This window comes from Epargyreus clarus, unplaced genomic scaffold (genome assembly GCF_041222505.1).
Source record: "Epargyreus clarus isolate Ecla_fem2 unplaced genomic scaffold, WU_Ecla_fem_2.2 ptg000023l, whole genome shotgun sequence".
In the NCBI taxonomy this organism is placed as follows: Eukaryota; Metazoa; Arthropoda; class Insecta; order Lepidoptera; family Hesperiidae; genus Epargyreus; species Epargyreus clarus.
The window spans coordinates 9,023,324-9,600,039 of NW_027332230.1; the positions used below are offsets into that span (position 1 = coordinate 9,023,324).

At 36.1% G+C, this 576,716-nt stretch overlaps 16 protein-coding genes, 1 long non-coding RNA gene and 1 other non-coding gene across 30 annotated transcripts; 8 read left to right on the top strand and 10 right to left on the bottom strand.

Annotated features, from left to right (window-relative positions):
* The first annotated feature begins 9,721 nt into the window (after window positions 1-9,721).
* On the top strand, window positions 9,722-19,459 carry LOC140751545 (muscle LIM protein 1). Of its 7 annotated transcripts, XM_073085454.1 has the most exons (12): window positions 9,723-9,875; window positions 10,509-10,643; window positions 12,202-12,364; window positions 13,383-13,506; window positions 13,950-14,046; window positions 14,205-14,289; window positions 14,481-14,549; window positions 15,298-15,594; window positions 15,847-15,979; window positions 16,320-16,507; window positions 17,120-17,273; window positions 18,571-19,459. In XM_073085454.1, exons 2-12 carry the CDS (start codon window positions 10,529-10,531, stop codon window positions 18,691-18,693), a joined length of 1,548 nt encoding a protein of 515 aa, XP_072941555.1. In that variant the 5' UTR covers window positions 9,723-9,875; window positions 10,509-10,528; the 3' UTR covers window positions 18,694-19,459. The 7 variants fall into 7 exon arrangements, with proteins under 7 accessions (XP_072941550.1, XP_072941549.1, XP_072941553.1 ...); XM_073085449.1 differs by lacking the exons at window positions 13,950-14,046; window positions 14,205-14,289 and adding an exon at window positions 13,713-13,809 and having other exon boundaries at window positions 9,722-9,875; window positions 14,453-14,549; XM_073085448.1 differs by lacking the exon at window positions 14,205-14,289 and having other exon boundaries at window positions 9,722-9,875; window positions 14,453-14,549.
* On the bottom strand, window positions 17,498-18,148 carry LOC140751546 (selenoprotein F). Its single transcript, XM_073085455.1, has one exon. The coding sequence runs from the start codon at window positions 18,043-18,045 to the stop codon at window positions 17,542-17,544; it is 504 nt and encodes a 167-aa protein (XP_072941556.1). The 5' UTR covers window positions 18,046-18,148; the 3' UTR covers window positions 17,498-17,541.
* Window positions 19,460-19,808: 349 nt separating the features above from the next.
* On the bottom strand, window positions 19,809-31,165 carry Xpc (DNA repair protein complementing XP-C cells homolog). Its single transcript, XM_073085447.1, has 10 exons — window positions 30,637-31,165; window positions 30,448-30,554; window positions 29,486-29,756; window positions 27,354-28,920; window positions 26,764-27,034; window positions 25,878-26,119; window positions 25,290-25,515; window positions 24,322-24,490; window positions 23,395-23,549; window positions 19,809-21,967 (listed from the first exon to the last, which is right to left on the bottom strand). The coding sequence occupies exons 1-10, from the start codon at window positions 30,998-31,000 to the stop codon at window positions 21,773-21,775; spliced, it is 3,567 nt and encodes a 1,188-aa protein (XP_072941548.1). The 5' UTR covers window positions 31,001-31,165; the 3' UTR covers window positions 19,809-21,772.
* Window positions 31,166-55,016: 23,851 nt separating this feature from the next.
* On the top strand, window positions 55,017-109,979 carry LOC140751475 (LIM domain only protein 3). 3 transcript variants are annotated; one of them, XM_073085348.1, is made up of 7 exons: window positions 55,017-55,408; window positions 87,581-87,664; window positions 103,182-103,416; window positions 103,875-104,000; window positions 105,763-105,904; window positions 107,231-107,416; window positions 107,917-109,979. In XM_073085348.1, the coding sequence occupies exons 2-6, from the start codon at window positions 87,619-87,621 to the stop codon at window positions 107,384-107,386; spliced, it is 705 nt and encodes a 234-aa protein (XP_072941449.1). In that variant the 5' UTR covers window positions 55,017-55,408; window positions 87,581-87,618; the 3' UTR covers window positions 107,387-107,416; window positions 107,917-109,979. The 3 variants fall into 3 exon arrangements, with proteins under 3 accessions (XP_072941449.1, XP_072941450.1, XP_072941448.1); XM_073085349.1 differs by having other exon boundaries at window positions 55,018-55,408; window positions 87,578-87,664; window positions 105,763-105,889; XM_073085347.1 differs by having other exon boundaries at window positions 55,019-55,408; window positions 87,578-87,664.
* A 16,860-nt stretch (window positions 109,980-126,839) lies between these two features.
* TRNAV-AAC (transfer RNA valine (anticodon AAC)) lies at window positions 126,840-126,912 on the bottom strand. Its single transcript has one exon. It is a non-coding gene; the product is annotated as a tRNA-Val (tRNA).
* A 5,881-nt stretch (window positions 126,913-132,793) lies between these two features.
* Window positions 132,794-133,884, top strand: LOC140751638 (uncharacterized). The gene is made up of 2 exons (XR_012103370.1): window positions 132,794-132,939; window positions 133,206-133,884. It is a non-coding gene; the product is annotated as an uncharacterized LOC140751638 (long non-coding RNA).
* Window positions 133,885-190,516: 56,632 nt separating this feature from the next.
* Gasz (ankyrin repeat, SAM and basic leucine zipper domain-containing protein 1) lies at window positions 190,517-394,661 on the top strand. Of its 3 annotated transcripts, XM_073085343.1 has the most exons (9): window positions 190,517-190,705; window positions 192,387-192,483; window positions 193,011-193,139; window positions 193,729-193,955; window positions 195,014-195,264; window positions 195,816-196,067; window positions 197,513-197,735; window positions 198,621-198,778; window positions 394,471-394,661. In XM_073085343.1, the coding sequence occupies exons 1-9, from the start codon at window positions 190,616-190,618 to the stop codon at window positions 394,508-394,510; spliced, it is 1,467 nt and encodes a 488-aa protein (XP_072941444.1). In that variant the 5' UTR covers window positions 190,517-190,615; the 3' UTR covers window positions 394,511-394,661. The 3 variants fall into 3 exon arrangements, with proteins under 3 accessions (XP_072941444.1, XP_072941445.1, XP_072941447.1); XM_073085344.1 differs by lacking the exon at window positions 394,471-394,661 and having other exon boundaries at window positions 198,621-198,821; XM_073085346.1 differs by lacking the exon at window positions 192,387-192,483 and having other exon boundaries at window positions 190,547-190,705.
* Hsp21.4 (heat shock protein hsp21.4) lies at window positions 204,087-210,331 on the bottom strand. Its single transcript, XM_073085350.1, has 3 exons — window positions 209,934-210,331; window positions 205,320-205,500; window positions 204,087-204,966 (listed from the first exon to the last, which is right to left on the bottom strand). Exons 1-3 carry the CDS (start codon window positions 210,119-210,121, stop codon window positions 204,772-204,774), a joined length of 564 nt encoding a protein of 187 aa, XP_072941451.1. The 5' UTR covers window positions 210,122-210,331; the 3' UTR covers window positions 204,087-204,771.
* Window positions 225,529-227,368, bottom strand: LOC140751927 (vesicle-associated membrane protein 3). Its single transcript, XM_073086040.1, has one exon. It carries the CDS (start codon window positions 227,144-227,146, stop codon window positions 226,775-226,777), a length of 372 nt encoding a protein of 123 aa, XP_072942141.1. The 5' UTR covers window positions 227,147-227,368; the 3' UTR covers window positions 225,529-226,774.
* CCT2 (chaperonin containing TCP1 subunit 2) lies at window positions 227,600-233,890 on the top strand. The gene is made up of 10 exons (XM_073086039.1): window positions 227,600-227,757; window positions 227,872-228,045; window positions 228,413-228,548; window positions 228,896-229,115; window positions 229,360-229,498; window positions 229,989-230,197; window positions 230,496-230,670; window positions 231,087-231,264; window positions 232,147-232,350; window positions 232,844-233,890. Exons 1-10 carry the CDS (start codon window positions 227,755-227,757, stop codon window positions 233,014-233,016), a joined length of 1,611 nt encoding a protein of 536 aa, XP_072942140.1. The 5' UTR covers window positions 227,600-227,754; the 3' UTR covers window positions 233,017-233,890.
* LOC140751477 (semaphorin-2A) lies at window positions 372,397-462,822 on the bottom strand. The gene is made up of 14 exons (XM_073085351.1): window positions 462,251-462,822; window positions 395,699-395,786; window positions 391,775-391,826; window positions 390,981-391,151; window positions 388,637-388,907; window positions 387,805-388,035; window positions 387,291-387,436; window positions 386,273-386,388; window positions 383,225-383,379; window positions 382,641-382,821; window positions 380,665-380,940; window positions 379,198-379,332; window positions 378,641-378,749; window positions 372,397-374,445 (listed from the first exon to the last, which is right to left on the bottom strand). The coding sequence occupies exons 1-14, from the start codon at window positions 462,378-462,380 to the stop codon at window positions 374,374-374,376; spliced, it is 2,133 nt and encodes a 710-aa protein (XP_072941452.1). The 5' UTR covers window positions 462,381-462,822; the 3' UTR covers window positions 372,397-374,373.
* A 31,281-nt stretch (window positions 462,823-494,103) lies between these two features.
* On the bottom strand, window positions 494,104-508,701 carry LOC140751698 (protein phosphatase 1 regulatory subunit 36). 2 transcript variants are annotated; one of them, XM_073085708.1, is made up of 10 exons: window positions 508,501-508,701; window positions 507,850-507,946; window positions 507,123-507,188; window positions 506,222-506,353; window positions 505,350-505,494; window positions 504,494-504,646; window positions 502,420-502,648; window positions 501,123-501,290; window positions 494,862-494,975; window positions 494,104-494,268 (listed from the first exon to the last, which is right to left on the bottom strand). In XM_073085708.1, exons 1-10 carry the CDS (start codon window positions 508,581-508,583, stop codon window positions 494,145-494,147), a joined length of 1,311 nt encoding a protein of 436 aa, XP_072941809.1. In that variant the 5' UTR covers window positions 508,584-508,701; the 3' UTR covers window positions 494,104-494,144. The 2 variants fall into 2 exon arrangements, with proteins under 2 accessions (XP_072941809.1, XP_072941808.1); XM_073085707.1 differs by having other exon boundaries at window positions 508,496-508,701.
* Window positions 508,702-512,997: 4,296 nt separating this feature from the next.
* xit (ALG6/ALG8 family glucosyltransferase xit) lies at window positions 512,998-517,690 on the bottom strand. Its single transcript, XM_073085694.1, has 8 exons — window positions 517,397-517,690; window positions 517,041-517,313; window positions 515,990-516,137; window positions 515,334-515,576; window positions 514,921-515,026; window positions 514,513-514,711; window positions 513,620-513,706; window positions 512,998-513,532 (listed from the first exon to the last, which is right to left on the bottom strand). Exons 1-8 carry the CDS (start codon window positions 517,453-517,455, stop codon window positions 513,049-513,051), a joined length of 1,599 nt encoding a protein of 532 aa, XP_072941795.1. The 5' UTR covers window positions 517,456-517,690; the 3' UTR covers window positions 512,998-513,048.
* A 427-nt stretch (window positions 517,691-518,117) lies between these two features.
* Window positions 518,118-518,911, top strand: LOC140752005 (transmembrane protein 60). The gene has a single exon (XM_073086174.1). It carries the CDS (start codon window positions 518,507-518,509, stop codon window positions 518,909-518,911), a length of 405 nt encoding a protein of 134 aa, XP_072942275.1. The 5' UTR covers window positions 518,118-518,506.
* A 154-nt stretch (window positions 518,912-519,065) lies between these two features.
* On the top strand, window positions 519,066-521,621 carry LOC140752004 (uncharacterized). Its single transcript, XM_073086173.1, has 3 exons — window positions 519,066-519,298; window positions 519,607-519,838; window positions 521,107-521,621. The coding sequence occupies exons 1-3, from the start codon at window positions 519,083-519,085 to the stop codon at window positions 521,298-521,300; spliced, it is 642 nt and encodes a 213-aa protein (XP_072942274.1). The 5' UTR covers window positions 519,066-519,082; the 3' UTR covers window positions 521,301-521,621.
* Window positions 521,036-527,233, bottom strand: APC4 (anaphase-promoting complex subunit 4). Of its 2 annotated transcripts, XM_073086172.1 has the most exons (7): window positions 527,179-527,233; window positions 526,983-527,106; window positions 526,511-526,614; window positions 525,652-525,843; window positions 524,677-525,220; window positions 523,931-524,130; window positions 521,036-523,780 (listed from the first exon to the last, which is right to left on the bottom strand). In XM_073086172.1, exons 2-7 carry the CDS (start codon window positions 527,089-527,091, stop codon window positions 522,551-522,553), a joined length of 2,379 nt encoding a protein of 792 aa, XP_072942273.1. In that variant the 5' UTR covers window positions 527,092-527,106; window positions 527,179-527,233; the 3' UTR covers window positions 521,036-522,550. The 2 variants fall into 2 exon arrangements, with proteins under 2 accessions (XP_072942273.1, XP_072942272.1); XM_073086171.1 differs by having other exon boundaries at window positions 526,983-527,227.
* A 262-nt stretch (window positions 527,234-527,495) lies between these two features.
* Window positions 527,496-531,237, top strand: CSN3 (COP9 signalosome subunit 3). Its single transcript, XM_073085357.1, has 9 exons — window positions 527,496-527,739; window positions 527,808-527,962; window positions 528,282-528,372; window positions 529,301-529,524; window positions 529,645-529,842; window positions 529,987-530,139; window positions 530,382-530,513; window positions 530,632-530,814; window positions 531,041-531,237. Exons 1-9 carry the CDS (start codon window positions 527,685-527,687, stop codon window positions 531,119-531,121), a joined length of 1,272 nt encoding a protein of 423 aa, XP_072941458.1. The 5' UTR covers window positions 527,496-527,684; the 3' UTR covers window positions 531,122-531,237.
* Window positions 529,546-534,810, bottom strand: Urod (uroporphyrinogen decarboxylase). The gene is made up of 7 exons (XM_073085358.1): window positions 534,601-534,810; window positions 534,231-534,518; window positions 533,868-534,026; window positions 533,208-533,351; window positions 532,697-532,852; window positions 532,031-532,198; window positions 529,546-531,398 (listed from the first exon to the last, which is right to left on the bottom strand). Exons 1-7 carry the CDS (start codon window positions 534,616-534,618, stop codon window positions 531,255-531,257), a joined length of 1,077 nt encoding a protein of 358 aa, XP_072941459.1. The 5' UTR covers window positions 534,619-534,810; the 3' UTR covers window positions 529,546-531,254.
* Between the last annotated feature and the right edge of the window lie 41,906 nt (window positions 534,811-576,716).

Consider the following 576,716-nt stretch of genomic DNA (forward strand, 5'->3'; position numbering starts at 1 on the left):
TTTTTGGTTCACGCCTTGTTGTATGAGTGCTGTCCATATGGCTTCGAAGTGTATAGAATCGAATGCCTTTTTGTAGTCTACGAAACAGATATATATCGTCTTTCCATACTCTTTTGTTTTCTCTATTACTTGTGTGACAGTTTGAATGTGGTCTATAGTCGAGTATCTTTTCCGGAAGCCTGCTTGTTCGCGCGGTTGTTGTTCATCTAGAGTCCTCGTTATTCTGTTCAATATAATCTTTGAAAAAATTTTGTATACGTTGGACAAGAGACTAATAGGCCTGTAGTTGCTTAGATTGCTTCTATCTCCCTTTTTGAACAGTAGAATGATGGTGGAGTTTGACCATTGGTCTGGTGTGGTTTCCGTTCTAAGGATATTATTGAACAAAGCTTGCAGAGGTTTCAAGAGTGCAGTGGATAGAGTTTTAAGGGTTTCGTTTGTAATATTGTCGCTCCCTGGAGTCTTGTCATTTTTTTGGCATTTGATAGCGTACTCGATCTCTGAAGTAAGAATCGTTGGTATCTCTTGGTCTGCATTTTCCCCATTAGTCTCGTTCGGTTTTATTTTCGGTTTTATGCAAAGGGGAGAGTATGTTTTATCTATACTAGTGTAGAGTTCTTTGTAGAATTGTGTGGCTTCATTTATGATATCAGGACGTTTTGTTAGTGTAATTCCCTGTTTATTCTTCAGATTTCCTGTCCATTCTGATTTATCACTTAACTCTTTGTAGGCTTTACGTAGACCTCCCGTTTTACTTATGAATTTTACGAAGGTATTCTGTCGTATTGTCCTTTTCTGTTGCATAAGATTTCTATTAATTTTTTTGCTTATTCTTGTTAATTCGAGTTTTACTTCATTCGTTCTCTTTTCCTTATATAATTTTTTCCTTTGCTGTAGTAGACACTTTGTTTCGTCATTTATATATTTATTTGTATGTTTGTTCTTTCGAGGTAGTTGTTTTGAAAAACAACAACAACATACTGCAATTAAAATGTCAGTATCATACTGTTGGTCATTTCTACCAGACAACCTTTTATTTATTTATTTATTTATTTATTGATTTAGATACACCATCGACTTATCACTAGACATTCCTTAATATTAATATTACAATATGTTTGGTTCAGTGTGATTCGCCATTACAGGTATATACAACACTCATCGTATTATAGCTTAACAACGAAGTGTAGGTTAGGTTATAATATAACATAGAATAATAAAAAACAAATTAAAAGAGAAAATATCAAATTAGTAATTTCACATCTAAGTTGGAATTAAAAAAAAAAAAAGAAAAAAAAAACGAACAACTATTGTAACTATTGTAAATGCATGCAACAATGATTTATAAATTGATTTATGTTGTCAGTGCAGTTTCTATCTAGTATGCAGAGAAAGATATGAGAAGCAGAAATGACCACAACTTAAATACATATTGCATACATGCATAATATATGAAACACAAAAACAAAGCGATCAAATATATTGGTGTATAAAATTGTTCCCAGGCTTCAGTATAAAATATTATGATTTAGGAGCTAACTCAACATGATAATGAGCACGAAAGATTTTGAGAACCACTTACTTAGAACTTAGAACCAGAGTTAGAGGTGCCAAATATGAGAAGTTTTTAAAAATTAAGATTTATGTTGAGTTTGTTTGACAGAGAATGCTTTTCATATAAACATTTTAAATACTTTATACATACCTAAATGTACTTATTAAATTTAATTAACATTTGTTTATTTATTAACTGAAACAAAAAAAAATGTCATGTATTATTTTTTATTTGTAAGCATATTATACTTTAGCTGATTATATATCTTGTAAATGCTTTGTCATACCTCAATGAAGATTTAAAACTGCTCTTATCTCATTCCGGTGCATGTCGCACTATCACCATCTTCTTCCAGAGACATGTACATTGTGTTGTCTTACTTAAGTATATCTATCATCATCATCATTTTCACATCATCATCATCAAATTTTCGATATCCCTCCAATTCGCTCTAAACGAGAGATAGAGTGTATTCCACAAAATCTGGGGCCCGTCTTTTCGCACGCCCAAGTCTGCGTGCCGTTGCAGGAATGTGGAAACACGTGTCGAATCTATCTTCTTGCAACTTGTCAGTAATATCCTCTAGTCTGCCATGAATGTGTTCATTAGCTACGTATTTTATCACGCCTGTAACACACATCAATCTCATCATCATCAATATTGTGTTTACTTTATGTAGACGCCTTCGTTTCAGATCGAAATATACACAAATACAGAGCTTATAAAGGAATGTTACAAGTATAATGCTTCACTGTTTTACGTATCTATGCATTTTGAAATGAAGTTTTCTTAAAGTACCCGAAGTACTTTTACGGATTTTAGAGTGAATATCCAATTACGACCAAACAGCTTCATCGTCAGATGCTCTACATTAATATAAAACCTATTGATACGGATAGGGAAGAAACCTCGCTTGTGTGACATATATATGAAAAATGTAAATAATGTTGCTATTTAATAAATAAAGCGTGAAGAAAGAAGATTAATTAAAAAACTTGTTCTTGCTTAGTATCATGTTAGAACAAATCTCGTTATTCAGCACCACACGATATGTTTCCTATCTAATTTAGTCGAAGTATAGGGAGAGTCCCGATAAAATAATCCGATTCTAAAAGTAATGTTTAAAAATTTTGTATAGCGTGGGAGGAGCACTGCCCACGGTGGCAACATGAGTAATGCCACGACCGACGCGGTTCTAGTGTGCGCTGAGTAACCGCGGCTTGTGTGAGGGTTCCCATATTATTTTAGCTTCCACCTACGCGGCTCTTCATGGAGAGATCTACCACACCTGCGAGCTGAGCCGTAAACACCTGAATGTTATTTAATCCCGAATCCATAACATTCTTCTCCCGGTAGACCACGTAATCAATAATTATATCACGGGATCGTTTCGGAAAATTTTAGATTTTCTTGGCAAATATTAAGCGATTCTAGAACGACAACCTAGATTAATGACGAATAGAATTTCTTAATAATATTTTGTTAAATAGCATTACGTACATTAAATTATTATTTACGGAAACTTCTAATTCTACCTTGTGTAGCTTTCAGCGTATATAATTTGTTAAGGTAATGCAATTGATAATACTATGCACAAGGGACACGAAATATGGACACGTTGAATACTTGCCAGCGCAGATTTCACGTTAGACATTTTTCGAAGACCATTTCAAATTTATGTCATCTGTAATAAAATATAATACAAAAATAGAGATGCACTCAATGATCAAATGTAACTCATTGCAGTAGGTACAATGTTGTTATCGAGGTATGTATGTATTAATCATAAAACTCTTAAAGTCAGTGTCGTAAAAAGGAAAGATAATTATTTTTTAAATTACCTTAGAAGTTGGAAACGACTTTTCTTAACTTTTCTCAAAACGAGCTTAATTTTGAAGGAAGTTTTTTTTACATAAAGTACCAAGTAATAAGGTACTCTATATTAATAACAATCTAGCCTAATTTAAGACTAATGAGTAGTTCTACGCTAACTTAAACTTATAATTAAGGTGGCGTCCTCTGACAGTGACAGAAAGTGATGATTACATACTTAAAATTAAGCATTAAATGTAAAATAAATGTAATTACTTGTCGTTAGTCATGTGTTTAATATGACTGAAGTATGATGTTAGTGAACATATTTTGCTGTTACTCCATATTAATAGCAAATCATCGTGACGTCTTAGCACTTAGATCAAAAAACACCAATGTAAATACCTACGGCAATAAAATAAAAGTTCTACCATAGTTATGGAATAGAATAGACACATTTCTCTACAAGTAAAGCTCTTGTTGTTAATTTCATTTGTCAAACCTTCGGCTCTTTGGTATCATCTAGAATTTGAGTTTTTGTTTAAATAAAATAAATAAATGAAATTCGTATTCTAAGGGCCATGAACTATGGACTCTCTAAATTTATACTTATTAGTTAGATAACGGAAAAACATGTATTATCCTCTAAGGTATCAGGATCTACGGTATGCTTAATAGAACTTTCTTATCCGTACCCATGTCCAGCAGGGGATAGTTAGAGAATGGAGAATAATTGAATAATAATCAGCATTTTCTTATTTTATCGACCCGCGTAAGCAGTGCGTTCCGGCTTTGGTCTTGGGCCAGACAGAAGTTTTTTCTTTATAATAAAGGAGTAGTAGACGAGCATGCTGCCCACCTGATGGTAAGTGGTAGTGGTAGTGGCATGGACATCTGTAAACAACCCCAGATAGGATTAGATATTCCTACCTTAGGTCGTCCACAGATGCGTCGCTACTCCTAAGGATTAAGTTGGAACGCCACGGAAAAGAATGTCTCCCTTGCCACACCCTTCAAACCAGAACACAGCAGCGTTTAACACTGTTGCTATGAGGCAGAAATACGGTGTGACGAAATATGTGACGATGGTGCCGCCGATTCGAACCAGTATACTTAACTTTGTGTATTCTTCTTTGTAAGCGACCATGGCACTGAAGAAGGGTAAATCCTAGTATAATGAGTGTACTAGTTGGGCTAAGAGAATTTTGTTACGTATTCAATCAATCAATTCAATCAAAACATAAATTCCGGTACCTTTCAAAAGGATTTCCGACAAAACATAAATTCCGGTACCTTTCAAAAGGATTTCCGACAAAACATGAATTCCGGTACCTTTCAAAAGGATTTCCGATGTACTGATAATTCCATGAAAGCGTTTAGTTCCATGAATGTAATGGACGTTCTTGCAACGAACGTGTAAGATGTGGAATGAAATTCCTCTGGAGGTATTCCCGGATAACATGGGGCTCTTAAAAAAAGGTGCAAAAAGAGCTCTCCTTCAAAGGCGATACATTGGCTAAAACCTCTGGTGTCGCAAATGTCCATAGGCGACGTTGACTACTAACCACAGGGAGCACGAGTACTTTATAGTTCGCTCAAATATAAATAAAAAACCTACCCGAATACATAACCAATGACTTTTTGTTACCTCAGTCCAAACATTTACCAAACGCTGACTGACATTATCTTCTGGAAGTATGCTGGCAACCAACAAAGAAAAAATTATAGTCTGCGAGAAAATGTAGTTAGTAGTAAAAATGTCATCGCTAATTACCCTCGCCCGACATTATTAAATATATAGTGTCATGAATATGCTGATGGATGGATTACTCATCAGCTTTGACTAGGTGGACGGTCTAGTAACGACCACTTTAGTTATTTATGATACACACAAAGACCACATGGTGGGTAGGTGGGCTTTGGCGTATAATTAGGAATTCCTAAACTCGTTTAAATAAAATATGCACTTAATTTTGATAGAAGATCAATTTATGTGTAGTTGTATTAGTAGGTAAGTACATATATAGATACATACACAAATCCCACATAATCCGGCGTCGCTCCCATGTCGTCAGGTTCCTTTGAAGGTTCCCCCTCGTAATGAAAAAAAAAGGTAAGTACGAGTACATACTATAGCTGTAATAAACCTTCGACACTAAGCCTCGGGTGAACTGGATGAAATGGATTACTAATTTATCCAAAATACAACCTAATAAAGAAAATCTGGTAGCGCTTTATCTAAAGAGCTACAAGATTTTCTTCAGATTCAGATTTTCCAGATTTGTTACCTAACAGATATAAAGCAATAGGAATTTAATAGACATTAGAAATTGGTATAGATTTTTTAACGCTTACATCAAGTAACGTAATAGGTGGTACATCAATAAGTAATGTATATCCATAACATAATAAGTACTCAAGTAGAGTTAATGAGAATGTTTTTTGTATAAAGATAGAGAATAATTTTAGCAATAAAACAACCTTTAATATCATTCTGACTAATAAAGTTTAAAATAAAAAAAAAATGATTTAATAATAATGGCAGATTTATACTTCCTTCTGGCTTTATTGGACTTATTTTAAAATCTATTATAATCATTGCAAATTATTTGAAGTCCACGTCCTTTCAACTTCCTTTATATTTGAAAGATCCACATTTGAAGAATCGACATACAACATATGTGTAAAAAGAATTTACAACATATGTCTGTGCTGATACAAAGCCTCGTAGACGTATAAGGTCTTCCTCACGTACTGCGTGGCCATACAAGGGAATTCAAGACTGTATGGATACCATATTTGGCGCATAACCCTCGTATCAAAACTGGGTTAACCAGAAAGGTCGAATGTTTAATTATTTTATAGAACATATGATAGGTACATGATTTTTAAAATAAGAATTCCAGTATAACCAACATTCAATTTTTGTCTTCTTTGTTGCAGTTACATTTTTAATCGATAGCATAGATTAGTAAAGATTACTCGCTCCTAACAAGAAAATGTAACCTTTTGACAATTGTCATTGTCAATTATTTTCGTGTTTGAAAAAAATTAAAAAAATGTAGTTTTTAGATCATTTACGAATGAAACGATATTTCTTCGAACTTTTTCTTCGATTTCGTGTCTTAACAGCGCATGTCGGTATTATGCCGCGTAAATTACACCATGACATCGATTAAACGGCTGACAGAATTGTCAGCTGTTTAGGTCACTTAATGGCTTCCTTCAATTACAAAGCGGTAATCTATACTTATCTATGATCGATAATAAAGACAGCTAACTTTTAAACTATAATATTTAATGAACTAAACATTTAATTCACTATAAGCAGGCAAGTTATTTTTATGAAAAATATTAATAGATAGGCAGGTGTGCAGAAGTTGGCAAAGCGTGCTGCTATGATGTGACACGCTTCTGGACTAATTGTGTACGTAATAAAGAGTATATTTTGTTGTTTATTTTTACCGCGATGAGTGCACGCCCTTATGCCATAATAGCAACGGTTATGATGATGTTTTGTCTCCAACACTCGTCTAATATCTTGCTCATTGTCTATTCACACACATGGATTCACTTTACTTGCCAATATTGTGAGTCAAATGTGTGTTCTCGAAGTATTTTTGTTCAATGTTACTAATTCGGGAATGTGACTCATGTTCGTATGAGTTATTGATTTATGGGATAATTTATTGCATGCATCAAGAGTTGTCAGCAATCTGCGGCATATTATTTACAATATAAGCTGATTTTTAATGCATTCCATATACCAAATTAGAAATTTTACTATACTATATAATGGTGAAGTTACTAAATAATATCCATATGGTTAATGAGAGACACTATTGATTTTAAAATCACATGTAGAGAGTTAGAGACATACAACACAAATTTACCGAAAAATATTATTCTTTCAGCCTTTTAATTAGATACACCTTAAACACTAGATACAGGTCCATAGGATAAGGTAAAAATATAAACCTGGAAATAAGTTAAGCAAAAGTAAATAGAAAAATCCACGGCTTATAATATACTTCGTTGGTACTTATTATGAATGGTATGGTATTGGTATTTGTATAATTTGTTATTAATTATACCAAAGATAATTTAAAAAATCGCAGGGTATAGGTATATTCACTGGAAAAGCTTAACAATCAATAAATATTTTATTTTGAGTAAAACAGCAAGGTAAACTAGTATAGAAATTAAATAAAATTTCAAATTTTACAAATAATCTAACTCTTAAGAGTTTATTATTATTTACTCCGGATGAATAAAAATTAATTATATCATCATGTTTCGTAATTACGAGCCTTCTTATTTCATAAACAACACAAAACTGTAAATGAGACCGCAATAATATTGAGAAATGTGTATTTACAAAGTTTATTTATGTGTTTGTTTATCCTATTTTAAGGTCAGCGCTTAAAAATTAAAATTAATTTGACACCTGAAGGATATAAGTAATATACATTTATTTATAACTATATATAAAATTCTCCTGTCACAATATTAGTTACCGTACTCCTCCGAAAAGGCTTTACCGATTTTCACCAAATTTTAAATGCTTATTCAATAGCTCTGAGAAACGGCTACTATCTATTTTTCATACTCTTTAGTGATAAGGGTTGTTCACCCTTAACGTTTTCTTATTTATATGGCAACACAACGTTTGCCAGTTCAGCTAGTAACTATATATTTCTAACAATTTGAACTGTATTACGAATAAACAGAATTAATTAACTGGCCTAACTACAAGCTTTTCCTGGAGCTTTGAAATGGGTAAACTAATTTCATGTGCGCGTAAATTTAGACTACCTGTGTATATTCGTTATTGCTGCCGTTATTTTATTATCTGCACAGTTTTATGGTTTGTACAACATCACATTTGAAATAATTGCATTTGTTTTGTTACAATACGTTTATTATGTATCTACTTAAAGTAAATAAGTATTTTACATCTACGATTGTATAATACATATTTTAAATATTTCGAAACTTTTTTACAATATAGAAGCAGTAAATGGACTTAACGAGTTTGCAGTCCACCTAATTATAAGTGACCATTGCTACCGATAGTCATATATAACAACTCTAAATAGGATAAATCCTAAATGAAGTCCTATTGCTCCTGAGGACTAAGTTGTTGCGTCTCCTTTAAGTGACTACTCCGTACATACAACACTCGAACATTTAACAGTAGGTATTTAACACACGATTTTAAGACACATAAATTAATACAATACCTTGTGGTGGGACAAAAATGAGTGAGTTGAATGGTAAAATAATTCTGTGTAAAAAATGAGCATCACCATGTTATTCGGGATAGCAATGCAGTTAGGCAGAATCAGTCCTCTCTAGAGTCAATTACAGCATTAGTCCGTAGTACTAGTACTATTACTAGTACTAGTACTAGTAGTTATTAATGTACTTTAGTCAAAATTACAAAACATTAAGTCCACATAATTATCCTATCTTACTTCTACACAACATAACCATGATAGAACTTTATGTATTTAATGTATTACTTATGTTATAATAACACAACATCGGTAGTAAATGAGATGGAATCTAATTACACGTGGAGTAGTTGCATCAATAAATCAAATTGTCACATAGAGCATTGATCTTTGGATCGATTTCGATTTAGGTATAAGCACCTACTTATAATTTCGCTTAGTGATAATTGATTTTAACGAAACATGCGATTTTATTGTGAAGATTTACTCAAAATGGGAAAGTTATTTTATTAGGTACATACTAGGGAAGTCATGAATATTTTAAGGACTTTTTTGCAATAAGGTTTTTATTTTTTTATTCAGATGAGGTTAATATGTCCTTAATGATTTTTATTTTACTATCTAAAGCAGTAATCGTTATAAAATATTACTCACTAAACATCCGTGAAATCTTCCAAGTCCACGAGTCCACTGATATTTTTTTAGAAGAGGGAATAACACATTCTCAAAGAAATCAACATATTGCCTAGTAAACATGTAACTATTAACTAAGATAAGCTTAGGTCCATATCTAAAATTAATAGTAAGCCAAACATCACTAAAATATTTAATACTTTTGAACCGTTAGCAGTATTCGAATATTAAAAAGTTATTATGTACCTATCAATAATGTCACGACTACAAGAAATAAAACATAAAATGAAAGTGAACATAAATTTTGTTTGTTTACATTTCATGTTGCCGGTTCCTAGTCAATGTAAATGTTAGGTACTTTGTAAACAAGGGCAGTTAGCATGAGGTAGTTAGGGAACTCCTCTACACAATGTAGAGTCTGGTGGGTAGAAGCCGATGGGGTCTGAGGGTGGCAGCAAAGGCGGCAGCGAGGGCGGTGGCACGCTCGCCCCTCCACTGGGGCCGTGTGCAACTCGCGCATAGACTTCGATGGCGCGCTGCCCTCGCGCATCATTCGACCTCCGCGCATCAGTCTCGGCACCACCGCCCTGCTGTATACGCGTACGGGAGATCGACTCTCGTAGCGACTCGACGAACAGGTCCGTGTCCTGGTGAAAGTGATATCAAATCATATAACATAACATAACGAAATCGCGAGTGATTTCTCGGATTCTTCCTAATGCGGTCTATTAATAGCGATGCAGTGCTGTTCCAGTGGCGTAACTTTACCTGGACGGCCCAAATTAGGAGCGCCGGAGCGACACCCACGCGCCGCCCGCCCTATGTTCCACACGTTCTTTACGCGAATCGCTTGTACCATTCGAAGGGAGCCCGCATAGCTAACATATCCTCCGGTACATGTGCTTGTTGAGCAATAAAGTGTCAGTTGGATGCAATGGATGTGGTGCAGGCGTTTTGGATTTCGGCCAACAAACAAAGCATTTATTAGCACAATTTTTGCAACAGTTTTAATAAAATTATTATCTAGTGCGAAACTGTGCCTGTTACGTAAAAGTGACATTATGCAAAACGTTTGTTGATGCTTTAATTCTATGAATATCTGATGCATTGATTGTTGGCCGGTGTCTGAATTAATTTGAGTTTCAAAAACTGTAAATCCACATCCAGAGAAAAGTAAATGAACATTGGGCGGACGGTGCCGATAGCGCCTTCTATTCGTAGGAAGTAGCGGAGTACTTGCACATTGCATGACGTTATGTTTTCTTTTTCAGGATAAGTTAAAGAGAGCACAATGCCTTTCAAACCTGCAGATAACCCGAAGTGTCCGAAATGCGGCAAGTCCGTATACGCGGCGGAAGAGCGCGTCGCCGGTGGACTCAAATGGCACAAGATGTGCTTCAAGTGCGGTAAGATTATTTTATTTATTTTTGAATATTTAAAACAAAAAAAAAAAAAACAAAAAACAAACAACTACAGTCATTTAATGGCATTTTAGAGGTAATCCAACAGCGATACATATAATATTTTCACAATATTAACAGTATGTTGTAAATTAAGCCAAAACTGGATTACACAATTAGTATAGGCAGACAATTGACGATAAAACAAAAAAAATAATTTTAATATATGGAAACACCGAAAAATGCTAAGTCTATGGGAAACCCAAATTTACCTACCATACTCTTGTACTTACATGTTTTTGCCGTGGTGTTTTTTTACAATTTGTCTATAGTAGGATGATAATTAAAAACAAGAGGTTGAATACAGTAAATTTTAACATTGACTTTAGAATGCACTAAAATATTTCGAATAGGTACAAAACATTACATTGACATAAAAATGGAAGAACTCTATACGATCATATATAAAAAATAATAATTAAAATTTTACAGAAGTCAAATAAAATAACAATATCTTACCTTTCAACAATAAGAAAAACAGGGACTTAGCACTACTACTTTAAAAAGTAAGAAATTGTAAAAAATATATAAAATATAATACGAGTACAAAATGAAACTACAGAAGTTTTTTTATTATGTGGAAACTCTACAACTCCAACAACACGGTTGTTTTGCTCAAATGTTTACACTTGAGTAAACTGGAAGTGTAACGAGTACATATTAACTTTATTTGCACGTATTTAAATGAAATTTTCATATAAAAACAAAATTATTCCTTAATAATTCATATTATCGTTACCGCCTTTTTAAATAATATTGTTATTACAAACACGTGTAATTTAAAGTACAGTCAACTCTTTTTCTGTTTAGGTTTATGTTATTACTTGTGTAACTTGTAAGTCCTAACAATTATTGAAAAGTAATGATACATATCTTGAGTTACCATTTTAGTTATAATTTTAAGAAATGCAAAATATTTTTACGCATTTCTTCAATTACATTATCTTTCATACTCTGTAATCCTCTTTATATAATTATGGGTATCTCCCCATAGTTGGGATATCTAGAGCAACAGCACTTTATCGCGCTGTTCCAATGAGGATTAGCAGAAACAGGAACGGCTTATTGCCCAACCCATGTGAAATGTTCGCCGGGAACATCGGCTTAACTTTTAATAAAAATAAATTACCCACCACGTACTTTACCCACCAAAAAGTTACCCATTACTTGGTAGATCCATTATGATTTACAGAAGTTGAAACATAAATTGTATGTTTTCAATATAATTGAAATAGAGTCATGTAGAGATCTGAAACCTGATCAGGTTGAAATAAACTATAGGGAAGAAATATATAAACATAGTAAACTGATAAACACTTTAATAGTTATGTTGTACGGACAAGATAATAAAACTTTAACTTAAGAATAAATGCACCCACTCTGTATATTTATCTTAAAGTTTAGTTATTGTAAATGATCTATTATGTAGGTACCGGATATGTAGATAAAGATAATATATTTGTAAAATTTAACATCATTCAACGAGCATTTTTCTTGTCCATAGGTCTTTGCCAGAAATTGCTGGACTCCACCAACTGCTCAGAACACGAAGGTGAACTGTACTGCAAAGTATGTCACGCACGCAAATTCGGACCCAAAGGATACGGCTTTGGTGGTGGCGCTGGATGTCTGTCCATGGACACCGGTGACCACTTGAAGGAGGACGCGTAAGTAACAATGTTATCACACTCCCGCCGCCCGCGCCACTGAGGGTCTTTCCTTATCTAAGGTCGCATCGACGATCGGCCTCCGGGCCCGTACGTAACAAATTAACCGCGTGTACATAAACTCATAAAAAGTAGTAAGCGCGCAATCGCCTGTACATTATGCGCCGCCTGACACGTGCATGACCAGTCTCCGTTTATGTCGCAACAGGAATTGAGCGTCAGCAGCCAACCAGCAGGGCGGGTCGCCGATGCACATCTCGGCCAACCAGCGGCGCCTCGAAATACCATACCGTACTTTAATCTACTTTAGTTAGGATTATTTATTCGCTATCGCTTAATTTATTTTGTTTATCGGTATATTTATTATTTATAAAAAACATGTATTAAAAGAGTCGACCACCAAATTTGACTTGTGTTTATGAGTCGGAGCGCGGTCGACGCCGGCGCGGGCCTCCGGCGGCCGCCGCGCAGGCCCCCGCCGGCTCGGGCGCGTTCCTACCTATTCTATCCTCTTCTCCTTGACCGGCGACCCTAAGACAGCGGAGCAACGGTGAGACACCATATTTGTAAAGCCATAGCACGGCTTCTCAACGCTCCAAACGCACCTTTAAGGCATGCTCAGTCTATGCACTATTCTTCTTTTATTTCGTAACTTTCAAGGCTACCACTGACCTACTCTAATCCCCTGCTAACGCTTGATCTAGCTTTAATCGGATCTAATATAAATGTGATGGGATAAGGAAAGCGCCCTCTATGTCGATATGTGTAGTCTGTGTAGGCTATTACACGGGCCGGTGCGGAGCGGGCGGCCGGGAGCCCTTACCTTCTCCCATTACGGCGGAGGTGCGCCGCCGGCATCAACTGCTTCACCAACATCCGTGTGGGCAATTTAGAACCTACTAGGGATGACCGGAGTGCTCCGGCATCCAACAGCCTTTTAACCTTCCTTCTGTCGTTGTCATTGCTCGACCAGTCGGTTTTGGTGATAAGCGGTAACTGATATAATTCCTTTGTACAGAGGTGTACGAACCAATGGAGCCTGCCTGGAGCCACGTGTGATTGCTAAAGCACCACCGGGCGAGGGTTGTCCCCGTTGTGGCGGCTATGTGTATGCTGCTGAACAGATGCTGGCTCGTGGACGGGTAACATTCACATTTATATTATTTATTACATTTATACTGTTCAGGTTCAAAACTTAATTTTGCATATAATGTTAATTAAATTTGTGTTTTGATAAATTCTTAACCCCCAAATTATTTTAAAAGAACCGTTAATTAGGTACCTATTTAAAATGTAAATCTTACTCTTTTCCTTAGTACAGAAACGTAATAAAGTTTTTATATCGTAGGGTTATCACAGACGATGCTTCAAATGTTTAAATTGCAACAAAACTCTTGATTCAATGATACATTGTGATGGACCAGATAATGAGATATATTGTCGAGGTATTTAATTGTTGATTTATTTGAACGAATGCCGTCTGTGCGTCGGGATAATTGATAACGGTCATGATTTGTCATTGTGATAACTGCGTGTACCTGTAGATCCTCGCATGACCCCTTCACCTCTGTTACTATATGTCCAGGCATGGCACAGGGAGTGCTTCAAGTGCGGTGAATGCCAAAAGCGGCTGGACTCTACGAACTGTTGCGAGGGCTCTGACAAAGATATTTACTGCAAAGGTTTGTTTATATCGTTTGAAAACTACTGCTTATAACGACAACAGTTCTAATTGAGTCAAATTATTAAATTTACCTATTTCTAACTGTAGTTGCGATCAAATATATATTGTTAACATACATTTTGCCGCATGATTTTAATTTTATGTTTTTCTCTGTAGTATGTTATGGGAAGAAGTTTGGGCCTAAGGGCTATGGTTATGGAAAGGGAGCCGGTGTATTGCAGAGCGACCCTTACGCCAATGGGTAAGACAAAATTTGGGAATCGGTTGATGATTTACTCATTTGGCGAGGGCACATCATTTTATGACTAGCATAGAGCTATAACATGATTTTTAAAGATTTAAAAAATATGGTGCTGTGCGCTCTTCAGATGAATTATAATAACGCTTATTTGCTTTCGCTGTAGGATGCTACGCACAAAAATTTGGGCCTAGGGGTGTCGGACACGGGGGAATGTCATCCTTGGGTCTTATGTGTGATATAAAGGACGTAGAGAGACAAAGGTAAATAAATATGTGTTACCGATACCCTGAAACAGTCTACAAAACTATCGGCCCCATGTATACACAATACTAATTGCACCTTTTAACAAAATATTTGCTTATAGAGGCTTAGCAAACGTGTTTTGATAAATAATCCTAATTTAGCTTTAGATATACCTACTAACTGTTTAAAGATTTCGTAACATTCTAACAAAAGTAGACTTCCTTTAAATTATAATATATCCTTTTTGCGAGTATCGAGAGGTTTTAAATATGAACCAAAACTTCTCAAATTACACGACAGGTTTAGGTTATTTCCATCACATAGTCACTTTCATAAAAACAGCTTATAATACAAACAAGAGGTGGCAAGGTGCCAACTTGAAAATAGAACGTACTCTCTGCTCTCCAACGAACTAATTTTATAAGGCGGGACTAGCCACGCAAGCGAGCTTACAACATATTTAATCTGATGCAGATTCCGTTCATATTTCTTTTTTTTATGTAAAAATAGGTCACGTCTTTTATGTAATACCTACCTGTTACACTAGTCACAGCAATTCTAATGGAATCTATTAATTTACGAATGAAATATACACGTACATTATGCATGCATTCCGTTGTGAATTAGATACCTACAGCAAAAAACATTTACTTCTTTAAATTAACACTGGTTGTGATCCAGCATGGTTTGTTAAGACAAATTTATGTTACAAGTTAATATTTACCTTAAAGAATTATTTTACTAAAAACACTTTTTAATATCCAGTGAACAGGCACCTAAGACAACGGTGATTGACACTGCGGCTATCAAGGCTCCCCCAGGCAAGGGTTGCCCGCGCTGCGGTGGCGTCGTGTTCGCTGCTGAGCAAGTGCTGGCGAAGGGCCGCGAATGGCATCGCAAGTGCTTCAAGTGCCGTGACTGCACCAAGACCTTGGACTCCATCATTGCTTGCGACGGGCCCGACTCTGAAGTCTACTGTAAGACGTGCTACGGCAAGAAGTGGGGACCTCACGGTTACGGTTTTGCTTGCGGCTCTGGATTCCTTCAAACTGATGGCTTAACGTAAGTATATAAAAATATTGTTAGTTTATGTACTTAGTAAAGGTTAACGAGTTTTAAAGATCTTTTGCGTTATAAGTAGTATTATATCATCCGAATGAGAAATTACTACACAGTTTTGACTGGAACTGTTACGTTTAGTTCGTACTTACCTACTTCGCAAGTTAAAAAATCATTTTGAAGTCTAAATATTAATAACAGTAGGTACCTATAAGGTTTAGCGTCATTATTTTACAATTGAATTATTATTTTTAGTGAGGAGGAGATCTCCGCCAGCCGTCCTTATTACAACCCCGATACTACCGCGATCAAGGCGCCCAAGGGACAAGGATGCCCTCGGTGCGGCGGTATGGTCTTCGCGGCAGAACAACAACTGGCTAAGGGAACCGTAAGTAATACTTTCAAATTAATATCTACGTCACGATTAGTTATTTTACAAAATTAATTATTTCTATGCTCCTATTCAGTTCGACCTATGCAAAATCCTGGCATTGTCAATATGGCTTAGCAGTCACTTGCCTACTATGTTAAAAAGTAATTACTCCTACTATATAGTCACATTAAAACTGTGATTTTGTGTTAATGAGTGGCAACGTCTCTGTAAACTGCTTTAGTTAGACCCCTCTAAAAAGAAAATAATGTCGTATGAAGTGAAGACTTTTCCCGGAAATATATCGTTTATTTGCACTTGTTTTTGAGCAAAATGAACAAGACGCCTTTCTTTCCAGATGTGGCACAAGAAATGCTTCAACTGCGCGGAATGCCATCGTCCTCTGGACTCGATGCTGGCGTGCGACGGCCCCGACAAGGAAATCCACTGCCGTGCGTGCTACGCAAAACTTTTTGGACCCAAAGGATTCGGATTTGGCCACGCTCCCACTCTTGTATCAACAGACGCTGAACCCACTGTCACATAGTAAGTTTTATTACTAAAATATGGCTACTACTGATAAAAGGTGCAAAAGAGCTCTCCTTCAAAGCCGGCGATGCATTGGCGACTTCCCTGGTGTTGCAAATGTTCATAGGCGACGGTGATTGCTTTCCACCAGGTAGTCCGTCTGCCTTATTGTTAGGTTAAATATAAAAAAAAATAGAAAAAATGTTTAAAAAATGTTATTTCAAAGTAATGACAACCAAGAAGTTTGACATTTTGTGGTAGGCTATGGACTAAACACATCTCATACTAAGATATATCATTAGGTACCTATATTACAATTTACCTATTTGTTCAATACCTTTGGCTCAAGTTTATTATACTTTAAAATTTTAAATAGAGTGGAAATATGAAATATGTGATGTAAGATCACTCATCTACTCACTACTACTATTTTAGTAATACTTAGTATTTTGAGTAAATGGACTATCCATCTAAATTTTGAACTCTTCAAAATTTTCTTTTAAAATATTAGTGTTTTACTCAACCATAGTGATGATGTATTTAATTTGAGACATTAAAAAATGATGTTAAGAGTAGGGTTGTTACAAGTATAATTTATTGAGTTGTTACAAACTTTTTTTATTTCTACAGCACAGAACAGTTACCTTTCACGGGGCAGAAGGCGGCCAAAGGCCAGGGCTGTCCCCGTTGTGGTTTCCCAGTCTACGCTGCAGAACAGATGCACTCCAAGAATGGCACATGGCACCGAAGGTGCTTCTCATGTGCGGACTGCCACAGATCTCTTGTAAGTATTTAATATATTACTTATAGACCATTACTTATTATTTTAAACTGGTAATCTGATGTTACACACTTTAGTTTAGTCAATTATTAATTTAGCTCAAAAATATACATTGGACTACTCATACCTAATAGTTAAAAGCAAATGAAAAACGAAATATGCCAATTATGGCAATCTAAATGTATGGTCATATTATAGTGATCAAAGAAGTAAATAATAACCACAAATACAATTGCATTTAATATTTATTACTAAGGTTAGATATTTATTACTAAATTTGATTAGTCTTTAAATAACTACGATCTTCATCTTCCTCCTTTTCGAGATGTGTATTTAAAAACTCTTCCACTGAATCAGTGTTCCACTTTTCAATAGCGACAATATCCTTAATAATGCCGTCCTTGTCGAGAAGCTTGATTATAGGGTCTAATCCACGAACATACTTAATTTGGAGGTTCGGGAACTTAGCGGGCCTGTCACTTTTCACGAACGCCTGTATTTGTGGATACGCCGGGAATTTACATGTGCACACCTCGAGTATGGCTCGCGCGTATTTCTTCTCCTTTGGAGCCGATTCGTCATTATGACAACATTCCTTACAATGTTCTATCAGTGGCTCTAAACTAAAATCTTTCAATTGATCACAGGAAGAACATAACAAATTTGCTTTTATAAATCCAAGTGAACCACAATCTTCTGTAGAAAAATCTGTCTTTACGTCATGGACAGCAATTATTGTAAATAGTAACAAAGACGATATCTTAAGAAACACCATTTTAGTGGTTTTATTCACTTATATTAAGGCGATTCCTCCAATAAAATAAATCTTAAAATTCTTCAATTTCTTGAAATGATTTAATTGACACTGACAATTTCTTTTGACTTTGACGTTTTTATACGCTGGACAATTTGATTGGGCGTAGAATAAAATTAATTTGAAGCAAAAGTATATAAAATATTCATCCAATATAACTTCTTTAAATCAATATTGTATTGATGAAATAGGACACATAAACTGATATTATCTTAAAAGTGAATCAACCAGAACTCATATCAATAATTTTATTAATTGATTTTTTTTGTTACTGGTATTGATTTTGTGTGAAAAGACCCGGGTTTACCCCTTGCAAGTGCTGTATTTGCTTTAACTTCTGGAAAGGGTACAGGAACAATTTGGAATAGGCCTGGTCTATGGCAGATTTCTCACTTCTACTGTACTGTACTGTACTGTAAACAATCCTGTAATTTAATTTTACTAATAAATAATGATAAAATCAATAATAAATATAATTTGTTACAGGATTCCACCAATCTAAACGACGGACCTAATGGTGAGATTTATTGCCGCGGTTGTTACGGCAGGAACTTCGGTCCTAAGGGTGTTGGATTTGGTTTGGGCGCAGGCACATTGACCATGGCTTAGATGAACTATGAAGCTGGACTTTATAGAGAACATAAGTTTAGTGTGAACGGTAGCATGGAAGGAATTTAATCTACTGCGTGTCGCTACCAGTCTATTGATCATACCATTCATTAAACTGGATTTAATAGTGGTTGATACTTCTTGATGAGACTAAAAGTATGTTATAATAAATGTTATGAAATAAGCCCAAATATTTTATGATAAGAAAATATAAATTAAGGTTACATTCCTTTCATAATGTACAAACTGTGATGAATGTGTCTGGGCCCTTAGTTTATAAATTCGTCATAAAATATTGTAGCGTAAGTTGCATAGACTTAATAGTTATGTTATAGACTTGTAAGAACGTAAATTTCTTTATAAAAATAAAAATAAATCTACAAAAAAAGTCGGTATAGAAAAAAAATAATAATGGCATTGTGATTACACCTTACGTTTTCACTTTGTGTTTGTAAGGTAAAAAAAACTATCCTGTAAACGCGGATAAGATTGCTTATATGCAATCGTTTCGACCGACCAGATCTTGTCTTGAAGATCTGAAGTTGATATACATATTTTTATACACCAAAGATTTTTGTACATAAATTGTCATTTTACTATTATATCTAACAGCAATAAGCTGTGCTAGATCTAACTTTGCTTTGGCGCTTTTGCTATGTAACATGCATATTTAAGTCAAACTTCATGTTAAGACAGCCTATTGCCATATTACTTGACAATAATCGTCATAAGTTATCGTTTTTATTAAATAAATTTAAAAAAGTTACACAGTTTTATTTATTTCTTACATATCCCTTTCTCATTATATTTGGGTGGTATCCATAATGGTATGGTATGGTAACTGTCGAAGTAAATAAAGCTACACAGGCAGCTGGCAGCAGCTAACAGGTTCTTCCTTCATCTATTTTCATAATGGTTTTTTTTATAACTTCAGCAATTTAATTTTACTTAGATATACAAAATATTGGGACACAATAAAATGTAGGTCATATCTTCTATTTAAAACATAACACAAAAGTGTCCTAGAACAGGAACTATGAGCATGATGTTTTTTTATTCTTTTTCGATGGTAATGCGTCAAATACAGGTCACATAGAATATAAAAATATAAAAAGTACAGCATCCAAATTAAATTTTATTTAACTTATCAGCATTTATAAAATAACAATACAGATAAAAGTGCAGGTAGTTGTGATGTAATAAAATAAAATAGTAATTATATAGATCTGTTAAAATTCAAACAACATTATTTAACTTGTGAATATTGTGGAGCATAACCACAGCATTAGCAAATCTCGATAAAATTTTCATTTCAAATAAAATATTGCTGGTATTGTAATAAATACGGGTGACAGTAACACCATAATAAAGGTATAATGTAATAAAAATACGACAGCATCATAAGCAATCATAAATTGAAATTTCGTACCACGACCTCGTTAACGTAAGATGGTTTTTGTAACATTACAATAACCAGTATTGTATTGTCAGTCGAAATTATTCATTCTGTTTTTGCAGGAAATTTAATTTTTTAAGCAAAATATGACAATTTCAGTTGGTTTTATACAATGAATAAGCGAAAAATGAATAAGAGTTTAAGTTTATTCATCTGCGTATGACGGAATATTTTACTGTTTTAAAGGAGGTCGTGGTACGAAACAAAATAATACAGACGCAATATTGATATAAAGTTTCCTGAACTATGATGGATTTTAAAAGATGGTGGTAGGCCCCCAGGACCCAAAATGAAGACAATTATTATTCTGATTTTATCATAAAGAAAATGAGCCCCTACAGATCACTAAGCACACAAATAACAACAAAAAATAATCTTGGTATATAGCATAGATAATCCTACAGATACGAGTTATCCTTCGCTCACTTCCGAGTATGACCAACATATGTACAGGCGATAAATAAAGTGTAGCGAATAATTCTATGTCTATTGTCGGAGCACAAATAAACCCTTGATGAGACGATTGAATCATTTTACCGAGATTGATTAAAGATAAATCTTTGAAAATTCTATTAAAAATGACATCATATGTAGCTACAAATTAAGGAAACAAATTAGTTGCTCTTGCTTTATAAGCAAAAATATATCCTATGCAGGTACAATAACAAACAGTTTATATCCTAAATCTATTACAATAATAAAATAACACATAAAATCATTAAAATTAAGAGTAGCTTATTTTGTTCCTTTTCATGCTTGATTTTTTAATAAACCAACATGCAACAAATATTTTAACATAACAAATAACAATTAAAAAGATTTTTTGTTGACTATGAATTCAATTTTTTTTGGATTGGTGACCAAAGATTATAACATAAAGAGTACTGAATAAATCTTATTTTTTTTTTATCTTTTATGCCGTAATTGTAATTGTAAAAAGATTAGACGTAATTTTTTTTTTATTAAAATTAGTCAATACTCTTATCTTTTACTCTTGAATAAAATTACAATAGATAAAAAATGAAAATTGGTTTTTATAAAGACAGTGCTTATATGTAGATTAATCTAATATTAAGAAATGGTGGGTTTATGCTACCAGAGAACAGATGCTGTGTTTCACAGACCACCTTCCAGCTCTATTAAAACATTTTGAAATTGGTATTATTATGATGAACATTATAATTTCGGAATATAATTACAATATGACATAATTACCTCATTACTGGTTATTTGTAACATTCAACTTTAATTTTACAATAGGCGGAATCGATTCTCCAATAAATTTTAAATTATGCATAATTAAATTACATTACATGATACCAATCTCATACTTAAACTAACTAATTCTTACGCTATAATCTTACTTTAGGTGCATGTTACAACATTACTGTGACATTTTTATTACAGTGTAAGTATTTAGTACATAAATTGTGTATTTTTAAACATATAGTACATATGAAAATCAAAACCAATAATCCAGATTGAGACTAAATTAATTTTATAAACCGAAATTCGAGAATGAGGTAGTGCAGTATATATTTTTAAACTAAAAAAAAAACAATAAAATAATGGCAACAACTTCTAACTTACAGTATTTTTCAGACAATTCCATGATTATTTTTATTAGAATTTCTTCTTTATAGTGTATTTTGGACCAGTAGACTTTTTCTTAATGTCTTGAGAAGTAGTGGGCTCAGTGAATCCATATTTTAGCTTAAGCCTCTCTCTGATCAGCAATCCTTTTATAAGACGTCGCCAGTTACCGTAAACTCTTGCTTCTAACTTTTCCATTTCTTTACGTTCTTGTTCTTCTTGATCCTGTAATAATAAATAATGTATTATAATAATATATTAAACACAATTTATTATTCAATTTCAATGTAAAATACTTTTTGCTCAATCGCTTTCAAATCTATATTTTCCATATCATAAAAGAGAGATAATGATGCATAAAATTGCGTTTTCTGTGCAATCAGTATATTAAAAATGTTATCACTTATCAGATACACAAATCAATTCATAGTTATCATCGATTTAAAGGAATAATATCATTTCTGGACTAACAAGTGAATATGTTGGAATCATATAATTCCAGATAGTAATTTTTCATATTCATATAATATTTTATCACTTAATTATATTTTGTGTTTTAACTTGAATGCAATATTAATTTAGTTCATTTCTAGTGGTAAGAATTGCTTTATGATTTATTAAAGAATAAAAAAATCAAAGGAAGTTGAAAAAACAATAATGGAAGCTTTAATGATTGAACATCATCAGGGAAAGATATTCTACGATGGTATGTGTTTCAAATTTGCAATCGTATTTTAAAGAATAAAAAAATTAAAGGAAGTTGAAAAAACAATAATGGAAGCTTTAATGATTGAACATCATCAGGGAAAGATATTTTACGATGGTATATGTTTCAAATTTGCAATCGTATTTTAAAGAATAAAAAAGTTAAAGGAAGTTGAAAAAACAATAATGGAAGCTTCAATGATTGAACATCATCAGGGAAAGATATTCTACGATGGTATGTGTTTCAAATTTGCAATCATATTTTAAAGAATAAAAAAATTAAAGGAAGTTGAAAAAACAATAATGGAAGCTTTAATGATTGAACATCATCAGGGAAAGATATTCTACGATGGTATGTGTTTCAAATTTGCAATCGTATTTTAAAGAATAAAAAAAATAAAGGAAGTTGAAAAAACAATAATGGAAGCTTCAATGATTGAACATCATCAGGGAAAGATATTCTACGATGGTATGTGTTTCAAATTTGCAATCATATTTTAAGCCTCATATATTATAATACAAGCAGTGCATTAAACATTAATAGATAAATTATTATAAGGTGGTAGAACCCTTTATGGTTCCACCCCGGCGACACCACCGCCATACCTAATATCTGCCTCATAACGTTAAGCGCTGCTGTGTTCTTGTTTGAAGGGTTTGGTAAGGTAAATACATTTCGCGAGGAGTTCCAGCTTAGTCCTCAGGGGTATCGACGCATCTGTGACCGAACTTGCGAATATCTAATCCTATCTAGGGTAGATTACAGATGTCCATGAGCGACAGTAGTCACTTACCATCAGGTGGACTGCATGCTCATCTGCTACTCCTATATTATTAAAAAAATCTTCAATGGTATGTGTTTGAAAATTTCAGTCATATTTTAAGCCTCATTTATAACAGAAGCAGTGCATTATTAGAAAAATCAATGAAATGAAATGTCTACTCACCTCTTGCCAAGCATTGATGATTATGTCCTCAAACTCCTTGCACACGACGAAGCCATCATACACTGGATGGGACCAGCCCCCATTAAAGTCAAATCCTGTCATGGCCGGTGCGCAGTCTATATTTAATTTCTTTGCCACGCGATTTAAACCAGGTACTGAAATAGAATTGACATATACATTAATTATCTAAACACTGTAACACTTATCAGCATTATTCCGTAAATAAATTATTTTATGGTTTCGTTTTTCATTATTTTTTCTTCTTTAATTGTTATAATGGGAATCTACTATCTTCAAGGCTTTAGTGACTTTAGGTCTTTAAGGGATAGCACATAAAAAGTAATTAATTTAGATTCTATTCTGAGTGCTAGTGTATTTATTTGTAAGGCAAATTATGATTGCAATGAATTTTATTAATATTTTGAATAAGTTTTTTTTTTTTTTTATAATATGAGAGTAGCAGACGAGCATGCAGTCCACCTGATGGTAAGTGGCTACTGCCGCCCATGGACATCTGTAATCAACCCCAGATAGGATTAGATATTCCTACCTGAGGTCGGCCACAGATGCGCCGCTACCCCTGAGGACTAAGCTGGAACGCCTCGGAAAAGTCTATCTCCCTTACCACACCCTTCAAACCGGAACACAGCAGCGCCTAACACTGCTGTTATTAGGTAGAAATAGGTGTGGCGGTGGTGCCGCCGGAGTCGAACCACAAAGGGTTCTACCACCTTCAAGACACATGTAAAAAGTTACATGTAAAAAGTATTATAGTTGCTATTGTGGCCCCACACATTATTTCAAACACAAATCACACTTTTTGCAAACGTAAAGAGAAATGTAACAGATTATAGTACATTAAAAACTTGGAGAAATCGAATATAAAAAGAAATAGATACAGAAAATTATTTTTAATACATTACTTACATTTAATATGGGCAGTTCCTTTTGGCAACATACATTCTTTGAACAACTCTACATTTCCATAAGCATTTCGAGGTACTATTCCGTTTTCAGCAACAGGTGGTTCATAGTCATCCACCTGCCATGGCCCAAACACTTCAAGAGGCTTGTCTGTGATGAGTTTGTTTGATAGCTGGAAGATTAAGTATGTAATAAGCCTAATAACAGTATTATTTGTAAATATCGACAAGGGATCATCCCTTACAATAGGTATATAGTGAGTGGCTTGTAAAGTGAGAGGCCTGTTAATAAACTAGTATGATTAGTTCTTAATTTGTGTAAATCAGCAATCATTATAGGACCATAATGGCACATTCATCAGAAATGGGATAGTATTAATTTATCTTATATATAAAATTCTCATGTCACAATGTTAGTTACCGTACTCCTCTGTAATGGCTTTACCGATTTTCACCAAATTTTATATGCATATTCAGTAGGTCTGAGAATCTGCTACTATATATTTTTCATACCACTAAGTGATAAGGGTTGTTCTCCCTTAACATTTTTTTATTTATATGGCAACACAATGTTTGCCGGGTCAGCTAGTTTTATTATGAATATTTCACATTTGCCAAATTAGATTGTATAATAAATAATTGCAGTAATAATGTTATATGAAAATAATTCATCACACTAATCTAATATCACAAGACTTTGAACTTTTTATTCCTTTATGCCAGAAGGTATTCCATATAGACTTCCATTCCCTAGGTATGTGAAATAATATATTCATCATTGTTGGTTCATAGATATGGCCATTATTTCTCTTAGATTCTTCTTTGTCATGCTTGAATGTATGCCATAGTGCCTATTAGACAGATAACTTGACAAGATCAGCTGAATTTATTTGTTTTAAAATTTAATCCATTTTCACCAATTAAGTCCACCACAGAAGTAATCCTAACCTTGTTTATAAATGATAAACCCACCTTATCCCACTTAGGTCTCGCTTTGACAACCTTATACGGTTTCTCCCCGAGGCGTACAACCTTTGCTTCCTTCAGCCAGGTGTCCCGCGAGCGACACACGTATACGCATTCTCTTGCGTATACCGCCTCGCCGCGCACGAAGCCCAGTGTAGCCGCGTCTGGTGGGTAGATCGCCTCGAACTTCAATAGATGGCGCTTCAGTGCGTATAAGGGATGATTTTTGTACCTGTAATAAATATATTTTTTTAGAAGATTGATGTAGGAAACAAACTTTCCGTCCATCTTATGGCAAATTACTGCTGCTCGAGACTGAACTTTACAGAAGCTGATCACAAATGCATTGTTCTAGCTAAGGTGGGCTCTATGTATAAGTCAGCTGGCAAAGACACTGTTCACCAGAAACAATGACAAGATTTATTTCATGCTAGAAATAGGTACCAGGAAAGGCGAGGGTACTTTCCTGGTCGAACCACAGTTAACCACTTTCCAATATGGTAGAATATCAATAACTTTATAATTATGTAGTTTATATCTGCATATGGACATAATACATTTTAATATGGTATACTTTACAAGTACAATACTTACTCGGCAATACTTTTAGGCAGTGGTGCATCTAATTGCATACGGTCCAAGCCTTCATCTTCCTCCCTATCCCGAGCTGTTCTAGGTCCAACCCACGGCTTTATGGCTGTGTTCCACCAAATGTTGTCCACGCGTTGTTTACGCGTCACAGTGTTCCAATGAGGCACATATCTTCGGGTCAAGTCTTTTAAGTAGTTACTGTTATCCCAACCAACAACATAGTTTACTGGGTGGGTTGCTCGACTCTGAAGAATTAGAATTTTGATTAAGTTATGACACAGTCATTGTTTTATTTGGGAAATACTACTAAACTTATAAATTTAACGAAATTCATAAAATTGCTGACTAACACTGCATGCAATTATAATTTTTCAAGTTCATATGTCTATAATTTTTCAGGCTCAGTTTCTTTGTATGAGAATATATTCATATTTTTATAAGATTGAATTAGAAACTAATTATCACTCGCTTAAACGGAAGGAAAACATCGTGAGGAAACCTGAGGAATCTTTAAAAAAAGTTTTCAAAAGGTATGTGCAGTCTACTAATATGCACTTAGCCAGCGCAGTGGACAATGGCCTAATTCTCCTTATTCTCAGAGGAGACCCGTGCCCAGCAGTGGGACAGCAATTTGTTGATGATGATGAAGTTGCAAACAAGCATATAGTCTGCCTGATGTTAAGTGGTGCAGCTCATGGACATCTTTAATCAATTTTAACTCCAACAGGAGTTCTACTTGAACCCAATCACAGTCAGTCGGCATCCACGCCCTTGCAGCGCAACACAATAAGTACGTTACGCAAATAATAAGTGTTATGGTGGTTCCTCCTGATCAAACTATACTCATTCTACCACTTTCCTAAGCATCATGACACTTTATACTACTTACATAAATTTCATTGACACAGTGTACTCTTCCCTTGATAACATCAACCGCGATCCATTGTTCCAATTCCTCAACAAATATTTCGCACCATGTGTCCATTTTGTTAGACGGCGCCTCATCATCCGTTGACAATACGCGACGGTCTATTTTGCGACTCGTACCAGCTTTGGCAGTAGCCTTCTTGTTATTGATTTCTTTCTCTTGTTCAGTCATTTCTGGTAAAAAATCGCTATCGTCGTCAGATGATTTGCTCGATTTTCCTGAAATTGTTAATAAAAATCATATAAAACGTTTAATGGAGTACCCATTTATATCTACAGTTTCAAACTATGATTATTTAACAAAGATATAGTCCGCGCCAAACAGCTAGTCCGCTCTGAAGTTATTGCGAGCAGGTGTCATACAATTTACTATGGCGATGAGCTATATTCAGAGCGGACTAGCAGTTTTACGCTGACTATACCTATATTTATTCAAATATAATTAGTGACACAATTTAATGATTTAAATAAAACCTTCTAGCTCTATTATTCGATTTCAAACACGTTACAATTGTTTTGTACTGTTGAATGAGAAATAATTTTTTATTACCTTTCTTCGTATCCTCCTTTGCTTCCTTCACTCTTTTCTTAATAATATTGACCAGGTCACTTGTGACATCATTTTTGGGTTTAGCTTTTGTTTTCACCAAGTCTTTATGACTAACTCTCTTGGCATCTTCTTCCTTTATTTCACTTCCTTTATATTTTTTTGCAAGAGGTTTATCTTTTTTTTCTTTGGACGCATTTTCATCTGATTTATTATCATCAAAATATTTGCTTTTATTCAATGCTGGCCCCGGGACACTTTTTGCTCTGGGTTTTGCTGTCTCTTTCTCTTTTTTATTATTCTGTTTTTCATTCGGATTAGTGGTATGTGAACGTTTTCGTGCTCTCGCATCTCTTTTGCTGACAGATGGGTCCACATTGTTAAAGAATTCGCTTGATATGTTCCCTGTATCACTATTTGTGACAATAATTTTAGGTGCATCTGCAATTTTATTTTCGAAATTTACATTGTTTGGTTCGGTATCAACTTTGTTATCCTTTTTGGAGCTCCTTGTTTTACGAAGCGATAGGTTTTTAACAGAGATACCTTTCTTCTTAATTTCATCTGACTTGCTGATATTTTCATCATCTTCTTTCTTTATGTCAGCCTGTTTTCTATTAAGCGATAACAATTTCCGTGTAACTTTTCCAGTAACATTTTTACTTTTTATACTTTTATCATCATCATCTGCTTTGTGTGTTTTACTATCTTTGTCACCAACATCTGTTTTCTTGTTCAAACTGAGATTTCTTCTAGATCTTTTTGGTGGAGATACATCTTCAACATCGCCATTGTCAACTTTTTTCTTTCCTTTTACTGGAGTTTTCCGTTTTTGTGTAGGAGCATCATCATTTCCATCTACTTGCATAATATTGTTGTCACTATCACTTAAGGAATCGTAATTTCCGTCTAACTGAGGTATCTTATTAGTAGTATGTTTCTTTGTGATTTTTTTCTTAGATTCTTTCTTAATTCCTTTAAGTTTTAAATCTTCTTTTTCTTTATCATTTTCATTTGCTTTTGGCTTCAGTGATAATGAACATAGTTCAGTGCTAGGTGGTTTTATAGGCAATGTCGTACAGTTTAACATAATGCGACATTGTAAGCCTACAGCTCTCAGCATAGATACAAAAATAAAGACAACATATTTTTTAGAAGTGACAACCCTATTCTTTATTTGCTGAAGTAATAGAGTTTTTAATGGTGGTGCCTTAGGTCTAAATTTCCCTTCGTTTTTATCAAACTTTACTGTTAGCTTATCTTTGAACCAGGCAGTTATTTGTTCAACATACTTCATATCAACTCTTTCGCCTGGATAACACTCTTTAGATGGTATTAAGGACAGAGCTGCAGCCATAATTTCTTGACTGTTCAAGACTTGACTCACATAATTACCATGCCCTAACCAGCACAGAACATGCACTTTATGCATATAGACTTGGTACTCTTTTTTAACCCTGTTAATTTTCCTTTTCATCATCATTTCTACATCAAGTTTTTTCTTTTTTCGACATGCTGCATCTGGGAAGTCCACTACAAGCTGTAATCCTTGTTGTGGTATTATTTTGCCCTCTGAAATCATAGAAACAGATGATTAAGTAAATATGTGGGTAGGAGAACAGCTTTTGTCTGGAGATATTTCTTAAATACAACAGAATTTGAAATTGGAAAACACTAAATTTAATCATGGTGTTACCACACACCTCAAGCTAGTATATGGGAAATTAACCCTACTGTTATAATGTAAATAAATATGTATGTGGTAGAATTGCCATAATCAAACTACAAGTCAGTAGTTTAATTTTAATCCTCATTTACGATCATGATCAAACAGGTTCAACCAGGAAGGTATCACTGCCACAACTACTTCTGGTGTAAAGCAATTCTTGACTTTTGATGGAAATTGGAATTGGTCTCCTTACATTTGAAGTAATCATTTTAGGCCTTAGACAATATAAGATATGTATGTACAACTCTCATTGTACATAGAGTTGATTTCAGATGTCTATGTGTGGCAGGGCCCACTTACTGTTAGGTGGAGTGGATGCTCGATTGTTACATGAATCATACATATTTTTCAGAATACAATGGAATTAAAAATAAATAAATTCTTATAATTTGGAATACAAAGTATAACCTGCGACTTCCTCCCAGTCCTCCATTTCAGAATCACTATCATTTCTTATTTTTCCTTTCCGCTTTTTGAGTTTTGGTGAAGATACTGAAGGTAGGACATCTTCACCGAGTGCCAAGAGGTCATTGACATCAGATTCTCGTTTGTTTTCATTTTTCACAGTGTAATTCTGAATAGATTGTTTAGTTTCCTCCAGTTTTGTTTTATGTTGTTCTAGCTCCAAGAATGCCCTTTGAGCAATTTCCTCACTTTGCTCTAAGTTACTTGACCACACCTGCAGAAAGCAATAATGCAGTTTATTGCAATGTTTGATAACCATTTTATAATTTTAGATTATAACATAAAGTATAATAATCCATGTTTTTATGTTACAGATATATTTCTTGCCTATACCTATACATACATATTTATTACCTATGCAAGTATGCATATTTTATTTGAATAATATAGCTATTTGAATAAAATTGTTACAAATGTGTTTAAATAGTTCTGTTTTCAAAATTTTTTGGAACATTGATTATTTTATTCCAAAATCTATAAATTATTCAAAGTAACAGAGAGAAAGAGAGGGTATGATGGAAAAAATTTGTAATAATCATAATATTTGATTGAAGAGCCACATTTTGCATACTTATCTAGCTTCAGTAAATAAATACTTGAATTAGATTTTGGCTTTATAAATTGTTTTGTTGGGTTAGAATTTGTTTCTTATTTCTTTATGTTACATGTATAACATTAACCAATATTCACTCCTATTCATCAACTCGCTCGCTTGTGTTGATCATAGCCTTAATTTAAGTCATTATTGAAGAAAACTTATATACAATCCTATCTGATAATAATGGATCAATTGTGATTATAAAAACTTGATAATACTCTAAAAATATTGGAAACATATTATATACCAACCTACTCACCAACATTGTTGTTTAATGAAAGCATTGTTTAACAAAATAGATACTAACATCTTTATATTCCATGGTTGTCTCCACTTCATTTTCCTCATTCTCAAGTCTTGAAACTGTATTAGTTGGCTTCGATGATACTCTAGGATCTTCATCATCACTGCTGTCTGAAAATAAAAATAAAAACCATATATTTTGTATTATAAACAGTGTTTCACGTTAATGTAATTGAGATAAAAATATATATACCACTTTCAGATAAATTCAGAATTGATGGCAATAACTTGTCCGCATCAGTTAAATCTTTGATGGAGAACGCCGGTTCCTTAGGGACTGATTCTAATTCATCTTCCAAGTTCGATTTTGACTGTTTACTAACTTTAGCGATTAAATTCTTTGTAAATTTCGGTTTTCTCGCTGGTTTGTTTCTTTTGTTCTTTTTTTTCTCGTCCTCTGAGGAGTTATGAACGTCTGGTACATCGTCGTCTTCCGAACTGGACGGTTGTGATATCACAGCCTCTGAACCTGAGTCGCTGAAATCACCGGCTTCAGCTTCACTGTCGTCTTCATCTTTATAAACTGTTTTTATAACCTTTTTTCGCGTTGTCGGCATTGTATTCACGTGCCTTTGTTTATCAGATACGCCAAACAAACAAGTCGCTCTACTCTGATAAATTGGCTGTGGTGAAATATTACGAAATTGTTAACAGTTCAAACAAAAACACGTAAAGCACGCGCGCAAATTTCGAGTTTCGATAAATTCTTTTGACAATGTCATTTTCTACTTGACATTCTTGACAACATAGTCTTTGACAACTGACATTTGGTTTTATACTTGTTTATAATATTAAGTAAGTAAATTCATAATAATATCAATAAACAGCCAAATTTCCAACAGTATGACACAAGGTGTCTTTAAATGCTTGTGTTGTTTGCGTCTGTTACAATAATAACGGTTTTATTCGTCTTTATTAGTAGTATGTCGATAGTTTTATTCAACACGATGCCTTCATGTCTTCCACACTGTTTTCTCAAATAGTCTAACTGCTAACCATATTGCGCATAGCTCAACCGGAATGTCAAGGGACTATAATAGGTAGGAACTATAGGTTGGGCATTTTCGAATGTAAATGAAACGTCTCATTTGATACTTCATTAATATTCACCAGAACAACTATATCGGTGACTATATATCAGTTTGAAGGTACAGTTTTCCAAGTTTCCATGCATTAAATAGTAACACAGTATGTGTTTATTAGCTAGCTTAATATTATAAGTATGTCGGCATGTGTACTTGCTGTAGATAAAATTATATTGTCTGTTACAATTTCTTGCAACAATAACGTACAATACTAAATATAAATACATAATAATGTTTAAAACCGAGAATAGTGACGAGAAAGCCCACTGTTATTATACAATCTAGATATCTTAACTTCTAGCCTGCTTCCAAGACGGTCTCAAAATTCCAAAAGCTCCTTTGACAAACGGGTTTTCCATTAAATTAAGTGATGGGAGTGATAGCACTCCGCTAGTATCTACCTAAGTAGATTTGTATATATTTGTCGTAGGAAGCTGTATATCCTCAAGAGTGGCAACGCAAATGTGATCAGCTTGAGTTAGAAGCTTTGTATGGAGTTGGTTACAAACATTTGTAACCAACTCCATACAGAGTTGGTTACATACAAATGTCCATGAGCGGTAGTGTGACTGCGTGCCATATTATTATGATCGTCGTGCTCGTTTGCTACTACGATAGCGTCACTCAGATGGATGGCGTGTTGCTATTACTTGTTGATTGGCGGGAGTTTATCACATTTCAATTCTCCAAGTCTTCTAAATTTTTTGTGATTAATTAGTGAAAGGCATCGGAGGACTTATACTAAAATTATATACCTCCTTAAATTGATTACTAAATAAATTAATTCTTATTTATGGTCCATTTATGCCTAGTGCCATACGAGATAATTCCATAGATAGGAAGGTAATTAATATAATAATCTGATAATATAATTAATCTGCAAGTGTGTCATATAATTTGGATATCTCCCTTCAATTAATTAGAGGAAATCTAATATGACCAAATACATCATAAAGTTTAATAACATTTTAATCAAACGATAAAACGTAATTAATTACGCACCTAGCCATTTTCTTTTAAAAGCCCTCCATCCATTTCATTACATTATATTACTTAGAATTGAACTAATTCCAACATATCCGATTTGTCAGTTTTGATTTGCTAAAAGGTTTTATAATTCAGGATAATGGAAAGGTTTCGCGTTTGTTTAAGAATGGTAAATGGTCTGAATCAATTCCGCTAAGTGTTTTCAGCGGAGCTTTATTGCCTGTATAGACTTGAGTGGATGAGCACACGTCGCGGCGCCGTTCCCCAGCTCGTCTATTGACACCCTTGTAGATTGGCAGAGCTCTACTAAAAATGTATTTTTAATTTGGTAATAAATGCCGATGGAATTCTGCGGTGAGAATAAAGTTCATATAGGGGCATATAAGTACCGTCGTTGTTCCATCATGCCAATTTTATAGTTGTTTGCTATCTTATTAGATTTGTGACCCTCCGCTCCCCCTATTTATTGATTATTTAATTTCTTAGAATAGTATTATTTTTTTTAAATTAATTTATTGCAGTCTAAATTTGATGTTGCATCATATGGATGTTGCATTGAAGGTGGTAGAACCCTTTGTGGTTCGTGAATATAGCCTATGTTATTCGTGGATAATGTAGCTTTCGAATGGTGAAAGAATTTTTAAAATCGGTTCAGTAGTTTTTGAGCCTATTCATTACAACTAAACAAACAAACAAAGTTTTCCTCTTTATAATATTAGTGTGGATGATGACTAAATTCTTTATTAGGTGTGGTACATAAGCATACAAGTAAATATAGTAATACATATTTAAAATAACGGGCGATAATCTTTAATAACTTTCACGTTATTACAACTACAACACAAATGAGCTCCAATACCGAATTCTAAGCCCTATGACCGTGGGTTGCTTTTTAAAAACAACTTATTTAGGTACAATAAAGCATAAACTTACATAAATAACTCCGATTGTTTGCTGCCTTAGCCCTTATTGTTAACTTTAATTACATTTTGAATTAATTTTGTAATTAAAACGGAAGCTAGAGCGCGGCGCGTGAAGTTTAAGTGGCTGGAAACGGATCGACCCAGGGGGAGGGGGATGCGGGGCTTTTAGATGCAATCTCTGAGTGGATTAATTAATTCTGAGGTGCCGGTTATCTTCTGTTATCATTTAATAAAGTTGTGTAAGGATGGAGGAATCCCTCTTTACGGCCAAGCAATGATCTAAAGGAAATCTATACAAAGTTGACGTGTCTGTCCGTAAATTCAAAATAACGGCCGTTTTCTACGATCATATTTTGTAGGATAGCAAATATTAAAAAAATAACAAAGTATTATTTATCTGTGCTGAATAATATTGGAAATGTTTGAATTGATATTAACTGGAATGAAAAAAAAAGAATTTAAGCTTTTGGTTTACTAGTCACTTTGGTTAATACTTTTTAAAATAAGAATCTTTCACTAGTATGCGGGCAAAACGATTGATACGCGAATTCGTGTTCATAATGACATGGAACGCGTCAACGCTGACTATTCCAGCAGCTCTGAATCTGTTATCCTATTGATATGTCGTTAAATGTTTCATGAGGTGTGCAGGCATCACCTGGTGTGATGAAAATAACAAATTCAGAACGCTTTTCAAAACAACACTCTGCCAGTGCTACATTATGCATGAAGCACTCCATTTGCTGATCCGCTCAGGAGTCCTGCTCGCGGTTCGTTAAGCGCTTACATTACCTACAAACACTTATTGATTTTGAGAGATTGATGTGATTTGAGAGAAAAGTGTCTTTTTAGTCCCTTTTTAGTGTATTCCTTTGTTATTTTCTCTTTTTTTCAAATTTATGAGAAATAGATTTTTAATGTGACACTTATGCGGGTGTTGAGATTTTGTAGCACTGTATTTGAAATTGTAACCGTTTAATATCTTGAAGCTTATTTAGTAGATATTAAAAAACATTTTTCACCAATACTTTGTTGTAAGATGTAATTTTGTTGATAAATCATTAAAATTTAGCAATAGTAAAATGCAGAACGATACAAGTATTTTTATCGATACATACTCGTATATCAACTTACTAATGTACTTGCCCTGTCTTTTTAAAAACTATCTTCTAATAATGTTTAATTATATAAATTAACGATAGATATAAAATGAATGGAATAATATTGATAGTAACTAAGTAATTATCTGTGAATTACATTATGTTTACACATTACCAAAGCATGCCCATTTAAAGAGCGAGTAGAGGAGTTAGAAATACAATATTAATGCACTACCGAGTAGCGCCCTGAGTGCATTTACTTAATGGATCGTAGGCAAAATGTTTACACTGTCGGCGAACATAAAAAAACCAGTCAGAAGCGGGATTGAGTCTCCTTTAGAAGGATTATCGCGAGTGACTGGGGACGCGCTAACTTACACAAATAAAAAGTTACTTCGTCTACTCAAATAAAAAAAAACTTATACGACACCTCTACGATGTTAGGAAAGAGTGGGATACATTACCGGAGTGGAAAAGTTAAAAAGCTTAAATGTATCTCCGACGCGGCTAAAAGTGTCTGACAAAAGTTCGACTTCCATTTTAAAAAGCTCCATTACAAAACATCGAGATTCGCTTCCGCCACGGTGCCGCCATCAGGCCATCTGTCGGTAGGTGAAAGGAATTAAAACTTTTGATTTATTTTTTTATTTGAACGTGCATAGCTCTGACGCTGGCGTAGCGTGAACCACATGTTATGTTAAGCAACATTGTATTATGATAAATTTGCCCTTAGTGATCCCCTTCTAGTAGTGTTTTATCACGATACCCCTTTCAACGTTCAAGCCTTTACATGGTTATCTGTAGGTACTGACAGCAACGATACGACTTCTTCATAATCGTGTAAATTAATATACTACTTAATATAACGAAAAAAGTGGATGTTATTTTGAAATCATTAATAAACAATTGGACAATACCTAACACGATTTTATTCGTTTCGCTTGTATGTAAATAATATATAAAATATTTGAAAAAAAAATCTTACTCACACAATTCTAACCTACTTGTAATAGTTGATACAATTTTTACAAGTGTATAAATGGTCAATAAATGGTTAATGGGAACTCTTCACTAAACAAGTGAACCCCTCGATCAATGAGGCCTTTGCCCAGCTGTGCATTTTTAAGGGTTGATGGGTTGATGGGTCTAATTGTCTTATCAACACAATAGGAACGTGAACGTATTATAATTATAAAGGAATCGAACTTCGAATTACACATGTGCTTTTTTAGCTATTGCGTGACAAAAACTCTTAACAACTATATTAAAGAGGTGTGACAAGAAAGAAAGAAACTTGGTTATGAATAGAATTCTGGTCTTTTGATAAAAACAGTGAAACCTTTAAATATGCGGATTAGTTACGTTGGTAATTGACTGAATTATGCGACATTTGTTTACTTTCTAACACCAAGCTTATTTAAGAAGGCTGCGGAATAATTAAGGACACTAATGCTTTCGTTTTAATTTGCTTGTGCATTAGAGACATAGGTATAGGTGGTAATTAGTGATGTCGTTTTGTCGGGTATGTCAACCTGCGTTTGCATACGTAGCTTCCCACCAGTACACGGATTCCCCAAAACTGAATTAGAGCTTTATCTAAATTAGAATGCATCTCCAAATTGCTTTAAGCTGACGTGAGGATGCGTGGACAAAATCCTACTTTGTGCCAAGTACTCATTAGTCAAATAATTGAATTGAGTAGTGCCCGAGGGTCTTATCAACGTAGTGTATAATATTCTTTATCTGTAACATAACAGTTTTGTTGTCCATTTTTTTGTGTACCATTCTGTCAGTTGTACAAGCTATATACCGGAAATAGTTCAATACTCACATACGAGAAACGGATGTACAATTTAAGCCTCTATAAATATCACTGTAATATATTGATACTTCTTCAAACTAAAAATTTATCCCAAGTATCAAAAGTTTAAATCGCAGTACACAACATCCACGCGGGCACCTCCACAAGGAGCAAAGTAAGTTGAATTTGAGAAGAGTTGTAAGGCTTTGGCTCCGAGATAGTGCTTTTAGGCCCTAACCCCGGGGGCGATGCAGTGAGTCCGTGGAGCTTCTTAAAATGTTTTCACTTATGTATGTATGGGAATACATTACCCTGCCTTCGGGTTACTTGAGCCACACACACTTACTTTTAACAGAAAATTGAGGTGACATAAAGCTTTCACTCAGCTCTCCGGTGTATGTTGAGTTAAATTACATTTTATCTGAAATCTGAAACATCTTTCGTGTACGTTGCTACGACAAGCGATGCCTTTGGGTGTGTGTAACAGTAAAATCTTTTATTAAGCACCCATGCGGGTCAGAGAAAGAGCATAATAATGTAATAAGCGTAGGATTTTTATTGGGAATTCAATTATAGTAAGTAGGAGGATCTTGTCGTGTTCAAAATTGAGTAAATGTTAAAACATTTTTTTATGTTTCCCAGAAATATCCGTAACCCTGAGTGAGTACTTACTAAACTCTGTAACACTTGTACATGTTTTCCTGAAATATAGCCCAGCATGAATTAAAAAAGGAAAATCTATTTTCAAATAAAATGTTCTCATTCATTTAAGGTATTTTTAGAATAAAAGCATAGGCAGTATCATTTTCGTGACATTCTTTCGCAAATTTCATACTGAGAGGAAACTTGAACTCAATATCGATTGATGATGATATCATTTTTTCAGTGCCATACCTTTAGAGCTGCAAAAGCAATTTCTTCACTAAACGATTTTTTATCAATAAAAGCAGCATTTAAGAGCTTTTATAAACTTTGTTGCCTAGGAAGCAGTTAATAAAACTTTAATGTCATTGTTTACGATAGCTTTAACCAGCTAGCACATGCTTTAAGTGTTATTGTACTCGTAGGAACACTATAATATTAAGGTTTAAATTATTTTACACAATTTTATAAGTTACTTTTATTATAAGGGTGATTTATTATGTTCATATACATATTTCAATTCCAATTACTTATTAAAAAGTTAAATTTCTTTTTTATTTTATATTTTTTGTTTATTTGTACAATTAAGGTAGTATACCAATATGCAGTTAAGAAGAGACTCATAGAGTCCGATAGGACGAAATGCAATTTGTACAATTTTAAAACCCAATTTTGTTGATAGTAAAATGAATGTTATTTGCATATGCGGCAAAATTAATTGAATCTTTGCTTAATTAGAGGTTTTATATACTTTTAGTGCATTATTATTTTGTTGGATTATTTACGCCAATAACAAGAAACCTAACTACATAACCATAGATACAGTCGTAGCTTCTTGCATTCATAACAATAATCACTTAGCTTAATTACCGGCGTTAATTACGGTCGATCTCGCCGGTTCAAATTACGTACTCTAAAACGCATTAGCCTCTGACAGCTGGAGATTATCCGTCTAAGCGTCGACAGGACCGCTCGCCGCGGGACCATTGCTCTAATGAAATTTAATGAGCCTTAATCGTCGACGACTTAATGAACGAAATGTAGATAAGTGCTCACCCATCGCCTTAAGAGCCAAAAAGAGAATGCGTTCGCCAAAGTAACCTGGAGTTGTTATTGTATGATAGTTCTTACAGCAGGTGGAAAATGTGTATAACAATGGTTATAGAAATTTCCGTTTTTTATTTAAGTGTTATAATATTTTATTATGATAATCGTCAATTCATTACTGTCCTGCTGCTGGGCACGGGTCAGAAAAAAAGGTTTTGGCCATAGTCTATGACGCTCACGAGCTGCAGACCTGTAGAAACAAACTATTAAAAATTAAGAGTTTCCTAATTAACCATTTATTTATTTGAAAGGTGGTACAACCAGTATGGTTTGATTTGGACCATAGGTAACACCAACATAGTCATTTCTAGACTCAAGAAGTTCTCGCGTTTCAGTGAAAATGTATGCGGCTTACTTACATACCATCCTAATCTTCTTAGTTCTTGTCAGGAGTAGTAACCCATCTTTGGTCCGCTTCAGGTTTTTGTTCTGTACCCTTACCATGAGTTTTTACGTTTTGACAAATACGACTGTTTTGGTATTTGTTTACGTATTGGCCCCTAAAATATCCAAGTCCTAACACAATCCGCTAGGGGCGGTGATTGGAAATTGTATGGACAAATACGTAAAACAGTCTTATTTGTCAAAAGGTAAAAACTCATGGTAAGGGTTCTGTATGGAATTGTCGCAGAAGTCCATGGGCGGCAGTGACCATTTGCCATTAGGTGAACCGCAAGCTCAATTTTTCCCTCAATCTTATAAATAATTAGTTGGTACTCTACATTGCGCGTGATGCTACGACTGATTGCTACATGCCGCCGTAGGTAAGCGGCCTAAGCGCGTACAATAAACTGCGTATCCTCTTATTTGAAGTGCCTACCGTTAAGGCCATTGCTTTTGTAATTAAAATTACGGGTTTATTATACGTTATTTTGATTAATAAATTACTATTACATACATACAAGATAGCAGTAAGAGTCATCTGCGTATCAAAGTACCTACAGCTCACTTGTTGATGGTCTGTTAATCACTGTATTAATTTATCTATAGTTAATACATAAGCCAAACCCAAATCATCATCTTAGACGTTATGTAAGTAGATTGACTATGTGTTTACGAATGACAATAGCGTGTAGTGGGTTTCTTGTTAACTGATTAGAGGCAGGCTGAGTGGTGTCATCTCGGAACGTTCCAATTACTGGGAATGGGGCAGGCGGGGCGGGGGTGTGCAGGGGTGCGAATGATCCATTTCGAAAACTAATTTAGAGTTGGCAACTAAACAAAGAGCACTCCTCGCAGATAATAATTAACGCTTGTGGTAAAGTTCTACTAAGTCCGTACCGGTTAGACCTCGCTGCGCCAGCGACGAAGTTAATTAAATGTTTTTTCCGGTATGTGAATATTAAATAGTTTTAAAATTAGATACCGTGTATGTTAATTATATGAGTTTACGGTGTGGTACGTATAAATATTCTATTATGGTTGAATGCATGTTTAAACGGACGGCGGATGTGTGTACCTACGAGTACCTACGTGTACGAGTACACATCTACATGGAAATTAATTTTCAAATCACGTTATTAGTAAAATCATGGGTGAAATTTGACTAAAATATAATTATAATGACAGAATGTTGCCTGGTTCAGGTTATTTCAGAAGAATTTGACGGAAGTGTCCTAGTATAGGTACGTATTTAGAAAGTAGGATACATTTTGTTGATTTATTTTTAGTTAAGCATTAAGGATTTACATATTACTTTTGTTATTTTATATAATCAGTTTTAGAAATTTAAGGTTAACAAAATAAATTGACGTTTATTTTTTGTATATGTTATTTTTGTAATTATGCACATTTTTACACATTCTTATTAATTTAACGGGCTTAGAGAATTAAAACCGGGGCTGATTTCGAAATGCTATTAAACAATTTGCATTTTGTAGATAAAACGAACATAAGCGTGCAATTAGAACCACTGGAGCCGTGAGTGTTGAAATTACATCATACGTTGTAAATATTCATACGCTCTTAATGACTTTAAGTTTGTGTGGTTAAGTAACTATGTAACTCAATATCCGACGTTAGATAATAAAAATATAGTTTAAAAACTAAAAACTACGCTAAAATCCCACAAGGAAAAACGTTAATCCTGATTCTTGTAAATCCTGAGGTGAATGGGAGAAAATTATTTAAAAGGTGTACCTATTGTCATCGGTTCTTGATAATTGTTCAACATTTTAAATTAACGGACTGTTCAAAGTGGGTAAAAATCGAGTTCCAAGATTCCGTTATATACATACAGGTAAAGCTAATAAAAGGTGGTAAAAAGTAATGATAGCCAAGTGGTTATGTCCTCTCCATCTGAAGGTCGGAGATTTGACTCCCAGGTATGTATTTAATTTTTTCGTTACGTGTTTATTTAATATGAATTAACAACGACGAAATACTTTGTGAGGAAAACTAAAAAAGAATGGTACGACCGTGCCGCTTTTTTGGCTCGACTTGGGGGGGCATTGCCGTGCCCCCAGATGCTAAATTTAAAAGAAGTTCTTCAAGTTGTGTTAAGTCAGTTGACCTCTGTGATAGACTGTTTTCCCTTTGACTCTCAGGGGAGGCAGTAGCACATTAATATGTTTACGACGAATATCCGAAGTACTGAAATGCCGAAAGGTGGTAGGACCAACATGGTTCACCCGACGAAGCATCACCGCTATTTCCTAGCAAGGAACAGCTTTTCCCGTACATTTAGGTCTATCATATACGCCAGTTATTAGGAGTGGCTGCGCATCTGTGATCGATTTCAGGTGGAAACCCAGTTCTATATGGACTACGTTCCAAATGTCTATGAACAGCAGTGACTACCTACCGTCAGGTTTATTTCTATCTAATAACAGCAGTGTTAGGCGCTGCTGTGTTATAGTTTAAAAGTTGTGGTAAAGCAGGCGTTTCAACTTAGTCCTCGGGGGTCCTGGCGCATCTGTGGCTGACATCAGGTGAGAATCCAATACTATCTGGGGTTTATCACAGATGTCCATGGGCGGCAATAGCCACTTACCACCAGGTGAATTCCATGCTCGTCTGCTACTTCTATATTATAAAAAAGCTAAGTGACCATTCTACCATCTATGTTAGTCGTCAGGAGTGGTAACGCATGTGTGAACTTCAGGTAGAACAACTGTTATTTCGATTAATTTGTCCACGAGCGTCAGCGACTTACCATCAGGCTTCATACTAATTCGTAACTTCAATATTATTTATATAAAAAAAATGTGAGCCGTCACGGGACGCCTGGCAGATGTGAAACATCGACATTATTTTGTAAAAGTAATATGCAGAAAAGAACATTGTGATAGGAACTAAATATGTCATAATGATAAAATAAAATATTACGATTTTTTTCCAGATAACGATGACTATTTATTGAATAAACATTTATTTTCATTAAATACAAAAATTTACGAATTTATTTCAAATCGTGACTACTTAATACTGTATATATATACCATCGTATAGCGTGGCGACGCGACACGTCATGCGTCGCCACGCCAGAAATCGGTTTTACGTGCGGCTATAGATGTTTCACATCAATAACAAATGAAATGGTGTTATGTTTAATCAATAGCGATACTAAGGGTTGAATCATGTTATGTTAAAGTGAATGTCTCTGTCTTTGAGTGTTTGCGCTGCCACGGCCCTTGTCCAGATAAAAGCTTCTCCGTTGCACGAAAAAGCACTCACTCCAAATATTGATTTGTTACTTCGCCGCTCTTAAAATGGGAGACATAGGTATGTCATAGATTCCAATTCTGTTATGGGTTTAAAGTGGTGGGTTTGTGTTGAATTATTGTCGCTATGTGTTTGACTTTAAGTAATATATTTTAATTATGTAGCGAATTTATTTAGCTTTTTCATAATCTTAATCTTATTTCTATTAAGGTGTATTTAAGGTTTGATTGTGTCTGGAATAAAAACAATATCCTTTGGGGAGTGAAGTATTGTAACTTTGTTTCATGACGAATTTAAATTCGATCATAAACGAATTTGCATTTCTTCATTTATACTTTAGTTATGAATTTATTCTACATATTTGGAATTGTTTACAAATGTCCATGTACAGCTGTAACCACATACTTAACATGGCCTGCGTGCTTGTTTGCATTATTAAATAAAAACACATTAATTATTTACAGTTTTAATAATTTTCTATGCACACATAAATATGTACTAGATACAAGTATTTCTAGCATTATAGTAATTAACACTACACTAACAGGCTTTCACCGTTTCGTCCAAGCCAAAAGTTATTTAATTTTCTTTTTATTCCATCCAGAAAAATATCATGCAATTATAATGCCAATTATTTATAAATATACGTGTATGTATATTGGAATACTCATTTCAAGGGACTTTTCATGAAGATGTAAATGAAGGAAATGTTTGCACCAATTAAAAGTGTTAGGCGTTTCGCTAATGATTTGCGTTTATACGAAACACGTCAAGAATTTTCTTATTACGAGACGAATTAAGGGATTTCTTTATTAATACTGTGGAGCACTAATTGCTGGGTAGGTAACCTTCATTTAGTGGCGCCCCCGCTGGAGGCCGGCCAGGGCCGCATTTAACAACACTATTAATGCTCTCACTAACATTGCAATTAAGAACGTCCATAAATTTTCACACAAACCTCAATTAACAACAAATTAATTGAAATCATTGCTTCAACGCGAACAAAATTAAAACAGTAAATTGTTTGCAAAACATAACTTGTTTGTATCCTTTATGTATAAAAAGTAGTATCTCTGTGCTTATAAAATGCAAATATGACATTCAAGTTAAAGATAATAAATGTTGCTTAAATTACGTTTACACGATAACACTTATTTAATTATCCAAAACCGTAAATTTCCACGGGTATATAATATGCACAGATGTATGTTAAATGTCATAATTGTTATTTATTTAACCGGTAATTAACACCAATACCTCAAACAGGTTTGAATGCGGCTCTGACTAGCAATTACAGTACCTATTACTTATTAACTTTCAGTCGCCCTTAATGGTTTCCGTATTACAATTTAAGCTTAATGTAGCTTTGAAATTGTGCACAGTACCCTTACCAGGAGTTTTTACGTTTCGACAAATACTCGTATGACTGTTTTGGTATTTGTTTACGTATTGGCCCATATGATTTCCTAGTTCTGACACAATCGGCTAGGGGCGCTGATTGGAATTTGTATGGGCAAATACGTAAACAAATACCAAAACAGTCATATTTGTCGAAACGTAAAAACTCTTGGTAAGGGTACAGTTCTTGTCCAACGAACCTATTTGAGGATGTAATGAAATCGTGTTAAGAAGTTGTGAATGTGTTGTGCCTTGAAGTACTAAGTTTAGGGTTTCAGATCATAGATTGGTGGACGTTATCCTTTGCTGTCTGATGCTGAACGAACATAAGCCAGCCTAACGTTAAGTGATTAGTGTAGACTGGAAGCCTGTAAACAAATTTTCTATAGGACCGAATCATCATATATAATGTTACTCGCAAATAAATTCTTATCCCTAAGTATTTATTACACAAAACGCGTCGTGTTGATGTAATTGTAATACAATAACGTTATTACATTTTTTGCAGAAATTGGTGCGATATTCATATGAGGTATTTGTTATATAAATATAGCATAAGCTATAAACAATTCCTATTTTTACCAAAAAAAGGGAATTTTGTAAAAAGAGACATAAAAAGAAAATGAGATAAAAAGAGAAAGAGAGCGAAAGAGAGAATAAATATTGCCGTTACTTAATACTCTACTAAAAAATCTTAGGCAACTCCTACTTTGACCAATTGTACGACTGGACGACGACATAATTAAGCATTAACAAAAATAACTTAACTACTACTGCTATTCTTGTATCAAATTAATGTTTTAAATACAGCGTTCCATATTAGGTAGTGGGCTCATTGCGGTAATTACTTAGTCCCGGTGGAAAACAACATTTTAACTCTTTCAGTGCCCTTTATAAACAACCACAGCGCGTCATAAGGACTATTTTAAGCATGGAGTTACTATTGTAGATTTTAAGTTTTATATAATAGCTAATTCATAGGAAATGTTCTTAAAGGGAACTGACAGAACGCAGATGACGTCTGTAGCATTCATATCATTTTAAATTAGTATTATTTTGTTTTTGTTTAATATTGTTTTTAATAATAATATGCAACTAAACTAAATTTAATCAACTGTTGAATATTTGAAATCCTTATAGACCCATTGTATCCACATTAGATCACACCACACGACACTTTTTGAGTCAAAATACAGCGAAAATTGGTGGTATAACAGAGTAAAGGTTTTCAAAACCTGGCTTACGAAGTCTAGTGCTAGTTATAACAAAAGCATAGAAGTCGGTAGATCGAGTCGGAGTCGTCGTAGGTTGTTTGAAAACATCAGACATGAGCTGTCCACCAAACCTTCACTAATCAGCCTTGAAGCAGCATGATGGTATATGTTCTAAGCCTCTCTAGTAATCAGCAAGGACCCATATCCAACAGTGGAATATAAGTGTTGGCGACTGACCGACAGAAATTTAACGATTGTTATTACACATAATCAAGTCTGGTAAAGGAAAACTCTGTACTTATTCCAATCATTATAACTTATCCTCAGGAGTAGCACCAAATATTGAGTTACAGGACCTAGTTAGGAAGTTACATCAGGTAGGACTTCCCTTCTGAGGTTGATTAAAGGTGGCCAGGGGCGGCGGAGGAGACGCTGAATCATATGACCATGGATTGGGCAAGTAGGATTCCATACTCATTCCTTACATCTACATTATAATAATTCTAGTCGATGATTGTTATGGTAGGAGTGTTTCCTACATTCCCCGCGCCGTAGTTACCAGCTCCTAACTTTGCAACTCGTTAGCCGTAACGATGATGCTGTGTCCTGTTTGACAACTTTTCTCATTGGTAGTCGTGAGTTTGATTGAAATTGCAGCTTTTTGTCCATCTGTAAGTTAACCTTAGTTGTAAATTTACTGTCGTCGGATTTGTAACTATGTCTTTAGGCTTGAATATTTAATTTTTCTATAATATACGAGTGTCAGATGAGCCTCCAGTCCACTTGATGGTAAGTGACTACTACCGCCCATTGACATCTGTTATCAACTCCAGATAGGATTATATTTCCAGCTGAACTCGGCTACAGATGCGCTGCTACCCCTGAGGGCTAAGCTCGTACGCCTTGGAAAAGTATGCCCCCCTTACGGCATTCTTCAAGCCAGAACATAGCGTTTAACACTGCTGTTGTTAGACAGAAATACGTAGCGGTGGTGCCGCCGGAGTCGAACTACAAAGGGTTGTACCACGTTTAAAGCTATTCAAATATTCATTTATTACGTACCATTAAAACTCGCTTTGTAAATAGATGCTTGAATAGAATTCGAACTAGGAACCCTTTGCTAACAGATATTATATACAATGATTTTGAAGGTGGTATAACCCTTTGTGGTTCGACTCCGGTGGCACCACCGCTACACCTATTTCTGCCTAATAACAGCAGTGTTAGGCGCTGCTGTGTTCCGTTTTGAAGGGTGTGGTAAGGGAGACATACTTTTCCGAGGCGTTCCAACTTAGTCCTAAGGGTAGCGGCGCATCTGTGGCCGACCTCAGGTAGGAATATAAATCCCATCTGGGGTTGATTACAGATGTCCATGGGCGGCAGTAGCTACTTACCATCAGGTGTACTGCATGCTTGTCTGCTACTCCTATATTATGAAGAAAAAAACAATGGTTTTGTATACTATGAGTTTAAAAAATTATATTACTATCATAGTTTAAACTTATTTTTAGTTCGTACTTTGGATAGTAAATAAAGGGTACATTGTGTTTTGAGTCAGCTTTTTTGTATAAAACTTTATTTGACATGGATTTCCACTTATCCCTATCGGTTGGAGGTGTTTTCTACAGATATCCACTACACTATTTGTCAAATTTAAGCCACACTATTCAGTATACTATACTGTCTATTAATCGCGTGATAACTTATCACAATTTGCTTTTGCAGGAATTGGATAGCAATTGTAATAAATTTCGGATTTAAACTGAAATACGATCACACAGTATTATTTACTCTTGGGCAGTGTAGTATGTTTGTAGATTATAGTGATTGTTAGGATATTCTTTCTTTGTCCCTGTAGTTCCGGGACCAGAATAGGGCTACGGTATCCCCTGCCTGTCGTAAAGAGGCGACTAAAAGGGGGCTGCGGGGTTGCGGACGGCATGAGTGCGAGCTCGAACCGCTCGGCCAGCGACCCCAGGATGGCCGCATATCGTCGTACACACCAGACGGTGTGGCGAGCGGCATGCTCACCTGGGCCGAGCCCGATGGGGCAAAGCGCTAAGAGGATTCCGGTTGCGTTCCTTTGGAGATCCCGGAGTTCTCTACGCAGCGCCGTGGACGGCCACGGGGGGTTTTAGTGCGGTAAGAGTTCCCCATAACCCTGTGTCGCTCCCACGGCACCAGGTACCTTTTGAAGGTTTCCCCCTCGTTAACAAAAAAAGGATATTCTTTCTTATGTGCTTGTGGGTTTTGCGCCACTCCTGCTCCCTCGTCGGGAGCTCCTTGACTGTTATCACCTGTCGTAAGTGACGGTCGTCGACTGTCGTCGAGATGAACTGTCACTTGTACTAGTGTGTGTGTGTGTGTGTGTGGGTGTTGTTGTACGAGTATCTCTCTCTGTCGCTCATTTGTACCTCCTTTAAATTAACATTACATTTGCAATTGTTTTTGTTAGACTGTAAGTTTACGTAGTCTCGTTTCGTGTTTAACATACAAATTTAAAGCCAAGCTTATTAATTACTTCAGATGTTAATATAATTTTAAAATAAATCAAGGATTCACATTTTAGTTTTCCTGTCTTAAGGACTGGACATACATAAGTAATTCGATACATTTTTACAATTACAATTACAATTGTAGGTTCCTTGCTGTTAAATATTAAACAACATAAGTAATTTGATACATATAAAACATGTAATAAAACAACAATGGTATTGTAGAACTCACGGAGCTAGTTGCACCGCAGTCGTAAGTGGCTACAATAAAGCTCTCGCTACATTAAGCTTCCGCTATTGCGCCGTTAGTGAGATAACGAGACCCAGTGCCCGCGCCACACATAATTTATACCGTCCGAGCTCGTTAAAAACTTATAAAGACGCACATTGTTAGTGAGGCCAATATTCGCGGTTATCCAAGGATATACGACCGGTCTAACGACTCCTTACCCGGTTTATGTGAACCATTGCGCAAACGATCCCCTCTAATAGCTATGAAAACGAAACTGAATGTCCTGTCGATATGCAACTCGTTTTGCTTTACGATATCGGTCTCTTCGTTACCAAATAACGAGCAGATAGTCTAGACTCTAGAGTGTAGACTCTAGACTCTACAAATATGCATTGGTCTACAGTGTAGATCATTATTGTAAGTTGTGAGGTGTGTAAATAAAAGTTTCGCTTAAGTACTTTCCTTTATCAATAACCACATTATGTTATAAAAGTAGTAAGAAAATACTGGCTATCTATGATCTAGACTCTACACTTTGTATAACATTATACATATTTATATAGAGTCTAGTTCAGGTGTATATGAAAGTAGTGAGGGTGTGTGTGTGTGTTCTTTGTATGTGTGTGCGCCTGTGCGTGTGTTTTCAGTTACAAATTTACTCCATTAACAATGACATTATGTTTGTGAAGACGTCAGAAAATACATTCATTTTTACAGAATAAGTGAATAAAGAACGAGTAATGGAAAATCCATGTGCTGATCCAATCGGCCACGAAGCTTTTAGGCCGACTAGCCGAGTGTTTCGTTTTACACTTAGTTTATATGCGAGCAATTACTGGCTCTGCACGAAATGCACCGCCCCCGGTCTGTCGTTATTTTAGGTTTCCATTTTGTTAATACTCTTCCTCATAATAAATTGAATGTTCATAGCACTTACGGGCGCATTAGATTTTATCCGGTAAAAAGAAATATGGAATTTGGTGCACTCAGTACGATGTGAGAATAGTTAGAAATTTGATCTCTTAATCTAGAATCCAAGGTTCTAATCGTATCCACCTTTGATTATTCAAAGATTAGATCATCACCAATCATCATCGTCAGGTCATTATTGTCCCACTGCTGGGCATAGGACTCCTCACGGAATGACAAGGATTAGGCTATAGTCCACGGCACGGTCCAAGTGCGTATTAGTAGACTTCACAAACCTTGAAAGCTTTATTTAAAGAAAAGATAATTATTAATTGTCAATTACTTTAATGATGACGCAAACCTTCGCCAGAGGTCCTGAGAATTCTTTGACAATATTTTCCAAGGTGTGTGAAGGTGTACTAATCCATAATTGGCCAACTTGGTAAACTGTGGCCTAAGCCTCTTTTACTTTGAGAGGACACCGGTGCTCAGCAATGGAGAAATAATGCGTTGAGAATGACATTACATACATACGTAATCATTCAACATTTTTATCACAATCGTAATATCTTTATTGCACAATTCAACCATCATTAGTAATAATGATTATTTATTAATATAACAAGGTAATAAGATCATGTATAGTGAAACCAAACGCAAATAGGCTCAAGGCTTATTAAGTTATGCCTGGACACACGGGCAGCAGGATCGGCCATTAATTTATTTAAACATACGTATCTTATGATCATCCTATTTTGATACGAAACAGTTCATTATAGCCCGTTAATATTACTGTGTGGCACTAAAGGTAGGATAGCAATACTATTCGGTGTTAATTATAGTTGTACACGAGGAGTAGTATGTGCTGACCATCTATTGGACTGCTAGCTCAGTTGCTACTTCTATATAAAAATCAACTTTTACATGAACAACATTTAACATTTTATTGCGGCAAAGTTATTAAACAATTACAAAATATACTTAAACTAAATTTAAAACAAATAGAAATAAAAATATTTACAGTAATCAAAAAAAAATAACTAAAACTATAATAAATAAAATAAATGAGCCAGATCGCTGCCCCGCGGTAGTGTACCCAAGACACTAGCAGCATTACCTCGTTATATGGCCATTTACATTTTTACATTGTTTTACTTTTACATTGTTTTTTTTTTAATTTTTGAGGCAAATATTGAAACGTACTACTTGCCTATATAACACTTCTAGTACTATAGTAACTGTACTCTACATCCGCACGCCTGAATTACTTTACATCATTATCTTCCTGACTCGCGTGCATGTACATGACATTAAAAGTATGTATGAAACGATAGGACGTAAGCATTTTCACTTGCATGCAGACCTTTTGCCCATGGACATAAACCCTCGCGAGAGGGAAAGACCCCTCCTCTTCTTCTTCTTCACATTGTTTCCTTTTGAATTCTTGTAAGTTACGTACAGGTTATAGATTTCCATAAGCGGAACAACTTGACACTTGCCTGACACTAGATATTATGCTGCAAGCTCAATTGCCACTTCTATTGTATTACGTGTATACAGGTACAACCTAAATCACAGCAAAGCAAATAACAGGGCAACAGTAAAATATTAATGTGTATTATATTACCGGATAAATAAAACAAATTTATCTAAAAACGATACCTCCTTAATGCTTACGTACACTTAAAGGATATTAATAGCTTTTATTGCTTGTCTAGTACCAACACAGTATGATTGCAAGTTGCAACATTGTTTACAAGCCATCTCTGAATCGGTATTGCTCTAAAATTTAACTGTTGATATGCATTGTCATCACGTACATGTCTATTGGGTTTATTTCCGTACAGCTTTGTTGCAATCGTGGTGGAATAGTTTGTATTGAAACTCCTGTGTGGAAATTATATTTATAGTTTTAGGGTAACTAATAAATAGAGAAGACAGATAACCTTGTTCCTTCAATAAGCTGATCATAAATAAAAATGAAGAATGGTATCGTTCTTGTTTCTGTTTCAGTCCCAATACTGGGCATAGGAATCCTCATAGAATGAGAGACATTTACGCCATAGTTCCAATGTGTATGTGTGTATGTATTGGTAGACTTCACACGCCTTCGAGATCCTGGTTTTTAAGGCCTCTTTATTGTTATGTTCCCTTATAAAATTTTCTTTACCGCTAAAGCAAATAATCATTAATTTCTAATACACGAAAATCTTTAAAAATGAGTAATGCGTGCCTGGGATTCGTACTTCGGGCCCTCAGATTGAGAAAAGATATAACTACCTTATTGACTGCCGTTTAAGTAGAGACAATTGAAGTTAATAGCCATTCATACTCCACAAGATTGGTGATCATTGGCAATTGAATACCATATCTATAGCCATAGAATAGGGTAACCATCGTTATGAACATGGACCATGTTAGAAAAATTGAAAAAATCATGTTATGATTTTGTGAACTGCCAACGTAAATGTTAATTTCTATTAATAAAAATCAGTATAAGTACATTTTATAATTCATTTTCAATTACTAATTTAACCATCTTTAAAATGTCTAATGCGGAAGTCGCCATTTTTATGCCGTTGTGACGTCATTTCAATAGTTTAAATGCCATGTTACAATGTTTACTAACAAAATAACATCACGAATCATGATTCATCCAAAATGGCGGCTACATTTTTCGCGCGAAAAATCAAAATATAAAATTTACAAACCATTTAAAGCATTTTTCGGATTTATAAATGGAATAAAAACTTCAATGAAAATGAAAATGAAATATTCTAAGTACTTAATTAATACTTTACGAATTATTTTAACTAAAGTACTCTTGACAAAACGTCATAATACTCCATTGTAAGCTGGTTGGATGCACGGTGTGTTCGCGGCCGCGGTCGGGAGTGGGTCGTGTGGATCACGGACTCGGCTAAACACAAATCAACACCGATTCTCCATTTGTTAGACACGGGAATGTAATTATGGCCGGAACACTTGGCGGGGCGGCTGCACTGCGGAGGCGCACGTCATTCAAGCTTTTACTTCGGCGCTCGACAACGATCGTTACTTGGGATTCATAATACTCGTTCATACTCCACAAGATTGGTGATCATTGGCAATTAAATATATTATAGACATAGAATAGGGTAACTACCAAGTTATGAATACGGACCATTTAAAAAAAAAAGGAAAAGTTCATGTTTACGATCAATTTTGTGAACTGCAAACGAGGAACGTCAATTTCTATCCATATAAACAGTATAAACTGTATATTTAATTTACAATTACTATTTTAATCGATCCTCTAAAAATATAAATCGCCAGTCGCCATTTTTATGGCATTGTGACGTCAGTTCAATAGTAAGCAAAATATTTTTGGGATGTTTATGCGTTATTACAATGTTTACAATCAAACAAAATGGCGGCTAGTTTTTTCGCGTGAAAACTCAAAAGAATATTTTTTCAAGTTGTATAGGCATTTTTCGGGTCACTTAACATTTTAAAAATTATTTTAACTAAAGTACTCTTGACAAAACGTCATAATACTCCATTGTAAGCTGGTTGGATGCACGGTGTGTTCGCGGCCGCGGTCGGGAGTGGGTCGTGTGGATCACGGACTTGGCTAAACACAAATCAACACCGATTCTCCATTTGTTAGACACGGGAATGTAATTATGGCCGGAACACTTGGCGGGGTGGCTGCACTGCGAAGGCGCACGTCATTCAAGCTTTTAGTTCGGCGCTCGACAACGATCGTTACTTGGGATTCATAATACTCGTTCATCATACTCCACAAGATTGGTGATCATTGGCAATTGAATATCACATCTATAGACATAGAATACGGTAACCATCATTATGAACATGGACCATGTAAGAAAAAAATGATAAGTTCATGTTTAAAATCAATTTTGTGAACTGCAAACAAGAAACGTCAATTTCTATTCATAAAAAATCAGTGTAATTAAAATATTTAACACGCTAGTCGCTATTTATATTTATGCTGTTATGACGTCACTTCGATAGTAACCTTTTTGTGGTTTTTGGCGCGCTGTGTCCATGCGCGATTCAAACAGAAAGCTCTTTTTCGCGAAAATAAAAAAAAATCAAGTCATTTAAACTACATTTAAAGGAAAAATGTAGTTTATTTAAGCATTACAAATTATTTTAACTATATCATATTTATAAGTACTCTTTACAAATCATCATAATACTCCATTGTAAGCTGGTTGGATGCACGGTGTGTTCGCGGCCGCGGTCGGGAGTGGGTAGTGTGGATCACGGACTCGGCTAAACACAAATCAACACCGATTCTCCATTTGTTAGACACGGGAATGTAATTATGGCCGGAACACTTGGCGGGGCGGCTGCACTGCGGAGGCGCACGTCATTCAAGCTTTTAGTTCGGCGCTCGACAACGATCGTTACTTGGGATTCATAATACTTCCAGGGAACATAGCTCCGCTGTTTTTCATTATAGCCCTGCATCTATTATGAGGTCCGTTCCATTGAAGATTTTCGAGACCTACTTTCTTTGCAAGTTATTAACTGTAATGCAACAGCATTCCATTGCGAGTAAAAGTTAATTAAATACATTAACTTTATATTACGGTTTGTGGATTAATTTTATCATCATCGGGTTAATGTTACTAAAATCGGCTGTTAATAAAAAAAAATTACTAATTGTACCTATTTGCCTTTAAAATTAATGAATATGAAATGTTTTTGTAACACGCCTAAAGCAAACACGTCATGGTTCATTACTTTAAAATATTTACTATGAACAACTAATAGCGTGGCGCAATCGCAAAACAATATTATATATTAACTTAATGAAATGGTTTTTACATGTAAGGTAAAACGTTAAAAGTGCAGCAAGTTAAATTAAAATGTATGGTTATAGCGTGCGAGCGAGGGCAGCAGTACCGGACCGGTGCCGTGACACAAGTTAAACTAAATTAATAAACTTGCAGCAGTCTCGGGCTTTATTAAAAAACACTCATTAAAGCGGAGAAAAAGTAGGTAAAGTCGCCGGCGGGGACAGCCCCGCTAATTGCGCCGCCTTTATTGCTTAAATAAAGTTTTAGTGAGGGAACACAAGTTTTAATTAAAAATGTGAGAATAGTTTTTAATAAAGGACGGGCTCGGAGCGCGTATATTGCGAAACTTTAAGCGATACGCTTAGTACAGGAAGTCCGGCTATATTGCGTCTTGCGGAGCCGCTCGGTGCGCGCCGCCCGCCCGCCCCGGCGACGGAGCGCTTTCATTGACGACGCTGCTCCACATTGCTCAAAGGATATTACTTATTACTTTTATGATGCGATAATTACTTTGTTGAGCACAATGTTCTTGTAATGTGAGCTTGGGTTTTAAAACTCTACATTCAGCTCCCAGAACTATGTATTGCAAAAGTTTTGAATGTAACATGTTGCTTAGTATTACCATACATTTTTCCACGTTTCCTATACATATACACATCGATACAAAGTGACAAATGGTAGAAGTAACGAGAGAAACTAATAATGCTCGTGATTTACGCCCGCCCTTGTTATTACGACTCATGTGAAATGTAATTTCGGCGTACTGCGTGTAGTGTACGCACACACGGAAGCGTGGGTGTGTGCAATACGTTTAATAAAGGAGGGACGCGGAGTAAATCCTTCAATTTCGCCGGCACACAGCGGCGTATTCTCGTTAACCGTGGCAATAAGTTAAACGGGCGGGCCGGTGGCCGCGCGGCCGCGCCATCCGCTTCAGGAAATTAAAAAAGGTCTTGAGTCACTATGTCGAACCGCGACTGTTTCGTATACAATAATATTATCCGCCTCATTCCGCAATATATATTACGCAGCAACTAAGCAGGCGGAACACGTCCCGCCATAAAAGAAGCGTACAACATGCAATTACCTATATTACGTACAACATAAATGTAACTAATAATAACATTATATTATAGCGAGGATGTTATTTTTCTTTGAAAACATAACATTCTTAGTCTAATAATAACAAAAAAAGGATAACAAAACACTCTGGAAATATTAATCACAATTAATAGACCACGCGTTAAAAAAACTCTACATTTGTAAAATTCTAAAGGTTTTAAATAAAGGGCTATTTTCTCACCGTCATATATACTGTAACGCTACGGTTATTGAAGAGTCTTACATATTAGAATTCTCAAATGACATATCATCATTAATGCACCCGTACTTAGACGTTTGACTGCGGCTAATTAAAATTTAACTCCCCATCGAGGGCTCATGTCACATTGTGTAATACTGAACGAGTATGTAAGCTCCTTTGTTACACTTATTGCATGGCTCGACTGCACTACCAATTAGATGTTCGATGAAAGTGTAATCAGACGCTGGTCGGATCCGGGACGTAATTAAACGGTGCTGGCGAAGAGTGATTTATTAATAGAAAAGCTCGAGCCATAATGAAATACTGACCGAACAATGGCGGTGAGGGCCGGGCCGTGGAATTAAATTCTCAGCGACGTGGCACCCTCACTACACACACTTGCCATTTCTTTGCGGCTTACCAACTGACCACCTTCTTAATAATGCATATAACCCGATCCTATCTCGTGCCTCTAAACTCGCCGGCTATCGGGAACGACGTACGTAAGAGTATAAATTTGTCGACGAGGGAATGTAAAGAAGATTGGTTTCTTACGAGGAAGCCGAAAGGGGTGGAATTGAATTTAGGCCGGAATTCACTACCGATAAAGTGCTGCAGATATTCGCGTCTACATTATTTGTATAACGAATTATGATAGAGCAACAAAACTTTAACTAAATCGGTGTAAGAACTCATTTCTTAACTAAAATAGCTTAACGAATATTAAAGTTCGTTAATAACCGATGTTGTCAGTTGAACTTGAAAGACAGCTTTGAAAGCGTACTTTGCAAATTAGTGAATTAAAACGTCCCGACCCCATCATTACATTAGAGTGTTGTTCCATTTCACCCCATGTTCCGGCGTCCGCCCTGCGGTTCGGCCCGTACCCGGCCGGCTGGCTGCACTCGGCCGCCGCTCGTCGACTCGGCTCATTCCGTCGCGGGCCTTCGTCGGGAGCGCACTTACCGGTTTTTGCTCTTGAGCCGCAAACTTTACACGAGCTCATTTACTTAGCATTTCCGTCCCTCGATCAAAATACTTTCGAAATCCCAAGCGAAATTGCCGCGAAAATTATCGTGCTACGTCTTTACGAAAATATCGCGGACAAACTATGTTATTGGGAAGTGATTAAGGCTATAAATTTTGCGAAAAGTGACGATTAAAGTGGACAACTTTAGTTTAGTGTTTCAATAACATTACTGTGTGATAGCTGTGAGTTACAAAGGACAAGGCTTAGAATCGACTATTTCCGCTGACTCGCGAACACAGTATCAACAAGGAGTGTTTTTGTTAAGGTATGTTTATATTTTTAAAATACGTTTTGCATGTTGTTTGATGTAAATTATACAAATAATAACTTATAAGACTTTCTTAATTTCCACATAATGCTTCTCACAATATTTTTCATTATATAATTATGTATGTACTTACTTCAGGTCTTTAACCGTAAAATCACGTATTTTCACTACTTGCCTAATTACCAGAATTTTTATATATAATAAAATAAATTGTTCTTTTCTTCTTATTTTCGTCAAGAATGTAAAACTCTAATACTAATACTAAAATCAATATCCACAAAACTGGCCTTATTTTCGAAACGTCCGAAAAAATGTTATTTATTTCTTAAACTATTTTTTTTCGGACGTCCGAAAAAATGTAATTTATTTGTTAAATTATTTTTTTTCGGACGTTTTGAAAATAAATATTCAATTAAAATTCACTGCTTCTAATAACACTTTCGTATAAACAGACAGCATATTTTATTATGTAATTTACACAATGATACGCTAATATTACACTATTCTCTCTTAATTTTAAGTTACGATGTATTTGTTATTACAATTCCGTCGACAACCCTACGGGAAACGAAAATCATAAACAAACAATGCGAGCTTTCTTTGCGGTGTCCACGGGTGAAGATTAATTAACAAACACGTTTGTTATTTCGTGTATTGTTAAAAGAAAGATGTTTTGTTCGGCAAGTACCAATGTTTTTGTTGGTGCTTACAGATATCTGAATTTCTGACAAAACAAATTACATATTTGTTATTTCTTCACTTACATCTATCAAGATCTAGAATTGTTTTTTTTGTGTATAAAGAGACCAGGTAAGTATTTATTTATTTAAATTTAAATAAGTAGTATTTTATTGTTATGTATGTATTGTTATAAGAAGAATTGTATGCTGTTAAAAAAATAGAAACTAACATACATTTAATCACTTATGTATTCTATGTAATATAATAGTCAAGTTAATAAACAAAGGTTTAATAGTTATAAACCCGACTTGACACTAATTCTTATCAGCTCAAAATAAAAACGACACGAAAAATATAGACTGCAAAATAATAATTACACATGAAGGCCTTTCGTGTCCAAATTCGGCCTATGTATATTCACCCTTAGGCTTTTACACAGATAACATTGCGTCGGAATTTTTCAACTGCACTTCTCTGTCAGCGAAAAAATAATGGTTGGTATGTAACGACCTACATACTCGTAATTTGTGTACGAATACTAGGCATGTGTATTGCTTTAGAGATTTGTAAGCGCAAAGTTATTTGTAAAAGGTTACACATATATGATATTTTGACTATGTGTATTGCTTTAGAGATTTGTAAGCGGAAAGTTGTGTAAAAGGGTATGTATATATGATATTTTGCCTATAAAAGAATTGATAAAGTGCATTACTTTTTATGTACTATTTTATTTGATCGGGTACATTAATTGTCTGATTGAAAATGTCATCAATTTGCGAAAAATAGGTAAATGGTATAAATGTCGTTATAAATAAATGTTTAATAATAAAGCTCTTAATCTATCTCGTTTAAAGGATGCGGTAAGTCTTCAGGGGTAACAGCGATGATCGCCTTCAGAGAGTATTCCAAATTGATTCGTGAATCATTTCAGATGTCCATGAGCGGCAGTTACCACCATCAGATGGAATTCGTATCCGATTGCTAAAACAATATCATAAAAAACAATGAATTAAAAAATAATGATAAACACCGAAAAACCATTGAAAATTGCCACCAAGCCCCAAAATTGTACAAGAAACAACCGTGAATTTTGGGGGTTAGCGATATTGCAAATATTGCGATATCAAATCACATGAGCTTTTTCACTTGATATTATTTCAAAACCGTATAAAAATCTTATGATCTTCCTACGTAAAATGCCATAACATAATATTGTAATTATAACAAAAATTAGTCAGCTTCGTATGCGCTTACACGAACGCGCATAATAATGCACCATCACAGGGCCTACCGCGTTGTTTTAATTATTGTCAATTATAACTGCGCCCTTATGAATAATATATGGCGGCTTCATTCTATTTATCCATTACGCCATCGTATCAAAAATTAAAGAAAATACTTCTTTAATTAATATTTATTACTATGTTAGCGGCAACAGTCTAAAACATTAAAATAAAAAAGTATATGTTTTGGAAGTTAATTAAAAATTGGCAAACTTAATAATAAACTCTATCTTTATTACTTCTTAAGTGGATTGCAGCATCTGTCATTAAAAACAAAAGAAACAAAACTTATATCATTAAAGATTAGAATCATTGATGGCGGCTCAACTCGTGCTATCTCACTCACACCGTATTCACATTGTTTTGCTGTGTACGGTGTGACAAAAAATGTTTGAAATAAAAAATTTCTTTACAAGCGAAGTATTATTTTAATAAATGTATGGATAAATCAAACATGTAATTCATTAAGTTGCTGATTTAAATAGCTGTACAACAAAGTGTTTATATATCAAATCTATTTATGTAAGTTTTATTTATTTGAGCGCTCTATGAAAGCGAAAATAAAAACTAATGAGCGGTTTTTGTAACGGAAACGGATATCCAGGAGCGATACGTTATTACAATAATATTTTAGAGTATTTATATAATTTAATAACTATAATATAAAAGACATTTTAACATTATTATTGTTAAATATTTCTTGGTGGTACGGAACCCTCCATTAGCGAATTCAACGCAGTAGGGCAATTATTTAAATTATAATTACATTCACAGTTGTACTCAAGTTATTACACTTATTATCTGTTCCTCATTAAATTAAAGTTCACTTGAATTAATTAAATCTTGACACAAAGTAATTATGTAATAATGATAAGGATTATATTAAAGTAATTTAATGATAATAAAGTAAATACATACTGTTTAATTGGACCATTTTTTGTTCCGTCGGTACCATGTTTAATTAACCTAAAAGGAAATGTAATTAAGAATTTGTTTGAAATAATTATTATAATAAATTCTAAGAGTAACCAACTGGCGAATCCATGTCATGCGCGCTTATGATGTTTTTTAAAGCAGCAAAAGTTAAAAAATGGGGAAACCTGCATATCGATACCTTAATTCGCAAATCAGCCAACTCCACTTTTTGTCAAAACGTTTTTTTTTATTTATTTTGATTTTGTTCAACGCCATTAACTATCACACTAAATAAAAAAAACATTTTGACAAAAAGTGGAGTTGGCTGATTTGCGAATTAAGGTATCGATGTCTGTCATATCCGATAAGAATTTGATGGTATTGAAATCTCCTAGACTTGACCAGCGAGAAATTAACCGTAGGTATATCAAACTTAATTTACAGGTTAATCATTCGAACATATTTGGATTAAAAATTAACAATAATGTGCAAACAAATTACTATATGAATCTGCGTAGATTTTTGTGGTTTGCGTTCCAAAACAAAAAAGACACCATTGTGCACCGTTTGTTATATACCTATCTTCGAATATCTTTTTATGAAAACAATATTCAAATTATATGTCATGTAACAAGACTGGACAGCAATGAATTAAACAATTAATAATATCACAAGATAAGAAACTAACCAAATCACTTATGCGCTTGCGCCGATGTAGTTTCTATGTATAATTATATAGTTGTTATTTTACAATGCGTTATTAACTGAAAATTCTGAATAGTATAGCAAAATTAATTAGTTTATAATACACAATTACTATGTATGTATAGGTACAGAGATGGCTTCGCATTGTGTCCCAATTTAATTGATTTCATTAACTAAGCTTCGCCTATAATTGAAAGTAGACAGTTTCTGCACAAGAGAGGGTAAGGTAATTACAAGATCCAATTTAGAATTGCCAACTCTACACTTTGCTGTTAGTTTGAAACAAAAGCTTAATTAATTAAGTCGAGAACAATTAAGTTCACTGCCGTAATATTCTCAGCAATTACGCGGAATTCGATGTATTTTGTAGTCGTCGGTAATTACCGACGAGACTCGAATCAGATTGTATCCGACACTAATACAGCACATATCCATTAATTAAACAGTGAATACAAACAACGGGGTAATTGGAAAATCTAATCGCTAATTTATTATCGCGCTGGTAGAGGTTAGTTTTTTGTTTTTGTTATATGATAACTCGAACGTCGTGCAAATAACTACGTACGTGGGTAAGATAAGTGCTTTGGGTTGTTTTCCATTATAAATGTGTACAAATTGGTTGCGGGTGAGCGCTGGCACGTGACGCGGGAGGGTTGATGTCAATTTGGAGGTATGGAAGTGATAAATCCGAGGTGTATCTGGGGTATCGGGGTATCGGCGACACAGCGGCAGCGAGGCAGCCGGCAGCCGGCAGCGAGGCAGCGTGTAACGAGACACATTTCCGGGCGTATCCTTCCAATTAGCGAGAGCGAGGCGCGGGCGGAGGCTGGACACCGTTGCCTGTGCGCGCTCGTTACGCTCCCGCCTCGTTAGGAGAATTGTTTGTTCGAGTATGTAAAAATGTGTTTATTTGCACGTACGCTCCGGGCTAAAAAAATATATGAAAAGACCCTTTTAAGACTTTTAATGATTTCCCGGCAAAGGGAAATTGGGTTAGTTATTTTCCTCGGGGTTGCCCCTCGTTAAGTTTTAATGGGGTAGCTAGCTACGACGTAATCAAACGTGCTTATTTAAGTTAACGACGTTTACAGGTCTGTACTTTGTTGTCAATAGAAATTACTTAAAGAAGACTTCTGCTTGTTAGACTTAGTTAAAAGCTCGTTGAAGTGCTTTCACGTTAACGAGTACTCGTACTTAATGATTTGTGTTCGAGGGTACCTTTTTCTCGGAATCGTTAATAATGCATGCGAGACATTTGTACAAAGTATGCCACCTACTAAGCAACATGTTAATCAGGAGCAAGTTAGAAATACAGGGTTTCCGGTGCGCTCGGTACCGACTCCCTGTATAGGCAGAACGCCTAATTAATCTTCAGTAAAATGTCGACGCTGCTTGTTTTTGCCAGGAACTCGGCTCATTAGAGCGACGAGGCATGTTGATTACATTCTGCAGCGCTTATTAGCACAAACTCTCATTAGGGGCCACTATTGTTGTAATTAAACAACGAGCAACATCGGCACAGATCGCGCCGCTCGAACGACACGAAATAGCCTCTATTCACTCGGAATACCGGTTACGGTTATTCGGTGGATACCGAGCTATAAAATTGTGGAATTTTAATTAACAACTCAATAGTTACAGAGAACGAGGGGTTCTTGCGGTGTCTGACATGATTCTATTGTTATCTGCAGCGGTGCAAAAAAGTGGAGGTTTGTTTAGAAGTGGCTTACACAATTACGTGAAGGTACTCGGTTCCGGCGGCAGTACGTCGTCGGGCGGCGGGCGTGAGTTTAATTGGACAAGCGAGGGCGAGGGGGTGCGAGTCCGGGGTGTACCCCCTAACACTTCTAATTGGCTCGCCAACACTAACAGGAGCGCTTTCCTCTAAAATGTTTACTCATCGTCATTACTTATAATAGGGCCTGATTTCTCAAGAGCACCTGCCCACAGCGTATTACGTTTAAGCTCATTAACAATCTGTCCCAGTTTAAATTCCTTTCATAAGACGACTCACGCGCACTCCCGCGCTAACTTCAGGACTTATTGAATAAGTTCTAGCAATCAAGATACTTTCTGATTGTTCTGAGTGGTATTTTAATGGGTAGCGTAAATTCATGTTATGATTTATGACTAGTGATTAGGAGATTGCGATAAAGATAACACTTTAAATGGGACGACGATAATCGTTATTTTAAATCAGTAAAATGGATTAAGTTGTTAAAATAGTAATTTGTGTACACATTTTTAAAAGATTTAAAAAAATAACAGTTTTAAGTTATTTTTGGCATATTATTAAAAATGCCGAAATATAAAAGTAGAAATATGAATTTCATTATGTATACTATATCGTATATGTATACTAAATATACTATACTAAATATAAAATAAATATACATATTTAAACGTATGTGCATTAGAATATTCTTTAATATTACAGCCAAATATATAAATAATACATTTATTAGATTTTAAAATATTAAAAAAATGTCGATGACAACCCTACCGTAAACGGTAGTTGCCTAACCACGTATTTCGATAACAATCACTCATTAAACTTGTATATTTTACAGCTGATAACATATGTGAAGATAAATTAACATGACCGTTTAATGCGCTGTCTATTAATCAGAACCATTATAATTTTGATTGTGCCATGAAATATTTAATATCAGAGGAATATGAATGAAATTAAAAAGATAATTTTGTCGTAAAATTAAGGAAATGATTATAATTTATAATGAACTTGTAAAGTCATTATAAATTATTACTAATAACTTCAAGTTATTTGATAAAAATATATTCATAATCTCACGCATTGCCTACTGATTTCGTTGTCAATTAATGTGTTTGAAAAAGCTAAAATATTTCGTCCGAACGTCTCACATAAAAATATAACAACGAATTTATGAGCAATTTTACATCTTCCATTTGTGTTTGAACTGTAATGACCATTCAACATCCGTTGGGTAGACTCATCTATAACAATAGAGCTCTCTGATACTACAATGTTTGGTTATTACGACAAGTTTTAGCTACTTAAATTTTAGCTACGTACTTTGCGATTAGCGCAAAAGTAGCCTATTACTATTCGTAAATTTCTGCATTATGATCCGTTAGGAATAATAAGTTTTTTTTTTTATAATATAGGAGTAGCAGACGAACATGCAGTCCACCTGATGGTAAGTGGCTACTGCCGCCCATGGACACCTGTAATCAACCCCAGATAGGATTATAGATATTATTAGATATTCCTACCTGAGGTCGGCCACAGATGCGCCGCTACCCCTGAGGACTAAGCTGGAACGCCTCGGAAAAGACTGTCTCTCTTACCACACCCTTCAAAACGGAACACAGCAGCGCCTAACACTGCTGTTATTAGGTAGAAATAGGTGTGGCGGTGGTGCCGCCGGAGTCGAACCACAAAGGGTTCTACCACTTTCAAAATAGTCTTATTGTTAATATAAAACAGTATTTCAGTAATAACCAGCTTACATAGGTGTATTTATTTCAACAGTAGATATGTTTAGTGTCGGTAGCGGGTTCAGCGAGTCTGACGCCGGCACCCGGCACTCTTCACCGCCGGATATAAGCGGCTATTTAATTTCCGTGCTTTCAATGATCGTTTTATATTCATCTACGTAGCTACTTACTTGTCTATTTTTCAACTGTACACGTTTAATGCCTTGTTTCGACTGTCATAGTTTACAGTATGCTTTAATAGTAAGTTTACATACATATTTACATAATATATTGGCGTTTAAATCCAATAAAATTTTAAGAAGTGCTGTAACTACTTCAAATCAAATCTGTTCAAAATCAAAAATACTGTAATTATATTATCTTAAAAAATATAATAAATGGCTTTAGCATTAAAACTATTATTTTCATTGAAATTTCTTATTATTAAGAAGTATGTTTATTAATTGCGACATTAAATAAAACACATGTAAAAATACGCATTAAATACGAATAAAATAAGCAGTTAGGCACTTATCGTAAAAAATATTATTTGTATCTAGAGTATTGTTTAATTTATAAGATAACTGTGTTAAATTCAATTAACTAAGTTATTGAATTGTAATTTTGTTAGGTGGGTACTGATTTAAATAGTTTCTTTGCTTTCATTTGCATATAACACTTTCTTGGGCGAACTTTCAGACAGTCTTATGTTTTGAGTGACAAATCCAATTTTATTCTCGACTGCCCCTCCGGCCCCTCCCCCGGACCGATCAGACCTTATCCAAATTGGATCTTGAATAATAAAGAATCGGGGCGATTGGATTTTATTCCTTAAATTCAATTAGCACACGAGGGTCGCGTGTGTGACTGCAGACGAAAGATAGAGGCATATTATCGTATTAAAAGGGATCTTAGGGTTGTATTTTGTTGAAGGGAGTCCTATGATAACCCGCAACAATCTCTTTAAACCGTTTAGGTGTAACTTTGAAAAGCCATGTCACGCGGTTATCATATGCAATTGCACTTTGTCGAATAAATTAAGCATTAATCTGTGTATTTACTAAAATGTAATTAATTTAAATGGCAATGACTCTTCATTTTTAACCTTTTGTAAATTTTAATTAAAGGAATTATGTTATAATTTAGGTAATTAATTACGACGTTTAGGTAAATAAGTATATCATGAGATAAATAAAATATGTTTGATGGGTCTAAGTAAGTACAGGTACCTACCTTACAAAAATTATCATAAAATATTTTTCTCACAAAAACTAACTAAGTAAGTACTTATGTCTCTTTATTAAAGTTGGTTTAAGTTAGGGTTTGATTCGCACACACATAATATGTGTGAGAAAAGATATTATCTTTTCTATAACAGCTCTACTTAAGAGTTTTTGCGATTTTCGGGATATAAACAAAATAACAGAACAAAGTAATTACAAAAATACATGTTACACTTAAGACAATCTTATATTACGTTAAATATTATAAGAAAAAATCTGCATTAGTTCTAGAATTACTAATCAATTAAATATATGTGGGAATTATGCATTACATTCAAGTTTCAGTCCTACTTGAGTTAAATACGCACATACAGACAAATATCATCTTATAATATTATATTTTCGAAACATGCACACATTAAACCATTCAGTAGGACTACCATGAGTTTACTAAAGTATTACTCGCTAGCGACTGCGTAAAATAAATGTATGAAAAATTGTAGAGCGCCTCTGGTGGTTACTCGTAAAACTAAAATCCGTAGTGACGTAACTCGATACGTAAAAAACCTATCGAAATCAAATCGCTAGCGAATGTCATTATGATCTATTGCCATACAAATTCGGTCCCATGAGTCATTAATTTGACAGACGTTGTCAAGAAATACCGTAACGATAGTAGTTATGTTATTCACTAGCAAAATGACAATAGTTTTCTATTTACCATTTCTATAGTGGCGTTTCTATGCCAACTCATGGTAATGCTACTGTACGTAAAAATGTTAATACTACGTTTTAAAATGTTTTAATATATTTTACCCACCTATGATAATATAAAGAAGGTACACTAATCATGTATTCTACCGTATTGCAAAAAATAGTGAAATAGTGAAGATGTTTCCACTATTTTAAGATTATGGATTTTATATGTTGATTTAATCCTGAATAAACTATTTTATTAATGCAAAACCGAGTATTTATATTAATGTGTTTTGTATAATCTTCAGTATATTATTAACACGCGAGACTTTGATATTCAAATGTCTCTACTAGTATAATATTTTAATACCTGATAAAGTTTAATTACAGCGCTTTACATATTTAAGTGTTACAATTTTATTCAAATTTTAATCTATACTAATATTATAAAGAGGAAAACTTTGTTTGTTTGATTGTAATGAATAGGCTCAAAAACTACTGGACCGATTTTAAAAATTCTTTCACCATTCGAAAGCTACATTATCCACGAGTAACATAGGCTATATTTTATATGAAATATATTTGATAAATAGATTTTGATTTTGCGGTAAAAAGTTTGCCGGGTCAGCTAGTATTGTATAAAAGAAGGCAAGATATATATGTAAAAATGTCTATACAATAATTATATGAAAGAATACAGTAAGTGCAATGTATTACAACAAATTATGATGGTGAAACAGATTAGATGATTTGGATGCTGTTGGATATTCGGATTTCGCACCCTCTTTTTTGAAATCGGGTCAATTAGGTTCAAATACATCCATTGTATCAAAGTTATATTGTACTGAAATTTACTCATTGTAGAATAAAAGTGTGTTCAGAACATTAATAGCTTTTTCCCGCGACTCTGTTCGCGTGGACCTCGTTCATGTGTTAATCCTGGTCGTACTCTATCTGTAATCCAAATTTCATCCAAATCCGTTCAGTTATTTTTGCGTAAAAGAGTAACAAACGTCCACCCATCCTCACAATCTTTCACGTATACACGTGAAAATATTAAGATTGCGTATACAGGGTGAATTTTTCAAATTCAATTCCTTTCATCATATTTCGCTAAGCCTTATAGTTAAGGATTTCGCCCTGGAGGCCTATTTGAAAAATTCACCCTGTATACTCGTAAGTATGGCATTGCGCAGGTCCGGAGTTAAATAGAAATTATGAGTTGTTACTAATACAGTTATGATTTTTATATTTACACACACCATCATAATAATATAAAAACATTTTTAGCATCATCTATTATAACTTTGAACAAATAAAACAATTCAGAACTTTGTTTGAAACTAATCTTAATTGTAATTAATTAAGTAGACGTTCGACTTTAACCTTTAAGATTGGAACCGCCATTACTGATTAGGTAAATTATTACTTAAGATTAAATAAAGTTCAACATACCGATTATAAAATTGTATTATAATGAAGGAGGAGTTATATTTTTTTTAACTTTTTAAATATAGAATTAGCAAACGTATTAGCATGTAATCTGTCCATGGACACCCGCAATCAATCCTAAATATGTAGGACTGGAGTTCTACTCGTCGCTGTGGTTAGGTTAGGTTAGCCACAGATGCGTCAGTCCTCCTAAGGACTAAGTTGGAGCACTTCGTGCAAATTTCTCGACCTTACCTCTCGCTTCAAACTCAAAAACGCTTAATGCTGCTGTTATGATGCAAGAGCCTCTGAAATCGAACCACGAAGGATTCCTCACCTTCAAATTAATTAAAATGAAGATGGCAAACCAATAAAAAGTAATCCAATAGTAATATAGCACCAGTATACTTTAAACCGTCGACCCATTAGATTGAATGTATAAATATAATAAATTGTCGTATTATCGCTGCTACGTTTGACATAAACATCGAAATCTACTTAAAGTAATGGAAACGATTTAATGTTGTACCTACCAGAGCAGAATCAGGCCGCCCGATAAGACGAGTTTCGTCGAGTTATTATGTTCTCGATCAGATTATGGTTTGTCATAAATTATTACAACACCGCATAATTGTTTTGTATCTGTATGTATGTATGTATGTCTGTTGTATGTGTGCAAGTTGTGATAGGCTAGTGATTCGAACTTCGGTCTCTCACGCCGGGGTTCCCGGGTTCAAATTCTAGGCATACAAATGCGTATTAGAAATTTATCATCACATGCTTTAAGATGGGAAACATCGCAAGGAAAGCTACACGAAAAAAAGTTCTCAAAAGGTATGTGAAGCATACTTGGCGAGCATGGTTCACCATGACCAAATCCTTCTCATTTCAATAATAAATATAGTTAAAAAAAACTAAAGTACACGCTTTTATAGAAATCAAACTAAAAAATATAAAATAAACTTAGAAAAATTTTAATGAAAAATTGTATTAACAACAAAAAAAGATATATTTAATTGTAAAAGCGCGTAGGGTGCTTTTGAAAATATTAAAGTGTTTCTACTTACTGACTGTGAAGCTAATATAAAGCGTGTAAAAAGCACGTCCACAGCAGTAGGACAGTAATGGGTTGATAGTGATGTTGATATATTGTAAGACTACCAGACGCACAGTCGGTTGCGATGTGTTAGAAAGCCTGTTGTCCACCGTTCTCACGTTTTATACGCATGAAGCACTGATTCCGGCTTAGAGGCGTAAAAATCTGTAATTGATGAGAATCCTCTTAATCTTTTGTAAAATTTAATGCTATTTTTTATGCAAATTGTGTGAAGCCTTTAAATAAATTGATTGATTTTCAAACAAGTAAAAATAAATCACTACTTAAAATTTCAATAACCCTGTTGGTTATTAAAATTGTTTATAAATTTTAATAAATTATTCGATTGACCCTGTAATTAACGCCTTTAAATATAATAGCAGTTCAAGATTTAATTATGTGTCATATTAATACTAAGTTATATTTACAATTTCGCGTATCTTTTCCGTGTAGCTATTTAAGGTTTAATTTAGTTGTTTTGTCCTTGTATTTTACCTTATCTTCTTGATGAAGAAACGCTTACAAATTTTCCGTAGACAAATTCATGGAAATCATTTAATTACATTTTGTGTCCTATTTTGGATGCACCACAGCTCCATCTCTTTCTGCCTAATAACAACAGAAGAGTTGAAGATTGTGGTAAGAGAGATAGAAGGAGCTTACTTAATAACGTATCTGTGTCGGACGTCAGGTAGGACTCCAATCCTATCTAAGGTTGACTATAATAAATGGGGCCAGTAGCCACTAACCATCAACTTAACTGCACGCTTGTTTGCTTCTTGTGTAATATAGAGAAACACATCCCACATAACACTTTGAATTATTTCATGGTTATAGTAATATCAATTTCATTAACTATAGCGTTGATTTTAGCGTGTAAAATCTAAAAATATTACGTGTATATAATCATTTATTTGTAGAGAACTTAATTATTTAGATTTTTAAAATATGAGTGACTCATACTATAGATATCAAAGAATGTAAATATTATGCATACGATTAGATCCTGAGTTGTAAAATTAAAATTTAAATGACTTTCAAATCAACAACTATAAATTATTATTGCTTACAAAGTTTTATTGCTAAATAACAATTAAGGACATCCCGAACCGAATGACACTATTAATTTTGTGTCGATTAATATTCATCTCGTTATAAGTGAGCGTAACATTCTCCTAACGCTTATAAAATACTTGTCTCTTATTATGAACGAGATTTCTTCATATTATTCATTATCTATTTAATATAATCCGAGATTTGTTCAAGTAATTTATTTTTATGAATGATCCCAGCTAGAAATAGCCCCATACCTTGTTTATATTTCAAATATGTATTTCTTTATCTTTTTAAGCACTGAAATATATTAACTACATAATAATAAATAATAGTTTAAAAAAACAAAAAAAAATACACTTTTTATAGAAAATCCAACTAAAAAATAGAAAATATTTTTTTTAAAATTTGAATTAAGAATAGTGTAAATAAGATAAAAATATTTTTTATTGTAAAAAAAGCGTGGGGTGCATGGTGTCAATAGTTATAAATATTTTATTGATACATATTGAGTAGAAGGATTATCATTTTGATAATATCTTAAAAAGCACCCCTCGCTTTTTTTACAATAAAAAATATTTTTATCTTATTTACACTATTCTTAATTCAAATTTAAAAAAAAATATTTTCTATTTTTTAGTTGGATTTTCTATAAAAAGTGTATTTTTTTTTGTTTTTTTAAACTATTATTTATTTTTCATTTTTTGGTCGAATTTTTTATAAAAGCGTATTTTTTTGTTTTTTTTTAACTATTATTTATTTTCCATTTTTTAGTGATTATTTTAACGATTATTACGTAGCGTATTATCAAGTTTATCTTTCGAATCAGCATCAGCACCTTTGCTTAGCAGTGCAAAAATGAATATTGGGTCATTGTTTAACACAGCTGTATGAAGTGGTGTTTTACATTGGTGTTTATTTTTATTGTTAACGTGAAAATCCCAGAGGAGTTGTTGAATGACATCCGAATTGCTAATGCTAACTGCTTTCTTTCATAATTTATACCATATCCCAGGTCCTCTATCTTGGATAAAAGTAATCACGGAAAAAGGATGATAGAGCATCTTTTAAAAACAGGCGCTGATGGCAATACTCAAGAGAAAAACGGTCAACTGCTTTACATCTAGCCATTTCAAGAGGACGTCGTCCAATCATCGATTTAATATTACAGCATGATGATGTTAATATCAAAAATAATTCTAGAATTTCTTCTCTTTGTGTTGCTGCTGCCTGCAGAGATTTTAAAACTGTTAGTAGTTTAATTAATTTTACAGCTCGAGTTAATAATATAAGTTGTGACTGTGAAGATGAGCTGAAATCATATATGCCTTTACATTTGGCAGCAAGAAATGGGAACAATGAAATAGTGGAAATCTTGTTAAAGGAAGGTGCAGATGTTGAAGTGCTGAATGAATAAGGATGATGAGACACCGCTTCATGATGCTATTAACAACGGACGCGTCGAAGTTGAGGTCAGGTCAGGTCAGGTCAGGTCAGGTCAGGGCAGGTCAGGTCAGGTCAGGTCAGGTCAGGTCAGGTCAGGTCAGGTCAGGTCAGGTCAGGTTAGATTAGGTTAGGTGATCGGCGCGCCTGGTAGATTCCTTTTTTGGTCTTAACGCAGACCTTCCGGGTCTCAGGAAAACAAAAATCGCTGATCCTGATTATCCTAGTAAGGATAACGGGTCAGAATGTTTAAAATATTGAATTGTCATCGGTCCTTAATAAGTATGCCAAATTTCGAGTTAATCCGACGTTTTGAAGGGGGTTAAAATCATGTTCAAAGATTCCGTTACATACTAACATACCAACATACATACGTCTGAAGCTAATAAAAGCGTATTAAAAATAGTTATAGTTGTATGATATTGTCCATTTAAGGCTGTGAAAACACATGCTAAGAAAATTATACCCAAAATTCTATTTTGACTCTTCAAAACTTTGAGCGTCGACCTTACAAACAGACAGATATACAGACAAAACAGTACTTAAATATTTTGATTATTATTCCTAAAAGACTTCATTATTTTCAAATTTATTTTCAAATGCTTGTTGATTATAAGCTTGTATGCTTTTAAAGAGATAACTTAATCTTATATAAAATTCTCGTCTCACAATGTTAGGTACCGTACTCCTCCCAAACGGCTTTACCGATTTTCATCAAATTTTATATGCATATTCAGTAGGTCTGAGAATCGGCTACTTTCTATTTTTCATACCCCTAAGTGATAAGGGTTGTTCACCCTTAATATTTTTTTATTTATATGACAACACAACGTGCCGGGTCAGCTAGTATTAATATAATATATGCTTTATAATTAAAGAAGTTATTATAACTCAATACGATATGTCATGAAAATTCACGTGGAATCCGAGACCACCGTGATAGTGCACTTTGTAACGTTTTATTGATTCAAATTCAGATATAAACCGTGAATGTGTGCATGCTAGGGATGTGCGGTATATGATCCGATTTCTAGGATTGTAATGTCACGATCCGACTTGCAGATCGGTTCATTGGGCACATATTTAAAAGATTAGTCAATCGAAAAACAAAAAAGATCAAGAGTATTTTCATTGCATACTTCATTTTAAATTGTAAAGCATAAAAAAAAACAAAATAAATATCATCTTCGAATTACGTGTCTACATACCTAAAAGGTTATTAATTGTTAGTAAAATAATTTATATCGTACCCAGAAACACATATCCGTAGAAACGTATTATGTTCGTGATCCGATCTTTACAAAAAAAAACAATCCGAACGGCGCATCACTACTGCATACGTCCTTCATCTCATAAGCTAATGTTGCGTTCACATCCTGGTGTTTATTCGCGTGAATCAAAATACACATGTCGCCGCTCCGGCGTCGCCCTAAATTGACTGTCCATCAAGCATACGTCCTACACGTTGCCAACAAAGTAAATAAACAGTATTTTATGTGATTTCGCTACAATATTCTATATACGGAAGTTTAGTCATAAGTTCTGTCTTATATTCAATCAATAAAAACTCATTTATGAATGGAGAATCAATTTTGGTACCTTAAATCTTAATCCTTTGCAGATTCTTCAGTTGCAATTTGTATATTAGGTGTCTTTACTTATTGGTATTGATTAGGTGCACTCACTAGTAACACAAACCCGTTAAATGTTTGTATATGTTGTCGGGTCCAAGAACTGTGTACCGCTTACCTTTATGTGAGGTCGATTGCAAGTCACTTACGTAATGAAAAACAAAACACATTTTGACACAACTGGCTTTGGGGCAAAATAGATTTTTGCATTGAAGTAAAATAGTAAAGCGTCATATAGTTTGAAATATTATTTCAATCTGGGTTAATGAGAATTTATTTCATTATTTAAGAGAGCATACTTACGTTTGTACACAAACAATTGATGTTTAAATTTAGGAGGCGCACATTTTTTGAATTGTTTTAAATACGAGTAGTAACAGTATAAGTAAGGTATTTCTGTCAAATCGAACAACACTATTTAATGCTGCTTATTTTGTCATTCACTTACGTAAATACGCCCATTAGTTCTGTCAATAATTACTCACGAGAAAAGTAAATAAAAACTAACTCGTCGTCATTTGGTACTCAATGAAATTTAACAGTTTATAAGTGCAACGAATAAACCAGAAAACCATTAGTTTATATTAGCTCAATATGCAACAAATAAAAAACGCAAACATTTAAAAATAAAAAGGTTGCTTGATTGCAACAATGCGTCAGGGATTACGTAAGTGGAATTAATTGAAGATAAGCTGGTTATTATTTATACTTATATTCGTTAAATAAGTAGGTACTGGTTCTGAAATTTGAATCTGAATGGACGTTAAAAGGTAAGTCAGTGTGAATGCAAGCGGAGAGCGAATGGTGCAGCGTGCGGTTAAAGGCTCCAACTGACTAGCTACTTTTAATCCTTCACTGAGATACTTTCTGCAACGATCCAAAGCTGCACATTGTATAGATATAAAAGTCGGTTGCAGCTACTTTTGGATGCGCGATGCAGAAACAGATCGCAAAATCTCGAAGTAGCCTTAAAGGAGTCTGTAAGATGCGCGTGTTTCATATCGCGACGGAACGCAACTAGTCGTCAAAACGCGACAGAGCATCAATGCAATCGCTGAAACGCAAGTCGCTGATTCCAGTAGCCAGTCTGGGGCCGTAATGCGAGTGTTGCAAATCGGTGGCGTGCGGCGCAACCTTAAAAGCAATATCCGGCACCGCGCGCGCCGCCAGGAAATGAACCGGAAACAGCGGTGTATTAAGCCGCAGGTACAGCCCTTCAATTTATAAACGCTCGCGGCCGCACTCCACTGCACTAGCTGCGCTGCTCTAGCTTATATCCGGTGCAGTTAATTTGTAACTTACACTTAGAAATGAGAACTTCCAACCAACTGCACCATTCTTCCGCCTTATTCGATATATGCTACCCACGCTTATTCAAAACACAGCCGAGAGGACAATATCTGAAATTACATTCTCTCGGCCTGAACTAACAGCGAAATGAAATAAAGTCCGCAAACAAAAGTTTGCAAATCCAATATGATTTGGCGCGTCGGTAAACATCGGCGGCATCCCGGTGATATCGCAAACGAATAACATTAAACTTTGTATGGATTGAATGTAGAAAACCAATTTCGGTGCTCGGCGAGTGCGAGCCAATGGGATGAGGGTGTCAGAACGCTTTGACAGCTCTCTGATTGAAAAATACGGAAGCCTGTTTATGGAGCAACTGAGCTCTCGGTCTGCGGGCCAGGGCGAAGTCGTTCGTCTCACGACTTGCTCACTCACACACGATCTATTATTTAAATGATTTCACAACTTACCTTTATACTATAAAATACATATAAATAAGAGTATATTGTGATAAAATTTTCATTACATTTCTTTGTGTCTTAGAAGGAAAAGTTAAGAACAATTTATAGTAAACTATCCTCATTCATCCCCTATAACAATGCTGGTTTGAAACTTGGCCTCTCATTCGGGGATCGAATCCTGGGAACTCAACATTTTTTACAGTTAAGTCCCTATCAAAAATTAGTTATCACTTGCTTAAACTGTGTCGGAAAACATTTTGTTGAACAAAATTCTACACACCTAAGAGTTATTTAAAAATAAAGCGAAACATTATCAAATTTATTTAAAGGCTACTAATAAATAGGACAATAATGGGTAGAAAACGACGATCTTTAACCAAACACTTTAAGTACTTTAAAATTCAAATTTTGAAACCAATACTCTTTCAAACCTCCAATTGTAAGTGAATTAGCATTCACGCACCTCTATACTATAAGGCCAAACTCTATAAGGCCAGCCATAAATTTACACCGTATCAACACGGCCCTATTTACTTAAAATATTGCGACACATTTTAACAATTTACCATGCCGGCGTGAAAAGCCAGCTGTGGTTAATGCTTTTGCTAGAATTGATTCGTTAGCAACATCATAACACTTGTTGTTCATTAGCACGTTGCCAACAAATGTCTTTTAGATATTAAATGATTTGTCATTCAATTTATGGCTGGAATACAGAATTGACACCGTTTTTATCCTCGAAGCAAAAATGGGTTATGATTTTTACCGCTTAACGTGTAATTTTTATGTTCGTCTGTTCTCTCATAATTTTTAAACTACTTATCATATTTTGACAATATGGTAGCATTGGACGCGTTTTGATGTGAAACATCTATAGCCGCACGTAAAACCGATTTCTGGCGTGGCGACGCATGCCGTGGCGACGTCGCCACGCTATACGATGGTATATATATACAGTCTATGCGATTCAGACTGTGCGATTCTCTCCCACTCGATTAATGAAAATAAATGTTTATTCAATAAATAGTCATCGTTATCTGGAAAAAAATCGTAATATTTTATTTTATCATTATGCCATATTTAGTTTCTATCACAATATGTTCTTTTCTGCATATTACTTTTACAAAATAATGTCGATGTTTCACATCTGCCAGGCGTCCCGTGACGGCTCACATTATTTGTTTTTTTATCTTCCACTGGCTATAGGCTATGTGACGTCACATAATATTACTTTAATCTACCAATTTAACTGAGGAAACTCATTAAATTATATATTTATCGTCATGGAAAAATATTGTTGAACGTTAACTGGAACGATTTTAATTTCATTTTTAAAGAACCTGTTTTCTTAACATTCAAAAGTAGTCTACCCATAAAATAACTTTATAAATGAATTTCAACAAAAAAGGTACCTGTCCTGTGATTGTAATTAAAAATTATCCATATAACGTCCGATTAATATGTATGCTGTCATTTAAAGTGTCGACTTAATTGCAACTTAATGTAATTTTAGCCGGGCCTGCTTTCCAGTGGACAGAATGTTATTGTTTTCCTCCGTATATAAGACTGAGTTCACACGGAATCGTAATGCACGTTTTTTGTCGTATTTAATTTCAAACTCACCATCAGCCATATGTTCACACGCTAGCTTTTAATTCGTTTAAAATTTATTCGTCGCAGTCTTTATACGTCAGTCAGTACTTAAATTGGTATGAAAGACGGCTATTCGATAAAAAGCGTGTAGCATTGTTCCCTCTTTACGTATAATACAATGCGCTACTTGCGTATATAATAGGTTAAAATGTAATCGATTTGAAATGCTGATGAGTATTCGAGCAATGTTTTAGAGATTTTTGGGAAAAGGACAATTCCGCAACGTCTTGTTGCGACGTTTTGTTGCGGAACTGTCTCGTTCAGAACGAGAACTTTCCCGTTATCAACATTTCTATTCCTGAAGAATGGGCTCGGGGAAGTGAAAATGTCCCGTTTTAGGAAAAATAAAAAAAAACCGTTTGTCAGCAAAAATTTATATTAGGGGCCCATTTAACTCCCATTCTACGCTTAACCACGCCACTGATATAAGTGTTACTCGTACTTACATATATATTTAACCGACTTCTTTTACATTTTACCCAAAAACCTTCAACATAGCAAAGGTGTCCCGTTGTAAAGTAAAATATATTCGACACTATATTCGATACGATTTACCCTGCAAACGTGCAGTAGAACCATGTGAACCCAGCGTAAGGCTATACGAATTCGATGATGAATGGTTTAGGAATTATGCATGTTATGAAATATCTCATAAACAGCCGCACCAGATACGACCCTCGCCGATATATCACGAATTTGGACATCAGCACTCTGCTATTGGTATTCTGCAGATGATTTTTCCTTCACAATTTATACGAACTGCGGAACGAGCCAATCGTAGCGAGGATTTCGGGATAGGATATGAGCTCAGCGATTCATTTAAAACGGCGAAATTAAATGTCTAGGAGATTACATTCTGGCCGTTTGGATATTACTTAGAGATAACTAAGACGTTTATTGAACCGCTCCGGAGAACTTTATTGAGCTCATATCTAGCAGAAAACTTTTATTTATAGACAATAATGATGTTAAGTTTTATAGGCTTCTGTTTTAGGTAATGATTGATGTTTAACCACTTTATTTATTTTAATGTATTACTTTTTACTACGCGACTGTGGGGCCTTTCGATTGTATGTATGTCTCTTTCATTAGCACGCCCTGTTACCTAAAAAGTATGCCGAATTTTAACATATGAGGTGTTGTTTGATTTGACCTAATGTTGGGAGTGACATGGGTTATATTTTTTCAAGCAGTCCGTATTTTATTGTTTTTATAATAATTACGTTTATTTTAAAGATTTTATTAACCGATATTAGCATTAATATTTCGCATTGTGTTATTTACCCTTATACGTACAATAAAACGTACACTACGTACAAAATGACGTAAAATACAACCGTAACAAAATATGAATGGAATTGTGCAGTTATAAAGAAACTCAATTTCCTCAGATAAAGCAATTTAAATAAAATTTTAAGTAACGTGTTGACTGCGCTATGCGAGTAATGTGTATGCATTTAAATTACGTTCAAATGCGGCATATGTGGCCCCTGAGTGGCTGTGGGCCCATAGGATTAGCTCCTTCACGTATAGGCATCGGGCAATCTAGCTAGTTTATTAAAACTACTTTAAACTGCGTGTTTCAAAGTATGCTAAGTAATTTTCGACTTAAATAAGGTTTAAACGTTGCAATAATGATTTACATATACGTTTTAGTACAAAAGGTATCTACTTGTATAAAAAATTAGATTATGAAATATTTTTCTGTATTTACGTTTATATATTTTTGTATGAACTAAAGCCCAAGCTCATATGCTTGATTTGGGTGATGCAAAAGTAAAGTTTGGTGTTTTCAGTTTCTTCTTTCTTCGTTTTTTTGGTTTTGGTCAGGTTTTTCTTGGTTAATGGTAGTAAAAACTTTGGGAAAACAGCTACTTGTATGTATTAAGGAAACGTTTATTTATTTGTAATTTGTTTATCAACATGAAAGTCGTTAAAACGCAACTCTTTACCGATATTAACATCATACGCCCCAATAGAAGATGTAAATTACCCGATTTCTTTCTGAAGCTCTTGAAACCATTGTGCTCAATCGGATCGCGTCTTAATTACAAAACGGGTGAATATTTAATTAAAAACTTTCCGCACGCGAGCAATTCCTTATTCCATGTATACGAGATTGAGTCAGCGTCGATTCCGCTCCGAAGCCGTCGACATTCGACAAGGGTTTTTAATTGAACGGCGACCCATTGTGCTCGTTAAACCGATTCAGAGTTAATCACCGCGTTTTTCGTCCGGTAATGGAAGAAAGTAATTATCAATTAACTGCTCGATAATGGATTGCGGCCGCTTATCCGACAGCTTATCTCTACGTGTAACGACCGACTCCCGCGGTTTTATCTTTTAATAATATATTTTGAAATTGTTGTCAAATATACCAGGGTACGACGGAAAATGTAGGATTAAGCCATTCAGTGCCCCATGAAAAATGAGCTGAAGCTCATGAGCGCCAGCATATGAATTTTTATGGTGTGTTCTTCTGCTAACATAATTGACATTAAATTCTAAGTTTGTTTTTCTTTCTTCTTCTTCATCTTCGTCTTCAAATAGTTTGTTTCGTCTAGGATTCGAACTCGAAGCTATAGCGCTTGGACGAAATGCATAGCTCTCGTATATCAAATCTTAGAAGCTTAATCGTTTGCCAATTGAGGCTGTGGCGAATGATTCTCGAGTTTGCATTTTACAATCGGTTATGAAAACGAGAGGCGTCGCTCGTTGACGTGGTTTTCTGCTGTGAATTAGCATTGTAAATGCAATCACAGCTGTCATGCTGCCACCGATTCGTCGAATTTACGCGCCTTCCGCTCCAACACTGCGAACAACAAATTATTAACTATAAATAACGATTTGTGATCAACTCTCGCTAGTAAAGTTATGATTTTCGATCGGATTAAGCCAATATTACGGATAGGTACTGTTATTAAACCCGCTGCCGATAGTAAGGGAGACCACACATTGAATGTACCTACATTTATATGCTATTATTGTTTCATTATTAAAAAGATCCTGCTATACGTTTCTATAATTACTTTTGTATCTTAAATTGCAAGTACTTAATATTAATTCGCTTTAATTAGGTTTTATTACTTGAAAAAACATAAAACAGATATTCTTATGTTATATTATGCTATAAAATATACTATATAATAAATATGTTCAGTGCCAGGCTATTCTAATCAATGGACTAAATGAAATTTTAATAACACGATTGTTAGTTTAAGATTTTTTTATGTTTTTAATTAATTAATTATTCCAAATCAACCAGTATGGTTATAAACGTCCACTAATTGAATGGATCGGATAAAAATGTATAATTCAATAGCAATTTACTAAAAGGCCAATTTGATTTGACTAATGATACATTTGTCGAACAATGTGATTGGATATTTCAATCGATAACCAGCCAACTAATGGTAAAATACGACACCCACAACAAAGTAATCAGTATTGCGTATAACCGCTAATTGTGGTGCTTTATTGCAAAATCCATGGTAATTAAACGTAGCTAATAGTTGAGTTAATAGCTAATATGGCATCTTGTGGAACCGTTACGTGTGTGTCGATGAAGCAGGAAATTATGTAGAGCTCACGCCGCAACTGAATTGAAATGAACACCAAGTTCCAGCTTATTGAATAACCCGTTTATGAAAAGCCAAACATAGTGATAGTTATTTGACTTATTAATAAGTCGTCGTCGCTGTTGCTATTCTACTGCTGAGCATAGCTTTCCACTTAGTGTGAGAGAGGTTAGGCTATAGTCCACTAGGCTGGCCAAGTATGGATTAGTAAACTTCACACATTTCTTTACGAACGTTTTTAGGATCAGGCATGTAGGTTTCCTCAGAATTTCTCAGTTTTCCGAGATAATGAATTTTTAATACTCTTATAACTTGGAAAAATCCGAGATGTTTGCGTGGGATTCGAACCCCGGACCTCTAGATAAAAAGGCCGAATTACAAAGAACAAAGCACTAAGAAGTGATACCGCTGCAAATATGTAGAGTCGTAGACACATTCATCTTGTTAATGAATACTATGCAATCGTGCTCGATGGTTCGAATCTCAGATTGTTTGTTAGTTTACAACAATTTATCGAAGACAAACAGATAGACGGATGGATAAACGCAACACGAATAAGAAGTGCTGCCGTATTCTGGCAGAGTCCCAAAACTTAGAAAGTGACTAAGTGCTTACAGATTGAGATATAGATTTAAAGTCACTTATGTTTGCATTTGAGCGAGGTAAAAGACGTCGATAATGCAGCCGTCATTATGCCAAGAGCCGTTATTATGCCCACTCAATTATAAACGGGCCTTAACATGGCAACGAGTTTTGCAGTAAATTACGCTTATTGTTGAGTTAATTTGCGCACAAATTGTACCTCAGACCTACAATACATACGTACGATACGACGTCGTATCGTGGTATGTTACGACGTCGTATCGCGAAACATCGTGGTGTAGAAATGTACGACGCGCACAGTAAAGTACCCAATAAGCCGCATTGTAAAAATTGGTGAAAAAATCCTGCACATTTTTTTCCGAAGTGTTCAACTGAAGAAAGAAATACAGAAAACACTTGGTTATTAATTTCTTTCCATTAGATGAAAGATGAAATTAACAGTTTAAAAACGCAGGATTGCACCACGCAACTTTTCACGACACGACATCATGACATCGTCGTAACGTGTCACGATGCGACGTCGTCGTATGCATTTTGTATCGCAGGTATTATGACGAAGCTCTGTCGCGCCACCCAATCGAAATAGCTACTTTATCGTTAATTATTTCTCCGGCTCGTATATTTCGGAAAATTTATTTAAACGGATGTTATAATTACAAGGCAAACATATTAAAGTAGCGCAGCTGGTATTAAATGGCATAATACTTTAATTAACCAGATTTCCTATTTGAATTCTCGAAAGTCGTCGTCTGATTGAGATATAATTTGTGTACATATTATGTAAATGCAGTGATAATATGTTTTGTTGGAATCACTAACCTAATCTGATGATCGGGATGGTGTGTTAATAAGATCGTTGTCCTAGCTATAGATGATGATTGATGACGATGGCTTTCTGTCGCTACCAACCTGCTTGTACTTACATTTGTGCTTGTTAGGTTACTCTTATGGGTACTAATGTTGGTTTATAAATCTCAATTTTATGGCAATGATGACCTTACACTCGTAACCATAAATTTAAAAGTTAGTTTATGGTGCATTCAATCTAAAATGGCTACCTTTTAAGGTAATTTCGATCGTAGGAAGCAATTTCTTAGTAATATAAAGAAAAACATTCTAAACATTAAAATTAAACCAATTTTCCTTTCCAACCAATTTCCATTAAACGGCAATAACACAAAAATATGTTTGCATGAATATAAAGTAATATGTATTATGTTAATAAGGCAATAAAAGTGAAGTATCGAAAATGGAAGATTATGTTCGACGTTATCAAACCGAGTAATAAAAATATTGAATGATGATTAGTTCGCGTCGAATTACATTTAGGAACATTGAATAATACGGGAATAATCGCAGATAGGATCCGACGGGCCCGCGACGTCGCGAGGCAATAAAGGTAATGTAGGCAAGGTATTTGCCAATATCCCGTCGAGTGGCCCTCCCAAATATCTTGAGATTGTATTCCCCCTACATAAAAATTGTTCCGGAATAGAGATACTACCCGGATAAATATTCAATTTCACTACGGACGAAAAAGATTTGATACCTTCGCTACGTACTAGCTTTATTGGATGATGGCCTTTGGAATGGTGTGGATAATCATATTCATAGTTTCACGAGTGACGATTTCTAGTTTTGTAATCGGATTGGCTGGAGATTTGATTATGTTGAAGTTGCGAAAATATACTTGGCATGTAAATTTGAATTTTGTTAACAAAAATGATTAAAATGCTTTCTGTTTGAAATTGAATGAGGAATCTCAATTACACAATCAAGTAGGCGGGGCAGTATAATTTTTGAAGATAAAATGTTATGCAAAAAATAAAAGTTCCAATTATAATTCATTTTTTCGGATAATATTTGCAAAGCTACATAATGCTACTTATTGTATTTAAAATTTCGTGCTTAATACAAATATTATTGTTTTGGAATAAAAATCAATGTATAAGCACAAAGGAGAAAAAAACACTTTTTGGTGCTAAAGGGCTGATATAAAACAGTGCGAAGCAAGTGGCGTTTAAGACGTATCCACAACTCGGTACCCTCTTGAGAGGCAAGGAGAACGACATGTAGATGAAAAGGGCAGCTGAATCTAATACAATCGGAAAAAGCGATACTAGATATCCACAGGGCTGGCAATAAAAATATTTGTAATTAAAATTAAATCACTTTTTCACATGACAACATTTTATGTTATTTTCCGTCAATAAAAACTATCATAAACGACTTATTATGACGACTATTTATTAATTTATTTATGCCTTGTTTACGTACAAATACATTTCCCGGTGTCGTTATAGTAAATCCTATATTTATACCCCATTCCTATCACATGCCGATTACTGTAGGAAAGTAGTTAAAGAGAAATGTAAAGTTTTATTGCGTTTCGTGATACGGCGCGCACAAAGTATCGCATTGTTAACAGCCCTAGCGGGGGGACTGGGGGACGGATGTGGGGAGGCGGCCGGGTATTGAATGAGATTGCTTCTTACTTCGGCAAATGGATCACGTAGTGGATGAGATGTCACAGTGTTTTAAGATACCAATTCGACCAATATGAGCGCTGACACACGTTCCAACTTATTGTTATACAATAGACAACATAACAATACGTATCCTATCCAAATATTACAGATGCTTATTCAATTTGTTAGATTAATTGAATGGACGTAACTAGTTCTCAAGCGCTCTCGTGTGTAATGTAGTCTGTTAACAACAAAAGCGTTTTATGGCGAAATTTTAACATTCAACAACTGTATTCAGGAACTTTTAGTTCAACTAGTTACATGGACAAATTGGTACAAAGGTTACAATCATCAAGTATACATTCACACCCAGTAATTGGGAAATTCCCGAGCCGAGATGCCGCTAGACGCGTCGGCGGTGGGCGGGCGCTGAAAAACAATTTCACGCCAAATCTTAGCTTGTGTTTTCCTATTTCCTTTTTATTTATCTTTTCGTCTTTTCTTTTCTTGAGAATCAATTTCACGGATGAGTGTTGCGATGATCTCAGTTCAAAAGAGAGGGTTTGAGTGCACGTGCAGTAGGGACATTGTCCGCCGTTCTCATTACAGCGATGGAGGAACGCGTCGTGATAATAAGCTTTCTGCTCGTTGCTCCCTCTGATTGGATGGGCCATGCGTGTGCTATCTGCGTATGCGACCCTGATATATCGTAGCCAATTTATTTCTGAACTTTTAAAGGATTTTATAAAATCCCTAAATAAAAATCAAATTTATTTTACGACACTTCAATATTTGTTGGTTTACCTAAAGCTTTATTACAATTTCAATTAAGTAATGGTTATTTTTTCACTCTATACTAAGGATCTGATAAAATGTACTATCTTGACTGTTTGTAGTAGCAATCAGTGAATAATAGTGATTGTTTTGGCGCGCACCCAGATTGAAATGCTTATTTTCTTTGTGTGGTAGGTACGTTACAAATATGAGTTTCCACTCTGATACTACATTACCGAAAATGAACTCATGAGATTATTCCGAGCAATACTTGAGAGTAATACCTTGTTGGATTACGTTTTGTTTTTGTGAAATGATTTTTATTCAGATTTAAAATTGTAGAACCCTTTATGATTCGACTGAGAGGGATCACGCGACACTTATTACTTAACATCAGTATTAAGCTTTCGGTTTGAAAGGTGTGGGAAGAGAGGGACACTTAGGTATACTTGGTGGTCTAATAGAATCATTGAGGGTAGCAACGCATCTGTGACGACCTAAAGTAGGACTAACCAGGGCCAAGGACCAAGTCTATTTAGGGTTGATTACACGTGTGCATTGGCAGTATGAACCACTACGTCCGTTTGCTACTTCTAATGTTATACAAAGAACATAAAAAACGAAACGGGAAGGAAATGGTAGACAAGAAATTGTTTAAAATCAAAAAGAAGTGCTGACACAAAATGACTCTTAAACACCGAGTCAGAACAGATCGCGGTCCGCGAACCGGACGGTTCAAAATTGTCGGGTCCAAGCGTTGAAATTCCCTCGAAATTGACAATTTTACGGGCGGTTTATTTCCGGACACCGAACTTCCTTGGACCGGCTTGCGCTTCCTACCCCTTTTATAACGCCCACACCCCCTAATCCGTTAAATAATTCACTTTTAACCACATTGTACATTTTCGGTTATTGTTTTCTTTTCGCGTAACAAAGACCTCAAAACGCATACCTCTTTTGAGGTCTTTGTAAACTAGTAAACTTTGTAATCTAGTAAACTTTATCTTTAGATACCGCGTACATTCTCTTCTATATTGTTAAAACTAATTATTGCTTGATACAGCTTGATACAGGCATAATTATCATTCAACATGAATAAGTTAGCAGAATTACTTAAATACTGATCACGGAATCATGTTCACCCAGACTGGACCGTTGTCGAGCAGCAATGAAGTTCCGGCAGAATTGTCAATTTTACGGACGGTTTATTTCCGGCTACACAACTTTCATACACCGGTTTGTAAGGGCAACGCAATCCTTTCATAACATCCGTTAGCCGTCCCTTTGTGACGTATTGACTTATTTTGATTAAAAACCAAAATAACATCTATAAGAAAAATGAAAATGTAGCAAGAAATAATCGGTTAAGTGCGAACCCGAACTCGGGGAGTTCCGTATCACCTTTAAATATTTAGGTCTTTACACATTTTTTAAAAATAGTATTCTTAGTAATAGTTGTCATAGCAAATAAAGAAGTACACGCATTGTGAAAATTGAAAAATGTCTTATTATTGCGGTTCCATAGATCAACCGTAAAAATTAAATACGTGTTTCTTTTAGGAGAGCTTTTAATTTTAGCCTATTTACTTAATTTATTTGTTGTTATAATTGTCATATTATTGTAGGGTCATAGTACACACTTTATAGAAGTTCTTAGTGTCTATTTGTTATGGTTGAATAGCAATAGGGTTCCATCTTTACCCTTTTCGTACGGAACCATAAAAATTTGCGACTAGGGTTTTTAGAAACATCTTTTTTACTTAATAAAAAGTTTTAAAATATTATACGCTAAAATGTAAGATATGAAAACGGCTCTCTTATAGCCATTTATTAGAATAATATGACACATTAAAATGTTTTACATTACAGTAAAACAGCTTAACGACAGAATCCATTCGGTTACCAAGGAGGTACATAAAATTTACATTGTATGTAAGTGTCTTAAGCGAAAGCTTCCCACTTAAAAGCTCTACAAATGCACTGAAAGCTCTTTCGCGCACTAATCCCAAACCTTTTAGCTGCAATCAAAAGCCCGAGCGCCGGCGCGGCACGACGTGATGCTTGTGGAAGCGCCTAGGAATTTAATTTACATTTTTAATTAAGTTAAATTTTGTTCGGAAAGCTTTCACGGAATAGGAGTTTTCTTGATTAGAGTTCAGCCCAGCTGAAGTTTGAGATTGATTAGTGGAGCTTTAATTGCTCTCTGCCGGTGAATAATGAATTCGATCAGTGTGGAGTCAGAAGGGACTGTCTAATAGATTAGTTCTGCGTTAAATGGATCAAATTGTTTGTGTTAAGCTGAATTAATTTTAATGAATGATTAGCAATGTAGAATGGTATTTATTACTAGTAGCACCCGCGGCTTTTCCCACCTTTAAAAACATAACCTAACCCACGTATAACTGAAAATTACATAAAACCTAGCTTTACAGTACCGCGGACATTTTTGTAGAACTAATAGAGAACAACATATTTGATCAACATTATGTTTGTCTATACCGAATCCTTTCGTTAGCGCACGCTGGTAAAGCATCACATCTTGCCCAATTGCCAGACTTGATATACATACGCCATTATTTTGCTTTGAACTTATTGTTCAATCATAACAAAATATAGCACCCCTGAATAGTGTAGTTTTCTGATTGTGAAAGAATTTTCATGATCGGTTCAGTATTTCCGAAAATTTTCCCTTACAAACAAACAATCGAAGTTACAAACTTTACCTCTTTATAATATTAGTGTATGTAGATTGAGTTATATGCTACATGTTTTATCAAGTGAATTAAGTAATTGTTTTACATTTCGTGTGAAAGGTAATGTCCATATGTTTCCACGCAGTCACCCCAATGTCGGCGTCCATCAGGCAGGGTGAGTTTTAAAACAAAATCTCCTTAATTGACGGTGTCGATAATGTGATGTAAGTACTGATTAAGTGAATATTGTAAAAACATTGAATATAAAAAAAATATTAATACATTTTGAAACGTAGTAAAACAAATATGTTTCGAATGGGGCAGTACCATCGCCACACCTAGTCTAGTGTTCATTAGACCCACATTAGACCCACATTAGACCTTATTTCTACTTCTCATATAAACAGATCTTGCGGTTCAAGGGAAGGGTGTGGATGCTGGCTGACTTATGTATGATGCAACTGTCTTAATCCTCAGCAGTGACAATGCATCTGACGAATCAGTAGATCTGTTTCAGGTGTAACCCTAGTTGTAAGTTGGTTACAAATATCTATTTGCGGCAAGGACTACTTACCTGACATTCTCGTTATCTACTTCTAAAGTATAAAAACGTTTTTCGAGTAATATCTTTCACAACGAATCACGGCATAGGTAACGTAGGGTATAAGAAAATAATTAGCGGCCATATCACGCACTCAGGCTTATAAAACTCCCTAATGGATGCTTGTAAATCGGCTATGGCACAAAAGAGCTGTACTGCAGCTGACGTAAAAGCGAATAAATAAGAGACTTCCGCGAAGCACTCTCAGAGAACAAGTGGAGAGCCCGTGACGTACGATTTGACATAGAATATTTTATTCGGGACGCCCGCCATCCATTCCACTTATCCGGGCGCTCTGTTGAATTTTTGACACCTTGACGAAGGACTGGCCTTTTTTGTGTCTGGTTTAGTGTGACAGTGCCCTTTAAATTCGCATTATACGTGGGGAGTAACGCAAGACAATTCTCCTTTGTATGTATTCACTGTAGACAGATCATTGTGAGCTTGAGAACTAAGTGATTTTTTCTTTGTGCCTATGTACTTATACCACACTGAGTTAGTTAAGTAAAATGTTTCGTACGTTCGTAAGTGTTTATGTTTTATTTTTAAGTTTTCAGCAAAAATACCTTCTTATTTTTTAATTTTTGTTCAATTGAGCGGAATATTATAGGAGTCCTGCGGGTTATCGGGTCTTGTACATTTCAAAGTGATCAATGATTCACATAATCAGTCCGTCATATCCAGCTCAGGTGCCATCTACTCGTATATCGAACCGAGCCTGAGATAAAGGATTGCCCACTTAAATTGAATTCTGTAGTATTAAGCAGTGAAACATAGTAGCAATTCTGTACATTTTGCCAAAATGCGTCTCAGCTGTATGGTTCATCCTGCCAATCGGACCGATTCGAGCGCAAGCAATCTATATTAGATTTGCTCGCTCATATCCATTCTGAGATGTTCATATTTTATTGGGGCCAATAAAACGGATTCATGAATATGAGAAATGCATAACGAATACCGTATTTATGGACGGAGGCGCTCGCGGATATGTCGCGAGTAATTTGATAGCCGCCTTTGTAACAGGTGCTGATGGGAATTTCGATGCGGTTATAAAAGTTTTTGATTCAGCTTCGAGTTTATAGCGCTATTTATAGCACAACATGGATGTTATCCGATGCCATTTATTTCCACGGTTATTTAGAGAACGATTTCGACGTTTTGGGTTGATTTAAAAATAGTAGTTACTTAGATGTTTTTGATTGGTGATAAACTCATAAATATGTCGTACTCGTATTAACACTTCGGTAGCAGATATGCCTGATAGTGTGTCGAGTAATAATAGTAGAAAGTATCTACGGAAATTATTGACACAAATACTAAATTTATTTGATTTAAAGACGTCATTGACGGAATTAATAAATTTAATGACACAAAATTTTTATTTTGTCACAAATAATGATACTCGTATAAGATAGGTGGGTACGTAATGTTCATAATTGCTAGCAAAGTAGATACATCAGAAATAACTAATAACCCAACCGGTATTACGTTTCTAGTAAAGGGTACGATCCGCACGAGTTATTAGTGCCTCCTTCGGGTTTCAATTTACAGCTTGCATGGACATCTCAACCTTTAAGGAGTAACGTCTAATAGCTTGTTTGTTATTTCGATTACATTTCATACTACACTCTACGTTCTGGTCACACGGGCTAAAGTTGCTTCTAACTCGCTGGAATACGGGCATGTTTTGGAAAGTATGCTTTATGTTAGTAATATAGGGCTCGTTTTAGAAGTAACGGAGGTACGTAGTTGCCGTTTGACGGCATTTTGTCGGAGTAATAAGGTCTCGCACAGAGTGGACGTAAGGAGAGGATATCGTTTATTCTAATGAGGTTTCACTGAGACGCGTGCTCGTGTCCGTCGCTCTCGGCGATATATAGGACTCGTATTGCCTTTTAAGACGGATGCCTTGAAATAAAATTTGCCCGCTTGAAACTATAAAGCAAGACATTTTGCTATAAAGAATTGATGCGATGTACGGAAATATCTTCGTTCTTAGAATGGTTCAATACTTTTTACTATTTATATATATTTTACATACAGTGATAGCCTAGTGGTTACAAACTCAGCTTTTCAAACGAAATTTCCAAAGTTCGAAACCGATGCTTGCATCTCTGATTTTAAATTATGAGTGTATTAGAAACTAAAAATCACTTGCTGAATCGTTAAAGGAAAATATAATTACCTTCACTCCACGAATGAAAGCTCTTAAAAAAGTTCCCAAAGGTGTGCGAAGACATCTAACCCGTACATTGCTAGCGCGGAGGACTAGGTTAACTTAAATCTCTTACTCCAGAGAAGACCCACTGGTCCCACTGGACCCCGCAGCCGTACAGTAATGGGTTGACAACGACTTCCATTTAATTAGAAAGCCTGTTACTGTGTGTAACAATAATGTATTAGTCTTATACGGATTTATTTTGTTTCAGAAGAAAATCCTAACGTGTGATGCCAGAGTGACAGCTCCATCATGATTCGCGATCCGCCGGCCATGCATAAACCCGACAATGCTACCAGTGAGTACTTTACTAATAGAAAGTCAATAATAATGACTTAATTAAGAATATGGAGACTTCTATTACACCAGTAATATTTTGACTTAAATTTATTTTATTTCAATACAATGATTCAGTTAAGTAGCTACATACACATAGCTTACTTAGGTACATAGTCTTGGGCCATCATCTAAGCTCTCGAAAGTGGCAATGAGGCTGTGATCGGGTTCAGGTTAAACCCTAATTCTACATTGAGTTTATTATAGATGTCCATGGGCTGCAGAAGCGCTACCATTAGGTGGATCACATGCTCGTTGGCTACATTAATGTCATAAAAAATCTGAAAAAAATAAAATTCATTTGAATTACTTAACCATAATTCTAAACACATAATAATATAAACGTCAATTAATTGGTTTCATAATAAAAGCTAACAAGTCGCCAACAAGGGTCGCATGATCCCGTCCATTACTCTAGTGTTAAATAAAAAATAAAAGGAGCAAGTTATAGTGATATCACGTTTTCCTGTAATTGATTATGTCGCTACGTATTTTCCCATTCCGCGGCCACACGCAATTTACTTCTTCCGATTAAAGCACATAATTACTTGTACGTACCTTTTACGTTCACTGCATAATTCTCAAATTAAAGGTAAACTTACATTACAGGTTTTTTAACGACGAATTGAGTTGCTGGAATTATATTTGTTTACAGTTTACCTTATTGACGCGAAAGAAAAATAAAAGCAACGTTCTCGTTCCGCTGACGTAAATTTTTTATAATATTAGGACAAACAGGTCGTGAATAAAACTCGGGAAGGGTTGTGCCATAAACCGCCCAGCGACGTCCGTCGCGATATTAAAAAGGGGACGAACGATATTGCAATATCACATTTATGCGAAATGTCCGACACCCAGATCGTATTGATAAAAATAAGCGATTTTTTATTGTGGCCCGCAATGCCGTCCCAAGAACCACGTTTCCCTACTGTATTCCTAATTGAAGTTTTAATCTAGGGACCCCTTTTGCTGGCGTAGCTTGGTGTGTTTGTATTGAACGAATCGTTATCTAACGGTCGTAACATCTTTTACATACAAAACAAACATCTAAGTTGCTCTATAAATAGTAGAAGATATTTTTCGGGTTACATAGTAAACATAAATATTTTATATCTAAATATGTGATGATGATATATCCTTATGTCAATATATGTATCTATTAAGTAAACATATCGTCGTAATATAGACATTTTAGAGATTAGCATAGGCCACATTGTACAAGAATTTGATATATCTTGTGATTACAGTAAAAAAAGTAGCAGTGCACAGAGCTGCCCGTGGACAGTGCCGTACGCTATAACATATCGTAAATATTGTATCAAACTTACTATCACATTTGTGATATAAATATTAGGAACAAATAAATATAACCGCGCGAATAAATAAATTAAAGCCATTCGATTTATTTTCTGTTTTATGATACGCTCTACATGCCCAGACGCGGGCTTTCAATTTTTCCAGCAATAACATAACCAGTTCACATGAGCATCTAATGCACGACCAACACCGGAAAATTGCGAAAACTGGTTCCGTCGGGGTTATGCTTTTCGTTCTTTTATATTATTTTCAAATATGTTTAAATTTAAGAGACCAGTTTAACATAGTCTTAGGTTTGAATCTCAGCCACGCTGGGATTTTTTGAAGTTAATGTGCATATTAGAAATTATCATTTGCTTATAGCAAGCATAGTGGTGAAGGAAAACGCAAGGTTACTTACACTTCAGAGAGTGCGTCAATCTAATTAAAAAATGCATCTAATTAATATGTTTTTCTAACAACAAAAGGTGCGTTCCATTTCAATTGTAAGAAACTTCATAATTTGTATTTTCCGTCGTGTATATAGAGGGGAATGGGAACATCGGGAATGACCCACGGGAAGCGGGATGTAGCATGCGGCCACGGAGCGGAGCGGCAGCCCGCGGCTGGGCGGCCCTGATAAAATTTATGGCCACTTCCCCTTTAAAACAATATTGAGGGCTCAGTTGGGATTTATGTCTCGCCGCCGCTGCAGCGACTCAATTTATTCTTCAATTTTTCATACAATAACTCACATACGTATTACGAGTGATGGATGAAAAGGACTAACTTTCGGGCTTTAATAAGAGCCTCCAGATGCGAATCTCCAAATTGGCTGAAGTTTATTGCCCACTTATGTCAGGCTTAAGTTTCGCTCGGAGCCTTTCTCTGAGAAAATAATTTATAGCGTAGATTGTCTCTACTTAGATAAACTTTGATTGACCCTTTAATTTAATTATGTTTTAACTCTCATCTAAGTTTAACAAAGTGCTATCAACTTGCTCTTATTTTAAAACCCTTCACCTATAATTAAGTACAAGTTCGTGCCAAATTTATAAATTATTGAAGGGTAACTTCTGTGGGTAACTTTGTTTAATAATACTGGTATATTTATGTAGATATTGTTTCTTGTGGGCACGAATATTCAAATGTCACGTTTTGTTTAGAGATATCATCGTATTCGTAAATCGATGCATGTAGATAAATGATATTTACTACTTCTGTGGGTATAACAACTCATGTACTTTTATGTACTACAAATTAGGGATTACATTTTATTAATTAAATGTGCAATACTTGTACACACGACTCCATTTTAATAAAAAACGTATTTAGTACTCTTTGTGTTTGCTTAATTGGCTATTTTTTCAAAACTAACGCCATCTAACCGAATTTGGATTAGGTATTACAAGAAATCATTTTTTCTAAAATAACATCACGTTATAGAAGTTGAAATATCCATCAACAGATTGATATTAGCGTGGTTGCAGTTCACTAATGAACTTTACATGGAAAATCAATGAGTAGAATGGCATTAAATTTGCATACTAAGTAGTGTTATTGGAATAAGCAATTACAGATGTCGAGATTAACCCGGTCGCCTAAGTACAGGATATACTTTTTAATTAACTTTTAATTAGCCGATTGACTGGTAGTATCACGGTCTACTGTGCTGAGGATTCAGATTATTCTTGAGCACTGAGATAGTCGTCTCATTTAAAAGTTACCTCGGAAAGTAGTTGCCTTCCACGGAAAGCAAGAACTGCTCCATGATACGAGTGAATGTATCGGTGGTACCCTTCCAAATGAACCGAAGAGATCAGAAGATTTTATCAAAAAAATGTATGACGACCACATGCATTTTATCAGAAACAAAAAGCAATATTCACTCGCAAAAAATACGCGTATTATTTTTTTATAATCATCAATGAAAACCAATTAAGATACTAACGATTTCTCTTGCGGAATAATTGAAAATTTAATTGCTCAAACAGAAAACTCTTTCTTTAGAAATCGTTTACCACTGCCATTAGGCTTAATTCAAAAATTAATTTAAACTTTCAGAAGGTTGAGTCGGGAAGCGAGCTCCGTAAAGGCAATATCAATTTCATAATTTTAATTAAAAAAAACTAACTTCTCTGATGACAAAGTCTCGTACTTTTTTAATAACGGAAATGTTAACGGCTTTAGGGGTTGTCGCAAGGTGCGGGGTAGTTCACGTGGAATTTTTTAATAAAGCAGTATATCGCCACAATATCGGAAGTGGGATAGTTTGAAACTATTGTAAGAATCCAATTACTTTTTCTAGCCAGATCGTGTTACATCTAAACATGTTTTATAATCGTACTTTTAAATAGCAGTAATTAAATTTATGATATCGAAACTTGATATCTTGATACGTATCTTTAAAAAAATTACGATACATTTAATATTTATGTTTTCGAAATTTTGTTGCTAACGCTACGTTGGACCGTCGTCCTACAAGGATAACTTTGTACACGCAAATAACTTAAACCATTATGTCAATTAATGTTCGTGTAGAACAAGTTATTGGAGTCGAGTTTCCGAATTCGATACTAATTCATGCTTGCCCTATCTAGTACAGAAACAGCGCGGTCCGCCCTTTAAAGATGTCAAAGGTTCTGAACTTCGCCTTAACATAGCACGCAAGGAACTAAAAGAGCACGCGAGATTCTGGAGTGGTTTGACATGAGCGACTAATTAAGGAAAAAATAAATGTTAAATCAACTCATTATTATTTTTATTTCTTTTATATAGCTGCAGTGGTTATCCAGTTAAGAAAGTGCTCTAAAGTAGCAACCACAGGTAGCAACGCATTATTAGTCAGCTTTATTTAGAAATTAATTATATTTGAGTTCTTTTTAACTAAATGTAGCGATAAGTCTAATGGGCTCTTTACTCACTCATGGACATATCCTTCAACAGATTAAACATGAAAATTTAATGATAAATTTATTTTTTAAAAAAGAGCTTTCATTTTAAAACTATTACATCCTTGACTTTTTGGGATACGTACTGCGTGCCGTATGGTGTCGCTTAAGCTCCGGGTAGTGCGGTACCCCTGCTTAGAGATGCAAGCAATACTCCGTGCCACACATGCATATTAATATGAAGCACTGAATAGTTTTTAACGACAGCGTGTCTACTTCCCAGAAACTACAATAACGAACAGTTTGATTAATAATTAACTTAGACTTAAAAGCAAACTAAAGTGTAGTTAAAAAACATTGAACATACAATTGACAGCCCATTAAATATAATGTACAGTCTCATTAACAACCGACTATGCTCGGAATGTTTCACAAGCATAAGTAAATTTATGCCAGCTTAATAATGCAAATTGTAGAAAGTACGATAATTTTATTCAGGGCAACATCCAGTAAAGTTTTTACAATCGAGTCATTATTAGCGTTAAACCCGCATTTGGTTAAATCTAATTGCTGCCCGCATAATGGATATCGCGAGCGCAATCAACTTCATTGTTTAATGAATGACCGATTGGTGAAACTAAATAAACAAAACTATCTATACATATAATAAGAGTGTAAGGTTGGAGTGTCTGTACATCGAATATATTAAAAACAGTTAAACTGAGAATAAGCAATAATAGCCATTTCTCACATTTACATTTTTTGTTTGTCTGTGTGTTTGAAGTCGCATCACTCCGAAACTACTGAATCGATTTCTATGATTTGACAATTTTTTATAGTCTGTATCTTAACTTAACATTTAAGTCTTTATTTCATTGAAAACGATGCAACTTGTCAAAAGTTATTACAATTAAAGTCAGAAGCAATGTTATGACATTGCATGTCGCGTATACGAAGCGGAGAATTTCAGTTTACTGTTGTGCTCTGTGAGCTTGATAGAAAGGCGTTATATAATTGACTTTATATTCTCAATCCACGAATGAAGCCGCAGGCACAAGTTGTACTTAATAAATAGCCATTACTTCGTGACTTCGATATACATTACTAGCTGACCCGGCAAACGTTGTGTTGCCATATAAATAAAAAAATGTTTAGGGTGAACAACCCTTATCACTTAGGGGTATGAAAAATAGATAGTAGCCGATTCTTAGATCTACTGAATATGCATATAAAATTTGGTGAAAATCGGTAAAGCTGTTCGGAGGAGTACGGTAACTAACATTGTAATACGAGAATTTTATATATAAGATTAACCTTTGATTTTAACATAATTCTAGTTGTTACGAGTATTATAATTAAAACACTCGAACCTCATCAATTTAGAAAAGTTGTTTCCCGGTTTGCTATTTATATGTTTTTAAGAAAATGTATTAAGTAAAACCAATAAAGGATACTATTTAGATAGTATATGCAAATAAATGGCATGGAATTATCATTAAACTAATAAAAAGTCATTTGAAGATTGATATTTATGCTAAAGTGATGCACTTATAAGAAAGATATAGGTATTAAGAGATTTTGCTAAGAGCTTACCTTATGAATTTAAAAATAAGTAACCGAATATCAAAAACTTGAAAGGAATGTTGTCTACGTTTCCTTAGCTATTTTGTAAGTATACTTCTGTGTGTATACTTTGTATATATGCTTCTTACACGGAAACAATAAAATGTGCTAAGGGTTTAAATTACACTGTCATTGTACAGAATACAGCATAATAACTGCAATAAATAGTTTTATTGCAACAAATATTTATAGAGTAATAAAATAAAGTAATAAATTATATATATAGTGTTCTTATTTACGGTAAAGCCAATATATTATTTAATAAATAATATATAGAGTTCATATTTACGACTTGAATACCAACCTTAATTTATTTTACGATAAGAGAGTTGTAAACAAATATTTTCATTTAACCTACTCAATCTGTTACTACGAGTACTTTAAAGTTTATCTACATTTCGCTACTTAGGTACTGGAAACTTAACGCATAAATGTAGCTTAACCTTAGACCCCCACAGTAATTACTTAGGTTTCAAAGCACTTAAAATAATTACAATATATTAATAAACACATTTTATCGGTTTCAAGTAATTGGACATACTTAACTGAAGTGCTGCCAAAGTAATGCGCAAAAACTTAATAAAAACGAATGAAAACTCAATTGCTACAAAAACAGTACAGTAATAGTATTAGTTAACTTTTTACGGCTTAAAGTGATTAACATCGTAAAACTATATCCATAATTACATACGCGTTTCAACAATGTGTGCGTAACATATATATTAGCAATTCATCACGATGTAAACCGTGCCATATAAAAAGGATTTGAAATTCACGTAGTTTGAAATTTGTTACGAAAAACATAATCAATTTTTTTATTACATTACATTTCGGCTCCTGTAACTGAATACCCTACATATAAATATGTAAAATTAAAAATTATTATGGAAAATAAAAATGAAACTTAGTCTACGTAGACATATATTCCTTTCACAACACATTCGTCCTAAATAATAATAAAATAACACTTATTTAAAGAGAGTCCAATAAACTTAATATTGGTTTAAAATCATTCTTTACTGTCCCGAGTTATACGTTAGTATGGGAAGGCCAAGTTAATTGCAAAACGCAATGAACATTGTAAATTGCACGGAATGATTGCGGAGTGGTCGTGATGCGGGTACATTACAATAACCTGGCATTTAATTGAATTCGCGGAATGTTACCCACTCGGTTGGAGACACGCATGAGTACGCCAAGTTGGGCATTTCGTGTAACACCCAATGTTTCGTTTACGTTTATTTTGTTAATGGCTTATAATATTCGAAGGTTCGAATATGTTTCGACCGGGGAGATAATACCGCCACGCTGGTGTCTTATAATATTTGGAGGTACCTTTTTGGTTTTTTCTTTTTTGTTCGAGGGGGAAATCTTCAAAAGGTACCCGATGACGTGGGAGCGACGCCGGGTTATGTGGGATGTTTACCACACTAAAACCCTCCGTAGGCCGGGAGGGTATATAAATCGTAGGGGGTCCGTCATCAGTGCTTAGTGGAGAACACCGGGATCTCCGATGGATCACAACTGGAGTCCTCCGAGCGCGATGCTTCTATACTCGTATTGTTCGATCGGGAAACTAATTCGGCCACATCTATTTTTAGCGTGAAACAGCTTTTACGATACGGTGAAAGGGTGTGGATACTGCTGACTTGTATATTAGGCGACTATCTTTGAAGTCATCAATCCTCATCAACATCAGTACCCTTACTATGAGTTTTCAGAACATCCCACAATTTTACGTTGCGTTTACTCAATCCATTATTCTGTTATTTTGCTTAAGTAAGTAAACGTAATACTTTTTGTCTGCCTCACATGTTCGCAAAAAAGAGAGACAAAACATAAAGCGCCATTTTGTCAATGACATTGAATGTTACGTTACTGACACTATGTTCTGATACAATCCGCTAGGGGCGCTGATTGGAAATTGTATGGGCAAATACGTAAACAAATACCAAAACAGTCATGTGTGTCAAAACGTAAAAACTCGTGGTTAGGATATAGATGTCCGTGGACAATGACCATTATGTAGATAGACTGCGTTCCCGTTTGTTGCTTCAATGAAAAAAAAGTGAGCCGTCACGGGACGCCTGGCAGATGTGAAACATCGACATTATTTTGTAAAAGTAATATGCAGAAAAGAACATATTGTGATAGGAACTAAATATGTCATAATGATAAAATAAAATATTACGTTTTTTTTCCAGATAACGATGACTATTTATTGAATTCGATTGCGCATGGCAACGCGTCGCCACACCGTACACACTACTGCATATAGACTGTATATATATACCACCGTATAGCGTGGCGACGTCGCCACTGCATGCGTCGCCACGCCAGAAATCGGTTTTACGTGCGGCTCAAAAGCACTCAACGATTTTCGATGATGTTTATTCTGTATCTAATATCCATAATCGTATTTATTCTACTGTCGAAGAAAGTCTTGACCACGTCTCTCACCCTCACCCTTTGACATGAAACAGAATCGCTTAACACTGCTGTGAGGCAGAAATAGGTAAGATTTGCGTATAATTAAAGTAATCAATTCCAGTTAATGAAATAAAAAAGGATATAACCTTGAAATCATGCTAATTAGTTCATTTGAATTCTAATTAATTTCTTGGATCCGATAAGGTATTGTGATAACTGGTAATATAAATATAAATAATTAATCTTTGACATTTATGCCTTCTTCAATTATATTTTACAATGTTTGTTGAAATGATCATAAAATTAAGATAAAACATTATTCATAAGTTAATTAATTTTGCAATACGATCAATACTTTTGTAAAAAATGTTAAAATCAACGACATTCAACTATCGTATATATAAAATTCTCGTGTCACAATGTTAGTTGCCGTACTCCTCCGAAACGGCTTTACCGATTTTCACCAAATTCTATATGCATATTCAGTAGGTCTGGGAATCGGCTACTACTCGTATCTATTTTTCATACCCCTGAGTGATCACCCTTATCACCCCTAATATTCTTTTATTTTTATGGCAACACGACGTTTGCCGGGTCAGCTAGTATATGTACATACTAGTACTCATAGACTGTATATAGGGACAAGAAGTGACCTCGACTTATCACCTATTGGTAATAAGTAGTTAAAATATAAGCCAAACGCCAGTCAATCCGAGATGGTGCCTTTTTGAAGCGCAATAAAAGATTTGTATAAAAGTCTTGACAATGTCCGCTCTACAGCCCTATCTATATATTGAATCTTCATTAAAATCTAATACTAAACTGATGCATTCCGAGATAATTATAAAATTCCTATTTCTGCCTAATAACAGCAGTGTTAGACGCTGCTGTGTTCCGTTTTGAAGGGTGTGGTAAGGGAGACTTACTTTTTCGAGGCGTTCCAGCTTAGTCCTCAGGGGTAGCGGCGCATCTGTGGCCGACATCAGGTAGGAATATCTAATCGTATCTGGGGTCGATTACAGATGTCCATGGGCGGCAGTAGCCACTTACCATCAGGTGGATTGCATGCTCGTCTGTTATTCCTATATTATAAAAAAAATGTAATTGTTATAATGATAAGTAATATAATAATACACATCTTCCGGCAATTATTTTGTATTGATGTAATCGAGAAAAAGCAATTAGGTACATGCTATTCAAGTGCGATCAGTTTTGTCAGGAATAGCGCTATTGTATGATAGCTAATGGTTCGTTCACGCCAAAACAAATTACTTTCCGTGCATTTCCGGACTTATTTTCATTTCGGTCCCTTAATACAGTGGTTGTCAATCTTTTTCATGGCACGACCCCCTGAGAATATTACAATATTTTGCGTTCCCCTACTTTCCACGCTTTCCAAATTACTAATCTGAAATCTATATAATACTTTTGTCTCTTTTTACGTATAGTTAAGGGTTAAGTACCCAATTATGTACCTACAAATGTCCTTTAATTAAATATTTTTTTGTGAAAATTTATTTTTATTGAGGTTTCGAGATCCTCTTACAAAGGCTTTGCGTGGGGGTCGTCGCGGTTGCAGTTACTTTGAGAAACACTGCCTTAATACGTTGGCGGCGGGACGGCTGTGTTGGCGGAATCATACCATTTCGGTACTGTACCAATTCGGTAGCCAAGTTTTCAAATTTTCAACTCAGCACAGTAATAAAACGAAATAATACGCCTTAACATTAAATGAAATGAAAACAACACGCATGCGAAATGTTAATTTTGTATTATTAATTTATTTTATTGCCGCCGTCCAATCTCGGAGTGTTTATTGCTTTTCGAATAAACAAACGTGCGTTAGGTAATGTCGTGAAATATGTATGAATAAAGAAAATTATCGCCGTGGGAATACAGTGATATTAACTAGAAGCGCCGGTGTTTGAAACGATTTGTGTCTGTGAATTAGTGTCTACAGGGTGTTTCTTAAAATAGTGATGGTTTAGTGGTTGAAACTCGGCTTCTTTATCGAGGGGTTCGAGGTTCAAATATCTAACAGGTCTATTTTTTCAAAGTTATGTACCTTTGAAATAATTTATCACTTGCTTTAATGGCGAAGGGAATCTTGATGAAACCTGCATAACTGAGAGATCTTTAAAATAACAAATTCTCAAAGGTATGTTGAAGTCAACCAACACGCACTTGGCCAGCGCGGTGGACTATGGCCTAATCCTTCTTATTCTGAGAGGAGACCCAGCATTGGGACAGTAACGGTTTCACGATGGTTTTTTTTTATTTCTAATGTTAGATAATTTATATTACCTGCTCTCGCCGCTGGCTAGGTTTGCCCACACCTTGTAGCCTAGAGCTAACTCTACGATGCTCCGATGCATAGGTACATGATTACAAATGGATCTTGAATTATAAATCGAGTTGTAAATGCAAATTGCGTGCATGTAATATTAACTCGTCCACCCATTAATATCCCACTGGTGGGCACGGGTCTGATGCTGACCAACTACATTGCTAGACCTCACACCTAGATTTAAGCCTCGGATTCCCAGATTGATTGGTGAAATTTTAAACCACTACGCAATCAATCACAGCTCATTATAATAAACTGAGCTAATACAAACTGAGGTATGCATAGTGCTGTAAACCGCAAACATTAACGTGGCAAGTCTATGAATCGATATAATCGATCTGGTTGTTAGAACGGCTCGCAGTCGCTCCATAATTACGGTATTAACGACATGCATAGCCACAAATGGACAAAACACGCCAACAGCCCCCGGTACAGTGGAATCCGATGTACAGTGAGCTTTTCCTCAGAAAAATACGGATTCTTGGATCGCTGTAAGATACTTATTGAGGAAGGAATAGAATAGAGTCCTAATACAACACTTCTGGTATCACAACATTCGCAACACACAAATCTTACTAATGTTGGAAACACTAAAGTTGCGAGGCTGGATGCGTGCTGATTTTGTTGAAATTGGGCTCACAGATAGTTAATAATCTAGATGAATATACATTGAGTCAATTAGTCGTCATGTGTTCATACGTACGATAACGAATTCACATATGTGTTAGTATGAAAAATTAAATACTTATTAGGAGTCGTCTGAGTTACTTCGTCAACGACACTGCCACTTAAGTTTTTATCTCACAAAAAGCCCGTGTTTGCACACTTTCTGAGAATAACGAGGAAACCCACGATCCAACTTTCTATTATGACTTCAATTACAATGCAAGAGTACATTTCTCGATTGAAGTCAGTACTTTTCTAGGGAATCTATATATAGGCAGCTATTAATTACAGACAATCATAGAGGAAATCAATTTAAGTAATTTGATCGTATACTTTTGAAATGTTCAGGTGTAAGCATCTTACTAGAGCTTTTCTAACGCATGACCCAAAACATTTAAATGTACTTTAAGGTTTGAAGTTTTATCCTCAAAAAAAGTCCTTCAAAAATGGTACAAAAAGAGCTCTCATCCAAAACTAGTGACGCATGGTCGACGTTGCAAATGTTTATAGCCGGCGATGACTACTTTCCATCACCTAGCACGTTTGCTTAATCGTTAGGTTAGGTTAGGTTAGTTAGTTAGTTTAACTATAAAAGCAAAGTCCTTGACTTGAATTTACTATTTGTTAAAATTCTTTAATAGGATGAAAACATATCTATCTAGTCATAAGTATTTACATAGATTATGATTCTGTAATGGAAGATTAACTTTGTATACATTAAATAAAGAAATAAATAGTCGTAACACACAGTTAACAAAATGAAAAAATACGTCGCAGACGGCCCGTAATTGAATAAGCAAGCAAATTCATCTCCTTATTCAAGACGCTATATTTCATTTCATAGTAATATTTATTGTCAGTCTTAACACAATAAACGCTAGTGACATAAAACGTAAATGTATAGTATAATTGAAATCCCATAAGTGCTTCTGTTCGGTCCTCGCTAATTGTTACTTTAATTAATTCTAATTGCTACCCGACTAAATAATTGCGCCGTACAAGTATAATAATAATCCTGTGAGAACTGGTGGGCGCTTGTTTTCTCTAGTCTCACCGTTTGCGATAGGCGATATGCTACAAAATATATTTTTACAGAAAAAATAATTAAATGAAAGTGCTAATAAATTGTGTTCAATTCTTCTGTTCGCTGTGGGTTGTAAAGTAAACATTATATTATTAATAATATTCATATTCCTACAAATTAATTGTTCTTTGTAAATTAAAAATTAAAAAATGAGAACTGTCAGTTATTTTATGTACATATTGTTTGAAGTAAAAGTTAGGCGTAACGAATCACGCAAATTTCTACATGTACAGCGGCAAGGTTTCTCCTCAAAATGAATAATATCATTCCATAATTTAATAAAAATATAACTTTCATATTTTATCGTGAAGTATAAACCAAAAGATATCTTATTTTAATTCGCTTCTCGTTCACTTACCGCAATCTAACAAGTCCTATATACCCGGTGCGTTCCCCGCGGCGCACTAATTGCGAATTGCGACGCCCAAAGGCCGTACGTCATCTTTATTATTTTATTATTAACGATCCGTCATTAATATACTCCAATTAACTTTATTGTCACGACGTCGGCTCCAATAATTGGCCAAGTGCAAGTCGACTCGCACACGGAGGGTTCCGTACCGCCGACGTTTTTATATTTTTAGTATTTGTTATTATAGCAGCCACTTTTACATACATTGTGAAAATATGTACTGTCTACTAATTACGGTTAAAATACGGTTTAGTTAAAGCGAAAAACGTCGAGAAATGGCGGTTTTTTGTATGGCGATTTATTTTAATTTTTTTATTTTAAATATTTGTTGTTATAGCGGCCACCTTTACAACACACACACACTTTCTACACTCACAGCCCCATACTAGGATTCCCTGTGTCGTGGGTGCTATGGACACACACAGATATAAATACACAAACACTCAGATCCAGAAACAGACACCTAAGTCCATCATTTAGAAATCTGTCTAGCCGGGAATCGAACCCGGAACCCTCTGCTCGTGAGACCGGTACGGTGACCTCTCCGCCACGCGGGTCTTTATACATACACTGTAAAAAAATCAAGTGCCTATCTATTACGGTTCAGGAGATAGAGCCCTATGACAGACAACAGACGGACAGACGGACAGACAGCGGAGTCTTAGTAATAAGGTTCCGTTTTTACCCTTTGGGTACGGCACCCTAATAAACGATGTATCGGACGACGATGCGACTGATCGATTGCCAGTTGTGTCCACCTAGTTACCCCTTCAATTGGATCCTTGATTGGTTTGACGTACCCATTATTATGTGGACGGTGTTCCGATAAATTGGAAATGATTGTTTACTAACTCATATATTGTCTTTACACATTATCACATCAATCATTGTTGTGTAAATGACATGTTTGTCTGTGTTCGTTAGGGATAAATGATTTGAATGACGTAATGATATTTGTTAATTGATAGGTATTGTAGTTCACAATAAACTTACTACCTAGATATATATCTAGTATCTCCTTTAACTCTAGTTAAAATAATAGGGTTAAGGGCTTAAGAAAAACATTGTCTTTAATTATTACAACCGTCGTCAATATATTATCGTTTCACTCACGACCAAGTGCGAATTGATAGACTTTACATTCTCTTGAGATCTTTTTAAAAAAAATCGCACGGTGTTTCGATGTTTTCCTTTACGTTTTAAGGAAGTGATATTTAATTTCTAACTTCGTGCAATATAATTGTTATGTACCAAGCATATAAATGACAATTTTGTTATAAGTATATTGTTCAAAATGAATGAACTTATATATGACTAGCTGACTACCCGGACTACCCGGAAAACTTTGTCCTGCCTTAAAATATATTTATCAAATATATTTCATATAAAATAGCCTATGTTACTCGTAGATAATGTAGGTTTCGAATGGTGAAAGAATTTTTAAAATCGGTCTAGTAGTTTATGAGCCTATTTATTATAACCAAATAAATAAACAAAGTTTTCCTCTTTATAATATTAGATAGTGTAGAAATGTTGCACAATGATTTTTATCAGCAATGAAACAATGACATTGCAATTATTATAATTACGCCATAATTGGGTAGACTCTTTTTACAAGAACATTTAACTAACATTTATGCGTTGCGTTCAAACAAGCCCATTTATGATGAATACAATGTTGCAGTTTTTCGCACGAGAAATATGCGTATGCGCATCCTAATGACGTCAGCGACCGGTGACTGCGTCACGCACTACGCGTCTGCTCGAATTAATTGATGCAATTACACTGTAGAAAACAATCGAGCCTAGATAAATGCCATAATGAGTCTCATATTATGAACAATTACTCACCAGTGTGTAGCGAAACAGTACCCTTAGTATGAGTTTTTACGTTTTAACAAGAATGACTGTTTTTGTATTTGTTTACGTATTTCTCATACATTCCCAATTAGTTCTGATAAAGTCCGCTAGGGGCGCTGATTGGAAATGTGGGATAAATACGTAAACAAATACATAAACAGTAATTTTTGTAAAAACGTTGAAACTCATACTAAGGGTACAGAATGCATTACAATGTGCCTGTTAACTAAATTAAACACCGCGTTGCTGTATTTGTTTGTCTAATTTTGCATTAACAAGATATTGTAATTAAAATTACATTATGCGTTATCGGCCTCGTGACTGTAAATAGAATTCTATTAGTGTTCTTCCGTGAACAATAGTTTGCAGTTTTAATAATTAACTGTAATTGCAGGAAACTAACCAAAATACAATTATGTGCCGTGCTAATGTATTATGATTTTGTAACTAGAAATAAATTTGATAAAATTGGTTTGAAGGTGGTAGAACCCATTGTTCCGATTTGACTGACTGACTAACCTCTCTATGCTTAAGGCATTGTTAAGCACTGCTGTGTTTTGGGTCTACCTCAGCTACGAATCAATGAGCGGCATTAGTCACTTATCACTGCTTGTTTACTTCTGTATTAGGTACTAGCTGACCCGACAAACTTAGTACCGCCCCAAAATCTATTAATCAAATATATTTCAAATAAAATATAGCCTATGTTACTCGTGGATAATGTAGCTTTCGAATGGTGAAAGAATTTTGAAAATTGGTCCAGTAGTTTTTGAGCCTATTCATTACAATCCAACAAACAAAGTTTTCCTCTTTATAATATTAGTATAGATAAGAAAAATGTGGTATAATACTGATTTTTTTGGTACACAGGTCAACAAGAAGACAATAAGTATGCATTGGGCAGTGTGTCGGCAGGTACGGGCGGAGCAAGGCTCTGTGCTCAGTGTGGGAAGGTCATCACCGAGAGATTCCTCTTGAAGGCGATGGAGCGGTTCTGGCACGAGGATTGTTTGAAGTGCGGCTGCTGTGACTGCCGCCTTGGCGAAGTCGGATCGAAGCTTTACTACAAAGCTGATCTGATGCTCTGCAAGAGAGATTATCTTAGGTAAACATTGTACTCATGTTAATATTATGTTATTGCAAGTCGCAGTGCTCGCTTGTTTGTTTAGTAGCGACATGTGTAACCAGTAATGGCTTCCAACGGTCCCTGATTCTACGGATATATGCACACACAACGGCGCGACGCACGCATCTTTCTAGTTAGTCATGACCGATCCGCTACGGACCCGTCTGCGCTACCGCAGGCAATGCTCTTTCCATGGTCCATCCGCAATATCACAGACCGTGGGAAGCTAGAACAAATCTGGATCTTTAGGTAGCTAATTACAGACGCATGCCTGTTGAGTACTATTTTAGAACGCCTTATGTTTATAAGAGTATTAACCAAAAGGACCTTTCAAAACTACCACAAAGCGGGAAAAAGCAAGGCGTTAATTTTCCAAAGTTGTTTATAGAAGTCAAGAAAGAAAGTCCTATAGAAACTTAACTAACTCTTGTCAACAGGTTATTCGGTGCCACGGGCAATTGTGTGGCATGCAACAAAGTCATTCCCGCCTTCGAAATGGTTATGCGAGCGAAGAGCTTCGTTTACCACTTAGAATGCTTCGCCTGTCAACAGTGCAATCACAGGTAAGATTTACTACTTACTTATTCCGTTTGATATTTATAAATTTGTCACCGACAACTCTTTATTGGAGGGGTCACATTTCAAAATGAGAGTTTAAGTGTGGATTGGTAGACTTCTAGACGTTTTTGAACAATTTTAAAAGAACTTTTAGACGTATAGGTATCCTCCACTACCCAAGCAAGTGACAATGAATTTCAAAACATAATGAAAAATCATAAATGCTTCTAAAATTGGAACCTCGACAGAGTTAAGACCAAATTTCTTGCCCAACTCGGCAATAATGGATTATTGCTTGTATAAATTGTAATGTAAAGTAATAAACTTTACCGAGAATTCTCGAGATCGCATGCATTAAACAGTAAATCAATAACAGTTAACATAAAACTTAATGTGTAAATGCGCTATCTAATCCGAACACATTAGGTATGCCATACGTATAGCTTCTCATTATATTTAACTAGCAATAACCTGAGTTAGGGTTTTGACATACACGATACGACGTCGCGTCGTGATACGTTGTGACATCATGCCGCGAAACGATATCGTGTCGTGATTTTTTATGATATAAATTGTGATGCCATCCTGCGATCTTTTCATGATGAAAGGATGGTGGATCGACTTAGCACTTTCTGCTTTTCTGCCTCTTCAGTATCATCAAGAGATCCGGAGATATGGACAGCTCTAGACCTGTAATCTTTTTGCTGATATTAAGAACTTAGAGAAGGGAGAAAAACTCAGAAAGTGCATGGGCGCAATCATTTCTTTCCAGAGAGAATTAATCACTCTGATATCGCTTATAAAAAAATAACGCACGCTTGCATCACGAGATTCCATCATAATAATTATAGTTCAAAAAACTAAAAAACACGCTTTTATGATAAAATCAACTAAAAAGTAGAAAATAATTTTCAATCTAAGAATCAATTAAGGAACAGTAAATAGTATAATTGTGGAAAAAGTGTTTTCCACAATTATACTATTTACTGTTCCTTAATTGATTCTTAGATTGAAAATTATTTTCTACTTTTCAGTTGATTTTATCATAAAAGCGTGTTTTTTAGTTTTTTGAACTATAATTATTTATTAATTTTTAGTATTTCTCGTTATAGCGACCACCATTATTCATCGTTTGTAAAAAATCAAGTGTCTATCTATTACGATTTAAGAGATAAAGCCCAACGACAGACGAACAGACCGCAGAGGGTTTCGTTTTAACCTTTGAGTACAGAATCCTAAAAATCATTCTACAAGAGGGCATTATAGATATGTTTCAGAACATTTGAGTTATAGGGAAATAACATTATTATTTTCTAAACTAAAAATCACGATATAAAAGTTACGCCTATTGAAACTAAATAGCAATAATTATTTGCAATCTAAAGTTGCGATGAACTTTGCTGAAGGTGCTTGAACAATATCGCCTCGAAAATCGTTAATCCTGAGGATGTTGATAAGGACAATGGTACAAAATTATTAATGTTTAAAATATTGAATTGTCATCGGTCCTTAATAAGTATGCCAAATTTCGAGTTAATCCGACGTTTTGAAGGGGGTTAAAATCATGTTCAAAGATTCCGTTACATACTAACATACCAACATACCAACATACATACGTCTGAAGCTAATAAAAGCGTGTTAAAAATCACAACAAATACGTCGTGATACGTAGCGGCGTCGTGTAGCCTCACGACGCCGCTCCGTATCACGACGCGACGTCGTATCGTGTTTATATAACCCTAACACAGACATAATAAATTTGTGCAGGTTCTGTGTAGGCGACAGATTCTATCTGTGCGACAACAAGATACTTTGCGAGTATGATTACGAGGAGCGTCTGGTCTTCGCGAGCATGGCAGCTAACCCCAGCGGCTTGGCGCACATCAGGCGACAAGTTAGTGGACTACAGGTTAATAATTTATTCGCTTATAAGCATTCCAATATAAATAACTTATAGCTTATTATTTATGTAAAGTAGGAAACGGGTGTGTCTACTAGGACTTCGTGGTTCGATTACGCATTACCGCCATTCGTATTTCTGACGTTCTGTGTTTCTGAAGAGTAGCAATGTAACAGTAACATATCTGTATTATTTTTTGTTTTCACTCGAAACGGAACAATAGTGTAAGATTGCTTGTAAGGCAGTCGACGCTTCCCTATTTGAACGACAGAGTTCTACGTATCACATGGTTTTTATTGTAACAAATGCGCTTATAGCCTTTTAGGTCACTGTCTCCAATTGCATTAATATTGTATCATGAAAAGCTCAACGTCGATACCATATTGTCCGTTCTCACAGCGTGGTTCGCGGACTATACACCACGTATGGTTCAATTAGTACTTTTTGTTCTGACGTGGCCCAATACGGAGTGTGGGATCGCAAGCATGTTGTTAAAAAGCCTTGTACTTATATTAAATTATTATAAACGTTATAGCCCCCAACCAATGTTATTAGCGAACGGAATAATCGACGATTTACCTTGTTTTACGTATATTTATCGATTTAATACGGACCCAGTTATTATTTACGCTAGTTTACTGAACAAGGAGCGTACACAAACGAGTTAATCTTGTATTTATTTGAGTTTACATCTTGTTGTTTTTCCAATGTCCGCATCCTAAATAAAGGCACGTGAAAAAGTAGGCTCCGCGGAGTAAATAACTCCCACAAGGACACTGTTAGTAGGAGATTCTATCTCCACTTTATTATGTTTCTTTTGTGATCATTAATCTTTCTCGTACGAACGCTTGTCGGAATGCGAATGTGGGGGAATCTATTTCATTTTATGAGTTGCGCGAGTGGAGGGAACCATTCAGCCGCACGACATTTCTAATCGACTTTTTGATTGCGCTCACGGTCTACTGTTGGGAACTTGACAAGGGAATTGCCAACATTGAAAATCGAATTACCTCGCGAGCTCATGATTTAGCGCGCGTTGACAATACTACATGTTTTTGTTTTTTGCGTATGTGTAACAACAGCTTTTATGAATATTGTTGTGTAGCACAATAGGCATAGAACCAGCTCCAATTGACCTTTTCATTGATTAAAATTTTCAAGCTTTAAGTTGCTTTGATAATTTCAACAGTCACAGTATTTTACTGTCAAATTATTTTTAATTTCGTTTATCGCTTTTTTATGTTGGAATTACCTTTAAGTCAAGTCTAATCTACATACCTGATATTCCGCCATCTCTAATTAAAGCATTCAATGTCTAATTGTATATATCTTTAGTCCCCTAGCGGAGGTTACGTGGGCGGCGCTGGGTGTCCAGGCGGTGTGGCGGGCGCGCTGGTGGACAAGGACAACGGCGGCTGCGCGGGCGCGGACGACGCCTCCAGCGGGTACGGCAGTCCGCCCGACCCCGACGTGTGCGACGCCGCGCGATGACCGCCGGCCGCCCGCCGACTTATGGCCTCGGTGAGATTTGTTTACATGCTCTCTATAGTAAGAACCCAGATATATCAGCCTGAGTGAGTCTCGGAACGTGGCAGAGAAAATCATATTTTTATTTACAATATTTGACTGTCTTGTGTGATCGCGCTTAAGGAGGACATATGTCTCAGTGCCAATTTATGACTTCTTTTTTCTTTACATGCCTATAATGCATTATTAATTAATTTAAAAGTACTCACTTTCAATAAGTAAGTAAGTAGTATCGTATAGGTAATAAAACGTTTAATAATTATGTAGCCACGATAAGATTCTTCTGTATTACGCGTTTCATGAATAAAATAATTTTTGTTCAGAAATCTAACTTCATGCAACAGACCTGTAACCTGTTTACTCAGTTCAAATTCATTTACAATACCTTTACAGTACTTTACAGTACTCATTTATAGTACCTACCTATATATGATTGTCGTAATATCTTTAAAATAGCACATTTAACAAGAATACTAATTACTTTCCTTTCACAGGTGAAACCTCACTGAGTGCTGTCGGATGTTCGGGGCGCCCGCGACCAGACCCGTCCCCCACGGTGGGAGACCTGAGAGCTGGCGAGTGCGTCACTCCCAAAACGTCTAAATAGTAGAGGCGACGTTCTTTTGATCTTAGACCCATCTCGCTGTGCAACCATTTCACAACGTTGACAAAACACCGAACACTTTCACTATTTCGTTGCTTTTCTATTAACGAACTTTTAAAAGACATAGTGCGTAAGGACACGAGTGAAGTGCAATTTGTACATAGTAAAGAAAATTGGTAACGCTAAGCGACCCATGTAGGTATAAATGCAAAGCCGTCTAAGTGCAGAATTACATCGAAGTGTCTCGACGAACATACTTTAAAAGCACCGGAGAAGTGTACATTAGGCTAGGAGGCGGGCCGTGGATATGTGGCCACTTTACAAAATGTCCGGGATGAGTCGCGATAACGTTGTCAGAACACGATATTTCCATTATGTATACGATTCGAGTCTACATGTTAAGATAGCGCCGCGTGGGTAGGACGCGCGAGTTCTCGCTTGTATTATACTATACTGTACTTTGCCAGTATATTGTAAGTGGATAAGAGGATGCTTTCCTTAAAACTTGTAAATTACTTCAAGATAAACAGTATTGATAACTTTAATACTAATTTTTAATATGGAATCGTTCGTAAGATGTTTCTTGAATTAAGGGTTATATTTTTACACATGAGAGCTTCCTTAGGCGATTTATTACACACAGTAAAGCACTATATTCCAGGTTTTACACGTTTTATTGGGAAGCCTCTCCATAATCTACAATATGTAAGCACCCTGCTGTTTGAGCGAGCACTCGAAGGATTTAGTAACATACAGTTTAATATTAATAACATTGTTGTAAAAACTTCTGCTATATTCAAGTATATTATTTAATTGTATTTTCGCTATGTACAACTATTATGATCCTGTTAATTTCATTATGCAATTTGAAGCATTACTGTAATTTCTGTCGTACTGTTTGGTAGAGCATCTGTAGAACTGGCAATCAGCTAAAATGTTAAGATTAAATAAAATAATGTTTGGAGTGCCTCTTGAACACGGAGTGATATTATGTAAGAAACAGTAGCGATGATAAATGCAGAAAACATGATACATGCTATAAATCATTCGTATATTGTAAGGCAGAACAAAGCAATTGAGAAAATCTCTAAGCGATTTGGTTCATAAATTTTGTACGTCATATTTGGTATTGATTCCTACTCGTTCGTATAGTTTTGGGCCATTTTCTTCGTATACCAATTTCGCTACTGTTTTTCAATTCATGTTTGATGTTAATAAACTTTGGCTAATCGGATTATTATAGATATGACAGTTTTATTCAAGAGAAATATATTTATAAGTAGTGTCTCCGTTATTTGTGTTTGATCGAATACTTTCTTCATATACATGTAATCTTCCATGAAACAACGATTCTGGTTCGCAAATTTAATCACCATTTATTGATAAAATCGATCTCATTGTTATTTAAATTGTATGTACAGTAAACCTTAAAGTTGTTATCATACAAGGTATGAAGTTTATCGCGTAACTTTATTTTCATTATGAAATTCCATTTTTATTGTAGGTGTTTAATGTTATTTTACCAAAGACAATTTTCCGTTCGAAGGATTTTATTAGTCTTCACAATTTATATGAGCTACGATATAGATAGTGAAACCTTTAGAGGTTTTCAGAAGTGGTGCAATGATTAGTTTAGTACTTCTGCATAGAAATGAAGGTATACTGTATTTTTGGTGTTATTATATTTTCCTTTCTGTTTATGTATTTTTATTTTTTTCTAATATTTGTTTGACAGATTGGACAGATAAATAAAATTAGATAACAGATTTAGGATAATGCTTACTTTTTTTTAAGATTTGAATATACTTGATGGAAAATAAAGATACCTTAAAAGAAATGTATTTATGTAAAAATTCAAACAGTCGTTATTTATGTATAATGTTTAGAATATAACAAATTTCATCTAATGCATACATAACACAAAATTACAATAAATTTTTCCCTAAACATCGACAGAGTAATTTTAATTTTACCGTTACTGTGTAAATAAATATATTTATTTAATGCAAAAAACGTGTTTTATTTATATAATTAATGGTACGGAAAAGTTATTGAAATAATATCATATAAAGAAATATGACCCTTATCGATAAAAAAATTTGAGCCGTCACGGGACGCCTGGCAGATGTGAAACATCGACATTATTTTGTAAAAGTAATATGCAGAAAAGAACATATTGTGATAGGAACTAAATATGTCATAATGATAAAATAAAATATTACGATTTTTTTCCAGATAACGATGACTATTTATTGAATTCGATTGTGCATGGCGACGCGTCGCCACACCGTACACACTACTGCATATAGACTGTATATATATACCATCGTATAGCGTGGCGACGTCACCACGGCATGCGTCGCCACGCCAGAAATCGGTTTTACGTGCGGCTATAGATGTTTCACATCAAAAATAGCGATAAATCTAGTCTATTTATAATGCTAAGCTTGGAACGTTATAATATGATTACAGCGTTGTGGAAAGCTACTCCAGGGAAGGCGTTATTTCGCGTTGACACCTATCTAAATCGATTCATCACCCTATAAACCACAGCATACTACATTTAAACGTTATAACAGCCACTTATTTAGGGTGATACGTGAGCCTTGCGGAGATCTTGTAATCTCCCGGCACCGTTATCGAACCTTGCATATTGTTTTATTAGAAAGAAATATTAGTTTAATTATAGTGGAGCTATCGGGGCGATCGTCTCCTATCGTCTCTACCATCAGAGTAGCTTTCTAGTGGCAGAGAATATTGCCATTGTATTTAATTAAAATAAACAACCATTCGAAATACATTATTTCGAGCGTTAAGAAGTTCTTATCGGCGAAAAGTGTGGATTCCGGCTGACTTAATGAAGCGAACATCTTGGTCCCCAGGAGTAGTAATGCATTTGTGATCGGTTTCGCACAGAATACTTGTCCTGTATGAAGTTGGTTACAGATGTCCATGAGACGCAGTGACCACTTGCCACGTCAAATGCACGTTCGTTGACTCCTTCAATCTTATAAAAAAAACTATAATGCCTTTAAGAACAATGATCAAAGTCTTTCGTAGTTAATTTGATTTCCCTATAATTAGTAAATAATCTACTTAAATATGAGTATATAATGGATCAGATCCATTAACAGTCTTCATGTTTGCTCGGTTCACTAGAGTTCTTTTATGCTAATGGCCGAGTAAATAAACATTCTCTTTTTAAAAAGCACTTAAAGAAATTCTCACGTAACTACCTACTGCTTAAAATATTTAGGGTTTTAAACATACTCAGAGCTGTGTACACGATGCTAATTGGCAAGCCAAGACTCCTTTAACACGAACAACTCCTTTCAATCCCTTAAAAACACATTATGTCGTTAAACAAAAAATGAGTCAGTCTTAAAGAAACATGTAGACATTACTTACGGAGTATAAATATTTTTCTAGTCTGTTAAAGATGTCTACTACAATATACATTTAATAACTGCATACGAAAGTACCTACGTTTCACATTAAATATTATTTGAAATTTATAATAACGCATACCAAATGATTAGGAGAAAGATTACTGGTCTAATAGAAATAATCAATAACATAATTCAAACATGAGTGCCCTGAACACAAATGAGCTTGTTAGGGTTCCTTACCCAATAGGTAAAAAGGGCTTAGTACCTAATAGGGTTCCTATTACTAAGCCTCCGCTGTCTGTTCGTCTACCCGTCTGTCACAGGGCTCTATCACCTAAACCGTAATAGATAGATACCTAAAATTTGCACAGTGTATATATAACGGTGGCTGTTATGACAACAAATACTAAAAATAAAAATTGAAAATAAACGGGGTTCGCCGGGGTTCGGTACATGAAACCGCTTATTTCGTCGTTTTTCGCGTTATCTGTTGAACCATAATAGGTAGACAGTTAATTTTTTTTCACAATGCATATACTTCAATGGCTGATATAATAACTAACACTAAAAATAAAAAATGAAAATTTTGGTTGTACGGAACCCTCCGTATACGAGTTCGACTTGCACTTGTCCAATTATTATTTTCATGCTCGCTATGGGAATGTCCATAAAATTCTCAACGGCGAGACGCATTAACGAGGTACGTTTAGTTGTTTGCTGTTTAAATAAGAGCAGTAATGTAATTTTAATGAGCTCACAAAATGTGTGCGTATGTATCAAACGACGCCGGCGCAGGACGCTTAATAACGCACATGTATGCTATCTCTTGTTTTGTTACGAAGCTTTACTTTCATGTGCATTATTATCTTAAATGCCTAAAAGTATTTGAATGTCCGAGAATGTAGGTAATTTCTTAATAATCCTTTACAATTCACATGTTTAGCGTAAATTAGGTTTGCGTTTCGTTGAAAGGTGGATGTAGGTTGACTTACTTTTACGTGGGGCAACCATTTTAGCCTTCGGAGTCCAACGCATCTGTGATTGCCTTCATGTAGAACCGCTATATTATTCATGAATACAACCAATGCTTCGAAGGTAATCACTTTATTTCTTCTTGCATTACAGTGTAACAAATTAACAATAATTGGTTTATTTATGCTACGTCATAGATTAGTAAAGATTACTCACTCCTAACAAGAAAATGTAGGTACCCAGTTTTGAGAATTGAAATAGTTGCGTAAAAATGTTTTGCCACGTCTCCGTGCTAAAATGTCCCTAAATATTTGAAATAATTATTTATTTATTACGTAAATTACGCAGTATTAGTTATTTATTCGTAAATTTTCTCTAAAAATGTGTTTATTAGTCAAGAATAAAAAAAAGAACTTACTAAAATTAGCCGTTTGTGGCTTCATTCAATTTCAAGGCGGCGAAGTATCTGTACTAATATATGTGCTACGTACGTACATCACACCAATCCCTCGAAAACTTATTTTTAAATTCCAAATCCCATATCTTTTATTTTTTATATGACTTCTTAAATCTCTCCAGCCAGTATGACGTAGATATAAATTTATATTTTAAAAATTGTATTATCGTCTCATAGATTAGTAAAGAGTACTCACTCCTAACAAGAAAATTTAACCAGTTTTGAGAATTGAAATTGTTACTGTCATCTATTTTCTAGTTTGAAAAATATAAAAAAAAATGTAGTTTCTAGATCATTTGCGATTGAAACGATATTTCCCCGCACTTTTTCTTCGAATTTGTGTTTTTACACCACTTAACTGCGCATGTCGGCATTGTTCCGCGTAAATTACACCATGACAGGCATTAAATGGCTGACGGAATTAAATGGCTGACGGAATGGCGTCAGCCGTTTAAGCCATTTAATGGCTTCCTTCAATTACAAGGTGGTGAGATATCTATATTTTTCTATGTATCGTCTAAATAACATCAATAAATTTATTAAAATAATACTGTACTAAAAATAATTTATATGTGTAGGCCACAGATGTCCATGGGCGACAGTTACCACTTACTATCAAATAGCAACTGCAATCTCTTTTTCTACTTCAATCTAATAAAAAAGTATTCAGCATAATTTTGTTGAACCAAGTTCTCAGGTAAAGGTTAATTACAGAACTATACATTAAAAATTGCTAACGTAAAGAATAGAATTTGCGTGAGTTATTGAGCGCGGCGCGGCACGCTCGTCCGTGAAAACTCACTTAAACTTTTTTAATTAAATTTCTGATTTTTCTTGGCCGCCATGAGAAATCTTATCCCTAAGCTTTATTCAAAACGCTGTATTAATTACTGGAGGCTAATGACCAACGTAATCGACTTTCACGGCGTCATGCACTCGGCCGAGGCACAAAAACTTTTTGAGAGCTAATGAATATCCTGTAATGGAAAGTTGATGTTTAATTAAATAGTTGTGTTATTATTTTTTACAATGCATGTACATATTCGAGTAACATAGGTAGCAGACTTCGTAATGACCGCGTAATACTGAGTGGAATGAATTATTTTTATGGTTATTAACAAAGTAGGTATGTAAAATAATAGGTACTTAGTCTTACTAACTATATTGTTTACTCTTTGAGAAGCTTTTTAATTACATTAAAGGGGTAGTTGTCAAATGCAATTGTTGTATGATGTTGTCAATTGGGGGTTACTAAACATTTTCTCTATGTGGGTAAAAAAGTCAGTTTGAATCAAACAGTTATATTATTTAAGAAGCGAACATCTTAGTCCTCAGGAGCGGCAAGGCTTCAGGATCAGCTTTAGGAAGATATCCTTAGGTACATCTGGTTACAGTTGGTACATGGGAGCAGTGAGAACTTACCTACTCTAAACTTAAGATGAATAATAAAACATACTTGGATCTGTAATAATTTCGTACCTCCACAATTATAACTTGACAAATCAAGTATTTCTTAGAATCGATCGACGTATTGTATTTTAAGACTTCTTTTATTCAGGAAGACGAAGTACGTGTGCAAGAGTTTCACCTTGTTAGACGCGAGAACTTTCCGTCGAATCATTTAAATAAACGAACTCGCATCATTATGTCAGATCTAAGGATCGAACAAATTGCCAATTAGTGACGCCGGCGCTGGCCTTCGGAGTAAGCTCGGGGTAATGGTGGTACTAGGGTGTCTGCATTAGGGTAAGGTGTCACACGAATATAGTAAATCATGTGAAGAATTCCTAGAAATTTTGATGTTGTTAGTTAACTATAGCGGGCCTAGTGCTGATAATTATCAAGCTGTCACTAAAATGTTTTTCCACGAAAATGTTCCTGATTTTGATTGATTCGTTTCTTATATATCACATTATACTTGTTTCCTATTGTTTCATACGGACACGGATAACGAAGAGACCGCAGCAAGTTAGGGCGTCTTTTCTCACGCGCGTTTAGGTCCCGACGCGCGCCCGATCTGCTCTCACAAATTACCTTGCTACATTCTCTTTATAACCCATGTGCATGTGCGTATGAAATGATAGAATTCAAGTGTCACGAGTGCGAGTGAAACGCGCGTGCGGGCGTTAACACGTGCGACGGGAAATGCGTCTAAATAAATTGTACGAATTCTTGAAGTTCCTTTCGTAACATCTTAACGAAAATTGTTCCAATTCGTCGTCTGATTATTTATGTCGTGAATCGACGTCGTCACGACATCGTGTCGAAACTGGAACGCAACACGACGCAAATTCCCCTTTGACATAGTGGCTATTAATGGTTTAATTTTCTCGAAAGCAGTTTTAAAGACTTTCCATTCTAAAACTTCTTGGAAAATTACGGGCGGCGAACAGCAATACTCATAGAGTGGAATTGACTTTAAATTAGCATTCGCAAACTGGTTTGCTTTTCTGTTTATAGCATTTTGATTTATAGGTAAGATCGTTTACACGTATTATGCTATAAGTAATTAATGTTTATTAATAAATTTCCACTAATTGATAATAGACGCTCAGAGAATACGTAGCTTAATACATTGGTGCTAGACCAAAATGTATTGCTACATTTTTATTAATAAGATTCATGTACGGGACTCTACGCCGTCCGTGTTCACCCACTTGGGGGTGGTGGGGAGAGCGCTCAGTATTCAGAGTATCGCAAATGTAACTTTCGGTTCTTTTCATGGCTAAAGTATGTTGGCGGCAATCCATAATGGGATCGCCATTATTCTTGCCATTAATTCGCATGGCCCGGCTTCCGTGCATTAGCGGGCAGTCGGGCTGCCAATCCACAAGAAGGGTCACCGTCTGAACAATATGCCCCATTCAATGGACTAACTAAACAAACATCGCACTCAAGTCTGCTCTTTATAAAGATTGTCGTTGCTTATGTATATTTTACGTATAGACAATTGTATACTTAAAATTTGTTTCGAGTTATAGATGACTGTTTTAATTAAATAATTATGACATTTGAAATGAAATGAATACAGTTCTGCAGACACATTCCTTAATAAGTCAAGAAAATATTTAGACGGGTGGGAAGTGAAGAAGAGAAGCAAATAATAAGAATATATTATATTTTGTGCAATAAGAGTAGGCCTCTTCTACACATAGTAACCAACTTTGCCTCAATCAAATTGTGACATCGAAAAAAATCAAGTGCCATATTTCTTCAAGTTGCCATTAAATCTAATAGATTTCGTACTCCCAACATCATTAAAACTTCATACAGATATCTTGTTAAGAGACCGTCCAGCGAACATTATATTGTTTATTTATTGCAAACATGTTCAGGGTGCAATCCAATCATATTAAAGTAGTGGAAGAGATTCGAAACGCGTAATAAACTAGGTATGACGCAACCCCGTAAAATTAATTAACAGTTGGTGGGCTATACAGTAAATAAATTCTTCAATTTCCTGCGCAGATTGCATAAAAATAATCAAATAAGTGGCATGGACATTACTCAAAGCGCCGCAGCTGCATGCTGGAAAAGAACGGCATATCACTCCTCTCGCTCGCACCTTCGCTACCCCACACTCCCCCGACTGAAAGAAAAACTCTCGAAAAACTAATTACAAGTTGTAATTGAAATTTTGCGTGTTATATAATCGGATACTTGAGCCGTGAGTAATGTATAAATGCGCCGGGGAGATGAATGAGCGACGTACAAGCGAGATAGTGCTTTTAATTTTGAACTTTAAATAGGTGGGGGTTTTTATTATGAAAAGCTTTTATTGAATATAGCTATACTTGTACAATGTTCACCCATTTTAAGGCTGCAGTTTCTTATAAGACGTGTTGTTATTAAAATTGTTTCTGTTATATTAAATTGAGTTCTTGGAAACAAAGCATAATTTGGAAATGTAATTAGATGAGGGGCTCTTCTTTATTGGGACGACAAGGGAACGGCACGGTAACGCAAACGATATCAGTGTGCGCATAATTCTATGAAATTAGTAGTGCCGTTGCTTAAGAAACTCGGCACGACAACGGCTTGCCGTTACCGACGCCGACTGTCGTCTTATGTCGTCCGATCTTTATATGTGCTGTGTACACAAGTATAACGATATACCATGAACGACATACTTCATGCTGTACTTAATAAATATCTAGATTAAAATAAATTAATTGCACTTTACTTAGTGCCTGCGTACAGGTTTGATTATTAAAATTCAAAAGCAACACTATACAGTGTCGCGTCGTCGATCAAAAATAGTCGCTGCCGGTATCGTGTCGATGTCATCACGGTCGTACCAGTTAAAAAGAGCCCGTCACATAGTTCGTTTTCTGGACCCTGAAATAATGCTATATATTAGAAACCAATTTGAAAATTACCTATTTCTACCTCATAACAGCAGTTTAATAAGCTGCTGTGTTCTGCTTTAAAGAGTGTGACAAGAGAGACATACTTTTCCGAGGCGTTCCAGCTAGTCCTCAGGGTAGCGGCGCATCTGTCACCGACCTCAGGTAGGAATATCTAAACCAATCTCGGGTGGTCTGTAACTTCTATATTTAAAAATTAAAATTAGTCATATGATTAGTAGGCCTCTTACCGAAAAGTACTTAGCCTAAACTAAAACACACATACATTAAACGGCGTGTCTTGTTTAACAAAGAGAACGAAAGCACTCCACTCCGTGCCTCTAAACAAGCATTTTTAATTAAAGCCCCCTTCAAAACTGCGCCAACAAAAAATGTTATCACAATAGCAACAATCTAGGAAGCGATCTAACTGTATAAACACGCGAATAATACGCAATCAAAAGGGCAACGGGGCACTGAGGGCTTTTATTCTACTAACAAGTTGTATTTGATTATTATAAAATGGATTTTCTGGGTTTGTAGTGAAACCACAAAATAAAAACTTATTTGATGGTGAAACTCTCTGCGTAGGGCTTACAAATTAACTTATACAATAAAGTATGGTTTAATTTCCTAAAAAACTAATATCCTCTTTAGGAAAATATCCTCTTTTATTTTAATGTATTTTTGTGAAACATTTATTTTAAATCACATGTGAGAAATATAAAAACGCTAGATGATACAAATTATGTACAAGCAAAATAACTACCTATATGTTATGTTACATTAAATTAGCGGAAAGGAAATATGTTTGTAGAATTAGTCTATAGGGGCAGTGCATAAAGTCGGTTGTCTTTTCGCTTTTTTTCGAATTAGTTTAATTAATTTTCTACGAATGTTATCTTTTATTTATGCCACTCAAGTTATATTGTAATCCAATACACGGAAACCGTAGTAATACCGACGTGAAATAAAAACCTGCATTGCGCTACAGATATTTTTGAAAGAACCAAATATGAATTCACGTGTGAAATATTACTTTTATATTTTGGTAACGATTATGTAAAATTCCTTTTTCAAACTAAGTAACTTTCTTAGTTTTCAGTAGTTAAGACACCTTACATTAAACGAAATCAGAGCTGGTCGTACAACATCTCTGTGGTATGTCGCTTATTGGTGATTGGGTGGCTTACAAATACTTATTTATTTTATTTTTAATAAATATAATAAAGAATACGTATGACTGAAGATGTTATTAAATCTATACAAAAACACAACTTTCTGTTACTTAACTAAAACTGTTAATGTAAATATTAAATGTGTCGAAAAACGAATAAAGCAGAAAAAGGATATGGACAATAAAAATAGTCGTAGAAAAAGTTCTTACAAATTCCAAAATATAATTCTAAAAACATTATATTACAATATAATAACAAAATGTATCAATATGGTTCTGAAGGTGTACTATGTCGTAGTGTCTTCCTTATTTCACACTAACAAAGTGTATGATAAATAAAAGCTAGTAAAAGCTTCGGTCAGGCTGTCAGTGAAATAGACAAGGGAGCATACAGTGGCAGGAAATGGAAAAGCATTAGCGGATATGTCAGCGCTGCGTCACAGAGTGCCTGCTTTCGAAACCTAAATTAATACCTTCAGCTCTATACTGCCAATTGTTAATATTCAATATTTACAATGTTTTGTCTACCAAAGTGAATATAACTTCAAAAAAATTAGGTATAGATCGATGATAATTATCAATAGGCGTAAATAAACTCTACACCTATGGTAGTCTGCGTATTATATAAATAATTGTAGGAAATAGGATTAAATAAATGTAAAATCTTTCTTATGTTTTTTTAAGGATATTTTTAGTTTTTCGTGATGCAAAAAATAGAGACGTAATTAATGTAAAGTAACCCTAATATCAAGTTATTTTTATACTTTTTTATTTAGGATTTGTACACTTATACCTACATGAAATAATGTACAATGGCATCTCTAAGCAGCAGGGTACACCTTAACGACATTCAATCCGCTTTAAAAACTTCCTATCACACATTATAAGGTAGGTAAAGGACAAAACCTTACATTTACTGATGTGACAGGGCTTGTCATAAATGGTTGCGATTAAAGGTGGTAGAACCATTCTAGCCTGGAGGCATCCACACCTATTTACCAATATTTAAGTAACTCTATTTTGTTGTAATGGAGATACTTATCTAATGCGTTCCACCTTAGTCACTAGGAGCAGCAACGCATCTTTGGCTAACTTCAGATGTCCTAAGGTTTACCCAAGGTTAACCTAATCCTATCTGGGATTTATAGATGTTCGCCGGTAGCAGTTGCAACATACCACTAAATTAATTGCAGGAACGATTGCTATAGTCCGCGCCAAACTGCTAGTCCGCTCTGAAGTTGTTGCGAGCAGGTGTAGTCATACAATTTGCTATGGCGACGCGATTCATTTCTATATTCAGAGCGGACTAGCAGTTTTACGCGGATTATATGTGGGCGCGCCAGTAGGTAGATCTACAATGGTATTTCGATTCAACTAATTTAACCAATATTTATAAAAATATAGTTAAAATAATTAAATGAATAAGCGTTAATGCCACCATAGTAACAATAACACCCAAGCAAAACACCAAACAGTTCAGAGCACCACCGTGCCGTGCCCACTATTGGACAACTTCTGATCTGTTGACAGTTGCGCGCCCCTTTTTTATACCATGATACAGGTAGCCAATTGTTAATATGGAGCGGTAGTTCGAAATTAATATCATGTGATTTTAAAAACGGAATATTTATATATATGAAATGAAGCATTCTCCCACACGGCCATTCTGACGAGCAGCCGTTACGGCTCGCGAACAAAAGTTAAAAAAATCAAAATCAATAATATTAAAGAAGTGGATAAACTACTTTAGATTCGCGGATAATATAGTCTCAATTTTAACCACAGAAGCCAAATCTCATGGTACACAAAACACGTAACTTTAATTGGTTAACCCCATAACCGGTTTCTAATAGTGTAAATAAATGGTCGTGTCACATGAAAAGAACTGCCAAATCACATGGCTGATGTCAAGTCACATGATATCATAAATTCGCTAAGTCACATAGCTTACGTACGTAATTGATTATTATCTGAAAAGAATTGCCAAATCACATGGCTGATGTCAAGTCACATGACATCATAAATTCGCTAAGTCACATAGCGTACGTACATAATTGATTATTTCCTGAAAAGAATTGCCAAATCACATGGCTAATGTCAAGTCACATGACATCATAAATTCGCTAAGTCACATAGCTTACGTACGTAATTGATTATTATCTGAAAAGAATTGCCAAATCACATGGCTGATGTCAAATCACATGACATCATAAATTCGCTAAGTCACATAGCGTACGTACATAATTGATTATTTCCTGAAAAGAATTGCCAAATCACATGGCTAATGTCAAGTCACATGACATCATAAATTCGCTAAGTCACATAGCTTACGTACGTAATTGATTATTATCTGAAAAGAATTGCCAAATCACATGGCTGATGTCAAATCACATGACATCATAAATTCGCTAAGTCACATAGCGTACGTACATAATTGATTATTTCCTGAAAAGAATTGCCAAATCACATGGCACTCGGGTTATTATCAAACATAAACGTGACTGTTGGCCAGACAATCATCGATATGCAAGACAATCCCGATAACACAGAACTTACAATCCACATACCGTTCCAAAGTTCGCAGGTACTCAAGAGAAACACAAAGTTTTTACCAGATTTTTGACTGTCGATACTGTCATTGCTTCACAGGGTTCACAGTCATCTGACATGTTCAAATAGTTTCCTTTCCATAGCACATGTTCTAGTAGTCTGAAAACACATTACATTATATGTATAGTCAATAATTATATACGATATAACGAGAGAGCTCCGCGTTTCGTTCATGGTTTGAGAGTAAAATCTACAGATCTTTTCGTTTGGCTCGCTTAAATCTATGGCATAGTCTTCTGCATCGCCAAACGTACACTGGGTAGACTCCAGATACCCTTGAGAATATATTTCCCGATGTGTAGTTCTTCACGATGTCTTCCTTTACCGAATTTGTTATAATGTGTCTGACTATCTCAGACAGGATTTCTTGAAAATCATTAATGCCTTTTAAGTCAGCTCATTTGACTATGACAGAATTTTATAAGAAACTATTCGAGACCTGCTCAAAACCATGCACGAGTGCTTTTCTTATTTAGAACTGTAAACAAATAAGCTGTAACAAGCATAAAAATAAAAAAGTAAAAGTTAATTTCAAACCGAAAAACCTGATGTCTACAACACAAATGTGTGAAAATAATAATAAAGTGAATTGTCACGTTCAAAACAGTTTTAAAGTCAACTTTACATACAGTAAAGAAAATATCAGAGCAGCAAGTACTCCGTGGTCGTTATTCTTAATAAAATAATTAAAATACTATTGCCTTACCATAACATGAGCTATAGTTCGTACCGTTCATGTGATGACGTTAAATGCCAACGAAATAACACTCTGAAGTCCACAGTTACATTACAACGAAAACCAGGTCATTAAGCGTAAAAAGTTATTGGAGTCATCCTACCTTCATTATATTATTTACCTTATATCATTTTACTTTTACCTTGAATTTTACAATTACCTTCGTTTGTGCGATAGGCATTGCTGCAAACAAAGTCTTTACTACACAATAATGATCACACATTGCAGAGTCCAATTTGACAGTAGTGTATGTACTCTTGTCTCTTTTTCTTTTTGCAGTATTCGATTTTTCGAATTTTATCAGAACTTGCAGTAGGTATATAATTGCTCGTCCGAACCTGACTTTGACTTATAAATCTGCAAAGATATACATTTTAATTCGTAGAATAACAAACAGCGGTCGAAACAGTATGAACACAAAATAATAACGAATATTTTCTGGTATGAACCGCGAGTTCCAATACAATATCTGATAATAATAGAATTACCTATTTCAATTTAATATAACACATGTTAAGTATCTGTTATCACCAGAAATTGTGAATAACTTCCAAAAGTTATTGTAATTAACCATTTGAATAATAAGTATACCTACAAATACCGTTATTTCGTCCCGTATTGATTTATACATAATATTCGCTCACACACAAAAACTTTAAACCAAATTTCATACCTCTAGAAGTAGCAGACGAGCATGCAGTCCACCTGATGGTAAGTGGCTACTGAGGCCCATCAACACCTTCAACACAGCAGAGCCTAACACTGCTGTATGGTATTGGTATTGCCGGACCATAAAAGTTTCTACCACCTTTATAACCTTTATCTGCTTGAGTGTAACGACGACATAATTATGAATAGGAGAAAAACACGCCGAATTGTTTCGTATAATATAAACATTGCGTGCGTGAATATTCTGAATTTGTTATATCCACAGCCGTATATCTAGACGTAATGTCGTCATCTGCACAGTTACAAAACTAAATAAAATAACAATAAACTCCTTATGTCAATGAATAATTAAAACGTTTAGATTGTTAGCTAAATTACATGATGGTATAGTTGACTTAGCACTGTTAAAGTATTCACTAAAGGTACCAACATAATATAATTTCACACGTAAAGTCTAGGATCGTGATGTACGTCATCTCGAAAGGTATTATTTACTATGACACAAAATAAGAAAGAAGATCCAATAACAATTTAAACTACTGTAAAACAAGTTCAAACTTTAAGTTATTATTAAATATACTTGATCGACTCCGAGCGAGGCTGATGAATTGTCTTTATTAAATTAAACCTTTAAACACATTTGACCGATCAAAATGCTTACAGCTTTGCACCATTATAGTAACCGTTTTTTTTTCCTACAGTCAGCTAAGCTTAGATTCTCTTTACTTCTGCAATTTTTAAAGTGAATAGCAAGTAATAGTTACTCATTATGTCACAAAACAATGTGAAAAACACAGAAGACTAAATGTTTATTAATAAGTTATAACTTACGTTAATTCACCTTTTTTTTTTTGCCTAGTCCAATACACCATTTGGGGTGATGCGAACGTTACCAAACTCCTTTTCTTCAGCTTTCTTAATGTATCCTTCGCAAATTGTAACCTTTATCAATAACTTTAAATACACAAATTTGTAAGAGCACAAAGTCGCTTACCGATAAACAACTTACTGACTCACCACCAGAATCAAAATGTTACATTTTCATTCAATTTTGGTCCACGTCTACGGCCATCACAAGTCAAGTGTTGTTACAAAACCCCCAATAAGCAGCTTTCATTTTAGTTACAGATTCTGGGAACAAGCGCTAGGTAAATATTATTAGATAACATCCTACTAAAAATGACAAGCGCTGGTTGAGAGTACACCTTTTAATGAGCACAATACATATCTCACTATCACAGTGTTCCAGGTGAAACTAGAAATAAAACTTACGAAATTCACGGGCCATGGAATTGCGATGGCAAAAAGTATGCTACCTGATTTATCAAACCTTTTACTTCAATAATAATCTTCATTGTGACTAGTTTTATTTTAAGACGGAGTTTATTTAAGAATGTTAAATGCATTATAACGAATAGGTACATACAAAAGGGTAGATATCAGAACTTGTATTCACAATCGTGAAATATTTTTTGCAGCGCAATAATTTAAAACAATATGATCGTTAATCATTTACTTATTTAGCATAAGCAAGCATCGACTCTTAAAGAGTTGATATAAGCAACGAAACTGTGAAAAGCATAGTTGAAATTACTCGAAGATTTTAAAAACCCAAAACATTTCTAAAAAAATGTCGGTACCTACGAGTGTGATTGTTAAATTTTTCGCGCATAACCAAATATTTTCATATTAGTGATTCTTATAATCTTTAACAACTTTCAAATAGCAAAATCGAAAATATAAAAACTATTGGTTTTATCATACCGGAGCGCCAATCGTTCGCCAATGAGTCTCGGCGCCAATGAGTCTTAATTACGTAGACGGTTAACATAGACGATGCTAACCACCTTCCACCTCCTCAATTTTCATACCCAAGCTTGCGGTACCCAAGCTTGCGGTTGCTTTCACACGCTTGCTAAAATAATGCACATAAAATTATTACAATATTTAGATAAACCGTACACGTTACTCACGCAACCGGTTTCATCATGTGTTTCACACAGCTCCTCCAATGTCGAAGGCCTTGTCAATATCGCCTCCATTGCGCGTCCCAAACTGTCGTCAGGAGTACAGCCACGATAAATTCTTCAGTTGAACACTTCCTATACACGCGGTTGATTATCTTCTGTTACCGTTACTTTAAAACTATTACGTAATAAAAGGGCGTATCCTATCCCGATTCTGATGTGGGCGCGCCGGTAGGTAGATCTACGATGGTATTTCGATTCAACTAATTTAACCAATATTTATAAAAATATAGTTAAAATAATTAAATGAATAAGCGTTAATGCCACCATAGTAACAATAACACCCAAGCAAAACACCAAACAGTTCAGAGCACCACCGTGCCGTGCCCACTATTGGACAACTTCTGATCTGTTGACAGTTGCGCGCCCCTTTTTTATACCATGATACAGGTAGCCAATTGTTAATATGGAGCGGTAGTTCGAAATTAATATCATGTGATTTTAAAAACGGAATATTTATATATATGAAATGAAGCATTCTCCCACATATACTTCTATAATATTAAAAAAAACAGTTGCCAGTGTCTGCAGACATGGATCAGAAATGTTTTAGCTAAATCGACTGCCGGATTAAATGGATATTTTTAAAGGAACGTCTCGCCTCATCCATTAGCGGGATTTCATGAGCTGTAGTATAAAGATGTTAAGATCATAAATCGGGTGAGATGTACACTTGTAGCAAAAGATTTTACCTCTGAAAGACTCTTCAACTTGGGTAAATTGTCAAGTGACGCTACTTAAAAATAAAGGAGTGAAATATTATTTGAATTTTGGAATTGAAAATATTAGTAACTGTAATATCAGAAACTGACATTTGTCAGAGTACCTATTATTGTTATTGTAGAAAAAATTGCACGCAATTGAATCGGGTGCGTAATTTCATTTTTATTATTAAAACAGACGTTTTATGAATCGACAAACGACCATAATAACCTTTATTTATTTGAACTTTTGTACGCTATAGTGATTAACAATTTCGCCATAATTTAGATTGAAGGAATCTGATACCTTTTACGCTCATATTAAAATGGGGCATAAATTTGCGTTTAATGTTATCCGTTGATGGCGAAAACAATTTATTAAGCACATTGTGCGTGTTAAATGTTAAGCAATAAATTAAATTTTTAAAACGTTCTTAATGTGTAATTACATTAAAAACTCGGTAATGTGCCGTGTACAAATTCCGTGAAGTGCATAATGGCGGTATTTGGTGTAATTACACGACGCCAGCACGGAGTGTCAGAGTCTAGCGGAGTTTAAACACGGCCCACACGACGAACTTATGTTATTAAGGCACTAGTGCCGTGCCCACTTTCATTACGTTACATAATATATAGCCGTGCGGTGTCGCCTAGAATACCACTCTTCCCGTGGATGTCGTGTTCGAATACGGGAGCAGCGCCTCCTCACTAATTTATTCATCAATTGCGGTGATCAATAGTCGAACGTGATGACACCGGTAATTTTAAAGACTTCATATAACCAAAGCTATGCCAAGACTACGGTCACCATCGTACACATTAAAGCGCGGCGACTACAGTAATTCAAGTTTTAAATACTTTTTTTTTTTATAATTTAAGAGTAGCAGACGAGCATACAGTCCACCTGATGGTAAGTGGCTACTGCCGCCCATGGACATCTGTAATCAACCCCAGATAGGATTAGATATTCCTACCTGAGGTCATCCACAGATGCGCCGCTACCCCTGAGGACTAAGCTGGAACGCTTCGGAAAAGTTTGTCTCCCTTACCACACCCTTCAAACCGGAACACAGCAGCGCTTAACACTGCTGTTATTAGGTAGAAATAGGCTTATCTGCTCGAAGATAATAAGTATAGTTTAAAAACTAAAAACCACGCTAAAATCGCACAAGGAAAATCGTTAATCGTTAATCGGTATTCCTGACGATCCTAATGAGGTGAATAGGATAAAATTATTAAAATCGTGTATTGTCATCGGTTCTTCATAAGTCTTCAAAATTTTAAATTAATGGGACCGTTCAATGTGGGTTTAAATCGAGTTCAAAGATTCCGTTACATACATTCATACATACAGGCCAAGCTAATAAAAGCGTGGTAATAACGACGCGTAGCGGAGCGGACATCACTCTGACATGTATATTTTGGTTTGCGTGTTTGTATGCTCATCTTCGTGCATGGCACCTTTGTGCGACAATACAACAATAGCATGGGGGTATATGTATGAAACCTTTAAAACATAATAAACGCGCTTAAACACTTTACTTCAGCGGCAAAGTTCTCCCTACTTATACTCGTAGGTACTCAATAAAAATAATTTATTGTAAAATTGATACCAGAAGTTACGTGCGTTTGTTTTTTTAACACACTAATTAATATAAAAACTAATATTATAAAAACAAAAAGTGGAAGAAACGCCTAATAATAGCAAAAAAGGATAACCTACGTGATATGCCTCCAGGGAGAATCGAACTCCCGACCCATGGCTTGTTAGACCATTGCTCTATCCTCTGAGCTATGGAGGCTGTTGCTTTAAATCTCGAAAACTCCTATTGGTTGTAAACAATAGCTACAGCGCAGGGTGGCCCTTAAGGCCTATTTTCTAGGCGGATTTGTCATGCGGTCGGCATGCGTACCACTGGAATCCTATCGTTTCATAGATAATTTTCTTAATAATTATATCTTAAATTGATACTTAAATAGTATAACGGGTTTATGACCGCCATAGATTAGTAAAGATACTTCGCCGCCTTTCAATTGAATGAAGCCACAAACAGCTTATTATAGTAAATTCTTTTTTGAATTCTTGACAAATAAAAACATTTTTAGAGAAAATTTAAGAATACATAACTAATACTGCGTAATTTACATAGTAAATAAATAGTTATTTCAAATATTTTAGGGGCATTTTAGCACGGAGACGTGGCAAAACTTTTTTACGCAACTATTTCAATTCTCAAAACTGGATACATTTTCTTGTTATGAGTGAGTAATCTTTACTAATCTATGATGACCGCGTACATGTTTGCACGCGTGATTTTGCTGCAGTCTTTTCGCGACCCATGAGCATATATTACGCATTACAGGAAATATCTATGAAACGATCGGATGTGTGATCGTCTCACCTGCACGCATGCTTTTGCTGCAGTCTTTTCGTGACCCACGTGTGTGTAGTGCTCATAACTAGAAAATATCTATGAAAATATATGTGTGAAGACCTAGCGTCATGCAAATAAGCATCAGAATTATGTAAAAAAAATATAGTTCAAAAAACTAAAAAACACGCTTGCTCCACTTATCAATTTTCGAAAAGCACCCCACACTTTTTCCACAATTATACAATTTAATGTTCCTTAATTGATTCCTAGATTGAAAATTATTTTCTACTTTTTAGTTGATTTTATCATAAAAACATGTTTTTTAGTTTTTTGAACTATATTTATTTTATTTATTTTTAGTATTTGTTGTTATAACGACCATCATTATGCATCGTCTGTAAAAAAATCAAGTGTCTATCTATTACGGTTTAAGAGATAAAGCCCTGTAACTCACGAACAGACAGCGGAGGGTTTCGTTTTATCCTTTGAGTACGGAATCATAAAAATCTTTCTACAAGATGGCATTATAGATATGTGTCAGTACATTTGAGTTATTGGGAAATAACATTATTATTTTTCAAAACTAAAAATCAATCTAGTAACTTTGCCTGAGCTCTTCCTAAGGCGCTTTCTCTCGCCTCGAAAATCGTTAATCCTGAGGATGTTGATAAGGACAATGGTACAAAATTATTAAAATTGTGTACTGTCATCGGTTTTTGATATTTTTTTAAAATTTTGAATTAAACTGAACATTCAAAGTGGATAGAAATCGGGTTCAAAGATTCCGTTACTGTTACGTACATACATACATACAACCCAAGCTAATAAAAGAGTGTTAAAAATACCGCCGCAACGGTCCGTAGGTATAATAATGTGCGTGGTCGCAAAGAATGAAATTCTAAACGTATCATAAACATACCGGGACCCGAATAATATCATTCAGGTTGAGCAAAACAGGACATTGGTTCATTAATAATTTATCGTCACATAACACTAAATTCAATTATTCCACTCAATACATACACAGCAGCTTGTATTTTTTTATTATACGCATTTGAGGGGTCAGATATAAAAATTTATATGCGCTCGCGCATTCATGTTGCTCATTATGGTAATAAAATCAACGTCCATAACAAAACAGACTATTTCGCGAGGCATTATAACAGTGTCTCTCAAAGCGGGTGATGATACCCCCTAAAGAGCACTGGAGACCTACAGAGGGGACGGGCCCAAAGAAAATGGAGGACGTCAATGCTGCTCAGGGCGGTGATTCATTTGAGTTTTACCAGCGGACATAATGTGGACGACGGTGACACTAAGTTTGCGAGGATTGTTTCATTTCCCAGATAAAAATATACGGACTCTTCACAGAATTATATCAGAGAACGATTATATGTGTTGACGACAATCTTGGGGCGCAAAAAAGCAACTGTTAAAAGTGGGTGCCACACGAAATAAGTTGAGAACCTCTGCGTTGTAGTAAGGTATATTTGTTTTTATGTAAAGTGCTTCATTCATGGTATAACTTATATGAAAGGCGGAATTCAATTGACCCGTCTCGTAAGTATACGATATTGTGACGCGGACGTTGCCAATTCCGAATTCTAAGTAAGAAAGATGAATTATGAAGATATTGATATACATTCCCGATACATCGATAGACAGATAGATCAACGCACAGCCAAAACAGGCGAACCTCGAATCCTGAAATAGCACATACGTTCTTTATATAGCGTAAGTGAGCACTAAGAGAGGAATTTGGAAAATTCCACCACTAAGGGAGTAAAATAGGGGTTGAAACATTGATTAAAAACCCGTCAATTTTACAACAAGTATTATTGTTTCATTTTATAATTTACGCGTACGAAATAATACTAGTATATCATGAAAAACGTATAGTTCGCGTAAAACTGCTAGTCTGCTCTGAATATAGAAATTTTAGCAAATTTTATGACTACAACTGCTCGCAACAATTTCGGAACGGACTAGCAGTTTGGCACGGACCATACCTCGTCCATCAAACCATATTGTTTTTTTATAATATAGGAGTAGCAGACGAGCATGCAGCCCACCTGATGGTAAGTGTCTACTGCCGCCCACGGACATCTGTAATCAACCCCAGATAGGATTAGATATTCCTACCTGAGGTCGGCCACAGATGCGCCGCTACCCCTGAGGACTAAGCTGGGAAGCCTCAGAAAAGTCTGTCTCCCTTACCACACCCTTCAATACGGAACACAGCTTCTACCACCTTTCAAAATATTCTCACAAGAACATACTTGGTTTATTAATAAAAAAAATCTATTTATACCCATGACGTAAACATCTCCAACTAATCGTGTGAAATTATTTGCAACTATAGTCTGATTCATAATTAGGTGTCCAAAATGTAAACAAAGGTGTTGACCTATCAAGAAAATATGTTTGAAATGGTAGTTTCTTATTTTTGTCGATATTAAAGTAATACAACAATAATAAAATAATAATTTAAATAAATTAAGATTAATTCACATTTTATTATATTTTTATCACCTCAATTTGGTTCCATACAGTAATAATAATAAAAACAAAGTTTATGGTAGAAAATTAAAATGTGATAATGGTAACACAATCGGAATCCCAAACATTTCGTGTGCCGTCATTTTTAAGTTTCGTAGCTGATATTATTCATTTTCGTAATTGTGATCGAACTTGAATGTTTTCGTTTACATAACGCGTTTGTTAAATTGTGTATATTTGTTAAAGTTTTCGTTTTTTATTGAGTTTGTTAAAGTTTTTGTTTCTTGTCAATTTTGACAGTGACATTTCTTTGTTTACATTTTGGACACCTAATTATGGATCAGACTATATGTCTTAATTAGTCTATAAACAAGAAGTGTATTTAAATTAGTCCTACTACGTCGTTCGGTTTTATTTATCAAGAAAAATGGAGAAATATACTGTTAATCAGTTCTCCTTCCTTTTTAATTATGATTATTAAGGACGTCTGTATCGTATTATTAAATTGCCAGGGGTAAAACTATTAGGCTGAAATTAGAAAAGGTTCAACCCTTGAGAATATCTGTCAGGCAAAGTTTTTTTTCAAAATTAGAAAGAATCACATTTAATGCTGGCCATGCCAAATTTAGCGTGGATTTAAAAGCATTCATGAAAAAATCAGGGATTCAATAATTTATCCTTTAAGATGCCCTTCCACCAGACATTTTTGAAGTAATGAGCTAGGGATGTGTTGTATCATATCCATTATTGAGTTTCATTTAATTTACCCTGTTATTGATATCCAATCTATACAATCTATACAATGTTAAAGATCGACATTTGACAATTACTTCACACTACAACTATTCGATATTTGATAGAAATGTGTATAGATTGAGTATTAGTAAAAGGACATCATTTTTTAAGCTTTAAGCATACTTATTATACCAGTCGTATATAACGTACATCTTTATATTTTAATCGGAGTCTAAAGCTTTATGTCGAATTTCATATAGCTACATATCATTTACAATAAAGCTTATACTAGTCGTAAAATGCCACACATTAGGTTCACATGCTAATGCGTTAGGCCTTCGAGCCAGATGGTAGCAACGAGTACATATGGATTCGTGACGGACGACCGTGAGCAACTTAATAAGAAGACTCCGAACTTGGGCTTTTAACTTTTAATAACCTTTTATACTAGCGATTTTAGCACGCAACATTCAAATGTAATCGTTGCTTGAAAGATAAATGTTAAAACTTAAAGTTATAATTATTTTCCTTTTGAATAGTTTATATTTAGTTAATAAAGACTTGATCAGTTATATTTATCAGTTAATGCATTCCACAATGCTTCACATAGTTGACGACAAAATAATCATACTTCATATTCAAGATTCATCTTAATAATTTTTAGGCTTTGTACCCAAAGGGTAAAAACGGTACCCTATTACTAAACCTCTGCTGTTTGTTAGTCTGTCTGTGTGTTTTGTCACATGGCTGTATCTCTTGAACTGTAATAGATAGATACTTCAAATTTTACAGTGTCTATTATAATGGCCGCTATAATAAAAAATACTAAAACAAAAAAGTGGTTAACAATAATAGGGGGTCCCAAGTCTCTATCCAAAAAAAAGTGTATTTATCCACATTTTTCGTACTTACTATAGATCCGTAATAGAAGGGCACTTTATATTTTCACAATGCATTATATATTTATATATCGTTCTATTTTTAAATTAAAAAAAAAACTGTGGTATGGAACCCTCGGATGCAAGTTCGCGTACTTAGCCAATTAGTATAAACGAGCATATTAAAAATAATTGTATATATTCACACTATCGATCCTACTCGATCATTATTGTAATGACAGCGCCTTATGATCGCAAACGGACAGCTCATAATCGTTACTGTGAAAGAGTTCTAAATCCGCTCTTGACCGACAACTTTGTAAATTAAATTGGCTCTGTTCCGACCGAACCGGAGAATTATACTTCTTATGGTGTTCGTAATTACCGGCCCTGTTAAAACTTGTGTCAGTTACACTGCGTTCATACATAGCGTGTTTTAAATACAATGTTATACCCATAGATTAGTAAAGATTACTCACTCCTAACAAGAAAATGTACCCAGTTTTGAGAATTGAAATAGTTGCGTAAAAAAGTTTTGCCACGGCTCCGTGCTAAAATGTCCCTAAAATATTTTAAATCATTATTTATTTATTACGTAAATGACGTAATTATTACGTAAATTAGTTATTTATTCATGAATTTTCTCTAAAAATGTTTTTATTTGCCAAGGATTCAAAAAAAGAACTTACTATAATAAGCCGTTTGTGGCTTCATTCAATTTCAAGGCGGCGAAGTATCTTTAGTAATCCATGGTTATACCTATCTAATTAGGCTGTTTACGTAGTTATTATGTACACTTTGTAGTGAGTCCGTTACTATTATGGATGTGGAAAATAACTTCATTATTAATGCTTTATTTTTATACAAACAAAGAAGATGATGTTTAGTCATAGAAATATAGTGAATTTATGATTACAGTATAAACATTCAATCAGCGGGTATTTTACTTATGTACTCGTCCTATTAAGCCGTTAACATTTTTGAACTCTTAAAGGCTTTAGGCTACAATATAAAATTTGTAAAAAGCATGAAATTATTTCTGCGGGTAGGTACACATAATAATATAGTTTGTGGGAATGCAACAAACCAATTTTCCTTATACTAGTCGGTGTTTTCTAAACTTATGTATAGCCCTTTACACCCGAGATGATATGAGCGTGAGTTTCACTTTAAAAAAAATCCCACGTGATAGCTTCTTATTTTTTGAAACGCAACCGATGCCGATCGATCGTGAGGAGAGTATTGCACGTGCTACCGGCTAAGTGAGCGGGGTGCAGGCGGTCAGTTGTGCTAGGGAGTCGTCCAAAGATGGCAGATTTTTTCGACCCGCGCACTGTCACAGGTATATAATTATTTTTGGTATTAAATGTTTAGTATCTATTATTAATTATAGCTAATTTGAAAGCTAAAAGAACACTAAATACGTGAAATTTAGTAGTTTATTCGATTAACTAGCAATTTAGATACAATTAGGTTGCAAATTTCAACTGTTACGATCGTGTGCCTACGGTTGTTGGTGCAGAATAACGTTTGATGAAAATGCTTTTATTGCTATTACCAGTTATGTGTAAGTTTCGTCAATATCAATTTTGTTTGTTTCAATTTTAGGGATACATTTAAATGACGATCAGATTTTGCCAGTGCGGGGTGAGGAGAAATGTATCGGACATTGAAGATCTTCATGAAAGTGAAGAGCTTCAACCAAATAGATTAGAAGAGTTTCAATTTGAAGAATTGTGCCCTGAAACAGATCCAGAAGCACATGCAGACCCTCAAATAGAAACTGACCTAGAATTGGATCTGGAACTTGAGCCTGAACCTCAACCATCTACTTTAAAATCATCCCTAGAAATTTCTCGCCACCGAGCATCTTCACGTCCAACACATCGAAAAATAGCTTGGAAAAGAATACGTTTTCAGTCTTGAAAAGGTCTACACATCTCTACCAACATCTCCAGTAAAGTTTCCAAAGAAATATTTTTCTTAATATTTTAATTATGAGGCCCTTGATATGTAACCAGATGCACAAATTTATATTATCTAAGAAGAACCGGTCGAAAACTTAATTTAATTGCAATAGATATGGCTAAAGTTTTCTCCATCTGCATTATCACTGGATGTATTCCCTAGCCAAGAATACCTACGCCTTGGAGACCTGGATTTAAGACGGAGGCAATAACGGAAGAAAGAAGAATGTTGATTTTCATAGAATTACGTAGTTTAGGTTTCATTGCCAAGACAGATTTTTTATAAAGACTAATGAAAATAAAGACAGTGATGTTAAATATTTCCAAATTGTTTTAATTTTCTAATATTTTTTGATAAAAAACTATTTTTTTTTGCAATTTTCACGATCGTGAGTGTGACAGTTCCCACCGGAGACTCACGATCGTGCGGGTCGATTTCTGGATTACGTATAAACTCTGGATTTTTTTTCGTATTTTTTGTGGGTCCCTTAAGCTATATAAAAAGCCGTAATAAACGTTTTGAATCGGAAATTGCGAAAAAAAATCTTCGGTTGTAAAGGGATAGTGCACACGTGTAAATTAAGTCCCTTACTTTATGATTTAACGCCAAATTGTAACAACAGTACCCTTGCCATGAGGTTTTACGTTTTGACAAATATTATGACTGTTTTGGTATTTGTCTACTTATTCGCCCATACAATTTCCTAGTTCTGATATAATCCGCTAAGGGCGCTGATTGGAAATTGTATAGGCAAATACGTAAACAAATACCAAAACAGTCATATTTGTCAAAACGTAAAAACTCATGGTAAGGGTACAGGGCATGCTTGGTTTTTTAAACAAACAATAGTGTATACAAATGACCGAAATGGAGTATTCAAATGGCAACTGGAAACAGTTTTAAAACCTTTATTGTACTATCAACATGTTCATTAAATGAAGCATGATTCTTAATTAAAATTACTTAATGGCAAGTCGTAAGATTGGCGCCAACACCGGAACCAAGCCCCCGCCCTTTCTATCGCTCTCGTCAAAGATTTGATCACGAGCACAGAAGATCAAGTCACTAAAATGAAGATGGAATAAATTATTGCTAAATTGTTAACTATCGTTGACTACTCAATCCAAGGGAGGTAACATATGAGCGACAGTGTATTGATACATGGGAATCAGTTCAGTACCCTTACCATGAGTTTATATATTCATTGAAACGTAAAAACTCATGGTAAGGGTACAGGTAACTGATGATAGGCACCAACAGTCTACAACGGTTACGACCGAGTGTTGACGACAAGCGGCTACAATAGGTAACCGCTTGCGACGTCCCCTTATCGAGGATCAGCTCCATATGTGGTAATGAAACTCAAATAGTATTAATTGGCCGGTTAAAATGTTTTGATGATATCACCCATTTCTATACTAATATTATAAAGAGGAAAACTTTGTTTATTTGTTTGATTGTAATGAATAGGCTCAAAAACTACTGGACCGATTTTAAAAATTCTTTCACCATTCGAAAGCTACATTATCCACGAGTAACATAGGCTATATTCTATACTAGTTTTTGCCCGCGGCTTCGCCCGCGTAAAAGAAAATAATATGACATACTAACATACATAAAACTGAAAATTCGAACCTTCAATGGAATGACAGTGGCGTCATCTGGAGGAAATTGGTCGTACCAACTCTGAAACCTTCGTGGGCTCATGGACAACAACTTTGCTAAAGATCATCACTTGATCAAATGCATAGTTTACGATTCAATCCTTACTAATATCGATTAAAATAATCAACTTTTTGGTCCCAAAGATCGATTCTCCGATTAATCGATTTTAGATCGCCATCCCTAGTTCCCGTGGGATTTTCGGGATAAAAACTATCCTATGTCCTTTCTCGGGTTTTAGACTATCTTTGTACAAAATTTCATTGAAATCGGTTCAGTGGTTTAGGCGTGAAGAAAAGACAACCAGACAGACAGACAGAGTTACTTTCGGATTTATAATATTACTAGTCTTTGCCCGCGGCTTCGCCCGCGTTTAAAAGAAAATAACATGAAATACTAACATACATAAAACTGAAAATTCGTACCTTCATTGGAATGACAGTGGCGCCATCTGGCGAGAATTGGTCGTACCAACTCTGAAACCTTCGTGGGCTTATGGATAACAACTTTGCTAAAGATCATCACTTGATCAAATGCCTAGTTTACGATTCAATCCTACTAATATCGATTAAAATAATCGACTTTTTGGTCCAAAAGATCGATTCTCCGATTAATCAATCTTAGATCGCCATCCCTAGTTCCCGTGGGATTTCCGGGATAAAAACTATCCTATGTCCTTTCTCGGGTTTTAGACTATCTTTGTGCAAAATTTCATTAAAATCGGTCCAATGGTTTAGGCGTGAAAAAGAGACAACCAGACAGACAGACAGACAGACAGAGTTACTTTCAGATTTATAATATTAGTAAGGATTAAGGAATTAAGGATTAAGGATAAAGATAAGGATGAAATAGAATATTAGTAAGGATGAAATATATTTACGGATGAAATATATATTAGGGGGATGAAATATATTTGATAAATAGATTTTGAGGCGGTACAAAGTTTGCCGGGTCAGCTAGTATACAATAACTAACCACTTGTAAATTGCTCTGCATGAAAACGTACATGATCAACCAAAATGAAATCGTTATTAAGTGTTCAATTGATTAACAACAGGCACAAAACATATTATTTTTTTTCTAAACATTAATATAAAGAACCGTTTGCGGTTCGACTCCGGCGGCACTACCGCCTACCTCATAACAGCAGTGTTAAAAGCTTCCGTTCCAGCTTAGTCTTCAGGGGTAGCGGCGCGTCTGTGGCTAATATCTAATCCTATCTGGGGTTGATTACACATGTCCATGGGCAGTAGCCACTTACCATCAGGTGGACTGCATGCTCGTCCGCTACTCCTATATTATAAACAGAAAATATATATTTTCTTTGACAAAAACAGCTCAGTGTTGGCTGCACGCGTACGTTATATGTATTTAGACTACAGTTTTTATCATATTCACTCCGCTGCCGGCCGAGTGGCGAAACGTGCTCAGTAATAAGAAGCAAGTTATTCATTAGTGTTTTAAGAAAAAGTTATTAGTGCCGACAAGTCATGCGGAGGGCCGTGCGCATGCGCTTGCATTTCTTTGCACAATTTTCTGGGTCAGAACACCTTAATGAAGTCCCTGAACAACTTACTTGAAAACTATTTATACTGTGGCATAAACATGACTTTGTTAATTTTTAACGACCAGCGTAATTATGATTAACCAATTATAGTACCACTGGGCGAGGGTGTCCTTTAGTGTTAGGTTATTAATTTGGGCTTTATCGCATACTTTCCACAGATAAGTATAATGAATAACAAATTTATATATAAATTGTAGAATGAGTACGCTCTATTATTAATACTAAGTACTATTATTACTAGGAACTTCTACTAGACTACTATGTCCTCTACGTGTTCCAGCAGAACTGAAAAAAATCATACCATCTATTGAAATTTTTCAAAATTCCTTGTGGTTATTTATAATTATGTAAATTTTTATCATTAATTTCTTGTTATACATAATTATATCAAGATATTTTGGTACATTGTAACACTCATTAATTTTCATAACATGAAGTGACGTCACGTCAGGGTCTTTATTAAATTGGTCCAAATACGTACCTTATTACAACTCATAGCTCGTTGTTAGCTACGAGCTGCCCACTAATTGATAGCATTCATTTACAAATTAATTAGGAAGCTTCATCATACTTGCAACGTTTTAATTAAAGAACAATACCACTATGTAGAATGACTACAGCTAAGTCGATAAAAGGAATTCAAACGAACAACGCTAGTTATTTTCCTCGCAATAACTGATTTCATTATGGTACTAACTGATTATGTTTATTCAATTGCAGTGTTGCATGATCGTGGGCCATATACGATAAATCGTGGTTTTTCTATGAAAATATACTTAATGAGATGTAGTTCACCTTTACAGAATTAGCATTAAAGCGTTACCATTAGGTATACGTAGAATTTATTCATTGCAGTGGCAGGCTAGTGTTTAGAAACTCGGCCTCTCCCTCCGTCCACCTGTACCCTTACCAGGAGTTTTTACGTTTCGACAAATATGACTGTTTTGGTATTTGTTTTCGTATTTGCCCATACAAATTCCAATCAGCGCCCCTAGCGGATCGTGTCAGAACTAGGAAATCGTATGGGCCAATACGTAAACAAATACCAAAACAGTCATATTTGTCGAAACGTAAAAACTCCTGGTAAGGGTACTGTTGGTATGTTGTCACTACCTTGGACATCTGGAGTCTCCATAGAGCAGAGGTCCTGAAGTTGATCTCAGATGCGTTGATATTGCGAACAAGGATGGTCGTCTTATATGTAAGCCAGCATCCACATCCTTTCGCCGAAGAACTTCACGTTAAAAATAGGTGTGGCTGAATGAGTACTAAGATTGATGTGGTATACCGATTTGCATATGAAAGTTTAGAGCCGCGAATCCGATCCTGTTATTCGGCTAACGAAGGCAAGGGTATCCCTTGATTATTAAAAGGAGCTCAGAGCCACCCATGGCGCCTCCCGGGTGTTAATTGGGCCGCCGTAGACAATACTAATAAGGCCCGTCCGCGCCTCTATCTGTCTAATTAAACGCGAAACTTGAGAGTAGCACCCTCGACGACGAGGGCCTGTTTGCCGAGCCTCCTGAATACACTGTAATAATACCGGCTAAGCGTGTTTGAGTGGCTCTTTTTCGGATCTCTGTAAACCCGCGTTTAATTAGCAGTATTATGCGTCTGAGTGCCGACTCCCGGCTTGTTTAATTAAGCTAAGTCAGTAACAACAATCCATTAGCGCTATTCTCCCCGGAATTCGTTTGAATATTATTGACTCGATACTGATTAAGGTTGCCGAAATTAAGGTCATTTAATATTACGCTTCGTAAACGTTACACACCGATAAAATTTTAACACCGTTTGTTTCATTGTTAATGGCGATTGTGTTCTTTGGAATTCTGTTATTATAAGAAATAATACGTGAAAAAAGTTACTAATTAACCTTTTTTCTGAAGAAAGGGACAAGGTGTTTTTAATAAGTTATCACCAATTCTTCATCTTGTTAATTACGTTCGACCATATTACTAATTTAGTTATTAGCTTTTTAATACAGTATTTCCTTTTAGAGTTAGAGGGCTGTAGTCCACGACGCTAATGAGGTGGGCATTGGTAGAAAATGATGTACGTACCTACTACACGTTAACAAAGTATTGTATACATACGAACTAGTAACTAGTAACATTGGTACATTGTAAATGTAAGTATATGTAAATAAATATAGGCGTTGGTCAGTTGGTGATCATATTGAACGCATTTCCAATAACTTCTAAGAATTGTAGGTTTTACGTTGTAATCGTAATGTTATGTTCACGTTAGCGTGTTTTATTTTTACATGAGCTAATTATGTTAAGACGGGCGTTCGGATATCCCCAGTGTCTCGGATGCTCTTCCGGCACTCGATCCTAATTACAGATAGCGCAGCCTCCCGCCTCATCTCGTTCGTCTCGTGCCCGCCCGCACCGACAATGAGAACATCGTTATCATCAAAAGTTAATATGATTATTTTTTATGAAAAAATCTCGTTGCATTTTAGATTAATGTGGAGTGTGAAATTTGTATAATGGATGTGGTAGGCTAGGTAGGCTGCGTATGTGTTTTCCACAAATTCTTAAAGTTCAGATGACCATTCCTGTAAAGCTGTATTCTGTTTTGAAGATGGTCTTGTCTACATCCCAATTTGGCTGCAACTAAGAATAACAAAAACTCAGCAAGAATTTTCTGATGAAGGTAGTACTTTAAAGAAATGCATGACCCATCTGTCATACGAGTCTGTTCTGGGTCTGAACAGATCTGTAGGTAGGAGGTTCCATGGCAATCATGACACAGAGAATACCGTAACAGCATTTATTATTTCAATAAATTAATTCACTATAATAATCCAGTCAAATCTATTATAAATATTGTCAATTCAATATTTTTTTTATAAAAGTTAGAGATGATTTGTGAATTTATGTAAACACAAATATAGCCGTTACATTTTTAGCCAAACCACGCCATGGTAACGTTGAATAATAGATACGTACTACATATATTAAATCTATCTACGTTAGCAAAAGGTAGCTGCCACTCGTGTAATTCCAATCAGTATTCAAATCGATGCAAAACGCAAGATTAATTGATGTTAGCATGGCCGTAGCGCATGGCATGATTATGAATAACATTTATTTACATATTTTGTTATCCGACAAGAAATCAAAGGCTGAAACAGGATATTCTTGCCGTCAGACTCTTGACGTGATCGTGTTACGCCTTTGTTCTGAAAGGTCTGAATAGCTCACGTCACTCTCACATAGGCCATTCTATTCTAATCCATTATGATTAGACAAAACATCGGCTAGCGAAACGCAATTTAAGAAAAACAAAACAAACGCTGAGAGCGAGCGAGCTAATATAAACTGCATACATATAAATCTATCAATGGTGACGCTGGCAGAGTAAATTAATTCCACTGAGCTACGCAGTTGCGTTTTGTTAGTTTCTTTCTTAATAAGCCAATTGCTGTCAACGTCGGCTCGCCTACGCGACGGGTGGAAACTGATTTCAGAATAGACTCCGTCGCAATCCCACGATTGATTCTAATTAACGATAGCAGTATTTATTGGAGCAGTTCGCAAACGAACCTAATTGATTTCGCTGCTCTGCCAATGTCGCATACACAGACACAAATGACTGCTGTTTGCCGTCCGTCAGTTAATATTTAACTACGCTTTGTGATTGTATCTATTGATTTGTTTCTGTGTAATTAATTGCCCGATTCGCTGGAATGTGAGCCTAAAATAACAAATCGATTATTGGTTTATTTTGTAAATGTAAATAATATTATTAGTGAAATTTCGAAACTTAGATAAACAAAGAGTACCTATTCTAAAATATGTTTACGTATCACTGCCACACAATGTCACTGTCTACATGTCACAATTAGGTAGGTACCCGTCAAAATATTAAACTATGGAATCAAATACATACTTATCTAAATTTAAACAGACATGCAATAACTAAAATTAAATTAAAATTTCTAAAAGATAAAAACTTTATTCTTATCGATCGTTGCATCATTCAACGTAGGAATTATAGGACATGCAGGCTATGTTCTATCAAAATCAACCCGATTGTTGTCACCAGACTGGGCTAGATTAAAATTGCAATCAAGATAATTTGCACACGTTAACTAGCGGACACAATCATCTCTTTAATTAAACCCTGTCCATGCTGTCGTCCACCTGCCTGATAATGTATGCATCGGCTAACCCTAAACTGAAGGCTGACTACGTCTAAGCTCGTTAAACAAATTAAAGTTAAAATTAATGCACGTCTTAATTCAATTAATTTATTATTTTTCTGTTATGCGTGTATGGTAATTTGACAGTATTTGGTAACATTTGGTTTAATTAATAAAATGGTTATTGCGTTCCATTTAAATAGAAATGAACTCTCTGAAAATTTTTTACCTGATGTCTGCGTGTGTTGGAGGTATCCACAAAACAGTTATTTACAGAATATTTTAAGCAATTCATTAGAACGATGTTAATAATAGGGTGTTCCAACATTTTTAAGTACGACACCTAAACGCAATTTGGTAAAAATGGTGCAGAATGGGTGCAGTCGAGCTTCTGTAATAATACCATGTTCAAATCTTTTCAATCTCCATATTGAATCCTTTACCAAAAATTGTTACGTTAAAAACGTAATAATGATAATTTACAAACCTATCAGGCTATATCCGTGTACTAGGACTACTAACCGTTAAACTTATACAGCACCGAATGGCTCCTGAAGGATGAATTTAGGGTCTTACTTTAGATCATTGAAGGTCGTTATGACATAACTAAAAAATCACACTAAAGTACTCTAAAAAGTAACGTTAACATAAGAATGAGTCAGTAATGGCTTCATTAATTAGTAACCGTAATAAAATAGAAAGAACAGTTCAAATAATTGAATTAAGAGAGACGAGTTAAAAATGTAACGATCTAAAGACACTGGGAATCAAATGCTTTATAGAATTCGTTCGTGCGGGTAATTAAAGCCAAGCGCCGTAATAAGAGGCCGGCAACACTAATTAGGCACCACTGCTCCAGAACTGTATACCTAACTCTCCCAATTAGCAACTACGTACGTCATCTTACAATTAAATCCGTATAAAAATTAGATCCACGTAATGAACAAAACAGCTCATTAATTCGCCGGCAACAATATCATTGTACAACTATGACGAAACTCGAAACGTTATCTCATTTCTTAATATACTTAATGATTACGAACAACACATAAATTCCAATAAAATATCCGAGGCAATTTCGTATATTGGTATAACCTAATCAAAGTCCAATGAAAATACCGTACGCTGTAGCTCATTAGTTAGAATGTACGGAACGATACTCGGTAAAATTAGTTTTGGTAACCATTTCGCCTCCATAAATATAATTGCGTTCCACTTATTGCCCATAAAGGGAAGGGAACGTGCGAACGGCCCTGTTGCAAAATTGTACAAAAGGAAAGTAATATTAGGTGGAAGTAGACGCACTGCTACGGCCATGTTTCGGTGACTGGAGCGGGCTTTCAGATAAATTATTTATCAACTGTATAGCAATTTTCTTTATGACTCCTCCGACGGAGCAGAGCAATTTGCTCGCGAAAGAGATGCGTAAACTTGCAAGGACTCCCAAATTGAGAATGGAACAAAGAGGCCAGTAAAGATTTCAATAAGATACTGGACCAAATTATACTTTTCATGCGTAATTGACTGAAACATTTAACAACATTTTAATAACATCACAATTTTGAAGTGTAGCCATCTGTGGTTCCAGTGAAGTAGTATCATTGCCACAACTCTTTTTGCTGCAAAGCAGCAGGGTTATAGTGTTTAAAGATATGATAACGCTAATTTTCGACCGACCGTCCCAACCTTCTCAACAGGTGTAGATGATTAGCTATGATGAATTAATACATGATGTTTAGGTAGGATGCCTATCCTATTTGTATTAATATTCCAATTAATATGGTGGTAAACGACAATGAGATGCATTGGTCAGTTCGCATCAGACGGATTGCATTTTAAGTATAAAAAACTTGCGCTTAGTACTTACTAAGCGCAAGTTTTCCGTTTGCTAAGCGCGACTCACACTTGTGAGTCGAACACGCATTCAGATGGTTCCGCACCATCAAATTTTCAACTTTATTTATTTTTTACATTTGTCATCATAGCCACTACAGAATGAAATAAATTGTGAAAATTCAAAAGTTTCTACATGTTACGATTCAATAGACAAATTCCGAAAAAAACTAGTTTTGTGTATCCCGTCCTTCCTTTATTTCAAATTGTTTTTTAATTTTAGTGATATAGAGATATAGTGATAGAGAGATGTAGTGATATAGTGATAGAGAGATATAGTGACCCTAATAAAACCTCTCTGTAAAAAAATTAAATGCCTATCTATTAATATTGTTCAAGAGATAGAGCCCTATAACAAACGGACGAATATTTTAGGCTCCCGTTTTGCCCTTCTGGATACGGAACCCTAAAAACTATTTAATACAGCAAAGCAGTTTCATATCACGTCTACAGTGTCTTTTTACTGGAGCTATTTTAAATTAATTGAGAACAAACAGAGCTACAAGCGCATACACATGTGTCTCATTAGTACAACTATTGAAATGAAAACATAGTCGCACGAAGTTAATTGACTTCGATACAACGAAACATTTTTCATGGTTAATTAGAATTTATTATCCTTTTTTACAGTACATCAACTTTAACGTAACATTAACGTAAAATAAGACGATTGATTGATCTTTGAAGTGAAAACTTCGCACATGAGGTAAAACAATTTTAATTGATGTGTGAAATCTAACAATACGCACTTGGCCAATGTGGTTGACTATGGTTTTACCCTTCTTACTTTGCAAGGAATTCCGTTCCAGCAGTAGGACAAAAATAGGTTGAGAACGACGAATTAATACCACAATTACAAATTTAACAAAAAAGTTATTTCGTAGTTTTTAGTATTGACTACTTGGACCAGTCTCTATCTATATTTAAAGATGTTTAAGGATATTTAAGGACGTTTATTTAATTTTTACAGAGCGTCTAGTCATTTATGTGATAATTCAACGTGTGGCGAACTGATTGAGAGGGGGGAAGGCCAGCCCGCCGCAGGCACTTCCAATTTCCGTAATTGTGAATTCATCAAGGAAATTGACTGGTAGCGCTATGGAATCTACTATTTATTTTTTAGTACGCACCCACACAAACAACTGGGCCATCGTTTGAAAGATTGATACGATTTCGGGATTTACAGTCAATTTACACGTAAACCATTAGTTGTTATTGGATACGAAATAATAATAATTTAGATAGATCTTTTAATCACAAATGCCTATCACAAATAAATATAAACATATAAAGCTCTACAAAAGTCATAAAGTTAAATAGAACTTTACGAAAAAAATCTTATATATATCATCAATTAATATTCATTAAATAAAATCAACTCTTTTATACGAAAATTCCCTACTTGTGTCTTACTATGTTTACCAAAACATAATTTGTAAATACCATGAAAAACAAAAAAAAACTAATATTCGACAATTATTTTATCATATTTTTAAAACATAATACAAGTATCAATACAGCCAGTCTCAGGTGACGGTGAAGGTGAAGGTGTTATAAATGAACCTATGTAAAAGGGAGAAACCATGAAGAGACGAAGCGAGTTCGCTAGTAAATAAAAAGCTGCGGTGTTCGGTGTAATTGATGGCGACCGGCAATCAAATTAGGCTCCGTCGCGGGTAATCGGCTGAAAGCTGCCCGACAGAGAGCTTTTGTAGGTCGACCGAACAACGGATGACCGCCCGTGGGCTTTAACACGAGAATTTTCTGCCTCCATCTAGATTGGTTTGTGTTGACTAATGTATTTTTATAAAAGTACACTGGTAGTATTGGTTTAATGAAAGTGACACTATGGTTAACGACACTATGGTCTTCTTTTAAACAATAAATAAAGTGAGTGTAATTTTTTTTTTTTAATTTAGTAATTAATAATGCTATTTTGATATTAATGTAAGTAAGTAATAAAATTATTTGGAGAGTGAGCTTTGTGCGGTGGGTCCATATTTCCATTTCCGTTTGGCTGTAAACTATTTTTAATTTGGATTCTGTATTGAGTCCCATTTTTCTGTAAATCAATGTACGACTTTCTGTGTTCTTTGCCCCAACTCAATACTGTCCCAATGCTGGGCACGGGTGTCCTCCCAAAAAATATAGATTTAGGTCTCCGCATTAACCAAACGACTGGTAGACCTCATACTTATACATCAGTTTTAATATCTTCACGCAGTTTTCCTTCACTGCTTAAACGTGTGATAATTAATTTATAATTTTCATTTGTGTTTAAATATATAATGGATTGCCAATAAAACTAGCAGTGTGAACGTGCATAATGTAGTTAAAGCGAGGAGCGCGGGCGAAGGCGGGACAACGAGCCGTCATTAGCGGTCCAGAACCGATCCCAGTCGCAGCATCCGCCGTCCGCTCAGCTTTTATCATAATTTAAGTTTTCCATTAGCCGTAATTGACGCGAACATCGTTCGTCGCTTACGGCTGCCCCGGATCGCTGCTACGATTGTTATTTTTGGATAGATAAATATTTCCTATTTTCAAAAGGCCTTCCCGACCTTATGCCTTTTAATTGACAATCCTATTAATAATTAATAAGAATTATGGCACATTGCTTTTATCTTAATGCGGCTTTTAACGGTACATTTGTATTCGAGAGACCATTCCGATATAATTTCCAACGGCGCGACTGTCTCGCTAATGGAGAAGTATAATGTAATTTACTAGTGATGTGTAAATTATTCAGTTGATAACATGCATACTTTACTTGATAGTTAAAATTGTAATCCAATTAATTACGATTGTGAAATTATCAGAGATAGACTGCGTTGCAAGTTGATTACTACTGGTAGTAAAGTCGTAGTCGAGTTCTGGTTGTTGACTTTTAGAAGGTGACAGTTTCTGGCAGTCAGGCTACTATTTCCGAAGAAAGCATGCTCCAAGGAGGATATAACAGCATCACACAAGAAAGCACTGTTGCGTTCGTTTCGAGATGCTAAGGGATTTTCTCTATGCGTACTGGGACCACCTAGGATTTTTCATATAATTCGACCTTTTCTCCAGAAAGTCGTGTATCTTTAGAACATTCGCAGTCGATACCAAAAAAAAATAGACGCAATCGAACAACGCATCTAAGTTTGAGCGGTATCTGAGTAAAACGACTATAACTACACAATACAAATTATTAAGAGTGCTCGGCATCACGGGAACGCTTTCAGAAGTAATGAATTAGAAAAGTTGCGCAGCACTCACGCGGATTGAGCCTCGCTCGGCGTCGCTACAACATTACTTTAATTAAATCTATTTGAACAACAAACTTTAATTAAATTTCATCCAGCAGTTAGGCGTCGCGGAGGAATAATCGCGCAATTAGAGCGGCCGTGAGCGTCGCCTTACACGCTCCCAGTTAATTAACTCACTTGGGCGACCTATCCGACTCCGTTGTATCAACATAATAACGCATACTGAACACACCACACTAACACTAAAGTGTTAAACACTTTAATATTTTTGTTTGAATTTAATTGCGGATGGGGTTGTATTTTGAAGCTATTCTTTTTTTTATAATGTAGGAGTAGCAGACGAGCATGCAGTCCATCTGATGGTAAGTGGCTACTGCCGCCCATGGACATCTGTATACAACCCCAGATAGGATTAGATATTCCCACTTGAGGTCGGCCACAGATGCGCCGCTACCCCTGAGGACTAAGCTGGAACACCTCGGAAAAGTCTGTCTCCCTTACCCTTCAAACCGGAACACAGCAGCGCCTAACACTGCTGTTATTAGGTAGAAATAGGTGTGGCGGTGGTGCCACCGGAGTCGAACCACAAAGAGTTCTACCACCTTCAATATTCTTTGTAGTTAGTATAATTTTAAAAGTTTACTGCGACCAATTTACCTGTTTGATACAATTTGGTATGTGGAAATAATTACGATGATGATGAAGACATTCGATATAGATTTTTTTAGTATTTAATTTGAACATGGAATGCTTCTGATAGAACCAAACGGATCGAACTACTAGATATGTAGAGATGTTGATATATTTGAGTTGTAACCAATTATCACAAATATCTCATGATCTATTGCCAAACGTTCTATCTTTCAAATCAATATACTACCTACTCTTGCGCTATAAATAAATTGGAAGCGAGCAAAAAAACTTCTTCATATTAATTCCTCATCAAAAGTAAAGGAGCCCATTTGAATGATTTCATTACTTAGGTATTCCTAGTGTCCGTGTACCTTAACTTCTGGCCGACTTATTCATTCCATACTAACACAATGCAAGCTATGTTGCGTAAAGTGTTTTCATTGTACAACATTAATTGTTTTTCTAACATTAACATGAGTTTGCTTATGTGGTGTTAAATATAGAAATAATTTTAAACATTTCTGCTTTTAAGTGCAGATATTCCACCTTCGATAATGACTTTTTTAGCTAACCAAAGAATTGAAGCTTCATATACCAGATTAATAAAACCTAAGCAGAAAGTAATAACACTAACTAATGTCCGAGGTAAGTACTAACATATAGCGAATCTACTAAGTGTTCGCCTGATCCATTATGCGCACATCGTAACGTATAAATAAAGGCAAAAACTCACAGGATCCATTAAAAGTATTGCTGCGGAGCGTCGAGTAATGTGGATATGACAGCAGATGATTCGATTTATTTTTAAATTATTTCCAATAAAGCTTTCAGACCGTCGGAGTAAATATGTTACGTAAACCTAATAGCGATCGTTTATTTTTACGACACTATATGTTGCGCTTATATTCGCGTTAGTATATCTTACACATAGTGTGAATATAAATGCCAATGACCGTAAGTAGGAGTATCGTAAAAATAATGATGTATAAACAATGCTAGGGCCTATTACTTGTCACGCGGGATATGCGGGATTATGTGTCCACATGCGTTTCTCACCCGCATCTCGCATGCATAAATTAATCCGATGAAGTCGCGTCTCGTAAGCGTGTGCTTTATGTTAAAAAAATATCTATGACACGATAACATTTGAGTGGCACACTAGCGGGCCTAAAAACACGAAGGTTCTACCCGCGTGATACAAAACGGCCCTTAGACTGTCTAGCTTGTACAATAAAAATCTTAATTGCGATCGTGTAGTATCCACTAAATATATATTTTCATCCACATACAATTATAAAAGATTAATAATAATTTATTCATTCGGTATCATAATTATGTACAATTTACGTCGATTAAAGGATTAATTTAGGCCCATTAATGTCAAGAGAGTTGTTAGTAAAGTTTAAACATTATTATGTCATAGTTTGTCTTGAAGTAACTTGAACCAACGCAAAATTGTCTATTATTATATGATAATGATACCTACGTAAGACCTATTAATACTTTACGGGGTTTGCCAACATATTGGCGATTAGATAATAATGAAAATTATGAAACTCCCACAAGTCATTATTTGTTACGTGTTTGTGTATTAAAATTCGTAATAAAAACGAAGTTTCGGGGAACAAATATAGTTTTATTGTGAATAGCAATGATAAATCATTAACGAGGTACTTATAATTCTCCTAGTCCATCTAATGCCTAGGCAAGAGGTGACTAAAATATGCTCTACTACCCATCGTGATGTTCTCCCAAGACACTAAAGGCCTGTTAAAGATTTCCCCATCACCAAACACATTGACAGAGTTTTTTGGATAGCTGAGAGTTCTGATAATGAAGTTGACTGCCAGTCTATATCTTTGCTAAATAGAAGTAACATCGTAGTGGATTATGCCCTATTCTTGTTTATAGAATGTTTATAGAATTGTTTATAGAACCGGTTCAAATAATTATGTTATTGGATCAAGTGTGCACGTGGAACTCTTAAAGTCAACGCATCGATCGAATAAATACTATCCTTATTGCCTGCATTTTAAAGTAGTCTATGCAAATCTTAAATTGGTGATTTTATTTTATATTACTGATGTTGATGATGAAATATTGAATACTGCTATTATTTTAAGTGGACAGTTACAAACAAAAATCTTTTTTAATTTTCAGTACTGTATCTGCAAGAAAAATAAATGAATAAAAATGCAATTTTATTTTAAGTAACTCGTAACCGACATAAGCGATACCACAATTAATGAATACCAAAATATTTTTGTATTGATAGCTACACACTTAAAAATCAGTTATATTTAAGTGAATTCAATATAAAATATAGAATATTTTAGTCCATTCCACTGTAATCCGTCGTCGTCAAGCACTTCCGTAAGAGAGTGGGCGTTATAAAGGAAACCGAGCGCGCGCTGACCGGGCGCCGCCACTGGCTTTGATTTGACGCACACTACGTCTTTACGACATTTCACTTTTTTTTTATTAAATAGCAACTTTTACACAACACAACGAAACACTAAGTAGTGAAAAGGAAGCCACGAGCGTGATTCTGAAATGGTAATATGTTGGATATTTATTTTTACGAGGCACATACATTTCATATGGAAAATCTTTTTCTAGCTTTAAACCCTTACATCTGCGTGCCACACGTGTCGCCATGGAACATACACGCTACAAAGCTGTATTAAAAATACGAAAACTATAATAGGTATATCTTTATATATATATTTCTTATGTGCGTGTCACTGAACTCCTCCTAAACGACTGGACTGATTTTGATGAAATTTGTTGTGTGTGTTCAAGGGGACTTGAGAATGGTTTAGATTCACAATTTAGTCCGTGTGAAAAGGTTTTTTTAATTAATTTTTAATTCGTAAGTAGTTGTTGATTTTGGAATGTTTTACATTGGATTAGCTGCTATCTATTTTTCATACTCCTAAGTGATAAGGGTTGTTCACCCTTAATATTTTTTTCATATGGCAACACAACGTTTGCGCGGGTCAGCTAGTGTATAATATAATCTCAATACGTGGTGCGAACACTCTAAAAAACGTACGAAACGGTAACTCATTGCGTATTTATCTATAACTATTAAAGATTATGCAATATGTATATGCAACACATGTTAATAAAATTTAAATGGAATAAGAGACTTATCTGAAGTAGATTACAGGCGCTATCATAGATGTAGCATTCGTTTAAGTAAAATTTTCTTATCAGAAATAGTTGTAGTGATTGCACTAGATGTTCTAAAGTACGAACCAAGGATTGTTTTACTACCTAGTACAAAAAAATATTCCATTGACGCACCCTACTACTTAAACCGACAATGTTGCATCCATATGATATTGAAAATTTATAGTATTTTTAAAAATTAATTCTAGTAATTTATACCCATCATAAACTTAAGGCGGCGAGACACGATAAAAATTAACTTTAATCGGAGACGCCTTTAAAATTAAATTTAGTATAAAAATATTAAGTACGACAAAGCCAATCACATGAAAACATTTTTAACTTTTATCTCTGATTAAAATACTCGCAAAATGGTAGTCTGAAGTACACGGAAAAATAATAAAAGTCAAAAGAAACGAGTTCTTAAAATGTCGCCATCTCGTTTTACTGCTCCGAAATTTATTAGTCGTAAATACTGTCTCAGTGTATGTGGTTTTAATGTAGCTATTGGTCTCATTTTACAATTACCTTCACCCGGATAAATTGAGTGATCTGGAGACATTTTAGCTTTAATTGGCTCTTAATACAAGTGCTCCACTTATGTCGTAGGCTTCAATCTGGTTTTTAATTGTTTATGTACTATTTAATCATGAAATTGCATATCTTACTTAATTATAGATACGGTAATTTGGTTTGCACAACTTTTCGTTATTTATGTTTAAGTAACTTAATTGTTATTTAAAAGTTAAAGTTAATTAAAAAGTTAAAGTTTTATTGACTTTAATATTCTTATCAGTCACCTCTTAGACATAATGTACGACATTCATTAAAAGTAAATTTATAATTATTGATAATTTGAACGTAAAGTATTCTTTAATTACCTGCATAATTAAAGATACTTTTAACTAAAATAATTATTCGCTATCGCGCATACAATTCGAAAGCGTTGGTATTGCAAGTTGTGACCATAACAGTTCCTTGTTTGTTCGTACTTGCACTGGACCTTTCCTTTAGTCATACCTAGATATAGTCATTCCTAGAATAGAATAGTCATTCCTATATAAGGTTTATATTTCTACTAAATTAAATGAAAACATTTCAATCAATATCTGTTTCTAAAATATTCTACCTATCTATTTTACTATTATTATTTTATTACGTAGGAATAGTGGACGAGCATGCAGTCCACCTGATGGTAAGTGGTTACTGCCGCCCATGGATATCTGTAATCAACACCAGATAGGATTAGATATACCTAACTGAGGTCGACCACAATTCGCCGCTTCCTCTGAGGATTAAGCTGGAACGCCTGGAAAAAGTATATCACCCTTATCCAGGTACGCCCTCAAACCAGAACACAGCAGCGCCTAACACTGCTGTTATGAGGTAGAAATAGGTGTTGCGGTGATGCCGCCGGAGTGGAACCACAAAGGGTTCTACCACCTTAAAATTCCACCTATTCCATTAATGCCTATTATCTCGTAATAGGCTCACCTGCGTTTTCAAAAATATTACAACACCTTTCTGTGAATGTAGTATTGATGAGAAAAGTAGTAAAAGCTGAAAAAAAATACTTTCTCACGTTGAATATTTGTAAGAATTAGTATAGGAATTAGGTATTCTAATGCAAACAGATTGGAATGGAAACGCAGGATACCATTACACAGCCTTATTTCAAAGGGACCGTTTATTTTATTGAAGCACCTACTTATTTCTAATGCATTTTTTGCTCCTCACTCCTTAAGAACATTTATACAGCTGTAAGACGAGTTAGTTGAGTAGTTCTACGTAGAAATGTTGTTATTCCTTTTCATTCAGATTTAATTAGAAACGGCTTATATGAGACTACTGTTATGTAATTGAACATTCTGATATGCCCCTAATCCGCTCTTTAACGTTACGCACTTGGATTTAGATAATCAGATAAGCTGTTAATTGAAATGCTCTCATACTTGTTACATAGCCTACGTAGATATTATATTTTGAAATATAACTAGACATCATCACCTACACATTACTGTCTCACTGCTGGGCACTCTCCTCTCAGAATGAGAAGGATTAGGCCAAACTTAAACACTGGCTAAGTGTATATTGGTAGACTTCACATACCTTTGAAAAGTTTTTTTTAGGATTTCTCAGGTATGCAGGTTTCCACACAATATTCTCTTCCAAATTTCTATTATAATTATTATACAAAACAAACTGACTGACTGCTTAAAATATAGCTTACGTCTCTACCACAATTCGGAATTCACGAAATACCTCATATGTTAAAATTTGTCAAACCGTTTGGGCTGTAGGCTGTATCTAAGAATGAGACATACATACATACATACGTTCGAAAAACATTACTCTCCGCAGTCGGGTAAATAGGACATTTCTTCTATTGGTCGTACTAGTCGTCGTCGTAGTTCACCTGTTGATTGTAGTAATTGTGTCTCATGGACATCTGTAACCAATCACATAATATCAAATAGGGGCTCTACCTGTAGGACTACCATGAGTTTACAAAAGTATTACTCGCTAGCGACTGCGTAAAATAAATGTATGAAAAATTGTACAGCGCCTCTGGTGGTTACTCGTAGAACTAAAATCCGTAGTGACGTAACTCGATACGTAAAAAACCTATCGAAATCAAATCGCTAGCGAATGTCATTATGATCTATTGCCATACAAATTCGGTCCCATGAGTCATTAATTTGACAGACGTTGTCAAGAAATACCGTAACGATAGTAGTTATGTTATTCACTAGCAAAATGACAATAGTTTTCTATTTACCATTTCTATAGTGGCGTTTCTATGCCAACTCATGAAGCCGATTACAGATGCGTTGTCATTTCTGAGAACAAAGACGTTCATCTTATGTGTTATTCAACTGACATGTTTTTCATTTATAATATTGTATTAAATTTGACAATATAAGTACACGAATTCAATTTAAACATAAAAACAATTAAAATCGTTTTTTGAACATGTTTTAAAATCAATAAAATACAATACTCACAATAAACAACACCAATTATCATAAACGGACAATGAAACTTAGTTTATCGGTATTGAATCGGTTCGATGGTGGCAAAAACTTGGGAACGCAATGCGTGAGCGTTGGCATCTGGCCACTTGCAATACGGCGGTTTAGGGATGAAACGATATATCGAAAGTTTAACATCGATGTTGTCGACCCTAAGATATTGATATTTTCATCTAACCTAACCTAACCTAACCATCGCCTATTCTATATTACCGCGTGTAAAAATATTGAAATATCTGTACCGGATTTTTTTTTACGATTAGGTTCGCGAAGAAAAATATAACATTATATGTTTTTAATTTATAATTGATAAAGAAGGTTCTTATTTTATGATTTGGTGAAAATTTTGTATTGTCGTAAAATTTTCGATAATATCGATATTTTAGGCAATTCTACATATACCCATATCGATAATTTCACCAACTTCCCTACGGAGGTTGCCAGCAACAGGCCTCATTAGGCTACCTGCACGTCCTTCAATGGGCCCTCGGCAATATTGACCATATAACATTACAATGTCCAAGAATATAGTCTGGTTAAGAAGAACCGCATTGAATTCTTAAACGAAAACAATGGGAAGTTCGTTGGAACATTTTAGGAGTAATTGCTGAAATAAAAGTAAATACAGATACGTAGGTATCTAAAAAAATTTAATGGATCTTTAAAAATACCTGTATGTTAGGTAGCTTTTCGAACAGAGCACTTGCTCAGAATTGCTTAGTAAAAACTGAAATCACTTTTTTCATTCAATCACACATGAGGTATTCTTGCTTTGTGGTGTACCTCATAGAAGGTGAAGTTAGATGAGGAATTCCCCATCTACATATTCGCTTCCGCTTTGCTCGCCGCTTTCTACGATTAAGCCGTAAAGGTGGGCCTGTGACAACCTCTTACGGTTAAATTAAATTAAACTGTTATACTTACTCAAGTTAAATAAAAAATTTAAGTTAATTCGTAACCTCTTAGAGGGCGGTAAAATTTCAGACAAAGCCGAAGCATCGTTTAGTCACTATACGTAAATACTAATTGGTCAGAGAAATTGGATTAATTACAATATTTTACAGTAAGTTTTAAAATAACATAAAAATATATTTATAGAATTTAATTGTTGCTTCTTTATTTTATTTACCAAGTTTCTATATTATACAAATAAAAAAGCGTTATTAATAAATCATTTATGGGCACTATCAATACATTAATTGCGAGTGCGACACATTAATCTTATTGCCTTATTACCAGGAAACTGTATCTGTATCTATAAAAATATTTCACCTGAAAAAGATGACAGAGCCGTAGACATAGCAGACTTTTTCCGTGCTCTAAATTCATTAGAAACCTTGCGCACGCGCATCCGTCGTATGCGCACGAACGTCGCGCGGTGCGCATTCCGAGCTTTTTGCGCGCCACTCAGTCTAACGAGATTGAAATTATCACAGGGGCTTACTACCATCTCTTAAAAGAATATTATTTTAATCATACATTGAAATTTCGTACCACGACCTCGTTAATGTAAGATTGTTTTTATAATATTACAATAAGCAGTTTTGTATTGTGTCGCTCGAAATTATTCATTCCTTTTGTTTGAAGGAATTTAACTTTTTAAGCAAAATATGACTATTTTAATAAGTAAAAAATGAATGAGGGTTTAAGTTTGTTCAACTGCATATAACGGAACACAATCAAGACCGTGGTACGAGAGGGATGACACTAGTTTCGATATCTCGTTTCCTCTTGAATAAGGAATAAACAAATTACTCATTCTTTTACATCACTCGGCAGGACTAAAACAATACTATAATATTTTAAGAAGGTCGTGGTACGAAAGAAAATAGTGTTGATGCAATATTGAAATAAAACTTCCAGACCTATGATGGTTTTTAAAATATGGTGGTAGGCCCCCTGGCCGTCCAAAGAGACTTTGTTTCGGAGAATCAAAAAGAACTAATGAATAATACCCTAACGTCTGTGTTTTTCAACGTTCAAAGACGCGTTCAAAAGTAATGGCAGCGCCAAATACCTTTCACGCTGCAATGTTTCGTATATTGTTTTATTTTTTTTCAGACGCTACAAAAATAATTTTGAATTTAACAATAGTATTTTTGGCGCACACCACACAGACACACCAAATTATATGAAAAAAGTATCAACAAATAAAAGCTATACTTTTATTTTTTTTAATAGTAAATAAAGTCGTTTATAAAACGGCTGCATGCATTATACGATGGTATAATGCATGCAGCAACACGGGCGAAGTCTAGTGTAAATGGAAATATGCGTTGAAACAGTTTCCCTACTTATGGCGCTGTCGCCTGCACCATATACAGAAAATAAAACCGAACTACCGATTACACACTAATTGATAATACTAACATAACTCTGTCCCTCTTCCTACCATGCCCTTACCTTACAAAGTCTTAGTTAGTACGACCAATTAAAGTTCTCCAAAACGGGAGAGCCCTCTTTTTGCGATGTGCGCTCTTCGCAGATACCGACGATTTTGGGACATGTGGAGCATTCGTGGAATAATCCGAAGCTATTTTCTTTTTATTTATTTCTTGCTTTAAAGTCAATTAATTTTAATCAGACATCGACGCAATATGTATTACAAAAGTATGGTGCCTCTTTTGAAGTAGTTTTATATTGTGATATTTATATAGACATATTTTTAAGCTGAGTTTAATGGAAGCCAAGAAATAAACGTCATTATATGTATTGTGGCTTGTACAAGTCGTGGTCCAGATGTTGATTCTACACATATGTATACCTCTGAATTTTCACTAACGTGCATGTTAGACGTTAAATAAATTATACTAATAAGTTATACTTTAAATAAATTAGGTACTTGAACTTCAAGTCATGGAAAATTCCATTCCACCTGATGGTAAGCGAATTGGTTAGTGGTTGAAGACCTGAATTTCACATCTTTCAGAACTATTTTCTTTTAATTTTCAGATGTGTAGTAAGAGTCCTCGTGATGTTTTCCCTCGCCAGTTTAGCAAGTGATAATTAATTTCTAACACGCACTTACATACACAATAAGTGTAAATTTACGAATGGTTAATCATAGAGACGGTAAGCAATAAGCAAGTATCGTGATTAGGGGTGGACACGCTTCTGATTGCCAGCCCAATTGGGTATTATCCGCCGCCCGCCCTAGGGAAATGTTTAGCGGGGAGAATCAAGTCATCAAATAGAGAAGGAAACATTCAATCGATTCAATTGTTTGTTTTCCTTGCCTTCTTACAACAATGTTACAGAGGAAAACAATATTATTTGTACTTTATAAAAGCAGTATACAGTTTGCGCTCAAGCACAGTTGATACAATTGTTAACGAATGTTAAATCAGTACTAATCAATCACTACTAATCAAAGCTACCTTCTATTATAAATAAAAATAAGAGATACCTGCTTATTGACAACGATTTTGAAACTTCACATGGTGAGGTGTTTACAAATAAGTATCGAGTTAGGAAAATTAAGTAAGAAGATGCTTTTATAAGCAAAGCTCTCTTATTTACAAAAGCATTGCCAACAAATAGCTATGAAATGCGAATGGCGCATGATAAGTTGATAGATGATGCTCAGTTGATTTCTCGCCCAATTGTATCCATTTGCACGAAGAAACTAATGAAGCGACCCCAGATCCTTAAAAGTAATCGAACAGATTCTTACCTCAAGCGAACAAAGCCGCCTTAGAACAGCAGCGCAGCGTATACAAAGAGCCGTGCAATGCGAGTAGCGCATGATTAGCGGTGGACGCGCGGCTGATTAATAGCCCAATTGGGTCTTATCCGCATAAGTTATTGAAGAAACATAAAAAGATCTTTAAAAGCAATCAAATATTTTATTTAAGATGAAACAAAACTTCCATATTTACAAGAGCAGTTCAAATAAGGAGTTGTCAAAAGCGAATGGCGAATGATTAGCGGTCGTTACGCATTTATTGCTAGCCCAATTGTATCCATCTGCACGAAGAAACTAATGAAGCGACCACAGATCCTTAAAAGTAATCGAACAAGTTCTTACCTCAAGCAAACAAAGCCGCCTTAGAACAGCAGCGCAGCGTATACAAAGAGCCGTGCAATGCGAGTGCCACATGATTAGCGGTGGACGCGCGGCTGATTGCTAGTTCAAATGGGTCTTATCCACAAAAGTAATCGATGAATCATAAAAAGATTTTTAAAAGAAATCAAATATTTTATTTAAAATTAAACAAAACTTATATATTTACAAGAGCAGTTCAAATAAGGAGTTGTCAAAAGCGAATGGCGAATGATTAGCGGTCGTTACGCATTTATTGCTAGCCCAATTGTATCCATCTGCACGAAGAAACTAATGAAACGGCCACATATCCTTAAAAGTAATCGAACAAGTTCTTACCTCAAGCGAACAAAGCCTCCTTAGAACAGCAGCGCAGCGTATACAAAGAGCCGTGCAATGCGAGTGGCGCATGATTAGCGGTGGACGCGCGGCTGATTGCTAGCCCAATTGGGTCTTATCCGCCCGCACATGGGAAATATTTTTAATCAACACCTCCATTGAACTTACGAGCGGTCGTACGTGAGCTCGGCGCACAGGAGCGTACTCGACAGAAAGTAAATAAATCATCTTTTATTGTTACACGCGTGCAAAATGTGTTTTATATTCATTTTGGCATTTGGCATTTAAGGATTCCTTTTCAATGAATTATTAACATTTTACGCTTTTAATTTGGTTTGCTACTAGTGAAGATATTAAATTAATGAAAACATAAATATAGGTGATAAATGCCAATCATTCTAACTTGGTATTAAGCATCTTTGTTTTAAGAGAAGCCGTTCATACAAAATACAAATGTATTTTTAATACGTTCATGTAATATGTTTAAGAGCTACGATTAAATCTAGGGAAAATTATTTTTCTATTTCGATGTAACTACGGTTTGCTACTTTGTTGTAATGACCACTGTTTTAAATTAAATAAACTGCTCTCATATCATCCAATTTATGAGAAAAATACATCTTTGTTATATTTTATTTCAAAAATGTTGAAAGAATACAAAATATAAATATAATAACATTAACAACACACACAGTGATAACAATAAAACGTTCATAAAGATTCTGTGCGGAGTAGGTATAAATATAATGCAACAGTAGACATTCATAAAGGTTAGTGCGGTCTTCAGAAATAAAGTTTATTTTATTAATTTGTGAGAAATTCGCCCCTGCCCGGTGGAGGTACGGCAGCGGGTGGCGGCGGGCGGCTTGATTGGCGCTATGAATGTGAGCAGATTGCATCGCTACCACCGCTCCCGCGACCGCCCGCGCCATGCACCACACTTTATTTCGACGTGTTGACCATCCCATGTACCTGACAATCGATTATAATTCGATTATATCGGTGTGCGTAATGCATCCGAAATGAGTTAATGCGATATTTTTCTTAATAAATAATTCTTTCTTTATAAAACAGACGGGATACAATGTCGTTGCGTAATAGGTGGATTATTTTTTATAATATAGGAGTAGCAGACGAACATGCAGTCCACCTGATGGTAAGTGGCTACTGCCGCCCATGGACATTTGTAATCAACCCCAGATAGGATTCGATATTCCTACCTGAGGTCGGCCACAGATGCGCCGCTACCCCTGAGCACTAAGCTGGAACGCCTCCGAAAAGTCTGTCTCCCTTACCACACCCTTCAAACCGGAATACAGCAGCGCCTAACACTGCTGCAACGGTAGAAATAGGTGTGGCGGTGGTGCCGCCCCCCAAAGGGTTCTACCACCTTTAAAATTTTAATAGATTTTAATAGGGTTCCATACCGGAAGGACAAAAACGGAACCGTATTACTAAACTTTCGCTATCTATCAGTGTGTCACGGGGCTCTACATCGTGAAGCGAACTCGACAGACATTTGATTTTCTTATATATTTCCGTTAAAAGCGATAACTTGTTCATCAATATGTTACTGTTAATGGATAAAATAAATAAAAAACAAAACACAACGCGCGAATGAAAAAAAAGCTACTTTATGATATCAAATTAAAACCTGAATATTATTCTCATACCTCTGTTATAATTAAAGCCCTTTGATTAAATTTTAACACAATTTCAAAGTTTTGTTCCACATTGTTTGAAACAATATAATTATGATACCATGATAAATCGTTAATCAAATCAGATTTTTAATCTTCGTATTAAATACTTATAACTCGCATAGATTAAGTAATTATTTACTTTTCCAACTTTATTACACTTTAACTTAAATATAGCTACGAGATTTTAATACATAATCGTGCAATATCAATCTTCTAAACAACTTTATTGTAAGAATGTTTTATATGGTAGAAAATTTCAGAACAAAATGAAGTCTCATATCAGACCGGGTTAAAATTATGAAGCTAAAACTGAAGGTTATTGAAAACGTGACTTACATTTATATAGGTCATATGGTACGAAATTTTATACTACAGGCGGGAACAGTATTTTGTTATCATTAAACAAAATATTCTTTTATATTCGTGTATAAGCCGGCGTGGGATTTTTTCATATAATAAACGATGTAATAACTTTTATTAAGCTAAACAAAATAATATTTAAAATATTTTTATTATAAGTAGCCAGTTCATATTCATAAGTTCCTTATGAAAATATAAAAATAGTTCGGGTACAAGTTATATCTACTCATGGTTAAGAATTAGCTTTCCTTCATTACGTCATAATAACAAAAGGTGCAAAGAGAACCCCCTTCAAAGCAGGCGACGTATTAGCAACTCCTCTGTCGATGCCACTGTCCATAGGTGATGATGAATATCTATCAGGTGATCTTTTAGCCCTATGCTAGTTTAATTCATAAAAATATAACTACAAAGAAATAAGGCTCGCTCCGCCGACAATAAAATAATCACACCTTATTACAGTCATAAGCTAAATCTGACTAAGTAGGTAACTATACGAAAGCCTAAAAAATGTGTATCTTCTGTTCATAACGCGCACATGAATAAATTTAAACTGTAATCTAAGAAAAGATACGAAGCTAAAATATATATTTTAATGGAAAATGAAATCTATTATTGCAGGTATCAGAAGAACAATTAGGTATGTCTTCTACCACCTCCGAAGGGCTGCCACCTTGTCGTGGTGGAGGGGCTTGCGTGACCCTATGATCCCCAAGGCTATACCGGCAGGAATACCCATACCGGGCAGTCTTGGTGGGGAGGGTCCAGACTAAGAGCGGCTCACCCCCCGTCGGGACACTTTAGGTCTGTCAGGCGGGGGAGGTGCACGGGAGTACCCTGCACTGGGCGTTTCTCTCACAGTGGAGGAACCGGGACGGGCTCGGCGTGCACTAACCCTGCCACCGGGCGGGCTAGGTACTGTTTGTGCCTAGTCACCGTCGTATATCGTAATCCCATCCAGGAGAGGTGTCGTGGTCATGTCTCGCGGCCTCGGGTGGGACCGAGGGTCTTGCCTTAATTGGCCGGACCGTGAGGAAGAAAACCTCTATAAAAAATTACCCCAATCCCAAGCGGCGGCGCACCGCGAGGGGATGCATGGCTGGCGGGTGGCCAGTCTTTAGTGCGACTCCCGTCACGGTACCGGCCGACACCGTGGCGGGTTACACCTAGGCTTACCCGGGTACAGGGGGCACTGCCCGGGCGGACCTTCCTTTCCCCCATACTCGTGGGATCAGCTATGGATTCTTTTACTCATTTGAACAAAAAAGAGGAGGAGGAAATAACACCGGCATCACGCACTACATCGCCGGTAGTAAGGACAACCAGATTGTCAGTACGTCAATCTGAGAGGTGCACATCAGAGGCGGAAGAATTTTCGGACTGCTCAGTAATGTCCGCTAAATCTGGGCAGTCCACGGCCACGCTGGCTTCGCGAAAGCGATTGCCGGCCGGAAGCGGTAGCAGCGAGGGAGATAAGCCGAAGAGGAAGTCCGCAAAGCCTCCGGCTCAGCAGTCAGCAGACGACTGCTTCGTGGCCCCAGCTATACCTGCGGCACGGACGAGGTCCAAAATGGCCCTGCCAAGTGCGGAGGAATTAGGCCGTGAGATGGCGGCTCAGCCAACGCCAGATCTAGGTTCTCGCATAGCTGAGAACCTAGAAATCATAGAGAAGGCGACCGACAAGTCCCGTAATTTTAAGGGCAGTCTGGGTCATGCGATGAGGCTGGCCGTCCGCCATATACAAGCGGCTACAGCGGAAGTGATCCAGCGGACTCCCTCGATTTCTCTGGAGCAGGAAAACCAGAAGCTGCGAACCCAGCTCACCGAACTGAGCCGGAAGGTGGAAGTTCTGACAGCCGAGTTGACCGAGCTTCGCCGGGGTAGTAGCCACAATCGGCCAACGGAGAGTCAACCTGCTTCGGTACAGGATTGCTCTGAGGTTCTTTTGATGGAAAAAAAATTGGGAACCTCATTGAAGGCAAGTTGGCCGCCTTCAAGGATCAATTGTTCCCGGGCAAGGCAGTTAGGCCTCCTCTTGGCCAAAAGGCCATTCCAGCCAAGCCTCCGCAACCATCCGCAAGGAAGACGAAGGCAAAGAATGCTGTCAACCAAGTGGCTACAACGCCTGCCGTGCCGTCGGTCTTGACGACGCTGGCAGAGCCGTCGGAGGTTCCCTGGAGCGTAGTGGTAGGCCGAAAGGCCAGAGCTAAAGCTCGGGCTACTGTTCGACCCAATGTGGATCGACGGCAAGTGACGGCTAGTAGGGAACGCCAGGGAAAACCCAAAGGCACTCCTGAAACCCAAACCGCTCGGCCGACGCCTAAGACGCCAGCTGCTGCTAAGGCGGGAAAGGGGAAGACCAAAACCGGCAGGTTACCGAGGGTGCCGAAGACCGCAGCGGTGACTATCACCATTCCGCCGGAGAGCACGGTGACCTATGCTCAGGCAATGACAACCGCTAAAGAGCGTGTCAAATTGTCTGACATAGGCATTGCCGATATCCGTCAGAGAAGGGCTCTCAACGGCGGACTCTTGTTAGAGATATCCGGGGACAAGTGCTCCGAAAAGGCTAACACACTCGCGGGCAAGCTTCAGGAAGCCATCTCGGATATGGGTGTTCGGGTGGGGCGACCGGTAAAGTTGGGCGAGGCAAGGGTGATGGATATAGATGACTCGGTCACCCAGGAGGACGTAGCCAATGCAATCGCCGGTGCTGGAGGATGCAGTGCCTCCGATGTAAAGGTCGGAGTAATAAGAAAGGGGCGCTCATCCTTGGGGTCAGTCTGGATCCGCTGCCCACTCGTCGCCATTAAGAAGCTGGCTACAGAAAGAAGGGTCCGTGTCGGCTGGGTGTCGGCACGGGTAGAAGTATTAAGTGCCAGGCCACTGCAGTGCTTCCGTTGCCTCGAAATCGGTCATGCGAGGCACCAATGTACTAGCCCAGTCGACCGGAGTGCCCTGTGCTACGTCTGCGGCGAAGCCGGCCATAAAGCCAGCCAATGCATGGCGCAGGCACCCAAATGCGTAGTGTGCGCGGAGTTCGGCCGCAAAGCTGACCACCGATTAGGTGGAAAGCATTGCCGACCCCCAAAAAGGAAAGGGGGTAAGGGAGCGGGTGCCAGTTCCGTACGGGCAGATGAGCTTGCACAGGCAAAAGCCAGTGCATCGGCCCATCGCCCGTCTGAGGAAATAATGGAGCAAGCATAATGAATGCTGCTCCATCATTTAAGCTGCTACAGGGGAACCTGAACCACTGCAGTCGAGCCCAGGACTTGCTCTTGCAGTGCCTCACGGAGTGTTCGGTCTCCTTGGCAGTGGTGGCTGAACCATATCGCGTCCCGGACCATCCGCGCTGGTTCGGTGATAACGCCCAATTGGTCGCCATATATTGGGCTGGCGGCGAAACCGACCCTCCGTGCTCGAGGCGACATACGGGGCAGGGCATAATTGCTGTGGACTGGGGTCCCCTGGCAGTGATAGGGTGCTACATCTCCCCCAACTGCAGTCTGGCGGCGTACGAGGCGTTCCTGGGTCGGGTGGGTGACTGCATTCGTGGTTGCCGGCCCCGCCCAGTGTTCGTCTTAGGTGATTTCAACGCCCATTCCAGGGCCTGGGGGAGCAAGAGAGATAACGCCAGGGGCAACGCGGTACTCGAATGGGCGGCGGAACTGGACTTACGCCTATTGAACCGGGGCTCGGTTAGCACGTGCGTGCGTTGGCAGGGGGAGTCAATCGTGGACCTCTCATGGGCGACTGCCTCTGCCGAGCGCTTGGTGACGGGCTGGCGGGTGGCGGACGAAATTGTCACGCTATCCGACCACCGTCATATAACGCTGGACGTGACCGTACAGCTTCCGGTTCGTAACGGCCGACAGGGAGAAGGTCCCACACGACGTTGGGCTCTGAGGCGACTTGATCGCGACTTGCTCGTCGCTGCAGCCCACGTCGTGGATTGGTCCGGCACCGCCGCTGAGGGCGCGACCCCAGATCTCGAGCAAAGCGCTGTCCAGCTCCGCGCAGATATGGCCGCTATCTGCGACGCCGCCATGCCTAGGGTCAGATCCCGCAGCAGGGGACCGGCATACTGGTGGTCCGACCACATTGCACAGTTGCGCGCTGCTTGCTTGCGGTCCCGTCGCAAGTTCACGCGCGCCCGCAGACGTCGGACTGCCAGTGCCGTAGAGACGGAGGAAAGGTACAGGGAGTACCGGAACGCAACCGTGGCGCTTCAGCTTGCCATCGCGGAAAGCAAGTCTCGAAGCTGGTCGGGACTCCTGGACGGGCTGGATTGGGACCCATGGGGGCGCCCCTATAGAATGGTACTCGGAAAGCTGCGCCCATGGGTTCCACCGTTAACGGAGACCCTGGATCCCGACTTTGTCACGGTCGTTATGGGAAACCTGTTTCCTTTCACTCCGGATAGCCCTGATGTCGAGGCAGGAGCGTCGGTGCTGCCCGAGTGGACGGAGGAGTTGGCAGTCAGTGAAACAGAATTAGAATGGGCCGTGAAACGGTTGGCCGCGCGAAACACCGCACCAGGCCCTGACGGAATCCCGGGTCGGGCCTGGGTGTTGGCGCTGACCGTTCTCGGGGAGAGGTTGCGGTCTCTGTTCACTGACTGCCTCCGTGCCGGTCGCTTCCCAGCGGAATGGAGGCAGGCGAAGGTGGTGCTCCTCCACAAACCGGGCAGACCCTCAGACTCACCCTCGGCCTACAGGCCGATATGTCTGCTGAACGAAGTGGGAAAGCTTTTCGAGCGGATTGTTTCCGCTCGTATCAGCGGACATTTGGCGTGCAGCGGTCCGGATCTATCCGACAGTCAGTACGGCTTCCGAAAGGAACGCTCGACTGTCGATGCTATACTCCGTGTTCGCGCAGTCACAGAGCAGGCCGTATCCAGTGGCAGAGTCGTTCTGACTATAAGCCTAGACATTGTGAATGCTTTTAACACTCTGCCCTGGAAAGCGATAAGGGAGGCCCTCGTATATCATCAGGTGCCTCCCTATTTGCGTGACGTGTTGACGGTCTATCTGTCGAACCGGAGTGTAAGCTATCCGGGCCGATACGGGAGTGTCGGGGAGAAGCGTGTCGTGTGCGGGGTTCCGCAGGGGTCGGTCTTGGGGCCACTCCTGTGGAATCTCGCATATGATGTCGTACTGCGGACGGAGCTCCCTCGAGGTGTAAGCGTTATCTGCTACGCCGACGACACTCTCGTACTCGCCGAGGGTGAGACTTTTGAGGGCACGACGAGGCTGGCCGAATTAGGGGTGGCACGCGTTGTCGCAAAAATACGCGGAATAGGCCTTAGCGTTGCGGAGAATAAGACCGAGGCGCTATGGTTCCACGGCTTGCGGAGGGGCGTGGAACCACCCTGCATGTCAGTGCGGGTGGGTGACGCGGTTATCGAAGTGGGCAGGTGCATGAGGTACTTGGGGCTCGTGTTGGACAGCCGCTGGCGTTTCGACGAGCATTTCGACCGTCTGGTCCCCCGGATTCACAAGGTAGCGGGTGCTTTGCACAAACTGCTTCCAAATCTAGGGGGACCAAGGGAGGAAGTCCGCCGCCTCTACGCAGGTGTCGTGCGCTCTGTCGCGCTCTACGGTGCGCCCGTATGGTCTAATAGACTGTCGGGCTGCCGGCGCCGCGCGGCCAAATTGAATGCCGCGCAGCGTATGATCGCGATCAGAGTCGCACGAGGATACCGGACTATTTCGTATGAGGCGGCCACAGTCCTGGCGCGGTTTCCGCCCCTGGACATTCTGGCGGATATGACTGCTGAGATCTTTTTTAAGATCCGCAGTCTCCGCCAGAGTGGCCATCCTCCTAACGCTGAGACGGTCGAAGTGCTCCGGACGAGAGCTAGCTGGCACGCCCTAAGACGCTGGCGTGATAGGCTCCAGGAGCCACGGGGCGCACGCCAACGCGTGGTCCGTGCGATCCTGCCCAGCTTCCGAGCTTGGCTAGAAAGGAAGAAACGCGTCACCTACCGGCTGACACAGGTGCTCACCGGACATGGCTGCTTCGGTGAGTACCTGCACAGGATAGGCAGGGAGGCCTCAGCGCAGTGCCATCATTGCGGCCATGCCCAGGATTCTGCGCAGCACACCCTCGAGGACTGCCCAGCGTGGCAACCCGAGCGGCAGATCCTGGTGCAGAATATAGGGCCGGACCTCTCCCCGGAGACTGTTGTTGCGGCAATGGTCCGTTCTGGCGAAGCGTGGGATAGCGTGGTCGCGTTCTGCGACCGCGTTATGCTCGCAAAAGAGGACGCCGAACGGGCCAGGGAGCGCGCTGATCCCGCGCGGAGAAGGAGACGCCGAAGGCGTAGATAGCGCCCCCCGGCGCGGTGTCCCTGTAGTCTCGGGAGTAGAATAGGGCTACGGTATCCCCTGCCTGTCGTAAGAGGCGACTAAAAGGGGGCTTCCGGGGTTGCGGGTGGCAAGAGTGGGAGCTCGGACCGTCCAGCAAGCAACCCCGGGAAGGACGACGGTATGTGTGGTCGCATACCGTCGTAAACACCAGATGGTGTGGGAGGAGCCAAAAGTGCTCCCCCAGGGTAGAGCCCGATCGGGGCATTGCGCTTGGAGGACTCCGGTTGTGTTCCCTCGGAGATCCCGGAGTTCTCCAACAAGCGTTGAGGACGACCACCGGGGGGGTTTTAGTGCGGTAAAAATCCCACATAACCCGGCGTCGCTCCCACGTCGTCGGGTACCTTTTGAAGGTTTCCCCCTCGTAAACAAAAAAAAAAAAAAAAAAAAAAAAGGTATGTCTTCTACATCGTCCCTGTAGTTTCGGGAGTAGAATAGGACTACGGTATCTCCTGCCGTCGTAAGAGGCGAAAGGGGTGCTTCCGGGGTTGCGGGTGGCAAGAGTGGGAGCTCGAACCGCCCGTCAGCGACCCCGGGAAGGACGGCTGTATGTGTGGTCGCATACCGTTGTACACACCAGACGGTGTTGCGAGCGACAAGCTCACCTGAGTGGAGCCCGACGGGGCTATGCGCTAAGAGGACTCTGGTTGCGTTTCTTTGGAGATCCCGGAGTCCTCTACGCAGCGCCGACCACCAGGGGGGTTTTAGTGCGGTAAAAGTCCCACATAATCCGGCGTCACTCCCATAACGTCGGGTACCTTTTAAAGGTTTCCCCTCGTAAAAAAAAGGTATGTCTTCTACATAAAAACATGGTTTATTTCACGCTAAAGTTTTGATTGGCCCGTCTTCGTTACCTTGATACCTTATGTGCTATTTACTTATAACCTACATTTATCTACTATTTGTAATCAATCCGATATATGATTCTTTGAAGTCGATCACCGATGGTATGCTGCTATTCATAAAAAGTTTTCACGTTTTTAGTAAGTCCTTTAGTAAGTAAGGCCACACACTACAGAGTGAATATTTTTTCGTTCCTCGACTGATCTAGGCTATATCATTCAGTTGAGCTATGTACAACAATATACACGTAAGACAGAACGTACTTAGTCCTAAATGATTTTAATTTATATCCAATAACAACAACTCAACGAACTTTTCACAAGTTGCTAATCCAAAAACCGCGGTGGCTAGCTGAAAAGGAGACCCATCACGTCATAATCGGCAACCAACTGAGCTTCTCGTATTATTAACGACGTGTATTGTAATCACGCGGCGGGCGATCGCCTCCGAAGGTAGGGCGGTATTAAATTCCGACAGCTACGTGATAAATCGAAATTGGAAAAGTTTAATAATGTTCGGTTGCTCCGAAAGCAATAAAACCGTTTATAAACGGGCACAGGCGAACTAGACGGGCAACAGGGACGCCTTCGAGCCTTTTAGGGACTCTTAGGTGAGTCCGTTTTGCGTAACGGGCTCTAAATTGATTTTACTCGTATCTTGATGAAGCGGTAATTTAAGACGAACTGAATTAGATACAGTTTCATTGATGGGCGGATACGGATTAGTTAAGTGCCAGTCAGGCAGTCAGTATTACTCACTATATGTTATTATTATTGTTTGGTTTAATGATATAAGGAATGCGTTCTCTAAATGCTTTTAACGTTTCGTGAACTGAGTTTAACTGTTACAATTCATACAATTCATAGTTGTTGCAAACGAGCATGCAGTTCATCTGAAGGAAGTGGCTGTTGCCGCCCATTGACAACTGTAAAAAAACCCCAGGTAAGATAAGAAATCTTTCTAATTTTGTTATCATATGCCATGCTATAAGATATGTAACAAAGTGGTGTTGCGCGGGAATGAATCCACAACCACCATTAAAACTCTACCACCATTAAAAGATACCAACAAGTTTATAATTTAACGTATATCTCAACGACTTAAATATATTTTTCTGTTACCTATACCTTACCTATTTTTCTTGAACAAAGAATAAAGGAACGTTTATTGAGCCACAAATTTACAAGACTAGATTGACGTACAAGCTAAGCGTACAAGTTACGCTTTATAAGGATTACCTTTAATATATTCTCGGATAAAGCACAATACATGGCAATTGCAAAATTGATAAATGAAAGGAGTAATAATATTTTTATATCACTGTGCAAATACAACATTTGTACATACATATATTTTGTAAATCAATAGAACTGCTTAAAAGTTCGTTTTGATTTCTGAAGTTTAAAAAAAGTTAATATTAAGATACCACACTGTGTAATCAATTAATCATAAAATAATCTCTTATGAGACGTCATAAATATACCTATATGAATCGGTGTCATATAAAGATTTTCATGTAAATGTTGGTAAACAAAAAAAGTATTTGAATATTGGTCAAAAATATATTGGACCTATTTCGATGGTGGGATTTTCATAAGAAGTTTTTTAAAACTTCTAAAGCATTTTCATGTTGTTAGAAATATATACATCCTTTATAATCTTACAGTTATTTGCAAGAAGTATTCGACCGATTATGTAAACGCTGTCTGAAAAAGTTACAAAATTGTCAATTTTTGCCTACCTAAAATGTTAAATTTCGATCTTTAGTAATCAAACTGATTGTGCCATTATAAAGAATTATGCCAGTTTTATAATAACCGGGATAAGTCATTCACTATTAAAAGACATAATAATCTGAGTATGGTCACTGATACCAAACTGTTGTGACCTCAATTTTTCTTAAATAAATGTAGGAACTCTACAACAATCGTCATTATTTCTTGTTTGTTTGCATAATACACCTAATTCTCTCAAGAAATTGAAAGACGGCAAATTAGGTTTCTGGTTATAATAAGCAATACGGTGAATAATATTATTTACATATTCAAATTACGTCTATACAAAACTCCTGTTTTTAATTATAAACTTAATTTCGTTATGATAAATCTATGGAAATTTTTACCTCGAGCTCCAACCCTCTGTAGCGGTAAGGGTAGAGTAATTACTTCTTTTCTTTGTAATAAAAACGGATTAAACTTTACTTAGGGCGGCCTATTCATTTTGTGTACTATTCATAACGACTTGAGGCAGGAAAAAATTGCGAAGCGTAATATGTTGGTGGATATATAAAATGTACTTATCTTTATATATATATTTCTTATGTGCGTGTGTATGTCACTGAACTCCTTCTAAACGACTGGACTGATTTTGATGAAATTTGTTGTGTGTGTTCAAAGGGACTTGAGAATGGTTTAGATTCACAATTTAGTCCGTGGGAAAAGATTTTTTTTAATTAATTTTTAATTCGTAAGTAGTTATAGAATCGGAAACTGTGCATTTGATCAAGTGATGATCTTTAGCAAAGTTGTTGTCTAAGAGCCCACGAGGGTTTGGGAGTTGGTAAGACCAATTTTCGACAGATGGCACAACTGTCATTCCAATGCAGGTACAAATTTTCCGTTTTATGTATGTTATATTATTTCTTTAAAATGCGGGCGAAGCCGCGGGCACCACTAGTTATGATATATTTCTATTAGGGTTAAGTCATAGATTAGTAAAGATACTTCGCCGCCTTGAAATTGAATGAAGCCACAAACGGCTTATTTTAGTAAGTTCTTTTTTTGAATTCTTGACAAATAAAAACATTTTTAGAGAAAATTTACGAATAAATAACTAATACTGCATAATTTACATAATAACTAAATAATTATGTCAAATATTTTAGGGACATTTTAGCACGAAGACGTGGCAACACTTTTTTACGCAACTATTTCAATTCTCAAAACTGGGTACATTTTCTTGTTCGGAGTGTGTAATCTTTACTAATCTATGGGTTAAGTATGACTTAAAAATAAATTACTGTCTATATGTTGCCAGCAAACATGTAAATGTATATGGTACGATGATCTACTATCATAACGAGGAAGTCTTTCCCAGCCGTGGGATATAAAAAGGTTTGTAATTATATCAGAGTGAGCAAATTAAATCCCTACACGAGTGACAGCATTTAAGCAAGTGTAACAATTAGTCAGATAACTTTACTCAAGTTGAAAACTACCGACAGATGGGTAGTTCAGAGCTACGTAATACACGAACTGTTGCTCGTGTTACCTACATTAATAATTTCTTGTCCAGTAAAAATACTATAAGTAATCAATTTGTTATTCCTTTAAAATTGAGATTAAATTTTATATCGTCCCTCATATTTTCTTCCTTAATTACTAAATTGCTCCACTCATACAACTGTTTGTTCGAAACAAACCATATAGCAATAAGAGAAGAAAAAGAAACACTTAATTTGTCGCCTTCGTACGTGGAGCATTGATATCAATTACCAGGAAGCCAGCGCCGCATTGTACACCGACTGCCATAAAGCCACTAATCCCCGCCCGCGAGCCACAATTTGTCCAAACGGTTATGTTATTGCGGTTCTGCTGCCCGCGGTCACGAATGGCGCTATTTGATTTTTCTTCCAGATTCTTGTTTAGAGGACGGGTTTTCAATTACTCTATGTGCTTTATTATCGATTAAGGGTAATATTTTATGACTGATAAGACTTGTTAAATAATATAAATACTTTATATCTTAACCCAAAAAAAATCTAGGAACTTAAAAATTAGAGCTGTGTTTTTTTTCTTAAAGTCACCATTAATTGGTTAAATGTACTAGACTATATAACGATTATTTTTTACATACAAAGGTTAAGTAAGAGTGGATGTTTTTGTTGAGAATCCTGTATGTAAAATGTGGAGTTACAGATGTGAAAGTTTATTAGGCTTAGTAAACGTTTACTAAATAAACGTTTTACGTCACGCTCTAATATCAATTACCAAGAAGCCAGTGCCGCATTGTACACTGACTTCCATAAAGCCACTAATCCCGGCCCGCGAGCCACAATTTGTCCAAACGGTTATGTTATTGCGGTTCTGCTGCCCGCGGTCACGAATGGCGCAATTTGATTTTCCTTCCAGATTCTTGTTTAAAAAACGGGTTTTCAATTACTATACTCGATTACATCGATTAAGAATAATGTGTTATGACTTATGTCCAATAAATTTGTTAAATAATATAAATATTTTCATAATTATATTTTTAATGAAAAAATTCGATTTCAGTGAATATTTACAGCTACAAGAATTCAACAATACAAAAAGTTTATCTGCCTGTTATTCACACATTACAGAAAAACACCAGAATAGGTTGTAATTGAATTTAGTGCAGATGTAGTTTTGGGGCCGTTCAAGTATTACGTAACGCAATTTTTGAAGATTTTTGACCCCCCCTCCCCCCCTTGTAACGCACCGTAACGTTTTTCTATACCCCCCCCCCCTAACGTTACGTAACACTCAAGTGTAAATTTTTACCCTAAACTCGCTAAAAAGTTATGTTATAGTTTTTATCCTTGGGATACTTTTACTTACATATTTACTTTATAATACTAAGAAATAAAACAAGAGATTTTTAATCCGAATAAGAGTAAAAACTAATAAAACATCAACTCCGAAAAAGCCGAACTAAGTCGGCTGAACCCACTCATTCAAGGGATTTCCCGTAAAATGTAAATGAAAAGGGTTGCCAATTTAGGAGTTTTAATTCCCTATTTTTTTATTAAAAAAAATGTTACGTAACGTGTATTACGGAAGACCCCCTCCCGCCCCTGTAACGCATCGTAACGTTTTACAAGACCCCCCCTCCCCCCCAAATTGCGTTACGTAATACTTGAACGACCCCTTTTATACAGCGCTAATGTACTCAACTACTTAGCTATTATTCTTTTTTACATACATGAGTTAAGTAAGAGTGGATGTTTTGTAGAAAATCCTGAAATATCTTAGGTCCTGAAGTATCTGAAGTTAGGGACGTGAAAATTTCTTAGTTTTTAGTACTAAGTAAACGTTATACGTGACGCTTTAATATCAATTGTCAGTAAGCCAGCGCTGCTGTACACTGCCTGTCCCATAAAGCCACTAATCCCCACGACCGCGAGCTACAATTCGTCCAAACGGTTATGTTATTGCGGTCTGTAAGCTGCCGCGTGCGATCGTCGTGATTTTCTCATAAAAGATTCCTAATAAACTCGTTTTGAAGTTCTTCAATATCTATTTTTTTATCTTTTAAAGGAGATCTCTTAAGGAAATCACTTAAAATCCTTCATCTTAATAATGTTATTATACATAAAAGCTGCCACTAGCAACAACCGCATGTGTATCACACGTAATTCTAAATTAAAAAAAAATAGATTTTTTAATAACCATGTTAAATAAATGCAATATTTTGAGTTATATTAATTGTTAAACAAGAGGCACGTAGGTAATAAAGTTACAATTTTAAATATTTATATATTTGCGATTAACTATTATGTAAAACGTTGGAGATGTGTTACTTGTAAGTTTGTAAGTAAACGTTATACGTGACGCTCTAATATCAATTGTTAGTAAGCCAGCGCTGCTTTACACTGCCTGTCCCATAAAGCCACTAATCCCCACGACCGCGAGCTACAATTCGTCCGAACGGTTATGTTATTGCGGTCTGTAAGCTGCCGCGTGCGGTCATCGTGATTTTCTCATAAAAGATTCTTCTAAATATAATAGAAATTCTTCAAAATTAGTTTGTTAAGGAACCAACTCATTTTAAAGAATTTCTAGAACTATCAAACAATGAGATATACTTAATAGAAATTCTTCAAAATTAGTTTGTTAAGGAACAAACTAATTTTAAAGAATTTTTAGAATTTTTAAAAAATAAATTCAAGCGTTATCTTACTTTCATGACAAATCTGATCAAATTTTGGAAGGAGTCTTAAACTTAATAACAAAATTAAATAAATCACTAGCAACAACCGAAATGTGTTCAGTTCGGTACGGTACGGTACCTATATTTCGGAATTTCAGTAAAAAAAATAATATTTGAATGACTAATTTACATGTAGTGCTTTGTGTTACATTTTTAAAAAGTTATTTGCGCCTAGTCATTATGTAAAACTTAAAACAGTAAAAATAAATCGATTCGATTAACACAAGTTTATTACATTTTACAAGCAAGTTTGACTTTCGAAACTTTTATAGCCACGTTCGTAATATCTGCGAGCGTAAATAACGGGGGCCTTAAAACTAATTAAATGGAATGAATATCCCGCTACCCTTTCATGTCCGGCTTCAATGTCAGTGGACTCAATTTGTCGAAACTGTTATTGCACGGGTCGTACAACCTCCGCTACTAGTTTTATATAGAATCGCCCATAACAGACAGCTCAAACCGCTCTAACTCCCCGGAATGGATACTTGATTAAGATACCTACTTGTGTCAGTTTATTTTGCGATTACATCTGACGTGGACGCCCAATCTACTTTATTGTTAATCCCCAATAAATTTACTTAATTGTATTACTAGCCGTCTACTAATTTACGTTCACTGTTTCGTAGGAACTCGTGAATAGAGTCGTAAAATTCTTGTGTCTTAATAAGGAAATGAATAAACTGTCCTCTCTCTGTTTTCTCTACATGAACGAACATGAACTTCACATATTATAAAACAAAGTCGACTCCCGCTGTCTAATGATTTTGATGCGGTTTTTTTTAGGCAGAGTGATTCGACAGGAAGATTTAAACCGTATAATACAAGTATAACATACTAGAAAAACACTGATCATTTTACAGATTTCGTAAATAAACACATTTTTTGGGTTTACATTGCAAACGCTGGCTGAACCCTACAAGATAATTTAAAATAATGTTCTACAGTATTGTACACCTTGAAAATATCTACAAATAAGTCCGCGATGGCATATGCCCATCTTTTTTGCGCACTCCACAATAACTGCTTTTATGATTTAAAAAGAAGACAAATATTATATTCTAATCTGCCCGTGCGAAGCCCAGACGGGTTGCTAGTTTTTTTTTATTTATAAATATATTACAAATTTCATAACTATTATGCACTCTACATAATGTTAAACAAATAGACCCGTAATCTGTATCCATTACACATCTTTATCGTTCTTTTTAGGACTTCTAATTGGATTTTAGTTAAGTTTTTCTCTTGAAAGGTTTTTATTTTTAACTCATTAAAAATCTCCAAAATTGAAAGTTCTCCATTGACACACTAGTTATTTTAATTTTAAGCATCGCAATTTCTAATGTTATGTGGTGCTCCTACTGAGTGCTTAGTTTATGCAAAACCAATAGATTTGCCATTCTTTATTACAATTTAAGAATTGTAACTTTGATTGATACCTACCCATTTAGTTATTTTTAAGGCTTTTTTAAATGCCTTTTAAGTAATCAATATAATAACACGGAAGAGCTTGAGAATATAGCTTTAAAGAGAGATGTTTAAAATTTCAACATCGTGTTACATTTTAGGGCCCTTTTTCGTAACATACACTTTAAAGGTGTATTTAGTGTTGACTGGGAACAAATTGAACCAAACGTAGCAACAGGTTATGAGGACTAACAAGACTAGTAGAAGTAGTAGTTTGAAGGTGGTAGAACCCTTTGTGGTTCGACTCCGGCGGCACCACCGCCACACCTATTTCTACCTAATAACAGCAGTGTTAGGCGCTGCTGTGTTCCGGTTTGAAGGGTGTGGCAAGGGAGACAGACTTTTCCGAGGCGTTCCAGCTTAGTCCTCTGGGGTAGCGGCGCATCTGCGACCGACCTCAGGTACTAATGCTATCTGGGGTTGATTACAGATGTCCATGGGCGGCAGTAGCCACTTACCATCACGTGGACTGCATGCTCGTCTGCTACTCTTATATTATAAAAAAAAAAAAACAAAAAAATAGTAGATACTGCTACGAATGATATGTAGTTCTTCTGCATTATCATGATACATATTATTTTGTCTATACAATGAATACAATTAATCCTTAGGTCCGTACGCTAGAAAGTACGAAAGTACGTTAAATAAAACTTTGTTTGAGTTTTAGCTTTGTAATGGATTTACTGATCAGTAAAGCTTACAGTCTAATAACACTTTACACTAGTATCTTAAGTAGTTTCTTTCTAAAAGATACTGTAACGAGTAGATATATTCTTATAGCAAGAATATCCAATCCATTACCAAACAGTGGTTTATCCAATTCAATATTGTCTAATCTTACGGAGAATAACATTAGATGTATGGGTATTCGGAATTGGATCGAAGATCGTAAGAGGGATTGAAGGACAAAGACGGCGTGGTGTGGGTCGAGGTGGGGGGGACTGCCCACGCACCACGTCCAAGCAGTAATGAGTTGAAAGCGGATACTTGTAGCGCACTCAGAGCGCGCGTGTCCGGTTACCCGCCTAATGTTACCCGGATAAACAATGACGTCCAGCCTTTTAGCGACATTTGTGAACCCACTCAACACTAGACATAAGCCTAAAAAGATCTCGCATTTTTACCATTCGGCCTTTTTCGTCCGTATCAGAGGCCGACAGTAAGTGTCTTATTGTTGCTATGTATTCGTAAGTAAATTGAGATCCCTACTCTCGTGGGTTTATATATTTTGTGTACTATGACGGATAGCTAAGTAGGTATATTATTTAAGGTATGTAAAGTGTAGGTTAACACTAATCCTTATCCTTACTAATATTATAAATCTGAAAGTAACTCTGTCTGTCTGTCTGTCTGGTTGTCTCTTCTTCACGCCTAAACCACTGAACCAATTTTAATGAAATTTTGTACAAAGATAATCCGAGACCCGAGAAAGAACATAGGATAGTTTTTATCCCGGAAATCCCACGGGAAGTAGGGATGGCGATCTAAGATCGATTAATCGGAGAATCGATTTTTTGGACCAAAATATTCGATTATTTTAATCGATATTAGTAAGAATTGAATCGTAAACAATGCATTTGATCAAGTGATGATCTTTAGGAAAGTTTTTGTCCATGAGCCCTCGAATGTTTCAGAGTTGGTACGACCAATTTTCGCCAGATGGCGCCACTGCCATTCCAATGAAGGTACGAATTTTCAGTTTTTGTTTGTTAGTATGTCATATTATTTTCTTTTAAACGCGGGCGATGCCGCGGGCAAAAACTAGTTATAACTAAATAAAGAAAAATAATCAGCTAGCATTGGCAGAACCTCTTTCGTATAAGAAGTTGGTTTCAGGTGCTTATGAGCGGAAGTGACCTCTTACTTACGTAAATTGCATGTTTATTTGCTTCGTCAATTAAAAGGTGGGTTGCATCTTGTAACTTTAACATTTACAGCCTAACCAACCGTCAAATCCATGGTTAAAAATATAATTAGTTGCAACATTTTAGTTGAGGTTGAAATTACGTCATAACTAACACTTAACTTTAACCGCTCGATTTTGATCGGTTAAAGTTACTGTATTCGTCAACTTCCCTATCTGTCAATTCCGAATAAAAATTGCGGTGACAGCGACACAAATGACGTTAATGACAAATCAATCGGTGCAACACAGAATTCTTACATACCATCGCTACCGTCAAAGTTACTGTTATATTTAACCTTAACGCAAACTTTAACCAGGCTTTCGATGCAACCCTTAATGTTCAATAACGAGACTTTAACCCATCGATTTCAAACATGTATTGTCTACGTCTATATCTGCTTATATTCACTATCAATTCAGGCAGTACCACATCATATACCCTTTAATCTAACAGCACTCAGTCGTAAAGCCGCCTAGTCAAATGCACAGTGACGGAGCATCAACGCCAGTCCATTACTGAGCCGCGATACGCCATTAGTTCATTAGAGCTCTCGTGTGCCGCCAATAAGCCGCTTATAGTTTCGTAACCTACGTACGAACTACGTAACAATGGATAATAATTATGCGACAAATATCATTATTTGTTATTGGTATGTAACCCTTTATTTATTTATTATCAACTTTACACGACGATAATTTAATTTTTAATCCCCAATATATGTAGCTAATTGTATTTGTAGCCGTCTACTAATTTATTTACACGTGCTCGTAAATAGAGTCATAAAATTCTTGCGTCTTAATAATGAAATGAATTAACTATCCTTACTCTGTTTTCGCTAAATAATTAGTATGGATAGATTTGGCTGTTCTTAAAAAAATAGTGCCAATCTGAGTACTTATTTCTTGGTTATTAGGGAACTTTTCTTTCCACGCGTGTTTAAATACCCGCATGCGTATCTTATCGCGTCACTCACTTGCTATGGTCTCATGCGCACTAGAGGTCGCGAAGAAATTTAAATCAAGAATCAATCGGTCAGATTTTATTAACTCTTTGTTCTGCTAGAACAACGTAGATTACCCATAAAAATAATTTACACGGTCTTAACATTTAAGTGCACCGTGTGAACTAAGCCTTTATCGGATTTAAGTAAGTGGCTCCACGAAAGCCGTCAAATATAAAGGGATGGAGCATCCACGTTAGCCAATTATAGCTCATAGCCTGCGATGACGAGAATACGCCATTAGTCCATTAGTGATTCTATGCTATATTTACTACCATCAATACTCACGCCTTTGTCCGTATGAGCTTCAAGAGATAACACCGTTTATGTTATGCTTCAAAAAGAAGAATAAATAAATTTGCTAGTATTATTTTTAAAGAATCTTCAGAAATTAAGTACAAAAATTCCAATGATGGCTTAGTTGATTCTGAAATGAGTATGCGTGATATTGTACTATGTCTATTGTCTTTATATTATCTTGACCATTAAGATAAACACAAAACTTTGAAAATAAAGCTTAAATTAAATAAGATGACATGGTGCCCTGTACTTATTAGTCATTGCAACTCATACAACTTACATTCCTCCTTCTCATTAAGAACTCCTGTCGACGATGTCCCATTTTATTCCTCTGCACGCGTGAGATGTGGTAAAACCACGGGACTGACTGTGTGTTTCGATGACTATGAGCTTATGCACTCTTTGCGTGACATGAGAAAAAACCTAAAGTCGTGACTGACTTCATTCAGAATTTTACCTACAGTACATATTTTAGCCACTAAACTGATGACACTTGGATTCGCTTCAGGATATTCATGTTTAAAGCGAATAAATACGACAGCTACAGTATTTAGTTCACAGGTGATCTTATGTAACATAAGCTGATCAGCCCCATTGTGAACAATGAACAAACAAGTAAACATTTATTTTCTCTAAGGTCACAATATTATCTTCTAGACACCATTGTATATATTCTATTGTATTTATTTTTACCTCGAAACTGATTCTCAAATAGCCGCCAAATTCGATAAAGAAAAAGAGTGGTAAACTCGTCAAGTAGATCAATACCAACTGCTTTAAATATACCGTTGTTGGACAAAGACCTGTTTGTTTTCAGAAAAATCTAATTGATCTGTGTATGTTTTAAATGCCTTTAATGTTGTTGTGCTTTCCCAATGGTATAAATTCAACCATAATTATGATCTTTCCATTTTTTAATTATTTTCATCATGTGACATTAAAGCTCGTCAATTCTACCGAACAGAACAATATATTGTCTGCAAACAAAAAAGAAAAAGGCGCTGGGCTGTTTTGTGTACCTATTTATATTTACAAAAAACTTTCACCTTTTCCATTTACTCCAAAACATCTTATCCAGTAACAATTCGCATATTGTGTGCTAACTCTTCACCGGATTTATGTAAGTGGTCCTAAAAGCCGTCTAGTCAAATGTAAAGTGACAGTGACGGAGCATCAGTGTTAGTCCATTATAGAGGGGACGCGGGAGACGATACGCCATTAGTTCATTAGCGCTCGTGTTGTGTGCTGTCATAAGCCGATTGTGGACGACTCGAGTGATAAACAATAGCATAATAGCCATATATTCGGTTACTCATTTCTTAGAACTTATTTAATGGGTGGTTTCATTATCCGAGTACTCGAATGCTCTGCTTCAAATATGTTTCGTTATTACGTTGATGTATTTTAATTTAAGGTATCTGTACTTCTTTTGTGTTAGTATAGAGTTAAGTAATAATTGTAATTATCATGTTATTATGTAATGTATACGGCACACATATTGATAGGTAATAAATAAATTTCGAAGTGATTATATTATTTACATACTGCACTTTTAAATATTCTAGGAGCATGAACAGTATTTGCATATTTAAAAATAGTACGGTACTTATATTCTTAAATAATCTTCGCGATTGGATTGCAGCGATATCAGTAATACATATTTTTCTACCGTTTATCAGCATCGGAGTATCATAAACTTTTGTGGTGAGGTAATTTAGTCCTCCGGGTTTTTTCCGCCTCTTCAATCGACCTCTGATAGATCGCTGGCGGCAATGACTATCTAATATTGATCCACTAACGTTAAAACATATAAATGTATTAAGAAAATTAATACTAGTGCTAGTAGTATAATTGCATGGTAGAGTCTCCACATATAAACACGTAATCCATTAACAGAATTTGTAGCCGAAGCTCCATTAAATTCAATACAATATAAGAAGTTAACAGTAATCTACATCTTAGTGGTATATTTTGTAGGATCGGGCGTGGGGGGGTTCGGTTAGGGGTGCGGTCCATTATCCCGAGGTGAAGGCAACAGCAAAGACGTTAGTCCGGCTCTGTGCATCGGCGACTTTATGACGTTATCTCTAACAGGTTTCGTCCCCGGAATGGGGTTGCCTCACTGAAAGCACGGGATCCACCGCTCTGCCTGATAATTGCCTCTAATGGAAAAGTCTAGTCACTTCGTGCGAAGTGCATTCCAAGTTTTCGCTGCTAGATATAAGTTATTAAGTCTTATGCACGACAAACTTATAAATGGAAGTAAGGAGCGAAATGTGGTCCGGACTCTTCGGTTTTATGGTTTATATCTACAGACATTGTACGTATCAGACACGACCCGTGGAAGGCAAAATCATAGCGTTCCATATAATGTGTATGAATGTAAAAGAAACGCACAGACACTGGCCGTGCCTGTCAAAATACTGTATAAAAAATATGATTTTATCTGAGACGATACGTTGAATGACTACAGATATAAATGGGATTTTTATTAATACTAATTCTTGAAAACCAATATCAATAAATAAATACTATTACTTTTTACATAAATATAACAAACGCTAAATCAGCTCAGTAGCTTTTATCCATACTTAGATGCTTAGAGAAAATGAAAGAGCGGGCAAAATGTAATACACTTACGAGTATGTTACGGGACATACATATTTAACACGCATATTTACCGATTGGCGTGGGTCAGAGGGAGGGTAGATACCATGAAGGGGTGCGAGGGGGAAGACGGTCATTCAATGAGATTGCTTCTTGCCGCCACTCTCAAGTAATGGATCTCGCCCAAATAGACTAGATCGAGGAAACGCGCCACCCTATTGCGTTAGTGGACTGGCTTTCCCCGCTCTACTCCTTAAGAGGACAAACATTAAATATTATGTGATACACGTGAATGTTTTTTTTTTATTTTTAAGTATTGTGAAAATTAGTTAAGTTCGTATTATTTGTTTTACTACTTATAGATTTTGTATTTTCATTTTTACATTTAGTGTGGTCAGTTAGCACAAATTATAATAAGACAAGAACATAAATTAGACTGTAAAATAATGTAGAGCATTAAAATATATGTTTCTGTGTGTCTAATAACATCCTTTGAAAAATTGTGTGCTCACATCTAGATAGAGCATAGAAAAGATTTAATAGGTTTCATAGGCTAAGAAAACTTGAAGTACAATAATTTCAAGCAACGTACGTAAAAGTACGTTCTTATTTATGTCGAATACCTCAGTCCTCTTAAAATCCTTGATATAACTATAATAAAGAAACAAAGACAAATGAAAGAACAAGAAATTTTAAATGGAATTAAATGAATCTACAATACATTGCAATCTATTTACAAAAGATAGAGTTTAAAAAATTGGTACGGAGAAACAAAATAATCATTCCATTGGATTTACTATGTATACACTTACGGAGGTAAGTACAAATTTTATCAAAGTGCCCCCGATACGTTGCAAAATGTAGTGCTTGTAAGAAATATCATGCTTTTTTGCCTATTTTCTTACACAGGATTTTACTTAACAACAAATAAGTTACAGATAGAGTATCGCAGCTCGCAGCACAATGGATTCTGTATAGATTGAATTATGGAGGTGGCGAAACTGGGCCGGTGTAGGGACAAGGGGGAAATGGAAAATGTGTGTCGCCAAGTGGCGCCTAACAGCTCCTGGACGGGCTCCGTAATGGACTGATCAGATGCCACTCGGACAACCATCCCAATACGCTACTGTATTGGTAAATGGAAGTTCGATCCATTAGACAGTTCTTTGTATTATGACAGATATTGGGGATGTTTTAAATAATAGTGATGATACGCTCTTTAGTTGAAATAGTACTATTTTAATAATAATCAGTTTTGTATAAAGAAATCATTCTGAAGTTCCGTTTGCAAAAAATGAGATATTTTTATTTTAATACTTTTCCACATTGATTATAAAATTACTTTTTTAAAATAAAGATGGTAAAAGCAAAATAGGTAACCGACTGGTCGCATAAAAGGACAAAAATATAATCGGAAACGGTATTTAAAACAATATTCAATTAACTGTTAATTGGTCGGAACATCTATGAACATTTTAATTCACTTTGATTAAGCATGCTTTTCAGCTCTTTTTCTTTTGAATAAAATTCCATTTTAACCATAGATTAGTAAAGATTACTCACTCCTAACAAAAAAATGTACCCAGTTTTGACAATTGAAATAGTTGCGTAAAAAAGTTTTGCCACGTCTCAGTGATAAAATGTCCCTAAAATATTTGAAATAATTATTTATTTATTACGTAAATTACGCAGTATTAGTTATTTATTTTATTTGTCAAGAATTCAAAAAAAGAACTTACTAAAATAAGCCGTTTGTGGCTTCATTCAATTTCAAGGCGGCGAAGTATCTTTACTAATCTATGATTTTAACATTAAACTTTTTCTATGAAAGAGTAGAATAAATATAATTTCTAATCAATAGTTAAACACATATAGTTAAATACAAACGCTCACCTCTATCATGTTAGAGTCTCTACAATAAAATAATTCACCGAGCCCAGAGTCGCTAGTTCATTATCCAAATGGACTACAGCTATTTGATCCACTTATGTGATTGCCTGCAAGCATTATCTCTCTCCTACTGAATGGAAGCCATAAGTCTACCTCGTAACTCTCTGCTCCTTACAATATTCGTTTGTACGTATTAATAAAATACTTACGTATGAATACAAGAGTTACTGGCCCCACTCACTTTAATAAGAACTGTTCATAAATACTTGGACGCTGAAATAGATAAAAGTAGCCTAGATATCTATAAAGAAATGTGTGTATGTCTGTCTGTTTGTGCTTAACTTTCAGTACACGAATAAATCACCATTAATATTATTGATTTGATTAATCTCTCGCGAAGATTTCTGGGAGATATTTAAATATGTACCTAATAAATGGCGCGCGTGTATTAATATTTATTTGACATCAATTATAACCAAAATATTATAATTGATTTTAAACCAAAATGTATCCAATTAATTTTGGGATGTTGTATGGTTGATCCCAACTGTATAGATTTCGGACCTAGTAGAAAGTAGCTCCGATAAATTTCAGTCGTATAAAACTAAAAACCGGTAAAGTGTAGGAATAATTACAAGTCCTATTTTGGGATGAACCCGTGCCCAGCAGTGGGATATGAAAGATGTCCACACAAGACAGACAAGATGCTGAAATAAACAGCATTATATACGAAAATAATATTTTATAGTAAACTGTAGGCCGAAACTAAATTAATTTTCTTAAGTAATTCAGAGGAGTGGAGACCTTAAAGATGGTGGACATAGTTTATTGGTTAGTTCCAATCACTTAACATTCGGAATCCGTATCTATTAATTATACAAGACGCTGCTTCACTAATTTAATACAAAACTAAGTCTCACAACAGGTTTTAGTGGCCTTTCGAGCTTCGCCATATTTCTATCAAACTTTCAAGAAAAAATAAGTCGAGGTACGAAATAGGTAATAAGCAGCAGTAAATAAAAGGGGTACAAAGTGATAAAATGTGGTAGAATTATTCGTATTTCGTATTCTGGAGGCACACCGCCACACCTATTTCTACATTATAACAAAATTAAGCATTGATACATTTTAATTTGAAGGGTCTTAACACACCTTGGAGAGACTCACGGAGCATTCCATCTTAGTCGTCTGGGGTAACAACGCTTCCGACCTTATGATCGGCCTCACGTGGAATATAAGTTCTACATGAGTTTGATTGCAGACGTCCACAGGCAACAATGACGATTTATGCAGACGTAAAATACTGTAAGCTCGATTGCTACTTCTATAATGTAGGTAAAAAAATCTGTTTGACATAATTATTATCATTATAATAATGTGTTTTTTTATATTTATTTGATGATATTTGCTTATGCCTTTTAATCTATACCGTAAGGAAGATACGCTCTGTTCCCTACAATTATACTCGTCGGAAATGAGATTTCGGATTAGACCGACGGCTGATGAGACGCCAACGAAATGGACGAAAACGAAAAAACAATTAAGGACGGAATTAATATGATTGCATCGCAATTTGTGGGCTACTGTACCGATACAAGGATCACTTGTTATCTGACGGGGTAAGTAAGATAATATACGATATCGTAACATATGATTAAGAATATTTATTGAAATGTGATACAAATTATGTAGTTCGACCGGGGAGGTACCACCGCCACGCCTTATTTGCTACGCAAAGCAAAGCAACTCTTGCAATTCGATGAAGTGGATGTTGGCTGATTTACATATGGAGCAACCATCCTCAAGTGTACGCTTCTGTGATCAGCTTCAGATAGAACCGCTGTTATGTAATCTTTCCAAATAAATAAAATTAATGTGAAATCCTGAAAATAGCAGATAGGTATTGTTAGATAAAAATCTCAAAAAAAGAAAATTAATTGTTCAAAAAAAATCTAAACGCAGTTTCATAAGCTTTATTGGTATCAAAAGGGGAACAAAATAGAAATTCTAAAGAAATTAAAAACCCCACATAAAGCTGCCATTATACTCACAACAAAGATGTCCAGCTTCAGTAAATTACTTTAAAATGTTACAAGTCGATAAAATGCATCATATTTTTTATACCTATGAGAGGTATATGAATTATTAAAAATAGCTTTAAAAAAAGTAAAGCAACTTATTCTTACTTATATTTTTTATCTGGTTACTATTGGCCATTATTTTATCAATGAATAAATGGAAACATGCAAATTCATATGAGTACCTTAAATTTTCTATAATGACCATGATCGAATTTAAACCACTGGACGAATAGTCTTGTTTACATAAAATAATTTTCTTTTGTTCCTATGCTTGATGTATTTATATAAAAATGAACATGTAAGTATTCTCTTATGTACGTGAGTTGTAGGTACTCTTTTAGCAAATAAATATCTTAAACCGTATATAAATTAATAGAATAAAATAGCTTTTTTTATACGTTTCATTTAATTATTTATAGAAATTAGTATTTTCAAATAATAATGAGCAGTATCAAATCATAGATTAGTAAATATTACTCACTCCTAACAAGAAGATGTACCCAGTTTTGAGAATTTAAATAGTTGGGTAAAAAAGTTTTGTCACGTCTCCGTGCTAAAATGTCCCTAAAATATTTGAAATAATTATTTATTTATTAAGTAAATAACGCAGTTTTAGTTATTTATTCGTAAATTTTCTCTAAAAATGTTTTTATTTGTCAAGAATTCAAAAATAGAATTTACTAATAAGCCGTTTGTGTCTTCATTCAATTTCAAGGCGGCGAAGTATCTACTAATCTATGTATCAAACAATAACAATATCACATTATTCGGTCTGCGATTAATGTTGAAGTCTGAGATAAAACTGACCGTTTATGGCGGCCTTTACCCTCGTGTATCTGCACTCACAACCCGGTTTAATTAAAAGTTAACAATGCCAACGTCTAATTGGATGGTTTATCTGTGTGTCTCTACTGTTGTGAATACTACCTATACAAGCAATTAGCTAGGTCGAAGGAAAAGTATAAATGTAATAGGTATTATTGTTAAGATAGATAATAATAATAAATATAGTCCAATAAAGACGCATAAATAGGCAAAGATAAGAGAGTTCAGTAACTTTTTCACATTTATTTGTCAAGTGATTTTCTTGTTTTATTTTTTTGTTTTTCTGGCTATTGATGAGGTTTTTTACTAACTACTAATAACTATGTAGGTACGTAGTTATGTTACACATTAATAAGAGAACTTTGGACTACTGGATCTCTGCCCACAAGAGGGGGAGGCCTGGAGCAGACTCTACTTAGCTGCGCTAAAGTTCTTTAGTAGAGGTATGTACAGGGTTAGTCTAGACTTAGTATAAGTCTAAGACTTAAGGGCTACTACTATAATTATTCAAATTTAAAAGTAATTAATTATTATCAATATACGAACATGCAGCAAGACCATTTACCAGAAACAACAGTGTAATAACATTTCAAGTTATTCGGGAGCAGTAAAAAATTAAACATTGAATCAAATAGGTCTGCAATCCTGAAAGATCCACGTATATCCGCACTTCATATGTTTAACCAATGTGATACACTAAAAATGGTCTTGGCATCTACATTTTAACAAATTTAAATAAAAGATTAATCCTACATAATCTAAGTGCCTACCAATATAGATACTAAACCAGGTATTTCGATAAAATATTCACCCCTTCAAACGTCTTTGATTAAGCGAATATTCTTACAAGTTTTCTAAACGAATCAACGATACGTAAAAAAGTCTAAATCTAACACAAATTGCATACAAGATGTCTCGTACAGAGTTGTGGGTTCCGACGGCTATTACTTACAACGCAATATCAAATTGCTTTCAATTTATTTCGCAATTGCCGTCTTTGAGTTTCGCTTTGTAGGGGCCTCATGACGTCGGTCCGAGGCAACAATAAAATGTATTCGTCTCCGGAATGTTTAATATGGGGAAAAGTTTAATAACGCGTCCGGACCGGGGCCGGGCGGTCAGCGAGCCTTACGGCCCGCTGCGATAAATCAAATCTTTTACCTTCAACGCCACTCGGAGAAAAATCCTTATTACATTCGGAAATATTTCTTTGACCGCTACCAAATACGTGTCTAATTAATTCCGCAGTTTTTATCGAAACAGTAACCCTGTAGCGTCAGGTTGCTGTACCAATTAAAACTATTTTCAAAAGTAATCATCCGTTTTCTTTCTTTCGAAGATCAGACACATAATAACAATATTATCGGTTATATGTACCTAAAACGATAGTAAAGTGTAAATTAGCATTTGTTGCATAATAGTGGCAAAATAAATATTCAAAACAATAAACAATCTCACTGAAACACGTTCTTTGTGGTATAATAAATTACGTAGCTAGCTTTGATGAAAAAGGACGCCTGTACAAGTTCCAATGAGGGTCCCTCATGTCAACGCCGAAGGCGACGACATCGCATCATTAGCAAGCGGCACCTACGAGAGCAGATCTACCCACCTACCGTTACAACAGCGAACTTTTCTAAAACCTACGACAATTTTCCGCGATATTTCTTCAGTACAGTCTATTCTTTCCATTGCTGCGTACCAAACCGTTCTTCCTTTCATCGTCGTACAAAAGCAGCATTGTACAGCAGCCTGTATTTCGTGTAGTACGTCGTGAAGGTAAGTTCGCGTTGTAATACCGAACGGTATGACTTGTGGGCTCATCAAGACGCAACAGACGAAGCTCGGCCCTGGAGCCCGACGCCGACACAATAGCTCCCTGACGTTAATTAAATGTTAACAAACGCCCTCGTCGTCGCTTAATTGGAACTGTTGCCTATTATCCTTACCTTCCGACGCAGAGAATGACTTCCCAGCTTAAGAACCACACTTCAGACTTCTTATTCCACATTCTTTATTGTAAGTGGTTCTGTGTCTTCAATATTTTGTCTTTGTAACCATTATGTTATGAAACATAGCTATGTAATAATTATTTTGTACCTAAATCTGTCACAATAATTAAACTTTGTTATATAAGCTTGTATAATATAACTTACTTACGCCTATATTAGCAAAGCTTTTTGGTTTTCTATGTCAACTACACTCGCCAGGTCTATCTACTAATAGGAAGCATATTAGCTCTCTAAACAATGAATTATAGGTAATTATTTACCATGTTTTACAATTGGCAGTAGGAAAAGATTTTTTAACTACTGGTTACTAACAATCCTTTAGTCATTGAAAACTGCCTTTAAGTAAGTAATTTGATAATTACTCAGAACTCCTCACCAGCGGCGAACTAAGGTCAGTAGCATTACCATGAGTTAGCATAGAAACGCCACTATAGAAATGGTAAATAGAAAACTATTGTCATTTTGCTAGTGAATAACATAACTACTATCGTTACGGTATTTCTTGACAACGTCTGTCAAATTAATGACTCATGGGACCGAATTTGTATGGCAATAGATCATAATGACATTCGCTAGCGATTTGATTTCGATAGGTTTTTTACGTATCGAGTTACGTCACTACGGATTTTAGTTCTACGAGTAACCACCAGAGGCGCTGTACAATTTTTCATACATTTATTTTACGCAGTCGCTAGCGAGTAATACTTTTGTAAACTCATGGTAGTCCTACAGTACAGGTACAGTGTAAAAAGTAGATTCGATTTTACAAAATTGTCATAGGTATTCGCTGAAAAATACCTTTTTTTTTTCTTCTCGAGGGGGAAACCTTCAAAAGGTACCCGGTGCCGTGGGAGCGACACGGGGCTATGTGGTACTTTTACCGCACTAAAACCCCCCCGGTGGCCGTCCTCGGCGCTGCGTAGAGGACTCCGGGATCTCCAAAGGAACGCGACCGGAGTCCTCTCAGCGCACTGCCCCGTCGGGCTCCGCCCAGGTGACTTTGTGTCACCACACCGTCTGGTGTATACGACGGAATGCGACCACACATACCGTCGTCCTTACCGGGGTCGCTAGCCGGGCGGTTCGAGCTCCCACTCTTTCCGCCCGTAACCCCGAAAGCCCCTTTTAGTCGCCTCTTACGACAGGCAGGGGATACCGTAGCCCTATTCTGGTCCCGGAACTACAGGGTCATCGCTGAAAAATACCTATGACTGCAGTAACCTTTCATTGTCGCTGATTTATACCTACACATTTCACAGATTGTTTTGTTCTTACGACCTTTTTTTAGCAATTGTATTTATGGACTCTTCAGGCCGGGGGCAGACGGCTTCTTCACCCATTCGTCCGTTAAAGCTTCTGATAGAGGTTTCATTAAACTGTGTTTAATTATACTAACTGCCCCCAACAGCGGGTCGGTATAACTTTAACGTATCGTAAGTATTTACATACATTCACACATACTCAAAAATTGGATGCATGCGTAGCCAGAGATTCAAGTGTTCCTGTATGGATTACTATATTCTTTGTTCAAGTGTTTAAATCTTATATGCGTATAGGCGTATTATACCAGTATTCGCACCGACATACGAATTGCATAGAAAGAAAGAAAGAAATGGCTCAGTGAATAATTAAATAAGATAAGGTTTCATTAAATTCATAAGCTTTGCCATGGTTACATTATGTTCCAGGATTTCACATGTGTACTTATAAAACCAGTTCTGCATAGTCCCCGGAAACCCTTCAAATTACAATAAATACGAGGTAATCTATGAAGGGAGTAGCAACTTTGTGCTATCTTGCGCCAATTTTTGACATTTGAATAACCTGCCGCTTTACAAATTGGGTACTTGACAGTTATAACAATAAAATATGAAATATGTTGGATATGATAGCTTATAAGTAAACATAAATTATGCAGTATTTCGTTTATTTTTTAATACGTTCTAAGTATTTTAATTTTTAAAAAGAAATTTTCGATTTTTTATCTGTGGATTTTAAATCCCAAAACGGCGACAGTGCTGCCTCAAATGTCATGTGACGTCACTACATCGAAACCAAACAAGAACAAGACAAATAATAATTAAATCGTTTGCTGTTAGAGTTGGTTGAATTTATAATATGTTGTGAACCGAAATGAAGCCATACTATATTAAAGCTGATAGCGTGAACCTGCTTAAAGAATCTCCATATATGCAGTGCAATAAATCAAAATGGATACAAAAACTTCCGTGAGATAACCTATGGAAATATCAAATAAACAACGTAAGTAAAACATTCTTTATATTTACATTTAATCATATCGGACAATTAAAACATTTCTTAACTGACTTCAGACAGAAGAAAGGTTGTCTTCAAGTGATTATTAAGATTTTTTTAAATATACTTATATTCTTATGTGAACTGTTTTAAGGTTATTAATTGGTTATATTTATATTTACAGATCTTCCCGACAATCGTATAGTGACGACGTTATAGAGTATGTGCAGTTTAAGAGGAAGGCAAGTTTGTGTTTCATGAAAAGTAAAAGTTGTCCTGAACACAAGGTACATCAATGTGAGGAGCCAAAAGTTTCGAAAGTGGGCACCAGTCTGAAATACATAAAGTAAAGTACACGGGAAATAGTACTTCTTTACTTGCGTAACCTACCCAACAAGATGAAGGAAGAAAAATGACCATACAGTTCCTATTATTGCATTGCAATTTAATTCTGAAAATGACAGTGATAAAAATATATATCCATTTGTTACGGAAAATAATTTTAGTAATGAAGAAAAGCAGACACGCAAGCAGCACAAAAATTTAGCTTAGGTGATCTGTAGTAATTATTGTAACTGTAACATATGATAAATATATACAAAAGTTCTACTGTGTGTACTCACTAATAGAACCATATAAACCAAGTAAACAAAGAAATCGGTTAATAAAATACTAATATTAGCAAATCATGTATTTTTAATTATACAGTCATGTAACTTAATCAGTGCACATGCACCATCTATAATAACACAGTCATGAAATATTTTAATTGTGTCCTATTAATTACAGAATGGGCCCTTAAAATAGAATTCTCATAGACGTCTTATAATTCTATTCTTATCATAGACATCTATATAATATATTAAATATATGAATACTTCCACTTGCTGTTTTGTTTTGATTACGTCCCGTTCCAATGATTTGGAATTGACGAATCACTCGAGAGTTACTAAATTTATTCCTTTTTTTCAATAATACTTCTCTTACATAGATAGTATAAAATGTCATTGCTTGCAAACAGAGGATTTAAACATATAAGAATCTGCAAGTTCTTTAACGTTTATGAGATTTGGGTTTAGGAACTTATATAAGCAAATTTGTTAGGATATTTAGCGATCGTACTTGAACACATCGTCACTGCACACGCCTTGTAATTTGACATTCTTGCAATTGTACTAATAAAAGTTAAATAATTCCCAAGATTTCCCCTGAAGTATGTGTAGCGTCGAAGTTTATTTCTATATTTTCAATGTGTTGACGTCACGCTACGAAATGACACTTGACCGCCTGTTTTGGCGTAACGTTCCGTTTACCGTAATAAAAATATGTTTTTTATTAATAAATAGCCCTTTTTTCGAAAAAATGATCAATGAAAGGCATATATAATACGTATATGAATTCATTAAAACAGTTTCCCAAAAAGTGTCAAGTAGCCAATTGCCAAGTGTAATTATTTTATAATTAAAATAAAAAAATATTATGTATTTTCATTTATTGTGATAGAATCATGACAATATCAAATTCTAAAATTATTCTAAAAATTTGCCTAGCCATTTGATTAAGCTCCATAACTTAACATCAAAATGGCAACTCCAGCAGTCGTCAGTGTCACTTGTCAGTTATAAATTGTGTCAACTCACTTAGCTATCAGTTATCAGTCAGTGTACAAATGCGATACATGGAAAATGTGTTGTGACCTATAATTTAAATGATAATAAGCTTTTAAGCCGCTAATAAAAATGGATCCCAGCGAAAGTGTAACGAATTACCGACCAGCAGGTTATTCAGACGATTCGGATTCGGACGACGGCGATTTTTCCTTTGAACCGGTCAGTTACTATATCTGTATGCAGTGGAAACATCTATAATGCAGTAGTATTGATTTGCCGGCCATTACACAGCTTTTGAACACGACTTGCGTATGCCGTCTACCTATATTTTCAATGAAAACTCACGTTTTTATATGATTTTTTTATTTAAACGAACTTTATTTACTACTTTTCGAGCATAAGACTAGGTAAAAATGATTTGCTTGTTAATAATACGGGGATTTAGATCAATACCGGCGCTGGGCGGAGGTCGGCAGAAAGGGGTAATACGCATTAAGTTCTGTTATATTTGCTGTTTGTTTAAGTTCCAAAGGAATGAAACTGACTTCTATCCATATTTATTTTGATACTTGTTGATCTTTCTGGATCTAATTACCGAAAGAACATTAAAAAATCTTAATGTTACAAAGCACATTTATCAAAATTGTAAATATTGTATGAACTGTAAGGTTGTGTTAATTTTCACAGTAATATACCTGCAAATTCATAATTACACAATATAAAATTAAAGACAGAACATTTCAAAACCATTTTCACTTCTTAAAACTAATATTTTTACTGTCTATTGCCGCCGTGCTATTGGCTTGCGATGATATTTAGTTAAAAGAATAGCAAAGTATATTTACATTTTCACTTATTAGTAAACTTATACATTTGCATCTTGACTCCTCTAGGCAGTAATTGATTCCCCATTAGTACAAATTAATAAGCACTTTCAATTATTAACACAAGAAAATTGAGATATGAAACTAGACCAGCTGTGGGTCACATGCAGCTTGTGTGAGTTGCATGACTCCTCTTTATCGATTATACATATACTTACGGCAACTATAAAATTTAATCAACTTTGTAATTTAAAAATACTACAAAATTTCATACATACTAAATATCTAAATAATAATTAATAATACCATATTTATTTATAAATACACTTAAATACAGTCTCAACTGTTTCTGTAAATTTTCAAAAGTGTCAGTCATTGTTTCTACAAATTAATAAAATTGAAATAAAATATTTTGACATTTTTAATAACACTAATATGGGTACCTATTATGAATATGGGCCCCTGTCTTTACTTCAGTTGAAAACAATGGGGCTCTATCTGCTAAAATGTACTATCCAACTGAGTTAGACCATCAATTGTGACCATGACCCTTCAGATACCAATATGATGACACATGATATATCAAACAACTAATGCGTGCAGTGCAGATTTTTTCCAAATTTTTAGAAAAACATAATAAGGACTAGTCTAGAAAAAAATAATAAGCTCATTGCTTTATTTTAACATCTGTGTTAAATGATTAGGTTTTGCAATATTTCAAAATACAATTAGCAATTATATAATCATAATTTCGTTTTTATATGTACCTTTTTATGAAATCGTGCAACACAATTTAAATTGATGTTTTTTTAAATTATAAATACTAGTAAAAAGGGACTAAGTGACCCAGACATAATCTGATTTATTATAAAACTTTAACCTAATACTGGTTTAATAATAAAAACCAATTGAAATGAATTTGTACAAGTCTATTTTCTTTATTTTCATTCATATTTGCATGTTCGAACAGTTAGAATGGTTGTGAAAATGCTGAAAATTATCAGTACTATGTTACCTAAATATCATAGAAAATTATAAGTTGTATAACATTGGAATAATTAAATAAAATATTTCAGATCAAATTACCAGTAAGGGTTATTACGGTTAAGGAACGTTATCAATCAATTGTGATACAAGAAAAATTCCCTGAATTTGAAACCATATTCAAAGAGGGTATGCTATGCGTTTCAATTGTAGTTGTTTTATATGATTGGAGTGTACCAGAATCTGATGCCCTAGTAGCAGTAGGTACTTTTAGGTAGAATTTCTTAAAATAGCGGGAATTATTACAATGTATCTGATGAAAAAGTTGGAATACATGGTCATAAAAAAATTAAATCCTAACTTATTGTGAGGTCGTTATATTTAACTTAATACTATATAATAGTGAATGTCTCATGTTTCAAGTTTTAAATATAAAAGTTAAACAGCTTAAGAACATTTAAGTACTTCACTATCCATATTTATTATCAGATTCTGATAGACTAAATTTTTTTCTAAGTTTTTATTTTAAATTCAATGATTTGTAAATTTTGCCATTGTTTTATAAGTAAGGAACTGCGAGCAATGCTATACAAGCTAATGCAATTATTATAAAACATTGTCTTAAGCAATTTAATAAACACTTTTTTTTTTTAATTAACATGTTTTTTTCATACGTATATCTTTGAATGAAAAAACTTGTCTTATATGTTTTTCAGAACTAAATAGTGATGCAAACTTCATATTTGATAATGGTTGGACACCGCTCATGTACACCTGTTTCCACGGCCGACCAGCAATGGCGGATTATCTGCTCGAAAGGAATGCAGATCCCAATGCTCATGCTGGTAAGACATTCTATTAATCTTCCACAAGTGGCTCATTGTGCAGTAAACATATTAGATGTAAATTGTGCTTTAATTCCTTTTGTAAAAAGTGTTTTAAAACAATCAAAGTATTACTAGAATTTTTATTTCAATTTAATAAAACCGTAAAGTATGCGAGTAATGACTTGTAATTTACCATTTTATATTTCGCGCTTTTAATTTATGATGTCATTGCGTAAATAAAAATTGTAATTTATAATAATGCAGAGACAACACCCCGAAAATTTATTATTTGATTTCGAAGTGCCTACTAAGGGATGTGTATAAGTATTGTACACATGTACAGGGATGTAAATAAATCTTAAGAATAAGCTAAATAAAGCTCTAAATTTAAATTTAATTTAAGTAAAATCATGTTCCAAATTTGCCAATCCTTATGCATATTTGAACCATATTCATAAACAGACAATTTTCAGAGAAGGATGATTGTGTAGTTTTGTCGTAACAATGTAATTGAAAATGGTACAGTATCTCTAGGTAGTTGTTGAACTCTCAAAAGAAAACCTCTACGTAACTACAACAAATAAGGTGTTCTCTTTAAAAATTTCAGAGTCTACAACCCCCTTAATGTTATTGAGCATGAATAGCTTTGCGACAGACGATGAACTCAGTTATATTGCTGGGAAGTTAATGGACCATGGTGCCATACTCAATTTGGGAGACAGATATGGCATCACACCGCTAATGCGAGCTGTTGAAAGCGGCCGCACCGGTTTGGTGAAAATAATGTTAGAAAGGAACGCTAATATTGAGATGCGCGATCGCCAAGGCTGGACGGTAAGAAAACTTCAATTTTCTTTGTTTTTTTTAAGAGATTGAAGCGACACATGGCATGCTCATTCCACCTGATAGTAAGTTGTCACTGCTAACTTAGACTTCTAAGGATGGCTCTCTATTGAGTGAAGCTGCGAGCGCAAATTTTTGATGTTTACTCAAGCACAAATATTACTTCTGTAGAATAAAATACAACCTTGGATAGACATTCTGATAGTCACATTAAGCACAGTAGATCAGCGGATCCGCTATCTTTAATTCTTAACCGGCGACCTCTCTTATCCGACAAGCGTAATATTCGTCAATGTATACAATGTATTATTGTATAGTTCGCGCCAAACTGCTAGTCCGCTTCGAATATAGAAACGAGTTGTGTCACAATAGCAAATTGCAGATATTAGCGGGACGAGTCAGCGCGGGACCCCCTGGCACCCATCCGCTGCCCGCTCTTGCCCACGGGTACATAGCTGCGATAGTGTGCCCTTACGTTACAGAGTATATTATTGTTAGGAACGTCAGAAGATCGAAAATTTTATTGTAAAATGAGGGTATTAACTAAAAAGGGACGTGTAAAAAGCCACTGTAGATCGCCTTCTGGGCAGTTATTTTCCGACTATTGTAAAGAACGTTACTCTGCCACTTTTGTTGTCGAATATATAATTTGTGTGCTTAATTGTTATTTTGTTAACTTTGTAAAGTAAAATTGTGAAGTAAAATGTTCTCGGTTTATAAACGTTTGTGTTTAATAAATTCCTGGCAAGTTTTCCTAATATTATGCTAACTAAACCTGCGCGCAATAAATTCAGAGCGGACTGGAAGTTTGGTGCAGACTATAATGGTTACGCGAATGGGTGGTTTTATTTTTTTTTCAGATTAAGAGATCCTTTTTCATACAAATCCGAGCTTCGAGAGTCGGCAGTACTCTATAATAAAACAACAGAGTCGTTGATCAGACAGCGCCTTGCAAAACGATTGCCGGATTACCCGGTCTAAAGTCTGGTCTAAAGCACTCACTACGTAGGTATAACATACATTTAAACGTATTATAAATTATATTGCAGGCAATGTTCTGGGCAGTCTACAACCGGCGCGCCATATTTGTGGAACATCTTATATCAATAGGCGCTAGGATTACCGAAGTAGATCGATACAATCGGACCGTGTTAGACATTGCCGAAGCGACAGACAACAAAGGAATCGTGCTAATGCTCGAACCCCACTTTACAAAACAAACTATACAAAGTCATCATATTGTATGTTCGGATCCAGAAGATTGGTTTGAATATTACCCTGGATTGAGAAGCGATCATAAGTACGTATACAAGTTTCTATTCTACATAGTATTCAAACTAATGTTTTTTTTTGTTATATAGGAGTAGCAGACGAGCATGCAGTCCACCTGATGATTAGTGGCTACTGCCGCCAAAATATGTCTCCTATACTACATCCTTAAAACTGCTGTTATTAGATAGAAATAAGTTTGGTAGTGGTGCCACCGAAGTCGAACTACAGAAGTCACAAATCTTCAATGGACACATTGAAAGAATCTCTGATAAAGAAAGTATAAGGGTTGTCATTTGTTTCTTTTAAGTATAACTGAATTGGATCGGTACTTTTCAAGTTTTTTCAATTTAGATCTATAAATTAAATCCATTCTACTTTAATTATGATCCACATATGATATATTAATATTCTGGCACCTCCAAGGAAATAGTAATATCTAAAAAATAATAATGGATCTGCACCATAAATAATCAGTTTATTTATTTTTAAATAAATAAATTACATCTACAACCAGCTACTGGCTTATATGTACTTATTTTATGTATAAACATTTTTATTAAAAATTTAAATTATTTTTAGAATGCTTTACAAGGAAGAGATGGTAAATATGTTGTATGGAATGAATTGTGAACACTTAACATCTCTCCTTTTGAACCACGGTGTCGATTTGGGAAAGCTACTGCTCCTGGAAGAAAAGGACATGATTAAAATGGGCATCAAGTTGCAATTTGAAAGACGTCGCATGAAGCTAGGCATACGTTCTTTCCATTTAAGAAATTGGAAGTTAAAAGCTGTGGCAGGACTCTATGCTAGTCAAAACGTCGACTTTAGGTGAGCATATTATATTCGACTAGCTTTTGCCCGCGATTCCGCTTCGTGTACCACGGTAAAAAGTGTTCTATGTGCTACTCCAGGTCTTAAACTATATGTTTAGTAAATTTCATCCAAATCTGATTAAAAGTTTTTGTATGATAGAATAACAAACATCATCCATCCTTTTTCATAAACTCCTTATATTACTAGTATAAAAAAAGATATGACTTATTTTATGAATTATCATATTTGTACAAAATATCAAACAATTCATACTACAGTATAACTATAGGGGAGAGAATTTTATGTTATTTACTATGTCGATTATTTTATTAATTATTACCTATTTAATTGAAAATGGAGAAATTATTGGAGCAATATTTATGGCAGTATGACATGTTGGGAGCGAATGTTCGTTCCTAAACAATATTTAGTTTTCCATTTAGACTGAAATGGAAAACTAAATATTGTTTACTCATCTCTCTGTATGACCATATAACCAATTGTGGAAGTAAATAAGTATTTACAATGATGTGCATAAAATAAATGTTGGTAAAACATAAAAAGTGCATTCGAAATATATGACGATTTTTTAATATATTAATTTTTGCTAATTCATACCTCGAACCCTCCGATTAAGAGGTCGTGTAGTATATTTTACGAGCATTTTCCTGCAAACTATAAAATGTAATAATAAAACAAACTCTCACTTACCGCCATTTTAGCCCGTTATATTTAGAGATGGAATTTGCAAACACGATTAAATACCTGCGGCCTACGAGTCTTCCTAGAACTTGATTTCCAAAAACCACGATTTTTATCTATCTATAACATCAATTTCAAAACTAACTGATTTTAAAACAAAATTTCAACCTCCTAGGGGTTGATTTTGAAAAAAAATGTTTGACTTTGAAAGGCAAATACAAAATTGAGTCCTACTTTACTCCCGTAGGGGTGGATTTTTATATATAGACTATTCAAATATTCTATTCGACTAATAGTCTATTCGACTAATCAAATATTCAATCAAGAGGATTGAATATTTGATTCAGCACGTGTTCGAAAATAACTCAATTATAACAAAATATTTTTTCCAATTCGATCGCAGCGCCAACTGTTGGGAAAAAGTATCATTAAAAATTATTATTTTTTATTATTTGATCCTGCGATGGTAGCGAAGTCTGTTGAATCCAATGTCAAACATTCCAAAATCAACAACTACTTACGAATTAAAAAATAATTAAAAAAACCTTTTCCCACGGACTAAATTGTGAATCTAAACCATTCTCAAGTCCCCTTGAACACACACAACAAATTTCATCAAAATCAGTCCAGTCGTTTAGGAGGAGTTCAGTGACATACACACGCACATAAGAAATATATATATAAAGATTATATTAGTAGTCGAATAACTATTTGAATATGAATCCTTTTATGAAATCGTGCATATGTTTCTTTTACAGTGTTTTGGACTGTCTTGAAATTACGGGAAATACTCTGATGCAAGTTTACGTTTTGAACGCGTCAGTGCTGTATGTGGCACGGGAGTTCAAGAAACTTCAGCGCCAAATATCGGAGTCCGATGATAAATACTTAACTGAAATGGCCGATACTATCAAGAAATGGATTTATAACATCAACAAGATGAGAAAGGAGATTTTGGAGATGGAGAAGTTAATTAAAATTGTAAGTTTTTCTTTTTGGATTCCATACGCAATAGAGTAAAAATGGAGTCCTGTTACTAAAACTCCGCTGTCTGTCCGTCTGTCACAGATATCGTAAACCGTAATAGATTGACACTTGGAATATTTACAGAGTATGTGCTACGGTGCAGCCGCTATAACAATAAATACTAAAATAAAAAACTTGATAATGAGTAGCGGTCCCATAGCAAAAACAGTTATTTTCGGCACGTTAAATTTTTCACGATGCATTAACTTCAATGGTTGCTATGATAAGAAATACAATATAAACAGTATTACGGCTCAAGAGATAGAGCCCTGTGACAGATAGACAGGGGAGGGGAGTAATAGGGTTCCGTTTTTACTTTGGGTACAGAACTAAAATAAACTAAAAAGCAGTGATAGTTAAGAAACTCGGCCTCTCGAACGAGGGGTCTGAGGTTCAAATCCCAGGCAAGAACCTCTGATTTTTCAAAGTTATGTGCGTATTAGAAATTTATTCTCACTTACTTAAAGCGGTGAAGGAAAACATCGTGAGGAAACCTGCATACCTGAGAGATTTATAAAAAAAAATCGCAAAGGTATGTGAAGTCTACCAATACGCACTTAGACAGCGTGGACTATGGCCTAATTCTTCTCATTCTAAGACGAGACACGTGCCCAGCAGTGGGACAATAATGGGTTGATGACGACAGAACTAAAAATGCCTGATACGGACCTATGCGTTATATCACATTATTTATAGTCCGCGTAAAATAGCTAGTCCACTCCAAACATATAAATGAATCGCGTCGCCATAGCAAATTGTATGACTACACCTGCTCGCAACAACTTCAGAGCGGACTAGCAGTTTGGCGCGGACTATACCAAATTAAATATATTTTTACAGATACAGGATAGGAGCCCGAAGCCAGTGGAGCCGATTGCGCCACCGAACCCATACACGGCAGTACTGAGTGCTTCTATCATAGGGAGCGTCACGTTCGGTCTGTGTTACCTCACTTACCGTTGTGTGGTACGATCTGTTGTTGGTCTGTTGAGAATGAGGTTGAAGTAAGCTTTCGTTTATTAAATAAGATTAAATTTCTTATTATTATTTTTTTTTTTATTCCGTTTCGTTTCTTTTGAGTTTTGTTATTTGACTATTTTAAGAAATAAGCAAGCTAAGGATGAAAGGGTAAAAATGTTAAATTTACTTTAGTTAGTTTCTGTGTTTCTTACATTTTTTTTAAATCTATCTTTCTATCCTTTTTATGTCTTATGAAAATGAATGCGTTATATATCAAGGTATTGAGGTAACCGATACGGTAAATGGGAATTAAAATGACGGTTTTCAAACTTAACATTACAAAAATATTATTCGCATTACATAAACTAAAACGTTCATGCTATTTATCTTCATGTTATTGTCATCCGAGAAAAAGTACAAAAAAAGAATAAAAAATATCATGTCACATAGATGTTAAATGTTAGATTAGTTATCTAGTTGTTACCTACCAAAAAATATATTTTGAAATATTTTAAAAACTTGATTTAACACACTTTTGTGTTATATTTTAGTTAGTATACCTACAAAACCTACCAATATTTAATATATTTATTTTTATTTTTTTCTTATACTTCGTACTTCCTACTAATTATATATTTAGAGGTTGACTTTGAAAATTTATCAAAATATAGATTTCAACATTCCAATATGAAATAATCAAACATATTAACATAGAATTATTAAATGTCTACTCTTAATCTTGTCAAAGAACCAAAAAAAAACAAAAAAAAATTGTAGATGTTGAACGCTCATAATTCTCGTATATTATCTATATTCAATTTTATTCGAAATGTATCAGCTTTTAATCAATATTAGTCATAATAGTTCTGAAATAATCGAATAGTCTTTAAATAATTTATTTGCAGTCTATTGATGGTCTAATGGGTTGAAATATTAATGGATTAGTGTGAACTACCGGAAGTAAGCTTACGCCCTTTATTCATAACTAGCTGACCTGCCAAAATCTATTTATCAAATATATTTCATATAAAATATAGACTATGTTACGTGGATAATGTAGCTTTCGAATGGTGAAAGAATTTTTAAAATCGGTCCAGTAGTTTTTGAGCCTATTCATTACAATCCAACAAACAATCAAAGTTTTCCTCTTTATAATATTAGTATAGATGTAGTAGGCAGAAATTGTTAAATTTATATCTTTGGCGGTCAAAAATTCGGAAAGATTAATTATGTTGTGAATAACGGGCGTAAGAAGATTGGTGCTACTTTCAATCTGTATTGAATACTCGTCTTAATAAAGATAAAATTAAATTCTCATTAGTTAATCATATTAGTAGGATTCGTAAAGATTAAATTGTAGTTTTATTAGTATTGATTGTGTAGAAGTATTCTATATTCTGATCATGCGTTTTTCATTAATTCATGTCATGGAAAGAATACAGTGATCAATTTCTAACATTCAGCTCAGGCTCAAGAATGTATCACCACATTCGTTTTGATAGTCTCTCTACCATAAAATAATTTGGGAATATGAAAATTCGTAATTTCGTTTGATTACGAACAAACTATTGAGAAGTTCTCAGATTTGATTCGAATCTAGCTATATTTTGATTTCAAATATGGGATATTCTGTACGTATTTCGAAGCTCATATTGAATAAATCTTGACATTTTAAGCCCGATCTCACCTAAATAAAATAAAAATCTAGGGATATTAATAACACCAAAAAGACCTGGCAATAGTTATAAAATAAATGCGTACGAATCGAGGACGTTCATTCATGAATTTCATCATCTTTCATTCACTAATTCATTTAGACTAGCTTTACCTAAACGTTTTAAAACTTCTATGTGTTATTGACTATTTATTGTAGTGAACTTTTCAACTATCTATGTGTTAGTGTATCACCGCTTGGCTAGGCACACGCAAATAAACTAAAGGTAGTGCCAAGTCATAATAATGTATCGTATAAGAATTCTCTCGGCGCGCGCGCCACATTGTCAATCATGCGTATAAACACTTGTCACATATCATCACGTCAAATCGCATTATATATTATATCTGTCATTCTGCGCTATTTCTCTATTGTATCTCTAGTTTTTTCTAGCTTCTTACCCCTACCCTACAATAAAGAGACGCTTAACAAATTGTTTAGCGCAATTACAATTGAGGCTGGTAGAACCAGAGTAGCTTAACTACAAAAACATGATTTAAAATATGGAGTAAAAGTAAAAACGAGAAACATTTTTGAATTACGAAAATACATATAGGTGAAAAGTCATTTAAATGCACTTAGGCCACTCTGTTCCTAGCACCCTCAATATAAGTCAATAAAAGACAAACATTAAGTATTAAATGTAAGGTGCTTATTATTAAGTTAAAAAGTGTTTATGTTAATTATTTCTAAACGGTTTATTAATTACATTTTGATATTGTTGTCCTAGTCCAATGATACGTTAGATCATTATAATAGTGTATATTATAATTAACCGTTATTATCTGCAATTTAATTGAAGTATTATTATAACATGATATGACCATAATGTTTTTATAAGCATTCGTTATCCAGTTAGTTCTTAATTTGCGCGTAGAGTAGTAATTGTGTGATATGTATGCCTTTATAATATATTATTAAGTAAGTTATTAAGTTTGAAATGAATGTAATGGCGGTTCTTCACTTGACATATCGATTTAACAGTATCACTCTTAATTTCTAAAATATATGATAATTGCTCTTGTACTTGCTCTCTTACTGCGTGTATACTCTAAAAGATACATACCTCTACACCATAGAAACATGGACTTCCATCTATCTCTCTTCTCTTTACTTTAATACATACTAAAAGGCTATTTTTTGTAATGAAATCTTACCAATGTTTTATATAAATAAGTTTGTTTTATTCTAAGACAAATTAGTCTGTGGAGACGCACAATATATGTAAGTAAGCTACTCTTCTCTTTACTCATCACCTATACTGGCACAAAGCACAAGCGCCAAGTGGAAACCGTCATAAGTATAAGTATGTTATCCTAGTCTTAAAATAAAAAGGTTATAAGGGGTCATCCAATCTACGTCATATGAGTTTTATATATTTTTTACCCCTTTCTCGTATCTCATGTCCTTTTGAAATCCCCTTCATATTGTTGCAAATGTTGCAAATGTACGCTCATTTGCAATTTAATTCTTAGTAGTTACATTATTTTTTAATTGGTTAAAAATACGTAACCTCCCATTTTACTATTATAGGAGGGGCCTTTTAATAGTCTTCTTTCCTCTATGCCACTTCACATTTTGTTTTCCCCTCCCCATACATTTGTTGACCTATGGACGACCCCTGAGTCGATGATAAATCAATGAAAGCATTCGAAAATTTACAACTAACAAATGTTAGAAGTGGGTGTAACATATTTCATAACATTCGACCTTGCTACACACATCCAGAATATCCATTTGGCAGTGACGCTAATGCGTTTCAGAGATAATTAGGGTTCAGTGTATTAAATTTAATTGCGAACCATCATCAGTTATTTGTTGCTGTCGTAATTCATATTTCGTTGATTTTATATGTACCATTTATTTTCACTAAACATTACTGCTTGGGAAACAGCAGAATTGATTTGTTACAATGGAAACGCTCATAACTTGCCGTATGTCACGAATTATGTCATGTTGCACAACTTCCGACGTGGTCTTGGATAGCTATACTTAGCTGAAACCAAATGGTAATTATCATGAGGGTTTCCGTGATCTGGCGGGACCGGATTTGAGGGAGGGCCGGCGTCATTACTACCTTGGGGCCCACACAATGAAAATAATGAAAAAGAAATCCAAATTTGTAGGGAACAGAAACTTTCCTAATTTTTCGAACAGCGTCAATTTTTGAACTTGTCGGAATAAAATGTTCCTTTATCCGGAAAATAATTAGCGGCCTCCGCGCTTTCAAGACCTCCAGACCCCCAAATCAGGCCTATCCGGAGGTTAGAAATCGTCTCTGTAGTGGAGAACAACACATGTTTCCCCAAGGCAGAAATGTTATTGTGGTTTTGATCGATCGGATGTGACACCTACATTAGGCTGCATTCCAAAGTCATACGGTAGTTTACTTAGAAAATATAATCACACTTATTCCTCATAAGACATGCCATTAAAATTCAATCACTTTGCCGCTTTCGACTTCGCCAATAGATGTTCCTTTTATACACATTTATTCACATTATTCAAAGAAAATTCACAGCATTGACATCATGTGAACTGTATTGAGTATACTATCATCATACTCGTTTAGTTTTTTGCTGTGTTCATATTTTCGTTGCTATACATGACCATATTTGAAGCCGCCGTCAGTAGGTACGCAGGACAATAACATATGCAATGAAATGCTTAGATATAGTTGATTTTTTACCAGATTTTGTATGTTTTTATGTAATTTTAAGTGTAATGAAATAAGTTGTATCATACATTCGTGGATCCAGGCTACATCAAATCAAATCATTTTTTTAATTCAAAATAGGTTCTTTACACAGCACTTTTTAAATGTCAATACAATTACCACCACTTCACAAGGTGTTTCGTTATGGAGAAGAAGCATAAAGGATGCTTATCAAATAATTAGACGAGAAAAAATGGTCCGTCTATTTCTGATTTTGTAACACCACATGTAAAGGATAGACTCATCATCATGTGTGTAGATTTTGAGGGTTTGTACCACTTAGCCACCATCCCCTAGATCCGCCAGTGTACCAGTGAGATACATTTGCTATTAAGAAGTTTAATTGATTTCCTTACAGATTTCAAAACTGAAAAGCAGGTTTTTAATGTTTATAATGAACCTTACGAGATGATAATCACTTCACTATAATATGTTATATTTTTTTAAATACCTGTAACTAAACTTTTAAATCATATTATCTTATCTTGTGCAGCAGCAATTTATTTGCCACGACAAAAAGTAAACATGTATTTTTCTTATATGGAGTGGAAGGTTAAACGAAGGGCATATTTAAGCTCATGACTCAACAAGTGATTTAATAAAAAACACGTCATAAATATTAAATTACGGACAAAATTACTATAAAAATGATGTAAAATGCCACCATAACGTCAGAAAAGTATCTATAAAGCGCGACATTTTGTTTTATCAAGATTCACGCATTTAGAATCAAACAAGTCGAATATTGGACACCTTACTGAAATAAATCTCTTGATTGACCTACCGCCCTTTATATTTAATACCACCCTGAGCTGTAATACAAAATGTTTTTGGTGCAATTGACAACTAAGACTTCGACAACTAAATTTTAGGGTACTCCTTGGGAATTTTAGGAAACACCAATTAAAACAACATAAATATTTAATTTTTATTGACATCTACAACTTTCGTAACAACTGTTTGTACTAAAATATAAATGTGTATCTATGAAGTTAAAAGCTGTTAACATTGTATCGTGTAATATCATGCTTGTTATTGCTTTTTATATAATGTTAAAAAGATTTCATAAGTAGGCATTAGAAGACATCTCCAATAATCGTTGTAGCTACTAAAGTATACATCTAAATTTATAGCCAATAAATTGCACTTGTATCACCGAACATTAATCTTTTATTAGACCCCATGTCCTTAACATCAACGTTACGATATAAGGCTTAGCAAATTTTACGCTTCACAATAATATAAGGGTGCAAAAATTGTTTCTCGCAATTGGAATAAAAGTAACGAAAATGCATCGAAATATGCACGAGCTTACAATCACAGTGAAAGCATTGTCTATAAAGCAACATAACATAAACAGTGCAAGACGCGACCGCCCACATTCTAATGCAGGCAAATATTGGAATCCTTCCAAAACTAACCGAAATCGATTACATCGTAATTACGTGTTAATAAACATTGAGATTCTTTTTTTTAAGATTCAAAATAAATATCTGAGGGCATCTCCCATATTCCTTAAAATAATGTGGAAATTATAATAAATTATTAACAGTAGTATGGAATAGCTGCTGCCGAAGTGGACCATTAGAGTACGGGTGTACTCAGTGCTTCTGGATGGGGATATTCCTGTCGGTGATGGCCAGTTGTGGCAGTGGCGCCTCTACCGTCAGTACACCGTCCCGGGACAGCGACGATTTGATGGCCTCAGGGTTTGTTCCCTTGGGCAATAGGAATTCTCTGTTGTACTCTCTGTATACAGATTTTGTGTCAGACTTCTCCTCGTGTTTGGCGTGGACCTGAAAATAAAATCGGATTACATTTACATTCCACTGTGTAATTCGGGTCTTTGAAACGACCTGTCGTTTAACAGGATAAAAATGCCAGCATCCTCAAAAGAGAAAGCTAATGTTGCTGGCACGTTGCCTGCACTAAAAAGTCTCGTTTACGTTTCATTGCCAAAATTCTCAGTATTTACTGATTCAGAGTTTTTCACAAGCATTAAATTGGCTCAACTGAACAATGAGTAAATTATAACTTTTGTTTTTGCACTACAATTCCACAGGTTTGGTTACGTAATCAAAATTAACTTTTCATAGTTTAGTATGTAAGTCAAAATGACTGATAAATTCTGTGACAGATATTCGCTTACCAATAATTTGTTGTCTACTGTCTTGACCACGATCTCCTCAGGAGTGTACTGGCTGACGTCGAAACGGAGTTTCAGGGATTTGCCATCACCTTCATCCTGGATGAGAGGCGAGTTCAAGCTGTCCCAGTGGCTGGGCTCGGCCAACTGTCTGCTGTCACTGTGTTGTGTGGACGTTGTGGAGCTGGGGACATTGAAAGAAATATAAGCATCTAGGATATATTAAGAAACCAAAAAGGCTCCTAAATAGTTTAACAAGAGAGTTGAAGAAAAAGATTCCTTTAATCACCATAAAAACGTTGCAGACTAGGGTTGTAACTTGTAAATGTCGAAATTAGCATTTCTATGAAATCTTTCAATCTAAATAGTGTGTTATTATACAATTGAATGCACGGAATTCACGAAAAAAGCAACGCTTGAATGTGTTTCAGACACGCGAAACATTATGCTAATAGGCTTTAATATCCTTTCTAGGAATAGGTACGTTTGATAAATGGAATGCAATTTTGCTACAATTATGTAGCTGAGTTTGCATGAATTACAGATGAGTTGGAAATATTTCGTTTATGTGTAATCAGACAGGATAGAACTATAAATATATCTATGTATCTTACTGAAAGTATTCTGGTCATGAAATGTTTACAGTGGTGTTGGTTTTTAATTTGTGCTAGTGTAATTTTGCCGCGTCTGTAATTGATTATCATCACACATAGCTCGGCTGCTGATGTCATGCTCGTAGATGCAAGGTTAGTGTCAACAAGTGAGCTCATCGATGTTATCCCAACATATTACCTATTTTGTGGACTATTGTGTAGCTATAGTGAATACACCAGGCAGATTTATTCATTGCTTCGCATAAAATATCACAAGACCTTCAAACCCAGCCTACTCGACATAATGCGAACAAGATAGATTGCAGGAATAGAATTAATTTATATCCAATTAATGAATAGTAATGGGTCTAACAGGAAAATTATTACAGAGTAGTGCAGTGTCAATTAATTAAACTATAGTCTTATTTAGTTAGATATATGGTACGTCCTACACAATTAATTGATTGGTGATAATTACAAGCCCATGTGTGATAAAACGAAGAGTAGATATAACATATATTGTTATGACATACGTAAAATAGATACATATAAATTTGCAGTGCAGTACATAGTGGTCTATATTACATACATATAAGATTTTTACCTCTCCGATGACTTGGTTACTCCTCCGGAGGAAACAGATTCGAAATTGTAAGACATGCAAAAAGCAATAACTCTTGTTAGTTTTATGAGGCTAACAATATATTTATAGAACAGATAAATTACTATATTAACCTTCAATCACGTATAAAGTAATATTGCGACCAAAAGTTTATCTGTTTAAGTCATCCACTCATTTAGCATTGATATAGGTAATACCTACCCATACTTCAGTTTATTATTATTTAAGCATATAATTGATAAATATGTATAGCTCGTGTATAATAGTGCATATAATTATAAAGGTAGATTAAGATATCGCAATACACTTGTAATATAAAGCTAGCTCATTGACCATGAAGTTTAATATTTCTTACAAATACCTCATGGCTCAAAAGCAATAAAAACCCTAAGTACGTACTTATGTAGACAAGTTTGAAATTTACTATTCATAATATTTTTGCATACATCTTAAAACTCAGGTATATCTATAAAGTACATAGAACTCGCAGAAATATGTCTTATAATTTTGTTAACTATGTACCAGAAATTGTTGTCGTAATTCCTACTTACTCCCCCATTCAAAAACAAGTCCAACCCACGTTTGAGTGGGTAGACAAAATAATATGGGCGGACCAGTTAGTCATTGCTTCTAAGCAAAAACCAAAAATGATCGATGACGGCAGAACGGAATTACATTTCATTATTGTGAGTGTGTTATAATAAATTGGCTGTAAGGAGATAACGAGGGGTGTTAAAAGACGGCCTAGACCCACGCACTCATTCTGTTAGACATGTTACTGCCAAGCGCCTACATTTTTGAGTGACGAATGGTCATATTGCGTCATCGAGTTTCTCGTCGGCTGAAACGACCAATCGCTCCAACTGGGTCATGCATTCATGTTTGCAGTAAACATGTTTTCAGTGCTCCGTACAAAACATGCAACCGATTAATAAGTCTAGTTACGTTCGCATGTTTCGTGCTGGTACTAGTATATAGAAGCGCTCTATTTTCTCTAGGTACTCTAGACCTTTATGTATCACCTACTTTTCGTTACATATGCTTCGCCATACAAACTTCTTTTATGTTTATCTAGTTATGCATAATTCATTTATTTTCTCGAACCCTCTGCTTACATCATTTTCCCATATATAGCGACTTTAATATAATTTAATCTTTTCAACTAAGGTTTAACCTTAATCTGTTATTCAATACAGTAAAGTTATACCCGAAGCAGGTATTATGTCTTGAAGAAGCTTATACAGAAACGATCAATTGATCATTCATATTTACGAATAAGTTCTCACAGGTATTTGTAATTCGATAAGTATATATACCCACATAACATAAAGGCATTGTTTCCTTTGTTATGAAGTCGTGGAATTTGCTTAACTTGCAACGATAAGTTTAGATCAAGTTCTCAATATCCTGTATTTATACGAACGTGCCTAATGCGTTCAGCATAGTATTGAATCTCATACGGTCTCATACGATCACAATACGAAGCATTTGCTGTAAAAAAATTCTGTGCTGTAATATAGTTGTAGTCGTCATCAAACCATTATTGTCCCACGGCTGGTCACGGATATCTTGTCAGACTGTGAGGGATTTAAGGCTATAGTCCATCGCACGTGCCAAATGTAGGTAATTTGGTAGACTTCACGCACCTTTGAGATTGTTTAAATGCTCAGTTATGTAGGTTTCCTGACTATATTTTCTTTCACTGTTCGAGGAAGTGATAATTAATTTCTAATAAGCACATAACTTTGAAAAATGGATTCGAACCTCGGACAACCTGATTGAGTGGCCGAATTTCAAGCACTAGGTTATGATGCCTAACATATTTGTATTTTGTAGTGCGGCATTACGAATTCAACAGAGATACAAATAGCAGTCCTTCACGAATGAAGGCCAAAACATACGTAGAACTGGCTGTAAAGTATTGATTCAGTCGCTCTGGTTTTGTTAGTATCGATTATACCTCGACTTGTTTTCTAACCTCGCGATGATGCTTTATATTCATGGATTTCAACGCCCGGCTCTCCTTAGAATAATGTTTCAATGTTTGCTGAAGAATCCTGAATAATATTTTAGCAATAACAAGTAGGTTCCTTTATTGCCTTCTTTGTTCTCGTTGTTGTACTTTTTTCATTCGTATCCCGTATATTACATACCAAGTATAAAGTTAAGAAAACCATACTAAAAAATTAAACACGGCCTTGCATGTTTTCGGAGCGTGTAATAATGTATGAGTTTATTAAAATTTCGGATGGTTATTTCAAAATTCACGAAAATAACAGATGTGATTTTTGTTTTACATTGAACGTCTGCTAAATTTTGTGATGTAAAATAAACGTGATACAAAATACTTGTTTAACTGGAAGTTAGGCGTGCAGTGGGAATTTTTAAACATTACATCACAGTGTAAAGTTTATTACGTGTGGTTGCCAAACGAAACAACTTTGTGTTGATAAAAATTATGTAAACCGGTTTATGCAAGGAGCGTGTTATCGTGAATGCAGAATTCCCTATACTTAGGTCATAATGATAAGTGTTTAAGTACCTTGTAGGTACGTATGGGGCGGTTTCGAAATCATTTTTATTCTACCCACAAAACTTTAATTGTATTTACAATTGCTTAAATTTTCACTGACGTCATTTTATGAATATTTTTGTTTGTTTATGATTATTAATAAGATATTTTTAATATTCATAAGGATGAAAATGGGTCGGATTTTTATTATGCGTCAAAATGCATCTACAGTTTCATATATTTCTAGTTTGTCTATGGTTACCTGTTTTAAGGTAGGAAACGTTAATTTAGGTACTCGTATATATCAATTCTTATCTACCTTCTACCCACTGAAAATTCTATAAATTCCCATTCAGTACGTATTGAAAATTCTACAAATTCCGATATTATAATGAAAATTCTACGAATTCCTATGATTTGTGAACGAATTCTCATACGAAACCGCCGGCCGGCGCTATTTCTATTTATGACATCATCTCGCGTCGGGCTTACGTATCGCTCGCTTTAAATGGACGCGACTGAGATGTCTGCAGTTGATGCCGTTCCGCGGAATGATCCCGAATAATGCCTTTTGAATACATCTACTTTCGTGAAACCGTCGCGGAGGTCGTCGAAGGTGGGCGGCTCTTGCGACACCCCAAATTCATTAATGCAAGATTCCCTTTTTGGAAACAAGCCGGCAATGTAACTGCTATTGGAATTATAATGTAGCTTGAACAAATATGCTCGCCCACTCGGTAAATGCCTATACTTATTCATTCGAGTTGCGTAATGAATTATGAACTGTTTCTTAATCTTTTTACACCTGACTAATCATTTTAAGTAAACAATCATTGAACAACCGGACTTTAAATTGTTACTATTAACTTGTAATTAAATTCAATAAATACCTCGTTGTGCTCTTGAAGAAGTTGTTGCTTTCTCTGTTCATCAGTTCCGAACGGAATTTGCTCATTTCTTCTTCCATTTTTCTCATTTCGGCGTCAAATCTTTCCCTGATGCTCGAAAATTCAGTATCAATGACAGAGAAGTCCCCGAGTTTGATGGGAATATTCCTCTTCAGACCACTGTCAGCCATTTTCACGTTTACGTAGTGTGAAAACTGTTAAACTAAACAAACACTGGAAGGATAGGTTCTTGTGTAAACACAGTTCACGAGATGACTACGCACTCAATGGTAGACAAGGCAGGACTGATCATTAGTCGTCGACTCGGCGCCAGGGGGCCTGCGCACAGTTTTAAATAGCCTCACGTTCGAACGTCGCTACAGAGTCACTCGGCGTCATTCGGCCCACACCGTGCTTCTCGCTCATTCCACGTCTACTCACACCCGAGCTAAGTGCGAAGGAGCCGATGCCTTGCCAGCCGTATCAAAGACGTGGTAACCACTACGTAACCTAATTGATGAATCACTTTATCTGGATCTGTCTTTACTGTTTATGGCAATCAGCGATGTCAAAATTAACTCGTTGTGTATTCATAATATTCTTGTTTGACAACGCACGCAGGAAGTTATGCTTAAATGGATAAGTACAACGTTAATACTCATTGGTTACGCCTCCACAGTTAAGTTTAACGCTTACGTATTACTTAGTACTTAATCATTTAAGTACTTCATAAGATAAAAATAACTGAGGTATTTTACACTTGTGTAAGTACTTAACTAATAAGGAATGTGTAATAAATAAGGAAAATACATAGGTATTGTAAATTATTTACTTAAATACCTACATAAATACGTTTGGTAAGCGTAGAGCAAAATACTGAATTGGCAAAAAAATACAAAATAAGGAGTAGTTATTTTTGAAAAGCATATGGTGCACTAATGCTCTGGACACTGGTACGGTGTGGTAGATATATGTGTTGGTTGATTCCTCCGTCACAAACCTAGAAGATTACCAACAGTAAAACTCTTGCAATTTCAACACGCAACATTTAAATGCCTGGTCTCTCTTTGGATGACTGACAACTTAAGACAAACTTTTCATGAGCGTTTTTTTATTTCAGTAGAGTCGCCTGTTTTTTTCAAAACATTGGCAACTACCGCTACCTTTGTTTACCATTCCGCATGAGAATAGCGTTATAGGGCAATTGTAGAGTTCCAAACATCCTAGGTCTGTACTGTACACTTGTCGGAGGAACCACTAAGATCCGTTAAAGTTCATTTTAGCAGAAATGATATTATTAGTGTCCACAATATCTCCATATCCGCAGGCTTATTGCCTAAAGCCGGAAATTGCCTAACTTATCATGTTACTACAATTTCTGTATAGCAGTAAATGTATATAAGTAATAAACAAACAGAATTCTATTTTTACCCGACTTCATTATCTAAATGTTTTCCTATTTTTTATGCAAACCTACACTCCGTTACCTTGTGACGTAGGTACCTATGATGTATGTATACCTACACATTTCCGTTTATCTGTGTTATGTCGTACGCTCTGGCAGCTTATATATTTATTTAGGCACATCAGGCCTTTAGGAGTCTTCCAAAATACCAATAAAATCACCGGTTGCCTGGATAATACATTAGGTAGCTAATGCAAACTAAGATATACCTACCTACTACGAGCGTAATTACTCAATTATTTAATTATTGAAACATAAGATTTTTTTTTACAATAATTTACAATATGTCATCATCATCATCACCAATTTGAAGGTGGTAGAACCCTTTGTGGTTCCACTCCGGCGGCACCACCGCCACACCTATTTCTACCCAATAACAGCAGTGTTAGGCGCTGCTGTGTTCCGGTTTGAAGGGTGTGGTAAGGGAGACAGACTTTTCCGAGGCGTTCCAGCTTAGTCCTCTGGGGTAGCGGCTCACTTGTGGCCGACCTCAGGTAGGAATATCTAATCCTATCTGGTGTTGATTACAGATGTCCATGGGCGGCAGTAGCCACTTACCATCAGGTGGACTGCATGCTCGTCTCCTACTCCTATATTATAAAAAAAAGAACATACCCGTCTCTCTGCTGGGCTCACAAAGTAAGAGCGTATGTTAAGTGCGAAATTATTAACTTCATATTTTATTGAGAATTATCTTCATAGAACTCTCGGGCATTAACCATTTTCCATCGTAGTTAAATCAAGTGTTGATAATTTCTAATATCCACATAACTTCAAATAATCAGCGTACCGGGGATTTGAACCCCAGACTGCAAGAGTGAGAGGTGGAATTTCATACCACTAGGCTATCACAGCTTAGTTACAATGTACGAACCTATCAACTTGCGGTGATGTTAGGATCCGAATGCCATATAATCTGGATATTGGATGTCATAGTAAACGCCCGATCGTATCATCATTTGCGGCTGCAAGTTGCGGGTAAATTCTAGAAGCGTTACATATAGGTACAATGAAGTTAACAAGTTAAGATTAATTTGCTACCAGTTTGATCTAATCTGAGGTTATTATTTTTGTTAACAGTAAGTATTTTTTACATAAATGTGCAAATCTGAAGGTGGTTGAAGCCTTAGTGAATTAACTCTGGTAGCACCACTTCACCTGTGACAAGTTATCAATAAGTGGCTACTGCCGCCCAAGGACATTTGTAATCAACCCCAGATAGGATTAGATATTCCTACCTGAGGTCGGCCACAGATGCGTCGCTACCCCTGAGAACTAAGCTGGAACGCCTCGGAAACGTATGTGTCCCTTACCATACCCTTCAAATCTGAATACAACAGCATTTAACACTGCAGTCATGAGGCAAAAATAGGTGTGGCGGTGGGTACGTCCACTTTCTTTAATTTAACTAAAGCTTTCAATAAGGTTAATGTATGTATGAGTACCTACATAGGTGCATACGATAAAATAAAGTCGATTGTTTTAATTGCTATAGTTATCTTTTTTAAATAGGCTTATTGATATTAGCTTACCATTACATCCTGAACCGAAAACTGCATTGCAGTCTAATATAGCTGATCGATATCATATACGTATGTAAGAATAAAATTTTAACCATTTGGCAGTATTGTAAGGTCATTCTGCAAAACCATAAAGTGTTTTGTTCCGTTTGCATTGCTTTTTGTTAGACTAGGTATTTCTGGTTTTTATAAATTCTTACTTCTTATTGTTTAAGTTTTTTATATATAAATATGTCTTTATTAGAATTTAATTTTGTTAATATCCCAGCCGTATTACGTGTCTTAATCATTATGGGATGTATTTTGTCCATCTAATTAAACACCAAATTTCTTTAACATTTTAATCTGACATTAAATTCTTTACTTGCATAACAATAAAATACGCAATACGCATTTGGGAACCATGCGCCAAAGCAAACAATATAAAATTATCATTGTATGAATGATGAAAGCAACTGCTAGATATCATCTACATGTCCAACTTTGCCATACAAATAAGACGTCAAGATTTTTTTTATAGTTGAGCCTAACGCATAAAGCAGATGTGCTACCTGATGCAAAGTAGTCAACGTCGCCTATGGACATTTGCAACACCAGAGGAGTCGCCAATGCATCGCCAGCTTTAAAGGAGAGCTCTTTTTACACCTTTTTTGACGAGGCCCATGTCATAACGCTCCAGGAATACCTCGGGAGGAAGCTCATTCCAAATATTGCGTCTGAGATTATTACAGATCTTCATGATAATCCTATAATAGCTGATACGTTTCCATAGCGACAGCTCATAACAAAATACAAATGTCATCATGGTTATCATTAGGCAATTACCATTTACATACAGTTAACCTACATTGCGAGTAGATACTATCTGGTTCGTAGTTTGTACTAAAGAAACTACCAAAGTAGATCGCCATAAATTTTACGAGCGGTACGGTTTTTGGCTCAAGTTTCGCCTACACTAAATAGGTCGGATTAGTTGTAAAGAATGACGTAATGCTGGATGCACGCTCACTGTGTCATCGAATATTTTTCAAAGAACATACCTAATATGTAGGTATAATTCGTTGAATATGTTTGTCATAGCTACAAATATCTAATGACTTAGGAGAAACAAGTACCTACAATAATATTATTGAACCACGATCTGTGACTTCGTTCGCGTGGATCCAGAATTTCACATTTAATCTCAAAAGCAGATAAATAGACAAACGGACAATTTTAAAAATGATAGAAATTGTAATTATTTCTTGCTTTAATTTCTCGTATTTTTTTTAAATATTCGATGTGAATACACGCGAAGCTTACATTCTTATAATACCTATGTACATATAGATTGAATAGTGCACAAGATTCTACATCGATAGTCTTAGATCTAGCTACAATTAATTTCAAATGCAAACAACGACTGGTATTCGTAATTATTCAGAAGACTTCGTTACAACGTGCGCACTGAAATTTCAATGCTTTTCCCTTGTTTTTCCGCTATTATTTTGCACAAATTTTCCTGTTCGCCTACACTCAAGTAGATAGATAGGTTGGAATAGTTTTTTTTGGGCATTGGTTAAAATGTTCATAGGCGACAATTTTCATCAATGAAGTGTATATTCGTAACTTGCATCTGTTACCTATAAAATGGTTCTTATTTGCTTGTTGTAAGTAATTTTATTATCACTGTCACTGTCATAAAATTTAAAGTGACCGTTGCGAAAACGATTTAATTTGTTCCAGACTGTGTCTTTAAGCCAATTGACGTAGTAACTGATATACAACTGTCTCGAGCGATGATGTGTTTTGGTATAAAAATGTCGATATAGGTACCTATCTTGGCCGCATCGTATCTGGGGGCCTACTACCATCTCTTAAAACAATATTAGTTTAATCATACATTGAAATTTCTTACCACGACCTCATTAAAGTAGGATTGTTTTTATAATATTGCTAGTTGGCCCGGCAAAGTTTGTACCGCCTCAAATCTATTTATCAAATTAATATATTTCATATAAAATATATCCTATGTTACTCGTGGATAATGTAGCTTTCGAATGGTGAAAGAATTTTTAAAATTGGTCCAGTAGTTTTTGTGCCTATTCATTACAATCAAAGTTTTCCTCTTTATAATATTAGTATAGAAAATAAGCAGTAAGTATTGTATGATTTTGGTCAAAATTATTCATTCTTTTTTTTTGCAGGAAATTTATTGTTTTAAGCATGGGACAGAAAAAACAAGCTTGCTTTTCTTTTCTATGGTTTTAAGCAAAATATGACAATTTCAGTTGGTTTTATACATTCAATAAGCCAAAAATGAATAAGGGCTTAAGCAGGATTGCTCGGCAGGATTAAAAAAAACTGTTTTAAGGAAGTCGTGGTACGAAACAAAATAATGTTGATGCAATATTGAAATAAAACTATCCAGAACTAGGATTGTTTTTAAAAGATGGTGGTAGGGCCCTTGGAGTAAGTGTAAAATTTGTGTACATAATAGTAGCAAGCAGAAAGCAACAATGGTACGTGACAGAGATGGATCCATAATCTGCAAAGAGCATCTAACATAAGATGGATGGATGTATGCCAGGTTGTTACTTGCATTGCTTATAACTGAAAAAACATAAATAGAAATGTATATGTATCTACCAGAAACCGAATTTAATGTAATACATAAAAAAGCTTGTAAAATGCAGTAATTTTGGTCATATTTCATTTTACTATAAACAAGTACGACTGTGTAACTAATTACATACCTACTAGTAATAGTCGGTTTGTAGTTACCTAGCGTAACAAAACATTTGGAAGTCGTGTATTTGTTAATGTCATCATTTCCTGCAGCTTTCAGGAAACGTTATGGGGGCCTATTTTTAGCGTCTACAATGTTGTTTAGGTAAACAAAAGAATCGGATTACATTTTACGATTTATAAAACCGTTTATTTGACGTTATTTCATTCAGGCAATGAGCAATGAGAAATCAGGTTGACGGGTTTTCGTGTTAAAAATCATAAAAATGTGATTGATTAAAAACTAAAACCCACGCTAAAATCGCTAAAACGGAAAATCCACAATTCTGACGATCCTGATGAGGAAAATGGGACAACATTATTAAAATCGTATTGTTATCGGTTCTTGATAATTGTTAAAAAAATGAATTCATCTGACCATCCAAAGTGAGTAAAAATCGAGTTCCAAGATTTCGTTTGGTACATTCCCAGATAGATAAAAGATAATTAAAGCGTGGTAAAAATGATATACAATCCGTTTCTAAATAAAACTACACACATGCAAATTCATATTTTCCTCATACCTATTTTCAGTAATGTTATCCTCGAAGGTATTACATAAGAAGAATAATCGCAAATCATTAAAGTTTAGTTAATCTATTGCATGTTGACATATTGAGAGGTTAATTGGGAAACTATCTACACTTTCACTGTAATTAATCTAGGCATCACCTTGAATAGTTCGTTGTAGTTCTATTATTAGAAGTTCTATTCACATATACCTAGATACATCTATCAAGTAACTAGTTAAATTGTTGTTGGCACGCAGGCAACTGCCAATTACTTCTCTAGCTAGGTGTATGTTCTAGAAAAAATCTACATAGCCTACAAACTACTAGAAAAATCTATTTAGGCTAGTTCTGCATTATAACAGCAGTGAGCGCTCCCGTGTTCTGGTCTGGTAATGGAAATACTTCCAACTTAGTCCTCAGGGGTAGCAAAGTATCTGTGGCCGACATCAGATGGAACTCTAATCCAAGGTTGATTACAGATGGGGTTGATTATTGATTTCTGTAGACGGCAGTTGCCGCTTACCATAAGGCGGATTGCATGTGCTTAAGTTGCTCCTATATTATAAAAAATATATGTATTTCTATTATCCGTTTAATCAGAACTTTTCCGTCTGAAGTAACCTTATGACTATCCTTCTTATAATAAACTGTGATGCAATGGATACGAGTCATGACTCGTTATTACTGACTTAACACCTTCAATTAGTAATTCTATATCCAGAATCATCTCTGCATCATATCAAGTTGACATAAGGACCTACAAAACAATAAAAATAAATTTACTGTCAATAAAATCAGAAGTTAAAGTGTTTACATAGTGTGTATAAGAAATTTAAGAATTGGATAAATTATAAATACGAGTATTCATGGTGAACGAAAACAATGTAGGAAAACCTACATGGATTAAGATTTGTTTATAAAGTTCACAAAAGTGTTGGAAATCTATTAAGAAGGGTTTACAAGGTGGTACAATCAATAAGGTCTGAGAGGGGCGGTGCCAGCGCCACGCAAAGTATAAAGCAATTCTTGTTTCGTTGGAACGGTATGATGGTGGTTGATTAGTAAACTAGATGGTCACCATCTCAACCCTCAGGAGTGGCAATGCGCCTGCGATCGGTTTCAGGTGGAATCCCGTTTCTATATGGAGTTTGCAAGGTAGGTGAAGGTGAAGGTGAAGGTTTTGAAGGTGGTAGAACCCTTTGTGGTTCAACTCCGGCGGCACCACCGCCACACCTATTTCTACCTAATAACAGTAGTGTTAGGCGCTGCTGTGTTCCGGTTTGAAGGGTGTGGTAGGGTGACAGACTTTTCCGAGGCGTTCCAGCTTAGTCCTCAGGGGTAGCAGCGCATCTGTGGCCGACCTCAGGTAGGAATACCTAATCCTATCTGGGGTTGATTACAGATGTCCATGGGCGACAGTAGCCACTTACCATCAGGTGAACTGCATGCTCGTCTGCTACTCCTATATTATAAAAAAGTAAAAGTATGTTTGTGAGCTCCAATGTCTCCTTATGTTCAGGTGGACTACATGTCTTTTACTAATTTAATCTAATCCAGTCTTATTAAGAAGTAACATACCAACCTACGCTTTGTCGGCGTCTACGGCCCTGATCGTTATCATTCTGAAAGGATATCCATGATACCAATCCGAGCAAGGGTTTTGGACAATATTTTTGAATATTGGTATTTTTGTAACCTACAGTGCAACCATATTTCTCGCCAAATTTCATGGATCTTTTGACTTTAGACCAGACCTGACCAGAGTAGGTAGATAGATAAATAGAGTATCGTCTATGTACGTGAAAGTGGTAGAACCCTTTGTGGGTCGACTCCGGCGACACCACCGCCATACCAATTTCTGCCTGTCTATGTACGTGAAAGTGGTAGAACCCTTTGTAGTTCGACGCCGGCGGCACCACCGCCATACTTATTTCTACCTCATAACAGCAGTGTTAAACGCTGCTGTGTTCTGGTTTGAAGGGTGTCGTAAGGGAGGCATATTTTTCTGATGCGTTCCAGCTTAATACTCTGGAGTAGCGGCGCATCCGGGGCCGACCTACGGAGGAATATCTAATCCTATCTGGAGTTGATTACAGATGTCCATGAGCGGCAATAGTCACTTATCATAAGGTGGACCGCATGCTCGTCTGCTATTCCTCTATTATTATAAAAAGTACTTTTTTCCTTTTTTAATAAATCCGTACTTAGATAGATTGTAGAATTTCTGCGTTAGATTAAAAGTTATTCATGGTGCACGTTGAAGCTCATTTCAAAATAAATTATTTATTGATATTATTGAAACCGCATCAGCCAACATAGCGGTACGTTTGAATCCGCACGTAGGGTTGTCACCTATTTTAAAAAAAAGGATTTTTTGACAAAATTGCAAAAAAATGCTCAATATTATTATAACATTCATTAAAGTGTGTCTTCACTTTATATTTTTCTGACGATTTTTTTTAAAAACAAGCGGTTTTGGGAGGGAGCCATAACGTTTGAATTACAGTGGAAAATAAATTAATAAATGGCGGGAACTTAGCTGCCAGCATATTTATTTATTTTATTTTCATTGTCATTAATCATTATCTTCCAGAATTTGTCCTTATGTTTATAAGGATGTGGTGGTACCTTAACCGAAGGTAGAATAATACAGAGTGCGCTTTTTTGTCAAAATAAACTCGTTCGATTCCTGAAAAAGGCCTTAAAAATCTAAAGATGCAATTTAATTTTTATCAAAATCGGCCACATAACTCAATATTTCTCGATAATAGGTACCTACTTATAGTTTCGGATTTGGCTATGAATGCCAATTTGAAATTCACCTGTATATTCTAGTTCGGTTGGCAACCCTAGTTCCAAACCGCAGTCCGCACCACGCTGTATTGACGACGACAAAGCCGGGGCGATCCGGTTAGAATGTTGATGAAAGCGATAAGGCGAGGTCGTTCACATCTCACCATGATAAATCAAGGGGCTACAATAATAGGGAACATTCCTCTACATTTTTTGCCAATCCACATTCAAATCTGAAGCACAATGTTGTGTAAATAGTAACTTGTATGTAGATGTATCTATTAAAATAATAATTGTAATGTAACAGATCTATATTTTAGACTTGTTGCTAATGTTAACATGTGTATTTAATTTCATGTTAAAATTATTTATAAATTTTATTATTATTATTCGCTTACAACAATTCCTCATTAATGTCATTACAAAATAAACAGTAGGTGCTTACAACAATATAGTCAATCATAAGCAGAAAGAGGAGTTTTTTCATGAGAGAATTTTTGAGTATTTACAGGAGTCTAAAGTAGCTCCAAATTGTTCGTGTAACACACGGTGCTAATTCGCCAGTTGTTTCTTTGAGAACTTGGCCGACACACTGCGCTACGATTCAGCCATGCAATAGGAAACTGCGTTTAACTAAAAATCAGCTGAATTCAAATGGATTTACCCATTTAATATCCGCTAGAGATTAATTATGTGGCTAGGTGAATGACTTTACAAGTTAGGAAAAGAATATGCTCGAGTTGGCTGGCGCAATATTAATCGCGACCTTTATAAGGAATGCAGCATGGGACCAATCCGCTAACGATTATGGCTGCCTCCGCATTGATACGAAATTAGTCTTAGGTCAGTGCTATGAATACCAATTAATCGAATAGAACTATATTCCATGCTAAAGTACCGTAAAACGTCTGCATTATTTAATAGCAAGATTCCCCGCGCTAACGCGGGGGGAATCTCGCTATAAGTCGTGCATGGTTTGTAAATTTCTATATAGGAATCTTATTTTTTGCAGGAAAATGTGAAATGGATTTAATAATAGACCGTGAACAAGTATTATTCTAAATTTTACTACATGGTCATTGCTCAGTTAACTAATACCTATTTTAACTGAAAATCCTATTCACAAGGATTTATCTCCATAACCATGACAAACGTCTTCCCAGAGTGTGTATATTAATATAAAGAATTGGTTTTACCAGACCTTTGACAGAAAAATCAAAACCTATTCCCTTATAGGTACCTACTCAAAAACTTATTAAACCTATAGGTATTTTTTGTGTTTAGAGTTTCTTAGTCTAATGACAAAAACATTCTTATCATCGAATTTACAATGGTACAATCCATATTTACAATGGTAAATATGGATAAATTTAAAATAAATAATAAATAGGTAACTTGTAAAGTTATATTTAAATCTCTATAGCTACATAATGCAGGACAAAATTATAAAGGTTCCGTTTTCCTTTGATTTTACATTTCACTATAAAAAGACACATACATACCTATCGCTCATAAAACGCAGTAGGAATGCTTTATTCTCTACTTGTTTTACTAATCGAATCATTACGCTGACCGGTTTATTTCCTTATCGGTCGGCCACCGCAGCGTTGATGATGATGTTAGCTAATGGTGCGTTAATTGTCAATTACCTACGTTTTTTAGATTGATTACGGAATTGTAACGGACGCATTTACTCGCGTGCACGCGGGCGGGGCCGCAAACGTAAAATGAGAGTGATATTGAAACCAAAGGGCAACTATATTAGCTGCGTTTTCCATGCAAAAGAAACAAGATCTTATTACAAAAGCAAAACATAAACAGGTAGAAGTAAATACGTCAAATGCACACAGTGCCAAGATAACGACAGGAGAAATATATAGCGTTGTTGTAAATTTAATTTGCACTAAAACGTGTGTTTTGCAGCATTATAGCGAATTTGTGCTTACACTGGCAGCGATGGACTGTAACCATAGTTGTAAACAAGCTAGAATAGGGTTTCTCAAAGTCGGGCACGCTATTCGTACGCGCCAAAACGATATAGTGGCTGCTTAGGTACTTGGATAAATAAAAGTATTTTTGAGAGACTGAATCGGAATTAAGAATAAACGTAAGCGATATTGAAAAAAAACTAACATTCTATTTATTGTTTTGTAAACGGCGATTTTCAGTGGTTCGCCGTTTTGAGAATCTGTTAGAGATACTTGGAGCTGTAAGTTTGAGAAACGCTGAGCTAGAGTAACTAAGGTAAATTTAGCATAGTTCTCGCCCAGCGGAGACAACCCTGACTACAGCTATTTAACCATTAAATAGAAATATCTTTGATCGATATGATTTTTTTACACTGCAACCATGGAATGTCTGCAACTGGTAGATATATTTGACAACATTATCTCTCTTGGCATGATGCGAGATTTTGAAGCAAAGATAAGATGACAGAGCCCAATTCTAAAGGTTGCTTTTAAAACTAATTTCGTGTAGGTAGACACCATATTTGGTGGTTGTGACACATTTAATATCAACATTACCTGTGAACTTACATGGGTATATAAAGTTATTCGTAATATTCATTCTATATGACTCGAGATATCAAAATTTGTTTTTATTAAAAGGCTTATTTATACGATCGTACAATTAAAACAGGCCGTGTGGTGCTCTAAGCCAAGATCAAGGTTGTATACAATTTGTCGACTGCGTTGACGGGTAGCAAACAGAGCGGAACAGTGTAGGTAGAACGTGGTTCTTCCGCATTTTTCCTCAAGCCTCTTGGGTTTCGTTGAAATCGAATACGATCTCACGTTTTCAAAGTGATATGAAAGGCATTCTATTATATGTGGGTATGTATAATTATATGAAAAGGTTGGATTTTTTAAATTTGTGGTAACTGACCCTACCTCAGCACTCTTATGAGTCGGCGCACTGAATTATATGAACTAATTAAATATGTATCGTGTTTGCTTTGTGGTTCGACTCCCAAAGCACCATCGCCACATCTTTTCTGCCTAATGGGTAATACCAGTGTGCAATTGTACAATGCTTCCATTTAAAGGGAGTGGTAAAGAAGACATCTGAGGCGTTGCAACTTAGTCCTCAGGCGTCGCAACGCAACTGTGGTTGACCTCAAGGAGGACTCCTATCTAAACTTGAAGTTGCAGATGCCCGTAGGCAGCAGTAATCACTTACCATTAGGCGGACTGCATGCTCATTTGATAGGTAGGCACTTCAAAATTATAAAAATATGAGGAAGGAAGCTACAATTTTTATGAGTTAGTACCAATGTTATTTAACGGTTGTAAAAAATGCATGACGTCATGTCATTAAGCGGTGCTAACATACTTGGACATTACATAAAAAGTTCACAGTTGCAACAATTAGGACTTAGGAGATTTAGGTGTTTGAAAACTTTAAAATTACACAAGTGATTCAATGCAATATTTTGAATGAAAAAATATCACCTGAATCAAGAAATAGTTGACAAATATTTTTTACATCACCTTTATAAGAAGAAGAACACAGGCTATCTGTCTAACGTTTAAAAGATATGATTTAAAAAGCAAGCCTGCCTGAAAAACATATTTAACCTTTTGTTTACAGCCTGGTAATGAAATTAGAAAAGTATCCCTCTGCTGTTTGTATAGGTAAGTTGGTCACTACTGGTATACTGTGACGATAAATAGATGCGTTGGTCGTATAAAACAAAGTTATGCTCCCATTGAAATCACTGGCGTTGTGCCGGCGCCACACTTCTACGAACATTTCGGATTTATGACACTTCACACTTATTCTAAGACATATGCACTTACGTTATCCAGACAGGAAATATTTACTCCCGGGGATATATGACACGAAATGTCTGCATGAATCACACATTCATTAAGTTGTCTCGAGCGAGTGTATTTTTAGAAGTTAACAGCACTGAGAGTATGCAACGTAGAGAAAACAGACCTTCGAGCTTGAATAATTCTCAGCTACATTAATCATACAAAGACTTAATGTTTATTTTTAGTTCACATTTTATTTACATAGTGAGTTCATGTTCCATAAAGATTCTTATTCCAATAAAAAATCTATTTATGTTGTGCCAGTAGTCAAAGAAAGAGATACGAGCTTAAAAACAATTTGTGAATAATATTATTAGTCATTTCACATCAGTCTAATCTAGAGTCTGCACAATAATAAGAACAATTCTGTCTAGGATTTTTAAAAATTAAATTTTATGTAAAAAGTAGTGAAAAATAAAAGTACTTAAGTATATCATTTTAAATTATAGTGAAAATTATTTCTATATTAAATCTATTTATATTGAAAATCGCTTTATCTCAAAAGTGTTTTAAAAGAGATTTATATTATTTGTTTAAGCTCCCTCTATGAATATAGTCTTACTTATATTTTCTGTAAATTTTAGTAGAAAAATAGTTATAAAAGAAAATTTGTTCCGAAATTTAATTTATTTCCGTTATTAAGTATGTTAATTTTGATTCTACAATAATAAGTATTTGAACCTAAATTGTAGATAATTCAATTTGAGACCATTAGCACAGTAGAAATATGGACTTGTACATATTTGTACTGTGCCATTAGTGTTATTGCAAATTTTCTATGCAACGTATAATTTGCCTGATAGAGCCATAGGTATAGCGCGTGAAAATGATTTGAGGAACAAGAGTTGTGATAAGACATAAATTTGGTTCCTCAGACTTCAGGACGAGAAGGCTAAAGACCAAAATAAGTAACATTTCAAAGATCTATTATTGAAGGATCATTATTTATCATTATGTAGTAGTTATTATAGTGTCGTTTATACTTTGATCTATATGCATAAGTACCTATAGGTACGTTATTAATTAATCTAGTAATATAATAAATTTCGTTTATTATCCCTGCATATTATAGATATTCTTGTTTCTAAGTGCAGCACACGATTCGCACTTCAAGAGCCACTTTAGCGCAAATACGTTTGAATCAATAATATAATCAACACAAATCCAGAGGCTCAAGGTTGAAAACAGATGCGGTTACCATTCGCCGAATAAAACAAACAAAATGTCACTCAAGGTTGCAACACACAAGCACAAGTGCACTACAATTAACACAGATAAGTTACCTACTTCAAACAAAAAAGCGAGAGAATAGAAGTAGTTTCATGTATTTTTACAGTAGAATGCGGCCTACTGTGTTAGAATGTTCTAAAATTCGTATTAAAAAACTAGAACGACACATAAATTGTTTTTAGGTGGTAGAATCCTCTGTGGTTGTGTGTGGTCGCATACCGTCGTAGTTACGCATCAGTGCGTCCAGTCGTGCGTACGACGGTACGCACACTGTCGACAGACGTCACAGACGAGCGTTAAGCTCTCCTGGGTGGAGCCCGACGGGGCAACGCGTTAAGAGGACTCCGGTTGCGTTCCTTTGGAGATTCCGGAGTCCTCTACGCAGCGCTGAGGACGGCCACCGGGGAGGTTTTAGTGCGGTAAGAATCCTAAATAACCTCGTGTCGCTCCCACGGCATGGCGTACCTTTTGAAGGTATCCCCCTCTTAAAAAAAAGATAAGAGAAAAAAAAAGCGAGAGACTAGTAGTTTCATATATTCTTACAATAAAATATGGCTTACTATCTTAGAATGTTCTAAATTACTTATTTAAAAATCTAGAACCACACAGAAATTGCTTTCAGGTGGAGGAATCTTCTGTGGTTCGATTTCGACAGCACCACCGCCACATCCGTTTCTACAGTGTTTAAGAAATGCTGTCCCGGTCCCAGTTTGAAAGGTGTGGTAAGGAATGGTAAGGGAGATATAAAATATCAATGTAAGGGAGGCATACTTATCAAAGGCGTTCCAATTTAGTCATCAGGGGCAGCGACATATCTGTAGATGACCGGAACCAGAGGTAGGACTGTAATTTTACCTGTAGCCAGTTACAATTAGGTTGGAAAATAATAATAAATAAAGTAGCAAAACTCCACGTCACGTTGGTCTTCCACACGCAACGATAGCGGAGCTTGTGTTGTAGTTTAAAATTTAGTTTTAAATTTCCTCAGGGGTAGCAAATAGTAACTCCTCCGTAATCAATTTCAAGTCATTAAATTATTATCAGAAGCAAAAAGTAACATCGATACTTGATCATGTACAGCGCCATCTATCACTTTAATGAAGAAACAGTAAAAGCATAAAATTCTGTGCCTTGGTTTAATTAAATGGTAATGGCCAAACTTTTTTGAATACAATTATTTTAGGTTCAATTATTATTATAGAGGTAACATTTATTTTAGAGTATTCATAAATTTATTACTTGAAAAGTGAGACGAAGTCACAGTCACACATAATTGTAGTAATTAAAGTATAGGTATATTCTAAAATCGGATACATTTTAATATGAGTAGTCACCTTGAACCATTTACTACACAAAGAAAAAGTGCACTTGTATACCTAGGTCTTTGAGAAACAATGATTGTCTCGCTAAATACTGATAAATATTTTCAAGGGCACTGCAAAACGAGATAAGATACAATCAACCTAACTTTGGGGAATAATTTAAATCACAGCATTGAATACATACATTTATTACCTTATACATTATAAAACAACAAGAAAAAGATAGTGTATTTAGTATTATAGATAGTATACAACATCAACTGACAGCGCTCATTGCAAATACATGATTGATAACTGTGGACCGTAGATGCTGTATAGTAAAAGCGGTTCTTGGTCCCATTGGGTATCAGTAACAAACAATTTACACGAAAGAATACAGAAATGGTACAAATTAAAAGAATGCTAATGTTAATAGTGCGTTTATCACATGAAATACATGAATCAATATCATTTTACAGGCTAAGTAACATAATAAACTTTGTGCAATAATAGTTTCATACTTGTGCCAACCAACAGAATTTGTGTTATTGGACGTAAGCTTTATCCACATTAGGCCACACCTTTGCAACATTTTTCCTGTGTTAAACACATCCATAATCATTATAAAGAATTTAAATGTCTACTGTTGAAAATATTCAGTAGTTTCCAATTGTCTTTTTCAAGGGGAAAGCTTTGTTCGGTGGGTATACAATTAGAACAATTTTCCAAAGTAATATGTTCACATTTGTGCATGAAATTTTATATATCAATACAGATTTTTTAACACAAATGTATCAGATTTGACAATGATACAACAGTGGCCTATTGTGGATGTATAATTACAGTTTTGCAACATGAATCACTTGTTATATTAAACTATCATTACTAAGCAATAATAAATACATTCATATTGTAATACCTCTCCCATTATATCTTAAAATATACAAGTTGTGTAAATTCAGTTCTTTAGGTCGATCTGGCCAGTAAATAAGCTCTGCGATCTGTGATCAATTTTAGAAAACCTTTTAGGATACATCAAACATAGCTCTATACAAGCAATTGGCCACATTTGAATGTAACAAGTCATAAATAGAATTCTGAAATGTAATATCTATAATATTTAAAGTTATTCAAAAATATTTCATAGGACTTTTAAGTCTTAAAGATCGTAAAATACATAACACTGGACTACCATATAAATAGTTGTAACATTTTTAATGTACGTTTTGTAGAACAGCAGGTATCAAAAGTTGCAAGATTACATCCTACAAGAATTATACTACGATAAACATGGCCTATTTAAACATGAGGCTGGTACAAAATAGATATTCCACAAAGACATCAGTCAAATTCTGCTATGTAAAATTTGTATACATGTAATTTTAAGTATAGTTGGTGTACAGTAAGTTAGCAAATCTCTTAAGGGTCTGATTCAGAAATTATCGTCCGGCGGGAGCTTCGTTCACCGGAGCCGGAGTGGGAGCCGGAGCTGCCGAGCTGCTGGAGCCGTGTGTAGCCCACACGATTATAATGATAAGCAAAACCACTCCAATAGCACCCATAATCAACATCATCTTTAAGTTCTGCCACCAGTACTTCCTCTTAAGCTTACCAGCTTGTTGCTCAAACTGAGCCGCTCCATGTTGCAGAGCGTCTGCGCGGTTGTCTAGCTCAGACAACTTTTGGTCTCTTTCCAAAACTTTCTCGACATTGACACGCATAATCCCGACAACTTCGTCTACTTTAGCTTGAGTTTGTGCTAACCGTTTATCGCTTACTCGGGGTGCAGACGTTCCACTTTGTTCCTCCATGGTAATCGGTTATTTCTTTGTTCTTTTGGAAGTTTATTAGACAAAATTAGGAGGTTTTTACCACAGATTACTAGTTATCGTTGATTAGAGAACGTAAATATGGCGTTTTACAATCGCCCAGGAACAATTTCATGAATGACTCAAACAAGCAATAATGACGTTGACGTCATTGTTTTTTTCTCCTCACAACACTAAAAATTCTTAGCCACAGGTTAAATATAATCTTTAATGTCAACTCGGCTCCGCCTCCGACCCACCTGAAGCAAAAAAAACTAAAAATAGGAGTCTGTCGGTTTTAAAAGTAAGTGCATTTTCTCTCTTCGCATATATAATTAATTAACGAATGAGTTGCATGATTTATGGTGTAGTCCAGGTGCCAGAGACAAAGTATAGACAACGACGTTTCCTATATAGGTTACTATACTCTTTGCAATCTCCATGAATATTTTTTTTCTGATTCACCTCTATTGTCTCTGGTACTTTCGGTGGTTCGGTATGATCAGTGTTGAGTTTGGTTATTTAATTTATTTTAACTAATTTCTGTGAAAGTAATATTGAACTTTGTCTCTATACTTCATCGTAATAAATATTAAACATAAATCAGTAAAATGGTAAGGATTCTAATCATGTATAAAGTTATAATTGAAAGACACCACTCATATATGAACCGATCAGCGTTCCCCACATGTGCATTAATTCGTCTTTTTTATTGAAACTATGTACAGGTGTCCCTAAATCCGATCAGAATTTTGAAAAATGACGCGGAAGAAGAGAAAGCCGAGGTGGCTCGCATGTCGAGCTTCATCGGTGCCATCGCTATTGGAGATTTAGTGAAGAGTACTTTGGGGCCGAAAGGCATGGACAAAATATTGGTTTCTTGCGGCAGGAATGCTGGACAGGTAAGTTTTGTTAATGGTTCGGTCTATATAGATTGATTTGTAAATGTTTTGTTTGACTTCGATACGATTCAATACCATCGCACTTCACAACCTTACAACTGCGTTTAAGATTATTTCTTTGTTATGAATAGTGAGGCCTAGTTGATCGCCTTAAGATTTCTTCTTACACACTTCTCTCTCTTACTCCTGCTTGGGTAGTGAGCAGATGTCCAGGCTCTATTAAACAACCATGTTCGGGTACTAAGAGAGTCTATGTGCTTCCTTCTTTTCTACAAAAAAAATACATTTACCTTAAAGTAACGTTATAATTATTAATTACACATCCCCAATATTTTTATGAAACATAAATTGTTATTGCAAATTCTAGGTTGAGGTGACCAATGATGGTGCTACAATCTTAAAATCTGTTGGAGTAGACAACCCTGCAGCCAAAATTCTGGTAGACATGTCCAAAGTCCAGGATGATGAAGTTGGTGATGGTACTACATCAGTCGCAGTATTAGGTAGGATTTAATTATATTTGGATTCTTAAAAAGGACTTGGTGAGGAACATACAGACTAGTTTACCTACATGACGAATATTTTAATGTGCCAAAAAAGTAAAAAAATGTAAGGTTCCTTATATTACACCTTTAGAATTAGAATGATATAGTGCAAAGAACACATTGAGAAAAAGTATCAGGAGTGTTGTGTTTAATTCTCTCCCAATATGACATAAATACTCCTTTCATTCTTTCATACGCGAGAGTCAATGTTGCAATAGTATAGCACTTTTCAAAGATTTTTCTGGGTAATATTTAAATTATAAAATCTGTTTATATGATTATAAATTTTCTACTCTCCCTTCCAGCTGCTGAACTGCTCCGTGAAGCTGAAAAGCTAATTGAACAGAAGCTCCACCCTCAGACTATTATTGCCGGATGGCGCATTGCCATCGAAGCAGCTAAGCAGGCGCTCTCTGATGCCAGTTTTGATCACGAGAAGAATCTGAATGAAGCTGCACTCCGTGCGGATCTCGAGAATATTGCTCGTACTACTTTGAGCTCCAAAATTTTGTCTAATCACAAAGAGTAAGTAAATATGTATTAAAGTAACTGTAGATGTTCTACTGTTTTATTAGTTTTCTCTGTTGTCAGTGCTTTTTTTTTAGGCTTGACATGCTTCCATGTGGCCAGATACTTTGAAATAAGTATGTAATTTTATTAATATTGAAAAATAGGTTTTAAGTAATGAATAGTATGACAAAATTTGAATTTTATATGTGACATACATAATTTTCATTAAAAAAATATTTTGTTTTTTATGTTATTACAGACACTTCACAAAGTTATCTGTTGATGCTGTCCTTCGTCTTAAAGGTTCTGGCAACCTGAAGGCCATTCAGATTATTAAAATATCAGGTGGTTTACTCGAGGAATCATTTTTAGATGAGGGATTCTTGTTGAATAAAAAGGTAATTATGACTCAAATACATACTACTTTTAATTTATTACATGAACATTTATGCTAGTTTAGTTGCTTTGGAAACTGATGTAAGGGACATTTTAATTATGATCCCAGAAGTTTCTATATTCATAAAGTTATATCAATATAACTACTATTAACTATATCTATCTAAATATATATAACTCAAAGGTGACTGACTGACATAGTGATCTATCAACGCACAGCCCAAACCAATGGACAGATCGGGCTGAAATTTAGCATGCAGGTAGATGTTATGACGTAGGCATCTGCTAAGAAAGGATTTTGATCAATTCTACCCCCAAGGGGATAAAATAGGGGATGAAAATATTACTTCGTAATGCGAGCAAAGCCGCGGGCAAAAGCTCGTTTTTCATATAATTTCATTGTATTTTTGCCTGGCAATGACCACATAATGCTATGTTTAAGTGGATTTTATACCATTTCTATAAGAAATTGATTACTTTATAATATTACAGGTGGGTGTACATCAACCTAAGCGCATAGAGAATGCAAATATTCTAATTGCAAATACTCCCATGGACACTGACAAAATCAAGGTATTCGGTTCTACCATCAAGGTGGACTCAATGGCTAAAATTGCTGAATTAGAAGTGGCTGAAAAGGAGAAAATGAAAGATAAGGTCAACAAAATCCTCGCTCACAAATGCAATGTGTTCATCAACAGGTAAGACTGGTATTCTTAGCTTTTGATTAATATGTTTTTTTGTAAAAATTGTGTCTATGTGCATATTCTTGTTCTTTATTATGAATGCTAACATTATATACTAATTATTGTTTATTTAAAAAATATAACAAGCCCACCTGTATTCATTTACATTATACATGGAGCAGGAATACAAATACTGATGTAGGACGACCATAAAACTTGTAAAAAGTATTAAATTTCCTCAGAATATATTAAATCAATTAAATGTATTATGTGTAGTGTATACATATGTGTTAATGTAATTGTAATTTTCCAGGCAACTTATTTACAACTACCCAGAACAGCTGTTTGCTGATGCTGGTGTGATGGCTATTGAACATGCTGATTTTGATGGCATCGAGCGCCTTGCCTTGGTAACTGGTGGGGAAATCGTATCGACTTTCGATTCTCCCGACAAAGTCAAGCTTGGACAATGCAAAGTTATTGAACAGGTAATATAACTCTCTATTAAATTAAGTATGTTTCAACTTATTGCTTTAAAAACCAATCATGTTTGAAAATTTTTTTTTTTTATTATACTCTGTTACCTTACCTTATCTTTGTAAACTTAAAGATGGCTAACTGATGTTGCAAGTTTGTAGAAAAGGCAACATATAGTTGGCTAGTGGATGTCACAAATGTAGAAAAGGATTTTAAATGTCTATTTTTTATGCACCAATCATTTTGTAATACATATATCTTTGCTTTTTAAATGTATCACTCACTTTTATTATTTTCATTAAATACATCAACGATATATGTATATTTATGCACACATAGTTACTCACTTTTTTTTAAAAGAAATTCGTGATACAAGTAGCTTGCTGTCTAGTTCCAATTATTAAATATAACTTTATCAATTAAACAGGTGCTCATCGGTGATGAGGCGTTGATACGTTTCTCGGGTGTGGCGCTCGGTTCCGCATGTACAGTGGTCATCCGCGGCGCCACGCAACAAGTTATCGACGAGGCCGAGCGCTCCCTGCACGACGCTCTGTGCGTGCTGGCTGCCACTGTTAAAGAACCCAAAGTTATATTTGGCGGAGGTTAGTAATAAATAAATTGTGAAGTTTTAATTTGAATTGCAGTGGTCTTGCCTCAGTGTGTTGTGTCGTAAGACTCGTAAGTCATTTGAAGGTGGTAGAACCCTTTGTGGTTCGACTCCGGCGGCACCACCGCCACACCTATTTCTACCTAATAACAGCAGTGTTAGGCGCTGCTGTGTTCTGGTTTGAAGGGTGTGGTAAGGGAGACAGACTTTTCCGAGGCGTTCCAGCTTAGTCCTCAGGGGTAGCGGCGCATCTGTGGCCGACCTCAGGTAGGAATATCTAATCCTATCTGGGGTTGATTACAGATGTCCATGGGCGGCAGTAGCCACTTACCATCAGGTGGACTGCATGCTCGTCTGCTACTCTTATATTATAAAAAAAAAAAATATGCTTGAGGTGTTTTAATGCCCTTAATACATACAGAGTAAAATTATATATAAAGCTATTTCAGATCTACATGATCAGTGCAGGTTCATGTAGTAATTAAAATTATATTTTTACTTTTTAATCATAAGTTTTTAAGTAGGTTAATAAATCAAATAATATCAAAATTCGAAAGAAAAGATCTGCGACTAGCTATGTCGCTATGTCGCTCTATGTAGCTACTACGTAGTTAGTGCGCGTTTGTAATATTCATAGCTCATCTTACTTATTTTGTTTTGGTAGAAAAGCTCCAAGTGTTTCGTACATAGATAAAATTTAACACGTCACTCAGAGAAAAGCTCCATTAGACACTTCTGTGATAACTTTATGGTACGAAATTTAAGAGTCTGAATCAGTATCATCATCTCATTTTGTCCTCAAATTCCAGGCGCTACTGGAATTATGATATTAGACCTTTGACCTGTACTATCAACTATGTTTCTCTTGAAATTCCAGGCGCCAGTGAGATGTTAATGGCCGAGGCGGTATCGCGAGCGGCGGCGCGTACTCCCGGCAAGGAGGCGGCTGCTGTGGAAGCCTTCGCTGTGGCGCTGCGACGCCTGCCCTCAGCTGTTGCTGACAACGCGGGCTACGATAGCGCTGAGCTCATCGCGCGTCTGCGCGCTCATCATGCGCAGGGGGAGATTACTATGGGACTGGGTAAGTTAGCGCGATATCACAAGACATATAGTCCGCGCCAAATTGCTAGTTGGGAGTAAGTGTTGTCATACAATTTACTATGGCGACGCGATTCATTTCTATATTCAGATCGGACTAGTACGCGGACTATACCAACTTAAGAGACAATTGCTCCAGCGGTGACGGTGCCGTTATATTTGAATAGGTTTGTTAGAGTGCTTTCATCTATATGACAAATTAAGATTTTTGATCCGGGTTATGGGTGAATATAAGTATAAAGGGTTTATTTGTATAATTGGTGATTAATTTTGTGTACATTTCAATATCTGTAAAGTTATTAAATCTCATAAATTTAACCATATTATAAATAAATAAATTATACATAAATAAATTCATAACAATATTACAAAATACATCATTCAAATCATCATATTATACGAGGGAGACTGCATATAGTGCATGGTCAATAAAAAAGCAATAGATTTATTTTACATTATAAAAATATTCTTTACAGATATGGAGAACGGACGTGTTGGTGATATGAGAAAGCTGGGAATCACAGAGTCGTACGTTGTGAAGAGGCAAGTACTGCTATCAGCATCGGAGGCTGCGGAGATGATTCTACGTGTCGACAATATCCTGAAGTCAGCACCGCGTCGCCGTGGACCCGATCGTCGCCCATGCTAAGCAACTAAAGATGCTATCATAGATTTAAATCAATAAACAATAAAATATAACGCTTATGTGAGGCATTTGGAATGCTTACTGGTAAGGTAGCACCGAATCTGTGGCGACCTCAGGTATGAATGCTATCTGGGGTTGATAATATATGCATATCTGTAATGCATCGGCGGCGGTGGCCACTTTACAATAGATGTCGTTTGATACTTCTATTATAACAAAAATAAAACTAGAGTTCAGTGAATTCACTGTATTCAAATTAACAATTTTAATTGCTTGGTTTAAATAGAAATAAATGAAATAACATAAATATTAGTGTGTTATTATCATACCACATACCTTATATTAATTATGGGTACAACAGAGTTTATGATTTAAATCTATGACTGCAGAAATAAAAATGAAACCATAAGTGTGTTTAGAAATGGTTGATATGTTCACACATTTATACTTCAATATAAGTATTTAAATGCGTTATAACAATTTATAAATGTGTAAACATAATATTTCCGTCGTTCCTTTACGCAATTTTGGTTTCATTCATTCAATAATACTTTTGCTTTAAATAATTCACTTTAATGCCTTGTTTGTTTCATATGAAACTAACATCAGATTAGTTATTTATTTACATGTTCTATTATATAGCAGTATTGTAAAGGCAATATAACAAGAATGACAATCAGTTTAAATTTAAAACTGGTGTTTGTCTCTCGATTTCCATTTTGAATATTGCTTTATTGTGATGGCATTTTTAGTTTTGCTAGCAACACGACCTGCGTTACTTTATTTTCATTATTTCAATTAGTTTTAGCTCACAAGGCCACAAACGCCTTATTATAGAAATGTATTAACAATTTAATATTAAATTACACTAAAATAAGCTGGTGTTTTATTATTACATTTTCTATGAAATTCGTATGTTTGTAGTCTAAGCTCAAAATGTGTTTTTTACCAACTGCGAGAATAGTATTTTTCGATTGTATGTATGTATCATTCTTCGGCACGCCGTGCAACCCAAACGGCTTGACGAAATTTAACAGTGGAGATGTGGTTAGATTAATCTAAATTGTGGGAATGACAGGCTATATTTTTAAGTAGTCTGTTTTTATTTTTATATATCTCAATATTTCTTTTTCAAACTGACGTAACACGTATATTCTTTATAAAGCAGCCACAAGTTATTCAAGAAATAGTCCATGAACTTGAGGTCGACAGCTGGACATATGCCTTTGCTGTCTGTTTTCATAAAACAACAATAAAATAGACGTTATAAACGGGAGGGCAGGGGTCGCAAAATAGTTTTTATATATTAAAGGGACTAGTAGTTTTACGCGGACTGTCATCAAAAACATTGAAAACCGCTGTAGTCCACAATTAATGGACTTATGTTAAATGTTGGTGTAAGGGCTGGTTTCCAACAAAGCTAAAAGAAGGGAAGAGGTGTTTCTTTACGAAACGTAACAGACGTCGTTATTTACAAATTTCTTTCCATAGTTTTCTATCTAGAGGACATGTGCAGCAAAGATCAGAGATGTGAGCGGTATGGAGCGAGCGGGTGAGTGGCGGAGAAAAGCGAGACGCGAGGAACCGTCGTATCGATATTTATCCCGTTTCTATTATATCAATATCATAATATATCAATCATATAAATATGCAGTTTCTTATAATAGCCAGTGATGACGTACGGTGCCGAGACGTGGTCTTTCACTGTGAGCCTTATACGAAGACTCAAAGTCGCTCAGCGAGCTATGGAGAGAGCTATGCTCGGTATTTCCCTACGCGACAGAATTCGTAACGAGGAAATCCGTAGGCGAACGAAAGTTACCGACATAGCTCTCAAAATAAGCAAACTGAAGTGGCAATGGGCTGGCCACATAGTTCGTAGGACCGATAACCGGTGGGGTCGGAAGGTCCTCGAATGGAGACCACGTCTCGGCAAAAGGAGTACAGGACGCCCCCCGACCAGGTGGACTGACGACCTGAAGCGGACGGCGGGTAACCGCTGGATGCAGACGGCCCAAGACCGGTCGGAGTGGCGCAGACTAGGGGAGGCCTATGTCCAGCAGTGGACCAGTAAAGGCTGATGGATGGATGGATAATAATATTCAACGTCATAAACCATAATGTCACATTCAATGGTAGCTGGTCCAATATTAGGTGTCGATTAATGCACAAATTAATTAAATTAGTTCTTTTAAAACTTTTCATTTATCAATATAAATAACGTATTTACATTCGTGTGCATACTATACGTATTTTGTCTTACAAGAATGGAAGCGAAGGGCGAGAAGGGTAGACACTAGCTCGGTATAAACGAATTTCTTTTAGCGACAATTCTACAGCTTTCTGAATCTGGGACGATAACGTAATTTACCTTTATTATTTGATTTACCTTTTCTGAATTTTATGTCCGGAAAATAATACGGTTATCTCTATAGGTATCTACGGACTCGTAATTTTTTTTATCTATTTTTCGAAGTTTCTATCTTTGTTCAACGTAAATAAGTACATTTTATTTACCTGTTGAGAAATTATGTATGTGCCTATTCGTACATATTTATGTTGATACCTTTTTTGTCGAGCGGGGAACCTTCAAAGGGTACGGAACCCAGTACCGTGGGAGCGACAATGGGTTATCTGAGATTTATAGCTACTAATTTTACTCAACCATGGGTTTTCCTAGCCTGTTCTTTAATTTTTCAGTCATGCAATGCAGAGCGTGGAATTTCCGGCTATTCTTGCTCCTTGTTTACGGGGTATTCCTTCGGAGCGGGAGGTCACCGATACATCACAGCACAGAACTCCGCCAGATCCCAAAGAGGATATCCCGCTATAGTCATTTGGGTACCTGAACTAACCTGATATGTACTTTTGAAGGTGGTGGAACCCCCTATATTTCGACTCTGGCGGCGCCACCGCCACACCTATTTTTAATAATAACAGCGGTGTTAAGTGCTGTTGTGTTTCGGTTTGAATGGTGTAGAAGGGGAAATAATTGAAAATAACTATAGGTACCTATATATAGGCAAGTGCTAATAAAACGTTAAGATATACCTACCTAATAAATATTAAGTTGTGGGTTGCCGAAAATATTTTACAAACAATAGAAATATTTTACAACAGTTTTATGGTTATACACAGCTTAAGCCAATACATTTAAGTATCTAAGCCCAAGAAGATAGTGTGTAAGATAAGAAAAACTTCAATTACCTAAAATCTTGCCGATCAAAACAACACTTTGAAACTAAACCCCATACAATATATAGATCGGAATCAATAGATAAACCGGAATAACCTAAAGAAACAAATACGTATAAGGAAACAAAACTATACCTTCGGACATTGATATGGCTACGAGTTACTTGATATTCTAGGCGTCATTACCATTGCAAACGTGAATGTTTTATTCACAAATCGACTGTCTTAGACCAACATACTTAAGTGGTACCTACCCCTTTTCGTATTGTAAGTATTAAGTACATTTTTCTTGGAATAAATCGCCGTGAGTGCGATTCTTACTGACAGCTCGTTCATTTTTAACTCTCGCCCTTGCTACCATGTTGGAGACGACAATTTGGATAAATGGTAGATCCGCCGCCGCCCCACTAAATTATTCAGGCTCACCTCCTACATCGCTTCTTCACATGACAAGGAGAGGATTGCACAATAAAGTGGAATATTTAGAGAGTAATCACGTACGCAACATTACACGGATAGACCTCAAATTCTTTGCTTAATAAAGTATTATTAGTTTGGGTAGGTACCTACTTGTATGAGACAGTATTTTGTAGGATCTTATGTGTTTATAATTAGGTATTTAAAGGAATGGTTAGTTACGGAATTGAAGAATGTAAATGTACCACAGGAAGTGATCATCTGTAGCTAACTCCATATAGGTAGAAGAGGGGTAATGCTCCCCCAGGGCAGAGCCCGATCGGGGCATCGCGCTTGGAGGACTCCGGTTGCGTTCCTTCGGAGATCCCGGAGTTCTCCAACAAGCGTTGAGGACGGCCACCGGGGGGGTTTTATAGTTACATATATAAGTCAGTCGTCATCCATACCGTTGAAACCGTCCTTGTATCTTAGGTATCTCCTTGTTCAAACGTTACTGGTCGAATTACCATTCGAGTCACAACATTTAACATAATGTTCAGACGCTGAAAAACAAGATCTTGAGTGAAATGTAAACTAATGACGAATGTTTGCAGTTGTTCAAACGTTCTCGAATACCACACGGGCTCCACAAAAACTAACTGCAACGTAATTGCAAGCTGGAATGAAGTTATAAAGCCTACATTCTGCGCTACCGCAACGGCTGCTCATGAATATTATTTTCATTTTACGAAACTTATAATGAAGCGTAAGATCTTTAAGCAAAAAACTTTGTCCATAAGTATGCTTTGCAGTGTAACAATTTTAATGTCGAATCTCATCCATAGATTGGATTTATTCATAGGATAGGATTATAAAGACAGCATCATTTTGTCAGTATTATTTATAGAAAACAAGTTTTTCTTATTTTAATATATTATTTAGAAAATACTATCAGGCTCCCCAAATAATACATAAAATAAACTAAGTAACAATTATTTGTATTATGGAGTCATAAACCTACTTATCTGAGGCTTTCAACTTTGTCTTCAGGGGATGCAACGCATCTGTGACCGACCTCAGATTGGACTCTAATCTTATCTGGGGTTCATTATAGATGTCCATGGGCGGTAGTAGCCGCTTACCATTCACCCGAATTGCATGCTAATTTTCTAATTCTGTATTATAAAAATTGTATTTAAGTTAGAATTGTTAGTCATTACACTTCGCTAATTCCAAGATGTTTCAGTTAAGTAACAGGTAGGTAAACATCTTGTTCAGGTAGTAATTACTGGACTGTTGTGTAATCCGAAGAAAGTTAGTGGCTTTGCCGGAATAGTTTTCTTTTCCTCGTTTATCTTTCTTAAACACTGAAATTGGTCTGGGATTTGGGGATAATTACGTCGCTACTAGCCTTTAGTTGTTTTGTGGGTAAGACGGGATGTATCTATGGTGTTTTGTTTTTAATCCTTTGTTGTTAACGGATATTTATTGCAACGTATTGATATCGTTAAAGATAAGTATTAATAAAGTAGTATAGATAGTTTCTTTCCTTACATATCTTTAAGTAGGTAGGTATGTGTAGTGTCTTCGTTTGTGTATAATTTAATATTGTGTAGGTATATTTTATATTTATACAAGGACCGCTGTTATACCGTAGTACTACTTTATTAGAATAACAGCACCAAGTTGTATTCAGAACTTACACTAATGCATCTTCTAAGTGTGCTGTAAAGTTTAAAGTCACTTTCCTTAGCAGATTTAGATGTAAGTACGCGAACAGAATATCTAATAGACAATGCGGTATCTACCTAAGAACTATATAACAGCAGAATAGCTGTAGGTATTTTAGAGTTTAAGTACTAACACGAAAAAGCTCTATCATCTCTATCTCGAAATATACCATAGATCTCATTAAAGGCGTGTTAGCTTTTAATAGGTTAATTATTTGAATTTCCTTATTACTTGTGTATTTTTTCCATAGAAATAGTTATAAAATCTTGGAGATGATTAAAGTAGGAATCATCATCATGTTGCGTTTTCATCGTTAAGTATGCAATACTACAAATACAGTTCAAAGCAATAAATATTACATGATATTTCGGGTACTGTTATCGATATTCAGATTACGGCACGTAAGCTCTAATTGGCCCAGTTTGGTCGGGCAGAGATCGCACCACTAAATAGAGATTTGCGCGAGCCTAATCCACGTTGATCCGAGGAATCCCGCAAGCATACCTTTACATAAATGGCCCAATAACGTGACTCAGCTACCGCCTATTACTTCACGTATTGTTTTGGGAGACTGGGCATTGTATTAGTACTGAAAACAAATCTTAGTAATCTACTAAGAAAGGTAGTAAATTGGTACTTAATAGTCGAGGAAAAATAATACCCAGTCCACATGATGGTAAATGGGCATTGCCCAACCATGGGCGTTTTTATTAACCCCAGATCGGAAGATAGAATTAGGGTACTATTTGAGGTCAGTTGCTGCCCCTTTTTTATTTTTTGACGAGGGGGAAACCTTCAAGAGGTACCCGACGCCGTGGGAGCGACAACGGGGAACTTTTACTGCAATAAAACCCCCCCGGTGACCGTCCTCAGCGCTGCGTAGAGGACTCCGGGATCTCCAACGAAACGCAACCGGAGTCCTCTTGGCGCGTGGCCCCGTAGGCTCCGCTCTGATTAAGAAATTGAGACTGATTAAGAAGCTCGCCACTCCGTGTGGAGCGTACGACGGTATGAGGTCATACATACCATCGTTCTTCCCGGGGTCGCTATCCAGGTGGTTAGAGCTCCCACTCTTGCCGCCCGAAACACCGAAAGCCCCCTTTTAGTCGCCTCTTACGACAGGCAGAGGATACTGTAGCCCTATTCTGATCCCGGAACTACAGGGACATTGTTGCTGCCCCTGAGGACTAAATTGGAACACTTCTTGCCTATAGGTATCTCTCTTTTACCAAATCCTTTCAACCAGAACACAAAAGCGCTTAACAATGTTGTTAAATGACTGAAATAGATCTTCAATAATATATATAAAAAATAATAAAATAATACTTTTCCCATTTTAAATATTTTGTAACAAACGTACATACACATATTATGTTTAGGTAAAGAACACAAGAAAAATACTTTACTAAGCAGTTTGATTTAGTCTCACGGACCGAATAGCATTTGGTAGCTTTGCATGATGTATGTGGGTGTCAGGCAGGAGATTATTCCTTGGCACTGGAATATGGCGCCGCTCATACAATTGTTTGCTTACCTCCTTTCCATGACTCGGTTTGCGTATGTTACATGAACAATTGAATATATAAATCTTAAACATAAAAATGATTATTTTAAAAAAGTGATAAAATAAATTATTTTTGTTAAGTAAAGATATAAAAATATTGCGTATGGTTCAGAGAGACATGTAAGTTAAATTTGACCCGTGGTAGAACCAGTAAGTATATCATATATTATGTATATTATTATATTGTATATGGCTGCACTGGGAAGATACTGCTACAACTATCTATTTGTAGAGGGAAGTCGTTCGCCAGTTTGGTGGAATGGTGTAACTGCCGGCTGACTTTTCTACATTATATGAAACATCTTAGTCCTTAGGAATGGCATTGGCAATCTGTGACCTATTTCAGGTAGAAATCCCATTGTACATAGAATTTTGTAATCATCTCTATACCGACATTCACGAGTACGACGATTCACGGTAGAGAGTAGTGTCCACTTACCATCAGGTGGACTGTATGCTTTTGTGCTACTGCATATATGTGCTACTCATAAAGAAAAACAAACAAAAACAAAAAAGATGACGTTTGTGTTTTATGAGGTTCCATTTTTAAATTTGTATTTATTTGGGCTCATTTGCCTTATTCGAATTCATAGCACGTACTTCGAAATAACCGAAAATATTAATATTTTATATTGCAAATATTTTTTGAGCCGAAAGTAATTTATAAAAATTGACATAACCTATTTGAAACCTGAAAATAAATAATTATTTATATTCGTATGTGATTGAGAGCCACGGATTCAAATTTCGGTTAAAATTGAAATTAAATACCAGTGTAACTGTTAATAAATTTACAGTTAACTTTAAACTTAATTACTTAAATTACAATAGGTATTTACAATTGTAACGTTTGAGATTAATTTTCATAAGACATATTACATTTAATTTTTGCATAGGAAGTATTCCCTATCCTTTGGCTTAGGTATTGTTTACGGAATTATGAAATGTCTGATTTCCACCAAAATACCATAAAAATACTAGATCGTTAAGCTTGTACTGACTGCCCAATTACTTCGAACTACCTATTTGAAACTACACTCGGCAAAGGAAACAATCGTACAAGTTAACATTTCCTGTGATTGAGTTCGCTAACTTTAAAGTGCGTTATTCTTCCGTCGACTTTATCGTAGAGGTGCGTAGAATACAAGCTTTGTTACTCGTATCTCATGTATGTGTATAAGAAACGGTTTGTCTTGGACATATATAGTAATGTTTTGTACGTATTTACCTATTCTATAGGTACATAAATAGAAAAGTGCCAACTCGGTCAAATGCCAGGCGAACTTGGACACGGTATTCCGTAGGTACTATTCTCAAAATTACAATATATTTTTAAACTACTTTATAACATGAACAGAAACATACCAATTTTTGTATGGCGACCTACCTTAATTCTCGATTTTTCTTTTGTTATTTTTAATATTTGTTGGAATAGCGGTCACAGTAATGGCACTCTGTAAAAGTTTTAAGCGTATGTTACGGTATAAGAGATTCCTTTACCTTTACCTTTACGGTATAAGAGACTCCTTTACCAGACGGAACGACAGTGGCGACTTAATAGTAGGAACTCATTGTTACCCTTTAAGTATGGGTTCCATAAAAACATAAAAAAATGACCGACGCAACGCCCAACAGGATCCAAAATTGAATGCAATTAAACTATCTAACTAAGCCACACAATTATGTAATCGTGGCTTGTAACAGAAGAGTTAGTAAATGACCCTATAAAAATATTAGGTCATGTAGTCATCCCCCCCGAACGGGCTGCCACCTTGTCGTGGTGGGGGGGCTTGAGTGTCCTAATGATCCCCGAGGCTATACGGCAGAGTTACTCATACCGGAAGGCGAAGGGTGAAGGATCAGACTAAGAGCGGCTCAGGGGAGCTCACCCCTTAAAAAAGATGCAAAAAAATGGAGAAGGCTAGTTGCAAAAGTAGTCCCCAGGTGGGTACCCGAAAGGGAGAATCCCACCCCTCTGCCACGGCGGAGGGCTGCCCCTCGTACTCTGGGGGGGGCAACAACTGCCTCGTAGGTCGGCAATCCGCCGACCTCCGTAAACACGATATTTGCTTACCCATACTGGACTCCGAATTGCTTAGCGAGAAGGAAAAAATCCCCGCTGTAGAAGCGACGAGAAGGAAGACACGGCAGAGCAGGGGTGGGGCAATAGCTCCCCCCACGCCAGCCGTCTCGTCTGATGCAGACGACCTGTCGGACTGTTCCCTGATGTCGGGTGTGTCAGTGCAGTCCACAGCTACGTCGGTCAGCGCCCGTAAAAGGGCTCTGCCGGCGTATAATAGTGAAGGCGAGAGGCCCAAGAAAAAGACCGTCAAGCCTCAAGTTAACAAGGATGACGGCTTCCTGGAACCCCTGACTCCAATAGCCAAGACCAGGGCAAAAGCTTCTCTCCCGAGTGCGGAAGAGCTGCGCCGGGAGATGAATGAGCAGCCCACTGATGACCTAGGTTCTCGCATAATCGAGAACCTAGAGATAATCGAGAAGGTCGCGGATAAATCCCGCAATATTAAGGGAGATATGGTGCAGGCCATTCGCCTTGCCGTGCGCCAGATTCAGGCGGCAGCGACCGAGGTAGTGCAGCGGGCGGCCACTGCACACCTAGAGAAGGAGAACGAGACATTGCGCTCTCAACTCACCAGCCTGAGCGAGAAAGTCGAGACCCTTACGGCGGAACTTGAGGAGATGCGTCGAAGGAACGGACCTGGAGGACCACAGACCCGATCCCAGACAAATCGGGCAGGAAACGAGGAGGACGCTCTAATGCACAAAATCGGGTCTGTCATAGACAGAAAACTAGCGTCCTTCCGGGATGAGCTATTTCCGGGAAGAGCAGTCAGACCTCTCCTGGGGCAGAAGCCCTCGCGCGCTGCTCCTGTACCACAGCGCCTGGCCACAGCGCCGGTGGGACTCCCGGTCGCGTCGACCTCGCCCGAGCGGGTAGGTGACTCTGAGGCGACTTGGTCTAAGGTCGTAGGGCGTAAGGCCAGAGCGAAGATGCGCCGTCCCCCTCAAATGGAAGCGACTCGGAGGCAATCACCGAGCCGCGGGCGTGGAAAAAGTGCTCCCCAAAGGCGACCTGCAGCGTTGCCTACTAAAACGCCTGAACCAGCCCGATCTGGGAAAAAAAAGAAGGCCAAGAGGGAAAAACTTCCGAGGCTGCCAAAATCAGCAGCGGTGACGGTGACGGTCCCCGAAGGCTCAAACACCACCTATGCACAGGTGATGTCAACGGCAAAGAGCCAGATAAACCTGCCTGACTTGGGCATTGCCGGTGTCAGGCAGAAGAGGGCCTTAAACGGTGGCTTGTTGCTTGAAGTGGCTGGGGAGGGTTGTACAGAAAAAGCCGATGCCCTTGCGAGGAAGCTGCAGGAGGCAGTGGCTGAAATGGGCGTCAAAGTGGCAAGACCCAGCAAACTAGGGGAGGCCAGGGTGATGGATCTTGACGACTCTGTCACCCAACAAGATGTCGCTAGCGCCATCGCCGTAATGTGCGGTTGTGCCGCAAGCGACATTAAAGTCGGCGAAATTCGCAGGAGGGCTTCTGCGTTGGGGACAGCATGGGTGCGCTGTCCGCTCACGGCTGTCCGCAAGCTGGCTTCTGCGAAGCGGGTTCTCGTGGGCTGGGTCTCGGCCAGAGTGGAGGTGCTGCCTGCTAGGCAGCTGCAATGTTTCCGTTGCTTGGAGACAGGGCACGCCAGGCATCAATGCACCAGCGCAACAGACAGGAGCGCCCTGTGCTATGCATGTGGTGAGCCTAATCACAAGGCGAGCCAATGTGTGGCACCGGTGCCGAGGTGCGCTCTGTGTGCAGACCTGGGTCGTCCGGCTGACCATCGTCTCGGCAGCAGGAATTGTAAGCCTCCAAAAAGGAAAACACGAGGCAATGGTGGAATCGAACAGGCGGCCACGGTTGCCAGCTCGACACGGGTAAATGGGCCTGCGCATAACAGCGCTTCGTCCCATTGCCCGCCAGAGGAAGTGATGGACACATAATGTATAGGTCTCCGTCACTTAAAATACTGCAGGGGAACCTGAATCACTGCCGCGCGGCGCAGGACTTGTTCCAGCAATGCGTTGCAGAGTGTTCGGTTTCTTTGGCAGTGGTGGCGGAGCCCTATACAGTTCCTGATCATCCTCGGTGGTTCGGGGACGACTCGCGCTCTGTCGCGATATACTGGGCAGGCGGCGAAGGAGACCCTCCATGCTCTAAAGTCCACGCAGAGCGGGGCTTGGTCGCAGTGGAGTGGGGTCCCCTGTCCGTGTTGGGATGCTATATCTCTCCCAACTGTACCCTGGCAGAGTACGAGTCGTACCTGGGACGAGTGGCGAGCTGCGTCCGTGGTTGCCTTCCGCGACCCGTTTTCATCCTAGGTGATTTTAACGCCCACTCCAGGGCTTGGGGGAATGGCAGAGATAATGCTAGAGGTGAGGCTGTGCTCGAATGGGCGGCGGAACTAGACCTGCGCTTGTTGAACCGGGGCTCGGTCAGCACATGTGTGCGCTGGCAGGGGGAGTCGATCGTGGACCTTTCATGGGCGACTGCCTCTGCCGAGCGTTTGGCAACTGGCTGGAGAGTGGCGGAGGACATGGTGACATTGTCCGACCACCGCTACATCCTGTTCGACGTGACGCTAAGGCTCCCGGTTCACACTGGCCGTCAGGGCGTAGGCTTTCCACGACGTTGGGCTCTGAAGCGGCTCGACAGAGACATGCTCGTCGCCGCTGCCCATGTCGTGGACTGGTCTGGAACCGCCGTTGAAGATGCAGACCTCGAGCGACAAGCTGCCCGACTCCAGGCGGACATGGCCTCGATTTGTGATGCTGCCATGCCAAGGGTTCGATCCGGCAAAAGGGTACCGGCATACTGGTGGTCCGAACATATTGCGCATTTGCGCACGATTTGCCTGCGAGCCAGACGCAGGTATACCCGCGCCCGCAGGCGTCGAACCACCAGTGCCGAAGAGAAGGAGGAAAGGTACAGGGAGTACCGTGAGTCGACTGTGGCACTTCAGACTGCTATCTTTGATAGCAAGTCTCGAAGTTGGTCGGGACTCTTGGATGGTCTGGACAGGGACCCATGGGGGCGCCCGTATAGAGTGGTGCTAGGAAAGCTACGCCCATGGGTTCCTCCGTTGACGGAGACCCTCGACCCCGACTTTGTCGCAGCAGTAATGGAAAACCTGTTTCCTTCTCCTTCGGATGGCCCTGATGCCGTGAACGGAGTGTCAATCCCGCCGGTGTGGTCTGAGGAGCACACCATTACTGAGGCTGAGCTGGAGTGGGCGGTAAAACGACTGGCCGTGAGAACCACTGCCCCAGGCCCCGACGGAATCCCGGGTCGGGCATGGGTGGTTGCATTACCCGTGTTGGGGGATAGATGGCGGCGCCTCTTTACTGACTGCCTCCGCTTCGGAAAGTTCCCCGCGCAGTGGAGACTAGCGAAGGTGGTGCTCCTGCAAAAGGCGGGTCGCCCCTTGGACTCACCAGCGTCTTACAGGCCGATATGTCTGCTGAACGAGGCAGGAAAAATCTTCGAGCGGATAATTGCCGTTCGCGTCAGCAGGCATCTATCGTGCATTGGCCCGGACCTGTCCGACAATCAATTCGGTTTTCGCGTTGGGCGCTCGACAATGGACGCTATTCTACGCGTCCGGGCACTCACGGAGCGGGCCTTTTCCAGAGGCAGAGTAGTCTTGGCAATAAGTTTGGATATAGTAAATGCCTTTAACTCTCTGCCCTGGAACGCGATAAGGGAGGCTCTCGTACATCATCGGGTGCCTCCTTATCTGCGGAATGTCTTGTCGGCCTATCTGTCGGACAGAAACATCATTTACCCGGGCCGATACGGGAGAGTCCATGAGAGGGGCGTCGTATGCGGGGTTCCACAGGGGTCAGTCTTAGGGCCACTCCTTTGGAACCTCGCATACGATAAAGTGCTGCGGACAGCGCTTCCTGCAGGGGTCACCATCGTTTGCTACGCAGACGACACCTTGGTCCTGGCGGAGGGAGGATCTTACGAAGGGACGGCGAGGTTAGCCGAACAGGGAGTGGCACGCGTTGTCGCTGAAATAAACGCCTTAGGTCTTCGCATAGCGTCGAACAAGACCGAGGCGCTATGGTTCCACGGCCGAAGGCCGAACGTGAGACCACCCTGCATGTCAGTGCGGGTAGGTGACGCAGTCATTGAAGTGGGCAGATACTTGAAGTATCTCGGGCTGGTGTTGGACAGTCGTTGGAATTTCGACGAGCATTTTGGCCGTCTCGTTCCCCGGATTCATAAGGTAGCGGGTGCTTTGCACAGACTGCTGCCAAATCTCGGGGGACCGAAGGAGGAAGTCCGTCGCCTCTACGCAGGTGTCGTGCGCTCTGTCGCGCTCTACGGTGCGCCCGTATGGTCTGATAGACTGTCGGGCTGCCGGCGCCGCGCGGCCAAACTGAATGCCGCGCAGCGTTTGATCGCGATCAGAGTCGCGCGAGGGTACCGTACCATATCGTACGAGGCGGCTACAGTCCTGGGGCGGTTTCCACCCCTGGACATTCTGGCGGATATGACCGCAGAGATCTTCTTTAAGATCCGCGGTCTCCGCCAGAGGGCTGATCCTGAGACGGTCAAAATGCTTCGGACGAGAGCCAGCTGGCGCGCCCTAAGACGCTGGCGTGAACGGCTGCAGGAGCCACGGGGCGCACGCCAACGCGTAGTCTGTGCAGTACTGCCCAACTTCCGAGCATGGCTCAAAAGAAGGAAATGCGTCACCTACCGGCTGACACAGATACTCACCGGACATGGCTGCTTCGGTGAGTATCTGCATAGAATAGGCAGGGAAGCGACAGCGCAGTGTCACCACTGCGGGCATGACCAGGATTCCGCGCAGCACACGCTCGAATATTGTCCAGCGTGGCAGTCCGAGCGGCGGATCCTGGTGCAACGGATAGGACCAGATCTCTCCCCGGAGGCTGTCGTCGCGGCAATGGTCCGTTCTGGCGAGGCGTGGGATAGCGTGGTTGCATTCTGCGAGCGCGTTATGGTCGCCAAGGAGGACGCCGAACGGGCCAGGGAGCGCGCTGATCCCGCGCGGAGAAGGAGGCGCCGAAGGCGCAGATAGCGCCCCCCGGTGCGGTGTCCCTGTAGTCCCGGGACTAGAATAGGGCTACGGTATCCCCTGCCTGTCGTAAGAGGCGACTAAAAGGGGGCTTCCGGGGTTGCGGGCGGCAAGATTGGGAGGTCGAGCCGTCCAGCAAGCAACTCCGGGAAGGACGGCGGTATGTGTGGTCGCATACCGTCGTAAACACCAGACGGTGTGGTGAGTCCTGAAGCTCACCTAGGAGGAGCCCGAAGGGGCAACGCGTTCAGAGGACTCCGGTTGCGTTCCGTAGGAGATCCCGGAGTCCTCTTGGCAACGCTGAGGACGGCCACCGGGGGGGTTTTAGTGCGGTAAGAATCCCACATAACCCCGTGTCGCTCCTACGACACTGGGTACCTTTTGAAGGTTTCCCCCTCGTAAACAAAAAAAAAAAAAAAAAAAAAAAAAAAAAAAAAGGTCATGTAGTCATAGTTTTCTCTTAATATTCATAGATTTTACCTTTTGAATAGGAAGTTCACTTCAAAATATGCATTGAAATCGTTTGCGCCAAAATTGCTTTTGAAAATTTTCATGATGGAGCGAAAACTATCCGGAATCTATGGAATACATTTTCCTTATTGTGTTGTTTATACATTAATTAATTAAGAAAAAGTTAAATCGTGGATAAATCTTAATCGAGGGTAAAAATAAATGAGCCTCGGTTCATATCGAGTTTTTCCTTGTATCGAAAATCAGGGGTCAGCGCGGTTTTGGGGTCCATTCTCATTAAAGTGTTAGTCGTTGTACACACTCATTTATCTTGAAGAAAGTCTTGAACACCTTATTTATACAAAATTCACAGTTTATTATTTCGAGTTTCTTTGCAAATAGGTTTGTAACTATGTAGTGTTAACATCCAACTAAATAATATATGACCACATACTTTCCTCCACAAAGAATAAGGAATTTGAAGGTGGCAGAACCCTTTGTGGTTCGACTCCGGCGGCACCACCGCCACACCTATTTCTACCTAATAACAGCAGTGTTGGGCGCTGCTGTGTTCCGGTTTGAAGGGTGTGGTAAGGGAGACAGACTTTTCCGAGGCGTTCCAGCTTAGTCCTCAGGGGTAGCGGCGCATCAGAAGCCGACCTCAGGTAGGAATATCCTATCTGGGGTTGATTACAGATGTCCATGAGCGGCAGTAGCCACTTACCATCAGGTGGACTGCATGCTCGTCTGCTACTCTTATATTATAAAAAAAAAATAAGGTTGGAATCGTCGCTGCGTAGAGGGCTTCGGGATCTCCAAAGGAACGCAACCGGAGTCCTCTTGGCGCGTTGCCCCGTCGGGCTTCGCCCAGGTGAGCATGTCGCTCGCCACACCGTATGGTGCGTACGACGGTATGCGACCACACATACCGCCGTTCTTCCCGGGGCCGCTGGCCGGGTGGTTCAGCTGCCACTCATGCCATCCGCGACCCCAGAAGTCCCCATTTAGTCGCCTCTTACGACAGGCAGGAGATACAGTAGCTCTATTCTGGTCCCAGAACTACAGAGACAAAGTAGGTAACCCCTATACTACACGTTTAAAACAGAGCACGGCAAGGTGACCCACAAGTCTCACGAGCTCCAAGAAAAAGTTCAATTTCTTCACCCACCTCAACTAATCGAATGATTTTGGACTCCCAAACAAATGTATTATTGAGCACCTAACATACCACAATAATGAGTAAACTTACTGTCTATTTCCTAAACTATCTACAATGCATACTATCTATCGACTACGATCGCATTTCCGATCCGATAATTCATTTCAAAGAATATTTTGCTAGATGGCGAGCGCAGCGGAAGTGGGACGACAGTATGGACGTACGCTTATAGTCCGCTTCAACATACATATTTGATATGTTAGGTGCTATTTCTAGTTATGATTACGTAGACTTTATCGATAGAATAAACTTCGTTGCTTACTAGACACGCCTATAAGAGTTTATACGTTAGGTAGGTATTTGTTTCGTAAAATAGTCCTACATAGAATGCTTATTTAACGTTCAAAAATATTATGGATAAGAAAATAAATTAAATGTTTCGTATACAAATTCAATTAAAAAGTATATTTTTTCTTTGATCTAAAACTAATATAGTTGATTTCAATGGAAGAGTACATCAAATAGACCAATCTATGTACATTACATTAAATAAAAGGCTAGACATGTACGTTAGTCAATTTTGAGTAATGATATTGGTATGTTAATAGAACTAGGGTTATCATGCGGCAGACAGTACCGGCCAGCGGCAGCAAAGCGCCCCCGGCCATGCGCGTGAAATTGAATTAGCAACTCATTAGTGACGCCAATAAAACCTCCCAACTCACCTCCTATTCCCTATATATACATGTCATGTTTCTGTGCTGTATCTTTGATGGATTAAGCCTTTGATATTTAATAGAAACTGCAGAGTTTATGTCTAAAGTTAAGTATTACAAATGGGAAAGTTTGTGAGGATGGATGGATGTTTGTTACTCTTTCACGAAAAGATGTCTGATTAGATTGGGACGAAATTTGGCAAATAGATAGTTTATGACTTAGATTAACACATAGGATACAGTTTATCTTAAATTAAACTAGCGCAGGTGAAGCCACGGGCAAAAGCTTGTATTAATTGCTCTGTAGTTGACGTTATAATAATAGTTCAGCTGTAACTGGGGTAAGTGTGTGCAATAGTACATTACGATACGAGGACGAAACATTTTTTTCTGACAAGTGTGAGTTTGCAGGCCGAGCCGCAGGCGAGGACTGCAATCACACGAGTCAGAAAAACATTTTTCGTCCGCGTGTTGTATAAAATTTTATATTACGGGGTCGGAAATGGGGGTTTTGCGCACGCGAAGCGTGCGTAAAACGTCAATTTACGCACGCCGTGATATAAAAAAATTTGGTTTTCCTGTATTATTACAAATTTTAACAGTAAATTATTAAATTTAAATACAAATACATATTGTTATATCGATTTATTAATCGAACTTTAACCACGAACTACTATTACATTTAATAACTTCGCGTTAGTTCTAGATATAAGTTAGGTATAAATTGTTTCTCACTACTTTCGCAGTTTCCAGTTTCTATTTAGTGCTTATCGAAAACGTTAATTCGCAGAGCTACGTAGAACTTGTTATTGAATTAGCAACTCATTAGTGACAGGAGTAAAACAACCCAGCTTACCGGAGGTAGATCCTGCTTAAATGAGCGCTAAATTAGGTACCTATTTCGCATTCATTCACGATTTTACGTTCCATTTTATGATATTTTTGTTTTCACGGTAGATTTTGAACGGTATGGTTCTGTGTGGTTCAACTGGGAAACTGTCACCTCCATTCCAATTCTTAGCGTGAAGCATTTTCGCTTTGCCGGGTATGGTGTGGATGCCGGCTCACTTACAACACCACCATGTGACCATCTTGACCATCTTAATTTTTAGGAGTAGCAACACATACATATGTGTCGCTACTCCTAAAATGTGTGTGATCGGTTTCAGAGAGAACAGTTCTATATTGATTTATTAGTATTTACAGATGTCCATGGGCGGCAGAAACAATTTACCATCAAGAGGATTGCATACTCGACTTATTCGTCTTAAAAAAGATATCTTCTGTGATGAATACTACTAAATACCTAATAATTTCCAGTTTGATTAGTTTACAATTTATTTATAATTTTAATACCAAACCATTCGTAATATACACGTGGCGTTAAAGATATAAACCATTAATATGAGATCTCAACGTTTGTGTGTGCATACGTCTAAAATATTCGAGAGCGGCGGAGCGCGATTCCCCAGGGCACGAGGGTGAACTCTCGCGAATTATAGGCACTTAGTTTTAAACGATGGCCCGACGGGATACCTCGTGTTTCGTTACACTCACTAGTCACTTACAAAGTTTACAAGTTGGCTGAATAAATAAATGATCTTGGGGTTTTGGAACGTCTACTGTTTGAGTATTACTTATTGGAGATAACGATCGGATTAGAACAACGAATGAAAAACTTGAAGTGTTAGTGTAGACACAGATATTTTTTTAAGTCGAACACACAGATAACTTTAATTTGAAAATGTCAGTTATTTCAAAACATTAAAAGACAATTTTTCCTTTTTTGTACTGAGTCTATTCGAGAATTTTTTGAAAAATTTTGAACTGTTACTGAGGACTTAACAGGCTATGTAAACTAGTACAAGGAACAAATAATATTTTAAAATTTAAAATTATTCTTTGTAAAATTAAAAGAAAACCTTATACGGAGAAGCACTTATGTGGCTTGAAGTTTGCAATAATGATAATCTTAATCAATATCATAACTTGACAACTGGCGTGGCAGACCCAGAACAGAAATCTAATGTTTGTGTATTCGTCTTTGTGCACGTCCATTGCACCCACGACACTGGTAAATACCTTTCGTGGGGCTTTGAGACAGCGATATTATTATATTCCCCTTACACAATTTTGGACAATTTTCAGGTTTCGACAAAAGAATTACGTGTATTTAAAATTAAGTTTCAAATCTGCTCATTAAGCCGCTCCACCCCCTAGGGTTAAACAGAGCGTAGTATAAACAGTTTTAATGGTTTCTTATTTAAGCTACATTTACCGTCCTAGTTAGTTGGATAGTGGGTTATTTTAGTCCAGTTAATTTGTTAATTAATTAGTCAGGTAGTACCAAACAATAATAAGTTAAAATATTATGATCTTAATAAAATATGTCATAGTTATGTCAAAGTTGCGAAAATTTCGTACATGATTTTGTGTGTGGTTTGAAGAACCCTTTGTGGTTCGACTCCGGCGGCACTACCGCTACACCGATTCATACCTAATAACAGCAGTGTTAAACGCTGCTGTGTTCTGGTTTGATGAGTGTGGTAAGGGAGACATACTTTGCCGAGGCGTTCCAACTTAGTCCTCAGGCGTAGCGGCGCATCTGTGGCCGACCTCAGGCAGGAATATCTAATCTTATCTGGGGTTGATTACATATCTCCATGGGTGGTAGTAGCCATGATCAGGTAGACTGCATGCTTGTCTGCTACCCCTATATTTAAAAAAAAACGCTCATCTCGAAATAGCTTAACCGATTCTTTTGAAATTCTGTGAGGGTCTTTGAAAAATAGTAAGAACCCAATGATGTCTATTTTTAATATTTCTTCACCGGAAAACGTCTGTAAAGGTTCACTAGCAATTACTAGAGAGCAATAAAAAGGGCAAAATGTTTTTGAAATCATCATCATTCTGTCATCAAACAAAATGTTCTTTAAAATCAAATGATTCCAATCATGGCTTTATTTGATTTGTCTCCGGTAATTAGATATACCCTATTCGCGCTATAATTAGATATCTTTTACGTAATCACCCCAATCAAGAAATTGTCTCCAAGCGGGCGAGTGGAGCGTTAATTTACCTAATGTATCTTGTTCGGATTGGAGAGGTCGCTGCACCGCCTTTGAACAAATTATCCAGTATTAGCTGCAAAAGAAATGCTTACCTCTCTTTAGGCTTGCTCCAATTTCCTTATTTTCTCACTTTTTTATATTATTGCAGCAGCAAAAGAGCGTGCAGTCCACTGATGGTATGTGGCTACTGCCGTCCATTAAAATCTGTAATCAATCTCAGATAAAATTAGGTTCCTATCTGAAGTCGGCCACAGATGAGTTTCTACCCCTGAAGACTACATTGGAATGCCACGGATAAGTACCTATGTCTTACTGTTTCTTTACACTCTGTCACTGAGCGATATCTATTGGTGTATACTGAATTTTATATTTTTATCATCATCATCATCTCATTGAAGGTGGAAGAATATGTAGCGCCACCACCTCCTTTGTTTGTAGTCTGACTATTACTTACATTGTAACGAATCACATAATTTAAGACTATCTTACTGCAACCATCATAAAACCAGAATATATTTGTCTACTTTAATTAAGATTTGTCCTTACAGGCGTCTTAAATAAATTAATAAAATTAATCCTTCTTTGGAATTAAGTTCAAACCACATCGTTACTCTGAGCATATGAGAATAGTTATTGTTTATCGAAGCATTCTACATTGTTTTTATTGAAGAACTTTGTTTATGGTCGAACATCACTTAACATCTACCAGTTTACGTAAATCTATATTGTTTATTTAAATAAATTGATTCACAAGCTAATAGTTTTCATTTTGCTATTATATTTCTACCGGGGTAGTTTTATCTACATTGAATTGATAAGACGATCGCGACCGATATGGTACTACTCAAATGTTCCCAACAAGTTGTGTAGTTTCGTTTGTGATATAGCATAATAAACGCTTTAAATAAACGCTTTCTACACTCACAGCCCCACACTAGGATTCCCTGTATCGTGGGTGCCATGGACACACACATAGACAAATACACAAACACCCAGACCCAGAAACAGAAATCTAAATTCATCATTTAGATCTGTCTGGCCGGGGATCGAACCCGGGACCCTTTGCGCGTCAGACCGGTATGGTGGCCGCTCCGCCACGCGGGTCGTCGGCATGTCGGCATATCACAGGAGATAAAAGAGTAGCTAATATTCTTATATTCCTCCACTTGTGGACAATGAAGAACATAATCCTGTGCAACATCTTTCCGGAGAAACAATAAAATTAATACTTGTGACATATTAAATACTTGTTATTTAATCCTTCTATAATTTTTAAAACTACTTAATATATGTTAGGAATTAGTTTCAAACCACGTCGTTACTCTAAGGATATGGGAATAGTTGTTTACTCGAGCATTCCACTTAAGGGTATGGCATTGTGTTTATCGAAGAAGTTTGTTTATGGTCGAACATCACTTAACGACTCAGTTTGCGTGGGTCCGCAATTTGCGATATTGTCTCCAGAGTCTAAACAGTTTTAGGAGTGTATGCAGCATCGCATCAACACGGAGCTAAAGATACATATTGGGACTAATATGAAGACTGTAACGGGTTATATACAAACTTCTAAAATATGTTACTTTCAACTAAGATTTACATGTAATGCCTTTTTTTTATAATATAAGAGTAGCAGACGAGCATGCAGTCCACCTGATGGTAAGTGGCTACTGCCGCCCATGGACATCTGTAATAAACCCCAGATAGGATTAGATATTCCTACCTGAGGTCGGCCACAGATGCGCCGCTACCCCTGAGGACTAAGCTGGAATGCCTCGGAAAAGTCTTTCTCCCTTACCACACCCTTCAAACCGGAACACAGCAGCACCTAACACTGCAGTTATTAGGTAGAAATAGGTGTAACTTCTAAAATATGTTACTTTCAACTAAGATTTACATGTAATGCCTATCAATAGAACTTGAAAAAGATTAAACAAATTGTTTTTATCTGGCACATGATCTTTGAACGATTACGCCCTTTACTAAGCAAGCTGTTTTATGTTAATTTAGTTCTACATCTTACGTGCCGGCCACAGTTACGAGCGGTGTAGCGAGCGGCGCGGCGAGCGGCGCGGCGAACGGAGCGGCGCCGGCGGGATGCCACAACTCGACGCGGCGGCGACGGCGGTGGACGTATTTAGGACTATTTAAATTTAAAAAATATCGCCTTTGCCTTGAAACGAGTGTGTTCTTAGCTCAAGATATTATTCAGTCAAGAATAGAGCTCAACGCTCACCGCGCCGCTTGCCGCCCCACTCGCCGCGCTGCTGTTGGTTGTGGCCAGGCGGTTAGGCCTCATTACCGCTTATTATCAGGCGAGATAAGGCTAAGGATAGGCATCCTTTACAAGTAACTTACTAAACATTTCAACGTTCGACATTTGTCCATTTCTGAATAAATCTGTAGACAAAATTTGGACAAATTGTAAATTAAAACGGGTGTAAAAGTTATGTAAACAACACCGTATGGTCGTTTCCAGACGTAACGTCACCTATCGCAGTGTGCGTTGTCGCGACAGAGCCCCAAGTTAATGTTGCGTGTGAAGTTATGGCCCAGTTTCAGAACTGCATGCGCTAACTTCGCAGTGGCTGTGAGCTCCTACAGGACTTCACGTCACGCAGTGCTACTTCTTAGGCTTTATCACCGCTTACCAACAGGCGAGATCGAGGCCAAACGCGTGCCTATCAAGCAAAAAATAATAATTTGTTTATCACAGATCGATATTTGTCAATTTCTAAATTAATTAGCAGACAAAATTTGGATAGATTGAATATTAAAACGGCCGTGTAAATTATGTGATTGTTCTGTGTTGTCACAGTAGTGTCACTTCTAGACAACGTCACCTATCGCAGTGTGCGTTGTCGCGACAGAGCCCCAAGTTAATGTTGCGTGTGAAGTTATGGCCCAGTTTCAGAACTGCATGCGCTAACTTCGCAGTGGCTGTGAGCTCCTACAGGACTTCACGTCACGCAGTGCTACTTCTTAGGCTTTATCACCGCTTACCAACAGGCGAGATCGAGGCCAAACGCGTGCCTATCAAGCAAAAAATAATAATTTGTTTATCACAGATCGATATTTGTCAATTTCTAAATTAATTAGCAGACAAAATTTGGATAGATTGAATATTAAAACGGCCGTGTAAATTATGTGATTGTTCTGTGTTGTCACAGTAGTGTCACTTCTAGACAACGTCACCTATCGCAGTGTGCGTTGTCGCGACAGAGCCCCAAGTTAATGTTGCGTGTGAAGTTATGGCCCAGTTTCAGAACTGCATGCGCTAACTTCGCAGTGGCTGTGAGCTCCTACAGGACTTCACGTCACGCAGTGCTACTTCTTAGGTTTTATCACCGCTTACCAACAGGCGAGATCGAGGCCAAACGTGTGCCGTGTGTAAACAAATATATTTTATTTACCAGTGATTGATATTTGTCAATTTATAAGTCAATTAGTAGACAATTTTTGGGCAGATTGAATATTAAAACGGCCGTGTCAATTATGTGATTGTTCTGTGTTGTCACAGTATTGTCACTTCTAGACAACGTCACCTATCGCAGTGTGCGTTGTCGCGACAGAGCCCCAAGTTAATGTTGCGTGTGAAGTTATGGCCCAGTTTCAGAACTGCATGCGCTAACTTCGCAGTGGCTGTGAGCTTCTACAGGACTTCATGTCACGCAGTGCTACTTCTTAGGTTTTATCACCGCTTACCAACAGGCGAGATCGAGGCCAAACGTGTGCCGTGTGTAAACAAATATATTTTATTTAACAGTGATCGATATTTGTCAATTTATAAATCAATTAGTAGACAAATTTTAAGCAGATTGAATGTTAAAACGGCCGTGTCAATTGTGTGATTGTTGTCACACTATTGTCGCTTCTAGACAACGTCACCTATCGCAGTGTGCGTTGTCGCGACAGAGCCCCAAGTTAATGTTGCGTGTGAAGTTATGGCCCAGTTTCAGAACTGCATGCGCTAACTTCGCAGTGGCTGTGAGCTCCTACAGGAATTCACGTCACGCAGCGTTAGTTTTTGATAACTAGCAAAATAGCTTTACATATACTGTATTTTATTATTGTAATTTATTTATCATTTCCTTTAACGGATAAGGAAAACTTCGTAAGGGATATGAGTGGAAGTCGTATAAAAAGGTATGTGAAATTGGTAGACATCTGTAATTCGGAATGGACCAGCATAGTGGACTAAAGTATAAATAAAGCCTTTTAATCTGGTCAGAGACCCTTGCTCATAATACCTGACTAATAGATTGATAGACCTTTGTGAAATAAACTTAGTGAAACTTAAGAGATTTCCATGGCCATCGTTGTATTAAAAATTAAATAATATTTTTATAATATCTCTTAACATACCATTATCCTCTAAAACAGTGGGAAAATCGATCAGAGGTAAAGATATTACTCAATATTTTTATCTAAACAAATGTATAACTGTCGCGAAAATTTATTAAAAAATTAGCTGACCCGGCAAACGTTGTATTGCCCTTAGCACTTAGGGGTATGAAAAATAGATAGTAGCCGATTCTCAGACCTACTGAATATGCATATAAAATTTGATGAAAATCAGTAAAGACGTTTCGGAGGAGTACGGTAACTAACATTGTGACACGAGAATTTTATATATAAGATTGCGACACAAGTTATCTCAAACATTGTATAAATTCTTAAGATATCAATTTACCTGTACATTTCCTCGTTACGCTCATTCCTGTTCCTCGCGCGTCAAAGAAAAACATTTTCAATGAACAAAGTGGCGCTAAGAACACATTACCCTTTTTTCTTCTGCCTCCTTTTTGAGGTCCAAGTACAACCCTTCAACTTAAGTGAACGTTAATTGCTCCGTGAGAACAGTTACACCTGCTCGAGAATTATGGCGCTGTGCTAATAAACACAAAACAATTGGAATTTAAAAATTAAACGACGGCGTCCTTCGTTTAATACCTTAAGTACTGCATTAGGTATAATGCGATGAGTAATCTTTTTTTTTTTTTTTATAATATAAGAGTAGCAGACGAGCATGTAGTCCACCTGATGGTAAGTGGCTACTGCCGCCCATGGACATCTGTAATCAACACCAGATAGGATTAGATATTTCTACCTGAGGTCGGCCACAAGTGCGCCGCTACCCCAGAGGACTAAGCTGGAACGCCTCGGAAAAGTATGTCTCCCTTACCACACCCTTCAAACCGGAACACAGCAGCGCCTAACACTGCTATTATTAGGCAGAAATAGGTGTGGCGGTGGTGCCGCCGGAGTCGATAATAATAATAATAATTTCAGGTAAATTGAATTTAGTACCTACTCAAAGTAAGATTGTATTTTTTAAAACAACAAAAGTTGAGGTTTTAGTGGGAGACGGGGTCGACGAAAGTAAGGGAGAAAATAAAAATCAATCGTTACAATAAACAAACAATTAGATTAAAGAAAACCATTTTCACAATAACTTTATATTTAAAAGATAGATTATTCTTACTCTTATTCTTAATACTAGCATCCAATATTATACAGAATTGGAAAAATTCAGTAGGACTACCATGAGTTTACAAAAGTATTACTCGCTAGCGACTGCGTAAAATAAATGTATGAAAAATTGTACAGCGCCTCTGGTGGTTACTCGTAGAACTAAAATCCGTAGTGACGTAACTCGATACGTAAAAAACCTATCGAAATCAAATCGCTAGCGAATGTCATTATGATCTATTGCCATACAAATTCGGTCCCATGAGTCATTAATTTGACAGACGTTGTCAAGAAATACCGTAACGATAGTAGTTATGTTATTCACTAGCAAAATGACAATAGTTTTCTATTTACCATTTCTATAGTGGCGTTTCTATGCCAACTCATGGTAATGCTACAGTTCATTTGAATAATACCACTCTAGGGGCCCGTGAAGTGAAATATTTAAAGCGTATGAAAATATTTTAGAAAGAATAGCTTTATTTTAGAATGAGCGCCATCATAAATCGCACCCTGCTGCAATAACACACGATGCGCACTGAATTTCAAACACATATCGCATTAAAACCTTAAAGTTATTGACAGTGGCTGCAATGTTCGTAAAAGTATTCTGTATAAGCGAAATAAAAGTCATCTAGTTGATACATTATATTAAGTTTTATATCTAGTACATTATATTCAATATTTTATTGTAAGTGCTTTGTTTCTTCTGTTATTTTTTAAGATTTCCTAATGTTTGGGTCTGCTTCTAATAATTTTAAAGATTTGAACATATTGTGTATGTGACTACGACTCTATGCGTGTATCTTATAGTGGACGAGCATCATAATCTAAAATATTAAATTTAAATGTGTCTAGATAACTTTTGTGTTACTTATTACTGACCTTTTTATATCAAGCCTAAAAACAGTTATATTAAAGAGTTTCATATACGAGTATCTATGGGTTTTTGTAGTTTATTATCTATTCACATTAAGTAAAATATGTAGAATGAGCAAAATATTCTGTTAAACAGCCCACAAATTGCAAATCCAAATCGTTTGAACTCAACAATACCGGTAAAAATTTCGTCTCGTAGAAGGGATTTGTATTAAGACAGATTTATGTTCTAATTAGTCGTCCCCGAACGCAGACCTTCGTAAAACGAATTTACGCGACCGCAGCGCTGTGTGCTCTGCTGTGAATTGTTTCATATGATTTACACGACAGGTAACACTTATGCTAATTAAATTGAAGATTTCAAAATATTTTGCAAACGAAAAACGCTTGATATTAATAAATAATTAAAAAATGTTTACCACAGAAAGTAATTTTTGCCTATATATATATAATATTAACTATAATATTAACACTTTTAGTTAATAACCGCATTTGACAGTTAAAGTTTTTTACTCTTACCATCACTCCTAACAATAATATATATGTCGGAGGAAGAGTCGAATACAACGTAGAGGTTATTTAATGTAGCTAGACTTACTGTTGCTTTAGTATTTAAGTAATGTTATAGATACTTGATCAATTGAAGGGAATATTGTTTTAAATTATAATTAACAGTCATTGTATTGCTATCGTATTAGACGTCGAATCAGAGTAGAGACTTTTAAGAGGTCTCTAGCGGAGTCGAGGTACGAGTATGTGGCCGAGCGGTGGGGAAACATGGATAAGAACTGATGTGAGTGATCGAGGTGGATCATTATTTTGTTGTGCTTTGGAGCGTGTAGTCACTACCTTGAACCTGCTGCTCAAATCCTTTGTTTGTAACGTAATAGTAGTAGTATAGTTACTTTGTAAATGCATAGTTATAAAAGTTAAGAACAATAAATATTGTGATTACTGTGTTTGTCCCTGCATGTACCCTATGACAACGCCCACAAAACCCATAAATTCTATCAATGATGTCGATGAGAGCCGTCCGTCTGCGACATATATAATATATAATTTTAATAATGTTTATGTTTTGTGAAATACTGTTATCGCTTTGATAGGTACTTTCTAAACCCATTGAATAGATTCCCACCCAATAATTAATTGTAAAAATATAATAGCAAAGATTTCAAAAAATCTTTACACTTCAAAGAATAAAATTTAAAAGAGAAAGAAGCAAACTTTAAAATACTTGAAAGAGTTATAAACGTTCTAAGTATGACATTCACTCGAAACTCTGTACAAAATAATACTTTTACTTTTAAAGTTCAACGACAGGATTTTTATTCAAAGGAACGGATTTTATTAAGACATATTTATGTTCTAATTAGTCGTCCTCCGGATGTGAGGCTGGGTGAAACGAATTTACGCGACCATAACGTATACCCATTGTTTCATATGATTTACGTACACCTATCGGCAATTTACTACTTAAACATACTACCTAAAATAATAATGCTCTATACACATAGCCCATACTAGGATGTTTCCTGTATCGTGGGTGCTTTAAACATAAAAACATTCATATCCAGCAATGACGGAAAGAAAACGAACAGAACAGACCTGACTGATATCTAAATTGATCATTTAGATATATGTCCGGGATCGAATCCGGAACCTACGTATTACCCCGGTATGGTGACCGCGATCCACGTCGACGATGCGCGATGTACGTTGTCTACGTACATTCTTCCAAGTAATATCCTTTTTTATGGACTTTCATCATATTTTAAAAAAAGTGGTAGAAAACTTTGTGGTTAGACTCCGGAAGCACCACCACAGTAATTCTGTCCATGGCAGCGGTGTTGCATATGCACTCTTGTATTCTGGTTGGAAGGGTGTGGGAAAAGAGACATAAGACAAAGACCTTAATTGGAGTTGATTACAGAAGTCCATAGGGAACAGTGAAAACTTAGGATGGAATCAAGAATAACAATGTCACGCTACATTTATTATCGCTCCCACAAAGTATGTGTATTGTCAAAAACTCGCGGTTTGGAGAACGGTAAAAACAGCAATATCAGCGTATTTCTGAGTTGAAATATTCAGAATCCTTCACCTGGGGATGAACATTCACAAACACGATTGCCAAACACACGACTATTATCAATTCACAGTCGGTGGCTTATAACAAAGGGTTCAGTCGCGTCATGGCACCGTTTTTATTCACTTTGGCGTATACAAAGCTCTTTCTATACTAACACCAAATTTGCAAATTCTGTGGCAAAAAACGAATGTCTTTTTTTCTATTTTTAGTGTGAATATTTTTTGTAGGCCGCTTTGCTTGTAACATATTTGTAACAAAATCCTCGACAGGTTAAATATCTATTGGAAGGGATAAAATGTTTTTTCTAGAGAAAGTGCAATATACGAGTACATAGTTCGTATTTCACGAAATTGTTTTGTTTTGCACACGAATCCAGATTCCACCGCCATTCAAGCAAATATTTTTAACGTTGAATTTAAACGTATGTTTTGACTTTGTTTCGTGTCTCTCGTGGAACCGGCTCTTGCTGCACATTGTTCACACCACAGGTAATATTAGTTCAAACCGTAGAAAATACAAAAGTAACCTAGGTTACGCTTGATGCACATAGAGTTAAGCAACGTTGGGTGCGGTCTGATTTTGGATGGGTGGCTAAATTCTTATGCACTTCTGTGCTACGGCAAACTGGATAGCAGTTGCTAAACGACATACATCCTACACTGTTTGGCTACAAACCCATACACTTACCCCTCACCAGTGCTCATGGGAGTAGCTTAGTGGAGTAGGTTCCAGGTTCCCGCATTTGTGGACGATACCCATGCCTAGTAGTGGGGAATGAAGTAAAGGATTGCTATCAATCTTGACTGGTTACACTTTTCAATGTAGAACATAACATGAAAACACATTATAAGGTAAAATATGTGATTAGAGCCTCTTCACTTGAACCACGAACAATTTAAGCACCTCCGAATTGTCATAGTCACATAACATTACTTCTCAAATGTGGTTAAACAAATTTTCAGACATAGTATACCGACAGGAACCTGTTTTGAAGTTAAATTACCAAAGTTTGACAAGCGGTCCGACTCACTGAACTACGCTGGCAATAATTCTGCAGCAAGGCTGTAAGACAATCTGTTGGTACTTTCAATTGACTTGTAGTTAGGTAATGGACTATTTCTAGAGTTAAAACAAGTATTCGACAACACTTTTAAAGTAGTGCAAACATTTTTTTAAATATTAATGTATACAAATATAAAAGTTTTGAAAATACTACAAAGATAAAAATCTAGACTTAATTAAAGCTTTAATTAAAATGTGTTAAACTGTAACTTATGATATGATAGTCATTTTTGAGCGAAGCGTTATAATAATCTATGAAAACGAGATAAATATGGCGAGAGTGGATAACTAATAAAAAAGTAAAACTTTTCAACCATTTTTCTTCTGTTTGGAAAGAACAATAAGATACGAATAATATTTCGAAGTGAAATATTAATGTCTATTTTTATTACAGTGTTTTTCAAAGTGTAAGTCGCGACCCCTTGAAGGGATAAATTTTAAAAATATATTTTATGAATATTTTACGACAGCAATGATGATTAAAGGACATTTGTGGGTTTTGTGGGACCTTAACCAGTGCCTTAATATCAAAAAAATAAACATTTTGTATAGACCTAGTATTGATTTCATAATAGAATAAAAGTTAGAAACAACGTAGTCGCGAATTATTTTCACAAACAACTTGAAAACATGAACATGAAATATTTTTAAATACTAAGGGAGTCGTACCACGAAAAAGATTGAAAACCACTGCACTGTAATATGAGAAGACCCCAGTCGTATTTTGGTTCGCCGCCGGCGCGTGGTGGGACCTGGCTACCGCAGCACGGCACAGGTGCTCGGCCGAGCCGCTCGCCAATTGCTTCCATCTAATGAAATACTGCTCCCAAGACACTCCAACCGCCGCTTCTCAAATTGAAACTGGAGATTATCTCTTTGTCGCTATTTCGCCTTTATACTTTTATTTAATTGAACAGACGTCCAGACCAATTTCGCGATTCTTAATTCCTAACCTTTCCGGCGGAGCAATATCTAAAACTACTTTAGCGGGTTTACGGACGTATTTACTTATATCCCAGCCGGTACGGACCGACCCGCATGATATTAATTTCTGCCAAGTTTCCGGGACACCGACAGGCTTATAAGATTAGAATAATTTTCTCGTTTCGAGGACTTCCCGCGAACGTAACCAGCAGTTTAATTAAAACTAACAGTTGTCTCACACAGTCTTATCCGGCAATTTGCGAGGTATTACAGGCCGAACTTTGTCCACAAATTATCCCGACTCCATTTAACAAAGCGGTTATGTTAATACGACCTCAACAGATTTCCTCACTGTTTTTTGAGCGTGCACCAAATTACGACATAAATGTAAAATATTGTGTTTAATTTTAAGTTTTTATTATAATCAACTCTGTCTTGCGGGTATAAAACAAAAGCTATCGTTAAGTCGGAGCGAATGAGCTTTTTATGAGCATCATAACACTTTTAGATGCTGGAACCAACTATTGAATTAGTAATGACAGTTAATGTACACTGTTAACAGGGTCTGCAGATAGAAAATTTAATTATATATAAGTTATAGTGCAGAAAGAAAAAATAAATTAGTGATAGCCTAGTGGCTGAAACTCGACCTCTTGATCGAGGGGTCCGAGGTTCAAATCCCAGACGCACCTCTGTTTTTTTTATTTTAATTATGTGCGTATTAGAAATTATCGTGAAAACATCGTGATGAAACCTACACTCTTCAGTTCTTACAAAACGAGATGTCAAAAGTGTGTGTGTCAATCAATGCGTTTTTATCCAACGTTGTGGACGAAAAGTGACTCGTGTACATTAAGTACTAGAACAATTATTATTTTTGAAGGTGGTAGAACCCTTTATGGTTCGACTCCGGCGGCACCACCGCCACACCTATTTCTACCTAATAACAGCAGTGTTGGGCGCTGCTGTGTTCCGGTTTGAAGGGTGTGGTAAGGGAGACAGACTTTTCCGAGGCGTTTCAGCTTAGTCCTCAGAGGTAGCGGCGCATCTGTGGCCGACCTCAGGTAGGAATATCTAATCCTATCTGGGGTTGTTTACAGATGTCCATGGGCGGCAGAAGCCACTTACCATCAGGTGGACTGCATGCTCGTCTGCTACTCTTATATTATAAAAAAAAATATAGATTGAAGATGAAGTAAGAATAAAATACAAAATTGTTAATGTCACAGCTTGGTTGAACTGTTAAGCTACCTTATCTACATATGTCTAAAAGTACCGAAGAACGGATTGAAAATAGAACGTGAAAATGTAGTACCTAATTTCACCGCTTACCGCGTCGTGTATTCCAATATAGGTTCGAATAAAATCCGTTTGTCTCCATGCATATAAAGTTCATTTGTTTCGTCTGTGAAATATAGTGTGACATAAGTGAGGGGATGAATCTAAAGGAGGCTGACATCGAGTTAGAGTCCCCCTTCCTATCAACCGTTCTTATCTTTACTATGATATAAAGAAAAAGTGCCATTTTCTCAGCAATATCTTCTGTGTATGAGTGCTTATGAAATATGAATTCTATCTTGCAAAACATATTATTTCGTTATTACCGGATATATTGCGACATATTTCAGTAATAGGTATGGCGGCATCACTTTTGCACACGAATGAAAAAAAGGAATTCATTCGCTGTAAGTTTATCGTGTTCATGTTTCGTGTAACGAAATTGTTTCTGCTTTTTATATAAAACAAACACGACTGTTTTTTAACCCCATTCAAAAATAACATAGTTTTATAAATACTTGTAGGCAATTAGCCTTAATTTTAGTTAGGAACTTGATTTTTGTTCGTGTTTTTATTGTAGGGTTGCTATACTTTGTTTCTTTACCGTTGATTGGTTTTCCTTTGTAGAGTGGTTAACCGACCCGTGACGGCGACGTCGCGACGCACCCTGTAACTGCGTCGTGTAAATCATACGTGAATAGGTAACATAATATCAATGTGTTGGTGAATTCCTTGTTAAAAATAATTTGTACATTTTAATCCCTTTTTTAATTTGAAAAGATTAAAACGATCTTTTATATAACATTCCATTTATGCATCGTATGAAATTAAGAGGCAATCGACGTTTATACTCGATTTAGAGACTACCTATTCATCAATAATAGTCAGTCTTTTAATAACATAGTTGTTGATAACCCATTTTTAGTGGGTATGGGTAAACTTCATACAGGAGTTTTTGAAGTATTAGGAATATAGATACCTTTTCATATTTTCCCTTATCGTTTAAGCAAGTGATAATACGAGTAAAATGCGCATAATTTGAACTGCTTTTATTTAATAATTTTATGAATATACATTTCCCTGACAGTCTAAATTAGCATGCAAATCACGAAACGACAGGCATAAGTTTAAGTCTAACTTGTAATACACATGTTTTGTGCCAGTAGGAAGGAGACGCGCGACGGGAGCAAGGCGCTGATCCCCACAATCTGTCCCGAACAATAAGTCGCTCTAACAAAAGCCGGCCATTTGAACAAGTCGGAAACTTTTGTAAGTTTAGCTCTTTCTTCGCAGGTCTTGGCAGCGGCGCTACATCTCACAATGGAGGGAATAATCGTTAGGGTTGAGGATAGACATGAGAGCCACTACGAAACGGCTATTGCTTTATTTCATGCCAAATTGTTTCTTACTTAATGCTAGTTTTATTGAAGCTTTCAGAAGATGTTACGAACTTGGAAGATGAGTGTTAGTTTTAATTTATTTATGCCCTTCTACGTTTGAAAATGAGTTTTAACAAAATGTTAAAGTGCTTTATAGTTAATCTAAGCACTTCTGTGATAAGTACAATAAAAAATCCTCTATTAAGCTGTTTAAAATTTTAAATAAGCATTTAAGTGCTAAGAATTATATGAAGTAGTACCTAAGTATTCTATTTAATATGTTTAATAGAATTAGCTAGTAGTAATACTGGATAATGTTAAAATACTTATCTACACTAATATTATAAAGAGGAAATCTTTGTTTGTATGATTGGTTGTAATGAATAGGCTCAAAAACTATTGGACCGATTTTAAAAATTCTTTCACCATTCGAAAGCTACGATTAACATAGGCTATATTTTACATGAAATATATTTGATAAATAGATTTAGACTCGGTACAAAGTTTGCCGGGTCAGCTAGTATAAAATACAAAGGCTCTATTGCTTGTGCCTACAAGTGTCATGTACCGATGGAATACGATCTGCTTCCACTTCCGGCGAGGCGCCAGCTTTAAGTCGCTTACAATCACTTAAGATCACACCATCTTAAGTTTTTATCAATTTATAATCCCAATAAACATTAATAAAATATTTATAGCTATTTACTACAAAACATACAATAAATTGAAGGTGGTAGAACCCTTTGTTGTTCGCCTCCGGCGGCACCACCGCCACACCTATTTCTACCTAATAACAGCAGTGTTAGGCGCTGCTGTGTTCCGGTTTGAAGGGTGTGGTAAGGGAGACAAACTTTTCCGAGGCGTTCCATCTTAGTCCTCAGGAGTAGCGGCGCATCTGTGGCCGACCTCAGGTAGGAATATCTAATCTTATCTGGGGTTGATTACAGATGTCCATGGGCGGCAGTAGCCACTTACCATCAGGTGGACTGCATGCTCGTCTGCTACTCTTATATTATAAAAAAAAAACATACAATATATGTTGTAATTGACGTTTAATTTTATTCAACACTTTATTTCGGTATTTTCATGAATTTTTCGTAGCAAGCTTCAGCGTTTCAGCATCCATTTATGAATATCATGCATACATAAATGTAAAGTATTGCTTCATGTTATTAATATGTAATATTTCATTTCTATTAAAACTATATGCTTTTCATTTATATTTAAGTGTATTTTTAAATCATTTTCGTATATGATGCCACATCTATTTCTGCCTAATAACAGCGCTGCTGATCTAATTTGAAGGACGTGGTAACGGAGACTACTTATCAGAGGAGCTTCAATTTAGTCTTCAGAGATAGCATAAGTGACAGACTTCAGATCTATCTGAATTATTTGTTGTATATGGAATTGTTCATAAATGTTCATAAGTGGCAGCTGACTATCACGTGGACTGCATGCTCGCTTGCTACTTTTATTTTATCTCCTAAAAATAAATTCATGTAAAATGATATCCTGTGCATCTTGTACGAGGATAAAGCGAGGATCAGCGGGTGACGTTGACGCGACGTAACGCGATCCGGCGTCACTTCCGGCGTCCGTCACGTCGAACGACTTCCGGCGAGGCGCCAACCTCCAGCCACTTACAATCACTTACCTCTCCATAACACGACTGGAAACAAGGAAAACCCGGATCAGTGTTGTTCGTGCCGACATTGTTTTGTACTTTAGCTTAGTTTTGAGATTTTGTAGTAAAACTTCTTTACGCTTGGGGAAAAAGCTGGTGTTTGCGTGACGAGAGCGTTACGAAAAGTGAGCGGTCGAGGCGATCAAAGTTGAGAGACATCGACAACTACGTCAGGGACATGGGTTCTAGTTGAAGCCGATCATGAATGCTTTGTGACTCCTGAAGACAAAGATGATCGCTTCATGTAAATTAGTAGGCATGTGCATCGAAGGGTCTGGACCCTTCGATCGAAACGCAAGAACTGCTTCACGCTAGGAATAGGTGAAGGTGGACCACCTTCGCCATCTCTGTCAATCCATACATCATGACAGCAAAAGACCCTAATGCCTACTATTCCATACTTAACTAAGTCTCGTAGAAAGATGACTCGTGCCAATATCGAAATAATGTAGAGTTAACGACGATCGTAAAATAAAAAATAGACACATTATTTTTAAAAGCATTTTGTACATATTATTTTTGTCACATGCGTGTTAAATAAGTTAAGTCGTGTCAATTTTCATGAATACTAAGTGGAATTTTGAGTGGTGGTATGATTCGTGCACGAAATAAAATGGGAATATTAAAATATTTGTAGTCGTCATCCCAATATTGTCCATGCTGGACATATACCCTAGAAAGAGAGAGTTTTAGGCCACAGCCCACCATGCCAGGCGAGTGTGGAATAGCAGACTTCGCGTATCTTTGAGATTTTTTTAAAGAAATCTAAGGCGTGTAGGTTTTCTTATTAAATCTTCCTTCGCCGTTAAAGCAATTCAAAATTAAGTTCTATAATTTCTATAACTTTGAAAAATTAGAGGTGCGAGCCTGGCATTCGAACCTCGGAATTCTTTGATTAAGCGATCGAAATTTCAAAACACTAGACCATCGCTGTTGTCAACTGATATCTATACTTCTGTCCTATTTATTCAGCAAAATATTTCGCCAATATTTTACGAGTATTAATACGCATTCACGCCTAAATAACTTGTAATATAATTTCCTCTAAGCGTACAAACGCGTAGAGTTATATCAAAAATATCGGCTTAATTTCCGCTCCAGCATTGTTTTTAGAGGAAATTCGATTGGGACAAGAGACGGGCGTCAATATGAGCATATGTAATTTCCTTTCATATTCAATTTAATTCTTTGGGGAGGTTGTCCGACTGCGTAACATCAATACAGATTGTTCAGTCGAATTGGAAAAACGAAAATTAATATTTTATGTTCTAAAGCCCTTTGCTCGCGAATTTCGCGTCTATTTTCTACGTCGTTCCTTTTATTGTTTGATTTTTGTATTAATTATGAGACCCTTAAAGTTTATAGAACAGTAGCTTGAAAGGTAGGGGAGGGATGCAAAAGGATTGCTGTAATTTGGAGTCGACGAAAAAAAGTCAACTAGTCTCTGTTTTCCTTCAACGGCAAATAGAAGGTTCTCATATTTGAAGACTTTTATATTTTTACTTTCTTAGGGGGTGATTGGAATATATATAGTTTCTGAAAATTTTCGGCGAAAAAGAAGTCCTCCTGTTTGAAATATTTTTTTCTTTCCTCAGGAGAGGAAGAGGAATAAATGATACATAGGAATGTATCATTTATAATGCCCATGCTTTAAGCCCTAATTTACGATATTTATTATAACCATACCAAATTATACCCCATATTTGTTTACCTACAAACTATTTTCGGTGTTACATAATTTCACTACATTCACTCATAATGTAAAAGATTGTGTGCTGTATGACCTTTGGCGTAGAGGTCGTATCCTGAAGAGATGGAGACAGGTAAAGATGTGACCACATCAGACGGTTTGGTACCTGGTTAATAAAAATTAAAATTTAAACTTACTTTCTTAGACCCAATAGCAATTTAAAATTAAGCACTTTAATATGTCATTGATGTCCTTATACTTATATTGAGCAGACATTTTTAAATTAATGTACGTGATATAAAACGATGGTCGTTAGGGCGGTTTTATTAAAATCGTCAATCACTTTCCAGTCGGTAATACTTCGGTTGTCATGATATTATATTAAAGGTTGAGTTTTAATGCCTATAGTTTACGTTTACGATTTAATCTAAGTGGCTAACAATAGTCCAATTAATAATTCTAACTGTAACTGTACCGATAAATGGCTTATAATGGTCCGGCACATATTATTTTAATGAAATGTTTAATTTTACTTGTGTACTTTGTATATGATGTCTAAATCGAGTGCGTGCTTTCTTGGCTCATGGGCGTCGAGCACGCGACATCGCCTGTACCGCTATCGACTTACACTTTGTTAAATCTGGCCCAATATTTGTAAAGCCTATTCATTACTATCGCACCCTTATTTCATTGTTTCTCCTTGTTGAAGATCTTTATTTCTGTACGACGTTTAACAAGCATAAAATATTGATGCATAGGAATTTATGAATGGTTATCAGTCCAAAATAAATCTCATAGAAATTGTGAGTTGATTTTCTTAGAGAAATTCGCTGAATGCAATAGCGATAGTTACGTTTTTTTAAAGTATTTTACTTCGGGTCTATATAAGTCATATGTATATTGACTTATATATAAGTCAAGAGCCTATTGGCTTACATGGAGCTCGAGTGTTAAGATTGCTTTATTTGTATTTACTACAATTTTGTTATATTATTTTTTTTGTGTATCACATTAGCAAATCGTTAATCGGATAGACAGTTAGTATTATCTAAACTTATTGAAGTGTCGCGAAGGGAAGCCGTCTGTTCTTTTTCCAATTAAGCGGAGGAACGGATTGAGATCGAGCCTGTGGATCGGCGTCGACGCGTCGAGGTAGGGATGGCGATCTGAGATCGATTAATCGGAGAATCGATATTATGGGAAAAAATCGATTATTTTATTCGATCTCCAGTAATGGATCGATTCAGTGAACCGATCTTTAATATCGAAAGTCGATCTTTTCGAACTTGGTTAGAGACTTTTTTGTTGACGGATACGTATTTCAGTGCTTGTTTGGTCCTGATTACCGTTTTCTTCGCTATCTATGATGAAAAATCCCGTTTTAGCTGAAAAATCGAAATCGATTGTGGAAGAATCGATTCTTTGAGCCTCGATTGTTTGTGAATCGATTTGATTCGCACTTCGATTTGAATCGTACAAGAATCGATCTTTTTTTGAAAGAATCGCCATCCCTACGTCGAGCCAGCGCCGGAAACCTGTGAATAGTGCGGGGCTCTGAAAGAAAATCTAATTTGGATTTGAGGGATTACACGAGTCTTGTTTCGGCCTAGTGTAGGGATAGGACAACTTGCGCCCGTCTCGTGCAAATTGAATTAGATACGTAAAGGCTTCGCGCAAGGCTATTTTGTTTCAGAAATCTGTGTAAGTAATGCCATGAACTTTATTTCATCAGTACTGACTTGAGCTTGCTTCTAGAAGATGATATGTAGAATTCGTGGTATTTAAATCTATTATGTCTGACATACATAGCAACCATCTTTACCTTCAGGGTAGCGTAGCTTCGCATCTGTTGCCAAGTTAAGGTAGGAATCTTATCTTATCTGGGGTTGATTACAGACGTCCGTGGGCTGCGGCAGCCATTTTCCATCAGATAGACTGCATCCTCGTTTACTACTTTCATATTATAATAGAAATAATAATATTCTAAGTGTCACTGTAACATTAGGTGAAAATAACTGTTTATAACACAATGCGTAGTAAATTGCAACATCACATATAGAGCGGGTTAAGTCGCCGGGTCTATGAATCGACCGCAAACTCGTAATTTTCACTAAGAACGATAAATGGTGGCATTATTTCCACATGGTCGGAATTTAGATAGTTTAATAACATACCTATTACTCCGGTTTCAGTATGCTCTTACTTTTATAAAGCATTTCAGTTTACTAAGTTCCTTCCACTCAGAGTGTGATCACGTTGTTTTATAAGTTTAATAAGCTGTACTTCTTATTTTAATTAGTAAATTTTATTATTTTATTAGTAATCTTTAGTTAGCGATTTAAGGGTACACCTTTTTTTGATGTGAAACATCTATAGCCGCACGTAAAACCGATTTCTGGCGTGGCGACGCATGCCATGACGCTATACGATGGTATATATATACAGTCTATATGCAGTAGTGTGTACGGTGTGGCGACGCGTCGCCATGCGGATCGTAATATTTTATTTTATCATTATGACATATTTAGTTCCTGTCACAATATGTTCTTTTCTGCATATTACTTTTACAAAATAATGTCGATGTTTCACATCTGCCAGGCGTCCCGTGACGGCTCACATTTTTTTTTGTTGATGAGGGGAAACCTTCAAAAGGTACCCGACGCCATGGAAGTGACGCCGGGTTATGTGGGATTTTTACCGCACTAAAACCCCCCCGGTGGACGTCCTCAGCGTTTGGTGGAGAACTCCGGGATCTCCAACGGAACAACCGTAGTCCTCCTAACGCGATGCCCTTTTATCGGGCTCTGCCCTGGGAGGAGCAATTTACGCTCCTCTCACATCCCCTGGTGATTACAGCGATATGCGACCACACAAACCGCTGTCCTTCCCGGAGTCGCTTGCTGGACGGTTTGAGCTCCCACTCTTGCCGTCCGCAACCCCGGAAGCCCCTTTTATTCGCCTTTACGACAGGCAGGAGATACCGTAGCCATATTCTGGTCCCGGTACTACAGGGACAGGATCAATGATTACCTATTAATCTTGTTACTTACTTACCTCCGTATGAATAAGCATTAAGCATTTGCCTGCCAAAAGTCACATTTAAGAATTTTTCCATAATAGAAATTGAGAAATTTCGTTAAAAGTAAATTCAAAGAAAAATCAAATTAAACTCATAATAAGTTCAGGCTTCTTTAAATTGTCGAAAAGAGACATGTCTTACAAATAGCCAAAACACTGTGTTCTAACTAAAAGTTCTATTTTCGATCACGATCGAGTAACATGTGCCAAAAGTTTAAACTAAAAGCTAACTGTTAGCTGCATATTTCATGCTGAATGTATTTCACTTACCACTTTTTATTTTTGTCTGGCGAATGACATGTGGGGTCTCGGATTTAGGAACATGATGTAAACGTTGAATTTACTATGAAACGGTATTTTTATTTAGATTTCTTAAACGCCAAAAGTATAACATTTACATTTAGGGCGCATTTCCTGCCGCGCGTGTTTATGTCTACACGCGCGTCTTAAATGCACCCATGAATTATCTCTCTGCAGTCTCTTCGCCACCCATGTACGTGTGCGTATTAAATGGTTTCTCATGATGTAGTTGGTGTGAGAGCGACCCGCGTGCGGGCGTAAGCACGCGCGACGAGATAAACTCTCATTAGTCAGTTTATATCTTTTCCCATAAAACAAATCAATACAGTTCATATTATAATATTATTCAGTTACGTGATCGAATATTATACCAAATTGAAGTAAAACGGCATGTTGTCTTCGTCGATAAATTAAAAAAAAATACTTTGCTAAGTAGGTATACAAATTATAGATTTAATAATGATCATTGTAACTGTAATCATTATAAGCTTCATTAAGTAGGTCTCAGTAGGTATGATAAGGTTAAGTCCATAATCCATAACACTGGTCAAGTGTAAATGATCCATAACACAAAACATATTCATACATAAAATAATAATATCTTCTAAAAAAAGGCATCGAAATTTCTCAGAAGGCATAAGTTAGTGTCGGCGAAATAACGAAGGGTGCTAAGATCGAATTAAGTCCCGAATGATACGATCCACCTCGACTTATTTATGAGAGAAAAGAAATTAACGGAGCGGTTATCAGCTTACCATTACTGACTATAATTAAAGTCGGCCAGCCTGACCATTTATGCCCGCCATAAAGAAATCCTGATTATATCGCAAACTTCATCTGCAAATTAAACATGGAACGAAAGTAAAACATTACCTGCGCGTTAAATCGGAGTCTCAAAAAAACTTTTTATTGGTTTATTACATGCTTTATATTAGCTTCACTTGTATGTTCGTCATGAGTAACTCCGTTTTTAGTAGAAAGAGATCAACATACATCCTTATCTTACCCTGCATGTATGAAAGAATGAAATAGAATACCGAAAGCTTTTTAGTTGATTTTATCATAAAAGCGTTTTTTTTTAGTTTTTTGAACTATATTTTTTGTTTTTACTTTATACTATTCCACGACCATTCCATTAAAATAATTGTTCTAAGAAAACCTAATAGGAATGTAGGTATGATAAAATTGTATAGGGCAGTCTAATTATTAAAGTTTGAAACTTTTTATTGTAAGTACTCATATGATTTTCTAACGATTTAGTTAATTTAATTATTTTACCAGAGTCGAAAAGTAAATACTGTAATACAATCTGGAGCCATAGAAAATTCATCCGGTCAAATTAGCGATATTTAATAGCTTAGGCCGAAAGCATGTAGTTTAATAATCCAGTCATGACTTCTAATCGTTTTAATTTTAAGAAATACTTAATATGGATCACATAATTAACAATAATATAAGGTTCATAATAATACAAATAATAATAAATAATATTTTGGTGTTATATGAGTAGATCTACCTATCGCTAAAAGCTTAAAAATACTATAATAATTTTAAGTATGAATGCTGGAAGACAAAATATATTTTTTACAGAAATATATTTAATGACATGAAGTTACTAATCTAAGAAAACTCGTAACTAATCTTATGAATAAGCTCATTAGACTTTAAACTTACTTAGAATTCTACAATAAAAAAATAGACCTTTTCCTAACATATTTAACGGTACATTGATCCACGTAGGTAATCTTCGTTTTACGAAATTTCATCCTAATTATCGCTAATCGAATATTAATGTAAGACGCAATTTGGAAAATGTCATCGCTAAAATGATATCAGGGTGACATTTCAGGTTTATATGCGATAGAAATATCATCGCATTTTTTGCTAAGCTACTAAGGGAGATATTAACTAATCGCTTCAAGCTTCGAAAAAATAAAAAAGTATATACATAAAATTTTATCTAGACTAGGTGATGAAAAATAAAAGTTTTAAGCCAAATTCTGCTTCTTAGGAAACGCTTAATGGACATAAATTAATACTCATAAATTACTGTATTCGATAAATAAATTGTTTTAAATCCGTAATTTATCTCTGTAAGTCTGTAAAATTCGAATGAATATTTAGCAAGAAAACGATATATTATTATTCAAGAATGAATTCGTCGTTTTACTAGCAGTAAAACGGGAATGGGGTCACGATAAATAAACGGCGAAAAACAAGGCAACACCGAGATCGTAGGGTAAGCAAAATTAGAAAACCTGGGAGCCATCGCCACTGCACCATTTAACATCTTATCCGTTGTAATACATTTTCGTGCACATGTTCATTTTCCGGGCTCGTCGGCTACGAAGACAGATAACTTCCCGATGATTTAGTTTTATTGTTATCCGCCATCGAACTGTCTTCCCGCTTCGGTTCCTCTGGGCGGCGTAATTTTTAGGGTTCCGTACCCAAAAAGTAAAAACGGAAACCTTATTACGGAGACTTCACTGTCTGTCCGTCTGTCACAGGACTCTATGTCTGGAACCGTAAAAGATAGACATTTAAATTTTTTATAGAGGATGCATAACGGTTGCCCTTATAAGTAAATACTTACACTAAAAATAAAATAAACTAGAATATTAAAGGGTATATACAATTCCATACAACAAACCGGTACTTATCGACATTTTTCAATCCACCCAACTGTTAAACTGTACTAGGAAGACGGTTGAAAGTTTTACAATCCGTTTACAACTATAAATAAGAACAATAAAACATATTTTGATGGTTATTATATAAAAATAACTAATTTATAATGAACATTCGGTGATACGGAAGCCTCCGCCTGCGAGATCGACTCGTACTTGGCGAATTTTATATCTTCTGCTAGTTTTATCCCGGTGCGTGTAAAATTAGATCGTTAACCTCGTCAACAATATTTTAACTGTGAATTTGGACTGCCATAAATTTAAAGTAACAAAGTAGCGAAAATGTAAATGTTACGAAAACATAGAAATAACTTAGATTTTATCTCATTGCGTGTACGATTTTAAGAAGATGTAATTTTATTTTCCTAAATTCCAAGGGAAAGGATATGTTCTGAATATTGCTTAATAACGTAACAGATGCATTTTAGCATTTTATTTAAAAAAATATATTGATTGTTTGTCTGTACTTTGTTGTTAAGTTTATGCACATTCTATTGTGGCTTTGGATCCGGGCCGCGGCAATTTTAGGAGGCGGCAAAAAGACGAGAACATTTTTAAAAAGACAGGTTGACCTGTCCTTAAACCCAAGATTATCTATTTTGTACTACTTATAAACTTTTCATTTTTGTTCCGCAACTTTAAAAGGTTGCTATAAACCAAAAATTGCTTTTTCATGTTTACAGTATCGACTTGCAGCGGAAACGGCACTTGAATCAACAGCGCACTTGTCACGTGCCACAATTTTACAGCGGACTGCCCTGTCTCGGAAACGTTTTATTGGCTCGTTCGGTCACGTCCAACCGAAGATCGAAGTGTGAACCACAAGTTTTATGCGATATGACGTTCCGACCATCCATTGATTGGATACGCGTCAGGAGTTTAGGATTCAGATCATTGTTATACGAGTATCTAGTTTTATGTCGATGGGTAGTTTAATTGATAATGATGCTGATGAAATTTTTTGATTTGTAGAAATACCATAAGTCAACATGTGTGGATTGCAGCATGCAGTAAGTGGCTGCTACTGCTCATGGACATCTGTAATCAAGCCCAGATATAATTAGATTTCTACCTGAAGTCGGCCACAGGTGCGCTACCCCTGAGGACTAAGCTGGAAAGAACTAGAAGAATTAGCACGAGGAATTAAGGTTTAAACTAACAAACTTGTGTTTCATATAAACACAGTTTTACCTTTTGTATCAGTTTCATCAAGATTACACAATAAAGATGTTTTAATTTAAGAAAATGGATGAGTATATACCTACTTATATCTAATGTATGTTTATTAGATAAAAGCTTGTAATAAAATGTTATTAAAACAAAACCGTTCTTGTCGTGTACTACACTTTTACAGCGGGCAGCGCTATTATTAAATAATTTATTGGTTTGTTCGGAAAGTTCAGTCACGTTTCGATCTAAGATCGAAAAACAGGTTGCGGAGGTGAGATAAGAATAAACCGTTGATAACTATTCGAACAGATAATTTTTATTGTCGTACGATTTTAATTATTCTATCATGTTTTGTTAATGGTCTAAGATCCCGATATAAGACGATCTTCACCGAGCTGCTTAATGGATGAAACGTTTTTTATATTGAACTAAATATGTCAAAAAGTATATAGTAAATATGAATTTTTTACATTTTTTTCTTTTTCTTTTCGCTGGTCTGATTTATGGACAAATTACATACCGATCGAAAGTATAAGCCTATAGAGTATGCAAATGTTAGGTTGACTATTCTTTTCCTCTCACAATCCTTGGGTAAGCGGGTAAAGACAGGTAAACAAGTTGGCCTACCCAAGGACTGTGACAGGAAAAAATTGTCAACCTAAAGTGTGCATATTATAAGGCTTCATACTTTCGATTAGTTTCTAATGTTTCTATTAACGAAAAAAGTGAAATGTTTAAGAAAAAAACAAACTATTCTGGATTGATTTTTTTTAGTCAACCTATTTGCAATATACTTTTTATCATATTTAATTTGATACAAAAAACGTTTCATCCATTAAGCAGCTCGGTGAAGGTCGTCTTATATCGGGATCTTCTACTATAAGCTTTTTCGTTCTTTGCATTTTATATTTGTTGAATATTTGACGTTGGGCTCACCGATCAATTGCATATTAGGATACGGCTTCACCTCGTATGTTTTAAATAAATTATAATTTTATAAAACTTGTAAATAAATTGTATTAAAATAGCGTTCTTCGTGTACTACAATTTTACAATGGCAACGCTACTTATCACCTAAACATTTTATTGGCTCGATCGAAAAGTTCAGTCATGTCTTGATCAAAGAACTAAGAACTTGGGCAGCTTCAGAGGTGACGTAAGAACAAATGGTTGATTAGTATCGGAACAGATAGTTTTTAATTATTCTGTATTGTTCCGTTTTGTTTTCGTTCTTCGCAAATCATACTCGTATTTATTTATACTTTTATTGGTACGAGTATTTGTCATTGGTCTGATGAATAGGAAATCAATATACAGGTTTTCATTACAATAATAGTTTAGGATTATTGTCACATTATTGTAACCTCGGTACCATTCCCTCTTCTGTGTTCATAAATATGTTCTGTGTTCATAAATGACTGAATACAAAATAACAAAATTGGTTATTCATTTGTTTACATTTCGTTATATTTATACGATTTTATAACGTTGTTTGAAAATTGACTGCAATACCATAAACGCCTAATTTAAGGGTATTCATCGTCTGTTTAACCCACTGACGGCGACTGCCTGACGGGTTTATAGTGCCCATAATAATAGGGTTGGTGCCTTGAATTGCTATTTAAAGGAGTTGGCGAGCTCTATACTCGCAGATTACAATACAAGGTAACAGTTCATGCTCACGTGAAGGTTGCGCTATGACCTTTTAGTATGCCCTTATATCTAAGAAATTAGTTTGTTATTTTTAGTACTGGAAAGTAAACAATTTTATGTTTTGTGGAAATAAGAAACGAGCATTCCAGCAGTCCAGAGACCTACTTTGGGCGACCATACCTTTCTACCTTGAGGACTAAATCGGAATATCTCGTATAGATGCCTCTCCCTTTCCATATCTTTCAAACTAGAACATGACAGCGCGTAATGTTGTTGTTTTAAGGCAGAAATAGATGTCAGAGATAGGCGGTGGTGCCTGCGAAGTCGAACTACGAAGGGTTTTAGGGGCGATCATTATTTTCAAAAGTAGTATTATGTTTACAAACAGAAGTGACTAAAACATCCATTCACTTTACAAAGTTGCGGAAATATCTGAATATAATATAGATAGCGCCGCGGTTTCCCTTATTGTCACAAGAGTCAAAGCACCATTACGCATATTGCTCCGAATTACATTATTCTGCTCATTTAATAGTGTACGAGGAACTAGACATTAAAGCGGCTATTTTACCGATTCTTGAATAATCAGAAACATGGTGAATGGAGGGTGCATGACAATAAAACTAAATCACTGAGGCTCTGCCATTGTGCCTTACCGGCGCCGGCGGAAAGCGGGCGTATGTGTAGGGGACAAGTTGTTCCTCCCCGGAAATAAAATAAACTACATATCCACATTATACGAAACTTAACGCGATGCCGTCAACGTATATGCATACGTAAACATAATTTAAATATTTAAATAGTTAGAAGTTCGTAACCCGCACCTTGATAGCATGAAATAACATAACTTACGGAAACTACTATATTTCGCCGTAATCTTGGGAGCGCTGCACTCATATTTATGACTCAAATAGTAACCTGGTTATGTAAATTTTATACATAATAGAAACAATAAAATAAAAATGTTACAGGATTATATAATCCGGAAGTGAGATTGGATTTTTAAGGTCCTAAAATCTTTTTCTACCTTAAAAATGTTAAAAGACTTGAGAGAAAATGGAGATACTTTCACAAGGGGTTGTGAGCGGAATACCGAAACAATCAATGTAGTTTGAGGGCCGACAAATTGAGTCTTGGAGTCGGCTCTGGATGCAACTTCGTCTTTAGAGCTCAAGTTTCTGTTTTCCTGATTTATACGGATTTTGAAGGTGTTTTAACCAACTTCCGGAAGGGAAGAGGCCTTCTATTCATCGCGTAGTTTTAATGTTTAGCGATTGCTAATTTGTCGATGTAAACTTTGTCAATATTGAGCGCCTACTTCAAAACTATGTCGATACTGAATGTAATTGTATATTAAAAGTTGTTTAAGGTCAAAATTCTTGTTTTTTATTTATATTTTATTAATTAATTGTGACATATTTATAGATACCCATAGTTCTGACGAGAATACCCATACAATACGTTTGTTCGTGGTTGTAAAAAAAATGTCGTGGAGTCGCCTCCACAATATAATACGAGTCCACCTCTATCATTCTACTTTTACTATGTATTTCTTATATTTAACCTTTAAAGTTTGTTTTTACTTTTCACGTAAACTTTCTACCACGATAATAATTTAACTCGTTTACAGTAAAAGAAGTATAAACTCACATTGTAAACGAATTCAATCAGTGTCCGTATAAAGGGAATCATGATTTATTTATTGAATATCATCCTATCGATGCAAATTCAACGTTCTCGTGAAAACTTGTAAAATGATAAAAGTGTGCGGTTGCGACTGGAATACCGATACTTACAATCAATACATTTTGTAGTGGGCGGTAAATTGAGTCACAGAATCTGACCGGATACTGCCGCCTTTGCCGTTTTAAGTTTATAACTTTCCGTGTGTGTATGTATCTTTAAAAATATATATTTATTTGACTATGTGAATGTGACTTTCAAAATGATAGTCTTGTGGTTAGAAACTCAGCTTTACGATTGGGGGGTTTGATTCCCAGGTATGAAGTTTTTTGGTTATTGTTTTTTTTAATAATACGCGGTTCGCTAAATGTCTTAACTCCATTTTGTCTGAGATAAAATGAGTTAACGACAACATAACTTTCATAATTTTAAGAAATAGTGAACTATTTATGAAAAGTTACTTGTATTTCTAAAGGATATAAAATAATATGAGAAGTATGAACTCATATTGTAAACGAATTCAATCAGTGTCCGTATAAAGGGAATCATGATTTATTTATTGAATATTATCCTATCGAGGCAAATTCGACGTTCTCGTGAAAACTTTTAAAATGATAAAAGTGTAGCGGTTGCGACTGGAATACCGATACTTACAATCAATACATTTTGTAGTGGGCGGTAAATTGAGTCACAGAGTCTGACCGGATACAGGCGCCTTTGCCATTCTACGTTTACAACTTTCTGGGTGTGTACGGATCTTTTAAAAGGTGGATTTATTTTACATTTTTTTAAATGATAGTCTGGTGGTTAGAAATTCATCTTCTGGAGTGGGAGGTTTGATTTCCAGGTATGCAATTTTTTTTAATAATGCATGGTGCACTGTTCGTCTATAATTTTGAAAAGTGCTCAGTAAATTATGTATGTTATCATCGTATCATAAATATTTGTAATGAATATAAAATAATATTATTAGTACTTAATGTTTATATAAGAGGAACATTTTAGTTCGGACAAGAAACAACTGAAAACTTCAGGGATAGTAAGGCGTCTGTGGCCGATCTCAGACAGGAGTTTAATCCTATAGATGGCTATGGATGTCATTTGCTACGTCTTATCATCAGAAAAACAAAGCAAAGGTATCACAAAAAACCTGCACTTTCATGAGTAGATGAATACCTACTTCTGTTTAAAAATAATGATGCAAAATAAAAACACTTGTAATACGATAAGAGCGCAGCGATGGAGACCGGAATACAGTAACAATCCATACATTTCGTCGAGGATCGACAAATTGAGTCGCAGAGCCGAACCGCGTACTGCCTGCCCGGCTTAAACACTTTGAGCTTTTAATTGTATTATATGTTTATACGTTTTGTATAATTGTATGTTTATACGTTTAGTATTGCGTATTATGTACTTTTAAGGGAAATAAAATCCTTTGTCGTTTGACTCCGGAGACACCGCTATATTTTGAAGGTGGTAGAACCCTTTGTGATTCGACTCCGGCGACACCACCGCCACACCTATTTCTACCTAATAATAGCAGTGTTAGGCGCTGATCTGTTCCGTTTTGAAGGGTGTGGTAAGGGAGACAAATTTTTCCGAGGCGTTCTAGCTTAGTCCTCAGGGGTAGCGGCGCATCTGTCGCTGACCACAGGTAGGAATATCTAATCCTATCTGAGATTGATTACAGATGTCCATGGGAGGCAGTAGCCACTTACCATCTTACCTAAAAAAAGCCTAAGAACAGCAGTGTTCTGCACTGTTATGTTCCGGTTTGAAGAGTGTGATAAAAATATACTGAAGCGTTCCAGCAGTTCTCAGGAGTAAAACATCTGTGGCCGTCCTTAGGTATCACAAGATTAGAGAATCTTCTTTGAGGTTGTCTACAGATGTCCATGGACGGCAGTAGCCACTTCCTATATAATGGATTGCATGCTCGTCTGCTACTCTTATATTATGAAAAAGACTGCTTTATCAGTGGCAGAAGTTTATTTCATTCATTTTAACGTAACGCAAAAGTATTTTACCTTTATTGCACTATTATTATCTCATTACATACGGGAACAAAAGTTGTAGGTACTCGTATATTCAACACTATTTTCACGGAAAATAACCATAATATCTTCACGAAATGTAAAGAAGTTTCAAAACTATATTCCTATTAATGGGATTTTAGCATGTTATGAGGCTGTTAGCATTTACACTAATAGTTAATGAGGGTTAAAACTAGCGATTTTGGAGGAAATATTTAGAGAAGCATCATTTCCTTAGGGTGCCCGTATCTGAATATTGCCATACTTGGGTTCATTTTAATGCCTAATATAGTTTCATGATATTTTCGAGTATTTAAAAAATACACTGAGATAATAGAAACATTAAAATCACCTACCTTTAGCCTATAAACTGCTTATAATTGAATACTTGACTCTTTTGATTTTTTTTAACACGCACCTATGATTTTTCAAAGTAATGTGCGTCTTCGCCACTTTCTTACTGTCCAACTGCTGGGCACGGGTCTCCTTTTAGAAAAAAAGGATAACGCAATATTCCACGGCGCCGGCCGTTGCGCCGAGCTTTTTCAGTCGGAAACTATTGAGGGTTGTCTAGGTACTAGATTAATTTTCTAAATCATATAATTTTGAATGTATCTATAACAACAAATAATAGAAGTACTAAAACAAAACGAATTTATAAAAATAACAAAAACGGGTGTTTGTTTTCGACAACATGGTTTTAAGATGATTTTTATTTTACGAAAGCAACTAATATAAGGCATTTTTAATCCCGAAAAAATTAGGACTTCTGAATACCGATCTTGGTATATTTAAAAAAATCAAATATAAATAATGAAAGTAGCGATGTGGAAAGGTATTCTTAAATAAACTGATATTTTATTAATACATATAATTAGTATGTACTAAAGTAATTTCGGAAATAGAAAGGTTGATTTGGGGCGCGTTGTATTGTATTGTTGTTTTTCGGTCCCTTTTTGCACTAATTGACACTGACAAAGGTAAGTAGGTAAAGATAGACGGAGATAGGTACAGGCAATAAAAGGTATTTTTCTTGTAAATCTACGACTTATGGAAGCTCTGAATTAACTACGAGTTGAAGATATTCAAACTTAAACGTCGTTAAAGAACGATATTAGACTTTTATTTATATGATCTAAGTAGCAAACAAACATGTATGTGGATAAACGCATTTTCATACAATGCGGCAAAAAACATTGCCGAATTGCCGATTGAAATGTTTTTTGCCGCCCATGGATACCTGACAGTTATAAAATAGTTGATCATAAATGCGTTGCTATTCCTAAGAACTAAGGTCTGTAGATGGTGATCCCTTTCATCGAAGCATTTCACCAAGCAAGAACTTGCTCACGTTAGATATAGGAGCCGCGAATCAGACTAGTTTTCATATCAAACTAAATGACGCTATAAGTTTAAAGATCTTTATTTCTCATAGAAGACAATTGTCACTTACATGAGAACAATAACTTATAATTAATAGTGTAAATACAAAATGTTATCGTCGTTAATACGAAGCTTGGATATTGACGATATCGCATTTTTAACCGACTTCGAAAAAGGAGGAGGTTACTCAATTCGACCGTATATATATATTTTTTTTTTTTTTTTATGTTTGTTCGGCGATTTTTTCGCGATGCCGCGACCGATCGATATGATTCATACACCATTATATGCGGCTAGTTTCACAGGGGGTCCCATTTCGAGGAAATTTGAAAATTTCCGCCAGTTTTCCCGGAAAATTAGAAAAACCCGATTTCATATAAACTTGAATAAGTCGAGTATTTCTTAACCAATTTTAATTTTCTTTTTTTCATATGAAAGAGAGTTTCGTCGCGGTACTTTCCTACCTTAACATTAGTATGCTCTGATGATTAGAATTTAAGTTATGGGGTGGAACTCATCATCACTACCCCTGCTTTTTACATATTTTATGACAACTTACCTTCTGCCCACTCAATTCTCATGAAACTTAAAATGAACATTGAGTATCTAGGTTAACATGATATGATGGAAAATTTGACCTTCAACTCTTCAACCCTGGTAATGCAGAAGTGCCTCCTGCCTCAACCATACAAGTTAGGCATTTGGAACTTATGGATATTTAATAAAATCGATAAGTTGAGATATATGATGGAAAATTTGACCTTCTACTCTTCAACACTGATAATGCAGAGGTGCCTCCTGCCTCAACCATACAAGTTAGCCATTTGATGCTTATGAATATTCAATAAGGTTGATAGGTAGAGATATATGATGGAAAATTTGACCTTCTACTCTTCAACTCTGATAATGCAGAAGTGCCTCCTGCCTCAATCATACAAGTTAGGCATTTGGAGCTTACGAATATATGATGAGGTCTTTGAGTAGAGACATATGATGGAAGATATGACCTTCAATTCTTCAATCCTGATGATGCAGACGTGCCTCCCATGTAAAGTATATAGAATATACATTTGTTGTAATGAAGTTGCTAGACAGAGACATATGATGAAAAATTTGACCTTCAACTCCTTTTTCTTTTCTTAACTATTGAATTAATGTAAATTGGACCAGTTCACTCGCAGAGTTTTACCACCTAGTTTGATTTATTTACTTATCTGTTCCTACCTAACCTAGCCAATAATTAGTATCTCATAAAGCCTCGCCTATAGTGTTTCGTATTGAATTGGTTAGGTTAGGTTGGAACATATAAGACAATATAAAACTAAGCGAGAAGGGCGCGGCAGCGCCCTGCGAGCGGGTGGGTCCAATCCGTATGAATTCAGACCTTACCTTTATTCATGATCACCTTTATACAATTTTACATAATATTAATACAAACGTTAGCATATCATCACTAAAAAGGGTGAAAAAAAAAATTTTAACAAAAAAATAAAACCGACTTCTATGTCACTACAAAGTAAAAAATAAATGAAATAAATGTTGGTTTAGTACATATTTCTGAAGTCGGCGCTCATATTGGACACGCTGTTTACGCTGTTATCAAACTAAATATATTGAGCGCCGACTTCAGAAATATGTACTAAACCAACATTTATTTCAATTATTTTTTACTTTGTAGTGACATAGAAGTCGGTTTTATTTTTTTGTTAAATTTTTTTTTTATAAAAGTACTTTAAAATAATAAGTCACACATTTGATTACTACAGTTCAAACACAGATACAGTGGGGATGTCAAGTGGGGATGATATCATGGCGGCGCTCGAGTTAACAGAGAGCCGCATTCTGGTCGGACACTTCAGCAAGAACAGTTTAATTACGGGGATATAGTCATAATACCTCTAATCACTAGTGTGTACTTACGTGTAATTGTAATATCGTTACGCCGTACCTACCGTATATGTGACCATATTTATACATGACTTAAAGGTAGTCATAGAAGACAATGATAATAAATATATGTATAACTTTTGAGGTAAAGGTATGTTTAAACTGTTTGTAATTCTGTCTTTTTGTAGTGGCTATGATGTATGCATACCTTCGGCTTTCTAATTTTAAGGTACTATAAACAAGTTACGACCGGCATCAAGGGTTACGACTTACGTAGCCTTAATGACAGCAGCACCCGAAAATAAAGCGGGTTTATTACACACGCATGCTTTTATGTGATTCCATCATTTATTTAAATATTTGATATTCGATCCGCGTACTGCACGCTCATCCCCCGGGAATGTATTTGCTTCAGATATAAGTGTCTGGCTGCTCTAATTTTAGTCTAGTTCTAGTCTGTTCTAGAGCTAGACTAGATGTACCCGGGTTTACACTTGCTAAGATGTAATATGATATTTATACTATATCTTCAAATATTTAAAAAATAGCATTGAATAATAGTTTATTAGCAAGTATATGAAAGACGGCGATGGCGCCAGTGAATGGTTTTAATTTTTATACACGGAACCCTAATTGTCAAAAAGTAATATAAGTTTCTCCTTATGACATCAACTACCGGCCAATCAAAGTTCCATCAAAATCGGTTCAGCCGTTTCAGATAGCTGGAACAAACAGATGAGCAAAGATTTTAATGATTGTTTTAATTTTTGTAATAGGTAGGTACCATCTATTATTTTAAGTACATTTAGTAGAAAGCTGTTATTTTGAAATTACAATTAGATAATTTAATTTTATTTATTTATTATAGAAGACCGTCTGCTTTGAAACTTCGGATAGAGCCGAAGCTTATACAATTTCGACTAAAATCTCAGTTTATTGTGGAAAGTTGCAAATGACATCATAACTTTCATTCAGAAATTATTATAATAACCTTGTCTCTTGGTAATTTTCTACTTTTGTGGAGCATTTCTTTGAAGAGAATCTCGAAATGTAATGCGATTAGTTAGATTGTAATAAGTCAGCGAGATTTAATTGTCGCCAGCTGGCAGGGCGGCAGGGCAGCACGAGTCCTGCAGGGATTTATTGCCGCAATTATACGTGCCAGCCGCAGCCACACCTGAACACCTTTCTCTAACAGGATTACGCTCCACTAACGAACAACTTTCGGGACGTAATATGATTTAATCTTCTATGCACTAAGTAGACTGCTTGGGACTCGCTAGACCCGTTTCTTATAAGTTAGGTCTTATGATCTTTGGTTAAATTTTATTATAATGGATGTATTTCTTAGGAATTAATTATTACTTTTTAAACTGCGTTGGAAATTATCAAAAAGGAACTAAAAAATTGGACTTGTTAATTATACCGCAGCAAACATTTTGAATTTACTGTCCAATAGTAATAAATTAATAATTATCCTAATAACTATTGATTTACACTTTTTTCGCCCGTAAGCAATTAAAATTTTGCCGCTCCTATCGACATTTACATATCGTAACCCTAGTTCAGGGTTCACTAAAGTAGATACGGTAGTGGGCACATCACTTTTTATTGTCGCCCTATATCTATGCCCTATATCCCTATATCTATGCCGCTATACAGGGTGAATTTTTAAAACGGGCCTTCAGGGCCAAATCCGAAACTATAAGGATTAGCGAAAAATGCTGAAAGGAGTTACGAGGCCGATTTTGATAAAAACTAAAACTGCATCATTACTTTTTTAAAATAACTTTTTCCCTAGCCGGGAATCGAACGAGTTCATTTTGAAAAAAAAATACACCCTCTATATTATTCCACCATCTGATAGTGTCGCTTATAAGGATCAAATTCTGGGAAGTAATGTTATGTGACAAATTAAAGGAAAAGGAAAATTTTGAAGAAAATACATATTTTTCCATACATTGCCATACTAATATTTAAGGATTATACATAACAAATGATTTATGTTTAATTCTTTAGAAACATACGTAAGTCGTACCATTGAAGAATTTGTTGGTTAATCAACTAATTATTCGATGTTATAACCGTGACATACGGCTTAGTATGAGCAAGTAATGGCAAGTAAGTTTGGCAAGTAAATTACCGCCGTTTTTAGGATTTATTTTTTAATAAAAATAGATAAGTGATTAAATAGTAAATTGTTATTGTTTGTTGTTTATAACTACGTTTCAACAGTAAATATGATTTTCTATATCTCTTCGTTTAGTTATCACTCGGATTTGACTCGAAAAAGACATTCTCGCAAATTGTCAATTTTACATCTGTATTAAACGAAACTCCGCCCATAGCAAGTTAAATATATTATAATGGTCCTAAAAGTAACCTTAACTAAGTTGGACATAAAAATATAAATTCTTGAAGAACAAAACGTCCATTTCGAATGATTTGAAACATTGAGCCAAAAAATTGTTAATACGCGAAATGTTTGAATTGATGAATGGCGGGAACTTAACTGCCAAATTAATATAAAAAAATATGTATTTTCTTAAAATTGAGGCTTTTCCTTTAGTTTGTGATTTATCATTACTTCCCAGATTTTGATCCATATAAGCAACACTATCAGATAGTGGAATAATATAGAGGGTGTATTTTTTTTCAAAATGAACTCGTTCGATTCCCGGCTAGGGAAAAAGTTATTTTAAAAAAGTAATGATGCAGTTTTAGTTTTTATCAAAATCGGCCTCGTAACTCCTTTCAGCATTTTTCGCTAATCCTTATAGTTTAGGATTTGGCCCTGAAGGCCCGTTTTAAAAATTCACCCTGTATATCTAGTCAATATAATATAGGTTGCCAAGATAATATAGTCCCTGAAAGTAGACGAAACGGTCTTTCAAAATAAATTTGCCACTTGTAATATTTGCCGCCCTAAGCTCTAGTCTATTCAGTCTATTGTTAAATAGGTTTTTAAATGTTCTGTGATATATTTGTAACGAATTAATGACAAAAAACTGCAGATATTCGTACTTACATTTACATTAGTTAGATAGAGAGAGAGAGAGAGAGAGAGAAAGACGCTAACTTGCGAGTGAGCCAAATATTCTTATTGGCATTATAATAACAATGTATTCATTGTTACGTTACAATGCGTTTCTTATTGTTGAATTCCCGAAAACGGAACGCAGTGCCAAGATATAATCTGTTATGGTGACATTATCTGAAGAACACGCCCTCTGCCAACAGAATCCGGCCAAAACTCTAGACATTTTCATTCTACTTTTAACTGCTTGTCTCTATTCCACTTTTAAATTGAATACTTTATGCAAATGTTGCATGAAGTTCTGGATTCTTGAAGGAAGTTTTGGGCGAATTTTCTTTAGAAATTATAATGTTGTTTGCTAGATTTTAACTTATGTAAGTATAACAACTTTAATTAGGTAGATATATCTTTTTATACGACAGCGTAGGGTAACTAACTAACTAACTAATTTTTGGAGTGTTTTTTTCTTATGTCTAATTCTTTGGTACGCCCTACAGGCCGAAATAGTTTGACGGATTTTAACATATGAGGTGTCGTTGGATTCGCCTAAATTTAGGGAGTAATATGGGCTATACTTTTAAGAATTCGAGTTTCTTGGTTTTATAGCAATAAGGGTGATAGCCAGTAAGATAATAACGCAGTGATAGCCTAGTGGTTAAGAAACGCGGCCTCTCGATCGAGGGGTCCGAGGTTCAAATCCCAGGCACGCACCTCTGATTTTCAAATTTATGTGGGTATTAGAAATTAATTATCACTTGCTTAAACGGTGAAGGAAAACATCGTGAGGAAACCTGCATACCTGAGAGATTTATAAAAAAATCTTAAAGGTATGTGAAGTCTGCCAATACGCACTTGGCCAGCGCGGTGGACTATGGCCTAATCCTTCTCATTCTGAGAGGAGACCCGTGCCCAGCAGTGGGACAGTAATGGGTTGATGATGATGATGATGATAGCAATAAGGGTACAAGGGCAATTTTTAGTGGATTAGTATTTAATTGGAAGTACTTTATATTTTTTATATTGATTGCAGCTCCTATGTATGTGCGTACAAATATTGAAAATTAATGCTTTTTTCGTCTTTTCATGTGGGTATAAATGTCCAAGTAGATAAATGTACTAGAAGAAAATATGATATTCTCGGTATCACTAATGATTGCAAAAGAAATAGAAAAATGTTTTTATTATTTATTACTTTACCACGAATAAATACCTATAGTTTAATAAAAGCCTCTCAGTTTTGAAAGTGCCTCAACAACGACAACAACCCGTATTTCTAATTTGATATTGAGATTTTAATGAAATTAAGAAATCTGAAACTGGTAGAAAGTAAGCAAAAGGTCTCTCATTTAATTTCGATTAAAATGCTTTCATTATTCCTATTGTTCCAACGTTATTTGGGGTAATATAATATATTTTAAAATTACAGAACGAAAATAATTTGCTAGAGACCTTTTTGTTTCTTATACTATTAAATGTAAGGCAATTACTACTTTAGTTCACATTACGTCGGCCCAACAGTCTTTCTGTTCGCCGAGTGCTGGCTGACTTTATTCTTATGTTATCACTATAAAGACGATCAAACTGTCGGTTTAAGCTAATGTGTACAAATCCCTTACTTTTACTAGTGAACAACATGACACTGCACACGGCAAAGGGTAACTCTCGCGTCACAAACATTACAGTAGTTGTGAAAATGTTACTTTTTATATATAGGAGTGGCAGACGAGCATGCATCCCACGTGATGGTAAGTTCTGCCGCCCATGGACATCTGTAATCAACCTCAGACAGAATGTTAGAATAGATATTCCTACCTGAGGTCGGTCACAGATGTGCAGCTATCCCTGAGGACTAAGCTGGAACGCCTCGGAAAAGTCTGTCTCCCTTACCAGACCCTTAAAAACGGAACACAGCAGCGCCTAATACTGGTGTTATTAGGTAGAAGTAGGTGTGGCGGTGGTGCCGCCGGTGTCAAACCACAAAGGGTTCTACCACCTTCGGATAGAAGTATTTCATCATTTCGTTGTTCTAAGTAAGTCAAATCGACTAATAACTAATTAATAATTTTTTACGTACCTATACATAAAAACATAAAGCACCGGAACCTATAACGGTAGCCGAAAAAGATAGCACGGGCCTACGGACAAAGGAAGCTAACCGGATGAATGGAGGTCCGTAGTGTGGAAAGTTGATTTTGCAGTATTACAAATGTGTTACAAACTTATTCGCCGAAAAATATGTATAATTCCGGCAACCTTTTTAACCAATGGGCTTTCCGCCTAGGTTTAAGTTAGTTTCCTTATTTTAAGAATTGTTAAATTGCACCGAAAATTATTCGCTTAAAATATATATCTATTGGATATGCACAAACAAATGAGGACTAAAGTTTTCTAAATATCCGTTCCAAATGATATTTATTAAGTTCTTCTAAGCGTAGTAATTCTAAAAGTCAGCAATTTAGAAATAGCCGGATATCATCAAAATGTCACTCTTAAAGCTTAGCTTTAGGCAGGCGATACTAAAGATCCCAACAATTATAGACCCATCTCAGTACTGCCTGTTCTAAGTAAAATTTTTGAAAAGATCCTCTTACAGCAAATGTTGCTTCATTTTAAACTAAATAATCTTTTACATCAAAAGCAATTTGGCTTTACTAAAGGCCGTTCTACCACAGATGCTGGTGTTCAATTGCTGCGACATATTTTTGATTGTTGGGAACAAGCACATGATGCTATAGGTATTTTTTGTGACTTGTCTTAAGCTTTTGATTGTGTTGATCATAAAACCTTATTGTTAAAATTACAATATTATGGTATTCAGGGAAATTCTCTAAAGTTGATAAATTCTTATTTAAACAATAGAGTCCAACGAGTGCAAGTAAATGGAGTATTATCAGCAGGTTCTAATATTAAAATAGGTGTACCTCAGGGCTCCATCCTAGGTCCGTTTCTATTTTTAGTTTATATAAATGATTTGCCAAATGTAGTAAAGGATTTATCTGAGGTTGTTTTGTTTGCTGATGACACTTCCTTGGTGTTTAGAGTAAAACGACAAACACAGGATACGAACGATATTAATGAAACTCTTTGCTTGATTCAGAACTGGTTTGATGCAAACAACCTACTCTTAAATTCTAATAAAACTAAATGTATTAAATTTATGCTGCCAAATGTAAGGAGTATGGGGATGAATGTCGCTCTAAATGGTGAGACTTTGCAATTCGTCAATGAAACTGTTTTCTTGGGGATTACCATTGATTCTAAACTCCAGTGGGGTCCCCACATCTCTGCTTTGTCCAGCAGACTTAGTACTGCAGCTTTTGCAGTCAGAAGAATTAGACAGTTAACAGACATACCCACTGCCAGACTTGTCTATTTCAGTTACTTTCACAGCATTATGTCTTATGGCATTCTACTGTGGGGCAGTGCTGCTGACATAGACTCTATATTTACTATTCAAAAAAGAGCAATAAGGTCAATATATAGTCTGCGGCGTGGTGAGTCCCTAAGAGAACTGTTTCCCACTATTAATATATTGACGGTGCATAGTCAATACATTTATGAAAATATTATGTATGTAAGAAAACACACTGATATGTTTGAAAGAAATAGTAACCACCATAACTTTAATACCAGAAATAGAAATAAATTAGTAATTCCTAAACGTAGATTATGTAAGGTGGCTAGATCTTTCGTGGGCAACTGTATTCGCTACTACAATAAAATACCCGACCACATTTTGAATCTCACAGAAAAAAAGTTTAAACATGTCGTTAAACTAACGCTATGTAAAAAAGCGTACTATAAAGTAAGTGATTATTTGACTGACAAAACGGTGTGGTCTGAATTAGCTCCAGCTCCACATGTACCATTACGTTAAGTTAACATTGTCAAAAACATTTTTTTTAAAAGATGTGTGTTATGGAGTTTCTTTCGCCGCTTCTTCTCCATAACGAAACACCTTGTGAAGTGGTGGTAGTTGCTTTGACATTCAAAAAGTGATCTGTAAAGAACCTATTTTGAATAAAAATTTTTGATTTGATTTGATTTTGATTAGGAGCTCAGGTGGTTTTTACGAATAAATAAGAATAAAATTTCTAAATAATGGATCCTGTCCGGGATAGAACGGCACAAAGATGTCACGGCGCGCCGGGAATACGCGGCGAAAATAGTTTCCCGGAAAAATTAGCATTAAATATGAGACACTAGCGCTAGTCTACCTTTTAACCTTATTGTAGAACTGAAGTCAGAACGTACTTTCAACATGTAATATTTTATATGTATGCATACCATGCCGGGAACATCACTATAGGAATATTTTTTCTTACATACTTTTAAAAGCGTTGTGCTTACGTAGCCAAGTTTTACTTTTCAAATATGTTTTGAAATAGTTTAAAGGTACAAGAACTCTTCCTGGTACAACTCCTGAGCCACAACACTATAAAGTTCTACTGTGGTCTGGTTTAATGAGTGTAAAGGAATATTTATAAAATGCGTCCTTACTTAGGTCTCACGGCTCACGCACCTGTGGTAATCAAAGGTAATAATGTAATCTGAAATTGCCGTTGATTACAGATATCCTTGAACAGCAGTTATCACTTACTAACTCATTGCATTGCAGGTTGCATTGCATTTTGAAGGTGGTAGAACCCTTTGGTTCGACTCCGGCGGCACCACCGCCATACCTATTTCTACCTAATAACAGCAGTGTTAGGCGCTGCTGTGTTCCGTTTTGAAGGGTGTGGTAAGGGAGACAGATTTTTTCGAGGCGTTCCAGCTTAGTCTTCAAGGGTAGCGGCGCATCTGTGGCCAACCTCAGGTAGGAATATCTAATCCTATCTGGGGTTGATTACAGATGTCCATGGGCGGCAGTAGCCACTTACCAACAGGTGGACTGCATGCTCGTCTGCTACTCCTATGTTATAAAAAAACTCATTTTCTACTTTTATAGAATAAAAAAATGTTATCTAATAAGCAAGCGCTTAGAAATACATTACATATTTACATGTCAATCTAATTCCTGAACACGATATAGCTATTCTATGTTCTTAGTCAATGTGTTGACAACAAACTTGAATTTATGAGGGCAATGCAAATAAACAGCCCAAATAATGCTCCACAATTGATACAACAGTAAAGTGGGAGTGTCGGCATCAGATTTATAGGGCGCCGCGTGCGTGTTTTAATAAAAAAATCTCAAAGGTAATTCGCGACAAGTTATTACTGTGTTAGAAATATGCGAGTGTTACGTTCATAAATATGAGTGAGTGTGAACACTGGCTCTGTTTTAATCTGGAACAAGGGGATGTTACTTTTTTCGTGCTATCTTTTTCGGCTACCGTTATAGGTTCCGGTGCTTTATGTTTTTATGTATAGGTACGTAAAAAATTATTAATTAGTTATTAGTCGATTTGACTTACTTAAAACAACGAAATGATGAAATACTTCTATCCGAAGGTGGTAGAACCCTTTGTGGTTTGACACCGGCGGCACCACCGCCACACCTACTTCTACCTAATAACACCAGTATTAGGCGCTGCTGTGTTCCGTTTTTAAGGGTCTGGTAAGGGAGACAGACGGTTTACGACGGTATGCGACCACCCACACCGCCGTCCTTCTCGGAGTTGCTTGCCGTTGCGGTCCGAAGGTCCTCTACGTAGCGCCGAGGACGGCCACCGGGGGGATTTTAGTGCGGTAAGAGTCCCACATAACCCTGTGTCGCTCCCACGGCATCGGGTACCTTTTGAAGGTTTCCCCCTCGTAAACAAAAAGAAAAGGAGCCTCCATTCAACATTCCGCCCCGGGCCTCCGACCTTAGTCCGCCACTGTCTGTCTAACCAACGTACTATACCGGTATTTATTTTTAATCCTGACATATTGCAACATAGTGCCTGTTGTTTTACAAACAACGTCCGTTTCTATCTCCGCAGTGCACACACATTCAATTAACACTTTTTCATAGCGGAAGCGTCGAGACCGCCGGAAATTAAAAACGTCTACTCTTACAATTTTCATGCTTTCCGACATAAGCAAATTCTACTGTATCATAGTGAATGGGGATAAAATCTGTTGTTTGATATTGTTATCTAAATTGTTTTTATGAAATAAAAATATAATCTTAAATATAAAATTCTCGTGTCACAATCTTAGTTACCGTACTTCGAAACGGCTTTACCGAAGTTCACCAAATTTTATATACGTATTCAGTAGGCCTGAGACTCGGCTACTATCTATTTTTCATAACCCTAAGTGATAAGGGTTGTTCACCCTTAACATTTTTTTTATTTATATGGCAACACATTGTTTGCCGAGTCAGCTAGTTACAATTTTATAATCTTACTGCTCTGCTTCGTTGTTTTGGAAAAGACAAAACACAAAACAGAAATCATTTTTAAAAAATAATTTTAAATTCCAAATTTAAAATTTTAATTGCAATAAATATATTGGTGGTTCCTTCCCGGACAAAGCAAACCGGTTCTACCACGTTTCAAGATAATCTCAATTACATTAAATTTTAAATTATTCGTAATGTAATTATTATTTTAAATAGAAAGTATTCTTGAAAGTTTTATACAGTACTCCAATTATACTGTGACATAAGGAATGGAAATCATAAATCCTATAAAAATATTACAACGTGGAGCCTTAAACACAATCTGGCGACCGAAGTTATAATTTGAACAAGACCAAAGCTACGACCCACAAAGGCGAGGTACATACAATTACATTTTTGCTCTAGATTGTGCATAGCGTTATTCGTTTACCCTTGATAAGTAAAATAGAAAGATACTTCACCGGTTTGAAATTGAATGAAACCACAAAATAATGATTTTATTATTTATTGTTTGAATTTTTAACAAATAAAACACATTTTTAAAAGAAATAATAATAGTAAATGTAAAGTATACATAACAAATACTACGTAATTAAGTAAATATTTCAAACATTTTAGGAACGTTCTTGAACGGAGACATGGCAACACTTTCAAAATTGTGACACTTTTTTGTTAGGAGGCTTTCTTTGAGGAGTGATTAATCTATGTATTTTACTCATCTAAGTTTATACCGGAGATATTTTGTGTCCAGCTAACTTATCTGTATACATACGATATGAACTTGATTAAATTGTCTCTTGTTACTTTTATTGTTGGTTTTCAAAATGTTATGATATATTAGATTCACAATAATCATACACTTCTTGACCTGAAGTGATGACAGTAGACTATAAAAATAGATATCCTACATTAAATCAGCTTTTAATACAAATAAGCATGAACAATATCACGAAGCAGTCATGACATTTTTACATTTCCGGGATTCAAATCCCAGTCAGGTTTAGATCAGGTTTGGATCTCTGTCCATATTCAGATTTTATCTTGTATTTTTTTTTTTACAAACTTGAGAGTTATGCATTTTTTAGAGTATGTAAATTCTAGCAAACATCTCTTGAAGATCATCATCATCAAATTGTGAAGAACATTTTGAGAAGACACCGCTTATGAATGGAATTAGTTAAGTACAAAAAAATATATGGAAATACAGATGGAAGTAAAAATAAAAAAGTGAATAAGTAATTTTACATTCGTCCATAACGTTTCACGGTCATGATGCCCTATAAATTTTTAGCATTCACTATTCAGTAGCAACTAGCAGTTAGTTGCGTGCACCATTAAGTGCGAAGTGGGTGGCGAAGTGGCGACGAGCGACGCTGAACCCTTGATTCCCAAAGAACGTAACGGGGAACGTAAATTTGGCTTGTATGCACTCGACTGTACCCTTGCATGTGTATCTCTATGCACGGCTAGGGCGCGTCAAAACTACAAGTAGTTCTTGAGGTGAGATTTTTAATGTGTGACATGGGTGGGGATGTAATGATAGTTCGAAAATATGGATATCTTTCATTGATATTGTAATAACAGAAACGATACTATGTTATGAAACAGAATTGATATACAGGAATTTTATATAATAACTCAATGAACGATATATTGATAATAAGATTTCCCAAAAGAACGTAACGGGGTACGTAAATTTGGCTTGTATGCACTCGACTGTACCCTTGCATGTGCATCTCTATGCACGGCTAGGGCGTCGCGTCAAAACTACAAGTAGTTCTTGAGGTGAGACTTTAATGTGTTATACAGCTAGGGATAGAGAGATATACAGATAATTTATCGATATTGAACTCGGTTGGTAAAATTTCTTAACGATATACATATGTTAGTTAACATGTGGGTGATTTGAATTGTCACTAAATCGATAATATCATGTTGAAATTTTAGATATTATCGTATATAAATAATTAAGATCGACATAATTTATAAATTATAGATATTTGTTCTTAGTTATAAATATCGATATTTAAATCGGCAATTTCACCAACTCTCATCCCTATACATGGCAGACTTTTGCAGACTAAGCGGCAGGGAATGCTGATAAATAGAAACGATAGATTTTCCATTTTCACATTTGATTTATTTTATTCAAACATACATATATTTTATGTAATTTGAAAAAATCCATATCATCTGATGAATAATTGCAATAAGCAGTGATAGCCTAGTGGTTAAGAAACTCGGCCTCTCGATCGAGGGGTCCGAGGTTCAAATACCAGGCACGCACCGCTGATTTGTCGAAATTATGTGCGTATTAGAAATTAATTATCACTTGCTGAAACGATGAAGGAAACATCGTGAGGAAACTTGCATACCTGAGAGATTTATAAAAAAAACCTCAAAAGGTATGTGAAGTCTACCAATACGCACTTGGCCAGCGCGGTGGACTATGGCCTAATCCTTTTCATTCTGAGAGGAGACCCGTACCTAGCATTGGGACTATAATGGGTTGATGATGTGATGAATAATTTATTTAAAAAATAATATTTTGATAACAATTAAGTAAAGTCCTAATTGTTTTGAACTATACATTAATTGCTTTCCGGATATCTCCGTTTGCGTACATCTGTCTTGTTTCTATATCCGAATGTGTTCTACGAATGTGAGGGCAGCTGAGGGTAAACATGTTATGAAATAAACATCCGTGTTTTCGTACACATAATAATGTTATGTGTGCTCACCGAGTATCAGACGGCGGGCCAAATCGGAATTACTTTGTTTTTCTGCCGAGAGTGAATACAAAACGTTAACATTTCGGAAAATTTCCCGTTCCTGATTTTGTAGGAGCTTTGAGTATATGATTAATTTATTTCGAGACATTAGACTTTTTAGTTAATACTTACGGATTATGTTAGAAAAATTAACACAAAATTACACTTACTTTACAAGCATGGGATAGCTTCAGTTGTGACCTAGTGGTCAGAAACTGACCTTCAAACGGAGTCCCGAAGTTTGAACCCAGACCTCCAATTTTTTAAAGTGTGAAGTTTATAAATTAATCATTGCATCACTTACATCACATAACGGTGAAAAAAAACATCGTTACGCAATCTGCACACCAAAGAATTCTTAAAACAATTTATCTTAAATGTGAAGTCTATCAATTAGAACTTGACCAGTTAGTTGGTCTATCGGACTCGGATCTCTTCTTAGAGGTACTCGTTTAACAAGAGATCCCAGTCCCAGTTAAGAAGAGTGCCCAGCAGCGGGATAATAATAAAGTTACGTAAGCATTTATTACGTACCTCCTTATGTCAGATTAATGAAGCTAAAGCTCTTACTCCTCATTAATCATTCGATTAAACTTTCAAGAATAAAACAAATGTTGCCACACGTTAAAGTAAATGTAAGAAAATGGTACAAACATTTTGAGAGAACAGATTATTTTATGACATACGTTCTCGCTACTGAGACGACCTAATTCATTAGAAATGGGTCGAGCGGGACCCGAGCAGACTCTTTACTTAGTGCATAGAAGATTAAATCATATTACGTCCCGAAAGTTGTTCGTTAGTGGAGCGTAATCCTGTTAGAGAAGTACAGGTGTAGTTGTAGTGAACCCATTATTGTTCCACTGCTGGTAACCGATCTTCTCTCAGAGTGGGTTTAGGCCACAGTTCCCCATGGTGACTAAGTACAGTTTGGTGGAATCCACACACCTTTTAAGATCTTTTAAAAATTAACAGTCGTGTAGTTCATCTCGATGTTTCCCTATACAATTAAAGCAAGTGATAATTAATTTCTAATAGACAAATGTTTCAATTAAATCAGATGTGTCTGGGATTCGAATTTCGAACGACTGGACTGAAAAACCTAGTTTCAAGAACTGTCATTTAAACTCTTAGGCGTGTATATTTCCTCATTTTCCCACACGTTTCATCAGGTGATAACTCATTCCTAGTACAATTCGAACCGTCGATACTCGAACCATCCGATTTCAAGGTTATAATTTCAACTAGGCTATCACTGCCTTGCCCTGTAGTTCCGGGACTAGAATAGGGCTACGGCCTCCTGCCTGTCGTTAGAGGCGACTAAAAGGGGGCTTCCGGGGTTGCGGGCGGCAAGAGTGGGAGCTCGAACCGCCCGGCCAGCGGCCCCGGGAAGGACGACGGTATGTGTGGTCGCATACCATCGTGAACACCAGATCGTTTGGGAGGAGCGAAAACTGCTTTCGCAGGGCAGAGCCCGGTCGGAGATCGGGGCATCGCGCTAGGAGGATTCCGGATTCCTCGTTAAAAAAAAAAAGCCATCACTGCCTCTCAGGTTTGCCTGTATTTAGTGTTTAATTTCAGCAATAAATCCTTAACAAAGAGTCCGCGTGCCCTATCTGCCGCTGTCACCTCGAAACTAAACGGCTATTTAATCACTGACCTTTTGCTATTTTTCTCAATACCCTTGTACTGTTATTTATTATAATAACGGCAAAGTTGATAGGCGTCTGTTATGTCTCGATGTCGGGCGACCTAAGCGCGGTGCCAAGAGATAATCTGTTATGGTGACGTTATCTGAGGGGAGCCGACCTCTGCCAACTCCCAATCCGGCCAAAACTTAAGACGCTGTCGCTTTAGTTTTAACTTTTGTTCTTATTTAATTTATTACAAGCGAAACCTTTATAGGAATAGGTTCTTTTAATCTTAAAGATTTTATAGCTCCTTTACTAGTAAAGTTTAACGCTTGATTGGTTTTGGTTTACTTTTGGAAAATGAGGAGTAAATAACTTTTACATTAAGAGGAGACTTGAGCCCATCAACGAGACGGTACTGAGTTGACGACAGCGAATATGTTCCGCAAATTCTAGAAAACATGATGAGTTATACGAAAGAGTTTGAGTGTAATACGCAATTCTCATAAAAACTAGACAAGACAATACACAAAGATCAACCTGCGTGACATTGGCAGTTCGGAATAGCCCGTACACTTTGCCCACTGAACTCCTAATATCGTACAACATTAACCAAATTTTTAACGCATTAGCTCCTCAAAAGAATAACCAAAGAAGGTCCATATCCATGTTCGTTGCTATCTCTAAGGACTAAGTTGGAACGTCTCTGCACGACGACCCGCGTCGCAGGACGGTCACTATAAAGGTCTGGCGGTTCTATCCCCGGCCAGACTAATATCTGAGTGATGAATTTAGATATCTGTTCTGGGTCTCGGTGTTTGTGTATTCAACTTTGTGTGTGTCCATAGCACCCACGATACAGGGAATCCTAGTGTGGGACTGTAAGTGTAGAAAGCGTTTAAGATTGATTAAGAATTGCGAAACTAACCAATTAAAGGTGATGTAAGACCCAGTACAAGATGAATAGACACCTATGCTATTTCTACTAGATTATTTGTTTAATGGCTTAAATAAGTCAATACGTATGTATAGCTTAAACAATGAAACAGGACTGGTTCTATTGACATAGCACTTTTACGTCTTCTTAGAACAGAATCTGTGTATTTCTATTACAATCTACGTACGAAGCTTTTTAGTTTTACTATCCAAATGTCTTCTGAGCGAGAAACAGCTTTAAAAAGTTAGAAATGAGGTTTATGTACGTAATATATTACAGTATTGTTATGTACAGTTATCCTGAAACACAAATAAAAACTACTAGATATCAAAAATTATAATAAAAATATCAGACATTATATAGTCACTATCGTTAGTATAAAAAATGCAGTTGCACTTTATATTTAATGTCATATTTCTAGCGAACTATTTTCAGCGCCGTGCCGGCACATCGTTGTGTCATCATATCTCAGACAGGATCCATTACTTTGAAATTTCATTGTGATATGCACAGAGCACCTGCGTAGCGGCGCAGCTGATAGGTGACATTCATTGTCTGATAAAGGTTTTAGAATTGCGCATCGGCAGCACTACCATGAGTTGGCATAGAAACGCCACTATAGAAATTGTAAATAGAAAACTATTGTCATTTTGCTAGTGAATAACATAACTACTATCGTTACTATTACGGACGACAACGGCCTAAGAATTTAAATGTAAATGTAAATGTTGATTAATGTAACTTGTGTATGTAATTAAGACTATGTAAATAAGACATTTTATTGCAATAGATATAAGTCCTACGTAATAAGAATAGATATGTAAGAGTAGGATAGCAATAGAGTGTAAGCATAGAATTGTAAGAGTAAGACAGGCTATGTTAGAAAGGGACGGCAATAGGACGCGGTTGCTGACTGAGCCTGCGCCTGTTGCGGTACCCAAAATAAGTACTTAAGCTCGCCTTTTTGTATGGAAAAATGTGTACGCCTCGGAATAAAAACAAGAAGAAAAGAACTGAAGATTCAAGTTGGAGTTTTATTTGAAAACCCATAATCTACATTGGTCCTTCGAGAAGCCGGATTTAAAGAAGACTCAAGATGAATACGCCGATCGCAATGAACACAAGGGGTCGTGTTCGCTCCGAATCGGGGTACAGCGAGTCAGAAGCAGCCCCGGGCGCTAAGGGTGCGCCAGGGCCATCGCTACACCGAATTTATGAAGATTCTCCGCAGTCGCCGTCGACGGTCGCAGGAAATTCCCAAGAAAAAAGGATGGAGCACTCTCCGCCAGAAGGGGCGAGAGAGACAGCACCAGCGACGTCAACGCGGACGTCCGTCATGGGGCCACCTGCACGACCAGCTAGCACGCCACCAAGGCGTGAAACTTCATCGCCGGTGCGGAGACCTACATCGCCGGTGCGGAGACCTACGTCGCCGGCACACACCGCTCGCAGTAACACTTCAAAGCGAAGCATCGACGCACGTATGAAGATGGCACAATACGAAGCGGAGAAAGAACTCGCGGCTATAGAAGAGAAGCGGCTACTTATGAAAGAAAAGCTAATCAAATCGAGATTAGCCGCCGAAATGACTGCAATCGAAGCCGAATCTGAATATGCGGCGAGCTCATGCAACGAAAGGGTACAAGACTGGGTGGATAGAAGCATGGAACAACCAACGGCGACGAAATACAGGGAAGAACCGGAAGAGGTTCGCCCTCCCGTTAGTAAGCAACGGGGGGAGAACGCGAAATTCCAAGGCATTCAACGGCTAGCCGACACCTTAGAAAAACTAGTCGCCTCAAGACCGTTGCCTCGCCAAACAGCGGAACTACCTATATTCACGGGAGCCGTCGCCGAGTGGCTACCGTATAAGGCCGCCATGGAAGATTCTACAAGACTCTTTAAGTTCTCTCCAACGGAAAATCTCCTTCGACTGCGAAACAGCCTGCGAGGGGAAGCGAGAGAAACCGTGCTGTCACAGCTATTCACCGCATCTAACCCAGATATCATCATGCGCACATTAGAGATGAAATATGGAAGACCGGAATTCATAATAGATCGGGCCATGGAAGAGCTCAAAAAGATCCCGAAATTAGGGAGCGCGAGCACCGATCTGTATGAGTTCGCGGTGAAGATTCAAAATATTGTCTATACGATAAAAAGTATAGATAGAAGAGGCTACCTACGAAACCCGCTACTCGTTCGAGACGTAATGGACAAACTGAGTCCTCATCTCATAAGCAAATGGGCGGAGTACGCAGCCAATAACGAAGCACGCATCATGGAAGATAATGAAATGATAGTACTCTCCGAGTTTTTAATGGCCGAAGCGGACCTTATGATAAGGTACACCCACACAACGAAGCGAAGCGTTCCGGTACCCGTCAGAAGAGAAGTAGCACCAAAGCGGGTTGCTACCAAGGGCGTATACACTGCGGGGGAAAGTCAACCGGAAGAAAGAAAATGCTTCATGTGTCCAACTGGGGGACACTACACTACTGAGTGCGATAAACTCAAAGCACTCGACGTCAACGAGCGATGGAAGTAGGCAAAGGACAACAAGATGTGCTTCAAATGCATGAAAAGGAAGCACAGCAGGTTCACATGCAAAGCCAAGGCCTGCGGAGTCCACGGATGTACCTACCAACATCACGCGCTACTACATAAAGAAAAAGTAACGGAGTCTACGACTACAGTGAGCACTCCGGACGACGGCAGGGAAGACGAAGCAGCCGCGCTAGTAATGAGCGTCACGACAAGGAGGTCGCCTATTACATCAGTACTGCTCAAAACCTGCGAGGTGAAACTCAGCGGTCCACGGGGGGAGGTAAATACGTACGCCCTCCTAGACGAAGGGTCTACTGTGACGCTAATAGACGAAGAATTAGCGAAGCAACTCACTAACGGCGGACCGAATCGACCTCTGAACATAAGGGGTATTAACGATCAGAGAAGGATCGACAGCGAAGCGGTCAAGGTTCGTGTCAAAGGGGTACACGAACAAGAAGCCTACTTAGTGACAGCCCGCACAGTAAAAGGACTACAGCTACATCACCAACGCGTACCGCACAACTTAGAACGGTACAAGCACCTGCGAGTTGTACAAGATAGCATCAGTAAGGGAGAAGCTCGACCTCGCATATTGATAGGTGCCGACAACTGGCATCTAATAATATCGCGACAGCTGCGCGCCGGCAAGAGAAATGAACCCGCCGCGTCGAGAACGAAGTTGGGATGGGTACTGCACGGGTCGGTACCCAGGAAATCGATTTATCAAGACCAGGCGGCCGTACTTCACATCTGCGCGAGCGACGTCCAACTACAGAAGCTCGTCGAGTCACATTTCGACGTGGACTCGCTTGGCGTATCGACTAAAGAAAAAATTAATAAGCATGAGAAGAGAGCCAACGACATTTTCGAAGCGACCGCCACAAGAAAGGACGGCCACTTCGAAGTGGGTCTGCCCTGGAAGATAGATAACCCCACGTTCCCAGATAGCTACGAGTCTGCCCTTAAGAGACTACACACGCTCGAGAAGAGGATGACTAAGGAGCCGGCGTTTAAAAAGGAATACGCGGCTCAGATCGCTAACCTTATACAAAAGGGTTACGCGGTGCAATGCGACGGCAGCGAAAGGGATAGCAACGTAAAATGGTTCCTGCCGCACTTCGCCGTCACCAATCACAACAAGCCGGGAAAAGTTAGAATGGTCTTCGACGCGGCGGCTAAGGTGAAGGGAGTCTGTCTCAATGACTTCCTACTAGAAGGACCCGACCTACTAGCTTCACTCACAAGAATATTGTTCGGGTTCAGAGAAAAGAGAATCGCCGTCACAGCGGACATCGAAGAAATGTTCCTTAGGGTTAAAATCAGACCCGAGGACCAACCGGCACAGATGTTTTTATGGAGGGACAAGCCTACGGACCCTCCGAGAAGATTTAAAATGGTCTCCATGATATTCGGAGCCAGCAGTTCGCCATACCTCGCTCACAGCGTAAGAAACCGCAACGCCGTCGACTATGAAAGTAAATACCCAGAGGCGGCCACGGCGGTCAAGGAGCGACACTACATGGACGATTACCTAGACAGTTTCCCATCTGAAGAGGAGGCTATTAAAATGGTGAACGAAGTTACCTACATCCATCAACAAGCGGACTTCAACTTAAGAAGATGGAACTCAAATAGCAAGAGAGTTTTAGCTAGCATACCCGAAGATAAGAAGTCTGAAAGCGCGAATGTAAAGTTAGCAGCACACCAGAAGGAAAAGACATTGGGGCTGCGCTGGGACCCGAGCTCCGACACCCTCACCTTCAACACTGACATCAAGAGGGTTCCCGATGAGGTCAGACTGCGGTTGAGAGCACCGACTAAACGCGAAACCCTAAGCGCGGTTATGTCGGTGTACGACCCACTGGGGCTTATCAGTCAATATACGATCGTCGGCAAGATGATATTACAACGCTTGTGGCTCAAGAAGGTTGATTGGGACCAGGAATTGCCATCTGAAGACGCTAACCTATTCGACGAGTGGATAAGGCGACTCCCAGATGTCTCAGCACTAGCAATACCGCGGTGCTATAGCTACAACGTAACGCCGGAAACTCACATCGAGTTACACGTGTTTGTCGACGCAAGCGAGCAAGCCTACGCTACGGTGGCCTACTGGAGGATCGCACACGGCGATCACATAGAAACAATACAAGTAATGGCCAAGGCGAAGGTGGCTCCACTGAAGTTACTAACCATTCCGAGACTGGAGCTCCAAGCTGCGTTAATCGGGGCACGAATGGCTAACACTATAGTCAGGGAGCACAGCTGTTGGAAACCCAAACGAGTCATATACTGGAGTGACTCCCGCACCGTCCTTCAGTGGATAAGAAACGAGACGAAAAAATACACGCCGTTCGTCTCACATCGCCTAGCTGAGATCGCCGAGCTCACACATACAGAGGATTGGCGATGGGTGCCTACAACACTCAACGTAGCCGACGATGCGACCAGGCTTCAAACCGACGGGATCGACAGCCGGGACCGGTGGTTCACGGGACCGCAATTCCTACGAGCCACAGAAGAGCACTGGCCTACGGAGAACGGGGAAGGTGAAGAGACCGGGGAGACGTGTTACACCGTCTCAGAAGAGGACTCGGACCGCAACGACTCATTACCCGACATTAGAAGGTTCTCCAGTTACCTGAAGCTTATAAGGGCGACGGCACTTACTCAGCTATTCGTCGAGAAGCTTCGATCTAGAGACAAGACTCTACACTTAGAAGTGTCACACTTAGAAGCGGCCGAACGACGGTGGTTTCAACGCGCGCAGCGGGACTCCTTCAGCGAAGACTTAGCGCGGTTAAGTCACAACCAGCCGCTACAACGACACAGCAAATTTAAAAGGCTCGACGCAGTATTGAACGACGGGCTAATAACCGCAAGAGGCCGTATAGGTGCGCTCTATTCTACAACGCACTCTAATGAGCCGGTAATACTCGACGGGCAGCATCCCTTTACTCACCTGCTTGTCGAGCATTATCATCGCCGGGCGGGACACGCGAATAACGAACGAGTCGTCAACGAGCTCCGTCAACGATTCATCATACTGCGCTTGAGGCCTACAGTCAAGAAAGTAGCACGAGCGTGTCAATACTGTCGCGTGTACAAGGCGACTCCGACGACACCACCGAAAGGAGACCTACCTAAAGTGAGGTTGGACTCGGGGCACCGCGCCTTCACCTATTGTGGCGTGGACTATTTCGGGCCCCTAACGGTGACTATCGGACGAAGACACGAAAAGAGGTGGTGTGCACTATTTACCTGTCTCACCACAAGGGCCATTCATTTAGAGATCGTCCAGTCGCTCTCTACGGACTCAGCTGTTATGGCGCTGCGAAGGATGGCCGCCAGAAGGGGTTGGCCGCGCGTCATATACTCCGACAACGCCACTAACTTTAGAGGGGCCGACGTCGAACTGAGAAATACATACGGAGCATGGATCGCAGCACTACGGGACTACGGTCTGCAGTACAACACCGACTGGCGTTTCATACCGCCGGGGGCGCCACACATGGGAGGAGCCTGGGAGCGCTTAGTGCGTTCAGTAAAAACCGCACTAAGCACCACGCTCAAAGAAAAGTCGCCAAAAGAAGAGGTACTGCAGACGTTAATCACCGAGGCCGAGTACAGCGTGAACGCGCGACCGCTCACGCACGTCTCCGTGGACCCCGAGGACGAGGAAGCACTAACGCCGAATCACTTCCTCATCGGCTCATCGACGGGGCTACCGCGGACGGGGCCATGCACCGAGGCGGACCGCAGCACGTGGAGAAGGGCGCAGGCACTGGCGGACCAGTTCTGGCAGCGATGGCTGCGAGAGTACCTGCCTACGCTCATTCCGCGGGGGCCGTCCAACGCACAGGCGTCACAACTGCGGGAAGGCGATCTCGTAATTGTGGTCGACTACGCCTTACCCCGCAATACCTGGCCGAGAGGAGTCGTCGAGCGAGTTCACCCGGGACCTGATGGCATCGTCCGGTCTGCAGACGTCCGCACAAAGGGAGGTGTGTTCCAGAGGCCAGCGACGAAGCTTGCCGTCCTTCAGATGGAGGAGGCTTCGAAGAATCTACGCCGGGGGGAGAATATTACGGACGACAACGGCCTAAGAATTTAAATGTAAATGTAAATGTTGATTAATGTAACTTGTGTATGTAATTAAGACTATGTAAATAAGACATTTTATTGCAATAGATATAAGTCCTACGTAATAAGAATAGATATGTAAGAGTAGGATAGCAATAGAGTGTAAGCATAGAATTGTAAGAGTAAGACAGGCTATGTTAGAAAGGGACGGCAATAGGACGCGGTTGCTGACTGAGCCTGCGCCTGTTGCGGTACCCAAAATAAGTACTTAAGCTCGCCTTTTTGTATGGAAAAATCAACGACTCTGCGTTTGAACGCCAGACCGAGCAGCCCCGCCTGCTCGCGCTCTAGTGTTTCCTAACCCAGAATTTTCTCTGGCCTTTCGGCCGGTTCTCGCCTACTCGATATTATCGATAGCGGTCCGTGCTTTGTTTATTGCCAATTTATTGGGAATAAACAAAACTCACGTCCCGACGCGTTTGAGTTGGTGGATACCTAACGGTGCCAACGAAACCAGCTAGCGTTGACCCGGTGCGCTTCTCAGACCTCTCGGCCTGAGAGAAACCGGCAGACCCGATCCCACTGCACTTGGGCTATCCCAAGGGTGACGGTAGCAGTTACTTTCCCTTAGGGGTAATTGCATTTCCCTCCCCCTCCCCGTTAGCTCCCTGCCTCGGCAGGGAGGCATCCCTGGTTACCATGGCCTACATGGTAACAGATAGGTTTTTCGAGGCTCTGTCCTCCCTCTTGAGCAAGGAGCTCAACCGCCCCATTGACGCTGTCAAACTCCGCTCCCTTTGCGAGCCCTTAAAGTCCGTAACGGATCCCCTGTCCGTTACCGACTCACCCGCATCCCCTGATGCCACCCCGAGACACGAGATGGACTTTGACGCCATCTCGCTAAAACGCCCCGCCTCCTCCGACGAATCGTCGGAGCACACCCTCATCACCGCCCCCTCCTCCGACGACGACCAGGGTTTCACCCCTGTCAAGTCGAGGAAGACCAAGAAACGACCGGTCAAACGCGTCGCTAAGGCGACAAGTGAGACTTCTTCCGAGGCCTCTATCGAAGCCACCCCAGCCCCAGCGGCCCCCGCTCTGGCCCCCGTGCCAAAAGCCTCCACTCTGGCCCCCGTGCCAAAAGCCTCCACCGAGCCCCAGAGCTCAACCCCCGCGGCTAAGCCCGCCAAGCCAGCCACACGCTGCGAACCGGCACTTGCCAAGTGCAAACCGCCCCCACACATTTTCTTCAGAGATAAGTCGAAATGGTCCGACTTCTCTAAAACCCTAGTGGAAAAACAGATCCACTACACCAAGGCACGTAACCTTCGCGACTCTATTCGCGTTTCATGCCCCACCACCGAGGACTTCAGGAGCCTCATTAGGCTCCTAACTCACCTTCAACTCCCGTACCACACGTACGCTTTAGAAGAGGACCGCAAAATCAAAGCGGTCCTTAGGGGTCTCCCCTACGAGCTTCCCACCGACGAAATCCTAACGGATCTAGTCAACCAAGGGTTCCCCGTGGAAGGGGTACACAAGTTGTACAACCGCAACGGGGTCAAATACCCTCTAGCCCTGGCCATTCTAGCCAAGACCCCGTCCTCCAAGGACATTTTCAAGGAGAAGGAGCTCACAATCTGTGGCCTTTCTGAGATCGAGGTGGAACCACCTAACAAGCGTGGCTACCCTGCCCAGTGCCACCGCTGCCAGCTCTACGGCCATGCAGCGGCGAACTGCACTGCCCCCCCAAGGTGCGTCAAGTGCCTAGAACCCCACGCCACACGTGAGTGCAAGAGAACTCGTGAAGACGAGTCCCCTCCTGCCTGCGTGCTATGCACCACTTCAGGGCACCCGGCTAACTACCGTGGCTGCCCTAAAGCCCCCCGTCCCGCTCAAAAGAAGGTTGCTAAAAAGCAGCCCTCGAAAGCAGGCCCACCTCCGGTCAATTCGACCAATTTCCCGCGGCTAGGGGCCTCCAAAACCCCAACCGCTCCCATGAGTTGGAGGAAAGTTGCACCCGCGACCGCCCCACCAACCCCGGCCCCTAAGGCCACTCCCACTCCCCGTCCCACCCAAGACGCATCGGTAAGGGAACATATCATGTTCCTTAAGGACTGCGTTAAGGGCGTGAACCTCGACGAGATCATACTCGTCTCGCAAAAGATGCGTAACGCCAGCCAGGCGGAGCGCATCGCAATCTACTCTGAACACCTAGCGTTGTTCAAGTCCATTCAATGAGTAACGTTCATACTCAACCCCTTCATCCCGGTCGTCAAAAACCTAAAGGCGTCTCGCTTATCTCCTTCAATGCACGAGGTCTTAAGCCTTGCATTCCCGAACTCAAAGAGTTCGTCCGCAACAGGGATATCGACCTGTTGCTTGTTCAGGAAACTTTCCTCAAGCCCTCCCTTAAAGGCGTAAGTCTCCCCTCTTACGCGCTTGTACGTAATGACAGAGCCGACGACCGTCGTGGCGGAGGCACTGCCATCTACTACAAGAGATCCTTCCATTGCACCCCTCTGGAAACACCCAAGCTCACCAATATGGAAGCCACCATATGCAAATTAGGCATGACAGGACACCCGTCCCTGATCATAGCCTCAATTTACCTCCCCGCCAATAAAGCCCCTCTCCAAAGCGACTTGGAGGCCCTCCTCTCGCTCGGAGACTCTGTCGTACTATTTGGAGATTTCAATTGCAAACATACCGTTTGGAACAGTCGTCTGACTAACACCAACGGTAAGAAACTCTTAACCATTTCCCGCGCACTGGACTTTGATATCTTCTCTCCAACAGCGCCTACCCACTACCCCGATCGGGAAGACCAAGAACCCGACGTGCTGGATTTCGCCCTCCTTAAAGGCGTCGCGCTCAATACAAGAGCGATCGAAACACTGGACGATCTGGGCTCAGACCATCGTCCAGTCTCTCTACAGTTAGGTCCCTATGATCCAACTCCCCATACCTCCTCGAAAACCTTCACTAATTGGGAAGGTTACGAGAAATCTCTCATCTCGGCCATAGAGGCCCCCGATTCACCGTATACTATTCCCCCAGACTACCTTGTTAGCTCGGAGAAAATAGACAGTACGGTGAACTCACTCACCCAGCTAGTTCAGACTTCGCTTCATGACAACGCGAAGGTGGTAGAGGTCCCGAACCGCAAACTACCTCGCGAGGTCAGGAAGCTAATCCAAACTAAAAACGCAGCCCTCAGATGGGCCGCCAAGTATCCCACCCCTGTCCTTAGGAGGCGCGCGAACGCCCTCCAAAGGAAAGTCAGATCCCGGCTAGCCGAAATGAGGGACTCCAACTGGAACTCTCTCATGGAGGATATCCAACCTTCTCATAAGGCATTCTACAAAATCGCTAGACGATTTCGTACCGAAGCCTTCTCAAGCACTCCCCCTCTCACGCGCCCCGACGGCAGCATAGCCTTCGAAGACGCTGAGAAGGCCGAATGCTTCGCAGATAGCATCGCTGCGCAGTGCTCCCCCAGCACTCAACCGTGCGACCCTATCCACATTCACAAGGTGGAGGAGGAGGTCCTTAAAAAGATCTCTCTCCCTGTCACCTCTGCTCCCATTAAAATCACTACAGACGAGGTCCGGACCGTCATCCGCGGTTTGAAACCTCGTAAAGCCCCAGGTCCGGATGGTATCTCCAACCTGGCGCTCAAACACTTCCCCGAGCAGGCACTGACCCTTCTGGTCATTATCTTCAATGCCTGCCTCGATCTCAGCTTCTTTCCAACAGCCTGGAAGACAGCAACAGTTATCGGTATTCCCAAGCCTGGGAAACCGAAACATATTCCCTCCAACCACCGCCCCATTAGCCTCCTCAATGCAATGGGCAAGGTTTTCGAACGGGTGATCCTCGTTCACATAAGAGGGCACCTCTTCCCAATAGATGCTCCCCCACTCATCATTCCTCACCAATTTGGCTTTCGCCTCCAGCACTCGTGCCCCCAACAAGTCCACCGCATTGTCGAGTACATCACAAGCGGGTTTTATCCAAGACGTAACAAGACACTAGCAGTCTTCTTCGACGTCGCCAAGGCTTTTGACAAAGTCTGGCATGGAGGACTGGTATACAAGCTATACCATTCTGGTCTTCCTGATCGCCTAGTCCGCATCGTGGCTTCCTACCTTCAGGACAGAACCTTCCGCTACAGGCACGAAGGTATCCTCTCTCCCCCACGCCCCGTAACAGCCGGAGTCCCTCAAGGCTCAGTGCTCGCTCCTACACTATTCATATCGTACTCCAACGATATTCCTATCCCCAAAAATGGGGTGCAGCTCTCACTCTTCGCCGATGACACCGCCCTTTACATCCAAGGGCAAAAGGAGTCATCTGTCCTCGCCAAACTCCAACGCTCGGTCAACGAGTTAGGAGATTGGTTTAGGAAATGGCGCATCGAAGTCAATGCGGAGAAAAGCTCCGCAATGCGCTTCGACCACAAACGCAGGCGTTTAAACAACCTGCCCTCCGTCAAATTACTTGGGGCCCCCATTCCATGGAGGCCCACAGTAAAATACCTAGGAGTTACCCTTGACCCGGGCCTCACCTTTAGACCCCACGTCTCTAAGGTCACCCATACCGCCCGCTCTTACATGAGCCGCCTCAACGCCATGATTGGCAGACACAGCAAGTTGTCAGCCAGGAATAAGCGAACGCTGTATAAGGTTTGCATTCGACCGGTGTTAACATACGCCTCTCCAGTCTTCGCTCACGCGAATCCCACCATCCTAGACAAACTCCAGGTCATACAAAATCTCTTTTGTCGTCGGGCACTTAATGCCCCCTGGTATGTCAGAAACGCTGACCTCCACCGCGACCTGGAGCTCGCTCCAATACAACAAGTCCTCAGACAATTCTCTGAAGCGTTCTTTGACCGCTCAGAAAACCATCCCAACCCCTTAATCAAGGGTGCAGCGGACTATGCTGCCCCTCTTCCTACCCGTTACAATTGCCGTCGGCCAAGAAATATCTTGACCGACGCTCCTAACAAACTCTCCACCGATGTGGAGAATCTTCTGGCCGCCCACAGGGGCGTACAACTCTCCATAGAGAATCGTCTTCCCGACGATTCTAATCTTATTCATGATACGTTGACACCTTCAGTGTCATCTATCCAGCGGTAGCTCTCTAGGGAGCGCCGCTAGCGCCTCTCGCTCCGCAAACGAGAGGTCGCTATCCGATGTCGGCTGTACGGTCCCCTTGGACGAATGCCTTAAAAAAAAAAAAAAAAAAAAAAAAAAAAATATGGAAAAATGTGTACGCCTCGGAATAAAAACAAGAAGAAAAGAACTGAAGATTCAAGTTGGAGTTTTATTTGAAAACCCATAATCTACAGTTACGGTATTTCTTGACAACGTCTGTCAAATTAATGACTCATGGGACCGAATTTGTATGGCAATAGATCATAATGAAATTTGCTAGCGATTTGATTTCGATAGGTTTTTTACGTTACTAGTGGCTCACACTACGGAATTTAGTTCTACGAGTAACCACCAGAGGCGCTGTACAATTTTTCATACATTTATTTTACGCAGTCGCTAGCGAGTAATACTTTTGTAAACTCATGGTAGTGCTACGGATCTGTTGTTTTTTCATAGCTGTGTTTATAAGATAGAAGAGGCTTTAAAATAATTTATCCTATATAAATGCTTATGAAACCGGCCCTTCAAATAAATTTAATGCTATTACACATTATTTTGTTACCTAGAAAATAAATCTAAAACCTGAGCATATTACCTAATAAGCTCGGTTGGTTTATTTGATCAATAGTAAATTAAATAGAATTTATAGATCTAAAAAAAGAGAAAGTTTGTATTTACCTAAATATACTAATAAATAATAAATTTAGAAATTAATTATCACTTACTATTACGGTGAAGAAAAAATTGTGAGAAAACCTCTGAAACGGCTAAAAAAATCTTAATAGATGTGTGAAGTCTCCCAACCCGCTCTTGGCCAGCGCGGTGGGTCATAACCTAAACTAAACTCTTTCTCTAAAATAATATTCCTGCCTAGCAGTAGGACAGTAACAGTTTAACGACGAATATATTTTACAGATTACAAAATAGGTGGAAAATTACAGCTTGCTCATTCATCTTATTCTATGGCAACACTGGTTTAAACTGCCTTCAGGCCGCACATACATTCAATTAACATTTTTTCACGGCGGATACGTCGAGGGGCGCCGGAGATTAAAAACGTCTATTCCAACTATTTACACGTTTTTTGGAAATAAATCGTGTTTTTACATATCTTCAAATAGGTATAGATATTGAGTTTTATTTCGCACGGAAAAAGTGTGTGGAAAGTTGAAATTTTAGTAGATATACAAAAAATCATGAATAAGTCGACTACTATTACATTTGTAACTTTTCCAAACTATTTGTTTATTGGTAATTTTATAAGTTACATGGATGGCTCCCTTATAATTACTCGTAGTTGGAGTCCTTATAGATTTATTACTTGTAATTATATGAAACAGATTTTGATTGGTAGCAAAAAAAAAAAACAATTAAATATGACTTATTCCAACACAGAGCCTTTTATTCAGGTAGAACGGTGTCATTTGACAACATATTCCGTGTCCAACGAGAGATCCCATTCATACAATATCAACTTGATTAAACGTTCCTTTGTTGCTTCCAACAGCCATATCGTGATAAAACGTTGTTTGAGCACAATATGCGGGCTGTGTACCAATACTCAATTTGTATTATTACACATAAAATAAGGAGAGTTAATGAGACCCGCAACGGTTCCGATCCCTACATTGTTACCCTGGAGATTACTTCGGCGTGATTATTGCCAAACTTTGATTGAGATTCGCCGCTACCATTTCGAGAATTGGCTTGATTATGAACCATTCATTGACATATGAATCTTTCTGTATTTCATGCACAACACTCAAATTGCCATGCTACGATGGATAACCTTGCGAGTTTCGGAGATATACACGAAGGCCGTACTTCTAGAGATTACAAATTACTCGCTTACCTACAATATAAGGCTCAGAACACATGTTTAAATTGATTATTCATGTCTGCTTCTAAATAAGACCTATATCACATAAGTCAATGTGATACATCACATGTTAAACTAATTAAATAATAGTTAAATATATTTTTAAGATCATCATATTCTTAGATTGACTACAATATTTTTTGTAGATTTGTCTACTTTTTCAAATACTCCCACGTATATGTAGCTATGTCATGCATATACTTAATAGTGCATAGTGGATTTTACAGTCAGATGTAAGCGACCACAAGTGGTATTGTGATCAATTAATGTCGAGAAATGTGCAATAGTTAAATTTGGTACAATAGTCATATCATACTTAGACTTGTTGTTATCGTTCATGAGTTTATTATTTGTTATTTCCATTCAAGAAATAAGAAGAATTCAATAATTAAGAATTATTATTGGTAAGGGCAGGATATTTTAAAGACAGTCAGATGGTAGAACCGATGGTTTGAGCAGATGGTTTGCAAACTCGTCACTAGAATTGTATAAGAAAAAAAAATACCCTTCTTATTTTTCTATCTTCTTAATCTTTCGATTTTACATGAAGTTGGTCATGTCCTACGTACGCAAGCAAGTTTGCTACTTAAATTAAAAAAATATGCGAATGTTAATGTTAATTCATATTAATACAGCTACCAGCTATAACGGTCTAATATGATATAAACATTGTGTTTTAGTACACATCATAACATATATGCCGACCGTACACCGACGATGGGCCAAATCGGAATTACTTTGTTTTTCCGCCGGCGAGATTTGTAACACGGAAGGTTAACATGTCCCTAAATATTGGTTTTACGTGATTGTCTTGTGAATAATGTCAGTTGCACGTATCCCTCCTTTACCATTGATAGCCTAGTGTTTATTACCTCTGCCTTTGTATATCGGGGGTTTCGAGGTTCGCATCTCTGTATGCACCTCTGTTGTCAATTTGTGTGCGTTATAGAAATTGATTATCACTTTGCTCAAACGGCGATTGCTTAAACGGCAAAGGCAAATATCGTGAGAAAACTTATACTCCTCAGAGCTCTTGAGAAAATAAAATGTTCTCAAAGGTATATGAAGTCTACCAATTTGTACTTAGCCAACGCCGACTATAGTCTAAATCCTCGTTTTCTGGGCTAAATCTTAACCCTTTTCTCTTGAAGCACGGGTTTCCCGGCATGGTAGGAGCACTGTGAGGGGAAACGCGCAGGACACTGATGGGTTGATGATTAACATCCCTCCTCGTATTATAAAAAAATAAAAATCACCTATTCTATTGAATAACCTATTTTGCTTGTAATTAAACTAGCACTATGAAAAACATTCAACAACCTAAGGTCCAAAAATTCTAAAATCTTATCACCTATTCCAAATTCGATCAGATTTACATTTATATAAACACTGTTAAAATAGTTCCCAGTAAATGTGACGCAAACTCGAACAAGAGTGGAGCGACAAAATCTGATTCGGTATTCGAGCAATCTGATCGGAGGTATTTGCATATCTGCTCAGCCGAAACGATGGCCACTCGGTTTCTCGTATGAATTTACATTTATGACTGGACTGCATCAAATCTGCCTGCGGCAATCATTCCGCTATTGACTTGTTGACTGGTACTCGTATAAATACGCCGATTTAGCACAGGCGTTCCCAAAATCCACCAAATGATTCACTCTCCATTCCCTGTATTGAAGGCTCCATAGATCAACATGACAATATTTATACCGCTATAAGCTAATACCGTGGAAAGGAAATAGTGCAACAGTATTTTTTATAATAGTAATAGTAATTATGTAGATTAATAGGTGCTTGTCCTGCTTACTTGCAAGCACGGTATATTTTACGAGAGCTAACCTGACCTTTGTGACCGTTAGACTAACTCACACCTTTCTTCGCCATACCGCTCTTTAAATTTGAGAACTCTAGATCGTTTCCTAGTTTGCTCAAAATCTCAATGAGTTGGTCCTACCATGGACGCGAGTAGAATGCCATGAAGCACACAAACGACTATATCCCAGACATAAATATTTTTAATCTTTTAATTTTTTTTTGCTTTTTTTGCTTGTCCAAAAATTGAACTTAAGGAAGCTTTGCTTCGGTAGGTAGTGGTCCGCTGAGGTCAACATTAATCTCCTTAATGACCTCAGGGATGAAAACAAATGCTCGTCTCTATTATGATACGAGCTTCTCTTTGCAACTCTACCCTAATGCACCCCAAGCTCGGTTTTGCAAAGTTATTGCAGGCAAACCCATTTTTTCCGGGTAAAAAAATATGCTGCATAAAGTTTGTTCTTACATGATTGTTATGTCTATTGATTTCATTGTTTTTAAAAATAGATAGACAAATCGATAACTTCTATATGCATTGGTTCGTACACATATTAGGTACATTAATATTCAAATTAAATTTACTTTAAAATTACACGCAGATTTATTAGAAATAAGTCAAATAAAGTATTAGATATGATAAAATTACAAACATTTTCTATTCCACAGTAATTTTTATAGCGAATATTGCACAAGACATTTTGAGTCGTGCTTAATGTTCTGTAAGAAAGCTTTGTTTGTTTTAAGACTTATAGTGGGGCAATAAATCATCTGTAGTGAACTTTCGCAGCGTGGATGATAACAAAAACTTGGGGCAACTACGCTTATGAGTATTGGAAGATATTAACTTCACCTATCGGAATTTATTGTCTGCGACACTGTTGGGTGTGCTAGTTCTAAACCCTGACATTATAACTTATAGTGAGTTTTTAATTAATATACTTAAAAATTATTTCTTTATTTTTTTGTCTTAGCAAATCTTGAAATAATTTTACACACAGGTTAATTAGACCTAAGTCAAATCGAGCATTAAATTTGATAAAATTACAAAGATTTTCTATTCCACAGTAATTTTTATAGCGAATATTGCACAAGACATTTTGAGTCGTGCTTAATGTTCTGTAAGAAAGCTTTGTTTGTTTTAAGACTTATAGTGGGGCAATAAATCATCTGTAGTGAACTTTCGCAGCGTGGATGATAACAAAAACTTGGGGCAACTACGCTTATGAGTATTGGAAGATATTAACTTCACCTATCGGAATTTATTGTCTGCGACACTGTGGGGTATACTAGTTCTAAACCCTGACATTATAACTTACAGTGAGTTTGTAATTAATATACTTAAAAATTATTTCTTTATTTTTTTGTCTTAGCAAATCTTGAAATAATTTTACACACAGGTTAATTAGACCTAAGTCAAATCGAGCATTAAATTTGATAAAATTACAAAGATTTTTCTATTCCACAGTAATTTTTATAGCGAATATTGCACAAGACATTTTGAGTCGTGCTTAATGTTCTGTAAGAAAGCTTTGTTTGTTTTAAGACTTATAGTGGGGCAATAAATCATCTGTAGTGAACTTTCGCAGCGTGGATGATAACAAAAACTTGGGGCAACTACGCTTATGAGTATTGGAAGATATTAACTTCACCTATCGGAATTTATTGTCTGCGACACTGTGGGGTATACTAGTTCTAAACCCTGACATTATAACTTACAGTGAGTTTTTAATTAATATACTTAAAATTTATTTCTTTATTTTTTTCCTCAGCAAATCTTGAAATAATTATAGGTACAAAAGTAGTACAAAAGGGGTTTTTTACAAAGCAAAGTAGCAAAAGAGCGTGCACCCTATTTGATGGCAATTATGGTGGCCTATGGATATCTATAATTAATCTCAGAAAAAAATTGTAGTCCTTTAAGAGGTCCAATACAGTGAGTTGCTTCCACTGACACTAAGTCGGAGTTAGAACACCTCGTGCAGGTAAGTCTATGACCCTTATCGCCCTTCAGACCAGAGTATTATCGCTTAACACGCAGCAGCCAACAACACTGGTGGGCAGTGTACCCACTGAGGAGATTGCCCGGTTAAGGAGGGATTCCTCGAAGCCCGAAAAACCTGTCACGCCGCGGCATATGACGACCTTATAGCTAGATCGCTTAACACGTTCGCTGCGTAAAAAAAAACAGTAACTTTCAGCTAGTGCGACGGCAGTCCAAAAATGCATCCACTTGACTTTCTTATTGTGCGTGGCAGGCCTTTTCGACCCGACACCTCTGGGTGGTATTGAAGCCCTATTATCTTAGTCAAGGCGCATTTTACATTATAATTTTTTATACTTTTAAAATCCTCATGAATCACTTGTCTATACATTAGTCCCGCCCCTGGCTCCTCCAAATAGAAAATTAGAAATTAGCAATCAAAAATGTCTGGTCGATAAGGCCCGATACCGCACTAGAGTGTAATTTCTGTAGTGATGGGATAGTAAAAGAAAAGAAAATATCGAGTCATTAATTTTATTAAATTTTAATAAACACAAGCCGAGCCTTTTTAATGTGTTACACATAAGTCAAAAATAGTAATTATAAAGGTAGACCAAAATTTTATATAATTACAAAGATTTTTCTTAGGGATTTCGAAATATGAACCACCGTATTCTTCTTCGTTATCACTATATGATTTTAGACTAAAATTATCGCGGAATTGAGACATTTTATTATGTAACGGGTACTCACGATATGCGTTTTTTATTGCCGATATTTCGACCCAGTTGCATGGATCGTGGTCACGGCGAAACTGAGGTGGAGGGGAGAAACCGTTGACAAGTACTAGTGGTAGATTAATCTATCTACCCTACGTCTAGTTCGTTTTTCTTTTCTAGGTTTCATATCACGACACACAACACTGACAATATCCTTACGCTCCGTACTTTGCACTATTTGTGACTTGCATAAACTAACCACTGGATTCCACGTTTGGGCTAACTTAAAACCATCTTCTCTATTGAAGTTCCTAGGATGTTTCTTGATCTCTATTGCTTCTCTTACTAAACGAGGAAAGTAATGACGCTCAGTGGAGATCACCTGAGGTTTGTGTAATTCACTATCATTTTCGTTATCACTATCATTTTCTAGTACTATTTTGTTTTTACAATGCGCCATTGTAACGAAGCTTGCAGGAAACCGAGTAGCGCGAGCGCGTCCTCCTCTCGAAGCTAGCACAACACTACTAGCGGGTCAACGCGTACGCATCTGCACAGTGCGGCAACAGGTCGCGAGCGGTCATCCACCAAAACAGGCCTGCCCCCGCACTGAGATAACTTTTTTTACGTTCTATGCGGCGGAGCTCGAAAAAGGCCTGCCGTAAAAATACCCAAGAAACAGGTTTCGCACTAGCGAGAAAGACCTATTTTTCCTGTGCGCATATTGGTTTGGCACCGCGTCGGGCCGATTGTGGGTGAACCGCAGTGAACGTGTTAACGCTGTTTTAATAGCATAAATAAGTATGGCGGTGATACTCTCGGACATGAATCACAAAATTGTAAAACTTCTTTATATCACGGCGTGCGTAAATGGACGTTTTACGCACGCTTCGCGTGCGCAAAACCCCCATTTCCGACCCCGTAATATAAAATTTTATACAACACGCGGACGAAAAATGTTTTTCTGACTCGTGTGATTGCAGTCCTCGCCTGCGGCTCGGCCTGCAAACTCACACTTGTCAGAAAAAAATTTTTCGTCCTCGTATTGTAATGTACTATTTATTAAACCTGCTTTAATAAACAAAAACCGTATATGTGAAGCTTTTACAAGCGTAAGTCGCGGAAATATTTATTAAATTTAATTAAAAATGGTAAAAAATTTGCCCCACATTTCATTGTGGCATTTTTGATAAATAATGATAAATCGTTGCGGGATATTACTACTGAGTTGTAACATCGCTAATTACAAATAAGATTTATTGTACACTTTTATAAAAACTAAACCTGTAGCGAATTAAACTGTGAGGATTTAACGGTAAAAGATCTTTTTATTTTTGTTGAAATGAGCTTGCAGTTCGTCTGACGGTCTCAGCCACACATCAACTCCTGTATCCACTCTGTGACCAACTACCAGATTGTCCAAATAAGTTAACACTTGGTGAATGAAACGTCTCCCTATTTCTGATAATATTCTGGTCATGGATGTAGAAGAAGTTAAGTTCCCTCACTTACTCCAGGATTGGATTCGCCACTGCACATGTACACTGATGATGATGTTGCTTCTCTTGGATCAAAAACTCTCTTCCACAAATATTTGAGAAATTCATTTATTTTTTAATACCTTTGGCTTAAGGAAGTTCGAATCTCGTATGAAAACGAAACGAGCGGGCGCGATATTCGCCAAATGCAAAGCTTTGTTTAGTTTAAGGCGCCATTACACGGGTCATATACACTGTCAAAGTTAGAGCACGGGGCGTCACGGCGTCGACGCTCGGGGTGTTTCTCCGTTCCTGCTTTATACAATTGAACAGAATCCCTCTTACGTGATTTTATAGCCCTATTTCAATTTAGAATAAAAGATTTACTTTCAGTTTTTTGCAAAAATGCCTGCTTTTTTACTTTTTTCTATAATGTTGAAGTAAAAAATGAGAATGTATTCCACTTGATGTTAACTAACTATTGCCTTCCACAACAAAATTTTGGGATCCACATTTACTTATTGGTATGACCTATGGCTTAAGGAAGTTCGAATCTCGTATGAAAACGAAACGAGCGGGGGCGATATTCGCCAAATGCAAAGCTTTGTTTAGTTTAAGGCGCCATTACACGGGTCATATACACTGTCAAAGTTAGAGCGCGGGGCGTCACGGCGTCGACGCTCGGGGTGTTTCTCCGTTCCTGCTTTATACAATTGAACAGAATCCCTCTTACGTGATTTTATAGCCCTATTTCAATTTAGAATAAAAGATTTACTTTCAGTTTTTTGCAAAAATGCCTGCTTTTTTACTTTTTTCTATAATGTTGAAGTAAAAAATGAGAATGTATTCCACTTGATGTTAACTAGCTATTGCCTTCCACAACAAAATTTTGGGATCCACATTTACTTATTGGTATGACCTATGGCTTAAGGAAGTTCGAATCTCGTATGAAAACGAAACGAGCGGGGGCGATATTCGCCAAATGCAAAGCTTTGTTTAGTTTAAGGCGCCATTACACGGGTCATATACACTGTCAAAGTTAGAGCGCGGGGCGTCACGGCGTCGACGCTCGGGTGTTTCTCCGTTCCTGCTTTATACAATTGAACAGAATCCCTCTTACGCGATTTTATGGTCCTATTTCAATTCAGTATTATATAAAAAAAAAAAAGGTTTACTTTGTTTTGAATATTCTTCATTTTTTTTTTGCTAATATGATTTTCTTACTTTTTTATATTATATAATATTTAAATAGCAAACGAGCATGCAATGCACTTTATGTTCCGTGATTACTGTCTTCCACAACATAATTTTGAGGTGTACATTTACTTATTGACATAACCTTTGGCTTAGGGAAGCTCGAATCTCGTATGAAAATAAAGCGAGAGGACGCGATATTCGCCAAATGCAAAGCTTTATTTAGTTTAAGGCGCCATTACACGGGTCATATACACTGTCAAAGTTAGAGCGCGGGGCGTCACGGCGTCGACGCTCGGGTGTTTCTCCGTTCCTGCTTTTTACAATTGAATAGAATCCGTCTTACGCGATTTTATAGTCCTATTTTAATTCAGTGTTATATGAACGAATAAAATATTTATTAAATAAATTTATAAATAAAATATTTTTATTTAAATTTGGTAGATTGGTAAATTTAGTAGATTTTTGTTAAATTTGGTAAATATATAGGTGCATCATACAAAGGAACAAATATACATTTTTCGATAAGAATTCTATATTTTTTATAAATACAGATTAAAACAATACTCTACATATTTATATTCAATGACATAATTTAAAACGAGCTTCAGTTATACTGAAATTACAATCAAACATTTTGGTCTACGTACGAATGAATCTTTATGAACCAAAGTTTTCAAGAAGGTACCCTTCTTGGCTGGCGACACTGGAAAAATGCAAAGCTTTATTTAATTTAATGCGGTATTATACGGGTCATACCGTCATACACACTTAAAGTTGAACCGCCGGGCATCGCGACGCCAGCAACGCTCATATTAGAAAATTTAACCGGGCACTCACTTCTTAGAATTTTGTCTTAATATGATATTTCGAACACTGGATTCTCTGCGTCTTAATTTTAGAAACTAATGGAAAAAAGAAATCCATTTAGTTTCAAAATTAATACATATTTACCTTTTTTTTTAAATAAATTAATCAATACAATTGTTTGTCTACCTAAGATGAAGATATGACAATTTTTTCTTCCTAGAAGTAGTCAAAAATCGATTTTTGATAGGCTTATATGTGATTGGGGCATCGCGCTCGGAGGACTCCGGTTGTGTTCCATCGGAGATCCCGGAGTTCTCCACCAAGCGCCGAGGACGGCCAACGGGTTTTAATGCGGTAAAAATCCCACATAACCCGGCGTCGCTCCCACGTCGTCGGGTACCTTTTGAAGGTTTCCCCCTCGTAAACAAAAAAAAAGGCTTATATGTGATATAATGATTATTATTTATTATTATAAAGGACATAAATCTGAAAACGGATATTTGCACATCCCTAGTGTACTCGTAGGTACATCGTTAATTAGTATTTCGTACTTTTAATACAATATTAATTTATCATTCTATTTGATACCGAATTTGTCTCAACAAAAAGTTTTTAGAAAAACTAAAAGTTTAACAAATCAACGTCTAAGGAAAATTCCCAGAATCTAAGTACGTAAATACGAGTGCAAACAGCTTCTTTTCCCTTGATTTTTCTTTCCCTGTTTGTTCTTTCTTTCAATTCCGTAATCAAGTTTACAGCTTGTCTATATCTTTGGTTGCCTTTTCAGTTTATTCGATATAAAGACTGAACACAATTCTTTTAAATTGAATGTATACAGTTCTCTGCGTCTTACCCCTAATTTAGAAACTACGAATACACGTAAGTATATATCTATAATAGGGATGTTATGGATATCCGTAACTGTAACCATCGGATATTCGAAATAAAAATATCCGAATCCAGTATAAAATTTGGAATAATTTCGGTTAGAGGCGGAGTCTGTGTCATCATTATGAAAATTACAATTCCTTAAAAATCTAATATCCGTATAAACTATCGCATAATCGGAAATAATTCCTTATCCGTAGTTGAAAAATCAGTAATAATGTAATTGTTACAAATTAGGCCTGTCATTCGAGGAGTTCGTGGTTCAAATCTCTAGCTCGCACATCTGATTTATATTTTTGTGCGAAACAGAAAGTAATCATCATTGGCATATGTAGCGAAACAAGCACCATGAGGATCGTGCCTGAGAGTTCTAAAAGAATGTCTCCAAAGATACGAAGTCAATGGTGGACTATGGCCTAATTTCCTGTCACTTTGAGATGAGGGTTGCTGATGAACCGCATTCGAATTATGATCCGAATCAATCAGATCTATAACATCCCTTATATACACAGTTCTCAGCGTCTTACCCTTAATATAGGAACTACAGGAACACGTAAGTATCTATAAAGAAATAGCTCGTTACTGATATTTGCTCAAAATTGGAGGTAATTCCTTCTAGGAACTGATTAAATTATAAATTTTGTCTTTATGGTATTGCGAAGCGTGGCATGCGATAGGTAATGAATCATGCCACCCCTTTCTCATTTTAAGGGTATTTCATTGCGTGATTCTGATCAGCCATACGTAAAATTTAATAATACCACGAAAATGTATTGCGGAAACTCTGAAGACAGAAACAATTTCTCGGCTACAAATCTTAGATGACATATATTTCGTAGAAGCATTTTCGATATCTCGCCACTATTTGTTGTAGGAAAAATATTTTCGTCTTTTATTACCGTTGTGTTTGAAGCATCAATTACTTTTATAGTTATGATAGGCACGTATTTTTTCGTATATATAAATATACAACATCGAAAGTGAGATAGTTAAGATAGTCGGTTTACAGTTGTGAAATTAATTATACTATTCTGTTATACTAAATTTGAAGTTGGTAGAATCTTTTGAGATCCGACAGGTATTATAGGTACGCCACACCTTTGGATTTCATATTAGCTGAAGTTTAAGAGTTATTATTTTATGGTGTGAAGTTTCTATTTTGTGGTGTGACTTACAGGACGATTCAATAGAATCGTGGAATCGAAGGGAATTAATATTAAAGTTATAAAATGTATATCAGGATTATTTTTAGGATAATTGGGAACGATTAAAACGTCCATGGACGCCAGCTACAGATGACGATATGCACTTTTGACACTTATTTTTAGTTTAAAACACCAAATTGATATTAAAAACTTGTATACAAATTCACCAAATCTGTTTTATTTTTGTTTACGTGTAAATTATATTTAGGAACATTCGCGTACACGTAAATTAATTTTAATTTAATTAGTCGTTAAACAATGTATATGCACAATGTCTTGATAATATTAATAATAATGAGCTAAACTTTCTTATTTGTGTATGTCCATAACTAAGCCATACAAAGGGCTGTCCAGAAAACATACTCTTTTGTTTAAATTGACTAAAACGATCACGCTTTGTTTAGGCATGTCTGTTAGTTTGATGTCACACTCAGAGGGGTGAATAACAATAAGACCCTTTAGTTCCGGCTCGCCTCCAATGTATTCAATCTGCACAAGATCAAGACATAACACAAACTTGCCACGACAAACTTTTGCTATAGAAATCTTCTCCCTTTTTCGCTAATGGAACATGAATTTCTTTGGTTTTATTCCGACAGTCATTGTTTCCGTGCAATTCATCGGTGGATGTTTTTATCGTAATATCTAGCTAGATTGTGTTACCTATTTCTGTAATGTATAATATCTTGTCTTCGTTTTTTTATAATATAGGAGTAGCAGACGAGCATGCAGTTCACCTGATGGTAAGTGGCTACTGCCACCCATGAACATCTAATCAACCCCAGATAGGATTAGATATTCCTACCTGAAGTCGGCCACAGATGCGCCGCTACCCCTGAGGACTAAGCTGGAACGCCTCGGAAATAAGTGTGGGGGTAGTGCCGCCGGAATCGAACTACAAAGGCTTCTACCACCTTCGTTTGTTTGTTTGTTGTCGTCATAGAATGAAATTGCAAGTATTTAAATGAAAGGTGGTAGAGTTACTAACATATGTTTACTTATTTTATGCGTTTAGGTGGAAAGGAGGGGATATATGTTGAGTTACATAGGAGGCGACCATTTCGGTCTATAAAAGTGGCAACGCATTTTTGATTTACTTTAGATAGACCTTATTCTATATGAAGTAGGTCTAAATATCCACGGGCGGTAATGACAATTTGCCGTAACAAGGATAAAACAAGTTCGTTCGCTACAAAAAATTTATAAAAAAATGAAATTTGATACATTTTCTAACTTAAGTACTTTCTTAAATATAAATATGCAGACCTTATAGTTTTACGTTTATTTGTACTCATATGCGCGTTTATGGTGTTCTTTGTATAACACTTTAAAAAGAGTATTGTCGTACAGAATTTATTCGCAACTAGACAGCTATTTGAATGTCCAAAATTCAAAAACGAGTGCAAACTCCCTATGGATATGGTAATTAACAGTCGTGGAGAGAAGACCGCAAGCATCCATTTGGAAATGATTGGCATCGGCCGTGAGTGATCCAAATGGGTGGCTTAAATACTCATTTGATATTCACATTTACTTCGAAACGGACGATTCGAACCGGTGCAAATTACCACTCATTTGTCCATATTCAGGCTGCAGTGTGTGACGCGATATAAGCAGCTTTTCGGTTTTACCGTAGTTTGGTTTTGAATGTTATCTACATGTGTGTAGGTAATAATTTAAGGTTATTATGCAGTTTGCCTACTTTTATACACTACGTTTATACAATTTTATATTATATTAATATAGACTTTAGCATGTCATCACTAAAAAGGGTGAAAAAAGGTAATTATGCAATGTTAGCCTCCCCCGACGGAATATCATCAATGGTGACTAATTGAAGCCACCCATGCTAAAAAAAAAATATTGCATTGATTTTCGGAAAAGTAGCCAAACTGCATAATTACCTAATTTAACGTTAATATTAAAATTGCAGTTAATGTATTTATTTTTTACAGTTCGATTTTAGGGTTCTGTAACCAAATTATTAAAACGGTCACTGTACCGATCTGACGAGCAAAGGGTTTCAGATTCGATCCCCGGCCAGACAGATATCTGAATGAATTTAGAGATGTGTCCTAGGCGTGGTTGTTTCTGTCTTTGTATGTGGTAATGGCATCCACGAAACCGTGAATCGTAGTGTGTAATTAAACTCATTAACTACTGCAGTTCATCGACATCTGTTACCCTTTCCAGGAGTCGTAGGTACTAAAAGCTAATCACAGATACATGGATACTCTTAAAGATTAAGTTGGAACATTTTATGTTTAACTGTCTTTTTTATATAATATAGGAGTAGCAGACGAGCATGCAGTCCACCTGATGGTAAGTGGCTACTTCCGCCCACGGACATCTGTAATCAACCCCAGATAGGATTAGATATTCCGACCTGAGTTCGGCCACAGATGCGCCGCTACCCCTGAGGACTAAGCTGGAACGCCTCGTAAAAGTCTGTCTCCCTTACCACACCCTTCACACCACAAGGGTTCCACCACCTTCAATGTCTTTACCTGAGGTCTTAATTCAATCATAAAGGCAGCAAATAAAAGAAGTAAAAGTTGTAGCAGTAATACGAAACGTAAAGTTAAACAAAGGTGGATTCTATTAATTTTAGTACAGAGTTTCAAAGTGACCTCCTGAGAGTCGCAATACTTCTATAAGGGAATCACGGAATTATGCAAAGTTTCAATAAAAAAATAACAATATAAAATCAAAGATATATCGTGAAAATGTTAATGAAAGGCGTGTAGTGACCGAGTAAATTTGAAAATATGTCTTTCTTAGATTGATTATGTATTAATTGATAGCAAAACAAGAAAATATAAAAGTATTATTCTATAACTGTAAAAAAGTCTTAACAAAATACTGATAAAATCATTGTAGATTACGGGGTGCAATATTTTCATGTACTAAGGAGAATATTTTTATATACTTAAGGATAAACTGCAAAAGCAACTACAACGTTTATGATAATATCAGTTTGGAATTTTGGATAAACACTTGTACATATATGTATGTACAAAATATGTCCCACAGACTTATCCTCGCGTGACGAGGTAGCGAGTTAACGCTGCCAGTGTTCTGGTCACTATGCCACAAGAAAGGGTTTTGGACGACGTTTTTATTTTATACGTTTAATTTTGTTATTATTCATATTTTAATATAAAATTGTAGGTTATGTTTAAGTACTTCAATTATTTGTCTTTTCTGTTGTAAATAAAAGTTATCATTTATTAGTATGTGTGAAAAATAAAGTAATAGTAAAAATATATTATTTTCTACTTGTACATATTGGTACCTAAATTAGGGTGTCGCTAGGTAACCTACGGTAGGGTGTCAGACAAAGGTAGTTTCTCCGTGATATAGGAACCTTATGTGTAGCTCAAATAGTTAGAGTCCTATTCTATTACATTACTCATTTATTTTATCGATAAATATTTCACATAGAACTATGGAGGAGAAAAGTGGAAAGAACAGAATTGTAATACAATAATACCATCATCATCATCAACCCATCACTGTCCCACTGCTAAGTTCGTAACTCCTCTCAGAGTGAAAACCACCGCATTGACAAAGTATGAATTAGTAAACTGCACATACCTTTGAATTTTTTTTAAGATTTTCAGATTTTCAGGTTTCTTCAGGATGATTTCATTCACCATTAAAGTAAGTGATAATTAATTTATAATATGCACGTAAGTTTTAAAAATCAGAGTTTAAGCATTACTCATGACGACTTATACTACGTCATCATTTTAATTAATTATCCTTATCGTAATATAAAGTCTAATATAGACTATTGAATTAAACCATTCATCCTAGATATCCCAATTAGTGAGTAACGTTTTTATTGATAATCAATTATCAAACTTTTAGGTATGAAACTGAGTAACTTAATCGCTGTTTTCTTTAGAAATTAGTAAAACATAAATAAGAACAGTACTTCAAAGTGATTGTTAGGTATTTTCACGCAACGTTCATAAACTTGTTAATTAAAACTCGTTAAAAGCTTTATTTCAACATTGTCGGTAATTAAGAAGATTCACGATCTATGTGCTATATTATCTTCAAGATATTCTGCACAGTATTTCGTGAAAGTGGTATTCCTGTGATAATATTAAAATCGAAGTTTATGAGGATCTTTACTTTTTCTGATAACCTAAGTTCTAAGTTAGATTAGTAAGGTGAACATGAATTAGTATTGGCTCATATTTTGTGATTTAGGTCAGTGTTCATAATAACTTTTACAAGTCTGGAGTAAATAAGAAAAATCGGGTCGAGGACATATTTCTCAGGCATTTGTCTTAGACATGATTTATTTAATTATATTGAAGTTAAAGTCCACCTGATGCTACGTGATTACTACGGCCCATCATCTCATACCAACATTATCATGATATCATCTGCGACCAACTATATACAAAGCAAGGGTTCGACTCCTTCTAACTGAAGACGCTCATAGGTACGTTACCACTCCTAAGAACTAAGACAGTCCCGTCACATTGTAAGAAATAAGTTTTAAAGGTGGTAGAACCCTTTGTGGTTCGACTCCGGCGGCACCACCGCCACACCTATTTCTACCTAATAACAGCAGTGTTAAGCGCTGCAGTGTTCCGGTTTGAAGGGTGTGGTAAGGGAGACAGACTTTTCCGAGGCGTTCCAGCTTAGTCCTCAGGGGTAGCGGCGCATCTGTGGCCGACCTCAGGTAGGAATATCTAATCCTATCTGGGGTTGATTACAGATGTCCATGGGCGGCAGTAGCCACTTACTATCAGGTGGACTGCATGCTCGTCTGCTACCTTATGTAATTAAAAAAAAAAAAAAAAAAAAGTATGGTGGTGGTACTGCGTCTGCCGAACCATAATGATTCTATTACTTTCCAACATTTATTATTTTAACAAAATTTAAGTTAAATAATTGTTTGCAAAATCTTTGCTTTTGCTTGCTTATTACATTTGTTCCTTTGTTTAGCAATATAAATATCAAGAATAATTAATCGCATGTTAAAGTTAGCCAGAATAAGGATGCGAGCTCCCGCGGGTTAGCTCGTAATTACCTACATGTCACGGACACGCGGTGATTGATTGTAACACTAATATCGCGCACAATATCTACAATCGCATGTGACACTTGTCCTTGTGCTTGTCAAGCTAGCTTGCGATATGTACAATTGTAGATATGATTACATAGAACATAGTAAAAGTCGTAAGTCTACTATCTACTTGTGAGCACATTGGCCGAAAACGGACAAAACTCTATCCTAATAATCCTTTATTCTTTCTTGATTTCTTTAAAAAATCTTTCAGATTTGAAGATCACAGAGTCACACACTTGTCCATCCAGACTCTTTACATGTTATGCGGCGCTTAAGTACATTGAACTATGAAATTGCCGAAATGTTTGCATTAAACATACAAACAAAATCATTTCATCTTGTTGCTTAACATAATTACACCATAACTGGCCTACTGTTGCAACGGTGCTACCATACCATAACTGCTACATAGTTGCTACCATAACTGGCGTATTACAAAAAATAAAAATAAAACATACAAGAAAATAATCAAACTTTACTTTTGAGGAATCCTTCAAAAGTATCAATGTAAATAAGTCTACATCAGTCATCTACATAGTACTACATAGTCAGTCTACATAGTACATCGTCTTTAACTATTTGCTGTATTTACGTCCTCAAGATTCGTAACCAGTTAGTGGAAATACGTATTAAGAAGGAACATTCAGACTTACCTTAATACTCATTAGACGACCAGGAAGAAAGGAAGCAACGCAATCGGTGTTTCGTTAATTTCTCTTGCCTTGAGGGGCTCGGAGCGAGTTAATCAGCTTTGCTACACAATTCCAACCTCTTGAGTTCTATATCGAAGGTTGTGTGTATGGTTTTGGTGTATGTACGTAGGTAGGTATGTAACGTGTTTGATTTATTGGCATTTTAGTACAAATCGTACATTGCAAAGACAAAGTTTTACATAGAATTAGTAATTATAGTATCTACATCTCCTACATCTATTGCCAGTATGCATATTAAGTATATAGTATATTCAGTATATCAATTATTATTTTTTACTTACCAATTTTCTTTTATTTTGATAGCAATTAAGGTTTTAGTTCATAATTAATCTAAAAAAGGAAAATGTACGTTTATAATTTAGTTTACCACTAATTTGTTTTACAATACTTTTATTACATGTATTATTAAAAATATGAATAACTAAATAATTAGTTTGACAATACAGGGATTTTTCATATACTTACTTTCTTAATATAAAATATAATTACATACACTTTGGTACTTTAAAACTCAATTACATATGAGAGATTAAACCTAACATATAATTTTGTAAGGGGTGGTCTAAGTTACCACTCAGGAGATTGGTGTGTGCATCGAGTATGCTCCACGTACCGAAGAGGAATTGGTCCATGTGTTACTAATAAATAATGCTGCCACCATATTTTTTCAGGCAAAGTAGAAAATTTTTAGCGGGCAAGTGTATACAAGATTTTTATTTTTATTTACGTTGTTATATTATGTATTTTATAAGCTGACTTTGTGACATTTAATGTGCACATATTTGGGGACATAGCTGTTTTTTTAGTATTTGAATTAAAAAAAATCTCAAATATTTTAAAAAACAGATTTATTCGAAAAAGAAAGGTATTTTTTTACCTCGACATACAGTATCCATTTTAAAACGCTAGTAAGAAATGAACGTGTAATGATTGCGTCACATAAATATATGTAAAAAATAATGTTATATAGTTCAATTCCAGGACTTTAAAAACTTTTTGAATAATATTTTAAGTCAACCTATAATATAACAAAATATATCAAACAGCTGACTGCAAAGCTTCCGTCCGCTTCGAATTAATAGCATTGTATTACGCATCCTCCGTATAGTTTCTCGAAGCTTTCGATCAAAGCTCCATCCTAACCACTAGCATATATTTGGGCCCGGTCTAGAAAATATATTTAACGTCTATAAATAATTCTGACATGATACATGAGGCATTGCAGTTAGGTAGAGACCTAAGTTTTCTTAGTACCTCTAAAGAAATGTTTATAGCAAAAAATCCATTAAAGTCCTATCATCTATAACCCCTAGTAACAACGCAGAGCATACGTCTTCTCTCATTTTGAGAAGGGTTTAAGCCATAGTCCACTACGATGCCATGTGTGGCTTGGTAGACTTCACACAACTTTGACAACTTATTTAAAAGAAACTCAGGATAGATTTGCTCTCGATGACTTTTCGCCGGTTGAATAAGTGATAATATATTTTTAAGTAGGTACATACCTACCGAAAACTTAGAGGTAGGTTAATAATCTCGTACTGTCGGACTGAAAGACCGAATTTCAAAAAAACTAATTAATTTCTGCTTTTCACGCTTATTCAGGGTATGAATGGTGAAAGTGATCTGAAAATTTTCAGTCAAACATTGGTCCTGCGATGCGGTCGGCTCGGCGTAACGCAGGGCGATCGGTAGACAGTGTTAAGTGGAACGGCGTCGATAATACGTCACACCAATGACTGTGGTGCGCCTGTCCGCTTCAAATTAATAGCATTGTATTACCTTCCCGTACAGAGTCTAAGAGCTTCGAATTTTAGCAAAAACATTAACAAAAGAGTTTCGTGCTGACACTAAACTTGTTGGCGATATTGTAATAGCAAACGAGCGTGCAGAAATAAGTGAAGAAAATAAGTGGTCACCGCCGCCTGTAGATATTTACAATCAACTTCGTATGAAGGGATCTATTTGAAGCCGACCACAGTTTCGTTGCCACTTCTGAAGACAAAGATAGTCGGCCCATATATGAGCCGACAGGCATCCACACACTTCGAACGAAACGCAAAAACTGATTAACACTAGAAATTAGTGTAGGGATAATACTTATTCAGCCAAATTATTTTGGTTCTACTTTTTAAACAGAATACTAAAATTAGTCAAACATTGGTCCTGCGATGCGGTCGGCTCGGCGTAACGCAGGGCGATCGGTAGACAGTGTTAAGTGGAACGGCGTCGATAATACGTCACACCAATGACTGTGGTGCGCCTGTCCGCCTCAAATTAATAGCATTGTATTACGTTCCCGTACAGTCCCCGAGAGCGTAGAACTTCAGCAAAATATATCATTAACGTAAGATCACTACTGAAACTAAACTTTTTCATGAGATTTAAGTAGTAAAAGAGCATGCATTACAGGAAGAGAGCATAACCGTCTGTACACATCTACAATCAACTTCATTTAGAAGCGAGGTTCTGCCTAAATCGGAGCATAGATGTGTTGCCATTCCTGTAGATAGAACAGGTAAGTTAGCTACACAACCTTTCATCTTCCACACTCTTCCATCGAAACACAAGAACTGCATAACACTAAAATTGCTACAGTCTTTGTCCTTACCACGTTTTAAAAAGAAGATTTTCAGTGAAATATCGGTTCGAGATGCGGTCGACTCGGCTTAACGCAGGGCGATCGGTAGACAGTGTTAAGTGGAACGGCGTCGATAATACGTCACACCAATGACTGTGGTGCGCCTGTCCGCCTCAAATTAATAGCATTGTATTACGTTCCCGTATAGTATCTGTGAGCTTTCGATCACAGCTCAGCCTTAACCACCCGTTTATATTTGGAGTTCAAGAAAGTTTATACTGTATTGTTTGTTAATAATGACGATTCAATTACAATTTTAACACGCTTTCATTGGCGGAGTGCTTTTCGAAAACTGATAAGTGGAGCACCCCACGCTTTTTTCATAATTATACTATTTACTGTTCCTTAATTGATTCCTAGATTGAAAATTATTTTCTACTTTTTAGTTGATTTTATCATAAAAGCGTGTTTTTTAGTTTTTTTAACTATATTTATTTAATTCATGTAGCGTAACTGTGAATTGTGAAAATAATATTTTAATTTGTTATTAAATTATGGTATCCATAAATGATGTGCCGTGTGGTAAACTTCGTTGTCATTCACTTTAGATTCGATTCCAGAGTTAGAATTGGCAGATTTCGAACTTAATATAGCATATGGTGTGCTTGATACAATTAACAGAATTTATTAATAAATATAGAGTGATGGAGGCATTGTATCCTTTGTTCCTATTACTGAGTATTTTATCTTTACAATAATGTCTAGATATATTTTCTAAAAATATTATTTTATTTCCGCTAATCATATTTGCTTTTTCAGTAACGCATATAATATTTAGTTCTCATCTTTTATTTTTAAATGAAACCAATTTATAATCATATTTAAAAAATGGACATGGTTACATTCTTAAGAATGTGGTCCTACTTTGTATATTAAATTACAATAACACATGGACGTCAGAAATAATTGAATGTTCGTTAAAAATGAAGCTGCCTGTATTTTGTGAGAGCACGTAGTCTTCGGTGAGGCAGCGTAGCCTATCACTTATTTGACCGTGCCATTAATAACAAGTCGCTGGCATACAAGCTTAGGATCGGGGATCTATGAGGGCAGCCGAGGGTAGATAGTATTTTATGAGAAACCAATATATTAACAATATGTTCATAGTTTTGTAATATATTATATTGTTAGGTTTTCATTTTTTGGTCCCAGTCATTCATCATCATCATGAACAAAATCTGTCCCACTGCTGGGCACGGGTCCTTACTTATTTACTAAGAATTAAGATAAGGTCATACGCAATGTGCATATTGGTACACTTCATAATTCTCTGCAATTTACCTCCCTAAATCATATTTTGAGAGGGTAATTCTTAAGATCACACAGATACCTATGTAGATTTCCTAACGATGTTATCTTTGCGCGAAAGTCAAACAGACAAATTACCTACTAAAGAATGTATTTTGAATATATTTCATAATATGAATTTATTAATCACTGTTATTATAAATTTACAAACAGGTATTTTTATATGTTTATAGACATACATAGGAATTAACCTAATAAGCAAATCGTAGTACTTATAGGTACATAGTAGCAGTGTGGGTACAGCCCCGCTGAAAGTGCCAACCCACAATTTGAAAGTTGGCCAAGTTGTATCGACAGGGGGTGTTGCGGTCGCCGCCCGCTCCGCTTCTCGCTCCGCAAACCGTCGTGGTCGGCGTTGTGACTGTAATTTTATGCATTCGTTCTAGTTTTTAGCAAATAAAATAAGCTATACGAAATCTACTTGAATGTATTTAGAGAGTGTATCGAATTACATTTAGTTTTAAAGCTTTGATTTTTTATAAGACTGAAATAGTAAATTAAATTTGATGTATGTAATTTACCTTATAAATTGACGTAGAAAACATGCATGCAATAAGAGGTCATAGCCACCGATGAACATCTAATCAACTCAATTGAACAGGGGTTTCACTTGAAGACGATCACACTTCTGAGGAAAAAGATAATCGCTCACATGTAGGTCAGCCAGCATCGATACCCTACCACCGAAAAGCGAAGACGTTAAAAACAGAATCTCTCAAATGCAGACTCTTACAAAAGTATATTAATAAACTAAATAAAGTAAAATTATTAATATTTATGTATAGCAAAAAACTACGCATACGATTTGTTTCTATTACTTAATTAAAATCAATTAAAAAAGAAATAAAACGGAAGAAGCAAAGCAGTATCAAAACTTAGCAACATTGAGTTGTTAGGTCGCTCAAGTAAGCACGGCAAGTTGCCGGGCAGGGTAATCGAACTAATAAATCTAGTAGCCATTTAGCTGTGCCCCGGCTAGCAGAGGATCTAGTCGAAACCATGAGATTACTCTCAAACTCTACTTGAATCACGACACCCAAAGCCCCCCTTTTACTGAATGTATCGATTTTTATAAGATGTTTTTTATTTTATTTTGCATATATAATTAGTATAGTCAGTTTGAGTGAGTTCAGTACTATATACCTGTATCGTAATATTTTCCAATGATTAACATGATTTCATTTCTTTATATTGAAGTTACATCCGCATACTGTCTTGATGAAATGACTTTTTATAATATGAATTAATCAAACAATAAAATAATTTAAATAATAATGTTAAATAAATTTAATTTGAAATTAAAATTGAAGATAAGAATATAGTACTTGTTTTAACTTACCACAGTTTTACGGTAATTTGAGCAATAAATCTGTATTACTCTGTTCTTTCGCAACACTAAGCAACTAATGGGTATCATTATATTACTTTCCGACTTTATTTATTCTAAGTAACTAAATAATGATAGTAATTATCTATAGACTTGTCCATTAGGAACTATTTGTTATACACACTTCACTAGTATTATTTACTACTTTGTAAAAGAAAAGATAAAATGTTATTGTTACGAAAAAAATATTATATAGTTATTTTAACAAGCAAAATTTTAATTTACAATACCTTCTGTAGTACCTGATATTTCATTGAAACTTATCCGTCACCTAAAACCTGATTTATTATTAAAGTGTACAAAAAAATCGAATAAACATTAGCATTAGCAACCTGACCGAAATTGACTTGATGGTGTCGCAAGTGAGTACGGAGCACGGAGCTCAGCACACCAGTGTAATTGAACTAATAAATCTAGTCGTGTTACTACGCTCCCACTCGAACTGCACTAGAAGCTAGTCATATGATACTAAAGGATTTTCTTACTATATTTTTATTTACGTGGTAACATAGTTGTGCTCGGTTTCTTATTTTCTCTTTCATCAATTAACCAAAAAACTATTAAAAATCTAGACGTTATTATTGTTAAAATATGATACTACTTTCTTAATTTATTTACTGTATTTTTTGTAGACAAAATTTCGATTTGTAGAAAAGGAAAAGCTGAAGTCTATTTTAAATACTGGACTTCATCTAATAAAGCTGAAACGCCTCAAAAATTTATGTCAACACCCTTAACAGGACCCTAACATTAGCATTAGCAACCTGAGCGAAATTGACTTGATGGCGTCGCTCAAGTGAGTACGGAGCACGGAGCTCAGCACACCAGTGTAATTGAACTAATAAATCTAGTCGTGTTACTACGCTCCCACTCGAACTGCACTAGAAGCTAGTCATATGATACTAAAAGGATTTTCTTACTATATTTTTATTTACCTGGTACTTTGGCTTCTAGTATTTTATTTTATCACAGAATTAACACTCTTAAAATTCTAAATAAGTACTTGTAATCTTCTATTTGAGACCTATGATAAAGTTGCATTGCTTATTTTATGAGTTAATCAAGAAAAAAAAGTAAGTAAACCTGAGCATTGTGAGCAAACTTAACTTGTAGGCGTCGTTTAGATAAATACTACAACTCGGAGTTTATGGGGAAATAATTGAATGAATAAATCTAGTCGTGTTACTATACTCCGTCGTCCTCACTGTACTAGAAGTTAGTCGGAAACTAACTAGAATTTAGTCACTGTTTTAGAACCCAATAGTACATTACGATACGCGTGGCCAAAGTAGCCTATTTTTGCACGGCGTAAAGTTAGCGCCCGAGCGCAGCGAGGGTGCTAAACGCCGTGCAGATAATAGGCTACTTTTGTCACAAGTATCGTATATGTCGGCGATATCCCACTACCGCACTTTATTAATAAACTGAACGAAACTACTTTAATATGAGAATCACTTTTATTCACTTTTATTTACAATTCGGGCAGAGTAACGGCTTACACGACTGATTAAATGCGAATGAACCACGCTCTACCAGGGCGTGGACTTAAATACTACTCAAGTGACAAACAGCCTAAGAACTACCCTCTCACGTCACTTGTTTTGTTATAACAAGTGACGTGATTTACAATAAATTTAACTATTAATAAAATAACATTATATTTAAAATATTGTTTTAAAAATACTAGAATAAATATTTTAATATTATTATAATTCATATAATTTGTTTGGTATGACTAACAAAGTGTTTTGAAGTACTACCGGAAGTCGTCCATATTTTAATCTAAATATTAATTCCACATTGACAATCAAAATTAACATGATAATAATTAATATTATATATTATAAAAGGTCTCGCCGCCCATACGGCCATACTGACTCAGCGCGCTCTCTGCGCAATTCTGGTGTTACAAAAATAAACCCACAATAAATATAACATAGTTATAAAATGTCTCGCCGCCCATACGGCCATACTAATTCAGCGCGCTCTCTGCGCAATTGTCGGCGTTACAAAAGTAAACCCACAATAAATATAACAGTCAACACACATCAGGCATCACCCATCCTGGGATCTAGCCTCCAAGACCGGGAAAAGGAAACGCATGGTGGCCAGCCAGCGTCAGGGAAAGGAAATGCGGAAAGTAAATAAATAAAGCGTAATAAACCCACAATAAATATAACATAGTCAACACACACATCAGGCATCACCCATCCTGGGGTCTAGCCACCACACAAAACGGCATCACCTCTCCAAGGATCTAGCCAACACACAAATCAGGCATCACCCATCCTGGGATCTAGCCTCCAAGACCGGGAAAAGGAAACGCATGGTGATCAGCCAGCGTCAGGGAAAGGAAATGCGGAAAGGAAATAAATAAAGCGTAGTTACAAATTGTTTCAAAGTTCTCATTTACAAGATCATCCGCCCATAAGCATCTCTTTTTTTTTTTTAAAAAAAGACGAAAATAATTTGTTAGAAAAAATAGACATGAAGGTTCGGCGGTCCAAATTGTGGCGTTGTGGCATCCAAGGACCACGCGCTCCCCGACCACTCACTTGCACCAGGTATCGACAAACCGCCCCTGATGTCTCTCCAGCTAGTGCCATCTCTTACTTAGCGCACTCGAACCAACCCTCCACTGGCCATCCGCGGCATGGCCATGGTGACAAGTCAAACGTCCTCGTGTGCTGTTCCTGTAAGGCAGAAAAACAAACGTCGAATATTAGAATTTCCGCTCGGCCAATCCTGATTAACTCGTATTAAGGTTATTCGCCACGCTAAAACTAAAAAACTAATGATGAATAGTTTATTTCAAATCATATGAATCTCTCAACGCACAATACAACCGTACTCAATTTCGACCTCTTTTACATTACTATCACTTTTCTATTTAAACAAAATTTTACACAAAATCGATCGGTCGCATTGTCTTTATAAGATTCCACGTTTTCTACAACACCATTTAAACAAAAGAATTAGTCCCTTAACATTAAACTCAAACGCGTAAAATAAATTCCAACGAATTATTATTATATTTTTTTATAAACTCAAGAGCTTAGCTGACCAATTCCTTCTAATTACTAAAATTACTTAGACCAAATACATCAAATAATTCGAGACATTTAAGCACTACATGTGATCGTTGGATACGCATAGCCCAGTAACCTCCTGTTACTTTTCATTGACGCAAATCCACTCACATGAATACACATAGTTTCTACTGAAACTAGACCTCCGCCATAGCTGCCTGCCCACCGCATACTACGGCTACACGACAACCTCTGTACAATCCGATCAACATGTTTACTCAAGTTCTCAAGTCATTATTGTAACTACTTTAAATGAATGTAGTCAGCTTAGCACCAATTACCCCGTAATATACCCTATTTGTATGTAGAAAAATAAAATGACAGAATCTGGAAGTTCATCAAGGACCCTAAATTTAAATGTTCTAACCTAAATCACTTTCACCTTGCTCAGTACAACACACCGTTAACTTCAAACACGACCGCCACTGAACGCTACGGTATCGTATCTTCGCTGAACCCATATCACAAACACATCTATTGAGCCTTTACCGAAGACAACTCTATTCGCTTCATCAGAAAAAGAAATGAGGGGCCTAATGAATCGGCTTGAGAGTACAAGCTTGGACTTTGTTTTTTTGATAAACAGGAGCAAAACTAAAATTATGATGATCGACCGTTCTGAGTCACTACAACGAACAAATCTCAGCTCAGCGACTTCGAAATCGTCAAGGAATTTCAATACCTAGGGTCAGTCATTAATGATAAAGGAAACTGCGAAACTGAGATACGACGCCGCATCGGTATGGTTAAAACGGCAATGAACCAACTTACCAGGGTCTGGAAGGACAGGAATATTACTAAGCGTACAAAAGTTCACTTAGTTCGTACGCTCGTCTTTTCCATATTCCTCTACGCATCGGAATCTTGGACGCTGAAAGTAGCAGACAGACAAAGAGTGGACGCATTTGAGATGTGGTGCTGGCGGCGAATGCTAAGAATCCCGTGGACAGCCTTCCGGACCCACGCATCCATCTTAAAAGAATTACACCTAGAGCATTCCCAACGTCTCTCCATCATTTGCCTGTGCCTTCACCGCATACTTAAATACTTCGGTCATATAGCCCGAAGAAATAATGACAACCTAGAAAAGCTACTGGTGACAGGCAAGGTGGAGGGCAAAGACCCAGAGGACACAGCCCAAAACGATGGTCAGACCAGGTATCGGACCATCTAAAGATACCGGTTAGCGAGGCGATACACCAGGCCACTAATCGCAATCTCTGGAAAGACGCAATAAAGCAAAGAAGTCACGATCCTCAGCATTGAGGGACCGACTATAGAGAGAGAGAATCTCCATTGAGCAACGTGTAGACTTAAAATTGCATTAATACGACAACCTTCAGAAATTTTTCACAAGAAATAATGAGTGTACCCGCAAAATCGTAACATTCGTAATTCGTAAGTAAATTCTTTCCAAACAGTGGTCAAATACTGGTAGCCAAATTATTAATAAACCGTCAAGTACCTCAATTTTTAACACGCTTTTATTAGCTTGGGTTGTACGTTTGTATGTATGTATGTACTAACAGTAACGGAATCTTTGAGCCCGATTTCTATCCACTTTGAACGTCCAGTTTAATTAAAAATTTTGAAGTATTATCAAAAACCACGAATACACGATTTTAACATTTTTGTACCATTGTCCTTATCAATATCCTCAGGATTAACGATTTTCGAGGCGAGAGAAAGCGCCTTATGGAGCGTTCAGGCAAAGTTACTAGATCGATTTTAAGCTTTGGAAAATAATAATTTTATTTCTCTATAACTCAAATGTACTGAAACATATCTATAATGCCATCTTGTAGAATGATTTTTTTTTTAGGATTCCGTACTCAAAGGATAAAAGGATAAAACGAAACCCTCTGCTGTCTGTTCGTGAGTCACAGGGCTTTATCTCTTAAACCGTAATAGATAGAAACTTGATTTTTTTTTTACAGACTGTTCATAATGATGGTCGCTATAACAACAAATACTACGAGGGGTGCTTTTCGAAAATTGATAAGTGGAGCACTCCACGCTTTTCTTTTTACAATTATACAATTTACTGTTCCTTAATTGATTCCTAGATTGAAAATTATTTTCTACTTTTTAGTTGAGTTTATCATAAAAGCGTGTTTTTTAGTTTTTTGAACTATATTTATTAAAGTATAAAGTCACTTACCGAAAAGGCTCTTACTAACTCACCGCCTTGGTTTTACCAGAGTGAAAAAGTATCCTGCCTTATAGCGATCCGTAACATTGGCCTCTTTACGGTACGTTCGCGGTCAACACAAGTCCAGTGTCGTTGTAATACCACCAATAAGCAGCTATAGTAGATTCTTAGCCTGTGGACACTCAAACATTAGGTGAACATTATAAAATTACAAGATAGAAATAAATTAAAACAATAGACCACCCAAGTAGTTATAAGTATCAAAATGACAACGTGTCGCCCGTATGAAATAGACTGTCATACTACACCAGGGTCCACCCTAAAATTACACTGCTCCATACGTTCAGTCCCGCCATAATCAAAGCATCCAACGGCTGTCAAACGCTTTACCAACGGCATGGCTTCCTATGCACTGAACAAGCTGTTGGGATCAATAGATTCGGATCCATGCCAAGAGACATCGCAGAATATTTACATCTGCCCGACGCTTCAAATTTCACAGGGCATAGCTTTCGAAGGACGTCGGCAACTCTCTTAGTCGACGGTGGTGCCGATATCACAACGTTACAGAGGCACGGAGGCTGGAAATCGGCGACGGTCGCTTTCGGGTACATTGCGGACTCCGTTAACAATAAAAAAAGAATTTGTGAGCAAATTACCAATGGGATAGACATTATAAAACGCACCAAAACGGATGTTGCCGATAAAAAATCAGAACATGAGCCTTCGAATTCTCGTCTGAACTTTTCTAAAAACATTTCAAGCAACGAGAATAGTGCTTCAACCACGACAGCGTCTATATCTTTATTGGGGGAAGAAAAAGAGATACTATCAGGTACTATCGACGAGTTGTCGGCTTCTTCAATGTATGAGGCGAAAACCGTCTCTGAGATCCAATCGGAGCAGTCAAAAGGAGCTATTTTTTATCATCAAGATATCGGCTTATATATTGAAAATTTTACCAATGAGGCGGCGCATTTTAGTTTTCATAATTGTAATGTAACTATTAATAAAAGAGTATTCACGACTGAGAGTAAGGCCGTTCAAACTGAGGAAAATTATTAAAAAAATATATTGTTTATGTTTAAAAACATATTGTCTTAGTATTTTAATTTCAGCAATTGTTTCCGTTTATGTTCATTATGTAATAAGAATAGTGAAATGATTAAAACTATTAGTATGTTGTAGTAGTGTTTTATTTGTTTTAAAATAGTATACACAATGGCAAGATCATAAATACACTCAAAATAACATATTAACATAATTATTGCTTTAAACAAAGTAATCATTTCTAACTTTTAATTTTCAAATGGCATTTAAAAGTGTGACACCTTCATAGCGATGTTTATTTTTTACAAGTGTGAGGGTAGTCATACGGTGTAAAAATCGGCTACTTTGGACACGGAAAAGCATGGCTAAAATGCGGGTTTAGGTCACAGAGTGCTATAAAAGAATATTCTTAAAATGTATTTTCCTGTTTGAATTTTATTTCTTTCTTTCTACATATATATAAACTAAAATCATTGAAAAAGTTTTTGGGAAATTTTGATTCAAACATGTACATACATACATAGAAAGTAACCTAAAAGAAAAGTAAGCAAGTCTTGTAACCTGAGCAAAATTGACTTGTTGGCATCGTACAGGTAAATACGACAGCTCCGAGCTCACAAGGATAATTGAACTAATAAATCTAGTCGTGTTACTACGCTCTGACTCGACTCACTAGAAACCAGTCACACGACGCCGAAATTTGGCTCCCTTCTTTCATGTTTGGTCTATTTTGTTTATAATCAATTTTATTTTGATTGTTTTTATTTTTCTTTTTCGTCCTTGTCTAAATTTCTTTATAGTAGATAAGTTTGGTTGCTCGAAAGTAACTGAAGTTATAAATTTGATGTTGCTATTCTCTAATTTGTGCGTAGCTAAAAACTACTTACAAATTAATAAAATTTATCGCTCCCGTTAATTGTATGGATTTTAGACTAACGCTAACAGTTGTTTTATTGTTATTTGGAAAGTAACTTCAACATCTAATATGTAAATTAACTAACTTGGTAGCCTTAAATACAAATCTTAAAGCAGAGTATATCCTTGAAAAGAAGATTCGTTATCCTAAGAAACATCTCCCGTATACGGAGAGCGAATTTCGTAACTGGAGCAAAATTGACTTGTTGGCGTCGCTAAGTTAGTACGAGTACGGCACCTTCCGACCTGCTTATAATCTCAGTAGGGTAATGGAACTAATAAATCTAGTCTTGTTACTACTGACACTTGCGCACTACTCCGGAAACCAGTCACAGTAAAAAACGCTCTGAAGATTTTGTATTTAAAAATAATGCTTTAAAAAAAACTTATCATAGAAATCTTATCGTGGCGTCACTAAATACGGCACTTTCTGAGCTTATATGAGCTGAAACTCACTAACGTGATTGAACTAAAAATCTAGTCATGTTACTACACTACTATTCTACTCCCAGTTGTGTAGTACACTTGAAACGATCACTGAAATTCGACTCTACATTTTTAACCTACTTAAATTATCTCGTACTTTAAGTAAGTAGGTACGGAACCTTTTTATCTGCTTTTGAGCTGGATCTCCGTAGTGTAATTAACCGAAAAATCTAGACTTTTCTTAAATAAAAAACGTATTATTGAAAAGGACCTTCAAGGTCCTCATGAGGTCTCAAGTCTTTTAATGTCAGTAGGTATTCTTTAAATTAACCTTGTTAAAAAAGTTTACCTTAACCTTTAGAAAATAAACTACAATACAATACAATACACGGCCCGTGAATTTTGTAACTTTAGCAAAATTGACTTGTTGGCGTCGTTCAAGTAAGTACGGCAGAGCAGAGCAGTGTAATTGAACTAATAAATCTAGCCGTGTTACTGCGCTTCCACTCGCACAGGATCAAAGCGCGCCCATTAAACCTTCGTTCAGATTTCTCTTCAACACTCGTACTGTTTAGTCACAAGATATCGAATCAAATGGAAATAAGTTCCAGTAGCCATATTTTATTATGTATTCATTTTGTTATTGGTTGATAAATATACCGAGTCAATAAAAATTTTTGAGCTGTGCTTAAATTAATTAATATAGTAATGACATTACCCTCCGCAGGATAAAAATATTTAACATACCTAAAAAGTTTTAAAAAGAAAGAAACGATCACTGTAATTCGACTCTATATTTTTAACCTACTTAAATTAGCTCGTACTTTAAGTAAGTAGGTACGGAACCTTTTCATCTGCTTTTAAGCTGGATTTCCGTAGTGTAATTAACCAATAAATCTAGACTTTTTTAAATAAAAAACGTATTATAGAAAAGGACCTTGTTGGTCCTCATGAGGTCCTTAAGTTTTTAATGTTAGTAGGGAAAATAACCTTGTTTAAAAAGTTTACCTTAACCTTTAGAAAATAAACTACAATACAATATACGGCCCGTGAATTTTGTAACCTTAGCAAAATTGACTTGTTGGCGTCGTTCAAGTAAGTACGGCAGAGCAGAGCAGGGTAATTGAACTAATAAATCTAGCCGTGTTACTGCGCTTCCACTCGCACAGGATCAAAGCGCGCCCATTAAACCTTCGTTCAGATTTCTCTCCAACACTCGTACTGTTTAGTCAAAAGATATCGAATCAAATGAAAATACTGTATTTAGTCACAAGATATCGAATCAAATGAAAATACTGTGCTTAGTCACAAGATATCGAATCAAATGGAAATAGGTTAATAATAACGATCCGCGTGGTGGAGCGGTCACCATACCGGTCTGATGCGCAGAGAGTCCCGGGTTCGATCCCCGGCCAGACAGAAATCTAAATGATGAATTTAGGTTTCTGTTTCTGGGTCAGGGTGTTTGTACACGATACAGTGAATACTAGTGTGGGCCTGTATGTGTAGAAAGCGTAAACAAAGTTCCAGTATCCATATTTTTACTAAGTAAGTATCAATTTTGTTATTGATAGGTAAATAGAGTTAGTAATAAAATTTAAACTGTGCTTTCATGAATTAATATAATAATGGTAACCCTCCGTATCCAAATAAACATCTACATACTAAAATACAAAAAGTTTTAAAACAAAGAGAACATGTAATAAACATGTACTGTACCTATGTGACACCAAATGCATAAAATAAATTACATCTATGTAATAAATGATCATTGTATGTATTTCCGCTGTATAAGGCTTGACGGCTGTTAACACATTTACGACGTGTCGTTAAATTTCTCTTCATCTCATAAGTGTCATAGGTCATATTTTATAAGCCAGGACCTCACTGAAAGAACTTTAATTGCAACTTATAAAGATTTTGAACGAAGTACTTACTCATATATTAACGGTTGTTTACATATTCTCTTCTATTAATTTTCAATCGAATACCTAGGTATATTGGTTTTTTAATATAATTATGTTTTGTTCAATTAGTGGAAAGTATCTGGGGCCACAGCAGCGCCCCGCTAAGTCGAGCAAAAAAGCGGCACTGCCGTACAATCTTTTTATGGAACAGTTCCGGCCTCAGCAATTTTACCAGAAATAACAAATTTATTTGTAGTCTTGATATTTAACGATTACAAGTAGAACAAAATGTATTACTTCTTTATAAGTAGTTTAGTTTTAATGAGTAAAAACTCTCATATAACCCGGTGTCGCTCTCATAGCATGAAAAATTTTTAAAGGTACCTATTTTAATAAAATGTAGCCCTATTATTTAAACTTACAAAGTTCTACTAGCTTCGCAGTCAGCGCTATTGTGGTTTTGTATTGCAACGACAATATTGATAGTCTCTTGTGCACAAGCTTACTGTAATTACCAAATTGTGGCAATTCGTGCATTCTGCAGTACCTCTACAATGTCCTTGGCACCAGTATTGAATATATATTACAAATACTACGTCTGGAAATATACGCAAACATAATAAACGTTAATATTAATAAAAAATAACATGATTCGGTAGTTAAAAAAATATTTAGTTTTTATTTTTAAACCTACAGTGGCACGGCTTTGAAAGATATCATCGATTTTTTCTATAAATATCGATGTCAGTATCGTGTCGGCAAAAGTCTCATTGCTGGATACGGGTCTTACTTGCCAAGTGCAAAAGGATAGACTTCAGGAATTTTTCACTTAGTTTATATTGGTTCCTTTAAATAATTGTTCAATATTTCCTTGTGTATTAATTATATTTATTGGTGTGCATCACAGGTGTGCCCCAATAAAGTATTTCAATACTTGTCATTGTGTTACAACGCAAATAAATGTACCTACATAAAACAAGAGTGTTTTATTATATTACATTGAAATTATTACATGAACCTGTAATAATTTAATGTACCGTAATCTATTCCGCGCTACCCTAGAAATCCGTTCCGATTTTATAAATGTCCCCGTTTTATTTTTACAAATTTTCTTGAAGATAAGCGCTCATTGGCACTTGTTCAACGGCGTGGAGCAAAAGGCACTCCCGGGGACAACTCCATCTGCTCCAAGTACTATCTATCAGCCGTGCACCAGATTTTACTAAATGCTACTTTAAATGAATCGCATGGGACTAATCGTTCCTGAAATTACATATTGGGCACTGATCCTTGAAAATTTGGGGATAACGATTGTATCTATATTCTATACGTAAGTTTACGTAACGTTTTATAAGTTAGTATTTAAGTAATCAACTAGAGATAGTGGGCATTTGCTTATTTTTTAAATAAGGGGTCCAAAGTTCAAATCCTAAGCACACACCTCTGCTTTTCTTAATTAATATAAGCATAATATAACAATGCGCAGGAAACCTACATACGTGAAAATTAAAAACGCTGTCTGAAGTCTATCAATCCGAACTTTGCCAATACGGTGGACCAGTGCCCGACAGTAGGACAGTAATAGGTAGAAGAGAAGTTGTTATTACGTTATGTTAGTTTACTAATACTTAAACACATACTTAAATAAATAATATGAAAGAGTTTTGGGAGATAGAAGGTATTACATGGTGAAGCCCTTCTTGTTTCCCGTCAGTTGTATGTGTTTTGCCTTATAACAACAGTATTAGGTGCGGCTGTGTTTAGGTTTGAAGGATGTGGTGAGGGACACATAAATACGAATCGTTCTAACTTATTTCTCAAAAGGGATTGCAACGCATTATGGTCGATAAAACTGTAATACTTTTACTTTTTCTATAATTTAACTATGAATATATCTGTGTACACATATTTGTATTCCAGCAAGCATTCTTGTTTTACAACATTTATTGCAATTTTGTGTAATAATTTTAGAGCAATGAGAGCCCAGTGCCTGTGTACCCAATAAAATATCGAATATATTACAAAGCAAATACATTATTACTAAGAACTTGAATAGAAAGCTCGGGCAAACATTTATGAGGCTATTTCTGTGAAGGTAAGTGATTTTATGTCGTACATTGATATTTGTAAGTAAATAAATAAGTACCAAGTCTAAATAAATCGTAAAATCTATAACTTAAAGTGATACGTTATTATAAAAGATAACTTATTCCACGAAATACAATAATATTTTATTCTTCAGTTAAAACAGAAGGCTCTTTCATTTCATTTATAAAACTTTTAGATCATTTTAATATTCACTTAAATTTTACCATTCTCTTTATTGCCAAGTAAAGCAACCGGCAATTTAATTAAATCTAGACATTCGTTATGGCAATGCCATCTCGCAAAACATTACATGCTGAACTTTGTCCACAAATTATGTTTACACCATTCAAATAGACGTTCTTGTTTTAATACTTTTGTAACTTAGTCCATTAAAGAAACTTCAAAAGTAATTATCATAATAAAGAGTGGCTTCTATAACGCTTGTTTTGATAAATCGGAATTGATTTACATAATATACACTGAAGTTTTTCCTTAAGATATTTGTAATTGTTTTATAAATGAATTAAAATAAATTTATTTTCTTATAGTTTGGATTTTGATTATCTATTCTATTCGTTATTCAATGACAGTACTTTTTAAAAGATAATTATAATTCATGAATAGAGAAATACATTTTCTTTTCGAGTTTTCGACCAATATTTGGTAAATATGATGCTTAAAAAGAGAAGTTACCTATTACAAATTGAAAAAACGGCACATTTTTTATGAAAAGCATAGAGCTTTACTTGCGAACAATAACCCTTACTTGAATTTGCGTTATAAACGCTGCGTGAGTATCATAAACGTCGGAGTCGCGTGTTTGACCGAGAGGGTATCGTAAAATGCATCATAAACTTGCGCCCATGAATTCGAAAATCGAAATAACGGGAAATTTTATTGAATTTCTGTGCGTTTGATAAACGTCTTACGATCGGGCGTTTGCCGTTTAGTTATACTGTTAAAGTATATGTGCCAAAAGAATGAACTTTGTAGGTAATAATCATGTAGCAATGTTCTGGAAATGTGCCGGCAATGTAATAAGTCAAATCTCAGCGGGCAACAGGCCCGGGAAATAAGACCGCTGTAGCGACCGCTGTAAGCCAGCAATTCCTCTCGCGTTTATACACCTTTCATGTAAAATTGTATCGGTGACTCAGCGTAGAGCTAGAAAATTCTTTTACTAAAATGCTTGTTTACGGATCGTTAACTTACGCTTACAAGGATTAAGGCAATGTTTGTTTTGCGTAAACAATGTTCGTGATTAGTAAAGTTAAAGCTTGAATTAAAACCACGAAATTACTATTAAGTACACAACATTAACTGGCGTATATTTTAAAGCTAACCTTAATAGCTTTCTTTTAAAAGTATACATGTTAGGTCACGAGATCCGTATCAGAAATGAAGTTCCTTAGTCTTAATTGTAATAATGAGATAATATAACTTTCCCACTATATAAAACAAATTAATTTTAATGAAATGACATACCTGAACATAATGCCTTTTTCTTACATAACAATCTCTACCATTTAACTCCTACTGCAAGCTGCGTTAAAATTAAAAACCTTTGGAAAAAATATAGTGAAAAGTAAGAAGCTTTTTATTTCCTGCGATACATACCTAATAACTTATAATATGAATTCATGCGATTGATGTATTTTATCGTAAAAAAATAGTATAAACATTAAAATGGCCTTTTTAACCCATAGGGGATAAATGAGCACAAAATGAAATCTGTCGTCCCTCCGTACAGTCGCGTACACTTTGCTCCAATCGCATTTCCCTTTGGAGCGATCTCACGGCGGAAATTAATCCATCCGGCAAATGAATGGACTGCACTTGTGCGTGAGGGCGTCATCCTATGATCGATGATTTTGCACTTCGAATTGTGATTGATTTCATATACATATAAGTTAATTAGGTTTGTGTAAGTTCTTGCGTGATAATTTCTACTATTTAACTTTAACCGCAAGCCGCGTTAAGGAAATGTGCCCCGAAAAAAGTATTAACATTAAAACCGAACTTTTAATCCTTAAGGGATAAATGAGCGCAAAATGAAATCTGTCGTCCTTCCGTGCACTCGCGTACACTTTGCTCGAATCGTATTTCCCTTTGGAGCGATCTCACGGCGGAAATTAATCCATCCGGCAAATGAATGGACTGCACTTGTGCGTGAGGGCGTCATCCTATGACCGATGAATTCGCACTTCAAATTGAATCTTCAAAAGTGATTGATTTCATACCTATAATTTGATTTCATTTATGTCAACTCGTTGTTTGAAATGAGACATACAAGATAGAGAAAAAATAAAATAAAACGATTTTTCCTTACTTGACGATTTCAACAATTTAACTCGTACCGCAAGCTGCGTTAAGGAAAATTGACCCAGAAAAAGTAACATTAAAACCGAACTTTTAATCCCTAAGAGATAAATAAGTGTAAAATGAAATCTGTCGTCCCGCCGTACAGTCGCGCACACTTTGCTCCAATCGCATTTCCCTTTGGAGCGATCTCACGGCGGAAATTAATCCATCCGGCAAATGAATGGACTGCACTTGTGCGTGAGGGCGTCATCCTATGATCGATGATTTTGCACTTCGAATTGTGATTGATTTCATATATATAAGTTAATTATGTTTGTGTTAACTCTTTGTTTGGAATTGGGAGAGAAGGGAGACACAGAGAGAAAATCACATTTAGCAGACAATGATTTTTCCTTACGTGATAATTTCTACTATTTAACTTTAACCGCAAGCCGCGTTAAGGAAATGTGCCCCGAAAGAAAAAAAATTATTAACATTAAAACCGAACTTTTAATCCTTAAGGGATAAATGAGCGCAAAATGAAATCTGTCGTCCCTCCGTACAGTTGCGTACAATTTGCTCTAATCGCATTTCCCTTTGGAGCGATCTCACGGCGGAAATTAATCCATCCGGCAAATGAATGGACTGCACTTGTGCGTGAGGGCGTCATCCTATGATCGATGATTTTGCACTTCGAATTGTGATTGATTTCATACATATAAGTTAATTATGTTTGTGTTAACTCTTTGTTTGGAATTGGGAGAGAGGGAAGAGAAAGAGAGGGAAAGTTACATTTAGGAGACAATTTTATTTTCCTTGCGTGATAATTTCTACTATATAACTTTAACCGCAAGCCGAGTTAAGGAAATGTGCCCCGAAAAAAAGTATTAACATTAAAACCGAACTTTTAATCCTTAAGGGATAAATGAGCGCAAAATGAAATCTGTCGTCCCTCCGTACAGTTGCGTACAGTTTGCTCCAATCGCATTTCCCTTTGGAGCGATCTCACGGCGGAAATTAATCCATCCGGCAAATGAATGGACTGCACTTGTGCGTGAGGGCGTCATCCTATGATCGATGATTTCGCACTTCGAATTGTGATTGATTTCATATACGTACAATTTCATTTCGTTTTTGGTTTATTAATTGTTTAAAAATTTAACGCTTTTTTAAGAAACTTTAACTGCAGTTTTATGATTACAAAAACAAACATTTTTAATATTTATACGTACATTATATATGACAGATTTCTTAGGAAATATTGTCCTAGGCAGGTCCTGGTAATATTATACATAATTGCTAATTCACTTGGAAAAAAAATTTATATAATACAAATATGATGTGTTTATTAAAAATAAATTTGTAAAAATAGTATGAACAAAAAGCACAATAATTTCATTTCATGTCATGTATCTATATTTTTAATATAAACTTTTATACCCTACTTAATTTAACTAATATTTTCATTCCAAAAGTAACACATTCCAAACATAATCTCGGAAACAAAACCAGAAAAAGAAAAGCAAACTGAACTAATTTGGGAGTTTCCGTTTCGCTGCAAAACCTCTGGGAAGATGTAGTGCTCCACTTACATGAAATCGGAAAGTCAAATTAAAAGCTTATATTAACTTACTCCGAGCATTTGAATTATTCCGAGCCTACTTTGGTATACTACGTGCTTATTGAAGTTACAGGTATATTTACAGATTTTAAATGGCTTTTGCAGACATCTGTAATCCGCGTCTTATATTTTTTTATGACAAGATACTTTTTGAAGACACCGTCAAATGGTACCCAGTACCTACTAAAAGTCCTTCAGTGGTCATCCTCGGTGTTACGTAAAGGACCCCGGGAGCTCCTTCCGAACCTAATCGGAGTGGTCTAAGCATGGTGCTTGAACGCTATCTGGGAACTTTATGCTCATCTCACGCCTTCTTTCGGATGCTTTCGATGATATACGGCATTTACTTTTCTTGGTCTGAATTGTGTAAACATACTGTTGAAGTGAATCATCTTTGGCTACCTTACCACATTCTTCAACCAAACAGTATCAGAATGAACTTTGTTATATATTCGACAACCTACTTTTGTAAACAACATCAATATACTTAAAATTCAGAAATCCTCTGTATGTACCCTAAACACGGGATATAAATTAGAAAGTCCTGTTCGGAAACATAACACCATTTCCACATTTCAAACATTACATAATACATATTTGAGTAGTATACGACAATAAGTATTGTATTACGGCTCTATCACCGCCTGTTTGTAATGTGTCATAATTAACACTGAAATATGATACAGCATAAATTCTCTTATGAGTGCTCGGGTACTAAGTAGCCGTAATAATGGAACTTGATGTATGGAATTTCTCTACTACGTGAAAATAATGCATGCTCATAAAGAAAACAATGTATTTAAATGATAAAAATGCTTTATTTCAATAATATGTTTAGGGGTTGAAAATAGGTTAGTCTATAAGAGTTCGCCGCGGTTAGGTCGCGGTTAGGTACTAGGTCGAGCAATCTGAACTTAAACACAAAATTAATTGACGCCCTAAACTGGTCTTTTAGTATAATAATCATGTATACCCAATCTTTCTGTGAAACAAACTACTAATTTCGACGACTATGTTAAAATGCCCCGTGAAAGTGCCTCTCTGCCTACATCCTTCAAACACAGCAGCGCTTTCAATTTCTATAATGACACAGAAATAGCTATGGTAAGACAGAAATAAGTATCATGCAACCGAAGTTGCACTACCCAGAATTCGAGTATATTTAAACCCAAATCAAATCTCAGATGAAACTCAGTTTACTCGTCCCAATATAGCAGAAACCACCTGTATACCAAGGAATTGGCACGTGAAACAAGCAAATACCATATAATACAAGAAATAATTTGAGAAAAACAAAACTGCATCCGCAAATTAAGTACATAAAATGATACGAATGCAACTAAGAGCTGCCACTGCGATATTTGTCGGTGCATTAGCGGAATTAGCAATCTCACATGCTCAGCTAATATTTCTGATGCCCGCCCGCCGCGAGAATTAATCAGTTTGCACAAACGGGCAGCCAGATGAACTTCTATTCGGGGATGTTTTTCTGAGGTTTAAATGTTAGCTAGTCCTAATTTGTATCACATTAATTACATTTATTCATTAGTCAGCCTAAATAGGGAGCTAAAGCTCTCACTTTGAGACCCATGCCTAGGTAGTGGGACAATAATGGAAAGATATTCATTAGATCGATAACAGATAAACAGCACCAGAATTATTATAGGGTTCTGTGACAAAACGTATAAAGGTATATATTTTAGCTTAGTAGATATTTTAGTATACAAAAATTAGAATTAAGAAACGAAATTAAGAATGTCTCATCCGCTTAGTTAAGATTTCGGATATCCGTCAGTTGCGAGAAATAATCAGTCTACAGAAGTAGGTACTCGTAGTTCCCGTCAAATTAAGTTCCCCTAATCCACTAACTGTTCTAATGTCAGATTTATACACAGTAGTTTAAAATTAGATAATACTAAAGATTCCGTAAAAACCAAAATCTTTTCTTTAGCTAAGGAAAAAAAAAACGTTTTTAAAAATGATAATGACTAGGAAATATTATCATATATCATTTGGGAATACGGTTGAAAAACCATTGTCAAAACTGTACGGGTGCAATAAAAGTTTCCGCAAATAGTTTTTGTTTGGCCGTGCATTAGCGGAATTAGCAATCTCACATCCACTCAGCTAATCTTTCTGGTGTCCGCCGCGAGAATTAATCAGTTTGCACAGCCGAATGCCCGCTAAATGAACTTCCATTTGGTAGTGCTTTTCTGACGTTGAAACGTTTGTACGCAAACAAGCTGAAATCAGCTGGTTATGTTCTTATTAGCTGCAAAATACAAACTCTTATATCCTCTTCCTGTATTCCAACAATCTTTGTCGATGTCAAATTAATGCACAGTAGTTTAAAACTAGAATATACAAAAGCTTCCGTAAAAACGAAAATCTTATTAGGTAAGAAATAAATATGCCGTTTTATTTTTAAATTACTACAAGATATTCTACAGTAAATCAATTGTAAAATCATCCTCAAAATTATGGGTGCAACAAAAGTTTCCGCAAATAGTTATTGTTTGTCCGTGCATTAGCGGAATTAGCAATCTCACATCCACTCAGCTAATCTTTCTGGTGTCCGCCGCGAGAATTAATCAGTTTGCACAGCCGAATGCCCGCCAAATGAACTTTCATTTGGTAGTGCTTTTCTGACGTTGAAACGTTTGTACGCAAACAAGCTGAAATCAGCTGGTTATGTTCTTATTAGCTGCAAAATATAAACTCTTATAGATATGGTTTCATGTCCGTTTATTCTTCTTTTTGTCTGTCGATGTGTATCTACAGTATTGACAGCAATCTTACGTGAAGATATATGAGTTTTGTCACGAAAATATTTAGGACTTTTGCATTAATAAACGGAACTCCTTGGTCAGAAATTTCATCCTAGATGAGGATTTTTTTATATATAGATAAAAATACATTACTTAAACATTAATTGAAGCAAAATTAAATGTAATAAAATTTCTTTACTTTCGTATTTATGTGTCAGAAACCAAACTGTAATTAGGCCAGCAACATTATTTAAAATCTTAGATCTTAAAGAATTTTTAGTACTTGAAAATCAAGTTAACATCAATGTAAAAAGGTAACGTTTGCATCCGTTATATGCACGCGACTTTAGTAATTTAAATGGTATTTGGTTACCCCAAGTAAGTATTAGGTGCGTAATTTATAAAGCTCGCAAAGTATACGAGTTTGCTAACTTCGTGGAATCGTGCTTGCAGTAGCTATAGTACTATTAACAAGAAGGATTAGCTCGTTTAAGGGTTGCTAAAACATTGTATGTTATTATTTTTGCTAGATGAAACAAGCTTGATGCCCACTTTGGTCTTAATGCATCCCGGTTGTGTTTATTAAAAAAAAAATAAAAAAAAATTCAACCGACTTCTATGTCACTACAAAGTAAAAATTAATGGAAATAAATGTTGGTTTAGTACATAGTTCTGAAGTCGGCGCTAAATATATTTCGTTGGATAACGATGTAAACAGCATGTCTAATATGAGCGCCGACTTCAGAAATATGTACTAAACATGTTTTTCCGATTTGCCGGGAAGACGAGCAAAAATTTTCAAATTTCCACAAAATGGGACCCCCTATGAAACTAACCGCATACAATGGTGTTTGAATCATGACGATCGGTCGCAGCATCGCGAAAAAATCGCTGGACGCACATAAAAAAAAAATAATATATGTGTCGAATAGATAACCTCTCTGCATTGGGAAGTTGGTTAATTAATAGTAGAATATCCGTATAAAATTTTGTCAAACCTACATCCAGTAAAGAAACGGGATTCCCAATACCTGGTTATAATTAATAGACTTGAATGCTATTCCCATCAGCTTACAGACATTGTAGTAGGACAGATATTATGTAAGAATTAAAGTGTTTATTTACAGTATAGTCCGCACCAAAGTGCTAGTCCGCTCTGAAGTTGTTGCGAGCAGGTGTAGTCATACAATTTATTATGGCGGCGCGATTCATTTCTATATTCAGAGTGGACTAGCAGTTTTACGAGGATTATACCACATGACCAAACGAGTATGTTGGTTACGGTAAGTGGGCATTGCCATCCACGTACACCTGTAATCAATCCTAGATAGGATTGAAGTCCTTCCCACCTGATGTTCGCTATAGTTCCGAAGCTGGATTGTCTCGTATAAGTATCTCTCACGTATTATACTTTTAAATACAGCGCTTAACACTGCTGTTATAAGACAGAAGCTGGTGGAGCCACTGCAGTTGTACCACGAAGAGTGCTTTTATTATAGAGCTCATTTTGAAGGTGGTAGAACCCTTTGTGGTTCGACTCCGGCGGCACCACCGCCACACCTATTTCTACCTAATAACAGCAGTGTTAAGCGCTGCTGTGTTCCGGTTTGAAGGGTGTGGTAAGGGAGACAGACTTTTCCGAGGCGTTCCAGCTTAGTCCTCAGGGGTAGCGGCACATCTGTGGCCGACCTCAGGTAGGAATATCTAATTCTATCTGGGGTTGATTACAGATGTCCATGGGCGGCAGTAGCCACTTACCATCAGGTGGACTGCATGCTCGTCTGCTACTCTTATATTATAAAAAAAAATATCTTAAAATTTCACCCCCAATTGTATCCAATAATAAATTGTCACGCGAAAATTAACAGGCGTTTTTAACAATTATGATAATGAAGCTTAATCCCACGCGTAAACAAAGTTATTGATCATGACGTAAACGAGGCCGGCGTGATCCGATATACGGATACGACACACATCGGATACTAAATCATGTACTCATTTGTTCCCATTCAGTTAACGAACAACGTTCAGTGGTGTGCACGTTTAACGGATTTAAACAGCTTATTAGTAAACTCTGTAACCTACACTTTTGGTGCCAATTTAATACCTCGTATTACTTATAAAGATTTTTTTTATAATATAAGAGTAGCAGACGAGCATGCAGTCCACCTGATGGTAAGTGGCTATTGCCGCCCATGGACATCTGTAATCAACCCCAGATCGGATTAGATATTCTTACCTGAGTTCGGCCACAGATGCGCCGCTACCCCTGAGGACTAAGCTGGAACGCCTCGGAAAAGTCTGTCTCCCTTACCACACCCTTCAAACCAGAACACAGCAGCGCCTAACACTGCTGTTATTAGGTAGAAATAGGTGTGGCGGTGGTGCCGCCGGAGTCGAACCACAAAGGGTTCTACCACCTTCAAAGATTCTATAGTTTAGTTAAAGTTTATACTAAGTCGCGAGTAGTAGTATCTTTGTAGAAGTTCGCTTCTTTTCTAGAGCTTGTAAAGGATGATTAATTTTGTTGTATATATTTTTCTACTAGTTAGAAAGTAGAGAAATTTTATTTAAGTGTATTTTATATCGCTCATATAATTATTATTAGAAATAAAAGGAACGTTATTTTTAAATAACAAATGCCTTATTTATAAAGAAAAAATTACTTTATTAATGCCCAATGGACTTAAAATAGCGGTTTTTAATGGGGTGGTAAGCTGGTAAGATTAAAGTGTTTAGAATCTCTGGCTAGCTTACAAAATGTTTAAAGAATTCATCAACCGTACCTACTTCTATCGTAAAAAGTGCTCTTAAATCTACGGTACCGCGTAGCAATTTCATTAGGCTTGTTTCAAGTAGTCATAGATAACTTGCATATTGTTAAACTTATGCGTATATAAATCAAGAGATGCTCAACAATAATATAAAATTATATTCTCATTATTATTTAAGCTTAAACGCACCTAATACGAGTATGTCCTGTTTTATCATCAATCCATTACGGATAGAGAAGCATTAAGCCATAGTTACACAGTCGAAGTCCACGCTGGTCAAGTAGGCATATCTATATTGATAGACTTCGCGCGTCTTTTTTGAAAACTCTTTTTTAAAATCCCACAGACACGTAAGTTTCCTTGCGAAGGTATGTAGTTTAGTGTCGGGGATTCGAAGTCGGGACTCCAGTTGTGTGACACCGAAGTTCATACCACTAGATTATCACGGTAGGTAAAAGTACCTACTTATGCCGAGATACTACGAGTATTTCTCTACGTAGATTTGTCAGTTTCAAAAGCGGCAACACAAAAAGCACAATTTAAAAAAATATCTTCAAATCGCCAGTAAAGTCCGTCTGTAATCCCCCAAGTTCCCAATTATTTTTGTAGGGGGCAGTAATTAAGCAGTATAAAGTGCTTGGCTGCCGTAATCCAACCACTTTTGTGATATTTAAACGAGTTTCATTACGCTTCGGTTATAAAAGCAACGCTATTACGAGAAATGGACTGGAAACATCACGGTCGACTTCGAATGACCATAATTATTACTGTCGACGCTGAAAACAAATATGGCCACACGACTATTGTTCGATTTTATGAATGTTGAAAGGCGTATTCGGCCAAATTAAAATAAAATCATGTTTTATTTGGTATGAACAAACAGAAAACAGAATTAACTCTTACTGCATTTATTGACTTTGGCATTCGCTAATTGCAATTGATCGAATAACGAACGGCCTGTAAGAATATAAGTATGGTATAGATGATTGTTAGTGGTTATTTATGAGCATTGCTGAACTTAAAATGTTTCTGTACCATTACCATGAGTTTTCAAAACATCCCACAATTTTACGTTACGTTTACTCAATCCATTATTTCGTTTTGTTTGCTTAGCAGACTGAGTAAACGTAACAATAAGTAAGTGCTCAAGTCTTTTTGTCTGCCTCAAATGTTCGTAAAAAAGAGAGACAAAACATAAAGCGCCATTTTGTCAATTTAGACATTTAATGTTACGTTACTGACACTATAGTTCTGATACAATCCGCTAGGAGCACTGATTGGAAATTGTATGGGCATTACGTAAACAAATACCAAAACAGTCATATTTGTCGAAACGTAAAAACTCATGGTAAGGGTACTGATTGTTATAACATGTTAAGATGTAAAAATTTTCAAGCTTTCTTGAGAGTTTTCAAGTGGTATAAAAATGTAATCTTAATCAACTCTTTGATACTTTGATAAGTACTCTTACTTAGGGAACATTGTAGAATATGGTACATGAAATTAAGATGTAAGTAACAGAATGGATTTTTTTACAAAATTGTGACGCGCAGAGCCCGCGGAATCCTCGGTTCGACCCCGGTTAGACAGATATCTGAATGAAATTATGAATTTAGATTTAAATAAATAAACGCTTTCTACACTCACAGTCCACACTAGGATTCCCTGTGTCGTGGGTGCCATGAACACACACATAGACAAATACATAAACACCCAGACTCAGAAACAGAAATCTAAATTCATTTACGTAGATATCTGTCTGGCCGGGGATCGAACCCGGGACCCTTTGCGCGACAGACCGGCATGGTGACCGCTCCGCCACGCAGGTCGTCAAGATTTCTATTCAAGGTCTGGGTGTTTATATGTATTTGTTTCTAGCTTTAGGAATCCTAGTATGGAGTTGTAAGGTAAGTAAGTGTATCTTTATAAGTACGGGTGCAGATTTGCAATTCAGCAATTCTGCGCCACAAAAAAATAACTTATCATACCTTTTTTAATGATTTACGTATACACTACTTAAACAAACATACGAAAGACAAATACGGACATGTCGTAGCATAAAAACATTTTTCATAAAATTAATTGAAGGTGGTAGAATCCTTTGTGGTTCGACTCCGGCGGCACCACCGCCACACCTATTTCTGCCCAATAACAGCAGTGTTAGGCGCTGCTGTGTTCCGGTTTGAAGGGTATGGTAAGGGAGACAGACTTTTCCGAGGCGTTCCAGCTTAGTCCTCAGGGGTAGCAGCGCATCTGTGGCCGACCTCAGGTAGGAATATCTAATCCTATCTGGGGTTGATTGCAGATGTCCATGGGCGGCAGTAGCCACTTACCATCAGGTGGACTGCATGCTCGTCTGCTGCTCCTATATTATATATATATAAAAAAAATAATAACATTAGAATTAAAATACAGAGTATAAACTCATTGCTTGTAAATACTTTGACTCTAGTACATTCGACGGGACAGCAAACTTCTCCGCCAAGTGCGGTCTCATTGAGCATTAGCCCCGACAATAAACATAAATATTTTTGCGTCGTTACGGTTGCCCGCTCACCCAGTAATTAAATTCCATTGAATCGCACAAATCTTCGCCCTATGTCCGCGTTTCGGTGCGTTTATTTAATACGAATTATATTCAAGTCGATGTTCTAAAGTATTCGCACTTTGAACGCCGGCTGGCCCCAATGTACGACCCAAAAATAATCTTATCATAGTGGTATTAAATTGAACATATCGAATTTACTCTTTGTTTTTTGTATATCATCGATTTTACTCTTTGTTGTTTGTATATCATAAGAATATAAATAAAATTATTAACAAATATCTGTTATACAGCAAAAATATTCGTTTTTATATAAGTAAAAATATTAAAAAATCATTTATAGTATGTAGTTCCTACATCTATGTATGTCTACCTTGCTAATGATGCTGTCATAAGTATCGAACAAATACAATTCTTCTACATATTATACTATATAAACCTACATACAATTACAGCATAATGACCTTAATAACTAAACATACAATTACATAATAATATAATCATCTAAGTAGGTATACAATTCAATAAGTTTCGAGTGGCATTCCCTGCACACGTTTTCTTTTCTAAAAGTTATCCCCGCTCGTTAGCGGCATCTTCGTTATTATTTCCTCCACGACTGTAATCTGGCCTTTCAGCTACTTCAAACGACTTGTTCTTTTTCTTATGTGTAATTGAAATATATTGCCGTAATATCCGTCGGACCGGAACTCCACCTCGAGTACATCAGCTCGAGATTTCATTACTTCGCGAAGTGATTTTTTTCATGAGACAGAATAATTATTCATTTTCCTACCCTACCCGGACGAGCTCTCGACGTTCCTACTCGACTAAAAGAGCCTGGAAATTTTTATTTCGAAAACCTGTGGCTCACTTTTGGTTTCGCCGTACCTTGTCAAGATTTATTTTCTTTAACAACATCGTTACGTAAATGATATGCTCATAAAATTTATTTTGAACAAAATGAAAACGCTTTCTAGCACCTGGTGCGCTGAATATTTTAAGTAGTAAAGTTGGGCGAAAAACTAATTATAATTAAATGGAAACGTGACTATTTGTTACATTATAATCTAATGAATTGTGTTATATAACTTGCAACACGCCTGTGCTTGGCACGGGTAGCATAGCATACCTATATTATTATCTTTTCTTTCTGTTGTAGTGAATTGATCTAAGAGCCTTGTTGCCTCCAGCTTCTTCAGTTAATTTTTTATATCATCGCCTTACTTCAGCCAAATCTTCTTTATTTTACCCCACCAAGGGTAGAATTCCCAAGTATAAGGTAAGTTATAAACAAATCCGCAAAATTTCAAGATTCTAGGTTCAGCAATTTCAACTGTTGGTTGTTCTCTAGATCAGTCAGCCAGTCACATTTCTTCTTTCTTCTATGTACACGTATTTAATCCATAAAGTAGGTAAATGTGAGTGGAATAGTCGCCTAGAAGAGTAATTAGAAGTAATAAATAATTAAAAGCGGAATGAATACAGCAAACGAGCAACATGCCGTGTAATTGCATAATACTAAAGCTTGTATAATATTGTCGCGGTCGGCAAACGGCACAAACTCACCGCGTAAGAATTAATATCTGTACTAAGTAGACTTTATAAGGAAAAAGTGCGAAATATTAATTTTATTTACGATATGACTTTGCAAAGTTTCTTCTTAGGTAACAGTAATGGCCTATTTTGTGTTCAAGATTTTGTTTAGAATTTAGGACACGTCTGATTCTTCATGAGTCGCAAAGTATCTGTGATCGACTTTAGATAGAACGCCTGTTTTATATGGAGTTGATTACAGATGTCCATGGGCTGCAGTGATCACTTACCATCAGGTGGAATGCATGCGTCTTTGCTATTTTAGTCTTAAATAAATAAACTAAAAAATAATAAAGCAAGTACATTTCTCTACAAAATTACTAACTTTGCATATAAATCCAATACATTTTATTCAGTAATTCTATATGCGTAATTCTAAAGAATGTTCGTAGCATGTACGTGATCATAGCGAATAGGGTGAGTTGCATAAAAGTTTATTTTACAAGGAAATAGGGTGGCGTGGGCGGCCAAAACATAGTGCCGATGCGGATTTGCAGACCACATCTTATTCTGCGCATTTGCCAGTCTGATTTATGACCCAAACCAGTATCGGCTACGTACACTATTCTCGTACTAGTAAGTATTGTAAGCTTTATAAGATTGCAGTAGTTATAGTTTAGTAGTAATAGTTATAGTTATTTCTACCTAATAGTAGCAGTGTTAGGCGCTGCTGTGTTCCGGTTTGAAGGGTGTGGTAAGGGAGACAGACTTTTCCGAGGCGTTTGAGCTTAGTCCTCAGGGGTAGCGGCGCATCTGTGGTCGACCTCAGGTAGGAATATCTAATCCTATCTGGGGTTGATTACAGATGTCCATGGGTGGCAGTAGCCACTTACCATCAGGTGGACTGCATACTCGTCTACTACTCCTATATTATAAAAAAAAAGTTTTCTTTGGTAAGTGGTCACTGCTGTTTATGGACATCTGTAACCATTTCTATATAGAACAGGGGCTCTCAGGTAGCACACATCAGTGATCGACTTCAGACGCGATCACAGGTGTGTGAGACTCTTGATGATTAAGTCTATTTTTAGTCATCTGGCACCTGCAAATGCGCACTGCTAAAACGCAAGAACTGCTTCACGCTAGAAATAAGTATGGTGAACTATTCGAGCTTTTCTTTCAAAAACATACATATTTATTTAATTTAAACCATTTCCCAAAATACAAATTTCCGTTTTCTAAGTAACGTAAATTATAGCATATCGAAATCTATGGAAATATCGTGTCTGAGCGTTCGTGAGGTCAATAATAATGGTAATTACGGTAAAAGGGGCTATTTAAATAATGCATGTCTAGCGAACGCAGTCTAAAGCAAACGCAGGTATGTTTGGACGGCGGCGAATAAAATCAGCATTGGCAGTTATCCACGACCGCACGGAACCTCACGTGACGCCACTCTGCCACCCTACAGTAGGACTACCATGAGTTTACAAAAGTATTACTCGCTAGCGACTGCGTAAAATAAATGTATGAAAAATTGTACAGCGCCTCTGGTGGTTACTCGTAGAACTAAAATCCGTAGTGCCGTAACTCGATACGTAAAAAACCTATCGAAATCAAATCGCTAGCGAATGTCATTATGATCTATTGCCATACAAATTCGGTCCCATGAGTCATTAATTTGACAGACGTTGTCAAGAAATACCGTAACGATAGTAGTTATGTTATTCACTAGCAAAATGACAATAGTTTTCTATTTACCATTTCTATAGTGGCGTTTCTATGCCAACTCATGGTAATGCTACTGGTAGCCTACTGCAATCGTCTAATAACACATTTGAGCTGCCTCATGTTCGTGAACCGACTTGAATTTGTACTTGGTACTAGAAATAGAAAATAGGAGCAGAAAGTATTTGCTTATTATCACACCCGCTTTGAAAAAATAAATTACATTATAAATATCTATTAGTACGAGTAGTATAGTTAGTAAAGTAACCAAATAGATACTACTGAGTTCTACTAGGTAGGCTCTGTTTTATATCTTTAATTAAAATTTAGTTGGAAATACTCACATACACAAGTCGTTTGCTGCAAACGTGTTATATGAGATTTCTATTTACACGTGTACAAAAAGGAGTAAAATTATACTTTTTACAATTTTTTTTAAAAAGTATTTAATTTATATTTTTTACCATTATTGGTCCTATGTGCCTATACACAGCTTTATCTTACTTCGAGACACGAATAAAATTAAATAAGAACAGTTTCCAATATGCTTACCATCACGAATACAAATACGAAGCGAATACAAACTATTAATATCAATAAGTTGAAAAGATAAAACAGTCTAATATAATAATCGTGAGGGGTTCTTTCTGCACAGTGATCAGGAAGGGGTTGATGGATGAACGCAGCGCCGACAGCTGAAGCCAGCCGTGACACGCGTCCTTAATGCTGACGCAAACATATAGATCGGGGGTCGCCGGAGTTAACTATCTGATACGTCCCCGACGACATACTTCTTTTACTTTTTCTTATTGTAGGTACACAGATAATTTAAAGTGTCGCATATTTTACGTTTTTTTTTTTATTTTAATTAGAAGAAGTAAATGATTTTTTTTAATTAGAAGTAAATGAGCATACAGTTCATGTCCCTTTCATTCATTTTCATGTTTCATTGTTTCATGTTTGTAAGTGGCTATTGCCACCCATGAACATCTCTATGATCCTAGATAGGATTGGAATGCGACATGGAACAAGAGACATGTTATACATGCGTACGCCTCGTATTTAAAATGTATCTCCCTCATTACACCCTACAAAGTTTAACGTACCAGCGTTTAATATTTTTATTAAACTTAAGGTAAAAATGACAATGTAGCGGTGATGCCGTACAGTTCTACCATCTATAAGTTTGCGTCAATATAATTATGTCAGTTGAACAAAAGTGTCAGGTACACCAATGGGCATAAGTGAATCAATTTATGGTGAGTGATATAAAACAGTCTAATATAATAATCGCGAGGGGTTCTTTCTGTACAGATATCAGGAAGGGGTTGATGGATGAACGCAGCGCCGACAGCTGAAGCCAGCCGTGACACGCGTCCTTAATGCTGACGCAAACATATAGATCGGGGGTCGCCGGAGTTAACTATCTGATACGTCCCCGACGATATATTTCTTTCACTTTTACTTATTGTACACAGATAATTTAAAGCGTCACATGTCACAATTTTATTTTGTATTTTTTTTTAATTATATTTTAATGAGAAGTATAAAGTAGTAAGTAAATTAGCATGCAGTCCATCTGATTCGTCTCCTAGACATATTTTTTATATTCCTTTTACTTATGCTTTCATTAATACAAGTAGTATACTTCTCATTTCATATTATGAATACTTGTAATAATATTTTGTTATGAATTTTATATTACATAATTTTGTCTTTGTAGTGGTTGAATTTCGATTTTCGACTGTACCTAATAATTATTGAAAAATTGAAGAAAACATGGTTATTATTTTAAGCATAATAACATTCGATATAACCTACCAAATAAAAAAAATGATAAATAAAAGAGAAAAACGTATTTAATGTTTTTTTTCTCATAGTTGAAAATACATTTCAAAGGAATACCCATCTCTAAATCTTTACGTGATAAAATAATATTGGCACATATGTAAAGTGCACAGTTATGTAAATTATATTTTTATGATAGCAAAGATTTTTATGTTTCAAGTTAATTAATATAATATTACCGATATTATTGCATATTACATCAAATAATGTATGTATTACGTACGATTAGTAGGTATATACGCACACACATATATACGCACGCACATAATGCACATCTCAAAGCTAGCAAAAAACGCATCTAAATATTTATCCTTACTTAATGATCACAAACTACAGTAACCTAATGTATCAGAATGGGTATAAGAAACTTCCTTGTGAGGGGTGAATGATTTCTGTACAGTATATCTGTCGGGTGAATCGGAAGGGGTTGATGGATGAGCGTGGAACTGACAGCCCCAAAATAGCCGTGACATGCGGCGATGCTGACCCGAACTATTTACGACTATAGATTGGAGACGCCGCTGACTATTTGATATGTCTAGTTAATTAACTTTACACAATACCGACAAACGCTACATGTGTTGAAACATTATCTACACAAAACCGACAAATGTATTGGAACATCTTTAGTTCTGAAAGTATGCGATTCTAAATTAATTTCCTCCTTATTTTTATTTACGACTATAGATTGGAGACGCTACTATTTGATATGTCTAGTTAATTATCTTTACACAATACAGACAAACGCTACATCTAAGCTAAATAAAATTTCTCCTTCATTTTATTTCTATCTATACAACATTACTTTACCAACTATATTTTTTCAAAAGAAGTATTTCGGTGCAGTTAAGTTCACTTTCATTAGCTCAGAAGATTTTTTACGCTCTATTTGGATACTTAGAAAACTAAGACAATATTGAAGTAAAATATTCTATTCACTTCTTTGAAAATTATATAATTGATTGAAATTCTAGTCATTTATTTATTGATTTAATTATTATAAAATCCACAGCTCTTAAAATCATACAAATACATTTCTTATATAGTATTTCTTACAGCCAATTACGGATTTACAATTTTTTAAACATAACAGCACGAATAAGTAAGTTTTATAAATAGGTATTAATATAAATAAATACAGGTATAAATACTATAAATATATAATTAATTTTAAAGATAAACTCACACATATGAATAATAATCTATATACTAAAGATGATAATTATAATTTATATACCTACTATCTTCTAATATATAAAATTCTCGTGTCACAGTTTTCGTTGTCATACTCCTCCGAAACGGCTTGACCGATTTTGATGAAATTTTTTGTGCTTATCCGGTATCTATGAGAATCGGCAAACATCTATTTTTCATCCTCCTAAGTGATAAGGGTTGTTCACCCGTAACATTTTTTTATTTATATGGCAACACGACGTTTGTCAGGTCAGCTAGTAATATGTATATTTCAATTGTACGTTTACTTAGTCACTAATATGGAGATTATTAAGGACTTTATGTACCTCTTTTTTAAAACTATTTTTACTTGTATTGAAAATGTCTATTGTGTTAAATCTTTTATTATAACTTTTTTGTAATAACGAGTGAATTTTGTGCATAATTACTTCTGGTCTGAACGACAGCGAATAAAGATTTTCCCGCGTGCCTTGTACGCTTTTTTGGAACATTAAAACTTAAAAAATTTGATAACAAAGCTTGACAGTCTATGTACCCATTACAAATACCATGCAAAAAGGCCATATCAATTACATTGCGCCTACACTCAAGAAGTATGAGATGATGATATAAACATGAATCCTCCTAATTTCAGAATGTATGAGAACATCATTTCATGTAGAGACTATAAAAGGTGATTACGCATAGACATAGAAAAGTTTATTAATATTTACTTGCAAGTAAAAAAAAATATTAGCTTATAAAACAGTGGCGTTTTTTTATTCCAGCCAAACATCGCTATAAATAACTATACTTAAATAGGAACTTGAACGAATGATTACAGCTTTAAAAAGCAACCATAGAATGCCGAATACCATTCTACACCAATTCACAAAGTCAAATAAGTAAGTAAGGAAGAGTTCTGAAATGTCAGCAGCAATCTCGATGCATAATTTGAATCAGGTAGCTGGCATTGCTTATATTATTCCCGTCCAACTGGAAAGTTCGCCGCAAGCGAACATTTGACTTGGAAAATAAGTCTTCATTACACGAAACAAAATAAAGCTACTCAAAAGTAAAACCCCGCCAAGTTTTATTGTCTTCACAACTCTGAAAGTAAATTACCCGAACAAATTCGCTCAGCGCTAAATCTGGGGCTTATCAGAGGGTTTGGCCGAGATCCTTAAATTGAGAAAGAGCTATCTCGATGCGACCGAGTGGCCTCGAGCCGTCGACACCTTGCTTCGACTGTTCAGATTAAAAAAGTTTAATTAGTATACCTCACTTATCTATTAGGAGCAATCGTGGAGCAATGGGTTTTCTTTCGGAGTAACTTACTTCGGGAATGTGTTTTATTGTAGTTGGTTCTGAATGAGGTATTAGCAGATTTGCACTGGTGAATATTCATCAATTATTATATTTATTACATGAGGCATTCTAATTGTGATTAACCTCAAATACGATAGAAAACATGGATATGGTACATTTGATGGTAAGTGGCCTTTTGTTCAACCCTAGACTAGAATACTGACTTCGGCCACAGATGATTTACTGTGCTGCAGAGGCTACTTAACCACAGCAAAATGCTTTCTAGTAAACGAGTTTATAAACAAAACTTAACTTACATATTAGCAGTAACGTTACTTATGCCAATTTAAAAGAAAATAATAATTACTTAAATATTATTTTAAATAGGTCTCAATCTTTCGGCATACACGTCAGGAAAATGACAAATAATTACACGATAAAACAATTTACCGGATACCCTAATAAATTTCATGCCATCCTAATGGGATTATTAAATTAATATAATCCTGTTAATTTGAACTTGTAATTTAAATTTTATATTGTGATCGTTTGCAAAACCTTATATCTTATCTAGATACGTATTTATTTTTATAAATCCCGGGGAAGGTGGTAGAACCCTTTGTGGTTCGACTCGGGCGGCACCACCGCCACACCTATTTCTACCTAATGACAACAGTGTTAAGCGCTGCTGTGTTCTGGTTTGAAGGGTGTGGTAAGGGAGACATACTTTTCCAAAGCGTTCCAGCTTAGTCCTCAGGAGTAGCGGCGCATCTGTGGCCGACCTCAGGTGGGAATATCTAATCCTATCTGGGGTTGATTACAGATGTCCATGGGCGGCAGTAGCCACTTACCATCAGGGGGACTGTATGCTCGTCTGCTAATCCTATATGATAAAAAAAATCTGAAGTATAAAACGATCATGCTGTCAATATGGTGGTATAGTAAATGGTCACTGCCGCACTTTGCCATTATATCAACTACATATATTAATGTATAGGGGGTCCATCTGAAGTCGATCACAGATGTGTACACAATAGCAACTCCTGAGGAATAAGATGGTGGCCTGATATGTATGTCAGCCGGCGTCCACATCCTTCCACCGAAACGCGAAAAGTGCTTCACCCTAGAAATTGATGTGACAGTAAAGTGAAGGATTTTTGTCTTAATCTCACCTCAATGATTGAATCAAAATTATATTTTGATGTGGTTGTTAAAGATGTGGGACAGCCGGCTCCTGATTATTCCACAGTGATTAGTTATAGTGCGAAACTCCAGAAAAGCCGTAGATATACGAATTTCTCACTTTGACTTCGTTTAAAAGAAAAAATATTAATTTACTGCGACCTAATTACTTCGTGAAACGCCTCACGTATCGAACATATTTCGAAACGGAATGTACGTTGAGATAATTTATCTCGATCCATTTACTTGATTGCGATGTACGTATGTAGGTCTATATTTCTAAGGCTGGCTTATGAAGAAATATTAAAATCTGGCGTTTAATGAAATGAAGTTGATACTGTATACGATTGCCTTTTACTTTTTTGTGATGTAGAATAGTTGTGATACAACATTAATACTTAATCATAATTATGAAACTATTAAAGTTAAATTGTTACAGATAGTAATATCTATACGATAGTTCTAAGAGTACATGGCTTACACATGTGGCGATCGTATTGTAGGCAGGAGTAGCAACATATCTGTGATTGGTTTTAAGTAGAACCCTTTTGTATATGGAATTCATTACAAATGTAAGCGGCTTAGACTAAATACCACCAATCTTATGAAAAAATGACACTTGTTGTAGTAAGCACGGAAAAAGAACTTTACTTTTCGAATTCCATGGCAGGTCTAAGAAGGAAGAAAGCAATGATACAAAAACAATAAATATCATTAATTGCAAAATTAAATTAATATTCCCTTGAATACTAAAGTAGGAATTATCAAACATGAAACTATTATTAGGCGCGAGAAATCGACAGGGCGGGCGCGTTTACCGCCGGGATTATTAACAGTTATTGGGTTCAGCGGTATAACTCGGGATTAAATCTGTGTCAATTTGCATTTTATTATGATGACACGGCCCTTGAGCCTCAACTACTAATACGGCTTTGTAAGAGCTTAATTCGGATTCGTTATTATGACAATCTCGCCCCATTTTCATGTTGAAATAACCCGAAATGAACTTGTAGTTTAACGCTTCAGTGCACTACAAATGGAGCTCGGTTTTAAAGAAAAACAGAGAACAGATTCACAATTTGCAGGATAGTGGTAATTTCCGCGGTGAACGAAATAAGAGTAAAGAATGGAACTTTTACATTAACTATTTGACATCGATGTATGTTGAAAAAAGGAAAATATCCCGTTTTATGTTGGTGGAAAGCGACTTCCTTATTTATTTATTTATTTATTAATTTATGCACATAAAAATACAACATAAAAGAGAGCTATATCTAAAATTTAGTGCAAAGGCACTGCTTATTTCTAAAGAAATTTCTTCCAGCAGACCTGAGATTGGAAATTTGTTAACACCTGGTAAGCGTGCACTTTTAACATAATATATAACGTGAATAATATTATAATATATGAACATAAATATATATATCTATATAAAGTAATAAAATACACATAAAATATACACATACATTTAATACTTAGATACATAATATTTTCATACTCATACGGTTAAGGAAAGGTAGTGATGTTTTACTCTTTTCTTGAAGATATGGATGTTTTTAGAGTCGCGTATATTTGGAGGGAGCGAATTCCACAACCTGACTGCATGAACAGTGAAGGAGTTGGAATAGGAACTGGTTCTATGTGATGGGAAGTTAAGGAGAGTCTTTAAATGGGTTCTACAGGGAGCAATAGAAGGACGTGCGGGAGAGAAACGCTCTCGCAGATAGGATGGAGAGGTTGGATTGTGACGGATATTATATAGCAAGCATAAAATCCGAGTGTTTCTGTGAAGGCGGATTGGGAGCCACTTGAGATCCTTGCGAAAGTGTGAGACATGGTCAAACTTACGAATTCCGAAGATGAAACGAATACGTAGGTTTTGCAAGCGCTCAAGTTTGTTAAGTAGCTCCTCTGTAGCATCCAGGTAACAGGTGTCAGCATAGTCAATAATGGGTTGAATTATTGATTGAGCGAGAGAAATTTTAGTTTTCAAGGGCAAGACATCTTGTAGGCATTTTAGCGTATGAAATGAATGGTGCACCTTACTACTGACTGCACTGACGTGTGCATTCCACGAGAGGGTGGAGTTGATGATAAGCCCAAGATCTTTGACTGTATCACTATATGGTATAAGGGTACCGTCTAAATTTACTGAGCCCAATGAATCCTTATCGTTTTATTTGATGTGTTGGCTACTATGATTTATTTTATTGTGTTGAAAATATTAGTAAGTTCGTATTATGATTAAAGGCCACAACAGACCCAGTTCATAGTTCGCAGCAGACGTAGATTTCATTAAAGTTAGTTCTAGATAGGTCATTGCTACCTAAAATAACAACGTTTGGTCGTGGTATCTTACCGTACGTCCGCGCCGAGAGTGGAGTAACTGTTTTATTTCAAATGTCACGAGACCGCAGTTTTTCGCGGATACGTATCTACCGCTCAGGCTCGCCGGCACACAATCTCAAGTCGGATGGAAATACGTCGATATAAGTTACAGCAAAAACCACAGTCAAACGCAATGTAAATGGCATTTATTTTTTACCTACATTTTCATATTTTGCGTGTATAGTAGCATCAATAAGTCGCTTTTCCGCACCATCCAAAGAGCAACACAGCAGCGCATAGATTGCTGCTATAGTAAGACGGAGATATAGTCCGCGTAAAACTGCTAGTCCGCTCTGAATATAGAAATGAATCGCGTCGCGTCAAATTATATGACTACACCTGCTCGCAACAATTTCAGAGCGGACTAGCAGTTTGGCGTGGACTATACCTAAGTGAACTAGAGTGACGGTGCTACAGTCGACCAACAAGAAGCTGACTTCAAACAGCATTTCACAATTGAAGGTCGCATGCGTTAAAGCGTGTGATTGATCGTTCTCCCCGTATTCCCGCGCCGTTTTAAACGACCCATCGCTCGCTTCATTGCCCATCTGACTCGGAGGTGCTTTACAGGTCTTTTCCTTAATTCGATTGCAGCCAACGAATCGAAACATCGCGAGCGTATTCGAGCACTAAAAGCGACGAGAAATCAAAGGATAATTGAGATAACGATGTTAAATCATGTGAAGGTGATAATAAGAATTCTCTGTACATTTTCGTAACGTACTTTGATCATAAAGACATCTAATAATTTTATTACGTTTTCATAAATTTTTATTCAATCACATTTTTTCTACGAAATCTGTTACCAATAAAATATACTTATTTTGGTGGGATTCCGCGTAATTTAAAGTGAAAAGCACTCGTAAATAGTATATTAAGTTCGTCTGTGGCGTAACAGTAACTTAATACTCATATGCCACGTCAAATTATCTCCTTAACTTCATTTTTACCGCCACGACCCTTGACAGCTCGGCTAACACGGTTGCGGAACTCGAAATGGGAATTTATGCGGCGAGAAAAAATATCTTGATGCCAAAACATGAATGGGCAACAAAGAAAAGGGTAGGTACGGCAAATATAAACTTCCGTACCTCCCGTTACAAATTGATGGTTATTGTAAGAGGTTACGAGTATGATTAAACAAATTCGTTTTTGAGTTTTTGGCATTTTTCAGAAAATAATTTCATTTGATTCCTACCTACCTATAATCACGGGGGAGCATAACAAAAATAGGCGCCGTATTTTGGAGTCCGCCATATTGGATTTACAATGACGTCATTAAACGACATTATATACAGCTTTACATTGTCATCCAAATAAAGGAAGCAAAATGTCAGCTCCATCGGTTGAAGTTTAGTCAAAACTCTGTTGCAAGATTTGCTCCTCGCATATAAAAATGAACTAACAAGGCCAGTGAAATAAAAGCTTGTAAAACTATAGTGCCATTATTAAAAATGTTGTACTTACATTTACTCAGAGGAACATCGACGTCACCTACACGCGTCAAAACAAACACGCACACACAAAAGAGTTTCTTCTATCCTACTTATTGCTAGTTTCTACCAAAGGCGGAGAGTGACGGCATATATCGTCATGCCATTAACCATCACGGCATACAAGTCGATTTTAATGCCAAAGCGCGACAAAAGTATCTTTGTTATATTTCTTACAAATGTGCATCAAGACTGTGACATTACGTTGCTAATTAAAATCAGAATGAATTCGGTTGAGGTTGAACAGAGCCTGCAGTGAGAATCTATTAATTTGCCCGTAAAGCTCGGCCATTACAGGCGACTCGCCAATTATTCCGCTCTCCCTCGGTAATTAAATCCTATGATGTTCGCCAATCTAAGACAGACACCGTTTACGATACTCGAATTACGGTTTCATTGCCCCTAAAAAGATATATAGAAGAGAGAAGAGATCCATTCCGTTCTTTAATGAAAATTTAGTTCTGCAAGTGTTAAAAATGAATAAAGCTTTAAAGACGACGTAAACAGTTCGCTCAAATTACGATTTAATGTTTAATGGCTCTTAGCACTTAATGAGTACGAGAAGAATCGTAAATTAAACAAGAAGTAGATCTAAAATAATTTATTTCTTGAGTCTTGTTATAAAACAATAGCTTAAACTTATTTATTTTTACAATAAACATATGCACCTATTTAATAGTAATCTCTCTACCCAAAGTTATAATTTATTTACATCTGTTTTCATACAATAGGTGGAAATAAATGTTATTTTAGGAGAACGCACATTTATTTTATACAGTTACATCGGCAAATAAAAGATTCTTCTACGAAAATGATCGCACATATTCACATAACCAGGTTATTACTACATATAGTTAGAGTTACTCTGTGTCAATTATCACACACAGCCTGCTTAGGTACTTTCAACATTCAAAACATGACAGACAAAACAATTTATACGTTACATAAATGCATTAAGGGCTTAAGCAGACATGCTATTTTTTGCGACAATTTAGGTACTTTACAGAAGCTAGATGATCAAGCGCGGACCGGCGCTGAAAGGCGTCACAATTACTTTTGGACACTCGATGCAACAACTAAACACGATGCAGTTTTAATGCAGTCGCTAAAACGCTTTTACATACTGCGACCGAACGCAGCAAGTAACCAAAACGCGAATCGCCGAAAAAAGTAGCTAGTCTGCTAGAGCCGTAAAATAGTGTACAAATTCATCTTTTGTAACTCAATAAAAATAAAGACACTACATCAAATAGACACACAGTTCAACAATTTTCTTAAGTACAAAAATCTATCCATAGCAAACAATTATATTAATACTGGCAATATTTTACTTCAACGGAAGATTATTGCTTTATTCTCGAACAACTACTTACTCATAAATTAATTCTTATTTAATCTACTTCAGTTATCTACACGTAATACACAAAAATATTAGTCAATATTTTAATAATGATTACAATATAGTAAGCATGCGTCACAAGGCACTATTCTAGCGAGATTACCTAACAACAAAGATATTAACTATATAGTTGCAATAGTCCGGACATGTAGAGAAAGTGTCTTCCACAACTTACTATTATTGATAGAAAGTTGTTCTGAAATATATGCCAAATGTCGTTTAATTCAAGATGGTGTTCATGTGAAGCGAGATGGAGGTTTTTGTATGATTCAATGTCCGCTCTACAGCCCTATATATTTAATCCCTTTGCCTAACAATCAAATTAATCGAAAACAAGTTAAACAATCTCTACTAAATTCGGTTTAACATTCCGAAATGGGCCTAAAATTATATTTTATGGCAAAATTAACAACAACACGAATACAAACTTAATATAAAAATGATGTTAAATGACCTGTAATATGTTTTTTTATCGGATTCTGTATAACTATTCTACATAAACGCTCTTACTATAACACGTTACAATTCATGTATCTGTTCTTTATTATAATTAATTACCCTTAAGTCTAAATTGGCGTTAGTATTGCTCATTTATTTCAAAATTCTGAATGGACGCGAATTAATTTTAATAAGTGTCACTATGATACTACTAGTAGTTGTTGAGTTAACTGAAGTTCTCTTGGGCCCCAGTAGACTAGCTATTTTTATCATCGGCGTCATAGCGATTTTAAGACGTTAGATACTGCGATCAAACGCTACACTTTGCGCATGTTTGAGCACCGCGCGTCACATCTTAACGCTCGATGTAGTAACTAAACGCGAAACGCGAAATACAGTAGCTTAAACCGCGTTTTCGATACCGCGACCGAATCGCGTGATACAGCTCAATGCAATGATCAAATCACGAATCGCCGCTAAAAGTAGCTAGTCTGCTGGAACCGTCAATAATACGAGTATATAAGCTGTAGGTTATAATAAAACGGCTTGATCCACACGATATCTTACACTACTTACAGTTCCATCGTTTACAATCATGTTTCAATTAAATATTTTATGTGCCTACACTCTAACGCAAACTGATATCACAGCATTTTGTATTTTGTGGATTATAACCATCTTCATCTTGAAATATTTACAATACATTCCCAACGCGGAGGCGTATTTAGATAATAGTTTATCGCTTACAAACGCAATTATTGAATTCAAAGAAACAATTTTTACGATAATAATTTAACATTAATTTTCAGTCGCTTTCATCAACAATAGTAGATACTATTTAACGTCAACTTAGGTTTACTTACATCTACAGGCATAGAGCGTGTCAGACGCGTGCCGTGGCAGACAACAAAGTATTCCACTATATAATGAATATTTACGTGTTTATATTTATGGTCCGAGCCGGTGCCTGGTACAATATTGAAAAGAAATATGATTGTGTCTGCCACGGCCCGTGTATGACACGTTCAATGTCTGTAGAGATAAATGAACACTTATACGCTCCTTATCTATAATAAATCTCTCCAATTTTTGCCTACTATCGGGCGAGAGACGCACAACATGAACTATTGGGTTACATTACAATGCGTGACCCGATTGCGATCACCAATAAGTTAGCTTTATTCAAACAATGAGAAGTGATCCATCAATCACGCTATAGACTGAATGTAGTGATTCTGTTAGCCGATTGTTCCCTGATTTCATCTCTCTTCCATTCGCTTATTTACATTCATACGTTTTCGAACAATTGGATCATCATTCATGAATGTATCTAAATATACAAATTACGAATACAAATCAATTTTCTTTCCTTCTCTTTTTAGAATATTTTTCTTCGTGCATTTTTTTTATTTCGTATAAGTCGCTGGTGGTATAAAAGTTATAATATTTTAATGCAACATTAAGATACTCACGAATAGTTTGCTGAGTAACTCGACGAACAATGACGAGTATGTAAGCCCGCACGACCACAGACCTGCATATTCGGCGAACATACACAAATATGCGCACATACGAGCTTATAAATAAAGTAGTGGTGTAATCGGTACTTACAACTTGTCCGTATTCTGTGTCTCTTCAAGGCGAAACAAGGAAATTTCCATACGTACACGTACGCGGAGATTCCATAATCGTCACTGTTCGGCAAGTTACTCGGCGAACGTTTCGCGAGTATCTAAATATTGCATTTTACCTTCAATAGCAAATATCAAGCCGGCTACATCACGAGTTTATAAACGCTTAAAGCAAGTATACCGGGTTCCGATAGTTCATGTTAGGCGGTTGTGTAATTCATTAATCATAGCCCTGCTGTGCCCTATCACCGGAGCGAAGCCACGATCTCATTCCCCATGTTCTGCTGGCTCGATGCATTCAAGTTTTTCGAGCATTGCTGAAATGGAACGTATTAATAAATAACATGACTTGTAATATGATGATTTATTGCTGCATTATTTATATGTTTTCCTCTCTAACTCAATCTGATGGGATAAATATGGTTCGTAATACGCTTTCTACACTCACAGCCCCACACTAGGATTCCCTGTGTCGTGGGTGCTATGGACACACACAGAGACAAATACACAAACACCCAGACCCAGAAACAGAAATCTAAATTCATCATTTAGAAATCTGTCTGGCCGGGGATCGAACCCGGGACCCTCTGCGTGTCAGACCGGCATGGTGACCGCTCCGCCACGCGGGTCGTCAAACAAATGACTTAATAGATAACAAATGACTTAATAGAAAAACGAATTATGGAACATATACTGAATATGGTTTCATTGAATACTTTATTTTTCATCTAAACAGACGTAATTATTTCATGTTGTTAGTAACGTCAAGGTAAAAACAGTAAATTAATTAATTTCCTAATTGAATATGTATATAAAATTTCGTTTCGATATATCGAGGACTTGACTCGTAATATTGAGAATATAAAACACTTGTATACCTAGAATGTGTTGGAAAATCTATAATTATAAGCAATTATACTTTTATACGGTTTCATGACTGTAATAAATACCTGAATGAAAGTACCAGAGAAAGTTATCGATAACTCTAAATCAATTAATGAAATACCAACTGCTTATGTAGAAGTTTTATACCAAGGTTATTTGTTAACTGAAGTACTTCAATTACTAGTTCGAAAATAGAATAAAGTAATCAATTTAAAGTTGATAGAATTTTAGTGCCTATTCACACATACTAAAACTACACCAAAAGGCAACGACAAAACGGCATGAAGTGGTTATTCTGCGATAGAGTGGAAGACTTATAATGCGCGGTGTCGTTTAGTTCCGTTGTAGTTGTTAAAATAATGATATAAATAATGCTTCATTTACCCATAGTCACACACTACGATTTTCCTATATTACGGGTGCTATGGACACACACAAAGACGAACAAACAAACACCCAGACCCAAAACATCTTATTTATTTATTTATTTCTATTTAATTCAGAGATACTTCATATTGTGTTAGTATTTACATTGCACTTAAAAACCTATGTTAATAGAATTTATCATAATTATATCGAAAATTTATTGATTAGATATCAGACTATTGATTTGAATTACATAATGTGGTCCGAGTGAATAAAAGTACAATCTTTTATACAAATTTGCACCCGCCCACGCAGTTATCCTTGTAGTTGTAATACGTGTGAATGGTACTTCGATATTGTTTAACTGACTTGACACCAGTCGATCAATATTCGTACGAGTAAGCAATGGTGTCGATAATAAATGATTGTAAAACCATTGATTTGTAACAGCTTTTCATTTACTCAATCAATCAAATCATGTCTTGTACGGCTGCAAATCATATAGACTTCTAAAATATGTCAGAATGTTGATCAATAATAGCGGATTTGCTCAGTAATAATGACTCTACCAGTATGGAAATTCGTACAATTCGTACTAAAACAGTGTGTATTATATCGATATCTTAATTCGCAAATCAGCCAACTCTACTTTTTGTCATTGTTTCATTTAATACTACTAAATTTTTAAAATCATCCCCAATTAAAGCAGTGACCATCCTTAAAGAGAATTTAAGTCAGTGTCACATTAAATTTAAATTTAGACATATTTTAATTAATGACATATTAAAAGCTTTTAATGAATTAACTGTTAAAAATATAGAAGACATTTGGGGAATGTCAGTAAAAGTTTGTATATCAATCATTAAAACTTTAGCTCCCTACTTAGTCACTATTTTTAATATGTGTGTTGATCAGGGCTGTTTCCCTGATTTAATGAAACATAGTAAAATAATTCCATTGTTTAAGGCAGGTGATACTAAAGATCCCAACAATTATAGACCCATCTCAGTACTGCCTGTTCTAAGTAAAATTTTTGAAAAGATCCTCTTACACCAAATGTTGCTTCATTTTAAACTAAATAATCTTTTACATCAAAAGCAATTTGGCTTTACTAAAGGCCGTTCTACCACAGATGCTGGTGTTCAATTGCTGCGACATATTTTTGATTGTTGGGAACAAGCACATGATGCTATAGGTATTTTTTGTGACTTGTCTAAAGCTTTTGATTGTGTTGATCATAAAACCTTATTGTTAAAATTACAATATTATGGTATTCAGGGAAATTCTCTACAGTTGATAAATTCTTATTTAAACAATAGAGTCCAACGAGTGCAAGTAAATGGAGCATTATCAGCAGGTTCTAATATTAAAATAGGTGTACCTCAGGGCTCCATCCTAGGTCCGTTTCTATTTTTAGTTTATATAAATGATTTGCCAAATGTAGTAAAGGATTTATCTGAGGTTGTTTTGTTTGCTGATGACACTTCCTTGGTGTTTAGAGTAAAACGACAATCACAGGATACGAACGATATTAATGAAACTCTTTGCTGGATTCAGAACTGGTTTGATGCAAACAACCTACTCTTAAATTCTAATAAAACTAAATGTATTAAATTTATGCTACCAAATGTAAGGAGTACGGGGATGAATGTCGCTCTAAATGGTGAGATTTTGCAATTCGTCAATGAAACTGTTTTCTTGGGGATTACCATTGATTCTAAACTCCAGTGGGGTCCCCACATCTCTGCTTTGTCCAGCAGACTTAGTACTGCAGCTTTTGCAGTCAGAAGAATTAGACAGTTAACAGACATACCCACTGCCAGACTTGTCTATTTCAGTTACTTTCACAGCATTATGTCTTATGGCATTCTACTGTGGGGCGGTGCTGCTGACATAGACTCTATATTTACTATTCAAAAAAGAGCAATAAGGTCAATATATAGTCTGCGGCGTGGTGAGTCCCTAAGAGAACTGTTTCCCACTATTAATATATTGACGGTGCATAGTCAATACATTTATGAAAATATTATGTATGTAAGAAAACACACTGATATGTTTGAAAAAAATAGTAACCACCATAACTTTAATACCAGAAATAGAAATAAATTAGCAATTCCTAAACATAGATTATGTAAGGTGGCTAGATCTTTCGTGGGCAACTGTATTCGCTACTACAATAAAATACCCGACCACATTTTGAATCTCACAGAAAAAAAGTTTAAACATGTCGTTAAACTAACGCTATGTAAAAAAGCGTACTATAAAGTAAGTGATTATTTGACTGACAAAACGGTGTGGTCTGAATTAGCTCCAGCTCCACATGTACCATTACGTTAAGTTAACATTGTCAAAAACATTTTTTTTAAAAGATGTGTGTTATGGAGTTTCTTTCGCCGCTTCTTCTCCATAACGAAACACCTTGTGAAGTGGTGGTAGTTGCTTTGACATTCAAAAAGTGATCTGTAAAGAACCTATTTTGAATAAAAAATTTTGATTTGATTTGATTTGATTTGTCCAAATATTTATTATTTATTTATTTTGATATCGTTCAACGCCATTTACTATCAAAATAAAAAAAAAACATTTGGACAAAAAGTGGAGTTGGCTGATTTGCGAATTAAGGTATCGATATGTTACAATTTAATACAACCCAACCACAACTCCAACCTCAGTTGTAAGAAGAGACCTATGCACAAAAGTGGGATATAATTCACTAGAACCCATTACTTATTTTGTCCGAAGCATCTGTCAAAAATATCATAATCGCTCTTGTGTTACTTAACAGAATATAATTTCGCGATATAACGCTACAAGTCTATAAGCGCTTCGTCATCAACAAATTTTGAAGCTAATAGAACCCTTTGTGGTTCGAGTCCGGCGGCACCACAGCCACACCTATTTCTGCCTAATAACAGCAGTGTTAAGCGCTGCTGTGTTCTGGTTTGAAGGGTGTGGTAAGATATAATTTTCCGAGGCGTTCCAGCTTAGTCCTCAGGGGTAGCGGCGCATGTGGCCGACCTCAGGTAGGAATCTTATCCTATCTGGGGTTTATTACAGATGTCCATGGGCGGCAATAGCCACTTACCATCAGATGGACAGCGTACTCATCTGTGACTCCTATATTATAAAAATAGAAATAATAATTACAAACACCTTTGAGAACTCCTTACCGTTTTATCTTTCCCTTCACCGTTACAGCGCTTACCCGTATTTTACAAACGGTTACCTAATTATTTCCCTATTGATAAATGTTTCACTCACCATTTGACGCGACTCCCACGCTTTCATCGCGCTCTTGTATTTCTCGAACTCATGACACCAATCAGAGTACACTTGTTTATATTCTTGGGATTTATTCGGCTGTGTACATCTACAACAAAGATTCGTTATAATAACCTGCCTGTTAAAGGGAAACGTAGGAAACATAGAAAAATATCTTTTTTTTAAACGCTTGTTATATTTTCTGTCGACTGTTGTCTTCAGTAATCATACAGGAAAAACAAAAGAGTTGACTTAATTGAATGAAAAAGTAAAAAATCAACTGTAAGGTAGTTTTGTACTTTTAAAAACGAATGTCTTTTATTTTTGAAAATAAAAAACTGGCCTTTAATACTTCGGTTTTTAAAGCAGAGAAACATATATGTACTTATAAATAATTTTCTCTATTCTTATATAACCGAATAGATAATACAAAATTAGTGTATTATTTATTCCTTTATAGTTTTCCGGAAAAAGCATTTGTGAAATTTATACCGTACTCCAAATTAATGATAAAGAGATTCAAAGTCACGAAATACTGTCAAAATATGGTGATTCACCTGTGCATATCTATGTCTAGGTTATAAGAGGCAATCAGCGTGGGCCCGAAGTAGCACTCGTAGCGGCCGCGGTCGGCCTCCGTCACCGACAGCAGCACGAGCCCGCGCTCCGCCGTCTGAAGCACCCGCTCCCAACTACAAACAATGACAACACAATTTGATGAAGGTGGTAGAACCCTTTGTGGTTCGACTCCGGCGGCACCACCGCCACACCTATTTTTACCTAATAACAGCAGTGTTAGACGCTGCTGTGTAACGGTTTGAAGGGTGTGGTAAGGGAGACAGACTTTTCCGAGGCGTTCCAGCTTAGTCTTCAGGGGTAGCGGCGTATGTGGTTGACCTCAGGTAGGAATATCTAATCCTATCTGGGGTTGATTATAGATGGCCATGGGCGGCAGTAGCCACTTACTATCAGGTGGACTGCATGCTCGTCTGCTACTCCTTTATTATATAAAAAAAAAAAAACTATGTGACTGAGGTACTAAGTGACGAGTTATAGGGAACTAAGCAGACGCACCTATGCGTCGATAAGTTTTAATTTTCCCAATCTTGGACGCGAGTAAATTTCATCGTCACTGCGTCGATTTAGCAGTAACTGTTCTTACACAGATATTTATAAAAAAGTTAAACAGAACCACCAAGCCACAAACAATGACAACTAAGTGACGAGTTATGCCTTTGTTCCTGAACTAAGCAGCTATGTGTCAATAAGCTTTTATTTTCGCAATGTTAGACGCGACACAGTTATAGTAAACTGCGTCGATTAAGCTTTTCCTGCACAGAAATTTATAATAAAAAATCTTAAATAGAACTAAGTGACGAGTTATGCCTTACTTACCAAACTAAGCAGGGGCACCTATACGTCGATAAGTTTTTTTATTTACATCTTGTTATGTATAGTTAACGTATTTTTCGTGCATGTGAATTTAGAAAAACAAAAACAAAACATCCTAGCTACAACAATGACGAACTAAGTGACGAGTTATGCCTTTGTGACGGAACTATGTACCTATGTGACGATAAGTCTTTACTTCTCATAATCGTGGACACGGAAACCAATAAAAATACTGCGCCGTTTCAGCTGTTTTCCTCTTTTATGTTACAGAAGTTGACATACTACTATACTCTTACGCCCCGGAAATCTGACAAACGCACAGACTAGAACAGAATATGGAACCGAACAATAAACAACTAAGTGACGATCTTTGTTGTTTGTTTTTTAGTTAAAGTATGTAAGGAGCTAAGTCTTTATTTCCATAATCTTGAACAATAGGAAATTACTTCGTTATTCACCCTACAGTTTTATGTTACAGGTTGTTATCGTGCAAAATGGTATCTTAAACAAACCTTAAATATAGATCCCCGCTCCCTTTTACAACAATGACGACTTAATCCTTTGTTTTCGTGACTTGCGATTTGCACTAAAACATTAATATTAAAAATATTGTAATAACAAAAAATACATACTTATAAATAATCTTGTATCGTCCCTTCTCCCTGGAGTGGTGGTACCACGCGACAATCTGATCCTTTAGCGCTTCGGGCGTCTTCCCGAAGGCCGCCAGGTGCACACTCTGGCCGAAGCCTGCACGTACGGTACGCAACGGTGCACTGGCCTCGCATATTGACGGCGTTGAGTTGGTCGCGTCGTGCAGCAGGCCTGGGGTGTAGGGCCGGCATGCTCCCACTTCCTTGTCCCACCCGCAGTACGGGTCTAGGACGCAACGGACGCAACTGTCGTACCTATTTGAAGGAAAATGAAAAAAGTATTTTTAACCGACTTTCCTAAGCAAAGAAGTATTTAATAAGATATTAAGTGGAACTCTATATAGGAGAAGCCTACCAATGTCGTTCGATTACAAACATGTTAATCATTAAAGACTTTATCACTCCTAACATCGATTAATTTCTCACTAGTCTCATCAAAACCTATTTACATACCACTCTTCCACTGCAGCATAATATTGCATTCAGTATATACTCCGCATGGATCTAATCTAATATAACCGACTTATCTATGAGTGCAAGCGCGTAACGGCAGCTGTCGTATCCTGTTGTCGGTGGCGAGGTAGAGCGCGTGCGAGTGTCGCGAGAGCGCGAGCGCACGTACTGGCTCGTCACCCGCTGCCCGCCACACGTCCGCCACGCGGGAACCACCGCCCGCCTATTGCACTATCTTAATTAAATACACTCCGCTTATATGCAATATATCAACTTACCTATGAGTGCAGGCGCGTAACGGCAGCTGTCGTATCCTGTTGTCGGTGGCGAGGTAGAGCGCGTGCGAGTGTCGCGAGAGCGCGAGCGCACGTACTGGCTCGTCACCCGCTGCCCGCCACACGTCCGCCACGCGGGAACCACCGCCCGCCTATTGCACTATCTTAATTAAATACACTCCGCTTATATGCAATATATCAACTTACCTATGAGTGCAGGCGCGTAACGGCAGCTGTCGTATCCTGTTGTCGGTGGCGAGGTAGAGCGCGTGCGAGTGTCGCGAGAGCGCGAGCGCACGTACTGGCTCGTCACCCGCTGCCCGCCACACGTCCGCCACGCGGGAACCACCGCCCGCCTATTGCACTATCTTAATTAAATACACTCCGCTTATATGCAATATATCAACTTACCTATGAGTGCAGGCGCGTAACGGCAGCTGTCGTATCCTGTTGTCGGTGGCGAGGTAGAGCGCGTGCGAGTGTCGCGAGAGCGCGAGCGCACGTACTGGCTCGTCACCCGCTGCCCGCCACACGTCCGCCACGCGGGAACCACCGCCCGCCTATTGCACTATCTTAATTAAATACACTCCGCTTATATGCAATATATCAACTTACCTATGAGTGCAGGCGCGTAACGGCAGCTGTCGTATCCTGTTGTCGGTGGCGAGGTAGAGCGCGTGCGAGTGTCGCGAGAGCGCGAGCGCACGTACTGGCTCGTCACCCGCTGCCCGCCACACGTCCGCCACGCGGGAACCACCGCCCGCCTATTGCACTATCTTAATTAAATACACTCCGCTTATATGCAATATATCAACTTACCTATGAGTGCAGGCGCGTAACGGCAGCTGTCGTATCCTGTTGTCGGTGGCGAGGTAGAGCGCGTGCGAGTGTCGCGAGAGCGCGAGCGCACGTACTGGCTCGTCACCCGCTGCCCGCCACACGTCCGCCACGCGGGAACCACCGCCCGCCTATTGCACTATCTTAATTAAATACACTCCGCTTATATGCAATATATCAACTTACCTATGAGTGCAGGCGCGTAACGGCAGCTGTCGTATCCTGTTGTCGGTGGCGAGGTAGAGCGCGTGCGAGTGTCGCGAGAGCGCGAGCGCACGTACTGGCTCGTCACCCGCTGCCCGCCACACGTCCGCCACGCGGGAACCACCGCCCGCCTATTGCACTATCTTAATTAAATACACTCCGCTTATATGCAATATATCAACTTACCTATGAGTGCAGGCGCGTAACGGCAGCTGTCGTATCCTGTTGTCGGTGGCGAGGTAGAGCGCGTGCGAGTGTCGCGAGAGCGCGAGCGCACGCACCGGCTCATCACCCGCCGCCCGCCACACGTCCGCCACGCGGGAACCGCCGCCCGCCCATTGCACTATCTTGTACACTTCACCTGTGCCTGGTTATTACTAATTTCATTAGTTTCTCATATATATCTATTTTCATGTAATAGATTTAACGTACAGGCAATGCAAATGTGTGTATATGTGTTTACTCAAACACGATACGGGTTGTAAATATTTAAGATAAATCATAGGTACCTATCATTGTACATTGTTACCAGAATACTGAATCTAAACTAGAAAACTACCTATAGGTACATATTTCTTACCTACCGTGCACTAATCTGATTTTATGGGTAACAAGACAAAAGAAAAATATTAAAAGAGATTCTTACCTATATAAATAGGCACTATTAATTTTAGGCTACAAATTCAATTATTGTTAAACTAAATTGTTTTGTATTTTTATATTAAATTGACATGTTTATATTAATATGTAGATATTTTTTAGAAACTCACTGGTGCCAGCGTAGAACACGGTGTAGGTGATATCATCAGCCAGCATATCGACTGTTTGTCGGTCAACAACCAGTGTGGTGAGCACGAGGTCGCGCTTATAAAACGCCGGCGCATCACCTTCGTGGCGCACCGCTGAGTCCATCAGTGGATGGGACCTGCAAAGAAAATCTTATGATAGCTGCTAATACTGCGAACCTAACCTAACCTAACATTAATGACGGAGCAAACAAACATGTTAATCTTATGAAAGCAGATGCTAATACTACGAACACCTTACATTATAAACGTAGCAAGGGAAAATGTAGTCTACCTGGTAAGTACCAAGTGCAACTCATTGCCATGTGCAATCAACCGCAGAGAAGTAGCAGAAGAACATGTAAAATGAACATGTAGTTCCACCTAATGGTTAGTACCAAGTGCCGTTCATTGCCGTGTGCAATCAATAAATTGGATTCCTAACTGAGATCACCCACAAAGTACTTTGGAATGCTTCGTATAAGTCTCGCCCTTACATTCAAGAATAACATGAGCTTCTGAGGCGAACAACGACGGATCTACCATCTTTATAAACCTTATGTTAAATACTCACTAGCAGACATAGTAATTTGTTACCTTACCACAATAATTACACTGTTTGTTTGCAGATTTGTTACTCGCGAGAAGTGATTTAAAACGTCCTATATACGTACGGCTGCTTTACGACATTCTTCAAACCCGAACAAAACAGTGCTACATTGCTGTTTTAATACCCTTCAGAACATAAACGCCTTACATTCGTAATTATAGTCCCTAATAGGATTCCTTTGCGCTGTTGAACCGCAACAACAGTAACTAGATTAAAACATAATTTGTGTACATAACATCGTTCTTGTAATAATTATACCTCTCATGACTTCTTTCTTATATTTTAGAACGATACTACCGGCTACCGGCAGAGAAAGTCTAACATAAAAAAACGTTTCTCAGACGGGAAAGGCTACAACATTATTTACATTATGTTAAACTAATATATCTAGCAAAATACTTGAAACTCAAGTATGGTAAGTGAGACATACTTATACGGGTCGTTAAAACTTACTCCTCAGGGATAACATCTGTGGTTTATCTCAGATTGGACTGTATCTTATTTGAGAGTGTTATCGATTGTCCATGGCGCTTACTTTTAATCAGATGGATGCTTGGTAGGTATTAAATTCACATAAATTTAATATACGAGTATTATACTCTGTCAACATTATTATATCTGAGCGATACATATAATGCAATAACGACAAGTTTAATCAACACAGATTTGCACTGACGTGGTGTCTGAATTAGTAGTGAATTAGATCCAATTTTGAACTGTTTCGTCAATTAACGGAGATACGTGTGTGACCCAATTAAGAGAACACGTCATGTAGGGATGGCGATCTGAGATGGATTAATCGAATAATCGATCAAAAAATCGATATTTTTAATCTAACTCCAGTAGTGGATCGTTTCAGTGAATCGATATTTCATCCTAGAATTGAAGTTGAGCGAATTTGATTGAATATTAACAAATGGAAATACATTTTTTACTGACGGTTACGCATTTCTTTCAGTGATTATTATGGTCCTGATGACCTTGTTTTCGCTAGTTTCGCTTCTGAATAAATCGATGATCGGCTTTTGAAGAATTGATTCTTTAGTCCTCGATTTTTTCTCAATAGATTTATCAGTCTTCGATTTGAATCGATTCAAGAACCGATCTTTTTCGGAAGGAATCACCATCCCTACACATCACGAATTAATGTAACGTAACATAGTCTTGAGGGAACAAGATGAAATGTTCTCGTTATCCACAATATCCACTAACCTAATTTTGTTCTTATGGGATTTTGGCAGACGAGCGCGTTTTCCTTCCTATTCATATGAACTTGTAGAAATAGTTTTGTACTTAAGCGTTTTGTAACAAATTGAATCGCTGCAATTAAGTCCTTATGGTATAAATTATGTAATTTTAATTTTGATGATTCCTGTACGACAAATATCTGACTTTGCCACGTAATCATGAACAAGCTACGTCAGTAGGATATCTATGTGAACAAGATAGATAAATTTTGCACGCCCAATGTGGTAGACTTGTTGTAAATTTAAGATTCAATTCAATCAAATCAAGTCAAATAAATGATTGATTTATTTAATTAATTTATCATTTGACAATTACGCCCAAGAACGCCTAGGACGACCTTAATGATCATCAATTTGGTACATAACTTAACATAGTATTTCCCAATAATTTTTCGCTAGAGATCACAAAATTATTTTTTTAGCTATTACAAATTTCAAGCATATCGTTATTGTACTCATTAATTACCGGTACTGACAGCATAACAAGATACTTAATTAAAATTAAAAAATATATGTGGAGTGTTCTTCACCTTTTTATAAATTGCGCTTGTATATTGCCACACATTTATTCGTTATAAATTATGGTTTGAAAATCAAATCAATCCATAACTAAAAAATGTGATAACACCTTAGGCCCCCCCTTGGCTAGTATCGCTTGAGTAACTGGTAGTTTAGCGATTAAATTGTGGTTAACGCGACTGTCAAAGTTGCTCGATGACCATAGTAGCTTAAGAATCTATATAACGTGTAGACAATAGACTGTTGAGATATTTGTTGTTGTTGTTGACATATTCATCGGTCGCTCAAACAACAAAACTGTGCTGAAGTGACTTAAGTATCTTGTTAACCTTAAGCAACAAAATGGTAGCTCTACGCACTATCGCTCAGGCGACATTACCCAACAGGCTTCAACAAAACATATAAAGACACGAGCTTTTGCCCGCGGCTTCGCTCGCGTTACGAAGTAATATTTTCATCCCCTATTTTATCCCCTTGGGGGTAGGAATTATCAAAATCCTTTCTTAGCGGATGCCTACGTCATAACATCTACCTGCATGCCAAATTTCAGCCCGACCCGTCCAGTGGTTTGGGCTGTGCGTTGAAAGATCACTACGTCAGTCAGTCACCTTTGAGTTATATATATTTAGATAGAAGATAGATTAGTAAATTCCTTACCTGATAAAATTCAACACGCTATCCGGTAGAGCTTCGGTACTGTTGACGCAAGTACCCGGCCTGGGTTCAGGTACTCGCGCACGTAACACAGGCAGCCACGCCGAGCTCGAGGTGGCCTACATCCAAAAAGCAATTTAAGACCTTTTTCGCTAAACTTATGCGAACACTTTGTATGGAGTTGAACCAACTCAATAGAAAAGTCAACTTATCGCGCGTGTGAATAAAACTTTCAGCGAAGTAAACGCTTGTTATCGGATTTAGCTGCGATATTAAATTTGTTCAAGTATAAAGTAACAAGTAAATAACTTTAAAATTAATTAGACAATATCACAATCAGGATATTAAATGTAAACATCGTAATGAACACACAATAAAAGTTTTCGGAAAAGCAATCTCATTGTAGTCAATATATTATTATGTGCGTGGAGATAATTTGATTCCGAGTTAAATTAATTAAGATTTCTTTTGGTGCTATAAACATACATCATTAGGAAAAGCTTATTATAATCGAAGTTGGAAACCTGGACCTGTGCAATGACAAATTCCTTTGGTGACCACTGCGACAAGATATAATATTAGTTATAGGGGAGAGGGGATCCAAAACCCTATGCTAAAAGGGCAAAATAAATAGTATCTGAAATTTGTCAGTGAAACACATATGGTCCTCCTATTTGAATAATCTCCCAGTGAAGGCACCCTGTAGATCATCCATGGTGTATGGGCAGATAGTGGAGCCGACGAGCCCGTCGTGAATGCCGCGTAGAACCGGGTCGGATCTTCCGGCATCTGGTATACACTGTTTGAATAGAAATAAAACCAAACTAAACAATACAAACTTTATTCTTAAATCTTCCAGCAAAGGCGTCCTGTATATCATCCATGGTATATGTGCAGATAGCGGAGCCGACGAGCCCGTCGCTCGCGCCCGTCGTGAATGCCGCGTAGAACCGGGTCGGACCTTCCAGCATTTGGTATATGCTCTCTGAATAAAAATTAATCCGAACAAAACAATACAAACTTGCTCCTTAAATCTTCCGGCGAAGGCGTCCTGTATATCATCCATGGTGTATGTGCAGATAGCGGAGCCGACGAGCCCGTCGCTCGCGCCCGTCGTGAATGCCGCATAGAACCGGGTCGGATCTTCCGGCATTTGGTATACGCTCTCTGAATAAAAATTAATATTTCATCACCCTTTTTTCTTTCGCGTAGGTATGCCGTCTATTAGAAGGTTTATTAAGAAATTTCTTGTTTATTATATTTATCTTCATTATGTTTAATATAAATACATATTTTAAAAGCGCTTGCAACCGGCAACTTTTTCATTAATAAAATAATGTAAATATATTACGTACTTATTAAATCGATATATTCATTTTACTATGTATTTAGTGTTACGGATACGGGCGACGACTGCAGCCGACGGTTACCGGCAATTACTGACGACAGGCCGTCTGTCACGATTGTCGCTCATGTGTTACCCCCCTTAGTCAATGAAACATGTAACTAAACTTTGAAAGCAATCTAATACTTACGTATTTCATCGAAATAGAATGGAAACTCTCCAGGTATGCTGCAGTTAAGCCTTGCCTTCAAATAAGTGGCCCAATTTTGATTCAGAATGTGCTTGCCGCCCGTATCTTGTTTGCATACCCTGGCCACCCGGGAATATACTGCCTTCCCACAGTTCATAAACTCGACGGCGGTTTCCCGAAAAAAGAACAGGACATATTCTCCTACGTCGAACGATCCCACGAAATTGGTTTCTGGAACAAAGTGGCAAGTACTTTAAAAAGCTAGGTAGGGATAATGAAGCCTGCTAGGACGTCAGGCGAAAATCAAATCACGTTGAACTTCAGCAGGATATTACTGCGAGTGAAGTGCGTAATGAATGTTACGTGATTGAATATTGAAGGAACGTATTCCCCACAAAGCGATTATACATGAAAGGAGGCCGTCAGTTAGGCCGGGCTCTCATTAACGAGCTGTTACAGTGCCGAACTGATATAGTAACGTGCTAAGGTAACGTGTACGCATGATGGTCGCTACGAGCCAGCGCGAGCGAACAACGTACACACAATAATTATAGTTATAGTTTATTTACTGTAAACGTTAGTTACAGCTAGTAACGTAAGCCACATACATAATATGGTTATTGGTAACTATAACATGCAACAGTTATTACAGTTGCAAAATGAGTTTGCGTTTTGCGTAGGCTCGCCTTAATTTTATTTTATATTATTTTTTCACAGTGGCTATTACAATTCGCTAATGAGTACACGGCTTGAAATGAAAACAAGCGATTAATTGACAAGCTACTAAAGCATTTAATAAAAATAAAGTATAAAATAATTAAAAATTACGTACTGTCTAACCATTTCGAGTCGTATTTGAGCGTCCGTTTGAAATTGAACCTCTTCTGACCCGTCCGGAAATCGAAGAGGTCGTTACGGAATATTACGGGGTCGGCCTTGGTGAACTCCGCGTTGGTGCCCGCGTAGAGCGCTGGCAGGCCACCGGGGTTGCCCCGCGTGACCCACACCGCCGTGCTGTTGTCCGCTGGGTCGTACGGGCACTTGGCCACGCCAAGACCCACTCCTGGCACGTACTCGTGCCGCGGGAGGTGAGTCAGGTTCAACTGGGCGGGACGAACGTTCGTTAAACAAAAAGGCATTTATATCTACATTGGACGTGTCGTGTGAAAGTTATATCCGATCAAAAACGTTAAGTAATGTGAAAAAAATACTAAATTAATATACTCTTAAATAATTACATTTTTATATTTTGACAGGCACGGCCCGTTTTTGCGAGTTTGTTTTACGGATATAATATGTAAATACACTCAATGTCCATACATATTGCACAGACCGCTATTATTTTGTCTGATACGGCCCGAGTCTGATACGTTACATGAAATCAATAATTTATTTCTAAAAAAATAGGTACATAAAATTATGGTGCTTACAATGGTAGTGGTTTCACTGTGTATGCCCTGAGAGCGTGCAATTTTTACCACGCTTTTTAACACGCTTATATGTATGTATGTAACGGAATCTTTGAACTCGATTATTACCCACTTTGAACAATCCGATTAATTTAAAATTTTAAACAATTATCAAGAACCGATGATAATACACGATTTTAATAATTTAATCCCATTCCTATCAGGATCGTCAGAAATCAGGATTAACGATTTTCCTTGTGCAATTTTAGCATGGTTTTTAGTTTTTAAACTATAATTATTATATTGTACAATATTATTATTATAATTATAATGTAATTTTAATAAATATTATTGTCTGTAGGTATAAAAGTTTTAAAGCGGCCATTAGTATAATACCTGTTCTAAAATGGTGCCAAACAGAACCATCTGTTACACAATGTAATTTAGCCAGTTGGGCGTGTAAAGGATATAAATATTTAGCCAACCTTCCATGTAACAATAATAATTATGGTTCAGACCGTGTCCGTTTGTATGTACGTGTTCAAAAGCTAAACAACATGTGTGGTTTTAACCGCAAAAGCAATTTGATTCTGAAGCAATATTTGTAACTACGAGTATTTGAATTTAACAATTCATCCACGTAGCGAAAAAATATATATTCTGTTTTAAATTTTAGTTCAAAGCTGCTATAAGTAAAATTGTAAGAAAAATAAAACAAAATATGATTATGTTCTGGCCTACGAAATACTTAGGTAATTATAATCAACATGTAATGGGATTTTTTCGAAAACAAAGTAACAATTTACCCTATTTAACTTATAACTTATATCAATCTACAATCATAATGTATATATTTACGAAATAGCTTACTTTGCATATATTATTATAAATATTCAGATTGTACGTACATATAAAATAAGAAAATTAATGTGTATTGAACATATCATTACTGTGTTACCCGGGATGGGCGTAAACACCTGCGACACAGTTTCTTACTATTGCAGATGTTTACGAATTACTGTATTTTTGTAACGTGTTTTTGTTCAATAAATATTTAAATAAGAAGTGTATATTTTTAAAAGAATAACAAACATTAGCTCCATTGCACATAGTTCTATTACACATAGTTCCACTACACATAGTTTCAGGTGTCATGTATTCTACGATAGTCTCTGTAACCATATACCCAGATGCTTGAAGCGGCTTTATTGGGTCAAGACTCAAGATTCAGTGGCAAATGCACTCGAATGTGATTCCTGCGCTCCAATAGGTTTCTCCGCAAATCACCTACCTAGTGTTATAAATGTACATCTTAGATGCGACCTCTGTATGTGTGAGACAAAGGAAAATAAATTCGATAATATGCGTTATTTATTATGATACATATTAGTCTAATAATGTAACTATAGCAATACGTGACCGGTAGAGCACTGGACTCTACCCTTAACTGATTCATAAAATATTAAACGTAGATATTCATAAAACATACACTTTATCATGGTTCAAATTCGTACACAGCTTAATGGTTAAAATAAAGTTGATAAAACGTTTTAACAAATCAACATTACACGAAAACTAAACGATCTTATTGCGACTTTTTTAACATCCATTATTAATATTCAATCTATTCAAATTTTGTAAAAATGTGAAGAAATTGTAAAATGTCGTATGATTTATTGATTTTATTAACGGGAGTTGATCTATTAAATACCGGTAGGGGATGTTATATTTCATCTATTTAAAATAATTTATCAAATAGATACTTACATATATGACCCAGTCCTTAGGGCTGTGTGCGTTAGTGCCACACACGTACAACCGTTCGCCGTCACCGAGTGGCTGCAAAACTCGAATGTGGTTTCTGCACTCGAATGGCTCTGACTTGCCTTTACTCACGCATCGCGCTACGTTACCCGCTTCGAGTAGCAATGCATCTCGCTAAAATAAAGTAAAATCAATTTAATAAACCATTGAAATTAATATAAAACAAACCTTAAACATGTTTTTATTAAAAAAGGTGACGCTTATTTATCTTTGCAAAAATGTCCGAGATAAGAAAAATGTTCGAATATTGAAGAAACTAAATGGACACTTCAGGAATGCATATCTTATTCCATTTTATTTATATCTAGCAAGTATCTGTACGATTTTATATTCTTATGGAAATAGAATTTGTCTAAATTCACTATTAAGACACAAATTCAATAATAATAGTTCGATCAAAAATAAACACAGTTATTTCCAAACAAGTCAAATTAGCGAGCATTCACCGATCTTCTAAAGTAAATTAAAAAATACAAAAGAACTAAATACCCCGAATTGCCAATAGGCACGTAAGTTACACTTTAAAAGCTTTTGCGGAATTTAAAAGGCATTCTGAAAAGGTGACGGTTACTTTAAAGTGGAAACCAGGAAGCCTCACGTGAGGTTAAGATGCATTATAAATCTCGCGCGCTACGAAAAAAGGCCCCATTAAATTCACCTCCGCTCGCTTAATATTTTTTATCTTTTTCAAAGTGTTCCCTTAAGTGCATTTCGTGAAATTCAATTAAAACACTCACCTCACAGTGGGATTGACTAATATCACTCATGTTTAGTTTGAAAATTCGATCCCTGTAACAAAAAATCTTTCATATTATTATGAACGTCACACTATAAATATAAAAAGTCCTTTCTACACTCACAGCCCACACTAGTTTTTCTCTGTGTCGTGGGTACCATGGACACATTCATAAACACACAAACACCCACTCCCAGAACAGGAAATTCATCATTTAAAATATCTGTTTGTCCGGGAATCAATCCCGGAACTGTTTCCACATCAGATTGATATGGAGAACGCTACGCCATGCGCGTCGTCAATTTTTTTTTATATATAATAGTGTTGTTGTAGGTGTATTTTACTTCGAAGGTAACAAGGCACATACATGTATATGTAATGCGTACAAACTTGGTCTTTAGAAGCAACAAAGCATTTGTAATCAACTCCAGTTATAGTTCCCGTACTAATAGCATTTAATGACAGGTTTCTGTTCGTTAGTGACTACCTACGAGTATAAACAGGTAGACTGCATGCCCGTTTGTTATTTCCGTTACCATACAACATAAAGCAGCTAGGCCTTATTTGTTAGAGGTGCAAAATATTACACATGACTTTTTAGATTATTTCTGCCTCTGTCTAGTCATATTCTATTTCGCAATCTGCATTTTAATTAAGGAAGATTTTAGTGATGACGATATGTTTAGCTCTACTTTTGGACAAAAATCTTCGTTCCTTAGTGCAATTTGTACCTACTTAGCAGAAAATCATAGTTTCACATTTGAACCCTACGAAGTTGTAGGCGTTGGGTTTATTTATGTATCTTATAAATAGAAAAATGTTAAGGGTGAACAACCCTTATCACTTAGGGGTATGAAAAATAGATAGTAGCCGATTCTCAGACCTATTGAATATGCATATAAAATTTGGTAGAAATCGGTAAAGCCGTTTCGGAGGAGTACGGCAACTAACATTGTGACACGAGAATTTTATATATAAGATTTTGTCGCATCTCAAATCACAAGTCATTAAGTAGTCGTAATCTATATTTTAGAGTTCTAAATTTAAGTTTTGCAGCGGTAGAGATAGTTTCCTTACATGTTAATAGTATTACATATGTACTTTAAATTCAACAACCGGCTGACGAAACACAAAACAAATTGAAGGTAGGTATATGATTACAAATAGGTATAACGTCTAAAACCAACAGTCCTGCGTAAATAAGGATCAGCGCAAACAAAAGTTGACAGAAATTGTGGATAATTGGCTTTCATGTGAAAGCTCCATTTCCATCGGGCAATCGTTACACTGCACTGAATCACTAGTTCTAACAAACAGAGGTAATAACATGTTCGATCACTAATTACATGCCATTTCATTCAGAACCAAACGGAATTGCTTTATGATATTCGATATGGAAGTATGAAAAATAAAATGGAAAAACTAATTTGAAAGTAATGCGTTTCTGGCTTTTTGTGGTTGGTATATTAAATGAATATGCCATCGATCTGGTGATCATATCATACATGAATATGTGTAATCAACTCCTGTGCATGAACCCATAGGATGTTTATTTATTTATTTTTACCCGACTGCCAAGGAAGGGTTATGTTTTTCGCGCGTATCTTGTATGTTTGTCTTTCTTTATTTGATTCGATCTAACAAACGGCTGGATGAATTTCAACAGTTAAAGTGTCATTATATTTGTCTCAATGACCCGAGTGTCCTTAGATAGGTGTTAGTAAAAAAAAATCAAAATGGCGGATTTTTGGCGCGAAATAGTAACACATTTAAAAAAAAAAGTTAACCGAACCTATCGAGAAGGGTATCAAATGAAAGGAAATTAAACGGAGATTATAAAAACATATTTGTATATATATAAAACAGTAAGGTGACTGACTGACTGACTAACTAAATGACTTTTTCATTTTTCAGAAATCAACGTACAGCCTAAACCAAGGACTTTACAGTTCTGAAATTTTGCACACAGGTTCTCTATATAGCTTGAATAAGTACTTAGAAAGGCCTTTTGGAAATTCTACCCTTAAGAGGGTAAAATAGGGGAAAACAGTTTTTTTGAAATCCGTTAATTTTGAAGCAACTACTATAAAATTTTGTATTTGGCTTTCTGGATAGGAACAAGGACGTACTTATTTATCTCCTTCCGAAAAATCAAACCCGTAGAGGGTAAAATAAGGGTTAAAAGTTCATTTGAACTATCGTCAATTTTGAAGCAAACACTATGACATTTTGTATCAGGCTTGTTGGATAAAAATAATGAAATGCTACCTCTAACGAGGTAAAATAATGACTGAAACTTTGATTTACTGAAGTTATATATTTTATAGACCGTAAATGGTGAATTTTTTCGCGAAATAGTAACACGTTTTAAAAAAGTTAACCAAACCTATCGAGGGTGTCAAAATAAAGGAAATTAAGAGGAGATTACACATACATTATATAATATATCTTATATATAAAATTCTCGTGTTAGTAACCGTACTCCTCCGAAACGGCTTCACCGATTTTCACCAAATTTTATATACATATTCAGTAGGTCTGAGAATCGGCCACTATCTATATTTTTTACACCTAAGTGATAAGGGTTGTTTATCCTTAACATTGTTTTATTTATATGGCAACACAACGTTTGCCGGGTCAGCTAGTACATATATACTCGTATATACACATCGAGATGACTGTCTGACTAAATGAGAGAGTTGATGTGCCAGAGATCAACGCAAAGGGAAACCGCTGAACTTAAGCGTGCTGGAATTTTACACATAGGTTCTTTATATAGCGTAAATGAACACTACGAGGATAAAATAAAATAGGATAATATTGTTTGAACATTTTTTTGTTTTTGAAGCATACACCTACTATGAAACTTTGTATTTGGCTTTCTGGATAAAAATAATGAAATGCCTATTTCACTGCTTTTGCAAATTCTACTTCAGTCTTTTTGGTGCAGTCGGGTTTTTGATTTTTTAAATTAATTACTTGTTTATTTTTGTATAGGCCAACGACAGCACATATAAATTGTCAGTTACAATATTTTTCTTAAACTACTACCGGATCGAAACGCGACCTCTACTGAGAAGATCCGGTAAGAAACTCAGTAGACTTGTCTTTTTTTTAATGCCATCATTTTTACATATAATTAATGGTTAATCGTTGTTGTTAAACTTCAGAATAAAGTTAGAAGCTTTGTATAGGGTCTTTGCTACACCCATAGATAAGTATAGATATCTCACCGCCTTGTAACTGAAGGAAGCCATTAAATGGCTTGAACGGCTGACCATTGTCTCAGCCATTTAATGGCTGACATGGTGTAATTTACGCGGAACAATGCCGACAAGTTAAGTGGTGCAAAAACACGAAATTTAAGAAAAAGTGCGGAGAAATATTGTTCCATTAGTAAATGATCTAAAAACTACATTTTTTTAATATTTTTCAAACACGAAAATAGAAGACAGTGACAGTTTCAATTGTCAAAACTGGATACATTTTCTTGTTAGGAGTGAGTAATCTTTACTAATCTATGGCTACACCTTTGAATCAAATGTTAGCAGCACACAGCTGTTAGTAGGCCGTAATAGGTAGATTTGGTATCAATACAAAACAAGAACTACTACTACTACTACTGCCACGAAAAATAGTCAGTTTTGATAACTTACTAATAAATTGTATACTACATTTTAATACTTTTAGCAAAAAAGATACTATAATTATAACCATAACACAGCATACAAAATACAAAAATACGTCATTATGTAATCATTTTAGGTAAATAGTTTTCATTTCATTTAGGATTTACTTAATATATTGAGCACTACATTAATATAAACAGAATGAGATCAGATCATTCATAATACCTAAGAATAAAGTAGATGATGTTATAATTCTAAGAATATAAACGCCTTGGAAGAAATTAATTAGTACTTACATAGCACCCACGTATAGCGTATTTCTCTCTTCATTCAAGTAGAGTGTTCGGTAAAAGAGGTTACCGCAAGAAAACTCTCTTATGTGATCTGAAACAAAAGAAATATAAATTAGTCTTGTACACAATTTATTAATATCTTTATATGTTATGGCAATCTTTTAATGCGCTGTATATAGGTATTTAATAAAGTTGGAAATATCTAAACCAAGGAGTCAAAGCCAAATTCCAGGAGAATGTGTATTATAGGTACATGAGCATAATCGTCGTTTTTTTTTATAATATAGGAGGAGCAGACGAGCATGCAGTCCACTTGATGGTAAGTGGCTATCAACCCCAGATAGGATTAGATATTCCTACCTGAGGTCGGCCACAGATGCGCCGCTACCCCTGAGGACTAAGCTGGAACACCTCGGAAAAGTCGGTCTCCCTTACCACACCCTTCAAAACGGAACACAGCAGCGCCTAACACTGCTCTTATTAAGCAGAAAACCCGTTACTATACCACTGATGGGCCTGGGTTTCCTCTTAGAATGAAAGGGATTAGGCCACACTCCACCGCGCTGGCCTTTTTTAAAGATATACAGGTATACAAGTTTCCTGTCGATGTTTTCGTTCACCGTTAAAGCAAATGATAATTATTGACTTTTGGTAAAAAAAAAATGTAACATCTCATAGATATCTACGACTGATATCTGAGCATCTGTGAGCATCAGACGGATTACAAATCGCATGGTATACTACTTAAATTCCTTACATAAAAATATATACGGGAACTTAAGATAAAAATAAGGAATTCATGATATTTTCCTAATAAGTTCAGACTTATCAAAGTGAAATCGAAAATTTAGGAGCGGCTCGCTGTACCATAAAATAGGCCTTACTTCGACGGTAGGGCCGTAAAGTATCGTGATCCATTTTTTATAGCATATAATATTCGTTGCGGCCTTAAACTGAACATATTTTTGTTACTTATTTATTAACAAAGATTAAGTTCTTTATATATTATATATTTATAACTCGGCCTCTCGTTCGAGGGGTCCGAGGTTCAAATCCCAGGCCTTCAAAAATTATATGCGTATTAAAAGTTAATTATCACTTGCTTAAACGGTGAAGAAAAACATCGTGAGGAAACCTGCATACCTGAGAGATTAATAAAAAAAGGAAATCTCAAAGGTATGTAAGTCTACCAATACGCACTTGGCCAGCGCGGTGGACTATGGCCTAATCCTTCTCGTTTTGAGAGGAGACCCGTGCCCAGTAGTGAGACAAGAATGGGTTGATTATGATGATGATGATGAAGTTCTTTATGCATACATTTCCTTAGTAAGCAGTGTACTTGTTTTAAGCAAAAATTTTCACGATTCGTCTTTTATGTTAAACAAAAGATAAATTTCAAGAAAAACTAATATTTTAAAATTTAACGATAACATCAATTACTTAAGACCACAACACATAACGAAAATAATAATGTACACATAGGTCATAGATAAGTAAAGATTACTCACTCCTAATTAGAAAATGTACCCAGTTTTGATGTCACTAAAATATTTAAATAATTATTTATTTATTATGTAAATTACGCAGTATTTGTTATTTATTCGTAAATTTTCTCTAAAAATGTTTTTATTTATCAAGAATTCAAAAAAAGAACTTACTAATAAGCCGTTTGTGGCTTCATTCAATTTCAAGGCGGCGAAGTATCTTTACTAATCTATGACATAGGTGTTTTAATTATTTAGAAGTACATCAAAAGATGAAAATGATTTTGTAACGATAGTATTATTAAATCTTATCTGGTAATTTCCTTTTCTATGCCACTGGGCATGGCACTCCTCTCAAAATTACAAGCCCATCTTTATCTAAATCACTGTTCCTTTACCCATGCAGTAAAGGGTATTTTATTTTAACACCTCCATAATTTAAACAGATATACTTGTTTGGAATTGGAAAAAAATCAAGTTCTATTTTCATGCAATTCGTATAGACAAAGTGTCTTTGTAAATAATTAACATATACACTACTTATCTAACTCTAGAATAGGTGTAGTTTTTAGGTAATAACAGTTGCGAGTGTTGCGACTACAATAGCCAGTAGTGATTATGAGGGCGGCGCGCACGCAACATCACGTGACTGACCCATAGACTCAACACTACTTAAACATATTAAACAACTAATATCATCCTTTTAAACTTACACAATCACCTATCGTAACATCTAATACAATATTAATGACAATTTCAAATTGTCGTAATTGCACAATTAAATCTTACGAAATAAGTTTGATGGTCAGCGTTAGGTTCATTTATGTTTCTTGCATTAAATTTTATCACATTACAAGTCATTAAGTAGTCGTCATCTATATTTTAGAGTTCTAAATTTATTTAAAGTTTCTCAACGGTCGAGTTAGTTTCCTTACGACATTTTCATAAAATTATATAATTTATTTTCAACAACCAGCTCACGAAACAAAACAAATTGAACTTAGGTATATGATTAATGCATGGTAAATCGTATTTTATTTTAAAATCTCCGTAACTTGCAACAGATATCCTTGTCTGGTATTCAAACAAAAAAATCTATAATTTATAACAATATCATGTAGTTCACATAAACTAAGTGTCTCTGTAAATAATTAACATATACACTACTTATGTAACTCTAGAATAGGTGTAGTTTTTAGGTAATAACAGTTGCAAGTGTTGCGACTACAATAGCCAGGGTGTTATTAGGGCGGCGCGCACGCAACATCACGTGACAGACCCATAGACTCAACACTACTTAAACATATTAAACAACTAATATCATCCTTTTAAACTTACACAATCACCTATCGTAACATCTAATACAATATTAATGACAATTTCAATGTTCTTTCCATTGTTCCACTTTCAATTACTAGGAAGTAAAATGGAAACACGCATTAGTTTTATTTTCAGACATCAAAAGGAACATTTCAATGCACTTCCTAATGTGAAGCTTGGTCGTTACACTAATAGTAACTGCCATTTGGCTCAAATGTCAAGCGCTATCTGGTACGGAAAAACTAATATATATCAGTCGTATTTAACTTTTTGGAACTTTTCTCTTTAAGTGACTTATTCTAAAATAGTTTTCGCCCGCGGCGTCGCCCGCATTTAAAAGAAAATAGTATAACATAGTAACATAGGTACATAAAACTGAAAATTCGTACCTTCAACTTTGCTAAAGATCATCACTTAATTAAATGCATAGTTTACGACTCAATCCGTAGTAATATCGATTAAAATAATCGATGTCTTGGGTCCAAAAGATCGATTCTCCGATTAATCGATCTTAGATCGCCATCCATAGTTTCCGTGGGATTTCCGGGATAAAAACTATCCTATGTCCTTTCTCGGGTCTCAGACTATACTCGTATTTGTACAAATTTTTATTAAATCAGTTCAGTGGTTTAGGCATGAAGAAGAGACAACCAGACAGACAGACAGAGTTACTTTCGGATTTATAATATTAGTAAGGATACCTGTAGGTAGACTAAACGTTGTTTTTGTTTGCTTTTAGTCTCATTTATCGAAATTTATAACTAGTACATCTTCTTGTCTAGGAGATAATTTGACCTTTACGTCGGATTTGTGTACTTTATAACAAGTAGTGTATGAAGAATATGGTCACGAAGACAGCTCTCGAGTGACTGATAGAATTAATTTAACTTTATTGCTGTAGGTATATTTTTCATTAATTATTTCCGAAAATATCTCTCATTGTTTCCGCAAGTTATATTCAGAAGTCAGCAATTATACAAATAAATAAGTAGACATCAGCAGTGAAAGAAAGAAAGAAACGATTTATTTTACATGCTATACAAGTTACAACATACAAAAGAAAATAATAACAATGGAAGGGATACAATAAAAATAATAACAAATAAAATAACACGTGACGTAAACGATACAGTATAGCAGCAAAAATGGTCGCACTCAGTCTCTGCCGATGCCTGTGAGAAATAACAGACTCCGGCGACTGGTTTTCAGTGCATCCTCTGAACGACAAAACTATAAATAAATAGAAATTATTGCCTATGAAACAGTGCATAAATCTTTTAAATATATATAACTCAAAGGTGACTGACTGACATAGTGATCTATCAATGCACAGCCAAAACCACTGGACGGATCGGGCTGAAATTTGGCATGCAGGTAGATGTTATGACGTAGGCATCCGCAAAGAAAGGATTTTGATCAATTCTACCCCCAAGGGGATAAAATAGCGGATGAAAATATTACTTCGTAACGCGAGCGAAGCCGCGGGCAAAAGCTCGTATCTTCATAATTTCATTCAATGATTTACTACATTTCCTTGTTATTATGTCGTTTATCATAATAAACATTATTACTGTAGCACTACCATGAGTTGGCATAGAAACGCCACTATAGAAATTGTAAATAGAAAACTATTGTCATTTTGCTAGTGAATAACATAACTACTATCGTTACGGTATTTCTTGACAACGTCTGTCAAATTAATGACTCATGGGACCGAATTTGTATGGCAATAGATCATAATGACATTCGCTAGCGATTTGATTTCGATAGGTTTTTTACGTTACGAGTGGCTCACACTACGGAATTTAGTTCTACGAGTAACCACCAGAGGCGCTGTACAATTTTTCATACCTTTATTTTACGCAGTCGCTAGCGAGTAATACTTTTGTAAACTCATGGTAGTGCTACTGATGGCATGACGTCGATGAGTACGTACACATTAGTTACTGAAATTTAATTACATTGAATATTTAGTACTGAAATCAAATGCATGGCCACTAAGCGTGTTATCAATCTAACGTTTTGACCATTAAATACAATGTGTATTTAATTTAAACTAAATTTGGTAATTATAGTAGCTAATGAGGAGCGATGGTGTACCTACGCTTCAGGTCTCCACTAGTTGTGGTAAAAGATCCATGTCCAGCAGTGGGACATAAATATTTTGCAGTAATTGTACCTCATGCGGATTGCGGATTGATGCCTTCGAGATGTGGTGCTGGAGGAAAATGCTGCGAATATCCTGGACAGCTCACAAAACCAACGCTTCTATCCTACAAGAACTTGGAATCACATGGCGACTGTCAACCATCTGCCTCCGCAGAATTTTTGAGTTTTTCGGCCACATTGCTAGGAGAAGAGGCGAGAACCTGGAAAAGCTTCTGGTAACCGGAAAAGTTAAAGGCAAGAGACCCCGGGGGCGCAGTCCGATGCGTTGGTCTGACCAAATCCGCACAAATCTCACCACGGTATACAATACTCTACACATAGCCGAAAATAGAGGCAGATGGCGCGAGATCAAAAAGAGAAATGTGACTAATAGAGACCACGACCCTCAGCATTGAGGAGAACGATGCAAGGAGGAGGAGGTACCTCAAGTTACGGTATGCTACGAGTAGTAATAGTTATGGAAAAATCTTCTATTGAAGCCTAAAACTCAACTTACTTACTTTTTAGTTTAAAGAGAGAAAGACATACTTTTTCGAGGTATTCCTGCTTAGTCCTCAGGGGTAGCGGCATCTGTGGCCGACCTCAGACCTGTGGCAGAAGCCCCTTATCATCAGGTGGACTGCAAGGTCGTCTGCTACCCTTATATTATATCTACACTAATATTATAAAGAGGAAAACCTTGTTTGTTTGTTTGGTTGTAATGAATAGGCTCAAAAACTACTGGACCGATTTTAAAAATTCTTTCACCATTCGAAAGCTACATTATCTACGAGTAACATAGGCTATATTTTATATGAAATATATTTGATAAATAGATTTTGAGCCGTTACACAGTTTTCCGGGTCAGCTAGTATAAAATATAAGTAAGAAATCCGTGCCCAACAGTAGGCCAACAACACACATCGCTAATGTTTGTTCAACACAAAATACCGTATGTGATTCACGCAACCTTTTACTGGGTCATCACCACTTGCTCGTCCGACCGGCAGTTAAATACCGCGATTAAGCACTAATGAAGTCATTGTTTGAATATCTAACGAACCGAGCGATACGAACATGAACCTAAAACCTCTCTCTGATATGCATGCCACTTCTACAAACAAAATGATATTTAATTATACATGGAGTATTATGATATTGGAGTATTTTTTTATAATATAGTAGCAGCATGCAGTCCATCTGATAGTAAGTGGCTACTGCCGCCTATGACATCCGTTATCAAGCCTAGATAGGATTAGATTTTCCTACCTGAGGTCGGCCACAGATGCGCCGCTACCCCTGAGGACTAAGCTGGAACGCCTTGAAAAGTATGTTCTTACCACACCCGTCAAACCAGAACACAGCAGCGTTTAATACAGCTGTTATAAGGCAGAAATAACTGTGGCGGTGGTGCCGCCGGAGTCTAACCATAAAGAGTTCTACCACCCTCTAAAAGTATATGTTCTCATAATGTTATAATAATGAGTTGGAAAGGTGGTAGAACGGATTTCGTCGGGGAAGAAGAACTGATATTTTTAGTGTGAAACAGTTCTTGTGTTTCCATGAATGGATGTGGATGCTATATCAAGCGACCATCTTTATCCTCTGAAATGGCAACACATTTGTGATCGGCTCCAGATAAAACCCCTATTTTGGAATGGTGAAAGTGACCACTTCCCTTCTAGCGAGTGAACTGACTGTTCATTTAATACATGCAGTTTTTTACCTTTAAAATATAATGTCTCCAACACTTATGATTTTTTGGTGATAATCGAAGAAAACTAGCTTCGATAAATTATCAGTTCCCTCAATGTAGCAAAGAAGAAAATAAAAGTTATGCAAAGTACCTAAAACTAACTAATGCTACGAAAGTCTCAGAGCAATACTTCAATAGCCAAGTTACTGTTACGTAGTGAATAAAGTTGTAGTTACGTAATAATAAACGCAGCCAAAACGTAAATTTAAAGAAATAATAGACTTATATAAAATCTAAAGTCATGTTTTTATTAAAAAAAGTATTATAGATTCTTTTAAATTAATTACATATTCCTTAATTTGTACTTAACTCAATGTACAATGTACATATAGCATAAGAAATCAAAATATCAAAAATGAAACTATACATAAGTTTACTAGACTACAAGTAAATCACTATGATAGTCTCAAAGAAAAATACTTAAAGAGGATATAGTTGCCTACTGTTGTGTAGTGAATTAAGTTGTAGTAACGTAATAATAAACGCAGCCAAAACGTAAATTCAAAGAAACCAGCTGTAGTATCGTGGCGTTACGTTCACGAGCGTATTATGCAAATACCATGGGTCGGCACACCGCAACAAGTAAACTGCCGAAGCAGACTCAAGACTGAATTCAACAACCATGATACCTTCTATATACCTACTGTTAGAAATCTATTCAAATTATTTTATTATATTAGTATTATTTTAATTACTTACGTAATTGTTTTGTGTTATATTCATGATTTTTATATTATAAAGTTCTTATTTATATAATCACTGGCGGGTACGATTGTATGAGTGAGCATAAAAAAGAAAAAAGAACGGTCTTGACGTTTGAGTTGTATTTTGCGCGGGAATAATAAATATTGTAAATTGGTTCAATTAATAGTTATATTTTATTAATACTGAAAGAGAGGGATTTATTAATATAAGTTATGCCCATTAATTACTCGTATAATCAATTTATCCAATGTTTTTGCCTACCACTGACTGACATTTGACAATTTCGTCACGCGGCTTGTCGAATTACAATTAATAATGGGGTTTACTCGACTTGTGTAAAGTAAAATTAAACATTATACGTAGTAACATTTTTCACAGAACTCTTTTTAAACATGAATAACTGCCGCGCAAATTATTTCGTTATAAACAAGAAGGGAGACAGGAACTCCATAACAAACATCTTAAAATGACTTGATACTATTTACCAACTGCCAAAGTTATAATTACTTTCTCATTCGTATTTCATAAACTAATCAGTATTAGTTGACTTCAGTGAGTTACTCTGTCATAGTGAAATTAATTACGTATTTGAAATGGCACGTCGTCAACCCAATGTCCTGCTTGGCAGCTCTCAGAGTGAGAGACATTTAGTCCGTAGACTTCACAGAAGATTGAGGTCTTTTTTGGAACTCTGATTATGAGACTTATAGGTTTACTTCACCGTTATAACAATTGATAAAATAATTTGTAATGCGTAAACTTTGAAAAATTAGACATGCGTGCCTGGGATGTAAATCTCAGACCCTCGGAATACATCTAGAGGACGAATTTGAACCACTAGTCGATCACTGCTCACAGGAATACAGGTAGTGTCAAATTGATTAGTAAGTGACGTCGAGCAATACGTAAGTTCCATAGAATAGTCCGCGCCAAACTGCTAGTCCGCTCTGAAGTTGTTGCGAGCAGGTGTAGTCATACAATTTGCTATGGCGACGCGATTCATTTTTACATAAAGAGCGGACTACCAGTTTTACGCGAACTATACGTGGTTTATTAATTTTCAGTAATCAGGCGGAGTTTTGGACCATGGTTAAATGCAAATCCACATTAACGAGGTGAAGTATCGCCGGCGCTACACCGTCGACCGCATTATGCAGATAACATCGCCGGTAAATACCGCAACAAGTAAATAGCCAAAACTGACTGTTTGCCTCCAAACATGGCATGGACGGGACTGGCAACCTTGCCAATTTTTTAATCCTCGTTTACTGTTTATTGTTTAATGAAATTTATAGTTTAGTGAACATTACCTAGCCGCGGGGTTTTATAGATGTTTATTACCAGTTTTGACAATAGTTTCCTCTTCGTCTCCATCGCAGTAGGTGATTCCATTCTCGATTAGACAGATATCTACTGGTTGTAGATTACCAATTTTGGCTATTTCCAACAACCTGTATGTTTATCAAATATTCGCAAGAAATCTGTGGCCTAAGTCGGAAAAAATAAGAATTCCTTTTTAAACGAGAATATAAAAAAATCTACAAAAATATTTTATCCGCAACATTCTAGTTCGTTAACATTACATTCCGAAATAGCAAAAACTAGTTCCATTCGTGAAATTATTGTAAACGGAAGTGGGCACCACGGCAGCTTGTTACGTTATAACGAGCTGTACACTGGCAGCATGTTCCGATGCTCCATCGCTGGCTTTGAACGCACTTGATAAACATCTATCATTTGATAATATATTTACGAGCAATTTACTTACTTATGATAAAAATAAAAAAAAAATGTAGTTAAAGAAAGTATAATTTGGAGAAACATATAACTAACACCAGACCTGTGTCTAAAGTTCTGCGTAACCAAAATGTGGCATACTCATACAAAGGTTACGATGCTGTTTTGTCGTGTAATGTCCACCGGTCTACATGCTCTATAAAAAATTCAAGTGCTTATCTATTACGGTTCAGGATATAGAGCTCTGTGACAGACAGACAGCGGAGGCTTAGGAATAGGGTTCCGTTTTTACCCTTCGAGTACGGAGCCCTGTAAACCATCTAAAATATTTTTACCCGCATCATTCTAGTTCGTTAACATTACATTCCGAAATAGCAAAAACTAGTTCCATTCGTGAAATTATTGTAAACGGAAGTGGGCACCACGGCAGCTTGTTACGTTATAACGAGCTGTACACTAGCAGCATGCTCCGATACTCCATCGCTGGCTTTGAACGCACTTGATAAACATCTAGCTCCGTTTGATAATATATTTACAAGTTTGCTTACTTTTAGAAATGAAAATTCGTAAATAAACAAAGTATAATTTAGAACAGAAACATCAACCAACTACAGACCTGTATCGAAAGGTCTGTGTAAAGATCATTTGGCGTACTCATACAATGGTAACTAAACATAGTCATCATACAACAGTATTTTCGTGTAATTGCCACCGTCCTACATACTCTGTAAAAAAATCAAGTATTTATTGTGTTTGGTTCAGGAGATGGAGCCCCGTGACAGACAAACAGACTGACAGGCAGCTAAGTCTGAGGAATAGGGTTCCGTTTTTACCCTTCGAGTACGGAACCCTAAAACTGAAAAGATATACTAGAAAACGCAAATTACCTACGTTACGAGTATACAAGCATCCAGACCTACATTATAATAAATGTTTAATTTAAATGCCTGTCTGGAGACGCATATAATCTAGAATTCTTTACATATCAGAACGATCGCGTTCAGATATGGGTCGACATATTTCTATACTTCAATTAAGATATTTGTCAATATAAATAGGTATTATGATTTTAGTTTTATGAATTGAAATGGTTGTAATAATATAATAACAGCTTTTTACTGAATGCAAGTGTCTCCATTTTAAAAAAAATTACTGAATCTCCGCCGTCTGTCCAACCGTTCGTTTGGTCATCTGTCAAAGGGCTCTATATCTTGAACCGTAATAAATAGACACTGTTCATATTGTTGACATAAGTATGGCCGCTATAATAACAAATAATAAGAAGGTAAAAATCTTGAAAATAGAGGATGGTCCTATAATACTGCTATTTTTCTGTTTTTCGCTTTATCTATTGAACTGTAATAAGTAAAACAGTTTACTTATTTACGATGCGTTTACTTCTATGTCTGCTTTGATAAGAAATACTAAATACAAAAAAAAAAATTTGGTGGTACGGAACCCTCCATGTGCGAGTTTAACTCGCCCTTGGCCAATTGTTTAAAAATAGTGTGTCACAAACCGATGTTGGAAAGTAGTATTATTTTATACATAAAAATGAAATTTATGAGTACCCATTTTATTTAAAAATGTTATAACAAACTACAAGCTATTTTAAGATAAAGCATTTTTGTGGTTTCGTGTTTGAAATTCTTTTGAATGTAGACCGAACGGGCGCATCGGAGAGCTTGCCTATTCAACAGAAAACTAGTATTGCAAATATAATGCGAAATTCGCACAGAAATAATGCAACAAATATAGAAAATGATTTGTATTCCCTCTTATTAATATATTCTTTGATAGAATAAGTAATTTAATGATATCAGTAATATAATTTAAAGAATTAAACAGGTAGTTTTGATATGATTACATACAGTATTTTATTTCGTATTGTAAAGCTGTTGCAGTTGATAGGCAATGTAGAAAATTAAATTAAATTAAATTGAACATGAAACATGTTTTCTTAAATTAATACAGGTACTACAAAAAACTTTATTTTAAAATACATTTCCAATACAACTAAATATTATTAAATTCTGAAACAAACCGGTGTAGGTAAGTATTATTTTATACACAAAAAAGAAATTTATGAGTACCATTTTATTTTAAAAAATGTTATAACAAACGACAAGCTATTTTAAGATAAAGCATTTTTGTGGTTTCGTGTTTGAAATTCTTTTGAATGTAGACCGAACGGGCGTATCGGAGAGCTTGCCTATTCAACGGAAAAGTAGTCTTGCCAAATATAATGCGAAATTCGCACAGAAATTATGCTACAAATATAGAATATGATTTGTATTCCCTCTTATTAATCTTTTGTTTAATATAATAATTAATTGAATTATATCGTTAATATAATTTACAAAATTAAACACGTAGTAGTGATATGATTCATACAGTATTGTAATTTGTATCGTAAAGCTATTGTAGTTACATGATAGGTAATATAGAACATTAAATTGAATTCAATGCAATTCGATTTAAATCAATACAAAGAATTCGTTTTGAAATATATTCCCAACACAACTAAATATTACTAAATTCTGAAATGTAGGTATAGGTAAAACAGCATTACTGCAGCAGGTTTAGATTCCTACCCTAGGTCGGCTACAGATGCGCCGCTACCCTTTAGAACTAAACTGGAACGCATCGGATTAGTACGTTGCCCTTACCACACGCTTCAAATCATAACACAGCAGCGCTTAACACTGCTGTTATTAGATAGAATCAGGTGTAGCGGTGGTGCCGATGAAATAGAAACACAAAGGGTTTTACCACCTTTATTTATTTACCTTTAGATAAATATAGCACATATTAATCTCGTTAATATTTATCGAAAACTATTTGTTAAATCAAAATATGGCTGTGTCATTAGCTAAATGCTGCATATTAATTAAATACAATTAGTATCAGTAGAACAAACATGTCAAAATCGCCGGCGTTGAAATTAGCTTATTAGTTAGCTAGTGTTAATGATTTATCAAATTTTACACTATTTTGGTTATAATGTTATGCAGAAATTCGGAAATTATTATAACAGTGATAGCCTAGTATATAGCAGTGATAGCAAAGTGGGTAAGAAACTCGGCCTTTTGATCGGGCGATCAGAGGTTCAAATCCCAGGCCACCTCTGATTTTTCAAATTAGAAGTATTAGAAATTAATTATCAGTCGCTTAAACGGTGAAGGAAAACATCGTTAGGAAACACCTGAGAAATTTTAAAAAGTTTTTGAAGGTATGTGAAGTCTACCAATACGCACTTGGCCAGCGCGGTGGACTATGGCCTAATCCTTCTCATTCTGAGAGGAGACCTGTGCTCAGCAGTGGGACAGTAATAAATGGGTGGGTAACGAACCGGACAAAATATGAATAGGTTTCAGAATCCGTATTTAAGACGTTACAAAGAAAAGACGTCGGATGACGATGATACTCGAGCACGATGCCAGCTGTAACCATTTACGTAATTGATAAAACAAAAAGAGCTAGGCGGCTCGACGACGCTTCTACCTGACTTAAATAACTCTTAAATATTATAGGGAAATTTATTCGAGAGCGTGAAATTTTTTTAGTAGCACTGAAACGTTTTTATTTTCAAAGATATTCCATTAAATAAATCGTTATGTATCGCACTTTTTATTATAAAAGCTTTCGGTGTAACCACTAAACTTTTCTTGAAAAGTCGAAATATATTTTCGTTAAGGTCTATTTATTTAAATGTCTTTATTATAACCTAGCTACTTTATCGCGCACAGTGCTATTTTTTCTATAATATAATGTTCTATAATAAAATAATTCATAATTCTTTATTTGCATAGAATAAGGTTAACAAATAGTCTTATAGCTACAAATTTTCTCTCATTCTGCCGGGTCGGCGTGCAAATTTTGTACACATAGTAATTAAAAACAATTTACAATTGTCAATATTTAAAATAATTGTTTGCAATATACGTAATTTGAATATTATACAGTTATTGATGTCAAGAAACATTAGTTACATTATATAGTCATTAAATGAAGTTTGTATGTCAATTTTCCTTAAATCTAAATAATCTTTAATACAATAAAAACATTTAAACACAAGCCATAATGTCAATTTGTTTTTAAACTGATTGTATGTCAATTGTTTTATGGCATCGGGTAACATATTATAAATTTTATTGCCATGAAATGAGCGTTTTTTTTGTAGAGACTTAGAGCACAATTAGGGACTAGCAATTTGTTTGGATATCGTGAGGCCCTAGTACTGTACTCTGAAATCTTTGTGAATTGGTCGGGATGTCTGTGTACTAATAGGCAAATATTTCTGATATATAGTGAAGGCAGAGTTATTATCTTATACTTTTTGAATAGTGGTCGACAGCTGTCCATTCAGTGCGCGTTGCATATTGCACGTATGCATTTTTTTTTTGCACCCTGAATGCTTGAATCGCGTATGATGAATTACCCCAAATTATCAGACCGTAGTTCAGTACCGATGATACATAGCCGTGGTTGGCACACCATGCACCTTGTTCTGATACCGTGTATCTAATCCTCCTGAGGGCGAAAATAAACCGGTCCAATTTATTGCACATATTGTCAATATGCTCATTCCATGTAAGATTTTTGTCAAGAATTATTCCTAAAAATTTTGTATGATGTACTTCGTAAATTTTTTCACCATTATATTTTATGTCAAGGTCACCTATAATATTCTTATTTGTATTTGTGTTTCTTAAAAATCTAAATAACTATTTTCAGACCAAATAATAATAAGTTAATTGTAATTTAATCACGTTCTAATTAGTTAGGTAATATTTATTATTATTCCAAAAATATAGACAGGCAGATAAAAATACTTTGGTATTGTTAGAAACGTTAGAAAGTTCGTCGTTTAAAACATACATTTTAGTTCTATGAAAAAAAAATCAACGGGTTGCACTCCGGGAGTACCTTCTTCCGAAACCTAATCTGAATAGTAAAACTGACACCCATGGACATATTTTGTCAATGCTGACACCGGATGAAAGCTTAACTTTTGCAGTTTGCTTTGCCGTCTTACGAATTTTTGATCAGACCATGTGTCCTACGCGAGTTTAACATTTTTACCCATCTTCATGTTCATGTAATTGAACTTAATCGATGATGTACAACGTAACATTTAAATATGTTATAGATGCATATACACGGCCACGGACGGTACACAAGGCTGGCGCTGTGATTTACTGTCGAAGAGGACGGGCGACGTGTTCCTGCATCTATAACATGTTCATGTAATTCCCTGTTCATTATTACAATACAATGCCATGTTCTTCAAATACAAGGATTTTTACGGCCAATATATTTGCGCTAAGCATTCCAATATCTACCAATATCTCCAATAGACTTCAACAATATTCATACTTAGTAGTGTTATACGATAGATACAATATTTTAAAAACAAAGTACCTAGCATCATTTGTTAATAATCTGAATAAAATGATCATTAATTTATAATACACGCATAAATGAATAAAAATCAGGGTCTTTTAGGATATGTTATCGTTAAAGGTTGCAGAGTCCATAGTGGTTCCACTTTCCGTGTACCACCGTCACTTCTATTTCAGTCTCATAACAACAGTGTTAAGCGCTACTGTGTTCGAGATTAAAGGGATGTGGGGGACGTGCTTTTAAAAGATTCACATCCATTACATCATGCACATAAACTGCTCATGCAATTCATTATACATCCGGAACAAGAGCAATTATGCGTAGGTAGGGAGCAATATGTCATTACATCAACCATTGCAGTAAGAATTAAAATTTAACGAAACAATTTGCCAGTTCAAGCAACGTTTATAAATTAGTAAACCGGTTCAGATTGAGATTCAGTAAATAACATCCGTTGTAAATTACCCGGTGAATGTATTGAGCTGTGTTTCCACATTACCGGGAAATCAATCAGTGTGAAACATGCTTCTTACACAACATTGTTGATGTAGGTACATCTGGTGCAAATATAATTTAAGCAAATAATTGATTCCAAAAAAATACCACTTCTGATTGACTTCAGAAACCTTTGAGATTTTTTTTAATAAATATCTAATACAAGTGATAATGAATTTCTAATACGCACATAATTTTTTAAAAATCAGTGGTCCGTGCCTGGGATTTGAACCTTGGACCCCTCGATCGAGAGGCCGAGGTACTTAACCACTAGGCTATCACTGCTGCCTTACCTTACTTTATATTATTATGTTTTATAACTTAATATATAGAGACAATACAAACAATATTTTATATTACAATTATTAGATAGGTACTCTTATTTTATGAAAATATATTCTTTGAAATATATATTCGTGCTCACATTCAAAAATGTAGTTTGTTAGCGCACAAGCATTTATTTGGCTTATTTTTTTCGTCCATAAGACGGTGAAGATAGCTCGTGGCCACGTAAATCTGTCCGAGCACCGCCTCCGTATCACGTAGGTAAGTACTATTAGAAAACCACACTTTTTACTTTTTTAAGATAGAAGCACCCAAAATACTGTAAATCACAGCCATAAAATTGGAAATATGATAAGAAAACTGATTAACATATAATGTATTATTATTCAATTTAATTTAATGCGCATTGATGCCCTATTATCATGTTACAACTCTATGAAGAAATACCCCAATATAAAATTAACATTTTAACACGTGGTTCTTTGACAAATATACTATTTTAAATACTGACTTACTGAAGAGAACAGTGAAGATAAAAATAGTTTCCTTCGAAAAAAAAAAGTAAAATTAAATTCAATATTTTATTTACGGCGCTTTTCAGCAGATTTTTAATATTGAAAGTTTGTTTTTTCTCGACATGCAAGATCCTTTTATTGTTGTAATTTTTAACTTTACATTTAATAAAGAAAACACGTTTACATGATATCAGAGTGTACAAATTAATATTATTTGGGTATTTTTGAAGATAACTTAAGGTTTTTCAAAATTTATTACATAATGCTGGAAGAATGTTATTTCTCCTTTAAAATTTAAGTGTGAAAAATCTTTTAGATTTATAATTACCTTTACACTGGACCGTGTACAATTTGAGATGCAAAGATACTGCCAGTAAATCTGCCTGAATGTCCGCCTGCATAGATACCGGGCAATGGAACTACTCTACGAATTCGTTTCGCTTTTTGCACACTATCGCGCTGATATGTATATGGTTTACTTTTTTTAAGAACAGTTTGATAAAAAATAGCGAACGTGTATAGAATAGGTAGTAGAGCACTTTGTGGTGTTGGCTCGCGCCTCTTCTGCCTCATAACAGCGTTTAACAGTGTTGTTATACTAGAGATGTTAAAGCCCTACAAACCCTTTAGCTTCCAAACGTAAAGGACATACTCACTTACATACTTTAATACGGTTAAAAAACATTACCCTCCACAGTTAGGTAAAACACCCAAAAATGAGATAATTATCAATATTGATAATCGTAGTAACACGGGAAAGAAGTGTTTCATCACTTTCATATAAATAAACGAAAAAATACTACAAATACTCGTAGATCGTAGGTATATATATATTTTTTAAGTAGTAAGTTTCTTCATTTCTAAAAACTAAAAACAACTTTTATCGGTAATTAATGTATTTGTCCTCTGGATAGCTAAGTAACACGATTGCAAGGTGTCTAATGAAATAACGAAGTTAAGTGCATGTTAAAAAAACGAATATTCCTTTTACACCAAATGCGCAAAGTAAGAATTCGCCCATAGAATCGTTGCATAGAGCCACTTTTGTGAATTCGCTACCTTTCTTTTTGCGCACTCTAGCTCCCGCTGATTTATTGTAACCACAGTGTTTGTGCGCCTTTTTAACATTTCTCTTTTTATTTTATTTCGAGTGTTATTCGAATCTCTTATTGAATGTTTCGCTGCGGATTTATGGGTGTTCACTGTGCACTTTGCGTTCGCCTGCGCGGTTAGTGCGGAAGGCTTAAATATAAAAATCGACGCTTTATCTCAAGATAGTATTTTTCGAATAACAAAGGAAACTTTGTCCATTGTATGGGTTCATTTATATCTAAAGACTGTTTACATCTAAAGGCGTGTCAGACACGAGCCGTGTCAGGCAAAATAGTATTCTCTTACACAATGTGTATTAAAATATTAATATGCGTACCTATGAAAATATAATACAAAAATATGTTATTTTATGCCACTGCCCGTGTCTGATACGTTCAATGTCTGTAGATATAAACAAGGCCTATATCATGAATACGGTGTTTACATCAACTAACTACAGTCAACATCAATTAGGCTCACTGGCACACTATAGTTGATATAAGGTCGGTTATAATCTATATTAATGACTTGCTAATAACGATATAGCGTTTGCGTTTAGTTGTCATATACGTCTCATAAACACGACGTGCACTTTATCTATTAAGAAGACGTCTGAGCCTTTCAACTAATAGAATTTTTAATCAAGTTGCTTGCCACGGCGCCACCACGGCACGAGTACGCCAGATTAATGTAATTGGACGCCGTCACAAAGGCAAATTGTAATCCCCCTCTTTCATTATACATATATGTCTCTAACGCGGCACCCAGACAATGCGTCGTATTTTTATTTTCGTAAAACCATTTCACTAACAAACGCTGAATAATTCGCTTTTGGAATACGATTACTTATTGTGGCGAGGATTGACTATTCGAAGTGGATATCTGCCCAAAAGGCACTTGAAAGCGGTCGCTGTCACAGCGCAGAGCTCCCCCTTAAATCGGCCGATTGCGGCACAGTCGTTAGGAGAGCTCCAAGTGTCGGGACAATTAAGTTGAAGCGGCGATTGTAAGCGGTGCCAAGCGGATGTAGGTCAGTGAGCGCAAAGTGGACCTGCATCGCCGAGGTGTCGACAGTTTCGGAAATCGTCCTGTCGACCTCCGCCCTACTGACTTGGCAACACACTCGCATGATCCACAGCCAATGTTGTCCCCTATTAAATGGATACCTCCAAACACGAGTTTTACACTAGGTTAATCAGAACGCTATTGTTGAGATTTTTTGGCTTATTGTAAGTAAACGTTTTCAAGGTGGTAGAACCCTTTGTGGTTCGACTCTGGCGGAACCACCGCCACGCCTATTTCTACCTAATAACAGCAGTGTTAGGCGTTACTGTGTTCCGTTTTAAAGGGTGTGTTAAGGGAGACAGACTTTTCCGAGGCGTTCCAGCTTAGTCCTCAAGGGTAGCGGCGCATCTGTGGCCGACCTCAGGTAGGCTATCTCATCCTATGTGGGGTTGATTACAGGGCGGCAGTAGCCACTTAACATCAGGTGGACTGCAAGCTCGTCTACTACTCCTATATTAAAAAATAAAACATTAAACGAAACGAAGTAAACGAACGCTTATATCACATATTTTTATTGAAGAATGAGCGCCTGCTCATAGACATTTAAAGCTAGAGGGGAGGTACCAGCGACACAAAGCGTCTGTGGATGCTAACATTGCTGACTGACTCACACAGTCCTCGGAAGTGGCGACAGATCTGTCATAAGCCGATGTTTCAAGTAACTGTTCAATATAGAGTTGGTCACAGATGGTCATGACCATATTACGTACATAACACGACCATATTACGTAAACTACATATATGACTTTAGAATAAAGAATGTTTACATTTAGCGTTGCCAACTCTACAAGCGTTTTCCCTTAATAAAATTAAAATATTTTCACACTTTATACCCACCCATAATTATGATTCTTAGTGCCAAACAAAATGTGACGTCTAGACGAAAAATACACTCATATCCATTTTAATAATAGTTTCAATAAAAGTACATGAAATAAATGCTCCTTCAAAATCTTCAAAAATAAAATCCGCTTAAAAATAGCCTTATTAATTAATTTTCACGCTTGAATATAGGGGGAATCCGTAAACAGGCTACAGTTTACGCTCCACCCAGGTAGCGTAACGACAATATTTCGGAACGTGTATGTAATATGTGAGTGCGGTCGGCGTGAAATAAGCTTTTGACTCTGTCATACGCGGCGATGCATTTTTACGCTACTAGTAGCTAGTTCCGCGAAGTGGCAATCAACCGAATGAAGTCGCTAAGTAGGTAATTGTCAAATTAGTTTAAGGTAATTACATTAATATGCCATATATAAAGTCCTTAGGATCGATCCATCTACCTTTCATAACAGTTATACTAGAACATAAAAGAACCATTATATCTATTGTTTTCATTTATATAAAACGATTTCCATACTCACATTATTTTATTCCTACATTGTAGGTACCATGGACACACAACGACGAATACACAAACACCCAGACCCAGAAGAAATATTAATTCATTATTTAGATATCTGTTGGTCCGGGCATCGAATCCGGACCCCACTGCGAGTTAGACAGCATTTAAGGATGTTTATTGAAGTACATTTTATGACACATAAAAATATAATGCAAAATGATATGTCTCACTTATTGCCTTCCCATCCACGCTACGAATGCTCAAATAATATCTAATGGAAATATTGAATTACCACAATTCGTAATATATATCGAAACCTTTAACATATAGGTATGAATATCCCGCAAAAAGACATAAGTAGCACAGCAGTAGCAGTAGGTGGTAGAACCCTTTGTGGTTCGACTCCGGTGGCACCACCGCTACACCTATTTCTATCTAATAACAGCAGTGTTAAGCGCTGCTGTGTTCCGTTTTGAAGGGTGTGGTAAGGGAGACATACTTTTTAGAGACGTTCCAGCTTAGTCCGCAAAGTTAGCCGCACATCTGTGGCCGACCTCAGGTAAAAATATCTTAACCTATCTGGGCTTAATTACAGATGTCCATGGACCGAGTAGCCACTTACCATCAGGTGGGCTGCATGTTCGTCTGCTACACCTATAGCATAAAAAGCAAAGAACGCAGCACGACATGTGAGGTCCCATACGCATCACAAAAGCTTAAGTTACCGTTTACGCTCTACACTTCATGTGATGTTGAGACGGAGGTCTATGAATAAACATCGGTTAGTTACCTTTAGTGTTTCTTCACACGTACCACAACCACAGCACACGGCAGCAACATAATGTCCCCAAGCTACGTGTATAGGATCGCTGCAGTGTCTTGGAACTACAAAAGTGTCTGCAATAGAGTTGCATTAGAGTGCAATAGAGTAGCCGACCTCACATGCATGGTGTCGCTTGTAGTTGCATCGTGATCAGTATTGTCCAAACTTAAACTTGGTCCAGAAAATGTTACAAACTTTGGTGAACGCAAGCCAGTGCGTCTACATCCTTGCGAATAATACTAAGTATTTTCATACTTGCAAACGTTCACGCAGTTATTCTTGTGTAGTTGTAGTACGTGTGAATAGACTTAGGCCGTTTCGTTAAGAAAGCTCGTTAGACTCGTGAGAATTTACGTAACAAAACAAATAATACAAGTTGTGTGTTAACTACTAAAACGTTGTATAAACAATGTGGCTGCGGATAAATAAACAGGTTCTTAAACGACCGGTTCAAATTAATACGCCGTTTAAAACAATACGTATTCAAGCGAAACGCACGTACGAAATGAATCTGATATTACTTTTTAGATGTTATAATATAAGAACGGTGATAGCCTAGTGGTTAAGGAACTCGGCCTCTCATTCAAGGGGTCCGAGGGTCAAATCCCAGGTAAGCACCTCTGATTTTTCAAAGTTATGTGCGTATTAGAAATTAATTATCACTTGCTAAACGGCGAAGGAAAACATCGTGAGGAAACCTGCATACCTGAGAGATTTATAAAAAAACAAACCTCAAAGGTACGTGAAGTCTACCAATGCGCACTTGGCCAGCGCGGTGCGGCGGCCTAATCCTTCTCATTATGAGAGGAGACCAGTGCCCAGCAGTGGGACAGTAATGAGTTGTTGATGACATAAGAGCTACTTATACGAATATAGGAACTACTAAAAAGTTCGTTTGAAATTATTTGTACTATGTATGTATGCATTGTAAATTATTTTACAGAATATTGAAAGTTTTAATTGTAAAACGGTAAAAACCATTAAAAGTGCATAAGTTGCTTCTATTAACAACTAAGTTGGAATATTTCGAAAAGTCAAATCAAAATAAAACTCTTTAAACTTTGTACGTAAGCAAAGCATGGAAGTGATACTCCAAACGAATCCACTTTCAAAAATGTAAAATCAAAAATAAATAATATCAAAAATACTTAAATAATAAATAAATCAAAACTAATCTTACTGCATCTAACATGTATCAATGTAATTAATTTGATCAAAGAAGGAACACATGTGACAAATAGAAGAGAAAGTTCATAGACTTGTCCATTCTTGGTAATTCAATGCTCTATCAACCCGATGTAAAAACACATGTAACTACATTTGTAGTTACATGTGTTTTTAAGTACACACATGGAAAAGTGCAGTACATGCGGTACACGCGGGTGGCGAGACGTCGACGTGGGCACAAACGCAGTCAACCGTGATTGTGATACCCCGCTATGACAACTCTACAAATCACTACACCCTACCTGACTACCACAATAAATATAGGAGGGATGACATGTTTGAAATAAAATTGAAAATAGTAAATTTTGAAAATGAATATGAGTTACTATTTATAATTAATAAACAACTTCACAAGGATGCCATTCATGCGTATCGTAGTACATAAAACGTTCGTTCTAATTATGTTAAAATTTCAAAGGAATAAATTGAATTTGAAATATTTTTTATTAGGTTTACCAACTGGAAAAGATACTGGTTTGTAAGTGGATTAACCAGGAATTTCAGAATTGTTATTATTCTTGTTATGTCTTGTGATTTGCAATATTACAAGCCAAATTACATAGACTTATTCATTCTTGGTTATTCGATTTTGTAATTAACCTGATGTAAAAAATCATGTAACTATCAATGTAAGTAATTAATTTTGTGTTCAAAGGGAACACATGGAAAAGTGCAGTACATGCGGTACACGCGGGCGGCGAGACGTCGACGTGGGCACAAACGCAGTCAACCGTGATTGTGATACCCGGTTATTACAACTACAAATCACTACACCTGACTACCCAAATAAATATAAAACCGAGGATGTATTTAATGATAAATTGTGAAAAGTCTTGGTTACTTTTTAAAATGAATAAGTGTTTTACTTACTTTTTTACTTTCACAAGGATGTAATTTGTCCAAATAAACGTTACAGATAATTCTGTAAAAATTAAAATATAACATAAGATAATTACCGAGTAAAATTTTCATTACCGATTGGTAAAAACCCGGAAACTAAAGTCCTTGGCAAGTATAAAAACATGTAATTTTATTTTAATTAAATTTGAATTTAAATTAAGTAAAAATATAAATTATAATGCTCGGCACATTGTAAAAATAAATTGATTATGTAGGTATAATATAACATAATATTGTAATACCACTCCCCAAATTATGTTATGAATTTTTGATATTCAAATCTGCAACAAATAGATTAAAAGCTGTATTTTCCAGTTTAAAATATCTACTATCAACTTACAATATCTACGCTATTATGAACATGAAAAAGAGCGGAGAGACATGGTGTACGAGAACTTCTAGTTTCTTCTAAATTATATGTACTACTAGCTAGTACAAACGTTTTGCCATATAAAAAATAGTTAGGGGTATGAAAAATAGATAGTAGCCGATTCCCAGATTTACTGAATATGCATATAAAATTTGCTGAAAATCGGTAAAGCCGTTTCGGAGGAGTACGGTAACTAACATTGTGACACGAGACTTTTATGAATAAGATAATCATGTACCTATATGTAGTATATACATAAGTCGGTATCACAAACAATATGTCTAGTCAGTTCAAACCACGAATGCTCTACCATAATTAATTTTCTCTCGACTCTAGTTGTTGTTGTTCAAAGTACACATGGGAAAAAGTTGTGGCGCAGGCTAGACGTGAGGGCAGTCAACCGTGATGCCGATAACCTGACTATAGTACCCTACAAACTATGAACCTGACGCTAGATAAAAGCTAATGAAATCAATACCAAAATTAACTCGTTTGATGTAAGAAGCAGTGATATCCAGGCACCTCTGATTTTTCGAAATGTTTGCGTATTAGAGATTCTTAGAGAGTTTTATATAAGAAAAAAAACTCAAAAATTTATCTACTAATTCGCACTTGCCTACGGCTTGATATTTACAAAAGTTTTATGGATATAAAATATTTTACCACTATTCGGAAACAAAAATCCGTATTTTAAAAAAGGAATATAGCATCCATACTTGGTCGAATACCGAGGATAAAGTATTTTATTTAATAAATCACTCGTTGCATTTTTATATTTGTGTTCCTTATAAAACACGTATATTTCGATATTTGATAAAGGAAACTAGTTGAGCTTTAGGTACTTGTTCTCCCAAAGAAGGATATCACAATAGATATGGCGTAGATATGTACAAGAACATCCCCGGTATATGGGGTAACACAAATTACTTCAATAAGCACGCATGATGGAAGACGGGTTCCCGCGAAATGGCGAAATTCCATCCGCGGTGGATGCGCTACTGAATACAAAATTCACATGTACTCCAATTATAGGAAAACGATTTGCTACGAATATTCTTGGCAGACTTGCAAATTTGCCTCGAATCAGCAAAATATATTTATTTTGTTAGAGTTGAGGAAGGTCCCGAAATGCGGCCCTGACTTTCCTTTAACAGAGCCTGTAGTCTAACTGTTCTCTGGGGGACGGTCTCATTTAAAACAATGGATACCCGTAGCCTTTCAAGCCTATATTAACAAAGTTTAATTGCGTATATAATATACATCTATGAATATATTGACAAACAGACAGATCATTTTAAATACTTCTATGATTTTTATATGAAAGTCCTAAACTGAATCCGGACAGAACACTTAAGAGCTACCTGTTTAAAGTACCAAATATATTATCAATCTCACGATAACAATAATTGATAACTTTTATTAACTTAATATCATAACTAAATAAATAACTAACCTTAGTTATTTTATTTTTCCAAAACATGGAAAAACTTCAAGTACAGCGAGACAAAAGCGAATGTTTTGTTAATAATAATGTTAAAGTACGTTTTTTTACCCTTCAATCCAATTAACATACGCTAAAAATTAAAAATGCACTTTTAATTAATTACAATATTTACTAGTGTTACTTACGTTCAGTACATTCCAGCTCATGTAACATACAATTAAACGGCTTAACATTAGAAAACAAAACTATAACAAAGCTGTAATACTCAAGTTGGGAAAGTGATGAATCCGACAGCCCTCGTGTACTAAACGATATTACAAAGTTTGTTACAATGGTTGTCACGTGCACGATACACGCAAAAGCGCCTGCTCTTTCGCCCAAAAATGGGTCGTAATTTTAATTAAAATACCGTAATTTATTTAGCGTTTACATACGAGACTGGAAAATCTATTTAACGTTTATGTTAATTCAAACAAACTTTTAAATAAATTCCGGTCATGAAAATACCCTAAACTTAGAGATTGAAAGGAAGAAATCAACCAGTTACCCATAGTAAGAGTGTGAATGCAGAGTGACTAACATAAGTATGTGGCAATTATTATTCTTCGAGCGACGATTCGAACAAGCGATGAGGACGGCCACCGGGGGGGTTTTAGTGCGGTAAAAATGCCACATAACTCGACGTCGCTCCCACGTCGTCGGGTACCTTTTGAAGGTTTCCCCCTCGTTAAAAAAAAAGAGTGGTAAAGAATCTGATCGACTTCAGGCAGAAGCCCTGTTCTATACCGAATTATTGATGCCTATGGGAGGTAGTGGCCATTTACCATCAGGTCGACTGCATACCCGTTTACTACTTCATATAAAACAGGTTAAATTGAAAGTACTCAGGAAAAAATAAATATAGAAGCGTACATCTTCGTGCAGGTAGCAACCGGAACACCCGCCATGCTTGTCTCGTAATTAACTTCTCATTAAACTCGTTTTTAATCGCACAAAAAGCAATATAGAACTTCCTTACAAGATATTTACACAACAACATTAATAAGAAGGCACGATTGTTTAAGATTTTATCAAGACTCAGTTTATCTATGTAATTGTGAATAACATTGTTTATTTACTTTTGAGTCCATTAGCAAACGAGCTTGTAGTCCACCTGATGTTACCAAGTTACCATCATGGCCTGTTACGTGATGTTACGTGATGGTCACTGCTATTTATTGACATCTGTAATTCAATAAATACCTTCTTCTATTTATAACAGGTTCTACCTAAAGCCAATCACGTATGCTTCCTTCTCCTGAGGACTAAGTTATTTGTCCCATATGTAAGCCAGTCGACATCCTCACTCTTTCCACCAAAACACAGAACGGCTTTATGCTAGAAATTAGTTAATAATATATGCTTATTCTAGTAATAAGTATGCTTGAAATTAGTACTGTCTTAATAGAGCCGTATTGGTTTTACCACCTTTCAAACTGAATCCTTACTAACTAAATTCTAAGCCATCGTCGAAAATTATTGACTAATATCAAATTTTAATTATGACCTTTATATTCAATGGCTCATCGGTAAAACAATGTTATGAAACAAGATACGAAACAAAGAAACAAAGAGTTCTCAAAACACATTTTAAATTAGACGCAGCATTATTGCAACACAGGTCAATACAACAGTGAATCATTCTTCTGGTTAAGCAAACACAAGTTTGTTCTCTCAGAAACACTAACTGACGAATGAGTTTACACAGATACTTTCGAAAGTAGTAGACTAGCTGGTCTGTTAAAGTTCTTCAATACAACTTGATTTCTGTTTATAAATAAAAGATTTGGAGGTATCCGACTTGGAGCTTTTAAAAGAAAAAGGAGAAATTTAGTTGCGAAGTGAAAAATACACAATGCTCTTGTGTGCTACTACGAACCCAAAACACGTCTGAAATTCAATACAAGGTACGCACATATCACCGCGCAATGTAGGAAATGTAAAATTATGTAAAAAATAGAGTAGGTAGATCATGTTACATGTAGGTTGTTTGCCTTTAGCTTGTCCCTTTTACATGATAAGCGGAATAAATAGCTACATAGTCCACTTGATGTTAAGTGGCCACTGCAGTTCGTAAACTTTTGTTATAAAATCCAAATACTTAAATGGTGAAAAAATAAATTATTTGAAGCCGATGGAGCATTGGCTATTCTGCTGATAATACAGTGTCCAGTGATGACTGTCATTTTTATAGATGGTCCGTCTGCCATTTCACTAGGTTTAACTACAAAAACAATTTATAACTACGACAAGACAGACACACCATTGAACACGAATACATGCCTAACCATAATTGTAATCGGAAAACAAAAGCGCTGCACTGCGTTTAGAAAGCGAAATAGGTGTCGCAATAGCAACACTTGAGCCACAAAGTCCCACGCTTTAACCAAGATTTTCTGTGTACAAATAAAAGACACGTGCAAAAGTAAGAAAAGTGTAGCTCTTAGACAAAAAGTCTGGTAATCTACATGTTGCGGTAGGAACAAGAAGAGCATTGCGGATGCTAGACACGTCCGAAACCCGACACTTGGCACAGTTCACATCCTGCACGCCGCTCTCTGCTAGTTTTAAGTTTTAATTACGCTACTTTTTAAACCTAACCTTTATAATTCCCATGTAAAAGATAATACTGATTCACGTAAAAATATTTTTCTATTTACATAAAATAAGAATAAATTAAGAAACAAAAGCGAAACAAATTTGTTTCAATATGTTCTTGTTTGATGTTAAAAAGAAGTTTTTATAAGCTAAGTAATGTTTCAGCTGTGATCTTCAATATCAACTATAAAGAACATCTCATTCTTAACAAGGAAAGTAGTGCTTGAATAAATTTGGTTGTCGTTACAATGTTCTAAATGAAACAAAATCGTGGCAAGAACAATAAGACTAATACTGACAAATTTAAATAAAACAGAGTGGAGCAAGTCAAGCAATTTCCACGGCGATAAAACGGGCAAGGGGAGATATTTAAATTGAATACGCCGTAAATAAATGCTAAATGAGACAAAGAACTGTGAGAGAATTTGCAACCTAAACAAGAATAAAACGAGTAGCCTGTCGTTAATGAAAGCGAAAAGGAAGCGGCGGACACTGTCTGGGGTCAACCTGTCGTACCCCCGGCAAATAGATCCGATTATTCTCTACAAACTGGCATTAGCTTAAACTGAAAAAGCTTATTCTTATTTGAAGCAAAAAACATACGTAATATAGGTAATGTAATAAATGGAAGAAATATTGGTTATATTTTTTTAGTAATCAATTTCTACATTCAATAAATATTATGCTAGTTTGGAAAGTTGTAGTCATTACAAACGATTTGGTTCCGGAGGTCTCACCATCAGACTTGTTTTTGTCTTAAAACAAGTGTATTCCACTATTCTATGTAACCATAGATATAGGATGTCAAGGGAAAAAATTCTAAGTCTATGGTTGTAACTTAGTAAAGGCGCATCTTTAACAACCACTATTCTTATCTAAGGTTGATTACAGTTCATGAGCGGCAGTGCTTAATTACCATCTGATGGATCCTCGTTTTCTTCTGTACATAATTAAAACATAGTTTGACTAGACACAATAAATTTCTATAAAGAGAAATCAGGGCTTTAAATGCAAAATTTAGCCAATATCGTATCGCAAATAGCTTTAATACCCATAAAGTTTATGTGTACTGGGGAATTTGAAATTATGACCCAATAACGAATATCTAAGCTTAGCCGAGGACCAGATAAGCGGAGAAATTGCCGTAACTATCGAACTGTCCACCAACATTGTCTTCGCACTCTATAACTAACATTGATTTAATAGCGGCAAACTAGGTTTGAAATAATGCAACGTATAAAGGTAAGTTCAGAATTATAGATTTGCCAAGTGCGAGTCAAACTCGCATATGGAGTGTTCCGTAGTACCAAATTATTTTTTTTTGTTTTAGTATTTATTTAAAAAAATATCTGTCTATTACGATTCAATAAATGAACCTAAATTAACACCAAAATAAAACATGTCGAGAAATATGATTTCTTGTAAATGAACCCCTTTTATTTTTACCTTTTTTACCGCCACTCTATGGCCACTCACAAATTATTAGGCACCTATACCTATAGGGAGCTAATATTTTTAAATGATAGTTTTTAAATAATAGTAAAAGTATATCATTAATCGGTATTTTTATATAGTAACAGCATCAAACGTCCACCTAGTGTACCTGATGTTGAATTGTTAAATAGCTTTAATGTGTTACCATGAAGTTCATTATAGATTACCACCTCAACGTTCTAATTAAATGTTATTCCCATATTATCGTTTATCTATAATACGCAAATAATCTCCATTATAGGCAGAATCGACAGGATATCGCTTAGTGCAGTGTCACATGGACTGGTCATTGTTGATAACAGAGGGTTAATTGAAATGACTATGCTAATAGCGATGTTAGGAAAATCCCATTCCCGCGAGATGTAGCTAGATGATAGTTGCAAATTACATAGCCCTCAAGTTAGTGTGTTCCACCGAGATTGTTGTTCATTTTTATTTTGACACTAGCTGACCCAGCACACGTTGTGTTACCATTTAAATAAAAAAAATGTTAAGGGTGAAAGACCCTTATCATTTAGGGGTATGAAAAATAGATAGTAGCCCATTTGGTATAAAATTTGGTGAAAATCGGTAATGCCGTTTCGGAGGAGTACGGTCACTAATATTGTGACACTAGTATTTTATATATAAGATACTTTACAAAATAATTCATTAAGCAAAAGTAGGAAGTCGAAGAATAAGGTTAAGAAAAGGTGGGGGGAGAGTATAGCTGATTTAAAAATGTGTCATCTTAGTCTTTAGGAAGCAACGCAACTGTGATCGGCTCAGTTAAAACCTTCTATTCTATGTATAGTTGGTTACCCCATATCCATGTATGTTTGCTAATTCAATCTTGAACAAAACAGAATAAACAGCATCATTAGTTTAAAGAAAAAAACAACACTCTTATTTTTTGCAAACAATAAATATAAACCAGTGAAATTTGATTCACTTAACAAAAACACAGAATGCGATATAATCTTGTGGTGCATTAACAAAATTGTGATTCCAGGCAAAATAGGAACGATCAATTATTCATTGAAACCTGATATATTGTCACTGCCATCAGGCTTCCCGCAGCTATATTCATTTGGGAATCGGGAAAACTTTGTAATTTAACTTTATATATGTTTTTAATTTGTCATACAAAGAATTATATGCCAGTGCAATTGTCGAATTGTATTTCATGTAAAAATCATTTATGCATTTATGTACGCGCGTAAGAAGTTATACTTCTTTCGTGTTTTTAATAAAAAAGAGTCTGCGTATGACACGTGGAAGAAGTTAAACTATTACAATACATAATAAAATAATGCATAATCATTGTTAGGTACGTATCATATTGTCATTGTAGTTCCGGGACTAGAATAGGGCTACGGTATCCCCTGCCTGTCGTAAGAGGCGACTAAAAGGGGGCTTCCGGGGTTGCGGACGGCAAGAGTGGGAGCTCGAACCGTCCAATATGCTACCCCGGGAAGGACGGCGGTATGTATGGTCGCATACCGTCGTAATCACCAGATGTTGTGGGAGGAGCGAATGCTCCTCCAGGGCAGAGCCCGATCCGGGTACGCGCTTGGAGGACTCCGGTTGTGTTCCGTTGGAGACCCCGGAGTTCTCCAACAAGCGCTGAGGACGGCCACCGGAGGGGTTTTAGTGCGGTAAAATTCCCACATAACCCGGCGTCGCTCCATTCCACATTTACCAGACAATTAATGTAGATAATTAATAGAAATTTTAAATGTCCGTGTTGTAAAAATTCACTCTCATCATTTTGTCCAACCGCGCAAAATGAAGTAAAAGAAGTATTTTTAATAAAAAAATACACTCTCTCTACACAAGAATTATTTATTTCTGCAATTGGTTATAATGTCGATGGACATTAAAGTCTAAAAATATCTTGCAATCTTATGTTCGTTTTTGTTTGCACACGTGCAAGATGTGTCTGTAATGTATTTTTGCGGAGCTGCTATGATAAATTCTTCAAAAAAAGCGTAAATAATACTCCTTTTAGCGGCATATTTTACTGTATGTAATAATTAGGTTAGGTTAGGTTGCACTTTGTAGATAGCTTGTTAATATTTTATCTTTTTATTTTTTTGATTAAATGATGTCTTGATTACAGGCTACGACTAAATAGGATCAGTTCAGCTATTTATCATATCATATTTTAAAATATCATATTTACCAGCTTTATGGTAGATGTAGGGGTTTTTAAATTTAAAATACAACTTTTTCTATAATAATTGCACACAATAATATATTAATTTACTGCCATGCTACATCCTTTTTTGTTACCATAATTAATAATTTCTTCATTGAAGCAACTGCTATAAGAATCGAGCAACAGATTGCCCTTTACATATCGTCTAACATTATGACCACTCAAAGCAGTTTTATTGAAGCCGTAAATTATTTCTTTAATCTAGCTGTCGTTTATATTTGTTTGTATTAATGATCTATGACTATCGTAAAATGCAACAGTATCAAAGTAGTCAATAACTATTTTTTTATTGGCCAACAGTAGTAAACGATTACAGTTTACCAGATGTTGAATCGATAAGCAAATAAAATCGATTTTATGTGTAATTTCATCTAATAGGAACATAAAAACAGTTTTATTTTTTATTTATAAGTACGCGGTAATCTTGGAAACCTCTGAACTCAGTAAGGTTCATAAAGAAGACTTTACAGAGAGTATTTAGTTTATCTACTATTTCCACAAAAATATAGGTAATAGTTGCGTTGAGAATAGAAAAATGTACGCGATGAGAACAAAGGTACTCTCTTGGAAAACTGTGAGTCAATAAAGCTGGAAATCAATTATAATTATTAAAAAACCCAAATTGGAAACTGAATTGGAAAATATCCGCCAACTGCAATGAATAATAAATATATTATAGTTCCCAGAGTTAATCTCAATGGCGCATGTGAATTCAGTGAAAGTACAGAACTAATATTATTCAACACAAAATTCGAAGCGCAAAATGCACTCGGAGTTTAGAAGGCTTTCAGAAGCTGACCGTTTAGCAAAGTTTAAGTAGAAGCCACTGAGGCCGTATTCGCGGAAACTGCATGTTTAATCCCCCAAATAAATAAACAACAAGCGCTTCGTATCACAGCAAATCCTGAATGCAAATGTTAAATATATTTCGGTGCATACACACATGTAAGCGGGGAACTATTATTTACACCACTTGCGTTCTATTCTCCAAACTCTAATGAATGCGAGACGGTTTATATAAGTACAAGGTTTAACTCAGCCGCCGCACCATTTCTATTTCGCAGCCACAAATCTTGTTCCTTGTGGTCGGACGCGAATTGTATTGGGATTGTAGATCTCTCGTTTTCCCCTAACGTTTGTAGGGAAAGTTGTGGTTCTACGCATTGGTGGAGGCGTCAACCAACGTCATCAATCACTACTGATCACCATCATCAATCAAGTTAAACAATATGTTTTTCATTTAAGTTTATGCTAAAATAGAAGGGGCACTGTTTTAGCCACCCATATTTCCTCTGCGCTCTGCTGATTTCAGCTTTTGAGGATACCGTCCGAAAGGTTTTACATTACCGGTCAATAAAGTATTCACAATAATTGTGCCTACATAACTCCCATCTTGGCATTTTGTCGATATTTTATTTGTAATATGAGTAGCGAACAGCCACCTGACGTCACGTGGTATTCGTAGCTAATCGACACTATAACAAAACCTAAATATCCAAACACATCTAAATCCCTTCATAAAGTGATCAAATATGCAGTGGACTAAATTGAAACGCCTAAAATAAATACATCCATCGTACATCATTTCGATCAGAATATAGTAGCTCTAGCCGCTGTTGAACTAAAATAGCGCTATACACATTGCCGGTGCGCCGCAGTCGAACTACAGATAGCTCAAACTTTTGCTCAGTTGTTCGTAGCCGTATTTAACCATTGTTTTACAGTTCAGGTATGACTCAACATACCTTCGAATTGAGTCTTAGCCACGAATATACACAGTTGTAGCACAACCACAAACGATTCAAATAAAAACCGTATGGGCTTACGGATTTATGCACGTAAAATTATCTTAAGCTTAATTAAAGTACGACACTATAAAAAAACAGAAATAACCATACACATCGAAATCCCTTCATAAAGTGTTTAAATATGCCGTGGACTAAATTGAAACGTCTAGAATAGCATCCGTAAAATTGTCTTAAGCTTAATTATAGGACGATACTATAACAAAACTAAAATAACAAAACACGTCGAAATCCCCTCATAAAGTGATTAAATATGCCGTGGACTAAATTGAAACGCCTGGAAATACATCTGTCGTACATGATTTCGATCAGAATACAGTAGCGCTAGCCGCTGTTGAACTAAAATAGCGCTATACACATTGCCGGTGCGCCGCAGTCGACCTACAGATCAAACTTTGACTCAAAGTTGTTCGCAGCCGTATTTAACCATTGTTTTACAGTTCAGGAATGACTCAACATACCTCCGAATTGAGTCTTAGCCACGAATATACACAACTGTAGCACAACCACAAACGGTTGAAATAAAAAGTATGTGTGCTTATGTATCTACGCAGGTAAAACAGTTATCTTTAGCTTAATTATAGTACGACACTATAACAAAACCAAAATAACTAAATACATCAATTCCCTTCAAAAAGTGATTAAATATGCAGTGGATTAAATTGAAACGCCTTAAATAAATACATCCGTCGTACATCATTTCGATCAAAATACAGTAGCGCTAACCGTTGTAGAACTAAAATAGCGCTATACACATTGCCGGTGCGCCGCAGTCGAACTACAGATAGCTCAAACTTTGACTCAAAGTTGTTGGCAGCCGTATTTAACCATTGTTTTACAGTTCAGGAATGACTCAACATACCTCCGAATTGAGTCTTAGCCACGAATATACACAGCTGTAGCACAACCACAAACGGTTGAAATAAAAAGCGTGTGTGTGCTTATGTAGGTACGTACGTAAAAAAGTTATCTTTAGCATAATTAATTAAATAGTTTTATGCATTCAAACATTATAACCGACTTCCCAAAGGAAAGAGGTTCGTCGTGTATAATTTTACTGAATAAATAAGCAATACAAGACATTAATTGCTTCAAATAAATTATCTGTTATATCGGCGTGCGCAACTTTGTCCCACGCTAAAAATACACTTTTGTGTCTTCCCAAACACCAAAAGAACTTCAACAGGATTGTATTGTTACTCATATACAGTCACAATTTATAGACTTCTTAATGAAAATAGTCTCTTGAAGATTAATCAAGAAACTGAAATTGAAACTTTGAAAATAATGTCATACAGCTTAATTGGGAATGACGTTTATATCTTTTATGCGTCTGGTTGCTGGTCGTGTGAGATCATTCCGCGCGTTGCAAATAGCTAAATGACGTGGCAGGAATAACTTCTCACGAAACTGGTTTCATGTTTTCATGTAAGTGATGTACTTACTGTGACCTGAATTATTTATTGCACGCGTGCAATTGACGAGATAATTCTTATACTGTTTCATTGTACCTAATAGTAGCAGTGTCAAGAGCCGCTGTGTTCTGGTTATATACTCGTCGACTTAGTCTAGCTATTAATGCATTTATTGCTGACCTCAGACCTACTCCAAATCTATAATTGATTACAGATTTCTGTAGGCGATGTTGGTCACATACCATTTGGTGAACTGCATGCGCTTTCGTTTCTACTATTTAATAAAAAATCTCATCATATTGTTACTGAACAATAACTACATATCATATTCCTAGATATAAGCTACCACATATGTGTGACGAGGAAAAAATAAATAATCACACAATTGACTAATTAGTGTTTAATTTATTATTGTTATTAAGAAACCTTAACTTTATACTAATACTAGCTGACCCAGCAAACGTTGTATTGCCATATAGATAAAAAAATCTTAAGGGTGAACAACCCTTATCACTTAGGGGGATGAAAAATAGATGTTGGCCGATTCTCATAGATACCGGATAAGCACAAAAAATTTCATCATAATCGGTCAAGCCGTTTCGGAGGAGTATGGCAACGAAAACTGTGACACGAGAATTTTATATATTAGATTTCATATCTTCCAAGAAAATTAATCAGTGCACGATTTTCTCAAATCGGTCTTAAACAAATTCTTCATTACCGAAATCATAATCTGTCAATTAAGATAATTAATTCGCGGAGGGTGAATATTAAGAGATTAAAATTGGCATTTTATAATTATTAAGATGGATGTTAATTGGCAGCCATTTTTGTTAATTACCATCGGACTGAGATAAAGCCCGAAGTCATTATTATAATTATACTTAGAGCGCATTAAGCTTCTTTAATTATCTATATTCACCAAAATATATTATGGTCTGTATTAAAAAAGTTTTCTACTTCATTAGTCTTTTCAAAAGTGTTTTAATTCTTTGTAGTTTTAAAGTAAACAGTGTTTATTGGTCTCTAACACGATTCTTGTTGCTTTAAACGGAGTATAATACATAACTGTGTAACTAATGTGGGTGCTGAAGTATAGTAGGTACAAAATATCGTTGTCAATGGTAATAACCTAGTTGTTAGAAACTTGGCTTCTCAACTTAACCAAGACATACACCGTTGATTTTAAAACATCTGTGCTTATAACAACTTAAATAACAATTGCTTAAACCGTGAAGGAAACCTCATGGAGAAACCTTTACGCCTAAGATTTCTAAAAGTTCTAAAAGTTGTGTGAAATCTATCAAACCGCATTAGGCCAGCAGTATAGACTACAGCCTAAACGTTTCTTCATGTAAGAGGAGACCCGTGCCCAGCAATGGGAGCTATCAACTGTACCTTCGTATTACATCTAAATTTATTTACGGATTTTGTCAAGGTTTTTAACTTTTAGTTCTATATATCTACCTATATAATCATACTAAGGTATATTTTTTCAGGTTCTGATAGAAAGCCTACAATATAATATTAGACCCTTCAGTAATTGTAAAGTAAATGTTTTTGTAGAACATTTTTCTTGGCAAAATTGAATACGGAGTAATAAATGGATCCCTTGCATTTCAATAAGACTCGAGGGGCAGCCGCTTTGATTGATTTAGTCCTGTGGAAATAGCTTTCAACCTGCTTAACATTCACGAAAGACCTCACTTTTGCCGTTTACTTATCCGCATCGACGTTTACTTTAACAATTCGCTTTTTATATAATAGAATTCGATGAATTCTAATAGTACCTATCGACAAATATATCCTGACCGATTTAAGGTGTCATTTGCGATTGTTTGTGATCTTTTATTAGCAATTTACCTATTTGCACGTGTAATAATGATTTTCACATTTATAGAGCTACATTATAATTTATTGTGGGCCTCACGACACACACAAAAATGTAAATCCAAAACCGATTGATAAAGCAAACGTGCATTCAACCTAATGGTGAATGGCCCCTGCCGCCAGAGACATGCAGCGTCAAATGCGTTGTTACCCCGAGGACTAAGTTAGAAAGCCTCAGACAAAAATCCCTTACCGCTCTGTTCAAACCAGAAATCAGCAGCGCTTAACTCTGCTGTTATACGGCAGAAATAGGTATGGCGGTGTTGCCTCGAAGCACAACCAATTAAATTGTCTATTAGAAAAATTAAACAACAGATAGCATTAGTGGAATAATACATCAGTAATGAGGAGCCTAGTCGGTTGCCCCGCGGGACGGATATTGCCGTGAAATGAACTCGCTGTTTTAATTAACAACGAGACTTAACTGGCGCCGCTATTAGGAATGTCTTAATAACTCGAGGTTTATTACCACATATTTTACAATTTATTCTTGACATATGCCTGCAGTCGTTCCCGCATCTGCTTGATATAATGCCGAGTAGGTTCATCAGAAGAGCAAGTTATTGCCTATGCAAGTATGTAAGTATTAAGCAGTTAAAGTTACTAGTTTATTACGCTTTGTAAAAATAGCTATTATATTAATTTTACGTCGAAGAAATTATATTTTTTCTTAGAGCTTAATCATATATCATACCATGATAATATTTTTACGCGCTCCACATTATTTATTATTTTAAAAATAAATATTTTGCGATTGGGTACCTACGTGTTATCTTAGTCAAATATTTTTAAGCTTAAATCCACATGAATGTTACTTAAAATACGTTTTTATAAAATTTGCAGAATATCTTATTTTATGCAACTACTGCTGTATTTTGCAGTGAAGCAGATTGCCTGGAAATGTTCAACAAACGAATAAATAACAAACGAATTGGACCAAATATGAAATATTTTGAGTTCATATTGTGAGACGAATAAATAAATAAATTTAATAGTATAAATAGATAACTATAGATTCTCGAATTCTGTTGTTCATAGCGTCAAGACTCATCTATCGCTAAAAGGGTAAAACAGGAGTGCATACTTACTTAAATAAATCAAGGAATATCTGCCAAAGTTCAAGTGTCCAATCTGAGTATGGGGGTCGCCAGTTTCCTTTCCGAGTGCATCGTAAACTATGGATAGACAATTTATGGAGCCAATGCCGTGTAACCCATTCCGGTCTAGGCAGATTTACGATGGCAGTCCCTCACGAATACGATTACATCCTGTGTACTCGCTGGCTACAACAAACGAATGCGAGTTCCGCTGAAAACTTCGACAAACATCCACAATCAGGAATCAACACGTCTCTGCCTTGAGCTTTACAAGAGCTTTGAGTGCAACTAAGGATGCAATGCAAAAATATCGGTATTTATATTGAAAATATCGGTATATCGGATAATAGAAATATCGATAAAACACAACATTAGCAACTTGGCGGATTTCCTCTTTTGTCGACGAATTAAATTTTGTTTTTATTTTGACGGTCTTTTTCGCTGCCTTAGTCGTGTTACTATACCTATAAAAAATTTAAAAATTCGCTATTACCTCTTTTTTCAGGCGATAATATCGATATACAAATCGATATATCAAGGTCCATTATTAAACTTTCTGCATATCGTTGCATCCCTAAAAGCAATGTAGTGAATAAATCACCGTACAAGCGTACCAATAAAAAGATCTTATTTAAACTATAAAAGCCTTTCATGGAAGCGCGGTGCTCGCGTTTTATTGGGTGAAAGCTCGCAAACCCATTGACTCATTGACCGCGGCGCGCTTACAGCAAAGAACTACTCCCATCTATGGGCTTTTGAAAAACCACTCATATTTTACTTTATTTTTATGAGTACCATTTGTTAATTAAAATAAATATTTTATGAAATTATTACAGATGGATATTTTTATAACGAAATTTTAAAAATTATAGATGCGGTTACGCAATGAAATGCACAGTATGTACCTAACTTTTAAACTGAACTCCTGAAATTCTATTAATATTTTGTATCGTCGGTGTTGCTATATTTTGTATCTTGTGTGCATAGATTAGTAAAGATTACTCACTGCTAACAAAAAGATGTAACCAGTTTTGAGATTGAAATAGTTGCGTAAAAAGTTTTGCCACGTCTCCGTGCTAAAATGTCCCTAAAATATTAGAAATAATCATTTATTTATTATGTAAATTACGCAGTATTAGTTATTTATTCGTAAAGTTTATCTAAGAATGTTTTTATTTGTCAAGAATTCAAAAAAATAACTTACTAATAAGCCGTTTGTGGCTTCATTCAATTTCAAGGCGGTGAAGTATCTTTACTAACCTATGCTTGTGTGTTGTTAAAATAATAATTATCTCAAGCCGTAACAGCAAACTGACTTTTTATACTTGACCGAACTTTAACTATAATTTTAAACCACTTTATTCATCCAATTCGATTATCGAGTTATAGTTCAATACATAACCCTTTTTTAAAGATAAAATAAACATCTAGAATTCGACTTTTAAAAAGTCTAAACAATGATACAGTACTTTATTTGCATAATAGTTTGTAATGTACAAATATCGTATTATACTTTTATCCACAATCATTTTCAAAATAAAACAACAAATAGAATTCGACTTTTTAAAAAAAGTCTGAAAAAATGAGACACAACTTTATTTACATAATAGTTTTGAGTGTACCACGGTGCCTGGAGAGAATTAATTGTGCTCACATTATGTTAGTATAAAGCCATTAATATTCTACGCCCACATCTTACAACTAATTGCCTTTTAATGCAGCGGCATTATGTATGGGAAAGTCAATCTGACTGCAACGTAGGCTGTGGCTTAACTTTGTTATAATCGTTGCAAGATTGTAGACTATGCTTTTATGGTTCTGTTTGATGAGGTAACATTTTTTTTTTACAATATGGGATTAGCAGACGAGCATGCAGTCCACCTGATGGTAAGTGGCTACTGCCGCCCATAGACATCTGTAATCAACCTCAGATAGGATTGGATATTCCCACCTGAGGTCGGCCACAGATGCGCCGCTACCCCTGAGGACAAAGGTGGTACGCCTCGGAAAAGTCTGTCTCCCTTACCACACCCTTCAAACCGGAACACAGCAGCGCTTAACATTGCTGTTATGAGGTAGAAATAGGTGTGGCGGTGGTGCCACCGGAGTCGAACCACAAAGGGTTCTACCACCTTCAAACAAATGAGCAGTTCACCTTTTTGTTATATTGTGGTAGTAAATGAGCGTGCAGTTTACTTGATGGTAAGTAAATCCCGCCAGACATCAATAATCAACATAAATAACAGGGGAACCACAGGATTAAATTCTATCATGTGGAAGGAAAGTTGGAAGAGGTTATCTGTCTAGTTAGGACTCTAATCACGGAAACTTATAAAAATGAATATAAAAATAATTAATATTTTTATATCATCATTTTACATTTCAGTATTAAAATTTAAAAGAATACATTTTAGAATGTCTTAATCGTTAAGTTAATTATTCATTAATAATTATATCGAAATAGGCAATTATATAGATAGAAAACATGATAAGTTCTTGCTTGCACTATTTATCCGCGTCATACAATGGTTCTGAGAAGACAATTAATCAACGACAACAATATGATAAATTAAATTGCGTCCTATATATAATTCAGAGTAAGTCATACAAGTAATCAGAACTATTAGCCCATTACCTAGCATTGCAACCTTGTGGCTTACGTTAAATTAGAGAAAGTTTAGATGCACTAGGAACGTCCGAGCGAAGGAAACTAGCAACGGTGCGGTTTCCCGCACCACATATCCACAGAAAAGCAATTTCCAATCCATTGTTCTTAAATTGCGCTCAACTCCTTTTCAAGTCCAATCCCTTTCGGCTATTACGTTTATGTACCGGTTAAGTATTTTGTCACCGAAAATGTAAGTGTTAGTGTGTTAGCAACTTCGTGGTCAATAACTATCCCATTGCTGGGCACAGGCCTTCTCTCTTTCGGCCATATAAACTATAGTGGCCAAATGCGGATACGTAGACGTCTATGCCTTTGGGAACATGTATTTTTTTATTTTTTTACAGAAACCTTAAGTTAAAGCCTGCTTTCAATGATTCCTTGGCCGTTAAATCTAAACACGCACATTATTTCGAAAATTGATAGATCTGTGATGCGAACATCAGAAATTGGGATTGAGGCCGATTTTTAAACAATTGGTATCACTTTAGCCATATTAGTAACTAGAAAAATAGTTTACAAATTAACAAAATATTTCAATATTCCAAGTAATAAATACACCGACCTCAGTGTATAAAAAGACTCCTATAATTTATTCTGTGTCTACGGCAAAGTAAGCAAAAACTAAAGTAATATCTATCCTCAAGCCTAGCTCAAATAAAACAGAATCGTGACACATGAATGTTGGTTTTAAAGTAAACCTATTTGTGTAAATCGTTTGAATTACAACAACAATTGTAGATAGAGGTAATAGAATTCGGTCGGCCCAAGGCTGTCGCAGCCTTTGTTCGTCACTAGCGAATGGAAATCAATTTTACAGATCAATTCCGATGAAGCCGTGTTCGGCGGGCCGACAGCTACTACGATGTGCCTATGAATACAAGTTGCCGCATCACAACCGCTAGAAATAACCCAATATAAACGTGTTCATTCGCTCCAACCGCCTTAAACCTAAATTAATTTGGTGCTGTGATCAGCGGACCATGACGCCAACGATATCGTTTTGATCTCGGCTGTCCCCGTGCTCAGATACTGTGAATAATGCGCACTAATCATTAGGAAACTCAACGTATTATGAACGATATTTATAGAGACGTTTAGATACATCGAGTAAAATTGTTCACGTGTTTTTTTGGAAATTTAAAATAAGACGCTGAGAAAGCCTTATGGTTGTGAACACGTGTTGAAATATTGAATGGAAATTTACTTATTAATAGGTATTTGCTTTTGATAAACAATATCAGTGCAGCTATCATTTTGTAAATACTAAATAATTAGATGTGAATGGCTATTGAGTATACAAAGTAAGTAAAGTTTGACTTATTTTAAAATGAGTTTATTGTGAATAAAGTTTGGAAAATCCAAAAGTGCACGACTCATAATGCTCATTTAATTATGAAATATAAAAAAAAAAGAAACTTAAGTCGTTCAAAATTAATTGCCGAAAAAACAGCTGTAGTAGGAAGAAGGTACTGCACAAGCGCCCCTGGTGGAATAAATGTACATAATATCTATAGATATACAGTCTTGTAGTTTTCGTTTTTTATTAATTGCAATTAAACGACACTGAATAAATTAATCATTCGCATTCAGTGACCTACAATCGTCGATTAGAATTAAAAAAAAAAAATTAACTCAAATGATGGTTTTTTTCACAAGTTACAGTGTTTTCAGGTTTCACACATGACGGACAGGAAATTTTTTTGACCTATTTTGGTGTTTTTTTCCAATTCTATTGCAGTAAATCAATTTTTAAAAATATGGAATTAATCTCCATTAAATTATCTCGACAATAGTATGCAAAATATCTTGATTCCGTGAACTATCAAGGCTATAATAATAAAAATAGCCGCCAAAATGAAGCGAAAAAAATTTTTCGATCGTAAAGCACTCTCTGATGCTTCGCATCATGAGTCGTGCAATACTCGTATCTACCAATGGTAAATAATAGTAGAATACATATTATTATTCACGTATTCCTTTTTTTGGGGTGAAAGTTCGGGAAGTCTCAGGCACGCAAAAAAGTTAAATATTTATGGTTTGTGAAGTCTATAAATTCACACTTGAGCAGTGCAGTAGACTATGGCCTAAATCCTAGCCCAGCAGTGGGATAGCATTGTTGAAAACAGGTATTTACGTAACACATAGCATACAATCTTTTCCATTGCAATCAAACTGCTATTTTAGCAGAATCGACGTCCGCATTCTTCAACAAAACGGAATGTATCGAATCGAAATTCGTTCGAACCTGATTGTGTTGGCCTTATACACATGAATACTGCGAACTGATTGAATGCCCCTATACAAAACGGTTGGTCACTAACTCCGGTGTCGTTTATTGTTTGATTGATGCAGGAAATAGGGGATCGGGTTTGACGCACCTGTTTACCATAAGTTTCTTAGTCCATTAGCGCTGGTGTATTTCAAACGTCGGTAAAAAATAGAATGTAGCGTAAGATCGGGATAGATGTCATACGGATTCAATGTAGGTTTTTTTTTTTTATATTATACAGATAGGATTAGATATTCCTACCTGAGGTCAGCCACAGATGCGCTGCTACCCCTGAGGACTAAGCTGGAACGCCTCGAAAAAGTCTGTCTCCCTTAACACACCCTTCAAACCGGAACACAGCAGCGCCGCGCCTAACACTGCTGTTATTAGGAAGAAATAGGTGTGACGGTGATGCCGCCGGAGTCGAACCACAAAGGGTTCTACCACCTTCATGTAGGTTCAAAAAACTGGTTCAACAGATTTTCAAATGGACCAGACAAAAATAAGAAATAAAGGTAGATAAACAAAAATCAATTTCAATCGGTTAAATAATATACAAAATACAAACATGCCCACATTTGAAACCCATACCTAACCAAAGAAAAAAGAGACGAATACCCAATACCCACACCTCACCAAACAGTAACCGGATGAACAAATCAATCAACATGTATGATAAACGATTCCTAATCGTAGTTCTATGTTTATTATCAAAAACAATTACAAATACCGTTTTTCCAAACGTCGCGTCGGAAGGGACGCCAAGTTGATTAATGAATGCGCTTCATCGACTTGAAAATGAACCCTATTACTTAACTAACTTATCGCTCGTGAAAAGAAAACTCTCTAATTGCCAACTCTTGCCCGCCAGAACATTTACTGGCTTATTAGCCGCGTTTTAAGCTTTTACAAGCAAATTTGTGCAGCTGTAAGTTTACTTGAAATGTTCGATGTATTAAACAAATTTACTTCTAGTGTATAAAAATGTAAAAATACTTTTAGGTCTAATATGTAACGATTCAAAGCCTAATTTAAAAGAAGTATTAAAAGTACGAGTATATAAGAATTCTTTATTCCACTCTGACAGCATCGGACGACCTGTGTTCGCGGCCATCTCGATCTCATAAGCCTAGGGTCCCAGGTTCGATCTTCAACGCTTCATCGACTTAAAAATGAACCCTATTACTTAACTAACTTGTCGCTCGTAAAAAGAAAACTCTAATTGCGGCCTCCTGCTCGCCAGAACATTTACTGGCTTATTAGCCGCGTTTTAAGCTTTTAAAAGCAAATTATGCAGCTGTAAGTTTACTTGAAATGTTCGATGTATTTAACAAATTTACTTCTATTCTATAAAAGTTTAAAAATACTTTTAGCTCTAATATGTAAAGATTCAAAGCCTAATTTAAAAGAAGTATAAAAAGTATATTAGAATTATTTGTTCCACTCTGACAGCATCGGACGACCTGTGTTCGCGGCCATCTCGATCTCATAAGCCTATGGTCCCAGGTTCGATCTTCAACGCTTCATCGACTTGAAAATGAACCCTATTACTTAACTAACTTGTCGCTCGTGAAAAGAAAACTCTAATTGCCGCCTCCTGCTCGCCAGAACATTTACTGGCTTATTAGACGCATTTTAAGCTTTTAAAAGCATATTTGTGCAGCTGTAAGTTTACTTGAAATGTTCGATGTGTAAGATTATTCTATTGTATAAAGAAACTAGTACTTTTAACGCTTATATAGAAATTTTAAGCCTTATTTAAAAGGAATATTAAAACTAGTATCTATTTGGATTTTTTGATTAATTCTGGCAGCATTGGACGACCTACGTGGCAGAGCCACCAGAGCAATCTTATGAGCCATGAACTGTGGCTTCGATCCTAGCCAACCCAACATCTCAATAATTAATTTTGTTTATTATCTTGCATTGTAGATCCTATTGTGGTTAATAAATGTAGAAACGTTTTAATTATTGTGATTCTAGTAACAATTAAGTATATCTGTCTTTGAAGGTTATTTATTATACGAACTCCTAATACAATTTCAATTACATTGCTGGGCATAATGCTTAAATTATCTTATTAAAATTTTGTAAGATAAATGCTTTTATTAACATAATCGTTTAAGCAGCGCTAGATTAAAATGTATTGATTGAGCAACTTTATGATGTATCAATTCTTATAAGTATTACAAGACATTGAGTAACATAAACCAGCTAAGCAGTTTCATGGCCGATACTTTGAAAAAAAAAAAAAATATTTTTTATTTTTAACAGACTTCAAACAAGGAGGAGGATTCGTAATTCGAACGTATATATGTTCTTTTTTATTGAACACGCTGTTTACTCCGTTATCCAACGAAATATATTGAGCGCCGACTTCATAAATATGTACTAAACCAATATTAAATTGAATTATTTTTTACTTTGTAGTGACATAGAAGTCGGTTGTATTTTTTTTAAACATTTTTTATGGATATATTATAAAACGCATTCCTTTGAAAGTTCAAAACTTTTCCTTTATGTCGTAGGCAGCTTAAATTAAAAAAAAGCAAGAATATTCTCTATATTCTGAATTTTAGATCCTTAAAAATATTAGAACATCTAGGAATCGCCGAATAAAGTGTTAATCATGCAGTCCACCTGATGGTAAGTGGCTACTGCCGCCCATGGACATCTGTAATCAACCTCAGATAGGATTGGATATTCCCACCTGAGGTCGGCCACAGATGCGCCGCTACCCCTGAGGACAAAGGTGGTACGCCTCGGAAAAGTCTGTCTCCCTTACCACACCCTTCAAACCGGAATACAGCAGCGCTGTTATGAGGCAGAAATAGGTGTGGCGGTGGTGCCACCGGAGTCGAACCACAAAGGGTTCTACCACCTTCAAACAAATGAGCAGTTCACCTTTTTGTTATATTGTGGCAGTAAATGAACGTGCAGTTTACTTGATGGTGAGTAAATCCCGCCGGATTTCTCTAATCAACAGCATACATAACAGGGGAACCACAGGATTAAATTCTACCATGTGTAGGAAGGTACCTGCCTAGTTAGGACTTTAATCAAGGAAACTAATAAAAATGAATATAAAAATAAATAATATTTTTATATCATCATTTTACATTTCAGTATTAAAATTTAAAAAGATGCATTTTAGAATTGCTTATTCATTAATAATTATATCTAAATAGGAAATTATATGGATAGAAAACATGATAAGTTTTTGCTTGCACTATTTATCCGCGTCATACAATGGTTCTGAGAAGACAATTAATCAACGACAATATGATAAATTAAACTGCGTCCTATATATTAATCGGAGTAAGTCATATAAGTAATCAGAACTATTAGCCTATTACCTAACATTGCAACCTTGTGGCTTACGTTAAATTAGAGAAAGTTTAGATGCACTAGGAACGTCCGAGCGAAGGAAACTAGCAACGATGCGGTTTCCCGCACCACATATCCACAGAAAAGCAATTTCCAATCCATTGTTCTTAAATTGCGCTCAACTCCTTTTCAAGTCCAATCCCTTTCGGCTATTACGTTTATGTAACGGGTAAGTATTTTGTCACCGAAAATGTAAGTGTTAGTGTGTTAGTAGCTTTGTCGTAAATAAATAACCCACTGTTGGACACAGACCTCTCAGAGTGAGATGTCTTTACGCAATATACAGTATGCTAGCCAAATGGTAATTCGTAGACTTCAATGCCTTTGGGAATATGTATTTTTTTTACAGAGCCCTTAGGTTTCAATGTTTCCATGGTCGTTAAATCTTAACGCGCACACTATTTCGAAAATTGATAGATCTGGGATTCGAACCTCGGGCCCGGAGATTGAGAGGGTGACTTTTAAATCATTAGTATCACTTTAGCCATATTAGTAACTAGAAAAATAGTTTACAAATTAACAAAATATTTCAATATTCCACGTAATAAATACACCGACCTCAGTGTATAAAAATACTCCTATAATTTATTCTGTGTCTACGGCAAGGTAAGCAAAAACTAAAGTAATATCTATCCGCTCAAATAAAACAGAATCGTGACACATGAATGTTGGTTTTAAAGTAAACCTATTTGTGTAAATCGTTTGAATTACAACAACAATTGTAGATAGAGGTAATAGAATTCGGTCGGCCCAAGGCTGTCGCAGCCTTTGTTCGTCACTAGCGAATGGAAATCAATTTTACAGATCAATTCCGATGAAGCCGTGTTCGGCGGGCCGACAGCTACTACGATGTGCCTATGAATACAAGTTGCCGCATCACAACCGCTAGAAATAACCCAATATAAACGTGTTCATTCGCTCCAACCGCCTTAAACCTAAATTAATTTGGTGCTGTGATCAGCGGACCATGACGCCAACGATATCGTTTTGATCTCGGCTGTCCCCGTGCTCAGATACTGTGAATAATGCGCACTAATCATTAGGAAACTCAACGTATTATGAACGATATTTATAGAGACGTTTAGATACATCGAGTAAAATTGTTCACGTGTTTTTTTGGAAATTTAAAATAAGACGCTGAGAAAGCCTTATGGTTGTGAACACGTGTTGAAATATTGAATGGAAATTTACTTATTAATAGGTATTTGCTTTTGATAAACAATATCAGTGCAGCTATCATTTTGTAAATACTAAATAATTAGATGTGAATGGCTATTGAGTATACAAAGTAAGTAAAGTTTGACTTATTTTAAAATGAGTTTATTGTGAATAAAGTTGGGAAAATCCAAAAGTGCACGACTCATAATGCTCATTTAATTATGAAATATAAAAAAAAAAGAAACTTAAGTCGTTCAAAATTAATTGCCGAAAAAACAGCTGTAGTAGGAAGAAGGTACTGCACAAGCGCCCCTGGTGGAATAAATGTACATAATATCTATAGATATACAGTCTTGTAGTTTTCGTTTTTTATTAATTGCAATTAAACGACACTGAATAAATTAATCATTCGCATTCAGTGACCTACAATCGTCGATTAGAATTAAAAAAAAAAATTAACTCAAATGATGGTTTTTTTCACAAGTTACAGTGTTTTCAGGTTTCACACATGACGGACAGGAAATTTTTTTGACCTATTTTGGTGTTTTTTTCCAATTCTATTGCAGTAAATCAATTTTTAAAAATATGGAATTAATCTCCATTAAATTATCTCGACAATAGTATGCAAAATATCTTGATTCCGTGAACTATCAAGGCTATAATAATAAAAATAGCCGCCAAAATGAAGCGAAAAAAATTTTTCGATCGTAAAGCACTCTCTGATGCTTCGCATCATGAGTCGTGCAATACTCGTATCTACCAATGGTAAATAATAGTAGAATACATATTATTATTCACGTATTCCTTTTTTTGGGGTGAAAGTTCGGGAAGTCTCAGGCACGCAAAAAAGTTAAATATTTATGGTTTGTGAAGTCTATAAATTCACACTTGAGCAGTGCAGTAGACTATGGCCTAAATCCTAGCCCAGCAGTGGGATAGCATTGTTGAAAACAGGTATTTACGTAACACATAGCATACAATCTTTTCCATTGCAATCAAACTGCTATTTTAGCAGAATCGACGTCCGCATTCTTCAACAAAACGGAATGTATCGAATCGAAATTCGTTCGAACCTGATTGTGTTGGCCTTATACACATGAATACTGCGAACTGATTGAATGCCCCTATACAAAACGGTTGGTCACTAACTCCGGTGTCGTTTATTGTTTGATTGATGCAGGAAATAGGGGATCGGGTTTGACGCACCTGTTTACCATAAGTTTCTTAGTCCATTAGCGCTGGTGTATTTCAAACGTCGGTAAAAAATAGAATGTAGGGTAAGATCGGGATAGATGTCATACATTTTTTCGGGCCGGATTCTATGTAGGTTTTTTTTTATATTATAGGAGTAGCAGACGAGCATGCAGTCCACCTGATGGTAAGTGGCTACTGCCGCCCATGGACATCTGTAATCAACCCCAGATAGGATTAGATATTCCTACCTGAGGTCAGCCACAGATGCGCTGCTACCCCTGAGGACTAAGCTGGAACGCCTCGAAAAAGTCTGTCTCCCTTACCACACCCTTCAAACCGGAACACAGCAGCGCCGCACCTAACACTGCTGTTATTAGGAAGAAATAGGTGTGACGGTGATGCCGCCGGAGTCGAACCACAAAGGGTTCTACCACCTTCATGTAGGTTCAAAAAACTGGTTCAACAGATTTTCAAATGGACCAGACAAAAATAAGAAATAAAGGTAGATAAACAAAAATCAATTTCAATCGGTTAAATAATATACAAAATACAAACATACCCACACTTAAAACCCATACCCAACCAAATAATAAAGAGACGAATACCCAATACCCATACCTCACCCCACAATAACCGGATGAACAAATCAATCAACATGTATGATAAACGATTCCTAATCGTAGTTCTATGTTTATTATCAAAAACAATTACAACTACCGTTTTTCCAAACGTCGCGTCAGAAGGGACGCCAAGTTGATTAATGAATGCGCTTCATCGACTTGAAAATGAACCCTATTACTTAACTAACTTATCGCTCGTGAAAAGAAAACTCTCTAATTGCCGACTCTTGCCCGCCAGAACATTTACTGGCTTATTAGCCGCGTTTTAAGCTTTTAAAAGCAAATTTGTGCAGCTGTAAGTTTACTTGAAATGTTCGATGTATTAAACAAATTTACTTCTATTGTATAAAGGCTTAAAAATACTTTTAGCCCTAATATGTAAAGATTCAAAGCCTAATTTAAAAGAAATAAATAGTAGAAGGTAATTATTTGTTCCGCTCTAACAGCATCGGACGACCTGTGTTCGCGGCCATCTCGATATCATAAGCCTAGGGTCCCAGGTTCGATCCTCAACGCTTCATCGACTTGAAAATGAACCCTATTACTTAACTAACTTATCGCTCGAAAGTGAAAAGAAAACTCTCTAATTGCCAACTCTTGCCCGCCAGAACATTTACTGGCTTATTAGCCGCGTTTTAAGCTTTTAAAAGCAAATTATGCAGCTGTAAGTTTACTTGAAATGTTCGATGTATTTAACAAATTTACTTCTATTCTATAAAAGTTTAAAAATACTTTTAGCTCTAATATGTAAAGATTCAAAGCCTAATTTAAAAGAAGTATAAAAAGTATATTAGAATTATTTGTTCCACTCTGACAGCATCGGACGACCTGTGTTCGCGGCCATCTCGATCTCATAAGCCTATGGTCCCAGGTTCGATCTTCAACGCTTCATCGACTTGAAAATGAACCCTATTACTTAACTAACTTGTCGCTCGTGAAAAGAAAACTCTAATTGCCGCCTCCTGCTCGCCAGAACATTTACTGGCTTATTAGCCGCGTTTTAAGCTTTTAAAAGCAAATTTTGCAGCTGTAAGTTTACTTGAAATGTTCGATGTATTAAACAAATTTACTTTTATTGTATAAAACTTTAAAAATACTTTTAGCTCTAATATGTAAAGATTCCAAGCCTAATTTAAAAGATATAATAATAGTAGAAGGTAATTAGAATTATTTGTTCCACTTTGACAGCATCGGACGACCTGTGTTCGCGGCCATTTCGATCTCATAAGCCTAGGGTCCCAGGTTCGATCATCAACGCCTCATCGACTTGAAAATGAACCCTATTACTTAACTAACTTATCGCTTGTGAAAAGAAAACTCTCTAATTGCCGCCTCTTGCCCGCCGGAACATTTACTGGCTTATTAAGCGCATTTTAAGCTTTTAAAAGCAAATTTGTGCAGCTGTAAATTTACTTGAAATGTTCGATGTGTAAGATTATTCTATAGTATAAAGAAAATAATACTTTTAACGCTTATATAATTAAGCCTTATTTAAAAGGAATATTAAAAATAGTATCTATTTGGATTTTTTGATTAATTCTGGCAGCATTGGACGACCTACGTGGCAGAGCCACCAGAGCAATCTCATGAGCCATGAACTGTGGCATCGATCCTCAGCCAACCCAACATCTCAATAATTAATTTTGATTATTATCTTGCATTGTAGATCCTATTGTGGTTAATAAATGTAGAAACGTTTTAATTATTGTGATTCTAGTAACAATTTAGTATATCTGTCTTTGAGGGTTTATACGAACTCCTAATACAATTTCAATTACATTGCTGGGCATAATGGTTAAATTATCTTATTAAAATTTTGTAAGATAAATGTTTTTATTAACATAATCGTTTAAGCAGCGCTAGATTAAAATGTATTGATTGAGCAACTTTATGATGTATCAATTCTTACAAGTATTACAAGACATTGAGTAACATAAACCAACTAAGCAGTTTCATGACCGATACAACCGACCGATTTGAAAAAAATTGGCTTTTATTTTTAAGACTTCAAAAAAGGAGGAGGTTTCTCAATTCGACCGTATATTTTTTTTATTGAACACGCTGTTTACTCCGCTATCCAACGAAATATATTGAGCGCCGACTTCAGAAATATGTACTAAACCAACATTTATTTGAATTATTTTTTATTTCGTCGGTTGTATTTTTTTGTTAACATTTTTATGGATATATTATAAAACGCATTCCTTTGAAAGTTCAAAACTTTCCTTTATGTCATAGGCAGCCTAAATTAAAAAAAAAAAACAAGACTATTCTCTATATTCTGAATTTTAGATCCTTAAAAATATTAGAAAATCTAGGAATCGCCGAATAAAGTGTTAATCTCTCAATATAATATTTTATTAAACACTTATTGCCACTTGTTCACAAAAAAGTAATCGCAGATCCCTAAAAACAAGTTTGTCAAAACATTTTATTTTCCATACCGAGCTCGAGTGGGCTCGGCGGGCCGCTGTTGGCTCCTTACCAAAACGTATCAAAGCTAGATTTATGTGCAGCAGCGACGAAGGCTGCGATGCTATCAGCGACCTCTGCTCTGCTGTATTGTTGTTCCGTGGGAATTGGATTTCGGAGCCACTCGCCTGTCAATACATGACAGCAACATTGTTGTGCGAAATTAAGTGACAAGTTAGATACGACGTGCGTGACTTGCTTTACTGAGCGAGTGATGTTCTGTTTGTACACGCATTAGGCTAAGTTCGCACTAGGTTTTTTTTGACGGGCCCATAGATTAGTAAAGTTACTTCGCCGCCTTGAAATTGAATGAAGCCACAAACGGCTTATTAGTAAGTTCTTTTTTTGAATTCTTGATGGACAAATAAAAAAATTTTTAGAGAAAATTTACGAATACATAACTAATACTGCGTAATTTACATAATAAATAAATAATTATTTCAATTATTTTAGGGACATTTTAGCACGGAGACGTGGCAAACTTTTTTACGCAACTATTTCAATTCTCAAAAATCTTTACTAATTTATGGACGGGCCAAGAAACGCTATTTCGCTTATACGCTCATCCTGGAGTCGCACAAATTACGATTAAAAACCGCAAACATGGTAAAGATTTTTGCTAAGTTCCAAAACGGTGCCTAGTTACTGTATTCGGTTATGTATTTATTTTTCGCACTCTTAAGATGGATTTGATAATACCAATATTATGTATTGTTGCTTTTACATTTATTACTTCAGTCCGCTTTCATTGTATGGGTGCCACTTAAATTATATGAGGTATTAACATTATGCGTGCGCGCCGGATAAGTTCTCTAGATTAAAAAAGGCGCAGTTGTTCCCACGAGCCGTTTTGTAACAATTAACGTTTTTAAAGTCATTCGATAAAAATCACGGCGATTAACCCCTAGTGTGGCCATAGCCTTAAGTGAAAGAAACTTATATTTGTTCTAAAGATAACATTAAATATCACGATAAGCATATTGTTAACTAATACCTAAATCAAAACATTCTTAGAAAAACAAGCCGCTTTCTATAAACTCAGAGCCGCATGACCTAAATCGGCACGCAAACCCGGTCTCGTATAACATTTTACATAATAAATTTTCTTGAGCACAATAAATTTGTAACGGCCACTTTCGTAGCAACACGTTTAACTGTAAGCTCATAAATTGACCGAAAGAACGTCTTCACGTCTTTATGATCGTAGAAATAAATAGATGCACAATTTTTCGTTTTCCCCCGAGCGTTAAATTATGCGTTTATCATTTAGGGATGTTTACAGAGCGCCTCCCGCGGGACTAAATTGAAATGACTGGAGCGATGCCAGCGGAAGGCCATACGCAATGTATTAAGTCTGAGTTTTTGTACGAGCTTATTTTTCGAGGAACGGTTAAGAAATTACTTCGATTTAATACTTTTTATCCGACTACGTAGGGTAAAGTTTTTCGAACGTTTGTACGTACTCGTATGTAGCCGTGGTATGTAGGTTGGAATGTATGTGGCATTTTATCGTAAGAGGTCTTGTTAGATTACTGTACTTTTAAGCATCCAGATATTTGCTTTTTTACAATAACTCTCTAGGTCCTCTAGTTGTGTTATTAATTTAAATTGAAAAGTCAATAGTATGTTGTTTAAACGTCTTCAAACCTTAGTACGTGTGTACCTTCTTATACTGAACGGAACAAACAAAGAGTTTAGTCAGATCAAAGTGTGGATATGATCGCTTGGTACAAGCTTATCTACGAGTTGTACGCACTTACTGTCTCCGTTTATCACTTCCGTTAGATTGCCGCGATGTTGGCTCGGGGGGATAAAATACAAAACACGTGTGATTCGCGTACAACTGCCTATTGTCGGAACGGACCCGGCGACGCGACTAAAATAGCCCGTGAGTGTTTGCAGTGAGTGCAGGTTTGTAATAAACTTAGTTCTCCGTTTAATTTAAAATCAAATATTAGTTGTAATGTCACAAAATTCTACGTACTCGGGATTAGAAAATCATAAGATAGATAGACAAGTAGATAATATGCAATAGGAATTTGCCTATATACGTTACCATATTGGCATTGTGTGCAATAGGCATGAATAACACAAATAAACAATAAACAATATTGATACGATTTACAATTCGTCCAATTTTAAGAGTATCGTAGCAAAAATGTAAAAGATATAGCTCCTAGTTGAAAATAACCGTGAGTTTTATGCTCCGATATCGGCAGTGACAGGTCAGCGAAAACTTTGATCAGAAAAATACGTAACGAAATAAAATATGTAGGCGTGAATTAAAAATTGATATTGCTAAAAGCAAGCCGAACAACGGAGCGGCAATTATTTTCAATTTTTTGTGCAATTCATACCTGCCGGCTTGTGTTTATGGCAACGCTTAGTTGAGTGGAATGATTGTGTAAAACTGTTGGACGGGCTCCAACGGGTGCGCGGTAGGAACAAACGAGACAAATAAAGTCAAATAAGCGAACCCACTAGGCTCCCGATACAACTCCTGTATCAAATTATTTAATTGAGTCTCGTAAAATCGTTGTAATTGAACGAGGCCCACTGTTATTGCAACGGGGAATGATATTGGCGCAACACGTTATGTTGTCCGTCGTATGAACAGGACGATAGAGTCGCGCAAGTATCGCTGTGTTGTACGAAATATAGGCGATAAAATGTGAACATTACTATAACTAACTATAGGATAGGATATAAAAAATCGCGATTGTTTATTTATATACAACAATGTTTCAACTTAAACAACTTTTGCAACCACGAATATCACTGCGTCTTAAGATGCTTTCATCGAACACAATTTCTACCTACTAGATATCAAATGCCCAATTTCGACCTTTAGTAATAATTGAATAATAATAAATAATTACTTACATAATGGGGGTTTACACTTCTCAATACTTTATTTGCTTTAAGGATGCGTTTAAACACCTTACTCTGAAACGTCAGCATACAAATAAGTATTCAATATAAGAAGGTTTAATTTAGAGTTCGAGTCGACATTAGGTAATTGTGCCCTGTCTAGCAAGGCAATCACTCCACAGGGGCACAGAATCAACATTTAGATGAGTTAAAGTTGGGCTAATCGTGCGGAGACGTGTGGGAATTTAGTGAAGCGAGTTAAACGGGCCTTATTGGGCGCGCGAGCAAGGTTGGCTTCGTGTAAATTGAACTTACTGACAACCGCCTCGGATTTACTGACTCGCCTATATATATTCTGTTTGTAATTTTATACACGAGACCAGCTACTCTAAAAATAAATTGATTACATAAAATTAGTCGCGACTTTACCTGGGTATGTCGAAGGTACATAGGTATTCAATCTGATGATCAGTATGAGTTGTTCTCCCACAAGCAATGTCACCAAATTTCGTGTACTAATCTTTAAATTTTACTCTTAATGAATATGGATACTATTAGTTATTGATAAGAATAAATTTCGAATCCTTAATATAAGTTTAGATATCATCAGCGATTTGTAAACTGTGATTTTTTGTCAAAAAGTCTAAAAACCTTAAGTTTAAATTTTTTAACAGCCAACCCTAAATATGAAATCATAAAGCTCCTCTTGAAAGTCCAATCTAATTCAGTCATTTCTAAGATTATCTCTGAGAAAAAAATTAAAAACGAGTTTTTAAATTATAATAAAATGCAAATTAACATATTTATTAGCTTAGGAAAAGGCGACTCCCTACAGACAAGGAATATATTTTTAATTTCGTGTACCAAACTAATACTTTAAATAAATTAATTTCTTTCTTTATTCAAAATTCAACTACTTTGTAAGAAGATAAGTTATCAGGAACTATTAGGTAAAAGAGAAGATAGGTACTATTTTATAATTGTAAAAATAGCAAACGAGCATAAAGTTACTACAGCTCACGGCAAACTGTAACCGACTCCATAATTGGATCGTTGCATAAGTTAATAACATCTGTCGTTGCTCCTAAGTCTGCTAGCGGCTGAGTTATAATGCCTCATATCATTCCACCCAGCCAAACCCTAACCAAACCACACAGACAAAAATACACAGACACTTACAGCCTCATTAAACTATGAAACTAACATGAGGAATGGTGTATGCATTGAAGCATGTTAAGCGTCCTTATTGTGTGCGTCGCGAGCGGCGGGCCCGTGTAAATCGAACTGACAGACAAGCTCGGATTGACTGACGCGCCTCCACCCGAGATAAATCACTCCACGTATCTCCCAACAATGTAATTTACGTGTTTGAACTTGCTCACACCGAATCCCACGGCTCGAGTTTAGTTAGCGCTCGAATAAGCTTCTCAGACAGTCGATTAACTGGCGTTTCTTTTAAATTTATAGAAACCGGTTGCGCGGTATAATGTTGACCGATGAGTTAAGTCGCTAACGATGAGTGGAAAAAAGGATCTACAGAACTTTAAAGGTGTGGACCCTTCGTGGCTCACCCACCTTTTCTGCCTTGTTACAACAGTGTTATGTGCTACTATGTTGTTTTCATATATTTTCTAATTAAGAAACATTTATGCGTGGTGTTCTAACTTACTTCTCTGATAGAACTCCACCCTTTTTATGTGTTTGAAGTAGAAAACTAACACGCAATCTGACTGATACTAAGTGGTCACTGCCATCCATGGACATCTTCCTCTTTTAGTACGAATCAATGTAGGTTTAAATTATTTATTCATCGTTTATTTTCATTACTGCGAAACCTAAAAAAAAATTCAAGTATTTTAATAATAATATAATTAATTATGAAACGGAACATTCGTGCGAGATAGAGCACTTTAGTAAGCAACACACGCTTCTGTTTATCCCGTAAATAGTTGGGGACTACGTAAAAATTGAAAATTGAGCGCGGTCGTACGGAAGCTCGTTATACATACGTAAGTCCGGATAAAAGTTTCAATTCCATTCCTTCCTTGATATGTTAAGGATTCAAGTCTATATGCTACAAAGCGAAAAGGTCACAATTGTTCCCCGTCTGAATATAATCTGTGACTTGGCTGTCGCCCGATAAGAAGCAACATGACACTGATTCAAGAAGCACGGTTTGTTCTCTTCGTATATATTCTCGTTATATCGTATCCGATAACATTGTTCTATGGTGTCATCTTCCAAAACCATCAATTTCAAAAGATTCTTGAAACCTATATACCTTATGCCATAAATTATGCGTCTTTTAACGCTCTTGGACAAAATTCTGAGTATGATTTTTTTACAACGCGCACATCGATATCTAAAACCGACGTCATAAATCTGTAATCAATGCAATTATTGAGGCGTTAAGTTAACAAGGTATTTTAGTATAATATTGCCAATATAGATGGCGTTAGTGTTACTAGCATTTTTTTATGTGATTTGATTATATCCTATTTGTTACAAATGTAGAGTACTGGCATACGGGTTAAAATATATGGAGTGAATTTTGTAAAAAGGTAAAAAGCGTGCATAAGTAGAAACATTTATTTTTACTATTTCCCAACATTATACATATTGTAAAGATACATTCAGTTTCTTTTGTAATTAACGAGTTTTCTAACCAAATTCCCACTTCCCAATTCAATTCGCATTCCGTTGTTCCGTTGCAATTAAAAAGCTCAATCATTTTACAACGTCTACGTTTAGAAAAATAAATTAATTTATTCTTACGAGATGATACTAATCACGCTTCTATGATTATGATATTTTATGATATAGTTTCGTATTAAAATCATTGATTAGTAAAGATACTTCGCCGCCTTGAAATTGAATGAAGCCACAAACGGCTTATTAGTATTAGTTTTTTTTTAATTCTTGACAAATAAATTTTTTTTAAAGAAATATTTACGAATAAAAAACTGATACTGCGTAATTTACATAATAAATAAATAATTATTTCATATATTTTAGGGACTTTTTAGCGCGGAGACGTGAACAAAACTTTTTACGCAACTATTTTAATTCTCAAAACTGGGTACATTTTCTTGTTAGGAGTGAGTAATCTTTACTTATCTATGATTAAAATGGAACCAAAAACAACATAAAAAATTGCATTTGAAATGAAAATTCCTGTCAATAAGATATGTTTTGTACTTTATGTACTAGTATGTAATTTTGAAGACTTTGTTCTACTTTGAGTTTTTTGAGCAAAACAGCTGTAAATTTTAAAAGCGTACAATACCATCAATCACAAAACGTCTAACTAAACAACATTAAATTAATTTAAGAAATTAATTTAAGACATAAAAAGCATTTAATTACCGATGACAAGGTTCACTTTAGTATTAATTTATAATGAGTCATCATAACCGCAATAAAATGTTATCAATGAATAATAGATATTTAATCTCCATAGCAACTTTCTAAACGTTTGTATTGTGGCGTACCTATTAGTATAGTATATTATATCTTAGTCGAGTAACGGTTTAGAGGAGTGAATAGGGGCTTACAGTAAATAGGTTTATATTAGAGACCGATACTATCGCAGTTTTACTCCACTTCGCACCGTACCTTGGTTGATTTCAAGTTTGTATTTTTATTTGTGATTCGTATAATATTTGCTTACCTATAGAATAGTCACTTTTTGTCTCAAAGAGAGAAATATGAGAATAAACTTTCGCAATAATACATAACACAAATTTAGCGATTATGTGTTAAAATTAGTAAAATTTAATTTTTTAGGCATATAACTATATAAACTATAGGCATATTTTTGACATATCATAATAGTAATTGAGATACATTGTTTTGATTCTAAGGTGACAACACTATTAGCTATTTCTACTTCAATTACTAATTAGGGCTTTTGATGGTCCTATTTTGAATTAGACATTTATCTGTCCCATCATTATTTGATCACTTAACTTAAAGATGACGTATGGTTTTGTCGTTTTTATATTGCTCTACTGGACACAGGTTACTTTTCACAGCTGGGAGGCTTGGAACATACTCTAGTACATTGCTTCAATGCAAATTGGCGAAGGCAAAGATTCTATTTTACAATTTAAAAGACGACGACAAAACAAATATAAATAAAACCCTTACTCCTTACTAATATTATAAATCCAAAAGTAACTCTGTCTGTCTGTCTGTCTGGTTGTCTCTTCTTCACGCCCAAACCACTGAACCCATTTTAATAAAATTTTGTACAAAGATAGTCTGAGACCCGAGAAAGGACATAGGATAGTTTTTATCTCGGAAATCCCCCGGGAAGTACGGATAGCGATCTAAGATCGATTAATCGGAGGATCGATCTTTTGGACCCGAAACATCGATTATTTTAATCGATATTAGTAAGGATTGAATCGTAAACTATGCATTTGATCAAGTGATGATTTTAGCAAGGTTGAAGGTACGAATTTTCAGTTTTATGTATGTTAGTGTGTCATATTATATTCTTTTAAACGCGGGCGAAGCCGCGGGCAAAAACTTATATCAAATATTTTTAAAATATTTAAACTTGACCCAAGTGGAGCAAACCACCGAGCGGTTGCTGTCAGAACGATTGCCCGATCAGCTCAGACCACACGCTAAGTTGACACAGACACGTATTATTACCGGCCCCCACGGCTACATACTCCTACATGAATGATTACACTAAAACGGTTCAACATGATAGGGAAGTGCGTTTGTCTGTTCAAGTTTATGTCAAAATTCGGGATCGGTAGAGCTTTAGGAGGCAAGATTATTGAGTGTAGTATGTAGCTTTAAGTAAATGCCTTGAAATTTTTTGGGTAATAATGAATTGATATTATGGATAATCGTTTCCATATAGGACTCGTTCAAGCATATTATTTTTTTTATTTTTCAATTGTATAAAATTAAATATTCTAAATTAAATTCTATATTCTAATTCTAAATTCTTCTAAATTAAACTTCTGAAACATCGAATCTTAACCGAAAAAAATGGATTTTCTATCTTGCCTAAAAATGGTCTTTGTTATGGTACAACTTCAAAAAATCTTTCAATTTTGAACATATTTAGTCAAGAAGTTTTCGTATTGTTTTAAGTCTTAGGGTAACCTTTCAAAATACTCTTTAATCCTGTACGGATTAAAGAGTATTTTTAGATTTTTTTACGAGTTTCGTTTTCTATATATTTAGCAAAGTTTATAGGTAAGTACCTACAGCAAATAACTCATATTTTATATAACAACAATATTGTCATCATGTTGGTATGTTAATGACGTGAGGAACAATGGAATGTTAATAAGAATGTACGGAGTTCATTACTTTGGCTTATTATAAGACCTAAGCCTGAAGCTCATTAATCCTCAAAGTAACCTACAAGGGACGTTTTTTTCGCAGATATATTTAATGTCGTAGAGGTCATAGGTGGTAGGTACTATTCATCAAATAGACTTTGTATGCCAATTCACTCACATTTGACATTGTTAACCTATGAGTATTACTAAATTGACAGAATTAATGTATTAATTTCTTATTATATTAAAATTAATAATTTGGTACACAGAGCCTACATAATTATACTTTTCTATATTAATACGCGTCATATTTTATGAAAAGGGATCAAAGATTTTCAATTTCGTGTATTAATATTGTTATAAAATTATTCTAGTAAAATTGTATTATTATGTTATGTAATATTTTAATTAATTTCTTTATGTTGTCGTTTGACGATGATACTATTTTTATAATATTAAGTTACATTTGTATAATCACTGGCTACATTTTATTAGTTAGCATAAAAAAGTAAAAAATGTGTCTTGACGTTTGAGTTGTATTTTGCGCGGGAATATTATAACGGTAACCAATAATTGTCTATGTTAAATTTACTTACTCAAAAAACAATTAGCAATCATTGTGAGTCATTATAACTTCATAAGCATACAATGTGCGTGCAAAGGGTCATAGATCGTCACGCTCAATTGTCAACCGCAGTGACATTCGCTAATCGCCTAAATTATGGACCCTAATGCGTGGGCTTATCTCCGCTTGACGAAATAACGCGATCAGATTTGTAATGTTATTATTACGTCATTTTTTGATACACTTATTTTAATAATGTATTCACGTTGTTTTATTTAAAATGCGCAATGTATAACCATAGATTAGTATAGATACTTCGCCGCCTTGAAATTGAATAAACGGCTTATTAGTAAGTTCTTTTTTTGAATTCTTGACAAATAAAAATATTTTTAGAGAAAATTTACGAATAAATAACTTATACTGTGTAATTTACATAATAAATAAATAAATATTTTAAATATTTTTGGGACATTTTAGCACGGAGACGTGGCAAAACTTTTTTACGCAACTATTTCAATTCTCAAAACTGGGTACATTTTCTTGTTAGGAGTGAGTGATCTTTACTTACTAATCTATGTGTATAACGTATTAAAATCATAGATTAGATTAAAACTTATAAAGTATCATTTTACATAATTGAGTATAAGTGCACATGTATCTCTTTCATTTTTATTAATAGCGACAATTGTAATGTGTATTTTCATAATTTAAATCCAGTTAATTATATTTAGTAACTAATTACATCCATACCATCCTCATCATCCGTCTTTCCTGCCGTAATCTTCTTTTTTTTTTAATCTCGAATATTTTCCAGTGAAAGGTAAGTAGGTATTAGGTAATACTTATTAAAATATTTCTTTTTATAATGTTTAAATAATATATAAAAGTAAAAATATTTTTTGCCTTACAATGTTAACAAATCACTAATATAATGTACAATAGTTTTTGTTAAATTAATAAGATCTGTATGTAGACTATTCTAGACTATAAAATATAGTCAAATTAGTTATTAGTCAAATAACGGTAAAAGTAAAAATATCTTATTTCAAATGTAAGCATTCGCAATTTCTGACTAATAGTCATATTGTTTGAGGTTTTATAGCCGACCGTTACTTTTCTATTGTTAGTTTTATGGACAAGCGGCCGTTATTCAATGAGAAGACGACTCTATTCTTCTCAACGTTTAGGCATAACTCAAATTCAACATAATAGAAAAAGACATTAGTTCTAGCTAAAAATATCTTCTTAATTATCTTATATTCAAGAAGTTTTAGAGTAAAAAAATTTGATTAATTTTACTGAAATTATTTTATTATAATTTAATAGATAATTACCTCACGTCTGCAAAACAGGCTTATTTATATTAGTGCTATGATAAGTGCTATATAATCACTGGCCATGCATAAAAATATAAACCTACTTAAATATACACGTGACAAACAGATAACCTCTTTCTATTGGTAAGTCTATTAACATAAACAACCAAACTAATACCACTTACACTAAAAGAAAAATAATCGACTAGTGGCTTAATTACCTACTACCATTATGCCGTGAGTTTATAAGATAAAATCGTAATAGAAATACCGATGGAGCGATACATTAAACAGACTATGGTGTATCGTGGCTCATAGTTCGATTACTGAAGCTCGTTTATGGCTTAATTTAGCAGAGTCGCGCGCGGCGAGTCAATTACCTGCGCGAGAGCGCCGAGCCGGTTTGCAGTGATCCTTGGTGATGCCATATTTCATCACTGAATACGGGACTGTTCTGGGAATAACTGGATTGGGCCGGTTTTTATCGAAACATACACAAGATGAGTCTGAACCAATCACAAATCACAAATATATTAATTGTAACTAATCGTAAATCGTTATTCTCACTTTTTTCCGCCAAGCTTCGATCATAGATGTCAAGCTCTCCGCTTCTGCTTATAATGGCCGAAACCGGTCATTATAGGCAATAAATTATGTTGCTAACTATTAATTTTAGAATTAGATAATTATACTAAATCGTTTATATCTACTTGGTAAATTAATTTCATTGCAAAATTAATATAAAGAGTTCAAAAAATATGTACTCCTGTGTACTTTCTATATTATTATCTGTTAAAATTTAGTCTTAATATTCCATTATGTAAAATAGAAATACATGTTAACTCGCGAGTTATACAGTGTATCCAGTTACAAACACTTTTGAATAAAAGTTTTGCAAAAATATGAATTATGGCAAATCAACCCTATTTGTAAATCGTTCTATGGTTACCGATTACTGTATAACACCTTTTTCTATAATACAAAAAAGAACGGTTTTCTAATTGTAATAGCATTGACAGTACATATATATCCGTACCAAGCGTGAATTAGTTGACAAGTGGAAAATGCACAATTTTATTGCATCTATGTGCAGTATTTGATGAGAATTATTTAAATGTTTACAAATGGCATGTGTATGGTAAAAATACCCGTTAACTTACCTATTTACTCACCATATAGGTAATTCAAACAATCTTAATGTTTATTATGATGAAAAAATATAAAAATGTGTATATATACATATTTGTATAAGTAGGTCGTATCAATATATTCACGCCTGGTACCCATATAAAAGTAATACAATGAAGGATATTTATGTTACATTGTATTATCCTAATAAAGATTGTGGTCACACGAGTGATCCTCTACCCCGGCCCCTGCCCGGCCAACTGGAACCGATCGTGCATTCAGATGTTTTTTGCTCCTGACTTCTCACAAGCTGAATTCTTAACGAATCCTTGTTATAGCGAACTCGCCAAGATAAACCGACAGTTGTTTGAATAACATTACGGCACAGGCCCTATCACGTTAAAGATAAGCAAGTAACAAGGTAAATTAAGCTCGATGATAAGGTGCTGTTTATGATTCTTACTGTTATGCAAACAATACAAACAAATAATGTAAGAAAACCAACTAATGTATTAAGTAAAGAACTGTAAACAGTATTTACTTAGTTTTATGATTATTAAATAAAATAAACAGTCAAGTGCGAGGTGAACTCACACACGTAGAGTTCCGTACTGCGATGAAATATTTAACAGTATTATTATATTTTTACACGCTTTGTATAAATTTCTAGTTAAGCTTCAAGAGTATGACCACTCAGACAATCGGACAGACGACGAATGTAAATATTACGGATTAGTGAAGTATACGTTAATATGCAAAAGAAAGTAAAACTAAAACAATAGAACATATAATCGTGAATACATGTCTATAAAAGTAAATCATCTTTTCAAATAGCACAAACTTTATCCAATATAAACACATCTTCCAAATCAAGTTATAAGCCAAAAACGATTTTGTCTGTAGCAATAAGCTCCGGAAATACTGACCGAATTTTGCGCGAACTTCTTTTGTGCTCGCGCCTTTCTCATAAAAGTTTTCCTACGTCTGAATATTTGTGTAACTTCGGCTCAAATAACCAGAAAGGTTATTTTAATCAAATAAAGGGTATGCTATTGAACGCCTGTGCTGTCGATGATCCGAAGTTAAATACAAAATATTGATATATTTGTTTCGACTCCGGGAGCACTACTGCTATAATATTTCTGCCTAATAAGTATAACAGAAGTGTTAAGCACTGCTATGTCCCGGTTTGACGGGTGTGATAATGCATCTGTGGCCGTCCTCAGGTAGCAGGTAAAATTAGTGAAGCGAACTTTCTATAACATTTTCTATTTATTCGTAAAAGTTCCATCATAATCGGTTAATTTGTTCGCCAGTTAGTCCAGTCCGTAGTTAAATCGCAAAAACAGAAATCTTAGAATTTTTTACCTTTTGTCTGCCAGCCGGTCTAAATTTACTCATATGTTACAATTATTTTATTAGAAAACTATTGACACTGTTTAGATAAAATTACAAAGGTAGATGTACTCTATAAATGAGTATATATAATGATGTAGTCATTCTACTTTAATACAGCGATTCGTAGAACATAAATACGAAAAATAAAAAATGATGAGACGCTTCATATAAATATTTCCCCAAGGGATGAAAAGAATTCCAAGATAATAAAAACATAAGATAAATATCCTAAGAAAAGGGTTTCAAATAGTATTGTCCACGACATTTCGTTGAATATACATAGTAGAATTAAAGAAAGACACTTAAAGAAAATTTGTTTCTATAGAATATGTTATTTTATTTGGATTTTGGAGTTATTTTCGCCTTCAGACTATTTTGAATTAAGAACCCGTAAAAATAAACTTTATTACCACAAATTAAATCCAATTTTATTTTTGTGACCAGTAAAATAAATTCATTATGGCTACGGAATACTTCGCAATCTAGCCCGATACAAACTTGACTAGAATTGTTGGTTTCGTCCAAATATTCAGTAGGTTTTTTTATGCGTCATGTTTTAGAGCGTATGTCCCATTCGACGTAATGTATGTTCTTTAGCACGCCCTGAGGCCCAAACGGCTAGACGGATTTTAACATACGTAAGTTTTGTCTAAACTGTTTGAATAACAGGCTACATTTTTAAGCAGTCGAGGTTTTCCTTTTTACGATATTTTTTATTCATTTTCGTGTAAAAGTTGTCCTTTCGTGTGATTCAGTAAATATCGTCGCTCAGGATTTGTTAAGCCTAAAGAGTGCCGATTGCCTAACACCTTCGGTCATTGTATTTCTGTTAAGGATTGTCATCTTATTGTGCTCAGTTTTGTACACACAGAAGCATTGAGTAGCGTGGATTATTGAAAGATGAACGGAAGTGCAAACAGCTATACAGATTAGTAGGTACCTACCTGCTCGTATTATTTTTTTCAATCATGTCCATGGAAGTATGTGTGCTCTATTTTTTATAGTATAGAAATAACAAACGAGCATTCAGTCCTCATGGTAACTGTCAACTGCCACCCATGATATATGTAGTCAACCATACATAAGATAAGGATTCTACCTGCGATCGGTGACAGATGCGTTTCTACCGCTAGGGCTAAATTGGAAGGACTGGTATGAGTATGTCCGTCTTACCACACCCTTCAAACCCGAACACAGCGACGGTGGTATCTTCAGTTTCGAATCATAAAGGGGTCTACTACCTTAGTATGTATTTAATCCTAATCTGAGTGCAGTATTTATTAAAAAACAAACAAAATTCCTACTTTTATTTTCGGTATCACAAACCATAACGAGCATTTTATGTGTTTCAAAAAGTTATTAAACCTTTTTAATTATTGAAAACTACATAAAAGCAAATAAAGCTGCTGTAAAGCAAATTGCTAAATTTATTATAATTGTATTATTTCCAAGGGCCATAAAACACGGTAGAAATTTTAATATGCTGCGTTTTATGTCGTCGCGTGAACAGGGAATTCTTGTTACTGCTAATGATGGCAAATTGTCCCCATTTAGCCTACAGATGCCCGAAAAGAATTCGGGAATAGCTTTCCCTCGCAAATTAAATATTTATTCGGATATGGAAATGTGCTTAATATACGGAAAATGAGTTTGACCTATTCATAATAGCGTCCACTTTGAGGACCGACTTCTTGATCTGCTTAAGAATTATAGATGTTTTGTGGTATACTTCGGTTCAAAAATAACTAAAAGATAAGTAATTTTAAATCAGGTCAGTGATAGCCTAGTGAAGTAGACAAAAAATCTGCATATCTGAGATATTATAAAAAAAAGTTTTCAAAGGTATCTCAAATCTACCAATTTGCACTTGGCCAGCGCGGTGGACTATGCCTTAGCCTTTTCATTCTAAAATGGGACCCGTGCCCAGCAGTAGGACAGTAATGGGTTGATGATGATGAAATCGGGTTATCTTCAGTGTTTATTATCTTTATAGTGCATTTTTCAAGTAGTAGATTTGATCATCCCATAACAATTTAATATTTTGCTAGGTAAAGTAAACAAAAACATTTATGAAAGATTTTTATTGTTTCGATAAAGTTCCACTTATTGCAAGATTCCGTAGATTGCAAGACAATTTAAATTAATACCTACTAGCTTCACATTTAGTGATGTAATATTATATAATTTACATCACTTCCAAACATACCTTTAATCGTGATATTAATGTAAGTCTCTAAGCAAAAGCAGTTTAGTAATTATGTACTTAATTAGCAAACTGCCAATCACAAATTACCTACTATGCTTATGCGAGTGACAGATTTGTAATGAAATATGAAATATAGGAACGCAATTAACGGAATAATGATTATAATTAACATCTATTTATGTTTTTTATAACTTGGTAGTAGGAAATGAGCTTGCAGACCACTGGTACCATGGTAGGTGATCAGTACCCTTAGTATGAGTTTTTACGTTTTTACAAAAATGACTTTTTTTTTATTTGTTTACATATTTGCTCATACATTTTCAATCAGCGCCCCTCGCGGACTGTATCAGAACTGATTGGAAATGTATGGGAAATACCTAAACAAATAAAAAAACTGTTTTTTGTAAAAACACATACTAAGAGTAGGTACTGTGCCGTCCTTGGACTTCTGTAATCAACTCAATATAGAACAATGTTTTTTTTATTTATTTATTTATTTATATGGTTCTACCTGAAATTCGTAACAGATTAATAATTGTTGCTATAATCCTAGCTTCACATCAGGATTATCCTGGGTTATGGATGCCATGGACACACAGACAAACACAAAGACCCAGAACAAAATTATAAAAATGATTTAGATATTTGTGTGGTCGGAGATCGAACCCAAAACCCATTGTGTCAGACCGGAACGGTAAACGCTTCACAACACGGGTTATTTGCCACTTCTGAGGATTATGATGGTAACCCATATGTTAGTCAGCCGGCATACACAACGTATATAATAAAAAAATATATATAAGTAATAAAATAAAATGTTGAAAAGCATATGTTTTTATAATAATAATAGCATAAAAATGTGTCAGTTTTTTCTTTTACAATGTTTGTTTTGTGATATGATAACACAAAGTGTCTAAATAGGACAGTAACACTGTCTAAGAAAACTTTAACAATAAGCTTGATTATACAGCTGTTAGTCATTAGACTCTATGTGAGATCTTGTTGTGCTTAAATAACTTCTCCTAAAGTTGAATACCCGTCCAGATAACTTAGTTATTAATTTATTTATTATAATAGCCGTTCTACAATTTTTAATACATTGCAAAACAATGGTTGATGCCACCTGGTAAATATACTTGTGATAGGCGGCCCAAAACTTATAATATAACTCACAATAAATTCACAACAAATTAAGATTTGTTTTGAGCGCCAGTTAACTACATAATAAACTAAAACAGAATTTTAAAAATCTATTTAAAAAGGAATATTAGTATTTAACGTAACTTAACTAACGATAACAACTTTTGCAACTATTACAGTAATGAGTGACATGACTCACCTCGGTGGTGTCGCACGCGATGATGCGACACCGGCCGGCAGCACGGCTGCTCCTGGAAGGCGGTCCAGGAGTCCGCCAGCGCCGCCGCCACCACCCACAGCATCCCCGCAATCCATTGCCAACCGGCCATCCCGACAGTTCTACCGCCAAACTATCGGCCAGTCAAACAACCGGCACATTCACCTGGCACTAAATTACACTGAATCCAACTACATTAGCGCCGCAACTCCGTGCAATGCGACCGACTACTATGCCTTAAATCAACAAACAATTCCGGTAACTTCAACAATGTTTATCTGTTTACATTACGCACCTAAATCGAGTCTTACAGAGATTACGCTTCCGTTCGAATCATTCGAGTTGAACGGACTTTTGGCTATTAATCACCGTAGTCGCGTCGCGGCCTTGTTATCTCATGTCGAGTTATAATCTGTTCGTGAGGGTTTACTTTGTTCGGATCGCGTGATTTATTAGTTGGGAGAGTATCGTCGCGATGTTCGCAACGTGTAGGGCAAGTGCCGTGACGTGCGCACCCACCAACGCCATGAGGAGAACTGGCTGGAACTGACTCGTCGCTACTGTCGCTAGACGGACCGCCTCGGTGCCGCAAGAGACAACGACTCCGCCGAAGCTCGCTTTGCTCCTTGATACGAATCCTTTGCGTTAGACAAGGAAAGCGCGCCCGAAATGGCTCGCACCACGAAAGCTCCGGCGAATAAGGAAGCTCGCCCGCTTTATTCGTTTAAGGAAAAGTTGTAAGTTAAAAAGTTTTGATAATTTCGACGATCTGGAGCCGCTTCGAATTCGTATGGGGGAGATTGACTACGCAGTGACCCTCGGTGTCGTTACGAACATATTGTAATAAGGGGGATTCTCTTCATGAAGCGTAGTAAATTTACCTAATTTATGTTTTCGTTGGGATACACACGAAAAAAGTTTTATGTTCGTAAGCACGCAAAAGGAAGTTGGCAGTTTATTTTTTGTATGTTTATTAATAAGTAGCCTAGTAAGTATTAGTCACGTCAGGTCGGACATGTGTGCGTAATAAATTATCGAGGGAATTCTAAACAAGCCGTTGCTACGTCATCACTGAAATAACCCCGTCTAATTTATAAGTGCTGGGGCAATTTAATTTGGTGTGTCGACAAGATAATAGGTAGGTACTTAATGATCACCTAAATAGCAGCAATTACGTTATTTACAAGCGACTTTAACAAGCCGTCGTAAACAAAAACAGTCATAATTCAACGATGCTACAAGCTATTTAAATAAAGTTGTACAAAATCTAGGGTTAGTAATTACGATAGTTTTAGTTTGATTTTATTTTCCATTGGCTTGTAACAACGAGTAAATCTTTTTAACAAAAGAATGACCAGCGTAGATAAATTATTTAACACTGCATTACTGCCACTTAAACTTAAAACACCTCCGAAAGTATTTAATACAGAATTCTCAGGTAGATATATCACAAAAAATATCATTATTTCGAAAGATTTTTCCACATACGATTACTTGGACTGTGTGTAATAAGCAAAATTGCTTTGACGATTTCTGATAACTGGTTTCTTATTTAAAACGATGCCGATGACATCAGTGCAGAAAAAAATCTATATAAATTTAGCAACCATTTTTGTTAGCAATAATTTTGTATAAAGCAAATAACGTTTTCATAAAACGACAGTTGTCTTAATATTGTAAATTGGTTCTCTCATGGGTTCCTTTAGTGATGTCCCTGTAGTCTTACCCCAATAGAGCTACAGTATGCCCTATCTGCCCTGTGTAACTACATAGTGTTATAAACACTCGAAGGTGTGGTGAGCGTTAATAATTACCCTATAGTCCCGGATAACCCAGAGTCCCCCAAAGTAGAACTGAAGACTTCCATTACCTGGTGCCACTCTCACTGCCAAGCGTAACTTTTGAAGCTTTCCTCGTCAACAAAAAACATTTGTAAAACAAAATGAAACTTTTTGGTAATCTAATGCAAGTAGGTATATTTTGGTAAAATTTGTACACATTTCTAAAATATTTTCATAGCTATGAAAAGGCAACCGAGCGCGCAGCCCACTTGATGTTATTTTGAGTAGTCATTATAACACATAGGCTTTTACCACTGCCCGAAATAGCTCGAATGCACTACTTGTGCTGGAAATACTGATGACCCTTTTTTTTAATGTGAAAAGAGTTAATTACGTGAAGACCTAGGTACTTCGTAATCTCTGGGATTCCACAGAGTTAATTCCAAACTGAACTATCTGAAGTCGATCAAAAGTGCGGTACCCCAAATTAATTCGGTACAATTAGAAAAATATCACTTTCTAAACCCCTCATAACAACATAGATACCTACGTGCTACTATAACGCAATTATTGAATATTGAGATGCTTTTCATTGCGGCTGAGATATTCTAAAAAGTAACAATTTATATTTAGTTTATCTTATAATAATATTTAGTAGCGAACATTTTTAGCAACTACATAGTTAATGCCTACTTACCTATAGATACTGGCATTGAAAAATAGATAGCTAAGTTCGAGTCGCTATCGAACAATTTCGTTCCGTACAATAACATGAAACGATTAATGAGAAAATGTACCTATATTTAATTATTTTGAGTAATTAATAATTAAACATGATGAATGAATTTTATGTGTTCAAAACTTTGAAAAAAATAAAATTCATTAATCATGTTTAAAATAATATTTGAAAACAGCTATGGTTTATTTCACGAAAATCCTTCTAAAACACGAGTCGAGGAATGCAGTTTGAGTTTTGTCTGAAACCGAGAACTCTCTGGAACGAGTTTCGCAATAAGGTCGGCTCTACCATTGTAGAGTTCAACCATATGAGATTACAAATATATACAATGTACCATTGTCCTCTTCTTCATGGCACATTAGAGGTGGTATAACCCTTTGTTAGATCTGGAGACACCAGCGATATGTATATTTCTGCCTAATTAATTAAATAATTAGCAGTGTCAAACCCTGCTCTATTCTGGTACTTGATAAAGTATGGTACTTTTAATAAGTTAATATTAAAACTACTTCACAAGTAAGGAAGAAAATAACCCTTACCATGCCTTATCAAGTGTCTCTACACTTACATGCGACATTTCAAATAGTCGTAGAAGAAGCAACGCACTTCTGGCCAACCTCAGATACGATTGAAGTCCTATACCTATAGTACAGATGTCCGTAGGCAGCGGCGACCACTTACCATCAAGTGGACTACATGCTCATTTGCTGCTTTTCTATTACAAACAGCACGCCTCAAGAAACACGTCATCCGATATCAAAAAAAATCCGGAAGGTCCATAAATTTGTATTTTTCCAATCTTGTTACGGAACACTAAAACAAATGAGGTCAACTCTGTTGGAATATAGCAAAAACTCAAGCCTCTTATAATGTATAATATTCAAGTAGGTTATATATGATAAAGCTGGCAGCTGAAAAACATATATTTTTACTTCTTCTAATTTGTCATTCTGTCAATGATTCGATATAATAAAAAGTATCTTTTTGGAGTGAATTTTATTTTATTATATTTCATAGTTTATTTTCTCGTTCTCCTGTGGCCTATTCCCAACAGGTTATGGGCCCAGGCTACGCTATCGTAAAATATTGAAAAATATAGTCATCTAAGTATAAAATTTATGTAATATTTTAAACATGGAGTCGCGGAACAAAAAGACACATGAAAAATGTTTGATGGCAAACAATAATATATAAGTGTCTAAACCAATACTGTCTACGGCGAAAACAATAATGGATGACTTAAATAAAATTACGAATGGAGAATTTTTTGGCTACACAATTATTTTGACTGCGTAAGAAACAACTTAATTTGGAATTGCGACCAGATATCAAACGCTGATACAACTTATTTTAATGATTGAGTAATATGATCACTAACTTGGTGCTAAACTTGATTAAATGGATCAATGGATGAAATGGATCGACGGATTATGGATCAAAGGATGAAACGAATCGACGGAATGCATATAATTCAATGTCTCATCTTTTAGATTCAATGAATACATTCAAAATATTCAAAGTAAAATTGAGACCTGAAACAACTGAACTTCAAATATCACACGCTTGTAAAAATATAAATTTTAATATAGAAAGTTGTGTAAACTACTACAAGAATACTTACTACATCATGCAGATACACAAGCTAATATGATTTTTTATCATGGAAACTGTTGGTGTAAAAATTATATTTTTTGCGATCTGAACCCGTCGCTATTACTGATGCTAACTGTCATTATATCAAGTACCTAATTGAAACAAAATGGAGACAGTAGTAGCTATATAACTGTAAATGCATTGGACACTGCAAATAAAAATAAGGACAGTTTCGCTTTTATGTCTTAAAAATGAAATTTATTTGATTTTTGTTCCAATTCTAACCCTGACACTTGTTTTTCTTTTAGATTTGAAAACTCTGATCACTTTGAAAATACAAAGGATTAATATGTGTCAAATGACAGACTACGTTTAAAATTGGAGGAGCTAAAGATTTGGTAAAGGTCAAAAACAAAGAATTTAAAATTCTATACTGTTCACCAAAAGTTCTGTGGAACTTTAGTTCTATGGAACTTAAGCTGTACCTATGCAGCTTCTTAGTAAATCGAATTGAATAATAAAAGGTATGTGCCGGTTATTAAAAAAATGAAGGGCATATTTATAAAAATAGTAAATGTCTAATATGTAGTATAAAGGATGATAGTATCATTATTTTTCATAAAATGATAGTTCACAGTATAAAATAAACTTAATTCAAAGTTAGAAATCGTATTAGTTATGGCACAAACGGTCATTTGAATAAACAGAAATTAAATTTGAATAGCAGTGATAGCCTAATGGTTAAGAAACTCGACCTGTCTTACGAAGGGTCCGAGGTTCAAATCCCAGGCAATCACCTCTGAATTTTTTCAAAGTTATGTGTGTATTAGAAATTAATTATTACTTGCTTAAAAGGTAAAGGAAAACATCGTGAAGAAATCTTCTACACCTGAAAGATTTATATAATAAAAAATCTGAAAGGTATGTGAGTCTACAAATACTCACTTGGCTAACGCGATGAATTATGACCTAAACCTTCTCATTCTGATAGGAGACTCATGCCCAGCAGTGGGACAATAAATGGGTTGATGAAATTTGAATATTTTTAAAGATTTTATTATTGACCGTCATGTGACAATCTTGAATACTTATATGTAATCTGTGATCTTGAATTTCTGAAAGTCAAGACTGACCAGCTAATGGTAAAAAAATAAACATTTTTTTTTTTTATTATTCACTGTGATGTTTGCGATTCGATAACGTCGACTTCCTTTGATGACAAAAATTGTCTTTATGTTACATGTATTTTAAATGGGAAATAAGTATCATTTTAAAAGTCTAAAAGTGAAAATGTATCCTATAGTAACATTATTCATTTACATTATGATAATGATCGAGAATATATTTCTGAAATAATGAACTTAAGGAATTTTTGTTGGCAAGATAATTATGTATCATTAAAATTTACCTTATAAAACACAATAAAATGGTGAAACAGAGCAAATGAATCGTATATTAACCGAAATGGTTGTAAATGCGAAATTAAATAAAGCTTTTGGGGTGAAGCTGTTACAACAGTCATATACCTACTTATATTTATAAAAATATACATATTCCCCACTAAAGCTCTGATAATAAATAAATAAAACACCATGTAAATTGTGGCAAGGTAAAAACAAAATCGATCATATGAAAATGTTTTGGTGCTACTGCTACGTTCGTAACACAGTTAGCAAGATTAAAGATAAAATAAATATAGTTCAAAAAAACTAAAAAACACGCTTTTATGATAAAATTAACTAAAAAGTAGAAAATCTAAATGAATCTAGGAATCAATTAAGGAACAGTAAATAGTATAATTGTGAAATAAATCTACAAAGTTTGAACGAAATCTGGCCGTTTAAAGTGGGTCAAAATCGCGCCCAAAGAAGTCGGTTACAAACATACAGGTGAAGCTAATAAAAAGCGTGTAAATATTTTAGATCCAGCCTAGTTGGTAAAGATTTTAATGGATATACATTATTAAATATTAAAAGTAATGAAATGTCCATAGCTGCTAAGCAGATCATGTAGTTGATGAATTAAATATTGAAAATAATGACAACAAACATTGAGCATTACATATCAATATAAAATTTAGAAAGCCTGACTCTGATTCGGCGAAACTAATTGAAAGCTAACAACAACATTCCTTAAATGATAATGCGTCAACAATAACTATTAAATACTTGATCAATCCCTGAATTATTATATACGGATGCACAATCCTGATAGCTGATCTTTATTAAGTACTTTGCAATAATTACCTAAATAATTTAAAGGTATTTTAAGGTGCCTATTCAATGGTGAAAAGCAGTACAAAGTGAAATTAAGCCACAAAGGAGCAATCAAATCTGATATTTTGTTTACAGACCTAAATATGTTAACATTATTAGTTGCAAGTGGGTATTTACCACAAATAATAATGAACTAAGTAGGTAAATCAGAAAAAATAACAAAGCTCGTTTAGTTGCTCGAAGTTTCACTAAGAAATTCAGTTTCAGTAAGAAATTTTACAGGATTAAGATGTAACGTTCGCACCAATAGCCAGATTTACTACATTTATATAGATTTAAATGTACAGCATATGGACGAAAATACTACCTTTGTAAATTTCATTTGATATAATTAGAAAAATATATTATAATGGTTTTCATACAGAGAACATTTATATGGTAGTACCAGAAGGTAAAGGTTGCTAAAGATAAAGAAGGTTGCCTAAAGATAATAAAGTAAGTAAATTAAATGAAAGCTTTAACGGCTTAAAGCAGACATCTCGGCTTTGGTTTGAACGTCTTCATGTTATACTTAAATATAGGGTTTAAAAACTCTTAAAGGTACATTCTCATGCAGATGCATGTAGATAAATGTTTAAATATACCTATATAAGATAAATTAATACGGATAAGAATAGATATATGTATAGAATAAGATATATGTATAGTCCCACACGTATGTATATGGTTTAATAATTTCAACAAAATAAGCATTATAAATTTGCAAAAACATTTTAATGCAAATAATTTATATTACAAATACAAAATAAATAACATAATTTCTTGATATAGATGTTGAAAGAATAGCAAATACAATATCACTTAATCAGTCTACTAATGTGCAAAATGTGTTAAAAATATTCTATAAGTGTAATTTATCCTAATCACTTTCCTTATAAATTATTCAGTATTAAATACTGACTTATACCATGGTGCACATTGTAGAGTTAAATTAAAGTTACTACTTTGTATAGAAATGTAAAAGTAAATGTACTTACGCATCCAGATTTTTTGTCTTAAATGTGTAAATATTTAAAACATCTTTTAATGTTATATAAAAGATATAAATAGTTAAACCTAATCAAATGAAAGCTGTAATTATAAGTAGTTAATTATTGCTTATGTGGACTCTGACTGAGAAACTGAGAACGCGACGAGACGCACAAACATAGTATTAGAAACTATTTGTTCAAAGTAATTAAAACTGCATAATTTCGTGAAACACACGAAAACAATGTAGACACTGTCGCAGTCTCATCAGCTAAAGCAGAGTACGAGTATAAGGTTTTGTTTGAAGTTTTCTTTGTATATTTGACTGACAAATCGATGTGGTCTGAAGTATCTTCAGCTCCACATGTGCCATGGTTAAGTTTGCCATTGTAAAAACATTTATATTTATTGTAAAAAGATGTGTGTTATGGAGTTTCTTTCGCCGCTTCTTCTCCATAACGAAACACCTAGTGAAGTGGTGGTAGATGTAATGACATTCAAGAAGTGTTCTGCAAAGAACGTATTTATAAATTGTTTTATACTTGAATTTTTGAGGGAGGCTGTTGGAATATAGCAAAAACTCAAGCCTCTTATAATGTATAATATTCAAGTAGGTTATATATGATAAAGCTGGCAGCTGAAAAACATATATTTTTACTTCTTCTAATTTGTCATTCTGTCAATGATTCGATATAATAAAAAGTATCTTTTTGGAGTGAATTTTATTTTATTATATTTCATAGTTTATTTTCTCGTTCTCCTGTGGCCTATTCCCAACAAACTCGTTATAGCATACCGCGATCTTGATGATGAGCGGACAACAACACTTTTACAAAATTTATTTTACTCGTGCTCTCGTAAATGAACGATCTCGTAAGCAGTTATAAATAAAACATGAATATTTAAAGTTTTAATTAATATACGTCCTACGTTTTAATTTCATTTTAAATGTAACACTACTGTGTGTGTTGGAAAACTCTTAGTTCTTTGATTTTATGTTGTTGACAATTACACCAGACAAAAACGTGACTAGAGGACAATTACTGGATTAAATACAAAACTTATCCAATGTTTTTCAATTACAAGTAAGTACTATTGCTTTTCAGGTGGGCTCCAATAACTTTATATATAAGGAAAAACATCGTAGAGAAATAAATAAAATTTTCGATTTTGATTTTTGATTTAATTCAAAACATGAGAAACTCTGTTCAATTATATTTATCCTTATTAAATGAAGAATGAATATAAGTAAGTATATAACAAATACCTTTACATTTGTATTTGCCGATACTACTAAACATTAAATATTAATGACAGTTAATATGCACTTATAGTCTGATTCCTAATTAGGTGTCCAAAATGTAAACAAAGAAATGTCACTGTCAACAAACTCAACAAAAAACGAAAATTTAACAAATATACATTTAACAAACGCATTATGTAAACGAGAAAACATAAGAGTTTGATCACAATCACGAAAATGAATAATATCAGTTACGAAACTTAAAAATGACAGCACAAGAAATGTCTTGGATTCCGATTGTGTTACCATTATCACATTTTAATTTTCTACCATAAACTTTGTTTTTTATTATTATTACTGTATGAAACGAAATTGAGGTGATATAAATATTAGAAAATGTGAATTAATCTTAATTTATTTAGATTATTATTTTATTATTGTTGTATTACTTAAATATCGACAAAAATTAAAACTACCATTTCTAACGTATTTTCTTGATAGGTCAACACCTTTGTTTACATTTTGGACACCTAATTATGAATCGGAGTATAGGAAAGTTTTGAACTGAGACATTGACATCTACACAACTTAATATTCATTATGTCCCTTATGACAGTCATTGTGTTAGGCATTCGATTTGAGGTAAACAGAAAATTCATAATAAAATTATTAATTATAAATTGATAATTTTTTATGAATTATTTTTAAAATGCGAATAGCCTCTCCTTTGATGAAATAATTATTATGATTTGATATTATAATTTAAGTGATATTTATATAGTTTTTTATTATTTATGAAAAGGGTTCAATATTGTAAAATATCGATCGTATAATTAACGTGTTAATTTAGATTGTACGGCACGTTCCGATTCTCAATAGAGTCTTTACATCGTAAAGAATGAAAATGTGTTTTTTTTTATTTTTATCTAAACAACTAGTTCAAAAAATATTTAATAACGCTTTGTAGTACAACTTTATTTCAGGATTTTTTTCATGAAACTCTGAAACAGTAAGTGAATTTTATCTTTCCGTAGCTGATTACAGAGAGTATATGAGTGTTATTACCCCATACGGTCATGCAGAGAAACAGTGCCTTTACGAGCAGAACTTGCCAAGGCGCTGGCGTTGCGATCGTAAACGGAAACATAGTTTTACTACAAATGACCCATCCTTCCTGTCTCGCCTTTGTCTTGTAATGTCCTTTAGCTTTAAAGGTTATAAATTTGCTGAAAATATTGCAGGAAGATCCCCGATATATAGAGGTTTGTGACCGGTTACGTTCTGTTGAAGTCCTGAGTTTTAATACGAATTATTGTAGACAATTGGCAAGTAATTACATAATGAGTATGTTAAAAAGAAAGAAGTGAAACAGTTGATTTTTAGTAATTAGAATAAAAGTGGTGGAGAAATAAAGGTTTTGGTTTGCAAATATCAGCATCTTCTATGTGATATTAACAATTATATTAATTGGGGATATTTCTACTCCAATAATTATATAACCACTGTTGGATTCAACAATGCTGGAATGAATGGTAACAAATAATTTTGTTGAAATTATTTTAAATTAAAATCATTATTTTATACCTACACAATTAAAAAATACATCAACAATTTCATTATGCTGCCATTAGGTACAACTTGGGTGAAATAATAAAAAATAGGGCACTTAATGTAAAAATATCAGTAATAACTCGAAGAATAGATATTGCTTAGTTAAAAAAACAATAAGGGAATTGCCCCACAGTTGGTGCACGTTAATAAGATGAGGAAAGTGATCTCGCGTCGCGGTCCATTTTCATCAGTTCCTCAAGTTTTTCAATAAAAACTTTCGATGGTATGCAATTTACATACGGTACGGATCCATTTATTTCCCAAAAGATTTCAAATAAGGCGATGGAGGTTTTTGGTATACATCTAAGAAAAGGTCGTGTTGCTGTCAACGACATAACTTATTACGTTTTCGAACTCAGTACCCTTACCATGAGTTTTTACGTTTCGACAAATATGACTGTTTTGGTATTTGTTTACGTATTTGCCCACACAATTTCCAATCAGCGCCCCTAGCGGATTGTGTCAGAACTTGGAAATAGTATGGGCCAATACGTAAACAAATACCAAAACTGTCATATTTGTCAAAACGTAAAAACTCCTGGTAAGGGTTTTTACGTTTTGACAAGGTAAGGGTCTCTGATACTGTATCTTTTGATTTACCACAATCATAATCATCTTCAGCCAGATAAAGTCCAACTGCTGAGTAGAGGTTTCAATTCCAAGACAACGACGTTACAAAGCTAATGCGGGTTGGAATATAAATAAAGATTTTCACTAGTAAATGTACTCCAATAATTATCCTATATATTAATATGGATGTTTAACTATATTTACCTATAATAAAATGTCGTATTTACCTGATATGTGTGCGTAGTTGTGTGCGCGCGCGTGTGTGTGTGTTTGTATGTGTCTATGAGATTGCATGCACACACATGTATATAACATGCTAAAGTACATACGTACATGTACGTTAGTATAGTCGGCGGCAAACTGCTGGTCCGCTTTGAAGTTGTTTCGAGCAGATGTAGTCATACAATTTGCTATGGCGATGCGATTCATTTTTATATTCAGAGCGGACTAGCAGTTTTACGCGGACAATATAAAAGATATATCCGTGAACATGTAGGAGAATATATTATTTTGTTGTTGAGTGTTAATGAGTGGTACTGTTGCATACCCCCGAGTCTGTTTAGGTTATTCCTACGAATATGTCTTCCTTGGTTATTCGTACTGTGCACATCAAACATCTCGGTGTTGCAGTTTCTACCCGCTTTAGTGCTAGGCTAGCACAATAATTCCGGCATAAAACAAAATAACACGCACATTGAGTCGTAAAGACAGGCTGTGTACTCTGGAGAGGATATTTCGGGACACATGAAATATAAAAATAATTTAAATGTATGTATGTATTATGTTTATAACATACAATATACATGTACGTTTCTTAGTGATAATCTTACTACTACTTTTAAATAACTATTCTGTGACGATGTCAGGGTGAATTTTATTTATTTTATCCTCAAATATTTGATTTATAATTGGTTTTATAAGTTTCCTGGATAAAATTCATGCTATGCTTAAAATTTCTAAAATATATAATATGTCAGACAACTATCCCCCCATAACAGCTACAAACTAATTAAAATAGCCTAGATAAATCCCTGAACAATACATTGTTGAAATAGTTATTTTAATATTATATAGGACAGCCTTGCCATCAACGAAAAGTGTGGTAACTGTATCGTAAAGCGCGCAGTATAAATGGAGAATAAAGTTGCGCGGAGCTTAATACATTCAATTTGTTTTCAGCGACGGTTCAGCGTCCAGCCATCATTGTGCAGCAATAAACAATGCAGCAATGATCATCTCTTGTTCAGTGCTCGTAGCGATTACTACTGGCCAGTACTGATTGGCCTGTCTTTAATTATAGTTTCTTAAATAACAATATATATAGGACATATAAGAAATAATAACAGAACAATATATATAAGAAATAATAATAATATATATAGGACAGCCTTACCATCAACGAAAAGTGTGGTAACTATATCGTAAAGCGCGCAGTATAAATGGGGAATAAAGTTGCGCGAAGCTTAATACATTCAATTTATTTTCAGCGACGGTTCAGCGTCCAGCCATCATTGTGCAGCAATAAACAATGCAGCAATGATCATATCTTGCTCAGTGCTCGTAGCGATTACTACTGGCCAGTACTGATTGGCCTATATTTAATTATAGTTTCTTAAATAACCGGAGTAAATTCTCTCTGATTGTATTATAACTGTTTATGCTTTACATAGTATACGTCACCGGAAATTCCAGCAATGAATAGCAGATTCAGATAGTTACAAAAGTATCGGTATGATTCAGAAAAACTTATATGTTTGAATGGAGTACCTTATACGTTTATCGGTTATTTTACTATACAAGTTGTCTGTTCGCAAACTATTTGCTTTTTACGAAAATATAATTTATTATTTGCTAAAGGTTAAACACTCATTTGGAATGTTTTCTGATAGTGATTGAGAACGAAGTAGTATGGTACATTGCAGTTACATGTTAGAACAATATCTACTAGTGAGTTATTGAACGCATGTGGCGGTCGGTAAACTTTTTGAGTAGGTACATGGTTGCTACTTGAAGCTACATGAGATAATTAAGGGCTCTTTTATATAGTGAGTATATATAGTGAGTTACGGGAAAAAGAAAATAGTCTCCTCAATTAGGTTTTATTGAGTCTTCCTACATCCGGTTACCGACCGCTGTATTAACGGATTAAAAACATAAAAAATCTACTTAGATGTACTGTAACAAGTGAAATAATCACTGTAAAGTTCATAACTTCTTTAATCTTGTTTTACTTAAACTTAGTCTTAACAACAGGGAATTAAGAGAGTTTAACTGAAACTTTCAGATCTGTCTACTGTCTTGAGTTAAGTATAAAATTGTTTAAAGCTTTCGTAGCTTCTTAACAAAAGTTAAGGGTAAGAAATTGATTTGATTAATTAGTTTTACTTTGAAGGTGGTAAAGCTCTTCGTGGTTCGGCTCCGGCTGCACCACCGCCACACCTATTTCTGCCTAATAACAGCAGTGTTAGGCGCTGCTGTGTTCCGGTTTGAAGGGTGTGGTAAGGGAGACAGACTTTTTCGAGGCGTTCCAGCTAAGTCCTCAGAGGTAGCGGCGCATCTATGGCAGACCTCCGGTAGGAACATCTAATTCTATCTGGGGTTGATTTCAGATTTCTATGGGCGGCAGTAGCCACTTACCAACAGGTGGACTGCATGCTCGTCTGCTACTCCAATATTATAAAAAAAAAAACATTAAATTCATTTTTGCTGTGGTGTATTAGCACCTTTCGTATACTTAAGACTGTCCCAGGAGAAAATAAGATTATAAGCAAAATAAGCAATTTATCTTATAGGTACATAAGCTCAAGCGTAATGTATGAGATTATGGATATAAAAATAAAAGAACTAAATTGATACCAAATTAATAAATAATATCGTATTCGTCAGTACATAATGCGTATAATAATGTGTAACAACTAACAATTACCTTATTCGCAAATAAACTGATTTAATTTGATTTAAAAAAAAATGTTTCTGTTTATATTCTTGTCCTAATTTAATATATAATTACTAGCTGACCCGCAAATGTTGTGTTACCATATAAATAAAAAATGTTAAGGGTGAATAACCCTCATCACTTAGGGGTATGAAAAATAGATAGTAGCTGATTCTCAGACCAACTGAATATGCATATAAAATTTGATGAAAATCGGTAAAGCCATTTCGGAGGAGTACGGTAATTAAAATTGTGACACGAGAATTTTATATATAAGATTATGACCTATAGAGCTCCACAGAATATATAAAATTCATACACGTATCTATTAATAAGAGAATAGTCGTTTCAAGTTGGTATGCCCAAAAATAAACAAAACAGCCATTGTAAGTAAGTGTTTAGCCCTAACAGAGCTGGTATACATCAATCACTTGGGATGTGCAACGTGTTTTTTCATGACAGACGCTCGTAGGCGTGTCTGGTACCAAGACGTCGGGTGCTTACGCGGCCTGAAGTAGGGATGGCGATTCTTTCCGAAAAATATCGATTCTTGAATCGATTCAAATAGAGGCTCAAAGAATCGATTGCCCCAAAATGGATCTTCGATCTTTTCACCTAAAAATGGTGAAGATAGCGGAAAATAAAGGTAATCAGGACCAAACAAGCACTGAAAAGGGTTTTTGTCAGCAAAAAATGTCTAAAACCAAATTCGAAAAGATCGACATTCGATTTTCTAGGATGAAAGATCGATTCATTGAATGGATCCATTACTGGAGATCGAAATTAAAAGAAAGATTAAAATAATCGATTTTTTTGCCCAAATAATCGATTAATCGGTCTCAGATAGCCATCCGTAGCCTGAAGGGGAGGGGCAGCGGGGATAATTGATGAAGTCGACGTGAGACCCCGCCAAGGATAATCTCCGGCCACCTTCGACATGAAACTTTATCTCCTGGGTAAAGGTCACATCGTATTTTAAGTGTAACGCACAGATTACTTCTTACTGTTTAATTAAAGATACGGGTTCTATTACGATTACGGAGTCGCATCTGAGATAGTAGAGATAATTGTTGGTGATATGACTACACGAATAATGTTAGGTGTATAAACAAATCGATTGAATTTAATATAATGTAACTCTTTCCAACCGAATTCTGAACCTACTGAAAACTGTTTACTGTTCAGCCTTCGAGCCAAATACTTATCAGTCGGTCAATATTCCATACTAACGTCAATACTTACGCGAAACACAGTGCCTACACCAAAGTTACATGTACAATTCCACCTTAACTCTATTAAAAATCTAAGGGTTATGAGAAGGGTCTAAAACCTCAGTTTAAAGACACTTGACTTGCAAATCAACTTAGATTAACAATAATGAAATTACAAAACCGAGCTACGATAGCGGCTTATGTAAAGTTAACAGAGGTGTGCTTCGTTTAACAATATTTACATGAGTAATGCCTTGATTTTACATAAAAGTGTAAAGTGTGAACTAGACGCTCAGCGTGGTCCAATTTGCATGATGATACAAAAGGTTTCTATTTTATATAAGTACCTACATATTTTTACTTCGACGCCAAATTCACAATGTTTAGTCTTTAAAAAATTATATATAAATAGGTGTTTAATTATGTAGAGCTGGTTAAGAATTTTAATCTAGTTACAAAATGCATCTGTGGCCGAACTCAGATAGGATCTATCTGGGATTGATCACAAATGTGCAGTGGTCACTTACCAATACGTGGACTATATGTTAGTTTGCTGCTTCGATTTTATAAAAAATAAGTGTTAAGGTAATACTGTTTGTTTTCTCCAATAACGAGAGAATTACAAAAAAAAATAAAAAAAACAAAAAAGCCGACTATTTAAAAATATAGCGTTTGTCTCACCCGCAATCACGACGAACCAAACTCCAGCAAAATTCCATCCAGCCTTTTGGGCTTCGAGGTGTACTGAAGAATGAAACATAAATACATACGTATATGTATATATACCTACAGTCAGCGTGTGTAAGTATCCATCCATCCATCCATCAGCCTTTTGAGGTCCACTGCTGGACATAGGCCTCCCCTAATTGGCGCCACTCCAACCGGTCCCGTGCCCTTTGAATCCAGCGGTTTCCCGCCGTCTTTTTCAGGTCGTCGGTCCACCTGGTCGGGGGGCGGCCTGAACTCCTTTTGCCTCCGCGTGGTCGCCACTCGAGGACCTTTCTTCCCCATCGGTTATCGGTCCTCCGAGCGATGTGGCCGGCCCATTGCCACTTCAGCCTGCTAATTTTGAGAGCTATGTCGGTAAGCTTAGTTCGTCTACGGATTTCATCATTACGAATCATGTCTCGTAGCGAAATACCAAGCATAGCTCTCTCCATAGCACGCTGAGCGACTCTGAGCTTTCGAACGAGGCCTACGGTAAAGGACCACGTTTCGGCGCCGTAGGTCATCACTGGCAACACACATTGCTCGAATAGTTTCGACTTCAGGCACTGAGGAATTTTGGACGAGAAGATGCTCCGTAATTTCCCGAACGCAGCCCAGCCGAGTTGGATTCTTCGAGTGACCTCCCTCTCAAAGTTGGACTTACCCATCCGGATCGTTTGTCCCAGGTAATTGTACTCGTCGACAACTTCGAGAGGAGTGCCATCAACAACTACCGGTACGGGTGTGACATGGACATTGGACATGATTTTCGTCTTGTCCATGTTCATCTTAAGACCCACCCGTTGTGAGGCACTGTTGAGGTCTCCTAGCATTTTACTGAGGTCCCTCAGCGAGTCTGCCAAGATGACTATATCATCGGCAAATCGAAGGTGTGTGAGGTGTTCACCATTGATGTTAACGCCAAGACCTTTCCACTCCATCAGCTTGAACACATCTTCCAACGCAGCGGTGAACAGCTTCGGCGATACGACGTCGCCTTGTCTGACTCCCCGCTGCAATTGGATAGGGTTCGTCCTCTGGTCGTGTACTCGGACTGACATGGTGGCGGCTTTGTATACACACTTCAACACCTCGATGTACCTATAGTCGATCAGGCATCGCTGAAGGGACTCCAGCACCGCCCAGGTCTCGATAGAATCGAAGGCTTTCTCATAGTCCACATAGGCAACACATAGCGGCAGATTATACTCCTCGGTCTTCTGTATAATCTGCCGGAGCGTGTGTATGTGGTCCATGGTGCTGTAGCCTTTTCGGAATCCGGCTTGTTCGGGAGGCTGAAAGTCGTCAAGCCTGCGTGCAATACGGTTAGTGAGGACCCTCGAAAAGAGCTTATAAACATGGCTCAGAAGCGCAATGGGCCTGTAGTTCTTCAGTAGGGTTTTATCGCCCTTTTTGAAGAACAGTACCACTACGCTTCTGCTCCACGCTTCCGGGGTAGTTCCGCTATTGATCACGGAATCAAACAACTTTTGGAGCGCCACTAGTACGGGTTTCCCGCCAGCTTTTAGCAGCTCTGTTGTGATTCCGTCATCTCCCGGTGCCTTGTTGTTTTTAAGCTGTTTGAGAGCCCCTCTAATCTCGTACAGGCTGACTTCCGGGAGGTCCTCGGTGTAGTGTCGGGTCAGCTTGGCACGTTTGTCGTTCACCATCTTACGGGCTGGAACTCGTGCGGAAGTATACAGCTGTCCGTAGTAATTCTCGATTTCTCTCAGAACTTCGGGCTTAGACGAAACTATGGTGCCCGACTCGGTCTTCAACCTCGTCAACAGACTCTGCCCAATGCACAGATCTCCTGCGAACACTTTCGAGCCTCGGTTTCGCTCAATAGCGTCTTTTACGCGATTAGCGTTATAAGAACGCCAATCGCGTCGCCTACTTTGGGAGATCTGTTTATTAAGCAGCCTGTATTTCGACATTGAGATTGGAGACTGCACACATAGTTCTCGTCTCTCCCGCATAAGACCGAGAGTATGCTCTGAGAGAACTCGAGACTTACCACCGGAGGGGGCCTTGAAGTACTTAGACCCTACCTCGTGGACAGTTGCTACAACCTGGGTGTTAATATCGTCCACGGAAACGCAAGAATCGAGGCACGCGAAACGGTTTCGTAACTCAATCTGAAAGTCTTCGGAGCCCTGGATCTGGACAGGTGTTGGGCGGAGCGTAGACTTCATCAGGCGTGACCGTTCGAGCTTAACGTTGATATTTAATGTGCCTCTTACCATCCGGTGATCACTTCCGGTTTTCACCCTGTTGATCACAGAGACATCATTAAATATGTGCCGTTTGTCTGCCAAAATGAAGTCTATCTCGTTCTTAACGGTACCATCGGGACTTATCCAAGTCCACTTGCGCTGTGCCTTCTTCTTGTAGAAGGAGTTCATCATAAAGAAGTCTTCCCTCTCCAAGAAGTTGGCAAGCAAGTGGCCTCGATGGTTTCGTTGTCCAACTCCAAAGGGCCCCACCTTCAGTTCGTCACCATTCCGCACGCCCAGTCTTGCGTTAAAATCCCCCATAACAACGGTATAATGGGTTTTTGAGGTATGTATGGCTCTACTTATGTCCTCATACATAACCTCAACCTCATCGTCTGGGTGTGTCGACGTCGGCGCATATACCTGTATGACCTTCAGCGAATACCGTTTAGATATTCTGAGTATAAGGTACGCTACCCTTGCCGACACACTGTCGACCGTTACCAAGTTGTTTACGAGGGATTTGTGGACGAGGAACCCGACACCTCCTTGAGACAGGTGTTCGCCCTCCCGGTGATAGAACAAGTTACCGGATTTAAGGATTACCGTGTCCTCCCCCTGTCTTCGGACTTCTGATAATCCTAAAACACTCCAGTTTAACTTGTCTATCTCTTCTTCCAGCTCCTGTATCTTCTCGTCGGTCCTCAGTGTCCTGGTATTGTATGTTGCCAGGTGCAGAAGTCGTCGTGTGTGGTAGCCGACTCTCTTCCGGGGATTCTTAGCACCCCCTGCCCCGCCGTTACCTTGGCCGCTACCATAGCCCGGAATAGCGGGGCCGCCGGGGACTGGGGGCCGTGGCTTTTCGGCACCTTTCATGGGGGGTTATTGCCATAGTCACCGCGCCTGGCATGCGTGTTGGTGACCGCAGTGGGTGTTATTTATTTTACACAGGAAGATGCTGCTGCCCATCTCCTGGTATTGTCCCTTAGTCGACTCTTACGACATCCACGGGAAGAAAGGGAGTGGTGCTATTCGAGGCCGACACCACACGGCGAGCAGTTTGGCGCGGATTATACACGCTCGAAAAACATTATCCTTCGGAGTGAAATACAAATATAATATCGACGTGAACAATGAGTTTCAATTTCACGTAAAAGTGTAAAGCTAGTGAACTTGAGCGCACAGCGAAGTGGTCCAATTTGCATGTTTTATGCACGGGCCGCGGACAGTGCGCGTAGGTATATGTACTCGTATATACTCTTTGAAAATTTTATACCCTATCCCCGCAAATCGGACCTCGCTGCATTTTATGAAACTACGTTACGTGTTTTCGGATTTGTACTAGTCTATTTTGAAGGCGAGCTTAACGATATGTCCACGAAGCATTTTGTTTGGCGGTTACATAAACTCTTATGAGGAAAATAGTACCGTCGTATATTATGTAATTGATTCGCTTTCTTTCAACACTTTTCTGCATATTACATAAGCCAAATAGATTAAATACTAAATGAAGATTTTCATACATAAACTTACTCGTAGATCCCGGTTCACATTGACGCCATCTCGAATTGCAACTACTTATTACTAATTGGCAAAAACTCCTAGATAATCCTCCTCTAATAATAATCTAATTTTCCTCATCCGGTCCGGTCTATTACTATAATTATAGTTAAATGTTTTTGAAATAAAGAAAACCATCTCAAATATATTTTACCTATATTCTTTATGGACCACGCATTAAAATCCTATTACATTCGGACATTCTCTATCTAAATCAAATTTAACACGAATAAACATAAGATTTAACTGTTTCAACCATAGATTAGTAAAGATACTTCGCCGCCTTGAAATTGAATGAAGCCACAAATGGCTTATTAGTAAGTTCTTTTTTTGAATTATTGACAAATAAAAACATTTTTGGAGAAAATTTACGAATAAATAACTAACACTGCGTAATTCACATAATAAATAAATAATTATTTCAAATATTTCAGAGATATTTTAGCACGGAGACGTGGCGAAACTTTTTTACGCAACTATTTCAATTCTCAAAACTGGGTACATTTTCTTGTTAGGAGTGAGTAATCTTTACTTATCTATGGTTTCAACTATAAAAACTAAAAACTGTATTACAACATGACTGTTACACATAGCGGTGTTATACATATCCGTGTTTTGTTTCACACTACGATGTCGGTAATCGTCGGATGTGAACGGCAGAAACAACCAACTTTTAGAGGAGCCATCGGTTGAATGCTGCACTAGCTAAATTGCATTGTTCGTTTTATTGCAAGTGCGGATGGCAGAGCTCCCACAGGAATTATTTACTATGTAACAGCACATGCATTTTATTTTCAACGTTGATTTCCGCGTGCGAATCCTTCATTTAATTCATCGGGCTGTGTGATACGCTTACATTTTGTATATGTTGAATGCATTTTAAATTTTTTGTAAACCTAAGTGGTTCATAAAAATTGGAATATAGTCCAAGGACATTCCAACGTCAAGGACTACCTACTTGACAAATTAAGTGGTGACCACCCATAGCCATCTACACCAATTAAATAAAAGTAATAAAAAGGTATGACACAAAATCGTGTATTGTCATCGGTTCTTGAAAATTGTTCAAAATGTTTAATTAAACTGACCGTTCAAAGTGTACAAAGTTCAAAGATTTCTTTACATATCTATACATGGGTTTTAGTACCTACGGAACACTTCGTATGCAATTTACTCGCACATGGCAATTTTTTGTAACAATTAAACCGAAAGCTACTTTAAGCTGCAAAATCTATTGATATATAAACCATTCCGATAGCGCATTAGTGTAAAAAATTGGTTGCAGCAATCGTATTTTACCTTAATTCTAGCTATGAACGTACGGACCATTTTGGGGTGAATTTGTAGATTTATGCAATAAAATATTTCGAAATAAAATATTCTGTTTAATTTCCTTCGTGGTTAATATTAATGACCAAGTATTATAACATTACCTTTGGATAAGTAATATACTTTTCTCTACATAAGTAATTCAACTAATATTCAAATTAATCATCAACCTTATAAGGAGTTCGCGTGTTACACTAGACATAATACTGGTCTGCCACGCAGAGGGTTCCGGATTCAACCCCGACCAGACAAAATAAATAAGTAATGAATTTACACTTCATTTCTGACGGTGTTAATTGCGTCCATGTCACTAGAAATCTGTGCGTATGTGAAAATATGGGTAGTGGATATTATAGTAATTGATTTTACATCAATATGCTGCCGTATCACATATATTTTTAACGAGCTTTTGCCCGCGGCTTCGCTCGCGTATCGAAGTAATATTTTCATCCCCTATTTTATCCCCTTGGGGGTAGAATTGATCAAAATCCTTTCTTAGCGGATGCCTACGTCATAAAATCTACCTGCATGCCAAATTTCAGCCCGATCCGTCCAGTGGTTTGGGCTGTGCGTTGATAGATCACTAAGTCAGTCAGTCACCTTTGAGTTATATACATTTAGATTGAATGCACAATGCATTAACTATATATAGGTAAGCATAAGTACCTCGTATTAGTACGACATGTTCATTTATCTTCGAAAACCAGCAAAAGAAATCCACTAAGCGTGACTTTGATCATGATAAGTAAGAGCAGGTAACTGGCACGAAGTTGTGTATCAGTAATGAGGATGTAACGCCCCGAGCTCTCCTAGGCGGGCGATACATCGTTTATGCAACACGATGGAACATGTTACGTCTACATTAATAAAGTACACGGCCTTAACTCGGTGACCTTCCTAGTAATACGGTAGTAAAGGACAAGACGAGGTTGCTTACAGGAATACACAAATTATGTGGACATTAGCATCACATTTTGAAGGTAGTAGATCTTTTTGGTTCTCCTCTAAAGACTTAGCAATCTATTTCTGCCTAACAACAGAAATTTTGTGCGTTGCTATATACTGGTTTGAAGTGTAGTAAGGGAGAGTCAGAGAGGTTTCAAGTTAGTCCTCAGGGATAGCAATGTATCTGTGGCGAACCTCACGTAGGACATTAATTCCATCTGGTGTTGATTACAGATGTCCACAGACGGCATTAGTCCATTACCATCCAGTAAATTGTACATTCGTTTGTTACAATTTTCAAGAAAATCTTATACCTTATACCTTTCTTTCTTTTCTTCTCTTATCTCCATTCATACTCAATGGCCGGCAACTGTAGGTGGCCAATAGCTTTACTGTTTTCCCTACACACTCACATATATATGTTGTTTCACATTTTGCTGTACTTTGTTGCTTTTTCGTTTTTTTTTTTCTGTTTTTTTCTCTGTCTTTTGTTGGTAATTTGTGTGAATTTGAGTTGTAACAGTCTGCTGATGGGTTGGTGCATTAAATATGCTAGTATATAGTTGAAATTATATATATATATATATATTTAAATATTATTATAACACTCTATATTTCATTTATATATTTTATTTTTATGTTTAAAGATGTCCGATGACTCGTATTGTTCCTATTTTTCAGCAAATGACTCTGACATTTCTTATGCTTCCTGTGACGAATCTCTTGACACCAATGTATTAAAAAATCAGGTAAATTTCATATTTAAGAACAATAGCAACTGTTTGAATGTGGTTCATATTAATGCTCAAAGTATACCGAGTCATTACTCTGAACTCGAAAGTGTTTTCTCCTGTGATCACATTCATGCCATCCTCGTTTCAGAAAGTTGGTTAAAACCCTCACTTCATTCTTCGTTATATCCATTACCTGGTTTTATTCTTATTCGTAATGACCGAATAGGTAAAGGCGGTGGTGGCGTAGCTATTTATTTGCGAACTTCAATTGCGTATAAAATTGTATTAGCTTCCCCATCGAGTTATTCCGCTTCCGCCGAATACCTATTCTTAGAACTCGATGTAAAGGGCACCAGGGTGTTGCTTGGGGTAGTGTACTGTCCTCCTTCCATTGACTACTTCTCCTGTCTGGAAAGCGTTTTCGATTCTATTGGGTCTGCGTACGCTCATTATATTATAATGGGTGACTTTAATACTGATTTACTAAAGGATTCGACCCGTAAGCAGAAATTGAAAGCCATAGTGGATTCAGTCAATCTTTCAATAGTTCCGTTGTCAGCTACTCACCATAATGTCGACACTGATCCTACCTGGATTGACCTTATTTTAACCGCGTCTCCTGATCGGGTTTTGAGGCACGGCCAGCTCTCTGCTCCCGGTTTCTCTCGCCATGACCTCATTTACGTCTCCTATAACTGTAGACCTCCAAGATATGAACCTGCAATTGTTAATTTGAGAAATTTCAGAAGGATGGACACTGGGAAGCTGCTGAGTGATGCTTCTGGTATAGACCTCCAATCGGTGACTGAGGCGTCAACAATTAATGATAAAATCTCTTACTTCAACACTTCTGTCATTAATTTGTATGATGTCCATGCTCCTATTCACAGCGTGAGGTTGAAGCGTGCTCCGGCTCCCTGGATGTCCAAGGGGATTCAAATGGCGATGAGAAGGCGGGATCGGGCCTTCCGTGTATTCAAGAGGGACCGCACCGATTCCAATTGGTCAACTTTTAAAGCAGCGAGAAATCGTTGCAATCAGATGGTACGAACAGCCAAACGCCGCTATTTTCACGATAACATCTTTAATTCTTCTCCCGCTGAAGTGTGGAAATTTCTTCGCTCTCTTGGATTTTGTAAACCACAAACCTATGATTGCGGTCCGTTTCTCACTCTTGATGCGATTAATGATTATTTTGTCACTACTACGACATTGGACCCTGCAATCAGACGTAAAACTCAGATTTCAATTGCAGCCATGCAATCACCCTGCTTTCCCAGTTTTCAGCTGTCTCCTGTGACCCAGAAAGAAGTGATGACAGCCATTACGTCAATTAAATCAAGGGCCATGGGGTGTGATGACATTAGTAGGACCATGATTTGTCAGATAGTAAAAAATCTTTTACCAACAATTACGCACATTATAAATTTTTCTTTACTATCGGGCCACTATCCTTCTATTTGGAAGAAAGCCTTTGTGCGACCTCTTCCTAAAGTCTCAACTCCTTCCCTACCAAATCACTATCGCCCAATCTCTATACTTCCATTCCTTTCTAAAGTTTTGGAAGTCTGTGTTCACAAGCAACTTTCCTCTTTTGTGTGTAACCATAACCTACTGAGCGTATATCAGTCTGGGTTCCGTCCTGATCATAGCACCACTTCTGCATTGATCAAAATCACTGATGATCTAAGACGGGCCATGGATAACAGAATGGTCACAGTAATGGTGCTAATTGACTTTTCAAACGCTTTTAACACAGTCGACCACGATATTCTCCTTTCCATCCTTTCGCACTTAAATTTCGCCCCATGTACCCTTAAGTGGTTTGCATCATATCTTCGCGACCGTCAGCAGGCAGTTCGTCTAGAGCGCAAGAGCTCTAAGTGGGCTGACCTTACTGCTGGGGTTCCGCAAGGCGGTATACTTTCTCCTTTATTATTTTCGTTATACATTAACTCCATCACTTCACTTATTAACTGTTCGTATCATCTATATGCTGATGATTTACAATTATATGTGCAGACAAGTATCGGTGAAGTTGACAAAGCTATTCAGGCTATCAACAGTAACTTACAGGCTGTGAAGGATTGGTCTAGTCAGTATGGCGTTTCTGTTAATCCCTTGAAGTGTCAGGCCATTATAGTAGGTAGTTCGAGACTGCTGTCTAAAGTCGACTTTGCGAATTTACCCGCTATTACATATGACAATATCACTATTCCTCTGTGCAATGCCGTGAAAAACCTTGGGCTTGTCATTGATAGTAGTTTGAGCTGGAGAATGCAAGTCACCGAGCTGAGCCGGAAAGTAAATGCCTATATTGGCTTAAAAATTTTCTGCCGCACAGAACTAAAGTTGCGCTAATTCACAGTCTCGTTCTGCCTGTTATTGATTACGCGGATGTGTGTTATCCAGACCTGACGGATGAATTTCTTGATAAGCTAGAGCGCCTTCTTAATAATTGTATCCGATTTATTTTCAACCTACGTAAGTATGATCATATCTCTAAATATAGACGTCAGCTTAAATGGCTAACTATTCGTCAAAGGCGTAACTCTAGAATTCTCCTGGTTCTGTATTCTATTTTACATGATCCAGCTTCTCCTCCGTATCTAAAGGAAAATTTTCAGTTTCACTGTTCGTTTCACGGCAGTGGACTACGTTCGTCCAGAATTCTTAAAGTCAATATTCCACCGCATAATAGTGGTTTTTTCCAGTATTCCTTCACAGTACAGGCGATACTACTTTGGAACGCCCTGCCCGAAAACATTAGGAAAGCCACTTGTACGAATACCTTCAAGAGAATGGTTCGGGAGCATTACTTACGTATGTCCTCCAATACTTGAGTCTTTCAACTCTCCTTAATTCACTGTGTTGTATATATTTATTTGTATATATTATATTTTTATTATATATTTATATATTATTTATATTTATTTATAATTATTATATGTAGATATTGTATGTTTTTTCCATAGTTGTATTTATTGATATTTTATTACTGCTTATGTTTATGCCTACCACATGCTATCGCCATCACCCAGGGTCGACTGGCAGAGAATGCCATTAGGCATTAAGTTTACCCTTTGTAACCCTTAGTTTAAGGTGTACAAAAATAAATAAATAAATAAATAAATAAATAAAATCATCAACGACATATTATTATACCTCTGCTGATTCGGTACAAAAAGCTTTTGAGAATTAAGACATAATGAAAGTAGGTTCGCAGGTTTACGCAGGTTTCCGTAAATGTACCAAATAAATGTATTCGGAGCTATTAAACTTGTTAAATAATGCTAACCATTGACTTCGACACATTTTACTTAAAGATTAGATAACATTTGAAAAGGAAATGAACGGCGCGAAAGTTTTAAATTGATACCTTAACTACGAAATTGTATCACATAGTATATTATAAAGTTTGATGAAATTGGAAATCAGTTTTGCGATTCGCGCCTGTTATTTAAGATTTTTGATAACGTAACGTTGAAAATAATTTGTTACGTTTAAATATATTCTAAAATTACGTGTTTATGTTTAAAGGTTATTACTATTACCATAACTATAACTATTGTAATATAGAATATTTTTAATATAATTGATGTGAATCATATATTACATCTGGAGGATACAACATCGCACGTCGTCGTGTAGCGAGATGATGTCTTGTCGTTAAAATTTACGACGTGATAGATTGACAAAACTACGACACAAAAATTGTATTGGTAATGCAATACTGCGTTATTTTTTCTCATAATAATTTCTATCATATGAATATCCTAAGACCATTTATTTTCATCATAAATATCCTTACATTGATGACGATAAATAATACGTAACTTTATGTATCTATTTTTTAATTTCAATTTTGTAACTCTACTTTTATTTTTGTAACACTAAACATTATAACTAAACAGCTCAGCTCAGTATTAATATTCCTTGCCTTCAAAAATGCCTGTTCGCTTGAACTAGTAATTTCCTACGTGTCACTGACAAACACGGGCGTGACGTTGCCGGCGTTGTTGAATTTATAGCAAAATGCTAATATTTTATCAGTTACTCGCAAATTTAATTCATATGGTATTAAAAAATAATACGATATTTACAAATTATTGGCAACAGGCAAGTGATTGTTACATGATTGGAATTTTCTACATCTTTTGGTGTTTTTACGGAATTAAACGCAATAAACGAATGTTCTTTAAATGAGTGAATTAGTTTTAAATTATAATTAAATTATTTGAAAGGTTGCAGGACTAGGACTGTTCAATTGGGGAGGTTCCAATGGTGCACCTTGAGGTAAGCAGTTCTTCCGTTTCCGTTAAAAAGAATGGATGCCTTACTTACATAATATAAGACGAACATCTGACATAGATTGGGATTGGGAACGGCAAAGCATCTGTGCTTTGCTTTTGGTTGTTGATATAGTTGTGAAAAATCCTAGGGTGGCAATGACCATTCACCATTAGGTGGAATACAAGTTCGCTTACTACTTCAACGTTACAAAACAATTGACCATCCCAAACATTTTAGAGATTTTCAGGTCAGTTTCAAAGGATATAGCGAAACTAAGTCTTCCGAGACAAAGCCCTATCGAAACAGCAAGATAAATCAATAGCATATAACAAAACTAACCCCAAAGATGAACAACCATCCCCGTAGTGTAAATAAGTCATGCATTCACGAGAATGACGATAACCAGAATAAGTCATGTACGCAGCGTAAGCCGAATGCCATACATAATGCCATTGCTCTAAATCCTCGGACTTGCAAGTTTGATTAGACTTCCCTTGAATGCCACAGGGATGGAACGTCTCGTAAATGTTTACTGCCAGCGTAATCCGCTATGACCTGCCTAGAAATATTAGTTTACTTTATCTACACACGGAATGTTCCACGCGACTCGCATGGATTAAGTTGATGCACAAAACATGTTTTGACTACTTAACTTATTCGCTTGTGTTACATAAAGTGTTTTAATTTGAAAATTACAATTTTATGATAGTAGTCTTTATGTAATTATGTACTTGATAACTGATGTGTCCATATACTTATGAGTAGGTATTTATCCTAACTAATACTATTAATGCGAATGCGAGTTTGTGTTTCTTTGTTACGCTTTCACGTCTTAACTACCAAACCAATGTCGTGATTTTGTACACACATTTTCAGGGATCCAGAAAAGGACATTGGGTACATTTTATCCAGAAAAAAGCACCTACTGTTTCCGTGAGGTAGGTAAAACTACTTTTAACGTGTCACTCACCCAATTAATGTGATATTCGGTACACGTAAGAATGGTTCAGTCGATATCGACGTCTATTTTATTTTTATTTTTATATTTAACCTAACGATAAGGCAGACGGGCTACCTGATGGAAAGCAGTCACCGTCGCCTATGGACATTTGCAACACCAGAGAAGTCGCCAATGCATCGCCGGCTTGGAAGGAGAGTTCTTTTTACACCCCTCTTGAAGAGCCTCATGTCATAGTCCTGAGGGAATACCTCAGAAGGAAGTTCATTCCAAATTTCAACGTTTAATTCGTGCGATTCAACTTTTGTGTTACTTAAATCAATTTTTCAGAAGGGTCCCAACAACATCGACATGATTTTGGTGCCATCTCGATAAAGTAAATCATTGGAAATTTATCCTTTATCCTGATGACCTTTTGGACAATATTATTAAATTATTATATTTCATACCTCTGTCTGCGAGCGCAGCCGCGGGTAAAGACCTACTAGCCTAATTGTTGAATAAAGTTTGAAAACCGTTTATAATAAACGAAGAATTAATTTGACCGATAAATGTAACGTCCAAACTATGCCCCATTACGTTAAATTAGCCCTAGAATACCTGTTTCGTGTCAACATTTTGTTCGTCCTTGCCCGAGTTTCCAGAACACGGGCAGGGAATGAACTCATTAGTAACTCATCGATGAGCGAGCTCACAGTCCAACAGGCGCCTTCAAAGCTCACAGCTCACTGCCACCGAACGTGTGTATTTTACAAGTTAGCTTATATTTAGGTTTCATAGTCACTCAGAAACCTAGTTTTACTAACAAAATTGTATGGTTATTAATTGTTGGGTACTCTATGGATAAGCATAATATAATATGGGATGGAATTTAGTGTTAAGTTGAAAGTAATCATCAATATTGTATTGTCTTTTATTGATTACGGGTCTTACATCAGATTTCAAAGCAGGTAATAATTTAACAATTAGGCGACAATTTAGTCTATAACATAATATATAGCATACTATTATTGTGTTTGCCTTTTTATACCTTAACTTTCTGTTAGTGTTACGATAAATAAACCTACACCTTACACCCTAATAGCGTTTCGTACTCTTCTTACATAGGTATAGTCCGCGCCAAACTGCATGTCCGCTCCGAATATAGAAACGAGTCGCGATACAATAACATATTGCAGATATTAGCGGGATGAAGACAGCACGGGACTCTCCCGGCTACCGTCCGCTGCCGGCATATGCCAACTACTCGTAAACCTGCGCGCAACAACTTCAGAGCGGACTAGCACTTTGGCGCGGACTATACAATAAGTGTCTTCGCATATCTCCTTATCTAAGTAAACTTAAAAGTAAACAGTGACTGAACTTTCAAAATGGCTCACTCCATCCTCGACTAAAACTTTTATCCTAGCAACTTGTAAATATTCATTAGTATTTGCAAATCCACATCTAATGACACTTAAATAAAAAAGTCGGTGGAAGTTTTCCTGCAAGATGAACTAGCTGAATTTCATCAGTTTTGCAATTGCTAAGCATTTAGTACATCGCTTTTTTATGCTACTGTATTCAGATTATTAGAATGTATTACAGAGTTACAGTATATGTCCCTGTAGTTCCGGGACCAGAATAGGGCTACGGTATCCCCTGCTTGTCGTAAGAGGCGACTAAAAGGGGCTTCCACGGTTGCGGGCGGCAAGAGTGAGAGCTCGAACCGCCCGGCTAGTGACCCCGGGAAGGACGACTATATGTGTGGTCGCATACCGTCGTGCCCACTAGACGGTGTGGCGAGCGTTAAGCTCACCTGGCCGGAGCCCGATGGGGCTACGCGCTAAGAGGACTCCGGTTGCGTTCTTTTGAAGATCCTGGAGCTCTATGCAGCACCGAGAATGGTCACCGGGGGGGGTTTTTAGTGCGGTAAGAATCCCACATAACCCCGTGCCGCTCCCACGTCATAGGGTACCTTTTGAAAGTATACCCCTCATAAACAAAAACAAGGGTTACAGTATAACATGCAGATATAGATTAGACAGTTACCTAATCTATATCAAAACGTATGTACCTATATAACATTTTTTTTATACATTTAAAAATAAGATCACCGAGATGTGGTAAAAATTTCATTAGCTAGAAGATAATAAAATTAAGACAACTTCGTGTGCAAAGACATCAAGTTATGAAATAGTTGTTGACATATTCATCAGTATATCGCACGGTTAGTGTGGTTTTAATATTGTAATGTGTAATGTATGTATGTAATGTGTGATGTATCTATTTATATACCTACTACAGCTATGTAGGTAAAAAAAAATGTGAGCCGTCACGGGACGCCTGGCAGATGTGAAACATCGACATTATTTTGTAAAAGTAATATGCAGAAAAGAACATATTGTGATAGGAACTAAATATGTCATAATGATAAAATAAAATATTACGATTTTTTTCCAGATAACGATGACTATTTATTGAATAAACATTTATTTTCATTAAATACAAAAATTTACGAATTTATTTCAAATCGTGACTACTTAATTCGTTTAATCAGTGACTTCGGTAATAGTTATTGCGCATGGCGACGCGTCGCCACACCGTACACACTACTGCATATAGACTGTATATATATATACCATCGTATAGCGTAGCGACGCGTCGCCACGGCATGCGTCGCCACGCCATCGGAAATCGGTTTTACGTGCGGCTATAGATGTTTCACATCAATAATGTGTAATAGCTTACATATATCTATCTAAGATATCGTAGACGTCGAGCGAAGCACGTCTGTCCATACTTAGGTAGTTATATGAAACAGCAAAACTGATTTCAAAGGTCAAAAGAATTACTATCACCGTATATCACTTTACTAAACGAATGGCAGCCTGCAATTATGCTGTCAGAAACTGATAGAGAAAGATCCAATAACCTTTATAGCTACTAATACTACTCATAATGTACAAAAATAGATACAATCATGCATAGATACGAGTATGTTATATATTGGCCTTAATCACCATAGTTAGAAATTCGCCTTTAACAAAATTATGTAAAAGACATCCGATCCTGCACCGCCGCCGTGCCGTGGGAACGCTGACTCCGCACTACCGCTCCGTTTCCACTGTATAGTCCCGAACGTGGGAATTCACTCTGGGTGCTAACATTGCCCCAGCAAGTCACCACTTAGGATAGTTAGTTTTAATTTAGGTTAGATTTAATCAAAAACATGTAATATTCTGTTTTGATTAAATACGTATATATAAGTAATTCGGTCTTTCTGTATCCTGGCTGCTGCATTCCGACGCATTATATAACTAGTAGATATATGTTTTTGTTTGTGAGTAAGAACACACACTGTACATATCCTTGAGAACAAACATATTATAATAATGTATTATCTATACTAATATTATAAAGAGGAAAACTTTGTTTGTTTGTTTGGTTGTAATGAATAGGCACAAAAACTACTGGACCGATTTTAAAAATTCTTTCACCATTCGAAAGCTACATTATCCACGAGTAACATAGGCTATATTTTATATGTAATTTGATAGATACATTTTGAGGCGGTACAAAGTTTGCCGGGTCAGCTAGTAAGTAATATAAGTAATCTCTATTAGGTATTGGAGCAGGAATCCCACACTTGACGCTCCGGTTCGGATCATAACTATTTGAAGATATATTATGGTTAGTCGAAGTTATATCTCAAAAAATGAAATCAAACATCGCAACGAAATAAAATGTAGTCTAAAAATCTATATTGGCGTGTTGGACAATGATCTCAATTCTGATCACTGATTGAAGACCCGCATTCCTACAATAGGTATTAATTTGAAGGTGGTTTGAAGGTGGTAGAACCCTTTGTGGTTCGACTCCGGCGGCACCACCACACCTATCTCTACCTAATAACAGCAGTGTTAGGCGCTGCTGCGAGACAGACTTTTCCGAGGCGTTCCAGCTTAGTCCTCAGGGGTAGCGGCGCATCTGTGGCCGACCTCAGGTAGGAATATCTAATCCTATTTGGGGTTGATTACAGATGTCCATGGGCGGCAGTAGCCACTTACCATCAGGTGGACTGCATGCTCGTCTGCTACTCCAATATTATATAAAAAAAAATGTAAAACAATTAATTGCGTAAAGAGGGAGTATAACAAGATTTATTTTTAAAAAATATAACAATGTATGAAATGAAGATATACTCGTAGGATAGCGATTGTAATCTAGCGAGGATGCCCTTGTGGATGGAGTAGCCTCATCAGCCTGTTCTGCCAGCGACGACGCTGCGTCTCACTGCAAGGCCTGATATCCTCAGGTTCGTCGGGAAACGATGGTGGGAAATCCATTCTAAGAATAAATAAATGAAACATTTAACGTAAAACATTTACTTTGGCCGTGATAGTGTAAGTTAGCTTTTCATCAAGGTAGCTAAGCTACGGATGACTCATAGATTAGTAAAGATACTTCGCCGCCTTGAAATTGAATGAAGCCACAAACGGCTTATTAGTAATTCTTTTTTTGAATTCTTGACAGATAAAAACATTTTTAGAGAAAGTTTACGAATAAATAACTAATACTACGTAATTTACATAATAAATAAACAAATATTTCAAATATTTTAGGGACATTTTAGCACGAAGACGTGGCAAAACTTCTTTACGCAACTATTTCAATTCTCAAAACAGGGTACATTTTCTTTACAAATCTATGGGATGAGTGTACAATCTACCGATTGAATTGCTTAATTTTCATGATTTAAATTTCATCGTTCAATTGATTGAACATCAATTCACATAGTTTGATTATCTATAGGTACTTAGCCTGAACCCTTCTCTCTGAAACCCGTTCCTATCAATGGACAGAAATTGGCTGATAGTAATGTGGTAGTGATACATTTTTTAAGTTATCTGGAAAAGATGGAAACTTCAAAATCAACATACATTCTAGACTCTTTTCGAGGCAACGCGATATCGGGGTACAATTTACGGGTAGCAAGTTGACTCTTCCTCATAGAACTAGTAGTACTGCTTTTGGAACTGTAGCTCGTAGACGACCTGTAAAGTGAATTAACAAATGAATCAGCGGATTTCCGTTTAGTTACGGTATTGTTTGCCCAATTAGAACCGTTTAGTATACGTCTGGAACTCCGGCTGACGTGCGTCACGCCATCGACGGAAAATCCCTCAATTTTGCCTCGCTATACCCATAAAAGTTGGTGTCTGCAAGTAAATATGTGGCCAATCGGATGCACTGTATAAAATTTTGTGTTGTAAATAAAGTAAGAATAGGGTTACAAAATCAACTATTGCTTATCTATTAATAAACATTGTAAATAATTATAGATGACTCTACATAGGTATGTTTGCTTCTTATTTTTATCATTGGCATATAAATATAAGTTCCTAAGTAAGTTTTAACTTGGTGAAACCAGATATATTTTGTAGAATATATTATGTACCTATTCATGTAACTGCTTACTTTATGCATATCAATTAATAATATAAACTTTTGCATTGAATAAACTACATAAAGTACTCTTCATTTTATGATCGAGGTAAGTATATATGGGCGCAAATCAGTATCTTATGTTTATATTATAACATTTAATGTTTAAAATAATTATTTATGGGTGTAAATCTGTATCTTACGTTTATATTATAATATTTAATGTTTAAAATAATTATTCGTAATTACAATACTGTTATTGATCTAACCTCAATGTCTCTTAGACATTGCACTGATTCTTTCGACTGATTTTAAAACATTGATTTTGTAATTTATTTTTAATAATTCATATTGTTGCAAACCTTCAAAGTAAAAATCAATTAGATTATTATGACTCCAATTTTATTGTTTTATAAACAAAACTTAGTTTAATTTGCATCCTACTAGTAGCGCCCTCTTTTGGCGATTTATGAAAACTTGTAAGGAATGTTTGCGTGTTGTAACGCGCTTGTTTATTAAAACAAATATAATTTGTGTAAGATAAATTATTTGGAGTAACATAAAATTCATTATTAATTTTTATTATGTCAATTTTGATTATCAATGTGGAATTAATATTTAGATTAAAATATGGACGATTTCCGGTAGTACTTCAAAACACTTTGTTAGTCATACCAAATAAATTATGTAAATTATAATAATATTAAAATACTTATTCTCGTATTTTTAAAACAATATTTTCAATATAATGTTATTTTATTAACAGTTAAATTTATTGTGAATCACGTCACTTGTTATAACAAAACAAGTGATGTGAGGTAGTTCTTATGCTGTTTGTCGCTCGAGTGGTATTTAAGTCTACGCGCTGGTAGAGCGTGGTACATTCGCATTTAATCAGTCGTGTAAGCCGTTACTCTGCTCGTAAATAAAAAAAATGGAAATAAAAGTGAATAAAAGTGATTCTCATATTAAAGTCGTTTCGTTCAGTTTATTAATAAAGTGCGGTATTGGGATATCGCCGACAGCAGCGGTTGGATGGACCTACGTGTCCACATGGTCATGATGGAGATCAATGGTGACGTTTATTGGTTCGGGGCAATGGCGCGCGTGTTTGGTGATTTTCCTGGGATTGCTTTGAACGAAGCCTTAGGAAGCCATGCCGTTGGTAAAGCGTTTGACAGCCGTTGGATGCTTTGATTATGGCGGGACTGAACGTATGGAGCAGTGTAATTTTGGGGTGGACCCTGGTGTAGTATGACAGTTTATTTCATACGGGCGACACGTTGTCATTTTGATACTTATAACCACTTGGGTGGTCTATTGTTTTAATTTATTTCTATCTTGTAATTTTATAATGTTCACCTAATGTTTGAGTGTCCACAGGCTAAGAATCTACTATAGCTGCTTATTGGTGGTATTACAACGACACTGGACTTGTGTTGACCGCGAACGTACCGTAAAGGGGCCAATGTTACGGGTCGCTATAAGGCAGGATACTTTTTCACTCTGGTAAAACCAAGGCGGTGAGTTAGTAAGAGCCTTTTCGGTAAGTGACTTTATACTTTAATAAATATAGTTCAAAAAACTAAAAAACACGCTTTTATGATAAACTCAACTAAAAAGTAGAAAATAATTTTCAATCTAGGAATCAATTAAGGAACAGTAAATTGTATAATTGTAAAAAAAAAAAGCGTGGAGTGCTCCACTTATCAATTTTCGAAAAGCACCCCTCGTAGTATTTGTTGTTATAGCGACCATCATTATGAACAGTCTGTAAAAAAAAAATCAAGTTTCTATCTATTACGGTTTAAGAGATAAAGCCCTGTGACTCACGAACAGACAGCAGAGGGTTTCGTTTTATCCTTTTATCCTTTGAGTACGGAATCCTAAAAAAAAAAATCATTCTACAAGATGGCATTATAGATATGTTTCAGTACATTTGAGTTATAGGGAAATAAAATTATTATTTTCCAAAGCTTAAAATCGATCTAGTAACTTTGCCTGAGCGCTCCATAAGGCGCTTTCTCTCGCCTCGAAAATCGTTAATCCTGAGGATATTGATAAGGACAATGGTACAAAAATGTTAAAATCGTGTATTCGTGGTTTTTGATAATACTTCAAAATTTTTAATTAAACTGGACGTTCAAAGTGGATAGAAATCGGGCTCAAAGATTCCGTTACTGTTAGTACATACATACATACAAACGTACAACCCAAGCTAATAAAAGCGTGTTAAAAATTGAGGTACTTGACGGTTTATTAATAATTTGGCTACCAGTATTTGACCACTGTTTGGAAAGAATTTACTTACGAATTACGAATTTTACGATTTTGCGGGTACACTCATTATTTCTTGTGAAAAATTTCTGAAGGTTGTCGTATTAATGCAATTTTAAGTCTACACGTTGCTCAATGGAAACTCTCTCTCTCTCTCTCTATAGTCGGTCACTCAATGCTGAGGATCGTGACTTCTTTGCTTTATAGCGTCTTTCCAGAGATTGCGATTAGTGGCCTGGTGTATCGCCTCGCTGACCGGTATCTTTAGATGGTCCGATACCTGGTCTGACCATCGTTTTGGGCTGTGTCCTCTGGGTCTTTGCCCTTCACCTTGCCTGTCACCAGTAGCTTTTCTAGGTTGTCATTATTTCTTCGGGCTATATGACCGAAGTATTTAAGTATGCGGTGAAGGCACAGGCTGGAGAGACGTTGGGAATGCTCTAGGTGTAATTCTTTTAAGATGGATGCGTTGGTCCGGAAGGCTGTCCACGGGATTCTTAGCATTCGCCGCCAGCTCCACATCTCAAATGCGTCCACTCTGTCTGTCTGCTATTTTCAGCGTCCAAGATTCCGATGCGTAGAGGAATTTGGAAAGACGAGCGTACGAACTAAGTGAACTTTTGTACGCTTAGTAATATTCCCGTCCTTCCAGACCCTGGTAAGTTGGTTCATTGCCGTTTTAGCCATACCGATGCGGCGTCGTATCTCAGTTTCGCAGTTTCCTTTATCATTAATGACTGATCCCAAGTATTGAAATTCCTTGACGATTTCGAAGTCGCTGAGCAGATTTGTTCATTGTAGTGACTCAGAACGGTCGATCATCATAATTTTAGTTTTGCTCCTGTTTATCAAAAGGCCAAAGTCCAAGCTTGTACTCTCAAGTCGATTCATTAGGTCCCTCGTTTCTTTTTCTGATGAAGCGAATAGAGTTGTCTTTGGTAAAGGCTCAATAGATGTGTTTGTGATATGGGTTCAGCGAAGATACGAAACCGTAGCGTTCAGTGGCGCTCGTGTTTAAATTTAACGGTGTGTATTGAGCAAGATGAAGGTGATTTAGGTTAGAACATTTAAATTTTGGGTTTTAATGTCCTTTATGAACTTCCAGATTCTGTCATTTTATTTTTCTACATACAAATAGGGTATATTACGGGGTAATTGGTGCTAAGCTGACTACATTCATTTAAAGTAGTTACAATAATGACTTGAGAACTTGAGTAAACATGTTGATCGGACTGTACAGAGGTTGTCGTGTAGCCGTAGTATGCGGTGGGCAGCTATGGCGGAAGTTAAGTTTCAGTAGAAACTATGTGTATTCATGTGAGTGGATTTGCGTCAATGAAAAGTAACAGGAGGTTACTGGGCTATGCGTATCCATCGATCACATGTAGTGCTTAAATGTCTCGAATTATTTGATGTTTGGTCTAAGTAATTTTAGTAATTAGAAGGAATTGGTCAGCTAAGCTCTTGAGTTTATAAAAAAAAAAAATGTATATATAATAATAATTCGTTAGAATTTATTTTACGCGTTTGAGTTTAATGTTAAGGGACTAATTCTTTTGTTTAAATGGTGTTGTAGAAAATGTTGAATCTTATAAAGACAATACGACCGATCGATTTTGTGTAAAATTTTGTTTAATTAGAAAAGTGATAGTAATGTAAAAGAGGTCGAAATTGAGTACGGTTGAAATAAACTATTCATCATTAGTCTTTTAGTTTTAGCGTGGTGAATAACCTTAATACAAGTTAATCAGGATTGGCCGAGCGGAAATATAATATATTCGCCGTTTGTTTTTCTGCCTTACAGGAACAGCACACGAGGACGTTTGACTTGTCACGATGGCCATGCCGCGGATGGCCAGTGGAGGGTTGGTTCGAGTGCGCTAAGTAAGAGATGGCACTAGCTGGAGAGACATCAGGGGCGGTTTGTCGATACCTGCTGCAAGTGAGTGGTCGGGGAGCGCACGTGGTCCATGGGTGCCACAACGCCACAATTTGGACCACCGAACCTTCATTTCTATTTTTTGTAACAAATTATTTTCTTTAAAAAAAAAAAAAAAAAAGATGCGTATGGGCGGATGATCTTGTAAATGAGAACTTTGAAACTGTAAAGGCATTGTGTTGATATAACTGGTTTTCATGATTATTTTATATATGTGCGTTCACGTGTGTTCTTGTTAAATATTATAATCCTATCCAAATATCCTTCCTAAAACGCTGGCTGGCCACCATGCGTATCCTTGATCCTGGTCTTGTTGGCTAGAACCCAGCATGGGTGATGCCTTGTTTGTTGGCTAGATCCCAGGATGGGTGATGCCTTATTGTTGGCTAGAACTCGTGATGAGTGACGCCTTTTTTTATGATATCAGAAGAAAGAAGAAAGAAGAAAGAAAGAAAATATTATGTTGTAATGTTTTTGTTTGTTTGATATTATGTTGTAATGTAAAACAGCGCAAGGGACGCGCTGGAATCAGTATGGCCGTATGGGCGCAAATCAGTATCTTATGTTTATATTATAACATTTAATGTTTAAAATAATTATTTATGGGTGTAAATCTGTATCTTACGTTTATATTATAATATTTAATGTTTAAAATAATTATTCGTAATTACAATACTGTTATTGATCTAACCTCAATGTCTCTTAGACATTGCACTGATTCTTTCGACTGATTTTAAAACATTGATTTTGTAATTTATTTTTAATAATTCATATTGTTGCAAACCTTCAAAGTAAAAATCAATTAGATTATTATGACTCCAATTTTATTGTTTTATAAACAAAACTTAGTTTAATTTGCATCCTACTAGTAGCGCCCTCTTTTGGCGATTTATGAAAACTTGTAAGGAATGTTTGCGTGTTGTAACGCGCTTGTTTATTAAAACAAATATAATTTGTGTAAGATAAATTATTTGGAGTAACATAAAATTCATTATTAATTTTTATTATGTCAATTTTGATTATCAATGTGGAATTAATATTTAGATTAAAATATGGACGATTTCCGGTAGTACTTCAAAACACTTTGTTAGTCATACCAAATAAATTATGTAAATTATAATAATATTAAAATACTTATTCTCGTATTTTTAAAACAATATTTTCAATATAATGTTATTTTATTAACAGTTAAATTTATTGTGAATCACGTCACTTGTTATAACAAAACAAGTGATGTGAGGTAGTTCTTATGCTGTTTGTCGCTCGAGTGGTATTTAAGTCTACGCGCTGGTAGAGCGTGGTACATTCGCATTTAATCAGTCGTGTAAGCCGTTACTCTGCTTGTAAATAAAAAAAATGGAAATAAAAGTGAATAAAAGTGATTCTCATATTAAAGTCGTTTCGTTCAGTTTATTAATAAAGTGCGGTATTGGGATATCGCCGACATATACATACCTCGATCATAAAATTCTTCCTGCAGTTATTATCATACTTATGTTAAGTGTGATTTTACAGATTTTACAGATTTTACAATACTAACATAGAAGCCTTAGATTTTCCCGTATCAGTGCCAGTTGGCAATGGTCTCAACATAGTGTCAAAAGCTGTCCGGGACATGCCAATAATCCCTAAGACTACTCCCAATTTCGTCAGATTCTCCTCGGAGCCAGCTACAGCATGCATCATGTAAAGGAGTCGTGGCGTCACCCTGTCCAAAGATAAGCAAAGCAATAATATTCGGTGCACAAAATGCTATTGCTATTTCAGCTTTATAGAGATATTTCTATTCCAGATTCGGGAAAATGGTCAAACTTTATTTATGTATTACTAGTTTTTGCCCGCGGCTTCGCCCGGGTTTAAAAGAAAATAATATAACATACTAACATACATAAAATTGAAACTTCTTACCTTCATTGGAATGACAGTGGCGCCATCTGACGAAAATTGGTCGTACCAACTCTGAAACCTTCGTGGGCTCATGGACAACAACTTTGCTAAAGATCATCACTTGATTAAATGCATAGTTTACGATTCCATCCTTACTAATATCGATTAAAATAATCGACTTTTTGGCCCAAAAGATCGATTCTCCGATTAATCGATCGCCATCCCTAGTTCCCATGGGATTTCCGGGATAAAAACTATCCTATGTCCTTTCTCGGGTTTTAGACGATCTTTATACAAAATTTCAATAAAATCGGTTCAGTGGTTTAGGCGTGAAGAAAAGACAACCAGACAGACAGACAGACAGAGTTACTTTCGGATTTATAATATTAGTAAGGATTTCTTTATATAAAATTCTCGTGTCACAATGTTAGTTACCGTGCTCCTCCGAAACGGCTTTACCGATTTTCACCAAATTTTATATGCTTATTTAGTAGGTCTCGAGGTCTAGAGAATCGGCTACTATCTATTTTTCACACCCCTAAGTAATAAGGGTTGTTCACCCTTAACTTTTTTGTTATTTATATGGCAACAGAACGTTTGCCGGGTCAGCTAGTTTCTTTATATAAATTAAGAAACATTGGCAATTACGACACTATGATGAACAAAACAATATCTGTTTTGTTTACTAAAATAACGATTCAAATACGTATCTGTCGTATGTGTGGGTAACTAACTATTGTATATAATACATATCAGTGATCATAACAAAAAATAGAATATAAGTCTATCTAGTGTACTAAGTACGCACTAAGTGTACTAATTGTGTTGTAAGTACAAGAACAAAAATAAACCATTTTCTTGTAATCATATATAATATTATCATCGAAATAATATTCTTAGATTTTGTGTGAAGGTACTAAATATAATGTAAATTCTTCGGCCCGACTTACTGCGTGCACTTGATTACTCCTAATCCCATCATGCGGTAGTCGATGTCTCTGTGGCAGAACACGTCGTTCATGAGGGGGGAGCGGGTATTAAGCTTCTTATCGTGTCGAACGCAATACCCCAACAACACGGCGCGCTCCTCCGCCGCCATTTTCGACACGTAACCCGTTCGTAACATGTGCTCCACGGAGTTGAATATTTCGGATTTGAACAAGCGATTCATTTCCAACTCTATGAATGGTTTGAAATTATTAAAATAACAATTGGTTACAGTTTTCGTTGAATATTTAAAAAGTTCGCGCTTAGACTATTGTTATACTCGCACCCAATATTACAATTTTTACTTTAGATATCTCCCTATAGTCCTCTTGATGCACGAAAGTGCCGTCAAAGTCGTTTCAGCTAATTCCAACTGTACTTACTCATGTAGATAAAAAGAGCTTTTTAAATCATTTGGGTACCTTAAATAAACACATACCTACCTACCTATTATAGTCGTAAATTATTTAAAGTTGCTTTAAAATAAGAATTCGAGAATTTTCTATATCTTTATATATAAAATTCTCGTGTCACAATATTAGTTACCGTACTCCTCCGAAACGGCTTTACCAATGTTCACCAAATTTTATATGCATAATTGCATATTCAGTGGGTCTGAGAATCGGCTCTATCTATTTTTCATACCCCTAAGTGATAAGGGTTGTTCACCCTTAATTTTTATTTATTTATATGGCAACACAACGTTTGCCAGGTCAGCTAGTATTTATATATGGTTAATGCCCGTTATTGATAGCTATCAAGCTACCCAATTTTTGCCTACAAAGGTACTCTGAAATTTGACAATTTGTATCTATAGTCTGATTCATAATTAGGTGTCCAAAATGTAAACAAAGGTGTTGACCTATCAAGAAAATACGTTAGAAATGGTAGTTTTTATTACAGAAATTGCCAAATTTCTTTATTTGATAAGCAAAGCAAACAAAATGAGTATCAATAAAGGGCACAAGACAAAATGGTTCAATATATTTTTATAATTTATTTGTATTTTTTTTATTACTTTCTCTCTCTCGCTCTTATCAAATACCTACGTTTAAAGACATTTCTCATAAGATTTTACAAAAAATCACTTACAGAGAAATTACAAAATACAAACAGATTTAAATGGGTTACCGTAGTGTAACTGTGGGTAGATTTAAAGTTGACAATCATATCTGTAGAAAAAATGCGAATGCAATGGTAATTGTTGTTTAAGGGTCATGACACAGAGTTGGACAATGTACCTATTTTTAAAATCTATTTATCAATTAAAAGATTGCGTTAAACTTTTCTTACATTTTCCAGATACGTGTAGCCGTTTCAGCGAAATAAACGTGGATAAATTGCTCTAATTAATCACCTTAAGGGACCTTAACTAAACGGCGCTATTCAGTCATCTGTTACGAATACTGCTAAGCCATTTAATTTAATGGCTAGTCATATCGAATGACGCCGACGTGATCATGTTTAATAACGTTTTCCCGAATTCAAATAAACCACGTCAAAATCTGTCGTACAGTTATGACCTATTGTGACAATTTGTGACCTAGATAGAAGGAAACGATCTGACAATAAGTGGCTACTGTCGCCCATGGATAAGTAAAATCAACTCCATAGAATTAGAGAGATAACACCTGAAGGCTACGTTCAGAGTCGTTTAGCTTAGTGTAAATACACTCATCAAAACCCTTCAAATTATAACACAAAAGTTTTTAACACTGTTGTCTAGTGAAAATTATCTAGGTATAGTTGTCAATAAGAATTACCTATCACACTAACGTCTTTTATTAATAATTTATTTATTAAATGTTTTGTGTACCAAAAAGTGACGCTTGATAATTTCTTCAGTCTACCAAGTGTCAAATTTCGATCTTTGGTAGGCAAAACTTGGATAGATTGAATATTAATAATGGGCTTAATTGTAAGTGGAATTCTAAATTTTGAATTATTGGAAACAAATACTACAAATGAATCTGAAACTAAAGAAAGCAGTAGGTATTCTATACCTAAATATTTGAAAAAAAATATATATGTACGTACCTATCTGATTAAAAGATCTACGCCCCAATGCCAGCCAAACAATCTGCACACACACGCGTAGTAAAGTTTCGAAAAGGCGCGCATCTTTGTCTGATAATGATCGTCGTTTCTTCTGCGGCCCCATGTGGTGGAACTTTTTAGTATCACCTCCACCTGTAATCGTTAAAACTAGAACTAGCTTGTGGTCTTATATACAGGGTGTTTGCTATGAAAATATGTAATCGTTAAAACTAGAACGAGCTTGTGGTATATACAGGGTGTTTGCTATGAAAATATGTAATCGTTAAAACTAGAACTAGCTTGTGGTCTTATATACAGGGTGTTTGCTATGAAAATATGTAATCGTTAAAACTAGAACTAGCTTGTGGTCTTATATACAGGATGTTTGCTATGAAAATATGTAATCGTTAAAACTAGAACTAGCTTGTGGTATATACAGAGTGTTTGCTATGAAAATATGTAATTTTGTGCACTTTTTTCAAACATACGGTGTTTCTAATATTAAAGCTTAACTTTTATATAGAGCATTTATCTATCTATGAATGAAAATAGACAACGAAACTTTAAAACATTCCAGTCTAAATTTTTTCAGTATTAACTGTGTCACTTTCATATTCAAGTTAAACATTTCAGTAAAGGTATTATCAAAATGAATTCAAGAATTACCAAAATTAGGCTGTATATGAAAATGAGTAATTTTGCCTAGGTGTCTATTTATTTGAAAATTACAGATAAATAATTAAATTAATAAATAAGAATATTCATTTCTTAAAAAAGGCTCTATAAACATGACTGTAGAATGAAGATAATATTACTTTAATAATCTAATAAAAAAAGTATTGTAAATGGTATTAACCTATGAGCATTGTGCTATATTCCTTGGCGACTAAAAGCCGTAAATCTGATAAATTATTACTGTATTCATTTTCAACTATTTCACACTGGGGCGTTCTCACTTTCGTCTCCAATTCTATAATTCTATTTGCCATTTCGTCTGCAATCTGGGAAATATAAAATACCTTATACTTACAATATTACCTTAAGAGAAATATACTTAATCTATTAATCTTCTATCTATATATATAAAAATCAATTGCTGTTCGTTAGTCTCGCTAAAACTCGAGAACGGCTGGACCGATTTGGCTAATTTTAGTTTAGAATAATTCGTAGAAGTCCAGGGAAGGTTTAAAAGGTGAATAAATATGAAATATATTTCATGAATAAATTCTGAGGCGGTACAAAGTTTGCCGGGTCAGCTAGTCTAAGATAAAATATAAAGCAGTGACAGCTTAGTGCTAGCTTTTAATCAAAGTATCGTAGGTTCTAATCCGAGGCAAGTTAGATTATCGAAGTTATATGCGTATTATAAATTATTAATTTATTATCAATTGCTAAAGCGGCGAAGAAAACATACGAGTACATACATGCCTGAGTTCTTTAAAATAGGTCCTCATGGATGTGTGAAGTCTACCAGTCTGTTCTATAACCTGACACGTGCCTCCCGTGCCCAGCAATAGGACAATGTTGACAATAATGAGTTGACGACAACATCGTCCAAACCTACTATTCCAGTAAACCTTACTGTTAGTAAATTTTATAACGCAATCTTTAATCTACGTACATATGATTAAATCAACAATGAAATAACAAATTCGAACTATTTTTGTATTTAGGTTATTTATAATTCTAATTCAATAAAATTAAATGTAATGAATGTGTTCAGCTTGCCTGTAAATAATATTGACAGTAGAGAACAAGTGCTCTGATAAATCTCTCAGTTGTCGGCAGATGTAACATGTTTATCAACATGGGGCTTAAAATGTTTACAGGTGCTGTGTACAGAGCGATATCTTTTATATCCTGCACAAAAGAAATGGAAGGTTAAGGAATTGAAGGATATGTAAGGATAATGATTTTTTTATAGAGATAGTAAATAATTATATATTAAAAACGAAAATCTACGTTAAAATCCCACAAGGATAACCGTTAATCCTGATTCCTAACGCTCCTGATCAGAAGAATGGGATAAAAATATTCAAATCGTGTATTGTCATCGGTTCTTCATAATTGTTTAAAATTTTAACAAAATCGGACCGTTCAAAGTGGGTAAAAATCGATTTCAAAGATTCCGTTTCATACATACCTACAGGTCAAGCTAATCAAAAGCGTTGTAAAAAGCTTGCCGTTCCATTGATTGTATGTGGCTGCTACAGCCCATGGACATCCGTAATCAACCCCAAAAAGATTAAAGGTATCTACTGCTTGAGACCGTCCACAGATGCAAGCAGTGATAGCCTAGTGGTTAACAAACTCAGCCTCTCGATCGAGAGGTCTGAGGTTCAAACCCCAGGCACGGACCTCTGAATTTTCAGTGGAACAGTAATGGTATGTTGACGATGACGACGACAGATGCGCAAGTATGGTAGTGGAAAACGATGCGTTTATGTTTTATATTTTTGACCTTATATAAAACTGAGTTTCTTAAAACTTTCATCAGTTACAAAATAATGTAAATTAAACCTTACTTCCAGAAATTGTTACAATCATTCACAGCTTTAATTTCGATTTTGTAATTATCTTGAAATTAAATTTTACTTTTGACATTACAAAGTTTTACTTAACCAGTTACCTGCACGGTAATAATTTCTGCTTGGCCAGGCTTTAGTTTCCTTTGGTAGCGACGCCGAAACCGTATCTACGATGGTAGAGTAGGTAGAGTAAGTAAATTCTTTGAAATAGGATGGCAAAGAGTTTAAGCATCGGAATCTTTAGATCCCTATATCTAGTATATCTATATAGTAGCAAGTTGTCGGTAATATCGAATGTATTGAAAATAGAACTTCTAATGCTATTTTAAAATTGAGTTCCCTCATTACTCCTACTATATAGACCTACACTTTTATAGTAGGGAAGGTTGCTCAAGTCGTACCCCCTAAGGGAAAAATTCTGTATTATTTGGGGTAATTTAAATGAAGGAAAACCTTTTGCGTAAATTTAATCTTTGGTTATTAAAGTATCATATAGAAATTAAAACAAAATAAAAATATTTTATTTAAATAGTGATTGACAAAATGAATAGTAGAATGTGTCAAAAATAGAAAAGAATCACAAAAATTAACTTAACAATCGCACTTTCCTTTAAATTGCTTACTCATAAACTTAAATTTTTAGTAAAAACATCGACAAAGCTTGTTTTTTTAATATTTTTATTTCAATGGTGCCGACATGGTGCTGTTATTTTTGTTTACTCGCACAACTAACTAGTATGCATTTTAATCGCGCTGGTACGACTAAAGCAACCTTCCCTATCTCTAAAATTGATTTATATTTATTTAAACTTCCTTGAATGTTATTACCTGTTCAATCAAATCGACATCGTCTCTGAACTCTACAGTTCCCGTAGGAGCTTTAGTAGGCACTTGAATTGTTTCAATAAGTTGTGGAGGTAAGTCGCTACAAAAAATTCACCAAAATGTTATAACTTTAATTTAACTACATGAAGTATCTACCTATATGAAATGCCTATATAGAATGTTATTTAAAAAAATGTAGTGAATCTTGTGATGTAAACAAGATTCATCAACTCCTTATTGGCCCACCTCGTATGGGCACGAGTTTGTTCTCACGATTAAAGTGGATTAGGGAATAGTCCATCACGTAGGCCAGGTGCGAATTGGAAGACTTCATACACATTTGAAACTTTTTTAATATCTGTCTAACGTATAAATTTCCTCACGAACTTCTCCTTTGCCGTCAAAACAAATTATTATTTTCAACACGCACATAATTTTGAAAAATTAAGAGATGAGTGTCTTGGATTCGGACCTCGCCCCCGATTGAGGCTGAGATCCAACCATTAAGCTATTGCTGAATATAGAAATGAATTGCGTCGCCATAGCAAATTGTATGACTACACCTGCTCGCAACAACTTCAGAGTGGACTAGCAGTTGGCACGGACTATACCTAAAAATATTTATAATGAAAAAGTTTAGCTTAAGAACCTTACAAACAGTAGAGCTTTCGTTGACTCATCCCACACCCAATGTCCATCTTCATACAAACCTCCAAAGCCTCCTTCTTCTTCGTCATCTGCCATTGTTTACTATCTCAGCTTTATAAAAGTGATGAGTTAATATAATTATTGATATTATTATTTCAGTAAATATATATTTCTACAACTTTTAATTTAAAAGTGACACGTTGTCAATTGTACACGTCGGTGATCAATTGACACGACGCTGACATTAAATTGTTAAGGTTTTTATCATTGTTCCGAGGGATCTTATGGAAATTTTAGAATAAAATACTGTTTATAATACGTACCTTATCATCGTCGGCAACCCATTACTGTCCCACTGTCATAGTCCACCCCCATAGTCCACCACGCTGGCCAAGTGCGTATTGGTAGACTTCACATACCTTTGAGATAAATCTCTCAGGTATGCAGCTTTCCTCACGATGTTTACCTTCATAGCAAGTGATAATTAATTTCTAATACGCACATAAATTTGAAAAATCAGTGGCGCGTGCCTGGGATTTGAACCTCGGACCCCTCGATCGAGAGGCCGAGTTTCTTAACCACTAGGCTATCAGTGCCATCACTGCCAATACGTACCTGTTTACGATATTTTATTATTATAATTTAACTCGCTTATTCTATAAATTACGAGGACAGCATAAAAAGTATTTGGGTACCTACTATCTTAAAACTTTAAATTTAATGCTCGCACGTAAATTATACAGAATGTGCCCGGTCTTTTAAAAATGTAATTCATGAGCGGCTATAACTCGCGGATTGAAATTATCATCGAACTTGCAAACACAACTTTGCCAAATTTACGGCGTCACCAGTACCTAAGTTGCGCTCGACGCCACTGAATATAAAGTTATGTTAATGTTAGTGCACCAAACTCCGAACCTTAAAACTTATAAAATGTTACAATTTGTCATAGGTTTCGAATAGATGCTGCCGCGGGAATATTAAATATCTCGTTATTTTGGTTTGTTAGTCGATTTAATCTGACATTGACTACCTATTAAAAAAAGCAACTACACAAATATACTTAAATAATTATATTATTAAATTCGTTGTGTAAGAAAACAGTGACAGCGTACCTACTGCTTAATGGTTCTTCTCGATCAGGAATCCGAGGTTAAAAGCTCAGACACCCATCTCTAACATCATTTTTTAGTGAAATATATACCTATTTATTATAAATTAATAAGGTAGGAAACACTTGCAAACATTGAAGGAAAACATCGCGATTGGCGATAAGTTCAAAAGTTTTTAACCTTAAACTCTTCATCACTACCTATGCATGAATATCTATATATTATTTGGTATTTGTTATAAATGTATGATATCATTATGATCTTTTTGATTTATGAATCCCTCTCGAATTTATCATTCATGAACTCAGGGTACGGTGCCTAGATATTAAATTTAAGTTAGTTATTAAATTGAAGTGTGAAGAAGAAAGTAGGTATATACGGTAGGTGTTTGTCTGTCTGCGGGTTTATTCCGGCTAATCTCTGATATTCTGATAAGGCTGGACCGCTTCTGACGGTACTTTTAATAGTATTAAGCTGATGTCATAAGAAGTACTTACCTACCTTTATCATATAAATTACGGTTCAGTGCAAAAATTTAATGAAAACCTACGAAAATTCCCGAGTATTTACACTTTCGCGCGTGAAACAGCGGGGGACAATACATATGTACCCTCCTAATGCTCATGTGACATACTTTAAAACTGACCCCTTTGCCAGTAAATATATCCGAATCAGCAAGTATGTCAGGTGTGTGAATTCATTGAATTCATGCACACAGACGATTGCACAAAGCTGGGCCGCTTTGATCGGGTGCGCCGTGCCATGTGATCAAATAAACGTAGACATACTTAGCACGACGCGAGGGTCGGACCTTAATGCGCAGATCAAAAGCAATTAATTTAGAGTTCATTTTATGTCCAAACGAAAGGGCGATTGGGCTTATTTTTTGTTATTAAACAGCATTAATAAATCCCTAAGCTCATTTATATTATATGGCTAAAAGAAATTCGAGACTTTTGACAAATAATTTTCAATCTAGGAATCAATTAAGGAACAGTAAATTGTATAATTGTAAAAAAAGCGTGGAGTGCTCCACTTATCAATTTTCGAAAAGCACCCCACACTTTTTCCACAATTATACAATTTACTGTTCCTTAATTGATTCCTAGATTGAAAATCATTTTCTACTTTTTAGTTGATTTTATCATAAAAGCGTGTTTTTTAGTTTTTTGAACTATATTTATTTTATTAATTTTTAGTATTTGTTGTATTGTTATAGCAACCATCATTATGCATCGTCTGTAAAAAAAATCAAGTGTCTATCTATTACGGTTTAAGCTTCGATCACTAATAAGAACAAGTTAGAACAGAGTCAACATGCTACCCGAACAATCAAGTGGGCATGCAATAGTAAGAATTGTACGTTTAGTAACACACTTTACAATTTAAATGGTTTATACATTCTGACCTAACCTAAAAGCGCACCCACATGTCTATTTGGGTGCTCTTTTCGTCGCGTCATTTTTTTGTCGCTGATTGTGTATCTAGTTCTTATTAGTGATCGAAGGGTTTAAGACATAAAGCCCTGTGACTCACGAACAGACAGCGGAGGGTTTCGTTTTATCCTTTAAGTACGGAATCCTAAAAATCATTCTACAAGATGGCATTATAGATATGTTTCAGTACATTTGAGTTATAGGGAAATAACATGATTATTTTCCAAAGCTAAAAATCAATCTAGTAACTTTGCCAGAACGCTCCATAAGGCGCTTTTTCTCGCCTCGAAAATCGTTAATCCTGAGGATATTTATAAGGACAATGGTACAAAATTATTAAAATCGTGTATTGTCATCGGTTCTTGATAATTCTTTAAAATTTTGAATTAAACTGAACGTTCAAAGTGGATAGAAATCGAGCTCAAAGATTCCGTTACTGTTACGTACATACATACATACAAACGTACAACCCAAGCTAATAAAAGCGTGTTAAAAATCAGAAAAATTAACGATTTTTTTCTTTCTAATTGTTGGATAAATGGCAGGTTCGTTCGTTAGCTTTGATTATGTTGCCTTTACGTCATAGTTACAATATACCTACTATCGTAATAGCATCGTTACTTGCACCTATTTTATGTAGTCAATATTATGGTCCTTTAAAAGTGTCTTATCTACACACACTTCTAATATTATCTATATCTTATTTGTTTCAAAAAAAAAAAAGAAAACCAGTGTTCGTTTCAATTCATTCAGTTTTCAAAAATGCAAACAACCAAGAAACCCCAAGACGTCCAATATCAAAAACTATGAACATGCAATCAAACGCGTCTCGTCTTCACCCTATGAATATTCATTATTCCTACAAAATCGATATGCTTCGCTTTATTCACTGTAAACACGTGTACGTATCCTCTCAAGCCTGTCTTGTGTTAAGTAAATATTCGATGTACTTTAGGTAATTGACACCGCCGACGACGGCTTTCAGACGAGTCAACACGACCGGCATTTTAATTTTCTTGTTATAAAGGAGGTTTTCTAATTCTAGTGTTATGGTAAGATGCGATTATTTTCTTACTAATATTTATCGGTAATACTGAGCTACTGAGCGTGTCAGACACGTGCCGTTGCAGACAAAATAGTATTTTCCAATATAGTGTATATAAACGTATAAATACTATATTTATATGATTTTAGACGTAATTTTTTTACGACGCTGTTTTTAAACATGTTACCACGATCCATGCAACGAGGTGGAGATATCGGATAAAAAGAAATTAAAACCACGTGTGATGAGTACCCGTTACATATTAAAACGAATACAAAAAGAACTTCTATTTTACGTTTACCGTACATAACATACGGGCCGTGCCTGAAAAATATTCTATAAAAATATATGAATTTGTCTGCCACGGTCCGTGTTTAAGACGTTCAATATCCGACGATGTAATCGTGGCCTTATATATAATACGACATGACATCGTATAGTGTGCATTACTATCCTTTTTTTTTTACCTGGGGGAAACCTACAAAAGGTACCCGATGCCGTGGGAGTTACTCAGGGTTATGTGGGACTCTTACCGCACTAAAACCCCCCCAGTGGCCGTCCTCGGCGCTACGTAAAGGACTCCGGGATCTCCAAAGGAACGCAACCGGAGTCCTCTTAGCACGTTGCCCCGTCGGGCTCCGCCCAGGTGAGCTTAACGCTCGCCGCACCGTCTGGTGCGTACGACGGTATGCGACCACACATACCGCCGTCCTTTTCGGTTCGAGTTCCCACTCTTGCCCCCCACGACCCCAGAAGCCCCCTTTTAGTCGCCTCTTACGACAGGCAGGGGATACCGTAGCCCTATTCTTGTCCCGGAACTACAGGGATAGGCTTTCACCTACCTAGAAATGTTACATTAAAGAACTACCCATGCATTACCACCCCTAAGGACTCTTAAAATAAAACAAACTTGTCCATAATTTGTTCTAATATATTACTATAATAAAATAATATAATATATTTAGGTAACTTTCTTAGCAAATAAACTAGATTGACCAGATACCATGATCGGCACTCTACATACATTGAAAGTTATAAAGTAGTGATAATAACAAATCCAAGAATAAAAAATGCCAATAGCACAATATACAGATGTTATCATCAATGGTAAAAATGGTAAAACTTTATCTAAACCTAAAATGGAATGTAATACATTTTCATACATACAAATAATTAATAATCCGTACAGATATAACGACTCAATTCTATTAAGCCCAGGTAGAATCAAGAATCCCCTAGGAGGTGGTTTTTTAGCGCCTTTCACTCTAGGTATCTCGTATAGTGAGGGTATATTTGAAAATGATATCGAGGAATGTGTTAGTAACATAAATATTTTGATTAGTAGAAGATTCTTAGGATACAAAAGAGGGAAGAGTGAATAATGTCCTACTGTAGACATTATCAAAAAGTTTCTACCATCCACTTCACCGAGCACTGACATGAAGCTGAAATAAAAAGAAATTTGTTAATATTTTCTATAGATAAAAAGTATAATCTAATAATCTACTAATTATAATTGTGTTACAAATTACCTTAATGGTATTAAAACCATAAGTATTGCCTTCTCATGGACATGCCAGCCAAACATAAATGAGCATGTGGCACATACAATCATACATCTGAAAAACAAATGTATTTTTAAAATGATGTTTTACTTAAAATATTTCATTAATACTTTACAATTCTACCTACACTACTTATTACAGAAAAACCACAAAATCCAAGTATAGTTATTAGGTATTATATGCAATATTGTGCCGAGACGTGGTCTTTCACTGTGAGCCTTATACGAAAACTCAAAGTCGCTCAGCGAGCTATGGAGAGAGCTATGCTCGGTAATTCCCTACGCGACAAAATTCGTAACGAGGAAATCCGTAGGCGAACGAAAGTTACCGACATAGCTCTCAAAATAAGCAAGCTGAAGTTGCAATGGGCTGGCCACATAGTTCGTAGGACCGATAACCGGTGGGGTCAGAAGGTCCTCGAATGGAGACCACGTCTCGGCAAAAGGAGTACAGGACGCCCCCCGACCAGGTGGACTGACGACCTGAAGCGGACGGCGGGTAACCGCTGGATGCAAATGGCCCAAGACCGGTCGGAGTGGCGCAGACTAGGGGAGGCCTATGTCCAGCAGTGGACTAGTAAAGGCTGATGGATGGATGCAATATTTAAAAAAGTTTAGCTAGTGAGTCCTTGGATTTAAGCGTATTGAATAGCCATGCTTAGTTAAGAAACTTAAGCTGAATTTCAAGCTCTATTTTTCATACAGCATTCTATAGAATTAGCTGATTCTACAAAGCTTGACTAACTGACTTAATCTAGTAGATTAAGCAAAAATTAACAGTTTTCGCAATTTTAAAGCTGTGAAAATTATTTCGCAAAATAACAATATTGTACAGCATAAACCATTTTCATACAAACAAACCTTATAAAACTCAAATTTCTATATCTTCTGTCAGCTCCAAGGTGCCATAGCTTTATAAGTGCAGGCACCATAGACAATGCTGTTAGGGCAAATGTAATCTCAGGCTTTATATTTGGCAATACCGTATGTTTATACTCTTGGACTAGTCCCCCAGTCATAGAAGCCTCACTTTTAGGAACGGAATATCCAAACATTGGCACTAAAAGAGAATATAATTAATAGATAAGGGAAAACAAACGGATCATATTTCAGCATTGCAATATAATTATAATTTGAATATAATGTTGCTTTTCATATATCACAAATTTAAGAAGCATAGATAAATATGCAAAAGAATGTCCATTAATCCAATTCGAGTGAAAATGCTTTGCTTTTATTTATATGAAACTATACTAAAAATATACTTACACAAATACTGCAATACTTTATCAGCAATATTATACAGAGCCCAGAAGTTTGGCGCCCAGTATGCATGGCACAGTCCTCTTTTGAATGGAAATAGTCTGGATAATATCTACAACATAAAACTACAAATTATGCCACACAATGACATTTCATTTACATAATAAAACCCTTCTAGGTTTAAATCAGGAGGTATTACTGCCACACCCATTTCTGTATAACAATAGTGTATGATTAAGTTCTGCTGTGTTTTGATTTGAAGTGTTGTAAGGCAGAAATTTATATGAGGTGTTCTATCTTAATCCTCAGGGCCAGGCACACATTTACAACCAATCTCAGATAGGACTTTAATGCTGTCTGGTATTTGTTATAGACACTTCTATAATGTAAGAAAAAAATAATGGATTTACAATTCTTACCTGAGGTATATGGTCCACAAATGGCCCGTAACATATAATAAAAATTGATCCAACTGTAACAGCCAGCTTAAATAGATTGATTATAGAGAATGAATGCCATGGTGTGTGCACACCATCTGTTGTAGACAGAATGAAGCAGTAGGACCTCAACAAAAATACTATGTAAACAGGTGCCACATATAAGAAAATGTGTTTCATGTTTAGTAACACTGCAAACCATATGGCAGCTTGAATGTATTCAGCCTGAAAATAGAAAAAAGAAATTATATTTTTTATACTGTTAAATGACTGACTTAGCATTGCAAGAGACAAAGCAGTTCCTATGCTTCGATGGAAGAATGAGAATGCTGGGTGACATACATGAGGATCATCTTGGTCATCAAAAGTAGGAACACATCTGTAATCAACTTCAGGTAGTAACCCTGTTGTATATGGAGTTAGTTACAGTACCCTTAGTATGAGTTTTAGCATTTGCACGAAAACATTCACCATTTACATGATCGATCATACAACACCCCCATGGACCGTATTGGAACTAAAATTCCACAGTATATGTTTCAAAAACGGACTTATATCTGGTACACTAACAATCAGATGAACTGTGAAATCATTTCTTATTTGAATGTTATAAAAAAACTGGTGTAAGATATACTCACTTTGATCATGTTAGACATTGAAAAAAGTAGAAAACCATACAAAAATCCATTGTATTGAAAGTGAATGTGGTCCACGATTAGCAAGCCTGGGTTAGATACTAGCAGTATAAACACAAGAGCCTTGCCATTGCTTACTAATGTTGAACAGCTGGAAATACCAAGAAAATGATCATTGAATTTAAAAAAAAAACACTTTCTACACTCACAGCCTCACACTAGGTTTCCCTGTATTGTGGCTGCTATGGACAGAGACAAATACAGAAACACCCAGACACAGAAACAAAAACCTAAATTCATCATTTAGATATCGGTCTGGCCAGGGATCGAACCCGGGACACTCTGTGTGTCGGACTGGTATGGTGACCGCACCGCCACGCGGGTCGTTATATATAAAAAGTTGCTATACAATTAAATGATACTTTAAACAGTTATTTGAATAAACTAGGGGTTTATAGGACAACATGTGTCAACTTCTCCAGCTGGGGGAGACCTTTGTTCAGTAATTAACTTCTAAGGGCTTGTGGTAGGAATAGAAGAGGACTTTGATTAGTAGTCGAGTCATATGAAGTATATGTGTTCTACTTTCAACATGTGTGTTGAAGGTAGAACCCTTTGTGGCTCGACTCCGGCGGCACCACCGCCACACCTATTTCTACCTAATAACAGCAGTGTTTGGGGCTGTGTGTTCCGTTTTGAAGGGTGTGGTAAGGGAGACAGACTTTTCCGAGGCCTTCCAGCTTAGTCCTCAGGGGTAGCGGCGCATCTGTGGCCGACCTCAGGTAGAAATATCTAATCCCATCTGGTGTTGATTACAGATGTCCATGGGCGGCAGTAGCCACTTACCATCAGGTGGACTGCATGCTCGTCTGCTACTCTGTTATAAAAAAAAATGAGTAATACAATACAGCAGTTAGTCGCATATAAATGATCGGTATGTTGGGTATGTCACTAAATCTGAATTTTAAAGTCAACTTAGCTTACTACATAAAACTCTTAAACATGGCCCTAGACATTGCACTTTTAGTTTTAATAATGATATTCAATACCATACCTTTTGATTCCATAAATATACACTATATCCAGTACAATCACAGATAATCGTTGGAACAGAATTGTCATCGGAGAATCATAGTTCAAATTCTCCAGTTTCAACATTTCAGGATCAAATATTTTGGCGATATGCGATAAACCATATTGGAACCAAGCGAAGAATGGGGGATAGTCCAGTGTCCATTCTGATGTCGACTCATAGTACCATTTATCTATAGAGACATTGTGGGTTATTGCCAGCCAATTTCTATGCACCTCAAAATCTGTCGAGTGACTGAAATAATACGAAATAAGATATATTATAACAAATAATATTTCACATTCACACCGCAGGATTTCTCACTAAAATATACATACTACAGTGGAATGAAGAACAGTTTCACAGTAGAAACTATTAATGCGATTTGCAACAGCATTATTATTTTATTGACTTTAAAATAATTTATATTTAATTCATCTTCAATTTATTAGTACTAAGATCAAAGTAATTAGCACTGCTCGCCGTCATTGAGTGCATTAATAAAATATTTTATCACTTTCTAATTGGATACTTATTAATAAATATTTTAGCCGGTATTAATCTTCATGTTACACGTAAAATTGTAAACAAGAAAATTTGACATAAATACTAGTGTAACGTTGTCGGCTTGTCCCTATTTAAACTCCACAGACTATAATATATTTTTTTTTTTATCACAGAATACATATAAAGCATGCTGAATAAAGACGCGACCAGATATGGCATAGCAAAAATACAATTTTTACAAAAAATGAAAGGTTTTAAATGTTTTTTTATAGCAAACTCGTATAATGAGGCACATTAAATTCTTCCACACTGCGCAATATGTGCCAGAGATTAGCTGAAAGCGTATGACGTGTGGATATTATCAGTTAGTAAATAACCTACATAAGTTATTATACTATTTGGTTGATAACCATGCCACTTATTTTATTCTTACATTTCTTTTACTTCTCTGACTGTTGTGCTCTTACCGTCGCCTAATAAAAAGGCTATCCGACAATATGCCGCCTAGCGCGTCGACACCCTTATATAAATTGTCAACATGACAATTAAACTTTTTTCAAGTTCCATATTTGTCAACGTCAAATTATCAATCATTTTCGGTCTTTTAACTTTTTGTTATTATTGTTAAAATGTTGCTAATTGTTATAACTTTAAATTTGACGTAATCAATACGATTTGTTTATTATGAGTAAATGTTAACTTATTGTCTCATATCACTTTTGATCTTTGACCTACTAACGTCGACAAATCGTCAGCAAATTACATCGCATTCTCCTATCCCAAACGGATGAGTAAACGAGAAACTTAAACAGTCCACATGTTCCACTTATAAACAGAAAAAATCTGAAATATTTTACAGATCTATTTATTTTTTGGAAGTAATAAATAGAACAATTTCGAAGACATTAAAATAGCACAGAAACAGCGGGCCTCAGAAAAACATGGCTATCCTACATAGAGCTCTATTTACGTGGTTCATATTCCTCGTCTTCTTAATCCTTCTCTGTTTGAGATTAGAATCGAGGACTCACTGGAACTGGTTTATTGTGTTCATACCAATGTGGGTGTACGACAGTATCCTCTTGATATACGTGCTCTTTCACATGGTGTCCCACTGTCGGAATGGTCTAGAAAGATTCAGGGGCACGATAAATAAAAACATGTGGTACATCGCCGCAATAGGGCTGAAAATGGCAGCACAAATTATAATTTGCATCAAATTGGAATCAAAGTCGGACCTGACAATATATTTGGTGATGGCTCCGGTGTGGTTACTACTCCCAGTTCTTTGTGTTGAAGTGTTCATGCATTTGATAAAACATTCGAACGGAAGCAGTAGGTACTAAGTGTAATAGTGTAGGAAATGTCTAATGATAACATGTGACTGTGATAATTTTAAACTTGGCACCGATTCATTGACATTGGTATGTTTGCACGGTCACGTCATATTATAATAGTGTTAGTTTTTGGTGATATAACAGTATAATCCTCTAAAGGAAAAAGGAATTTACCAAAACATGGCATCTTACACTGATTCTCTTGCAAATATTAAAAGTACTATTACCACCGAAGTGCCAGCCGGTTCCACTGCTGTCTTAAATTGTAATAGCAATGATTATGCCCACAATTTCATGTTTTGGCTCTATGATAAAACCAAAGTGATTGGGCCCGGAAATGTTTTTGACGAGAGGAAGTACAAATATGAGGTTCTTTCAGGGAAATTACATATTGATGTGAGTTATAATAGTTATAATATTTATTATTATGTGCAAAGTGATGTGATAATATTACTCAAATTAATTTATTGTAGTTTTTTTATTAATAGTTTATTTATTAGTAATCATCAACCTTACACAATTTCTGCTTATTGAAGTTTGAAATTTGATAATTATTGCCTAGAAAAATTAACAAATCAAGGATTGGTGTGTGAATATTGGTTAAGGTAGATCATTACTAATGGGCATTGGGCAGTATAATTATCTTTGTCTACTACTATACTCTTATCTATGCATATATTTATCATTTTTGCATTGCATTTCAGAGCGTCTCTCCAAGCGAATCAGGCTATTACAAATGTGTGTCGAAGAATATAGATGGATCAGGCATATCCGTAGGGGAAATTGAGATGATTGTGCGAGGCAGTGCATTTTCAGCAACCGATGCTGTTAAACTTATTGCTATTGTTGTATCAATCATCGTGATCATCAGCTGTGCGGTGATTTATTATCGATTGAGAAGGGAATGGAAGAAAGAAGCACAACAAGTATTTCCAGGTATTCATTCTCAGAAACGAAATTGCTTACCTATTGTTTAAAATATCTATGAGAGAATATGCATCACCTTAAAGTTCAAATCAGGATATAAGAAGACCGAGAATAGAGAGACCTAATTATTTATCAATAATCACTTACATGATTAGGATATAATTGCCAACCTTTTACTTATCCACTTCATATCATATTCATGTAGACCGAGCGGGCCAAGTATGGGTTGATAGACTTCACACGTCATTCAGAACTTAATTTAACAAAAATTATCAGGTGTGTTAGGTTTCCAGTATAATTTCTTTTAATATTCAAGCAAGTGATAATTCATTCTAATATGCACGTAACATTGATATATCAGAGGTTCCTTTCCAGAATTAATACCTCAGACATAACAATTTTCGTGTAGTTTGTGTGTAGAATAATGACCACTAGCTTTTCGAATACACCTATCACTGCTTACTGCACCTATCACACATATTACTGCTTAAATTAAAACTACCACAAATCAAAATAACATTTTTTTACTAATTAAAAAAAATGCGTAATACTCTCTTATATCATTATATCAAATTATTACATATTATACTTGAAGCGTATTTTTAAGCCGCGTCAAATGTTTTACGTAGTTTTATATTAAACTAAATACTAGAGGAGTTATAAGCAGATAAGTTACTTTTTAATATAAAAATATGTTTTAAATATATTAAAAATGGAATAAAACAACCATGAATAATAATTTTAATCATGTTTCACTATAAAACTTTTAGGGAGCATAATAAAAATCTTCATGCAATTTAATAAAATGATAGAAATGCTACCTAAAACTTAAAACAAAAAAACGTTTTTCTCGAAATAACAAATAAAAATATTTGAAACTGTTGTTAAATAATCACTTATTATTTATAAGTGATATTTAAATAATTAAAACAAAAAGAATATTGACCAAGCTCTATTAATGTATAACACAGATTAGTTTTCGAAATGTGGCACTTTTGTACAAAAGAGGTGTGCTTTCAGCACGTTTGTCGATACGCAGCTAACAATATGCGTGGGTTTCGTATCTCAGAATGAAAAATCAATGGGAGTCTTTTCAAAATATGTAAATATAAAGGCTTACTATTGCATTTATGCAATAAAAACATTTTTGATATTTTTTTATTTGCAATTCAAAAGTACCACTTTTGAATTGAAGCAACAATATGATATTTTTTCTTATTTTATTTCAATTGCAGTGTAATATAAACATAGCTTCACATAAAACTTATTATTTCCAGTTGAAGATGAAGACGAAGATGGTGAGGAAATTTACAATCGCACCACAACAACAATACCTCAGCCGGCACCAGGTCCAAGCAGGAATGTATCTTCCGAACATCTCTTTGGCATCGACAACCAAGGTTTAGATACTGACTTCAATTCAGTTTTTGAAAATATTCAGATAAAATCACCACAGCCAAGTTTAATATAACTCTTGTAAATATAATTAGTGCAATATCTTCTAAGTTAAATCTATTCTAAGAACAAATATGAAAAATACAAATAAGAAGTTAATGGTTAATCATCAGATTTCACATGTATCTTAAAATTGTCTCATTAATAATAATGGTGTAAATTTGATATAGAAAATGAAATATGCAATAGTTTATAAATTACTTTACTAATAGAAATAATGATTTTGTTACATTATAAACATTTTATGGAAATGGCATTTTCTCTATGTATTAGTCTGTTTGTAAATATGTTGATATTAACATAAATTAAACATTTTTATTGTATTTTAATAATTCTTTATTGTTGTTTTATTTCTTTTATTTGACATTAAATTACCAACAAATAGTTGCTAGAAACTACAAAGTTTGAGAAATTTATGCAAAGTCAGCTTGTTCATATGGGGGAAGTAGCCCCGAACAAAACAAAAATAATACAGTATTTTTTTATTGTAACCAAACTTTAAATTTCATCTCTTTTTTCCACTTCTACTAAAAGTGTACCACGTTTTACAATATATACAATACAAAAAGGAATTTCCTTAAATAGGCGCTGTTTCTTTATAACCTAGGGCTTCAGGAAAACTCAAACCAGTGCTGCATTCAAGGCCAATTTCAAACTTGATTAATCTTGTTCTTGACTTATATCTTACAAGATTGTAGTGTGATGTCATAGAAACGTAATTCGTAAATCATACGATCACCTCACATTTCCAATAATAGTATCTACACATGTCAGGATCTATCCATGCTTCACCCACACATGTTTCTGCAATATTGGCGCATATCCAAACTAATGGTTTGAAATAAAGTACCTTAAACAATTTAAACATGACCTACCAAGCTACCAATAAATGGATTTCTATTAAAGTATATTTATCCTTCAGTATTTTTTTTATCGTGCATAGATAAGTATGTTATAGTGCTATTATTCCCTTGCGGACATTTATCATTAGGTCAATGACCTTTGATGACGTAAATACTGACACGTTTGTTTTTTGTTTGGTATAATTTTAGTGTTGTCAGTTATTATAATATTACTTAATGATATTATATTATTGTGAAAGAATATTACAAATCCGGGGGGTATTCACTCCCTTGAAAATTTGCCCGGGCAAAGAGGGTACCCTCGAGACCCGAATGATCCTACTGACGCGACATATGAGAGGCAGTTGGGTACGAAGTTCCGTCCTGCTTGCTTGTTTTTTGTTTGCCTCAAACTGTACTAATGTCAAAAAGTTACGTTCTCCGCAGTTGTATCAAGTTTTTCCGGGGTTAAAGCGTCATGGCTGTCATTTTCAAGTAGGTCTTGTGACTGCGGCGTAATGTCGAATGTTTCATCATCTTCGTCTTCCGCGTTCACTTCCATTTCGAACACTCGCACTTTCCTGTGACTATTTGATAACACCACCGCAACCTTACGACCTCCGGAAACTGCTATTTTATACCCGTCCATTTTCTCCAGCACTTTAAAAACTCCTTGATCCAGCAGTGGAGAAACATTCTTCCGAGGTAACTTATCATTAAATATACAAGACTTAGATTTTACATTGAATTCACTAGAATTGTCCAAAATAATTTTAAGTGGAAGTTGGATGAATACAGTACTTTCTGGATTATGAGGATGTTTTGTCAGTACAGACAGATACTCTGAAGAATAGAACTCTATATCCAATACTGCCAGCTCTTCTTCCAATGGTTGCTTGTTATCTTGTAAGAGATATGATGAAAAGTAATATTTACCAGCCTTAGCAGTACAGTGTCGCTCCTTTACATCAAGGGAAACGAAACGTATTCCTTCAGAAGGGTATTTAGTATTAGTAAATGCCATCATATGTTTTTGTTGATTAGCATCGAATATTTGGGAAGCTTTAAAATTCTCACAGTTATTAATTTTATCAACGTCATCATAACATTTGATATTAAACAAAACAGAGAAGTACTTTCCTATATCTTTTCCAGATACATCAAATACTTTATCTATAGCATTCTTTAAATAATTCTGTTGTTGTACAAGTGAAAACTTTCGAAACTCCATCATGGAAAAGATTGTATCATTTCCTTTCAGAAGGCAAGAGTTTTCTCTGAGGAATTTATGCCATGGGTTATCTTCATCATCAGGCAAAAGGGTTAAATCTTGGTCTTGCAGGTACTGAGCCAATCTTTCGAGATTAAACTTGACTGGTTTCTCTGACACCTTATCAGATGTTTCCCCCGGGACAATATCAAAATTGTATAAGAAATCGGAAATATGCGATAGCTCTTGCTGAGTCATCCTGATTATTTCGTTTGAAGCTGGTTCGTCCAATAATCGTACGATAACTACAAAAAGCCATCTGAAAAATGCTTTGTAGTTCCTCATTGATACATCAATAACTTGTTGTAATTCTAGACATTTGTTCAAAAACGCACAACAAGCTCTTATAGAATTGGTCACAGTTGCCTCATCCAACCCCAAAATCTGAAAAATAACAGTAAAAAATAAATGAACATTTTTTTTAAAATTAACAAGGTGTTATTCTATATAACTGTAAGTTATTTTTTTAATAAGCTTCCATACCCAAGAACACTTACTTAACATTACTTATCACTTTTTAAGATTGGAACAAACCTTATATCTATCTGGAATCCTTGTAAAACCTCTGAGCTCAGCTAAGTGGTAGGTAAGACATTGTCCAACAATGTTTAGCTGCTTTAGAACTAATTTCTGTATAGTGGAATAGCTCAATTCTACTGATCCACCAAATTTCTTCAAACCCTTTGCAGTTAGTCCATGCAAGAGAAATAATTCCAGTTCATCTGAAGGTACACCTGTGGATTATTTATATTAAGTTTGTAGTACCTATGGAAATTACAATGATGAAAATGAAGGTGGTAGAACCCTCTGTGGTTTGATTCCGGCGGCACCACCGCCACACCTATTTCTACCTAAGTACAGCAGTGTTAGGTGCTGCTGTGTTCTGTTTTGAAGGGTGTGGTAAGGGAAACAGACTTTTCCGAGGCATTCCAGCTTAGTCCTCAGGGGTAGGGGCGCATCTGTGGCCGACCTCAGGTAGGAATATCTTCTCCTATCTGGGGTTGATTACAGAGGTCCATGGATGGCAGCAGCCACTTACCATCAGTTGGACTACATGCTCGTCTGCTACTCCTATATTATTAAAAAAAAACAATATTTTAACAGGAGTTCTACGTTAACTAATTTCTACACCCTATTTGAAATAATATGCTTCTAACCAGAATACAGCAGCATTACATGCCGCTATTAAGTATAAATAGGTGTTAAGTAGAGGCCGAAGCAGACTTGCAACTAAGAGTTCTATCATCATTAAATATTGTGATATATTAAACCACACTTACCTAACATCAGTAACTCCAGAAAATCTGCAGAAACTCCGCCTTCTGGTACTGATGACGCATAAGAGGCCATTTTAGTGTCCATTTCCAGTAAAATATGTTCCCACGATTCTGTTATAGACGTCATAGTTTGGTTGAGGTGTGAAATAAGTTGCTTAATTTGTCCATGCCTGTTTGCAACTGCAAATAATTCCTCAGAAAAAGCCGATAGCACACTGGTGTTTATGACTGCCAAATAAATATTTTTGTTCACTCTGTCCAAGTATAGAATTTGCATAAGACTAAAGTCATCAGATAAATTAATATTCAGAACTTTATATTCTCCACAATCATCCTTTGATATTTGAGCGAGATGCATTGTACCGTAGGGATATCTACCGAAGACACTCATGTATATATGACCAGTTCCATACCCTATTATTAACATATTTAACTGAGTATGTTCTTGTACTGTTTTAAAGCATTTGGCATTGTCTTCTGAGCTCTGATTTTTATATGTAGGAAGGTTTAGTGAAGGTGGTTTTTGCAGGAATATTGATGCATCATCCTAAAAGAATAAATACAATTTAAATATTACATGTTTATATCAGTGTTTATGTATATTTAAAGGGAAAGGTCACAAGACCCAATCAATAATTTATAAAACAAAGTTAAGATAATAATAGATTTTTATAAGATCAAATTAATGTAGTAATTGGTTACTGCCACCCATGGGCATTTGTTATCAATTTCATACACAACAGTGGTACAGAAGTGTATTAAATTAACATTTCAACTCCTGAGGACTATATTTGTCGCCTCACATGGTGGCGGTACCTCTCATGTCGTAGCATATTACTCATAGGTCTACCTTTTTATAGTAAAAACAGAACTCAGAGTAAGGAAATAAGAGTACATGAGACATTGCCAAAGTTCAACAATTGTGTTTGATACATCTTGAACAAAAGTTATGTAACTTTTTATTAGTACATTACTTACATATAAATTATATTCTGTAGCTGTCTCCAAAGTCCCAGCTTTAACAGCCCATGTAATACAGGTAATCCCATAGTTCTTCACTTCAAATAATTCATCCGAGCTTTCCTGATCAAAGTGATATTTATCCAGAATCTCTTTATTCTCAATATCCACTATGTAAACACTGCCAAAACTGTAGCCAATTGCTAAAGCCTAAAAATAATATTTTTTTTTAGAAATACCATCAGTTGTCAAAAGAAACTTTGTTTAATTTTTTTATTATATAAGTAAATGTATTTTTCTAGCCAGGGATACAGTGAATATGCTTATTATTTCCAACTATGGAAATAGATTTTCTAAAGGTTATATTGGGTATGTTAATTAAAACGGCCCCATAACTCCTTTCAGCAGTGTTAACTAATCCTTATAGTTTAACATGTGGCCATGCAAGCAGACTTGAAAGATTAACCTTGTGTATAGGTTTCTATTTATTCCTTTTTTTTTTTATAAGCATGCAGTCCACCTGATGGTAAGTGGCTACTGTCGCCCATGGACATCTGTAATCAACCCCAGATAGGATTAGATATTCCTACCTGAGGTCGGCCACAGATGCGCCGCTACCCCTGAGGACTAAGCTGAAACTCCTCGGAAAAGTCTGTCTCCCTTACCACACCCTTCAAACCGGAACACAGCAGCGCCTAACACTGCTGTTATTAGGTAGAAATAGGTGTGGCGGTGGTGCCGCCGGAGTCGAACCACAATGGGTTCTACCACCTTCCTTGTTTAGTTATCTATATGATAATCTAAATAATAAGTCTAATGTCAAATAAAATAATAATGTCAAATAATTATCTAAATGATAAGAAAATTAGTGGCCCACCTTTCCATCAGGTCTCCATGCCATTGCTTGAACAGTAACATTTTCTTTGGGAGCTGGTAAATTCCACACTTTTTGCCAATGCAGTCTATGGACTTGTACTTCTCCTAGAACAAAATATGTTATACTTTCATGTAAACTAAGAAAAATGTTTATATTGTTAGTTACAAACATAACAGATGTCATCAAGTAAAGATTAGAGTTAAACCTAAGGTTGGGTACAGATGTCACCTTTCTTGGGGACTAAGTTGGCGTCTCGAGTAAACAGTGATGCTAAACATTGCCTTTATTAGCCAGAAACAGGTGTACAGTGGTGCTGCGGAGTCGAATCACAAGTGAATCTACCTTAAAATACCATTTTAGCATTTAAGTTATTTTCACCTAGGAACTCAATGCGTCAAAAGTCAATGCGTCCTATACAAAGAAATAGAAGATAAGAGAAGAAACAGAGAAAGAGGTATAAAATTAAACAAACCTTTGAAATTACTTAGAGCTAACAAATCAAGCCGGTTGCTCCACACCATCAAGTCCACTTGATTGGCAACATGCCTTTCTTCCATTTGCCGCATTCTACAGTTAAACATATTGTACTGCTGTGTCTAAAAGTAAGTCAAATCATAAAGACTGCTCTTTTCATGCGTTATCTCATTAAATCCAATACAATTACATACAACAAAAACTAAATTTTATTTTTAACGTTAAACGTATTGTTTTCATTGAGGTTTAGACAGAAAACTTGACTTTGACAGTTGACAGCCACCCTTGACATCCACAATTTGAGCCTTAATTTTTAATAACTCTCAATGCAATTATTTATAATTTAGACGTGGTGCTACGTTAAACTTATGTAATTATTTTTTTTACACATTGTGCAATAATCATGTAATACAAAAATAATTGAAGATTGTTAACCTGATTGTGACCTGAGTGTTAACAATATGCAGGATACCTGAATCATAAAAAAACACAAAAATGATTTGTATTTTACGTCAAACGTCATTGTCAAATAATATCAAATTTGTTCTTCAGGTTTTGTCTTCTTGTATTGGATAATTGGATTGCTCTGTCGGCGTTTTGAATGTAGCAAATTGGAAGACAATTTTGTTAATTTCCATTTCTACATCCACTCACTTCTCGCGGACAAAAAAAGCTGATTTTAATATAATTTCTCGCTACAATGGCTTCGCCCCTTGAACAATTTGTGAATAACGTCAGGACCACTTCTGCATCAGGTATTTGCATGATTAAAAATAATAAATACGCAAAGAGAATTTTATACTAAAGATTGTATGTCTTTCAGGTAGCTATCGCGAATTATGTGACATTATAGGCAAGTCGGATGAAGTGTTGCAACGAAACGGCGCTCATCTCAACACAGTTCTGGAGACTTTGGATATTCAACAACATTCTCTTGGCGTACTTGCTGTGCTTGTCGCCAAATTCTCCCTCCCACAGGTAGGACCTATAACCATTTTAATTTCATGATTTTTTATGAATTATTGAGTATATTTATATTATTACATATATTTACAATTCTCCACTATATTGTTGTTTGATATTATTTATAACAAAGGTAACATACCTTATCATAGAAGTTTGCCATAACCTGTAGCATTGCTGAATAATTTTTTTGAAGAATATATTAAGTTCTGATTCTAATATGGAGGATTGTAATAAATATGTGTAATATAACTACTATGTCAATAGCAAATTTAATGATGAATGTCATCAACAGTATATGATCAGTGTAAAAATAATAGTTTTTGTATTACAGGGTGATATTGACAAGTCAACAATGTATCAACAAATTCATGAATTCATAACTAATTGCAATGGAGAGCAAGTACGATTCTCTCCTGATTTATGTATGTATTTTTCACAAATTTCTGCCTATAACCCCTTCCACATTTATGTTATGCTATTTCCATTTCTTTATTATCTCGATGACAGATCAACACCCATGTAATTTTGAGTTGTTTACATAAAAATGTCACACAGATAATACTGTTTTTCATGGACAGGTAGTGATGTGCTACACATAATGATTACTATAGGAGCTATAATGATAAATGTAACACGATAACAGACTCATTGTTTTTTTTACAAAATGTAAGAAACTAAACTACTGCCGGATACTTTTGTACAAATTTATTAACTAAAATATTATATTACATATACTTATAATATTATATTTCATTACAAGATGTTATTTGATCTATGCCGGCTGTTGTACCCCAGAGCAATATGCCATAGGACATAACACTATGAAAATATGCAAAATATACAAGCTTAGCAGTATCAACATTAGTAAATTGTCTTATTTTTCTTACAGCATAAGTTGTTGTATTTGTGTTTGTTCAAAACACATATAATAAATTTATGTGATCGATATCATTGCTTATTTGGACATAACAATACAAAGAACTGTCATCAAAAAAATAAAGAAATGGAAATAGTAGTCTCACAAATCCTTTAATTTCAATCATTGAGAGCAAAAACAGATACATATCATATGACATTGCACCCAGATTTGTGACCAATTGCGACATCATGTAGCAATGAGATGTAAGTGGTAGAAACATACACAAACCTATGCAGTATCGCATGTTACAAGTGTATAAAGCTAGAGTAAATTGCTAACATAAAATGTACATCATCTCAGGTGTTATATATGAATACTTAAGATGCTACTCCAATAGACTCGTTGTGGGTGGGATGTGCGTGCTGGCATTTACTCTCGCGGCATGAAAAGTGTCCTATGATCATTAATTAATTTTTAATTGATAATTACAGATGCTGATTTATGTCACCTGCTCACTGACCATCTTGTTGAAATAAAGCAGCCCATCAGAGGCATTGAAATCCTTAAAAGAGCCATCAGGAAGATTCAGTTGTTTGACTCACAACTGACTTCAATCCATGCAGATCTTTGCCAACTGTGTCTCTTATCTAAATGTATGAAACCCGCTCTTGAATTCCTAGACACCGATGTGACAGGAATAGGCACAGAAGCGAAGGTAGTATTAAAAAAGACAACATATTTTCCACATTTATTTCCACAATAAGAACCCTCAAAATTCCTACAAGTAAATACATCAATATCAATATAATATTAAAATATTCGAAACACATTTTAGCTCGGAGGAAACAGTGACTCGAAACATTTCTTACTGTACTACTATTATGGAGGTATGATATACACTGCTCTCAAGAACTATGATAGAGCACTGTACTTCTTTGAAGTTGTTGTGACAGTTCCTGCTATAGTGGTGTCTCACATAATGTTGGAAGCTTACAAGAAATACCTATTGATTTCGTATCTTTTACACAGGAAGGTAATGAACTATTTTCTTTATACTTTTAAAATACTGAAACGACATCTATGATTTATTCTGATTGAATATTTACTTATCTTAAAAATGATAAACATTAATACCACTACCAAAATGACACCAATATATTTTTTTGTATTTTTTCAGATTTTACCAATGCCTAAATACACATCTCAAGTAGTATATCGCTTCCTCAAACCGCTCTCTGTTGCATACCATGAGATCGCTACAACACCCCATGCAACTATTAAAAATAGGGAGACGTATGTCAGAGACAAAAACATGGGATTGGTCTATCAGGTAAGTCCTGCTACTTTTAAATGCTACATGGAATACATGTAATACACAGAAATACATTAAAATGCAATAATAGCTGCTACACATTTACTTAACTATTTTTAAAGATATGACAATGTTTTTTTGAACTACTGTTTTCTCTAATGAAGTTATCTTTCTTTGGTTTTACACACAACTATCAATTGCTAGACATTTCGTGAAATCACTATGGATATTATGATTATATTTGTTTGTTACTTTTTTAGCTATTAAATGCAGGATATAAGAAAAGCATTCAGCGCCTGACAAAAACATTCATAACACTGTCTCTTAGTGATGTCGCATCTCGTGTGCAGTTATCTGGACCAGCTGATGCGGAAAGTTACATACTAAATATGGTAAGTTTATTAATGAAATTAAATATCGTATTTGGAATAAATCTCGACAATTCATGACTTCTTGTTGGTATGATTGCTTTATAACCTTGAAGATATGCTAATGAATTATTTTTTTTAGATTGAAGAAGGTGAAATTTACGCAATGATAAATCAGAAGGATGGCATGGTTGTATTCCTTGACAGCCCTGAGAAGTATGCCTCACCGGAGACCCTAAGCATTTTGGAACAGCAAATGGCCGCCTGCACTAAGCTGCATCAGTACATTCAAGAAATGGATGAACAAATTCAAATTAATCCACAAGTAAGTTAAATATAAATAGTAATACAATCTACATTTCCATGAATATTTTTAACATAATCGTAAATGCTTTGCAATAGTTGAAAAAGTAAAAATAATACTTATACGTCTTAATAAGTTTGTTTTGATTCTATTGTTGTTCAATTACTATTAAATTAAGGTAAAAATAAGGCTAGCTATACACTATATACATAAAAAAGTAATATATTAATATATTTCATTGTTTCAGTATGTGAAGAAGTCAGTTGGAAGTCACGATGAAGACATGCCAGCAACCAGTCAAAATGCTAAATCTTCATTCACAATTTAAGTTCTTAACATAATTGTAGCATTTACTCATAATTTATAATATGTGCAGTCAAAAATAATCTTAAGCAAATATTTGTAGTTTCACTACATACAACATCCAATAAATGTGTAATTCCAGATATGTTTTATTTCATCTAATAAGCTTCATGTACGGCCTCTGTAAATGCGTCCATGCTCCCGAGAGGAGTCTGGGGTGTTATTCCGTGACCCAGATTGGCAATGTATCTCTGTTTACCAAACTTCCTCACCATCCCAATAGTCAGTCTTCTTATTTCCTCCTGTAATGATTACATGATTGTCTCCTTAGTAGATAATTAAATTTATTTATATTATATTGGTAATGTTTAAAAGGATATTGTTAATATTTCCTACATGAAACAACCGTAGATAAGACATCAAATAATCACAAATGTTCTTATTAAAAAATGTGTATTAACATGACATACTCCAAACATAAATACTCTTCATCTTTCTCTCTGTCTTTTCTTTCGTATCATAAGACCTTTAAGACCAAAAGGAACATAATCATAATAAATTTGTATTGCATGAGCACCCGCAAATTTGCTTCATGTGAAAAATACTCTGATCCTATTCTAACTCTAATAAAATTACGTTACATAGGCGCACACTTCGTCCCTCAACACCAAACATCCCTTGAAAATATACACTGATCTGTTTCTCTCAAATGGAAGAAAAAGACGCTTCTACAGTCACAGCTCCACACTAAGATTCCCTATGTCGTGGATGCCATGGACACAGACAAATATACAAACACCCGGACCCAGAACAGAATTCATCATTCAGATGTCTGGCCGCAGATCGAACCTGAAACTCTTTGCGCGTTAGACCTGCTCCGCTATGTGGGTCATCAAAAAGATGTATAACTTCAAAAATATTTGTCAATACATACCGGGGACTTGTACAAGTCCTGTGGATCCAGGTTCCCTTGCAAGGTGATGTTGGTGCCAACAATCTTCCTTGCCTCAGTGGGATCGATTGTCCAGTCAATCCCAACAGTCTCATAGCCCAGATGGGCTTGTATGTCTAAGGAATGTCCACCGCCTTTAGCAAAGATAGTCTGTAAAAATTGAAATTATGGGAATTTTATATGCAACAAATTTAAGTGTAGTTTGCATTGTAGTTTGCACCTATAACTGAGGTAGCACTTGTACCTGTGTCTTATTTCCTTTTGTGTACCTTTACCGATTGTTGGTGTAGACTTTGTTGGTGTAACATAATAATAAATAAATAAATGAATAAGTCATATATCCGAGTTACTGTAAGAACATACAATAACTTGGGTTTTCTACTACAAATCTAAAATGTTCAATAACAGCAATCGAAAAATAAAATATGGTTAAATTAAGGCAATGCAATTTTTTATATGGCAAGGAATATAAATTATATTTATCAAAGTGAACCATACATAGTGGTTTTCATTTATTTAGACATGTACCTACAATTATGTCTCTATATACTAAACACATTTCCCTTAAAAACCATTAGGTAGGATGCAACCTAACTTAATATTAATTAAATTGAAAATTATATACAAGTACATAACAAAACAGCATACCATAGGAACTTGTTCCAAATTTTTCTCCTCCAGTTTTGTCTGTACTCCTTGTCTGATGTCCTTCAGGAATGGTGCAGATACTTCTATAAACTGTTCACGGGTCAGATGATCAGCACTCGATTCAAACACTTGCAGCAGTTGGGCACCACTCTCAACCTGCGAAATATTTGTATTTTAGTAATACTAAATATATATATCCCGAAAAGGTTCAGTCAAGTTTCGGATGAAACCTCTTATGCCTATAAAAGTACCATTTTCGAGGTGTATATGTTGTTACACTTAAGATTTGACTGAATAGTTGAAAGACAATACTACTGACATTTTATTAGCACAGAATAATAACATCTTAACTGTCGAAATTCATCCAGCCATTTGTTACATCCAAGGGTATAAGGAAAGACACAAGATACGTGCGAAAAACATAACCCGTCCTTGGCAGTAGAGTAAAAAGTACTCTTTTCTTAAATATTTGTATGATGGAAATATAATTTTGCCAGTTTGTGACAGTTACCTGCATCACCAAGTAATCAATGATAACTCGTGTTAACAGGCTGAGTAGTTTCTCCACTTCTTTCGGGTACTTTTCCAGCCATTCCTTTGTTTTAGTCATGGTCTTGCTGCCACCACCTTCAACCATGTAGCCCATCAGTGTGAACTAAAATGAGAATATTAATTAAATTAGACTTCACTTCATTGAGCTAAAACATTTAGCATTATTAAAGTCTATGCACAAACAAAAGATGCTGAGTTATCAAGAATAAGGCTTCTGAAATTTGTCACCGAAAAAAGTCTAAAGATTTTTACTGGTGATGAAAAAGAATTATTTGTAAGTTTCCATTTTCATTATTGATGTGAATACGGAGAGAAATTGTTTAGCAACATAATTATATGCAAAACTTGTATTGATCACGGATTGCTGGGATCATCATGTGCTTCCGGGATATTGTTGCTCGACACCTGCTATAGTCAATGTGATTGAAAATGCAATAATAACTTAAACTTGAATAATAATGTGAAGGGAATACTATGATGAACAGATGCGCATCTCATCTCATAATTTTAATTTCTTAGTTGCTTCCAACATCTACAGGAAAGAAGCAAGGAAGTGGTGATTATATATATTGATAAAATAACAATATCTTCAACCATTTCAAAATATTCATCAACTTACCGGAGCCCCAGTGAAGCCAATTAATGGGACTTTTCCTTCAATCTTGTGTCTTGTCAGTGTGATAGCGTCTCCGACATATGATAATCTGGACACAGCACCATCTTCTTCCAAGGCGTCAATCTCTGATGGGTCTTGAAGTGGTTTTGGGAAAACGGGACCCTAAAAATTGTTAATCATGTATACAATTTCTACACTGCTTACCTTACAACTCAATGGTAAGTGACTACAACAAAACACATATACATACTTAAAGACAGAAAAATGACTGTAGGCAAAGAGTAGATAGCGAGTCTTGTACAAATTTTCCTGACTATTTATATATTTCAAGTAATTGTATACATGCAACTACTATAGTAAACTTACCACTCCTGGGTGCATTTCCACCGTCATGCCAAGTGCTTGTGGAATAACCAGTATATCACTGAAGATTATAGAAGCATCCAATTGCTTGAAGCGCCTCAGAGGTTGGAGTGTGACCTCGCAGGCCAGTTCTGGAGTACGGCACACGGTGAAGAAGTCATGCTGAGCTCTTATCGCCTGAAACTCCGGCAAGTATCGACCGGCTTGCCGCATCACCCATACTGGCACCTTATCCACTTCTTTACCGAGTGCCGCTTTCAACAATCTATCGTTCTTAAGTTCCGGAAAATTCTGAAATTATTCCTTTCTCAATAAACCACTTGTTATTTCAAAAATACCGCATCGTAATCTTATTAAAAGAAAGTGCAAATACCTTGTTAGTGTAGCTCATTTTTTGGAATTTTCAATGCCGAAAACGTAGTGTATTACAGCTCTATTCAAGATGCGTACGTGTCTTTTAGTTTTTATTATAAATTTAAATTAACTTCTTATCGGATATAACAAATTACCTCCGTTACATAGCAATTATTTCATTTATTCAACACTAATTGATTTTACACCAATGTCAGTTAATTGCTGTCACTGTCAGTTTTCTCATCATATTTGACGTTTCAAAGCATCTTTTTTATTTGAAAACTAGTAAAGTTAATTCCTATTATAATGCCAATTATCTTATACTTCTTTATTATTTGCGGAATATACAATTGGGTACTTGACAGTTATAACAATAAAATATGAAATATGTTGGATATGATAGCTTATAAGTAAACATAAATTATGCAGTATTTCGTTTATTTTTTAATACGTTCTAAGTATTTTAATTTTTAAAAAGAAATTTTCGATTTTTTATCTGTGGATTTTAAATCCCAAAACGGCGACAGTGCTGACTCAAATGTCATGTGACGTCACTACATCGAAACCAAACAAGACAAATAATAATTAAATCGTTTGCTGTTAGAGTTGGTTGAATTTATAATATGTTGTGAACCGAAATGAAGCCATACTATATTAAAGCTGATAGCGTGAACCTGCTTAAAGAATCTCCATATATGCAGTGCAATAAATCAAAATGGATACAAAAACTTCCGTGAGATAACCTATGGAAATATCAAATAAATAACGTAAGTAAAACATTCTTTATATTTACATTTAATCATATCGGACAATTAAAACATTTCTTAACTGACTTCAGACAGAAGAAAGGTTGTCTTCAAGTGATTATTAAGATTTTTTTAAATATACTTATGTGAACTGTTTTAAGGTTATTAATTGGTTATATTTATATTTACAGATCTTCCCGACAATCGTATAGTGACGACGTTATAGAGTATGTGCAGTTTAAGAGGAAGGCAAGTTTGTGTTTCATGAAAAGTAAAAGTTGTCCTGAACACAAGGTACATCAATGAAAATGAAAATGTGAAGACTGTCCTGCCTAGAAGAAGTGAGGAGCCAAAAGTTTCGAAAGTGGGCACCAGTCTGAAATACATAAAGTAAAGTACACGGGAAATAGTACTTCTTTACTTGCGTAACCTACCCAACAAGATGAAGAAAGAAAAGTGACCAAACAGTTCCTATTATTGCATTGCAATTTAATTCTGAAAATGACAGTGATAAAAATATATATCCATTTGTTACGGAAAATAATTTTAGTAATGAAGAAAAGCAGACACGCAAGCAGCACAAAAATTTAGCTTAGGTGATCTGTAGTAATTATTGTAACTGTAACATATGATAAATAAATACAAAAGTTCTACTGTGTGTACTCACTAATAGAACCAGATAAACCAAATAAACAAAGAAATCGGTTAATAAAATACTAATATTAGCAAATCATGCATTTTTAATTATACAGTCCTGTAAGTTAATCAGTGCACATGTAATAACACAGTCATGAAATATTTTAATTGTGTCCTATTAATTACAGAATGGGCCCTTAAAATAGAATTCTCATAGACGTCTTATAATTATATTCTTACCATGGACATCTATATATTATATTAAATATATGAATACTTCCACTTGCTGTTTTGTTTTGATTACGTCCCGTTCCAATGATTTGGAATTGACGAATCACTCGAGAGTTACTAAATTTATTCCTTTTTCTCAATAATACTTCTCTTACATAAATAGTATAAAATGTCATTGCTTGCAAACAGAGGATTTAAACATATAAGAATCTGCAAGTTCTTTAACGTTTATGAGATTTGGGTTTAGGAACTTGTATAAGCAAATTCGTTAGGATATTTAGCGATCGTACTTGTACACATCCTCACTGCACACGCCTTGTAATTTGACATTCTTGCATTTGTTCTAATAAAAGTTAAATAATTCCCAAGATTTCCCCTGAAGTATGTGTAGCGTCGAAGTTTATTTCTATATTTTCAATGTGTTGACGTCATGCTACGAAATGACACTTGACCGCCTGTTTTGGCGTAACGTTCCGTTTACCGTAATAAAAATATGTTTTTTTATTAATAAATAGCCCTTTTTTCGAAAAAGTGATCAATGAAAGGCATATATAATACGTATATGAATTCATTAAAACAGTTTCTCAAAAAGTGTCAAGTAGCCAATTGCGTCATCTTTTTTCTTGAGGCCTTACAAGCCTGCATTGGTGAATACAATAGGCGAATACAAAATCTTTATACACGAAATAACATACTAAAAACTTACAGATGCACAAGATCAAACTTCAGCATAGGTAGATAAAATATTATTGCATTATTATGGAAGAAAGTTCATCCGAGAGTCCGAGAATAATTAAAACATTAGGTACTAATAGACCAAAAGTTACAAGGCGTATAGAATGAAAATATTGTTAACTTTTCATGGAACTACTGTGGTACACTGTAAGGTAATATTACGCAAAAATAGGTGGTCTATCGATGAATTGCCGCAATGCCCTGAATAAAATTATTGATTACAGTAGGTAGCTACTTACTTATGATTATTTATATCCATCCTTATCCTTACAAATCCGCCGCAAATACTCATTTAGGTAATATAATTGTTAATTATTAAGTAAGTACTGTTTAGAAGGTGGTAGAACCCTTTGTGGTTCGACACCGGCGGCACCACCGCCACACCTATTTCTTCTGCCTCATAACAGCAGCGATAAGCGCTGCTGTGTTCTGGTTTGAAGGGTGTGGTAAGGAGGACATACCTTTCTGAGGCGTTCCAGCTTTGTCCTCAGGGATAGCGGCGCATCTTTGGCCCTACTCAGGTAGAAATATCTAATCCTATCTGGGGTTGATTATAGATGTCCATGGGCAGCAGTAGCTACTTACCATCAGGTGTACTGCATGCTCGTCTTCTACTACTATATTATAAGAAAAACTTATTTCCTTAAAATAATATCTCGTGTTTTGCTAATACTTTGAAATTCTATTCGTTTTATTTTATAAGGGGCTGTCGGCTGTCGCGATTAGATAGCGGGCCAAACATATTTAACAAAATTTTCGGAGGGAAGAGAAATTAACTACCTAAGAATAGGTAGGTATATATACCTTATATTTTACATGTCAATCACTTTTTCGTTTTTAAAATTAACTCTTGGCTAAGTAGAACAAAAATCCTTTAATTATAACTCGAAGATTAAAAATCTAAGTCAACGATGTACAAAAATAATCCCAATTTTTGTTATAACTCACCTTCTTAAGCCGGTCACGATAAGTAATAATTGTTTTCAGAAATTAAAACTTACCTACTAACACTGAACCTGTATTTCTTGTGTATCTTACTAAAGTGTTATCCTCTTATGTTCTAAGCATGTGACTTTTTCTATCCCGATAAAATTCTATCAAATTTATAAGACTAAAAAAAAAGAAATCGGGGTCGTTAAGTATACAAAGTTTGCGAGGACTCGTCTACCTGCCGTCGCGTTTCTATCATAATGTAAAAAGCACAAATGAGCTGGGTCCACCATAGTTTTTGTAAGAATTCAAGCGACACGACCTATCGCTGTTTGGATTTTTTGTGTCAAACCTTTATCCCACTCTCCTAATAAACTTTATTCGCCTCAAGCGAAATGAGTTGTAACTTGTTAATTATACGCGTTCTGCCAGGCAGATTTTATTAGTTTTATATCGATATTTATATAATAGCTATAGGTATTAATTAAATAGTGCGTTCAAACAGTGTTACTAAAAATTTCATAGCGCTGTTGAATAGATAGGTACTTACCTAATGTATGAATGTTGTTTTGTTGAACATAGTATAAAGTTTTTGTTTTTGAAAATTGTTATTCTGATACCAGAATGACTTCTCAATATTTAAGGATAGTGAATGGTACGTTTATTCATCTTTCGAAGTAAATTCTGCTATTACTATTGCATTTCCTATATAATACGTAAATTTTATATGCTTTTTGGGAGTTGCATTATTGTTCCTATAAGTCTATCGTAAGAGTGCTATTGAGAATGAATTGCCAAAGTTGGGACACAAGGGATACAGGTGCCGCTGTGACTCGTACATTCTTTCAGATTAAAATATTATGCATATACCCATACCCATACCATACCCATTGATGCAAAAAAATATTATAGGCAAATCCCCAACTCACACAGCTAAAGTGAGACACACCTATCTAATAAAAATAATTCGTGTATCGTTTTCTCTTGTTTTTGTCTGGTTATGATTCCCGTGATAATTAATTGAACTTAAATATTTATGTAAGTAAAAATGACACCCAAACATAAAGACAATTACCTACTGCTATCGTGGATAACGCGGTGACGAAAATGTCATTTGTGAAATGTGTATTTTGATTTCCACCTCCTTACTCTAAGTGATAAATGTTTATGATAATGTATAATTCCGTTATTTATTTCTTTTATTATTGTCTTTATTTTTTGCCATATATTAGGTACATACTGGCACTAAATAGGTACTGTTTATCATAAAAAGAAAATATTAAAAATAATGTGAGAAAAACAACTGAAATCGGCAATTGCAGTCGGATGTTCTTTTTTAACACGCTTTTTTACAAATTACTATAACATTGTAAGTTTTAATGAAATTTGGAAAGAAAATTTTAACATGATTAGAGTTTTTCGTTTTTATACACTGCAGATCAAACTAATTTGCAGTAGTGTGAGAACCTTAAAAAAATCTTGAAGAATGGAAGAACGATTGCGTGACATTTTATCTGTTCCGTTATACCTGCAAAAAGGTAGCATTTTTTACGAATTCACGATAACGTTAGATAAAAGTCAAGTAACTGCGATTTTTTTTTAAGTAATCGGAGACCATTCCTTTTGACAAAAAATGTAGTGGGTTATATTAAGATGCGTCTAATTATAAAATGCCGTTATCATTTTTAATTGATTGTATTACGTAGTAGGCGATTGTACTTTTTTAAAGAAATTTTGAAATATAAGTAGATAACCTAAGTAAATTAATTTTGGTATACTCAATTTTATTGCATCGAAGCCTCATTTCATTGCTTTTACTATTTCCAGGTTCTGCCCATAGACAATAAATATTTACTTACTATAATAACATTTTGTATCTTGCAATTGCATCTGGAAAGTATAAAAAATGTATAAGAACCAGTATAAATTTTATGAACTTAAAAATGTTCTTGCAAACTAGTCTTTAATACTACGTTTAAAACATTTTCACTAAAATTATTGCATTGCATGTGAAAATGTTTGGCTGTGCAAATAAAGTTTAGTTTTCTCAATTCAGTGACCTATGATTAGGTTCGTGAGATAACTTAAGTCTGGCATTAACAACCTATAGTGTGGGCGACTTTGACCTTATCGTTTCATATACTTATGAAAATTTCACAAAGTAATTTAATATCCAAAATCGTCCGTAATTAAACAAGTAATGAAATATAAATGAGAACGTTGGAAAAGTTTTTCTAAGTCAAGACGAAGACATTATAACGTTAGCTAAAGAAGGTATTTTTTAATTTCATGAATATTAAAGGTATTTCTATTTTATGATACTGAAGTAGCAAATGTGCGTGTAGACCACTTGATGGTAATTTATTTCCGCCTATAAATATCTGTAGTCAACCCCAGATAGAATTGAACTCCTACCTATAGGTATCTACCTACACAGATGCAGAAGGGTAGCATTACTCTTCTCCCCTACTATCTGTCCCTTATTTCCTTCAAGCCAGAAAACAACAGCGCTTGACACTCTAGTATTAAAGGTAGAAAATTTATCGGTAAATGTAGAGATCTAGCTATATTATATACTAGCTGACCCGGCAAACATTGTGCCGCCTCAAAATGTATTTATCAAATATACTTTATATGCCTATGTTATTTGTGGATAATGTAGAATGGTGAAAGTATTTTTAAAATCGGTCCAGTAGTTTTTGAGCCTATTCATTACAATGAAACAAACAAACAAAGTTTTCCTCTTTATAATATTAGTATAGATCTACCATTCCACGCAACGTCTGCGTAAAAACGAATAAATATTTCAAGTTTCAATACCGTCTACAAATGTAAGATAATATAAATTGTGAACCAAGAAAGTAATTTCACTTCATATCATTTCTCATACATAAGGTGCACTCTAGCAATAGTGAACAATTGTCACTAATGCAGGGCTCAATTTATTTACGAGGCGGACGCTAGGGGCGCGTAAGGACATAGTCTAGTCGACAATGGAGTAGCATTGGTATTAAAAAAACTTGGTAAAGAACTTTAAAATATTTTAAAATTACATTAATCTAGTTTGTAAGAAGAAGCCTAATGTTTATAAACATCCCATAGAGTTATGTTCTATAATGTCCGAAATATGTGAATTGCCAAATATCAAATAAAATATTTATTGAGAATTTTTACGGGTCTCAATAGCTCTGTATTCACGTATTTAAAGTTATGGCATCGCTAAAATGTTGTTGTTTTAAAGTACCTACTACATCTATTACTCTGAGTAACAGTAGGTACCAGTAAAACAAATTCTAAATGTGTGCCTTTTTGTTTGCTTTACATATCGCAAATTATCAATAGACAACGATTTATTTACAATTCGTTTACTAAAACAACTTACATTTAACGTAGATGACGTAATTACGCGTCCATAATTACAAATCAACGTTTAAAATTACAATAGGTACATTAGCGTGTACGTGGGCGATTAAGTTTGTGCTCGGATCAACACCCTCAAGGGCTGTGCGTGAAGGTTGTAAGCGGAAGAGTTGAAGACGCGTTATTGCTACTCCAAGGTTTTCCCTATCCGCACGCAGAGGAGGACATTGACTCAAACATTGTAAACAGTTCCTTATCTTGAGCTTCGCCGCGCCGCCGCTTGGTGACTCGCTTGCAGCTTTTATCTAAAATGAAATTGTTGCCACTGTAGGTAGGTGTACCATTCTTATATGTTTAAGCGTCGGAGATACTATTTTGGAAGTTATGTATGTAAAAAAACATTTTTCGGTAAGTAAACGTTTAAGTAACCTTGAAATAATTTGATTTCTGTATCTAAAGAGGCGTAATGATCGTACGTTCATACTGGTCTGTCATGCGTTCGATGTCTCGGGTTCAATGGATAGCAGACAATTAAATTACGAATTTATATACTTAAATACGTACCTATATACAACACATGTTCTAGGCTTAGGTGACGACCTGAATATTTTTTTTTTGTATGGCACCTAAAACATGAACCTTCTTATACCTAATAGGTATCCATAATACATTAAGTATAGAATAGATACATATTACAATAAATCTTAGAAAGTCAAACTAAATTGCAACACAAAATTAAAATATTATCTTCATGAAAAATAAATATGATTTTATGACAATAACGGAGAATATGGAGTCTTCTTGGCATCTCTCGTAATTTTATTTATACTGTCACTTGTATAAATAATAATGCTCGTTAATTCAATGTTGCAGTCTAACGTTTTATTTTATGCGGAAGCGTGGACTTCGTGGCGCGATTGTGATCTTGAGAAAGACGGGTGCATAAACGCTAGACCGCAGAGTAATAATTAGTATAGAGCGTCCATGCCGCCGTCATCTCGATAATCGTCGGTAGATGTGTGCTGTTTAAAACGTATCAGTATTATGGAATATGTTACTAGTTTTCACAGCAAATGTCACCAGATTGACCTTATTTTGCTATTTTAAAAACATCAAATTAGATAGTTCGCTCCATTTGTACTTAGACTATGACTATTTACTCTATACCGAGCTTAGCAATGATGTTCCCACCTTTGCCTACAGTTCGCAGCCAAATAGGCTCGCTCTATATTTTATATTGCTCTGAGCTCTAGATACACTATCGCGGTAGATATGAGCGGTAATTTAGAAAGCAGTTTTTTGCCGCCACGGCCAGCTGCCCACCAATCAAAATGTGCATCGAAGTTGGGGTTGCAACAGTTAATTCGACAAGTCATCGCTGCACTGTTTTGGTCAATTATGAAGACCGATCAATGAATTTTATAGGTAGGTATATCGTGACGTCGCAGAAATTACCTTCAACGTAACAATAACGCAAAGTTAGATATGAACGTTTTTTGTGCCTATTGAATAATTTACAATTACATGGAATAATGTTATTTATTCATTTTCATTTTACAATTAGAAGGCGTACTGAGAATACGTGTATTCAAAAATACAAATACATATGAGTATGTGTATGTTTCCTTTTGCTTAGGAGACGCGACTCTATTCTAATGTGAAATCTTAGTCTTTTTATTCATTCGAGCTAATTAAAATATTTTGGTTCACTTGTTTAATACAATAGGATTATTTCTTATTGGAATATGTTTCAAATAATATAAATAATAGGTTTTCAGTTAGTCGTAGTACATTTAGTTCGAAAGGTCTCAAAATAAAAATACAGATATAATTAAAATTTGAAAAACAGACGATTATGGTAAAGTTTTACTAAGGTTGTTAAATTAAAAAGCTGGAAGGAGTGGGTGTGCGGGAGTGTGCGTAGGCGCGGTGAATGGCGCACGGACGTTTTTTACCTTTTTTTGCCTCTACCCTTGCTTCTCGCTTATATGTAGGCACCGCGTACGTCTTGCTTTATTTTCTATCTGCGCACGACTTGCAGCGTTGCAGGTAAATAACGTTCCCCCTTTTTCTTATTTGTTTCGCCAGTAAAAGAATTTTGGGATCCTTTGTTTTTCTTGATGTGCCGTGTTATTGTGCAATGCTCGGCAACTGCGCCATTATAAGCGTGTCAAAAGCTTTTACAAAATGCTCTCTTAACCTACTTTTCATTGTTTATTGGAAAATGAATTTATTATTATTTTAATATGAGATTGTACATTATGACTTATTGAGTATATAATTATATGCAGTATTTCCAGTAGTTGCGTACATTATTTTAGAGATACAATGAACAATAAAATTATTTGAATTTGGAATTCTTTTTCTTTATAAAATTTATACAGAAAAAATAATTTGTAAATTTTTAAAATAAACAAATCTACGTACTTTTACAATAAAATTTGTGATATTATAAATGAAGGACATAAACTGAGATTGCTTCTACAGATACTGTAGAACGCGCCAAGAACCAAATGAGCCGCGTCCTTATAAGAATTTTGATTGCACGGCAAGAACTGGCGGTGTGCAACAGGCCCGGAATTCGGGTTTTGGGGTGAATACCCTCGTGTCGGTAAAAACTATTTTCAAGGTTAGCACGGCAAGGAGGGGAACGTCGGGTAGTGAGGTGCAGGGCGAATTCGGCGCGCGGGCGGGGAGGGGAACGCGGACGCGCCGAAATGCTGATAGCCCTCTGCCCTCCCTCCTCGTACCCCGTGCGCGTCGTAAGGCTCAAAGTCTAGCATGCATTTTTTGTATGCAGATACGAGATATGTATTTAATTTTACGAAGCGAAGCCCGAAGCGAAATACCAGTTTGAATTGCATTCCCAATTGGTGTATGCAATTTTCTTATAGGTATTGTTAGATATAGATATAGGGGTAACTAAGTTTGATTGTAGCTGTATTTCGAATCTAAACAAGGCGAAAACCATGTGGTGCTACAAATATATTCTAGCTCTACAATATTTTTGCACCATTTCAAAGCTTTTAGTGGTTTCATGTTTACTTGCATGTTTGCTAAAAAATACAATGAAATTATAAACTGTCTGTTTCAGGACTTTGACAGTAGGTAAAAATGGTTTATTGACTGAATTATATGACTAGAAAGGCTCATAGTTCCGTGGCAGTAAATAATTGCAAGTGATGTGTCAAGTAGATAAAGAAAATGAGCACAATAAGTATTTCCCTAACTTGGGTTCAGTAGCTTACTCATAAGTATAGCACTGTTTAATTTGCAGTTTACTCTATTATGTCATTGAATAAAATTGAACATTTCAAACATTATGAATTGATTTGGACGGAATTTGCACTTTACGATAGATAACTTTTTCGAAAAACACCTACGATACTTTTTGCTTGTAAAAATCGAATATTCCTGTGCGTGGGTGCGAGGGCACATGCAACCTATGCCCAAAGAGGCTTGTTGGTAATATTCTACCACCTCATTATGAGCTTCAATGCTTTTTATAAACTTTATACTGCTGGGCATGATTGTAACTTACGAGTATATTGGTTTCCCAATGTTTTGTTCTTCGTTAGTCCATAGCTGCAGCAATAGGTACTTATTAAGTAGGTACTTGTCACACACTTAAAATTCAAAGAGTTACGTTATTTACGAGAGAGCAAACTTTTCTGTTCCCAAAGTTGAAATGCCTATTGGAATAATTTTCACTAATCAGGTCCATATGTAATTATAGTGAGAGTATTATCAGCGATAGGAATAAGGTAATGTACGCTTACGTTATTAAGTTTTAGCCTTAATTCTCAATTCGATTATTTGTTACCCAACCTTATTAGCGAGTTTCTTTGTTAATTTAAAAGGACGGTGGCCGGCTGTTTGCGGGTGGTTTAGCCTCTGTATCGGCGATTATTGCGGCTCCCCTTCGTGTAATTCGCCATTAGTCGACGTTTGCACTCGGCTTTTTACCTTAATGAGCTTCCCCCATCGGTTTCTCGCGACACGCACGCGACAATACGCATTTTTGTGCAGCTAATTCTTAAACAAAAACACGACGAAAACGACCATTGTAGAGCTTAGAAAACTACCTACCTTTTTATAACCCGTTCTATACACAAATTCCTGTACTATATCTTCCTATTTAAATAGTAATATACTTTCTTGAGCATATTCGTTGTAATAAATATACAAGTATAAAAACTGGATAAAGATTTAGATCAGATATCTAACTCCAAATTTGTCAATAGATATATCTATCTGATCGGTATCGCACGCGATATTTTATGCAAGGCAATTAGATATGGTCACCACTGAGTCAAAAGTAATGTCATGCGTCCTTAGGCAAGTAGGTACCTATATAATTTTGAAATTATCCTTTATCCTTTTTATTAAAATCGACATTAATAAAATATTGTGGTCATCATTTTCTGATAAGGTTAGGTTCTTAAAGTAGGTAGTCCGGTGAGATGCGTACGTAAAGAGAATAATAATTTGTTTTAATAGGTTTTTTTTAATTTCGTTTTTTCCAAGCACGAACTTAATAACTGATTCTTCCCATTAACCGACTTACCACCCTTTAGAATATAGGTTACCGCTATAACATGAGCAAACAAAATTCAGTTAACTTTCATTTTCACAAACATGAAAAGCAAGCTTATAGGCATCACGGCATACATAACAATTAAGTGGGCAGCAGTAGGATAGTGCGTGCAACGAGTGCGTGCGATAGCGATCTCCGACGCGGACCCCGCGGCCCGCTCGCCCCGCGCTCCTCTAAAACAACATTCTAAGTATTTGTGAGCAGGAGGGTTTTTTGCGCGAAGCCCAAGGGTGGCGGAGCGCAATCGCCCGCCAACGCACAAAAAATACTATTAAATAACTCAACAGAACCGCGGGGCGGATTGTGCGTGATCGCGATACGCCCGAATTAACCTTACAACGATGGCACAACCATATTTTGGCTGTTTTTCACGTGGTTATTCATGCCTCAGTTTGTTAGTTGGCGACCAGACGGAATAATCCAAGTGTGATAAAACTGCCCTGACTTATTTATCAGGTCTACCATAAAAACTTGTACATTGTATATGTCGTAATAACAGTATGAAATAAACAATATAAAAAATAACAGTATCTTCATTCCTAAAATAATCATTATCAAAATCACTCGTTGCGGGGATTGTAAAATATCGTTTTAAAATTATATAGAGTCCGTCTCTGTGTCAACCTGCTTAGACGCTGAAAAAACGTGCCTTGTTAAAAAAAGTCGCTACACATTAGAATAGTGAGCTTTCCCGCCAACCAGTCTACAATATTTGATTTTTTTAAATGATTGATATGGGGTTGCGGTGAATATCAGCGTTATTACAAAATAAATTTTATATAACTACCTACTTAAATTTTTTAGCCTTATTCGAAGATTTGAAAGAAGTTAGTTTTTTTTGTTGTTAAATATATGATGTACCAATTACTACGAAGAAATATTTTTCAACGTAAACATGTATTTGTTAAATAATCGGTCTTGTTGTATCATTCTCGCTAAAAATGTATAAACTTTGTTTATACGAATAAATAACATTAAAGTAACTCTAGTTTCAAAATACCTTCAATATCGAAAGTTGTCTTCTATATTCCAGAGAAAAAAATACTCGTCTATGGTTTCGCTGTCAAAAAGGCAGAAAGGCAAGAAACCAAAGCCGTACACTGAATATAAAAAATAACGTCCATGATATGACTTTACTGTGCACAACGTAGGTTATCATAATATTTTATTTTATTATTATTTTAATTATTATATAGTAGAAAAAATATTTTAATTATAATATAATATATAATAATTATAAAAATTATTATAATATAATATATAAAAATATTTTAATTATAATATAATATATAATAATTAAAATATTTTTTCTACTCACAGTTTTTTTAGGTAAACATTTATAAATCCTAGATTTAAACTGTGAGCACAGGACATCGCGGTAAACACACAAGGCGAAGAATATGAAACCTATAATGCTATTTAAAAATCGAATATATCTTGGTCTAAGCTTAAAACAGTCATCCCGTATATTGTTTTATACAATTTTTATTTTGTTATGACTGGGCGGTAAGTAAATGTTTTGTTTTCGTAAGTTCTGACATTTATTGCTGGTAATTACTCAAGGTTTAATTGATTCCATGTGCTGAAAGTTTATCCGTATGGCAGATTTACAATTTTCTAACAGCTCTATTTTGTATGTATTATATTATTATGATTAGTATGACTATACTACACCAGTACCTATAAATCATATGTTGCTGGAAAATAAAATATAGGTAAGTACATTCATGCTGCTTATTTACCAACTCCACTAGCTAAAAAGAGATTTTCATGGAAAGAATGAAATATTTATGTATTTAGTGTTACTCGCATTTCTTTCTCTAACAATATCTAGGGTGGAAACACTCGATATTTTCAAACATACCACGTATAAAGAAAAAGTTTTGTAATATTTAAAAAAGCATAAACATCTCTGTGTATTTTAATAAATTGGTAATATTTCAATTGTGTCAAAGTAATGTATGAATATATAAATAAACTAGTCAATTTATACACGAATATTTATAACTAAAAGTCGAAACGCCTGTAAGTCGTTTCACTCGTCCACAAATCGTTCCTTTATTGAGCCAATCAAGACGTGGAGCGGATGGTGAACTATACATATAAATCAGTGATGAATATATCCTGTACCTATTTCAATTATCAAATATCCCTTTTATTAGTTTGTAATCGTTCTAAAAGTCAGCAACAAGCAAATACCTATTAAACACTTTTTCTCCAGAAAACTTCTAAATGGAATGGCTTTAAATAGAATTCTTTGATTAAGTTAGAGATTGTTTGGTAGTTCTTGCCTTAGGTTAGGTTGCCTTAGATTTCTATTACTTACCTAAGGTTCCAAAAACACAGAAAGATATAGATATGTACATACCTACCTAAATCCTTTGATTGAACGAAATCATTTAATTGTTTGACGAACACCCAAATCCAATGGATATGAATAAGTATTAATTTTAGTAAGACACGCACAGCAAAATCCGTAAATGTTTAATCCCATCGAAAAATTAATCAAGCAATAACGATCTTGCTTTCCTAAAAATGACATTTATTCGAAAACAAACGTAATGGCGAAATTCCAAACACGTGTCGCGAAATCCGACTTCTTTCAACAAGTCTTTAACAAGCCGTGACAGGGCTAATGGTCATACGTTCATTAATCACTCAATTACAGATGCATATGGTTTCCAAAAGTAAATTTTACTAAACCGTCGAATCATTAATCACTGATTGTCTGTCAAAGGTGAACACAACATTTGCATTATTACATCCTCTCATTTTTAGGGAGTACGGTCTATTAGTGGGATATCTTATACACGATTTACCATTTTTTAGTCTTACAACTTAGTATTTTCTGCAAGAAAGGGGGAATAAGATACATACAAGACGTACTTTAGCTCTCTTAAAAATGTGTTGCTACTCTTGAAGCTACAGTTGCTATATTTCATCTAAATGACTGTGCTTTACTGTGAACCAGAAAATTGCTATTATGAGGTAGAAATATTTGTAGTATTGCCTCCGTCAGCCCGCAAAAAGCTCTACGATCATACGTACTGCGAAAGCTTTTACCTACTTAAAATGTAATGGTTTATTGATGATATTAACTGTTGGGAGATTGATCTTGCCTTGTCGTCCGGGGAAGGTGTGAACCAAACTATTCCAATAAAGTTCGAGAAAAGTAAAATAAAAAACAATAATTTTACAATAATAAATTTACTCCTAAACCTTACTTACTTCTGTTTCTTATAAGTATCCAATAATCTCAGTTTTTTAGTCTCAAATTTGTATTTATATCATGATATGGATAAAGTTGAAGTGATTCGTAAAGTCGTTTGTTTTGTTATTTACTATTCCAGACAAATCAGTGTGAAATAAGATTTTTTGTTCCGATGCAACTAAGCCGATGAAGAGGATCGACTCCTTTCATTTTTTTGGTATTGTTGCAGTATAAGCATCTTATTGTCGAACTCTACATTAATTTGGACATTGTAACCGTGGCAATTTTGTACGAATGTTTCTCGATAGTAGATAATTTAGTTACAATCCGCGTGATAGAGTTAGTCTCTATGATGATAGTCATTTATTTCTGCTGTGTTTTGATGATAGTAAATTAAAAGCTTCGGTATTTTCAGGGCATGAAATTTCGTTTCTAGTATTCTCGCTCTGGAAATTCATTTCTTACGTCCATGACACATATGCCATTGAAAATCTAAGTATGAGCTGTGGATCGGTAATAAATAATTATAGTCCGCGTAAAATATAGAAATGATTCGCGTCGCCATAGCCAATTCTATGACTACCCCTGCTCGCAACAACTTCAGAGCGGACTAGCAGCTTGGCGCGGACTATAAAATCTAAATTTAATCTGTATTTTAAAGTTTGGTAGAATGAAGTCAAAATGGTTAATGGTTCAAGCTTAGTGTAAAGCTATAGAGTATTGTGTCTTGCCAGAGATTTGTTGTTTTAAGGGAATTATTTCGCGACGTGACCTTTCGTGTGGCTGAGTGGACAAATCGCGCGAAAATATTGATTATTCTTATCTTATCGGTATCGGTGGCGTGTCGTGGCGCTCGCATTAAATGGGAATCAAAAGCACGCACCAAGCAAACCGGTAAACGGTAATTACAGCGCATGCGTACTCGCGTGCCTCTGTATTGGGTATCGCGAACTCCGCCTCCGTTTTGCGAGTTTGCGATGCACTTGTCCATTATGCACCCTTCAGACAAAGTGTACCTACATGTGCTACATAAGCGGAGTATGTATTCTAGCATCTCCGTTCGTCGAGAATGTCCAATTATGTAATTAAGGAACACAGGACGTTAATTTAAAGTCGTTCTCATTTAAGTTTGGAGTATGCTTTGTTTATGGAAGATAATAATCTGCCTGTTTATAAAAATGATTTAAGTACTTTTTTCTCTTTTATTTGCGACCTTTTTTCAAGCTTTTGTCTTACTTGCTATCTTAATGTGAGGGTCAAATCTATCACCAGAATTTTAAATCCGATTGAGTAGAAAGTTTGCATATGTTTGTTTTCGATGGCAATAGGTACATGATATTTAATCTTAGTGATGTCATGTGAAATTATTTTTGGAGAGGAATACGAAAAAGCTTGTTTTTTAAAACTTTATGAAATAAATTTATTTGCTTGATAGCTATTGATGAGTTTTGTGTTACTAAAATAAATACATAACTAATTTTATTAATGATTATGGTCTAATTACGACCACTAGTGTACAATAAGTCCATAAGATTAACAAATTACTCGAAGTTTTGTATGTATTTCAGCAGCATAATAATAATAATAATAATAACCATTTATTTCAGACAATATAAACAAAGATACAAAAGTATAATTGAATACAGAGGTCCATATCATATATACCTTACAGACTAACATACATATTAATATATACTTATAACTAAATCACTTATTTGCGGCGACGTGAGACGCGGGTCTGGTGACTGCCGGGGGCCCTCTCCGTCCACGGAATTTCCGGAACACAACTTCCTTCGGCCACAGCTCCTCCTACAAGAAGGTCGACAATTGCTCGGTTGGGACGCGTACAACAAATGAACTAAAGTTCACTGCGTTACGCGTCTCCAACTTCTCGACCACCATAAACTCATACGAAGCTTGTACGAGTATATCTGTTTTAATATGAATAAAGAAGTGTTAGCTTGAATGTATTCATAATTTGTGGTGAAATGTAAGAGAAAATAAGTCCAATACAGATACATTTAGGTATGTGAAAGCATGGCATGTATTGAAACTAGTTTGCAGCGCATTCCACCTGCTACAATATAATCTGCGCTGTTTCGCAACTACCTAGTGGTATCTATGTCACGGAGTGGGGGCAAGATAGACATATGGCGCGCGAGTGGGAGGGAGAGGGACGCGAGATGAGACCGAGCTCCGTGAGAGGACGGAGGGGCACAGCGTTCCATACCTACTTGTTTATCTGTTCGCGAATATTGTTGCGCAACGTACACCAGGGAGAATAGGTTTCTATTAAAATCAACAGTACCTATAGGATTGCAACACACATGCCCTAAATAATTTCATACACTCTGTTTGGACAGGCGCTTATCGTATGCGCCTAGGCATTGTGTTGCCGATTTGTAAAGGAACGCGAACTTTGATCTTGACGCAAATAAAACAATTCTGATAGGTTGGCTGTATGTGAGCGGCGGAAGAAATTTTGAGTTCTCGGAATAAATTACACTGGTACATGAAATTTAACAATTTATTTTATTTTATAAATTCACAAGACATATATTTATATCAGATTCATTATTGTATAGTTTGCCTTTGGTATGGTTTTTTGATATAGGTATTTAGGTGTATAAAAGTGTAGGTATAGCGAAGCGATACATTTTGTACGCGACCATAATTTGAATTTACACTAGAACCAAAACACCATGTGGTAGGTATTTTTTTCAGATTATCATAATATTGAGATGTTATATCTACGACATATAGGTTATATGACATTTATATTAAATACAAACAGATCCACAAGTTTTTGCATGAGTATTTTTAAAAATCTACTCGATACTTGCTCTCTACACGGTAGCCAACTTTCGTAATGTTACGTAAATGATATTTACATTATTTTGATGATAAATGTCTATCTGTGTGGTCCAGTAAACATTTTGAAACTGACAAATTGATACTTTAGTTTCTTCGCATCGATAGTCCATTAATCGCAAGAGCGAAGTCCATGCGTTGGCGACGTTAAACATGTTTGTTACGAAAGAGTGCGGAACAGAAGCCGATGGATTCGCGCTCCATTACCGCGCCCGCGCCTCTAACATGGCCGCCGCACGTCCACCGAGTCAATGGCCTCCAACTTGCGCTTGCGCAACTCCACGCGCGAATCTCAACAGCAAAACAAAGTCTTCGCTACCTATGTGTGCCTGGTACGCACGGACGAACACCAACACATGCGTGTTGTTTACGCTCGCCTATAGCTTGCGTATGTACGGGTGAAGGGCTCTAGTCGAAGCGGTCGACCTGCAATGCTGAATGTTGATTAATTTAAATTAAAAAGTTACCATGAATTAGGACAAACGGAGTTGAAGGATTTTGTGTATGATACTGGCGTTATTACATACCATTCGATATGCTATCGGTATCGCCGCGTAGCTGTTTACAATTACTATGTATCTACGATCAAGGTGATATCGTATGATGTATAAATATGTAATTTGTAAACATATTTGTGGATTTCTATAGTTTTTTCAAGTACGGACACATCTTTCCGTACTTTAATTTTAAATAAGTGTAGAAATTGTGTAATCAAGAAGTTTTTATAGTCAGTAATCTTCTGTAGATAAAGTAGTAAAAATTGTTATATTATATTATTTATTTAAAATAATCAAATTAACGTAAAATATACTTTATCTGCCGCACATGTTACATACATGTAAGAGTGCATACATACATATGTATGGATGTATCCGTGCTCTACTTACATTAATTTTCCTCTTTAGGCAACAATCTATTTGTGATGTAGCTAGTTGTCCTGCTTTGTAGCTATATTTTTCATTGTATAGTAGAATCCATACTGCAGTTTTAGTTGGTTAAAAATTTATAAGTGGCATTTCAGATTTATCTACTCAAGCTATTTTAATATATTTGTGAAGGTGGTAGAACCCCTTTGTGGTTCGATTCCGGCGGCACCACCGTCAGACCTATTTCTATCAATAACAGCAGTGTTAGACGCTGTTGTGTTCCGGTTTGAAGGGTGTGGTTTGAAGGGTGTGTGTAAGGGAGACAGACTTTTCCGAGGCGTTCCAGCTTAGTCCTCAGGGGTAGCGGCGAATCTGTGGCCGACCTCAGGTAGGAATATCTAATCCTATCTGGGGTTCAACCCCAGATAGGATTAGATATTACAGATGTCCATGGGCGGCAGTAGCCACTTACCATCAGGTGGACTGCATACTCGTCTGCTACTCCTATATTATATAAAAAAAAAAAACTTGAAACCGTTTTGGGGAATAGAAGCAGCAAATATGCGTGCTCTCTGCAAATAGTGAGTCGTTACTATTACTCATAGAAATTGGTAACAACGCCTATGATTTAGGAATTATTTTAATAAAAATTAACTCGATTTAGTGTAACGTTTGAAGAATAAGTTTAAGAATCAATAATAGTCTACCCTTCCACGTTCTTCACACCGCAATACAGAAGCAATCGTTGCTATAACTTAGGTTACGTGTAGTATTTCATCCTAATAGACAGACAGTACTTACGTTTAGGTAATAATCAATATCTACGTTGATACAATATTCGAAAGACACTTCGTAGAAGCTTTTGATACAACAATGAATTGTATATTTAAAACGTGGTACATATTAAACGTAGTACCTTAGTTCGGATAGATCGGGAAGTTGTCAAAGTCACATCTATTTCTAGTGGAAGAATGTGGATTCTGGATAGTATGTCGTCCATCCAGAATCCACACTCTTCTACTTCCATTAATTATACTCGTATGTAATTATTTATTATTATAATCATTTTAGTCATAGTGGGAACGCATCTATGATCGGCTTTAGGTAGAAGGTTAGGTGTTCTACGAGTATATAGGGTTGATTATAGATGTCCCTTGGCAGCAGTGACCACTTAGGTACCATCTGGTGGACAGCATACCTTTTGTACATCAAACTTATAAACCACAAAGGTACACGATACATTACATGTAAAGTGGAGTTTCCATGATTGCGTGTTTTGGAAAATAATTTCCCTATGGTTAATCACATGGTTTGCATATACGTCGCCGCGACGAATTGTGGATTGGTCACAGAAATAAAATACAATTGGTAAGGCCAATAAAATAATCACCATGAGTTCTATTGATTATTTAAATACAAATTCGTCAACTAACTCGTTACTTGTTAGTTGTATTTGATTGGATAATAACTGTTTTATACTTGAGTCGAGATGACAACGGAATTACTGGTTAAAATTGACATCTCTGAATAAGTAGGTCATGATGTGCGTCAGTTGCATACCTACTGATAGCGTTTTTACCGTTTCAGTGTACTGACGTACTAAGGATTAACTGTAAGGTTAATGTTTTCACTTATAATATGAAAAATATTCCACTCCGACCAACATTTAGGTAGCTATTTATTGTTTTATTGACGTTTAGGTTATCGAAATACTTTTTAAATGAAAATTTCCAATAAATTACTTAAAACAAAAAATGTATCAGAAGGTCAAAAACATTAAAGAGAGCCTATAATTGCTATGTAGCCTGAATTAGAAATTAACTAATGAAGTTAGCGTTTAAAACATTAAGTTTACTCTACAATTTATTGAAAACTACAACAATGAAAAGGATCAAAATATTAAATGGTTACAGGCGACGTTAAGGGACAATTGTGTAATCCATTTATTGTTAAACTATTAATAAATGATCTTGAAGCGTGCATTGAGCTGTTAGTAGCGGCGTTTACGTCATTCTGCTACGGAGTGCTACGGCTACGAACGATACGTTTGTAGGTCAGCGGGGACCGGAGTTTGCACGTGCGCTAAAGTGACAATATCAGTTTTGGGTTACCTCTGTACGGTTTCAGAAGTACATGCCGGGGATTTGACTGTGCAATAAATGTCGCAATCGATGCAGAGTTGGATAGCTTTATCGATTTTAATTATCTGCTTCAGAAATACTGAAATTGTATAGCAAAATGTTGGAGTATTATTTAGTTAACGTAAATTGTTAATGACGAAATACAAAAAAAATATTAAAGGTTAATCATTAACTTTTAATGCATAATTAATTAAGACATTTAAATAACTATGGCGTTAGTAGTATATTTAATACCGTCCAACCTGCCCGTTCCGTCTTAGTTTTGAACATCACGTTCATTTAGCTGAAAAAAATTAGCGTCCTTGCGAACGTAACGATGATGAGAAAAACTCCAGTACTCATTAAAGTTTAAGGTTTATTTCCGTGAGTACGTCACACGCCTTTCAAATATTCAAAAGTTGTTGTTGTGCATGCGAATCGGAAGTGTTCGGAAGAGGTCGCGGCGAGCGACACGTGTAAAGCTTGCGCAACACAACCTTGCGCTCGCGAATAACGCGGAGAGGGACTGAACGTTAGCCCTAAGCCCTGTTAACATTGACCACTGACGTCATCGTGCTGTAAGAAATAAGCCGCGATTTTATGTGGATTTATATAATCTTTCTGCCCGCTGCTCTCTTATAAAGTTATCGCCAAATGATCATGACAATCTAAAGTATATAATTTGGAATAATCTGTCTTTCTATTAGTAAAAGATTTTATAGAATTGATAGAATTGTTAAATATGTTCTGAAATAGAAAGACACTACATTTTTCAGAAAATTCTTTGTGGTTTATCTGTGGTGTCATTGCCATCAACTCTATTGAATACTTACACATCACTGGCATTCAGGGCAGATAAACACAAGGTAATATTTCGTAGCCTTCGGGATAACAATGCACTTGTGACCGACCTCTTACAGGACTCCTATACTATTTGGAATTGATTACAGATGTCAAAAAGCAGTAGCAATTGTATCGTATACGCTCTTCTTCTACATCATAAAAATAAAAACCCGATGGCCGTCAAGATCCAAATTAAGGTAACTTTTCTAAGTACCTTAATACTTGTATTGTCTTTTATTTCACCTCCTAGGTACTTCAGAGGAAATAAGTACTAGGTATTGGAAATTCTCTTTAGGGTTTTTTTATAATATAGCTGATGAACACGCAGCCCATCTGATGGTAAGTGGCTACTATCGCCCATGGACACCTATAATCAACCCCAGATAAGATGAGATTCCTACCTGAGGTCGGCCACAGATGCGCTGCCCTGAGGACTAAGCTGGCATGCCTCGGAAAAGTACAATTTACCAGAGCCTTCAACCAGAATACAAAAGCGCTTAACACTGCTGTTATTAGGCAGAAATAGACGTGGTGGTGGTGCTGCCGGAGTCGAACCACAGAGGGTTCTACCACCTTCCACACTTTAATTTGCTCCTTCTGAGGCATTTCAAGTAAGTAGGTACTTAAAGAAGCCCAAGTAACATGGATTTTTAATTAGCAATAAAACAATAAATTCCAATATAAGAATAGGTAGGTTACACGATTATATTTTATTAGGTCAAATACTATTTATAAACGAGTGGGCTGTACAGCGAATAGACATTGATATTAAAAATAAACTTTATTTAATACATTTTATTTATAGATATATGATTTTACATTTACAAAGTAACTATTTAAGATTAAATGTCATATTTTCCAAATGAAAGTGGGTACTTGCCATAAATTGGGTACATACCACCTTTAGTGCCAGATTGGGTACGTATTAACCATTATTTTTGTAGGTAGATATATTATATACCTACAATATGAAATTGTGAAAGATGTGTGACTTATCTTAGTTGGCTACAGTCTGGCCTTGATGACTGATAAATAAACTATTGAAATAGTCTAAACGTTATTTAAAACAAGGCCAAGGATTCATTTTTATTTTCCTCAAATTGCCTAGTAGGAAAACCCAAAGTAATCATTACTGCGGCAAGGACCAATAGATGCTTATTTAATTGGAAAAATATTTTCCTTATACAGTATTTCATTTTCAAATAATTGATTTTTGGAATTGGTTAGAGGTGAATTGTAGTCATACAGTCAATTTTAGCCATAATTTTTATGTCATCTGAATCTAATAGATGAACACACATCAGCGTTTTCTTTGTTTTCTGAATGTAACATTTTCAGACTTAATTTTCCGCATATCGTAGGTGGTAGAATCCTTTGTGGTTTCTGCTCCGAATACACTATTGCCACACCGATTTCTGTCTAATAACTGCAGTGTTTAGCGCTACCGTGTTCTGAATTGAAGAGTGTAGCAAGGGAAACATACTTTTATGAGGCGTTCCAACTAAATCCTCAGAAGTAGCGACGCATCTGTGGACGACCACAGGCAGTAATGCAGCAGATATCCATTGGCAGCAGTAACCATCAGATGGACTGCATGCTCAATATAGAATCTATATTATAAAAACAACTCTAAAGAGAATTTCCAGTACTTAGTACTTATTCCCTCTGTAGTACCTAGGTGAAATAAGCCAATACAACTTTGCTATTTCTATAATAAACTACGAAAAGAACCGTCTCCACGCGCTGCGGATTATAACACAAACAAGAGTTTAATGTACTACAAAATTATTTTTGTGTTCATAATAGTGACCTTAATACGTTGGAACGTGTACTCTGTTTGTTTCAGCGTCGTCGGTGATGTGAGTAGCGAATCAAAGGGCCTCGTCGATAGGCGCAAGGTCGGCTAGACCTTTGTTGCCCACAACGTTAGCATTGATAACGACATTTATGCAAATGGTCTTTGCATGTTTACCTCTACCGGTGAACAACTCGTAACTTTACCTTCGACGACATTCAAATGTTAGAATTATGTGGTTTAACTGTAGCGCTACTCTCGATATGTCTGCTTAAGGGCAGTGAGAATATTGTTTTTTTATTCGTTTGAAGTAGCAAATTAGTCCACCAGATGGGTAAGTGGTCGATGCTGTATATGGCCATCAGTAACCCTCTGTCCTTGCAGAACAGGATCTCTACCTGAAGTTGATCCTAGCGTTAGCAATCCTGAATAAGACCTAAGTGAGTCGGCTTCATACCCAAACACAAGAACTGCTTCAAGATAGAAATAGGTGTGGTAAAGCACAGTGATTCTACTTTTCATTTAGTTATATAGCTCAATCTAAAATAGTCTTCACTGATAATAACTCACTAACTACCTGCAATGATTTTGGCAGTGACTACTTAACATTATTTGAACTGTTTGTCTGTTGGCTATTAACAGATGTAGCAAAACATATTTACTTACTTATATTTACTCATACATATTTATTCCACGGCTAAGTCTATTCACTTCAGCTCGTGACTGCTAACTATGCCATGATTTCCTAGTATCGTTAGCAAGTGCGGAATGATATGACGCATCATAATCGCTATTCGAGGTCGAGAATTGATAAAATGTTTTCAGACATTAAATGCATTAATATTATTTTTAGTTTTCCAACATACATTAGATAATTTCTGATTCATTTGGTGTTCTTCGTAAGTAATGAAAACGTTTTTATATTAAACTAGCTGTCCCGGCAAACGTTGTGTTACCATATAAATAAAAAAAAATAAGGGTGATCAACCCTTATCACTAAGGGGTATGAAAAAAGATAGTAGCCGATTCTCAGACCTACTGAATATGCATATAAAATTCGGTGAAAATCGGTAAAGCCGTTTCGGAGGATTACGGTAACTAACATTGTGACACGAGAATTTTATATATAAGATTTTGTTGTCCCTGGTATGTAATACTAATTATATAACTTACTAAATTTACAATACTGACTGAATAGTTGTAAGATTTTCATGAAATTTGAATCCAAAACTAACGAATTAGTAACACGCTACAACTATAAAAGCTCAAGGCAAAATTCATAGCTCGTCCCACGACAGTCGGAAATTTCTAGAGAATTTAGCACAGAACGAGAGCAAATTAATTCAGCTACGCCAGTGGTAGTGGCGGTTCAAGGAGAGCCCTGCGCAAAGGGCCAACCGGCGTCACGCTCTGCCATTGACCCACTTACGTAGCCGGCGTGTGCGCACCGTACGCTCGCGCCCAGCGCCCTACGGCGTGGAGCGTCACGTACACACATACCAAGCGATTTTCAGATGTTTAGTTTGGACAACGTATTTCGGTGGAGTTCATAGTATGTTGATAGATTCTTCAGATCTATTTAAGTATGAATGAGTAAAATCTAAGCTAAGTGTATTTTGCTAAACGAAGATCTTGTTGTCTTTGCAACTTAGTTAGATGGACACTCCACATGACGCTCCATATGCGCTGGACATAAGACATGTCTTCCGCTCTTCTAGAGTCACCTTTAGAAGAATGGATGATCGCCGTAGACACCGTGTACATAAATGAATCTATATAAAGATGCTGCCGTCCTTAAACTTACATTTCCTTAAAGTACAAGCTGTAAGATAACGTGAGTTTTTACAAATTGTGTAGCGAAACATTGTTCCGCCCTTAAAAAATATTCATTAAATGATACTTATTCATGATAAAGGCCTACGAACGCGGAATGGATTCTACGTATAATCACAGAGATTATCACTTTTCTCTGTGAGTGTATCACATTTCAGCGGACCTCGTTCTGTACAGTTGTTTGTGGCGCGCATCTCAAGGCGAGGTGCCCTCCGCCGCAAATAATTCTGCTATTGTGAAACACCCGTCTTATCACTCAGAACCTTGGCTACATCACACGAATTACGGTCAAGTTGACGATTTCAAGATTATATATTTCATATGATAATAAAATTTCCGTAGCCGGGTCGTTGTATTATTTTTTGGTTAAGGTTTTGCGTTACTAAGCTTTAATTTCATTTAGCAAGGAGATTATACCCACAAACATTAAAAATGTCAGACACGGGATGTGGCAGACATAATTTAAAGATGGTAGAACCCTTTGTGGTTCAACTCCGGCAGCACCATCGCCACCCCTTTTGCTGCCTCATTACAGCAGTGTTAAGCGCTGCTGAGTTCTGGTTTAAAGGGCGTGGTAAGGAAGACATACTTTCCGTGGCGTGCCAGCTTAGTCCTCAGGGGTAGCGGCGCATCTATGGACGACCTCAGGTAGAACCCTATCTGGGGTTGATTACAGATGTCCATGGGCGGCGGTAGCCACTTATCATCAGGTGGACTGCATGCTCGTCTGCTAGTCCTATATTATACCTATATATAAAAAAAATAATCGTAGTTTTCTATACAATATTTTGACTGGCATGATCCCTGTAGGTATGCGGGGCTGTGTTAAGGCCTGCGTTAGACACGATCTATGTATATAGATGTAAATTAATATGACATTTATTATATCAAAGGATATGAATGGGATCATACGATGAAAGATGTAGAGGTTATCAGGAATAAAGTACAAGATTTAAAGATGACACCTAGCTTTTTTATTGAATCTTATTGAATTTGGATCGACAGGACAAGAAACTAATTTAGCTACTTGTTCTCCCATGTAATGTAAGTCTATTACTTAATAAATACTACAAAAACATCACATAATATGTTTGTATTTACTTAATTTGGTAAAACGAATTTACTATAACTACCTCATACTTTTTGAGTGTGTGTAGAATATTTATAGAAGGCGTTATACAGAAACGAATAAAATACGAAACAAAAGTCTCTCATGTGTGAAATATTTATCTTTCACAGTGAAAAACGTAATTTAAATTAGACGTCCTTGTTATTCACAACTGGAAAATTTTAAAGATAATTACTACCTACCGTACGCGGCCTTACGAAGACTCTTCTTAAGTAAGCGAACAATGTTAAAGGCTAAAATTGTATAGGTATAACCTTTTTTTTTGTTTACGAGGGGGAAACCTTCAAAAGGTAGTACCCGACGACGTGGGAGCGACGCCGGGTTACGTCCTCAGCGTTTGGTGAAGAACTCCGGGATCTCCAACGGAACACAACCGGAGTCCTCCTAACGCGATGCCCTTCTATCTGCCCTGGGGGGAGCAATTTACGCTCCTCTCACATCCTCTGGTGATTATTGCGATATGCGACCACACAAAACCGCTGTCCTTCCCGGGGTCGCTTGCTGGATGGTTTGAGCTCCCACTCTTGCCGCCCGCAACCCCGGAAGTCCCTTTTAGTCGCCTTTTACGACAGGGCCCCTGCCTATTCTGGTCCCGGTACTACAGAAGTATAACCTAGATCACATCTTCTAAATGTCGATAAAAGTATCCTTTATGTTTATACTATTTTACGGCAGCTATTTTAAATTCGTATTCTTTATCTGGGCATATCTGGATTAAATCCGATGCATGGACTTTTCTAAAATATGCATAATTTATTACCTACATTGAAGTGCATTACGATTACAATTACATGAAGTCGTACATACGACTTCGTGTAATTGTAATCGTAATCAGGTGTGAAATTTAATAATACACAGCCTAATTTACAGATAAGGCCTAACCTGTTAATATTTCAAAACAAAATTAAATCCCCCATGTAGATTTATAGATCCGGCGCTATTCTAAATCCATTTAATTTTTATAAATTGCTGCAGAATGCTCTATCTCGATAAACTGAAAGCGGTAGAATCAGTATCGTTTGATAAGGACCGTTGGTACCAGCTTGAAACAGTTTTCCTTTTCTAGGGAAGCGTGTAACTACCGAAATGCAGATCATTTTATTGCCCAGGAATAATGTAACGTATCTATCATCGGTATCATGTAGAACCCTTTACTATATAAAGTCGGTTACAGTAACCTTACCACGAGTTTTTACGTTTTGACAAATATGACTGTTTTGGTATTTGTTTAAGTATTTGCCCATACACTTTCCAATCAGTGCCCCTAGCGGATTGTGTCAGGAAATCGTATGGACCAATACGTAAACAAATACCAAAACAGTCATATTTATCAAAACATAAAAACTCATGGTAAGGGTACTGATTTCCATCAGATGGACTGCATGCTCGTTTGCCACTTAAATCTTATATAAAAAATAAATCTTGCTATTGAGCTCATAAGATGGTAAAGCAAACATAATCGAATGATAATTTCATCATCATGGTTGTTCATGTTTATGTTTGTTTGGTATGTATGATTAAAAGTCAATCATCTTATATATAAAATTCTCATGTCACAATGTTATGTTGTCTCCTCCGAAACGGCTTTACCGATTTTCTCCAAATTTTATATGCATATTCAGTAGGTCTGAGAATTGGCTACTATCTATTTTTAATGCCCCTAAGTGATAAGGGTTGTTCACCCTTAACATTTTTTTTATTTATATGGCAACACAACGTTCGCCGGGTCATCTAGTTGTATATAACATTTTAGTTATTTTGTGCGTTCTTAAATAATACACACACGCTCCGCCAACTTAGGTATAATTGGCATAAATAGTAGTTATAGCTACTCATAGTAGTAGTAATAACTACTGTATAAACCCCGAAATTTCTGCCTAAATTGGTATTGTGCAAATAGACATTTATAAGGAAAATGAATTTAATAACTTAATGATATAGGTAGCTACTCCATTTTTATGGGTATCATGGAATATTATTGAATACCGATTTCATTGTTGGTAGAAACATGACATGAAGCTAAAACAATTATACATTTATGGTACACAATACCACTCTGCAACAATTCGTAAAATTAATTGCATTGGACTAACGTCGGGCAACGACAATCCGTAAAATTAATTGCATGTGACTAACGTCTAATCGTCTGGCGAATAAGCGCAGTGTTTTGAACTTAAAATAATTCCGAATTGTAAGACATGAAAACAGATGCGTTATTCATAAGAGCATGTTCTATGCATTATCTCAAGAGGCATACCAGTGATAAATGCGTCGGAGGCGGCGTCAATGCACTCCGCAGCAGGCTAGGTCAGTTCCCTGTGACTCAGTGTTGCACCGTTATGTACATACATAACGCATCGTGATCTTTAGCTTCACTATCACTCTAACACAAGCAACGCGACTCATTAACACGTATACATTGAAGCTTTTCGGTGTTTGCTTTAAACAAACTGTCTTAGTTAGCCAGCAATGTACTCCATTTTCAAAAGATATCGAATGGAATACCGTGTCGGAATAAAGTAACACAATCGTTTACCCAATTTTATACCAGTGAGCCAAACAATTATCATCGCCCAGTGCTCTAGTGACTTCACAGAAAAGAGACCTGTACTTGTTTCTTTCATTTGTACTTTCCTTTTCCGTCTTTGTTATGAACTTTGTTTTTATGATTTTATGCAACTGTACGAGGCGTAAGTTATTGTCTATGCGGTAAGGTCAGCTTGTGACTCTCTGAAATAAGACAGTTTTTTTACACATTTCAGTACACAAACTTAATATATTTATCATCTTGTTTAATAAAAAAATCATTTTGATTAAAATATTTTATTTAGATTTCTTAACGAAATATCATTTATGAAAATACTGAACGGAAAAAACAAATTAAGGAACTCAGTGAGGGCCAAGAAACCTACAACAAGAACCTACTTGGATTTTTAGTTAAAATATCGAAAATCAGATCGATTTGCAGTAAATTTAAAGTGTGTGTCTAACCACGTAGAAATGTTTGCATTTGAAAGCTCGAATTCAATCATTTGAATACGTAGGCTGTTGATCATGTAATTGAACCCGTGACCATCTGCGTATTTGCCTCTCTTCCTCGGAGGGCTAGATAACCAACCCTTTCCGTAGCCACCGGCCACCCTCGGACAATATTTTTTACCACACTATAAACAGTGCTTTAATGAGAAATATCAGTTACGGAAACACTTTACTGTGCATATCAAATTTTCAAATATTTAAACACTTCCTCTTCTGTTCATTACGAGTATTCTCATTCATCTCATTTTAGGATATTTGGAATGAGTAAAGCTTTTTTTGTTAAGATTCATTTCAATCAAAAAGGTTGTAAACTAGAAGCAGAGAAAAAAGTTTTTGAGTTACCTAGAGATGTCAAAATAGAAACTTATGTTTTAATCTTTAAATTATATATGAAACGGTTTTCCAAATCGATAAGCTACAAAATAAGATTGTTTTATTAAGTCGTGATTGTTTACAAATTAACGATAATATTTGTTTTGCATACTTTGCTCTAGTCTCGTCTGGAGTATAGTGTTATGGACACAATTTTTTTGAGTGTATAGAGATGTTTTAAGTTAAAACACATTAGGTACAGGCGTCCATTAGCAGTAGTTATATCACTAACATAAAGTGATTACAAGTTGATGATCCGTTCCTTACTTCTAATACATAAAAACTGGAGAATGAAAGCGTTTGCAATCTCCTAAAACCTATATTCAGTTTTAGAAGAAAGACTGCAGACGATTTCAAACTTCGAGTAGATAGCGCACGGCGATTTGCTACTTTATAAAAAAAAAACATTAAATGCAAACTAGTTTTTTAACCGACTAGTAGCCAATAGCGAGTGGGCAGATGTAAAAAACGTATACTAATGTATCGGTCATGATCTGCAACTGCAGCTTGTGTGCATCGGCCAATGGTGGCCACGCACCACCATTAATACGGCGAATTACGTTAGGGAACTAAATGCAGTTGTTCACCATAATCGTGTTTTAGCTCTGTATATCTTGATTTTATCGTAGAATTATAATGTCTTCGTTGTTATCAAAGTCGTTAAACGTATTTATAGGACGGTTTAAAAATGACATGCGGTTTTGTGGTTATAAGCTCATTCAAATAAGAATTCGCACTAAAATTATTTTTAATCATGCAAGATTTTTGAGAATAAATAAATTATTTTAGTAATACACATACTTCATACGGTCTATGTCTACAATCTACATATATCACTTAGGAACGGAGCCAATGTCCTTTCTTAATCAATTTAATTTTCCCAATAAAGTTGTATGAAACTGATTGTAGAGCTACCTATATAACCAATTTTTTTGTCATGGGTGGTAATAAATGTGGTGAGTACTATTTCTAATAATTTTTAATAACACTGCATTTTTAAGCAAGTGAGATAAAGACGTTACGATGTAACTAAATATAATATGCAAACTACTCGTACTTATAATTGCAACCAAAACAAACATAATTAGATTTAAGGGTCACCAAAAATATCTGGAAACGTTGCGTGTTATGTGATTATAATATACTTTTTATGTTAATTAAGAATTAACAAATCTACGAAATAATGGTAGGCCTCGAGAACGGGCGGAAACATTTTGTAGGGTTGCGATTTATTGCGGAGAGCTGCGGGCCGCAACAGACGGTGACCCTTTGCTGTAAATTGCTACAAAACACGGCCCATTTATAAAAAGACCGAATGATAACGGGAAGTCACGTCTTTTTTGTTGAAAACGTGAATTAATGCCTGGGAATTGAGATGCTACGAAGTTTAAAAGCTTGCTAAAATCCAACTTCGGAATCGATCATTAAGTCGACACGTGAGATTTTCTTTGTTGGCTCGATAACTATAAAACGAAAAACATTTAACCTTAGAATGAATAAATGAAACTTTAACATTTCACTTCGTAAAATTGACGTTAAACTTCATCTTGCATTCTAAATTATGTCATTTTTTTTGTAGTAAAATTACAATGAGTTTGTTCAAAAAGTCATATGAATTGATATGATTTTAGAGTTAGTTTAAGGATGTAAGGAGACCACTAATGTACTTATAATTAGTTGTTGCAAAACATGAAGAGTGAAAACCAAAGAGGAAACACAGAGTGTGTACGTACCTATATAAGTGTAAGTACTTATTTCGTGTACTAAAAAGGACTTTTCGTTCTTCATCAACGCAGTAGGTACACAACAATACATCAGTGCCGCCTACGGCAGTATAGACACTTGTTATTCAAAGTAAGTATTTATTAAATAATTAAAAATCATTTAAGTAAAATGCCTGTAGATAAGTCACATGTGATACATAAGTACATACGAGTAACTATCTGTCATACATCGTGAATTTTAAGGAAATGCATCTACGAAATAAACAGCAAAAAATTATAGAGGATTGCATTATTATATCCATAATAAATCTAATGACACGATGCCGTCTATAAATATAATCGAAACAGGTAGAATTTTGAACTAATGACATCATGTAGTAAAGAAGGGCTTACATCTACGAAATTTGCTAAGATTAAAGAGTCGTAGCATAGAACGATAGGGTTGAATTTCGAATAAGGGTCATTTGTATATCTTGCTCGGTTTTTATACGTTTTAGCGGGGTTGAGGGGGCGGTGGATCTCGAGTTCTCTCGCTGAAAGGGTTGTGTGGGAACGGAGGGCACCTGCGTCTGCACATGGTGCTCGCCCAGTGAGTTTTTTATGCATTTGCGCAGACAGATCAGTCTAATGCAGTTTTTTACCCATATGGCGTTCAAGAAATCAAGCGACTTCGTATTTTTGGTCATTTTGTTATATAATTTTCATATAAATACATACCTAATTCATAACGTGGTTAACATTATTATAACACATACTTATATTTCCATCAGATCTTATTGGAACAATGTGGTACAATAGGTATTGTCCTGATTACCCAAGTTTAAGATACTGTGTATTAGGGTTTAAATGGTTGTCAATGTATAATTCATAGCTTATGCGAAAGTATTGAACAGTGTATTCTAGGTACTAAAGTTATTATCGTCTTTACCGTGAAACCATTACTTCATTAAAGTCGATCGAAGGAAAGGGGCGGTTGCGATCTGTCGATTGCAACTGTTTGCCGTGGCATTATCGTGTCGACGGGCAAGCTCATTACCTATGCTGTGTTTCGCGTCAACGAGACCAAAACCAGCGTTACCAGAGCTCACCTATCATTCGGAATAGATCGGAAAGCGGATCTAGTGGTAGAAAGGTAGAGTGGATTGCATTATTAAGGCGCGGCGGTCGTTACCTAGCGAACTGCCCCTATTTCTCGCCACCATTTATTCATTTTGCAACACATCGCCGGTCGGCCTTTTCACCCTCCGCTCGCGTCGTCACTATGAATTCTTAATGAGCCGGTTCCGTTAAAGGCCGCAAATTCACGTCGCCCTGCCGTTGACGCGCTAACCAAAACACGAACACGCACGTCACACGAAGCCTTTATCTATTAAATCTTTTTTGAGAAAGGACTTCTGCTTTGCCTAAATAAACGTGAACTCCTTGTTTTAAGGGTGGCCGGACTTGATTGTGATTCGATTGCGTTGGTGTCACCGATTAACTTATTTTAAAGGTTATATATAATTTTACCGGATTGGTATGTACTGTACTGGTATGAGAGTAAAGGTAGAACCGTCCGTGGTTCGACTTCAGATTCCCTGGAAGAACTACCGCCATACCTATATCTGCCTAGTAAGCACAATGTTAAAAGCCGCCAGTGTCTGGTCCTAATCTGTAGGATATTAAAGATACACCAACACTTTTAATTACTCCTAACGCATCAATGGCCTCATGTAGGATTATAATGTAATCTTATGTAAGATTATATCTAAAAATGATTATAGATGTTGGTTGAGGCAGTATTTGCCACTTACCATTAGGGAAACTGCACGCTCGTTTGTTAGTTCTGTAAAAAAAATCAGTTGGTTCGAATTACCGCCCATTGCATAAAAATAATGCTAAAACATTTTCAAGTTATTTACTGCACATTATAAAATTCTAATCAACACACGCCTCGGATGAAATAAAAATTCTTAACATAATTGTATAGTATAAAAGCTAAATCGTGTTTTGTGCTCGTGTTAAGCGGATAGTGTTTTTTGTATAAGCGGATAACCCTTTAGGCGCTACCTGGGAGCGACAAGCGCATTGTGCGGGGAACTGCGCTTACGCAACTAGGGGGACCATGATTATACTTACATATTGCAGTATATGTATATAATAATGGTATTTTAATGATATTTACATTGAAGGTAGAATCTTCTGTGGTTCAAATCCTTTCTTAGCAGATGCCTACGTCATAACATCTACCTGCATGCCAAATTTCAGCCCGATCCGTCCAGTGGTTTGGGCTGTGCGTTGATAGATCACTATGTCAGTCAGTCACCTTTGAGTTATATATATTTAGATAAAAAATAGTTTTATTCCGACCCGAAGGGTTTTTGTTACATTTGTATGTACACATTTTCTTTCACAGATTTTAATATTGAGGTAACGTTTGACTCGTCTAAATAGTAAGAGTAACGTAGGATACTTACCAGTCGAACTTATAACATAACTAGCTGACCCGGCAAACGTTGTGTTGTCATGTAAATAAAAAAATGATAAGGGTGAACAACCCTTATCACTTAGGGGTATGAAAAATAGATAGTAGCCGATTCTCAGACCTACTGAATATGCATATAAAATTTGGTGAAAATCGGCAGCCGTTTCGGAGGAGTACGGTAACTAACATTGTGACACGAGAATGTTATACATGTGTATAACATTCTCGTGTCACAATGTTAGTTACTGTGTGTATAACATTACGTTTATCGTTGTTATACTTACATCAAAGAAAAACAGACGAATTAAAACTTTGGGACACAACCATAAAGTAAAGTCTCAGAAATCGTAGCAAGTGGATAGATCCTACAAACTCCTTTGTATTCTGTACCTTCAGAATAATATCTATTATAAGGGAAATGGAGGGCAAAAACTAACGTGAAAACACTTTTTACGCAAGTGCAATATAGGTCAGGTGCATACTCAACCCTTTCGTAGCGTGGGAGTATTAATTTTTTTGCTATCCATACTCTTTTTGCTATACATTCACTTAACGCGGTGTATTGTGCAATGTTTTTTGTACCAATAAATTGTGTTTGCGATAATTTGTTCCCACAATTTTCAATAAGATCAGGGAAGTGATGACAGTTATACAGATCGCACAATCTCTACCGTTATGGTTCGCAAAAAACCGAACATCTTAACTACGATTTGCTTGTTTAACAGGTGGTAGAGCGCATTATGGTAGTACATAGGTAAAAAATCTTATAATAATAAAGCTTTTAAAGTAAATAGATAATTATTATTAAATAAATAAAGTAAATAGATAAATAGAGAATAATTATTATTCTTAAAACCCGCTGAGTTTCTTACCGGATCTTCTCAGTAGAGGTCGCGTTCCGATCCGGTAGTACGAGTAGTTTAAGAAAAATATTGTAACTGACAATTTGTAAGTGCCGTCGTTGGCCTATACAAAATAAATATATTTCTTTTCATAATTTAAATTACGATACAAGTTTGCCACGTCTTAGTCCTACGGTTGTCTGAAAGAGATTGTTTATAACCATAAACGTCCTGTTGTTTTTGTTCCTTAAACTTTTATTTTACCTATGTATGTAATGATTTTGCTGTAGCATTTAATTATATGAAGTCATAATCTTCTAGATAACCCATTCTTGGTGTATTCTCGTAAGGGGCCTTAGCACAATGTTAAGAGACCTCAATAGTGCCGCAGAACCGGACGGGTCGCTAGATTGGTACGAGACGAAAATTATAATCTAAATCTGTAGTTGTATTGGATACAACAGTTCAAAAGTTTTTGAAGAGCACAGTCATTTACAGTTTTTGATTGACATCTGAGATCCGCGTACAAACTAGTGAAATTAATATTGAGAATGTGAGCACTCATAAATTATGGGATTTTTTCATAATTCCTCGATGACTGAATTTGGAACTTTGAAAGCGTAGCTACGAGTCCCCGATGTTAAGGAAGAAACTAAGAGAAAATAAATTGTTTTGGTTTCAACTTACAAGTTAACGAGAGAAGCCGAAGTGGGATTTAAACTAAACTTTTGAATATTACGGTATAGCGATCATAAGCAGACACACAAGTGGACAACACCTTTCAATATAAAAATAAATAGTAAGTTTAATAAATATTTTCTTAGCTTTATAATAATTTCGTCTCAATCAAGATCCAATAAGATATATTCCTATTAGACAGTTTGTGTGTAATTAGACAAATTGACATGACAAAGGATTCCGGACGAAATTTAATTGTGAATTATTTATCTTTTTGCGTCATAATAATACATCGTATGTTTTAAATAATGCTATGACCCTGTATCTCCAAGTTGGCGGTAAAGCGAAGCGTGTTTATAAAAAGCCAGTTTTTGCTCGTGTTAAAGTTCAGGGCGTCGTGAGAATAACACGGCTGAAACGCGGGGGATTTTTTGTTAGGTTCAACGACTGCGCAAATGTTTTAAGGAAAGAAAATTAGTTTCAGATTTTAACGGATTTCAATTAGAGCTTAGCAACTAAATCTATAACTATGTAGTTGTAACAAAAAACGTTAAACTGCAATATGGTTTGTAATATGGGTTCCTAATATGGGTTGTAAGCTTAGGTCTTGAAAAATACGGCTATGTCGATTTTATTTATTATTACAGTGATAACTAATAATAAAGTTGAAGCAATAAATTAATAAAACTTCCTAGAAATATTTACATTATTGCATAGAACTTTATTGTTACGATTTCTCCAAATATGTGGATTACAATTCAAAATAAAATTTGCGGTGAGCGTCCTTATTATTATAATTTGATTAAATGCACTACAAATAACTTTATTACAATTCTAATCAACTTAGACAAATATTCCGCGGCAGAGTTTTTGTAGGACCTCGAAAAGATTCGTTTCTTTTACATTTTTGCGCAAAATATTTCAAAAGCCGATGGCACAAAAAGTGACGTCAGATAATCTTGTGTTTAATGTTTATTTAGTGACACAGCGAAACCCACGAATCAAATATGAATAGTACACATGTTATAGTGGGTCGTTCGATTTTATTTTTCTAACATTTAAAAGGTATGGTCCTTTTAAGAGTGCACAATACGTGTAGACTTTTTGAATTTCCATTAATTCATTCGATAAAAGGAAAACTTTAGCTTTGAATCAAGTTGCAAGATCTTTTTGAAGGTGGTAGAACCTTTTGAGGTATTCTCCGGCGGCACCACTGCCACATCTATTTCTGCCCCATAACAGCACTGTTAAACGCTGCTGTGTTCTGGTTTGAAGCGGAATATAGGGAAACCGAAGGGAGACATACTTTTCCGAGGCATTCCAGCTTAGTCCTCGAGGGTAGCGGCGCATCTGTGACCGATCTAATCCTATCTGGGGTTAATTACATATATCCATGGGCAGCAGTAGCCACTTGCCAGGTGGACAGCATGCTCATCAGCTACTCCTATATTATAAAAGAAAATCTTCAATATTAGCAAAATTACGGCACGACTTTGTGTTTTACGTTTTGATAAATGGGCTGATATAAAAATGATTATAATTGTCTTCCCCAAAGAAACGGTTGATTTATGTGTTGAGTCCCTTGTTCGCTCCGATGTCTTGCGTAGTACAGTTATTTTACTCCACCATCCCACGCTTTTGCACACTTTCCATACAAAAAATTGGAATTTTATAGGATCCCTCTACCTGCTCGTGTGGCTTGCAGATTTTGATATCTTTTGTGAAAGATTTTTTGCTTTAATTTGTGACAATTATACCGGTATATGACTTTTTACCTGCCGTTTTTTGTTCCAAATCCAGGATTTGACCTTTCTGCACGTAAGTTTGTTTTGGTGAAGGTATCGCTAGGTTCGGATCGCCTAACTATGCCGAAACGTCCGTATTAAGCTGGTGATTTATTTTTTAGTTTAGTTAATCATAAGTTTTTTTTAGCCACCTATTCTTACTTTTGATAAGGTTTAATAATTAAAAGAAAATATGTAACTCACTAATTATGAAATATGTCGATTAAGGATGGCATGCTTCAAGACTAATCTTATCTAGTTAACTAAAATCATGGTATTATTAAAAGAACAAACAAACAGTGAATGATTAGTAGTTTAATTGATACCCTTCGTTGCAAAGAATGTAGTTAGATAGGAGTATATAGAACGTTATGTCTTTATCTAATTTTAGTAGAGTTTAATTTGCGACTAAAAAACATTTTTCTCTTTATAAATTCAGTATATTTTCATAGCACGGAATCTAATACCTTAGAAACTTTCTCCGGACTTTAATCGATTAGAGACGACCTATTAAGAGAATAGACTTCAAAAGATATTCAGGTAGACTGATGATAATGCGTTTAATCAAATGGGTTGATGCTTAAAAAACGCGCTCTCTACATGTGCCATTTAAAAAGGAACTTGTAAAAAACTTTGGTAGGCAAAGAATGGCTGGCGAGACCGCGGGAAGGGTTGGATGAAATGCATGCAAGATGCCAAAAAAATATAAAATGCTGCATGCTATACTCACTCTATAGAGAATTGGTCATTGATCATTGCTTAAATCGTAGTCGTTTAAGTGATTTTTAACACCTACCAAGGATTTTTTTATCTTGTCTGTAGTGTTAATATTCATGACTTAACCTGCTAAATTTCTTAAACATACTCTATAGTGATATCCCAAGTGCCAATCCAACACATCCCGACAACAGGACTTAGAGTGGGTACAAATTGCAGTCAATAATCAGATTTTTTTACGTACGGAAACAAAGCGAAATACAGAAGGGTATTTTTTGCGCCGCTTTCACAACATGTGCAATACACAATCAACTGTCTGACCCAGTTATACACTTCCTTTGCATTAGACGGTACGTTAATAGAATATCCGCATTACCCGGACAAAAAGTGTACTAAACATCGAATAAGAGCGAATCATTCGTTGGGAATAGAATTGTATGAAAATGATTTTGTGATTATGTGAATGTAATACTTTACATATTAATTATACTTATTAAAACTGCAATATTATATAGCAGTACCCAGCTATTATTCTATATTTAGTCAGTTAACATACATGCATGGTAAATAATTATCATATTGAGATGAAATACTTTTAATTATAAAGCTTCCGGATTTTTGCGTTAAAACATCTTAATAACTTGGTTTGTCGTAGCTTACCAAAATATTGTGAAGTTCTGCATAATATGTTTATGGCTAGGTTGGTAGACACCAAATTGTGATTTTTTTTTAAGCTTTTGAGACTGTGTTTTAGACAAATATGTGTGCGTACGTCACTTGCTATGTGTGATGTGAAATAAAGAGCTATGATAATTATTATCTCATATTTTCGTAATAAAAATTCGAACATTATTTTCGTTTAAAAATAGACAATCAGTACCCAAAGAGTTAATTGCATTCCGAAGATTTATTTTTAAACTCCGGAATGAAGAATGTTCTTGCAACTTCATAAAGCCCCACAAGAATTATTGTGGAAGAGTTGATAAAGTGACAGCTAATTGAAAAACGCCCATGTGCGGTGTTTTTGCTGCAACACGGAGGGCTAATCTCGCGACATCCCTCCGTTTTTTATTCCACTGTCAAAGGGTTGCTACATAATTGCTTGTAGCGATTGTGACAATGTGTGCTTAAAAAGCTTTAAGAGCAATTGAGAATCTATTTTAATTCTCTTTGTTCAAATATTATAATTGAATGGATAAAGGTGTGTTATTGTACACGTGGTATACCTATGTATTAAATTAATTAGTCATTAGATATACACTTTAAATTTTAGACACATTTTACAATATAATTGAGATACTTAAGCCTCAGGATCAGGAGCAAAGAGTCCATTATTGAGCAAAGTTTCCTGAGCTTCAAAATGGCGTATTTACAATGAACGCATTATTTATTGGCGTCTAGATCAGTCACATACCAAAATGTAAAATTATTTTTTATAGCAGGGGCGTCACTAACAGCATTTAAATACTTTTTCCCAAAATTTATTGCCAAAGAGAGCAGTGTGTTATTCCTGTTACCTCCTTAGGGATCAATGGTAAAGCAAACATATGTTTTTAAACGCTCTTATTGAGTCATTTAACAGGAAGGGTTGGAGTTTCGCCATACCCCTCGCTACAAGCTAATTTTGGCTCGAATTACGTAATCCTCGTTGCTGAACAATTAGTGAAACTCCCCTGATAAAGGATGTGGGGTATAAAATCGTATAGTATTATAGTGTTATTATCACGTAATATCTGCGTACATACGCTGTATCTAGTAGTAAAATGTAAACAAAATTAAATTATCCATTTTTTAATTTTGTATATGTCTGAAAACAGAATTATTTTGGTATTGTCTGAACCAATTTCTAGGGAACTTTTTTTTTTTTTTTTTTTTTTTTTATAATATAAGAGTAGCAGACGAGCATGCAGTCCACCTGATGGTAAATGGCTACTACCGCCCATGGACATCTGTAATCAACCCCAGATAGGATTAGATATTCCTACCTGAGGTCGGCCACAGATGCGCCGCTACCCCTGAGGACTAAGCTGGAACGCCTCGGAAAAGTCTGTCTCCCTTACCACACCCTTCAAACCGGAACACAGCAGCGCTTAACACTGCTGTTATTAGGTTGAAATAGGTGTGGCGGTGGTGCCGCCGGAGTCGAACCACAAAGGGTTCTACCACCTTCAAAACTTTCTACGTGACAGAGTGTAGTATACAGAGAACAGTAAGTATAGACTAATATTTGGTAGTACGCGAGCAGAGTCGGGAGTAGAGGTTTGTTTAATATAATTTTAGGCACGTTAAACCGCCCAAATCGAGTCGCTACCAAATGTCAGTTGAGCAGTGGATAAATACAAATGATTATATTTGTTCCTGATACTAAAAGTATCTGATAAGAAAAACTGAACCAGTCATCTTTCGATTGTGTTTTATTTGTTGTAATCAATGCTAAAACAATTCAAGAAAATCGATTATTACTTTTACCACAATGTAATGAAGTAAGCATTCGATTTGAAGTACCAAGGCGACATGATAGCGAGGAGATGCTATCATTATTACGTCGAACTCGTTAGTCGAGTATTATGATAAATACGATAAAAAAGATCAAGCAACCAATAGCGGATGTTGAAGCTATGTACTACATAGGTATTTGCACAGCTTATATAAGATAAACTGGGCTAGTGTGCGCTAATTTATTCGCGATACTCGTACATTCGCGAGCGGACCGCGTTCTCGGTCTAGACCTTTTCCGATTGGCTAGCGGCGCGGGAGGGCGATCCTCCTTCCTCTCGTGTGATACGATTCGCGAACAAAGTCCGTAGCAAAAAGCTTCCTGCCGTATACTCCTTACGCACACAAACAAGTACCGGTTCCTTGTGTTAACATTTTTCCTATGTAATACGTATTGTTTTATATAAAGATACTATGCTACTTATTATGTATCTATGTTGCTGTTTATTACTCGAAGCCAATGGGTATTAAGTATTGGTTGAAATCGTACACGTACAAGGTTATTTAGCGTGTTTACGTTTTCGCGTTATATAGAGTTGATAGAGCTTGTACTAGGACATCAGAAACATCTTATTTTAAACTGTGATCATCGATAAAGAAGTATGTTTTAAGAATACTTCAAAATATGGTATGTTTTATACCTTTTTGCCTACTTCCAGGCAAGCTGTAATTCTTATAAGAAACATGCATCCAACATCTGTTTAAATTCATGTACTTTTGGTTAAATTTACCTATTCCTATAATCATACATGCAAAACGTATCAATGAACATATTTTATTTATGGTTTTCAGAATATATAAAAGTAGAAATTATTTCAGAATTCATTGGACCTTCCAGCTGAAATAAATTCGAATTATCTTCCAATATGAAATAACTGAAAGTTACAAACATTTTGAAAAATATGTGCCTTTTATTTAAACCCATCTTTCTACATACTTATTATAGCCGTCACGATAATGATCATATAATTCAGAGTGACTTGACTGGTATAGGTAGGTATAGACTTGACTCATTCATACAAGTAATAATTTTACCGCGACAATGTTTCATAGTTAGTCTGATAGGTGGCTCTGTAGTCAACTTCTAACTTCATGAACTACAGTGATTTACATTTTTAATATGAATGATAGTGTAGAACAAAAGTGTAATTACACAATTTGGACGCAATAGGTGGCGCTGTTGTAGAGTTTCATACATATTTATTCAATCGAAAATAAGACTCTACATTGTAATTAAAAATCGAATTCATTGGGTAGAACTGCTGCAGAGTTAGTTTTTAGATTTTTTCGCAATAGTTCTTATATTAAACATAATTATTTAAATATCTGACAGCTTTTAAAAATCATGTAGGCGTGTTCACTATATAAAAGAATTTTCTTAAACGAATACTTTTTATGATCTCTTATGTTTTGTAATCTTATTTATTATATATTAACTTTTTACTTTTTATTAATATAGATATAATATTTCACACCTAACAATTATGACATTTAATGTATAAAGTGTGTAATATATAAATAAACTTTACTTTTTTATTTTATTTTCGAAATGTAGGTACTCTAGTAGAAAATACTTTTTAGTAGCTCTTTTTAGTAGCTTTTTAGTAGTATGCATCACAATATTTTTGGTTTGTTAAAGAGCTAAATAGTGAATAAACCCATTATTATTAACTATTTTCTATTTACACACTAACGAGATGTATTCACTAGAATAAATTGGAACATTACACATTGTTTAGCGGCGTATTGATTAATTAATCAGAATGTCGCAATATTTGGTTTTACAAACAAATAAATGTATTTAACGTTAGGTTGGAAAGGTCGGAGTAACATCGCAATCACTAATGCATAATCAATTATTCGTGTATTAATTAACCGTTACTTTTAATAAAATTATTGCTAAATTATGTTACATTTAATTTTTGATTATATTCATGATACAAAGTACCTATTCTAAATAAAATTCCTAGTTTAATTTATGTTTTTAACTGTATTTAGGTACATATGTACCTAAATACAGTTAAAGACATAAATTATTATATAATAATTTATTAAAATTCAATGTACAAACTATATCTTTTATATTATAGCAAATTTACAAGTTAGATAAAAGAGT

Bases quoted from the DNA above. Each gene is read 5' to 3' on its own strand.
- LOC140751545 (XM_073085454.1), top strand. From the start codon at position 10,529: ATGCCTTTCAAACCTGCAGATAACCCGAAGTGTCCGAAATGCGGCAAG. The intron at 14,550-15,297 runs GTAAATAAATAT...TTTAATATCCAG, and splicing joins AAGGACGTAGAGAGACAAAG to TGAACAGGCACCTAAGACAA. The intron at 16,508-17,119 runs GTAAGTTTTATT...TTATTTCTACAG, and splicing joins GCTGAACCCACTGTCACATA to CACAGAACAGTTACCTTTCA.
- LOC140751546 (XM_073085455.1), bottom strand. From the start codon at position 18,045: ATGGTGTTTCTTAAGATATCGTCTTTGTTACTATTTACAATAATTGCT.
- Xpc (XM_073085447.1), bottom strand. From the start codon at position 31,000: ATGCCGACAACGCGAAAAAAGGTTATAAAAACAGTTTATAAAGATGAA. The intron at 30,555-30,636 runs GTATATATATTT...TTTTATTTTCAG, and splicing joins TCTGAATTTATCTGAAAGTG to ACAGCAGTGATGATGAAGAT. The intron at 29,757-30,447 runs GTTAGTATCTAT...TGCTTTCTGCAG, and splicing joins CAACCATGGAATATAAAGAT to GTGTGGTCAAGTAACTTAGA.
- LOC140751475 (XM_073085348.1), top strand. From the start codon at position 87,619: ATGATTCGCGATCCGCCGGCCATGCATAAACCCGACAATGCTACCA. The intron at 87,665-103,181 runs GTGAGTACTTTA...TTTGGTACACAG, and splicing joins TAAACCCGACAATGCTACCA to GTCAACAAGAAGACAATAAG. The intron at 105,905-107,230 runs GTTAATAATTTA...ATATATCTTTAG, and splicing joins GACAAGTTAGTGGACTACAG to TCCCCTAGCGGAGGTTACGT.
- Gasz (XM_073085343.1), top strand. From the start codon at position 190,616: ATGGATCCCAGCGAAAGTGTAACGAATTACCGACCAGCAGGTTATTCA. The intron at 190,706-192,386 runs GTCAGTTACTAT...AAAATATTTCAG, and splicing joins GCGATTTTTCCTTTGAACCG to ATCAAATTACCAGTAAGGGT. The intron at 195,265-195,815 runs GTACGTATACAA...AATTATTTTTAG, and splicing joins GGATTGAGAAGCGATCATAA to AATGCTTTACAAGGAAGAGA.
- Hsp21.4 (XM_073085350.1), bottom strand. From the start codon at position 210,121: ATGGCTGACAGTGGTCTGAAGAGGAATATTCCCATCAAACTCGGGGAC. The intron at 205,501-209,933 runs GTATTTATTGAA...CAATGTCCCCAG, and splicing joins TTCTTCAAGAGCACAACGAG to CTCCACAACGTCCACACAAC. The intron at 204,967-205,319 runs GTAAGCGAATAT...TTTTATTTTCAG, and splicing joins CAGTAGACAACAAATTATTG to GTCCACGCCAAACACGAGGA.
- LOC140751927 (XM_073086040.1), bottom strand. From the start codon at position 227,146: ATGGAGGAACAAAGTGGAACGTCTGCACCCCGAGTAAGCGATAAACGG.
- CCT2 (XM_073086039.1), top strand. The intron at 228,549-228,895 runs GTAGGATTTAAT...TCTCCCTTCCAG, and splicing joins TACATCAGTCGCAGTATTAG to CTGCTGAACTGCTCCGTGAA. The intron at 231,265-232,146 runs GTTAGTAATAAA...TTGAAATTCCAG, and splicing joins CAAAGTTATATTTGGCGGAG to GCGCCAGTGAGATGTTAATG.
- LOC140751477 (XM_073085351.1), bottom strand. From the start codon at position 462,380: ATGGCCGGTTGGCAATGGATTGCGGGGATGCTGTGGGTGGTGGCGGCG. The intron at 387,437-387,804 runs GTAAGTATTAGA...ATTTTTATTCAG, and splicing joins ATTCTATTTCGATGAAATAC to AGAGCGTATACCAAATGCCG. The intron at 382,822-383,224 runs GTGAGTTTCTAA...AGTAATAACCAG, and splicing joins CGTGTTCTACGCTGGCACCA to GCACAGGTGAAGTGTACAAG.
- LOC140751698 (XM_073085707.1), bottom strand. From the start codon at position 508,590: ATGGCAGATGACGAAGAAGAAGGAGGCTTTGGAGGTTTGTATGAAGAT. The intron at 505,495-506,221 runs GCAAGCTGAACA...TATATTTCCCAG, and splicing joins ACTGTCAATATTATTTACAG to ATTGCAGACGAAATGGCAAA. The intron at 501,291-502,419 runs GTAAGTCGGGCC...ATCTTTGGACAG, and splicing joins GGAGTAATCAAGTGCACGCA to GGTGACGCCACGACTCCTTT.
- xit (XM_073085694.1), bottom strand. From the start codon at position 517,455: ATGCTGTTGCAAATCGCATTAATAGTTTCTACTGTGAAACTGTTCTTC. The intron at 515,027-515,333 runs GTAAGAATTGTA...TTTATGTTGTAG, and splicing joins TTGTGGACCATATACCTCAG to ATATTATCCAGACTATTTCC. The intron at 513,707-514,512 runs GTTTGTTTGTAT...TTTGTTTTTCAG, and splicing joins AGAAATTTGAGTTTTATAAG to ATGTATGATTGTATGTGCCA.
- LOC140752005 (XM_073086174.1), top strand. From the start codon at position 518,507: ATGGCTATCCTACATAGAGCTCTATTTACGTGGTTCATATTCCTCGTC.
- LOC140752004 (XM_073086173.1), top strand. From the start codon at position 519,083: ATGGCATCTTACACTGATTCTCTTGCAAATATTAAAAGTACTATTACC. The intron at 519,299-519,606 runs GTGAGTTATAAT...ATTGCATTTCAG, and splicing joins CAGGGAAATTACATATTGAT to AGCGTCTCTCCAAGCGAATC. The intron at 519,839-521,106 runs GTATTCATTCTC...TATTATTTCCAG, and splicing joins AGCACAACAAGTATTTCCAG to TTGAAGATGAAGACGAAGAT.
- APC4 (XM_073086172.1), bottom strand. From the start codon at position 527,091: ATGTTTAACTGTAGAATGCGGCAAATGGAAGAAAGGCATGTTGCCAAT. The intron at 526,615-526,982 runs GTTTGTTTAATT...ATTTTGTTCTAG, and splicing joins AGCTCTAAGTAATTTCAAAG to GAGAAGTACAAGTCCATAGA. The intron at 523,781-523,930 runs GTTTGTTCCAAT...GTTATTTTTCAG, and splicing joins GGATTCCAGATAGATATAAG to ATTTTGGGGTTGGATGAGGC.
- CSN3 (XM_073085357.1), top strand. From the start codon at position 527,685: ATGGCTTCGCCCCTTGAACAATTTGTGAATAACGTCAGGACCACTTCT. The intron at 529,843-529,986 runs GTAATGAACTAT...GTATTTTTTCAG, and splicing joins CGTATCTTTTACACAGGAAG to ATTTTACCAATGCCTAAATA. The intron at 530,140-530,381 runs GTAAGTCCTGCT...TTACTTTTTTAG, and splicing joins ACATGGGATTGGTCTATCAG to CTATTAAATGCAGGATATAA.
- Urod (XM_073085358.1), bottom strand. The intron at 534,027-534,230 runs GTAAGTTTACTA...AACAATTTTTAG, and splicing joins TGGAAATGCACCCAGGAGTG to GGTCCCGTTTTCCCAAAACC. The intron at 532,199-532,696 runs GTATGCTGTTTT...CAATTTTTACAG, and splicing joins ATTTGGAACAAGTTCCTATG to ACTATCTTTGCTAAAGGCGG.